The sequence below is a fragment of the Podarcis cretensis genome (assembly GCF_951804945.1).
Source record: "Podarcis cretensis genome assembly, chromosome: 6".
In the NCBI taxonomy this organism is placed as follows: domain Eukaryota; kingdom Metazoa; phylum Chordata; class Lepidosauria; order Squamata; family Lacertidae; genus Podarcis; species Podarcis cretensis.
This window is the reverse complement of record NC_137175.1, coordinates 21,701,705-22,275,856: the sequence shown is the minus strand read 5'-3', so window position 1 is coordinate 22,275,856 and position 574,152 is coordinate 21,701,705. Positions and strand designations below refer to the sequence as shown.

Below are 574,152 nucleotides of genomic sequence, written 5' to 3'. Positions count from 1 at the left end.
CACTCAGGGCTGATTTCCTTCAGAATGGGTAGGTTTGATCTTCTTGCAGTCCATGGGGCTCTCAAGAGTCTCCTCCAGCACCATAATTCAAAAGCATCAATTCTTCGGCGATCAGCCTTCTTTATGGTCCAGCTCTCACTTTCATACATCACTACTGGAAAAACCATAGCCTTAACTATACCTAACACCCCATATTACCCCTCTGCAACATAAAATTCGATTCTGTGACGCCAAGCACATCCCCACTGCCATTGCATGTTATTCGCTGCCACTAGCAGGTGTGGAAAACACGCAACTTAATGCCATGCACTGTACTGAATGCCATGCTGCAGAGGGGGAAAAGGGAGCTCAACATGAGACTGCCATTCTCAGCAGCAGCCCTGCGCTCCCAATGTGGCTCTGCCCCATTGTAGGGCTCTTCTACATGGCCAAAGCAAGCAAGATGGTAAAGCCTTGCTGCAAAACTCTTGCAGATTTTTTACCCACCAGCAGTTTTATTCTATCTACTCACAAGAGGGAGATTAGCCTGGCCTCACAAGAAGTATCATCTGTGCCACTTCTAAACAAGAAAACCCAAGGGACCATGCATATGCCAGCCCTGAGGCAACGTACAGCATACAAATGACCAAAATAACTGGTAACATTCAACTGTCAGTAAGAAGCCCTGTTGGATCAGGTTGGAGATCTATCTAGACCAGCATCCTGTTCCCATGGTAGCCAACGAGATGCTTTTGGGAAGCCTGCAATCAGGCCCTGCGTGTAACCGCATTCTCCCTAGTTGTGTTTCCCAGCAACAGGTATTCAGAGGCATTCTGCCTCCAGCAGTGCAGGCTGAACACTGCCATCATGACAGAGAGTCATGGATATAGCCTTATATCCATGAATTTCTATGATCTCTCCTTTAAGGCCATCCAAATTGGCAGTCAATACCATCTGCAGCAGTGAATTCGAGAGTTTAATTATGTGGCGCTTGTAGAGGCATTTCCTCTGGCCTGTTTCGAATCTTCCAACATGGGATAACCACATGAGGCTTCAGTATTAGGTGATGAGGAAAACCCCTCTCTGGACACTTTCTCGACACCAGGCATAATTTCATACACCTCTGTTTAGTGGCTGGGCTTCCAAAAGGGCTACAGAAGTGCTGCTGCAAAAAAGATCATGGTGCTTGACAAAAAGCCATTTTTAACTAGTAACAAAAATAAAATAAAAAATGACATAGGCATTAAGAAGGCAAGGGGAAGACTTTATAACAAGCAGCAACCCCAAGCTTGGAAACTGTCAAAATCACTGCTATCTGGGCTGGGAGCTGACACTCACACAATCCCATTGATAAATATTGTGGTCAGAGGACAGCCCTATTGTGTGGCTTCACTGAGAAAAGACATATAGGTTTCTTCTTCTATCACAATCCTACAAATAAACCCGTATCCCACAGACACTCTTTTTCTACTATCAGCCATTTTATTTTGTGTGTGTAGTTTCTAGACACAGGCACACGATGGCAGCAAACCCTCAGTAACAGCTTGCCACGGGACAAAGAAAAAACAATTTTCCTGCTTGCAGGATAGAAACAATTGAAAATTTTACTAAAATGGATTGATAATGCCCTGTTGCCAGGGGAATGGTTATTCCAACTGTCACCATACTATTGTCTCTTTCTATGCAAAGCACAAATGTAGTTTCATGCAAGTTGTTCAGCATAACTTAAGCAAAAATGGAAAAAGCAAGCCTAGTTAAGCACACCAACTGTAGCGAAGGAATACGAATAAAAAAAAAAATACAGGCTGCTTTTGCAAGCTGAAGCAGTAAGGAAAGAAAATAGGCCTTTGGGCTTGCTGGTGCGCTAAAGTGTTGTTTGGAAAAGGGGTATCTGTCAGTCCCTCACAATGACCCCCCCTCCCCCGTGACAGACAAGCAAGCAAACACTAAACTCAGCTACTGGTAATATTACAAATCTATAAAGGAAAGCCCAGCTTGCAGTCCTTAATGATCAATTCTGTCTTAGGCACTTTTATGTAGAAGTAAGTGGCGCTGTGGTCTAAACCACAGAGCCTAGGACTTGCCGATCAAAAGGTCGGCGGTTCGAATCCCCGCGACAGGGTGAGCTCCCATTGCTCAGTCCCTGCTCTTGCCAACCTAGCAGTTCGAAAGCATGTCAAAGTGCAAGTAGATAAATAGGTACCTCTCTGGCGGGAAGGTAAATGGCGTTTCCGTGCGCTGCTCTGGTTTGCCAGAAGCGGCTTAGTCATGCTGGCCACATGACCCAGAAGCTGTACACCAGTTCCCTCGGCCAATAAAGCAAGATGAGCACCGCAACCCCAGAGTCGGCCATGACTGGACCTAATGGTCAGGGGTCCCTTTACCCTTAAGCTTCACTGAGTGCCAAGGGACTTCCTCCCCAGTAAACATATCTAGAGTGAACAAGAGGTTACCGAAGAAACATGCATGTTCTTGGGACTGCCCATATCCACCCTTTAAAAAGTCCCTTAAATCAAGTTCCTAACTTCAGTCTTGCTCTTACAAGCCACTTTTCCGAAACTTGCTTTAGCAGTTTTCGTTCTTCTTGTTTTTTTAAAAAAGTGGCAGTAACTTACAAGGGCTGACTTCTTTTATTCTGAAGCAGTGAACAGCTCCCATTAAGTCCACTCATTTCAGTAGGTCTACTCTTGAGTATGACGTAAGTGGGATGCAACCCTGTGGTCCTAATGGTGGGTTCTGCTTCCTACCCACCACCAAAGCAGCTGTTTTGGGTGACGAGTTTAATGAGACCATAGATCCCACATCTCTTATCATGTCTAGTTTTACCCACAAGCTGCCTGCTTCTTGGCGTTAAATGTCAGATGAAGTGACGCAGTAGTGGCCTGCTTGTGATCAGGATCATCATGATTATTTGAGAGAAGTGTCAATACGTTTTTAGTCAGAACACAGTGTGCTTTAAATAGACTGGCATGTAGCAATGGTTTTTAAAGAGCCTGTGTCTCTTGAAACTGATCAAGTCCAAACTGTGCATAATATGTAAACTTGTCCATTTTCCTGAATGAGTGATATTCTACATTTTGAAAGGACACTGGACTTTGGTGAACAACTTTCCCCAAAGACTAGAAGTTCACTCTCAAGTGGTTGTTCTTGTCTGCCTTGGGGCCTCACAGTACAATGGTCTACAGAACGGAAGGGTTCAGTGTCTTAAGATGGGCTTTATTGTTGGCAGGACTGTGGTGGTAGCTGGTGGCATGATTCATAAATCACAGAATTGTAGAGTTGGAAGGGACCACGAGGGTCATCTAGTCCAACCCCCTGAAATGCAGGAATCTTTTGCCCAGCACGGGTCTCATACCCACAATGCTGAGATTAAGAGTCTGAGCTACTGTGATGTGAGGTGTGAAACAGGCTTGACTCTCTGGTGGCAAATAATTATTGTCATGGTGAAGGTTCACATTAGGAGACCCCAAGATGCTGGAAGTCAGTTTTGATGACTCCGACAACCCTGAAATTGTTTTTTCCTCCTCCTCTCTCTTTTGCAGCATTTGACTTGCCAGCCAAAGCTATGAGAAAGCAAGAGTGAAATACAGACAGTAGATTTTTATTTTGTTAAAAGGAAAGGAACAAGAGAACAAAGAAAAAGAGAAACCAAACTAGTAAAGGTGGTATTAGTAAGCAGCAAAAATTCTTCAGCCTCTCTGCCCCAGGGTGCTGCTCTGGCCTCATTTGTTTGAGGTTAGGTTGGCTGGGGCTCAGTCCTCCTCAGAGGCACCTCAATTTTGGAACCTGAGATAATTTGATGTACTTAGCCTTATTTAAGCATCAAACAGACAAGACTTATTAGCTGTGCGGAAAAGCAAGCAGCTGACAAATTCTAAAACAAATAAAAAGGAAAATACCTCTTACTCTTCTGTGTCTGTTCAATGTCCAGGAGGCAGATGAAAACAAGAAAACATCTGCATATTTGCTAATGTTGAATAGGAAGGCTGCAGTGCTCTCAGAACAGTTTCCATTGCTAGGCAGAACAAGTGAAGGGAATAATATAAAATTGTAAGTAAGCATGCCAAGTAGTGATGCAGTTAAGTATCAACTACCATAGAAATACAGCTGGATAGGAATGGAGTTGTTGTTTTTAAAGGACACATGTAAATGTAACCTGGCTTTCAGAAGGAAAATGGAAACCCAACATGGCCCATTTTTTTTCTAAAACAGTTTAATTAAAAAAAGAATTAAAGAAACTTAAAGAGCCCTGAAAAAACTGGGAAATCCCAAAGCATATTGTGCGTCACCTGATTTAGTAAAAGAAACACAATAATCAAAAAAGATATTTAGTTTAATACAAATTTTATACAAAGAAAATGTGAAAAAATACTTCCATATGCTAAAAGCAATTATGCTTCACAAATAAGGCCAGCTAGGCTATCTTTGACACAATGCAATTCACAAATATTCTGCTCTTGATTTTTTTTTCCTTCTAGCTTTTTTCTTCTTCTTTCCTCTAATGTGTGTACTAGCTGGAGACTGTACAAACTGCATCCTTTATAAACAATGGGAGAAATCAATATGACTAAAATGTACAACAAAATGTACTGGAATGATATAATACAATTAATTTGCTCATATACATACATCACCTTGCTTTGTTCAATGCTTTGTTTACACAACATACAAAATGGTACTACAGTTTAAGTGTAACAGACAGTGTTTTCATGGGTTACTTTCTCTCTCATACTGTACTGTTTCATGCTTACATAAAAACATAAAAATCCCATAATACATGCTCTATTCCAGCATCAATGTCCTTTGCCCTCGTTTCCTGGTAAAGAGTCTTCTCCATCTATAGCTCTTGTTCCCTTTGAAAACAATTTCAAAGTCCTTTGGACACTTAAAAAAAGAAACAGCAGCAATACAACTGAAACATAACCTAGTAGGAAGCATACGCCCCAAAATCCATTTTCATTATCTCTGGAACTATTGATCTGATATTTAGCTTCCGACTTTCCTTTTCTCTTAGCATGAATGAAATTTAACCCCCCCTTTTTGTAAACAATCTCTCTCATTTTAAATATGAAACACAAAATATGTCCTTTAATGTACGAGGAGTCTTAAGATTGGAAATGCTTGATTTAACAAATTTAAAACGGCAAGTTCCAGCTTCAGTTGCACAAACCAATGTGCAGGTGTGTGTTTTTTTCCGTCTCCAAAGGCAAGGCAAGTGGTTCAGTCTTCTCATTCTTGATTTATGTGTGCAACTGCAGTTCCCAGAAAACCATTTCTCTTGGTGGTGTTTGTGGCAAGTCTGATTTAACCTTTCCTTCACCAGCTTCCAACACTCCTTATACGTCGAAGTCAATACAAATATAAAAAGGAGATGGTACTCTAACATCATCCACAAAATGTACATAATTTACAACAGAAGCATAGATTTACCATGAATTTTACCAGTCTTCAAGCTTTTTAAAGCCAGCGCTAATGCTTTCTTTACATTAATGTAGTGTAATAAATGCTTTGTACACCTGTACAAAGCTAAAAGTCTGAACCTTCGAGGTTAATCCAATGAACCGCGGCGATTTTTTAAAAAACATTTCTATTACAGAGATGATTATATACTCCAACAGCTGCCTGGATTCCTTTGTTAGCAGTTAGACTCTCCGTACTTGGACAGGCATTGTTGTCTGAACATATTGAACTCCTGTTCTCATTGCCACGGTCCCAGCTGTAGGGCTTACTACTACAGGAATGGTCTGTGGATTAAAACCAAAACACGTATGTCAGCAACCACAAGCACAGAAATGTAGGATTGCCTGTCATGAGAAACCCTCAGCATGATTCTACCAGGGAAATAAAGGGCATAATACATAATAATACACTACTGGACATAATAAGCACTCTGAGCCGTGTGCAAGATATTCAGTACCGAGTCAAAAAAATGAGTTTTCCTATTCCTTGCTATATAGCCTCAGACCTGTGTGTAACTTTCCTCTCAATATAATTGCAAGCAATCCCTTAAACAGTAGAAATCTGATTAAAAGTGTTTACAGTTTCTGTATTACACAAATATTCTGTCTAGTTACTAGAAAACAAACTATGTATTGTTTAAACAATGTGTGTTCACTCAAATCAGATGGTAAATCCTGGTCTTCAAAGTGCTCACAAACCAACAATTTACAGGAGACAATGGGCACAACAGCTAAAAAACAAACCACGATTGTGTTGTTTTCAAAATGTAGTAACCTGGAGACTTCCATCACATGTACCAGGAACTAATCCAGTACTTTCTTTACACAAACTGTAGGATGAATATTGAACCATGCTGATGTGTTGAGCCCCTTTAAGGCATTAGGATTTATTACTAAACTCATATAGGCATTCCACAATAGCATTAGGTCAGATGTTGCTAAAAAAACATGTCTAATACTCACATAGTAAGAGAATTAGTGGATTTGGGCACTGTGCCTTGGAACAGTAGGATCGTTAGCATTATGACCACAGTAGGTCAGTAAATGTACATGGAACATTTGGTATGGCCAAACAGAACATTTGGTACTGACCATTGTTTTTTTTTCTTTCCAAATACATTTTTATTGAGGTTATGCACATAACAAACATACAAACAAATACAAAAGAAAAAATTATAACAAAAAAAAAAAGCGTCAAGATATACAAGCCAACTTTTTCCTCTCTCTAACTATACAAAGATGGATTAATCTGGCTGTTTCACAAAACAGTAAACGATTAAAACACACACACACACACACACACACACACACGCAAAAACCACCTCCTGGACTTCCTTCCATCCTTTTGGTAAGTATCGAATATCTGCTTCCATTACGTATTTGATTTTTAATCTATAGGCCTAAATTCACACGCTGGTAGTATTGTTCTGACCCCGCCAATCACATTAAGCATTTATTCCAATATAGTTCCAGTATTTACTCCAATTTTTCAGAGATTTCTGTTCATCGTGGTCTCTTAATTTACCTGTTAATTTATCAAGCTCAGCATAATTTATCATTTTAATTTGCCAATCATTTATATTGGGGATAGTTTCCACTTTCCAATATTGTGCCAATAAAATTCTCGCTGCTGTGGTGGCATAGAGGAATATCGTTCTATCTTCTTTCTTAATATCTTTACCCGTCATTCCCAGCAAAAAGGCTTCGGGTCTTTTGGGAAAAGTGTATTTAAATATTCTTTTAAGCTCATTGTAAACCGATTCCCAAAAGCCTTTCACCTTTTTGCATGTCCACCATAGATGATATAGGTCACCCTCCACCTCCCCACATTTCCAGCATTTCTTATCTTTTAGTCTATACATTTTGGCCAACTTCACAGGGGTGTGGTACCACCTATATAGCATCTTCCAAACATTTTCTCTCAGAGACATACATGCTGTAAACTTTATATTACAATTCCACACTTCCAGCCACCTTTCAAAATCGATATTATAACCAAAGTCAATTGCCCATTTAATCATTGCCTCCTTCACCTCCTCGTCCTTTGTATACCACTCTAAAAGTATGTCATAGATTCTAGATAGGGTTTTGTTTTTACCTTCTATTACTTCTACATTGAATTTTGATTTTTTGTCATCAAAACCCAACTTCTTCTTGTCCTCTTTTAGCAAATCATTCACCTGGTGGTATTGCAACCACCCGGTGAATAGATTTTTTATCTCTTCATAAGGTCTAAGTCTTGGCCCTTGGTCTGTTTTTCTTAACATTTCCTCATAGGTGGCGTTTTTTCCCTCCATGTTGGTACTGACCATTGTAAATTATAGAATTAAATGGCAAGTAGGGCAAAAAATCACCAATGCTCTCCCTCCTGCTATAAGGTAGTATTGTTAAAAATTAAAACAGGATCACCAGGACATCTGATTTTGAGGAAAACATGCCACTCCAGAGGGATCAAAAATGGTCAGCAAAGCAAGGTAAAACTCAACCAACAGAACTTTCTAAGGTAAAATCATTTTAGGCACAAGTAAATCCCAACACCACCCTCCATCTTCTAATTGTGGCAGAAAGCTTTTTTGATACAAGAAGCTCCAAGTTCACTTTGTTATGAAGAACTCTAGCTCAGGCTCTCTGTTGAGCATTTTTGGGCTTGAAGAGCACGGGATGAATAGTTAAACTTTTGCTTACCACATGGTGATTGCATAAAGGAAATTAAGAAGCCTGAGGGATTAAATGGATGTGGAACAGTGGCCTAATTCCTACATCACAGCCAACATTTCCTATCTCAGCAGCAAAAGATCGTGACGTACAATGGCAATGCGACAATTCCAGAAACACAGAATATATATGCAATATTGTTAGGGCTCAGTTTGTTTGGCATGACCTGGATAGTGCTAAAATAAAACTTGTTCATATTGCACAAAGGAAGAGCTCGCCATATCTTCAGTAATGTTTACCCCCCCCCAATGCAGCTGTAACTATGTGTGAACGTTGGCTAGTCTTTGAATCCTTGGTTGGCTCTATGATGAAATTATATGGCATGAGGGAAATGGAGATGTTGTACGGCAAAATAAGGCGTTTTACACTGCAAATATAGACTTGGGACCGGTGAATTCATGTCCTGATAACACAGGAGAAAACCCCGCCCCCCACAATAGATAATGAGCTGTTTCAATGCCAAAAAACAGTACTTACAATTGTGGGTTGAGTAGTTGGTATATAGGTGGTGGTCTGCGGGACCTGGACCAGTTTTATAGGCTGGCTGCTTGTCACACCTGTTGCTATCTGCAGAGACAGCACAGGCAACCTCAGCAAAAGGTTCAGCTTTTACATAAATGCCACCTATTTATTATTATCGTAGAAATTTGTCAGATGTTTGGCTTGCGTTAAAATTTGCATCTCAATGAATTCACAGGTTACTTTTTTTGTTAATGAAACCAAAATTCAAAATATGAATGTGAGCAATGTATACAGCTTGATGTTTCAAAAAGGTGCAACAATTATGTGAAAGCAATTTGAGATTTTCAAGCAAAATGTTCCATGGTAGAAATTGTAGGCACCCGACATTTTCTTTGCAAATAATGCCAGATCATAGCAAAACACAGCACTGCTACAAGCACAAGAGACTGCTCTTTTAAAAATACCCTAAACATGTGTGTACCTAATTAGTCAGTCAAGGTTTTTTGGTAAGGCTCATCACCAATTTCCAATGCGTTTCAAGCATCCCCCTCAATGAAAAAAGACATAAAATCTAGAGAACAACTTATAAAGTTTTATGAGTTAGGTTCACAGAAAGTGTGAGCTCATGAGTATACTGGAGTATATGTTCTCCAGTAATAGTTCAAATGAGACATGATGCAATTAAAGTATTGGTGAAGTAAATAATATATTGTTATTTTACTAAACACACAGGGTTTGGGAACGAGGGAATAAATATGCAATTCCAGCTCTTCATAAAGATATTGGTTTAATTAATTATCAGTGCGACAATGGTTATTAACATCTCTGATTAGAAATCATATCCTAATCCACACCATCTGAAGAATGTTAATTGATATATACAAGGATATACAAGGCTTATGTAGCCAATGACATCTTATGTATTCCAATGCCTACCATTTCTGTGGAGAAGTTAGGGTACAGAATTATTTGAGGATATGGTAATTTGAGCAACAGTTTCAAAGTAGAGTTTTAGGTGCATGGTAGAAGTGCCAGGGCATGCTGTGTGAGTGTATCTACAGGGCATATATAATCTGCAATTCAAAGGAGCTAGAATAGAGAAAGATCGTTGGGCATTCATGCACCCAGAGCAATAGCTTTGACTCAATGAGACTCAATGAGAGTGGCAGAATATTGCATGAAATTTCATTAGGGCATGGCGTGGTGAAGGTCAAAACTATATAGCAAAGTGCTGATGTTTCTCCTAGAATTTCACTGAGAGACGGGAACCATTAACTATTCCTACCTGCAGAGTCACTTCCAGAGAACAGCACTGGCTGGACCCATGGATTTATGTTATGGAGTCCCACAGGGCTCCATCTTATCCCTCATGCTGTTAAATATCTACAGTATCCCATCTGGAGAGACTGTGCAGACACTAAGTCAGTGTTTGGATACAGTGATAGGTTGGACTAGGGCTGATAAATGGAAATTGAATCTAGTTAAGATGGAGGGTGGGTGGTCTCTGGTCCAGGAATTAAGGGGTTGGCTTGTTCTGGATGGGGTGGCATCCCCCCCCCCTTGATGGAGCAGCTTCGAAGTCTGGGGTACTCCTACAGGCCAAAGTGTCACTGAATATACAGGTGGCTTTGGTGGGGCCTGGATCCAGATCTGGCTGGTTCATCAGCTGTGGCTGTTCCAGGACTGAGATAGTTTGGCCTCAGTAATCCATGCTCTGATAACCATAACATTAATGCAATGTGCTTTACGTGAGGTTGTCCTTAATAACAGTCTGGAGGCTGCAACTAGTATTGAGAGTAGCCAGAAGAGTGCGTATCACTCCAAGTTCTGAAAGCACTACACAGGTTGCCAGTGAGCTTCAGGGTCCAATTCAAAGCGTTGGTACTAGTATACAAAGCCCTAAAGTACTTGAAGGAGTGTCTTCTGCCATATGTCTAAGCACACAGTTTACAATGGGAGGGGGCCTTCTTGCAGTACCAACACTGTGGATACCAAGGAGGGTGAAAAAGTATGAGAGGGGTTTCCTCTGTGGTAGGGCAGCCAGAATTTAAAACACATTTTTATTTGTCCAGGCCTTTGGAAGGAGATAGTATTATTTGGGCACTGTCGTTTTAATTAATGATTTTGGAATTGGTCTTATAAAATTTCATGTTGTCAGGTGCCCTGGACCCTCTTAAAGGAAGGAAGACTGGACACAAATAAATGAAATGAAATATGAGAGAGCCTAGATACATTTTGGTCCCTTCCCTTAAGAAATAACTTTGTAAGATTAAAGACAAATCTCCAAAATGTGTTTTAATTCTTATGAACCCTCAAGAACGTTAAAAGGAAACCAGAATTCAGTGTTTTAAACAGTCTCACAAATTTTACATGAAGGGGGTTGTGGTTAAGTAAAGAAGTATGTTGTAAGCCACCTTGAGCGTGGTTTTAACTTTGGAAAGGCGGCTTACAAGTAAAATGACTGACTGATTGAAATACTTACTGTAACACTCTCCTTGCTCTTATCAACAGCTGCCTCTTTTTCTTTTGGAGTACTGGCAGTTTCTGTAGGTGCTGGCTGTGCACTGGAGGTAGGCTGGGATGATTTATTTAATGTTTCTGTGCTAATTTCAGGATCCGTTTCTTGCTGTGTTGCAGTTGCTAAAATGAAAACAAAAGGATTTCTAAATTATGTAACTGGATAATGTTCACTCACAAATTAGTTAAAACAGTTGTGAGGAACCTTTGGCACTCCAGATGTTGCTGAACTACAACTCTCACCATCCCGGGTATTGGCCAGGCTTCATGGAACTCATGGGAATTGTAGCGTGGCAACATTTAGAAGGTCAAAGGTTTCCCACACTTGGGTTAAAAAGATATTGTTTACCTGACTGTGTGCAGGACTTCATGTGTTCTGGCCAATGGGCTTGCTGGCAAGGGTAGTCGCAGTAACTGGTATTCCAACAACAGTAGAAAATTGCTTCTTTTTTGCAGTTGGCACACCACTGCTTCTTTTTGGTTTCATCCACAGCTTGCTGCTTTTCCAGTTCCAGCTGCTTCTTCACTTCGGCAATCAAACGATCTCTTTCCTGTTCCAAACTCTGACGCATTTCAGCCATTGTGAGTTCTAGTCAACAGACAGACAGCATATAGTCAACAGTGGGTCCAAATGGTAATTTAGAAATTTAAGTTTTAGCTCTAGATGCATTAGTCACTTTTAGATGAAAAACAACAGCTTCATTCTGTAACTGCAAGTGCAGCATTAGGCAACATGTCTACCAAACTAGTGATTATTGGTTCTCATGAATGAACTATAAATGAACAATTACTATCCAATTTGCAGTTTAACTTGCTTTCTGGATTTCAAAAAGAGTAAGCATATTTCCATTCTCAAAACAGTATATATTTAAATTGTGGTTCAGGAAATACTATATTGAGCTGGTTCAGATGTCTGAACTGGCCCACTCTAACTGACCATACATGTGAGGAACAGTCTAGGATGGCATGTTCCATCACATTTTCTACTCTTTCTAGGGAGGGCAATTTGTACTATCACAGAGTTGCAGCTGAAATACTGCCATGGCCTTTTAAAAAACAAGTGGCAACATCATTATTTTGAACTGCATTTTTTATACCCAGATTGTGTTTCATTTCTGAAAGTTCCTGCTGATGTAACCACTGAAGCTTTTCTATTTCAATTCTCAAACGACGAATCTGGAATATCAAAGAAATAATTAGGTCACTTGATTTAAAAAAGTCTTTATCAACCCTATGAGTTTTGGATTTAATTTGCATAAGTTTGCATATGAACAAAATGATTCTGAATGGGGAAAAGCACCCTCTCTTGGTTTTTAGATGATACATTTCTGTTTCCCAATAATCACCATATCAAAAAGGCATTCCAACCTGTGTGTAAAAAGGGAGGAATGATTCCTATGGATTTGTATCTATTTACTATTAAAAATAACTAACATTTTTTATAACCCATGGCTCAACTAATGAAGGGTATATTTAAATTGACTAAATGAGCCCCAGAAAAAATATGGACTTTAGAGTTCCATGATTCATACTTTCTATTTCCCTTCTTCTAAATAAAATTTCAAATAAAATAAAGTAAAAAAAAAACATGCACACACAACAATACATAAATAGAAGTGCTTAGTTTGCTGGATTTAACCAGTTATTGCATGATTCAAAAAGTGCACTAGGAATTTATGCCAACAGTGATGAGAAACAAGAGCTTAAAACATGGCAAATTTTGTCCTTCTGGTATTTCAAACAGTAAACAGAGAGGAAACTAGGAGACCGATCAAAAAAACAACTTTCACACTCATAATAAGAGATTTTAGCAAAATTCATCAGCAAAATGGATAGCAAATGGAGCAATTTTTCTCTAATAATACTGCTAGGGAATCTGTACACACAAAAATGAGAGTCCTTAAGAGGAACCTACATATATTAAATATGTATCCAGCAGAATTTAAAAGAAAGGTTCTACATGAAGAACTCATTTTTTTTTAATGTTTCGTACAGTCTGAGGTATATGGACCAGGATTAATATTGTTAGCACCGTAGTGAGTGACAAAAGTGCCCCAACTGATTTAATTTTCATTTTACTGCTATTAAAAGTTTTGCTTGTTTTATGTTGTAAGCTGCTCTGAAAAAGTTTTGTTATAACACAGGCTATAAAGGTAGTTAGTAAATAAACAAACATTCAGAAAAATTGACTTTAAGGAAAAATAACTGTCTTTTTTTTTAAAAAAAAGAAAGAGTCAAGGCTGTTTTTTAATGCAATGTCACGATCAGCTTGCTTCTGTAAATCATTAGTTGCCTACAGAACTCTGAGTAACATGGGCATCGCACAGGCACTCTCTCCCCTCCCTTGCTATGTGGCATGAAAAAGAGAAGGGTTAGTTAATGTGTCTGAATCACAGGAAAGAAAAAAGATAAGATACTGAAACTCATTTCCCCTCATCCTTTCCTTCCTCCATGAAAACAATATATTCACTAAACAAATTGAGGTGGTGACACTGGCTGTACTATGTTTAAACAATGGTTTAGCCCTATGTGTGCAAGCCAGAATAAGCTCCCTGTCAATTGAGTATTTCAAATTGTAAACTGGACCTAAGATATTTTGCTTGTGTAAACAAGTTAGATTTAGAAGGCCTGAAGGAAAATCCTGGAATAGCTAGTCTGCCATGCATTTAAGGAAGTACAATGGTACCTCTGGTTAAGAACTTAATTCGTTCTGGAGGTCCATTCTTAACCTGAAACTGTTCTTAACCTGAGGTACCACTTTAGCTAATGGGGCCTCCTGCTGCCGCTGCGCCGCCGCCACATGATTTCTGTTCTCATCCTGAAGCAAAGTTCTTAACCTGAGGTACTATTTCTGGGTTAGTGGAGTCTGTAACCTGAAGTGTCTGTAACCCGAGGTACCACTGTAGTACTATTATATTGTCATTGTCCCGCGTAGTAGTAGCAGCTTTTACCAAGAGCAACCTAGTTAAAATTTTATGTTATAAACTTTAATGAGCTCCTCTCTCACACAGTATGCAACCAGTAGTTTTCACAATAGTTGGTATTAGATCAGACAAGAGGCCAGAACTCAAATACATATCTGCAGAATATTTAAAAGGCAGATTTCTACTTATTTTTAAAGTGTTTCACATTTTATTTTTTAAAGAAAAAAATGTGACTTGCTGATGGCAAAAGACACTGACCTCAGCAATTGTGCTTCCAGTGGTATTTTTTGAAAGGTCATTGTATATTTCTGTCATTGTTCCTTTTATGGCATCCATCATCTGTTAAAAAAAAAGTTTATTAAGGAATTAAAAGTGATCTTGCTTTTTAAATTTCTTTATCCCGGGAACATTCCATAATTTCTTATGTAGGATATTATAAAAACTACTGACACATTTTTCTTTGAGTGGATTTTGTAAATCCCATATCAATAATATAAAAGAAACCCAGCAACCACTGCATCTTAGGTCATATTGATACCTCTTGACCTCTGAGATTCATCCACTCCACACACAATGGATAGAAGTGAACAACTGAGCTTTAGGAAGAACTTTCTGCAATAAATGCTGCTCAATAGTGGAATGAACTACCTTGAAGGGTTGCGGACTCTCCCTCACTGGAGGTTTTTAGACAGTTAGATGGCCATCTGTCAGGGATTCTTTAGCAATGATTCCTGCATTGCAAGGGGTTGGGCTAGATGGCCCTTTGGGTTGCTTCACACTATATTTCTATAATTCTATGAATTTGGGTGGGTTTCTGTGTGTGAATAAAAATATCACCTCTCCATTTAGTTCTTTTGATATCGGTTTCTAATCTCACCATGAGTAAAATCTCAGGAATCAAATAACAAGTGATTATACAGAGCCATTATAAATGATTGTATGCAACATGATTGCATACCTGCTTGGGGGGGGATGTATCTGTGTGTGCCTCAGACTACAATGTGGGGTGCCATGTGCTATGATTAAATCAGAGTATGTTTAGTTTGGTAGCCAGACAACTGGACTCTCAGACATGTGGCGAGTTCATAGTTAACTATTTACTTGTTCAATCTGAATGCCATAGGTTCTCTCTAGATGGTGTTAAATTACAATATTGCCATGTATCTGTAATGCCATCAGAGCATTCAAATCACCAATCACCATGTCAAAACACAGAATTCTATGTTGGCATTATTATAGCAGTTAGATGTCAAAATGACAATCAGAATCCAACTCTATTTGCTTGAATCCATCAGACACCAACAAAGCATTCTGGAGCCGTTTACTTTTAATTTTAGTCCTAATTTATGCATTGAGAGTCTGAAATGCAGTACTCTGGGAATCTGTTCACAGTCTACCATGCAAGTTGCTGATGCAGGATCAGATGTCAATATTCATGAGGTAGTAAAATGGATCAAGATACCTACAGGACTGAGATGGGAGAAAGAAACTGCATGAACTTTCTAAACATCATTTGTGACCTTATACATGGCATCAACTCACTGAGCAGTTTAGATAAACAGGGCAGATGCCTGTGTTTCTCTCCACTTCATGCAAATGGCTACATTGGAACATGATGTGAGGAATTCCTCATTTTTGCTTTTCACGTCTGTGTTTTTTTTAAAGTAAGGTTCAATTTAGCTCTCTGCCTAAATTTCTTAATTAAATAAAGTTACATCAATAGAAACTAGAATGGCTTCTTAAAATAAAGACAATGGAGGGGGCAAATGCACTTTGTAAACATTTAAAGCACCACCCTTGGATGGCTCATTTTTCATCATTCTAAAACTTCTCATTATGTTTAAATGAACACATTTTAGAAGAACCACTTCACATAAGAAGCAGGAGTTGTTTTTACTTCATGATTTTGGTACCTGAACAAAAATGGAATTACTTACTTGTCATTAATTGTTCTTCCAGTTGTGCTGCCCCTGTGTGGTCTCACTAGTGGTGTTAAGGTACGCCAGCTGTAACACACGGGGAAACTTTCACAGCAGTATTTTAAACTGGCCAGCTATGCACTTAAGCTTGATGTTCAATGAAGCACCTGTTTACAGCCTTGCCTGCTCAGTTCTCATTCTGGCCACTTCTCCTTTGTCTTCCTTGAAGGAGTCCAGGTAGTACACAAGGCTAGTTTACCCAGGCAAGAAAGTATGGCTGAAAGATGCTGACTTGCCCAAGGCCAACCGATGAACTTTATGACTTACAAGTGATTTGAAATCTACTATTTCTCTCTTGCATACACAGAATGTGTAGCAAGTTTTTCAGGGAGAAGGTATGCAAGACTAGGCTTTACAGCCCTGCCTAAAAATAAAAATGTCAACCCTTCATATACAGTCCTTTATCTACCATATGTGTACCAGAGCCTAAAGCCTTTGGAACTGTTGTGTCACACCTTGCACACACTAATTACAGGACAGTTCATCCTCTATCCCCACTCCACCATCAAAGCCCCCATATCTGTTTGGCAGCCATGTTTGGTAACCGTAGCTGAAAGTGCTTGTCCAAAGATGCCGGCTTTCCTGAGCAAGACCCAATTGGTCACTGTGGCATACCACTTGCCCAGATAGGCCAAGCAAAGGCATCATCTTCCTCGGCTGCCAGAAACTCATATAGCTCAGCTACTCCCATACAGCTGTATCCAATGGGCTCCTGTACCAATAGCTTCTATAGAGATAGCTTTACATATCTGTAAGACTACTCTGTCCCAAGAAGTGCTGGGCTTAAGGCTATTGCTGTGACATCATTGCTCTGTACACTGAAGTGGAAAATACTCAGCTCAGAATACCATTTCCCCCCGAACAGAATATCAAAAATTCTCTCTTGTAGCCTTTATGCTAGAACACCTACATGGTGCCATCTCAGAGACTTCCTTCAAATTCCTCCACAAAGGCCACCTTTTCTATTAAGCCTCAGGCTTAATCTTTAGATCATCATCTCCAATTGGAGCAAAGTTTAAGGACATGAAACTATATTTCCTTGTATTAATTTTTCTCTACTTTTCTCCTACTGCTTAAATATAGATTTAGGCTCTTTGAGGCAAGCACTTGCATTTGTTTTCCCATTATTATTTTAATGCACCATACAGATGGTTGTCTGTGCTAAAAGAAACATGCACGAAGTAGAAAAAAAAAACTTTGTCAAACATTACAGATAAGTCTGATAAGTACTAATAAAATTATGATGTGCATACATATATCCACACACGTTGGGTTAATAAAATTTATCCATAAATGTATATTAACCATGCATACATTTGGGCTGTTTTTGTCTCTTCCCTCCATCCCTGACCCCAAAACCCAGGCTTCTGTTTTTGGAGAACTATGGCAGGAAAAGTTGCAGTGCTTCCAGCTACACACCAGCAGCCAGTTTAAAATATTGCTGTTAAGGTTCTTCCACGTGTTCAAAGGTTAAACTTATCCACATCACAGGATGGGGAAAAATGTTCAGGCAAGTGGATAACGTGCTTTGTTGCACATCAGCAACTGCATGAACTTCAAAGTAAAACTTGTAAGAATGTAGTGCTTTTTTAAAACAAAAACAAAAAACTTACTTTACTAGTATACTTAGCAATATCTGCAGCCACATCTGCTGAAGCTGTTGCTATTGGCAAGTCTGTATTAACTGAAGATGAAAGTGTACTTGCTGATCCAGAACTGGTTACTATGGAAACAGGTTGAGTGCTTGTAACCAAGGTAATGGTTGACGTTGAAGTACTCTGAGTAATTTCTTTTTGCTGTACAGCTAAGGACACAAAACAAACCCACAAGTGAATCACTGCAGATTTCAGTGTGTTTGAAATGTCAAAAAACAGGCAAACCAATGCTAAATAAATGCTGTTCAATAGCCTTTCACATCTCAGTCTAGAACATTTGTGTTGGTGGATTGGTGTGTGATGCTCCCATAATACTTCTTGCAGTGGTGACATACCTTATTCTGTGACATTATGCTTGCATAACTGTGTAAACCAGGGCAGAAAACAAGGCAGTTAAGGATTCTTAGGGCAACTTTTAGTGAGTGTCTATGCTGGTTTCACCAGCCACTGGAAAATACTCCTTAAAATGTACCATAGTGGGATAATACCTTGATTATGGCCAAGTAAAATGTCACAAAGTAGTGAACAAGCTGTTGAGTTATTAGGAACTGTTCCAGTATTATATTAAGCAAAATGGGGCAGGGAGGAAGGGGGGTCTGCAAATTAGGTTGACACCCCAAAATCTACAGATTGCATCTGTATAAAGATATTAGGAAGATTTAGCGTATTTTTCCTTCTATAACACGCAGATTTTTTCTCCTAAAAAGGAAGGGGAAATGTCTGTGCGTGTTATTGAGCGAATGTGTGGTCCCTGGAGCCAAATAGTGCAAGGGGAGGCAAAAAAAAGCAGGCAAAAATCAAACCGCGCGTCTCCTAGAAGGGAAACTTGAAAAGAGGAAGCGGCTGCTTTCCAGCATTCTGCCTCAGGGTCTTACTGCCCACCCACCTCAGTTTCCTTGCTGTGTTTGCTCAAACGGAACAAAGAGCAGGGAAAGCCCCTCCCCTCCAGGCAAGCAGAGGGGAAAGCTGAAAACATGCAGGAGGGAAGAGAGAGAGAGAGCGCGCAAGCTGGCTGGCTTGGGTGGGTAGGTGAGGGAAAACTTTTGCCTTCCTTTCCTCCCTACCCCTCTCCTGCATTCTTAGCCAGCTGCTTCTCTGCACACCCCTCTCCTGCTCCTTGTCCCTTCTGTGTTTTTCCTTCCCTCCCCACTTAAAATGTGGTTAAAAAGCATGGATCCACATGGATCCTCAGGATCTTTGCATTGGGTCAGCCCAAATTCACCATCAGATCACATAGCATGTCCATGGCTACAGCCTGCGCCCCAAAAATCACGCACCCACTGTTGCCTGGGGCTGCAATGGTGCAAAAACGTGGTTAAAAAGAATGGATCTACATGGATCCTCAGGATCTTTGCATTGGGTCAGCCCAAATTCACCATCAGATCACATAGCATGTCCATGGCTACAGCCTGCCCCCCAAAAATCACGCACCCACTGTTGCCTGGGGCTGCAATGGTGCAAAAACGTGGTTAAAAAGAATGGATCTACATGGATCCTCAGGATCTTTGCATTGGGTCAGCCCAAATTCACCATCAGATCACATAACATGTCCATGGCTACAGCCTGCCCCCCAAAAACCACACACCCACTGTTGCCTGGGGCTGCAATGGTGCAAAAACGTGGTTAAAAAGCATGGATCTACATGGATCCTCAGGATCTTTGCATTCAGTCCCCCCAAATTCACCATCAGATCACATAGCATGTCCATGGTTACAGCCTGCCCCCCAAAAATCACGCACCCACTGTTGCCTGGGGCTGCAATGGTGCAAAAACGTGGTTACAAAACATGGATCCACATGGATCCTCAGGATCTTTGCATTGGGTCAGCCCAAATTCACCATCAGAGCACATAGCATGTCCATGGCTACAGCCTGCCCCCCCAAAATCACGCACCCACTGTTGCCTGGGGCTGCAATGGTGCAAAAACGTGGTTACAAAACATGGATCCACATGGATCCTCAGGATCTTTGCATTGGGTCAGCCTAAATTCACCATCAGAGCACATAGCATGTCCATGGCTACAGCCTGCCCCCCAAAAATCACGCACCCACTGTTGCCTGGGGCTGCAATGGTGCAAAAACGTGGTTACAAAGCATGGATCCACAGGGATTCTCAGGATTTTTGCATTGGGTCACCCCAAATTCACCATCAGATCACATGTCTGTGGCCACAGCATGAAGCACAAAAATGATACATCCACTGTTTCATTCAGAATGTTTTTTCCCTTGTTTTCCTCCTCTAAAAACGATGTGCGTGTTATGGTCAGGTGCGTGTTATAGAGCGAAAAATACGGTAATTAGATTAGTATCTGTTAGGTGCAAATTAAATTTCAGAATTAATTAGATTAAGAACTGCTTGGACAATAATAATAATGGCTGTTTCCCCATGTTTGGAAAATAAGAAATCTAGAAATTACTTGGATCTATCCTCTTAAAAGGTTGGCACTCTTCATTTTCATAACCATGTTTCACAGAAAATAAAAAACCTTCTGTCATCACATAAAAAGGGATCAACATGTTCTTTAAGGACACTTTATAACCAATCAAAATTATATGATGGAATCTAACATTGCACAATGGGACTTCATTTTCCTCACCTCTTCATTGCAGCCATGCCCTAGTACCCAGTCACACAAACAATTTGCACGGGAGGGTTTGCTAACTCTCCAGAGCAGATTTTAAGTGTGTGGGGGGTTATAGAGGAAGGGACTCAAGCACAGACAGCATTAGATACAACCTATATTGTGCATCTCCATATTGATACTGATATTGATATTGCAGTTCACATTCCAACTAAAATGCTGCAGATAAACAAATTATTCTAAGTACTGTTGTACCTTGGCTCCCAAATGCCTTGGCTCCCAAACGCCACAAACCCGGAAGTGAGTGTTCTGGTTTGCAAACGTTCTTTGGAACCCGAATGTCTGGTGCGGCTTCCACAGCTTCTGATTGGCTGCAGGAGCTTCCTGCAGCCAATCGGAAGCCGCGCCTTGGTTTCCGAACATTTTGGAAGTTGAATGGACTTCCGAGGTACCACTGTACACTTAAGGACCACACTGGTGGAGCGATTTTGCATTTTCATATCTTTACAGGACAAATTATGGAAGAATAGTTTGAAGTACTTGAGCACAATGACCACAGCAAAAATACAGCAGTGAAAACAAAATGGGAAAGGTGATACATACCTTTCACGGCCTGTCTTGTCTGATATCTTGTTCCTTGGGAGGACTGAGGTTGCTGCTGCTGACTCTGTTGCTGCTGCTGTTGCCTTTGCACCTTCTGCATATGCCATTTCTGAGAAGAAGTCTGAAATTTGTTGGAAGAATTCCATACAACCCGTTGGACTGCTGGGGCAGTTTCCTTTGGTAGAAGCGGCCTCTGCTTCTTCACTGGGCTCCCGGTGGCTGCAGCTGGAGTGCTGGCAGCAGAAGTAGTGCTTGTTGTAGCTGTGACACCAGCTGGAGGAGTCTGGGATGCGGATCGAGTAAGCACCTGAGTTTCAGCTGGAGGCTGACTACTTACTGTTGAAGAAGGTGGGGTTTTAGCTGCAGCTAAGTGGGTAGGAAAAAAACATGATGTTTTTTACTGACAATTCAGGTAATACAAAACAAAACTACTGTGAGGAACATAGTACAACAGATATCAATGCACATAATTATTTTTCAGTGGGTGAAAGTTGCATTGTTCATTGCCAGCTGACAGATATCGGTGCACATAATTATTTTTCAGTGGGTGAAAGTTGCATTGTTCATTGCCAGCTGACTTTCAAAAGCAATTTACACATCACAGACCTACAAATGCCATCTTTTTGCCTAAACTTTCATTTTGACCCTTCCATCATCTACTCTGGAACTATTTTTAGTCCCTCACATCATATAGATGATGCCTCAGAGCTACTATTTATCCTTGTTTTACACTGACATATATTAGGTTTTGAAACGTCTTCATACAGATTATGAAACCACCCTTAATTATTGCATTCTCAGCAGAAGTTTCAGGAATTTGCTAGTATAGGCAGCACACACACCAAGATTTCAAGACTCTCATGATCACACGTTCCCTGGTGATTGGATACTACTACAGTAGTACCTCGTTTTGCGACCAGGATCCGTTCCGGAGCCCCAGTCGCGGGCTGAAAAGGACGCTGGACAAAGCACCGCGTCTGTGCACGTGCGCGGAGTAGTTTGTGCTCCTGCACATGCGCGAGCAGCGAACCCAGAAGTAACCCATTCCAGTACTTCCAGGTTTGCTGTGGACGTTTGACAGAACGGGTGTGCGACGAGGCGGACGCTAGACGAGGTACTACTGTATAAAGAACACAAGTCATATACATGCTGCCGAAAGCCAGGGAAGATGAAATTTAAGTAAGAATGTATTCATTTGTTTATTTAAACTAATTGTAATATATGCAGTCCAAACCAAAAATTAAATAAAACTCAGAAACTATAGAACAAAACACAGAATTTGCTTACAAATAACACCAGCAACAGTGACACAAATTCAACTCTCCCTCTCTCACATTAAATACCGAAAGGTTTGAAATAATCTCAAAAAAAAACAAAAAACTTCTTGAAGTGTTTCTAACCTTTCTATCTACCTGAGCATTGCAGAATACAGATCATGGTCCCTCCAGATGTTGTTGAACTTAAACTCCCATCATCCAAGACCATTGACCAGACTGGTAGGGGCTTATGGGAGTCCAACATCTGAAGAGTGGCAAGATACTAATACTCTGTACATAATGACAAAAGCTAGTGCAATCTATAGTACAGCTGCATGTTTTCAAGCCACTGTAGCAAAGATACATTTTTGGAAGATACAGTTGAACCTCCATTTACATAATCCTCTGGTTATGTAAATTTTGGATGCATGTGGCAAACCCAGAAGTATTTTACCGGGTTTCGCTGCGCACGCATGCACAGAAGTGGTCCTCAGGTTGCAGAAACTTTGGGATCCGACCGGACCTCTGGAACGGATCCCGTCCGCAAGCGGAGGTACCACTGTATACTAATGCCTTGCTTTTTTCAGCAGGGTGATTCCTTCATCTCTCCTTCCTCACCCTTGCCCCCCCGCAGTTGTAGAAGCACCCTAGAGGGCCACCTGGCTCTGTACAGCACAGTGGGATGACTTCAGGTATATTCAAAGTACACACAGTGCATACAGTGGTACATGGGGGTGGGCTGCTTCCCCACTATGCACACCCATTTCCCATTTGCGGCTGCGTGAACTGCCCCTAACAGCCCTGCTTCCTGGGCTGCAGTTTAGGACTCAGTTGTGCATCCCTAGCCCTATTCATTCCAGCAGCACTCATCACATGTCTGTGCATGCAACTGAAACAGTCTACTTTGATTATTTTAAAATATTCAAAACTCTGATAATTCTAACCTTATTCTTCAAAATATTTGTTGAGAAGGAACTTTCTCATAGTAAGAGCTGTTTGACAGTGGAATGGACTCCCTTGGAAGGTGGTGGACTCTCATTCACTGGAGGTTTTTAAGCAGAGGTTGGATGGCCACCTGTCATGGATGCTTTAGCTGAGATGGCTGCATTACAGGGGATTGGACTAGATGATCCTTGGGATCCCTTTCAACTCTAGACTTCTTTTAGAGACTTTTAGAGAAAAGCACATCAGTATCTTATGTTGAAATCAGACTGATCACAGTCTTCTAAACCTAAACATGCTGTTCGCCTGTGTTAGTATGGCTAGGCTCATTTTAACATGCAGAACAATTCGCTTTGCAGGCCTCTATTTCTGGCACCTTGTGGAATGCATGAGCTATATTCATGGGTTAGAAGCTGATTTGTTAATGGTCCTGCAGTGGGGCTTTGTGGTCCTTTGATCCCTTTCTGCTTTTACTGTAAGCACAAGTACTGTATTTTTCGCCCTATAGGATGCACCGGCCCATAGGACGCACCTAGATTTTTTTTTGGGGGGGTGGGAAATAAAGGAAACATTTTTTATTTTCCCCCCCCCCAGGCACGGGGCTGGGGTGGGGGAAGCCCAAGCTTCCCCCGCCCCCAGCCCCCAGAACGGGTCGGAGAGCGATGGCGAAGGTGCACGCACCTTCGGCATCGCTCTGGGAGCTTGCGCGGCTGAGGGTAGGGGAAGCCAGAGCTTCCCCCGATCCCAGCCCCCAGAACGGGTCCCAGAGCGATGGCGAAGCTGCGCGCAGCTTTGGCATCGCTCTGGGAGCTTGCCGGGCTGGGGGGATAGCTTCCTGAAGCCTGGAGAGCAAGAGGGGTCGGTGCGCACCGATCCCTCTCGCTCTCCAGGCTTCAGCGAAAGCCTGCATTCGCCCCATAGGGCGCACACACATTTCCCCTTCATTTTTGGAGGGGGGAAAAGTGCGTCCTATAGGGCGAAAAATACGGTATTTCCTCAATGCTCAAACAGTGAGAAAATACAAAGACAGCATTTGAACCTTGTGCAATAAAGGTTTCAAAATCGATATCTATATGTGCATGTTTGACAACATTGAGCAAATATTATTTGAGAAGTAATCCTCAAAATAGCTGCACTGTTAGATTTTTAAGGAAAATAAAATTATTTCCACCCCATTCTAGAAGCACATGTTCACACACACACACACACACACACACACCACATAAGGTATCAGGATTTCTGGGACTGAACACCACAGACAGCAAAGTGCTTAATCTTAGATTGCCAATACGCATAACAGGAAAAAGTATATTTTTTTACCTTCTTGCTTAGGAGGAGATTCCTTGGGTTCTTTTTTATTTTTGCGTCCCTCACGCCCACACTGATCTTCACCTAGGTCAATAACAAGTTCACTTTCTGAGTCAGAGTCCAGACCAAGATGTACTGTTGGTGAGTCAGTCTCATCTTTACCTTTCAACTTCTCTTTTGTTGGATGTGACAAACTTTTCCCCTTTTCAGAAACTTCTTTATCAGAGTCTACATTTGCCTTTTCTTTGACAGGGGTATCTGTTTTCTCCACTTCTGAGACTGTACTTTTAATTTCTTCTTTTTCTTCAGTTGGCGTTGGTGGTTTTGGTTTTTTTTTCATGGCCAAGGATTCTTTGTCACTTCTTGCACCTTCTTTTTCTTCTTCTTCCTGATCGTTCTTGGATTTCTGTTCATCATCACTGATATATTCACTATCACTAGAATCTGACTTTTCAGAGTCCTCTGAGTCGCTATGTTCTACTGCAACATCTTCAGATATTTCATTGATCCCTAAGAATAAAAGAAGACTATTTATTTATTCATATATTTCTACCACACACGTCTTTACAATTATTGAGGCTTATAAAACTTAAGAATTAAGCCATAGATATAAAATAATGAGCACACATACATTGTAACAGACTAATTATATACCATGCTTATAATAATTCTGTGAAGTAGGTTGTTCAAGTAGTAGTTTTGCAAGCAAGGTTCATTTGCCTCCCCAAATAAAGAAGATTTGAAGCCTGGTTTGCTAAGATGCAAGCCAAACTCTCTGCACAATGGACAACACACCATATTTAAGATTTCCCCTCATTTATGTTAAAATGAACAATGTTTCAACTCTAATGCCTTCAATGCAAATTTGATATTACCATGTGCATACCTAACTGTGCTTTACAGCTCTCTATTGTCTTGTCAAGATTAAGCTGGAACCTGCTGCGAATTTGCCGCTTTGGGGAAATCAGTGGCGCAGGTGTGGATTGCTGCTGGACTGATTCACTCAACTCTTTCAGATCCATCTCAGCTTTACTACGATCTAGAATATTAAATAAAAGTGTTTTCATTACGTAACACAGCTTAAACAGAAATTGTTTATGTCAAGGAAAAAACCTAATTCAATCAGTCCACATTCAGTATTAATACTTGGTAATATTTACAACATATATTACATTTCAAAATAAATGCTGAACGACTATTTGGAAGCATGTCTGCAATCCCAGAAACAATTAGGCTGCTTAAATTTCACAGAAATTGATCAGATTTCAATTTCAGATTTAATTTTCACTGAAGTTGATGTGAAGGTTTGCAGTCAAGGAGTACAATTGAGTATAAACTCCTTCTATAATCAAAGCTGTACTGAGTGAGAATTAAGAGTCCAGCTCTGATCCTTGATTATGCTGATGTGAAAACCTTATACTCTCGCATACTTAGCATAATGCTTTGTCAAGCCCTAGTCAGTGCTCTCACAAAACCTATCCATCAAAGTTATACAAATTGCCCAAATATGCCAGGGGGCTTTTCTGAAGTGAGGCTGATTGGGAAAACCAATGGTATCCAAGGACCAGAGGATTTTGTCAGAAATATTTAGTTTTATACAAGAATAAAGAACTATGGTTTTTGGTAGCAGAGCAGGTAAGCAAATATCATTTAGTTCTCAGAATCCTGTATCTGCTTAACTATGTACTTTCCCATATATTTTTAAAGCATTTAAAATATCCTTCAATTGAATGAAATTGAAGTGTACCTGTCCACATTTATGATTCTGCACTCATAGAATCACCTTGAAACTTCTCATATAGCAAATAGCATTGATAAAATGAAAGTTGGTACTGACAATTTTAACTCACCAAGATTAAGATTCAGAATGCTTCCTGGAGTGGATGTTCTTTCCTGTTTAGCAGGCGTTGAGACTTGAGGAGAGAAAGGTTTGGGGCTGCCAGATAAGCTCCCTGCTTGGCCTGTCCTTGTTGGTGCTGGAGAAGCTAACAAAAGTAGACAATTGACATAACTGCCATTTCAAAATATGACTGAAACCCCTTATTCAAGTATGACCAAGGTCTTGGGTCCACTCTGTGGGATTTGTAGCATTTTTGCTTTGAACAGGAACCCACCCCCCACCCAGGTTGTGGTTTGCACTTACTGGATTTTGCATTGCAGATTAGGTGTGCAAAGAGCACAAAAAATCAGTATTTTACATTAAAAATACATTTTATGAGAAAATACACTGGAAATGTTTATTTTATACAAAATGTGTACTAATTAAATGCAGACTTTGCATGTTCTTTCAGAAAAGTCAGTAGGACGGGACAGGAGTGCCAGTGAAAATGAAATGAAACAGGAAAGCAGGAGGCTGCTTGATTCATCCCTAATCCTTCCACAACATAAGCATTGGAAAATATGAGGGCCCTTATTAAGTAGCTGCACTGGAATAAAAAGAGTGCAAAAAATGTGAATTTATTTAAACAATTTCAACTGAGAGTAAAATTCTCTTTTATTATGTCAAGTAAGAAGATTAATTATACCAATGATGTGTTGATTAACATAGATAACTACCGTATTTTTCCTTCTATAACACGCAGGTTTTTTCTCCTAAAAAGGAAGGGGAAATGTCTGTGCGTGTTATTGAGCGAATGTGTGGTCCCTGGAGCCAATTGGTGCGAGGGGAGGCAAAAAAAAGCAGGCAAAAATCAAATCATGAGTCTCCTAGAAGGGAAACCTGAAAAGAGGAAGCGGCTGCTTTCCGGCACTCTGCCTCAGGGTCTTACTGCCCATCCACCTCTGTTTCCTTGCTGTGTTTGCTGAAACGGAACAAAGAGCAGGGAAAGCCCCTCCCCTCCAGGCAAGCAGAGGGGAAAGCTGCAAACATGCAGGAGGGAAGAGAGAGAGAGCGCGAGCTGGCTGGCTTGGGTGGGTAGGTGAGAGAAAACTTTTGCCTTCCTTTCCTCCCTACCCCTCTCCTGCATTCTTAGCCAGCTGCTTCTCTGCACACCCCTCTCCTGCTCCTTGTCCCTTCTGTGTTTTTCCTTCCCTCCCCACTTAAAATGTGGTTAAAAAGCATGGATCCACATGGATCCTCAGGATCTTTGCATTGGGTCAGCCCAAATTCACCATCAGATCACATAGCATGTCCATGGCTACAGCCTGCCCCCCCAAAAACCACACACCCACTGTTGCCTGGGGCTGCAATGGTGCAAAAACGTGGTTAAAAAGCATGGATCCACATGGATCCTCAGGATCTTTGCATTCAGTCCCCCCAAATTCACCATCAGATCACATAGCATGTCCATGGTTACAGCCTGCCCCCCCAAAATCACGCACCCACTGTTGCCTGGGGCTGCAATGGTGCAAAAACGTGGTTAAAAAGAATGGATCTACATGGATCCTCAGGATCTTTGCATTGGGTCAGCCCAAATTCACCATCAGATCACATAACATGTCCATGGCTACAGCCTGCCCCCCAAAAACCACACACCCACTGTTGCCTGGGGCTGCAATGGTGCAAAAACGTGGTTACAAAGCATGGATCCACAGGGATTCTCAGGATTTTTGCATTGGGTCACCCCAAATTCACCATCAAATCACATGTCTGTGGCCACAGCATGAAGCACAAAAATGATACATCCACTGTTTCATTCAGAATGTTTTTTCCCTTGTTTTCCTCCTCTAAAAACGATGTGCGTGTTATGGTCAGGTGCGTGTTATAGAGCGAAAAATACGGTAATTAGTTTGGAATGCTTTCAGATACCATCAACTTACCAGCTTTCACTTTGGAAAGGAAATACCCAGTTTTAGGACTACTTCCCCATTTATCTCTGCCCACCTTAGATTCTGGTAAATTTCACCTGTATGTGGATTTCCTATACCATATTATTCTCAAGACTGTTCCAACTTGCTAAATCAAAATGAACTATTTTGAAACATGACTGAGCTTCTCTACAGGCTTTACAGCTTGCTAGCTTGCTTGCTTACTTACTTATTAAGATAGTTTAAATTGAATGTCTTGCAAACAAGTATTTATCAAATTCTAACATGCTCCTTTGCCAGCAAGTTAAGCCAAAGAACCCTAGATTAATATTTGCAAAGCAGAGAAATCTTTCATTATACTATTTAGCCTTCAAATTTAAGATGCTTCATGTCATCACTTCTTCTAATAGCAAACTCGGGTGGAGAATAGCAACAAGACTGTAGCCAAAACAGGGTCACAGAGAAGCAAGGAGATATCAGCATGCTTGGAAGAATGCCATGCTCTGAAGAAGTATTTTTTTTTAAAAAAGCAAACTAAAGTGGCAACAAAATGAATAGTCCAATGAGGACTGAGCATGCTTAGTACTTATAGAATAAAGAATCACATCTGAAAAAGAAAAATGGAACAATGGGCTGGGAGAGAAGGGAGAAATGCGTTTGGAGAGAATGGCTGGCTGGAACCCGAGCAGGAGCTTCTTTTATGTGGAAGGACAAAATTTTGCAGTGTGTTGCAGGTCCAAGTTTGTATTCTTTCAGGTCACAGTCCTGAATACACATCAATAGAAATATCTGCACCTGTTTTCTTCCCTTTATATGAAATAGTGAGGATGAGTTAGTGGGAACTGAATGTCCATGGAACTTGAAAATTGGAGGCAAACCCAAATTTCCTTCATAAGCCTCACAAACACAGAGCAAGAGACTATTTTAAAGCATTAAGACTGCAATCCAAACCTGCTGCTGCAGCTCTCTGGAAGTTCCAACGTATCTGCAACCCACCCACTTACAATGGTGGCAGAAGGTGGGGAGGGCAACAGATCAGGTGCAACCCCTGTTGGTGGCAAGAATAGCACAAGTGTCCCTCTTCAGGAGACTGGTTGAGCCAGCAGAAGCAAGTAGAGGGATGCCTCCTCATCCTAGAGTTACGGAGGTTTGGACTGCTGCCTAAAATATGTCTTTCCAGAACCCGGATTTCATTACCAGAACAAATAATGGCACATTCAGGCTCAAAATTCCATTTTGTCCAGTGCATCATAGTATACCTAATATATGAATCAATTAAAAGCCAGGCGTGCCCTTATGTTTGAAAATGCATGCCACCGATACACTGCACAATACCAAGTCCAAGATAATTTTCTCCCCAGGTAAAGATCTCAAGTTCAGAGTGTTTCTGTAATAGAGTAATGAGTGGAAAGATGAGTGATAGCAGGAATCCGAGTGAGTTACAAGTGAAGGAGTTCTGAGAAAGGACAGTTAAGAGAATATGGTGAGCAGGTAAGATCAGAGAGGAAAGGCATAGGTGAAAGGCTGGCAGTTAGGGTAGATATTGAAAAAGGGATTTAGAAGTAATACATGTTATTCATAACTAAGTAACTATTTTTTCTTGTTTATTTTATAAAGTTTACTGGTTCTTAAATGTATCTATGTGTTCTGGTCTAGGTTGATTCTAGAAATAATATATTTCCCCCTTAGGCTTACTTTAATGTGCACAATTAAGCAAATAAAGGAAGATTCCTATTGCTCTCTATAACTTGGTAGGTGGTGGCAGCAGATTAGAGATTACTGGGTACTTGGTCTACATTCCAAAAAGGAAGATGATCATAAACTTCAAAAATTATCTGATTCTCCTCCAATTCAAATTTTAAATGCAGAGCAAGATTCTTCATGTTATATGTTCAAATGAAAAGAAGTTGTGTAATATTTTAAAAATGGAAAGCAGTCACTCTTGCAAAGAATTAAGCAAATATGCAAGAGCCTAGCACAATAGTAAATGTTAAGAAAACTTCCTGATGTTATTAACATAACAAATAGAAAATTCAGCCATGCCTAATGAAGAGAGAAGACATTCATGAATGAACAAATTAGAATACCAATATTGGATCTAATACAGCTTTTTGGTAAAGTACTATACTGACACTACACATAAAAAGCCCTGGGGGGTAAATGAAGAGTCTGTAAACAACTTGCGTTATACACAATCTATTTTTGCAATTTTTTTTTATAGCTTATAGTGCTAGATATTGTTGCTTCCTTGCCTCTTAATGGTAAGCATGTAAAGCTAAATTCTAGAAGAGATTTTTAAAAGCTGGCTAAAAATAAAAGAACACCATGGCAAAATGGTCTTTGTATTCTAGTCCCTAACTTGTCACTCTGCACTACCTTTCAAAATTCAGTATTCTGTGAATTGTAGGTGCCTTCCTTGCAAACCACTGCTGATACTGGGGCAGACACCCCCTCCCAAAGTTACACAGTCCCACTGATGTGTTCCTTGCAATGACACTTCCAGTAACTTTAAACAATAGCTCCTATCCAAGGAGACACCAAGACATCATATTCCCCATTGCACCTAGAGAAGGTAGTATGAAAACCTGACCCTCTGGACCAAAAAAAGCATCCTTCTTTTCATCCCATCAACACATCGAAGTATCAGAAACACATTTCTACCTGTTCCTGCTGATCCAGATGCTCAGATCATGCCCCACCTCCCTGGTTCTTAGTTCTCCAGTGCAATGCCAGTCTGACCTGACATCCTTTGTTGAACAACTGCTCTGGATTCTTTCCTAAATGATACTCTTCCCAGGTGCCTTTGACCCACCTTGAAGTTAACACAAATCCTCTGCTATTAGCATGGGCAACAACCTTCCTGGCTTTGACCCAATCTTTTAATTATTCCCAAGGTAGCTGTGCAGATGCTTAGGAGCAGAGCTGCACCTGAGTCCAACAATACCTCCTACAAGTATTTTGATAATGAACACCAGATTATTTCCTTCCAGTTTTCTGACCTTCCTTGTTCTGCATGATGATAAAGTTTGAATATAGCCATTGAAGAAGCATCTTTTTCCCCCTGCCCTCCTTACCTGTATTCTTATCAATAAAGTCCATGGACTCTTCACTTGCGCTAAAGTGACTGGAGGTTGCCTTTTTCTCTGCATCCTGTTCAACATCAGATCCCGTATGAACAGATGAATTTGTACTCATTGGGGAACGTGGCATGTCAGTTAAGGAAATCCTTCGCCCAGTACTGGTACTCAGCATTGGTTTGCTCATTAAAATCTTGGGTGATGCTGTCATATCAAAGTTAAGTTTAATTTTCTCTTGTTTGTCAGTCTTAGCAGTTCCAGCACCAGGATTTGAAGGGTCTAACAACATTTGGTATTGGTTGTTGGGAGTATATGGTGTCCGGAAAGGTGCATAATTAAATACTCCAAACTTTCTGCGAATATTCTCCACATAAACCTCCATCTCTTGCATTGCACTGTTGAATATGCTTTTAGTCTTTTTCACGGAAAAAGGAATTTCTTTAGACATGAGGTAGCAATTATTTACTGGAACCCAGGCCCTGCATACAAGACAGTAAAATAATGAGGGGACATGACATTACATTTCATGTAGATTGTGTCTAAGTCTTACCTTCAAGTATGTTTAGAATGTGAATAACAATCCTATGAATGAATTACATAAAATTATGCGTGTTTGAGATTGAAACCTTCATTTAGGACAAACTTAAGGATACTTCCAGTCTATGCAATACATACTGCAGTTGAGACAAAACCATTCCAGGTGTATGTTTTGCTTTCAAAACAATTTGATTAAGTAAATTCAACATTTGACAGAATCAAAAAAGGGGACACTGAGCCATTCAAAACACTTTCTCACTGAACTTTCAGTCACAATTAACCAGGAAATTATTATCCAGCAGGCTGTAATTTTCCTGTAGTGTTGGCATGTCTTTTGCAACGCTGCACTAATATACTGTACTTATTAAACACCTCACCACAAGCACTTACATGACGTTGTAGGACTAGATTGTTAAGACCTGTTCATATGACAGACCATGAATACCACACTATCACACAATCAGTTCTTTGACTGGCAAACTTGGTGGCCCCATGGTAACCAAAAGGGCAGTGAGAGCAGGCATCTACAGGAAGTGTAGGAATTCCTGCATGCTTTTGTGGGGTGGAGGGTGGGGGGATTCCCCAGGTACACAGTAAAATACTAATAGTATTACTTTCTTTTTTGAAAGAATGTTGCCATACCTCCTTCTGAGAGAGTAGCACATACACAAAGCATTTCTGCAGGTATAGAGCATGATAAATAGTTGGTGGGTGAAAATGTGTCATTGGGGAAGCCAGGGTCCCCACCCAGGTTCAATGAAAGCAATGGGGAAAAGTAACTCTCCTCAATGTAACATGTATCCCTACCTGTCTTTTCAAATTTAGGGGTTCTAATATAGCCATCCTTGAAACTTTGCTCTGTAGTGCTGAAGCACTCAGTTTAGCAGCTGCTTCCACCATTCACACACCATCAATTTTATGCTCCAGTTTCAAGGGGAAATGAAGGCTGAGCCCCCACATCACACAAATTCTCATGGAGCATCAACATATTTGTCTTTCAAGTTTATATGTTACGAAGTTGCTTTTTTGTGACCCCCCCCTCTATTAACAACATTACAGTGATGCTAAAATGTTAGAGTAACTACATAATGTGTATAAGGCAGAAAAACATAGTTTGATCTAATGATGATCCGTTACCCCGCCACAAAATTTAGCATAGGCTTTATAATGTCCCAGAGAGTAAATGCTACTGGAGTAAAACATTGCCTCGATGTTGTGTATACAAAAACAACATCTTGATTAACTTTACATATTCAAAATATGTTTAGTAAGCTTACATTGCCATGGTGGCAACCAGTTGGTATGAGACATAAAAATATGATAATTAATGGGGAAATGGAATGTACTATACATGCTACTAATATGAAGCACTACAAAGCAGAATAATAACATGTGAACTATGCAATAGCAACCACTGTGTGGTAATAGATATATATTTTAAAAAGAAGAGTCATTGAACCATTCAACCACCTTTTGACTGAACTCCCACCTGTCATGCTGACCAAAGAAACGAGCATCAACTTGACCGTCTTTATCCCTCAGTGCTTTAGCAGGCCAGAATGGGAAACCTTTGAGCTTAGCCCAGACCAACGGGTGTGGATTGCTCTAGAGGAAAGTGCACAGAGACCACACAGTGAGAAACTATTTAAAGACATGTAGTACTTTCTAATTATTGGCATGCAAGACAATACTTTAAGATATGATATGGATTGCATATTTCAGATATTGCAATGTAGCTTCCTTATGCAGAAAGGGTAGTGTTTGTCCAGATAATTGAACAGTTTTAAGTTTTCCCATTCTTTGTATGTTATGAAGAGAAATGCTTGTCTTGCCTTTCCTTGAAATCTCAGTCCTGTTTGTGGTGGTAGTGAGGGGAATTCAGAAGGCTTGCCCTAGAAATTATTTTATTTCTATAGCTAGCAAAACTCACCCAACATTGAAAGTTTTGCATCACTTCTGGAAGTTGCTTGGAATGGGGTTTGCTGAATCTCCATGAAAACAAGACGAACAACACTCATGGTTTGTATGGAGAGCATTAAACCACAAGCCTGAATTCAGACAAGATGCCGAGCAAAGCGATGGCTTAGCTCCGGACAACAGCAAAATGACTGGAGAGGAGTAAAGCAGGTATGATCTCTGTTTCAGGAGCCTACTTGTTTGTGCTAAGTCAAGGTTTGGCTTGAGTTACATGAGAATGAAGGTACAGTGAACCATTATTTATTTCAGACTATGTAACGCAGAACTGAGGCCTTTACTTCAGTCTCTATTACAACAGTCATTTAAAGTAGGCTTTTCCATTATCCATGTATTGCATATTAGAGGGCAGGAGAATTAAAGAGACGGAGACCAGGGGCTTGTCAAGGTGTTAAAATGGGAAAGATAGCCGTACAGGTGATTAGGTTTCCCAATGCATTTCAAGAAAACATATTTAACAAATGAATTTCTTTCAATGCTTCTTAATAGGACTGCTTGGGGAAATTTCTTTCAGTTCACCAAAGCAGATATGTACTGAAAGAAATGCCCTATCTCAAAATTTGTTAGGAACCCAAAAACTTTTTCTTTATGGCTGTTTTTGATTCTCGGTTGCTTGCTTACCGAAGTCCCTACAAGAGACAGTGGCTGAGAATTTGAACTGTGCTTGTACTCTTGGCCACTACATTAAGTTTCTGTTACCTGCTGAAGTAGTTTGCACATTGACAATCAAACCATATATTTGACATTTAATTCACATAAATTAAAACTGAACTCAAGTGCAAAACTGAAGACTGATTTTTAAGGACTGGATGTTTTAGCAAAATTCCGTTTTTCACAAAAGGCTGGAGTGCTTGGGTCTGCCAAGGAGGAGGAGGACCATGAACAAATTCAACTTTTGGATTTACACATCAAATGTAGCTTAAAAATGCATACTTATAAACTAAAGTAGATTTCTCTAGGTCACTTACAGATTTAAAGTAAGAAGCAAAAGAATAACTCCAAACTTAAACTGGATTAAGTGTGGACTTAAAAAAAAGATTTTACTTACACAAGGCTCACAAAACCAATTCTCTCGTTTTTGGCAAGCAGCTAAATAACATTCTGGACATACTTCGATTTCATTCATCTGTAAAGAGAAACATCAGCTACTGTAGGAGTTGGGAGTGTGTTATTCAATTTTAATTATTCCAACTGTTCTATTAGAAGGAATCCAGAGTAAGAAGAGCAGTCATTCATAATTTTCTACTGCAGAGAATAATACATTCTGCCAGTCTGAGAATTCTGAAATTTAAGCATACTAAGCATACTAAGGCTGCAATCCTGATTAAAGTGAGAGCAAGTCTCATTGGAACTTACTACTGTGAAAATATGTATACAGTATGAAAGCTAACTAAGTAATACATACCTCATGCTCACAGATTTTGATTATGACTTTCGCTGTTTGTGTTAATTTGTGATTTCCTGAGGAAACAGATAAGCAGAGATGTCTAATAAAATCTCCATTGTAAAGACATGTTATTTGTACTACAATCTATAATAAATATTTCTATTGGTTGGTATTCAAAATATTTATTAAAGGGAAATTATTGGTATATTGAAAACTAACAGAACAAAGAACGGTTTGCAAAAATAAGGCTTTCATCCTTTCCTGAACCCAGGCATAACATGGCCACAACATTTTGGAAAGAATCCTCTCTTTAAATAGTAATTATTGGATAGAAGTCCCTTTTAGTGTTAGCATTCTGCATTTCAGAACCACATTTTTTAACTTAGTCTCATACAAAGCAAACCAACTTAACATATATTTTAAGTCATGCCAGTATGAAAAAATCAACTAGAAATATCTTCTTTCTTGGAGTTTAAATCCCTCAACTTATTTAGATTTCAAGTTCTTATTTATGGATGCTTCGCCTGCCATTTGTTGTGGCATTACCATAATGTGGCCTCATGATCAAATGATACAGTTTATCATCTTACACATACTTACCTCCATTGTAAATAATGCAATTGTGCAAAATCCATTTGGCATCAGCCAAAAAAGCTTCTGTGCATCCATACATCTTCTTTTTAACATTCTGCAAAAGAAAATATAAAAAATGTATTGGAATTTGAAAATCCAGAAACTAAGTTCACATTTTATTCCATACATATTAATGAAAAGCTGTACCTAGATTTTACCAAAAGTGAGATTACTATCAAAAGTGTTTTAGTTTGTTCATAGTCAAGAACTTAGTTGACATAATCAACTTTACCCTAATTTGACACAAATGTAATTTATTTGCATATCAAAATAGCATACTATGACTAAGAGTTTTAGAAGTCCCAAGATACTCAAAACAATTGCTGCTAAGGTAATTTCTGTTTCATATACAAAATCAGGTAGAAGACAGCTCAACAAAATATTGGTGGAGTAGGATCACAATTTTTAAAATGTTGGCAATAAAATTGGTATTAATAGTTAAGAAAGCCATCCTCAAAATTGTCAACATTTTGTAAACTGGACATTCTAGTGCAGTTTGCAGCCATTTTAAAAATAGAGAAAATTCATCTACAACGGGGCCGTTTATGCCTGTTTCCAGAATCTGCCATATTCTCCTAAATTCCATCAAATTAACCTTAATAGTTTGTAACTGTTGAGGCACATGACAGATATGGGAGAAACAGAAGTTGTGTCCATGTGTCACAGTAAGCCATGGTTAACATGGATAAACAAACAAACAAACAAACAAATAATGACAACAGTTCACCATGGACAAGCTGTTCACTCCTGCTTCACTCCTCCTTACAGTGGTGCCTCGCAAGACGAAATTAATCCGTTCCGTGAGGCTCTTCGTATAGCGGTTTTTTCATCTTGCGAAACAAGCCCATTGACAGCTTAGCGGATTAGCGCTATTAGCGGTTTAGCGGCTTTTAGCGGATCAGCTGATAAGCGGCTTAGGGCTTAGGAAAAGGGGGGGGAGGGGAAAAAACCCTGCAGGAACTCGCAAGACATTTTCGTTTTGCGAAGCAAGCCCATAGGGAAATTCGTTTTGCGAAGCGCCTCCAAAACGGAAAACCCTTTCATCTAGCGGGTTTTCCGTCTTGCGAGGCGTTTGTCTTGCGGGACACCACTGTACTAGAGAATGGGAGCAAGAACCACAGTGCCTGGATTGGCATTACCTACAAATTGGAGTGGAACAATTGCAACCCCCAAACAAAACCACAATCTGAAGCAAAAATTTTTTCTTGGCTTATCAATCATAGCTGTTGGGAGTGAAACAAACCACAGCCCCTGGTTCAGACATAAATACTAAGACAAAAATTGTGGTTGTTTCACTCAAATACTAGCAAGGCAGGGTGAAGGAAGACCTATCTGTGCATTCATAGCAAACCATTAATCATGGTTTGCTGTCATGCGAGAATACATCTAGAAAGAGCATGGCTCTTATAGGCTGTGGGAAATAATAGTTATATCTGGATATATTTATTTATTTAAACGGATTTATATATTGTTTATTCACTAAACCTCTAAATGGTATGCATATAATACAGGATAAAAGTTGTAACACAAAGAAGGAAACCCCAGTAAGATGGGGGCAAAATAAACTCTTTAAAAAATTATTGTGACGCAAATTTTCACCCATATAAAAAGAGGGGGAAACAGGTTTGTTGTGTTCTAAAAGAAAATAGTTACTGACAACAAAGAGATAAAATAATAGAGAAGTTAGCACAGCAGCAAGACCAACACCCACCTTATTTTTGTAATTTTAAGTTGTTTTAAGCTGTTTTTAATATTGTGTTTTAATATTAGTGTTTTAAATTGCTATAACCTGTCCTGGGACCTTGTGGTTAAGGGTGGATAAAATAATAATAATGATAATAATAATAATAATAATAATAATAATAATAATACTAGCACAAAGGATAATAAAGGCCAATATTTCCAGTATAGCTATTGGGCAAGCTTGCTCATCATCTAAAGGCAAAACTGCGTGGATTTTAGAATGAGACAATACATATAGTTATGAGCACAGTAACAACAATCTAGTAGAATTAAATAGGATTTTTCTCCTTGCTATCAACCAACCTTTTCTAATGTACAAAGGTCCATTGGATGAAATATGTATTCTGCATAATCTGGATGCTGATCAAGTGAAACTGGCTTTTGAAATGGCTCTGTCTGTTTAAATAAAGGCAAAAATAGAGAGTCAGGACTGCAACATTTATTGCATTAAAACTGGTTTCAACTAATCAATTAAAACTTTTGTCAAAGTAAAAAATTGCCCAAACAGGCTGATGACACATTATCTAATATTATTTAGCATAAGCAAAAGCAACAGTAGTACAAGTCCTCATAAAAACAGCAAGTGGCAAGGATATTTTAGAACCATCGGGTTGCATCCAATTCAATCATGCTCTGAACAGACCACTGAAATCAATAGACTAACTTAAGCCCATTGATTTCAATGGGTGTACTCTGAACATAACTCAGTTGGATACAACTAAGTGCCTCCAGTGAGAGAAATGGGGGAATAGGGGAATACCACCTTTAAAATTTTACATGCTATGACAGAGAGATAAATAATCTAAAACAAAGAAAGCTTGCCTTTCACTTCAGAACTATTGTTTTTACTCTTTTAAATGTATAGATATCAAATCATCTAAATTCTTTTATATAATTGGCTAAAGATTTGTTCAAAAGTGATTGTGCAAGTTAGACATAAACCAACATCTTGTGAACAAACATCTGCCATGAAATTATAGATGGCAGTCTGCTGGTCTTAATAGTAAATGCCTTCTCCCTCCCCCCCCCCCCCATGGTGGCAGGAAACCAATTTTTTCCACTATACATTAGATAGGGTAGGACAATTCTGGGGAGCTTTACATGTAGTCAGAAATCTAAAGGCTGAACGACAATATCCAGTGGAGTGAAATAGTAACACATATTATTCTTACCCCTGGCTGTTTCATTTTCTGTAGTGCAAACTTGAGCAAGTAGGATAGCTGTTCAATAGTGAGCATTGTCATAGCTTTACTCTGTGTTTCTATGCATTCCGCTACAGTAATTTTCTAAAAGTAAAGATTGAAAATACTGAAAAAATTGCAAAATGCGTGCAGATGAGCACCCCATCACCCCTTCATTATTGTGGATCATGAAGTTTAATGCCACATGCAGACATGGGTGTTGATAATTAATTTTCCCTTAAGTGGTGCAATGAATATTGCAACAGTCCTGTGTTCATGAAAATGTCCTATTGGTTCAGAAATGGTACCCTAAAAAGATTCACGTGTGGATGGGGGAGGATGAAGACAGGCTGGCTTTGCTGGCAGTTTCTGACTGACCCCCCCAAATGCTACTGAATTATGAATCCTGAAGTTAAATGTGGCTGGGCACTTGCCCAAATCTTCCTTATTTCCAACATTATGCCCAAGGAGTTTAGGATTTTGCACCACTTGTCTTGGACAGGAAGGAAGATTGTGAACCAGAGAATTGTGGTTAACAGGAAAGAATCATGGTGCCATAGAGGATAATGGAATCTGTGTGAGTGGCAATAATCACTCCAAATAACCTATTTAGGTCCTCTATTTTCCCCCTAACAAATAAAACTGAAAATGCTTCCAAATGTAGAGGACTATAATTACACTCTTTCTAAATGAAGTGTACCATTTTTCATTATACTGAGGCATCTACCTGTTGGTGTGCAAGGCTAGCAGTCTTGCCATACCTAGAATGATTGCTGGTATCTATCCTGTACAGTATTACTTTGCCAAGTTTTTTTTCTTCTTTGCTCTTTATACTAATAATCTCAGAGGCAATGACTAAATCCCCATTCATACTTCATGCTAGTGGTCTGGAACCTGCTTCCCTGTGAAGTTTTTTTTTATATTGCCTCAGTAAGTATCTGAATGAAGAAAACAGGTAGGGAAGGCTAATCCTTCCCAGCAGGGAAAGAATAAGGCAGAAAGGAATCATACAACTGGCCTTGCACACACCAAAGTGATGCGAGGAAGATATCATACGTAAACTGCTTTCACCACAACAAGCTAAGTGTCGCTCAGGAGGCGCAAATGGACACAAATGCCCCTGCCATCCCCATACAGTGGTACAAGACACAGTGAACAAAGAGGATGTAGGTGATAAGGGTGGAGAGAAACATTAATCAAAGAAAAACAAACAGAATGGTAAATATTGGCAAAAGCCTTATTTTGGATGCAACTTTGCATTCCTTCTCTGCCTTTCCAAAAAGTGACCAGGAAGTCACACTGGAAAGAAAAAAACATGGTTCTGAGAGGTGAAAACCAGTAGCAATGAGACACATATTCACCTCAGATAGACTAACCTCACATTCTGGGCAAAACCAATCCCCCTCTGGCTCCGCTGTCAGTTTCAGACACTTAGCATGATAAACCCGAGGGCAGAGTTCACAGCAGAGGACTTGGCCTTCCCGATGACAAACCCAGCAATAGAAATCATTCCGTCCATCCTGCGGTACAACATCAACAGGGTCTGTGGTGAGTGGCTGCTTCATATAGTAAAACGGACCATGTCTTAGTTCTGACTGAAATGTAGGCAAGAAAGACAGGTTTGGTTTCAAAACAAATTTGTATTTTAAAATAAATATGATGATCAAACATGACCAACCAGCCCCCACCAGCATTTGATACAGCCCACCTAATATTAATTCAGATGACTTCTCTCATTCAGTACATAATAAGCATTTGAAACCAGAGCAACATATATCTCCCTCAGGCAAGTACAGTTGTTTCAGCATAGATGTACTTTAATGGACTTTAATTAGGACCAAACTAGATGCAGTTAGTAACTGTATACTTGTGTGTGTTTTTTAAGCAAATACCATGGGTGGGTTGAGGGGAGAATCAACCCATTGTCCAGAAATATATCAGACACCCTACACCACATCCGATACTTGCATTGGGAAAGAAACTTGCATTAGCTGCAATGGTACATAGATAAGCATAATTAACTATATTTATGGGGCAGATGACTCTATCGGACAACCTTCACCAGAAAAATCTGAATTTAACTTATTTGTATTTATACAATCAATAGTTATATAAACATAAGCTTCCCGACATTTCATGTGCTTTAAATGTGTGAATGTTTGAACAGGAAGGTGCAGGACAGTAGTAAACCATGTGCACATTTGTGAAAAAATTAGAAGGGGAAGGGAGAGGACATACAGTGGTACCTTGGTTTACAACCATAATCCGTTCCGGAGGTCCGTTTGTAAACCAAAACAGGTTGTAACCCAAGGTGCGCTTTTGCCAATGGGGCCTCAAAAAAAAAAAAAATTGTTCGTAATCCAAAAAAGATGGGTTGTATTCCCAAAAAAGGTTGCAAACCGGGACACGCACTTCCAGGTTTGACGTGTTTCTAATCCAAAATGTATGCAAACCAAGGTACCACTGTATACCTCTCAAGTATCTGTCTGGAAAAATGTGCCATTCCATCAGGCTAGCCAAGCGAGAGATGGAGAAAAGAATATCTTCCTGCTCTGCTTCTATTCAAATTTGTTATTACTAGAACTTTGTACCTTTAAAAATATATGCTTGTGTTAGCTTATTTCCCTTTACATGGCTTTTCTTTTAGATTACAAGTCTGAGGGCAGACTTCTTTGTCATTTAGCTTCCAGAAGTTTAGGGAGTCCTTTCAGCTCAGATAAAATGCTTTAAATATATGTTGACCCTTTACCCTTCCAATGCTAGTCCTTCTTGCTCAAAATCATTAACATATTTTTAAAAGACAACTGGGTCAACTCAATAGTTGCTCAGCTATCACTTCAGAAAACATTGATTCTAAATTAATTAACAGTGGAAGTTGGCTTCAAAGCAAAGCATATTTTGGTCTTTAGCCATTTTGTATATGAGCACATTCAATAAAAGCCCAAAAGAAACAGGACATGTTTGTTCACAATAGAAATTATTTTTTTACTTTTTCTGCCTTTAATATCTTTGCAAAGAAAGTAATCGTGCAGGAATAAAAAAACACTTAAAATAGCTAAACCCATGTCAACTCCAAAGAAACACATGATTCCAACACCTCTGCAGTTCCAGCAGCATGTGTTCAAAATATGTTATTATAATAACAACAACAACAACAACAACAACAACAATAATAATAAAATTTATACCCCGCCCATCTGGCTGGGTTTCCCCAGCCACTCTGGGCGGCTAGCTGTTCTGTTCACACCAAAATGCATCAAACATACTTTCTAATCTAGTTACTACAATAAGGCATGTCAATGTGAAAAGAGGTCACTAATATGACCCAACCTATCATCATTTCCTAGTGTACAATTCTAAATGTGGTCCAGTAGGTATCATAAAATATGCTGCAACATAAACTGCAGTAGTGTGTCAAAAGGATAATGAATACACAACACTGATGGACAAAATAAGCAAAGACAGAGGGCAAATGCCAAACATTATTACTAAAACTAAAGTGGCCCCACTGCTCCAATTAGGAGCAATTCTTTAGCGCAGACAAGATTTGTCCTGAGAGTGCTCCTCATTCACATTCCTTGAGCCTCCAAGGAACACCTTCAGCAAAACAAAAAGACCACACTTGAGACCTGACATTCCCAATATTTCCAAAGTTAGAAAACCAAATAAACAGACCCAAGGAGAAACTTAAAACTCTTATATAGTTTCAGTCTTTGAACTCTCTATTACCAGCCTCTCTCAAGCTTCAGTTCTCAGATGCTGTTGGGCTACAATTCTCATCATCCCTGACCACTGATCCTGCTAGCTAGGGATGATGAGAGTTGTAGTCCAACAACATCTCAGGACCAATGGTTGAGAAAGGCTACTCTATACAATTTTAGCCTTCTTTATATATTTTTAAATGTTGCACAACTGAACACTACTGCAACCTCAAACTCATTTACAGTATTCAATCAAAAACTGAAGTTCAGTTTGCCACTGGGAAATCAGTAGTTCTTGGAAGTAACTATTGCTTCATATAGAAATCAGTGACTCTGAAGTTCAAACAATTATTTGGCTGCTGCTGGAGATGAAGTTTATAGAGTTCTATGAAGGCATGAAATATGTTGCTTGCAATCTAGGACAGTAATCATCCTGGATTTCACATCCTGTTGGACAACTTGCTGCAAAAACTTTTCAGCTCAAAAAAGGTTCCTTTCCTTATTTTCACAGCAACTTGAAAATAGCTGTAACACTAGAGATACTCTATCAATATTAATTCAATTCTAGAAACAGTAACATAACTAAATGTGTCTTTTTTCTTTTTGCTGCAATAGGTTAGTAACAGTTATGACCACTAGGTGACACCTGAGACACTTCAGTTAAAAGTTGCTTGGACCTGCTCCAACTTAGATGCTGCAGGCTTAGTATGTACTGCAGGATGCACCTCTAAATAACTGCTTACCTAACTGTTATGGATATTTTTCATTTTGTAGAACCTGAGGACATGGACAAGATTCTTTGAAGGCTAGGGCCTACCACATACAATTTATTAAGATTGCCAGATAAAAACTAGCCAAGTAGGTCAGAAGAGTGGTAAATGTCTTTCTTGCATGGTCCAATATGGTCTTAAGGAAGTGGTAGTACAGTGGTGCCTCGCAAGACGAAAATAATCCGTTCCGCGAGTCTCTTCGTCTAGCGGTTTTTTCGTCTTGCGAAGCATCCCTATTAGCGGCTTAGCGGATTAGTGCTATTAGCGGCTTAGCGGCTATTAGCGGCTTAGAAAAAGGGGGGGAAAGGGGAAAAACTCGCAAGACGCTTTCATCTTGCAAAGCAAGCCCATAGGGAAATTCGTCTTGCGAAGCGCCTCGAAAAACGGAAAACCCTTTCGTCTAGCGGGTTTTTCGTCTTGCGAGGCATTCGTCTTGCGGGGCACCACTGTAAAACTTTTCTTGGAAAAAACTCTCATTGATCATTTCTAGCCAGTCTCCAACATTCCATTCCTGGTTAAGCTGACAGAGCATGTGATGACTTATCAACTCCAGGTTTTCCTGGATGAGGTAGATTTTCTACATCCATTCAGTCGCTTCTGATAGAATCAAACACGGTATCCATTTGCATAGCCTGGCCAGGATGGGACTTGGGGACATTGTTTTAATAGTGGCTCCAGTCTTTCCTGGAGGGTCTGTTCCAGAACACAATGCTGAAAATTACTGCTTGCAATTAGGCTATGGTAACTCAGAGTGTTCCATCTTGTCATCTAAGCTTTTCAACATCTGCACAAAATCACTGGGCGAGGCTGTTTGGAGATTTAAATGTTGTACTATCAGCATGCTAATAACAAGACAGTTTTTACTCTCCTTTCCATTCTCTCTGGCATGTTATTGTCATTATTTATTCTGCTCTTTCATTATATTTTATTCCACTTCTTTAATGTATTTAGTTCTAAAATATAAGATAGTTTTACTCATGTTTTTGTACCAGTTGTTGGCAGCTGCCTTAGGCATGATCCATAGAAAAGTAAGATAGAAATATTTAATACATAAATAGTCCTAACTACATTGCTGTTTGAGAGAGACTTCCCATTACAAATCCTACTTCAACACTATAGGTAACACATTAAGATTACCATATCCAAATTGCTACTGCTGCTGTTCCCACTTACAGTATTAATTTTTACATTGAGAAGTGTGCCAACAAATAGTGTGTCATATTATCACCAACTATATGCCAATACCAAACATGTTACACTCCCCTGATTTACTCCCATAGAAATAGAGAAGGAACACATGTATCAGAAATACCAAAAGAGACATTTGGTTATGTTCTCTCTCAGCAGCTTCAGGATAGGAAGACTTAGTTTCAGTTCTTACTGTATCAAAAACTAGAATACTAAAAATGACAAATGTGGTACTGATAGTTTAGAATGACTTTGCAGTTGCTTCAAAAGAACAATAGCACTGCTGTTATTTAAGCAAGATTAGTGCTTTGTAGAATTACTGCAAAAATTCAAACATAGATCTTTCTTTTTTACTGTAAAATGTATGAAGAATTTTACAGTATTTTCCAAGAATGCTTTGTTCACTTTTTGTTGTGGTTGCTTAGCCTACCAGAAATAATCACTGCTTAGTTATACTTAATCTGAAAGTGCTTTAGTAGTTGTAGTTACATTATGAATACTACAATCACAAGAAGATGATTATTGCAATCATACAAATATAGCAACCACATACTCATTGTCTTCAATTGCCACCTCAAAAATTTGGGCAGCGCCACATGATGCCCTAATTATTTTCTATTAATAGAAGACAGACTAGGAGATGAGTATGCAGAAAATAGGAAATCTCCATTAGGAGATACCATTTTTCAACAAATGCTACAGCATCAGAGAAACTAATACCACAGCTAAACATTGAGTTTCTCCAAGGCATGGAGAAACTGTTTAACACAGTAAGCATCCAATGATTAGTCAGTTAGGATTAATCTGTAATAGATATTCTCTATGTATTCTGAGAACTTTGGTTGAAGTGTGGTATACAAATAAAATGCATAAATATTACATTTGCTTAAGTATACCTGGGCTTTGAGTCATTTACTTGAAATCATTATTACTAGGAAAAAGTTGCTTTTAGTGTGCTTACATAGTGATCAATAGAGCATGATAATGTAGAAAAATTTCCTAGTTTCCCTGGAACTATTTAGCAATCTAAATATCAGCAATCTAAAATTATCTCTTGGATATTCTCTTGCTATATTTATTTACTAAGTAGCATTAGTTGTTAGTGGTGCATTTGTTGTTTCATTTTAGCAATACAGATACAAAAGTAGCAACTGGAGTAGCAATGTAGAAGGTATTTTGCCATCACAGACAAAACACTTTCTGAGTAGGATATTTCAGCAAATGAATGATCAGCAGCACTTTAGCACTCCAGCATTGTATTTCTCTCAAAACATACAGCTCCAGAACTTCCCAGCCCTGCCCAGTTTACTTGCAAAAGAGCTAAGTAGCCTGCTGGCAAGGCACCCATGAAGGGTGCAGTATTCCAGGTGTGGTCTGGCCAACGCAGAATAGAGTGGTACTATTATTTCCCTTGATCTGCACCTATACTTTTGTTGAGTGTGGGAACTGAGAAGAGAGGAGCAGCACTGGCTACCAGAGCTTCAGGCCCAAAGTAACGGAGAAACACTGGTTGGCCATGTCTGGAAGTAAGATGCTGAACTAGATAAGCTTTTGGCTTGGTTCATTAGACCTCTTCATACGTTATGTGAATTCATTATTTTAAATAAATAAAGAATAAATGATTCCCTTTGTTTAGGTTGGTCAAACCCTGGAAGTATGGAGGGAGGGGGGTCTATTCAATATAAGGGGCAAGAAAATTTGACTGACATTAGAGTCTATTTAACCAGAATTCTGTTTACTTACAAAATGGCACTTTGGGAGGCCGTTGCCATTAGGGCTGGCAGAAGCACACTTTGGGAGACACTGCCATTTAATGTGTTATAAAGAGTGCAACAAGCAGAGTGGGGCAAATGGTAGGCAGAGCAATATAACAGCCCCTCCTCACGATAGCCTGTTCCACTGAAATTGCTAATTGCTGCTCTGCCCTAAGTCCACCTCCAGAGTTCTTGAACAACAGCCACACGAGGCTGTTTTCATCCACTTCAGTTACTTGGGTTTCTCCAAGGTAAAAGCCAGCAGAACACCTAGCAAGCAGCAAGTAAGTGGTGCTTAGCATAGGAGTCCTAGAACCATAGAATCTTAGAGTTGGAAGGGACCCAAGAGTCATCTAGTCCAACCCCCTGCATTGCAGGAATCTCAGCTAAAGCACCCACGACAGATGACCATCCAACCTCTGCTTAAAAACCTCCAAGCAAGGAGAGTCCACCACCTCTAGTGAGAGTCTGTTCCACTGCCAAACATCTCTTACTGTCAGAAAGGTTTTTCGAATGTTTAGTTGGAATCTCCTTTCTTGCAACTTGAAGCCATTGTTTTGAGTCCTACCCTCCAGAGCAGGAGAAAACAAGCTTGTTCCCTCTTCCATGTGACATCCTTTAAGGTATCACATCTATCACATCTTCTCTCAGTCTCTTTTTCACACTAAACATACCCAGCTCCTTCAAGCGCTCCTCATAAGGCTTAGTTTCCAGATCTCTGATCATTTTGGTTGCCCCTTCTCTGCACACGTGGAGCCCAGAAGTGGACACAGTATTCCAGGTGTGGTCTGACCAACACAGAATAGAGTGGTACTATTATTTCCCTTGATCTGCACCTATACTTTTATTGAGTGTGGGAACTGAGAAAAGAGGAGCAGGACTGGCTACCAGAGCTTCAGGCCCAAAGTGATGGAGAAACACTGGTTGGCCATGTCTGGAAGTAAGATTCTGAACTAGATAAGCTTTTGGCTTGATTCAGTAGACCTCTTCATACGTTATGTGAATTCATTATTTTAAATAAATAAAGAATAAACGATTCCCTTTGTTTAGGTTGGTCAAACCCTGGAAGTACGGGGGGGGGGGGTCTATTCAATATAAGGGGCAAGAAAATTTGACTGACATTAGAGTCTGTTTTACCAGAATTCTGTTTACTTACAAAAATAGCACTCATTTAGACGTCACTTCTTAGTTTCAGATAAATCTTGGCTGCTGTAGAAACTAGAAATAAAACAGTAATCTCCATCTTCAGTAGCGCCTACAGCCAATGCAGAACTATTACCATAAGTACAGATACTGGACCAAGGAAAGAGTAGAGCACCTAGTAATCTCCAATGGTTTCATATAAAACACTGCATCAAATCCACGACTTCTATTACCTGCTCTTTATTATTACTGTTCAATAAGCCAGGTTTCTTTTTCTTTTTAATAGGGCTTGATGATGCGTCCTCCGGGGAGTGGCCATTGGAAGAGTGTGGAGGACTTGGAAACTTCCTTTTTTGTGCTGTACGTTCAGCAGAGCCAGGATCTATAACAAAAATTATACCAACATTAAGCACCCCTAGCATACCACTAATGTACTAGCACTTTTTAGTATTTCAATGAACAGGACATAATAATACAGGTAATAATGCAGTAAAGAGACAGAATGCCAGGAAGGCTCTCTGTGGACTCTCAGAACTACTTTTTCTTGTACAGTATTGTGAACAATTCCACCAATTTCCCCTTGCCACAAATTTAAAAGTATTTTATTTAAGATATAGCCAGCAAGTATCAAATACTACATGCAAGTAATTTCTATATGTATAATCTAGCTCTCCACTTACTCAGCTACATGACTATCACCACCAAGCCATGAGGAATCAGCCTAGACAAGAAAGTATGAAACTGAGGCCAAGCAGGCAAATATTACACACCTTGGAAAGTTCCAGAATGATTATACCTAACATCACTCTTGGTCATTGGTCTTGTGAAATGGTTATACAGAACCTAAACAATACTGCTGGGCACAACTGTGAAAAGTCAACAGCTTAAGAACAGTAAATGCTGAGAGGATGATGTGATTTAACTCTACTGATTAAGCATAACTAGAAAGGGTTCCAGAAGGGTTCCAAAGCATGCCTTTGGAAAATAAATTTATTTTAATATTGCATACTATATAAATACCCAGAGAAAAACACACCAAGTAGAAATTCAGTTTGGAATGTAGCTACCCAAATTTTTAATCTTCACATGACAATTTCCCTACCATTGTATTACTTATTTGTGTGTCATTCCACAAATCACCTGATGCCAAATCACCTGATGCCATGTGCTCTCACAACTCAGATTTTCTTCAAAAAAAATTTTCTATGTAGATACCTATGAGATAACCTCAAATTATTTTTTTACGATTTTTGGTCCAAAATTGGGCGCAGGATAATTTTTTGAAGATTTCTATTTTCACGTGATTTAGGCCAATGAAATTTCTGCATCATTTTAGAAAAAAACCTCCTGTTTTGCTTATTTTTCAACCGATTGGGCTTATTTTGGTATCACACATTCATGAGAATAGTTAAAATTGTACCCTCTTATGTTACAATGTCATCTGATATATTTTTAAAATTAAGTTATATTGATTATTGAATAAAAATAAAACACTTCTGCAATGATATGGTGAAAGCTATTGTTTCCCATACATGTAATATTCAATGATGCTGTTTTGACCACTGTATGCGACATGACCTTTCTGAATCATCAAGAAAAAAAATGTATTTATGTATTTGCTGTACTTTTTTAAAAATTAGCATGAAAATTAACATACTTTGGGTTTAAGATATTTGACAGCACACAAAATGTACTGTCGGGTGACAGGGTTACAAAATGTACTTTCTGTGGTAGAATTTTTTTTTATGTCACTTCATATTTGTATTCAAATATGTCCTAGAAAGTTGTGTGTTATCAAATGTAATCAAAGTTCCTATAATCACCCACTAAGAGCAACCACAGCACAAATATATTGGATCAAAAGCAAAACATGATGAGCATGAAAGTTGCCTTCTACCAAATCATATCATAGGCCCAGCTCGTTTGGTATTTTGAATACCAGGATTTACTAATCAATTTCAACCAATGGACACATTTTGAATTTTGAGAAACTGCTATGGGCACTATCACAAAATGGTGGCCATGGGGGCATGGCATAACACAAAATTAAAGTACAGCTGTTGTTGTATTCCCCATTGTCCCCTGGACAAGCTCATGCTTGCCTTGGGAAGTCACCGATGTCCTGTTGGTCCTGATTGTGGAGTTCACACACTATTGATTCTCTTCCCACACACTGATGTTATTGCAATCTAAAGCAGAGAGCACTCCCCAGTACGAAGAAAAACATACACAAAGTGGCAACACCACACTCTAGTGCACGCATGAGAATAGAGTCATTGCTCCTTGCACCCAGATTATCTAGCTCAGAACCAGCCATGGCAAATCTCCTTGAAAGTACAATATAGCTCTATGTTGACTAACTATATAACTGCAAGGAAGCAGCAAAATATCTGAATCCACTATGGAAATGAGGTTATAACAACCAGATTCAAAAAACTAGTATAATGTGACTGTGCACTGCAGCAATGTTCACAGTCAGCCTTTGTCATGATGGCAGGACTAGCTACGTTATTTTTAGAGAAATATCTCACTTCCACATCCTTCCTGATGTGCAAAAAGGAACATTCTCAGTTCTCCACTCAAGCCACTTGTAAATATATTGACGTTTTTGCCTTTCCAGTTTAGGAGCCTGAAAAACTGAGGTACAGCAAAGTCAAGAACACAAGAAAAAAATAGTCTTGTTGAAGATCCCTTGGCAGAACTGCTAAAATAAAGTTCAGCTTGCCAACACAGCTTGGAGCTAATTACATTATATTAGTAACAGTCACTTTCCCATTAAAATCCTACCAAATTATGTATTCTAATTCAATTGCTTAGTAAGGGAGAACATTTTCCACACCCTCATAATTATGCCCTCTTAAATATTTCTTATTTACATTATACTCTACTCAACCAACAGACTTTAGGCAGCTTACAGTGTCAATAAAAATATTTAAAAGCCATTAAACCAACCCATATTGTGTTCACAGTCAAAAATCATAGAACACAAACACCAAATTCATCAATACAAAATCTGTCTAAAGGAGACAAGGACTATGAATACTTCCAAGTGACAATACAAACTCAATGGTCTTGTTTGCATGTAATGCATTGCTAAACCATAATTCATGATCTGTGGATGAGCCTTAAACTCCAGCAAAATGCTCAGCGTGCAAGCTCCTGTCTCCTCTTCCTCCAGCATGGCTAGGAATGTGACTTCAGCTAAGTTTAGTTTCACTTTTACAGAATCCCAGTTTACTGTTATATTTGAACCAAGGATCATGGTCTAAAACAAAAGCATATAAGAGCCTGATGGATCAGGTCAATGGCACATCCAGTCCAGCATCCTGTTCTCCCAGTGGTCAACCAGATGTTTGTGGGAAACCTGCAAGATGGATTCAAGCACAAGAGCACTCTCCCCTCCAGCAATTTGTTTTCAACAGCATTGGTTCCTTCAACTGTGGAGGTAGAGCATAGGCATCATGGCTAGAAGCCATTGATAGTCCTCTGCTCCATGAATTTGTCCAAAACTCTTTTAAAGCCATCTAGGTTGGTGGCCATCACTGCCTCCTGTGGGAGGGAGTTCCATAGTCTAACTATGTGCTGTGTGAAGAAATATTTCATTTTATCTGTTATGAATATTCCAACATTGAGTTTCATTGGGTGACCATGAGTTCTAGTGTTATGGGGGGGGGGGGTTCTCTATCCACTTTCTCCATGGCATACATAATTTTATAAATTTCTCTCTCTTACCTTTTCTCTAAACTAAACAGTCTCAAATGCTGCAATCTTTCCTCATAAGGATTCTGTAACACTGGAAAGATGATAGGGAAAGAGGGAGCATGCAAGCCCAATGCTTTGCACATGCAGACTCGTTCATGTAGCACTAAACTGTTACACCATGATTTACTGTTATGTGTGACAATAATGCTTCTGAATACCAGTTTGTCCCGAGCACACCCAACCAAAGAGAACAAATGGTTGGTAGTTAAATTCTGTAATGACAAAACCACACATTTAAAGTGGGACCACGCCTGCACCGTGTGCTTAAGTATCCTCATATTATGGAGTGTGGACAAGTAACAGTCACTTCTCCTACACAAGGAAGTTGCTGCTGCATTTGCCTCTTCCATCTGCTCCAGGTCCCAGGAAACAGTGGGGTAGTGGATTTGATCAGCCTGTCCCTTGCCTGAACAGTCTCTTCCTCCACTTCCCACGCAGTCCCCCAGGCTACTGCGTTCCTCCTCAGCAGGTCAGTCCCGGTGGCACGCATCCACCCGGTGGCTGCTCCACCCGTCTCTGATCCCTCTCGGCCTCTCCTCTGTAAAGGCGGCAGTAGCAGCAGCTCAGCGGCCACTCAGTACAAGGGAGAGGCTCCTGTTGTGCCTGTCCTACCACACGGTTCTCCTAGGCCTCCAGGTTCTATCAGGCCACCAGTTGGCTCTGTCTCCATCCCAGGATGAGAGGCACCCAGGGAGACACATTTCTCCACGAACTCTCCAGTTCCCTCACTCCCATTGGGCTCCTCTCTGCCTGCACCAACAGTTGCAGCAACGGCTTTGGAGGCGCAAGGACCAGCCAGATGCTCCCGCTGGTATTGTATTTTTCCTAGCAGATCCTGTGGCGGTTGCCATCTTGCCTTGCCAGAAGTCCAGATGCAATTGATTTTCATCCAACACTGTCAGCCCACTTGCAGATTTGTCTTCTGCTCGTGGAATGGGACTTCCCTTTCCTCTTATTTGTGCTTCAGTCACAAACCCCCTCTCCACCCATGGTGACAGCGAACAACAACACCTGGACATTTTGCCAGTCCATGCTTTTTTACCCAAAATAATTACCCAAATGACAAAAATAAAATGCAACTTTATGTAGTGTCACAACTTATTTATAAACAGCCATCATTCATGATCTTGGATTCCAGCAAAATATTCTGCATGAAGGAAAATGTAAACAATCCCATAGGTTTTCAATATTATATTTTGTTACATGAAAAATGAATAACTCAGGAGCAAAAAATATGAGAGAATTCAATGTATACTTTGCACTTGTTGGGGCCTATAATAAGAGATTTGCTGCTTTGGAACTATTTAAATTCAGAGATGGGAACTCGTTTAATTTTCCCATTATCAAAGGCATAACTGAGCTGTGTTGACATGACATGATGTACTAACCAAGAATGAGCAGCAAAGTCTGCAGTTCAAATCTTACCTCATCAATAAATTCATAAGGTAGTAGACAAGCCACTGTGTATCTTAGTTACAGCACCCACAACTGATAACAAAAACAATAATTTTGGCTTGCCTTTCAGAGCTGTTGTGAAAAACATATCCTCTCAGTATGTAAAGCACTTTGAACAACAAGGAAAAGTGCTAAATAGATGCTTATTGATGCAAGTATAATGTCCAAATTTGCCAAAAGAAGAGGCTTTAGGTGCCCCTTTCCCCAATTATTTGCAAATACAGTGTAACAACAGTAAGTGCACCACAGTGCAACTAGCAAAACTAAAATTGCATTTCTTTGCACAAAGGGTGAACAAGTCACAGAAAGAGCAAGACTAAAACGGGATTAATACTGCAGTCTATTTCCTCCATTCCAAGTCATGGAGCCATACTCTCCAATGCCAGAAAGGAGAAACTGAGAGTGTGAGTCTGGCTGGCTATGACTTGGTATAACTAAGAGGGATCCCAAATGGAAGTCTTCTCCTCAATATCCCAAGAGAGGCACAGAAGGACTGTTATATACATTAGGTGTATTAGTATACACCACCACCAGAGTATAAAGTGCTTAAGGGAATAATGTGTGCCCTAAGGAACTCATACACAACCTTAATTTAGATCATGGGAGGGGCAGGGGGACCACAACAAGGAATGAATGGGGGCAAATGCAGGTAGAAACCTATAGGTATTCTTGGAGGTAGTTATACCTAAGAGGCAGCAAGGGAGACTGGGTAGAGCTTTTACAAGAAAAAGAGACTTTAAGGCAACTCAGGATGGTAGAGCTGGAGAAGTGATGGTCATTGACAGAAATATTGGGTTATGAAAGCAAAGCTTTGTGAGGGAAGATTTAAAAAAGCAAGTAGTTTGTACTGGATGTAGAAGGGAAAGGGGATGCCAGCATAAGAATTTGAAAAAAGTTGTCACATGGCCTGAACACTGAGAAAGATGAATGATTTTGCCAGATTTGTGTTAGATAAGATGAAAAACAACTCAATGTGAGTCATAGCAGAATATGACCAGAGCATAACACAGAGCTTTAGCTGAGCAGAAGGTTTGGGAGAAAGAGCATGGTGGCAATATAATGAATATGGGAAACAACGATAAAACTACAGTATTTAAAGAGTGGATGGTGACCTTGTTAATGATATCCATTCACTGAGATACAGGACAAAATAATATTTATGAACTAATAATAAATATTAAGTGTCTGAGCAGGAACCAAAAGAATGGCACTTGTAAAATAGTTATGCCACAGTATTCATAGGAGCAGGTAAAGGTAAAGGTAAAGGTACCCCTGCCCGTACGGTCCAGTCGTGTCTGACTCTACGGTTGTGCGCCCATCTCACTTAAGAGGCCGGGGGCCAGCGCTGTCCGGAGACACTTCCGGGTCACGTGGCCAGCGTGACGAAGCTGCTCTGGCGAGCCGGCACCAGCGCAGCACACGGAAACGCCGTTTACCTTCCCGCTAGAAAGTGGTACCTATTTATCTACTTGCACTTAGGGGTGCTTTCGAACTGCTAGGTGGGCAGGAGCTGGGACCGAAAGACGGGAGCTCACTCCGCCGCGGGGATTTGAACCGCCGGCCATGCGATCGGCAAGCCCTAGGCGCTGAGGTTTTACCCACAGCGCCACCCGCGTCCCGCAGGAACCAAAAGAATGGCACTTGTAAAATAGTTATGCCACAGTATTCATAGGAGCAGGAGCATAGGTCAAATCAATGTCAAAGGTTCCAAGTCACCAGATGAAGCAACGTTAGCCAGTTTTCTCCTTATGCTTTGAGGAACAGAAACATTGTTTTAACTCACCTTTGGATCGAGTGGAGATATCCATCCCTTCCACCACCTCCTGCTCTGCCTTTATTTCTTCTTCAGCCAAGCTAAGAAAGCAAAGAGATACTTAAGATTATTATTTTCACACTGTAGTTTACATACTGCGGCCTTAAAGAGGAAGGGAAGCTGACTAGCAGCCTGATTCTCACTTCCATGTGCTACTGCAGTGCATGGGTATTGTGGCAACAGCGGAGTTAATACTCTCATCCAAATTTCAACACTAGAGTACACACCAACCTCATAAGGATCTCTGGTATGCTATCACCTACACATACCAAGGGCACTGAGCAATGGGGACAGGAAAGAGGAGGGGTCAAAATAGTTCTGAGCTTGACTAAGATCCTGAATCCACTTTTGCAAGAAATAATTTATGTTACCTATCAAGAATTGACAGTTCTGAGTAGTAGTAATGTCTGAGTAGTAGTAATGTCAACATAAGAAATGTTGAATACAAAGATGTATTAGGTACATTTCAGAAGTATTGATACAATAAATTACATTGGTGTTTGATTTTGGATGGATAGACCTGTAAGTTGGATAAAATGCCTAAGAACCTGTTCCAATATCCTTTTTTCATTATCAGAAGTAGAAGATTGCAAGTGCACATTTCATTATTCATATAATGTATTTGTTTTAGTGTTTAAATTGTAAACCATCTTGGGCACTTTGGAAGAAATATGGTATATAAATCCAATCAATCAATCAATCAATCAATAAAATGTTCAGTCTAAGAAAGATGGTAGAAAGCAGAGAAGGTAAGAGTTGTATGGGTTTCTATTGCAAATCTGTAAATGACAAATATACAGACTTCTAAGAGATAATATTCAAGGGACTATGGTGACTACACTTCTTAGAGTCTAGTCTGGAAATTTGTTTTCTAAAATACCATTGCAGCACCATATTAAATATATTTTTTAAACCTGAAACAAAATGAGAATAAATGAGTTGCCCACAGAAAACAAATTGCCGTGGTGAACCCTAACCCTGAGACACAGAATGAAGTTCAGTGAATCTTAATGCACACATTTTTCATGGAAACTATTTGTGATTTTTTTTTAAAAGTAATTTATAACATGATTAAAACCATTAGAGCTTACTGGCCATTAGTTATTAAGATCATGTGGTAACAAGAAAGCTTTCTTAAGGGGTGGTCTAACCCTCACTTCTTCCAGGCAGCCTGGGACCACTCCTTCTTTAGAGAGGGACTAATATATCTCCTTGGTCAGCTAGCAGTCCTCTCCCTGTCAGATGTTATCAACCACAAGGGTCAAGGGCCAAGAACACAAACGGTCAACCACTCCCATCCACATCCTTGAATCTTATCAACTGAAACAAATTTTCCAACAACTGACCTGATAGCACAAGGTACTACTGATCCGCTACAATATTAGAGTCTAGGTCCCCATGAATACAAGCAATTTTATTCTCAAAAGCCTTGCAAAAAGTCAATGCAGACTACTATGTGTTCTACCACTTCCTTTCAGCCAGTGTGTACAAGCTCCATACTGTACTACTCTATAAAGCTCCACTGAACATGACACCAAGGGTGCAATGGAGGCAGAGAAGCAACTCTTCCTTGATGCTTTCCACCACAAAGCAGGCTCAACAGGGAACTTCCTAAGTGCGAGCAGTTTCTGAGCTCTGGGCACAATACTGCACCTAAGATTTCAGATTAAAACTGCAGAGTGGAAGGAAAGTAGGACCTTTTTCTGTCTCCCCACTCCTAGCTAGTCTCTGAAGACTGGAGAAGAGACCCCTCTTAAGAATATTAGGAGGGTAATCAGGGAAAAGATTAGACCATGTGAAAAATGCATATTTTAGCTGTAGTTCATTCATTTTCAGCTTTGTGGTGTTCTTATAAACATGTGTGTCTAGACATTTTGTTTTTGCGCCCATAACCTAGGTTTAGGGTGCCATTTAGCTCCTAGCTTTCATATCTCAGTTTCTAACACTATACGAGCATGCACTTGAGTTCAATTATATTGCTTGGAGACTTTCTCCACTTGCATTCTAGCTGTTTTCCAACTGGTATCACTGCCTTCTGCTTTGTGGTATATCACAGTGCCACTCCAGGCTTGGCTAAATGGAAGAAAATACTCAGGAGCAATCATGTCATCTGCCTGGATCATTTCTATATCCGTCAGACTGACCAGATCTTTGATATGGTCGCAAGACCCTGTCATCTGAAGAAGACCCCAGAGCCAACAGAAAACTAATAGGATACATTAAGGCAGACCATTCTAACAGAGGGGGAAAGTTACTGTTAATCTGAACCTCAACAGGTGAGCTGATCATGCCAAGGAAATGGTATCAAAAGTGATCACCTTCAGATCACTCTCTTCCTACCCCACCAAGAAAATCAGGTCCGGTGTGTGATCACCTGTGTTGGGCTGAAGACAAGTTGGGACAACCCTGTGAAGTCTTGAGCTGCCCCAGAAACAGCAGCCTCAGCTTGGATGTTAAAATACCTCAGGACTGACAGCCTGGAGAATCTCAACACCACGTCCCAGATGCTCAGGCGGGGAGACTGTCGGGAGCAAGGAGCAAACGCAATCCCTAATCTGTCCTGTTCATCCAGTGCCAGGCACAACACCAGGAACTCAGAAACAGAAACCAGAAACAGAAGTATCAATTTATACGGACAACTTCCTCAAGCCTTAGATCTGCTCTGGTGATGAACTAAAAACCCTGGCAGACACAACTTGGAAAAACCACCCCTTCCCTGCTTTCCAGGCTTTGGTTATACAAGTCCAGTTTGTCTCCATAGCTGAGGGGAAACATGGGAGTTTATTCTTACTGCAATATGCTTCAGTCAAAAAGCAGGAAATTGTCTTATGGCTCTCCAAATGTCTGAGACTCATAGGAGCTGCCAATACCTGTGAAACCTGCCCAGTTGCCACCAACCAGAATAATATGGAATATAAATGATTGGATGGCAGAGGTTCAAATAGGACACAGCAGGAATACTTAAGGTCATGAAATAACAAGAATTCAAGGCCCTGCATTCTGTTTCTAAAAACAGTTGGCCATATGTCTCTGGGAAGCTCACAAAAGGCAATCATCCATGGCTTCATAATTCATGCCTTATTAGCCCAGTGTGTTAAATGACATTAAGCCAGAGCTCCCAGTTTCTGGCAAAATGGGTAACTCTGGCTTAATGGATTTCCACATTGAACCTAGTGCACAGTGGGGAAAAGAGGAGTGAGAGAAGTCTTTGCACCCATGGCTTTATAAACCATGTAAACCATGCCTAAAGACAAATGCCTAAAGGTGGCCACTGAAGACATGATGGCAATAGTCATTCTCTCTTTGATCACCTCTTGCACTTAGTAATCAATATATACCACATATGAACTGGAAGTTCCCATTATTAACTATCATGTCTAATGGCTATCAAATCTGTCCTGTAGAAATTGTCTAATCTTTTAATGATGGTGCCCTAGGAAGAACATTCCATAAGAGAGCAGCTACTAAAAAGGTTAATTCTTGTGTTGCCACTTTATGGGCCTCCTGTGGAGGTGGCACATGGAGAAGGGTCTCAGATGACAATTGCAGGGTCTGGGTTGGTTTATATGGAGACAGCTGGTCCTTGTGGTCCTGAGCTACACAACATTCTATAGGTCAAAACCAGCACTTTGAAATTGGCCGAGAAACTAATTGGAAGCCAGTGCAGACAGACCAAGATTAGTGTTATGTTCTCACACCATACATATTGTCCTGGTGAGCATCCAGGAAGCTGAATTCTATACTACCTGCAGTTCCCAAACGATCTTCAAAGGCAGCCCCAAGTGCAATAGATTGAAGTAATTAACATAGAGATTACCAGAGTGTAGAAAACAGAAACTAGGCTCTTTGTGTCCACATTGGAGCATAGGTGGGCCACTCCACGCCACCAAAGTCACTTAAGCCTCAAGCAATGCCCATCTGCTCCTTGTTTTTAAGCAACTAATGATCTGTAAGTTACAGATAGGTAGCCGTGTTGGTCTGCCATAGTCAAAACAAAATAAAAAAAATCCTTCCAGTAGCACCTTAAAGACCAACTAAGTTAGTTCTTGGTATGAGCTTTCGTGTGCATGCACACTTCTTCAGATACACACTTCAGATACATGGAAGGAATTTTTTTATTTTGTTTTAATGATCTGTAAGGTAAAGGTAAAGGGATCCCTGACCATTAGGTCGTCGTGGCCGACTCTGGGGTTGCGGTGCTCATCTCGCTTTATTGGCCGAGGGAGCCAACATACAGCTTCCAGGTCATGTGGCCAGCATGACTAAGCCGCTTCTGGAGAACCAGAGCAGCGCACAGAAACACCGTTTACCTTCCCGCCGGAGTGGTACCTATTTATTTGCTTGCAGGAACCGAGCAATGGGAGCTCACCACGTCACGGCGATTCGAACCGCCGACCTTCTGATCGGTAAGTCCTAGGCTCTGTGGTTTAACCCACAGCGCCACCCGCGTACAATGCCCTAATTAATTCTTTAAGAGTCAACTGTCAAAAATCTTTTTCAAAGTACTGTATTTTTCGCCCCATAGGGCGCACTGGCCCATAGGGTGCACCTAGGTTTTTTTTTTAGGGGGGGAATAAAGGAAAAAAAATATTCCCCCCCCCCGGCGCGGGGCTAGGGCGGGGGAAGCCCGAGCTTCCCCCAACCCCTGCCCCCAGAACAGGCTGCTATCCGCAAGCCTAGGGAGCCCGGCGGGAAGTTGCGCCGGTCTCCCCAGGCTTGTGGATATCTGCCCAAAGTCGCGCAGTTCTCCCATGGCTTGCCGAGAGCTGCGCGAAGCTCGAAGCCTGGGGCGCGCTGAACTCAGCGCGCCCCAGGCTTCAGGATGCAGGCAGCTCTCCGCAAGCCATGGGAGAGCTGCGCGATTTTGCGCCGGGCTCCCATGGCTTGCGGATAGCTTCCTTAAGCCTGGAGAGTGAGAGGGGTCGGTGCGCACCGACCCTTCTCACTCTCCAGGCTTCAGCGAAAGCCTGCATTTGCCCCATAGGACGCACACACATTTCCCCTTCATTTTTGGAGGGGGAAAAGTGTGTCCTATAGGGCAAAACATACAGTATTTAGAATAGTCTGAGCTAATTTCTATCTACATATTTGCAGATAAGATACTATTCTCTTTGCAGGCATGACAAACATAGATACAATAAATTACTTCTGCCTCTTCTCTGCTGCTCTTCCAAATGCCCCACAGTTCTGAAATTTCTAAATTTTCTAAAATTGTGCAAGACAACAGTTAACACATTTTAGTGGTAATTAATTACATCGAAAACAGAATACTTTTTTGTAAATAGATTAAGGATAGGACCATAGATTTGACTTCACATCTCTGTTATATACACTACTCTATCAGGATCCCAAGATCAGCGAAACATTATACAGATATACATTTACCAATTGTCACAATGGTTTTGCATTATGGGGCTAGAATATCCCTGCATTTTCTGACAGCTATAAACACACACTCGTTCCACTTATCAACTGGGGTTATAGCGGTGAAATTTTGTACATAGAGAATAACCTTCCATTTTAATTTTAATCACACTATATGTAATTTAAGGAACGTTCCAAACCCAAGGTTCGCTGGGATGGTTAAGTGAGGATCCAGAGGATCTCCAGCTCAACCAGGCCATGTTGGCATATGCCCCACATTCTGGTTTAGCCAGAGATACACTGGCATAACTCCCTCAAACTGACTATGCTGGCTGAACTGAGACTGGTATATCTTCCACGAGCATAAGCCCTTTAAAATGGGTGTTTTGGGGTGTGGTGGGCAGAATGTTAACACCGTTGCGCTTGGTCACAAGAGCTGGTGACCGCGCCAAACCTATAACATCAAAAGGGGTGGCATACTGGTGTAACTCAAATTCTATTTCTGTTTTCCCACTGCCAGTCTTAGGCCAGCTCAGCTGGCAGCAGCCCTGCTCTTGAACAGAGTTAGGAATGGGGTAATTTACACTGTTTTAACTTAAGACAGTGTAACTTAAGACTGCTCCTTCCTGCCACTCACCATCTGGCCTGGGGCGGGGCCTGAAGCCTCATAAGGACTGCTGGACTCTGCTGCCCAGGAGGACTCTCCTGTGTGAGTGTATGGGGCCCTGCTCCTTCCTGCCACTCACCATCTGGCCCAGGGCAGGGCCTGACGGGCCTCACTAGGACAGTTGCTGTTACTGCTGGAGGGGTGCAGAGTGCTTTTAAAATGTTTTAAAATTTTTATTTTGAATTTTTTGTATGTGGGGTGGGGTGGGGTGGGGTGGATGTTTATTGGGCCTGGGAATTTGTTTGATTTTATGTTTTTGTAATTTTTATAATTTTTATTGTTTTTTGTTTGTATTGTTTTATTTGTGTTGTTGTTGTTTTTTTGTTTTTTAAAGGGGTTATTTTGTTCTTAAGGGGAGGGGTCAGGGCTGCCGGGGAATGGGCCCCAGCCCACAAAATGGCTGGGATATGTTTCACAGGGGGGAATGCACTGGGACAACCGATCTCAGTTATCACGGGTAGGAGGATGAGTTACGCTAAGACCAGACCATGTCATTACCGAGGAGGCAGGTTTAGTCGTTGTTTGAAGACTATCCCTGACTCCGGGTCTGGCCCTGACCGGATGAATACTAGAATCAGCAAGGGATACCCACATGACCTGAAAGTGTTGCTGTGCAATGCCAGGTCAATGATTCATAAGACCACTGCCATCCATGACTTGATCATGGATGAAGGACTTGACCTGGCATGTGTAACAGAGACTTGGTTGGATGAAGCAGATGGGCCTGTCCTTGCCGCTGCTTGTCCACCAGGTTTCTCTTACGCACAGCAACCCAGGTCATGTGGGCGGGGAGGGGGGGTTGCAGTGATTTTTAGGAAGTCATTAGTTTGCACCAGGCGTCCTATTGGGAAGACCCAGTTTTCTGAGTGCATGTTCTGGAAGTTGGGCAATAGGGGCAGTACAGGATTCCTTTTGGTGTACCGACCTCCCCACTGCACCAAGGATTCCCTGCCCGAGCTGCTTCAGGTCGTGGCGGATGTTCTCCTGGAGACACCTAGCTTGGTCGTCCTAGGGGATTTTAACATCCATGCCGACACGACCTTACAAGGGGCCGCTCGGGACTTCGTGGAAAGCATGGCCTCCATGGGGCTGTCCCTGAATAAGTCTGGCCCAACCCATAGCTGCGGACATGCCTTGGACCTGGTGTTTACCTCTACGGATGTTGGTGATCTGACCCTAAGTAAAAGTGAAACGAAAGAAGTGCCATGGTCAGACCACTTCCTGGTGCAACTGGACTTCTCTGCGACCCATCCCCTCTGCAGGGAGGTGGGACCAATTCGGATGGTCCGCCCCGCCACTTAATGGATCCAAATGGTTTCCAGAGAGTGGTAGGGAATGCTTTATCCCATGTTGATGGCCTTTCAGCCGATTCCCTGGTGGCCCGCTGGAATGTGGAGTTAACCAGGGCTATTGACTGTTTGGCTCCGAAGCGCCCTCTCCGATTGCATGGAGCCCGGAGAGCCCCGTGGTTTTCCACGGATCTGAGGGCAATGAAACAATCGTTGAGACGGCTAGAGCGCCGGTGGCGGATAACCCATTCTGAATCTGACCGGACACAGGTTAGAGCTCAACGTCGAGCCTACCAAGTGGCGATAGCGACGGCGAAGAAGACTTTCTTCACCGCCTCTATTGCATCTGCAGAAAACAGCAGCAGGAGACTCTTTCAGGTGGTTCACAATTTAGCGGAACCACCTGTAACATCGGGGCCCAGTACGGGCCACAGGTTCTCCTGCAATGATTTTGCAAATTTTTTTGCAGATAAAATCGCTCAGATTCGGGAAGAAGTAGACTCCACCGTGGGAGCAGGGCCGGGGCGGGAGAGTGCTAGAGTCCTGTCTGGTCAAGTTGTGTGGGATCAATTCCAATCTGTTACCTCCGAGGATGTGGACAGGCTGCTTGGACGAGTGAAGCCAACCACCTGTCTCCTGGATCCTTGCCCATCCTGGCTTATAAAAGCTAGCCGGGAAGGACTGGGCGATGGGCTTCGTGGGGTGGTGAATGCTTCCCTCCGTGAGGGAGCCTTCCCAGACCCGCTGAAAGAGGCGGTTATTAAACCGCTTCTTAAAAAACCATCTCTAGATGCTGCCACGATGGCCAATTATCGCCCAGTCTCAAACCTTCCATTCTTGGGCAAGGTGATTGAGCGAGTGGTTGCTGAACAACTCCAGGCACGCCTGGAAGAAGCGGACCATTTGGATCCCTTCCAGTCGGGATTCAGGCCTCATCATGGGACTGAAACTGCCTTGGTCGCACTGGTTGATGATCTCCGGCGGGCTAGGGACAAAGGTGAGAGCTGTTTCCTAGTTCTGCTGGATCTCTCAGCGGCGTTTGATACCATCGACCATGACATCCTTCTGGACCGTCTTGAGGGGCTGGGAGCTGGGGGCACTGTCATACAGTGGTTCCGCTCCTTCCTCCTGGGCCGTGTTCAGAAAGTGGTGGTGGGGGATGAGTGTTCAGACCCCTGGGCTCTCACTTGTGGGGTGCCTCAGGGTTCTGTCCTCTCCCCCATGCTTTTCAACATCTACATGCAGCCGCTGGGAGGGATCATCAGGAGGTTTGGGCTGGGTGTTCATCAGTATGCAGATGATACCCAGCTCTACCTCTCTTTTAAATCAGAACCAGTGAAGGCGGTAAAGGTCCTGTGTGAGTGTCTGGAAGCGGTTGGAGGATGGATGGCGGCTAACAGATTGAGGTTGAATCCTGACAAGACAGAAGTACTGTTTTTGGGGGACAGGAGGCGGGCAGGTGTGGAGGATTCCCTGGTCCTGAATGGGGTAACTGTGCCCCTGAAGGACCAGGTGCGCAGCCTGGGAGTCATTTTGGACTCACAGCTGTCCATGGAGGCACAGGTCTAATCTGTATCCAGGGCAGCTGTTTACCAGCTCCATCTGGTACGTAGGCTGAGACCCTATCTGCCTGCAGACTGTCTCGCCAGAGTGGTACATGCTCTGGTTATCTCCCGCTTGGACTACTGCAATGCGCTCTACATGGGGCTACCTTTGAAGGTGACCCGGAAACTACAACTAATCCAGAATGCGGCAGCTAGACTGGTGACTGGGAGCGGCCACCGAGACCATATAACACCGGTCTTGAAAGACCTACATTGGCTCCCAGTACGTTTCCGAGCACAATTCAAAGTGTTGGTGCTGACCTTTAAAGCCCTAAATGGCCTCGGTCCAGTATATCTGAAGGAGCGTCTCCTCCCCCATCGGTCTGCCTGGACACTGAGGTCCAGCTCCGAGGGCCTTCTGGCGGTTCCCTCACTGCGAGAGGCCAAGTTGCAGGGAACCAGGCAGAGGGCCTTCTCGGTGGTGGCGCCCGCCCTGTGGAATGCCCTCCCATCGGATGTCAAGGCGATGGACAACTACCTGACATTCAGAAAACATCTGAAGGCAGCCCTGTTCAGGGAAGTTTTTAATATGTGACATTTTAGTGTATTTTTCATCTCTGTTGGAAGCCGCCCAGAGTGGCTGGGGAAACCCAGCCAGATGGGCGGGGTACAAATAATAAATTATTATTATTATTATTATTATTATTATTATTATTATTATTAATTATGCTGGCTTCTTGAAGTCAGGATTTTTGTGATACTCTTCTGAATTATAGCAGCTTTCCAAATCCTAAATACCTGGGGAGGGGCCAAAACCTCATATTGGAGAACATACTGTGCATGGAAAAGGTCCCAAATTCAATCACTTGCCTCTCCAGGTAGAGCTGGCAAAGACTTTGACACCCTGGAGAATCAGTGCCAGTCAGTGCAGACAATACTGAGCTAAATGGACCAATGAACTGGACAGACCAATGATCTGTCTCTGTACATTGCAGCTTCCTATGTTTCTATTTAAAAAAATTAAGGTTCTAGCCTTTAATTCTCCAGAAGAATTGTTTGCAGGCTGTTTAAATACAATATCTCATTCATCTCACCAGCAGTTTAAATAAAAGATTTAAAGAGGCAATCTCAAAAGAAAACATTTCCCAAACAGCTGTGATTCAGTACTTTTGCAATGCTTTTTCTTTCCCCAATACTCCTTTCTATTCTTTTGCTTTTAAAAAAATGGAGGTGCACTTTGACATCAAATGAAATGTAACCAGAAAGAAAATATTAAAGAAAATGTTAAAGAAAACCAGTAAAAAACTGAGGGGTAAATATACAACATCTTTCCTACCACATTCACCAACAATTCATTCAGCTCATTTTAGTAATCTGATATTTCTTGCCTTTTACTGTGCATTTAAGAAGATACTAGTCTAGAGCTGTGTACCACAAATAGTACTGAAGTTTCTACCACCACAAATATATATATTCTGTGAGGGAATTCTTTTCTTAGAAAAAGACACTGAAGAGAGCACTTCTGTGAGGAAATCTTTGCCAACAACATAACTGACTAAAATTTATATTAACTACAGCATTTATCAGGTTCAGTAACACACACTCAATTAAGTCTCAAATGTTAAAACAAAACAAAGTTGTTCCTCATATACTTTTTAACTTGCATGACAGAGATGATTTGCAAATGGAAGCTCTCCCCCTCCTTTATTTTTACAGGGAAGCTGGGAGATGGGAAGTAAAAAGGAGGGTTATAAATGAGCACAAATATACCCTATGGGTTTGAGGCATATCTATCTTTATCACAACTAAAAAAAGAATCATATTTCCAATTTGCCTCCATAAGGTATTATAGGTTTTTTTTATTTATACAAATAAGACACATCCTTCAGAGAGTATCATTTCATTACACCCTGAATAATAAAAATATGAATGTAGAAACATCTGCATATTCCCTTATCCTAGGTTAACTATAGACAGCAATCAAAAGTTGTAGATGAACTGCTGCACCTTGACATTTAAACCAGGAAATCTGATATGGAAATCTACCTAGAATATATTGCCCACATATATAATAGTATCAGTTATGGAAATTACTGTATTTAAGTTAATCTCAAGCACTATACATTTCTGGAAGCTATTTCATTTAAATGAAAAACAATGTTTTAACATCATAAACATTTAAATTCATTTTTAGCTTCAAAGTAATTATTGCTGCTCTCAGATTGTGAGCAGCAATCATAAAATAAAATGTCCAGAAATTGCATTTAATAAGAAATTGGACAAAGTATTTTGCATGCCATTACTGAATAAATAGCATCTGTGTATAAGCACTCACCTATAACAGTCTCTTACTCATCGGTAGCTATGCTATTTATGCAGGGATTCTTAAAATGGCGTCTGGCAGCACTGCATTGCCTCATTCCTATACTGAAAGCTAAAATGGTAGCAATTTATTCAATAACTATGTCCCTTGTTTAAACAGCAGTACTGTATTCAAAGCAATCACCTCGGTAGCAGAAAAAATAGTAAAAGATGACACAGTGATATCTGACAACCTAATGTGTAACTAAAATTCAGAAGACAGGGAGCTCTATGAAGTCACAGGTTACTAAGGAAATCCTTCCATTTTAGATGCTGGCTTCAGTTTGCATGTGCAAGCACTGAAAATGTTTCTCCAGCTACCCTGCAAAAAGCCTAATGTGTATTAAATTTAAATAATACTGACAATACGTACAAGACAAATTAAGCAGTTTATATCCAGATGCATACATACATTTTAAATGTGCTTTTTCCTTAAAAGCATGAGAAAGTGGTAATAATGTTCACATATTACAGGATCTTGCAAGCAACTGTTTAATTAATACTTATATGGCATAATAGGTTTCTTATAATACTAACAGCTCAATCCAATGGAGAAGCTGACATGCCTAAGCCAACTCTGGCTGAACACCTCCAAAATATGGAAACATAACTGAGTATATTCCTTTGTGCACAACCAACACTCGATTAGTGCTGTGAATATTACCTCAAGATAAAGGTTTCTTTTTATCATATTTTGAATCACTCAACGTCATGGGCTCTGACAATAAATTGTTATCACTGAAGGGAAAAAACATGTCTGATTGTAGCAAAATATGTTAACCTCAGCTTATATGTAACAGATTCTGTGGGGGGAATACATTGGGCCCTGGTTTCTAACAACAGGTTTTGAAAGTCCAATCTTAAGGCCTAGTGCACCTATTTTGTGGTGCTATGTAGAGAATTTGGTACAAGCACAGCTCCCAGAATACCAAGATGCCATCTGGGGCTCTTTAAGTTGATACTCTTGGCTCAACAGAATCTAGGGCATAGCTGGCACTGAGACTTATCACTCTAGAGCGGATGACTACAAAGTAGCACCTGTCTTAGGGAGGATTGAATTTCTTTTATTTCTTGCCAGGTATAAAACAAACATGGCTGCTTTTCTGAACGAGGGAGGGGGGAGAGTGGCCATTATACAGAGAAGCTCATGTACACAGATGTTAAATTTACAAATGTGTTGGAAATCCTAGGGACTCTTTTGCATATGGTTCTTCCAATGTCAGCAAAGCAGCTGCTGAAGGGGGGGCGGGGAGAAGCATTCCTTTTTGGACTCTTTACATAAGGAACCCTTTCCTTTCCCTGCAATGTCAAATGCTATCAATAAGCTTACCCACTTCCATTTAGCTCAAAACTAAAATAATACTGCTACTCAGAATGAAAGGCATGTGGTCTTTTTAAAGCTAATGTTTTTATTTTATTTTCTAAACCAGAACGCTTTGTTTTTCGGTTCTGTTCTCTGCAGAGTCAATTACAAAAGTAACCGAATGATGTCTAAATAATGGTGGTGAATTATATTCATACTGGCCAAGCTAAAAAATATGTAGCTGCTAAAAATAAATAAATTGGAATTATAATACTTCCTTATTGCCAAAACTATTGTTTTCTATCAGAAGACCAAATCACAGCTATGTTGCTTCATACAAACTACAGTGAACAACAAAACTTTCAAGATTCAGTACTGTCTGGGCAAAAAGATTTAAGTATTCATCTACCCACCCTCTGTTGTTTAAAGACAAAAACATCACCTGGCTCAAAAAGGGTGGGATGGGATGGCACACCGTGCTTCTAAGGATATGACATCCATAAAAGTGACTGTTATATTTTGCAAAAACATTTCTTTTTAATTGGAATTCCTCAGTTTGGCTGAATTTGCTTTACTTTGATGGAACAAAGATGGGAGAAATTTCCAGAAGGCCTCTCTTAGCCTTGCTACAGTATTTGCCAATCTTTAACCTATCTTGTTTCTATTGGCTCAGGCTCTCGAAAGAGCAGCATGATTGGTCTGATCTGGAAACAACACTGCTGTCTCTCCTTGCCTCAGACATCTTGCTGCAATGCAGACATTTATATTTTGTGAACTATGAAAGAATTAGCATTTGAACATTTAAAAGGGTGAACTTCAGGGGACTTGTGATGCTGTGTTTCATTATGTGCACAAGGGTAGTCCATGCAAATATGCCTCCCCCTGTCAACAATACCTCTGAAGGTGCAGATTTGAGACACATCCTTCTTCAACAAAACCTAGGGGAGCCATTTTAATTCAAGCTCATTTTCTCCAGCTTCTTCATAAGATCATATTGTGTAATGTTAAGATTCCACACCCAGCTGCTAATGTGTAATAAAGTGCTGCAAGAAAAATACATCTGAGCACAGTTTTGACAACCACTGGAACTAAACATTTAAGGTATATTGGTAATAAATTCTAAAATAGCATAAAAGCCCGATAATAAATGTCAGCTTCTTTAGAAATGGGGGGAGGGGAAGAGAATAATCTGAATTAGGTATTCTTAATGGTACATACTTTGGAGCTTTTCAACAAGCGATAGAGCTTAAGGACAAAATCATAGTAAAAGGGATACTAGATAGCAGTTTATAATCATCATGAGGCCCCTGCACAAATGGTGACAAGGCATTCTTTCAGAAGATACATTTGTATAATATTGTGAATTGCACTGTTACAAAACAATGCACAAACTGAACACACAGCAGAGTGTAATGCTGTGAGAAAATGTTAAATGAAAAGCTGCTTGTTGAGACATGCATACAAAATGTCTCAGTTCCAGATTATTTTAAAAGCACAAGATACTCAAAAGTGGTTCTAAAACCAAATTTCATGCTGGATGATATATCATAGGATAACAAAAGCATAGAGTTACTGAAGGATAGCCTTATAACAATGTAGTAAATTACTTTGCTGAGAACTAGCACATTCATCACACTTCAAAAGCCTGAGGAAAGTCTGAATTGAGCTTTAACCTGCAAATGCATTAATTAAGGGGGTCTAGGAACAAAGAGTAAGCAGAATTTTGTTTTCAGAGGAAAACAGGAAGTATACATTTCATGTGTGGCAGAACATTGTGAAAAGCACTCTGTTTGAATGAACAGAATTTTGAGAATACAATAATATTTATTTTTACTGAATCCACAAAAATTCACTAGCTGGATTAATTTTGCCCTGTTAAAAGCAAAAGATTGAGAACTGTTTAAAATTATCAAAGAATAGTATACAAGTTTACTTACCAAGTGTTCAAGCAACCATCTCATTTTTCCCAGTAAATAGGATACAAGAAGCTGGCAGATTTGGGATTTGACCAAAAGGAAATTTTTGAAATAATTACGTAGCATCATGCCAAAAACCAGAAAAGCCCGAAAAGGAGGAAAAAAATGAACATGTAATGCTCTCATGAACCACACATGATTTTATATCACTCCACCTCTGAGAACTGTGCCTGATTTTTTACAGAAGAGAAAAGCACAGTTAAAAAGTCAAATCATTTTATCTGTACTAAATAAAAGGTAGATAATAGTTAAAAATTGAATTGTCTTTAAATAAGTAAGACACAGGAAGAGATGCATAGCTATGCCTGGTGGATTCAGACCTAGACCTTAACTATTTCTAAAACCTACAATAAGAAAGTCATTTTTAAAGAGACAGCTTGTAAGCTATATATTCTCATCCAGAAAAATGCACACACTGCTTCTAAGGATCCTGTTAAAAAAGAGAGAGTTAAATATCCATTTTAAGTTAAGGCAAAACTGCACAAAAAACATGATGCAATAGCAATCCACCAGTTAGGCCCAGTATCTTCAATCTACCATTAGCACTATTTACTGCAGTCTAGGCTGCTAAAAATCCCATATTTTATCAGGGATAACTTAGCATAGCTCTTCTTTTCACTGTTTGAAAAGGTAAACTTGCCTGTTCTGCTGTCTGCCATTATCCCTGCTTGTCTCCCTGTAGGGCAGTTAAATGCATCTGCTCCCTAGCTTCCATTTTCTCTTCAGCAGGCATGTGACACAACAGACAATAGTGCAGGCAAACTGCTCAGATACAGAAAGCTGCTTTGGAAGAACAGTATCTTGACAAACTCTAAAAACCACCATCCCCTTGTGAAGAGGTATGTATGCAAACGTTTTGCGAGTCTGTAAAATAAAGCTATGGCTAATGGCTACTAAACCATGTGACCCAAGAAAGCAAATTTAAACATTTTCAACTTAATAAAGTGCTGTGGGGTGAGTTTTGCGCGACAAATCACAGAGAATCACACTGTTAAACCACAACTCATAGGTTTTAGAGGAAAAAAATGTAAAAAAGTAAAGCTTACCTCTGTGGATGCATTGTTAACACAGTGTTATGTCAATACTTATAAAACATGGAGGACAGGCTCTCAGTACTCAGACAGAAAGGGCTTGGCACTTCAGCTTGATGATCTGTCTTCCTAATAAAAGCTAATCCTGGATTGGCTACTTTGGAAAATCTGAATGTAAAGCTTCAGGGGATTGGCTGAAACACTTCCTGAGCTATTATCTTTGTGCAGCTCTGGCAAGCAGGAGCCATCCTGTGCACAGAGAAGACAGGCTAAACTAGGCCTGTTTCAGCAAAAGAAACTTAAAAAAAGAGCCACACACATACAAACTCCTTGCAGAAAGCAGATTTTCAAGAAGAATAAAGTGAACACTAAGTGCTAGTCTAAATAAAGAATTTCTCAAACCACATCTGTTGCTTCTGCTTGAGGTTTTCTAAACATGGAGGTTTCCCCAGGTCACAAAAGCTGTTTTTGCTACAGAGAAACAGCGATTCTGAATAACACTGTGAAAAGCACACTACATAAAGGAAGGAAAATGTTTTGAAGCAGAACACACAGACACAGATACAGTCAGATACACAAACATATAATAAAGGATCAAGGTTAGTGCTGTAGTTCATCTATTATATAACATCTACACAGCTCAAAAAGCAAATATGATTCTCTCTCCTACACACACACAGAACACACACACACACACACACACACACACACACGATTGCCGTGAGCTGTAAGAACCCACATTCTGGATTTTTACCCAACATATGTTGCAGTGCCTAACAAAAGTTGGATTATTAACCAGGATTCTGATTTCCTAATCACTTACAATGTCCCTTTCCTAATTAAATATAAAGGATGCAGAAAATAGCTACGTTTTTCAGTAGTATGCTGCATGCTGTTTTCACAAACTGCCCTTCCCTCATCCCTAAGGCCTTCTAAAGTTGTCAGTTAAACAAAAATCTCGCTTGCCTATTAGTCTGCTGCAGCTGCAGCTTCCTGTCCATTAACCCTATCACATTCGGCTCTTTTTAAGATGCAGGCCTTGTGAAGAGTTGAGTTTCAGTGTGTGGAAAAATACCAGAGCTGCTTTCAGAGCAGGGAGGAACAATGGGAGTGCAGTCTGAATTTAGAAACATTTCATGTACAGCCCTCATTTAAACTAGGTTTCTAAAAATGGGAAGCAATTTTAAAAGGTTGTTTTAAAAGATAATTTATTTACAGTGCAATTCCGAACGTAACTACTAATAAGTAACCACTGTTGTTTATCAATGGTACAGGTAAGTATACACAGGACACTGTAGCCAAAACTGGATAGCCTGATTTGGGGCCAGTTCTTAAGCACTTCTATGTGTGTGAAAAAGACACACACCTAGGCTTCATTCTTTTCCAAAACAGCCAGTATTTCAGTTTTGCTACGATAGGCCATAAAAGATGTTGTTATGCTGAGGGAAAGGAAATAGTTCTAGATGAAACATTTCAAAGAACAGGTTTTCACACAGGTTCTCCAGTAAATGCTTACATTTATGCTGACCTTTTTCTGTATTCACAGCTAAAACAGTTAAGAAAACAAAAAGCCCCAGCTGCACCTACAAATTACCATGCAAAGAAACGTGTATACGAAAAGTGAAAGGCATATTAGCAACCTTGTATATGAACAGACCAAAATAAGGAAGTGTGAGTTTGCTGAAAGCAATTAGTAAAGAAAATAAAGAGTTCTGAGTATAAACCTCAAATAATATATAGAAAAGCCATGGGAGCAGGGAACCGATAAGCACAGGTGGGTAGGTACACAAGCAAGCAACAGCATTCTGTGGCCGCAAAATAGAAAGGCTAGCAACCAAATTAAATCTATTTCTTAACTGCCCCGCCCCAATCTCAACACTCAGTAATGTAATCAAAGTTAAGACCGAGGGATGAACGGACACGGACACACACACACACACACACCTTTTGATTGTGGATTTCACTAAATCACATGTGCATAATCCAAGGCAAAGAAATAATCCTAGGCTCTCTTGCCTCATGCTGTGGCCATGCTTTTCTAAGATAACCATCATCTTTACACTTCACAGGAAAACTCAGTGCTTATGCCACTAAGAAGATGTATGTCCTTCACCAAGGCTGTTTTTCAGGCTATACCAGCAAATTATGTTTAATACTGATTTGATATACAAAATTCTAGTTTCTGCGAGGCAGAAGCTTTTTGCCTTTCAAAACCTAATCAATTTTTCAGGATGGTGAGCAGCAAAACTCAGAATGTACCTTCACAGTTTTTGTCCATTTTCAAAATGCAGCAGGAACTGAACAATATAATAAAGGGGAAATATATATGCCACTTAACCATCTTCAGTGGAAACTAAGATAGGCAATTTCTGAGCAATTTTGCTAACCCAAGCAAAATCCCAAAGTGTTTAAGGGCAGTAAAATGTCCCCCAATGAAGCCATGTGTATTGTGTCAGAAGGGCACATTATCTGCTTCCCTGTGTCATTCATATATGGCATTTTTAAACCACAATTGCCTGAAACAAAAAGGCCCCCAAGTGCCAAAAATCTACAGATTTCATTGAATCTTTTTGCTTGTGAAATCTTTTGTGAACATTAAAAAAAAAATTGTGGCTAAAACTTGGGGACATTGTTTACTACTCTGTACGTGACAATATATTAGAAATAGGTCTACATATGTGCAAATTCAACAATGAGAAGTAAAGTAAGCCTACAGCTTATGTGGGGGTTATGTTCCAGGGATTGTGTCTAAAGTCAAAATTCCATATAGTTAAAACACGCTAGGTTCAATGGTGGGTGGGATTGCTAAAGTCATTTTTCCTGGAACCCCACCTCCTTTTTAACCCCCTTTTTTGCCAAGCTAAATGTGCACAAGTTAAATGTGTGTAAATTGTGGGCTTGCTGTACACCAGTGGGGGTGGAATTTTTAACCCCATTTTTGCAGCAAGAGGGAGCTGGAAATAGCAAATCTACTAGGTTTTCTACTATCTGAGAGCAGAATACTCCTGGAATGCTGTGTCCTGTTCTGGGCTCCACAAATTAAGGAGGGTGTCGGTAAACTGAAACGTGTGGGCAGGAGGGCAACCGATCTAATAAAGGGTCTGGAAACCAGGTCTGATGAGGAACAGTTGACGGAGCTGGGTATTTTTAGCCTGGAAAAGAGGAGACAGGAGATATGAAAGCCATGTAGCTTAGGGGGTGTCACATGGAAGATGGAGCAAGCTTGTTTTCTCCTGCTCTTGAGGTTAGGACTCAAACCAATGGCTTCAAGTTACAAGGAAGATTTCAACTAAACATCAGGAAGAACTTTCTGACAGTAAGATCTGTTTGACAGTGGAAGGGACTCCCTTGGAAGACTGTAGACTCTCCCTCTTTGGATGTTTTTAAGCAGAGATTGGATGGCCATCTGTCTTGGATGCTTTGGTTGATATCCCTACATTGCATGGGGTTGGACTAGATGACCCTTGGATCCCTTCCAACACTGCAATTTTATGATTCTGTGCATGTTTATATCCAGGAGTCTCAAAGACAGTTTTTATAATTTTAGGATACCCAATGTGGTGCCCTTCAGAGGTTCCTGGACCCCAGCTTTCATTAATCCAAGCTAGGGAATCATGATTAGTCTAGCAACATCTGGAGGGCACCTTGTTGGCAACTCCTGATAAAAGTACAGAAACCTATGTTTCTAATCTAAATGCAAAGGAATAGGCGGTGACAACCCACACAGGATCAAATTCATTCCCTACAGGAGAAAGAAGGAATCACCAGATAGTACTGCTAATCTATGGGATATTATTCAGTATTTGAAACTACTGAATAATAAAAGACCACACACTTAATCTGAATTCTTTATTATTATTCTGGTAATTCTTTGTATCCAGTGGTTTTATAGATCAAACAATAATCCAATAGGAGTTTATATCAGATAGTTAGAAATCTGGTCGTGTTTTAGAACACTACCTTAAGAAAAACACTTTAAGATAAGAATCAGGAACGTAAGAAGAGCCTGCCAAAACCCCTTTAGCTCTACCTCACCTCCTCTTCCCAACATGGTCAACTGGTACGAGTGTTGTGACAGTGAAGATCACTAAAAAGGACAAAAAAGCACAACCAGCCTCTTCCCACAATCAACATATAACACATACAGCTGTCGCGTTTTCAAATGGCTGCTATACTGGAGAGTAAAGGACTGAAGTTTGAAGGTATGGTTATGGTCTGAAGGAATAGGAGGGCACCACCTTGCTAAAGCTAAGCAGGACTGGGTCTGATCAATGCCTGCCTGGGAGGCCTCCAGGGAACAATGTGTATGCTTCCTTGTGTTCCATGTTAGAAGAAAGGAGGAATATAAATGTAAATAATAAACAAATAAATACACTCGCTCTTAGATAGGGAGAGACTGAAAGCACAGTAATGTTCTATCCATGTAATGGGAGAGCCTGAACATAGACATTAGACAACCAACACTGTACAGTAATGGACAATTATAAAGTGTGCTTCCTGGTGGTAGATGGGGGGGCGGGGGGGAATCCAAACAGTAAAACATGCAAACCAAAGGGATCAAATCATTGCAGGTAGAGAAAGGAAAGAATATTCCTTTAGTTCTGCAGTACAAGACAATGCTGCTCATGTAGTATAACACATTTCTTGGAAATACTTAGCTACAGCTTTAGTGTGCAGTTGTTTCAATAATATATGACATTTCAAGAATGGGGGGGCACGAATCAATAGGCAAATGTCTTTGAAGTCTGATGCTAACATGGAATGCTAAGCCACATACTAGGCATGTGGGGAACCTGTGGCCTTCCAGTTGCTACTGGATTACAAGTCCCATCAGCTTCAGCCAGCAAAGCCAGTGGTCAGGGATGATTGTGTGAGGTGTATTCCAACAATGCCTGAAGGCAACAGGTTTTCCACCTCTGCCATAAACAATAGTTTTGTAAGCCACTTGGTGCATGAGCTGTGCGTTCTGAGTGCTTTGCTCCTTCCCTTTGTATGAATCATAGAATTGTAGAGTTGGAAAGAATACTTAAGGTTGCAGGAATCTCCACACACTATCCCCCATCCAATTTAAATCCATACCAGACCCTGTTTAGTTTTGCAAATGTGCTAGCAGTTTTATTGATGCACCACTAGGAAGTCAACAAACCATGACGGGGGTTTGTTTAGCATCATGTATAAACCTGTACCTAGGGTAGCTTTTGCCCTAAACACACACACACAATCACTAACAGCAAATCATGGTTTAAGGCTAGCTGGAGATCAGGGTTTGTTCTGGCGAAACAAAGTACATTTGGGTTCAGACGTCACACTAAGCCCTTGGTGGTTTGTTTACCTACTTGCACAAAGGAAGGGGTGAAACAGAAAGTGCACAAGCTACATGCACAGTGTGGCTTACTAAAACATAGCTTTGGCTTAGCATTTATATGTAATCACCACTTGTAAAACTGCAATGGTGCTTTTCTAACAATGAGAAATGAGCAACTAATATTTACTTGAATTATTACATCCTGAGGGGGAAAGAATATTATGGGAATGTGGCTATTTTTTGCACCATGAATTCATTTTATGAACTTTAAACAGATATCTAATTTGTACTGGACTGGACACACGTTCCAAGCACAATTGCCCCCAGCGGACTGCACACCCATATTAACACCAAAATGGCTGTTAGCAGCAGTGTCAGTGCTGTAGACAAAGCTTTTTTTGCCTTGCCCTGTCTAATACAGAGGAGCATTTTGCAAACTGCACATGTAGCTCTTATTTACTCTTGGTGCTTTAAAGTTTTAATCATTCAGAAGCCAAGAAAGAGAGAGAGAGTGAGTCCACTATGGAGGCTGCCCGTGTGGCTTTATTTCACTGGCAGCTCTGCTTCAGTGTTATTCATATCAAGAACAACATTCCCAAACAAATACAACTGGTATACAGTTTGATTCTCTGTGGGAAAGACATCCTGGCTCTGGGAGTGCAATGGCGCTGATGGTGGCTGGGCACATAGCCAAAGTGACACATTCAGTCCCTGGAGGGAGGATTTGGTCACATATCAGCTAGTAATTTAATAGCAGCAATAGCTAGATGGGGCCTCAAGTTCTGCTCTTCTAAAACAACAAAATGCTTTACTGAGCTAAAGCAAAGGGCTTTTAAGTGCCAGTAAAAACAAAGACTAATTGGGGAGCCCTCTCAGGTAGTTCATGTTGTTTTGAACTCAAAGGCAAACAGCAGATTTATTTCACTATGGTAAACATATCCTTTAAGTATTTTAAATTAGGAAAGTGGAAGAAATATTGGAGCTTGATCTTCCCTCATTTGATCTTGCATGCTAAGTCCCAAAAAGAATGAGAGGCAAAAGTACATTTTATTGGAACAATATATGTTGTTGAAAGCAAGGAAGCTTTTCATGCTTCAAGCTAAGGCAACTGAAAAAACCCCTGCTGCAATCAGTGAATGAAGTGTCTTATCCTGTAATAAAAGGCCATTAAAATGCATGGCCTACTGCAGGATTAGCCAATTGCTTTTCCTGGGGTGTGGCTATTTGAGAGTGTAGGCTGCAGAAAAACAACAATGAAATGGGAAGGACAGGCAGGAAGGCGGAAATAGAGGGCTAAAGTCAGAGATGTTAATCAGTAGCAGTCTGAAGAACCCAAGTGGTAAAAGATGAAGTGGGGGTTGAAAACCATGAAAACAAAGCCTAGAAAGAAACAGAAGGTTGTGGGAGAAGAGGTTTTTTTTTTTAATCAACCACAAGCCAGTAGAAAACTCTAGAAACATGGCACTTTCCCTCAATTCTTCTCTTTACAGATTGCTTCAAAGAGAGTGCATTATTACCCATAAGGCAGAAGGGAGGGAGAGTCGCTCCCAGAAAATGCCACACATGGTACTTATGGCCCACAACACTACAAATAAGAGCTCTCCCTAAAGAGCAGCCAGTGCCTGACACAGACAAAAGAAGATGCTTTTCTGATCACAAGACATGAAAACAGTAATTGCTGAGACATGTTCAGGCAGAAAGGAAAAAGCTGTGTAGAAGAAAACAGGCAACATGAGCTATATGAAAAGGAAAAATACGGTAGATGCATACAGAAGTAGGCTGCTCAACTATGCATACTACAAAGGAGTCAGAGAGCTGTTGCAGATGGTTCACTGTACCAGATAGGAGACTGAAGCAGCATACATGTTTCTGAAATGGGGGGAGAGAAGAATATGTCCACAAGATTGATAGACAGAAGACTGTATTTCAAAAGTGGTAACTGGAAAAAGATATATGACTTCACTGGTAGTATTATTGGCCTATGCACATTTCAAGGGTCTACATTAGTAAAGTAGTTCAGAATAATCTTTTTAGCATCATGCAAGTAATAAAAAAAAAATCCCCAAAGAGAAGGTGCTCAGGTACTATATGAAACAAGTATTTTGCATAACAGAAATTAGAAATAAAACATGAGATACAAAACAGTCTTACCTAGCATTGAAAGCTTACCTTTTGGTTAAAGTTTTCTAAACATATGAATTAACAAGCAAGCAAAGGGTATATGGAGGATGTTGGCAAACCATCCAGGCTAGTGAACTGGGGGGTAATAATGGGTAAATGGAATAACAATGCCAACTAGCCTTCAGCTATGCAAATCACCTTGAGGGGTAATAATAGCCTTTCTAGCCTATAGCTGCAAGGGTACTGTTAGGTGATATGACAACGATCAGGATGCATCCTGTTATCTCTCCTTCAGTGTTTCTCAAGCAATTTAGACCAGTGTTTTTCAAAGAGTGGGCCTTGGGCCAAGACTTTCAGATGGGCTTCTGTGCCAAGGCAGTGCCTCCTTATTTGTCTGCCATGCCTTCCAGTCATGCTATAGGCTTCTAGTAGGAGGAATGCCAGCAACAGCATCTTCTTGCATGCTGAGTAAAGGTTGCCTGGTAAAGAGGGGAAGGGAAGTAAGGTCTCCTTCCTCTGAGAGGAAAGGGCAAGAGGTGGTGTTGAAGCAAATTAAAAAATGAAATAATATATTATTAATAATAATAAACAGGGAAAAGAAATGAATGGGAAAAGAGAGGGAACCTGTTATAAGTGAATATAGAAAGGGTAGACGACTTCCGGGTTAGTGCCTCTGGCAATGGCGGAATTCCTTTGATCGGGAGGAATTTACTCCGTGGAAACAGGGTCTGGCCGCCACGGCGAAGGCGGAGACCCACTAAAAATCACAGGCGGGAGAAGCCTGTGAGCCTGGGATTCGGCTGGCACCTTTTGTGCCTCCCCTACTCGCGGGGAGACCCGGTTTCGGGGATCCGGAGTGACGTGGGGTGAGTGGCGCGGTGCTTCGCATTGATTGCTTCTTTCACGGAGTGAAGCCGCATTGCTGTTGCCGGAGAGCGCTGACTTTTTCCTGTGGACAATTCGATTTTAAACAACTACCCGTGAGTAGAACGGAAAATTGGATCTATAAATGTCTTGATTTGGCACCAAAATGGGAAGGTTTCAAACAGGAAGTCCGCCTTCCCCTTTTGTAAATAGATTGAAGCAAAGACGCTGCAAGCTAAGGTCTTGGAAAGTCTTCCGCAAAGGATTAAACTTCCATCGATTAAAACTATTAAACCCCCCTTGGAAGCAGGAGAAAAGGGGGAAAATTTTGGATCGCGCAAGCCTGCAGGAGAGAGTGTTGAAAATTAAATCACCACTGCTCTGAACCTGGAAAGGGGCTGCCAATAAGATTGATGTTTTGAAGTTCATTGGCTGTGAATAGAACGTATCTTGACAGTTAGCTAAATAAGAGAAATATATTGTTTCCATTGTCCTCTTCTGCATTTAAAAAGGAGGAAAAGTAACTGAAAATTGAAACTATATTTACTGTTTGAACTGTGCTTAAAAGGATTGACACAAATAGAAACTGTTTTCCTCTAGAGGGAGCCTTTGAAACTGTTATAAGAGCTGAGCTGGGGGAACCAGCTGCAAGATAAGAGACTGTGAGAATCAGGGATTGACCTTGGACTATTTGAGAATGTCGACAGTGATTGCATTATGCAAGATAAGTCACTCGTTGGAACAACTCCACAAGAAGACAGATATCATGACTACTAAAATTGATAACTTGGGACAAAAAGTGACTAACTTGGGACAAAAAGTGACTAATTTGAGACAAAAAGTGAACATCAATACAGAAATTATTCAGGATCTGATACAGGAATCTACTTTGGCAGGACAAATTGTCGAGAAGGCGAAGGAGAAAGTTGCTGTTGTTGAACCTAAAGTAATACAAGTGGGAGCCCCAGCCTTACAGAGGCAAATTGAGGACTATAAGTTGAGGCCTTTTATGATTGAATTTAGAAAAAGTCAGATTTTGAGGATCGGAGCCCTGCCTGGACTGGAGAAGGAAAGTTGGATAGATCCCTTCAAGCAGGGATTTACTGACTTTTGGGATTTGGACTTGGGTCGTGAGGAGATTGAAGCTGTGGGGGCCTTTGGATTTGGAGGAATTTTGAAACATGTCCTGAAATACCTTATGGATTTTAGATTTAACCATGGAGATTTGGTTGACCTGTCGAGAAGGAATAAAAGCATTGCTAGGTTGGAGCTTCCCCGAGATCTGCTCTTCAGTATCAAAGAAAGGAAAATAAGAACAAGATCAGTAGAAGACAAAGTAAAGTGCAAGTATAAATATGAAGAAGACCTGCAGAAGGGACTTGGAAAAGAGTTAAGAGCCTCGGACAGAAGATCACCAGGTTGATGGACTATTTGGAATTGACGAATGACTGGCAGTATCCGAGACCAGGGAGAAGAGATGGTGGAAGAAGATTGGAAAAAGTTTTAAAGTTTATTTTCAGAAATAGAAATATTGTAAAATTACTGAGTGTTAGAAAAATGTTGGAATGAAATCTTATGGCTTTAGTTGAAATGTTATAAGGAGTTAAGCATAAATAAGCATTATAGTATTAATGGAAAATAAGGGTAAAAATAAGTTAAGATATTTATATGACAGAAAATAGAGAAAGATGGAAAGGAATTGCTGAAACAATTAATAGAAGTGGAATACAAAAAGGGAGGTGAGAGGAGGTCGAAACAAGGGTATGAAAGATAGACTACTGAAATGGTATAATGTATGTTTTTAAATTGTTTTTGTTTTGTTTTGTTTAGGTTAATGTTGTGTTTTGTATTGTTTATATATTGTATTGTATTGTTTTTTCCCTTTCTTGTTATTGTTTTTCTTTTTTTTTCTTCTCTTTCCTTTCTGTAAGTTTTAAAAATAATAAATATTATTTAAAAAAAAAAACCATAAGTGAATATAAAAAGGACCAGTGAGAAAGGATAAAAGAAACAAGCAGGGGTTGGGTGGGGGACAGCAGGGGCTGGGTGGGGGGCAGGGGAGTAGGAATAAGGCACATGTTGACTGAGAAAGAAGAATGGGGGGGGGGAATTACAGAATATTGGGGGGGGCATTCAGAGCTATGTGGTGCCAGAAAGAGAAAAAATATTTATAAAAGGCTTCTGCACTTGGAACCTCTGGATTAGAATATTTTGCCTAAAATGTAGGTGCTGACTCACAATACCTCCAGAGCAAATTTTATACTTAGGTTGAGGAAAACTAAGCTATGGAACTCCTTGCCACAAGCAAAACATTTTGACAATGAATTTAGCAATTCCCAGTTATGAATTATATATTAGTAGAATATGTCAGTAATTGGCAGCTAATTATGCCAAACTCTGCCTCCATGTACCACCATTTTGCGATTGGCTCTGCCCCTTCACCATTTTGTGACTCCCAGTAATTTTCAGCAGTCTCACCCTTGTGGTAAGAAGTTGGAGAATCTCTGACCTCCCTTTCTAAAAAACCTGGGGCTTCCCAACCAAGCATCTATTCTACACCTGTATGTATGGAAATTATTGCTACTGTTCTTTTTGGGAATCTATCTATTAGTGTAGTAATCTCACACAGCTAACAAAAGTAGTGAAGTAGTATGGACAGTATGGTTGCACAGTCGTCAGCAGGGATCCATCTTGTAGTAACGAGGTGGGGCTTTTCTACTGTGGTGGCCTCTTAATGGAATCATCTCTCCTCTGAATTATGGCAGGCACTCACACTGATTATATTTATGCACCTGCTGAAATCTCATTTATTCTTCCAAGCCTTTGCTGGCAGTTAATACCAATCTCTTCTTAATCTGTTTGCTTTCGATTACTGTTTTTCCTGTTTTCCCTTTTTTAAAAGATTATTGTATAGATGCTAATATTCCAGTTTTTACCTTGTGCTGTACATCACTTTGTGGTTTTTAAATGAAAGGCAATAGAAAGATATTTTAAAATGAATAACACCGTTCCACACCCTGCCCACCATTTTTCTCACCCTCCTCTAACAGTCAATCAACATTCTGAGGGGTTTCTATGTCATTCCCAGATGCAGAAATTAAACAATTTAACGTATGGATGTATTTGGGAAGCTGTCCCTTAGTTAGGACACTTAAAAATAACAAACTAACCTTGAGTCTGCCAATACTAATTCAATCTTTCCCTTACTTTTGTAGCCAAATCTGCTCAAACCATGGACAACATACAGCTACTACTATATAGGCAAGTGAGCTCTTGCAACAAAATGTTGCAATGCTTCTATTGAAGGTCCCAAACTCCCCATTCCACAGCCCTAATTCTTCCCACTCCCCAACAGTCCGTCAGCATGGGGGGAGACTGTGGATGTGGGCACACTACATTAAATTCTTTAATTCCATATACATAAAATTATTTAATTTCCATTGATATCTATGGGCAGATGTCTCTTTTCTGACCCTAGGAACATGGAAAAACAGCTTCCTCATGTGAACTGGAAAGTGACCTAATCAGATAGTGTAAAAGCTTTTATAGAAGGAACAAGTGAATGCAAAAGGACCAATGATGATGGATGAAATAAATTTGGGGTGGGAATTAGGTACAAATTTAGTTTGAAAAGGGTATGGAAGAAATTACAGGACATGAGTAAAAATATCTGGATATATACCTCTACAGGAAACCTCTGTACTTAGCTTGAGGAAAGCTGAACTATGGAACTCCTTGACATAAGCAAAATTTGTGATGAAGAACTTAGCAATTTTCAAAGATGGAACAGATATCATTAGAAAGTAATGTCAGCAATTGCTACCTGATTATGTCAAATTTTATCTCCATTTTGTGCTCTACCTCTGTACCACCATTTTGAGACTAATGGGCCTTAATAAATTTTAGCCATCTCAAGTGGGCCCTGTGAGTAGAAAGTTTGAGAGAACTTCTGCCTTAAGCAGCCATGTTCTACTGTGCCTTATCCTTCTGAATGTAAACATTCAACCCATTGCTCTGTTAGCTCTAGTGAAATAGGATTTGCAAGTATATACTTGTTTTTAAACAAAAGCATGTTTCCCACATTTTTGTGTGGGTTCTGAATACTTCTTGTCTTCCATTAGCACAAACTCCTTCATCTCCATTTTAATAACATTCAGTTGCAGTGTCTGATGCAATTGCCTACAGACAGCTATATGGTTGTCTTGAATTATACAGCAGACTATTTAAAAGAAAGCTAGACTCCACCCATAGAATCTCATGTTTCAAATAGATAAATGGCTGGGTTAGAGGTTTTGCATTTCTGGAATTGTTCCCAGTCAAACTATTAACCCTGCCTTAAAAGACTGATATTTTGATCTAGAGCTCAGCAAACCAGCTGCCTGAAACACTTGAGTAAGATGAACCAGTTTTCTAGCATGCAGAAAAGCTGAAGGTCGTATCTGTGCATTGTTTTTTGCCTATTTGAACAAAAAAAAATTCCATTTTTGTAGCTTGGGATATTTCTTCTAGGAAAGATTGCACATTCCTCATCTTCCTACAGGCAACTTGAAAAACAGCAAGTAAACTCACATTGCTTGCAACAGGATCTTGACATGGTGTGAAAGCCTTTCTGATTAAACTTGTTAACTCTCAAGTGTTCTAACAAAGCTAATGCCATCAGTAAAGGACTGCTCTGGTTCTATCTTGGCTTGTGATCCAGTGTACTAATGGCAAGTTGTAACGTGCATGAATTGACTATATTTACTTGATAAAATTTATACACTGCTTGATTGTAAAAAAACCTCAAAGCAGTTTACAAAAGATAAAACAGTAAAATCAAGAAAGATTCACAACCATACTTTAAAACATTCAAAAGTTAAAATACTAAAACAGATTAAAATTATCCCAACTTTCTAAGCATCTGGGTAGGTCTGTCTAAACATAAATGTTTTTAGCAGGTGTCAAAAATAGTACAGTACAGTGAAGGCTGCCTGCTTGATCTCAACAGACAGGGAGTTCCAAAGTTCAGAAACTGCTACACTAAATTATCAAGTTCTTACAAATGCAAAACAGGTATTATGTGGCACCTGTAAAGGTAAAGGGAATCCTGACCATTAGGTCCAGTCGTGACCGACTCTGGGGTTGCGCGCTCATCTCGCTCTATAGGCCGAGGGAGCCGGCGTTTGTCTGCAGACAGCTTCCAGGTCATGTGGCCAGCATGACTAAGCTGCTTCTGGCGAACAGGAGCAGCACACAGAAACTGCGTTTACCTTCCCACCTGAGCTGTACCTATTTATCTACTTGCACTTTGATGTGCTTTCGAACTGCTAGGGTGGCAGGAACAGGGACCGAACAACGGGAGCTCGCCCGGTCGCGGGGATTCGAACCGCCGACCTTCTGATCGGCAAGTCCTAGGCTCTGTGGTTTAACCCACAGTGCCACCCACGTCCCCTGCGGCACCTGTAGGTAGTGCCAATTCCGCTGATGAAAGTGGTTGAGTGGACACATGTAAGGTAAGGCGATCCCATAAATAAACATGTCCCAAGTTGTTAAGGGCTTTATATACTAATAGTAACACCTTGAACTTGGCCTAGGAGCAAATTGGCAGCCGGTGCAGATCTCTGAGCACAGGTGTTATATTCTAACAAAAGTCTCACTCCTGGAGCAATCATGTTGCAATGTACTGCACAGTACTAAAAGCAGCTACTGTGGCAAGTACTGGAAAAGTCCAGGAATGACCACAGCTGTTGAACCAGTCAGTCAGTAAAAGGCACTTCTATCCACTGAGGCTACATGGTGAAGTCCTCTCACTTCTTGTACCATGTCAACTTCACTTGGGAGGTACCTTGTTTAAAAACACTCCACATCAAAATCATTATTTTCATGAGTAGGCAGACAGACAACCTTCCCCCATACTTCAGCTGCAGGATACTCCTAAAGAGTATAATGGCCTCTTTTGCACCAAGGCAGTATTAAAGCAGTTAGTCGCAAGAATTCTGAGGAATACTGGCCCAATGATGCCTGTGTATGGGGGTGTGGGGAGATTAAAAGGGCAATGCTAATACTCAAAACTGGCACAGTTCCTTTTTTCATATGCTGCATGATGTGCAGTAATATACTATTTTAGAAATTCATATTGTTCTGGAGGACAAGCATGCAGCAGAGGCTTAGTTACATTTGGAAAGAATTTCCTTACTGATCACCTTTCAGCTTTTCTGGACCATCAGCATTTTGTTTTTTGAATTATTATTTATAAAAATTATTTATATACCACTGTATCAAAAATATGTTCCAGCAGTTTATATAAAAACATAAAACTACAGAGTAAAATAATTTAAAAAATTTAAAAAGTTAAAAGCAAAAATAAATTAAAAACAACAAAAGTTCCCAGGGAATCCTCATGGTCTATCACTGTACTTCAGGCAAGATGAAGCAGCTAAGTATTCCTTATCAGCTAAATGCTGAGCCAAAACAACTACTTTCCCAGCGTCTGTTCTCCAATTAAAATATGCAGCTGGCATAGCTCAGTTGGTAGATCATGAGACTTAATCTCAGGGTCATGGGATCAAACCCTATGTTGGGAAAAATATTATTGCATTGCAAGGGTTGGACTAGATGGTCCTTGTGGTCCCTTCCAATGCTACAATTCTATGATTCTATTTGGCTTTTAAGGGCGCATGAAAGTAAAACAGATAATAAAGATATGCTACATGTCTGCATGTTGCAATTAACACTGCTGAGCTAACTGACTTTAAAACTATTCAAAACATAAACACTCTAGAATTAGAATATACTGCAGAGCTCAAATACAACAGCTTTACTCATCAACATCTTTCTAGTTTTATTAAATGTTATCCATATTACTATACTAACAAAATAGAACTTCCTGAGACAAACACAAAAACTAAACCAAACCAAGGCTGGCATGAGATGTTACAAACACAAGAAAAAATAATAAAGCAGGTTATCTGGATGCTTGTGATAAGATACAGACAGGTAAGTGGAGGGTATAATCATAAGAAATGGGAGAACAAGAGGTGCGGCACACATGACTTACAAGATATACAGAAACATAAATCTATAACTGAAACTATCAGAGGCACAAGGAGTACCAAAAATAAAAGGCTCTATATTACATTATGAAATATTTTCAACCAATTAGATGTTACTTATCCCAAATTTCTTGAGAGACTTGTGGAAAAGGCCAATGTAAATTTCCCTTTATATATATTCAATAAAATCCCACCAAAAGATGTTACCCTTGATTTTTTCTTTCGAAAAGTGAGGGTACAAGGGAGGTTTTTCATGTAATGCAATTTTTCATATATTATTCCACCTTAATGTGGTGTTAATTTCAGACAAAGAAGAAAATACTTTTAAAGGAAACAATAAGATATGATTTAGCCATGGTGAAGTCTGTTACTATTAAATGCATTCAAGGTCAGAAGGAATGTTTACTCCTAACTTAGCCAAAGACCACAGACTCTCTTATTGGGACTCAAAAGGCTACTGGCATGACTTACGGTAATTTCCAAAGACCTCGGAGCAATGAGAGGTGGGGTTAAGAGGATAAAGGCAGACTACTGCATGCAATTGTGGGATGATGTCAGCTTCATAAGCGTTTTGATATTTAGTATTTTTTAAAGGATGAGCAGGCAACACTGGAGACAACAGGTGTAATGCTACTACACTGCTCATGACCAATTATATGGGTGCCAAAGTCAAACATAACATTTATGACCCATGTCTTAGAGCACAGGTTATGGTAAGAGTAAAGTGGCAAGACAGAGAAGTGATTATAAGTCAAGTAAGGGGTGTCAAACCTTTCTGCCTCTCACTGCTTTCCCCTCACAACCGATTCCTTCCAGCCACATTACTCCTGCTTGGCATCAAGATCAGAAATAAATCCAACTACTGGGGGGGGGGGAGGCAATTTGGGTGAGAAATTGTGGTGCAGAAGAATTCACCCTAATCAGCATTCCAAGACACTGGTTTGCAGACATTCTGTGTAGTGCAATTCTAGGCACACATACTTGCACCAGGCAAGTGCTAACAAATGGGTGTTGCTACTGAAGTCTACAAGTACATGACAACTGCTGCTGGCAAGAAGCTCCTGCTGCCACTGCCATAACCCAAAATGTCAGTTAACTCTGCTGGAAGGAAGAAATTTAGAACCAATTGACCCACATAACAAACTGCTTGCTATTTTTCTCCTTTTAATAAAAAAAATGCATTTCAGCTTGATTCATGTTCCTGGTTTTGTTATTTGTGAACACATATGCTTCTTGTAGGGACGCGGGTGGCGCTGTGGGTAAAACCTCAGCGCCTAGGACTTGCCGATCGCATGGTCAGCGGTTTGAATCCCCGTGACGGGGTGCGCTCCCGTCGTTCGGTCCCAGCGCCTGCCAACCTAGCAGTTCGAAAGCACCCGGGTGCAAGTAGATAAATAGGGACCGCTTACTAGCGGGAAGGTAAACAGTGTTCCGTGTGCTGCGCTGGCTCGCCAGATGCAGCTTGTCACGCTGGCCACGTGACCCGGAAGTGTCTGCGGACAGCGCTGGCTCCCGGCCTATAGAGTGAGATGAGCGCACAACCCTAGAGTCTGGCAAGACTGGCCCATACGGGCAGGGGTACCTTTACCTATACTTCTTGTGGCTGTGGGGATGCCCTCAGTTACATAATTTGTATGTTATTAGCTGTCCTGATGTGAAATGCAAAAAGGCAATTGTTTGTTCATGAGATTAGTTCTCTAGAAACAGGTAAGGGGGTGCGATGCAGATGTGATGATGGAAAACACTGGTGGTGATTACTACCCAACAATGAAAATGTGTATGACCACAAATTTTCTTTATAGTTAAACTATGAAAATAACAAAAAAAAAAAAAAACCACTAAGCTGAGAATTGTCAGACCAAATTAGCCACTTAAGCTTCAAAGAAAGGAAAAATCCATCTTAAACTTCAAATGTGTGGCATTGGTTAACGTACGCTTCTAGTTGTCTGCTAGTCTATAAGTAATAATTTCTTCCAAGTGAAAACCTTGCTAGGCCCCCTGCTGTCACCCTGCAACACTATGTATATACAGGCTGGATGGCTTACTAGAATATTTGTGGGTTGCTATACTTCAGTATTTGTCTGTCTGAGCAAAAGAACCTCTACACAAGAAAGATGCCTAGCAACAGTAATTCATTCAGCTCAAGTGTCTTCTCTTTTATCCCAAATTCCCATTCCCTAAGTTTGTGTTGGCCCTAGTTATGGGTGCCCAATGTTGCAGATTAGGCTGCAATCCTAGCCATGTCTACTCAAAAGTAAAAAGGTAAAGGGACCCATGACCGTTTGGTCCCGTTGCGGACAACTCTGGGGTTGCGACGCTCATCTCACTTTACTGGCCAAGGGAGCTGGCATACAGCTTCCGGGTCATGTGGCCAGCATGACTAAGCTGCTTCTAGAGAACCAAAGCAGCGCATGGAAACGCCGTTTACCTTCCGGCCGGAGCGGTATCTATTTATCTACTTGCACTTTTATGTGCTTTCGAACTGCTAGGTTGGCAGGAGCAGGGACCGAGCTACAGGAGCTCACCCCATTGCAGGGACAGGTTAGGATTGCATCGTTTGGCTATTATCTATCTTGTGAAGTTTGTCAAACATCTCAGCCCTGAATACATTTATCTGGAAGTAAGTTGGCTGCACTTACTGTAGCTTCCTTTTTCTGCCCCATCCAGGTAGTGCAGGCATAGGCAAACTCGGCCCTTCAAATGTTTTGGGACTATAACTCCCATGATCCCTAGTTAACAGGACCAGTGGTCAGGGATGATGAGAACTGTAGTCCCAAAACATCTGGAGGGCCGAGTTTGCCTTATGCCTGACGTAGTGTAACCACTGTTCCTTTAACTTTGAACTTGTGAACTATGCTTCCAATGGTGTCTCTAGGAACATTCAGTGCCTTCACTATCTTTTTGTATCCTGCTCCTTATTTGTAAAGGGCAATTATCTCTTCCCTTACCTTCCTGGACCATTCTCTTGACTTAGTCATATTTCTAACATGCAGCCAAATTTGACACTCATGAAATACCTGAGCTGGCTAGGGGTTTGCTGTGTTCCACCTCAAGCACACCTGGCGCAATTAATGAAGCCCTTGATTAGTTGCATCATGTGTGCTTGAGACCACACCTGCTGTATTTGTGCTGCTGTGAAGGATTCTATTCAGGGGGTGAAATAATAGTGAGACTGGAGAAGCCAGTATGAGTTGTATTTTCAGCTGATTTAGGGGAAATCACTTTAAGTATCCATTTTGTTGAGCTATTTCAATTGCTTTTGTTTGATTTGCTCATTGCAAGCAGCTGAAAGTCTGTAAAATTTGATAATAAAGCTGATTTGCAATGGGGGTTGAATAATTTCGATTGTAACTGTAAATCAAGTATTTGCTTCCAATAAAGTATACTTAGGACAGAAATTAAAAATGCTGTTCATCCAAGTTGGGTTGAGAACCAGCAAATTCACTCTTAAATATCATGTTTTTTGTGATAGGGCCTTTTGGAGTTACTCTATGTATTGCTTAAATTTAAATTAAATTCTAGCTGTAGTGTTAAAACATTTCCAAGTACAGCCTGCTATAGCCAACTACGTCATACTCTGAGTAGATCTACTGAAATCAATGGACTTAAGATAGTCATGACTGACCTTTAAGTCCATTCCATATAGGACTTAATCAAATATCACCCAGATGCTTGTACCATAAACAACTGTTAAATGGTTGCTCTGCTTGTGTCATCTTCTACCTTAATGTACTCCATACTCCAAGTTACCTAGTGTACCACCTACTTAACTAAAAAAAATAGGAACAAGAGAGTGACTTGGAGGACAGGAGTAATGCAGGGTGTTAATAACTGCTTCTGCTTTCTCCTCTTGTGTTAATAGAAATATAGCACCCTCTTGTGTTGCCTTGTGTTGACTCTAGAGTCATGAAAAATTTTCATTAAAAAAGAGCAGGGGCTGTATTTTTAAACATCTCTGAAGTATGAGTCTGAAGCAAGAGTTGCATAGCCACACAAAATGTAAAGATACTTAAATGTGCACAGTTAAACAAATAAGTCATTTCCAACGCATGCATGCATGCACATGCACATGCACAGGTCCTCCTGCAATTGCTAAGAAGATTTCCATGGTGGAGAGTGAATCATAAGACAAGGAAATACCATATTACAAGGTGAATGGGGAAAATGAAATTATTTTAGACCTTGTTCAAGTAACCAGCTCAATGAATGCACCTACTGCAATTCAGCCTTTGTGTGACACTCCTCCAAGTTTCAATTCAGTTAAGATTATGTACCCATCCACATGTAATGGTCTGGTCCTGGCTTGGCCCCTGAGCCAAAAAAACCCAGGGATGTTACATTCCCAGGACAAGGCCTGGCCAAACCCTGGAGGTCCAAGGTAGCAGCTGGGTAACAAGGCAATTCAAATACACAAGGTCTTAAGAATGAGTCAAGGTTGAGCAGTCCACAGTGAGGCAGCCCAAAAGTGGGCATGGTCCAATAGCAGAATCATGAAGCAAAGCCAAGGTCAAACACAGTAGAGTACTGTAGTCCAAGAGCAAGGTATTAGTAGGTGACAGCCAGGGAAGCAACCAGAAACTGGGTTGCACACAGCTGAGAATCAATATTGTTCCACAACTAACAGTCTTCAAATGGAGCATGATGTACTGTATTTTTCGCTCTATAGGAAGCACTTTTCCCCCTCCAAAAATGAAGGGGAAATGTGTGTGCGTCCTATGGAGCGAATGCAGGGGGGGAGGCAGGCAGGAAAAGCTCCCAAAAGCTGCACACAAGCTCTGCGCTGCTCTTGCGGGCTTTTCTTCAGGAGGGAGAAGGGACTGACGTGGCCAGTCTCTTTAGCTGCGCGCCACCTCTCCAGCCGGGAGAGGGTCACGGGGCTAAAGAGGCCATAGCCCCGGGCTTCCCCAGCAGCCTCGAGAAGCTCACAGAGCAGCGGGAAGGCTTTGTGCCTTTCCGCTGCTCCCCGACCTGCTCTTTGGGGCTGGCAGTGGGGGAAAGCAGCGCTTCCCCCCCCCCCACCAGCCCCACAAGCTTGGGGAGCAGCGGAAGGCTGTGCGCCCTTCCGCTGCTCCCTGACCTGCTCTTTGGGACTGGTGGTAGGCTTTCCCCCACCAGCCCCAAAGAGCAGGTTGAAAGGAACCTGAAGCCTGGAGAGCAAGAGGGGTCGGTGTGCACCGACCCCTCGCGCTCTCCAGGCTTCCAAGGTAGCTGCCTGAAGGCGACTGAACGCACCCTGAACGGCACCTTGTTTTAGAGGGGGAGAACAAGGGGGGGAAATTCTCCCCCTCTCTGCGCAGTGCCTCCTGCCGCTTTGCTGAAGGGGCGCTGGGCAGAGAGGGGGAGATTTTTTTTTGTTTGTTCTCCCCCTCTAAAACAAGGTGCGTCCTATGGTCCGGTGCGTCCTATAGAGCGAAAAATACGGTAGTCTATAGTCGTCCAGACCTAGCTTCAACTTGTTAGCCCAACTTTCAAGGTTCCTTGCTTCTGAGAGCCCTTATTCTCAAGGAATCTGGTTCTTCTAGGCCTTGAGGCACACACTCTTATTATCAATACCCATTAGTATTACATTCTTGAGTACGTGAATACAACTATATAAAATAACTATTACAGACAAACAGAATGATTTTGGTTTTCTAAGCCTTATAGTTCATTTAAATAAAGAACTCAACTGAATAGGATGCAGGATATTTAGAAAATGAAATGAAACCAGTTTCTTCAGAAAGTTCAGCCAAATATAAGCTCATAGCAGTTCTTAACACCTGTATTTAATTACAAGAGATCGAAAACATCTAAGAGGTGTATTCTTTAGCAACTGATGCTTTTTTGGTGACGTGAGGTGCACTGATGATCTTACAGAGAGGCCAGAATAACCTCATGAAAAACCTGTCGCCTTTCCATCGCATGTTTGGGGGTGGGGGGAGGTCTAGTATTCCAGAATTCTAATCTTGTGGAAATATAGGAGATTAAAAGAGGAACTACATGTCTAGCTGAACAATGACAAACCTGGTTATTGTCCACAGCCAATAATTGCTGCCGGTCCAGGAGCTCACCTGCCCCCCCGCCCGGGTTATGCAAGGGTTACGTTCTGGGCCCCAGAGCACATAAGTGAAATCATATGAAGGTGGAACACCCTCTAGAAAGTCCCTGAACACCCATTTTTTCCTGTTCTCCAGCTCTCTCTCCTCACTTTCCACATAACTCCGTCTTCAAAAAGAGCTGAAGTCCTTGGGCAAGCTGGAGGCTGGGTGGCAAAGCAGCTGCTGCTACACTATTTTGCATGTCAGCTGCCAGGCAGGGAGGCTGAGCAGCATAAACAAATCTCTGCTCTGCCCCAGGTGTTTTCGGGGCTGCTTCTTCCCTCACTGATGCCCTCTTTGGGCTCCAATAAGGTTCTCCTCAGGAATTACAATGACTCTCTAGTTCTCTCCCTCCATTTCCTGGCATGGTTCTATTTATTTAATTATTTCCCAGTGTCACACATGTATGGGGTAGCACGTGAATAGAACATGCGTAAGGGGTTTGTGTGCCTGTACTTTGACTCAGTATCATCATCTCTACCTGTCATATCTTTCTCATACTGGTCAGAGAAAGTGACATAAAACAGATGCCTCCCAAATCACGCTCACTAGCCACCTCCTCTTCCACATAGAAACCTGGATGACACTGGTACGCATGCCACACAAATTAAAATATTGAGAATCCATTCCAGATCTTTCAAAGAAAAAACATTGTATTAGTACAGTGGAATACTAGCTGAATAAAGACAATATAATGTGACAGTATAGCAAAAAAAATCCAAAACCCCCCATAAATTATACCTCTATCAATGGTAAATGTGGAAAGGCCCTTAATTAGTATCCGAAGGAAGAGTCTTTTCCCCTGGGTTCAACCAGACCATATTTATCTCTGAAATGTCTGTCACAGATTAACACATTTGTGTGAAATTTCTGTCATTGATTAGCTAGTATGAAAAGTGTTAATTTAAGTACCCATCAGAGGGAAAGTTTATCAAGCACTAAACATATTATTTAGTAACTGACACTCTGACAGATCACATTCACTGTTCCCTACAGGAAAAGCAAGTTCCTACTAGACCACTCTGCAGAAAATGTCATTCACTTCTGAATACCACTCTTTTTTTTAAACCCACTAAGTAAATGACTGTCAGTAGCACAGAAATCTTAGCAGCATGAATAGTAACTGCAGCTTAATGAGAAACAGCCTAAAATATTACACTGGACGCTTGGTACCACTCACTCTGGAATATAGCTATAATGAAGAAAATAATCCATAATTTGAGATTTCAGCAAGGACTAGAACCTCCAGACAATTTTTATGTGATTTGGGATTCCTTTATGACATATACAGTGGAACTACCATTTTCAAGACAAACTTCGTCACAGGCCTGACAAATCTGGAAATGTACCGGTACTTCATGATCTGCTAAAGTTGGTAGTTTTTACTTGGACGTTATTATTTTAACTCATATGTCACATTCTCCATGTCTGTTTTATAGTTTTGTTTTTCATCTTTTGATTTTCATCCTTATAATTGTTTTATCTGTTTTATATACATTATAAAAAGGAATAAAAAACTTTACAAACAAAACAAAACAAACTCAATTCAGAAACGTCAACAAAACATTTTTCAGGAGCAGCTATTGCAACCTTTAAGGTAGTGATGGCCAAACTTGGCCCTCCAGTGTTTTGGGACTCCAACTTCCATCATCCCCTAGCTAACAGGACCAATGATCAGGAATGATGGGAATTGTAGTCCCAAAACAGCTGGAGGGCCAAGTTTGGCCATCACCGCTAAGGTATGCCAATAGGATGATTGAAATGAGGCACCACATGGCAGGTACACATGCTCCCTCCAGCAAAGATTACAGATTGTTTTAACATGCAAAGCTCTTTTACTATTATCTATCAAACCTTTTACTACATTGGTTATATCTGACCTTCTCCCAACAAGAGGACAAAATAAGTAGTTTGTTCAGATCACACAGAGGCTCTAGTCACTCACTGGTCAAAGTATATAAAAAGAATGAAGAAATTATCAACACATGGAGCAACATTGGAATCATATCCACACACTTCCTGTCTCCACTTCACATGTCAGTATCACATATGCAGTTCAATATGCGCCTATCAGAAATGCACAAACTTTAAAGCTCAATACAGGAGAGACTTGCTAAAAATGCACATAAATAGGACACGTACATAGGAACAAATACATGTATATAACTTTTAGACTGTACCAATCCCAAGGGAGGATGCAGAGGTGTGATTCTGCTTTCCTACTGCATGTTGACTTTATGTACACTGCTGAATATATGATCAGAACAAGAACTGGATATTGGGAGATACATGTTTAATCAATACATTTTTTAAAAAATCAAGTGTTAAAGCTTACACTGAACCTATGCCCATGCAAACATAATAACATTACTACAGTGGTGCCTCACAAGACGAAATTAATCCGTTCCGCGAGTCTCTTCGTCTTGCGGTTTTTTCGTCTTGCGAAGCACGGCTATTAGCGGCTTAGCGGATTAGCGCTATTAGCGGCTTAGAAAAAGGGGGGGAAAGGGAAAAAACTCGCAAGAACTCACAAGACGTTTTGTCTTGCGAAGCAAGCCCATAGGGAAATTCGTCTTGCGAAGCACCTCAAAAGACGGAAAACTCTTTCGTCTTGCGAGGCATTCGTCTTGTGGGGCACCACTGTACAGGTTTCCTAGGCCAGCAAGTTACAAGAGAAAGTTTACTAAGATGCAAATTTGGCAAGTTTTTTCTCAAGTTATACAAATTCCTAATGGCGTGCTTTGGTCCATGAGGAGTCGGACACAACTAAACAATGGTATTACAGAACCTGATTCATTTCAATAAAATTATTTGGTAAAACACCCTAGGGATTTTGGCTTGCCAGACTTCTACCTGGCCTGTTATGAGCTTTTTAGCAGCAGCGTGATCTGCAAACACTGGCTACATTGCTTATCTATATGCAGGACCAACCCACCCATGCATGTAACAAGGTAGGCAACTGCCTTAGGAGGAGGCAGGATCCACAGAGGCAGCAGATCCTGATGTACCGTAGATCTTTATTCGCTGCTCCCTTGTTCCTAATGTATATCAACCCCTCTTCCCTCGCTGGGAGGGGAGCACCAATTTTGTGGTTCACCTCAGGCACCAAAATGTACTGGGTTGACCCTGTCACCATGCTTAGAAAAGCTTCACCTTCCAGTCTGTGTCCTGAAACAGTTGGCAGCCCTTCAGTTTAGCTGCCAGACCTTGTTAATCTGTGTCACTCCAACTTCCATGTATTAGACCTGGTCATTTGAGGGTGACTACACTTACCCCATCATGACAACCAAGTTCTTGTGTGGCTTTCTTTTACAACCCTGAAAAACAAACCAGATAAATTTGATTTTAGATTTAAGATGCAGGAGAAAACAAATCAGCGTTACTTTTCCCCCTATGTTTGGTTTATGATAAAGTCTTACACACCAATATTCAATTAAACTAAGCTACTGGTAGAGAAACACAAAATACTCACATTTGCAAAACAGAAGACAACCACAGCATTTGTTCCTATATTCTTTTTTTGGTTTTGGTTCCTCGTTAATTTCATCCTTTCTTATATGGAGCTAATAAGGTCTTAAGAATCTGGTAGGCATTTTTTCTTTTACCCAGAACTTTAAGTTTATTAAACAAACAATGAAATGTCATACAGAAAATTTCTGACATATCAGTACTGCTTACCCTCCAGTACACCTGAAGACAGCAAAAGTTCGATTGAGGGAAACAAAACAAATTGTGGCACACATAGCTCTGATCTCTAACAGAATGGAATGGCCAGGTGGCTCTGGAGGATCTGCAGAAGCAGGGGAGGGGGACTACCACTGTTTCTCCCCCCCCCCCAGCTTCTTTTGCCTCACTCAGCCTAATGATGGGGCTGGCTGGAAATCTGAAGAGAGTGCTTCACACTGCAACATTTTGTTGCAGGCCCCAATTAGAAGTCAACAAAATCTTAAGTGGAAATACTCATTAACTGAAGCCTTTCTCGGCTGCGCTATTTATATGAGTTTTAGCATTCTGTGAGCTGCTGCGGAAATCCAGATTTGAAAGCAAGACTAGAAAGGCTTTGGAAAGAAGCAAACACAACAAACCAGGCCACACAGAGATAAGATGCGGGAAGGAAGGAAAGCAGCCTCCTCATAGCAGCCTCACGCTGAGCATTGTGGCGGTCTATTTCTCCGACTCTCCAGGGTTTGGGGGCCAAGATCTACCACGACCCATTCCCCGTCCGCCCGTCCGCCCCGCCCCACCCCAAAGCCCCCTCACGTTTCTGAGGGAGATGCTTGGGATGAAACCTGGGAACTTTCCCAAGGGAAACACGTGCTCTGCTACTCCTCCAGCTGCGGGGCCCTGGCTTGGGAGCCGGATTCAGGCCGACGTAAAGCCCACTAAGTTCAACAGGGCTAAGTTTCTGAGGAAAGAAAGGAACCCAAAAAAGCTTCCTCTCAGGATTGGGGTCTGCACGTCCTTCTTATTTTCAGAAAGTGGCTCGCTTCGGGCTTTTTGTGTGATAAAGCCCAGGACGCATATTTTGAGAATTTTTACCACATAAGGGAAACAAAAAACAACAACCAGCCCGCCCCGCCACCCACAACCGGTACCTGACGCTCTTTCTTCTTTCTTATAAACTCCTCGCAGGATGTTCCCTCCACTACCGAAAGCTCAGAGCAAGTGATACAGGTGGCTGGACCCGGCGCAGGCTCCACCTCCGGGGGCCAACGAGTGGCCGCACTCAGGTGTCACTCACGCGAACTCCGCCTTCCTCCTCAAACAGCCGTTTCGAGCGTCGGGCAGCCTCCCTCAACCGCCCCTCTCCCTCCCTCCCTCCCCGATTCCCGAGTCCCCGCCCCTGGCAAGCTGCAGCCGAGGCAAGCGATTAGCCGCCGAAGCCGACAATCAGGTTCACCCTGCGCGGCGATTGGACGACCCCCGGAGGGAGGAGGCGGGCCAGAGTTGTGGAAGGGGTGAAAGTCGTTGGTGTTTACTAGGCGTGAGGTGAGGGGGGGGGGAATTGTTGAGGAGTTGTTTTTTTTATTTATTTTAAAGGACTGCCGGGTGTTCTTCATCCTTCATCTCTCTCTTTCTCTCTTTCCCCTCCACTTTGGGGCCTGGAGCTTCCCCAGCCTCACAAGCCTCCTCAGCAATGGGGCTGCGGAAGAAGAATAAGAGCCCGCCAGTCCTGAGCCATGAGTTCGTTATCCAGAACCACGCGGACGCCGTGTCCTGCCTGGCCATGGGCCTCCTCTTGGGGCTTATGTTCGAGGTATCAGCGCTGTGTAGGGCCTGGGGGCGAGCGAGGCCGGGAGGGGGGCGGGGGGCGGTAGGGTGGTCAGCGTAGTAGCGGAGCGCGGGCTTCTCGGCTGAGGCACACCCCTTTCCTCCCCCCTCCCCCTCCTTCGCGCGCGGCCCCGCCCTTTCCCGAAATCTCGGCTCGGGCGCTTCCTTTTCCTTGGCGATTCTCACCAGCCCCCTCTACGTGTGCCCGTTCACGTTCTTCCTCTGTGCAAGGGAGGCGACGTGATCCCTGCCGGGGCCGGCTTCGCCTACCGCTCCTCCCTCCCTTCCCCCGCACGGAGTCTTTTGCTCAGATGACTCGTGAAAGCAAGCCAAGCCACATGTTAGAGACCCTCTGTCGGGAGAGGGAGGGGTGGGATATAAATTATCGGTGGTCGAACTGATAAGAAGAGCAACAACACCCCGCAACTAAATGATTTCTCGGCATAGCAGCGATAGATGCCTTTGGGTTAATATAGCACTAGATAAGGCAAAGTGGGAGGCAAAGCCCCCCCCCCGCCCCTTCCCTGAAAGTTTTGTCTTGCCTCTACTAATACAGTGGTACCTTGGTTTAAGAACAGCTTAGTTTATAAACAACTTGAATTAAAAACGCTGCAAACCCGGAAGTAGGTTTTTTTTTGCCTTGGAATGAGAACAGGTTTCGTTTCCTGTCAAGTATGATCCATTTGTAAATTGAGTCCCCTACTGCTATGGGAAAGCACGCCTTGGTTTAAGAATGCTTTGGTTTAAGAACGGACTTCTGGAACGGATTAAGTTCATAAAACAGTGGTACCTCGGGTTAAGAACTTAATTCGTTCTGGAGCTCCGTTCTTAACCTGAAATTGTTCTTAACCTGAGGTATCAGTTTAGCTACTGGGGCCTCCTGCTGCTGCCACCACGCAATTTCTGTTCTCATCCTGAAGCAAAGTTCTTAACTGGAGGTACTATTTCTGGGTAGCAGAGTCTGTAACCTGAAGCGTCTGTAACCCGAGTTACCACTGTATTCGAAATTGCCCCATCCTCCATTTTCAAGGCCAGAGAGAGAGAGAGTGTGTGTTTATAATCTGCTTGGCTGCTCTCTAGAGCTGGTCACACAGTGTTGCAATCCCAGCCTTGGCATCTATTTTCAGCACTGAAGCTCAGTTCTACAGTGTACGATAAGAACAGACCTCAGTCAGTATAAGGAATCTCAAGTTTCATTGGTTACTAAACTTTAATGAGAAGCTAGATTTGAAGGTTAGTATTTCTAGACTAGCCTTTTCCAATCTGGTTGTGTCTCTTCCAGTCAGCCAGTGCTGATGGGAGTTGTAGTACAAAACATCTGGAGGAGCACCAGTTTGAGGAGGACCAGAGCTCAGTACAGTATTTCATTTTCTGTGTTAAGCATTGTTTGTATGTGTACATTTTGAGGGACTGTCATATGTTTATGTGAGTTGGCAATCGTGTGGTATGCCAAATGCAGCTATTAGGTGTATATTTGGCATGACACCTATTATTGTAGCATTGATTATAACATAAGTATAACTGTTGATACCCCTATGCTACATTAGAAAGGGTGTATGGAGTGTTAGGGGAGCCGTAGTACCTTTGGTAGGGGACATACGCTCCTGTGATAGTTTGTCCGCAATGGGCTCAGCTGTCACCTGTGGCTCCTAGAAGCTGTCAACATGGATATACACCCCAGAAATGGCTTCAGCTGGCAGCTAAACCAGGTGTGGGTATCCGATTGGTCTCAAACCCTCAGTAAGTTAGGCTCCAGCACATAGAGCAGATGAGACCAATAGTGGGTTCAACAGTCAAGAAGGCGGTTTCTGCATGTGCTGTAGAGGGAAGTGAGGGGCACATGAGGCTTATTAACCCGGGAAGGTAGGCCATCTAGAAGAAGGAAAACTCTGATCCTAAAGCTCCATTGCCTTGTGGGATTTTGCTGGGAGAACAAAAGGCTAAGGAGTAAGCCCTACACAAATCCGGAGTGGAATTCCTAAGATGGTTGGATGGTGCCTTGTACACCTCCATCTGGCAACTCCTGCAGAGTTTGGTGCACTCCATTGTCTCTCAAAACAGATGGATGCCAACCAACATTAGAAAGCTAATAGGGTGCATGCTATTCAGAAGGAATGAGGTGTGTAAAAGTTATGGAAAGCTGTGTTAATGTGGTTGGTTGATTGCTTAAAGAATGCTTTTTGCCCCATTTGGTTCAAGCAGCAGGTAAACTAATTGTGATAAAAAGGTGTAAGATGTGTATGTTTGTTCTTTCCACATGGGATACTGTTAATATAAACAACTTAACATGCCTTTTAAGCAGTCAGGTCTCAAGAGTGGCCAAATTTACATAAGCATGTTCATCACTGGAATTTGGAAAAAGACTCAGAATTACTTTTGCACACCTTAGATTTGATATAAAATGACTGTGTCACAGTTGTGCCCTGTTTTCAAAAAATGCCATCAAACATGATAAGTAGACGTGTGCAGGCAAATCAATGAACAGTGAAGAGAGGGATATGTAGGGTTGAAAAGCCTCCCATGTGCTTTTCAAGAATTCCAGCTCAGTCTGAGGCAGTCTTAACAGCAAAGGAATTAGTAAACAGATCGGGGGAGTAAATCGGGAGAAAGGGGCAATGCTATGATACTGGAACAACATACAAATATGAATGTTGAAGGATACAGAGGAAGTTTACAGGGAGCAGCAGGGGAAGGTCAACCAATTGGGGGTTAGGGAAGAGTTGATCAGATCCAGCAACTTCCTCTCCACTGCAGTTTTTACTCTAGTCATAAAGACATGTGGATCTAGACATAACTTTAGCCCGGGGATAGGGAACTCTGGTTCTCTACATGGATGCTGAAGACCAGTAACATTTGGAGGGTTTACCTTCACTGCTCTGTTTGCATGTAATCTGGGTATTGCACAGCACTGTTATATGACAAAAGAATTGCAATGGCTAAGGTGATGGTCTGAAAATGAAGTGGTGCTTTTTTAAAATCTAAGGCCATTGTAAAAATGGGAAAGTTACAATAGGGAAATCAGTTTCTACCTTCACTCAGCAAGGTGTTTGAATTGGTCTTAGAGTAAAATACAACCAGAAGATTTGGCATAATTATGCTCATCAATATACAACTCAATGTAGTGCTAGTATGAGGAGAATTGTAGCAGACTGTTAATATAATCAGGCTGCAAACTGCAGTTGTACTCTTAGATCTGCAATACATTAAGTACAAGTGTATAGTAGACTTATGTTTATGATTGGAATTTCAGTTTTTCAAGTTGTGAATATCTTCCAGATGGAACTTGATGTTGGATTTACAGTAGCAATATAAGCATTCTAATTCAATTTATATACTTTTCTTTATTTCTGCTAATGGTGAAGGTGCAAAGATCCTCAGTGACATTCTAGCTGCAGATATTGCCTTATATTATACATCCATATACTTGTTCTTTTAACACATCTGATGCCTTAAAATGCATTTCCTTATGGAGTGTATGGTTTCCTCAAACAACCAAGTGCTACATAGTAATAAAATGATTTGTTTCCGTAAATATTTGGGCTACAAACAGGCAGAGAGTTAGGGAGGTTTTGACTTAATTGGTTAGCACTTAATTCCTTGGTGGACTGTGACCATAAGATGATACTCATTCCTGTAGGTAGAGAGTAGTTGTTGTTTTTTTGGAATGTGGAATTGTATTCTGCCTTTAGAGAGAAGCATTTTGTTTGTAGTCTCCCTATTTATTTGAGTGGAATGAATATGGCTTTAAAAACACTAAGAAAAATCCTACCATTGTCATTGGCTGTAAATCATTGCATGTGTCCTGGCATAGAAGATTCCATTTGCAATATTCAATCCAGGAAAGTTTTAAAAGAAGCCTGTTTTGGTTAGCTGCCTGTTGCTGAAGGTAGACCAGGAAAGGATACTTACCTTTGCTTCCGTGCTGTTTTGGTCTCTCTTGAGGAAATAATTTCCATCCCTGTTTCTTGAACTATCCTCTGAACAACTGTGCCTGCATCATAAAGGAGATTTGGGCCTGAATGTAATGTGCATGCTTCTGTGTATCAAAAATAAAATGGCAAGCATGTAAACATTGTATTAATGTGTATTTTGGGGATCCTTTGCCAATTTAACACTTTTTTTCTCTTAACCATGGTTCTGGGGTTGGACTCTCATGTTTCCTATCATTTTAGGCCCTGGTTTATCCTATGGTTACTCTTATTTATTTATTTATTTGTTATTGATGCCTGCACATGTTAAGCATGACTAATGCTAAGCTGGCTTTGTTCATAACAAGAACTTAGGAGCCAACGTCAAAACTTAGCTTTGGGTCCTCCTCATGATCAAACCCAGCTTAGTGTGTTAACCACGTTTTACATCAGTTGTAGACATAATGACTAACTGTGAGTAAAACTCACAGGAGTGAGGATTTGCACATCAGAGAGCACAATCTTGTGACTCTGATCTCTTAAGGGACTGTCAGTGTTACATCAGTGTCAGCCCTTGGTATGGCCCAATTTTAAACTTGGTGATATAATCCTAGACCAGTGAATGTTTACCATCTCTGATGCATATAAATATAATAAGACTGAAAGCCAGAAAGTTGTGTGTTAAAACAAAGGATAAAAACTTTACAGTGGCAGCTTTTAGTAAACATGTAAGTGATGTAAGCGCTTGCTAATTTGCCTTCTGTTTTAAATTTTAGGTTACAGCCAAATATGCCATTATGTTTATTACTGTTCAGTACAATGTTACATACACCACAGGTAAGAGTAAAACAAAATCATCTGCATGGCTGGCCATTGATTTAAGCAATAAAACACTGATACATCTCATGCCAATTATTTACAGTGCAATCCTGTGCATGCTTACTCAGAAGTAAGTTCTGTTGAGTGCAGTGGGTCTTACTCCTTAGTTTGTATAGGATTGCAGCCTTCATTTATAATCTTTTTGAGTCTGCAGTACAGCCTGATCCTATGCATGTATATGTCTTTGAGGCTGTAAAACATTAACAAGTTCACTGACTTAAAAATGCAAGAGAGAAGACTTTCTTTTAAATTCCTTTAATCCTAGATAGCCCATACTCCTAAGTCTTGAATTGTTATCCAGTTATTTCTTGAAGAATTCATCATAGAAATCTAAGACATTAGAAATTAGCCAGACACTGGGCGCACTTTGCAACTGGTGCCGGTCCAATTGCGACCAAGTGGAGATCTCTGGATGCCAGGTTAGCAACTGATATCTCCATCTGGCTGGCCCCTCCAGCTTTCTTAACAGGTAAGCAGAAGAGCTTATTTATTGCATTTATATCCCACCTTTTTCTCCAAGGAGTACATGGTTAATTCACCCCCCTCCTCAGTTAATCCCTGCAATGACCCTTTTAGGTAGGTTAAGAGACTGTGACTGGCCCAAGGTCACCTAATGAGTTTCCTGACTAAGTGGCGATTTGAACCCTAATCTCCCAGGTCCTAGTCCGACACTAACCACTATACCATACTGACTTCCTAGAGTACTTCTGCTAAGGGGAAGCTATATAAATTACATCCGGAAATAAAAAGGAGGAAAGTAAAATGTCACTTACAGAAGGATCTGAAATACTTTCCTTGAAGCTTGAATTTGTTTTATTCTGGATTATTTGATGTTTTAATGTGTTGTAAATCAATTTGAGATTTTTTTCTTTAAAATATAAAGTGGTATTGAACTGAAAATAATAATAAAATGAAGGATAAACAACAAACACCACCGGGAGAAATAGTGCCTAGATATTGTTGTGGTGACCACAACCTAGGCTAAAAGTGCCATTTGGAGATTTGCTTATGAGTTTCTAAAACTGATCTAAGATAAGCAACATTGATGAAAACCATTTTTGTTTTCTTTTATTGCCTAATGGTTTTCCAAGTGCACTCTATACAGCTGGATTCTGTTGTAATAATAAGATGTTATGCATTTCAGATGAGAGGCCTGAGCCGGTACATTTCTATGAGTATGGTCCAAAAGACGTGGCCACCATCTTTTTCTACATGCTTATAGCCATTATTCTTCATGCAGTGATTCAGGAATACATACTAGATGTAAGTTGACCATTATTAGCTGGGTGTACATATTTTGGGTTTGATAAGTTCTTAGCTCTTAAGATGGCTTTCTAAATAATACATCTAGTACTTGTCATGAAGTACTTGATATTCGGTGCCAGAAATCAACCAACTGTTCATTCAGTGAGTCACTGCAAGGCTTGCTAGAGCAGGGGTTGGGGATCTGTGGCTCGTCAGAATCTGACTCCTATAAGGCCTCGCCAGCATGGCCAAGGATGAGGGGAGTTGGAGTCCATCAACACCTGGAAGCCCACAGCTTCCCTGTCTCTGGGTAAGAGACTTCTCTTACTGTCCTCTCATTGCTGAGCCAGAAAATTGATTCTTTGTCAGTCAAGAAGAGATACTAGTACCAGTAACCATATTGTAGGCATGCTTGGCCACCATTCCAGTGGAACTTGCCTATTACCCTTTCTAGCTATACAGTATGTCATAAGCTGTACATATTGGGCTCTGCACCGTGTGAGGTTCAGTAGCCAGTATGGGGCACAGCATGTTACATTTTTACAAACACTTGAGTATTAGGGCTACTCTGATAGGGTAGAATTGCTGTGGATGATAGTCATATTGCTGACCTGGCTAATAAGGCTAAAAGTCCAATTTATAGCCTTATTGCATTGGAATACAAATAGAGAAGATAAGATAAGCACTGACGTTGTGCTGATATTAGATTATCCAGATAGCGTAATCAGTACAGAAAAACACCCACTTCCTAACTCATGTAAACTCTTGCTCATGTTTTTGTTTTTTAATTTCTAGAAAATTAATAGACGTCTCCACTTGTCAAAAACAAAGCATAGCAAATTCAACGAATCAGGGCAACTAGCAGTTTTCTACTTGTTTTCATTTGTCTGGGGAGCCAGTATTTTGTCTGCAGTAAGTAAGTCAAGTTATCTTTCTAGAATTTCTTCAACATACATGTTAGCACAAAATATATGATCACTTCTTTTACCTGTATATTTCTCCCCATTAGGAAGAATTCACTACCAATCCAACTTTGTTGTGGAAAGATTACCCTCATTCTCGAATGTTGTAAGTGTTGTTCTTGTGTTCCTTCATCTGATTTTAGTGGATATTGCTTTACTTGTTCAATTAACTTTCTGATGTTCTTCAGGTTGAATACATCCCTGCTGTGTCTAATCTCCAATCATAGTTTTATACATTTGTGTTATCACGTCCCCCTCAGTTGCGTTTCTCTCTCTCCAGAAGCTAATATATATGAAAAAAAATTAACCTTCCTTTTTTAAGAAATTGTAACAGTCGCTGGTCTACTTTAGTTGCATCTCTTGTGACTCTGTTATGTTCTCTTGAATTGGGGGACAGGGGATAAGACTAACCCTCTTCAACCATTCATTTTGAATGAATGAAGAGGGCAGCAGGTATATATACAAGTCCCATCTGCAATGTCCCCTTCCCTATAATACACTTAAAATTTCCCCCTACACAATCTGTGTCATGCATTCTTTTGAATATCTGAATATTCATCCTAGATTTATATAATAGTTTACAATATTTGCTGATATATTTACCAGTATTTGAAATTATGTTTGACTTTGCAAATAGAATCCATTTGCAGTCAACCAAGATCTTTCCTAATGCAAGCAGTTTAGACTCCATTATGTATGTAGGATTGTACATTAGTTTTCATTTAGGCTGAATTTAGTCTGCTGTTCCATTGTCCAGTCAACTGTGAAGCTCTTCAGAGGGGCTTGGGATTTTACTGCCCTTCCTATTTCATTGTCTGTTTCACACCCATATCTTGATAGTTTATTTAAAAAACCCCAGTACAAATGTAGATCCAAGTGGGATCTACTGCCAGTGTAGTGACAGCTATTTTTGGTTGCCAACACCCTGTCCCCAATTCCTTGTCCATAAGAGGAGGGATCTTCTTATCCAATGGTTGCTATGCTTTTCAGGAACATTTGAAAGACTATGCCAATTAAGTGCGGCCTGCATATTGAGATTGCATTTGTCAGGCTACAGTATGTGGTAGAGTGCCCTTGCTATCTTTCACTTGTATACATAATATTTAAACATTCATTAAAATAAAATATTAGGGAGTTTTTCTGTGAATGTTGAGTGTTGCAGATTAATTTAATCAAGAAAGTCAAATTGTATGAGCAAGGTCTACATTCTTGACTGACTTTGCTAACAAAGCAAAAAAATACGGTTGCAATATTTCTCTCCCCTTCTGCCTTGGGGGCAAGTGCCTTTCCCCTACAGCAAAGGAGCATTCCAGCTTCAGCTGATGCTTAGTTATAGGAATTAAAACCCCTTTGCTCAGCAATAGCTGAAGAAGCTTCCCTCTCCCCACATATTTCTCTTTGGAGAGTATATCAGCTTCAGCTGATACTGGGTGGTGGCAGGCAAAAAAACTCCCATGGAACTTTCTTTGCCCTGGAGCCTGGTAAGGGTGATGTCATGGGCTGGCTGGATGCAGAGGAATGGTGGGAGTAACCATTGATGGGACGATGAGCAGTCAGAGGGAGAATGCTAGGAAGAGAAGCTGTTGGAAGCTGAAGAGGTAACATGGTTTAGTGAGCTAGGAGAGTCTGTTGCAGAGGGAAGTCCAGAATCAGAGGCAGAAGCTGAAGCATGGGAGGAGGGAGGTGAAGAGGCAGAGATGAACTAGGCTGGTGAAGAGTCACAGGTGTCTCCCTCTCCTGCTGTGACACGCTCTGTCCCCCCCTGGTCTCCCAGAATCAGATGAAGCATGAAAGGGGCAAAGGGAGGCGGAGACTTTCAGTCTCAGCGACTGATCCCTTGGGCAAGATTTACCGGGGATGAGCTGCTGTACTCATTAGGCCTGACACTTTGCCAAGTCTGTACAGATTGTGTTATTGCTAATAAAGAGTTAACTCCAACTTGCATGGTGTGCTTTACTGCCAGCTTGCTCATGCTACGTTGTCCCAGGCAATCCCTGCCCTGCCTTCCTTCCAGCATGAGAACTGGAAGGTTACTGAAACTGTTTGGATTATCTCCATGACATGAAAGTTAGAAAGAAGGCACATTGTTCACTAGATAGCAGAGTCGAAATTGGCCTGGTGAGTGTAATGGTTGAATGAGGTAGGTTAACACTGTTTTTGAATTTTTAATTATTTTGTGTGTGTGTTTAGTTTTCAGGTTAAATTCTTCTATATCTGCCAAATTGCCTATTGGCTTCATTCACTGCCAGAACTGTACTTCCAAAAGATTCGAAAGGTATGAGTTGCAATTTCACCATATTTTTATTGTTAATATTGTACCATATAAAAACTTTAGGCCAAAAACAGCAAACTAGATCTTGGGTACAAAGAGAATGGTGGGTGTTCCAAATAAGGAGAAGTTTGAATGAAATGGGGAAAACTTAACGTTGCTGCCCTCCCTTTCCAGAACCCAAGAAAATAGCACTGGAAGACATTGTGAAGACAAAATGACACAGTTAATGCCTGCAACTCAATCTGCATTTCTTAATTTAAGTATGAAGAACAATGAAAGATCACACAGCTTGTGCAGTTGTTTCTTTTGTCTTTTTAAAGTGTAACATGTCTCCTTTTCCTCTTTCATATAATTCTAGGAAGATATTCCTAGACAGTTGTACTACATCTGTCTTTATATTGTTCACATATCCGGTGCCTACATTTTGAAGTAAGTACAGGCGTCCCCCCACTTACACGGGGGTTACGTTCCGGGGCCCCGCATGCATAATTGAAATTGGGTAAAGTGGGGAGCACCCCACCTTAATAGAAAGGGAGGGACAGAGAGAGAGAGTGGGTGAAGTGACTCCAGAGTAAGGAGGCTTGGAAGTTGGCACTCTCCCCCATGGAGAGGCAGTAGTGAGGTGGACTGGGTGAGCATCAGGGGAACAAGGCTGGGCTAGGCAAGTTGGCTTCCTCCCCTCCTCCTGCTGCCCAATCCAAAATGCAAGCAAGGTCTGGAAGAGAAAAAGCAGGTACCTCATTCCCCAGCGGGGGGTTGGGGCACTCAGTATGTGCAGGCTCCATCCCAAGACTGCCAAGCCATCCCGGCTGTGGCATCTGGCTGCAAACCAGGCAAAGGGGTGAGAAGGGCAGCTGAGAGCAACTGCCACTGGGCATGTTGTCTTCCCACCACCTGTGCTGCCTCCATGTTCCAGTGCTGCTGTGCTGCAGCCCAGACAGGGAGGCAGGTGGACAGTCCCAGGAGGCTGAGTGTTTGCGTTGGCCTGGCCAAAAGGCAGGCAAGCAAGCAGTCAGGTGAGCAAACAAGCAGGCGATCAGCTCCCTGCACGCTGGGAGGACTCTATGCAGTCTGCTCCCCTTCAGCTGCTTCAAGGGTTCAAATTTGCTGTGGCCTTTCCCTTGTTCTGGTAGTAGCCCCGAGCAAGGGAAAGCCCGCTTTATTTAGCTGTGACCCATGTAAAAACAGTTGTGCTCAAGTGGGGTGTGCTTAAGTGGGGGGGGTGCCTGTATCTATAAACTTTGTATTTTATAGCATGCAAAGTAAATGTGTCTAAACCCTACTACCTATATGTTGTATAAGGATAATGACACAATTGGGAAACAGTGGTTAGATAATTTGATCTTAGCTGAGCTGGGATTTGAAAACAGATTTTTCTGTAGCAAAACAAACCGTACTGTAACTAGACCATGCATTGGCCTAATAGTTACTGATATCTTGAACTGTGTTAATATATTGAGGAATATATTTATTTTTAATATTTCAGTCTGCATCGCTTGGGCTTAATTTTGCTGGTACCGCATTACCTTGTGGAACTTATTTTTCATGCCTCACGCCTTTTCTACTTCAGTGATGAGAATAAGCAAAAAGGGTAATTTCTATTTATTATTACTGTTACTATTATGAAATTAACTTTTAATTTTCTCCCTCTACCCCTTTCTTTTACCCCTCACCCTTTTCTGCTACCAACATAATAGCATTTGGTTTGGGACCAGGTTATTTCACTAGTTGTGTGCATCTATTTGGGCCTCCTGGGTCTTAAGAGCAGCCTTGGAGGCCCTGTTCTCTAGTTTGCCATTGCGAAAGAGCAGGTTGGTAGTTCCTAAGTGAAGGCCTTTTTCAGTGGTGGTCCCGTATCTATAGAATTTCTTCCTCCAAGATTCAAAGGAATCTCAGGGCTTATATGTTCCTCTTCTTCCCATCTTATACAATGAGCTGTCTTTTGCAGCTTTAAAATATTGCATGTGTACAGCAGGGTTACCCTGTGCCACATGATGCAAGTTTTTGAAACTTTTATTGCAGAAGTAATATGATGTGGAAAGCGCCACTCAGTGGAAAACACTGCTATACAGCAGATTCCTTGAGAATAATTCAATGTTATGTTATGTTGATTGTTCCATCAACTCAAGTTTTTCAGCTTGCCAGATGGAACAATCCCCCTCCTCCACCCCCTGTGTGCTGTTCTAGGTTTCTCTAGTCTTACCCCTAGATTCAATTTGCTGGAGTGCATGGAGGATGGATGAAAGCCCCATTGCACAAGTGGAAGTCCTTGCGGGGGCTTCCGATGATGGGATCTGTTAGATGCCCTTTCTAAGCAGCTATTTAGGATAATTATCAGTACAGTATTCAGGAAACTTAAAATCTGGTAATTTGGATTTGAGACCTGTCAGGAGTAAGCATGGGCCAATGGTATCAAATAGTATGGGAAACAGCCTTATTAGAAAAACTAACCAATAAACTGAAACTGACATGGGGACAAAAACAATTAGGAAGAAAAAAGGGGAGGGGGTGGGGTCAGGTGGTTATGCTTCTATTCTTCTACTTAGTGGGGGGGGTGACAGCGTTACTTGTATGGGTTTTCTTAATATTCACTAGTTGTATTTCTTTGGTGGTGAAAGTGGTTGGGGTGGCTTAGGGTGTGGTTGGTTGTCTTTGGTTGGCTGTAGTGAGAATTTGGCGGTGGGGATTGAGTGTGTATTTTTGAATCAGGTTAGCCAGATTGATTCGTATGCTGTCGGCGGATTCTTGTCATTGTTTTGTTGTGCTGTGTATGTGATAAAGGGGAACCATACCATGATGAATGCATCTTCTATAAACCAATTCATGAACCAAGAACTTGTACATTGACCACTGATAATGAAACACGTTTTAAATATTTTCCCACATTTATTATGCTATTTTTGTGATATACAAATGACGTGAGAACTTGGTACTGTATACTTGTTTGTATAACATTATTCTTGTTTATAAGACCCAGGTTTTTTAAAAAATCTGGTAATTTAGGGCGTTCATGAAGCAACTGATTTGGGGGGGAAATACTTACTGTGAATTTCTTTTCAGATTTACCCTCTGGGCTCTACTGTTCATATTGGCTCGCCTTCTGACTCTAACTTTGTCAGTTCTCACATTTGGATTTGGTCTGGCAAGAGCAGAAAATCCTGGCTTTTCCATAGCAGAAGGAAACTTCAACATACTAACTCTTAGGTATAGTGAATTTGACAAATGGCAAAGAACTAGCTATTTTTGCGGGGAAATGTACTGTTGGTTTTTTTATTATTGCTCCTTTAAATATTACATTTATTAAGTTGATAGGTAATTTGTGAGATATCTGAAATCTATCTTAATTGATCAAGCGGGACCTCGCACGAAAATGTTGCAATCTTGAGTTCTTCTGTTCAGGATTTCATCCACTCCATTCTTTTTCTGTTCTTAACCCCCCCCCCCCCAGTAGATAGCCAGCATTCAATGCCCACTAAGTATGCTCAGCCCCACCCCCTTTATTTTTGGTCCCCTTCCTGGGTTCAGGGTGGGAAGGATAAACACAACAGTACTCAATGCCAGCTATGGTAAATTATGGAATATGCCCTTTGATTTATAGGCAGCTGTTGCTTCTGTCCCAGAAAATTGGGAATATTCTCCTTATTTGGAGTTTGCTGGTAGCTTCTTCTTGTGCAAGCGCAGAAAGATATAAATCAGAAGTACATGGAATAGTGTTAGATAGCAAAAGTATATATGAATTGCTGTTTTGACATAAATAAGTTCCAGCCATTTCAGCATTCTGTCTCCAGCAGTGACCAGCCTGGCATCTCTGACAAGTTCATTCTCTGCTTGAACAAGAGGGATATTGCTCCATATTTGTTAGGTCTATTGTACTTGGAAACAGGAGGGATATTGCTCCATATTTGTTAGGTCTATTAATAGTTATTATCCATATCACTCAGAAACATCAAGTTGCTTCTAAAAGCACAAGAAAGTGACATCCCTCTTAACAAAGGTGCGGTTGCATGTCATGAGTAATTTTTATTTCTTCAGTACTCCATAAATGTAGATCATTTCAAACATGCTTGCCTCCAACATAACTTGAGCCAATTTAATGCATTATTTCTAAACTTTTCGTATTTATTGTTCAGTGCTTGTAGTTGTATTAATTTCCATATAACATTTTTCAACTTACTAGAATTAGCTGTCTGGCTGCAATCTGTTTGACCCAAGCTTGGATGATGTGGAAATTCATTAATTTCCAATTAAAGAAATGGAGGGAGCATATTCAGAATCAAATTCCTAAGAAAACAACAAACATAAAGGTTAAACCAACAAGGAAAGAGTCATCCAAAGGTAGGTATATTCCTTATACTGATATACTGCTATCAGTCACAAAATATAACTGCCACATTGGCATGTTGTTCTAAACCATGGTTTACTGGGATAAACATGAGCTGGAGTGAGTGTCTGGCTTATGTGCTTCCCCTCACCCTTTCCTGGTAGAACATTTGACTTCATTTACTTTTCCAGTTTGGCAGTGTTTTACATCATATCCCTTAATCTCAATTTGTTGTGGGAAAATCCACTATCAAGGTTTAACTCAAGTATGGTTGGTTTAGATAAGCTTCATAACTCTTGGTTCAAAGTTGGCTTGTTTTGAAATTAAGGTGGGGGGAGAGCTTGGGCTCATTTAGCTCATGCACATTGCAGTAAACATATGATCCAATAATTATTATTAAATTTTTATCCCACCCTGCCTCCTGAAGGAGTGACCTCTTCCCAAATTCAGTGGCTTATTTTACTCCTGAAAAGTGCACAGTGCCACTGTTCAAAGTTATGGGAGAGGCTTGGGAAACAGGAGTGTTCCTCCTCTCTTATAGCTCCTAACAAAGACACTGTACAGTGGTGCCCCGCAAGACGAACGCCTCGCAAGACGGAAAACCCGCTAGACGAAAGGGTTTTCCGTTTTGGAGGCGCTTCGCAAAACGAATTTCCCTATGGGCTTGCTTCACAAGACGAAAATGTCTTGCGAGTTCCTGCGGGTTTTTTTTTCCTCCCCCCCCCTTTTCTAAGCCGCTAAGCCGCTTATCAGCTGATCCGCTAAGCCAATAAAAGCCGCTAATAGCGCTAATCCGCTAAGCCGTCAATGGGCTTGCTTCGCAAGACGAAAAAACCGCTAGACGAAGAGAATCGCGGAACGGATTCTTTTCGTCTTGCGAGGCACCACTGTACCAGAGGAAGAAGTGGGACTTTTCAGAAGTAAGATCTTTGAAACTCTTTCATTTTCCCCATCTTTTTGCCCCAGCGCTTTAATGGAGTGGAATCTCCTTCTCTCCTCTGCTGAGTGCCTGTGTGATTATCTGGTGAACCTAAGTGTGCTACCTGTAAGGTCTGTTTAAGTGTGTTTTTGCCATGCCCACTACTGACATGAAGGCTTCAATCCTCATTGAAGCCTCAGGCTGAAAAAGGTTGGCCACACCTGCACTAAAGGTTAGCATGATTTGTATATGTAGCAATTGATGGCTGAATGTGCAATATTATAGTGGCAGCTTCCAGTGAAAAGCGTGTTACTTGCTTGGTTTCTTAGCACTGGAGTTGGTGTGTTATAGAATGTAATTTAGGGACGCGGGTGGCGCTGTGGGTAAAACCTCAGCGCCTAGGACTTGCCGATCGTCAGGTCGGCGGTTCAAATCCCTGTGGCGGGGTGCGCTCCTGTCGCTCGGTCCCAGCACCTGCCAACCTAGCAGTTTGAAAGCACCCCCGGGTGCAAGTAGATAAAATAGGGACCGCTTAGTAGTGGGAAGGTAAACGGCGTTTCCGTGTGCTGCGCTGGCTCGCCAGATGCAGCTTGTCACGCTGGCCACGTGACCCGGAAGTGTCTGCGGACAGCGCTGGCTCCCGGCCTCTAGAGTGAGATGAGCGCACAACCCTAGAGTCTGTCAAGATTGGCCCGTACGGGCAGGGGTACCTTTACCTTTACCTTTACCTTTAGAATGTAATATGCTCAGTCCATTCATCTTGCTGTAGAGACAGAGTATACCTTGTTGGCTAAGTCTAAAGCAAACTTCATCTAGGGCTGCAGCGTGGTGTATGCTTAACATGTTAAGTGGACTGAATGAAGCTTATTTCTGAGTATACTGATTTGTATTGGATTGCACTATTAGTTGTGTTTAAATCCCTGATTTAACTTGGGTTGTGTACCTTTGATTATGAAAGTATCTGATCCAGTGGAGTCCTCTTGTGAGCAGAAAAAGGATTCGCACGCTCTTTGGTGATTCTCCTCCTGCAGCCCTGGGTGCTGCCTCCCAACTATCAGAATGTTTTGGAGCAAATATTGGGGGAACAGGGAAGCTGTATGGGGAAATAGGAATATCCACCTACCTTTCTTCCAAATTTATCCTTGAGTTGGAGATGGGGAGTCTAGCAGTTTGGTAAGGTGAAGCTTGGGATATTTGCTGGAAGAATGGTTCTTCAAAGGACTATGCCATGACATGTTCAGAGGGGAGAATTTTCAATAAGTTGCAGAGGTGGGTAGCAGAAGAAAGTGACAAAGGAACTGAGATTATTTATGACATATGTAATAGAAGGTACCCAGTATAAAACTTGGATGTTTAAGTAATAATCCAAGTCTAATCCTGACAGGTTAGGAGATTACAATATTGTGTTTATACAAATTGGTGTTGCATTAATCTTCTCTTTTTATTGCAGCTAACTTTGTCAATGGAGCAGTAAAATTTGAAGAGGGTACATCACCTAGAAAAAGAAAATCAAAAATGTTATGAGGAGCATAGAACGTAAAAGCAACCTTTTAATTGAAGACTTTGGTGATTAATGAAAATGTTCCATTACCAGAGTTGTGTTCACTAAAGGACTCTGGTTGAAATAATATATTTTAAAAATTCATCAAAACAAAGTTATGGTGAGAACACTGTACTTCAACATGAGTTTTAGCTTATTTAACCTAGATGCTCAATCTCCACTATTAATTTCAGTCTTTGAAAAATTATTTGTCTTACTCTTGAATGTAAGTACAAATCCTTCAATGCTGTGGAAGGCTTATAAATCAGACATTGCTTTTATTTGAAGCTTTAAAATATAATTAATATTTCATTTAAGTATAAAGCTTTTAGAAACTTTAATTTCTGGACTTGGGCGGGAAGTTGTGTTAGGGGTTTTTCATTTTGTTTTTTAAGAAAATGTTTTGCACACTATTCTCAAACTGTCTGAAATGTCTATTCAGAAGTAATTCCAGATGGCTTTCCTATTTTAAAAGTTCATAATTTGGATAACTATGGTTAAACACAGTGTTTAAGGAAAGAGAATAAAATCAATTAATATCTTCATCTTGGAAAACTGCTAGTTCATTTGAGGCCACAGGCCACACTGTGTATTTGAAAATGACTGTGAAGGCAGTCTATTAAGGCAGATTTTGCTGAATTGGTCTCCTGAATTACCTAATACGAAACCCCACATAGCTGGCTTTATTTATATATAAAAAACATGGCTTCTTGAAGTCCTGAAAAGTAAGTTTCAAAACTAAATCTTCTTCACATGGTGCTTAAGTTTGATTTATGTTGGTTTAGATACAATTAACTGTTTCATGAATCTAAAAATGAATGCTTAATGAGCAGAGCCGCATATCATTTCAGATTTAAGTCAGATTTCTTGTATTATGTAGTATAACAAACAACCAATATTTTTTTCTTATTTCAAAACAAGCTGAACCTGGCTCTTCAATGTCATAAACAGACACTTCATCAGTGGTTAGTATAACAGATGTGCATAATCACTAAATAGCACAGCTGTGTGATAAAATATCCAATTATAATTAAGGTTTAGAAAAATGGTTAACCTTTCAAGAGAAGCATTGTAAAACCCAAAGAGCTTACTAGACTCTTGCAGCTGGCTTCCAGAAGTCCAGTGTTACTTCTTTTACTTTGACCAAGCTGAATTTTATGTCATCATGCAGGTTTTTAAACTCCTTACTGATTGAAGTATCTTTGTCATGCAGCATGGAGGGCAGTTGCAGCTTGAGTAAAAATAATTTTGAAGCCCCACTGGGTTCACTGAACTGCTTTCAGGGCACTGTTTTCAGGCTTCCATTTAGAAACTTCTTCCCTTTCTGCTTTCCCAGGCTATTTTCTAGAGAAGTAGGAAGTGAAATATTTTCTGTAAATGAGACAAATGGAAACATAGTCTGCAATCCTGAAAGCACATTCTAAGCTCTGTACTTTAGAGTGAGCAAGTAAGCAGTAAGAGCCTCTGCCCTTTATATGTGCTGTTGGTTGTGCTATATAGGAATTTTGTGAAATCTATATAATTATATTAATATTTAATTGTGGTTTTTCCTACTATTCATTTGGATTCTGTAAAAGCATTAACACAATTTGCTTAAATGTTCCAAGCTGATTAAAGTCTGTAAGACACTATAAAAATTTGATCCATATACTATTGAAAGTCTTGCTGGTTACAAACATAGTTTGTATCTAGTAGCCCCATACCAACCACCAGACATTGCCATAAGCACAATTTTCTCCTACTTGGTTCATTCCCAGAGTGCATGGAGTTGTCTTAACTCTGCACTCAGCTGGGAAGCTATCACATGCACAAAAGCTCTGTACTTATTTAAAGCAACTACACTTAAAGCCTTTGATGGGGAAAAATGCTTAAAACAGATGCCTCAAGTACCTTCATTAGAAACACAATGGCAGGGTCATCAGATAGCAGGGATGTCCCTGTTTCATACACAAACTGTATGATAAATTAAATCACAGTTAGCTATTACAGCTCACTGAGTTGTTTTTAATGTTCACACAAACACATATTTAATAAGAAAGGTTTGCTACCATGTGCTATATATCAGGAGAACCATCTACTGTGACATTGGCAAACCATTTTCTTATGATTGGTTCAGAAATCAATCTGCATCAGTCCTGTGATGAAATCAAACCTCACTTCTGACCACGCTTCTGTGACAAACAAGTGACAAATCATTCTTTATTTCTCATTAACAGTCAATTAAACCATTGTCACATGTTCTTTGATGTTGCTACATAGATAAAATCATTCAATAGGAGATTTTTTGGTATGTTGTATGCAAATGTATGCAAATGTTATTCAGGATTTGAGCCCATTTTTCTTGTTTCCCAACTTGTTTCTGTGTGCAGATTATAGGAATTTGTCTGACTTCTCACAATCCTGTATATTTCTACTGAAGATGTTTACCATTGAACTAGAATATATTTTTTTATGATTTTAATAAAACTTGTTTGTATATTGATGAATGCCTCATTTGATAAAAGTAACTTCTAAGCAGTTTTGATGAAAATATTGTTTCCTGATTTTAGTGTTCAGTGCTGCTTGCAATATTATGTTTTTTTGAACAACTTGCTTATAGTTCTGGACTATTATGTAACAGGGGAGGCCAAAGGCCAGTTACACTATTACATCCTAAGGATGATAGCTGTGGACACTGTGGGTTTACAGGTTGAAGTCTGTACTGTCTAAAATGTTTTATGTTAGCTAATTTCAAACAGCTTTCTTAAATAAATGGCAAACCTAGAACTTTAACACAATATGTATGTACTGTATCAATAATGGAAAAGGTAGTGGTTATGGCATTTGAATTTGTGGAGTCTATCCACTGTTCCATATTGGGAACTATGTTTCATATTCGTGAAAAAATATGGTTCAATAACTGCATAGTGGCCAGAAATAAATTGCAAACATGCACCTATAAATCTTCTAAGCCTCTACACTGACAGATTTCTTTGTCTCTTTTTTCCCCCCAGAAAGCCAAACTTTTTGGTTATAGTTTTAACTGAATGTTACCTTAAATGTGTGTGGATAGTTGTGTGCGTGTACACCTGATATCTGTATAATGGAAAGAAAATGTCATTCTGTTGCGGCATGAAAGGAATTGAAAATTGAGTATCATACTGCCCTGTGTCATTGCACCACACTAATTGATGTTTTATGTACTATCAAATGCATTAAATAAAAAGTGTGCCTTTGCCTTAGGATACTTTTGTTGAGTTTTGAAACTTAGTCTGTTGAAGTATTGCTGTGGGAGAACTTGATGCACAGGTGGCTTGGCACTGATTTACTGCCAGTTGAGAGATGATGGAGAAATTCGTGTTTGAGAAATCTGTGTCTGGTGTATATGTGGGCTTCTGTTTTTTAAAACATTGTTTGAGCACTCCAACTTGTATATCTGAATTACTGCAGTCTGCAAACAGCTGCATTGCTGCAAAGTGGTAAGTTGTGTTACATGAGCACACAACCCAACACTTGTGTAATGCCTATTCAGTCCTGTATGATGCACATGTATGTTATTCATTTGTGTGTGCACAAGAGCTGAATGTTTTAAGACTGGAAAGGGGGCTTGAGCAAAATTGGAGATTGGCTGCATATCTAGCAACCTGTGCTGCTCTTTCTATATACTTCCGAACAAATGTTTGTGGCAGGATATAAATGAACTAAAAATACATAACTGCAGTTTACAAGGGAGCAAGAAACCAGTCTATAACATGATTACTTCTCATACTCTATGCAAGACTGGTACAGGAAAATGTTTCTTGCCCACCAGCCAGGTACCACCTTGCTCTTGGTACAAATACAGAATAAAGGCCTAAAAGTGATGGTAGTTACAGACACCTGCAAGTGAGTGAGAACAGAAAATGAGTCCATTTTGGAAAACTGCTACACAGTGGCAACAGTAACAGTGGCAATGGTGAGGTGGTCCCAGGATTTTGGCCATTCAATAACCATGGCCCAATGGGAAAATTTATGGAAGATCAATTGGAAATTCACAAACTGTTACACGATTAGAGAGAACTTTCAAAAAATGCAACATCGATGGTATCTAACACCATGGAAACTTTCAAAAATGTATAAAAATGTGTCAAGTAATAGTTGGAGATGTGGGGACTCAGGAACATTCTACCATATGTGGTGGACATGTAGGAAAATACAGGTATTCTGGGAGAGTATACATGCAGAACTGCAAAAAATGCTAAAGATCTCTTTCAATAAAAAACCAGAGGCCTACCTCCTGGGAATAACAGATTTGGATATTCCACAAAAGAGGAAGGGTATCTTTTTATATGCGACGGCGGCAGCAAGAATTTTGATCGCAGCAAAATGGAAGAGTAATGAAATCCCCTCTATACAAGATTGGATCCAAAAGCTGACAGAATATGCCGAATTAGATGGTTTATCAGAAAAAATAAAGAATAAATCAAAACAGGAATTTGTTTCTGAATGGGAGGTTTTCAAAGAATATCTGAAAAATAAATATAGTAGTTTAAATTCTGTTGCAGCATTTGAGGAACTTCAGTAATAGTTGCTAGGTAGATAGAAGAAATTAGATTTATTGAGAATAAGTTTAATTATGAAAAAAATGTGTATTGGCAATAAGTAATATGAATTTGAAATATGGAATAGACGGGAAGTTGGGTCTTTAGTGTTAAGACCAATAGATGTTTTATTGTTTGCCAAAAATTATGTGTCTATGGTTATTTTTGTAATTTGTGTGTAATTTGGTATTTGTGTTTTTTTGTGTGTGTGTGGTTTTTTGTTGTTGTATAAATAAATATTATTTGGAAGGGGGGAAAAGCAAAAAAAGGAAAACTGCTACACTGTATGTTGACTGTTATTTATTTCATAAATTTTATACACCACTTGTTTAAAATAAACTCAAAGTATAAAACAACAAATTTATCAGTAAAAATACCATAAAAATTCTGTAAATCATTCAAAACAAAACAATATACTAAGAACTAACCCATTAATAAACTTACTCTTCAATCGAAACAAAATGTTCAAAGTGGAACAAATGTGCAAAAATTATTTACAGCTGGCAGATGTGTTACCTATTGTTAACCATAATAACCAGTTTTGGTTTTCCCCGTGCTTAGACATAGTTAACATTTGGAAGGATGATATTGTGCTTCAGTAATGGGAAATGAGCCACAATGAGTTCAAGGGGCATTATTTCCAATTAGGAGATGGTTGGACACTGTTCTCGAAGCTACCAGCATGAGTCTGACCAAACTGCAGGAGGCAGTGGAAGACAGGAGTGCCTGGCGTGCTCTGGTGCATCGGGTCACGAAGAGTCAGACACGACTAAACAACATTTTCCTGTCACCACAAGGCTTTACATGTGGATCCTGATGCTCGAGGCGGCCGCCTCACCCTGCCTGTCCTAAACTCACCAATCTATTTTGCACAGCTGCCTTGACTCGGCTTGTTCTAACCACACACACGCCAAATCACCCCACCCCACCGCGTGCTGCCCTGGACACTTCCTAGCAGCGTCCGTCGGCCTCCTTCCAACAACCAGCCCGCCCTCGCCCGGCTACCACGGCAACGTGTGCCGTGTAGCCTATGGGAGAGCGAGACGGCGTGGAGTGACCGGGGCGTAGGGCGGGCCTTGTGTCAAGAGTTGTTGCCACAAGCGCGCATGCTCCGCCCGCCCGCCCGCCTTCCTGCCCATCATTCCGGGCGTTGCTGCGGTGGCAGAGCGAGGAGAGAGGGGCGGGGCCACGCCGAACTCTCCCGTCTAAACCGAGCGGGAAATTTCCCCGCTTATCATCCTTAGGAGAAGGGGCTCTCGGGGGCGGGGGCGGGGGCGGGGAGAGGTTTGGAGGGAAACCCCTCCCTTTCCTCTCCTCGTGTCGTGATTGTCGTGATTCAGAGATAAAAGCTATTGTCACAAGTAGCCGCTGTCCTTTGGCGCTACTTCCGTCTACTGTTGAACTGCTTTCACTTGTGTCTGCTAATAATTTAGGATTTTTAAAAATATCATCATCGTCATCGTGTTGCTCCCGGATACAGTGCGCACGTAAAGAATCATATCGGAGGGAGAATTTTTTTGGTGCTGGTGTGGTTCATTTTCCAGTCTGAGCCTCACTGTAATTATTATTATTATTATTATTATTATTATTATTATTATTATTATCACCCCGCCCATCTGGCTGCGTTTCCCCAGCCACTCTGGACAGCTTCCAACAAAATATTAAAAATACAATAAAACATCAGACTTTAAAAACTTCCCTAAACAGGGCTGCCTTCAGATGTCTTCTAAAATCAGACAGTTTATTTCCTTGACATCTGATGGGAGGGTGTTCTACAGTGCAGGTGCCACAGCCGAGAAGGCCTGCCTGGTTCCCTGTAACTTTGCTTCTCGCAGAAGGCCCTTGCAGCTGGACCTCAGTGTCCAGGCTGAACGATGGGGGTGGAGACGCCCCTTCAGCTATACTGGGCTGAGACTGTTTAGGGCTTTAAAGGTCAGCACCAACACTTTGAATTGTGCTCGGAAACATACTAGAAGCCAATGTAGGTCTTTCAAGACCGGTGTTATGTGGTCTCGGCGGCTGCTCCCAGTCACCAGTCTAGCTGCCGCATTCTGGATTAGTTGGAGTTTCTGGGTCACCTTCAAAGGTAGCCCCACGTAGAGTGCATTGCAGTAGTCCAAGTGGGAGATAACTACTGTAGCCCTTCTTGCTGCTGGATTTTGGGAGCTTGGGTGGGGGTGGGGAGTGGGTATAGGCTTCCCTTGCTTTCTACATGCAAGCATTTTCAGGGAGCCCATTTTGGAGTGACCAGAGGAGAAATGATCACTGGGAGGAATGCAGAGAGAAGACACACTATAATGCACCTGTAGCAGCAAAACCAGGTGCCATCATCCCCCGCCACACCTGCAATAAAACATGTCTCTCCTGTATTGGTCTACACAGCCACAGCAGGTGCTGTAACTGCCCCCCACAAAGGCACACTATTCCATTGTGTCCTGAGACAGATGGATTGCAGCAACAATAACAAGAACAAAGCAAGGAAACAGAAAATTCAGCTTCAAATCTCTAAAATATAAGGAATGCACCCCCCAACAGAAGATGCTAGCAATATAGTTTCAGTAATTATTAGGTGAACGTGGTCAGGGGCATTTTCCGTGTGGGATATAAAAGGGTGTTAGGTACTAAATGCTGCTTGTTTTGGCATTTGTTGTGGTCCTAAACTTTCACAAATAGGATCCTAGATGGATCTTTTTCCATAAGTGCTCTCATATTCTTCTGTATCACATTATTTGTTATTGTGGAGCGAGTTTATTCTTTCCAGTGTGCTCCCAGCTGTGTCTTAGCAACAGATAGGAAGTGAGAAAAAAACTTTACGTACAGTAATGTAATTTGTTCTAGTTTTGGACGAATGTCCAAGAGTTCTATTCCAGGGTACATTGTTAGAAGCTGGCCAGTAAATATGTGTTAAAACTCGAATACTGACAAAGCCATCACATGTGGATAAGATAACTTGTCTCACTTGCCAAAGAGCAAGCATAACTTTTTGGTTGTAAGCAGCACAGGATGCTATCTGACAGTCTTAAAAACAACTTCTGAATTTTGGTGCTTATTTGTTTATTTGATCTTGAAGATGATTTAGTTTCTTCTTGCATGTGACCATCTTTCTGCCTATAACTTCTCCTTAACACACCATGATACTTAATAAGTAACTATATTTCCAATCAGTAAGTTATAAATAGTGGGACTTATGCTTGCCTTATGGTCACGTGTAGTATGCCACACTGGTGTGGCAAGAGAGGATGGCAAGTGTGACAAGAAGATTCAAGGACAATCAAAGAAACATTTAAACATTTTAGTGTACAGTGGTACCTCAGGTTACAGACGCTTCAGGTTATGCGTTTTCGGGTTGTGCACCGCGCCAAACCTGGAAGTACTGGAACAGGTTACTTCTAGGTTTCGGCGCTTGTACATGTACGGAAGTACTAAATTGTGCTTTGCGCATGCGCAGAAGTGCTGAATCGCAGCCCGTGCTTGCGCAGACACGGTGCTGCGGGTTGCAAACGCTGCGGGTTGCAAACGTGCCTCCCATATGGATCACGTCCGCAACCCGAGGTTCCACAGTATAGTATAGTATCAAAATAACTTTTTTTATTTGCAGAATATGGATAGATATATTTTCAAAATGCAGCACTGCTAGGACTTTTTTGTGTGTGTCTTCCATTGTATTTCTCATCAATAAAAAAATTGGTGTGGCATGAGCAAATTTTTATTCTGGAAGTGTAGCACGAAGAAAAAAGTTTGAAAACCACTGCCTTACAGAATGACATGTGGCAAGTAATTTGCTCAAAATCAGTAATAATATGTAACTGGATTAAAAACATGGTCCATACAGACAGAACTTAAATCCACTGGAAGCAATTAGCTGCAACTGATTTAGCCTCAAGCAGTTCAGAGGGAATACATTGACTTTTGCCTGGTATGTCTATAATACGAAAAGTCCTTCTGTTCCTCAAATGGGTAAAACAAGAAGCTATCCTCCTGTTTTAGCTCTGGGTGGTCAATAGTAGAAGCAAGGGGGAATACCTGAATAACTTGCTTCTTAGGCACCATCTGCATTACAGAGTTTCTGGGTCAAGCGCAAGGGAAGCCCCACATAGACTACATTGCAGTAATCCAATATTGAAGTATCCAATGCATGCATGCAGCACACCATCAACTTCTAGGTTCAAGGCAAAGTTGACCCCCCATTTATATTTCCCCTCTGCTCCTCTAAGTACTTCAGCTGTTTCTTTAAAGTTCCAGAACTTGGATCCTGTAGCAATGTTATCTGCTTTTCTTCCTAAGTAATTTGTTCTTTGATCCTCCTCTCTGCTTTCATTAATTCTTCTTTGATCATATAATTAGCAAAAGCTATTATTATATCCCTTGGTGGGGCACTTTCTTTTGGCTTTGGTCTCAAGCTGCAGTGGGCCCTTTTCATATCTGTACATATAACTTGTATTTCAGTAAATACTTCCTTCCACCAATCAGTCCGGAAACTAGTTGAAGCCTTAATTGTAAATCATTTTGGGATGTTGAAACATTCAACATTTTGTCACAGTGGTGTAAACTCAAATCCAGTGACACAGTGACTGCTTCTCTACTCCCCCCACCTTCCCTGCCAAATCAATTATTTTATTCTCCAGAAATTTAAAGCCCTGCCAATTTCTTTTTAAAAAGTCGGTGTGCAGGTTGTTAATATTTGAGTGCACACAGCTTCTAGCGGGAGGTTTGCTGGGCCTGGATGTATTTTATCTTTGCCCCACTACATTTGGATCTCCACTTTATTCACATTGGGCAGAAATCCAGGATCACAACGGCTCTGTTCTGATTCACGCTGTGGTTAAAAGTAACGCTCGCTCCTTTCAAGGCAGAAGCGAAGCGCTTCGGTTGAAGGGAGCGGCGGAAGGAACGCGAAGATGCCTTCACGGACGAGACTACAAATCCCAGAGGGCTTTGCGGAACGAGGCGCCGCGCGGCCACGTACAGCCGCGGAGTAACACACGACCCCGACGTCCTTAGGGGGCGGATGCTGAACTACAAATCCCAGCTGCCCACGCGCTTGCCGGGCTGGCTCCGGCTGTATCTGGCGGCTGCTTCTGAGGAGGTTGGTTCCTATTTTAAATCCAGTCAAAAGATCAAAATGGCGGACGCGAGCTGAGCGTGAGGCGGGGAGGAGAGAGCGAGAGGTGGGCGCTGGGCAGAAGGCAACGCTCGGCTCTCCTCCTTCTCCTTTTTCTCTCCGCCCCCCTCCCCTCACAAATCCTCCGGTGAGTTGCGTTCAGACGTGGGGCGGGAGGCGAAACAACTGCCGCATATGCCGGCGAGGGTGAAACGGGTGAGGAGGGACGCCTGCTTTTCTCCCCCTTTTCCATTCCCCGCCTCGGGAGACCGGCCAGCCGAGGGGGCAGCCCTCTCTCGGGCGCCTCTTCCACAGGGGGGCGTCGGGGGGCGGTTGAGAGAGCGAGCGAGCGAGCGGAGAGGAGGAAAGTGCAAGAAGAGCTTCTTATTATCCTTGCCTCGGGGCGCCGCGTTTCTGCGGGTCTCTTCTTCGCGCGTCTGCTCATCTTCACAGGACTTTTAAGGTGCCCGGAGGGAAGAGAAGAGGGGACTTTGAGAAGGCGGCTTTGCCTGGTTTGTTGGTGGGGGTGGGATTTGATTCCCCCTCGGCGTGCGTCGCGAGGGAGGGAGGGAACTTGTTTCCCTTTTCACGTGTATTTCGCCTTGCACGCCTTTCCACGGGCACTCGGGAGCAGACGCGTTTTGGAGGGACCCAAACCCAACCCGTGCGGTGGTTTGTGCTCCTCCTCCCTTGCTCAAGATCTGTTGCTGTTGAGTCTGGGTGGGAAAGGAAGGCGAGGGGCGGGGGCAGCGAGTTAACTTCAGGTAAATTTGGGGCCCGGTGGGTGGGGGAAGCTCGCCGCCAGCATCGCCACCCTCCCTCCCTCTTTCCGCTGCCGGCTTGGTAAGTTTCAAGCGGGGAAGTCTCCTGCTTCGTTAACACGAGGGCGAGCGGGAGACGCTCTTGTGCTTTGGTCGGGACCCGGGTGAGAGGATGGATGCCTGGTGTCTGCCTCTGTTGGCCGTTTGTGGTGCGTCTCTCAGCCATGGCGAGGTGGCTCTTTTCTTTCCTTTCTTTCTTTTTTTGGAAGCGAGAAGCAGCAGCAGCAGCAGCTTCCGTCTTCCTGCTTGTTACCAACTGGCTGGGTGGGAAGGGCAGAGCGCTTGGGATAACTGCCCGACGCTGAAGCAACCCAGCGATTTATTTATTTGTTTTAAAGTTTTGCCTCGCTGTCCTGTGCAAGGTGCTGCTGCTGCTGCCTTGGCTGCGGTTCCAGTGTTGTGTCTCTTTGCTTTGCCAAGTTGCTTGGGGAAAAAGAAGACATTTGCTTCCCAGCCCCCTTTTCTTGTAGCGCAGCTTAATCGTGTTGTTTTAAAGGATAGGGTTGCTCTTCGAGATACTTTGCCTCTGACTTCAAATGATTAAAGCATGTAGAACATGTAAATATAACAGGTACTGACTGTATGACAAGCTCCGATAAATATTGGCACTCCCGATAATAACATTGAAGAAAAATTGGACGAGTCTAGTCTTTCATATATGGGAGAGTGTATTGTGCCCACTGTCCAGCATACAGACGTAGCGTGTGCCCGGTTTGAGCACTTTAAATGGCAAAACCACCCTTAATGGTTGTTGGAGATGGGGAGGCATATCTTCCCAAAGTATTTTGGCTATAGGATTTGGGATTCTGAATGTTTAATGTTTAAATATGGTCCTTTATTTTAAAAGATGTCTTTTTGCGTTGTCTCTTTTTGAAATGTTGTTATGTCACGTTACGTTTTATGGTCAAAATAAAGAAGTTGCATGTAAATAATAACTATAATGAGGTAATACATTGGTGAGTGTGGTGATGTAGAGGGAGTCATGGTTTTGAACACACAAATGCTCAGTCTGCATTAGAACAAGCTGTTAAATTGCTGTTTCAAGCTAGGTTTGGTCTTTAAGTTTTTAAAATATTTAATATCTGTTTAAGTCTTATAAATTAATTAAAGCTATTTTGTATGCCTTTAACTGGGAAGTTGTCATTGTAATGTAATTTGTGTTCTGTGTGCAGTTGCTTATCAGATATGCACCAAATAGCTGAGCCAAAATGCAGACGAGAAGGGGAAAGCCCCTGATCACAATAGAATAAAAAGGAACAGTATTCTTAGGTTGTACAGAGCTTAATAACACAGATGGTGTATAAAATGGGAACAAAAAAGCCGGACTTTTTGTAGATGTTGGAGGGGAAACCCAAAATACACTTACTGAGACACTTGAGGAAAGGAAGGCATTGAACTCGATGTCTAAAATGATATTGGACACTAGTCTGACATTGGAGGTTGCTTCAGGTCTTGCATATAAATGAGCAATATGAGCAGTAATTGAATATCTTATTTTTGCATTGTGTTCACATAGCACTTGACATGCTGATATGATTATTCTGAATATAAAAAGAGAAAATACTATCTTTAGCATGCCAAATACTATTTCATTCTAGTGTTTGTATGTAATTTTAAGAATGAGTGAACATTTTTTTTGGCATTGAGACAGTTGCTTACAAGTGACAGCTACCTATGAGCCTCTCAGATTGTATTATTATGCATTGTGAGATGTTCAGTTAGAATTTTTAACAGCAAAAAATGGGTGTGTGCACAAAATGGCTTTTAAATTTTTTATCAAGTAGGAGAAATAACTAATAACTATATGTTCTTAGTATGAAATGTAAGAGCTTTCCCAATAATTGAGAAATATGGCACAAGTAAAATAGTAGTAATCTGTACAGTCAAACAAAAAAAAATTTGAATGCATTAATCTAAATCAGAATTTAAAGATTTATTCAGGGATGAAATGTTAGAAAATGAATTGCCAATAGTATGTTAAAGTGTGTAATCTTTAATAATACATTAAAAACCTCTAATGTGTGTATTCAAGGCTACATTATCTATACTTAAAAGGTAAAGGGACCCCTGACCATTAGGTCTAGTCATGGCTGACTCAGGTTGCAGTGCTCATCTCACTTTATTGGCTGAGGGAGCCGGCGTACACCTTCTGGGTCATGTGGCCAGCATGACTAAGCCGCTACTGGTGAACCAGAGCAGCACACGGAAACGCCATTTACCTTCCCGCTGGAGCGGTACCTATTTATCTACTTGCACTTTGAGGTGCTTTCAAACTGCTAGGTTGGCAGGAGCAGGGACTGAACAACGGGAGCTCACCCCGACAACGGGAGCTCACCCCGTCGCAAGTCCTAGGCTCTGTGGTTTAACCCACAGCGCCACCCACGTGGGAGTAATTTCCACTAAACTTATTGGGACATCTAAGTAAACAAGTATAGGATTGGGCTGTATGGCTATTGGTGTAAGCAAGAGGAGTGAGTGATGGAGGTCCCTTTTTAGGAAGTCCAGGTGCTCAGAAGCTGACTAAAGCCCTCTCTTTAGGAAACACTACATTTGCTGGTAAGATTCAGGTAGGTAGCCGTGTTGGTCTGATGCAGTTGAAATATATTAAAAAATTGTCCAGTAGCACACAAAAGCTTATACCAAGAACAAACTTAGTTGGACTCTAAGGTGCTACTGGACAATTTTTTAATATATATTTGCTGGTAAGTCAGCAATCCAACGCAGGTGGCGCTGTGGGTTAAAGCCTCAGCGCCTAGGGCTTGCCGATCGAAAGGTCGGCGGTTCGAATCCCTGCGGCGGGGTGCGCTCCCGCTGCTCGGTCCCAGCGCCTGCCAACCTAGCAGTTTGAAAGCACCTCCGGGTGCAAGTAGATAAATAGGGACCGCTTACCAGCGGGAAGGTAAACGGCGTTTCCGTGTGCGGCTCTGGCTCTGGCTCTGGCCAGAGCAGCGATGTCACGCTGGCCACGTGACCCGGAAGTGTCTCCGGACAGCGCTGGCCCCTGGCCTCTTAAGTGAGATGGGCGCACAACCCCAGAGTCTGTCAAGACTGGCCCGTACGGGCAGGGGTACATTTACCTTTACCTTTTACAGCAATCCAAAGAAGACTCTATGATAGTCTTAATATTCTTCCTTTTAACTGATGCTCAGCTAGACAATTTAGTGTGGTTGAAGTGCATTTCAAAAGATTTTGAAGGATGTTCCTCTTCTCAGAAGCTTGAGGATCAATCTCTCAAGGCTGGAGCGGGCAACTGGATGCCTGCAAGCTATAGAAAATTCCAGTGTGTAGAACAGATGGTCAAATGACTTACTGCCCCAACATTTGGCACAACCATTTCATCAGTGCCAATCACTCCCATCCCAGTTCTAAATCTTGGTTATCGTCATCACCATCAATTAAATTGGTATACCACCCTTCATACAATTCACAAGAGTTCACAAGATGAAAACACAACATATATACGTATTATTATTTTTTAATCCCCTCCCCCACCTCCTACAAACACTGCTGTTTTAATGAGGAGACATAGTCAGTCAAAGCTTTCTTAAATCATCTTGGAATTAATCTGACAGCTATATAATGAAGGATTCACTTGCAGAAACTGCATTGTCCCAAACTGAATTGCACTTCACCTTAAAATATATACTGTGTGTAGTGTAATCCTGTGTATATTTATTTGGAATTAAGTTCCACTGTGTTCAATGGAATTTACTTCCATGTAAGTTGGTATAGGGCTACAAATTGAGTTGTGCTTGCATTCTGAACCCCCCCCCCCCGAAAAGAAAACAACCAAGCACACCCAGAGAAGTACACATTGTCCTAGGACAAATTATGATTGGACACATGTCAAAGCCATTTCGATCCAGTTGCTCCTATATTGCAACTTGTTTATTTTGTAAACCTATAATTGGTCAGCTTGTTTTGCTGCAATGTGTAAGTTGTAGTCTGTTTTCAACCTTTCACTGTTGAAGAACTACACTGAAAAGCTTCATAAAACTTATTTCTTAAAGCAGATGGCATGAAGGGGGTGATGCCATTAATCTTCAACTATCTGATAACATTAATAACTTCCAAATTTAACTTGGTAGGAGGTAAATAATATTTCAGGCAAGCATGTGTATAATGGATGCGACCAGGAATGCTATTTTAAATTGTGTAATCATGCAACTTGCTTCTGTTCTTCTCTCCAGCTCTTCCTTGTTTTCTCAGTCTTTTGATTACACTCGAATCACTGAAAACTTTTTGATAGAACTAGAAGTTTTGGAAAAGCTGGGTCATTCTTAGGTTTTAAGAAAGCAACAAGAATAGTAAGTAACTCATGGAGAACCTATTGCCAAAAGCTGTAGTAAAGAACATCTTGAAATATGACTAATCAGGGGCACTTAATATGCATGCTTGAGTGTCTACACCATTAGAAATGGAAACAAAAATACATTTCTGATGCTAAGTTTAATGTCTTCTGCCATATGGTCTTCTTATATGAGATACCTTAAGACTTTTACTTAACTTTAAGATAAAATTCCTTCTAAAAATACAGTAACCTTGTAATATAGAAAGAATTGTGCTTAATACTAATGTTGGTATGGTCTCATCAATCCAAAGATTGAGGCAACAGGCATTTGAAAACTTTTTAAGTGTTCAGAAATTTGTTGCAGGACACATAGTGATGCAGAGATCTTTTTAACCAGCTTAAGTTTTTATGTCACCCATGAATGATCTTGGATGGGCATAGTATAGTTGCAATGACCAATGCACTGGTAGTGTCTTGTTTAGACTACTGTAATGTGTTGTCTGCCCTTGACAACAGTCTGGAAACTACTTTAAAATGTGGCTGTTAGGATTTTAACCAGTCTTGTTGGGAGCATATATTTCTAGTTTTGAAAGAGATTTGTTGGCTAACAGTTAATTCCTGAGCCCATCCAAGGCCTTGATTTTGAATTTTAAAGCTGGACATAGCTTAGGACTTCAATGCTCCTGTTCAGACTGCACAACAAAAGCAATTTGGTTCTTGAATTTCATTCTGATTGGGCAGATAAAATGTAACAGATAGAATTTGACAGGAAGTGGTATTAGTGTGTGAAAACAGTCAAGATCCAATGATCCCCAGGCATGTACTTCCAGATGGTGGAGATGTCAGGCACCATCCTAGTGCCCAGGCATGTTCACTTGTTTGCAAGTAGCTGATAGCCAGGTGCAAAATGCTCCTGGTTGGTTTCAATCACTGGTTGAAGGCATGCTGCCTTGCCTTTCCCTGTAGCTCCAAGTTTGTGCTCATCTTGCTTGCCAGAGCCTGGTGCCCCTCTCACTGTCGTGAAGGGTGGTTAGCAAGGTTATTGAAGCCTTATGTTAAGGAACACCTTCTCCCATGTTGATGTTGATGTGGGTGTTCTGCTGTTGGACAAAAAGCAAGCAGTGAGCAGGAAGAGAGGGCCTTTCCATTTGTGCCACCCTAGATATTAAACTTCATCCCCAAAGTATCGCATTTGGCACCTACTCTGTTATGTTATTTTCTTTTAAAAACCAAACCTGGCAAAGCCACTTCTGTTCTCCCAAGCTTTTTAACTATTTTTCAGTTTTACTTACTTATTTTTACTCTGTTGCTTTAAGTACTTATGCTGTTTTGTGTGAGCTTTCTTTTTTATTGTTTATGAAATTCTGTTGTGACCTTTCCTGAAATATATATTGTGAAATTTATGAGTGTGCTTAGAATAGTTTTAGCAAGATCTAATTCTTTCCAAAATTACAATTCAGAGTTTTCTTTGTAGCAAAGCATTACCAGTTAACTGATTTAAATTAAGTGCTATCAAAGTGTCTAGTGGATGCCCAGCATAAAAGGTAGACTCATTACCCAATTTTTGCTTGGATAGTTCAGAGTCTGTTAAACAGTGCTGGTTAGGTTTCCCATTTTATGGATGAATAAAATTTATAGCATGAACCTTGAATGACATGTTTCAGGGATGGGAAACCTTTTTGGCTCCACGAATCAGATACTTATCAGGATCTGCCTTATGGGCCAAATTGGACAAGTGTACAGGGCCTCCCACCTGTCAGAATCCCTTCCGTGACTTTGCAAAACTCAACCAGATAGGCGGGGCATAAATAATAAACTATTATTATTATTATTATTATTATTTATTAACAACAACCCTGTTTTCTGCTTGGAAACATGGCAGCACAGCCAATGTAAGATTAAACCCTGGCCTCCCCACCATCAGCTGATGTGTTGGCAGGCATACCGTAGTTTGGGGAAAACAGCCTGGGCAGAGGTTGCTCAGTACCGTACTGTATTAGATTAACAGCTATCCATTATGATATCTATATGGAACCTCTGTTGTGAGAGTTGTTGAGCTCTGCAATGGGCTTCCAAGCCCTGTTTGTGGACTTTCTAGAGTCATCTGATTGGCCACTGGCCTAGTTGGTCCTTTTATCTGAATTAGAAGGGTTTCTCTTTACACCGCATACCAGGTCTGGGGAAGCTATGGTCCTCCAGATGTTGGTGAATTACAGTTCCTATCATTCCTAAGCATTGACCATGCTTGCTGGGGCTGATGGGAGTTGTAATTATGGAGCATTTGGAGTGCCAAATGTCCCCTGTACCTGCCATCTGTAGTTTTCTTAAGAAATAAATCTGATTATGCTCAGTGAGCCCTAATTCTAAGTAAATTTGGATAGGATTGTAGCCTAGTTGTTCTTTATTTGGCTTCCTTATACATCCATGCTTAAGAAAAAACCCCCAACTGTTTAATAATAGCACAATAAAACATTTAGTTCTTGGCCTTTTCCATTCTCCCAGTAGTAGTCTTTAAAAAGCTATTCTGATTAGCAGCTTAAAATAGGTTTACTATATTAGGCAATGTTGCGGCTATGTACAAGAGTATGCAAGTAACACATTGGGTGTTATATCAGGGAAATGTAACCTAATGCAGGGTTAATACAAAATATTTTAAACATTTTCTGGTAAATGCTAGACTTCCATTTCTGAAATGCATGCTCACTTTATCAGAATCTGAGACACTATATATCTAAAACTTATAAGGCATTGCAGTGTGCCTCCTTTGCTTCTGGAATTTGCTCATTGTGCCTTCAGGTTATCTGGCAACAGTGCATTGCAGTTAAATACAGTGTAGGATTTTTAAAAAACTAAATTTAAAACAAATTACAGTCTACATTTCTAACTTTATATTTTCCATTTTTAATGTATATTGGAAAGCAACAAAATGAAGGGAAACGGATGGAGAAGAGGAATAAGGGATGTTTTGCAAACAGATTAGATTCTGCAGGGCAGGTGACTAAATCAGAGTTTGAGTATTTAAGGTAAAAGATGGAGATGTGACTTGAGCGTCATTGCTCAGGTGACTCAGAATTCATACCATAACAGTTTAAAAAGAGCACACACCTATCTTTCCTTTGGCTTGCTGAAATTGATGACTGATTTCAATAACAGCATGGTCAGTTTTGCAGAAATAATTGTGGAAATCCAGTGGTGTGATACAAATGCTTATTACTCATGGATAAAATGGCCAGATGAAAAACAGGCCAAGGTGAGGCCAAGGCTCTCACGTTATCACACTGCATGTGTTAATTGGCTCACTAATACCAGAATTCCTGTAGTTTTGACAACTGTTTTGTGAGTGACCACAATTAATTATAAATTATCACTGTATTTTTCTGCATTTCTTTTTCCTCTAGGAACACTCCTCAACCTCACCACTCAAAAAACCTCATGCAATTCAGGATAATACTACAGTGTTATCTGATGAGGTGTAGTCCATGAAAACCTTTGCCATAATAAATTTATTAGGATCACATCCAGTGATATCTATTTGCAAGTGGAGTGAATGTCTGCTTAGACAACAGAGGTCTTTCCCTTTCTCTCCTTGCCCTTGCAACCCCAATACACTTCCCTAACTCTGAAGGGTTAGGCCAGGGAACTTTCCACAGCACATTTGAGGAGGGCCTGGTTGCGGGGAAGTAGAATAATGATAACTTAGAATAAGTCCCTTTGCTCAAATGAATGTTTGCTCACATGACCTTGGATGTTGCCTTGTGTCTTAAAGATTCCATGAAACTCTTCACTGTTTTTAACTTGTGTAGAAGAGGAAATGCCAACAGGTGTAACTCATCTTTCAAGCTATATCTGATGAAAATCCCTCTTGTACAGAAAGTTACGGGAGCCTCCTCTTCTTTTTCAATTGGGATCCTGCAGTAGGCTGAAGCAAGGTCTGGTAGGTTCTTGTGAGACTTGAGTTAATTTTCATCATGTGAAAATTGAATGATTGTGTTTGTAGGTGGCATTTAAATTTCCATATTTGAGAGGTGGTCAGATTAGTTTTTCATTTGGATGGAAACACCTTTAGCTCAGATGTATCTGACAGAGACATTGATTCACTTAGGGATTAACAGTAGGGCTAATTTGCTTATATCCAGATTATTTAATATTAAACTAGTTATTCTTTAGCAACCTTTATTTTCACAATTTTTCAAATAAATATGATCTGATTGTTTTTCTTTTTGTTTAAAAAATTGTAAGCTTTTATGCACCCTCCCAAAGACATGTGGGCTTGAATGACAAAAGAGTTTGAATTGTATTTCTATGATGTATAGGATTACACCCAACACTGCTGTTCATTCAGCTCAGGCAGTAGACTTCTTCTTGCAGAATGGAATTTGCCCTGCTCTTCCTTGCAGTTCCTTGTGCACCCTCAAAATCTGCTTTAGGGACCTGGGGGATCCCTGGAAAACATTTGGGTGAGCAGGGGGAGAGGACGGGAAAGGAAAGGGAAATCCTGTTGTGCAAGTTCAGCTCTGCTAACACAGACAGCGTTGGATACAACCCATAGACTCTACTTAGTTAGAAAGCTATATGTTTTAATTAGAGAAGCAACTGGATTAAATTTTAATTGAAACATCAATTTTTTAGCTGAGAGTTTTAATCAAATAAATCTGCATGTGCTTAAAACTAAGTTCCAGAGAAAATTATGCTTTTTTCTACATATAGAGTACAGTGGTGCCTCGCAAGACGAAATTAATCCGTTCCGTGAGGCTCTTCGTATAGCGGTTTTTTTGTCTTGCGAAGCAAGCCCATTGACAGTTTAGCGGATTAGCGCTATTAGCGGTTTAGCGGCTTTTAGCGATCAGCTGTTAAGTGGCTTATCAGCAGATCAGCTGATAAGCGGCTTAGCGCCTTAGGAAAAGGGGGGGGGGGAGGGGGAAAAACCCGCAGGAACTCGCAAGGCATTTTCGTCTTGCGAAGCAAACCCATAGGGAAATTCGTTTTGCGAAGCACCTCCAAAACGGAAAACCCTTTCGTCTAGCGGGTTTTCCGTCTTGCGAGGCGTTCGTCTTGTGGGGCACCACTGTATACATATAGTATCAAGTTGTTACATATGGTAATACAGTCTTCATATACTGTGAAATGATTGTCAAGGCAGATTTAAGGAATAATGGACATAATTCTGTTTCTTTCTTACCTCAAATATTCATAATGTATACTATTTCTGTATATATTGTTTACATTATTTATGATTAAAAGTGCCTTTTTGGATCATAGCAAAGGTGCATATAGTGCAACACTCTATCCTCTTCCACCTTTGATGGGGAAGGAAGGGTCACATGAAAGAAGGGCATAGAAGATGCTGATACACCGGTTTCACTCCCAGCGTTCACATGCACACTCACATTACAACATTCCATTTATAACATTGGCAAGCTAGGTGCTTCCCACCCCCACCCCAAAAGATAGAGACCACAAGAATAGCCGTGTTTCATCAACATACAAGTTGGATTGCATTATCAAAACTGATGGGCATGTAGAATTTTAGGTGTTGAATTGGTGTCCGAGTCTAAGGATCCTTGCATGCAGCTGCAGACTCATAGATTTGTATATAACAGGGGAATCTCTGGCCCAAGGGCCAAATGCAGACCTCCACACCTATCTTGCCCTTAGCACTCTTCCCAAGCCATACCCCCTACTGGCTCTGCTTTTTCCTTCTTGAGTATTTTTGTTTGGCTGGAATACGTCCTTGAACACTGATAGTGTCTTTGTGTTTTTGGATATAGGCTAGAGGGGCATGTTCCAATGTGTTTAGAAACTTTCCTGCAGTACAAGGCAAAATTTACATTCATTGCTTTGCCTGCCACTGGTATGCAGCCCCTGGCGGGTTGCCCAGAAGGGAGTGTGACCCTCAGGCTGAAAAAGGTTCCCAACCTCGGATATGTAAGAATTCTGCTTTTTCATCAGTTGAGCAGACTTTTGGTATTGGCATGAGACAGAGTAAGCTCAGAAAGGAACAGGGCCAAAGTTAAAAAGATGGAGGAACACTAGACTGAAATATGAAGATCAGCAATGGTAGGTGAACATGGCGCTTACTGGTTTTTAGAAATGTTTAGAAATGAGCCTAAATAATCATGAATTGGAATAAATCTATCATTGCAAAAAGCAAATTGAGACAGGCTGAGTAGCAGCTTGCAAGCTGACCTCTGAAACTATAGTAACAATATTCACTGGAGCTGGATCCAGTACAATTAAACTGAACTCTCTTGACTTCAAGTTTTTAGACAGAGTCCCCACCCAATCTACCAAAAATCTGTGCAACCCCTGTTTTGGCAAAACACTGGAAGTCCCAAGAAGTTTGGCAGGTAATGTGAGTCAAGTGTGGTTTCTGATGCTGATTTGGCATGAAACGTCTGGTTACAAAATGGCTTGTGAGCTAACATGTTGGAAGGGGATATGGTTATTCAGGCAGACTCAAAGGCATTTGTCTTTCATTCAGCCAAACTTTGAGTCAGATGAATAGTCTGCAGAGATTTATAGCTTCAGTAATTTTAGTGCTCTGGACTTTTACAGAATGTGGAAATGGTAAAATGTCTGCATTTTAACTAATCATATTAGCCATAGGTGTAAAGCTCCCTTGGGGAAAAACTAAGCATGTCTTCAACTACTTATAAGATTGAGGATTTCATGTTAAATTGATTTATATCTAACTGTAGATACAATATGTGAAAATAAGTTCCATTGAAATTTGTTGGAATTAACAAAGTATTTTAGGATTGAGGCACTGAGAGTTCTTTAGGTCTCCATGCTTCAATCTTATAAATACTTTCCTGGGTGTAATTCAGTAATTCAGTAGATTCTGCTACTAAGATTTCATTCTAGTAGCTTTGTTGTTGATTGCTCATTTAAGTATTCTATACCTATGCAACTGCCTATACTACCACAGCACATATATAACTATAATGCTGCCCAAAGACACCATTTACAGTAAAGGCCACAACCCAGAGACATGCATGCATACCAGAAGCCTTCCCATGTGTGTTTCCAGCAATATCCCTATCAGCCTCCCCAAACTGTCCTCCAAGCATACTACACTTGAAAGCCTCTGCTACGTATTCAGATACGTAAGTTTGTATTCAATTAACTTTTACTTGGACCCATTGAATTAATAGCAATGATTAACTAAAGTCCATTAGTTTCAATGTGTCTAGCTGAATACAACCGTTACTGATTTTGCATACAGGGGACTGGAAGCCACCAAGAAAAAGCAAAAGGAGGCAAAGCCTGAAATTGATGCTAAAAGCACTTAAAATGTATTAGAAAATACAGTACATTATATGCATTTTGGCAAGCTGCTGCAATGCTTATGCAGATGGTATATTCACCATAATACAGTGTTGAATTCCATCCAGAAAATTGTACCATTTTTCACATTGAGAACCTTTAACTTGAAGTTCTAATAGTGTGTTCAGAAGATCCGTGTGTGTGTGTATGCGTATGTATTTACTGCTTTGGTTACTTCAAGAAAGGATAACTTCATTCCACTCTTACGTGAGGCTTTCTTCACACTTGGTCCAGAATCTGCAGTTAATGCAGAATGCTGCAGCACAATTGCTGACAGGAGTGAGGCCTTGTCGCGTATAACACCTCTGCTCAGAGATCAGCACTGGTTACCAGTTTTCTACTGGCCAAGTTCAAGGTCTTATGATTAGTACAGTGGTACCTCAGGTTACATACGCTTCAGGTTGCATACGCTTCAGATTACAGACTCCGGTAACCCAGAAATAGTGCTTCAGGTTAAGAACTTTGCTTCAAGATGAGAACAGAAATCATGCTCTGGCGGCATGGCAGCAGCAGGAGGCCCCATTAGCTAAAGTGGTGCTTCAGGTTAAGAACAGTTTCAGGTTAAGAACAGAGCTCCGGAACGAATTAAGTACTTAACCCGAGGTACCACTGTATTTAAAGCCCTTAGCAACTTGGGACCAATTTACCTATGAGATTGCCTTACCCCACAAATGCCCACTCAACTGCAGTGCCTACACTTGGGAACTCCCTCCCTGTTGAGATCAAGCAGGCACCTTCTCTGTACTCTTGTTGCCCGCTAAAAACATTCTTGTTTAGACAAGCCTACTCATTATATTTCCCCCATAGAAAACAGTGTGATGATGCTGAGCATGCTCAGTGGACTCAGAGTGCTGAGTGACTATTGTGGAAGAGAGAATGGAAAACCGGAGATGGTGTGTCTGGAACCTTGAGCAGGGACACTCCACACATTTTGTTGTAGGGATATGCTCAAATAGCACCATCCATACACAAGAGGCTTCTTTGGCTTGCAGAAGTATGGAAAATATTTAGGAAACTAAACCTGAAGGGCAACCCACCCAAATAGTCCAATGAAGACTGAATGTGTTTAGTGGGCATTGAATGCTATTGGAGGGGGGAGAAATGGAAAAACTGGATGGGGGGCGGCAATGGTATTCTGCAACACTCAACAAGAGTACTCCCCATAGCAACACTTTATTGGTGCCAATTGTTTTTGTTAATTAGGGGTAGCTATTGTTTGTACCCTCTAGATCAGGCATGGCCAAACTTGGGCCTCTATATGTTTTGGGACTGCAACTCCCATCATCTCTAGCTAACAGGACCATTGGTCAGGGATGATGGGAATTGTAGTCCCAAAACATCTGGAGGGCCAATTTTGGCCATGCCTGCTCTAGATGTTGCTGGGCTACAACTTCCATCTCTGGCTGTTGGCTATGCTAGTTGGGGCCGATGGGCACTGTAGTCCAATAAATATTTGGAGGGCACTATGTTGGCTATGAGTATTCTACATTAAGCTACTCCCTATATAGTAGTATAGGTCTGCCAACTGTGTGCTTAAGTATTAGACTTTGTAGTAGAATTTTGTAAATATGGCCAGAACATTTACTTACCTGCTTCACAAAATATACCCATGTTAGTTATTTGTTGCACATTGATTTCATGGCAGAAAAAAACATATTGGGTATCTTCTGTATTAAAACCATCTGCCCTTTCTGGCTGCCTGAAGGAAATCTCACTTGCCACAGGTGAGCAGGCAAAGTGTCTAATTACAAGCTGCTGTCATATGATTAGTGAAACAGGTCTATTTGAAATGAAATTTAACCATGGTTAATTGCTCTGAAAAGCTGCACACTTCTTTGAAAATTGTTCCAAGACCATGAAAGATAGATGTGGATATTGTCCTGCACATTTAATTGTGTTGACACAGTATTTCCTTTTGAGAGCATTTCAGCATTTCTCACTCATGGAAAAGTCTATGAGAATTCATGTACTTTTCATTGTAAGCTTAGATACAAAATGTTATAAAATATTACAGAATAGCAAGTGCTAACAGTGGAAATAACCTCAACATTTTTTTTATAACACTTAAAAGCTTGCCTTCTGCTTCAAAACCTCACAAAGTACCGTAGTTTTACCTAATGGCCTGATACAACAAATTATTATCTTCACATAGCCTTTTCATCTAGTTAGAATCATTTTATTATTAAAAGATCAAGTTAGCCTTTCTTCAAAAGTTTGTTGCACAAAAGCCAGTTTCTAAACTGTATTATAAGTGAAATATAAACCTTTTAAAAGGAAGAGCAACTTCCAGGATTTACATAGTAAAATCCAAGGTCATAGTCTAATGAATGCTTTGCAGGAAGAAAGGTAAAAATAAGCTGCATACTTTTTGGATATGGGCCTGTGAAATTTTCCACTATATTCATTAGTAACGTGGAGGCATGCTTGTGCTGCTGGTATTTTGAGCAATAGACTTGACTCTGAATGGAATTTTTAGTTATTCAATCTGCAATAAACAGACAACTAGCCAGCATTTTAGAGCAGAAAAACAGTTGCTACAGAAAGTATTTAGTAATTCAGTTAATGAGTGTAAGTAAGTGAAACGAGTCCATGTTAGCTTGCTGTTTAGAATATAACTTAACATATTTTGGGTAAGTATCTGTACCTTTTTTTCAGCTCATCTGCCCAGCTCTCTGTCTCATCTGAATCAGGTGGTGCTAGACTATAGCTTCAAGGCAGTGTGGGCCAATAAATTGAGACTGAAACCTGAACAGACAAATGTATTATGTATTCTGAGTTCTTGAGTCTGGGAGATGGGAAGCTGGTCTGCTGTGGATGGGATTGCATTCTCCTGGAAGGAGCAGATCCATAGCATTGTCAATAGAGGTTCAGGAAACCTCAATTCTGATTTACAAGGAAGAGTACCTGAAACCAGCCCATGAGGGTCTCAGGAATCATTGATACTAGCATTCTAGATCAAATGCAAATCAAGTAATGGAGTTAGGATGGAATTATTGTTCAAAAGTTGTTATTTTCTAATAGTAATTGTAAAATTGGTTGCAAATGGACCATGCCAAGTTGCAAAACATGCCTGGCACCTGGGGTGTTTTGGATGCTGATCCAGGTGTAACTCATTCAGGCCATTAGGTGAAGAACAGGATATAAATCTTGTGGTGCTTTGCAAACCCATTTTTGGCCCGGCCTTGACTTTTATCTGCCCCAAACCTGGCATATATCTATTTTTCAAAATGAGTTTGCTTGTATTTCAATTCTTTTTGACAGAAGAGAGTACAGTGGTACCTCGGGTTAAGAACTTAATTCGTTCTGGAGGTCCGTTCTTAACATGAAACTGTTCTTAACCTGAGGTACCACTTTAGCTAATGGGGCCTGCTGCTGCTGCTGCTGCACCACCGCCGCACAATTTCTGTTCCCATCCTGAAGCAAAGTTCTTAACCCGAGGTACTATTTCTGGGTTAGCGGAGTCTGTAACCTGAAGCTTCTGTAACCCGAGGTACCACTGTATCACTTTCAAGGGTGCTTATCCTCTGTAGCTTTTATAATGACTTGTATTAATAGTTAAATTGTATTTTAATGTGTGTGTGTGTCCAGTTAATTGGGGCACCTTTTCTATAAAATATTTTTATTATTTAATCAAAGTTATTAAATTGATAAATGTTGCAGACCAGCTTAATAGGATTCTATTTGCTTAAGATCTGGTGAGTTCTTCACCACAGGTTGTTATGCTAAAGATGCTTCTGGATTATTTTACTGGGATTATGAACCAAAATTTAACTATTGACCACCTCTAGCCCTAAAGGAATAAAAAGCTTTATATGTTTGTATTTAAATGTTATGTGCTTGTGTTGCCGTGGGAGCCATCTTAGAAGAAACTTCTTCTAACATGCTGCCCATCACCCATGGTTATTGCAAATACTTGTGTTAAAATAATAATTTTCTGGTAAATAATAATTTTCTGATTATTGGATTCAGTTCTCCTAAAAGTATAAACTTGTCAGTACTATGTTATCCAAATATCTTTTCTGGAAGTAATGTCTATTAATTGCATTTTAGAAGAGATAATTTTATGAGCAATATACTATTTAAAAAAAAAAAAAATCTACCCACGTTTGCAATGTATATTACAGCTTCAGCAGAGCTACAGAATAGCAATGGTATTATATCTAGCAACATGATGCACCAGGTTGGTGTGTGTTGCAAAGGATGAGCCACTTTTGTGATAGTGTTGCTATGGCAACTAGCTTCTGAGAGCTGCCTCAAGGTCACTCATCAGCCATAGCCTAGAGTGCTTGGATTTTACGCAAAATAAGAAGCACCTAGCAGTTCCTGTTGTTCTTTTTTCAGTCTTCTACTATTGCATTAAATATTATGAGGAATACTAATGGATTCACAATATTTACATGTTAATTAATTTTAAGTGACATTTTTATACAAAGGGTAACGGACACAAGGACAGGCTCTAACAATTATATATAAGTGTATGTATATGGTTTAAAAAATCTTCAACTTACATAAAAGAAAGTTGGTAGTAACTAGTAGCAAGCATGTGTACTTAAACTACAATTTAAAGAATTCTTTTAAATGTCTTTTCAAACAATGATGATGATTTTTCTTCTAAATCTGAAAAGACTTCCAGTAGTAGAAGCAAGACTGACACTCAGCAATTACAAGGAGCTGTAGGAAATACATTTATGGGGCTTGCAACTCTGTTCACTCCCATATCATGTGGCAAACAACCAAAATTTTGCTTTTAATATTTTGTTTTATTTTTTGTTCTTCAACTGTTTGCTGTTTGTGGCCCATTCTGGTTATTTAGAAATTGTCTACCTGAATTACTTAAACTCTTCAAAAAAAAAAAAAATCATGAGAAGTGTTATTTAATGCTGGGTAAGAGCCAAATTTCATGTATGATATAAATATGTATTTAAGTCCAGATCACTGGCTCTTTGCAGGTGGGTGAAACAAAATTTAAAGTGCTCTCTCTCTCTCTCTCTCTCTCTCTGTGTGTGTGTGTGTGTGTGGAAAAATTACCTTTGAACATGTGCAAAGTGCAGTTTCCTCCTAAATGTTTCACTGGAACACTTTGTGGAATATGTTTTCTGATCAAACTAAGTACCTCCTGTACAAGATTTTGAACCTCAAAACAGCTAGATCTTTCCCAACAGACATCATTCAGCTTGTTTTCTCCTCTCCATTTGAATTTCCCTTTTCCATTTAAATTTATTTATTTATTTTAATAGATACTGCTTTGATAGCAAATTGAACCTCTAAGCACTTTACAAAAAAATAAAGAAAATGTTAAACTTATAATTTTTCACAGAGTTAAAAAGAAGAATTAAAATTTAAAAATATCTACAACAAGCTAACAACAGATTAAAATACATGAAGACTTCTACATGCCTGGGTAGACTTGCCTGAACTGAAATATTTTTAGCAGATGCCAAAAAGAGTACAGTGCACCCCTGCCTAGTGTAAATAGGGAGGGAGGGAGTTCCAAAGTATAAGTGCTGCCACACCTACAAAAGATTGGTTTCCTGAAAGTGTGCGATGAGTATTATGAACGAGTGTTATGTAACAATTCCACAAATGTTTGTGTGCAAAAACACTTATATTTCATTAGTTCTTTAACTTCTCTATTGATATCTGTGAGCTGTTCTCTCTTCTGTCATGTGGTACATTGAACTGTAGCACCTTGTGCTAACTAGGAAGTGATCCTGGCCCTCCTGTTCAAGGCACTCCATTCTAATCCCTCTCCCTCTCAGTTGTCAATATTTTTCATCTTCTCAAGCTCTCTTCAGGTGTCCAGTTTGAATGTGCAAATGGGCAAGTGGAGTATGCCCCAGTTCCTTAAAGATGCATGTCTGTATAGGGTTGCCTAAACAAGAAATGTTTTAAGCAGACACTGAAAAGGGTTGGAGAAGATAGGTTACTCAGATATCTGTCTGAACACTGGTCTGATAAAATTAACTTGCCTACTTGCTGAGGTCATCAAAACAGGCCTTGTTTTGTCTCTCTTGGATTATCTGAAATATAGTAGGTGTCCTTGGAAGTTGAGGCCTTTCTGATAGTGGCACCTCTGTTCTGTAATTCCTTCCTTTGTGGTGCTGTTTGGTTCCCTCTGTGCTATGTTTTAGACGCTGCAATTTCTGAGGATGCTTAGGACCAGTGATTTATATCAGTTTTAATTGTACTTTTTTATATATATAAAATAAGTTTTTCTTGGGTAACAAAAGTACATACAGATTTCAGTTCATGGAGTCCTTTCTCAAGATCAGTTACCGTTTTTTCGCCCTATGGGACGCACCTTTCCCCCTCCAAAAATGAAGGGGAAATCTGTTTGTGTCCTATGGGGCGAATGCAGGTTTCAGGAAGCTATCAGCAAGCCTGGGGAGCCCGTGGATAGCAGCCTCCTGCACGGAGCGTGGGGCGCCCTGAAGCAGAGCACCCCGCGCTTCGGGCAGACATCGGGCAGCCCCACAAGCTCGGGGGACAGCGGGGAGGCGGAGCGCCGCCATCCCACTGTTCCCTGACCTGGTTTGGATTCCCCAACCTGGTTTTGGGGGGGGGGAAATAAAGGGAATTTTTTTTTCTTTATTTCTCCCCCAAAAAAACTAGGTGCGTCCTATGGGACGAAAAATACGGTACATTTGACGTGAGACACTAATGTTATAGACTATGAGGTGGGGAGAGAGAGAAGGGGGGATAGTAAACCTCCATTCTTTTACAAAGTGTATGTGAGAGTTTTTTTGTGGATAGGATCTTTTTTCCATTCATTTACTAGTTTTCATTGGCAGTGAGAAAGATTGGGGGACCTAGGGCATGGTTAGTTTCCTTCAGTTGACAACAGTGAGTTTAGTTTGTGTGTGTGAAGGAGAGGGGGTTGTTGGGTCAAATTAGCCATATTGATTCGTATGCTGTTGGGTTTTGTTGTTGTTGTTGTTGTCTTGTTGGGATGTGTACCGGTATTTAATAAAGGGGAACCACACCAGGGTGAATGCATCCACTTCTGTTTGTCCCTGGGTTCGTTTGAGTTTGTTGATTAGCTTTTCTAGAAGGGCTGTTTCCCATACTGTTTGGTACCAGTGGTCATACTTGATGTAGACTTGTGATTATTGGGCATGACTACTATAGGTCCATCAATTTCACTTGGTTTACTTTGAGTAAAACTTAGTAGGATACAGCTCAGTATTTATTGAATGTGTGTTTTACTGGTCATCAATTTTTTGTTTTTCCTTTTTCTGCTATTGTATTGTTGGCTTGCTTATTTATTTATTGTTTTATGAGAGTATTTTTTCCTTAGGGATTTTTATTGAACAGAAGGGCAGACTATAAATATCTAATTCAGGGTGCAATTTTTTATATTTATCCTGTTTGAGTAATAGTTCAGGGGATGGTTGTTTTCTTCCTCCGTATCCTCCAGCTGATAAGATTCTCTGGCAGTATCGAGGTTTGTGAATGTTTGCTGAACTTCTAAGTTTAAACTGTGATTCAAGTTTAATTGATGATATCCAATATCCTAAGCAGTGTGACTGACCATTTTCACATTTAAAACTGTACAAATGTTGAACCAGTGCTTGGAGGTATGAGACAAAAGTGTTGGGGTAGTCATACTCTACGACATGATTACAAACTGTTTCCCCCCCCCCAAAAGGGAGTACTTTGTTCATTATTATTATTATTATTTATTATTCCTAGTTCACTGTTCTGATTGCAGTAAGTGGTGGTCAATAAGCATTTATTCATTAGACCTGCTTTGGCTTTTGGTAGACCTTAACTGAAACATGGGGGGGGGGGGAATGCAGGGGTTTTGTTAAGGGGAAAAATTGCTGTCTGAACACATGTGCTTTACTTGTAAAATCCTTACTGCAAGATGGTACCAACTTCTGTACAGAGCAGGAGCCTTTTTGATGAGGTCAGTTTGTTTAGCAAATTATTCTTTAGGCACTGAATCAGGATCAGAAGCATAAAATGCCTCCTGAGATTATAAAAGAAGCTCTGTCCCTGGGCAGGTCAAGTCTGTGATAGCTGTGATTGTTGCATTGCAGTGGATTGGACTAGATGATCCTTAGAGCTTTACAATTCTATGATTCTAAGTGTCAGGCACAATTCTGGAGTGAAGTTCCTAAGATGGTTGGATGGCGTCCTGTACGCCTCCAGGTGTCTCCTGCAGCCAGGCTGGTGCCAAAGATATTGCTCTGTTTTCCTTTGGACCACATCAGTGAGGCTGAAAGGGGGTCTTGACATCTGGGCAGCCCAAGGACCTCCATACACACTGCCCAGGCTTTTGCACCCTGGGGAGGTCATGTTGGTGCTGCTAATGGAGCAGTTTTAATTCACCCCTGAAGGCGTATTCCATTGTCTCTCGAGATAGATGGATTCCAACAAGTGTCAGGCAGTTTCCTCCACCCAATGCATCAACAGTGTTACTCTGAAGGGGGTTGCCTTACTCCTCTGTAAGGTTTCTAATACAAGGATGGGAACCAGTCATGCAAAATTGGTGGCAATCTTTTTGGAGGTGGTAAAGTCATCAGTGAGGAACATTCAAGTGAATCCAGTTGGGGCCACTTGTGGTCTCTGGGCCCACATGTTTCTGTAGAGAAATACCAATAAACTGAAAGGTACATACATATATGATAGAGATCTGTCAAAATAATATTGCAAATGGAAATAAAATAATAAGCACTAGAAAGTTCAGTATGTTTGACCAGCTTTATTCAGGCTATTGTCACCAGGAATTTTTCTGACTCTTGGATATCAAGAGTAAAATCAAATTCATCACAACTTGTTCCCAGTACTCTTCCATTTTCAGCCTTGTCCCTAGTCCCACCTACTGAAAATGGCTTCTTCTCCCCTCTTGAAATCATGTTCCACTGTCTTCTTGTTGCATTTTGAGATACAGAACTTTTGATTCTATTATTTAATTCTTCTACATGGAGCTCTCCAGAAAAATTATCTGAACCCTCCCATATGCTCCACCATTTTACTTCCTACATCTATCATTTACTAGTAAATGTGTTTGTAAGACCTACAATTCTAACATAACATGTTCACAGATCACATTTCTTGCTTGTATTTCAGAGAGAGAGAGAGAGAGAAGTAAAGAAACATCTACACACACTGATCCTATTTAAAGGCTTCAGTTTATGCAAGAATTTCTCAGTAAAGTGTTAACCTCTGCTGGTGGTTTAGGGACTGATTACTTAATACTCTGGTAAGGGCCTGAAAGGGTCTGAAGGGAAGAAGTGCACAAGTCCAATGACTTTTTGAAAGCTATTCTGTTCTTGTAGTGCCAACGCACAGTTTGACAAGGCTGTAGGTGCAGTGTTCAGCTTAGGAAACACTCTCCACTGAAAAGCCCACTTGTGCCTGCACTTTTTTCATTTCAGAGATAACGCACCACTTTTTAATTTTTGGTTGCTTTCAATAGCCAGTACATTTTGGTACTTGATGTAAGCTGTGTTGATGCAAACTGATTTGAGAACTTCTCTTGGCCAGGATAGTGTGACATAAAAATTTGAGAAAAGACAAAAGTAATTATATACTATACTCTAGTCTCCCTGTGATGTTAAATACTTGATGCATTTGATTAATTTTGTATTCTGTTTCTTGACACTAGAATGGTGGACTAGAAACTCCCAAAATAAAAATGTTTTATATTGTAGCATTTAACAACTTCACTAACTCTATTAAAGCACTGCCATTGATACGGAAATAAAATTATTTCAGTAAAAGACAAATTCCATTTACCCTGAGCCAGCATTTAACAGAAAAAGTGTAGGAGTAATTAGTATGTGTACATTTGTGTTTAAACCTCATTTAGGAAACTTTGAAGGCTCAGGTTGTACAAACTAGCATATACTCGTTTTTGCTTCTGTTATGTACTCATTTGAAATAAAAAGCACTGGTCTAACTCTGGTATTTCCTGCACCAATTATAATATGCAGTACTTCCCTAAATTACATAACCTCTAGACAGGAGGCGAGCTGAATCTTAAATGTTACAGGTTCTGATATGGATAGGCTTAAAAAAATTATTTTAAGTTTTTCATATCTGGATTTAGCTTCATGCACACTGTGTATTCTAGATACTGTTCATGCACCCATTTTACTTGATACAACTTGACCCTGATAGAATTAACTTTTTGAAACACTAGACTCCCAGATTTTATATTTATTTACAAGTTTGGAATACTTACAGCCTGCTTTTATAGCCCCAAGAGGGGCTTATAAAAATGTGCACATTGCAATCAAATTCAACTGTAGTATCAGGAACGGAAATAATATTGTGTCTATATGGTGCCACTATTGTTCAGATTTCAGTCTCAGGTCTTCAGTGTTAGTATGGGAGTATATTGTTCTCAACTGCCCTTAGAATGGGAAAGAAGTCTGCCAGCTCTGTTTCTGGTAAATGGAAAGGCTTTGGATTTGGCCCCTGGAACACCCCTTTTGTGGCTACGATCTGCTCTATGCTGTGGCCCCAAAGACCCCCTTTCATTTGGGAAATATTGAGTATTTCATACAAAATGGTAGTATCGTTGGTTATATACTTTGTACTTGTATTACCAAAAGATACACATACACACACACACACACACACACACACACACACACACACCTTGATTTGTGCATATTGAAATGCAACATTTGTTTAGTATGGAAAACACTTGATTTGTAGTAACTCCCTGGAACATTCAGTTATATAGGAATTCATTTTTTACCTTGTAATGTGTGAAGCAACTCACAGTATAACTTTTTCCTATCTTTTTAATCTTTGTTTTGTGCTTCTGTTTCCTAGGGTAACCCCCTTGTGTAGGCTGCAAACTGGAACCCTTCTAAGTTGCAGTGTGTTGCTATTTATGTCAATGTGTACATATTTTACATTGCAGTTGAGGAACAATACAAATGTTGAGCTTCTGGGGCTTTCCACTTGATTGTATCATCTGTTTGTTTTAGATAGAAGACACTTCCATTAAAACCACTCTAATAAGAAAACTCCACACAAACTTTTCTAATGTGAGAAGATTCCCAATTTAATCTAATGTGTAAGATGGCTGGTTTGCTGTGGAACATGGTTAGGAAGAAACAACTGTATAGGCTAGCAGTCAACTGCAAAGGGGACTCGGAAATCTAATTTGCACATTTTACTTGAGAATTACTTTTTATTCTGTGTAACAAGAAATTTTGGTGCATTTGATCATGGTTTTACTGCATATGTAGCGACTGTTGGGTTCCCCCTCCCCTTTTCCTTTATTTGGATGATGCCATGGCCTTTGGCTAGCGCAATAATTTTTTACATTTAAAAAAAAAAATCCTTTTGTGGTGGTACAGTCATATGAGAGGATTGTACAACTTCAGCAACTTAATGTTTGAATTGGCTCTCTGTGCCTGGGTAAATGGAGGTCTGTAGACAGCAGAATTGCAGTTCAGTTCATTAGATTCCCCCATTCTCATTTAAGGGTTAGGTTGTTTCCGTAACTTCCATAGACATGTATTCACACACACTTCTTTGCTTTCAGATTAGATAAATAGTTTTATTTCTCTGGCTAACTAGTATCTTGCCATTTTTCAACCTCTAGGTAGAGATGCTGTGTGAGTGCTGAGAGGAATACATTTCCAAGTAAGTGTTTAACAGTGAACTTAGAATACAGTTAATTATCTGGTCCCATTGAAGTTGGTGGAATAAAGCCAGTTTAAGCACAGGAACTCTTACATAGTTTTTTTTAAGCTATTGGGGGGGGGGGGAATCTGTTGAACTGTACTTCATTTTCCATGTGGTTTTTTAAATCTTTACAGTCTAATATCTATCTTTGGATATGCACCTCTTCAGCTTCTCTCCATAGCTTTCTGTTGTTTGCTTCCTCCATCCACATAAGCCCTGCTGTTAGTGGTCATTCCCTTGGTCTTTTAAAACTGTGGGGTCTCCACACTAGCATTGCTTTATTCCATCAACCTGAATCATCTCTTGCCACATGCCCTGTATATGTCCATTTTAACTTTGTGGCCTTTTCCACTACCTCTGTAACTTTTGATCTTTGTGGTATTCAGTTGTTAGCTTTGCTTGTTCCATGGCATATTGTGGTGTTCTTAAGCTGTTTGTTTCTTTGTGTCATGGTCCAGTTCCTCGCTCTTATAACACATCACAGGCAGTACACAAATACTGAATTCTTTAGCTTTCAAATCTAAGGAAATATTTTTATTTTTCATCTTACGTGTGATTATTAAACATGGGTCACATAGGCATGTGATGCTTTTCAGCAAACTTTCTGCTTTAATTGGGCTGCAATCCTTTGCTCATTTCCTTGAGAGTAATCCACATTAAGTACAGTTGGTCTTAATTTGGAATTACCATGTTTTCATTAGAATTTGTTACATGATTGCCTATACCTTCCTTGTGGTTCTTGAATTCCTGGGATGCTGCAAACCAGGAGGTCAAATATGAAAATTATTGTTGCTTATTTCTGGAAGTGTTTAAAGGGGAAGCACCATTTGATCTTGGTATGACAAAGTTTGGCATTAATCAGGAGCAACATAATGTGTGATGTTGAAAGCATATTAAGGGGTTAATGCCAAAATTGCATGACTGCCAAAACATGCTTATTGAGTCAGTAAAAAGATTTAAGGCTGGTTTCTTGGAGTATTGTATTTGAAACATTTTTAATGCAAAGTGAAACCAATTGATTTATAGGAATTGCATTATAAAATCTGTATTAAAGTGGAGTGTAATTCAACAGCTTTGAGGGAAAATGGAATTCAGATAGGTAACATTATGTATTGTTTACTTACAGTGCTATTCTCGGTGTGTCTATTTAGAATGCAGTCTCAGTGGGGCTTGCTCAAAAAAACAAATACAGCAGAGCTGAGGAGCCCTTTTTTTTTGCTGAGGACCACATTCCTTTGGAGGGATGTGTGGGAGGCCACAGGCTGCTGGTGGGTTGGTGTGGAGCCAGAACATGGGCAAACTATCATCTTTTCACTCTCTGCAATCCATTCCCTCCTTTTTCCGTCTCCTTGCCATATGCGAATCACATGATAATTAGGATAAGGGCTGTAGGGTCCCCACTTCTGGGACACTGGAAAACAACCCAAATGCCTCTGTCTTAAGAATGTAATTGCCACAGTTTCTGTGTGTGCAGGGGAATGGCAACATCCTGAAGTTTCCTTTTTTTAAAAAAAATTGTGTAGTTGTGTACATTCATGAATACATTTAGAATATTTGTTCCCTTCCCTTTCCCCTTGATATCAGGCAAGGTTTATGTTAGCTATTATCATGGTATTAGCAACTGCCAACGCCCACTCCCTTCCCCCAGCTTCAGAGTGCAGAGAAACCTAGTTTGCTTGCAGCTGCAGTGCTAGACATCTTTCAGGAAGTGACCTTGGCTTGTATTAATCAGAAAAGCTGCTTGCTAACATGCTGACTTGATATAAAATGTTAGAGCAGACATTTTCTTTTAAAATGAGGCCATGAGGGAAATAAGGGGAGTTCTTAAATAATATCTCCATTTAGACGACTTTTCAGTATGTAGAAAGGACAGAGAAGTTGCCTACAGTGAGGGTTATTAAAATATAAAGCCTGTGTTAAAATAATTTAGTGGTTGTCTTTTCTAAGCAGTATCTGTGAATTAAGAATGTATTAGGGAACAATTGGCATTTAAAGTTAAGTACAGCATAACATTTAACTAATAACCAATCTGTATAATTTCCTCTTTAAAAGTTGATCAGCATTGTTGATAAATATTGCATGCTAAGGACTGATGCATCTGAACAAGTAGCCAGGTGAATGCCTTCCATAATAATTTTTCTGTGCAGGAAGGCCCCATGTTCATCTAGCAAGGATTTTTATACAATGCTGCCACAAATGGTCTTGCTCTTCTTCATCTATCTCAATAGAGTGTCATTGTTGGAACATGCACTGAGGCAGCACAGACATGAAAGATCCTACTATTTTGTGGAGGCATCTTGCCTGCAGTAATAGAATAATAGTCATTTGTGATATTGCCATTATGTACTGTCTTACATAGAAATTGTTGCTGTCTGCTGTCTTATGTAGAAATCCACTTGTTGAAACCTTTAGGACCAGACCATTAAATCTTCAAAATCAAACAGAACATCAGATAAGGTTTAACTCTAATTATTCATTTAACAAATTATATGTACAGTGGTACCTCGGGTTACATACACTTCAGGTTACATCCGCTTCAGGTTACAGATTCCGCTAACCCAGAAATATTACCTCGGGTTAAGAACTTTGCTTCAGGATGAGAACAGAAATCATGCTCCAGCGGCATGGCAGCAGCAGGAGGCCCCATTAGCTAAAGTGGTGCTTCAGATTAAGCACAGTTTCAGGTTAAGAACATACCTCCAGAATGAATTAAGTTCTTAACTCAAGGCACCACTGTATATCCATGAGATATTATCCTTGGGTTACAGGGAAAAGTCTGTTGCACAAGTAAAACAACATCATTGAATGCAACCCACACTACAGTCAATAATAACTCAATTTTGGTTGTATGTAACACTAAACTGTGGTTTATCTGAAGTGGTGGCTTCTAATCTCCTTGTGGCTGGGGCAAAGGGGGAACAGGGCCATAGACATAGCACTGAGCTATAAAGCAGGAACAAGCCATGCATTTAAAATATTTTCACTGCCCTTCATTTGAAGATTCTAGAGAAGTGTGAAATAATTCACCCAACAAGAAGTACAATATCTAAAGAACATACCACCATCACCACAGTCAATCAATCAATCAATCAATAGAAAGCAAGCTAAAAAGAAAAAAAACTAAGGAAATCAAGCAGCTTAGACTAAAATATTGTTCATGAATATTGTAAGGTTAATGCTAGATAGGCCTCCGTAGACAGAGCATTTGAAACTAAGGCTACCACTGCAGAAAATGAGGCCTGAAATCAGAACCTTAATGATGGAGATTCAACAAGGTTAAGAATGGTAAGATGAGAAATCCCTCTGAAAGAAGACAACAAAGCAACCATTTGAGCATATTTATGGCAAGGAGGGACATGGGAAGCTTTTAATCTGTTGCCTATAACCAGGAAATATAAGCAAAGCATTGCAATCTTTAAATTTCACTGAAGACAGCTTGCATTGTTGTGGCATCACAAATGGAATAGGTATACAAAAGCTGTTGAAGTTTCAACAGTTTTGCAGAATTTCCTTAGAATCCATCCATGTCTTAAGAACTTCTGTAGAGACTCTTCTCAGAGTACTTTCTTTAACAGAGGTACATTATGTAGTTATAAAGGAGAGGGTATATTCTCTCTCTCCCTCTCTCCCCTTTGAGTGGATTTTGTTTGGCTTTAGTACTCACACTGTAATTAGTGCCATATTTGGAGTCTTGGGGGATCCTGCAGGTCAGTTTTTGATGTTGCAAATCAAATAGACAAAAAAGCTTTCCCCTTCAACATTGTTGACATTGTCAAGCTACCTCCTATTTAATAGCTTGTTAAATCTCTCTTCTTACAGATCCAGGGTAACATGACATCCTACCAGTTTTTCTTGTCTTTCTGCCAGAACATCACCCTTGTGGTGAATGACTGGAAGCAAACCCTTGACTATTTGGAAAGTTTGGCTATCTGTAATAGACTGGCTGCATCAATTCTAGCATAGGGGGTGTAATTATTTTAAAGTTCTTTGGGTTTTGTGTGTATGTGGTAGTTTTTGTTTAAAGCTTTTAGATTTTGCCCTTTTTTGTCTGTCTTTATATAGGGTTGCAATATGTCCAGAATTTCCTGGACATATCCAGAATACTGCAGTCAGAAGCAGTGTTTGGGCTGAAATCACTAAAAATGCGGGGTAAATCTGGACATATGGCAACCTATGTCGGCTTTTTGGTGATTTCCCTTAAAAACAGATCAAAATCTTCATTTTTTAAAGGCAAATTTGCCAAAGAAGGTTTGGGCAAAGCTAAAAACCTTCAGATTTTCACTGTTTGAAATATGGCAACCCTACTTTATATGCATACCACACCATTCTGCTTTTAAGAGCATGACGGTAAAACAGATACAGACAGCAGAGAACTCTTAGGCATATCATGGTTGTCACCCAGGATGGAGATTGTGTCCACTGCAGTTCTGTTTTCCTGCATGGGTATCAACTTACAGAAAGCAGTGTTGGAACACTGCCCATCTGCTCCATTGCATGTACATGGTATTGTGTAGCGATGTATGTTGTCCCCAGTATTCTAATGACAAAGATGGATCAAGAAGCACTGCCATACTACACACCTGCTCCTTCATTGAGAGTGTGACGCCACAGGTTGAATACCAACTTCCTAGACACAAGAATAGTGCCTCCCATTTATCAGGAATCAGCTTCAGGTTATTGACTGTCATCCAGCACGTTACCACTTCCAGGAACCAATTCAGGTTCTTATGGACTAGAGATACAGAGTTGGGTGTCATCAGCATACATGACACCATAGCCCAAACCCCCTGATCACTGTACTCAGCAACTTCATATAAATGTGAAATAGCATTGGGGACAAGAGGGAATCATTTGTTTTTTTGGGGGGGAGAGCAGAAGTAACCTAGTTCTACTCCCTGGTGATGGTTCTGCATATAGGAGTGGAAGCATTGTATCACTGTGACCCTTAATAGTGGACAGTGTGATGACATGCTACTGTTTAGCTGACCCCTGGTCCGTTGTGTTGCTGCTGCTTACCAGAAGGTTGATTGCTTCAAATATGTTTCCTGCCAACTTTATTTTAAATGTCTTCCCTGAATGGCTTTCTGTCGTAGCAGTACAGCTCTGGATGGAGTAGTATGTGTGTGTGGAGGCAAATCACACCTGTCCACGGACACTGGACATTTGCAGGTGTGTATTGTTGTTGTTTAGTCATGTCCAACTCTTCGTGACCCCATGGACCAGAGCATGCCAGGCACTCCTGTCTTCCACTGCCTCTCGCAGTTTGTATAGTAATGTCTGAAACTCTGTACATCTGTAGGTTGTGTCTTCAACTGGCAGAATCTACATAGTCAACAGTCCCTGCTCAAAATGGATAGACCTTCCAGTTTTTGTATGGATGCAGAGTGCAGAGATGAACAACTGTGATTTTTCTCCCTGCCCCTCAACACATTCAGAGTTGCATCTGAACAGTGTTGGTGTTCCAAATGATTAGAGGTACATTCAGGAAAAGGGAGGTGTTCAAGGTTTTATCAGTTATTACGTATCCCTAGTTGCAGAGATCTCTTACCCACTTAATACAAATGGGTACGTCGGAGGCGTAGCTGGAGGAGGAGAGCTTACCGAGTGCCACACTGCACTTACCGTGGGACCTGGCCTGCAGTGCGCCCATGCCATGCGTCTCTCCTGACGTAGTGGCTCGGGCACCTGCAGGTTCCGTGCTGCCCAAAACAGCAGTGTGGGGCTTGCGTCTGCCCGCTGCCTCTCCCTTAGCCGCCCTACAGCTGAGAGGGAGCTGGTGGCGGACTCCGTGGAGGCTCCATGCAATGCACCCTGCCCCAACTTGCCCCGCCCCGTGGGTAGCTTGCCTTGCCCTCATGGGCACTTTGCCCCATGTCCAGGCATGTACCGTCCCAGGTGGCTAGATACGCTGCTGAGAAATTTTACCAATTGCATACAAAACCCTGATAATGTACATGTCAGGAGGCACCTACATTGTAACCTGCTCTTGAAACCTTTGGTCAGGGGAAAAAAATATCAAAATATCAAATCCCCGCTATGGGGTGAGTTCCCATTGTTTGGTCCCAGCTCCTGCCCACCTAGTATTTCAAAAGCACGTCAAAGTGCAAGTAGATAAGTAGGTACCGCTCCAGCGGAAAGGTAAACGGCGTTTCCATGCGCTGCTCCGGTTTGCCAGAAGTGGCTTAGTCATGCTGGCCACATGACCTGGAAGATGTCTGCAGACAAACATCGGCTCCCTCAGCCTATAGAGTGAGATGAGCGCGCAACCCCAGAGTCATCCGCGACTGGACCTAACGGTCAGGGGTACCTTTACCTTTATGTGACCTTTAAGTTTCTCATATGGAAGACGTTACATTAATGTACTCACTGTAGGCAGCGTGGTTTCTTTAAGCAAGAGAGCATTTCAGCAATGCAATCATATACCAGTAGTACCATCGTGCACAGATATTGTTGAGATAAAACTTTTAGTTGCTGCAAATGGACCTCCTTCATCACAACCTGCTCCACCTGGTGAACATTTTTTTTAAAAAAAACAAACCCAGTTGGCCCAAAATGGCTTGCTGTTCTGTTTCAGTCTAAAGTCTCCTGTCACTTTAAGTATAGTGATGGTATTTGGTCTTCTCGTGTGAAAAAATGGTTTGGTGCGCAAACAGTATAGAGCAGGCATAGGCAACCTAAGACCCTTGGGCTAGATACAGCTCAATTGCCTTCCCAATTCGGCCCATGGATGGTCCGGGAATCAGCGTGTTTTTACATGAGTAGAATGTGTCCTTTTATTTAAAATGCATCTCTGGGTTATTTGTGGGGTATAAGAATTCGTTCATTATTTTTTTTCCCAAAATATAATCCGGCCCACCACATGGTATGAGGGATGGTGGACCGGTGGACTGGAGGCCACTGAGCAGGCCGAGATGGGGGAGCAGTTGTTAAATAAATTTCTATACTGCCCTTCATCTGAAGATCACAAGGTGGTTTACAATATAAAAACACAAAAATGCGTAACACAGTAATAAACAAAACCAAACAAATAATAATAACAATAATAATAAACTTTTATTTGTATCCTGCCCTCCCTGGCCAAAACCGGGCTCAGGGCAGCTAACATCAAATATATAACATTGGTATAAAATCAAACAATAATTAAATTACCTCCTAAAAACAAGTCAGGGTCAAATTAAAATTTAATTAAACCTAGTTTAAAAGGCCATGCGTTATTTAATTAACCCAAAGTACTGGGAGGATAAAAATATTTTTGCTTGGCACCTAAAGATATGTAGTGAAAGTGCCAGGCAAGCCTGGGGAGTGCATTCCACAAGTGGGGAGCCACCCCAGAAAAGACTTGATCTTGTGTTGCTGCCTTCCAGGCCTCTAGTGGAGGAGGCACACAAAGAAGCGCTCAGAATATGATTGTGGGGTCCAAGGCAGTTTATATGGGGAGAGGCTGGCGAGAGGCAGTCCTTGAGGTATTGCAGAGATTTAAAGATGCAGTTACGTCTAGGTTCCCAAATGTGTTAGACCATGGGTAGGCAAACTAAGGCCCGGGGGTGGATCTGGCCCAATCGTGTGTGAATGATTTTGTAGTATTTAAGAATATATCATGAAACTTGTTTGGGTGAAGTACAGAAAGCTTCAATTGTCTCTGTGGTATTCTGATATGAAGAGGGATGGACTTAAAAGACCTAACGTGTGTAGAAAAATAGTGGGTGGCAGAGTAGACCTATTTATATTAATGGACCTAACTTGGTCATGTTCATTTATTTCAGTAGGTCTACTCGGAGTAAATTTAGTTGAGAGAGAAAAAATCTGGATAATTGAGATTTTACAAAGGAACCACATAAATTTCATAGTTATTCCAGTGGAATTAAGAAAAAAATGCAGGCAACTGTATTGGTTCTTTAGAAGACTTCTAAACTCTTGTAACAGCAACATACAACTTTCAGGTTTCCCAGAGTTTTTTCAGGTTAGGTGAAAGAGGAGTTAGAAAAAACCTGACATGCCCTTTATCACCATTGTCTGGACACTTTTATAGAGCAAGGCAGAAATAGTTTTGAAGGTCACCCTTCATCTTCAGAGCAGTTTCAAAACTACAAGGGGAATAAACCCAGTTACAAAATATGCAGACTTACTTTTCTGTAAAGTAAATGAAGGAGTATTTAATCACAGAACTGTTCATCAAGCTGGATGTTTATATGCAAAAGCTAACACACTATGTCACCTTCAATTGGTATTAATAATATACTATTGCTACAGTTAAATCTTGCTACTCCTCATAACTTGCTTGTTGGAAATCGTGCAAATGTTGTGAAGCTATAAATATCTCTAAACAAACACTTGGTAAGAAAACTTTATGGAATCTATTTTTCACTGTCGGATTCCTAGAAAAACAGTAGCTGTAACTGGAGCTTCAAAAAAGTTAGCCTTCCTATGGAATCTGGTACTCAATGAGTTAACTTTTCATTTGCAGCTGAAAGTTCTGTCTTCAGTGGCTGTTTTCTGATTGGTTGCTAAAAGGTGAAATTGAAATCACGGTGAACTTTTGACCCCATAGCAGTTCTTGTGGAACGCCTACCACTTGCAGAGAAAGAGGGTGGGGTTTTTTGCCTCCTTTCCTGTATTTATTCTGTGTGATCGTGCAGCTCCGCATGCAATCTTTTGAGGTGGGGGTGGAGGGAGATAAAGAACAAGTACAAGCAAGTAGCTTCCATGTTCCAGTAACAGCAGAGTTGGCATTTTCCCTCTACTTAGCAACACCCACAATTAAAACAACCTGGCAAATAAGTAGACTCTCTCCCCTTAATTTGTTGGATTCTCTTTCTGTGCAAATGCTATGGATACTGACAGTGTAAAAGGCAGACAATTTGAGATTATTTGTCTAACGAATATTTGCATCCCAAAATATTAGGTTCTTTTGGTTTGGAAATAAGTGGTGGTAAACACTGGAAATTCTTGGAGGCTTTTAATGTCAGCACAAAAAATCAGCAGACATGCAGCTAATAAAGTTTTTTTGATTTGCTTTAGTAGTCAGACAGCGATTTTGTTTGCATTCCATTTAACCTGGGGAAGGGTCATAGCTCAGTGGTAGACCATGTACAATCCCTGTCATCTCCAGATAGGGCTGTGAGAGGCCTTTTCTCTGAAATCCTGGAGAGCTGCTGCCTGTACAACACTGTCAATGTGGATGATACGGAACTAGGTGGACCAATGGTCCGACTTGGCATAAGGGGTGTGTGTGTGAAAATCTCAATGCTTTGTGTAGTGAATGATGGAACACAGTTGTCCTCTCATGCAACTCTACAGTGGACCCTCAGGTTACGTTACCTTCCGGGTTTTGCCACGTGCACATGCGCAGAAGCGCTTAATCACGCCGCGTGCGCACACAGAAGGGCGCCTCTGGTTATGAAGTTTCTGGCATGCAGCCAGGCCTCCGGAACAGATCCCGTTCACAACTGGAGGTACCACTGTATTTGGTTTCATTGGTGTATGCAGCAAAACTAAATGGTGGTTTGTGCCCAAGACCTTTGTATTTGAAAAATCCCAGTTAAATCATCTTGTAGCATCCCAAACCTAAGCATTTTTTTAAATAAAAAATATAGTGGCACTGTTTTCAACCAAATTTGCTGTTAATTATTTGGGTTTAGTATTGCATTCTTGATGCTATCAAGGTTTTATGCTTCAGGTTTTGTTTATTAAATGGTTTCTCATACAGGCAACTCCCCATTTGCACATGTTCAACACACACACAACCACCAAAGTGTGTGCTGTTTTTGGCCCTGGAAGGGGATGGAACAGGGTGCGGTGGGCTTTTCCCTTTCCCTCCGACACATGTGCCTTGGAATGCAACCCCTGTGCAAATGGGTAATTGCTTGCATTAGTTCAATGTTTACATGTCTTTATTCTTAAATTTTCCTAAGTTTATTTTAATAATAAAGATTTTTAAAAACAGTCAAATTGCAACCATTGCCATGGAGGAAAATAGTTTGGATTTTCAAATTAGGTAAAGGAAAAGGTACCCCTGCCCGTACGGGCCAGTCTTGACAGACTCTGGGGTTGTGCGCCCATCTCACTCAAGAGGCCGGGGGCCAGCGCTGTCCGGAGACACTTCCGGGTCACGTGGCCAGCGTGACAAAGCTGCATCTGGCAAACCAGCGCAGCACACGGAAACGCCGTTTACCTTCCCGCTAGTAAGCGGTCCCTATTTATCTACTTGCACCCGGGGGTGCTTTCGAACTGCTAGGTTGGCAGGTGCTGGGACCGAGCAGCGGGAGCGCACCCCACTGCGGGGATTCGAACCGCCAACCTTTCGATCGGCAAGCCCTAGGCGCTGAGGCTTTTACCCACAGTGCCACCCGCGTCCCCTCTATTTTCAAATTAGAAAACCTTTAATGTTGTTTCACAAATTAGATGTGAACAACAGCACAGTTCTGTAATATTAAAAAAGGAGTTGAAATTAGCCAGCCTTAACTGTATTTAAGCATTTAGGCATATAATTGTTTATTTTTAAAATTTACTTGCTACTGTGACAATAGATTCATAATCTGACTGACTCTACTAACAAAAGGAGGTGCTTAGCTTAGTATTCTAAGAACGTAATTGACATGATAAACATTTTAGCCATTTTCAATTTTCTGAAATTGGTAATTTTTTCTTTCCTCTGGACTCAGAGAAAGTACTGAGGCGATAGTTGAAATCTTGTGTTTTAACTTGAGGCATATTATCTAGACAGGGCTTGCGTGCAATAATTCCAGTGGACTATTACTATGTCAAAGTGATTATTTAAAAACATTTTGCTTAATCATCTTGTAACAGCTCATGTTTGAAAGAAGCGTAGCACATGTAAGGCTTATGATTGCAAACTGCTAATTTTTGATGGTTATTGTTTGTGTTATACAGTTTGATCTGGGGTACAGTAGAGGTAGAATCCTTGTATATAGCCTTGCCTGTAGCATCAAAGGAACAATGAATTTAATATGATTAATAGCAAATTCTCTTTACCCCCGCCCCCCTTGGGTGCAGTTCACCTCGAAACAGTAATAGCAAAATGCATTCATAATGATACTCTGTGGCCTCTGTTCTAATCAGTGTTCCCAAGTAACAGATATTGTAGTTTGACTCTCCTCGCCTCCCGCAGTCTTTTGTCTAGCGTCGTTTTACACTGTATACACTGCCTATTTTTATTTCTCATGCAAGATATCTTTGGATTTACTGTGCATGTATTTTGATACAGGAAATCATATTACAAACCAGCCTTTTTTTGGTGAGATGAGTTGGCGTTTTATTATATCCTGACCAAATATTTAATTAGGAATAATTAAGTAATGGTTGGCACAAATAAGTTACTTAAGAATGTCTCTGTGAAGCAATTGTCTTTTATCAAATTCATAGCCTTTTCCAAAATCATTTGAATTTCCCTCTAGTATTAATGGTCCAATAGAGTCTTAAAGGATTAATATTTTAAAATCACATGGCATTCGGTTATGAAATTTGAAAACTGTCCTCCATATATCTGCTAGCATTTGCTTTACCTGTGATCACATAATACCTCATCTATTGTGCAACCTATTCAGTTGGGTGCTCCACAGAAAGTAGTTCTAGACTATATTCTCTATTGATATAAAGAACCTCTCGGCAACCATTCAGAAGTATTTCTGTTTGTCAGAATTTTTTCTACTGTAGCCCTGCCCCATACAAACTTTTGAAATGCCACTAAGAGAGAGAGAGTGTGTGTGTGTCAAACTCTGTGTGTGGCAGGCCACAAGAAGCTGAATAGCTCAGTTGGTTAGAGTGTGGTACTGTTAACGCCAAGGCTGCAGGTACCCTTAAGGTTCAGCTGCATATTCCTGCATTTCAGCGGGATGGACTAGATGATCCTCAGGGTCATTTCCAACTCTGTGATTCTAAGGTCCCTCCCCCAATGTTTTAGTAAGATGTCTTGTTATTGTATGGTTTGCAGTATTAACTACCAAAAGTATTGAATCTTATAATACTAGTAACCACTTGTTTCTGAGCTGCGTTTACCAGTTTTGTGGCTGTTTACTATTGTACACCGTATTTGTCATACATACATAGTGGTGTCTTTGGCTGCAGTAATAGAAAACTACTAAATATCCTATCTTACGGTACAAAAATGTACTAAAATTAAGTTTTAGTTAAAAAAATTATTTTACTTTTGACTCAAAATTGTAATTGACTTAGTATGGATCCCTTAAAATGCTTGAGAAAGTCTGTCATTCTACTCCAGTTAAAGTAGCAATTTAGTACTGTGGAATTCCAGGGGCCATAGCCTTTCAGTACCCAAAGACATGATCTCATTCATAGTTTATGTCACTTAACATTTTCACTGCTGAAAATTGAGAGCTAACTGTTGTTTATTCCTATTGCAAATCTAAGCTATGCAATGAGCATTCTGTTTGTCTTTAAATGAAGCATGCCAGACAGTTAAATAAACTTGAATATATGTCATTTTTTTTGCTGGTCTGCAGTTTGTCCTGAATGCAAAATCCACTTTGGCTCCTGGTTTCTTCCCACCCCTTACAAATCACAATTTTTTTACTCTGAGCAAATACATCTACTTTTTAGGTGTTCTTTGGTTTCTTCTCCCAATATTTCATTTTGAGACCTGTACCTTTGTTCAGTTGTCACACCAACTCAATTCCCAACTCAAAACTTGGTTTGCTAAAACTTTCCCAGAAATATAATTTCTCCATTTCTATACATTCTACAATCCAGAACTTCCCTTGCTATACATTCATCATAAAAATGCTGCTGACTTTTATTATTGTTATTCTCAGCCATGAGACATCACTTCAGGGACATAATCGCTTCTGTAGTTCAGGCTTGTATTGTAAATGCTTGATTATACTAAGCATATTTGTGTTCCATGCTGTAGCACTATTTCCTAGAGGGAAATACTGTATAGTGGAATAAATAGTTTGTATGGCTTAAATCACACAGAGAACCTTTGTTATTGGGCAGAAATAGTCTTATGTGTTTCTAATATCTTCCTGTCTTCCACTTAATATTGGTTCATCCAGACCAACATTGTTTTAGATGGGCTAGTGGCCCTCCATGTTTTCAATACAAAGGCCTTGCCTAGACTTGAGATATCTGTTAACTATCCAGGTATGAAGCTTAGGACCACCTACATGCAAGGCATGTGCTCTACTACTAAAGTAAGGCCTTTTGGAACGATGTGGTAGCTCTGCTCGTCCTAGGTACCAGGGACTGACTTTATTTTTGTTGGCTGTTTAGATTTATATGGCTGGTTATCAATAAAATTCTCTGGCTAGCTTAAAAATGACAGTAGCACAACCCAATATACAGTAATTAAAATCAACAGTAACAAATAAAAAACAACAGAAAATATTCCTTGTAAAAGATAGCATAAATTGTTTACAGCTCAGATTAAGGCCACAATAGGCCTCAACAGCCCAATATTAATTTAAGCACAATATAAAAAAATCCTGGATGAACAAAGAGTATCTTCACCTGGCATTGAAAAGGCCATAGAAACGGTGCCAGGCAAGCCTCTCTAGGGAGACCGTTTCAATGCCACCATTGAAAAAGGTTTCTTGGTTAGGAATATTTGGGAGGAGAGAGAACTTTTTACACAACCTGGTTTCAAGCTGTTTACAGCTTTAAGAGTTAAAGACAGCACTTTTAATTGGTCCCAGAAACAGATTGGGAGCAGTCTTTCTTTTCGACCAACTCATGTTGCCTGCTTTTCTGTTATGGAAAAATAATGTTCTGGCATCCACCACAACAGTTCTTTGGAGGTTGTAGCTTTGATTTTGCCATTTTTTCTTGGAGCTCTTAGCTGTGGAAAGATCAGGAACATTAAATCTCTGTACATGCCCTGCTTGATTTTTGCCTGGTAAAGCTCCCAATAGTTATAAGTGGTGATATGCAAATAATACTTTTATTTCACTGAGGAATATTGTTTGCAAAAAGTAGTGCTGGGGCTTAGTATGAAAACACTAACTTGAATCTTGAAAGTAAGAAAGGTAGGTTAATTTCACTTTGTATTGTAATAGTGGCTTCTTTTCATGTAGCTTGCTCCCTACAGGTCATGTTGTTTAGTTTAAAACTAGAAACAAAAATAGATTGCCATGAAAGTAAACATGAAGAATAAATAAGTTCAGTAGGTGTCATTTATTGTTATACAGTAAGACTGCAATTTAGGTGCAATCCCACCTGCCACAGAACCTAATTTTGACTAAACCCCGTGTAAGTTGTGGACTTACTGTATTATCATTTTTGAAGGATATGTCCTTTCATAGGCTAGCACATATTTTGGTACAAAGAATCTAAATAAAAGAAAGGTCAAGCTGAATGAATTATTTCAGTCTTTGCTCACTTTATTGACATTAGTGATTTTACTTCTACTAGTAAAGGGATAGCAGTGGCTTATTCTTAAAAGGTAGCTTTTCCCATATTGAAGTGAAACCTTTGAACTCTTGACCTTGACTTGGTATTGCCATGTAGAATGCATTACATACAGCTATTGAAGTCAAAATTTCCTTTTCAAGTCCTGTGGTTTATGAAAATTTGTACATATTGGCCTGAATTGCAGGACAGCTGATATTTATCAAGGGTAACAGGAGCTTTACTCATTTTCACATTTTTAACAAAATTTTGAAACCTTTTTGTATGCACACATGTTCAGCATATGTGTCTGAGCTTTGAACATTTTGTTTTGAAGTGCATTGGCTCTCATTAGCTCAAGAGTGCAAAGTATAAAACTTTAATAAGCCTCATACATCAAACTTCTGCATAGCAATATTATTATGTAATACGACACATAAAATTGAGAAGTATGTGGTATGTTCATACTTTAAATATATCTGGCCTTGGAAAAGTTATTTTTATCAACTGATAGTTCAAAATGCTCATATGAAAAACTTTGAGAGAGATCCTCTCAGTGGCCCTAAGGCTGAAATAAGGGCTCTCAGGGACACACATTCTAGCAGAGATTTAAACTGATAGAATAACTTTCACATTCTAATTCTCCAATTTATGCAACTTGGTGTTAATTGTGATTAAGGTTTTTACCTGGGTTGTGGATTGAACTGCTCCTCTTCATTTCTATTTTTACACATTGCTGTTTTTGAGTTAGTTTCTTCCTGTTACTGTGGTAACTCAATATATTGATATGCAGATCACACTGACTTGCAGCAAGGTAACAGAAGGCTCTAGGTGACTGGTGTAGATAAATGCAATTGTTATCCTAGACTAGTGTGTTAAAATGTGTCTTAGGAATCAGTCAACAATATGTGGTGGTATCCCTCCTTCTAAGAGAAAGCTGCAAGTGTTAAGCAAATGCCAAGAGACTGCTCCAAAATATTTTTTGTTTAATAACGTCCTTTATAATTTACCGTATGTCAGATGAATGAACAAGAATGTGGCAGCATGTTTCAAACCAGTCTGTTTCAAGGATAATAGGGGAAATGTTTTTTGTTTAACGTTTAAGCATAAAAACATTACAATGTGGATTCCCTTAACAGTGCATTGAGTTGCATCCAGTTGTGCCCCTTCACTGACAGTAGGGCTGTTTCATATAGCAAAGGCTTCCATGAGCCAAAATGGGTGGAGGTGATTTCCTCAAACGTCCCCTTTTCCTTGCAGTCTGCTGTGCCAGCTCCCACACCATTCTAAAGCAGGGGTCAGCAAACTTTTCCAGCAGGGGGCCGGTCCACTGTCCCTCAGACTTTGTGGAGAGCTGGACTATATTTTTTTGGGGGGAGAGAACAAATTCCTACACCCCACAAATAACCCAGAGATGCATTTTAAATAAAAGCACACATTCTACTCATGTAAAAACATGCTGATTCCTTGACCCTCAGCAGGCCAGATTTAGAAGGTGATTGGGCTGGATCCGGCCCCCGGGCCTTAGTTTGCCTACCCATGTTCTAAAGGGTCTGACAATCCTCTTGAGCAGATTTTGGGTGTGCTGCAGAGGAAAGTGACTACATGGCTTGAAGCAATTTGTGCAAAATAATGCAAGTGCTTGAACATTGTTGACAAACTACGCAGCTAAGGAACAAATCATATTTGCAATACTATTTCTAAAGATTTTTATGTAAGGGTAGCGGTAGGATGAGGCAAGAAGCTCTTAGAATGGTTGATGTGATATCATTTGATAATCATAAATTATCTTTAGATTTAGCATTAAGAGGATCGCTCACAAATTTACAAACTCTAAAGATGTTCAGCAAAGTTAATACACCTCTTTTAAGATTAAGAATACCACCACCCTTTTAGTAGAAAAAAAGCACCGGAAACACACACACACGAGAGTCGGGGGCTTCCGCTTGGCTGCTGCCAAGGAGAAGCAAGGATGGTTCTGGGGGTGGGGGATGGCACAGGAGGCAGATGTGGCATGCAAGGTCTCTGCAGAGCAGAGGCAGTAGTGGCAGGAGGGCCAAGGCCAATTAGGGTTTTAAAGGTCAGCTCCAACATTTTGAATTGTACTCAAAAAGCGTACTGGGATCCAATGTAATTCTTTTAGGACTAGTGTTATATTGTTCCAGCGATCATTCCTAGTCACCAGTCTAGCAGCCACATTCTGGATTAGTTGTAGTTTCTGAGTCACCTTCAAAGGTAACACATTGTAGTAGTCTTTGCAGGAGATAACCAGAGCATGTGCCACTCTGGCAAGACAGTGCACAGCCAGGTCGGGTCTCAGCCGACGTACCTGATCGAGCTGGTAAACAACTGCCCAGGACACAGAATAAACCTGCACTTCCATGTACAGCTGTGAGTCCAAAATGACCCCAAGGCTGCACACACCTGGTCCTTTAGGAGCACAATTACCCTATTTAGGACCAGGGAGTGGGCCAAACCTGCCTGCCCCCTTTCCCACAGAAACAGTATTTTTGTCTTGTTGGGATTCAGCCTCAAATCTGTTGTCCGCCATTCATCATAATAAATGTGATGCACACATGGAATGTGCCCCAGTCCTCAAAAATATTTGAAGAGGTCCTCTGTCTTGGTTGAGGAATGCAGGGGTATACCATGAATGAATTGAACCAAGTCAAGGCACGTCAGACCAGTCTGCCAAGTGGTGGATTTCCAGTGTCTTTGATATAGAAGATTAAATTTTATGTGTTGAAACCATGCACACAGGAGCAATGATAGTGCTTCTTGGTTTGACTGTTGCCCCCACAAATAAAACTGGTGTCACATTTGTTTTGCTGAGTATAAATCATCTTGCAAGCATTGTGCAATGTCCCATGGAATTGTGTTGGCATTAGCTCCATGTCTGGCTTAAAAGCACCTGGGATGTCAGCTACAGACCTCTGGGTATAGGGCTGCATATAAATTAAGTTAATAATAATAATAATAATAATAATAATAATAATAATAATAATACAATAACTGCTATACCAGGCACATTGGTTTCTGTTTGCTTTGCTCGCTCGCATGTAATAATTGCTTCCATAAGTGAGGCATTCCTTTCTGGTGAGGTAAGAACATGTAAGTTGTGTCTTGCACCGTTTAGTGAAGTAGTTGCCCTCTGCACACTCATTACAGGTTTCACCAGAATCTTTGCACTGCCTGGGCTTGTGGACACACCTATATCTTCAGCAGGAAATTGTCTTTTGCAGCTACCAGGCTGTCTGCTACAGAGGCCTGCCTCAGGGACTTTCTTCTTCCTCAAGAAGTTCTGGGCTCTTGTGCTGAATGGCAAAAATAATTATTTCTGCAGTCATTGCTGTTCTCTGAGCCCTGATAAGGACCTTTGCTTTGCAGATGTTAATTATTTGTGCTAGAGACAAGTTAGGGTTTTCCAAGAGCTTTTTTTTGAGCTTCCTGTTGAAAATACTGAAAACAATGCTGCAGCTGAGCATTAGAACTGTAGATACCCCAAATTCACAATGTTGGGACCTAACCCTTAAATGTTGTGACAAGACTCTACGCCTGCTGCCTCATCGCAAGGAAGTTCCCAGAACGGGAACAACTCCAAACAGGGTTTCTCCTGGGATCACATTTTTTGCTGGACTACAGCTCTCATCATACTTGACAATTGGATGTGGTAGTTGGAGTTGATGGGAGTTGTAGTCCATCAAAATTTGAAGGGCACCATGCACTATTCCTGCACTAAGGGCTTCTATTATTTCCTGTTCGTTGGCTCCGCATAGATATTAGGAACATTGTATATTTCTAAACCATTTTCTCCTGTGCAGTGCAGCACCATAGCAATTTTGTAGCCCTCTATTCTTACTCATCTTTTGTAACTGCTAGGTATACAGTGGTACCTCGGGTTGCATACGCTTCAGGTTACAGACTCCGCTAACCCAGAAATAGTACCTCTGGTTAAGAACTTTGCTTCAGGATAAGAACAGAAATCGTGCTCCGGCGGCACGGTGGCAGCAGGAGGCCCCATTAACTAAAGTGGTGCTTCAGGTTAAGAACAATTTCAGGTTAAGAACGGACCTCTGGAATGAATTAAGTGGTATTTAACCCGAGGTACCACTGTAATTGTATTATGTATTCCCATTTTCCCCTATGTTTCCACCTTCCCTGTTAATAGGCCGGAAACCCTTCTCCAGGTGGTTTTGTGAGGAGGGCAGATCTAACTTATAAAATGCCAGTTGATGATAGCTTGATGGGTCTTCCTGGATTAATTTATTTATTAATGGCCGGAATCAAAAGAATCTCATAACTGGGTCTGGATGCCCAAGGGGTATTTGGGCTTTTGCTTTTCAAACACTGTTCCCCATGCCACACCTTGTTTTTCAAGTGCTCTTCCCAAACAGAAATAGCCTTTGAGCAGGACAGCCCAAACCACCCTCTCCATTTGCACCTCTTTCATTGTGATTGGCTAGGTGTGAGTTAGGATTCAGGATTCAGCCTTTTGTTGCTTTGTTGTGCGTTTGCAAAGGACACCCTCAGTCAGTCAGTTCATTGTACACTCAGGTCAGAGCCAGTCCAGCAGGGTCTTAACAAGCAATTTCAATGTGTAAATGTCATGTGGTTATGAGAGGACACAGAGGATAGCTAGATCCAAGTAGCACCATAAATTAATTCAGTATGTAGTCCAGATCCTCCCATATATTCTAAACATATTTTTGTTGTAATTTCTAAGAGGAAATATTGCCAGTATGCAAGGGTGATTTAGCAAGTTATATTCCCACCCTTTTGCTCCTGCTGTTGGAAGAGGAAATTGTTTTCTAAGCTCCAAGCCTTTAGGGAAGTTTCTGCCACCCCAAGGGATTTTCCCTGTCTCCTCTTTCTCCCCCCCCCCCATGCCCCCTGAAATTTGTTCTGTGTGGGTCAAGAGAGCAGCAGAAGAGCGCACAGGGACATGAGTGGAGGAATCCTTCTATTTGGCAAGCTGCAGTGCTTGTGCAGACAGCATGTTCATGATAGCACAAAACTGAATTCCACTGTTAATGTGTACTTTTTCTCAAACTTATAATATATGTGGTGGCTTCACTCTTTACTCCTTGATACTGCCAGATAAAATTTATGTTGCTAAGTTAGTATGCATAAATAGATGAATTGTGCTATTAAAACATTGGATCAGACTTAAATGAGGTTCTTTTCTTTGCCGCTGTTTCTCCTCCTGTCTTCCACATTGCTCACACCAGAGCAACATTTGAGTTATAGGATTTATTCCAAGACTGTCTGCTGAATCTGAAGGCAGAAGTCGTCTGGCATTTATTTTCAGCTGAAATATGTTTGTCTTGAACCAAAGGCTAAGGCTTTGGAATGCTTTGCAAGACTGCTTTGAGGCTTCAGACTTTTTCTCAAACTGAGCTCTTGTCTCTCTAATTTAAAATGTATTTCACTAGCAAATGGATATTGTATTTTGTCGCTGTGACCCTTGGCTGTTAACTTTTTAATTACATTGCAGAAATATGTTTAAGAAATAAAAAATTGCAATTGGTGCTCTTCAGGCATTTGAACTTTCTGAAAGCATCTTAAATAGTTGAATGCCTCTTGTACCTTATTGAACAATAGTTGTTACAACTTGGGAGAGAAACCAGTAAAGAGTCTAAACCATCAGTGAATTATGACCATGACAAATCCCTCTCATGTCACAATGATTATAATTAGGTCTACTAAACCTGTTGAAACATTTCATATGTAAGTTGATACTGGCGGTATACAACAATAACAGAATTAATTTTGAATATTTCTTAAGAATGTTAGATGAGCTCAGCTAGATCTGACCATAGGCCCATCATGTACAGTGTCATGTTCTCAAAGTGACCAGCCAGTTGCCTATAGGAAACTCACAAGCAGGGCATGAGTGCAACAGAACTCCGCACATGTGTGATAATCAGCCCATGTTCTTATGCCAATATTCAGAGTTCTGATCAACTTGGGACCAGGGTACAATAAAGCAGTGTTTCCCAACCTTGTGCCTCAGCTGTTTTTGAACTACAACTCCCATCATCCCTGACTAGCAAGACCAGTGGCAAGGGATGATGGGAATTGTAGTTCAAAAACAGCTGGAGGCACAAGTTGGGAAACACTGCAATAAAGATGACCTGAGCTCTTATAACCCAACTTGATCACTGAGATCAACTGGAGGAGCCCCCCATGTTACAGAGGCCTGACTGGCTTCTATAAGTTGGGCATCTAGCGTCGCCAGTCGCCTGCTGCACAATATTATTACAGCAGAGAATCAGCAAGTTTCCTTCTTTTGACTTTCAGGTTCCTCTTTTATACCAGGGGGTCTTTGCCGCTTTTAAAATTGATTAGGCATTTACTTTAATGATTATATTGTTTGTAATAATGTTTAATTGTTGTTTACTGTCCTGATATTTTTATGATAGGTGGTGTAGAAATACTTTTATAAATAAACAAATGGGATGGGGTGTGTGGGGACTGCAGCAAGTATCGGACATTGTTGGAATTTGGGGGTGGGGGCTGTCCTGCATATACATGAGACCTTTTGCAATTCTGCAACTATAATTTTAGTTGGGACAGAGTAACTCAGAATAAGATATACACAATCTGTGTTCAATGCTGTATCAAAATTGTAAAGTTCTTACACGCTGTGTTCACTGCTTTCTTTCAGAAAGTGTTTTAAACATATGTTTATGTCCTGGAGGGCAAGATTTCCTGTGGTAAGTACCCTACCTAACTTTTGACTTAATTTAAATGTTTCCAAGTTGTATGATACATAACAGACACATTAGAAATGGCTAACCTCAGTTGATTTGTTAAATTTGCAAACATTAGGACCATGCTATGGCATATCCAAATATTCCGGGCTCAAGCACAATTAATTTGTTCAGAGAAACTATAGTTAAAGGTAACAACAGTTTGTCTGGTTTGGCTATAACAAACTGTGGTTAGTTGAAAATGGAAGCAAGTTCTTTGGATCGCCTCATGACTGCACTGGAGAAGGGTGGGATGTAGGCTTGTGGACATCTTTAGTGTTAATGTCTTAATGTGGCCACTGTATTTCATACTATTTTGGCATCTTATGTTTCTCTAGAGGGTCTCTGTAAAGCCCCATGTTATAGCTTAGCTCAAACTGCTTCCTCAGTTTCAAAAATGGTTTGCCATTTTAGAAGCATAAACTCAGAGCCCTCTTGGGTGCATAGCAATAGTTTTGTGGTTTTTGGATTCCAGCCAAGTCTGAGTAAAAATGAAAGTAATTTTTAATTGCAGTGGTTCATCTTGTTTTAATATAAATGAGCATAACACTTTATTTTTCAATTAAAACTACTTGAAATATCTTTAATTCGCAACTTATTTTAAAGACCTGCTTATTGCATATTTTGTTACCATTGAATATTTTAAATATATAAATACTAGTTCTAGCTGCACAACTAAAAGCAATAGTTACGCATTTAAAATAACATTGTAATACCCTGCGAGTAAACTTGAATCTTTGAAATACAAATGTTAGGTATGGTAGCCAGTTTCAAATAGCTTAATGCACAAAGCTTCAAACCGACTAAAGCAAAGCAAAGGCAGATATCCATAAAAACAGGAAATCCTTTTGTGTATCCTTCCTTAGCAGCCCTGAACTATGTATTAAACTCACACCCTTTTATAAATGACTGTTAAGCTTTTCTGTTGAATATTCATTTTCTATGATAAAGTGCCTTCAGTTCTTTTTTTATAAGAATTGCTCACTCATCTAATTCTCTTCTTTAGTTGCAAATAATTTGCTTTAAAAGTTCCTCATAACTGGAAATGGGTTTCTACTATTAGAGGATTTAAGTTTGATGTTAGAGAACAAAATACTATATAAGGCAAACCATTCTAAAAGGTGGGCTTATATAATATATTGAATAGGAGCTCAGAAGAGGTTATCCATTCCATTCAGAAGTACAGAAGGGCAAGGACAATAGGGACATGAGAGGGAATACAAGCAGCATCTTTTTAAGCTGCAAGTGTTCTCTCCTACATCACTGTTGAAATGAAGCAGTTGTGGAACCAGTGCAGAAATGAAGAAGTCACCCAGACCTTTTTCTTGGATTGCCAAAGCACAGGAAGCAGATTCTTGAATTGGGCATGGGTTTTTTTGAGACCTGTTTAGCAAGCCTAGCCTTATTAAGTTTCAAATTCATAAGATTATTGTTCTAGCCAAAAGTCATGACAGACTTGTAGCAATAGCATTAATAAAATAATACAGAACATCCATCCATAAATAAACCAACACCCACAATGAAAAAGAGAGAGGTTACCAGAGAACTAATAAGCTTAAATCCAGCTTGATTTCAGATTAAATCACCAAAACAACTTAGAGGCTTTATCTAACTCCTGTTGTTATTATTATTATTATTATTATTATTATTATTATTATTATTATATTTATATTTATTTGCAGCTAGTGCATAGGGGGCCACTCTGTGTGTTATGAAGCTATCATTGTCTAAAAAGAAACCAGACCAATTTATTAAATGTCCAGCCATATTGCCACAGAGCAGCACAGTTGCTCCATCTAGGGGTTCTTTTTTCAGCTTTGACAAAGCAAGTCCACTCAGGCATTTGCTTCCAGAAAAGCCCTGTCTTGTCTGTGTTGAAGACTTGCTCTGGAAGGTATGCCTTGTCATCCAGTAACTGCTTTTGTTGCACAAGGTATGTTTTTGCAGCCTCTTAGTCTGCAGATGCAACCTCCCCTGTCGTTCAGATATTCTTCAGGTTGAAGCAGATCTTAAAACTGTTAAGCCAACTTGGGTTGGCTTTAAATTCCTTGGGAGGCCAGTCCCCATTTGTGGTGGAAAGTTTGAAGTGGTCATATAGGCTCAGAAATTTTTGATGCAAGATGCTGCCATCCATAGGAGCACGTTTCCAGTTTAGGCCTTCTAGCCACAAGTCCAGTGCTTTCTCCCATATTCACCAAAGCCTTGTCCTGCACCTGGCTGGTCACCTTTGCAGTCAGTGGTGTGCTTGCTGCCACAGCCTCACAGATCTCCTTCTCATGCACATTGATGGCATGGATGATGGACTAATTACAGCCGCATCTGAGTGCCACAGTACACACAGACATGCCATCTCTGAAGCAGTCCAGTAGAGCTGACTTCTCTTCCAGTGTGGGATCCACCCACCGCTTCTTGGGTTTCCCATCAGCTGGTGATGGTAATGCCTTGTGTTTTGGGGCCATTCTGTGGTTTGAATCTCTCCAAACACCTCCACAAATCTCTGTGGCCTCTTCCAGTCACCCTCTTCCTCTTCATCTGCTTCTTCCACAGCCAAACACTTTCATGAAGACTTTTGGGATTGCTGGCAATTTTTTATGCTCTCGTACCCTCTCCGCTCCCCACCCCACCCCGTGTGCCACTTTTGCACCATTTTCTTAATTTCTCATGTGTGCAATTTTTCATCATTTTTTAAAAAAATTCTGCAACATGTAAAGCTGTGAGCACATATTTTAAATAAGTGTAAGTTACCTGTATTTGTATTCTATTTGTGTTCTACAATGAGCACCAGTTGTTTGGCCTCTTCTGTTATATTTTAATAGCTAAGCTTTGTCCTAAGGTATAGTATTTACTACATCTTGGAAACAGTATCAGGCATTTATATATCATGGGTATCTATTCTTGGATTATTTTGTTGCCAACTGGCTATTAATTTTACTGAACCAGAACCTGATGGGATGTTGACTACAGGTTTACTGTTAACTGTCTGTCTGGCACTGCAGAATGAATTACAGTGGTACCTCTGGTTGAGAACGGGATCCGTTCCAGAAGCCAGTTTGCGATCTGAAAAGAGCGCAACCTGAAGCACCGTATCTGCGCAGATGCGCGGCACGATTTGGCGCTTATGCGCAAAGCGCAATTTCATGCGTGAGCGGCGAAACCCGGAAGTAACCCTTTCCAGTACTTCCGGGTCACCGCAGGACATAACTTGAAAGAACGTAACATGGAGCAAACATAATATGAGGTATGACTTGTATGCATTTACATATGATGATTCTTGACTGAATAACATGAACTGCTGACTAATAATAAACCAGTAGGCAAATTAAAATGTCAGACTGTATCATTATTTCCAACTCATGATTTGAAGACAGTCTGGAAACTGAAGGCTCTCCTACTTATTGGCAAATGGGTAACTGTTGTGGGGAAGAGGGAAGAAAAAGTGTATAATGGCTATTGTGGGTGGAGGAATTCTAAGCATTAGAGTTAGTAAAAGTCAGGTGTCTTATAATGGTTTGCTGTCCAGGCTATTATAAGGGACCTCAATCCACTCCTGAGTCTCACACATTTTAATACTTAAAATACTATTGAATACAATAAAAGCTTATTCTTCCTTTAATTTTATCAGTCAAGACAAGATTTTATCAGTCAAGGTAGCTGAAATTTAGGCTATTTAAAGTCATATATGTAAAATAAAATAAATTACAGTTATACAATAAGCAGTTCTGATAGGTTATTGTAAAAACGGAATTAGTACATTTTGACCTATTGATATGGATACAAAATGTACATTTTGTTATAGCAACCATGAGCGCTTTGCTGGATGTGATGCTCATAATACTCAAATCCCCAACTGAACAGCATCCTGAAAGCTACTTTTGGGGCTCTCTTGTTTCCAGTAAGCCTGGGAAGGTATGAAAAACCAAACAAACAGAATACCTCCTATCTGCAACTTGCTACAAAGCAAGAAGGAGAAAGCCCTCTCATGAGTGTGTGTCTTGTATTTTACCTCTTTTACAAAGGGAAGAAAGGCAAATGCAAGGGAAGAGATGAAGTGGTAATAAGATATGTGGGATATAACAATACAAGCCACATGCTGTGCCCTGTGTGAAGGTCTCACCCTGCCCCTCACATTTTAAGAAACACACGTAGAGAATCTTGCTTGGAAGCCCCCAAAACTTGAAGCTGGTACAGTGCAAAAATTAAGGTAACTTCAGAAAATATTTTGGCTATTAAAAGCCAAACTTCATCGTAAAGGAAAGGAAAACTACACCCACTTGATATTGCTACTTGAAATAGAAGATTTTATTTTAGGGGATTTTCTAATTTATGCAAATACAGAAACTTGTAGGTCTTTGCAATAGTTTCCAGCTGCTAACGCTATATACAGCCGTACCTTGGTTCTCGAGCGGAATCCGTTCCGGAAGTCCGTTCAGCTTCCAAAAATGTTCAAAACCCAATCGCAGCTTCTCAGCCAATCAGAAGCCCTGTCGGACATTTGGGTTCCAAAGAACGTTTGCAAACCGGAACACTCACTTCCAGGTTGGTGGTGTTCGGGAGCCAAAACGTTCGAGTTGCAAGGCATTTGCAAACCAAGGTACGACTGTATATCTATTTGCAGGTATTCAGCTCCTAAGCATTATAGGATTAAACTGGTGGACCAAATGCATGAAAAGATTAATGACACATATGTTTACAGGATGTAATGAGCTTTTATCAGTTCGCAAAATTATATTTATTTTAAAAATACCTACCAGTAATTATAATCAAAAATAGGAGAAGATTTTGACGGAAGTACCTTTTTTAAATTATAAGACTTAAAAATGCTTGCTTAATGCTGTTATTCAGGGCTGCTAATCATAAGTGCCCAAGCTGCACATTTTTGCAAAGTTCAAAGATATTATCACAGATCATGGTTTAAGCTTCCTGCTTTCAGTAACACTAGATGGAAGGTTTATCACTAGAACATGTTCATGTATTTCTTGGAATAGTTTTTCAAAAGCTAACTTTTTCAAAACTTGTTGATGACTAAATAAAAATGATGTGGGGAAGGGAGAGCTGCTGACTTGTTTAGTTCTGCAGTGATATTTCAGCTGCTGTCTTGGCAGCCAGAGAGACTTTTGCTGTTGTGGGTGAAGCAATTGGCTGGGACAGAGACTTTGACCAAACTGCAAGGGGCCCTGTTGCATGGGTGTAGCTACACTACCACAGTCACTGTCTTTGGACACATTCGCGCCATACATTTAAAGCACATGCTCCCCCAAAGAATTCCAAGAACTACAGTTTGTTATGAGTGCTGCGAATTGTAGCTGTGTGAGGGGTAGACTTTCAGGGTTCTTTGGGAGAAACATGTAATTTAGCTCTATGGGGTGGATGTCCTCCTGTTCCTTGCTCTCCACCCGCCCATACAACTTCACATCTGTATTCATATTGTTGTCACATCATTTTTGTCCTGCATAGTATTGAAGTAAAAGCATGTGGGTTTTGTAGCAGTAAGTAATCTACTCTTAAAGGAACTAAGCTACCAGCACTGAACCGAAGTCAGCAGTAGCTGGTGGAAGTCAGGTATTACTTTTAACTGAAGTGAGCTGGTTGGTTGAATCTTTAGTTGAAACTGAATTGCCACCAACTCTGGAGGTGGAAATGGCTTCAGCAACCACAGGAGCCTCTTTATGAACTTGCTGAACATGTGTTGGAAATGTCCATTTCCCTAGGGAGCCTGGATGGTTGATTGAGCTGGGCAGCATTATGAAATTATCAGGCCCTAAGTATGATGGCTGCTACCAACCTAGCAGTTCGAAAGCACGTCAAAGTGCAAGTAGATAAATAGGTACTGCTCTGGCAGGAAGGTAAACAGTGTTTCCGTGTGCTGCTCTGGTTCGCCAGAAGCGGCTTAGTCATGCTGACCACATGACCTGGAAGCTGTACGCCGGCTCCCTCGGCCAATGAAGCGAGATGAGTGCCGCAACCCCAGAGTCGGTCATGACTGGACCTAATGGTCAGGGGTCCCTTTAAGTATGAGGGCTCTGCAAAGATAAAGCTTTTTCTGAGAAAGCTGAGATGAACCAGTGTATTATGAGGTGTTCACTTTTTTATAAAGCTTAATGGGGAAAAGGTGAGCTTCCTGGACTGTGCAGCTAGGGAAACAAGAATTAACCTTCCCTCTGCAGTTGCAATCTCCAGGAAGATCACTGCCCCACCCTTCAACAAGAGAAAACTCTTTCCAAGTCTAATTGCAGCAGCAGAGGGGAAATTTTGGGAGTGCTGTCTAGCTGGGAAGGGAGTGGTAACCCTTACCTTCCAAGCTGCAACTGCCTGCTATCACCCACCTCCATTGTAATAAGGCTTTCTATTGTCGCCAGCAAAAGGCTTATCTGAAGCCTAATCGTTGTGCTGGCTCTCTGCAGCTGTGAAACTTCACGCACCAAAAAATGTCCCTTTGCACTGCAAGTTAACTTGGGAAAAGGCATTCTGTGGTCCACAGCAGAAGTCTTCTTTCAAACCTAATTTTAGTGGGGGCCATGGGGGGGACCCAGAAGGTATCAAGAAAAACCTTTGCGGGTGCAGCATAGCAATCAGTAATTTATGCCATTATGTCATTTGGGGGTTCTCCCCCACCCCCAATCTTTCTGGAATCCTTTAGCTTTCTGACAACAATAGTAGTGTTGCCATTGTGAAGTTTGGGGAAAAATTGTTGTCAGCTTTAAAAAGCTTAATTGCTTGAAACAGATTTATGTTTAATTTTTTTAAATAATCCAAACTAAAATGGGGGGGGGGCTCTGAATGAGATCAGTTGAAGAATCTGTGGCTATACTAGTACAACAGGCTATACTAGTACAACATTGTTTTGAGATTAATGAGTCAGAATGTGCTCTTTTAAAACCTGATTCACTTATTAAAAATGTAAGAGGACAAAAGAGGAAGTTCATGCAAATTGCAGTGCCTTAGTAATACTAAAAACGTCATACTTAGAAGATCTGCAAATTTTTCTGGGGCACTTTTAAATATTTCCTTTGGGATGTGAATGGAACTACCAAACTAAGCTGATACTCTGACAGGAAAAACCTGTTTTGTTTTGTTTTTATGATGCAAGTTGTGTGTTTTTAGTTAATTTTATGTCCTGTTTTCATCAAGACCTTGAGTGATACCAGTTCTGAAAGTGTTAGAGTGATGTGGTCTGTCTTAAGGATGAAAGGGATAGTTATTGCAGCAAGGAACTGACATACTGCTGCTCTGAAACTGAATACCAGAGGTGTGTGTTTGGAACATCTCCCTTTTAAGGGGAAATATTTTCATGGCTGGTCAGTTAATAGATAAATGCTCTTATATCTGCATCAGCTAGTTTGTGAAAAAAAACTGTCAGGAATAATGCTTTGCAAGAACTAATGTCATTTGGAAAGGCAGTGTAGCTGTGAAAATAATCAAATTTTCATAAGGCAGCTTTTATTATATTACTTAGCATATTACATTATCGGTGTTTGCAGTGTGCAGCTTTTGTCATAGTGCATGTGTTAAATGTACAAAGCAATTGTATGCCAAATTTGTTAAAATTGTAGATAAGTCATTGTGTGCCTTGTTTTATTAGTTGTAAAAGCTGTTATTGGAATATTTCTCAGATTCATGTGGCCCCATTAAATTAAACCTTAGTTTTTAATAGTTTTAACATTCAAAGGCAAGGGAAATATGAAAAATGGCAGTATCAAAATAAATTATCCCACATGCTTAGGATTTGTTTTCACTTCTTTTAGTCCCTCCTCATTACCCCTCCCCCTCACGACTAACCACTTCGTTGGACAAAATCCTGTCCTCCCATCACACCATTCACCCTTAATTCCAATATTACAATAGTTCAGTGTGGGAATATTACAGCAAAAATACCCTCTCAAAAGTCACCTTTCTTCTTGAAAGCTTTGAGTAAGGTATGCTCCCACTTACCCATCAGTTGATTGGTGTGAACCTTCAAAATGCTCCCCATTTCTTCAATCTATACAGTGGTTTGAAGGAGTTGAAGATGTGTAGCTCAATCAAAGAAAAATCTGGGAGCTTTAAGCTCCTGATTGTTCCTTTGAAGTCCCACCCTTACTTGCCCTACACTGGACAACATCTAATATTTTATCTCAAGTATATCTTAAATTTAAGTTAACACTTCTCTTAACATGTATAGTGTGACCTGCTCATTTTTAACTACAAGTGACAGGGTTATAAAGACAATAATCAGTTTTTACACTTTCCTAGATACAGTTACCTTAATTTCATTGGGTAAATTGATAAAAAAATTGGTTTTAAAAACTCCTTTAAAAAGCTCGTTAAAACATGATTATAAAATTGTGTTGTCTGTGAGCCTCTGGGGCCATCTGCCTCACCTGTCGCTATGTTTCGTCTACTCTCTAGCCGATTCCTTTGTGTAAATTGTTAAACTAAAATGTCAAAAACCATATTGTATATTAGATGTATTGTACACCGTAACTTTTACGTAGTTAATAAATCATGTCCAATTTCCCTAATCTGCCACCATTGTATAGTATATTCCTAAGAGTATACTCCCACATTGAACTTGAAAGACAGTGAAGAGGATCCAGCAGATTTTCAAATTTGACATAGAAATTTGGTTTTCTTTGTGCAAAATTGGGGTTTGGAACATTTTATATCATGCCTTATGCTCTAGAAGACTGACTAAACTTCCTAAAATCCATAAAACATTCAAAAGGAAAGAAACAAAATTTAGGAAAACACCAAAGAGGAGGTTGGACACGGAGGCTTTTAACCCTCACTTTTTTCAGGTGCAGCTTCAGCCCTACAGTGTTATTCACCAAAATGAATAGGACCATGATTAATTGTAAATAAAAGTTAAAATCCTACTCTTGAAAATTGTTCATGAGAATTTGCAGTGAAGCAAATAGGTATCATTTTCCTGAAATACAAGGCATTATATGAACTGGGCTTGGAGGCATGTAAAAGGTCACAGTAAGATAAAACTATGTGAAATATGCAGTTTTGGCACTTCATTGTGCATATCTTATAGACAATAGTTTCCCCCCTGCACGTATTTTATAAGCCTTTTTAGACGTTCCATGCTGAAGACAAAATAAATATCTTAGTTGAGATAAGTAAAATTATTGTTTTAAAGCATTTTTATCAGTTGAGAAGTCTCTAAATAAAAACAAGACAGTCTCTGCCCACAAGTTAACATTCCAAAAGACAGACACGACCTTCACAGGGACGTTTGGTAGGGACATGAGGACACACATTTACAGAGGGCCACCTCGGTGGCTGCTCCCAAAGTGTGGCACTCACTTCCACAGGCAGCTAGACTGGCCTATTCTCTGCTTTCCTTTCACTGGCAGGCAAATACTTTTTTTTCATCTAGATATCTGACCATTAACTGGGTGTTGTGGTAGAGTCTTCCAAGCATGAGTGCTGTGCATTTTCTCTCTGTTCCGACATTGTAACTTTGAAATGGCTTTCAGTGTTGTTTTTAAAAGGGTTGCACTATACTGTATATTAGCCGGACGTGGGTGGCACTGTGGGTTAAACCACAAAGCTTAGGACTTGCCGATCAGAAGGTCGAATCCCCGTGACGGGGTGAGCTCCCGTTGCTCAGTCCCTGCTCCTGCCAACCTAGCAGTTCAAAAGCACATCAAAGTGCAAGTAGATAAATAGGTACCGCTCCGGCGGGAAGGTAAACGGCGTTTCTGTGTGCTGCTCTGGTTCGCCAGAAGCGGCTTAGTCATGCTGGCCACATGACCTGGAAGCTGTGCGCCGGCTCCCTCGGCCAATAAAGCGAGATGAGTGTGCAACCCCAGAGTCGGTCACGACTGGACCTAATGATCAGGGGTACCTTTACCTTTACCTTATACTGTATGTGTAGGCACCCCTCCACTTATGTGTGTTCTACTCTTGTGCAACCATGTATACATGCTGTGCTGGGGAATGAAATGAAAAATGAAAGAATGAGTAAGCAGGCAAATAAATAAAATAAAATCTTACCAGGGAATGGCGGGAGGGAGCTGGAGACTCCTTGTGGCTCATGAGCCCAAAGAGGACGCCAGTGAGAGCGGAGGAAGCCCCAAAGAGATCTGAGGCACAGTGGTGCTTTGTTTAGACTGCTCAGAATCCCTGTCTTAACAGCTGATGTGTGGGGTAGGGCAACAGCATCAGCTGCTTCCTCGCTCATCCTCCAGTCTCTAGCTGACCCCAGAGCTTCAGCTCTGCTTGAAGAGATAGTTGGAGAGCATGGAAAACATGATTTCACTTATGTGCATGGGGGACCTGCAGAAATGGGGAGATGGATGTATGTATCAAGGGGGAAAGCCTTGATCTAGTCCATTGTCTAAATCCACACCCTTACCACCTGACTAACAGAATGGGAGAAAATAGAATGACTGACAAGAAGTTTGGGGCTGGGAGCAATAGGTTATTGCTGGTAAAAATAGCAGTACTTGGTTATCACAGTTTTGTTCATCTTGGATGAGCACTCAATGAGTGATGAGCTTGAGAAAGACACATCAGCTTTCCAAGAGCTTGCAGCTTTCTCAAATTTATTTAATTCAGTACAAAATGCTGCTTAGTCACTTCCTGGTAGAGTTCCCCAGAAGTGTGTACTGGATTGATAAAGGCCTAAGAGATGCTTACTTGCAGCTCATAGCATCTGAGGGCACCCAGAAGGAAGTAACCAAGAGCTGCAAACTAATTTACTTTGTGGGTACCAGAAAGCCGACTTCGACCAGAGATACGGAACGCGCTCGTAACATAGTATTTATCTTATGAATGAAACTGTTTACAGTTCTTATGTGATTTCTTGCTACAGCCCAGGAGGCAAGTTTGTAGTTCATTCTGCATTGTCACCACACATTCTTTGATGTCTATTTCTATTCAGCTCAGATTCCTGATAATTTTACCAACAGCAACATCATAGAGTTCCTTGATGGACTTCACTGTTTGTTTACTTTAAGCACTGTTCATTTATTGTTCAGTTATGCTTCTTGTTTTAACCATTGTCAAACTTTTTGATAGATGAAGTTTATAATATGATCACATATGCCTATATTTAGAGGTAGATGAGGTACGGCTTTCCCCTTAAAACCCTCCAGTGATGGTTCTTCCTCAGTAGTGGATTTTGTTTGTTTGTTTGTTTGTTTTAGTTAGTTTTTACTTTTAAAGATTTCAGCCTTCAAATTACCCAGTTCAGCTACTTGGCAAATGTGAATTCCTGGAAACCTTTTTAGAATATTGATGTTATATCAGTGTATTCCAATTCTGTAGTAAAGAGGCTGGTTTTAGCAATAAGCCACATATTTTAGTCCACAGATAATTTTCACATTTGAATATTTTTACGAACACTTAGATAGATGCCAATTTTGGTAACTTGTTTCTTTTTAATATTCATTGCTTCTAAAGCTCATTTTTGTCACCTAATTATGAAGATATACTTCCAATATCTGCTGCAGTGAAGACCGGTGGAAATATTCCATCTCCCTGCTTACTCCTTTGTTATAGTTTTTCTGGTTGGGTTCATGTTTCCAATATTCTCTTTATTCAAGACCCCCAGTTTTAAAAAGAAACCTGTTTTTTGGTGGGGGTTTTTTAAACATTTTCTTTGACTCTGCCAGTCACCCATGATTTCATCCTTTTGGACTTGCTTGTGTGTCCCTGTCCTTCCTTAGGTGTTTTATATGCAATATTTAAAACCCATTACAGTGGTTTCAAATAATGACCACATTTTCTGAAGTAGAGCCATCTACAAAATTCACTCTGTAGAATCTGTTCTACGTTCCAGGAATTCCAGCTTGCAGGCTTACGTAGCTGCACTGGTAAGTTGAATCAAACCACCACTTAAATTGCCCACAATTCTCTGGAGCAACATCAGGTTGAGCATTCCAGGGCACTGTAGGGAATGTAATCAGTTGCTTTGTACAGGGGACCTATCAGCACTGTTGGGCTCCTGACAGCTGCTTGAGGATGCTGATGCCTGCCCTGTCCTGAAAGGAAATATGCCTGGCCTGGATTTCCTTCAGTTTTCCACTAGCCATATAAGTCTGATTTGAAAGTCTGATGCATTGTTTTGAGAGGTTGAAATTGAGATTACAGTTGCGGATATGTTGATGATAGATCCTGTATTCTACTATATGTGACCAGTGGTGCAAAGTATGAGATCTTGATTTTTATTTTTTAAGAACTTTCAAAAAAAATTGTTGATTCTCAATCTCCCCTTACTCTATTCCACTCAGATTCTATTAAGGGGGATAGATTTGGAGCCCTTTGGGTGCAGGGCCTGGAATGCTCTCACCAGTATAATGCTACCTACCCACTAAGCAGAGATGGTTGGGGGTGGACATTTTATTTTTATTTACTGCACTCAGGTTGATACTCTGCAATTTGCAGCAATGTATGTTCTCTTGGGGTGGGAGAACATACCTTCCATCATCCGAAGACCTGAGCAAGGAATTCTGCTAGCACAACAGGGCTTTCCCCCCTATCCTTCCCTGTGCCTTCTGAAATTGGCTTGGGGCCAGCAGGAGAACCCCCAGAATAGCATGCTGGGAGAGAAGAGAGGGGATCATTCCATCTGGCAAGCTGCAATGCTAATGCAGATGGAATGTTGGTAATAGTGTGACATTGAATTCCACCCTTAGTTTCTCTGACAGTGATTGCCAGGTTCTTTGAAGTACAAGGCTGCTGTGCCTTTAATAGTCACATAACTGGGAATTAAATTTTTCCCACCTCTATAGCATATGAGGAGAAAAGTGCTGCCATATAGGATTAATTGGGAAATGATTTGTTTGTTCACATGGTTAGAATAAATTATGATTCTGCCATAAGAATTTCCACAATAGTACTTCAGATTTTGAAAATATATTTTCATTCTTTCCACCCTGACTAGTGGGGGTTTCTTACAGAGAAAGCTTTACAAAGGTGTGTAATTAGGAGGCAGTTGAGTCTTAATGCTTATCTTTACGTGACCATATTGCCAATCACTCCTCTAATTGGTAATGTGAGTTCATCTGAATACAGCTACTGTCAATGTTGTCAACTGAGTGGTTAAACTTGCATGCAAATGCATATGCAACTGGTTGATATGAAAAGGCCCTAGTTAAATTTCTTAAGAAATTATCTGCCTGTACAAAGCTCTTCACCTGACTACTAGTAATTATCTATAAGTAGTCTGAGTAGAAGTATCAATTTTGAAATTCTGAATTCTGGATAGTACTATAATGTGTGCTTCTACATATGAATGCCTCATAAATATTTCCCAAGAGCAATTTATTTTTCTAATTAGCTGGAAGAGGCTCACTTTTTTTTTTTTACACATTGCTTCAAGCAGTTTTGAATAAATCAATTCAAACACACAGCTGTTGTTCAAAACTTCACTTAAGTTGCTGTAATTCTGAATAGCTTATTAGGAATGCTTCCTAACTAGTCGATTTAATAATACCATTTACAACCTGGTCATAAAATAAATTAAACCAGTCTCTAAACTTAATGGATAAAATAGAGAAAGGGAAATTGTCAGGGTCTCTGCTTGTTTTGATAATAGACACTGCAATATCCATGGCTTATTCAGAATATAACTTATACTAAGAAATTACTCTTGTCAATTTTCTGAAACATACCATTTAGGAGGATAAAATAATATAAATGTTAAAAAGAGGAGCAGATTTTTTAAATAGCTTCAACAATGTTATTGGGCAGGGTGTGAAGGCCCATGTTTTAGCAACCTTGCTGATGCTAAGCAGATCTGGTCAATGCCTGGATAGGAGACCACTTGGTAACCTTAGGTATACCATCATGAGCAGTAGAAAATATGCCCAGCCAGAATTATTTACCTTCACGTCATAGGTTTGTGTGGATGTCTTTAATAAAATGTGTGTTTTAAAGGGCCCAGATATAGATGTGTATTTTCAAAATGCTCAGAGTGCTGAGACTATGACAGACACAATTGCAGAACCTGGACTTCTTTCTGTGCTGGTGAACAGGATCAACAAGCTGCTTCTGCTAGGTAGAATATGAGCTGCAGAAAGTTGCCTGTAATCTCAAGCAAAGTCCTCCACTTTTGTAAATCAAGGGGGGTTGTCCTTGGCCAAAGTAATAGAAGTGGTCAGATAACTGGTCTGAGAACCTTATGCTGGCGGGGGGCAGGGTGGGAGATGAGCTGAATTATGTGCAGGGTTGCTAGGCCTTCAGCAGCTGCAGAAGATTCTCAGATTCTCAGCCTATACAGGTTGAAGCTAGTTGGAAAATTTATTGTACTGCTCCACTGTTGTCATCTCCTTCTTTATTTTAAAGTAACAGAGGTAACCAGAATAACCATTCCTGCCTATTTTCTCCATGCATGAGCAGCCTGGATGTGAGGGTGGTAGCTGAGTAGCCTTTTATTTGAAGCAGGGTTTGCCTTGACCTCTTGATGTGGTTCGAAAATTTGTCATCAACCCCAACCCAAATTCTTAAGAATGTAAATAAAATAGTCAACAAATATCAATATATAATCAACATTTATTTATCATAAATCATTACTAGGAATAATAAAATATAAAAGACAAGGAAGTAAAACAAGTGAAAATAAAAGTAGTCATTGACTAAATTATTGGAATATCTCATATTGTTGTTGTTTAGTCGTGTCCGACTCTTCGTGACCCCATGGACCAGAGCACGCTAGGCACTCCTGTCTTCCACTGCCTCCCGCAGTTTGGTCAAATTCATGCTGGTAGCTTCGAGAACACTATCCAACCATCTTGTCCTCTGTCGTCCCCTTCTCCTTGTGTCCTCCATGTTTCCCAACATCAGGTTCTTTTCCAGAGAGTCTTCTCTTCTCATGAGGTGGCCAAAGTATTGGAGCCTAAGCTTTAGGGTCTGTCCTTCGAGTGAGCACTCAGGGCTGATTTACTTAATATCTCATATTAAGCTTTACTGAAAATGAAGTTGGGGAACACAATGATACTTACATGAAGTTTTAAAATTTTCTTTGACAGAACGTGACACACAATGCCTACTGATCCTGATGCCTGCCATTGAAAAATCATCTGTGCATGTTTGAGTTTTAAGGACATGTAAGTGAAAATATTTTAAAAGTAAATTTTAGAGATTGTTACTTATTTTCCTTAAGTTTCCATTATAAACATAGATTCTGGGCGCACTCTAGCCAAAGTCCCATCGATAGGAGATGCACCAATATGCTTGAAAGTTTCTCACTGAAATCAATAAGATTTAACTTACATGGACTGTGTCCTATGTTAGTAAAATGTTAATCTTTTGATTACATTTCAGCAGCAGTTTTGCTAAACGAGGACAGAAATAAAAAAGTTTTTAACAGCTCTTGGGTGGGGCTTGATTTTTTCTTTTTCTTAAAGTTGTGCACTGTTGTATAGTTCTAATAAGTCTTTAACAAATAAAATTATATTGTAAACCACCATATGATCTTCAGATGAAGGGCAGTATAGACATTAATTAATTAATTAATTAATTAATTAATTAAATGTATGATGAGAGGAAAAGTGTTGCAAACCAAAAACTCGCTCCTAATTTTAACATATTTGTTGAGACCACAAGGAGCATCCTGTTATTGCAATTGTAATATGTGATATATTCCTTAAAGACTATAGGCACAGCTAATTAAAGTTAATAAATAATAGTGGCAATAATATAAACAAGCCCTGAAAAAAGTTCTAGGGCCAATCATAAATGTAAATAAAGATTAGAATAATATTTGGACATTCCTAAAATACATTGTTTTCTACTATTTGACTGTTTGCTGGGAAAAACGCTTCTCAGCTATTGAACCTTAGCTTTGAGAACCCAGGGTTTTTTCTTAGTTGCAGGGTTTGGCCAGCTGCTTCTTAATCTCTTCAGGTGGCAAAAGCCCCTCTCAATTCCATGTCTTTCCTCTGAGAAGCCCATGATGTCATTCCATGCTTGTGTCCCTCAAACAAACCTAGAAATTAGAAGCTGAGAATCTTTTTTATGTGGGTTATAGATGCAACATGTTGCCCTTCAGTTGGAGTATTAATTAATATTAGTGTTAAAGGACAAGTCCCAAAACAGTATCTCCTATGCAGAGATTGTATTTGACCTTAAAGAATCCAGGAACATTTAAAGAGCTCTTGCAAGCATAGCAAACCACTTGAGCAAGACAATGACACAGTACAAATAGGCCTGTGTATCTGATTGTATCAGATGCAGCAAGAAGAGCTAGAAATATTGCACCTGTATTGTGCCTCTTCTGGAAGTCACTCCTGATACAACTGCTGAGTGCAACTACTTAAGCGCTGTGATATGGTCTGACATTGGGTTGTTTTGTGTTCAGAATATCACCAGTGAAGACTGTTGTTTAAATAGCAAGCTTTTAAAGTAACTCATATTAACAAGGTATCAGGAAAAGAAGTGTGGCACTTTGTTTTACTAGTTAGTGGCCTTTCTCTGACATCAGATAATAAGTGTTTTAATTCCCCATATATGATCAAAAATAAGAAATTTAACTATGTATGTATTACTTTTTAACTGCAGTGAATGGGTGGTATGTTGTCTGGTTTCATGTGCACAATCTGTGCAGTCCTTGTAATTATTTTTCTAGCTTTGCAGTTTCAAAATCTGTGCTTCAGCTTAGCTGCTTTGGCTGAGAGTTGGCTCTAAATAGTAAGTTCCTTTACAGATTGCAAGAAAACCTGTCTTTATCTGGGTTGACCTCTTGATAATCATCAGCCCGATTAGTAATACCATTGGCACAAACTACATAAGAGGAGGCTTTCTGGCTCTGATCAAATGTCCATTTAGTTCAGCATTCTGTTTCGCTCAGTTGGGGACATGAAGGCAATAGCCCTTTCCCATTGCTGTTCCACAGCATATTTCCTCAGATCCTGGACATGTTGTCATGGATATAGTATTCTACAATAAGGGTTCATATATAGTAATAGTCAAGTACCAAATGTGAACAAATATTCTGTTGTATGCAAGAACCATATATATTAAATGGAATAAACAATGTGACTCATAAGACCATTAGATTCATAAGACCATGAATAGTATATGCATAATGGTACACTGGTTATTACAAGTGAGTGTTTTCCCAACATGCCCCAGTGATCTTGAGTCCTTGGGGGAAAATAGTTTCAACAAACTTCTTAGGGGAAAGTGTTCCAATTCTTCATATGCATCAATGGCCAAAAAAATTAAAATATATAGTGTTTTCACATTTTGGGTCTTTCTCATGCTTGGGCATGATATAGTGCCTTTAACAGCAAACTCAACTAGTAAGTGGTGACACAATTGTAGTCAAAACCGAGAGAGGGTGTGTGATTGGCATACACAGGAGTGCTTATGCTCCTAAGAGCTGTCTGGGTGGAGAACGCCTGCAGCTTCCCCGCCATGGCACTCTCTACCACCTTCCACCCAAAGGTAACTGGCTGGCAGCTGTTCTGCTCCAAAGCTTCCCAGTAGGTGGGTTGCTTACTGGGAAGGGCATTTTGGCAGGCTGCTCGCTCAGGAGCCTGGGAGATGCTTCACTCCAGTATTGCCTATAAGGTTTTTTTATGGTTTCAGTTTGGTTCACTTTGCAGTAAAAGGAAAAAGGCCTGCCTAAGGAATATTGGTCACCTCAATGGAAGCGATGTCACAAGTCATAGCTTTGGGAAATGTAATCCAGTCAATGCAATCCAAGTATAATTACTGTCTCCTCCCTCAGGAAATGTGACCATTGTTCAAGACTAAAATCTAATCAGACTAGTGAAAGAGTGAAGAATGCCGCTTTATATCTGCAAAAGAAAAAGACCCACCCCATCTTGCCATGTGCTTCAGAGCTATATTAAGCAAGGCTGGTCAGGAATGGCACCTCCCTGATCCAATCAATTTTTGAATTTGCTTTGAAGCTTTTGTCCAAAAAGGTACAAAAGCTGAGGTCCTGATCCCACTACTTCTTCTGATTGCTCAGTTCCACTCTCCTTGAAATCGCTTGCTGAAAATCCCTTAAACGGAGGTCTAACTCCATTATCCTCCTCCGCTTTTCCCTCACTAACACTGGTTCCTGCACCTCTGGATGGTCACTTGCTGCTTCAAGTGCAGCTGCTTCAGAAGTCCTTTTCAGGAATTTACTTCAGTTCCTTCTTCTCTGGATCCCTGCTTGCTGAATCAGAGATCTTGGTTCCAACTGCTCAGAGGTCCTTTTCAGGCCTCCTGCCTACCTCCCTGTCTCACCTTTTCCTGCCTTACCTGGAAGATTCAACACACACACTAGTCCTCTTTCTTCAGGATTGTCAACAGTGTTGGAAAGGTAAAATTTGTTTGCTTTTCTGTCTTCTGGAGGTCCTTCCCCTATAAATTGTAGCCTCCACATCTGCTTCCCCTTCCTATGTTTTTAGATCTATTTTTAACATCCTACCTTGGAGTGTCTGCATGCCTGGGTCCTCACCAATTCAGCTGTGCATTGCTGAGACCTAGTCTTCAAGGTACGCCTAGAGAGGAAGAGCAGGCTAGTGTGGCTTTCTAAGCAGCTCTGAACACCTCTTCTCCCCTTCTCTTATACCTTCTGTGTTTGTTTGCTTTGTGTGTTTGTGTGCGCTAGTTTAGTCATGGTTAGAATTAACTAATTCTCACATACCTAAGAAAATGCACTTAGCGATCCCCACTGTCAGAGTAGATATGCATTGTTGCTGAGCCCCACTGAAATGGAAATGTGTAGATTTTCTTTCTTTTTCTGTCCAATAAGGATCCCCATAACCTGTGTAAATTACTGGGTAAATCTGCCAAGATGCACTATTGCCACTGACTAAATGCCTGGAACGTGTGTATGTGAAACACATGTCTTCCAAGGAGGCTTGCTAACAAGGTCAACATGATACAAATGTAGTGCTGGATCCAACATGGTGCTCCTGTAGGTGTTTGTTAATTATGCCAACTGCTTCCCCACCTCACCCTCCTACCTCTTAGTAAGCAACAGCTCTCCACCAGACTCCGCACCACCCAATGAACTTTTTTATGGAGCTCTGTGGAAAAAGCACTTCTTTTTCTGGGAGAGCAAGGAGTCTTCAATGGGGGCTTCTTTACTCAACCCCACAGCATCTTTCTGGAAGGCATGCTGGCTTGGGAGATGGAGAGTAGAATGACACTGTCCCCCTGGCTGGGCTCACCAAATAGCAAATAAATCTTAGCTGGACATGCTCAACTTTAGCTTGCCTTGTTTTCTATTTCAGTGAGCAGCTAAGCTAGAACCTGCTGACTTCAGAACCCAGCCCTGTAACTTGCCTAGTAATAGAGGAGAGTTATTCCTTGCTCATGTGCAGAGTGTTGTTCTGTCTTATCTCTCTAATGAGTAGCTACAGATCAGGCTCCCAGAGGGTAATGGGTGGTTGCACACGTGGATCTGTCACCTCCCAATAGTCCAGAGCCTGCTGTTTGAGGTGGTTGCCTCTCATGCATCATCAGTGGGCTGGGTCAGGCCTGGAGGGGCACCATATTGGCAATGGCTAAACTAGCCATTGTTTGTTGCCCTCCACAAACAGGCAACAGAAATTCATGTTATTTATTTATTTATTTATTTTTGTATCTGTAAGCCCCCTCCCCAGCTGTTCAGTGGTTAATCCCTGGATCAGTACCATCTAAAGTCTACACAGTAAGTTAAACCTACGGTATTCCTTTTTGAGACAGGTACTTAGGCCAGCATTTTTCAACCCTGGGTCCCCCAGATGTTGCCAAACTATAACTCCCATCATTCCTGACTGATACTCCTGCTGGCTAGGGATGGTGGGAGTTGTAGCCCAACAACATCCTAGCACTGTTTTGGCTGGAACTTTTGTTAACAGCTTTGACAGCTATCACACTGCTTAATAAATACGAGAGCATTGTGCTCTGGAATGATTCTAAAGAAGTTTTTTGTTTAGTGAAGTTCTTTGAAAATTGGTAACAAATGGAAATAACAATTTCATATTATTGGGAAATACTGGAACACTTAGAGAGGACAACAGCAAACTTTTCTTAATCTGTATGCAGAGTACTTGATATACTATTACTCTGTAGAGACGCATTCAAGAGTGCTGTTGTTGGCATACATCAGTCTCTGGAGACATTGGAGGAGTGCACCTTTTGGGGGTAGAGTCAAACTGGGAACTATGGGAAGGTTATCCAGCTTTGGGAGAGAGACATGCTTTGTTGCAACTGGGGAAAATGAACGAGTCCAGTTGTGCTGCTGTATATGCACCATGGTGTCTCTTCTCTGTGCTCTTCCCAGTGGCCATTCCTCCTCTGGTCACTGCTATGGATGCACAACCTCATTGTCTTTTGCAGCTGGCGCATTGAAAATCCTGTTGACTGTTGATCTCTGAGCTCTAAAACCGCATTGTGACTTGGCTTGTCAGTGAGTGACTGTACTTTCAGTAAAAACAATTTCAAGCAATTGCAGAAAAACATAGGAACTATAGTTACTATGCTCTCACATCAGATTGATCAGCATTGCTGCTATATTTTAATAGGTGGTATTTGCATTAATAATTGGCTCAATTGTGAAGGTCTCTTGTTGCGTAAAAATCGCTATCACTAAGCATATTCACTGTAGGACCCTAAGCAGCAAGAGCGCAGCCCCTCTGGGCTTCCTTGCAAATTGGCTGCGGTATTGCATTGCTTTCTATATTGCAGAAGCAATAATATTATGGAGAAATGATGGAGGTCTGCGTAGGGTATATTAGAACACTGTTGCTAGGGAAATAGACTTACCAGCTAGTCTCATTTTAAGGCAGTGTCCCTTGTTTCAGAGCTACTCCATTTCCTTACAAGATGCTATTTACTTCAGAATACAACTACAGTGGTAATAAAAGAAGTGCTAAAATATAGCTGTTAATGATAATCTTTTAACTGAAGTTCTAATTGCTATTTTAAACAATATTAAAGAATTGTATGTATCCAGCCCTGAACAGACCTTGTGGTGAAGGCTTTGCTATAAATTCAAATAATAAGTAAATAAGATAGCCCCTTAAAAAAAACCAAGCAAACCCTGTTTTGACAACTTTGTGGATACTGTTATGTATTGAGGTATAGCCGCAAGAAATAATGGATATCTGTAAGTTGAGTGAACAATACAAGTTTTTAAAATACAGTATTCAGTATAATTTTTCCCTAGTGCAACAAGATACTTTTGGGTATAATTTATCAAAGCTGAAAGAGGTTTTTTTTTTAATCAAACCTTATTTATACACAGACACGCAACTCTCCTTTTAATATTACTTCATCTCCAAATTAGTTACAAAACAGCTTGACTTTTGAAGGCATTGTACAGTTTGTTTTAAGTACAGCAACTTTTTTTCTGGGTTTCTGTCTTGTCTGCTGTACCCCTACCCTTCCTGAGCTTCTCTCCAACTCTTTATCTTGTTTTATTTACTTCCTGTCTCTTTCTGTGGCAGTTTCTAGTGCCACAAAACTGTGTGTCTGTTTAGGAATGCAGTTGCTATGAGAGCAGAGGCAACCAAATACTGTAATCTGCATGCAGTATCTACACAATACTACTTCGGGGTTTGGAACTCCCCCCCCCAAAAAAAAAAAAAAAAATCATACAAACCACATAACTGTTGAAAGCAGCTGTCTGAATGAGTCTGCACTGTGCCTTTTGCATGACAGAGCAGAGCTTGGTCTTGCTTTCTCTGTTAAAAAGCTTCCCTTTTGTGTGTGTGATGATTTTGTTGTCCTTTAAATGCCAGGTCCAAGTGTTTGATACTACCCTGCCATCTTGTGGCAAGCATGCAACTCACAATTTGTTTTTCTCTGGGTTTTCCTATTGTCATGCAAATTTATTCTTTTTTAAAAAACTTTATTTTTCTTGGGGCATGCATTGTACACGAAAAATGATGACTCTCCCAATACAATAGGTGGAAACTGTCTTCCACAATGACATGGGTGTCTGCAATTTCTAAATTTAAAAAAAGAAGTTGAAGAAATAGTTGTTCTTTATGATAGCTGCCTTCTAGTTATGACATGAAAAACAGCCATTTAGTAGAAATTTAGTTTAGCTAACTCTTAATCTAACAAAATAAGAGAATTCCTTCCAGTAGCACCTTAAAGACCAACTAAGTTAGTTCTAGGTATGAGCTTTCGTGTGCATGCACACTTCTTCAGATACACAGTGTGTATCTGAAGAAGTGTGCATGCACACTGTCAGAGCTGCCTCTAGGTCCCAGCTCACAGAGGACCAACGCTAGGCTGTAGTAATGTACAAAAGTCTTTATTGAAGTTCAGTTTCCATTTCAAAGCCACAGCATGCAGCCCTACGTCTTAAACCCTAGATCGGCGAAGTCCCGTCTGAGTCCCCTCCCCTATGACACCAGTTTAAGATCCTAGCCCTGCTCCACCTTTTACGCTGCTCTCTCCTCCTCTGGGTCCTCCTGCCCGCTGGGGCATTGCCCTTTCTGGACTCTTCCGACGCTGAGTCGCTTAGCTCCTCCCCCTCCCTCCGGCGGGCTTTAGGACCCGGTTCCCAATCCTCATTCTCTGCTGTCCCGCGCTCCTGTACATTTGAACTTGCCTCTCGCGCCAGCCCAGTGACCTTTCTCCTAACCGTTACACTACTTCGGTCACTGCTTCCCTCTTCCGGGACACTGGCCGGATCTGACCTCTCCTCCGTTGTCCGACTTTCTGATGGAGGCGTGGTCAGCCCTGCCTTATTTTCTCTCCCTGGTGGGGAATGCACTGGCCCCGATCCTTGGGATTCTTCCCCCCCACTCTGCTCTGGTGGGGAAGCTGGTCCTGATTTCCAGCTACTGCTCTGGGAGTCCCTGCTGCCCCCTTGCTCCTGGGGCGTTCCCCTTGGGAACCCCCTACCCCTGGCCACTGGCGCCCCCTTCTGTGAATCTTCCGATTCGCTGGATAGGCTCATGGAATCCCTCGGTCCACTGTCCTCTTCTCCTACGCTCCCCTCGGATTCTTCCCCTTCGCTCTCCATCTCCTCTCTTCCCTGTGCCTCTGCTCCTGAGCCCCTGACACACACGAAAGCTCATACCTAGAACTAACTTAGTTGGTCTTTAAGGTGCTACTGGAAGGAATTTTCTTATTTTGTCTTGACTATGGCAGACCAACACGGCTACCTATCTGTATCTTAATCTAACATTAACTGGTGTCCTGTAGTTTGTGATGTGCAACTGCTTCCATAGAATCATAAAATCATAGAACTGTAAAGTTGGAAGATAGCCTGAGGATCATCTAGTCCAACTTCCTGCAATGCAGGAATCGCAACCAAAGCATCCATGACAGATGATAATCCAATCTCTGCTTTAAAACCCCCAAGGAAGGAGAGTCCACCATTTTCCAAGGGAGTTGGTTCCACTGTCAAACAGCTCCTACTGCCACAAAGTTTTTCCTGATGTTTAGTCAGAATCTCTTTTCTTGTAACTTGAAGCCATTGGTTTAAGTCCTGCCCTCTGGAGCAGGAGGAAACAAGCCAGCTCCATCTTCTATTTGACAGCCTTTTCAATATTTGAAGATGGCTGTTGTCTCCTTTCAGTCTCCTCTTTTCCTGGCTAAACATACCCATCTCTCTCAAGAGTTCCTCACAAGCCTTGTTTGGCAGACTCTTGATCATCTTGTCTGCCCTTGTCTGCACACGTTCCAGCATGTCCATATCATTTTAAAATTGTGGCACCCAGAACTGCACATAATACTCCAGGTGTGTTCTGACCACGACAGAATAGAGCAGTACTATTACTTCCCTTGACTGGGATACTATACCTCTTTTAAGCAAGATATTTAAGTTCTGCCATGTATCTAGAAAAAAACAACCCTCCAAATAATTAATGCAGGCTTTACAACAATGTTTTGACTGGCAACCTTGATAATCTTTGGAAATATTGGGGCCCCAAAAGTGGCAAGATAACCCCTTTTCTTTAGAAAAACTAAGGTCTGCCAAAATTATTGCTTTTAGGAAAAAGAGTATTATAAATGAATGTAGCTAAACTTTCATGGATAAAGTTCTCCTGTGGCCAATATGCTAAAATTTCAGCACAATTCTATCTGATTTGTCTCATGATCTGTCACTTTAATATTCCACTCCCAGTTAATAATGTTTTATTAGAAAGGACTCCTTTTAAATATTTAAATCAACCTGTATCTTAAACCATAATAATCTCTGAGGCATCAGGTTGAATACAGACACAACAGAATTCATAGCTATTATTGGTGATGGAGTGCCCCCACTGCAAACTCATATACTCTTTTCTCTTGAGCCATCTGAATTATTTTATACATTTTTTATATTTTAAGTATGCTAAGTCTGTGCATGCTTTCTACATGGTGTATCTTCCTTCTTAATTTGGATGTTACAACATCTGGATGATATGGTTTCATATGGGAAGGAGGCCATGCCTGTTGCGGATTTGGAGGAGGCTAAAACAAATGGGAGTGAAAAACGTATTTCATGCTGTAGACTGTAGTGGTCATTACACTGCTGCAGTTGCAATGCAATTTTTGCCTTAAAGGTTAGAAATGTAGTTTTTACATAAACAAGTAAGCACGCAGATATCTAGTATTATTTCATCAGCTTTTAAAAAAGATAGTTGGCAGCCTACTTTAAGATTGAATTGTACAAGTGATTTTCAAACTTTTTTTCCTTCAGGGAACATATTTGGTATAAACATGTCTGCAATGCCAAGTATCTTAACACAGAGCCCTGTATGTTGCTGAGGATTTGGGGTGTGTGCACAGTTCACAAAGGCCTGGTCTGTTTGGGCTCACTGTTGCCTATCATGATCTAAGAGTAGACAGTATAACAGCAGTGGCCAAATGGAACGTCCCAGCTCTTCCCTGTGTATTTCCACGAACTCCTCCTGCCCTTTGCTTTAGTAAGTAAGCTTGGAGGAAAGCCTTCAATTGACCCTGCCTTTGGTAACTAATTTTGGAGTGTCCATCCCAACTTGCTGATGCCCCACAACCTCTGTAATTTGACGGGGGCACTACAGTGGCCTTTGAATATAGCTTCTGCTTTGAACCTACCAAGCACTACATCCAAAATGACAGAACATCCAGGTGGCTCTTAGGCACCTTCTCATTACTCAGTGGCAAGGTGGTGGGGAGGGCATCCTAAAAGCAGCACCTGCCGGGCAAATGGCAGTGCTATTCTTGGACAGTCTGTTCAGCCAACCAGTTGGTATGTGACACAATCCTTCTGTGAACATGAGATCTAAAACAGAAATAATAGGAAGTTGGTGGTTATGCTATTTTATAGGATACTGCTCATGTTCACTGATGGACATATTTGAAATCCATTTTCATTGAAGATGCCTAATACGCCCTGGAATGAAGTTTGAAAACCATTGAACTAGATGATCTTCGGGTCACTTGCAACCCCAACATTACAAAAGTTTAAGTTCCTAACTTTATTGTTTTTGAACACCTTTGTTTTTTAGTTCATGAGAAAATTTCAACTTGGTTACTCCTTGACTGTTTCAGTTGCTGATGTGTGATCAGAATGAGTGGATTAGGGGAGAACTCCTTGGACAGCATGACCAGTGATTCAAGAAAACGCAAGCCATTGCCCTGTGATACCCCGGGACCAGGGTAGAGAGTATTAATTTTTTTATTTTATTATGGGTTGTTTACAAATAGTGAATGGGGTTTTTTCAGTATTTAAAACTGATGTGTTGGCATTTAGTGCCAGATTGTAGTTGGTGACATGCCTAACATTCTGATATTGGTGTATGTGAAACAGTCAAATAATATTATTGCAGGAAAAATTAGTTGTATAAACAATTTTAGAGGCAGGATTTGTTAATTAATTTTTAATTTGGAGGGGAATACATACTTTTTAAAAAAGGGCCCTAGAAAAGCATAAATATGTAATTTGGTGTATATTGCTTAAATCAAAAAGTAATAGTGGTACAATAACATGTTTTTCTTCTCCCTTCAGTATTCACCTTCTGTTCTTGTGTGCCTGTACCACTCAACATTTTCCAAATGCAAGATGTCCCTTGCAATGCTGGGCGTTTTTGAGTAGTTATCCTATTCTGATGTCTTCCTGATAGAAGTTTTTTCACATAAATTTCATTGCATATATTTACCCCACTATATCTTACTGCCCTTCTTCTATTGATTTCCTATTGATGTGAAATTTCAACAACATTGGTGTATATCCCTACTCAGCCACTAATTTTCCTAGTGGATTACTTTGAAAAGTGAGTGAGGGGTAATGGACTAGTAACTCAGCCTCTCCCCACACACATAGTGGCTGTTGGAAGATACTTGCCCAAGATTGACAAATGGAAAGAGGGAGGGAAGTTGGCATTTCTAAGGTTGGTGGATTTTACTTAGTGAGCTCCAGTTGCTGACCATATAAATATGTATAGTGGGTAGCCAACATGGTGCCCTCCATATGTTGTTAGAGCACATCTCCCATCATCATTGATCATGAGCCATGCTGATAGTCTGGAGGGCACCATGTTGGCTATCTATGATGTATTACATTTGTAACTCACCTTTCTGTGCACAGGTTGGCTGCATTTGCACATCGTGGTAAGCCATGGTTAATGGTTTAACATGAATTCAAAGAGTGCTCCCACTTCACTTCCAGCTAGTTAGTGAGAGCAAAAAAACCCACAATATTTTTCTTACCATTACATCCAGACTGGATGTTTGCTCGAAACAAACCGCAATAGGAAGCCAAGAACAAACCTTAGCTTCATATTGTGCATCATAGTTTGTTGTCCCTGCTCACTAGCAAGGTGGAGAGAAGCTGGAGCGAATTTGCACATTGATGGCAAACCATTAAATATGGCTTACTGTGACACAAAAGTCACAGTCAGAGTGATTTAAACTTAGAATGAGAAGTGCATACCTGAACATTTAGCAATTTGAGAATAAATAAATGGTTTGAAAGAAGATCCTATAATAATTAGGCTTAACTACTTTAAAATGTTGTCTCTTTTTTGTAGTCTGATCTGCAGTGGAGAGAAACGTCGACGTGAACAGGAAAGTAAATATATTGAAGAACTGGCTGAGCTGATTTCTGCTAATCTGAGTGACATTGACAATTTCAATGTCAAGCCGGATAAATGTGCAATTTTAAAGGAAACTGTTAGACAGATACGGCAGATAAAGGAGCAAGGCAAGTCCTGACTTCTTATATTACAAGGGAGAAATTATATTCTATTTTCAGGTTATCACATATGGATGTTTAAATCTAGCTTTTAAATAAGGCTTTAAAATTTTGTTACATTTTCTTCTGTATTAACTGCTTGAATGTTGACTGAGTTTACCTTAATGAAGTTTTCTGCAAATAGAATATAATTGAACTACTTTAAAAGGGGGGAAATGAAGTAATGATTGACAATTTTTCCTAAACTGAATTCTAGTTTTACATTCATGGTGTTGGGCAAGTCACTGTAGAATAAAAGATCAGAATGGTACTGAGGATCCAAAAGTGTATTCACAATGAATTCAGAAGGGAGGTTTCAGGCTAATAGATCCGTTTCTTCAATTATTGAACTGGTTAGAAAGCACAGGAACCAAAGTTCTATCCTGCAAGGTTAGGCACTTCCCATGTTCAAATAAATGTCTATCCCTGCTCAGTCACATTGCATTTGTTAGATGAGCAAGTAAAGAATACAGAAGGGGTGGTGGAGCGAGCATGTGAATCCAAGGATTGATACAATCCTGGATGCTAGATTAATAGCTCCATATACCCCTCCTTCCACCAACTCCTGCAGCCAAGCTGGTGCTTTCCTTTGGGACCACATCAGCGAGTCTGGGGGGAGGGGTTGTCATCTGGGCAGCCCAGAACCTCCATACACACTGTCCATGCTTGTGCCCCTGGGAGGTCACTTTGATGCTGCTAACGCAATGATTTGACTTCACCCCTGGACACGCATTTCATTGTCTCAAGACAGATGCCAATAACAACAAAAGGATTTGAGTGTTGCACTGGGTGTGTTTTTCCCATAGCAAGGAGAAATAGAAACATTCTGAGATGTAAATATTGTGAAAATAACAGCCATTAATTCTACAATCGCATTAGATTTTCATTGCAAATCTTAGAGAATGCTTGCTATATATGACAGACGTTTACAAAAATACTTACATACAGTACAAGTTTCAAAATTTGCTCTATTTTTTTTTAGGAAAAACAGCTTCCACTGATGACGATGTACAGAAGGCTGACGTATCTTCAACAGGTCAAGGGGTTATTGATAAGGATTCATTGGGACCTCTTCTGTTACAGGCAAGTCTATAGGCTATTACAAGTACTGAAAAGTATATATTACAGCAACATTTCCCTCCTCACTTGATAAATACTAATAGCCTTATGTAGGCTTCACAGGAAACAAAACAAACCTTTGCAATCAAATACTTCAGAGTTTCTTGCAAAGGTAATTGATACACATGTTTTAAACAACTTTAAACATTAAAGCAGTGATGGGAAACCTGTGGTACTCCAGAAGCTGCAGGGCTACAACTTATATAATCTTTGATCTTTGGTCATTTTGGCTGGGGCTAACGGGAGTTAGAGTCCAACAACACCACAGGTTCCCCATCCTTTGGCTACAGCATTCCGTCCAGTCAAGGCAGAGCATAGGGTCCGTGGACAGAGCAGGAATATGGGAGGCACACACAGGCTTCCCATTTCCCATTTATTATTTATTAAATTTATTTGTTAAATCTCTATACTGCCTTCCATCTGAAGATCACAGAATGGTTTACAGTATAATAACACAATAACAAACAGACGCAATAACCACCTCACCCTCCACACGGTTTAAAAGGCCATGGATTTATTTTTTATTATAATGGCCTGGTATGCTTGCTGCATGAGCAGAAGCCTAGAGGGATTGGTAGACAAGTAAGCAATGCAGCCTTTCTTTCTTTTTTGGAAAGTGATGCACTGTCTTCAACCGAAACAGCAACATTCATAGAATCATAGAGTTGGAAGGGACCCCAAGAGTCATCTAGTCCAACACCCTGCAATGCAAGAATCTCAACTAAAGCATCCATGACAGATGGCCATCCAACCTTTACTTAGTAACTTCCAATGAAGGAGAGTCTACAACATCCTGAAGGAGTCCATTGAACAACTCTTACTGTCAAAAGTTCTTCCTGATGTTTAGTTGGAATCTCCTTTCTTGTAACCAAAACTGGATTCTCAGTCTAACAAATTGGGTAATCTCCAGGTTGGATTACTGTCATATCGTCTGCATGGGATTGCCTTTGAAGATGGTACAGAAACTTCAGTTGGTGCATAAACAGTGCTAGAATTTTGGGTGCAGATTGCAGGGACAACGTAAGATTGATCCTTAAATATTTATGTTTGCTGTATGTTTCCAGGCACAATTTTAAATTCTAATCCTTAGACTTTTTGTTGTTTCATTCATGTTCTTCTGAAGAAGAGTTTTCTTCCAGGTTACTCAGCAGAGATGTGTTTATACTTAGGTATGCATACTACATGTATGTGTGTCCATTGTTACATGTATCTATGCATTATTCCCCATTCCAGCTGCAACGCTGTACACACATACCTGGCAGTATGCCCCATTGAACTAAGTATGATTTGTTTCTGAAAAGACATGTAGGACCGCCCCCCCAAAAAAGATTGCTGTCTGAGATTGGTGTGCCTTTATTTTCTGTATCTTTCACATATATAAAAGTCTGTATACTTGGATAATTTGCTATGATTTTGTTTTTAGGCATTAGATGGCTTCTTATTCGTCGTAAATCGAGATGGGAACATTGTATTTGTATCCGAAAATGTCACTCAGTATTTGCAATATAAACAAGAGGACCTGGTTAATACAAGTGTTTACAGTATCTTGCATGAAGAGGACCGGAAGGATTTTCTTAAAAATTTACCAAAATCTACAGGTAATAAGCTTGTTAAAACTTGGGTTTGTTACTGTGTAGACATCCATTTTAAATAGGAATATAGCTTTAAAGTCCTTACGTGGTGAGGGGAGAGACTTCATCAGGCAAGGCCTTCTTCCACCTGCCTTGCCCCACCCTCCAACCCTGGGAGTCCTTATAAGAAAGCCGTGCCTGGAGGAAGAACTGGGAGGGGAGAGACTTCATCAGGCAAGGCCTTCTTCCACCTGCCTTGCCCCACCCTCCAGTCTCTGCTTCTCAGTTTGTATTGTATTATTTTATGCACTTGCTGTTGTTTTATTGATTGCTGTTGTTTTATTGATTGCAGTTTAGAAATTATTTATTGTAATTGTTAAGAGTGGATTTAATATTATTCTATACTAGTCTAATGATCGTTGAATGTTACTTTATTTGATGTAGGTTGCTTATTTTAAAGTTATGTTTTATTATTGCATTTTTGTATTGCATTAGATTGTTATAAGGTGTACATTCTTTGTTTCTTCAGCTTGTAAACCGCCTTAGGTATTGTAAGATAGAAAGACGGTATACAAATTAAAAGTGATGATGATGATTAAGTATTAAGCAAAGTATTCCTTTTTATATTTGAATTAGTTTCCACTCTTTTAAAAAACATTTTAATTTATTTATTGCATTTATATGCTGCTTTTCTGTCAAATTATTTTAAGTTTTCAAGAAAATACTAGCGTTATGTCTCACTGTTACATTTGCCCTCTCATATATAACTGCCAATTTTCTTTAAAGGCATACAAAAATATCTTTCAAAACAGTTTAATTTAATATAAGCTACTATTCCATTTACTGTTTTAATTAACAGAAATCTACTATTAAATTCTCATACCTTAAATGTAGCTGCTATATAGCTAGCACCATTGCTTTCTTTCTAGTGTTTGCTTCTTTGTTATTGATATGTGAGAAAGTAGAATGTGTTCCCTCTTCAGTAGCACTTAAAAAAAACATTTCTGACATAGGAGAGGCATCCATTGAGTTTAGTGAAACTTCTTCCAAGCATGCTTAGGAATGCAGTCTTACCTAATAACTTGTGTAAAGTCTTATTCTGCTCAAACATAATATATTTCTTAAATTTGTGTGTACGCTAGTGAATGGAGTTTCTTGGACCAATGAAGCACCTAGACAGAAGAGTCATACATTTAATTGTCGCATGATGGTTAACACTGTACATGATCTTCTGGAAGATGTAGGGAACAACCAAGATACACATCAAAGATTTGAAACCATGCAATGTTTTGCTTTATCACAACCAAGAGCCATGCTGGAAGAAGGTGAAGGTAATGGCATGCAGCTGATGTGGCTGCTGATTTTTTTATCTCTTAAGTACAACTTTAATTATAATGTGATGAGCTGTGTTCAGTCAGTGCCTTTTGTAAAATAACTTAGCAGTACATAGATGTCAATATTTGTATTTCTTAATAAAACAAAAAGCTTTTGTTTTCTTTAAATCTCAAGCTATCTATAAATGTAACATAAAATGTTTTGAATTGCAGATTTGCAGTCCTGTATGATATGTGTGGCACGCCGTATCTCAGCAGTAGAAAGGGTATTTTCACCAAATACAGAGAGCTTTGTTACTAGACATGACCTTTCAGGTAAGTAAGCTATATAAATAACTAATGAACTCTATTCAATGTAAATGATCACAAGCATGTTTTGTGCAGTTATTTTACAATTGCTTGCCTAGAGTTTTCAAAAAAATATATATTTAGAATTAGAGTCTCCAAGGCAGCTAATATTTCAGTAGGTTTTACTTGTATTTTTCTTAATCACTCCCGACCCTAGTTTGTTTATTTTAGCTATACTTGTTCTCTACAAAATAAAGGCCTGGTTTGGATGATACTCAGCCCCCACATTGTCCCTTCATGCGTAAGTAGATGGAGATTGCAGCGTCCCAGGACAGGGGCATGTGAGGCTGGGCATGTGCAGTTGTACACCCTGAATATCCATGCATGGATGTAATATTTGAATACATGACAGAGACATGTAGTTGAAAACCAAGTTATAAATAGGATTGTGTTGTAAAATCCAATATACAAAGAGTCAATTCCCTTTCTCCCAAATCTTGGGATTCAGCACATGGTTTGGGATTTTACACAGGTAACACCCAGTTCAAATATAACACCCACACATGGGTATTCACAGGAAAAGTGTGCCTGGTGGTAATTGTAGGTATGAACAATCTTATTCTCACCAGCCTAGGAAGAAGGTAAGGGAGAAAATAATCTGAACTGGGCTAAATCTGGAGCGTAGAGCTAAAACTGCCAATTGAATTTTCCATCTTAACCAGCAAAAGATATTGAGTTGGCAACATAAAGCTACTCTGGCTGAATTTAGTCTGCTATGATTTTTCCTAGTTGGTGATTATCATTATCAGCATTTTTCATTTGCTTTATACAAAACAAAGAGTCTCAAAGCAACATAACAAGATCAAATAAAATAAGTAAAACAATGTAAAACCAGACAATTCTAAAGCAATGAAAAGTACAAAATACATAAAATGTTTACCTAGTAATATAGCTATGTGTTGTTTGTGGGAACAGTTTTGGGTTTATCTATTCTTTTTGTTTATTCATTGAATTTATATACAACCCTATACCCGGAGGTCTTAGGGTGGTTTATGTTGGATATATCTCATTGGTATTTAGTTCCAGGAGTTATGTTGACTATTAATGAGGATCCAGATTATCTGGGGAAGACTGTTTTCGAGTCTCCAGGTGCTCCTTTAAATAGTTCATCCTTCTTACCTTGCGTAAAGAACTAACCACTCACATGTACATGGTCTTTCAAGCTGAGACCTTGACATATTCGGTTCTGTATGCAAGGCAAAAGGGTTGAATCGTGAGTAGGATTCAAAGAATGGATTTGTGTGCATATCTGAAATTACTGTGTTTGCAGCCTAGTCTTTCTTTTTTCTTACTCTGTCTTTCACATTAATGCCAAAGAACATTGCTAACCATGCTAAGCTCATTTTATTGTTGTTAGCTTTTATGTTTTACATATTTTATATCAAGTAAGCATTTTTCTGATTGACAGGTAAACTTGTTAACATAGATACAAATTCTCTAAGGTCCATGAGACCTGGCTTTGAAGATACAATTCGTCGTTGTATTCAGAGATTTTTATGTCAAAATGAAGGACAGCTCTGGTCAAACAAACGCCACTATCATGAAGGTAACACCACACATTTCTAAATGCTAATTTATTTAATTTGTACAAAGTTGTTTCATGCTTGCTTCTACATGTAGGACCATATTAAAATCAACACAATGAATATATCTCTTAGGAAATGCTTTTACAGTAAAAAATTAAATTGTATACACCATTTGGTTATATTAGGCTCATTAATAATTATAACTAATTTGTTATACTATTTAGTGTTAGTAAAACACTAAATTTGGGCTGTTCAGATTCATTCACCTATTTATCTCACACTTATCTTAGTAAAACAAGTGAGAAAAAGTAGGTGAAGGCTTTGTATTGCAGAGCCTAGGGTTTCATTAAAGAGTATGGGAATTCCATTTTCATACAATATTTTGGGCTGTTGTTTTACTGAGAAAAAGTGTGAGAGAGAAATAGATGAATGTATCTGAACAGCCCAAAATATTACATGAAAATGTAATTCCCCTACTCTTTAATGAAACCCTAGGCTCTGCAATACAAAATATTGCCACTCGCAGCTAGTTTGGTGTTTATAACACATGAACATGGGGTTAATCAGGTTCATGGTTAGCTGTGGTTTCTTTTGCGGTGAGGAGAGTGAATTGGGTCACTTTCCTAGCATACAGCCTTACATTTAGCCCAATCAGCCCTGGAAATTGTGTTGGTTTGATTTTTGTGACATGTAAAAGTACCTGGGAGAAAGTTTTCACGTTTTCATTGCTTTGAGACAGGTGATTATCTAAAAACTCATACACTCTTGAATTACTAAAGTCTCTGGAACTATTATATTAAGACAGGACACATTTGAATATAAATTTTACTCAAACACAAGTTTGATAATAGAATTTCACAAAGCTTTGGGTTTTCCAAAGTGTATGTTTTATTTTTTAAGTGACCATTTTGTTAAAGTAGTTAATGAAGCAGTGTGAGTTTTATTTCTGTTTCTAGAATGGGAAATGTAAGCAGATTGCTTCAGTACTAATAGTTTCTACTCTTCCTAACAGCTTATATGCAAGGTCTTGCTGAAACGCCACTCTATCGGTTCTCCTTAGCTGATGGAACAATAGTGACAGCACAAACAAAAAGTAAATTGTTCCGGAACCCTGTTACCAATGACCGGCATGGGTTTATCTCCACTCACTTTCTTCAAAGGTGAAATCAATAATCTGTTTTAGCAGCTCCAAAATCATATGTGTCTAATGTGAACCAACATAATGAAAACATTTAGAGGGCAGTATAAGAGACAATAGATGCAGAATTTTAACCCATGAGCATTGTTAAATTTTATTTGGTCAGATATAACAGGAAGATAAAATTGCTGAATGTTAAGTTTCAATTCATACAAATTTCATGCAAATGCCCACTACCCTTTTTTGTCTCTTCGGACAAGGACAAAATGGCACATCATCTCATGGTACATTGTGTTTATATTGAAACTTATGAATACACCTTTTATTGAGTTAGACCCCAATTCCAATATTACCTACTTCACTGAGAAGTTGGGAAGGATCAAAGAAGCCGATTTCTCTCACAATAATGATTTTAAACATTACTAGGGTAAATCCTACTACTACTAATATAATAATTTTGTACCCTGCCCCAGCCACTTTGGGCAGCTTTCACACGTTGAACTTTTGAAAAAGAGGTTTTGAGCTTATTCATTTTTATGTCTTTTTGAGATAAAACAGTAAGCCTCATTATGTAACAGCAACTGACCTCTACCCACTGTATCACAATTTCTATAAAGTTCTCATTAAGGGTGGAATATTTTCTATTCTTATCAAGAAAATTAGTAGAATATACAACTTGGAAATACAGTTTGTGCTCTTCCTGTGCCTTGCTGATGTTGATAAAAAGATTAATACAATGGGCTAAGGAAGAATTTTAAATTTCATCATAAATTTCTCTGAGCTCGATGAGTGTATATGGCAGTGCTCCTGTGTTCTGCTGTTGCAACCCAGTATTGTACATTGATTCCTAGGAGAACATATAAGATCTTTTAAAACATGGATATTACTAATCCACTGTGCCAAGCTTGATTGCCAATGCTGTGTGTTTCAGAGAACAAAATGGATATCGACCAAATCCCAGTGCAATGGGACAGAACATCAGAACATCTACAACTGCAAGTACAAATTCAGTCAGTGGAGTCATGAACATGTCATCTGGGCAAAATATACCTTTGCAGAACAGGAACTATGGTATGGGAGATCCTAACTTAATGGGGCAGATGAGTGGTGCTAGATATGGAGGTCCTGGAAACATGGGACCTGTGAACTCTGGACAAGGAATACAGTCTTCTCCTTATCAGAGTAACTATGGATTAAATATGAGCAGCCCACCACATGGGAGCCCAGGCATGACTTCCAGTCAACAGAATTTAATGATATCCCCTAGGAATCGTGGGAGTCCAAAAGTGAATTCACATCAATTTTCTCCTGTAGCAGGTAATTATTTCTAGTATCTTTTTAAAGTGTGTTTTGTTTTTTTGTTTCAGCATCTGAAATCAGATACTATTTATTCAGTTGGCCAGAAATGGCGATGATTATCATTGTTTATAATCCACTCTTCAGCTATCATTCCCAGAGCAGCTTAGAGCATAAACATAAAAAACAATATAATGCAATCAGACTTACTGTGAATACTATGGAAAATATTGTTATGCAGAAATTATGGGAGGCAGTTTTAAAACTTTCTCTGTATATATTTTCTGCTGTAATGTTTCAAAGTATTTTTAATTAAGTGATTCGTTAATATGTAATACCTCACTTAGTGTTCCTCCTCTTTTTATATAGGTGTGAACTCTCCAATGGGAACTGCCAGCAACAGTAGCAACAACAATTTTTCAAGCAGCTCACTTAGTGCTCTTCAAGCGATTAGTGAGGGAGTTGGAACTTCCCTTCTGTCTACTCTTTCTTCGCCAGGTCCAAAACTAGACAATTCTCCAAATATGAATGTTTCTCAGCAAAGTAAAATGGGTAACCAGGATTCAAAGAGCCCCCCTGGCTTGTTTTGTGAGCAAAATCAAGTGGAGAGTTCCATGTGTCAATCAAACAGCAGGGACTCCCTTAGTAACAAAGAGATCAAAGAAGAGGGCCTTGAAGGCTCTGATCAGAGGGGACTACCGGAAAGCAAAGGGCATAAAAAACTTCTCCAGTTGCTAACTTGTTCCTCAGAAGACAGGGGACACCCTACACTGTCAAACTCACCTTTGGACTCCAGTTGCAAAGAACCTACTGCCAATGCCACAAGCCCTTCATCTGGAGTCTCGTCTTCTACATCTGGAGGGGTCTCTTCTTCATCAAACATGCAAGAGAAGCATAGGATTTTGCATAAATTGCTGCGGAATGGTAATTCTCCAGCAGAAGTGGCCAAAATCACAGCTGAAGCTACTGGTAAAGACACATACCATGACAGTAGTGCTGTTTCCTGTGGCGAAGGAACAGTCAAGCAAGAACAAATGAGTCCTAAAAAGAAGGAAAACCATGCCCTCCTTAGATACTTGCTTGACAAGGATGATGTAAAAGATCCTCTTTCGAAAGACATTAAACCTAAAATAGAAAATTTGGACAGCAAGATGGGACAGTGCTGTAGTTCTGCCATAACTACTTCAAGTCAAGAAAAAGAGATGAAAATAAAAACAGAACCCACTGAAGAGGTAGAGTATTCTAATGTTTAGCAGAATCCCTGTTAAAAGACTCTGTATACTTTTGTTTTCTAAATAAGCCCCTGGAATGGAACCCTGCACTTTCTTTCTGTAAATCTGAAAACCACAGCTAATCTGAACTCCCAACTATGATGTATCAAAGCAATCTTTAAAACGTTCCTTTTAAAAATTATTTCACATTGTGCCAGTTTAATTTTCCACTGATTATAGATGATGCAGGTATTCCACTCAATACGTGAGAGAACATGGAATGCCTCTTTTAAGAAGGAACCTGCCCCCCATGTATTTTAAGCATTTACCACCTTAAATAATTAATATAGCTGACTGAGGCTGCAGTCCTAATCCTGTGTACCTGGAAGTGAGCCTCATTGAATTAAATAGGATTTACTTCTGAGTAGATGTGGTTACAACTGCAGCCCAAGCCATTCTCAGGATCAGCCTGTTGAAACTTATAGGCATATGAGAATCATGACTGAAATACATTATTTGATTTCAGTACATGTACTGCTACTAAGCATGACTTAATCGGTGACCACTTTTAATAATTAACATTAAAAAAAAAGAAAGAGCTGCCATTATGTTAACTGAAGACATCTTTTTCAGGAGATTAAAATAAATAAATAAATTGGTTAATTAAACATTGCAGGCCTAGCCTTAAGTGATACCTTGGAAAATTCATCCACAATATTTTCTGAATATTCCATTACAGAATATGCAAATGAAGTTTTTATCTTTTTCTTTCTCTCCAAATCAGTAAAGCTATCTCTGATCAAATATTTTCATGACTTCTAGCTGGCTCTCTTAAGAATTTGTAGTAAGTTTCAAAGACATCATAGTTTTGAGCTCATACCAGCTTCTGATTTTTTCAGTAGAAACCTAAACAATTAAGTTTGTTTTTAAATGTTTTTTTCTTTTCAGATGAGTGGAGATTTGGTGGATAATTTAGATGCCATTTTGGGTGATCTAACTAGCTCAGATTTTTGCAGTAATCCAATGTCTGCAAATGGAAATAACATGGGGAATAAACAACCATTGTGCCAAGGAAATGCACCGCTGGGTAAAGTTTATTTGACATAATATTCCACTTTATTTAACAGTCATTGTGTTGATTAAAGGCATTAAGCCGTTCTTTCTGTTTGTTCTTAATTTCCCAGTTTAGCCTTTTAAAAAATGGTTTTTATTGTTGTCTACTAGTAGACTAGAATTTCCTTGTAGATACCCTCTGTAATGTCTGATAGTGAGCTTTATAAACATTGAGACCTAACACAAGAAAACGTTGAGTTTAAAGTTGCAAGCATAGATTTGATAGAAACCAACTGTCGATCACTGGGGAGCCTGCAGATCAACAGGCCTGTATACTACCACTTTCTGCTGTTCCTGGAGGCTGTTCATGCTTATTAAATCAAATAACAGTGCATTCCAGAGTGCACAATAAGATGAATCAATAGGTCAGAAAGTTCAGCTTTGATTAGCTAAATAATTTGAGAAAGGTAAACCAAATCAGAAGTGGTATTGGGAGCATACAGCTAGGTACTACTTTATGATGAGAAAGGGAATCATGGTTTTCGTGTGTGTGTGTGTGTGTGTGTGTGTGTGTGAGAGAGAGAGAGAGAGAGAGAGAGAGAGAGAGAGAGAGAGAGATCTAGTTGTATTTTCTGAACTTTCTATGAAAAAATTGTTTTTTTTAAAAAAAATCAGTATGCAATTCAAAAGCATTGAGAACATCAATATTTAAAATGTGGTTTATTCAGATTTTTGTGTTATTCCATTGTGTTATTGTGTTATTGAGTTAGAATAAATACCATAAACAGAAAAAATACTTGATAAAAGGGAAGATACTTCAACTGTTGTCTAACTTGTTTTCCATTTTGTTTAAAACTTTTGACCTGTTGCAAAGTGCATTACTTTTTTGTATTCATAAATATATATAATCAAATCTGTCTTGAAATTCCCAATTCTTTTTTTTAATATAATGTGTTACTACATTTTAAGCAGGGACACGGGTGGTGCTGTGGGTTAAACCACAGAGCCTAGGACTTGCCAATCAGAAGGTTGGCAGTTCGAATCCCCGTGACGGGGTGAGCTCCCGTTGCTCGGTCCCTGCTCCTGCCAACCTAGCAGTTCAAAAGCACGTCAAAGTGCAAGTAGATAAATAGGTACCGCTCCGGCGGGAAGGTAAACGGCGTTTTCGTGCGCTGCTCTGGTTCGCCAGAAGTGGCTTAGTCATGCTGGCCACATGACCTGGAAGCTGTACGCTGGCTCCCTCGGCCACGAAAGCGATATTAGCGCTGCAACCCCAGAGTCGGTCACAACTGGACCTAATGGTCAGGGGTCCCTTTACATTTACATTTTAAGGATAGCAGTTAACTTAATATGTATTTAACTACTCATACCATATTAGAGCTAATTTATTAGGCTTCTGATTCTGCCCCTGCCCCTGCCTTTCTAGTTAGGGTTTTGATTATTTTCTAACATTTTATAGAATTCTGTATATAGCTATAAGAGATTTGAAATTAACAGAGACTGTACAGATCCAAAGAGATACACCATATTCTTTTAATAATTATAGTAGTTATAGTAATTATGGGAAGTAGTTATAGGAAGTTAACATCTCAGTCTGAAACATTATAGATCAAACAATCCAGATGAATAATTTCTGTATTAGTCTCCATCAGTGACTCGTATAGGACATACAATTTCTGTGGTTTTATTAAAATTACATTAAATAACCTTATAGTGGATGCTAAACATCTGTCATGGTAGATCAATACCAGGTTTAAAGATGGTACAGTTACAATTATATTTTAATTACTCAACAGGTATGAGAAGTCCCCAATCTATGCAAGCCACCCGTCCTCCTTTCAACAGAGCCATGTCTTTAGACAGCCCCATATCAGTGGGATCAAGTCCGTCTGTGAGGAGTGTTAATACATTCTCCATGCTACAGAAGCAAAACATGATGGGTGGGAGTCCAAGAATGATGGAAAATCAGGAAAACTTTGGAACCAATATGGGTTTGTTGATTTCCTCATACTTTTAAAAAAATCATGAACAATATACCAAAGGTTTGCTGGAGTAAATTATTAACTACGATAAAAATTGTTACAATTGTATTATACTAGCTTATTCTAGCTAAGCTTTTTAAACCTTTTGGCTCAATTCACATATCTCACCAAAAACATTTGTAGGGTTGGGTTTAGTTGTGATGTCTGAATTAACAAATCATGGTTTGTGAGGAGCTAGCAAATTTGCTTGCACCAAGTGTGGTGAGCGTGGTGTCTGAATTGACAAATCATTGTTGTGGCTGTTCCTTTACCTCCATTGCCACCACACCTAGGGTCTGGAGTGCTGAGCAGATAGAAAATAGAAGCAGACAAGCATCCCTAAAGCATGGGTTTCCTGTACATTCAGAAGTTCACGTCTCTGTGTTGACGTGGTTAGAGCACCAGACTAAGGTCTCTGAGACCCAGGTTAAAATCTCTGCTCAGTCATGAAGCTGTCCAGGGGACCTTGGGGCAGTCAAGAGCTTCATGTTTTGGCTTTTAAACTTTGGTGAGTGCAAACTTCAGCAAACATTCTGTTTGAATTGAACCATTGTCACAAAAAATACACAATGATAACAACAACCCATCTTCGTTGTTGTGCAATGTTTTATATCTCAGTTGAACATTTGAGATGTTACCATGAATGGTGGCTGAAAGGCCCTGATATATGCAGCCCTTTGGCTCCTGGCTAAAACTTATTTGGAGTGGGTGGATATAAAAATGCCAACTGTAGCAAATTGTATTGTATGCTATGTTTTTCTGTAGGGAAAGCAATATGTATTTAAATTCGTTAATTTTCTAGGGGGACCTAACAGAAATATGCCTATGAATCAGCATTCAGCAAGTGACTGGAGCCTACAAAACTCAAAAGTGAGCAGGATGGAACCTATTAGTTCTGGTTCAGTGCCAAGACCAGGGCCAGACTGCAACCCAACCCTTGCCAGATCTTCAGTTGGTGGTCCCATGCCTGGTTTACCCATGAGGTCAAATAGTATGCCTGGCACCAGATCCATGCTCCAACAGCAGATGATCCATATGAGTGAGTTCTTACTATGCTTTTTTAATTGGACACCACAATAATTTGTGTTTTACGCACTGCACATAGGTAAGATAACACTGGGCAACAATTTTTTACTTTTTGAATGTTGTCTAGATTTCTACAACTGATTTAGGGTATTTTTGCACTGCTGAATCAGGAAATGGCATCCGTTTCTCTCCATCAGGTCAGGTTTTCTGTAAACTGAATGGTGGGCATTGATAAAGGTAAGTACACGTAAATTGCACGTTGCTTCACCATTTTTCAAACTTCAGGGCTTGAACTTCTGTTTCTTGGAACTCCTGGAATGCTCAGCAGCACGGAGGTCTCTCTTCAGAGTCCAACAGTAGTCAGCCATCATGACTGCGTCCCAGCGACCCTCATACCTGGTCTCCATCTCTTTCATGTCCTGATGGAATCTCTCCCCCTGCTCGTCACTCATTGAACCCAGGTTCTCAGGAAACTGGTCCATATGTGAAAATAGGTAGTGCATCTTGACGCTCATGTTGCAGCCCAGGTTTCTGAAAGCAGTCAGCATGTTGTTGACAAGTTCTGCGTAGTTTCTGGCCTTATTGTTGCCAAGAAAGTTCTTCACTACCAGAACAAATGTCTTCCACGCTTCCAGTTCCACTTCGTTCATTGAGTTTCCGAACTCTGGATCTCTGATGAGCTGACGGATCTGAGGACCGTCAAAGATGTCAGCTTTCAACTTCTCCATGGTCAATCCTGGAAAAGCCTGGCACAAGTAAATGAAGCAGTCACCATCCTTGTCCAGAGCCTTGGTGAACTGCTTGATTAAGCCGAGCTTGATGTGCAGCGGTGGGAAGAGTATTCTGTCTCTGTCCACCAGAGGGTCGTTGATGACGTTCCTTTCTTTACAAGGCACCAATTCCTCCCGCACAGGCCAGTCCTTCTATCCCACATGCACAGAAAACATGGGTACTTGGTGAAGCCAGACTGTTGTCCCAACAAAAAGTTCACCATCTTCAGGTCAACACAAATAAACCACTTATGCTGATCATAACCAATTTTCTCCAGCACATACTTCACCGCTTCATAGTTCTCCTTCAGTGTACTCAAGTGAGCCAGGGGTATAGAGGCAAACTGGTTGCCGTTGTGTAGCAGAACACATTTCAGTGATCGCTTGCTGCTGTCAATGAACAGTCTCCAATCTTTGGGTTCGTACTGTGGCACTCCAAGCTTCAGCAGAAGCTGTGCAACATCTGCACAGTACACCAAGTCCTTCTCTTCCGAGAAAAAATGGAGGTACTCTTGATGCCTGTTGCGGAGGAAGCTGATGCGAGCACTGTCAGAGAAATTCAACTCCTTTTGGGAAAATGGATGAGGAGCATCATCTTCAAGAACCACTTCTTCTTCTTCATGTCCTTCAACATTGGAGGCATCTTCGTCACTAATGTCAGGAAGTTCTCCGAAGATAGGCACTGGAATTTCATCACAATGAGCTACAGGACGACGTGCTGATTGAAGATCAGGATACTTCGTGGGGCGGCTGCCCCATTAACTTAGTTTTGATCCCCCAACTTTATGCTTTGCTGGACCAATTTATGGAAGATTTCGAGGTTTTATGACTTCAAACTGATCCCTTTTCGACATAATCACCCAGAACTATCGGACCTGAATACTTCTTGTCATTCAGATAATCATTTCCAATCAAAACAATTATTTGACAAGGCATTTTACCCCCACCAACGTCTTCTAAAATGTTCCACACAAGCGTACATGTGAACAAAAACGTAAAAAAAGACATGTGGCCATAGCTCAAAAACTTGACCTGATTGAGCAAAACCAATGTAATTTTTGGATTCAGCGCATCAGATTCATCCTAAATCAACTGAAAAAACGCAGACAACAAATTTGTTGTTGACCAGTGTAATAGAATCATAGAACCGTAGATTTGGAAGGGACTACAAGAGTCGTCTAGTTCAACCTCCTGCAATGCAGGAAGCTTTCACCCAACATGGGGCTCAAACCCAAAACCCTGAGATTAAGAGTCTCATGCTCTGCTAACTGGCAATAAAGTTTGAAGCATTTAGGCTTTGGGCTGTTTGCACAGTGATCTGTACCGTGTTCTGAGCAACTAGTGCTCCAGTGTGGGTTTCTGGATACTTGTAGACTTAAAGGAAGCAAAGCATTTAAATTCAGTGAGAGTGATAAACAATTTAGACCACTACCTCTCAGCTTAGGGTTGCCATATTTCAAGAATTCACCCGGAAAACACAAATAGTGATCCTAAAACAGACACACTTCCTGGTTCTGCTGACAAAACCCCTGGCCATTTTGCCGATCTTTCAAAATTCTTCTGGGACGCTGCTTTCGCCATTTGATTCCTGGACATGTTTGGGGAAATCTGGACGTATGGCAACCCTATCTCAGCTGCCTTGTTACTGCTATTTGAGTTTACGGGGGGGGGGGGATCCTGGTGCTGTCATGTCTACAACAGTTAAAAGATGTGGAAGGAACTACTATTAGTTGAACACACATAAACACCCTGTTAAGAAGCTTTTTCCCCTTTTACATCCCATTTGAATAGAAACTTTACATGCTGAAAGTAATGCCATACATTTTTACTTAGGCTTCAAGTGAGAGTAATACCGATGATTTCGATATTAAAAATAGTTGTATGGTGGTTTTTTGAGATAGTTTATCATTGTGTTTTATAATAGTGATACATTGTTTTTGTACACTGCCCTGTGTCGTTGGATAGCTGCTCTAAAAATTCACCTCTTTTCTAAAAGTAAATTTAGTTTTGTTTCATTTTGTAGGGCCAAATGAAATTAATATTGGTATGGGAGGGAATCCTTATGCACATCAAGGACCGTCTAACCATCCAAATGCATGGCCTGACAACATGTTGTCCATGGAGCAAGGACCTCGAGGTTCACAAAACAGGTACAATAAGGTTCAGAATGTTATATGTTATTTAACTGACAGCCTATTCTTCATCTACAAATGGTATCAGAACATTCTGATCATTCAGGAAAAACACTCATCTAAATACAAAATTAGTTAAGTCCATTGATTTCAGTGGCTCTACTGTGAATACGACTTCCCCTATCTGAACTAGAATGCTGGACTAGACAGATTATTTGTTTGTTTGTGATTCATCAAAGAAAATGCTTACATCATATTTGTAATTTGTTTACCATTTTAGTCTTTGGCATTCTATTGGGGATTTGTTGGATAGTAATGATCTATCAAAGGTGATAAAAGTTTTGTCATGGAGGGTCCTCCTTTCAGTTTCCAGAATCCTGCTCATTTGTGAAATGACACTGGGCATATCTCATTTTTGCACTTACGTATACTGGGAAGATATGATTCTTATCTGGAGACTTCAATTTATGTGTGATATGAGAATTTATCTACTCTTTGACCCGTATTCTTAATTGTTGCTACATCTTGGTTTTCCTAGGCAACTAGTTAGGAATTCTTTAGATGATCTTCTGTATGCTGCTCCAAATGTTGATGGCCAAAGTGATGAAAGGACTCTTCTAGATCAATTGCATACATTGCTGAGTAACACAGATGTCACAAGCCTTGAAGAAATTGATAGGGCCTTAGGAATTCCTGATCTTGTAAATCAAGTAAGTTGCCAGTGCTCTTGAAGTGCAGATTTTTCAGTTTGCTGTATGCTCTTAAAATGTATTTTTGCGGGGGGGGGGGGGGGAGAATAAAAACCCTAGTACATTTTTTCCTCGGTACTTTGTACATTCTTCTTTTGGGTGAGAAGAACTTATTTTATATATTATAGGCTCCAGAACTTGCTACTCACCTCAAGCTGAACATAGCCCACCTTCTCTGTATTGTGGCCTGCCAAGTATTCTTGCAGTCCTAAAAAGGCTGTAAAAACAGAAGATTTATCCAACTGCTGGTGACCTGCATTACATTTGCTGGATTACAAATTATGCAGACCTGATATGATTATAAACATGATATTGCAGTGCCCCTTTAAAAAAATCATAGTGAGAAAATGTTTGCCTATAACATAACAAGAGCAGCCTTCTGATCTAAAAATTGTTTATTTTCCTTTTAATTTGTGACAATGCTACATTGTAATTAATGTGTGCAGGCATCTTCTTTAGAAAGGTAGTTGTAGAATAGTTGCTGAATATTATAGTGATGAAGTCTTAATATACCTGAGTCAGAGCTTGCTCATAGGAGATGGATTTTGTCAATGTAATTTTGAATTGGGCAATTTTCATTGGATTATTGGATAATCCTGTGTGTATCCCTAAACTCTTAAATGGTGAAATAGGGTCCCATAACTGTTGTACCATGTGCTTACTGGTGTGTCTCCTGAACATTTACTATGTTTTTTTACACTGCTGGCTACACACACACACACACACACACACACACACACACACACAGCTCATATTTTCAAATATAAAATTCCCCTGTATAAAATATTCTTAATATACTATTGCAGAGTGTGAAATATTGGCATGTTCTATATTCTTTTTAAGGGGCAAGCTTTGGAACCCAAGCAAGAATCATTTCATGGCCAAGAATCTACTGTAATGATTGACCAGAAGCCTCCAGTATATGGTCAGCCATACCAGGGCCAGGGAGCTCCCCTGCCAGGGGGATTTAGTAGCGTGCAAGGCCAACAGGCAGCCTTTAACTCTGTGATGAATCAGATGAATCAGCAGGGCAGTTTTCCAATGCAAAGTATGCATCCCCGAGCAAATGTCATGAGGCCCAGAACCAACACACCAAAGCAACTTCGGATGCAGCTCCAACAGAGACTTCAAGGGCAGCAGGTAAACAATTATAATTTTTCAGTTCCCTTCTGAAGAGGGAAATTTTTTGGCTTTGCTAAGGGCAGGAAAATGAAATATATCACTTACCCATTAACACATACATTCATTTGTTTTATCCTGTCCTGATGTTTGGTACACACAGAGACTTAGTTTACATGTCAAGATGTTGCCCAAACTATGACTTAACTGGTATTATGCAACCATGAGGGCTCCTAAAATGGAGCTACAGCTTTGGCTACAGCTCATGGTTAGAGCACAAACCTTGGCTAATGATAATGCAGGAATAAAAAAGACAAGAGAGGAGGAAAGGTGCTGTGAGCTCCCCAGGAATCCACATGTTTGCATGGTTCTGATAGTCCATAATTTGGCTTGCCATGACATGTGAAGCAGACCTGCAATTCCTCATCATTGTAGTCTTTATTTTCAGTTTGGTAATGTCATTTCTGAGATTATTTGTTTGATGAAAACTGATGTTTGATGAAAACAGTGGCACGGTTGTTTTCTGAATTGCACTATTAAGTATCAGTATGAAAGTTAATGATTAGGTTTGTATATTTAAGGCCCTTGTTGGCATCCTTCTGCCTTGGAGACAATGGAGGAGTGCGCCTTTGGGCGTGAAGTCAAACGTTGTGTTTCAGCGCACTTAATAAGCCACACTGAGTGAAGTAGCTTCTTTTTAATTATTACTTTTGCCTAGGTTTGTAGTGTAGCATGGGTTTTATAGAAACCTGTTTGATGTATTTTGACATCGTTCTGTTATACACTGTTGCTTTCTGTTTCTTAAGTTTTTGAATCAGACTCGTCAAACACTTGATATAAAAATGGAGAACCCCAACCCTGGTAGTGCATCAGTGATGAGACCTGTTATGCCCCCACAAATGGGATCACAAGTAAGTATTACTAATCAGGTTATACAGTAGCCTCCCACTTCCTGCTGTTATTTTACCTCTCCCCAGTTCTGCTTTCTATTACTTCTCTCTTCCTTCATACATCTTTTAAAGCACTAAAACAGACACACATATTTTTATCTAATGGATCAAAGTCCAATAGAACATAACCATAAACCAAAATACGATTCTACATGAATCATGTCATCATTAGATATACATCATTTGGGGCATATGACTGGTGAAGAAACATCTATATAATAATGTCATCCTAAAAAATGTCAATATTTTTTATTAGGAATGACAATGCTCTGTTTTACCATTGTTGCAATTCTTGTTCAGATGGGTGAGGCATTGGATCTCAACTGCAATTGTAGAAAAGTACAGTGGTACCTCGGGTTACAGACGCTTCAGGTTACAGACTCCGCTAACCCAGAAATAGTACCTCGGGTTAAGAACTTTGCTTCAGGATGAGAACAGAAATCGTGCGACGGCAGCAGCAGCGGGAGGCCCCATTAGCTAAAGTGGTACCTCAGGTTAAGAACAGACCTCCGGAACGAATTAAGTTGTTAACCTGAGGTACCACTGTATTCCAGAACCATTCTGGGGATTGAAACTGTTGAGCAATGCTAGTCTGGCAAGTATGGATTCAGTTACTTGTATCTAATTTAGCTTTAAGTAACTGTCCTGTCAGTACAAATATTTATTATGCCTGTGCAATGGGACTTTCCTCTTGTGCACCCACTTAATATTTTCTGCTGGTTTCCCCAACCATTTGGAGCAGATTTGGGAAGGACACATTCAGGGTGAGGTGGGGGGGAGAGAAGGTCTCATTGTTCAATCATAAATTTTTGCACTGACAGAAAAGTTGCTTAGTGCCACATTGGATATAAGCCACAGTGCCTGCTGAATGTTCCAGCTACACAAAGTGAGACCTGCAACAAAATGTAGAGTGCTGCTGTTTGGGGTTTTAGCCACCCAGCTAGTATCTGTTCCAGGATGCTCCATTCCCTTCCATGCCACCTCCGTCTTCCTGTTTTCCATTCCACCACCTTCACCACTCCAATAGTCATCAAGCCAGCATTCTGTTTGCTAGGTCATTTTTGGTTCCCTCCTTTTACCTTTTCTTTATAACTTAGACAAACTTTGGGGATTCCCCAAGCTGCTGATAACTTGTGCATGGATATCTGCGTAAGGGTAGACCCAAAGAGAATAAGCTTGCTATTGGTATATAGACTGTAGACCAAATGTGGGAAAACTTTGATCCTGCAAATGTTGCTGCAAGCAAGGCCAGTGGGGCAACATCTGGAGGGCCGAAGGTGGTTCCCCACAGTTACTGCACACTGTGCTACTTATTACTGCAGAATAAATGTGCATTTTCTTACTGTTCCATTCTGCTATTTCATTAATGGGAGAAAAATAGACTGTATTGTGCTTTTTTAATATAAAAAAGCTCATGGACATAAAACTCTTAAGATATGTTTTTTTTTTCTTGTCAACTTAATAATTCTTCCTCTGTATTCTTTAATGTGCTTTTTGTCAATCCTCTTTGGGTGCTAGCAGCAAGGCTTCCTTAATGCTCAGATGGTGGCGCAGCGAAACAGGGAGATAATAAGTCATCACATCCGACAACAAAGGATGGCCATGATGATACAGCAGCAACAGCAGCAGTCTCAAGCCTTCAGTCCTCCTCCAAATGTGACCACCTCAGGAAGCATGGATGGTGCTGTTACAGGCCCTCCGATGGCTCCAGTCCCATCCCAGCAATTTTCATACCCAGCCAATTATGGTACTTACTTCATTTGTATCTTACTTGCTTCTATTTCCTGTGGCTGCTGTTGGGCTTAGTAAATTACAAAAAAACTTATTAAAGCTAGAATATTTTTATAGAAGAGTATAAGCGCAATATTTTGGAATGAGGGAGAAAGTGGGGTTTTGAGGGATTTGACATATTCTGTAGCCGAATGATCTAAAATAGAACAGCCACAGTGCAGAAATGTTGCAAAATTCATGATCTTTATACAGTAATTTCACAGCTCATTGATTCTCTCAATTTTGATTTGAATTATGTCTTAGTCATTACTTAATTCTGCAAGAAAACTTTTTTGTACAGGAAGGGTCTGGCAACAAAAAGCAAGCATTTGGTCTTTTTTTATTCTGCTTTGCTATATCTGAAATTACAACAACAAACAATGAAACATTAGTAAGTTATAGTACCTTGTAACCATGTTTAGGGACCAAGTGAAACTGAGAAAAGCAAACTTGCATGATGGGGGAACATAAGATGCTACTTTATATACCGAGTCGCACCATTGGTCCAAGTAGCTCATTAATGTTCACACCGGCTAACAGTGGCTCTCCATGAGGTCAAGTGGAGTTCTCTCACAACTCTACCTGGAGATGCTGGTGATTGAACCTAGGACCTTCTTCATGCAAAGCAGATGCTCTACTACAGAGCTATGGCCCCTTCAAGGAGAGGGAGTCTTGAGTGAATGCAAGCTGGTAACACCAAGGGTGGAAATTTACCATTAACTTGGGAATCAAAGTGCAGTTCTCCTGAGCACCATTGCCTCTCCGTGAGAATTATTCCCTTCTGGCCTTTCATTTGTACCATGCTCCAAAGGTACCTTTCTTCAGGGCTTTTTTGATTGAATCAGGTAAGAGAAATTGTGCAACCACAAGAGTGAAATTCTGTAAATATTAGAGGACACATGTGCCTTCAGCAAAAAATAGCTAAGTGTCATAACCACCAAACTGTTATCTTATTTATTTTGTAAGGAATGACCCAGCAACCAGACCCTGCCTTTAGCAGGGTATCAAGCCCACCCAATTCCATGATGGCTCAAAGAATTGGACCCACACAAAATCCCATGATGCAGCATCCTCAGGCTGCACCAATGTATCCAACTCCTGAAATGAAGGGCTGGCCATCAGGAAATATGGCCAGGAGCAGGTGAGAGTCAGATATCTCAACTAGTGTTTTGAAAGGGGAGCCTGTGGCTGTGGAGAACTGAAGAACATAGCTTTTAGCAGACTGAATTGTGTGATTTTTAAAAAACATGCAATCTAGACAGTCTTCACTCTTGCACCCAGATTCTTTAAAAAAAAACAACCCTAAAATAATTTGTTTCATAGAAGATTTCAAAATATTTGTTCAAATTTTTAAATTTTGCATATTTCACAAAGATATGGGGCTTATTTTTGTTTCACAAAGTTAAACAAGCTGATCAAGACATGATGTGTTGTTAAAAAAAAATTAAAGGAACATGAAAGTGTCCAAATCTATATATGTTGAACTATTTGTTCCAGATTGGTTACGTGCAGGGCTAAAAACTCAGTGAGGTAGGCTTAAGTTAACAAAACAGTTTCCGACAATGGATGAAGAGATCCTAGGATGGGAGTGATTTACACTGATCCATCATTTTTGCATTTCCTTTCTTTTTTATTTAAAGCAAAGGATTTATTCATTTGTTGATCATAGGCTCATTTGTTTATAGCACTAGTCAATCTCTAGAGCCGCAGGTTGGTGTGAGCGCCTTACAAATAACCACATCTGATCTTGAAGACATTGTGGTGAGACAACTGTCTCTGCAACTGATTATGGAAGGGATTATGAGGTTTTATAGTTGTAATGCCAATGACGTAACATGCCAGTGGTTGAATGAATCTGAGAGCATTTTTTTTTTCTTGTGTCCTCTAGTTCTTTTCCACAGCAACAGTTCAGCCATTCAGGGAACCCTGCAACTTACAACATGATGCACATGAACAGCAATGGTGGTCACATGGGACAAATGAATATTAATACTATGCCTATGTCAGGAATGCCCATGGGTCCAGACCAGGTAAGATGGCTGTAACTGTTGGTTCTCCACATGCAGCTCTTTAGATCTCCATATGCACATCAGCCCCTAAAATTGCCAGCGCCAGTGCCTAGCAAACATTAACAGAAACTTCTCAACATTTTCCTGGCTCAGAAAATAAGGTTTGACTTGCGTGGTTGTCATTTTTGCTCACTCTGCACCCTTTCTTATTTCTCCCAAACTCCCAAACCCCTATTTCTCCAGTGGGTTCTCTCTCAGTGGTTTTACATAAAATGGTAAGGCTAGCTGTGGAACAGCTATTGCCTGTGAGCATCCCAGGTTCATTGCTGAAATAGATTTACTCAAGGAATCCACAAGGCTCTGCAGTCCTAGCCTTAGAGTAACTTAAGCTCAACACCAGGCCATTTCCTCCCAATCCCCCTTCCCCTAAAACAAATCTATATTTTTAAAAGCATTTTCAGTACCAGTGCAGTATTTATTTATACTTCTTTCCTTAACCTTCAGAAATGACAGCAAAAAATTTGCTTGATTACAAAGTTTGTCTCTCTTACACTGTTGTTTGTTCACTGGTGTGTTGTGTTTTTTTCTGCAGAAATACTGCTGACATCTCCAGCTATGATCTCCTAACAGGCTGATGCCATCGATGATGGTGAACTAAGTATTACAAAAAAAAAAAAAAGTGCACGTGAACTTCATGGCAACATGTAGCCTTATGGAAATACCACTTCTTTTTACCGTGAAGATGTCCTAAGTGACTTCATGAGTTATGGACCTTTGGGTGGTGAGGGATAGGAGGAGGAGTAGAAGCAAAGTATCACTGTATAATGTACAAAAAGAAAAGAGAAAGGGTGATTTTTTTTGGCACTTTGCCTTTAGCAATGTGCGTTTGGCAATGCCATTTGAGTAAATGTGTTGGATAGACACGGTCTGTACCAGTTCTATTTACTGTAGCTATCCAAAGCCCTTCAACTACAGGCAGACCAAAGTGCCTGGAAAATACTTGGTAATAGTCTTGAGTTCTCTAGTAAGAGCCTCTGATAGAATGTAGTTTCTGGCCTTGATTTAAAAACAAAACAATGCTCTGAACATTCATGCTGCTGTTCAATCTCACTCCCAGGTGTCGGAACTCTGATGTGCAAGTGGCAATGCAAATGCGCTGTTGCAGCCTCTGAATCACGCTCTTTGGCGCCAAAGGTGTATGCAGAGATTAAATATGTATAATCATGATAAAAGATTTCCATATTGATGTGCAGTTTTGTGCACTTTATAAAATGCTGTATGTAGTGGGTTACTGCAATACCTATAATAATGAATCAATGGATATTAAAGTAGGCAAGTTCTTGCCCCCTTTCAAGCCCAGTCTGAATTACTGTTACATAATATCTCCAATATGGGCATTTGAGCAATAATCATACATCTTTTTTGCCATTAAATGTCATAAAATGTAAGGCAAGGCATTGCAGTTTGAAGAGAGATTCTCTTTGTGAATACATTTTGTAAATATGATCTTAAGATGTTGTACTATATATATGACTTTTGTAGGCCACTAACTCATTTTTGCAGAGTTTGTGAAGCTAAATATTTAACAAATATAATTTCTGTAAACTCGAGTTTAGTCCAAGTTGTCCAGATAGGATTTTTTTTTTTTTAATTTAAATGGTTTTGGAGTTGGGTAACTATGGCCTTTATCTTATTTTCATTGGTCTTTGACAGTTTATTTAGAACTTCATTTATTGGTTTTTTAAAAGAACATTTGTTCATATTTTAGCAGTCTTTTAATATTTTCTCTACACCTTATGTGTGCACTTTGTTACTTTTTTCTTATAGATGGCAATTTGATGACAAAAAGGCTCTTTTTAGCTGTCAAATCAATTTGTGGAATTTTTAATATAACCTGTCTTTTAAATGAAAGAGCCTCTGCTCTAGGACATTTGGTTAACTTTTAAGAAAGCCTCAGTGGTGTTCTGAACATGTTTTTTGTGTTAAGTGTCTAGCAGAAAGCACACCTGATGATACATCTGATTAATTGGCACAAATGATTTTGGTTATCACATTTTATTGCTCTACTGGTAACAAATATATTTATTTTCTAAGCAATTTTTAATAGCTGGAGGTCAGAAACACCATAATCATCTCGGTGTCAAATAATGCAGATACATACTGATTCCTCCCAGATTTAAACAAGTTGTAGTGATTCAGAACAGGATCTTTCTAAGAAAGGTAGACTAAAATGTCTGAAGTGGTGTGTGAGTTTTTTTCTATTCCCATTGCACATTCAATATAGTTCTCTTGAATATGTGAACTGGTGGTTTTGATTAGTAATGAAATTTGAGCTCCACTTTGCAGAAGCATGTAATTCTGTGAGATTTTGTTCTAAGGCAAGCAGTCTGTGATTACCCCCAAAACTGCTAGTATGCTGAGTACAGGTATAAATATTGCCAGTTCTGTGTAGTCCACCAGCTATTTATTTAACTTCACTAAAGCTTATTTGTACTTAAAACACATTTGGGCTCTGGTCTGGAATTGTGTTCTGATTTGCACATAGTGTGCCTCACATGTTACAAGTGCTTCCTCGTCCTTTAGGGTTGTTTTTTTAAAGCATTTTTTCCATTTACATATTGTTTTAAAATAGCTTTGAGGAGTTGTTGTTTGAAGCCTCTTTCTGATACTACCAATAACAACCTCATAGTAAAAGACCCACAAGCCTATAAAATGGGAGTAGACTATCTTTTAACTTTTATAGGCGAATATGATAATCATGATAGCTCTGATTACTTTGGCGAAGTGTGACCTCTCTTTTTATAAACTACTTACTGCCCTTCTTCTTTTCATTTTGATTGATTCTGTTTGTGTTTTTGAAATGTGGTGGTACCTGCTGTTCATTGGTTAATCTGTTATTTAGAATGTTACTCCTTTTCCCAGTTTTTTTTTTTTTTTTTTGCTGAATCCAAAGATATTAGTTCAAACTTGATAAAAGTATTCACACCTTTATCTATATATATATATATATGCATTTTGAATTTGCATTGTCGGGAACGTTCTCAGCAGTGCTGATTCAAATGATACCTGGAATCAGAAGTGCATGATTAAAAACTCATTCTGTTGCAATGCAATCTCTAGTACCAAGAGTGATTATATGGGGTGGGGACTTGTATGATAAGTACAGTAAACATGGCTGAATGGGGCAATAAGCTTAGTTTGGTATTGGTGCCTTCTGACCTAATTGTCTTTGTAGTGAATCCATTCTTCCCACCTTTGTATGGATTATCCAACCAGTTTGTGTGTTGAGATAAATACATAATTTCAGTCTTCATGACTTTTCCTGTAATTCAGCCTTCCCCAACCTGGTGCAATCTAGATGTTTTAGACCAGTGTTTCCCAACCTTGGGCCTCCAGCTGTTTTTTAACTACAATTCCCATCATCCCTGACCACTGGTCTTGCTAGCTAGGGATGATGGGAGTTGTAGTCCAAAAACAGCTGGAGGCCAAAGGTTGGGAAACACTGTTTTAGACTAACAACTCCCATCAGCTCCAAGATGGGGAAGGCTGCCTTAATAAATGAGGAGCCTTTTTCAACAGAAACAATCTATTTGAATGTTGCACAGGTCAGCACATCGAATTTAGTAGCAGACTGTCATGTGACAGCAATGCAGCAATTATGGAACCATTCAACTGAGAGCAATATTTCTTAATATCTCAGGAGAAAGGCATGCAGTATTGAGAATTGACTCCAAAGTTAGTTTACATTAAATATTGCTTGTAATAATTGATCTTTACATAACAAAAAAAAGCCTCCTGTGGGCTGGCATTAAAAAAAAAGGGTAGGTCATATGGTCTTGTTTTTCTGTGTTTTTGTTTTGTTTGGAAGTTGTTAATAATGTAAATAAAGGTTTCTATTTGAAACGGGAGTTTTTGTGGCTTAATAAGCTTCTTGGTAATCAAAGAGATAAAAGTTTCCATTATGCCTTAACTCAGGCTACATTCCAGTTACCAAAACTCATGTACAAGTTGTCTGTGCTGGTAAGATGTTTAAGATGTCCTCTTTTCCAAGACACAACTAAATGGGAGAAGTAGAACTGTAGGCTTACTTCACTTCCAAAGGGGTGGAAAAAATTTTATTCTTAACTAACACAAATTTTTACCCCCTCCACACAACAGTTGCTATTGCCACCCTCAGACCTCTTTTAAAATTAGAGCACCATGAAAAAGATAAAAACCAACTGAATGCAGCCACTGCATGCAAGAGATGGGGAATTTCACCTGCTTTGTTTCCAGACCCTTGATCATCTTTTCTTCCTTCCTCTGCACATGTTCCAGCTTGTCAACATCCTCCTTAAATTGTGGCACCCAGAACTGGACACAGTATTCTGAGTGTGGTCTTGATCAAGGCAGAATAGAGTGGGACTATTACTTCCCTTGATCCGGACACTAGACTTCTGTTGATGCAGCCTAGAAGAGCATTAGCTTTTTTTGCTGCTGCATCCCACTGTTGACTCATGTTAAGCTTGTGGTCCACTAACCCCTGTTTCCTTTTCACATGTACTACTGGCAAACCAGGTGTCCCCCATCTTTTATTTGGCCAGCTGGTGTTTCCTGCCTAAGTGTAGTTACACTACCTAAAGACTCATTACATTGCAAATACTATATCATACTTACATTAGATATCTCAAACTCCAATTTCTCTCTGTGATTGAAATGTTGCAGTACATTGGAAGAAAAACAAGTAAGTTGAAAATTGAGGTCAACTTCTGAATTTGGACAGGTGATGTATGCTGTAGGAAAACTTGTAAGTTTGAGTTTGGATAGTCTGTTCCTAAAACTGCTTCCAAATAGTATGTTCTTTTCTTTTTTCTAAGGAGGCACAAAACCCAGCACTGTGTTGGGTAAAGTGTGCCTACTTGTCCGCTGAACTGTGCCCATAAGTTTTTGGGTTTTTTTGAAACCTGCGTTTTTATTGGTCACAAAATAATAGCCATTGCTTAAAACAAACAAATATAAAAGTAAACAAGTGCTTTCTTTTATAGTAGTAATTTTGGTTTTTGAACATACAATATAACCACAAAGACTTAATACAAATCCAACTTTGTTAAAATTTAAGACATACACAAACTGCTTTTAATTTTGCAGTGCTTTTAAAAATGGCTAAATTCTGAATTTTTATTATGCAATGGAGTGACTTTTCAGAAATGGAATTGGGGCATGCCAACACTTTAGTAACAATTCTTCTGAACTTGGATTTCTTTTGAAACAGGACACTGAATATTTACAGTACCATGCTGGAAAGCTGGTTTCACTGAGTGAAGATTTCAGTTTCCTCATGAGCCAAGGTAGATGTGTGAACTGTGAACTAAACTGGCTTCTGTGGTAGACAAACACCTGAAGACTGTTAGTGCCGAGTCTGTGCATCTGTTCAGTAATATCCAGGATATCCTGCGTGCCTCAGTAGCAATTGTCTACCACTGTGTCTAATTTTGACTTGCCTAATCTGTAGGTGGGGGAAGAGATGCTTTTCCATTTGTCTGTCCTTTCAAATGCCATTTAAAGCTGTAGATGAAGTAGCAGAGGGGCTATTTGGCTTCCACTGAAATAGTCTGTGGTTTTGCCCCTTAGGATTCCAAGTCTCTCAATGGGTCACCCTTGTTTTCTCTGCTTCCATTTCTTGAAACAGTATCTGCAGTGATTGGTGGAAGTAAAATAGCTTGTGAAGCAAGTGAGGTATAACCCAAAGCAAAAGCAGGTAAACCAGTGGGCTTCAAGAAGGGATACGTATGTTGGATGAAAGTACTCCCCAGAAGGTCACTGTGTCTATTTAGATTGCATAACAGTGCAAACATCCTATCTACCTTAGCATCAAAGTTTATCCAGTCCTCCAGGCTAATGTTATAATTCAGTCTGAAATCATACACACTTTCATTAAGTCTGTACAAAGATTCAAGTTCTGGCCAGTTTATATCCTCATTGAGGTCCAGCAGTTGCAGGAAATTAGCCTTCCCAGCCTTCCCAAAGTTGTCCTCTGAAAAAGAACACACATTTAATTAATTCACTCTCTGAAGAGCAAAGCAATCTGTTCTCACAGCAGAGCCATGCAAAGGGCATACTTTTCCACTGTGCATCACCCACAACACAGAAGCAAAGGATACATTCATTCATTCATTCATTCATTCACTAACTACCTTTCTTAACAGCAGTTGGACTTTTAGATGAATCTTCAGTGTTGAGAACTATGTCTACATTATTTTCATTGCACGGTATGTGGGTCATTTAAATGACCTCACATTTCTTGCAAGCATTGTACAAAATTCTGAAATCACTGCTCAGTGATTTTGACCTCCTAATTGTGCAATGGACTGCTTGTCTTTCCTACCAAAGATTTTTCTCAAAGTAACAGTGTCGGAGTCACTGTATTTCAACATGCGCTACAGCTTTTGTTTAGCACAACAAAGAAAGGTTGATTCTACAAGTGCAGCTGATAGAGGAACAAATACTGTCTTATAATAATGAGGGCCTACCTCTGTAGTAGTATACCTACACTTCTATCCAATAGCAACCTTAAAAGTAGACTGCGCCAGCCAAATGTTTTGGACTACAGTTCCAATAACTCCTGGAGGGAAGGGGAGTCCACCAGATCTGGAGAGGACGGGCTTCTCTAGCCCTTTAGAAACCTGGAGTTGGATTCCCCTACAACGAATCAGGACTCCGAACCAGAAGGGCATGCAAGATGAGCTCCTAGTGCTTCTAAGCCATTGTCTGTGCTGTTCTAGGCCTCTGAGAACTGCATTGAACAGAGCGCCCCTGGTCTCACTTCTGCAGTTGCAGTCTGAGGCTACTGGAGTAAGCACCTTGCACTGCAGATAGGACTATCAACTGGGGTGCAGTTGTTGCCATTTTTCAGGGCTCAGTCTCTGTTTGTTGCTGAAGCGACTACTAAGAGTTCTGCCTTCTTATAGCACCACCTGAGCCTTGCCTCCAGCTTGAACCCTACCTTGCTACAGAGCAGGAGAACACAAACTCATTTAAACATTAATTGGCTGCAGTTAAAGAGGTTAGAGTCATATCTCTCCCAGATGCTTCATTAGGAAGAGTAGGGTTTAAGAGCAAGAGTAGATGAAACTGCAAATATGGACTGCATGCAAAAGAGAGACAGCAATGTTAAGGCTTTGTGTGGATGGACTCCCAACTCACAGTGACTTGGAAGATGGTTTCTTCATGTCTGGCCACTTTCGACGTTGAAATTGCCTTATGTGTGAGCCGCAAAAAGAGAAAAAAGTTAACCATGTCAAGAAAACCACCAGCACTACAGCACAGAAGGGGGGAGGGTTTTAGTATGTTTCATATGCTACACAAGTATTGTTACAGGAGGGAAGAGTTAAGGTAGGTACAGTGGGGCTGCATGCTTAGGCCTGTAGCAGAGTCTTTTGTCTCCCTCACCCAACTTGACAACACATATTATACCCAAGTTGCCTCTTCCTTCTTATAATGTAGAATTATGCTATAAAGTGAAACCTATCTACCAATGAAATAGCTAGAGGGACCCAAACTTCTGGAGCCACCCAGAGAGAGTATCCTAATTCTAACCCCACAGCCTAAGTCTTCTTGCCCATATCTTCCCATAACCTATTGCTCACTGGGGAGAAAATAATTATATTTTTAGTAGTACCTGTATTGCTCATAGCTTCCATCTTTAAGACCTAAAGGGGGAAAAATATTATTGGTTATGCAGCAATGATCACAGGAGTGGGGGAAAGCACATTGCAAGGCACAATTTAAAAAGGGGAAAGGCATCTTATTAAAAGAAAACACATTGCTGTCTGTGAAAGTTTCCAAGCAGAGAGATTTAAACATCTGCACTCTGAGTGAAGATTTTGGTTCCAGCCCCTTGGAGGAGAGGTTAAAAGTCAAGCTCCTTGTTTTAAATCTACATTGTCTCCCTGCTGTTGCAGCATCTGGTAAGACAAGTTGTTTGGAACAGAAACAAATTAATGGAACAATTAACCTTACATGTGTGGTCACTGGGTTAAGCCCCCAACACTTTTCCCTATTGCTGCTGTTCTCCATTGCAAATTCACTTAGAAAGTTAACAAACAAAGCATATGTACCCCCTAAACTGGTCTCTGGTTTTCAAAATCTTACTATGACTGCTTGATTCCCAGTGACTGTATCAATGCAGGACAATAAATTTAGCAGAAGGTGGATCCTTTGGGAAGTTCTCACCCCCAGAATACTTCAGTTGAGGCTAGTAAGGAGACCTTTCCATGTGATCCGTGCACCTCATTATTTTGTTATTCACACATTTATCAGAAAATATTTCTATAAGGTAATGTTCAACTTCTGATTACAGTATACCCTCATCTAGTTTTCCTGTTTAATATAGTTAATGGTTCATCTACAAGTCTTTTGCAAAAGTACCACCTCAGTTACTTTAAACACTCTAAAAAAGGCGAAAATAAGAGACCCCTCACCGAGTTCCATGTTCCGAGTCCTTGGGTTACATTGCTTATACCCTTTGCAGCTTCTTAGTTCCATAAGCTGCACATGGAGTTGATTGAGAACATCTCTGTCTAGTGTGTTCACTGCATTAATTAGCTGCAGATTAAAAAGTTTTGTGTTTGTTAAAGTCATACTATTTATTCAGTGGACATTGTGGTAACATCTTTTACATGCTCACCAAGAGGTACATTATTAGCCACCAAATACCATATATTACAACATGTAGAGGCTCCAATCACTATCTCCAAGGCTAAATTGGCATTCCCAAACAAATGACTATGTTATGTGTTGAATTGGTAAATTTGATGTATTGGCACAAAACTCTACAGCCACAGATTAACTGTAAAAAGGGAGATTATAATAGAGGGAGAACGATGGTAAAAACTTCTGCAGCTGCCTCCCCCTTCTGCCCAGTTGGTTTTTGGGGGAAGGAAGGGAAGGCAAAGATGGTAGTGGATACATGCACCGGAGTGCAGACTACTTGGCCCACACTTCCTCACAAGGAAACCACCTTATTTGAGTCTTCACAGTATCTCTACAGACAGACCTTCACAAGCAGAAACCTATTGGCCATCAGTGAACCTCTTTACATACACAATAAATGCAGCCGTAAGTTTGCAGGCATGCATTTTGGCCAACAACAAATGAAAATGTTTCGTGGGCCTTTCATGGAAAAGAATCTGCTTCACCAGATATATCAGTTGCACTTGATAATATAGACAGTTGCTTAACAGAGGAAGGGTAATAGAACCATTAGCAGAGCACATCTCTCTCTTTTTTACATGCTAAAGGGGCTGGAAAGACTGGTTCGAAACCCTAGAGTGCCATTACCAGTCTGTGTAGATCAGGGATGGGGAGCCTATGGCCCTCCAAATATTGCTGGACTACAACTCCCTTTATCTTCTACTATGTTGCCTTGGGTCATTGAGAATTGGTGTCCAACAACCATCTGGAAAGCCGCAGGTTCACTTTCCCTGATGTTGACAATACAGAGCTGTATGGCTCAATGGCAGGCTTCCTCAACCTCTGCCCTCCAGATGTTTTGAGACTACAATTCCCATCATCCCTGACCACTGGTCCTGCTAGCTAGGGATCATGGGAGTTGTAGGCCAAAAAGCATCTGGAGGGCCGAGACTGAGGAAGCCTGCTCAATAGCCTGACTCTGTCTGGGGATGTGACCTATATTCCCAATAAAATTCATCCTTTTGTTCTATTTGTTTATGTTTAAGAGCATCTTGGGTGGACTTGAGTGGAGGAGGGATGTATCTCCAAATAGAAAGTGGATATATTTTCCAATGCATGGCCTCAAGCGTTTACCTAGCCTACTGCATAACAAACATGGCTGTTACTTTTAAGGCAATTGTCAAGAAAACTAAGTTAAATATGAGTTTCAGCTTCTATTCTGAGCTCTGCACAAGCCTGAATTTGCAGAAATGTTTTCCCCGCCTGCAAATCCTGCCACTTTTGTTACTAGCTTTACAAAAATATAAAAGGATACCTGGTACGGATCTGTGTTGAGATCAAAATATTCAAGGAAGCCGGTAGCAAATTCACAGAACAGGAAGTTGTGAGTCTCGTTGATTGTCCTCATACACCAGTATGTGTTGTTGTTTGCACTGGTACAGGCACAGAATGGACCCACTGCAAATACAACAGTAACAATAGTTAAAGCTGAAAGTTTATAGTAAAGTATTGTATGTTGTGAGATAACCCATAAATCAAGGTAGTTCCTACAAATGCATGACCACACTGGGCTCTCCTGCCCATTTCAAGCAAGGCAGCAAGGAAATATGATTTACTGATACATTCCAGCTAAGTCAGAGAACTCAAGGTGGGCATGAACCACAGTTGGCAGTCCCATTCAGATTCCTAATCTGTGGTTTCCCACTCTTGTTCTGTTGAAAGGAATGCAAGACACTGTGCATAGCACTCTGGATCCCATGCTTAGCAGTCTCATATTATCTCTGAAACATCAGCGCTGCAAATGGCATTGTAATGTCAGGGAGCTTCCCTGTGGATGCCTCTCCCTCACAACTGAGTCTCTGCAACCAGTTCCCCACCACCACCTCTGAAATAAAAGGGGCAGGGCTCCCAGCTCCAAAAAGGGTGGGGTTCAGAAAGTTATTAGCACGAATGGAAATCAGCCACAGGTTTGTTTTGTTCTCTCCAATCTGCACTAAAGACACAGGGTGATGATGGGTCTTTCAGGGATATAGGAGACAACACTTCTCAGAGGCAATTCAGATCTATTTGGGGGACGCAATTGCATGCTTGCTTGTTTTGGTAGAAGAGTGCATAAAGAGTGCATAAGCTAATTACCTCTTGTGCCTTGACAGGCAACTCAACAGTCATGGTGAAGTGCATGCAGCCTTATGAGTTAGTATCAGGGGATATCTTACGTGTCCACAAGGGGGCAGTCTGCCAGTGCTGGTTGTCATGGGTGAAGCAAGTCAGGCCCGGCATACTGCACGTGTCATTGTTTTTAATCCTCTTGAGCAGCTTCCTCAGCTTCTTCTTCCGCCTCTGCTCTCTGAGGAGCCACAGCTTGTCCTTCTCTTGCAGGGCTTTCCTACAGCACAGAGACAAGGGTGCAGGGTGAACTAATAGCTCGTTGCATAACTTATACCAGCAGATTCATGGAAAATGAGGCTTATCAGTCGCTACTGATCAGAATGGCTATGCTCTTCATTCATTTCCTGTGTCTGGTATAGTCAAGAGGAAGGCAGATGAGGGCACCTTCAAAGAGAGCGCACTTTTCTCTATACTCTGAAATGGCACAGTCCAGAAATCCAGGTAGTGGATTGTTTTTGCTGGAACAGCACAACCAATACCTGCAATCCCAAATGTTTCCACATTGCATGTGAAGCACACCCACTTCCCACAATCCTTGCCCTCCAACCCTTACCAATTGTTAACTATGACCAAGATGTGCATGTGAGTCCTACAAGCAGAGGTTGAATCCCTATCATTTTCTTATGCTTCTGGTTAGATTTTTTGTTTGGAACTACTGCAGCAGAACTGAATTTCAGAGCATTTCACATTTGCTACTTGTCTAGTGATGCCTGCTTGCACTTACTTGAAAGGGTGGACACCAGAACCTTTGTGCCTCAGTTTGCCTTTGTGCTTAGTATGGAAGCTGCAAGACAAAAAACCCAGATGTACAATTATCTAAGAGACGATTGTTAAGTTGTGGGTGAACATATCAGATGACACAGCGATTCTTCAAACAGCTCTTGTTTATTCACAGGCCAGAACAGAACAGAACTGAAGGGTTCAGCCAGCCTGCTTATATAGAGCTCCACTAGAACGCAACAGTAACCATTTTCTGTAACTATCTAATCACTGAATGTCACTTTCATTCCCTTATTTGTATATGTGGACCTGAACTATCTAAAGTATCCCCCTGCTGGCCCAGGGTGAGAACTTCAGTACATAACAACGATCTCTCCTCCGTTTATGTTTTTTATACTTTCACTTCCCCGTAAGCTATAGGCAGCTTATGAAACGTGACCAAAACAATATTAAAATATAGAACAAAGGCATTAAGGTTCACTAAAAGGAAAGCAGAATTGAAGTAGCGGCAAGAGACAGAGGAGGAGGAGAGAGAACTTACCCCCCCACAATACAGAATAATGGAGTTGAAAGGGACCCCATGGATCATCTAGTAGCCCAACCCCCTGCAGTGCAGGAATATGGACCCATACAGGGTTCAAACCTGTGACCTTGGCGTCATCAGCACCACGCTAAACCAACTAAGCTAACCAGCAAGGCACACTATTCCCACCAAAAGCCAATATGGAAAGGGAGGGCTTTGTACTTTCTACATACGTTTGTTGTTGGTTAAGAACAAGATGGGTATAATGGGAAGTACTAAAAACTTTCTGGCCCCTTTCAACATGTTTTTTTTTTGCTCTCTTGAATTTCTCACTTTTTGTTTCCACGCAGTAACAAAAATGAAATATAACATAGGCACTAGAGCAGCAGAGGTCCCCCCCAACCCATGTAGCTACTTCAGGTCTAGTTTTCGGAAACAGCAGACGAGGAAGGAAACCTGCTTCTTGGTTTTACTACTTCGGACTGCAGGGTCAGCATTGCTAGCAATTCCCGTGAACAAAAAGCGAGAATGTAACAGAGAAGGGCTCTATCCTAGCTGTGCCAATGACACGCCCATTTTCTAAATGTAGGGATTTTTTTATTTATGGTTTTTGTTGCTGTTAGTTATGGAACAGGAATATTCTACCCAGCTGTAGGCTGAAGTGGTGCAGTCCAGGCACAAGTCCACTGTTCCATCAGCTGGTTGTGACAACGAGGCCCACATCTTTAAAATATTCCAAAGCAGGGCAATAATGAAACATGTAATAATTCCCTTAGAGGCAGGTGATTTGATAAGCCTGGTGCTCAAGATACGGGTGGGGAAAACATTGCTGTGGGAATCCCAAAGAACGTGGTAGGCAAGAGGAAGCATCTCTTTGCACTGCTAAGAATTTCCAACAGCCTCGTAGTTTGTATGGCCAACTTGCCCAAGCTAATAATAATAACCCCACCCCCACCCCACCCCAGAAACTACTTCTTAAGGTTTGCGAATCCAGGATAGGTGGAGGAGTACCTTATCTTGTTACAGTCACATTCCTCTGGTCGCTTCTTCTTCAAATGACCTCTCACCTCCCTTAGGTTTTTAATTTTATTTTGTAGAGTTTCAATCTAGCAACAGCAGAAAGTAAGGACACAAGGGAAAGCTGTAAGATGCATTGGTTAGGTTTCTTCTATCCAGTTGGTGTCAATAACACACACACACCCTTTTAACATCTTCATAAACACAACCCCAATAAGGCTCCATCAGAGCTACACATTTAAAGCAGTATTGTACCACTCTAAACAAACATGGCTTTCCCCAATGAATCCTGGAAACTTTGGTTTGTTATGGGTGTTTGAGACCTGTTAGAAGACCCCTATTCTCACACAGCTATAGTTTTTGGAGGGTTTTAACACTCAACCCCTCTTCCCAGAAAACTCTGGGGATCGTAGCTCTGTGAGCAGAGCAGGGGAGTCCTAACAGCTCTCCACATCTTTAATAAACTACAGTTCCCAGGATCCTTTGGGGGATGGCATGACAAGCCAGGGGTGTCCAAACGTTTTCCAAAGAGGGCCAGATTTGATACAGTGAACATGCATGAGGGCCAACCAAAGTTGTTGACCTTTTTTTAACTGGCACATGGGCCGGATTAGGCCCCTGAAACGGACTTTGGACCTGCCTGGTTTAAAGCGGTACAATACTGCTTTAATTGTATAGTGCAGATGGGTTCTCAGTCTCTTGTTGCACTTTCACCCCTCTTTGAAAAACCAAGAGATTTAAGCTGGTGTACCAAATTTTCCTCTCTAGCCAGAAGCCAAGCTTGACAGCTGCATTCTTCAGTCTGTTAAGTGACGGACATTTGGAACTGCCGAAGAAATAAGAGCAATTTCTAGCTAGCTATTAGCTTGAATTGGCAAGTGCTTTCCCTCAGGAAGATCATCGTACTTGCATCATTGCACTGCGGAGGGGAGAGCTGCATTTCTATTATTTGCAAGAAACCTTCCTAATCCTCAAAAGATGCAATATGTCAGGCACTAAGTAGACAAACTAACACCAGCTCTTACAGTAATTTGTTGAAAATGTTGGAATAGATTGGGAGTCTCTTTAAAGACAAGGGCTGATGGTCATGTTTTTTCTTTGCCTTGTTTTAAAAAGATAAAAACACAGGCACGAGGCTATGCCCATGTCTGACGTTGTAATCTCTCTCATTACAGAGTGATGGGGCTACACAAGTTCTTGTTAGTTATTTATTACATTTATTTCTCACCTTTCCTCCAAGGAGCTCAAGGTGGCATACATAGTTCTGCCTTCCCCTCCATTTTATTCTCCCAACAACCCTGTAAGGCAGATGTTAGGCTGAGAGACCGTGATTGGCCCAAGGTCATCAAGTGTGCTTCATGGTTTAGTGAGGACCACAACCCTGGTCTCCCAGGCCCTAGTCTGACACTCTAACCACTACACCACACTGGATCTAGACATGGCAGAGCACACATTTTGGGGTGTAAGGTCCCTCTTTGAACTGTGGGATCTCCAATTAAATCACATCAAACTGCAGGGATAGGAAATATTGTAGAAAGCTACTGCTAGGCAGAATACACAGCACTGGTTTAGAATAAATCTTTAGTCTGAATGCAAAGGCTGCAGGAGGGGAGAGATCAGAAAGAAGAGGATGTCTTCATACATTTTTCTGCACCCTCCTGGGGTGGCATTTATGCTGATTACATTATAGGGATGTCACTCTCTAAACATTTTTTAATAGAAACACAAGGTGGGTTTCCTCATTTTTGCATGATAATATGGCATGTGTGTCTGCTATTTCTAAGCACGATACAACCTTCCTTTTCATTTTCCATGGTTGATTACTTCTATTTTCAAAATGGTTGTCATTGATTTTCTAACACTGGGCATATCGGTTAATACTGTTCAGAAATCACTACGACAATGATTGAGATCAAAAGCCCTTCCATGGACCAAGGGAAACCCTTAGGTGCATCCCTTTTACAAAAATTCACTCAACAAAGTAGTAAACCACCATGCACAAAACAGTGAGAAAATATTTCAAAGGAGTTTCTGTATAGCAGCAACAATTGTTCTTGGCAAGAAGGAGCTACTGACTGTCTACCAATCTCTGCCTTCAAAGGCGAAACTGTCTGCAGACTCTGACCTGGAGATGATGGGAAAGTGTGTGTGTGGGGGGGGGGGGAATATACTGTCAATACTATCCATCTTCATTTGCTGCATTTGCTTAAAAAGAAAACAGACCAATTAACACAGTGAAGAGGCTTAGCAGCTGGTCCCATTCTACCAAACATTTCAAGAGACCAGCAGCATCCATTGCCTCCAAACATTTTACAGCTGACCAAGCGGCACTCACTCAAAAGCTGACAGCTGCCCAGTTACTGCTTCCCCTTGATACCTTTGATCACGCTGCCACCCTTTGTTAAAAAGAATGTAGACAGCACACAATTTAGAAGAGGTAGATTCTCTGGGGCTGGAACCTACAACCTGGTCAGGCGAGTCTGCCTGAGATATTATGCAAAGTCTGGCTAAGGGTCTGCAGCCTCCCAGTTTTGGTAAGGCATCAAGAGTTGCTAGTGTCTAGGAATGCAAATTCAAGTGGTGTTTGCCGTGTGTGCCACTCACCTCATGGTCTATATGAAGCTTATGGTCCTTCCAAGCTTGCAGTGATTTGTACAGATCTGTGTCACACTGAACGGTGTCATTCTCTAAGATGTAACATCTGGGAAGGGGGGGGGAAAGGTCACTGGACTGGCCAGCAGAGCAAGGACTGTAAAAGGCAACATACCATAGCTGTCAACTTTCAGATTTGAAAATAAGGGATCAGCAGCCTCGAAAATAAGGGGTCAGCAGCCTCACCTGTCCTGGAGACAGTCTACGGGATATCTAACAATCCGGGATAGCAGCAGGAAGCGGCGATGGAATAAGGGAATTTCCCACAAAAAAAGGGAAGGTTGACAGCTATGCAACATACTTACACTAGAAGAAAGCATCAGGTTCACGAGCAGGGGTGCAAAATGGCTCCCAAAGGTGACATACAGCATTTGACCACTGTCAAATGTGTTAAGAAGCATCGCAATCTATTTTATAATCCCTTCCCCTACTTTGGAAACAGGAGCTGCGATCAAGCCATTCTTTTAGCCCTTGGAATTCACAATGTTGTCCTTAATGTGCATACATTGTAGTATTTCAGTGCTCGTGATAGAGCTTCCACTACATAGTAGCTTATATTTCCCAATCATCTTGAAAACTGATTTGAGAGTTAAATTGGACAGATGTGGTCCTCAACATGCCCATAAACTCTCTTGGATTAGAGCAGCGGGTAGAATTTAACACCCTGTTCTTTCATTTGTTCCATCAGCACAAACACTGCAGCTTGCCAGATGGAACCACCCCCCCCTCTCTTCCTCCTGCATTCTGTTCTGGGGACTCTCCCATAGCTATTTTTTGGGGGGTGGGGGAAGCCCCATTGTGGAAGCAGAAGACCTTGTTCAGGGCCTGGTTAGACAAATTCTGCCCACTGTCTTGTATTTTGCATTTCACTTTTTAAAATAAAATAAAATGTATAAACAACTTGATCAAAATGTTCTCCAAGCAGCGTACTAATAAAAAGAAAACAGGTGAAATCCCCAAAATAATTAAAAACAAATCTCAGCACTCTTAGCAAACTACACTTCACAGGATGCTTTAGGAGAAGCCATGACAGTTTAAACAGGTTTAAGAGTGCTTTAAATGCACAGTGCAGATGGGGCCTTGCCACTCTGCAAAGTGGCACATATACTGCTGTAATGGTAATTTCAACTATGCTTCAGTAGGACTTACCTATGTGTCACTTTTATTAAGTTAGGGGCTGCATTCTCTGAAATGCTGCCTGTTCCACTGTATTCCTCCACATCCTTATCACCGTCTTCTCCTTCAGCATCTTTATCATATTTGTTCTTAGCCGTGATATTTCTGGGTAAGACGGGCTGGTAGCCATCCTCCAAATCCAAGTTGTACACCTCTCCATCAAGCTCAACAGCCACAGAACGAATTGAGCGACTCCGAATATAGCTTGCCTTGTATTCTGTGGAAAGGAGGACAAAACAGAGCTTGCCTTTCTCTGTCTTAATACAGCATATGTGGGTTTGACATGCAGGAAAGTGCCATTCAGTATGCTCAGGACATCACATGAAAATCAACATGGAAATATGGAAACATCTCTCTTATCCTACAACTCCAGCAAACAACGTTGTCTTCCTTACAAGTAAAACTCTTCTATCTCCTTCCACAATAACATTTGACAGGGTTGATAGAAGCCAGACAATTGCTTTAGTGGGCGAGAGCAGGGTTTCTCAAACTTGGGTCTCCAGCTGTTTTTGGACTACAACTCCCATCATCCCTAGCTAGCAGGACCAGTGATCGGGGATGATGGGAATTTTAGTCCAAAAACAGCTGGAGACCCAAATTTAGGAAACCCTGGGCTAGATGCCCACAAGATGCCTGTTGGACCTCCCAGGCTGAGATTATCTTTCTGCTGGTGTGGGATTAGTCAAACCTCTAGGTTGCATTTTTATACACAACCAGTATCAGTCCATTAGTTAAAGTATTGGAATCAGTTAAGTCCCACCTTTGCTATGGAATCATCTTGAGGAACTGAGCAAACCTCTTGCCTGCTAAATTTCCCACCTGCAATTTGAGAATAATAAACCCTAAGTACCGTAGGTTCCCATGAGAAAGCAAAAATAAAGATGGGCAAGAGCTTTGTAAAATTGTGTTATATACATGAGTATCAGCAGCAGGAAGAACAGCAGCAGCATAAGCAGTAGTACATTGGGTGTGTGTGGATTTTTAAAAGCAGAATGTTTCTATGCATCTTCTTCTTTGGCAATCCATCATGGCCGAGTAAGATTGTCTTGCATGAACACGGTCTTAACGGTGCCCGTAAGTGACTGTGGAGGCCAATTCTGAATCCACAAGTCCTTCCACAGTGGGGACATAGGTTTCCATGTTGATCGTGGTGAGGATTTGCCAAACATGCCTTCATTTCTCTGCATGCAATAATGCTGTAAAGAATTTCTGTCTAATAATTTACTTACAGCCACAAGGTGGCAGTAGACACCCAGAATACCGAAAGGAAGATATGAGAATTATGTCCGTTGCCAACTTCCCAAGAATGCCAAATAACAACTCTTTAAGAACCCTTTTTGGAGTTGCTGGTAGCCTTTCCTTAAAATTTCCTCAGATACAAAATCCTTAACTTTCCCCATGGAGACAAATCAGAGACACACCTGAGTTAAAGAACATGGTTTTCTCATTTATCCTCTCTACCTGGTCTCTCTCGATTTCAACTCCATTCTAAAAATCAAGCAGGTTTTAAACTTCCTATCTTTAAGCTCCAGGTCCAGGGCCATGATTCAATATTCCTCTGCTGCTTGTATTTCCTCTCCCATTCAGACAAGCAAACTTCCTAAGTGAAGCTCTGCATAGTCTGGGCTGCAAAAGCTCTTTCCTCTGGGCACAGAAAGCCCAATCAACTCAGCAGGCTTGAATACTGCTGGGATACCCTTGCAAGCTCACTGTCGGCTGTGTCTGCTTTCACCTCTCTTAACAAAAGAGTTGTGCGGTTCAATAGCAGAGCCATCTGCTTTGCGTGCAGAAGATACCAGGTTCAATCCCTGGCACTTCCAGGCAGGGCTAGGAGAAACCAGTCTGAAATTCTGGAGACCTGCTGCCAATCAGTATAAAGATGAACCAGTGGGTTGTGTCAGTATGATGAAGTTTACTGTGGTCACACTCCTGATCAATAGCTATTGCTGGCATTGTTTTAGGGCAGGGGTCAGCAACCTTTTTCGGCAGGGGGTCGGTCCACCGTCCCTCAGACCATGTGCTGGGCTGGGCTATATTTTTTTTGGGGGGGGGGGATGAACAAATTCCTATGGCCCACAAATAACCCAGAGGTGCATTTTAAGTAAAAGGGCACATTCTACTCATGTAAAAACACGCTGATTCCTGGACGGTCCGCGGACCAGATTGAGAAGGCGATTGGGCTGCATCCAGCCCCCGGGCCTTAGGTTGCCTACCCCTGTTTTAGGGGGAAAGGCATAGCAAAATGGCATCAGAGTGGCTGGAGTAACCCAGTATATTGGACATTACGAAGGTGGAGGGAAAAGTTTGACATACCTTTTCATTGTTGGCCCCTCTAATTTTTAGTAACATTTAATTTGACTCTTGCCAGATGGCTTTACACAAGCTACTCTTTCCCAGTCTCCGTCACCATCCCTTTATCAGCAGCACTGAGATACTACTACTACTACAGTGGTACCTCAGGTTACATACACTTCAGGTTACATATGCTTCAGGTTACAGACTCCGCTAACCCAGAAATAGTGCTTCAGGTTAAGAACTTTGCTTCAGGATGAGAACAGAAATTGGGCTCCGGCGGTGCGGCAGCAGCAGGAGGCCCCATTAGCTAAAGTGGTGCTTCAGGTTAAGAACAGTTTCAGGTTAAGTACGGACCTCCGGAACGAATTAAGTACTTAACCTGAGGTACTACTGTACTAATAATAATAATACTGACCTACCTTTAAGGATTATGCCAAGGCGTACTGAAGGGAGGAATGCTACATATGAGAAATGCTACATAAATACAAATTTATATCTGAAGTACTTATTATCGCAATTATTTCAACCCCTGTCCTAATTACTCCTCACACTGAATCATCATTTCGCACTGTTTTCAGCACACTGAGCTGATGAGTTCACTTGAGCTTTTTCACCACCTGGGACTCAGGCTTTCCACCTGAGGTTCAGCCAGGTGAATCATAGCTCAAGGGGGAGAAATAGATTCTAATTTATGGAACATTTGACTAAAATGTGGGAACTCCCTTCCTTTTCAATACATAGAGGAAGTCCCAAGGAGCTACACCCAAATAGTTATAAGAAACAAAGGGAGGCTTTCTTAGCAAGAACCAACTTCCTTTTGTTGTTGACCTTCTTCTCTGTATGCATGAGCTGCCAATTTTTCTTTTCTTCCAAATATGTCAATGCTGAACAAAATGTTATTTTAAAAAAACATCCAACAACCAATGGGAGATACATGTGTAAATATTTGTACAAGTTGAATGGAGGAGAGGGTATTTTAATATATATATATATATTTAAACGATGGCTTCATTTTCAGCTTCAAACTACTATGAATGCCTATATATAAGCTAGAAGAAGAAGAGTTTGATTTTGATATCCCGCTTTATCACTACTCTAAGGGACACGGGTGGAGCTGTGGTCTAAACCACAGAGCCTAGGGCTTGCCGATCAGAAGGTCGGTGGTTCGAATCCCCGCAACGGGGTGAGCTCCCACTGCTTGGTCCCTGCTCCTGCCCACCTAGCAGTTCGAAAGCATGTTGAGTGCAAGTAGATAAACAGGTACTGCTCCGGTGGGAAGGTAAATGGTGTTTCCGTGCGCTGCTCTGGTTTGCCAGAAGCGGCTTAGTCATGCTGGCCACATGACCTGGAAGCCGTACGCCAGCTCCCTCAGTCAATAAAGCGAGATGAGCGCCGCAACCCCAGAGTCAGCCACGACTGGACCTAATGGTCAGGGGTACCTTTACCTTTATGGAGTCTCAAAGCGGCTAACATTCTCCTTTCCCTTCCTCCCCCACAACAAACACTCTGTGAGGCGAGTGGGGCTGAGAGACTTCAAAGAAGTGTGACTAGCCCAAGGTCACCCAGCAGCTGTCTGTGGAGGAGCAGAGTCACGAACCCGGTTCCCCAGATTACGAGACTACTGCTCTTAACCACTACACCACACTGGTTAGTTGGTAAATCCAACTGGCTTTTGGGTCCCTTTTTAGATCCAGGAGCCAATGGCCAATGTATTTCTTTCTCTCTCTCTCTCTCTCTCTCTCTCTCTCTCTCACACACACACACACACACACACACTGTCATCTGGTCATCTGTGGGGAACCTCTGGTTTTCCAGATGTTGCTGAACTCCATCAGCTCTAGAAAGCATGGCAAGTGGCATGGGATGATGGGCATTGATGTTCCAGGAACACCTGGAGGGCCAAAGGTTCCCCACACCTGTATTAGGTTGACTCCCTCACAAGCCAATAGTGTAGTAGCAAAACAGGGAGATGAACTGTTGTTTCTGTGTTGTGTGATGAGATTCCAGCAACAACACCTGGAATAATTACAATAATTGCAGTGGAAAAGGAGGCAATGCTTTATAAGGAAAAGATAAACTTTGCATCTGGCACAAGCATGATCAGCATTCAGGTTGCTATTAACTGTTCTTTAAGTACTCATCTTTCACACCTGATTACTAGAATGCACCTGCCAAGCCAATTGCTTGTATCTCAGAACATGGGTAAATGATGGTTCTCTCAGGAAAAAGCAGAGGGACTGAAATGAATCCCACAGTTTCCTTATCCTAGGATTTCCCCCACAACATTCTTTCTGCATAAAGCAGAAAGGTTTGAATTTCTGATGAACAATGGAAGAGCTGTTCCATTTCTTACCACTGAATGACTAGGTTGGATCAGGCAGTGGACATTTCATAACTATTATAATTTTTTTAAACTAAATTTAAAAACAGCTTTTCCACACGCCGCAAAAATTAACATATTAGCACAAGTCAGCCATACCTCATGCCTTCAACATAACTTATTCTCAGTAAATATTGAAACATCATAGTTCCCACCAAAGAGGAAAAATGACTTCCATATGTTATTATTCCAAATCACATTAATTTGACTAAGCACTAGTCAATAATTAATTAACCACCCAATCAAATAGTCAGCAGTGCTGACTGTTCTCCGGAAGCTAGTTTAAGCTTTCTCCCGGTGCTGATGAAAACCCCAACATTCCTGGAACTAGAAAAAGTTTGTGGCCTGCAAAACCTCTGCCCCCCCAAAAAACATAACAACAACAACAACAACAACAATTTGCTGTTGGCAGTAGTTTGATTTTTTTAAAATAAATAAATAAATAAATAAAATCTGGCCACTATTATTCTTGTTATTAAATTTCTATCCTGCCCTCCTTAAGCAGCCACAACCAGGTAGCAGAAACAATCCACTTAAAAATAAGATAAAAACATGTCCCATGGTGCTCTGCTGTCCTGCTGCTGTGTTTCTGCAGGTATGACTATGTGGTGTGCATATCTGACAAATGTGTGTGGGCTAAAGGAGCAGTAACGGGCCGTTAACATGTCGCCCTCCAAGAGTTGGCCAATCTCGAATGAGACTTTTGGGGCTGAAAATATTAACCCTCCTTTTTGTAAGACAAACCAATGAACTACTGTGCATTTACTGCATGAACGAAATATTGTTTGGAATGGCACTTGGGTTTCTGACACCTGTAAACTGAGATAAGCACATGGTTAACTGGGGTGTTGTGAGGATTTGGAAAGGTTCCAATAAATTATTTCCCTATGCTTGATCTGCGTAAAGTACCATAAGTGATGATATTCTGCCCCACTTAAGTATAACTTTTCGGTATAGTCTGCCCCCCACTTTAAGCGTAACTTTGTCAAATTAAGTGCCTCCTGATTCTCCAGAAGTCACTAGTGAGTCCATGCAACTGTGCTCACTGTTCCTTCAAGAACAAGTTAATTGAACTACAGCTCAAGCATTATTTAAAGATTATCTGTAGTGCCACAAATTCCAAGCAGCAAGAGTAGCTGGCGATTTCACCTGAGAACCAATGATTTTATTCACCTAAAAATTAGCTTAGCAGTTACTAATCAGCTTGCAAGGCAAATATAAAGGAAGAAAATCAATTTAAACTCCCTGTTTGAAGCTTGTGCCAGGTCATTACCGAGAAAGCCTAATCTGCTGAATAATTAAGGCTCTGCATTTGTGGAGCGAGGCGAAGGAAACTTTACAGACGAATAATAATTCTGAGCTGCTGTTTTGGCTCTTTTCATCTATAATTAGACTATGCACTTCAAATATAGATATTAACCTGACTCAAGTTTAAAAGGAGAGCCTGTGGAATAGGCTATGTCAAAAAGGCACCTGGGCTTTGACAAGGAAAGTCAATCTGTTTGGGAGGCAACTCTGGTTCAATGTCAACAGCGGCACCTGTCGTTCAACCCGAGAAGAGAATATTACAAGCAAGCAGCTTTGAGAACAAGCAAGTCCACCCAACGTAATTATTGATGCTGTAACACCCAAGTTCTGCTTGCTTGTTCTCCCATCAGCACACAGAGGGGAAAGTGGGGCCAAGCTTCCTGGCATCGTGTCTTTTGCCAGCCCTGCCTTCTGCACATTAGTTGAAGAGATCTGAAAGAGGGAATTGCTCTAAGGCTCTTGATCATGCACGATTCTAAATAGCGCAGTGAGCCCATTCACAGACAACAGGCTCCGTGCTACAGACCTTCCTGAATGAGAGTTGGGCCATGTCAGGCACAGCTAGGATGATCTCCATGTTGGTGGAAGCAGGACCAGAGGAATAAACCATTTCTACACATGTAGCTTTGGGTTACCTCTTTGATACGCAGCTGCACTTGGAAGGCTATTATTCTGTTGCTCAAAAGCAACTTGACCTCACAGGACTAGAATGACCTGTGCAGCCTGCAAAGTAGATCCCCAAGTCAGCTTTTGTGCAGCCTGCCAGCTGCTGTACTGCTACTTCTGAAGCAGGCACAACAAGCATTTGGGTGTGACCTCAGTTGTGCTCGTCATAGCCCAGAAGTAATGTTAATTAACTCCGGGGTTTTCTTTAATTTTATTTAAAGCTCGGCAAATGCTTGGAAATTATCCCACGCTCGTTCATACTTATCTGATCATACTTTTCTTTCCTATTGGATTTTAACTTTAGTTTGTTCTGAATGTCATACTGTGTTTTGGTTACTGTAAGGTGTCTTGAATTTGATGGGAAGTTTGAATAATGCCTTTCAAATAAACACACAGTATATACACAACAGACATGTAAATTTGAAATATGGTTTTAAAAGTTGAGCAAGGTTCACACAGGTATTTGAAGTGCATGAACAATTCTGGGCCAGGATACCTAAAGGACTTTCTCCTTCCATGCAAGCCTGCCTACCAAATACCGTATTTTTCGATCTATAGGATGTACACGACCATTGGATGCACCTTCTTTTAGAGGGAGAGAACAAGAAAAAAAATTCTCCCCCTCCCTGGAACGGAGCCCCTTCCATTTCTTCTTCCGCTTGGCTGGAGGGGCGCTGCACAGCTCTCCCTCTCTGCTGAAGCCAGGACAATGTTGCTCTCCTGGCTTCAGCCTCTGGAGCGCAGCGGGACCTCCCACTGTGTTCCGGAGGATTCGGAGCGCAGCGCGAGTTCCCACTGCGCTCTGGAGGCTTCAGGTTCCTTTCGTGGAAGCAAGGAGTGTCTTGCTCTCCTGGCTTCAGCAAAAGGAACCCGAAGCCTCCGGAGCGCAGCGGGACCTCCAGCTGTGTTCCGGAGGCTTCAGGCGGCTATCCCTGAAGCCTGGAAAGCGAGGGGGGGTCGGTGTGCACCGACCCCTCTCGCTCTCCAAGCTTCAGCGAAAGCAACGCGAAGCCTCCGGAGCGTGGAGGGAGTGCTCTCTCTGTGCTTCGGAGGCTTTGCGTTGCTATCGCTGAAGCCAAGGAGCCTGCATTCGCTCCATAGGACGCACACACATTTCCCCTTACTTTTTGGAGGGGAAAAAGTACGTCCTATAGAGCAAAAAATACGGTAGGTTCTCCTTGGCAGCACAGGTGCAGCTGGTAAAGATATTGGAGCCTTCTCAGTCACTGCACTTCATTGTGCAACTCCCTGTTCAACGAGGCTCATCTTGCCACCCCTTCCAGTTTTGATGGCCTTTGGCAATTTTGCAAAGACCTTCCCTTTCTGGGCAGGGTCTTGGCCAATCAAGTTTAAGTTCCATTGCACTTGTATTCTTCCATTTTAACATGTAATATTTCTTATTGCTGAGATGTCATTTCTGATTTTTCAATATGTCATAAGCTACCTTAAGCACTTTATTTAAAAATATGGTATTTGAATGCATACACCCACCCACCCACACCCAGTCGTACCTTGGAAGTTGAACGTAATCCATTCCGCAAGTCCATTCGACTTCCAAAACATTCAGAAACCAAAGCGTGGCTTGTGATTGGCTGCAGGAAGCCACAGAACTTGCAGAAACCCCATCGGACGTTTGGCTTCCAAAAATAGTTCGCAAACCAGAACAGTCACTTCTGGGTTTGTGGCGTTTGGGAGCCAAAACGTTTGGGTTTGGGAGCCAAAACGTTTGAGAACTAAGCTGTTTGAAAACCAAGGTACAACTGTGTGTGTGTGTGTGTGTAGTTTAATTATTCAGGTCAGGTTTTTCTCCATCATGCAAAGAGACAAGAAGCTTGACCGTTTACTTACTCTTCTTGGAGAAGAGCTTCTTTCGTCGCCCGATGGGACTCAGCTTGTATTCATTCTCCTCGCAGTTGCAGTCCTCACTGTTCCTGCTGTAGTACTTGGGCATGAGGTTGGAGACACCTTTGCTGCTTCCTGGAGCTGTAAGGCTGGCCATCCCTTTGCATTTGTGCAGCTTGAGCCTCCCGCTGGCATCTTCCATGCACTGCCATTTCTGAAACGGGAGAGAAATGTTCCCAAAATGGCATGATAGAGGCAAATGTTCTTCTACGTACTTTGGACATTCAAAGTTGGTTGGTGGTATTCTCAGAAGATCAAATCACAATTATCTGTCCCACAGCAGATGTTGTTAATTTAACATAAACATGATAGTGGTGCAGAAGAGCTGGGGGGGGGGTCACATTTGGCAACCAATGCACCCCATTTGCTTTCAGATAGTACATGGATAGATGAGTCTAAAAAGCCAGGAACACAAATTTTCACGGCCCTCCAGTGGCTATGGTGGCTCATTTACCAGAGGCTTAGTTGGGTCAGAATCAAGTATACCAGGCATAGGCAACCTTCAGCCCTCCAGATGCTTTGGCCTACAACTCCCATGATCCCTAGCTAACAGGACCAGTGGTCAGGGATGATGGCAATTGTAGTCCAAAACATCTGGAGGGCCGAAGGTTGTCTATGCCTGAAGTATACATTTCCAGACTTAACGCTAAATACATTACTTCTGGTAAATGAGCTACAGTGGTACCTCGGGTTACAGACACTTCAGGTTACAGATGCTTCAGGTTACAGACTCCGCTAACCCAGAAATAGTACCTCAGGTTAAGAACTTTGCTTCAGGATGAGAACAGAAATCGCGTGGCGGCAGCAGGAGGCCCCATTAGCTAAAGTGGTACCTCAGGTTAAGAACAGTTTCAGGTTAAAAACGGACCTCCAGAACGAATTAAGTTCTTAACCCGAGGTACCACAAGCAGAGGGGTGCATTGGTTGCCAGATGTGAAATATATTGGCATTACTTTTAGCTCTCCTACCTCACTGTTACGAAACTTTGAGATAGCAATACATAAATAAAAGGAGATTTTATCAATTTTCCAAAAACTGAAAATAATGTGGCATGTCCAAATTTAACCAACTCATCAAAATGCAACACTGAAGATTGTCTTGTGCAATATTATGCATGTTTACTCAAAAGCAACATCCACTGTATTTAAGGGCCTGACTTCCTAGTAAGTGTGTTCAGGTTTGATGCCTTAGCGTGAAACTCTGTATCTGCTTTTCTGAGAGTAAAGTCTATAGAACTTGGTAGGAAATACTTTTCGGTAGACATTATTATTTTGTTAAAGTCCCCCTTCCTCAATCAAGACAGTTGTTGATAGCTCATATTCCTATGCCTTCTTGATATGAAGGAGAAGTGAAAATCTCCCCATTTCAGCTGCTATGAAAACTTGGGATATGCTTAAAAGATACTTAAATCCATCAATATCTTCAATGGGTTTTTTATTTAAAATGAAATGTTAAACATAGCAAAGTAATCTGAAATTGTAGGTATGAAGTGGTTAAGACTTCTAGGTGCTTTAAAACATTGACACTGTATGAGATTTAATGAATTTAAGAGGGACTTCAATGGTCAGAATTTGCAACATTCAACATTTTCAACTGAGAAGTTACATGAACATTGCAGTCACAAACTTTAATGAGCATCTCTGCCTGAAATTGATTATTATCAGTACAAGTTCAAAAGGATTGTTAACAACTATTCCAGCTAATTGTGACAGAGGCAATACAGAGTGGAAATAAATTTAAAGTATGATGTGAAATGAAGCCAGGTTCAACAAGTATGGAAACGGAATGAATTGTGGTGGTAGTGTTGTTTTTAAGTAGAGCAACAAATTCTATTTGTAATATTAAAAGCTCTTAAGATAATGCTGCTACTGAACATTAAACAAGGCGAACAAGATAAACAAGGCCAATATTGTTTTCATTTGTAAGACAAGGAGATGGAACTTGTTTCTAAAGTACCTAGCCTCCATATAATCTAGGTTTTAATAGACAAGACCAGCCCCTTAGTTTGTGGCCAAGAAGCTACAGTGAACCACTATGAACTCGCACTCTAAACCCCTAAATAATTGGTGCCTGATGGTCTATCTCTTTAAAATAAGCTAGTGTCTTCATTCTGCATCAACAGCAGTCTGTGAACTGTCTTCAAGGGCAAAGAAGTAAAAGAAGTAAAGTCTTACACTCCCAAAGACAACATGGACCTAGCACTGAAGGCACAGATACGCAAACAGAATTCACATAAGTATCAGTGGACGCAGAATGCTGATTGGTGCTTGTGTATGTGTTGGGGGGGGGAGAAAATTGGGTGGGTGGGGTGAATTGAATATCATGGTGGATGAAGGAGGGCAAAACCAACTGACTGAAACACAGGCGCTCTCTTAACTGCAACTTTTTGTTGCAGATCCATCTTCCTTCCTGAAGAAAAGATTGTTTGTAGGTGATACACATCAAATGTACAACTATTGAGTGGAATCAGGGGGAAATCTTGATGGGAAGGACAATAATGACCCTGTCTGTGCTTTCTTCTTTCATCCAAGTCTGTTGCTATTTAACCTCTGAAGATGATTTGTTGGGCGGGGGGGAAGCAAAAAGATCTTGTGATTGGATTCAATAAACTAAATATGCAATAAAACAGAGATATTTCAGTTTTAAATATTAAAGGCTGTCTCTGTTGGTGTTCCAAGTTATGCTGTAGTCTAAAAATATTACCCTCTGGATCCCAATTATTCTGTTACAAATTTCTGGATTTATGACTCTGTACCATTGGGAAGGATTTTCCAAACTTCTTGTTCTTGTTTTCCGAAGACAGGGACACAGCTCTTACTTGAAGCAACTGTTTACAGCTGGTCATGGCTTTGAGCTAAAGTGAGACTGCATACAATTTCTTTAATTAAAGCGAAACATTTTATTTTATTTTTTGGCAACAGCTTTTCCCTGCTACCTTTTAGTTGCGAAGAATAAATATATTTTTTCTGCTGCCAGCTCTTGCTGAAACTGGTTACCTCCAGTCACTACTGGCTGCAAAATGGTTGTGTTACTGGCACAAACACCTGCTTGGGTAGTTCTTGTTATACCACTGAGGGCATAGCCTTCCTAATGCTCTACACTTACACTAATGTAAGCATTTTAAAACTGAGTTGTTTAAAACTAACTTGTTCTGCTTTTCTTTTCTCTGTTTTTCAAAAAAGATCTTCTGGAGTGCTTTTCTGCAGCACTGTCTGAGTGTTCGTGCAACTAATGCAATTTTTAGGCAGCATTAACTGAACCACAGTTTCCAGTTCACAAGAAGAGAAGTTTCACTTTGTTCTGCACTAGTTCAGCCACATATGGAACACTGTGTCCTTGGGTCTGGGCAAACCATACTTGAAGGAGACAAGTGAAGCCATTGTCATTTGGAATGGATTCAAAGGAGAACAGGAAAAGGGTATGGAGAATAGGCCCTTTTAGAAGAGCCAGCCCTACCATTAGGCAGAGTGAGGCAAACGCCTCAGGCAGCAGACGCAGTTGTATGGTAGCATTACCTCCCTGGCCATTCCCCTCCACTGAAAGGCAGAGCTGTGCCTCCTACATGGCCTGTCCTGCACTCCCTACACTAGCCATCGGCCTCAGCTGCAGTGAGGATGTTGTCTCATCACTAGTGCTGAGGCAAAATTAAGCAGCCTGTCTGGTCAGCTTCTGTACACAAAACGGGGGACATCATCTTTGCCGTTGCCTCATACAGCAAAATGTTTTGGGCTGCCACTCCCTATTACAGGGGTCGGCAAACTTTTTCAGCAGGGGGCGGTCCACTGTCCCTCAGACCTTGGGGGGGGGGGCTGGACTATATTTTGAAAGAAAAAAGAATGAATTCCTATGCCCCATAAATAACCCAGAGATGCATTTTAAATAAAAGCACACATTCTACACATGTAAAAACACCAAGCAGGCCCCACAAATAACCCAGAGATGCATTTTAAATAAAAGGACACATTCTACTCATGTAAAAACATGTTGATTCCTGGACCGCCCGGGGGCTGGATTTAGAAGGCGATTGAGCCGGATCCAGCCCCCAGGCCTTAGTTTGCCTACCCATGCCCTATTATAATCTATATGCCACCAATTCAAATTGCTGGTTTTGAACTATAAAGCCTTTAAAACAGCTTATGAACCCCCATATGAACCAACCCAGGCTGTGTAATCATCATCTGAGGCCCTTCTTTGTGCACCTCCTCCACGAGCGGCCTGGAGGATGGCAACACTAGAATGGGCCTTTTCTGCTGTGGCTCCCCGTTTGTAGAATACTTTCCCCAGGACGACTCACCTGGCACCTTCATTATATACCTATAGGCACCAAGTGAAAACATTCCTCTTCTCCTAGGCCTTTGACTAATTAAATAACCTATGGCCTTTTAAACTGGGGGGAGGGGTGTTGTTGTTGTTTGTGTGTGTTTTTATACTGTGATCCTCAGATGAAGAGTGATATAGAAATTCATAAACAAGATACAATGGCTTCTAAGTATGAAATCCTTTATAAAATAAGACCATAAGAAGTTCCCTGCTTGATCAGGCCACAGGTCCATCTAATTCAGCATCCTGTTCCCACAGTGGCCAACCAGATGCCTAAGTGAAGTCCACAAACATGTCCTGAGTTGCACCAGCATGCTCATCTTCTGTGGTTTCCAGCAACTAATATTCAGAGGCACACTGCCTCTTCACATAATTAAAATAAACAATGAAACAATGCTGAAATGTTGAAGGAAAAGACTGAGGTGCAGGCAGATGACATGAAAACACTTCAGGCACCTGAATGGTTGTCCTTTTGACAAGAACAATGGTTTTTCCTTTGCCACACTGGAAAAGATTATGTTCTAGTGGGGTAGATTTTGGCTGAATATTGGAAGAAGCTTCTTGACAGTAAGAGAAGATCAACAATGGAACAAATTACCTAGAGAGTTTGTGGGCTCTTTCTTCCTGGAAATCTATAAACAAAAGCTAGAGGGCAATAGGCTCTAACTCGTCATTTCCTGCATTAGTTTGATTAAATGATCTACAAGCCCCTCATCCCCGTCACAGCTTGATGAGTCAAATGAAGTAAACACAAGAAAAACTACCCTCCACGCCCCTACAACAATGTTTTGTCTCTGCCTTAGTTTGAATCTGTAGACACTCAACTTTAGTGAGAAAGTAGTTAGCACTCATAAGCTGCAAATATCTTTGAAAAATCAATCAGGATCAGAATCAAGGAAGAAAGTCTAAATCGTTTCTGCAATCATAGAGATTTTTCAAACAGCCCCTAGTGTGATGGGATGAATTTCTGAATAGGAACAGTGCAGTACTGATCTTGTGCCACATGCCTCTCCCCAAAGTGCCAATTAATATATGCAAAATAGCTATGGCCCTTCTTGAAGCATTTTACACACTGTGCCAGTTTTGTCACCTGTGTGAGAGCCCCAGTAAATTCCTATTCTATTACCCTATAAAGTATGCAAGTCAAAGGTCTCAGTCATTTTTGCTGTGTCATGCATGAAGAATTCCTATATAGTAGAGGAAAATCACAAAACTAGTATATTACTTTGGTCATCTGGTGACATCAAACAGGCCCTATATTCACACTCTGACACCTTCGGCAGCCATGAGGGCATAACTTAAGAAGGAAGCAGTCAATCAGGTCTTGGCAAGGGTAAAGGGATAGGCCTGGAGGCTGCAGATAATACACTGAAATATGTCAGTCAGTTTCTTCCACTGATTAAACCAATTCCTTTCCTCAGCTCTGCTAAATTCTTAATGCAAGTAAGGTTTATTTAAATGGAATTAAAAGGGAATCTGGCCCTTTGTAGTAATGCCTCACTGTTATTAGCTGTAAGCAACTATGTTCCCCTGTAAGTGCATGTAAGCTTCTAACTCCTCCAACTTCATTCCAATAACACATTCATTAAAGCAACTCAACAGATGCAGCATGATAATATTAATAGCTGAAGAGAGTCCAGCAAACTGCAGGAAATTGCACCCCCCCAATAAAACTATTTCTAAGAATGTGTTATTAATGTCATCCCTCACATCACTGACTTATACAGATGAGTATATGGAAGTCATGTGGTCTAAAATCCCAAATAGCACTCAGTCTTTATTCTAGTAATGGCAGCCAGAATTTGCCCCAAAATGGGAGGAAGCAACAGCTGGCTACTAGGCAAACATATTTAGCCAGAGTTTTAATGGTATTTTAACTATTCTTTTAAAAACCAATACTGTTTCAGACTTCAACGGCATATGCTATTAATTTGTTTTCTTCCTGGAAAGAATATGGCACTCGGCACAATATTATGACAAAAGGTCAAGAGAACTTCAAGAGGACCCGAATTCGATTTTGACAGTATGAACAGTTAGGCTTGACTTAAGCGATCCTGGTTTACATGTCTGAAGAATATTATGTGTATTTTGCTAAAACATTTCTAGAAATATCTGAAAACTGTCTTGCATAGGAAGATACTAGTTTTGTGATTTAATATTGCAATTCATACCTTCCATTTAAGTGTGGATGTCCATGTTTAGTTAAAGTTTGCATAAACTACCAATTTCAGAGTATCGTAGGAAGAAATCCTCCTTTTCCCATAAGCTCGCATGCCATTACGTCACCTAATTTCCTTAGCGGGTCCTGCTCCTTTAATATTTGCATAGCCCCCATTGCCAGACGCACACCAGATTTTGTACTTCTGTTGAGAAGCCTTGACCTCCTTCCAAATCCCCTGCCTCCACACCAAGTGGCTTTGCATCGCTGCCCTTCACAGCTTTCCTGCAACTGCAGCAATTACAGATGTTAACTCAAACTCATTACTCGGGGCTCCAATCAGGGATAAATAGCTGTGACCTTCCTGGAAGGATTTTTTCTATTACTGGATGCAGTTTGCTTGTTTCGGTAACTAGACACAGTCTTAATCTTAGAACACTGTTACATCAATAAAAAGGCACAGAAACAAAGAATACAATCCTAAACACATTTATTCAGAAGTAACGCCGTTTACCTTCCCGCCAGAGTGGTACCTTATCTACTTGCACTTTAACGTCCTTTCGAATTGCTAGTTTGGCAGGAGCAGGGACCGAGCAATGGGAGTTCACCCCATCTCAAGGATTCGAACCACTGACCTTCTGATTGGCAAGCCCTAGGCTCTGTGGTTTAACCCACAGTGCCACCCGTGTTCCGTTAATCAGTATAGCCAGCCTTAATTTAAACACGTGGAACACCACATGGACTGGGTCCAAAGGAGCACTTCACTCTGGTTCCCTCCTCAGAAATAAGAAGTGCAGCTTGCCCGTTTACTGGCACCATGGTTATTTTCTGTTTCTCCCACTCCCCCCCCCCACCTTGGGTTCAGCTTGTGCCTACCCGTTCTGGGGGTAGTCGCTTGGTATGGATGACCTCGGCCACCATATTCAGGATCCTGGGAGAATGTTTCCATCAGCCTAATTGGCCTCATCTGAAGGTTTTGCCTTCCTCATAGCAATTATCACAACTTTGGTGGATTAGGCATTGGGTAAAGCCTTTAGTCATGGTAGGAGCAGAGGTTGCATGTTTTTGCCTGCCCCTCTGGGGAAATGGGGTATCCTATTAAAGGGATTGAGGAAGAAGTGCTTCTGTCCAGATGCCCAGGCAGGGGCTAAAGCCATAGCACTCAATGCAGGCAAGAAGGCACCTAACTTGATGTACGTTATAGGGCTTCCCCAACTCTGGATTGACCCCTAGAAAACATCTAACAAGCGGGCTGGTTGATATCGGATATGCCCAATGCCTAAGCCTCATCCCCTTACATCTGTAATCAATAAAGCTGGGGTCAAATTCAGTGCAAAAGAATGTTGTCATGTGTGGTCCTTTGATCTCAGGTGGAGGGGCAGTTTCATGCCACTTTGGCACACAACAGGCCGCTGGTCCAGATGGGCCTTTGGTATGATCCAGTACCCCTTCTTATGTTCTTAACATTGCAAAGGCATGGAGTTGTATGCTACTCAGCATAAAAATGTCACATATTTAACCTCTTGCACCTCAGATTTACAATTCTCCTCTGTGCTTGAATGCACTTATGAGTACGAACGTGTCCTTTATCACGTATGTAAGCCTTGCAGCTGAAGACAGCACTTAATACGTTTCACAAAATGGACTCTAGTACCGATAAGCTTCTGCCACAATGAACTTGTTGGCTTTAAGTTGCCACAAGTCTTTTTTTTCTTTTCCTTTTCAAAAGTGTTTTGAAAAACTAACCCAAAAGACAAACCTCCAAAGTGCAGTGAATAATTTATTTGAGGAACAGGGGCAGTGGGGAATCACTTAAGAAATAACCAGAGTGTTTCGTGTAAGCCACTCATCCTCAAGGGCAATTTTGATCCTACTCTCTCCTCCGGGGAGGGGTGGGGAGAGAGACGCTGCTCTCTTTATACTACTCGGAATATGCTTAGCACCTTGTAAAAAAACACTTTGTGGTGGAGGAAGTGAGTTGCTGCCTGAATCTATCCACAGCTGCAAGCAAGTTTCAGGGAAGCATAAGGTGAGCTTGAGGGATTCTTCAACGGTATATCAAGGGGCAGCTTCAAATATTAGCTTCAATCAGTCACAGGAACAATCAAGAACAGTTAAGAAGTATACTCTGGAAATGTGATCCCCAGTCTCATACCAGACTTTAAAATTAGATCGTTAATGAGTTGTTTAAAATGAAGAGTCTTACAGGTGGAGTTCACAAGTTTTCAAGGATGGAACTCTGTTGGTTATCTGCCACTTATCACCAGCAGGTACTTATCTCATTGGAAGGTGTTCTCTAGTGCTTGACAGACAATGGAAGATGTAGAAGTTTCTGTCGTACAAAGAAGCATTTGTAGACCAGCAGTGAGGTAGAGGTGTTCAAAAACAGTTATGGAAGCTTTCACAAAGTTTGCAGAATGCCAAAGACAGAGAGGTGTCAAAGACTGGAGTATGGACCTAAAACAACTGTTCATCTGACACAGTGAAACTGTTCTTGAGATCTTATACAGGAGTTACACATCTTCAAGTCATCTCATCCTTCCTATGCAGTGCCTGCCTGATTTATTAAAATGACAATAAGTATAAAGCTGAGTTCAAAGTGCTGGTTTTGACCCAGAAAGTCCCATGACCCCAATATGAGCTTACTCAGACCCTTTGGTCTTCACCAGAGGCCCTGCCCCCAGGTGCCCCCTCTGAGGGAAAAAGTTGGAGGGTGGAAATGAGGGAGAGGGTGTTCTCAGACTGTGAGGTCTGCCTGGTGCCATCATTAACATCCTTTTGGCACCACGTAGAAACCTATCTTATCTCCCAGGCATTTGATAGATTATGATTACTTTGCTGTTTATTGGTTATATGCTTTTGCTGCTCTTTTATAAGTTTTATGGGCTTATTGCATGGTAATGTGTTTTTAAAAATCTATTCTATGCTTTATGCTCTTAAAATTGTGTAGGTTGCTTAGAGACCCCTTAAGCGTCAAGTGGCCAGTAAACTGACCATCATCCAAATTCAATACAAGAATGAATTCACCCTGAAAGCCTTCCAGTCAAGTGGATGAAACCACAGGAACAAAATCTGTATAAACTTTGCAAAATTATTGGAACAGAGTTTTCACTCAACTGTTATGATGATGCTACACTACAGCTTCTGGGAATGCTGTACAGATGAGAGATGTTACCGTAACTGGCTCTTAAAAGAGCTTACTAAGCAGACAGAAGTGTCTGTTTCAGGATGCAGGGCTGAGAAAGATCTTGTTCCTAAGGCTTTAGAGCGCTGTTGCCAGTCAGGATAAAGCTAGACAAGACAATTGCATGTACATTACACCTCAAGGTTTGCTAGTCTAGGGTTGTTGTTATTTTGAATCAAAAGCAGTCACAGGAGACTGCAATTCTGAGCAAAACACCTGCATGGTGAAGTGAGAGAGAACTGCTCTTTTTTTCCTCTGCTAATTTTTCTGCTCAGCACCAGCTGTTTTTCAGGTAACTCTGTTTCTTCCCTCCTCCAACCTACCCCTTAACATGGGAAAGCTGTGGGGTCGTGGTGGTTATGATTAGAATAACTGCTGGAGGAGAAAAGGATTTAAGAGCCTTTCCACCTAAGCACTGGCCTGCCCCTCTAGATTATAGCCTCCTGCAGCTGCATTTGGATTTAAGTAGTGGTGGGAATCCCTGGAGGAAATGCATAGGCAACAGCTTCCCAGATGTACAGTATCCATGGGTATAGAATGCAGGTGGATCTGGCATGGCAAGTTCTACCTCCAGATGATATGCATTCATCCAGATGTCTATAAAGAGTCCTTGCATGGATGGCTCTATGCGCGTGTTTGGGAACTGTCTGTTGGTGTTGCATGTACAACTGGGAACCACACAATCAAGAAACAGCTTTATGCATAGGTGCCCTTTACAGATGTCTGATGCCCATGAATTGGGAGCGCTGCTACACCTGATCTATATGGGCTTACTGAACTGGCAGATAGGGTTAAAAAAGGTAAAGGTACCCCTGCCCGTACGGGCCAGTCTTGACAGACTCTGGGGTTGTGCGCCCATCTCACTTAAGAGGCCAGGGGCCAGTGCTGTCCGGAGACACTTCCGGGTCACGTGGCCAGCGTGACATCGCTGCTCTGGCCAGAGCCAGAGCCAGAGCCGCACACGGAAACGCCGTTTACCTTCCCGCTGGTAAGCGGTCCCTATTTATCTACTTGCACCCGGAGGTGCTTTCGAACTGCTAGGTTGGCAGGCGCTGGGACCGAGCAGCGGGAGCGCACCCCGCCGCAGGGATTCGAACCGCCGACCTTTCGATCGGCAAGCCCTAGGCGCTGAGGCTTTAACCCACAGCGCCACCTGCGTCCCTACGGCAGATAGGGTTAGTCAAGACCAAATATCTTATTCCGTATAAAGGAAGCTCCCTACATTCTGATGCATAGCTACACAAATCATATAGATATGCATATCTTTGTGAAACTAAGCAATGTAAAAATAATAATAATGATTTTTTGGGTGCGCTACAGTATATAAAAAAACCCACCATAAAAGGTTAGCTATACAGAGAGGTAAGAGCAGTTTTATCTTTCAGACACATTCTCCACACCCCACAAAGAGACTTGTTTTTTTGCCTAGATAGAGCTACGGGTGTAGAAGAGGGGCTTGATATATGATGGGGAGGGGTGACTATTTGAAAATCAGCCCTGACTCTAATCAACTTGATTGCTGCAGGTTCTGTTGATGTCTATGTTGCTCAATTCCATCCCAGGCTGAACTGCCCAAATCAATTCACACTGAAAGGCTCTAAAACAATCCTTCCATTCCTTGACAACTAATACATAGATGACAGCGTTTTTTATCATTTCCCTCTTTGCCAGCAGTAAGGCTATTTTTACTCACTATCCACAGACACCACATAAACATTTTATTATCCTTAAAAGAAAAAGAAAGGGAACAGGCAAGGTGACATGTGCAATGCTTGGATGGAAGGCTGTTTACCATAAGTAATCCTGAATAGCCTGAATAGTAAACTTGAAGAGTTTGTACCAAAACCATACAGCAGTAACTTCATTTACTGACCCTTTTCTGTACATCTGGACTTTTAAAAAAGGAAATGAATATTAATATGAAAAAGGAAGAGAACATGAAGGTCCACTAAGCTGAATTTGAGAAGGAACTGAAATAGAGACGTAATTCAGCTCTGAAATATTTCTCCTTGTTTGACTAAGATTCCAGGGGAAATCTTGGCCTCTTGCCCTGCAGATATATTTTCTTCTACTGCTGGAAGAGCAACAGAAAGGAAAGCTAGCTCTAAAATATTCAGTCCATCTGTTGTAAGATGGATAACAAAGTAAAGGAACCTCCTAAATCCTTGCTATGCTTTAGACTTGTGGTGCAGATACTCACCTGCCCAAGCTGTTCACAAGCACTTTGATACTCAGCTCGCTGGCAGAGGTCTTTCACCCGTTGGTACTTGGGCAGGAAATTTTCTTCTTGAGCATCCATTTTCTCATTCTCTCTCTTGTGTAACAGTTTCCTGAAAAGGGAAGAACATGCACAGCTCTGTAAAGGCTGCATCCTCTTCCAAGAAGTTCACGTAATCTTTGCTCATGAAGAGTGAGACCATCTCTACCATTTTCCATTGAATAACGAGTGAGGAGCGATTGAGCACTAGCCGCATGGCAATTCAGTGAGGAGGGCCAAGGGCATGGCAGAAAGGCCAGGGCCCAGAGACCCCAGGCAGCGCAGGATGGGGAGCCCGGAGTCGGGCCCGCCATGGAAGCTGGTGCCTGTTTGGGGGTGCCTAGTTCACACACCCTCAAAATTGTGTTCCTGGGACCATGGCCCCCCGTTCCCTCCACAGTATGCCTGTGCACAGGACAGTATAGGATACGATCCAAAGAAGCTTACTGGGTGACCAGTCACACTCTCTGAAGCTTTACCAATCACATAGGGTATTTGCAAGATTAAAATGGATAGTTTGGACATCATGTTCTCTGCTTTAAGCTCCTTGGAAAAAAGGCAGGATATATAGGCAAGAAATAATTTAAAAATGCATTTTCATTAAGTAGGAAAGTAGACTGCCTATTTCATGTGTCTCTCATAGATTTTACAGCAGTTCCAATGAAAATGAAAAATGCCAACAACAAAACATTGAAACTACTAATACGACTTTGCCTTTTTGATGAATTAAGTAATTTCACAAATGCCAAATGGAAAAGACTAATTAATGATCTTGCCAAGGAAAGTTGTACAGGTACAACTCTTCTTTTGCTGCAATGATTCCTTTAAGACAGGCTTCCTCAACCTCGGCCCTCCAGATGTTTTTGGCCTACAACTCCCATGATCCCTAGCTAGCAGGACCAGTGGTCAGGGATGATGGGAAGTGTAGTCTCAAAACATCTGGGGGGCTGAAGTTGAGGAAACCTGCTTTAGGAGGTCAGAACTCTCCAGAACAAAACACAATCACCACCTATCACTTACCCTCTTTCCACCAAGAAGGAGTCCCTCCAGACCTTCATCTTCTTTTTCAAATGGAACCTGGGGGGAAAAAAAAACTTAATTTGAAAGTCGAACTAGATCTGGGGACAGGATTTGGCTTCTCCCTTGAAGATGTGTGATTAGAAAGCAAATGGCAAACATGCATTTTCAGCCTCAGCTATGAGATGATATGGCAACTTTTTTTGTTCACTATGGCAAGGCCTGTGTAAGTCCCACAGAATGGGATAGAAAAGTACCACTGACTCACAGACCTGCTGCAGACATATTGTTTAATCACAACTGCTTAAAGTACTTGGCGATCTGCAGGAAATGTTGGGCTCTGTTTAATGCATTTCCCATCCTTACCTATTGACCGGTCTTTCAGAATCCAGCAGCTTTAGAATGGATTTCCCATCCATGTCAGGTGGAATGTCCAGGCCAGCAATGTCTAGAATTGTAGGAGCAAGATCGATGTTCAATACAATGTGAGGATTCCTGAAAAGAAACATATTCAGAAAACCTTTATCAAACATCTGCAACGGTAACTCCAACATAAGACCACAGAAGACACAGAATACTTGAAAGGCACCCAGGGGTTAAACTCAAATAGCTGGAAATCAAGCAGAATTACACGTTGAAGCCGAATATGAGAAGCCATTTACAAGCTAAAGAAAGGTCGGGGAGACTACCTCGGAAAGTGGTGGACTCTCCTTCACTAGAGATTTTTCAAGCAGAGCTTGGATGGCCATCGGTCAAGGATTCCTTAGCTGTGATCCCTGCACTGCAGGGGGCTAGATTGGAGGTCCCTTCCAACTCTACAATTCTCCACCATTTTGAGAATCAATCCTTGTCTTGTAGTTCAGGTTTTACCAAAGAGGGAATCTTGCTCTGGCAGTTTTAGGAAACAGTGGGTTGTTCTAAGTTAATGGACATTAATAACTTGGCTTTATTAATTTCTACGGGTCTCCTTTGAGTCGGACTAGCACTGGATAACCCAGTATAAAAGCTAATATGGGCACTCACTGAAGTGGGATTGTGCAAGCAACAGCAGATACTGCAGATACTAGACTATTGGTCCTTCTGCGCTAGTGCAATATTGTCTGTTCCCACTGCTTGTGGCTCTCCAGGGTCTCAGGCAGAGAGAGAGGCCATTCCCATTATCTGCCACCTGATCCTTTCAACCGGAGATGCCAAAGATTGAACCCAAGAGTTATGCATGCAAACAAAACATGTATCTCACCACTGAGCTATGGTACCATCACTTGGAACAGGGAATCTTTGGCTGTCCAGATGTGGCTGGGAGGCCAGCTCCCCTCAGCTACAACCAGCATGGCCAATGGTGAGGGATTGTGGGAGTTGCAGTCCAACAACATCTGGAGGGTCAAAGGTTCAAATGGCCCATCTCACTACCCACTGGGGATAGATTTAGAAGACAGTTGAAGGGTAGATGGCAGCAGGGGGATGGTAACAGACACCAGGCAAGCAAAGGTAAAAAATACAAAAACAGAACTAATAGTAAAGGAAGCTCATTTTGCAATAATGCTTAATACTCAGTATCCAGGAAATCAGATTTGCATAAATTTTAAAAGGAAATCTCCCTAGGGTGCAAATGAATAGAAGAGTCACCCCCTGGAAAATTTCCCTTCTAGCACCAAACATCTGCAAGGTGGGATTGGTGGTTGTGCTTATTCAGTTCTTAACAAATCACTAAGTTTGAGCATTCCTCAACACTCAGATAAGACCATAGCTTCCTCACCAGTTTCTCCAAACCTGTGAGATCCACACTTTATCTCCTTGTCATTAAGGGTGGGGATTTAAGTGGATATTCCAGAGGCATGCTTACTTAGTCATGGCATTCTGCACATGCACTTATAAACTCTCCTTAACATTACCTTCTAAGCAATGGTAAAAGGTAAGGGTACAGTTACAGACAACTCTGGGGTTGCATGCTCATCTCGCTCTATAGGCCGAGGGAGCCGGCGTTTGTCCGCAGACAGCTTCCGGGTCATGTGGCCAGCATGACTAAGCCGCTTCTGGAGAACCAGAGCAGCGCACGGAAACGCTGTTTACCTTCCCGCCGGAGCAGTACCTATTTATCTACCGTATTTTTCGCCCTATAGGACGCACTTTTACCCCTCCAAAAATGAAGGGGAAATGTGTGTGTGTCCTATGGGGCGAATGCAGGCTTTCGCTGAAGCCTAGAGAGCGAGAGGGGTCGGTGTGCACCGACCCCTCTCGCTCTCCAGGCTTCAGGAGAGCCACAGCGCCAGCCCCACAAGGTCAGGGGACAGCGGGGAGGCGGAACGCCGCCATCCCGCTGTCTCCCGATGTGGTTTGGAGGCTGACGGCGGGGAGACGCGTGTTTCTCCCTGCCGCCAGCCCCTGCAAGCTCCGGGGACAGCGGGGAGGCGCAGCGCGTCTTCCCGCTGTCCCCGGACCTGGTCTGCAGGCGGGTGGCAGGGAGAAGAGCGCTTCTCCCCACTGCCAGCCCCGCAAGCTCCGGGGACAGCGGGGAGGCGCAGCGCGTCTTCCCGCTGTCCCCGGACCTGGTCTGAAGGCGGGCGGCGGGGAGAAGAGCACTTCTCTCCCCTGCCGGCCCCACAAGCGCCTGGGGGGGGAAATAATTTTTTCCCCTTTATTTCCCCCCCAAAAAACTTGGTGCGTCCTATGGGCCGGTGCGTCCTATGGGGATAAAAATACGGTACTTGTACTTGACTTGCTTTCAAATTGCTAGGTGGGCAGGAGCTGGGATTGAACAAAGGGAGCTCACCCCGCCACGGGGATTCAAACTGCTGACCAATTAGTGAATCTAATACTCACAAAGAGGGTGGCTTTCCTCAGGATCCATGCCTTTACCACTTTGGGAAATTATTTAGGAATGCTATTTACTTCTATATTTTTTATTATTAGATTTATGTACCGCCTTTCTTCCAAGGAGCTCAAGGCAGTATAAATAGTCCTCTTCCGGCCCTTGTTTGTTTTGGGGGTTGTTTGTTTGTTTGCAGACTTATTTGTCAAAAACCACTGGTTGGCCATCACAAACATAATACATTTTGCATTTATTTTTTTCATCTGAGAGTGCTACACTTTACATACATTATCCTATATTTCTCAAATCCATCCTGTAGGGTAGCTCATTGTTATATCCATACTGCAAATTGGGGGAGGCAGAGGACTTGGGGTTGAAAGAACATGGGTGGCTTGTTTCAGGCCACCTAGCTGAGTTCATGGCAGAATCAAAGTTCAAAACCAGGGCCTGATTCATAGCCCTGTCCTTAAATCAGTAACTGATACTAGCTCCAATTAAGGTACTTACAAAAACAATACAAGCAGAAGAACAAATAAAGAAACTAAGCATTAAAAACAAACAAACAAAATTAAATGGCTCTTTGAGGACAAGAACACACTTGCCATAATTTACAAGGAGAAATTACAGTTCAAAGACGGAGCCATATGGATAGTTTTCTGCTTCTGCGCAGATTTCCAGCTCAGAAACACAGCACAGCAAGGCGGCAGCATTCTAATTTGCAGCAATGAATGAGACCGCTTGTGAATTACTGGATTTGAAAGCAAACAAACAATGACAAGAACTGAAGATAATACATTTGTTCATCTGCTTGACAAGTGCAGCTTAATTTTAATTACTAGTTAATGCAGTGTAGCGCATCAGGGTAAAAGTAATGAACCTATGGTAATGAGACCTCACTACAGCAACTGCTATTAAATCAGGGTTGATAAGCGGGGACAGCCAATGATTAGTTTATATGAAAAATAGAAGGTGCAGCTCACATTAGCAAAGCTGATACTGAAGTGGGCGTTTCCCTCCATATGGAAACAGAAATGCCATGCTTGTACCAATTTTACAGTTCATACATCACCTTTTGGAGTGTGCGTGAACCAGTTTCTCTATGGGGATAAGCTCTGACTTACTGAGTCTTTAGAAATCGGTTTTGACACTCAGAAGGCCCTGAATGAGGAGGCTTCCACACAACATAATTGGCTGGCGATTTAAAATGATGGGGTGTTTCAGGATCTAAAAAGAAGCTATGAAGAACAGCATGCTTTCAGGGCTAGGGGCAGTGTGTGTTTTTTCTGTGGGGATGCAGGGGTACGCATACCCCTAAACATTTTGTGAATCTAAGTTTGGCCTCATTGAGGGGCAGTATTTCAATATGGGTAGGAAAATGAGAGTACCCCTAAACATTTTTTTTAGAAAAAAAGCACTGGCTACGGGCATGCCAAGATAGCAACTCCCTGCGTTTTTGCCTGGTGCTTGTGCACTAAACAGAAATGGAAGAGTTACAAGAAACTGAGCGACTACAAAAAGTGGGTGCAACTCTAGCCAGGAGGGGCTGTAGCTCAGTGGAAGAGTACAAAAGGACCCAGTTATCCGTCCCCAATGTCTCTAGGTAGGGCTGGGAAAGACTTTTGCCCAAAACCCTAGACAGCCACTGCCACTTGGTGTCAACCATACAGAGACAGGTGAACCAATGATCTGACTTGATATAAAGCAGTTTCCTATGTTCCTATGCATAGCTCATTGTAGACAGGGAAGGGTGTGAAACCACAGGGAAGGATGAGTTGTGGGAGACAAGAGCTGCTTGGATATATATGCACATCCTTCAAATCTACTGTGTGCTTTGCAAAAGATGACAAAATTGTCCTGGGAAGCCTACAGGCAGTGGCTGATTTATGGCAGTGCAACTGGTTCTGCCACACTGGGTGCCAAGCCCAGGGGGCGCTGCATGGTGTCGCAACTATGGCTTAGTGAACTGAGCAAAATGAAAGGCGAGAGGTGCAGGGTGCTGAATTTTGGCCTTGCAGAGGGTGTTGTTGAAATTTGAAGGAGCAAAGTCTGTCCCTGATATAGGTAGGAAAATCTCAGCTCTCATTGCAATAATCATATAATCGTTGAAATATGTCATTGCAGACCACTTCTGATAATCTCCTTATAGCACAGAGTTTATAACATCACCTGATTCTTCAGGCTGCCCATGTTTGTTTTGTAGGGTTTTCTTTTAGTTGTCCTGCTGCACTGGAAATACCAGTGGTGTTTTTTTCAGAATGAAAGCATTCTTCCCTTTTTCTGCTTCAATGGTTGAAATTCATTTAAATTCAAAACCCAGTGAATATTCTTTTTTATTATTTTAAAATGGGATTGTTGCTGCTTTGCTATGTTCGCAATATTGTTGTTGGCTTGCATTACTTTTTCTATATTAAAAGGAGGAAAGTATTATGGGTGGAAAAGTACAAGACTAATTATGCTAATATATACATAGTGGTATACATTAAAGCATGCATATTGTGGCATTGTGTCCAAAATAATTGCTTTGGTGCAAATATTTGCTATTAAAATAATTACTTAGACGGTATATTTACATAATTTCTTAGCTGATCAAAGTTACAATTTTAATTAACAGTCACACTCTTTACTCTTGTCTGTCACTGACAAAGGGTAAACCAAGGAGATGAGTCATCTTTTCTTTTCTTTTCTTTTCTTTTCTTTGCAAGGGAAGAGGAACATATAGAAAATATTGCATTCATTTTCTTAACAGTGATTCCATTGTATTATTTAATTAATCTCTAATGACAGCTATGCACTTAGGCTGTGAACATTACACAATGTTATTATTTGGAAGCCTCATGGACTGCACCGTCAAACTTAAATAAAAGGAAATGACTTCGCATTTCTTCAGAAGATCATACAGAATTTCACACGAGTCTAAATTCCCCCTTTCTCAGTGCAAGAGGTAACATGTATGTGAGCTGTCTAGTGCTAGGAAGACAGTGGGAATGGATCTGGGATAGGGGGTGTTTTGGCTGCACCTCTAGCCTTGATACAGATAATTCCACTGAAATGCAAATACTTTGGGTGATACGCATCCATGAGCAGAACAGACTTCCACTTCTACAAGAGGACTTCCCCTTGCTTTCCTCTCTCCTGTCCCCTCCACCCAAAAGGTGCTCTGAATTTGGAGCAGGGGGGCTGCAGAGGAAGGGAAGGCCTCACTGCATGATTGAAGACTGCTTGGGCAATGTTAGATATTACACCTTAACAGCACATCATTGTATGCAGGAATAAAAATTGACACTGAAAATTTGCTCTTCATCCTGCACTAAAATAAAGAGTTTGATGGAGAGAGGAACACAACTGGTTATGAGAAATCAAGTCCTTTTCCCCAAAGAGATGAGCAAAACCTTAGAGAAACATACTTTGCTCCATAAATGTTTTGGAGAAAGATGATCCCTGTCTCTTCGCTCTTTTTTTTTTTTTTTTTGCTTTTTTCCTTATCATTAAAGAAAAAGACATTTAAGAGTTTGCATTTAAAATTATCTGTAAATAAATGTGCAGAGAGTGGCGAGGAGAAAAAAGATTGATGAGATTTACTGCTGAAACTAAGCCAACTCCAGAGCATCTTACAAAAGGCCATACAGAACCAACCAGAGCAGGATTCTCTTAATTACTCCAATGCCACAAAGCCCCATGAACTTACAAGGATCCAGCCTCCACATTTGGACCGCGGATATAGAAGGGGACTCTGATGTCAAATTCATACGGCATGGATTTTCCTTTCACCAGCCCAAATTGCCCTATATGATAGCCGTGGTCTGCCGTATATATTACATATGTGTTATCCAGTTCACCTGTTTCAACCAATGCATTGTAAATCTGAAATGAAACAGAAGCATAACATTTTGGATTGAACAAAACAGTATGGTATTACACAATAATCTTGTATATAGACACAAGGGCAGTGAAAAGCTTGGTGAATGTATATATTGGCTCTTTGTGCAAGCTGCTCCCTTTCAGCTGAAGAGAAGGGGGCGGAATAAAAATAAATAAAAACAAACATGATAGTATTGCAAGGGAATACTGAGATAGCGACTGCATTTGTTTATTGAAAAGGCAACATGAATGATCTGAAATCAAATTTAGGAACTGCAATGAGTCAGAAATCATGACATATAGTTTGGCCATATTTGCAAGTTACATTGTCATAAACCATTGTTTACTGGGCATGAGCAGCTGCTTGGTTCCTCCCCACTCCTCCTGGCTTGCATTGGGAGAAAACAAATCACAATACCTGGGCTTAGCTTTACATCAAAACTAGGCACCATGATTTGTTTTGCTCTCAGCAAACCACGAGCAGTTAAGGCAATAACCACAGTAGAAGTACTGCAGGGGAAGTAAAGGGTTAAAGCCACCCCATCTAGGGTCCCGAATTTTATGGAGTTTTGTGCACCCTGTGTTAACACATCTTCCTCCAAAGTTGCTTTCCTTTGAGCACTGTCTGTCTATGGGAAACAGAGAGGGGAAACCGAGACGTATTATGATGACCCAGATACCTCCTTGTTTGTTTTAGAAAAGCAGGTCAAGCCACAACTATTTTTGGAATGCACTTGTGACAAAGCATAAGGTTAGGCTTGACTAGCTGAATGCATTTTAAAATTCATTGAGCCTCTTTATAATTACAATTTCAATCCCAGCTTGCTGACTTGAAAAGCAAGCCATCAATTTGAGCAAGCTGCAACACTGATGGCAAGCCTCTCCAAGCGTATGTAGTAGCACTTGAGAGAGATTATATCTTCCCAGAGCAAACCACCAATCAGCAGTAATAGTAATCACCATAATCACAAACAGGCTGATGCAGGGCCTACCTATAATCTTAACCTTGTCTTCTCAGGGTGCCTGCATTATACTTAAATCACAAACAAAATGCAGGAATGCTGGGAGATAAGCAGCAATAAATTGTTTTGCCTCCATGTTAGACTGGCAGCTTTGCAAGCTTGGAAACAAGCCCATCAATTTTCACAGAAGGTGCCAGTCAGGATGAATATTGCCAGAGAACAGAAGCACAACTAGCCGGCCCACCCTTGAGGCAAAGTGAGACGATCACCTCAGGCGGCAGGATCCACAGGGGGCAGCAGATCCCAATGTTGGTTTTTATTCCCTCCTTTGTTCCTGATGTAGATCTTCCCTCACTCCTTATTCCCTGGTGTGGAGAAGGGTGCCATTTTGGGGTCTGCCTGAGGGGCCAAAATGTCTTGACCTGGCCCTGATGGAATGGTTCGTTTTACTTTGTTCTAATATCACAGGCTTAAGGTCAAACAAGATGCCAATAAGAGGTGTGTTATAGAAGATAACTGGACCTATGAAGCAACCTGATGGTGGATCATAGCAGGCTTTGTTATGACAAGCCAGACCACTGGTCAACCGAGCTCAGTACTGTCTACAGTACTATCTCCTGTAAATAGTGCTGTCTACAGGAACCCTCAAGTGTTTCCAAAAAGGGGTCTTTCCTAGCCCCCTGTGGCAATGACAGAGAATCAATCTGGGACCTTTCTCACACAAAGCTTCAGATCCTCCTCCAAATCTGCAGCAGGCAGAGTCCTCCCTAGACATCCAACCCATGCTCTTTTTAACTGCACATACCAGTGACTGAACCTGAGACCACATGTGGTCTATCACAGAGCTATTTACAAAAGTTTGCCCCATAAAAAGTGTGCCAAGTTTGCCATATATTCTTGCAGACTATGGATATTGCTGGGCTCAGTTGTCATCGTTGGACCATCACCCACAAAAAGGGGGATTTGAGTCCATTTATTTTACATTCATTTCCTACTCAAGAAACATATGGCTGACATGGGCATCTGGCCTAAGCATTGTCTGCACATTTCTGGCACATCACACTGACCAGGAAAACGGTGGTATGTTAAGTACATATTACTTAACAGAGAACTATTGAAGACAGAAAGCAAGGCTTTTGGTACAATTTCCCCTTTCTGCACTGTTTGCCACTATAGCAGGCAACTTAGGATGTTTCGCTATTTGGAATATTTTATAGCACTATCATTATTATAAAATGGATTTCTTACCTGCCCTGAACCACAAGACCACCTCTTTCCCTGCAGACCCTCTTGGGTGTCACAATCAGCAGTGGGGGGGCTCTTGGTAGTTCTGCTACCCTCAGTGGCTTGGTGGGGGGCACGACCCAGGAGACGGCATTCTCGGAGGAAGCTCCCAAATTATGGAATTCCTTCCACACAAAGGTGCACCCGGCACCTTCACTGCGCAGCTGAAGATGCACCATTGAAATTTGAGATACATTGGGACCCACTCTACTTGTGATTCTAATTTGTTCTAAACCGGTGCCAAAAAAGCAGCATAGGTAAAGGTAAAGGTACCCCTGCCCGTACGGGCCAGTCTTGACAGACTCTGGGGTTGTGCGCCCATCTCACTCAAGAGGCCAGGGGCCAGCGCTGTCCGGAGACACTTCCGGGTCACGTGGCCAGCGTGACATCGCTGCTCTGGCGAGCCAGAGTCGCACACGGAAACGCCGTTTACCTTCCCGCTGGTAAGCGGTCCCTATTTATCTACTTGCACCCGGAGGTGCTTTCGAACTGCTATATAAGCAGCATATAAACACATTAAAAAAACACCTAGATAAATAATGTTAAAATAACTTGGTACAATTTACAGTCAGAAGAATAGGGTGAGTCCTAAGGTGTAAAAAGAGGCTAAAGAGATGCATCTTCAGCACATGATGAAAGCTATACAATGAAAATGCCAGACACACCTCTGTGGGGAGGGAATTCCACAGCTAAGGCAATGTCAGAGTATGCCCTCTCCTGAGTTTCCACTCCTAAGCTTTCAAGGGAGACAAAACTACCTACCAAATGGGCTCCCTCTTAACACCCAAGAAGAGAAGTTGGGAAGGAGACTTGGTGCCACCATTCTGCCCAGAGCAATTCAAACCTTATAAACCAAATGGGGAAGTTGAGGCCCTGTGATGAAGTGCATCTGTGCTTATATTGGCAACACTTAAACTCGTGTTTTGGATAGGATAGAAAAGTAGGGCACGTATGCAGGACTTGGGGAACTTGGAGGGCCGAGGTTGAGGAAGCCTGCAATAAATCTTACCGCCTCCATAGAGTCATCCACAGACATGAGAGTCTGAAGGCGCTTCTGCTGCAGCATATTGGTGAATTCCATGTGAATAGGTTTCATGGGGCCAGTATACCTCATTATCCAGTGCTTGTCTGGGTTTGGAGCATAATTATAACTGGGTGTGCTAGAGAGAGAGAGAGAGAGAGAGAGAGAGAGAGAGAGAGAGAGAAACAATTAACTGTCAGTAAAATAAACATGGCATGCCACCCATTCTATAATGTGTATTCTGGGTTTCTACACAAGTTCCACACAAACATAGGGCAGGATTCATCTAACCAGTCCCACTAGCAGAAGACCCATACAAGGACTTCCATTTGTGCAATAGGATTCCCCCTGTCTCCCCCCCTTGCACCCCCAAAAATTGGCTCTGGGGGTTGGGAGTACCCCCAGAATGGCGAATGAGGGAGAGGAGAAGGGTATTGCGCCATCTGGTAAACTGGAATGCTTGCACAGATGGGACTGGAAGAACATGATGTTGAATTCTATCCATTGCATTGAGCATTCTGTCCTGACAATTTCAGCATCCTGAGAACAACAGCTTCCACTTTCAAAAGAAGGTTTGGGGGCTTCTGTTTACTTAGCCTTTTAGAAGCCAGGAGGCAAATCTTAAAAGATGCTCCCTCTCCATCCACAGCTTTTTACACTGTATGCCATACTGTTCCTAATGATGGCCCAACCTTTGGGGAGCCCAAGTGACTGCAGTGTGAAGGCAATAAGACCTCATTTTGTGAATGGAATTCTGAATGGAAGACGTTAGGGTCCAAGCTAAGGAGCCCAGCTGCTATCTTGCTACACCCAAGTTAATGCAAATACAGTTAATTCCCTGAAAATGGATCTGGCTTCTACTATCTTTAAGCATGTTTGAGGCACTTTTCCCTGTTGGGAATAACCCTCCATGGTAGGATTACATTCTCCATGGTAGACAGCGAAACATTATAAATCTCTTTTATGATTTATCTAAAAGCCGGGAACGGGAAAATTGCTCTGCTCAAACTGAAGCCTATTGAAATAGCAAGTATCATTCAGAGTAAATGAGAATATATTTCAACTGTAGCAGCTTAGCATTAGGCAGCTAACATTCTAACTGGGGAGCATGAGAATGACATAGCTATTCCAATTTCATTCTGCACGGAGGGCAGCTAACATTCTAACTGGGGAGCATGAGAATGACATAGCTATTCCAATTTCATTCTGCACGGATGATTGTGGCTCACGCAGGTTCCTTAACAATAACTATCCAGATTGCTGGAGAGTCTCTACTATGTTATTTAGCATCTGTGGTGAATTTAATCTTGACTACCTGAGCATTTAGCAGGAAACTATGGGCATTAAAATGCTTATTATAACTTCAGTCCAATAGCCAGCTTTTAAAATGATGTTCTACTCTATACTAGTCTTTAAAAAGAAAAAAAAAAGCTGGATGGTGCTATTACAATTTCCTTTGCTTGAACAAGTAGCCTTGAGGTAGGGATCTTCCCACCCCGGGAGCTGTAAAAGGGAATTCCCATCCCACTTGACAACAGCAAAAAGCTAGGGCATCTGAAACAGCAAACTAGCTCCAGAGTCTGGTTCTGCAGAATCTTGGAGATTGGTCTGGTCAGATAGGCAAGGGCTTTGGGCTTCAAACTGGGGGTCCCTTGACCAGGGAATGGGTCCTACATCCTAGTGAGCTACACAACTCCTACTATAACTCAGACCTCAAAGCCTTCTTTAGGTGCAAAGGGGGAATAGGGATGTGCATCACTGGCACCAGTCACTGGCAACCAGACTTCAGCCTCTGGATTGGCAGGGTCTAGTGTAAATACCTGGCCTTCTGCCCTTGCCTAGTCAACAGAGCAAGGGCTACAGTTTCCCCGGGGTTTTTTTTTTTAATTAATCAGCAGAGTTTTACAGTGGTGCTGTATTTATGGCCTTGGGAAGTTATACTGAGCAGTATCATCCATAATTACGCACGCATATTTAGCGTGTACTTGTGGGTCTGTGCAGAATGAAGATGGCAGGTGAGGCTGTTGTGAACATGCTGCGAGAGGGGAGCACAACTCCTATTGTAGCAATGCGCTCTTACCGTAACATTACTCATATTCAGGGTTGCCCCATGTGCTGAGTGTGTGTGTGTGTGCGAAAGACATGCTAAAGTGAATTGCATTGTGTTTTAACAAGTGGGATGCTTTGATATCAAGGCTGCAGTCCAAAAAGTGCTTTGTGATGGGGAAGAGAGTATTTTTCTTTCAGGGAGGAGAGGTTGCTTATTATTCTCTCCACATTGTTAATGTTCTCTCTGATTTCAGAATGTTATTGTGGCAGGATAATGACATTGCCGCTTTGAAAATGCTGATGGTTATGGAAACTGTTGCTATGTAATGCCCTGAACGAATCTAAAATGCTTGGCAAATTCCTTTTCCAGTATGCTTTGTGATTTCCTGGCTCATCTGAAACCTCCTGCTGCTTAATCCACTCGACGTCCACGATCTTCTTTGATTACTACAAACGTAACCCTCTTATACTTAACAGATTTGTCCGTCTTATGGCCAAATACACAAAGCACAACAATTCTGGAAACTGAACAAAAATAACCACTTCAAATTCATTCAGAAGTTGGAGGTGGGGGCTGCACTACAAATCCTGATTGTATTTGACCTTGGAAAAGAGAGAGAGAGAGAGAGAGAGAGAGAGAGAGAATAAAATGCTTACAGAGACAACAGTCGTGGTTGTCTCTGGAAAAAACCCCCACTATCCAACAATCATGGATAAATGCCTATTAAGCAGCCGAAGCAAAATGATACATGTTGGCGATATGAACCTGGAGGTAGAAAATAAAATGCGAGCCTATTTTTTATATCCAAAAGTGATTGTTTTGCATATGCTGGAGCAGACTCAGGATTACTTACTGAAATCTATTTCCTCTCTCCTACCAAAGTCAAATTTTTCATTGACTGCTATTGGGTCTATATTGCCATTTCTATTCTGCATTTACAGAGCATTTATTACCTGCCTTTTTATTTAAAATCCTCAACACACACAGAGAGAGAGACAACCCAGGGAGGTGATTCCACAGTTTGGGTGCCACTGCAAAGAAGGCTCTGTCCCACATTCCTGCTCCCTTGATTTCTTCACAAAGCAGAGGCACACAGAGTAGTGCATTAAAAGAAGCTCTTAACATATAAGCTAAGTTTGTGTTGCATATCATCAACATACAACTAAGTTTAAAGACCTTGTGGAGGGCAAGATTAGATAACAAGAGGGACATGTGGCTGCCACTGCAAGGGACAACTCCATGTCTACTCTTCCTCTTCTACCTGGTACAACATGTAGAGAAATGAAATGTTCAGAGGAGATCATAACTTGACCACACCCTCTTACACACCTTCAGTAAGGGGCATTCAATGAAGTCGAAAGGAAAGGAAAGGAAAGGGGTGATATGATTTCACACCACTCATTTTGGTTTTCCTTTGTTAGCAGGGTGCAGAGGAGAAGAGATGTGGGATTGCATCAAGAAACCTAGATTAAAAGGGTGCAATATTGTGCAACCACATGTCCCTAGTTTTCAAGGTTCTGGAGAAAAGCTTAAACATGTGAAGGTACAGCACCTGATGGACAAATCTTATGTGTGTCTGCTCAAAAATAAGTCCCACTGAGTTCACATGAACCCAGGTAATTGTGCATAGGATCTGAGTATGTGCCTCATTCCTATCCTACCACCTGATCTCAAACTCAGACCTCATCATATTTATTTACCCAAGTCCCAGTCTCTCTTTTCCCCTTACTCTCTTTACAAAGCCTTTCCCAAAAAGGAATAAATTTGCATAAATTTGCAAATGGAAAATGACGGGATTGTTCATTTTATTGTGTAGATTTCTACAAGTTATAAATTGAAAAGCGCCAAGCTGTTCCATTTCTGCTACCTGCGATAAACTTATGCCAAAGCACAAATGATCCAGAAATGATTTCCCAGGAATGCTATGCCTTTGCTTGGAAATGCAGATAATTGGTTTGGTGCTTTGTTGCCTTTTCCTTACATGTGCTGAGAAGCATTGGGAAAGAGATGAGAATACTGAGGGGCTGAGTCTTCAGGACCATGAGGAGCTGCATGGCTGAGAACCATCAAAACTGGCCTGTGAGGATACATCTTCTTTGAGATTCGGAAGAAGCTAATACTGTCATTGGTGATCAAGTCAGTCAAATAATCCTGAAAAGAGTGAGGAAGAGAAGAAAAATCAGCAAAATGACATCAAAAGTAATGGACGAGCCTAGAGGGGACACTGCAATCATTTTAGAAGTGGGAGGAGAAATTCTGATTTATTCACTTTTGTAATAACTGCAAATGTAAAGGGCTGGTATGTTTTTAAATATGCTTTTTTATTTGTTTTTTACAATCCCCTATAATGTTACCAAGCTCACATCCACACCTCCATTTAAAGCATTTCAATTCCACTATAAGAGTCAAGTAAAGGTAAAGTAAAGGGACCCCTGACCATTAGGTCCAGTCATGGACAACTCTGGGGTTGCGGCGGTCATCTCGCTATACTGGCCGAGGGAGCTGGCATACAGCTTCCAGGTCATGTGGCCAGCATGACTAAGCTGCTTCTGGCGAAACCAGAGCAGTGCACGGAAATGCCATTTACCTTCCCGCTGGAGTGGTACCTATTTATCTACTTGCACTTTGACGTGCTTTTGAACTGCTAGGTTGGCAGGAGCAGGGACCGAACAACAGGGGCTCACCCCGTTGTGGGGATTCGAACCACCGACCTTCTGATCGGCAAGCCCTAGGCTCTGTGGTTTAACCCACAGTGCCACCCGCATCCCATAAGAATCAAGACTTCCCCCGAAAAAAGAATCAGACAGCTCTGTCCTTCCAGAACTTTGCTGCTCCCCAACTTCCAGCACCAGTGCTGGATTTACGTATAAGCTAAACAAGCTATAGCTTAGGGCCCCACTCTCTTGGCCCCCCCCCAAAAAAAAATTATGAGTCTTTGTAAATTGTGTTTCTAAAGGAACTTTTGTTATTGCCAAATGCCAATGTGTTTGCATTATTAAGTTTGTTATGAATAAAAAATCATTTTAAGTTAGAGCTTAATAATTATTTCACTATTAATATACTTCTTCTTAATTGTATTTCAGTTCAACAATTACTTTGATAAAATACATATTTTGTTATGTGCAAATGACTTTAGATACCCATTAGGTCTATAAATTATGATATAGCATATATTCAACACAAAAAACAGCAACAATTTGTTGTTGACAAATGACAGCTGGACATATAAAGGGCCCTATTACCTTTAGTAGCTTAGGGCCTCATCAAACTAAATTTGGCCTTGCCCAGCACCCAGCTGAGGTGGCCACCTCACTCTGCCTAATGGGAGGGCCAGTATTACTGTTATTTGTTGAGCCCTGAATTGAATCAAACTAATCTGAGACGTGTGTGTGTGTGTGTGTGTGTATTATATGGAACAAGTATTCTTAAATGTAGTGGTAACAAAATGCTGGAGAGACTTGCTTGACAGAGACGGTCAGTGAACACGAATGTTGCGTTATATTTTGATTACATGTCACTTGGCACTCAGACACCTGAGATTACAAAAAGGGCAACCAATGTGCTGCTAATTCTACTGCCAGCGGGGAAGATATTTTTGGAAACAGAAATATACTTGCTGCTACCAAAATGAAGGTTCATTAAACTAATCTCTCAGAAGTCATGTTATTGCACTGGTAGTAGGAAATACACTTAATGAAAAGACGAATTTGGAGAAGATAGCAAGGGGTTCCACTTTTGGACACTTAGTCACATCAAGCATGGTGCTGATACAGATACTTCTTGTTATTATGCACAGCAATTTAACCACGCAGCTGCTGAAAGTCCAATTAGATGCACAAAACATCTTGGTCTGAGTATATGCCTCATTCCTATCCTACCACCTAATCTCAAACTCAGACATCATATTTATTTTACCTGCTGTAAAAACAATTTTTGGAAGGAATTCCATTTTACAGATGGACAACACAAGGCTCAGAGATAGTCGTGAGTAATTCATTTAAAACATATATTGTGCCTTTGTGAGAAGGAATGTGGGAACAAGAAATGCTAGATCCCAAATTCTGTCTCTATGTCACACTCTGCTGCAATGTGACTGAAAAATCTTTGAAATGAATTATGCATTAAAAGGCAGTTGCCTTGCCCTTAATCAGATATTTTAGATTCAGAAGCATACCTTTTAACAACCCTGATTTAAATTCAAGTTTATTAACTGCTTTAGTTCTGACTAGTTGGATAAAAAGCGGGTGTCAAATATCTTTATTCCGCTATATCCTTTTCTGTAAATAATGGAAGGTAACCCTATAGGAATACGTTAAAAAATCAGGTGTTTTTAAAGTTACTCTTTCACTTCCCCCAACCCACCCACCCAACAGATTTCTAATTAGAATAACAGAACCTGAACCTCTGATCTCTGTTTCATAACACTGCAGACAAACACTAACTGAGTTTGTGGACTACTGACAGATTTAGGACTCCCTCAAAATCTGCATACCACCACCATGGAAACAGCAATTTTGCAATAAAGTGAATTAATCACATGCATGCCGCAGATCAAGAGTATGTCTCTTTGTGTTAATTAAAGCAGGGAACACCAGTCAATAGAACATGAGTCAAACTACGATCAAATCCATTTCCCAGCTGGTAGGACATACTGAAGTGCTTACCGGCTTAAGAACTGCTTGCTGTCACTAAATAAATTTTAAATTATACATCCCTCCAGAAGTAAAACGATAATGTGCAGTCTAAGGGAGCAGGTTTATGGATTGCAGTTTATATTACCAGCAGTAGCTTTCAAATATGAAACAAATACTTTAATTAGACTGAAATCATAAAGCATCCGTATTGTTCCCACAGTTGTGGCCAGGGGAGGGAAATGAAAATAAATCAGTAAGGCCTACCCTAGAGTAGTCAAATCCGTGCTTTTCCTTCACTCCATTTCTACAGAGCGTGTAGTTGTAAAAACGAGAATTCTTGAGCAATCCAACCCATTCCTTCCAGCCAGGAGGCACATAGGAACCATTATATTCATTCAGGTATTTCCCAAAGAAAGCTGGAAGCAAAAGAGAGAGAAGAGACATTGTGAGGAGAAAGCAATACATATAAATGTATAGAAGATAATCATGCTACAGTATAGATCGCTTTAGTTTTCAGCTCTTGCAGACAAAGTGATAATATTTTCCCTATCCAATCATATTTTATTTTAATATTTTATTTTAAAGCAGATGCTTTAACACTTACTTAGCGCTAACAGTGCATTAAGCATGAAACAGAATAGGGAAGGGACTCAGAGCTTGCTCAGAAAATTTACAGCAAGGGCTGCAAATGGCCATTGGCTTGCTCACCTATAACAAGTGATTAAGGATCCCTTCCTAACAACTGGGAAGGAATACTTTACCAAAAGGGAAGTTACATTTTTTGCCTTTCAGGTGATGATGGGCATGTAAATTGCATTCATTCTGTACAATCCTGTCTGCCACACAGCAAATTACTCGTGACACCTTTTCAATGACCAGATCCTCTTAGGAGGCATATTCTGTCTAGTCTGCCTGTCCTTCCTGGGACTTGGTGTTCACAGAGTAATTCAACACTCACTGACTCCAGACTTGAGTCAGTGGGGGAGCTGGATTAGGTGGAGGGGTCTCTGAGCCCAGATAAGGCAGCCTCCTGTTGGTGTGGCACTCTCCCATCCAACTACAGGATGTAGACCCTGAAGAAGGGTGCTCCAGAAGTGGGGAGGGAGAGGGGCTGAGTCAGCCCAGGCCCAGACATTTCAGCAACTGCATCTGGCCTGATCATCCTGCCTCCCAACCTACTGATACTGCCAGAGAAGGTGGGTTAGGGCTGCTCCCTTAAATGTGAATGGACTCCTGGCAGTTATCTCATTCATGACTTGCCCAACTCTGTTTGGCCGGATGCAGATCTGGCCTGGTTGCTACAATTGTACAAAAGAGGTGGGATCAGAAAACCACTCTTGGTCCTCTTTGTGTATTCTTAGAGAGAAATGGGCTGCTCCAGAAAATTATGGGCAAGAGGTCATGAAATCAACACCATCCTGGGTTCAGAAATTGTTGAAGAGACTTTTGAAACCTGTTTCTTTATGAGCTGCTTAATAAACCTATCTGAGCAAGGAATGCACTGGCCTTTGTTCCACTACGTTTTGTGTTACTATTTTATTGCTATAGTCTCTATAAAGATGCATACAGGTGTAGCTAAAAACAAGGGCCTGCTAGACAGATAGCTTGCCAAGCCTAGCTTCCCTTCATCTTCATGCCACATGTTCTTGCCTCCAGATATCCAAGCACCATTTTTTTTCCAGGGAGAAGGGTGTGTGTGCTTTGTGAAGTCACAAGTGCATCACCAAACAGTACTCTGCACCATTCTTGGTGCTTCAAAGCAGCAAAACTGGTTTCCTTCCACCTCAGTCCTCAAGAGATAGTAGATATACAAAACAATGTGCTGTTTACGCACATTGTTTTTAATGTGTGATTAAATCTCCCTAATAAAATACTTTGGTTTTGTAACTGTATGTGTTCAGTGTCCCAGAGTGACTGCAGCAGCTATCAGCTCTGATAGCTGCTACTGCAGAGAGCTTTCTTCCAACCCCCTCAGTGCTGGTCATAGGTGCCAACTCCCTGGGGCCTTGGGTGCCCAAACACCCATCAAATTTTGATGCCGGGGCCATGCATGCTTCATGGCACCCATGGCCCCAGGCACCCACGGTTGTGGGGTCAAGTTGGTACTCCTGGTGCTGCTGCAGAGCTCCTCATCCACTCCATGACAATGCTCAAGTTCTTTTCCCAGCAGCAAAGAGGAAGAAGGTAGCCAGCCAGCCAGCAAAGAGCTAATATACATTAAAATACCATGCAAGAATTCCAGTCACCTTGCACAGGCAGGCATAGGAATTTTGCACAGGTACCTAACAGCTAGTTTGTATCCAAGTTCATGCAAAGCCAGAAGAGTGCTAACAAATTCCAGTTCAGCCCTCTGACTGTTAAAGTCACACTGCCTTTGCCTTTAATTAGGTCATCTGCATCAACCAAACTAAAACAACAGCAACATGCAAAGTAAATGCCAAGGTGTTATGATGTCAAGCAGCGTTCACCTACCTGGTGCCCTACAGATGTTTAAGATGACAACACTCATCAGTCTCAGCCAGGGCTGATGGAAATTGCAGCCTAAAACATCTGGAGGGCATCAGGTGGGTGAATACTGGAGTAAAGGAATAAATGGACAGCCATGCTCTCCCAAGAAAGGACTGTGGAATCAAACACTTTCTCGGGTTACTCTGCTTCCTGAGGCACTTCCAATATTTAGAGAGTTAAGTGCAATCCACAATAATGTGTGGGTAATTGAATAGTGGAGTAGATTTCTTCTCCTTGCCTTAGTATCTAGGGATGATGGATTGGGATATTGATCCTTGTCCACAGTGAAAGGCTGGAACACAGCCATATGAAGGTTTTCGTGCCTCGCCATTATATCGCAACTAAACACAGCTGCATTTGGCACTATTTCTGCTCCTCTCCTTGCCATTCATTTATTTATTTAACAAATGTATAAACCACTTCACAGCCTGAAGCCATCAAAGCAGCACTCAACAAAATAAAAAATCAACGAGATAAAATACAAAACTAAAGTAACCATTCTAAAACTAATTAAAACCTTTCCTACCAAAACCCAAAACCCAATAAAACCATTTTTTACAGATGGAGAATTAATATTCCATAAATGACTGAGCCACAACTCTAAGCTTCTGGCTGGAGCAGCTGCTGGGCACATGAGAACAGAACATTTCCAAATGGCAAAACAAAGCAATTCTTTTCAGCAGCATTTTAGCCCGTTAGCATGATGTCCCATATACTGCCACTGCTTGTACACGGTGGGTTTTTGTTTTTTAAGTTTCAAAATACTAAGCAGATTTAGCACCTGATGCCATGATACCATCCAAAATATCCTTACACTTTTCACCTTTTGATAGGCTAGTCATGTAAAATTACATTTGTCTCTGTACAGAGGTCCACTAACATACTTTTCAGCTGACTTCTGGCAGATGCCTTTTTAAATCTGGCAAAACACGCTCCCTATCTCTAGAGCCTGCAGAAGGGAAGAGGCTCTCAGCACAATGCAATATAAATGACTCACTGGTTTCCAAATGGCTCCAGGGCTCAGCAGGACAGGGACAAGCCTGCTAACCCCAGCTTAGTGCTCAGGATGGAGGTTGTAGGCTCACATTGCCCACAAGGCTCAGCAAGATGGCACAGACCTGAACACTTCCCCCAGCAGCAGAGAAGGAATGTTGGCAAGTACAAATTGTCATTGGCTACTAAGGCCAGTTCAAGCTTTGTGGATCCCCAGTGGTGTGAATTATTTCTGCAGAGAGCTGTGCCTTGGGCTGCATGTTCCCTTCCTTTATTTCTGCATGTTTCCTTCATTTAATATGTTTGATACTGCCATTCTAAATTTGTTAGCTCTGTCCAATGTAACATGGGGTAAAAATCCACAATTTATAATTTATCTGAGTCCTGGAAATGTAATCCATCTACGCAGACTCTTACCTACAGTGAGCAGAGAAACCTTTACATTATGTTCTGTGTCTGCTGACAAGATTTTTCACAAACTTACAGTGCCACATTCAGACCTCAGGGCTATTTTTTAAAATAAAATAATAATAATGTATGTATGTATAATTTTGCCCACAATATTTATTTATTTTACAAGATTGCTTAACTCTGGAAAGGTCCCAGCTTATGTTATGTAAAAAGTACCTTTATAAACAGAATTGGTTTTGTTCCATTTAGCAATAAACTTGGAAGATGCACTAGGAAAAACATGGGTTTATAAATAAATAAATAAATAAATAGACAAAGGAGACAGTATAGTCTTAATGAACTCAATTAAGAGAAACCTCCCACCCATTAAGAGTCTGACTGGTTTTTCTGACCACAAACATTCCACCCTCCCAGAAGTCGCTTTCAGACACAAGGAACTGTAAGATACCGTGACATTTTAAAGTAGCTTCTTTCTGGAGAAAATTTGGCAAGAAGCACAGACGTCTATGTTTTTATAAATGTTGGTTGATGTTTCTCTGTGAGTTAAGGTATGAAAACCTAACACTGCTCCAAGTTTTCCTTTCCTTTCCATAAATGTATGCTAAAGGGTATTTACTGATTACGGGATTCACGAGGAACAGGATTTAGTTGAAATTTCATTCCCGTTTCAAACCCTGGAGCTTAGAGTAGCATCTGAAGCAAGGGCAACAGGGATGAAACAAAATCTGAGGACTAAATCAGAGCAAAATGTAACTAGGGAGTGCCTGGGGGTGTATTACTCAAGGAAAGTTGTTCCTGCTAAGAAATTAAGAGGTTTGGAGAAGCCAAACAGGATATGTAGAGCCAGTTCCATGTTAGTTCCCAGAACGCTCTTGTCTCCAGATTGGAAACAGCAGTAGGCATGGTTCATTGAGAAGGGTGAGTATTCTTAACCAGGGTTTTGTTCTTCAAGTTCTTGCATTTATTTTTATTTTTTGAAAAAAAACATTTATTCAATACAGCTTTGTCCACAGCCATAGTATCACAGGATGATCACTCCAGTCCTCAATTCCACACCACTGTCATGGTTGGCTTACCAAATATCCTCAAGAGGAATCCAACTACCAATCTGGTTGGCTAAACATTTTCAATCAATATATCCCCTCCACAGACACCTCTGTGATGATGATGATGATGATGATGGCATTAAAATACCCTGCTCTTCTTCAATAAAACAGATTAAGCTGCTATATAGCTACACTTTCTATAAGGAAGCCTTGCAACTTGCCAGCTTTGCCTCCAAACCTGACACAACCAAGGTCATGCTAACACAGCACCACGCTTATTAATACATCATCAGCAAACAATAAATTTTCAAATACAACTAATGAATCACAATCAGCCAAGGGCACAACCAATAAGCCAAGGACACAACCAAATAGGCCCTTCTCCTTGTTGTCCCACTAGGTCTCGCTGAGTTCACTGAGTTACTCCTGGCTCAGTTCATACATAAACCTTGGCTTAGTGTGGATGCATTAGTGTGGAGGGTTCCTGGGAAGGAGATCACAGCAGCAGCTGCACTCCTTCCTTGGTCGCCCAGGGGCTAAGCTGCCTGCAGCTAAGCCATGGTTTGGCTTGTCTGAACCTGGGGCTCCTGGTTTGTCTGATCCAGACAAACTGTGAGCAGTAAATTCAAGAGTAATCCTTGGTTACAGCTCCTGATTTGTCTTGAGCAAGACAAACCAGGAGCTCAGGTTCAAATGACATGCTACACCAAACCATGGCTTAGTCCTGGGTAGCATAACAAGAAGATGGGGGAAGGAGCACAGCAGCCATGATCTCCATTCCAGGAGCTCACAGGCTCATGCTAAGCCATGGTTTAGCTTAGCATTACACGCAAAGTGGGTCATTGTGAGTACAGAACAATGATGTGTCCAAAGTAGTTCCCATGATTCTTAATTTTGTGTTACAAAATTCAAATTTGGGACTGCAACAGTAATTTGAAGGGGAAGATGAATACTAGAGGAGATGGGTTTCCTATTTTTCCAATGGCTTTTCCCCACTCAAAATAGCTCTCAAACTGTGGGGTGGAGAAAAGGAACCATGAGGAACTGCAGCTTTTCCCTGACTAGAGGTAAAATCAGAAGGATGGCAGTGATTATTTTGTGTGGGAAATGACAGCTCTCATCCTATGACAGCTTCCTTCTTCAAACTGTATCTTCAACAGCTGCATTTCGCAACAGCCGCAAGAACAAACTCCGGCAAAAACACACCATAGAATGACATGGAACGTGTAGCTCCACCTTCCAAATTTTCAACAGCAGTTCTGCATGTTAATGGCAGAACAAGATCAAAGCTGGGAATGTGGCATATACACCAGGGCCAGAGTATATTCTTAGGCTTCTATAAATTGCTCGTATTCTCAAGGGAATTAGATCATCTTTCCGAAAAAGTCATGGGTTCAATAATGCAACAAAGCCTTTTCTGTTTCTTTATTTTAGTAATGCAGTCACCATAAGATCTAAATCTAACAGGGATTGCAGAAAGCCTTTGACAAACGGGCAAATACCCTGCTTAGGTTTTTACTGTTCTGACGGCTTCAAGATAAGAATCTCATTTCTTTGCAAATACCAAACTAAATATTACTTCTTGGCTGAAATGATAAATCAATATGAGAAAGCATTATTCTTTAAAGGCAGGTGCTGGCATCCCTTCAGAACAATACATTAGCAATGGAGGAAAAATGAAAGGCGAAGCCTCTTAAGACAATTTAAAAATACACTGAGCAAAGATATATTCAGGTGAAAATAAAGGGAGAAGCGGGGAAGAGAAAGAAAATAGACTTATAATGGTTTGCAGTGTGGCAAGGGAGCATTAAATGTTTGTATTGATTCTTTAGCTTCATTTTTATAGATATGGATACATTCAGGCTGTCTCCCTTTTTTTCAGGATACATCATCAAATATATTGAGGCACGTGAGGGACCAACCATGCTAATTCCTCACAAGAATCTGATTGTTAATGGGATACCTGAAGGTGTGGAGGGCTAGCAGCTTCTTTCTTACAGTGAAGAATGGTTGACATCTTTACGGTTATGAAAGACAGAAACCAAACTAGATCTAAAAAGGCTTTTAGATTAAGTTTTCATGCAGTTCTATGATGTTAACCAAAGTGTTTCAATACACATCAATGGTAAAAATCAAGTTTAGCAATAAATCAATCAGCTGTATAGCTTTTAGTGGATCTCTCCCCAAGGATTCTGAGTCAGTGGAGGACACTTAAATCTATTGTTGCTACTTTTCAGTAGGAAGATATAGGCTATTAGTTGAGAATTCCCATTCTGATCAATTGTTTTCTACAAAATGTCAAACCATTTATCTTAACACTCACTGGGTAAGGGTCAGGCTTTAATGAAGCAATTTACTGCTGTTGGGTAAGGAATGATAACATATTTCGCATATCCCCCTTCTCTTGAATGGGTTTCCCATCGGATATTGTTATTGATTTCTTTTCCATGGATTTTGGAGACCTGCTTTCTGAACAATTTATTTGATGGGACTCCCCGCCCCCCATGCAGAGAGGGTATCTCTAGCATGTTTTGTTAGTTACTAGAAAATGCTGGAAAAACAGAAATTAACATGGGGTGTGGGGGAAGAGAATGTAAAGGAAGAAACACATGCATGGAAAATATGTCAATATTAGTTATGAGGCAATGAACAAGAATGACAAGATTTTTGGTCTGGATGCATAGCAAGTCTGGATTAATGGCTAGCATTCTACTATGGCTTCCGACCAGTGCAAGGATTTCTGCAACAGACTTTCCCATTCCCCTCCCCCATGTGCACCTCGCATCCTCCCAAAATCTCCAGAGGGTTGTAGGATCCCCTAGATCAGATTTAGGGGGCATGAAGGACAGGTGGAGAAATCTTATTCTGCAAATACAAATCCTTCTGCTGACGGAACATTTCCCTTAGCACTATGTTGAATTCCACCCTGTAGGTTCCACTTTTTGCAAGTATACACATGAAATGAACTGTACAGGTTATATTCTTGCCATTAGGACCCCCTCAGCACAATTCTGATGTTGCATGCTTCAGAAGCTACTTTCCAGGTATCATTTATAATCATTCTAGGATTATTTGCTGCAGAATAAAACACCCCTTTCTTGGTTCAATGTTGAATTCAGGCCTTCTTTTTTTACCTCGGCTGTAATGCATACAGCATAAACAGAGACGTCCCAGTGGGATTAGATCTGGTTTCAGTGGTTAGGAGTCAGCACAGAGAACTGTGACTCAGAAACCAGAGTCCCTATTCCTGGCTCTGACTTATTCTGCAACCTTCGGTAATATACTTCCGTTATTTGCCCTTTTGTCTCTTTGACTCTGAGCAATTTTCTTCCCTTCACAATCAACCACTTATTTGCAAAAGGTTACAATTCAGTTATTATTCTAGCAATATTATCTGCTGTTAGGTACATTACTAGTGGCTGGTGAACTTAAAAAACCCAGTGGTCCTATAGAAAGTATTTCACAGGAACAACACATTGTGTTTAATTGATTGCATTTTGTGCTGAATTGATTTTATAGTAAACTTACGCATGCTTGCATCCGTGACATATAGCAGTAAGGAAAATAAAACCTACAGCTAGTATGTGGGGCAAAAACTATTTGCATCCCTCTTCCTAAAATGCCCCCCATTGTGCTGAAGCCAGGATGGGGTGGGGGGTTCAGTCATGCCCTGACAAAAATGAATACAGATAACAACTTTTTCTAAAAAGGTTAAAAATATGCGCTCCATCTCGCTGTTCTAGTTTCGGGCTTTGCTGCACAAAGCCTCCAGAGGGCAGCGGGATGAAGGCACCCCACTACCCTCCGGAGGCTTCACGGGCTGTCCCAGAAGCCAGAACAGCGAGATGGAGCGCTGCACAGCACTCCGTCTCGCTGTAATAGCTTCAGGATTAGCGGCGCAAAGCCTCTGCAGGGCAGCAGGGTGCCTTCATCCCGCTGCCCTCCGGAGGCTTCGCAGGCTGTCCCAGAAGCCTCCGCAGGGCACGGGGATGAAGACCCTGAGGAGGCTTCGCGCAAAGCTAGACCAGCTTGAGGGAACGCTGTGCAGCTGTTTTTGTTTCCCCATGCATTTGGAGAACACCGATAATTTATGTTGTTGAATTCTAAGTGTGTTAACATGCCTATGCAATTTTTATTACTGAATCTTTTTGTTGGCTGTTAAGGCTTTTTGCTGTGGGGATGGATATATGATGCACCTAAACCACTTTGTGGTTCTTTACAATCAAAAGGTGTACAAATTTTATGAATAAAATAAAGTAATAAAATAAAATAAGCCAGTTGGAAATTCTGAAGAAGCTGAGTTAACCTGTCCCATGAACATCTTGCCAGCCCCCTAATGACCTACCAACCCCTGACCTCTTTCCCTTCATGCCAAGATCCTGCTTCCTTATCAGCTATGCCCTTGCTCCCACTTGAACGCCATGTTACTCTTGACTCCAGGAACAAGGAACAGACCTATCTTCCCAAGTCACATTCTTTCTTTTAAATGCTATCTCCTGGAAGGAGATACAGCCAACAAGAAAGAAAGAAAAACCCAAGCAGATCATTCCTTTTGTAAATGTTTACATAAGGAGACTTTAGCAGAAACAGTTTTTTGACACCAATAAATCCTCACTGCAATGAGTCCTTTGTTTCCTCCTTCAATCTTCTTTTGCCACACCCTGTTCAAGAGTGGCCACGCTTTAATGCACCGATGACTCAGCCTGCAAGTGGTAGATCTTCCATAGACTAAACCTTCAACTTTTAACTTGAAATGTTTACTTAAGTTGCTTTCCTGCCCAACTTCCAGAAGCACACAAGAAAATACAGGGACCTCTCTATATGGGTAGGGTCCTTTGGCACACAAGAACAACTCCTCACTGTCTGTATATATCAAATATGGAGATATGGCCTTACAGCCTTAATATTTGGCTGCCTCTTACCACACAGGCATTTTTCTAAAAGACAGGAGTCAATATTCATGCAGAAAGGGTCCTGGCAAAGTATTCTCTAGTCTTCAACAAAACCTGTTTTTCCCAATCATGTCCAGCACGTTGCCAGTTGCATTTTTTTTTTTTTAATGAATGCAACAAGTGGGTACATATTTGTATACTGATTTGGTGTAGTGGTTGGACCAGGGCCAGTGGCCAACATTTTACTCAGCCTCACAGGGTGACCTTGGGACAGTCATTGTCTCTCAGCCTAACCTATCTCACAGGGCTGTGAGAATAACATGGGGAGGTGGGGAACCACATGCACCATTTTGAGCTCCGTGGAGGAAAGGTGGGATATAAATGTAATCACACACACAGCTTTGCTCTCTCAAACACCCATCCACCCACAGGTCTAGAAAATGAAATGCTGTCCACATGCTATGCTTGCTTACTCCCATTCTCCAAAGTATGGGCGAATCCCAATTTCTGCTGATTCACCTGGCCGCACAAAGTAACATTTCTCCACTGCTGGTAGCAGTAGCAATATTAAACCTGGCTACATCTGCATCTGCCTGGATTTTATTCCTCTTTCGAAACCTCTGCTGCTATTGCTATGGGGAAAAGAAATGCCACAGTGCAAATAAAGGAACAGATAAAAAGATGATCACTGTGGACAAAATTCATCTGCAGTCATCCACTCGGGTGGAGCCAGGGATAGCAAATGGAAAGCAGAATTGGAAAACCTGCAAGACAACTTATGATGGAAGAAGCACTTCCTTGTTAGTATCTGGCTGCGATGCTGACCACAGAAAAGTAAAAATAAATACAATGTTAAAAGCTAGGAGAAGTGGCTAAAGACAATAGTCCATGCAGGAGTTCATTCAACGATTTTTTAAGCATTATGAATCTAAGCTGAGGGTTGAACTGAATTTTTGAAAAACAATTCAGCACAGAAGGACTATGACAAGGCAGTGTGGGACAGGGAACAGAATATCAGATTCCAGGATCTCTGACCAGGGCTGTACCAGTTAAAGATAGGTAGCCATGTTGGTCTGCCATAGTCAAAACAAAATAAAAAAATTCCTTCCAGTAGCACCTTAAAGACCAACTAAGTTAGTTCTTGGTATGAGCTTTCGTGTACATGCACACTTCTTCAGATACACTGAAACAGAAGTCACCAGACCTTTCTATATAGTGAGAAGGTGGGGAGGGGTATTATTCAGAAGGGTGGTGGGATTGGGTGATTGGCAGATAGCTGTGATGATCCTGTTGACGACTCTTAACGACTGCAATAGGTCTTACAGGAAAAAGCAAGGGGTGAGAAGGTGAAAAATGGCTTTGTCATGTATAATGAGATAAGAATCCAATGTCTTTGTTCAGACCAGGTCTCTCCATGGTTTTAAGTTTGGTACCAAGGAGAGATACACAACAGTTTGTTTACTAGAAACTCAAGGCCCACCAACTGGAACCAAATGCAAAATGGTGGCTGTGGGATGAAAGAGCCAGATGCAAAAGGTGTTGTGTGCCCCTCAGCTTCGACAGGATCTGGCATGGTTTAGTCAGGATCTGGCATGGTTTAGCATTCCTGAGTGGAGGTTGATGAAGGAGATGAAGCAGAGGGGGTGGTTGAAGGTTAGCACTCAGGGATGGAGGACAGAGCTCTCCCCCTTTTGATCCCTGAGTGTGAGAGAGGTGGAAGCTAGTCTGGCAGCTCTTTCCACTGCCCTTCCTGCAGATCTTCCGTGGAGGGAGAAGGACCTCAACCAGCTGGTGGTAGTGGTGGAGCAGGAAGCAACGGCAATGGAGTCGCAGTCAGGGGGCAAGAAACAGTCATGATATCTTTCCCCACAACTCTCCCCATTTCCAAGTGACTACAAAACCTGCTGCAATGGAAAGCCAAGTGAGATGAGCAGTGTTAGAAACTGAGATATAAAAGCTAGGAGCTAAATGGCACCTTAAACCTTGGTCAGGCTTCCTCAACCTCGGTTCTCCAGATGTTTTTGGCCTACAACTCCCATGATCCCTAGCTAGCAGGACCTGTGGTCAGGGATGATTGGAATTGTAGTCTCAAAACATCTGGAGGGCAGAGGTTGAGGAAGCCTGACCTAGGCTATGGGTGCAACAACAGAATGTCTAGGTGCACTTTTTTAATAAGAAGAATTCAAAGCTGAAAATGAATGAACTGCAGCTAGAATCTTATGTTCATTTTTCACATGGCCTAGTCCTCATCTGGAGACCGCAAAAAACAAAGCCATGCTTCCCCTGCCTGCCCCCCCCAATATTCTTAAGAGGGTCTCTTCTCCAGTCTTCAGAGAGTGGCTGGAAGTGAGGAGGCAGAAAAAGGTCCTCCTTTCCTTCCACTCTGCAGTTTTAATCTGAAATGTTAGGCGCAGCAATGCACCCAACCTAGAGCTCAGAAACTGCTCGCGCTAATGATATTCCTTGTCACAAAACGTGCCTAGAACAATGGGAGTTTCAAACGCTGGAGATGAGTAAAAGAAGTGTTGAAGGCCCGCTCTGAAAGAATGCAAAACATGCATCCAGAGAGTGCTTTCTGATCCTCTGGCTAAGTGCAACACAGCAGTCCAATGACATCATCCATTGATTTTTGGTGGCTGTGCAGATGTTCTTTAAGCTGGTGGTGACAGAATGATTGCCCATTGCTGAGAATGATTCTGCCTGCATGAGAATTCCCTGATGAAATCCTAAATGCACTCTGTGCTCTACAGGGACCACAGAGAAAAAGAAATCAGAAAAGCTTACAGTGAACTTTATTTACTCTACAGTGATCGAAGGAGAAAGAAGAAATGAAACAGATAGCTCATAACCTTTTAAACAACAATAACAAAATATCCTCTATTTGGAGCATATCGACATGGTACAATCATGCTATTGTTCTGCTTTAACTGATAAGATATAAGGTTTCTTTGCATTGTTGTACTATTTGATGCTCAGTTTGTGTATTATGCTATCGATTATGATAGATATTGTGTTTTTAATCAGGTGTTTGGTATGTCTCAATTTTGTTTTTTATTAGTTTGGAATTAGCCTGAGGTTTGTGATAGATTTTGTTTATATGTTCCAAAATCTAGGTGTGGAACCACCAGTTTGCAGACCTAACTTGGCCCACCATGCCAAGTTTGATATAGTGTGCATCATCATAATCAACAACCCACTCTTTACCCAGGACGAGTTACAACAAGTGAAACACAACATTAATATTAAAATATTACACAATATTAAAAACAGCTTAAAACAACTTAAAATAAATAATAATAATAATACATGGCACCAGGTATGGGGTGGATAGCAATGACAAACCTAGACAGCATCTTAAAAAGCAGAGACATCACCTTGCCAACAAAGGTCCGTATAGTTAAAGCTATGGTTTTCCCAGTAGTGATGTATGGAAGTGAGAGCTGGACCATCAAGAAGGCTGATCGCCGAAGAATTGATGCTTTTGAATTATGGTGCTGGAGGAGACTCTTGAGAGTCCCATGGACTGCAAGAAGATCAAACCTATCCATTCTGAAGGAAATCAGCCCTGAGTGCTCACTAGAAGGACAGATCCTGAAGCTGAGGTTCCAGTACTTTGACCACCTCATGAGAAGAGAAGACTCCCTGGAAAAGACCCTGATGTTGGGAAAGATTGAGGGCACAAGGAGAAGGGGACGACAGAGGACAAGTTGGTTGGACAGTGTTCTCGAAGCTACCAGCATGAATTTGACCAAACTGTGGGAGGCAGTGGAAGACAGGAGTGCCTGGCATGCTCTGGTCCATGGGGTCACGAAGAGTTGGACATGACTAAATGACTAAACAACAACATGGGGTGGATAAGGGTAGGGCTTTAAAGGTACAACCAGGAGCTGAGGGTGGTCTCCCAATTGTTTCTTTGCCGGAGCAAGGTGTGTAGCAAGGTGTGTTTCAAACGCCCCATCATCTGATGGATGGTAGGAACACACCTTGCTCATGGAGCAGAAAGCAGTTTTCATTCAATGGAAACCGCTTCCCCCACCCAGTCAGTGCTGTTCCTCTCAATCTCAACCTCCAAAAGGAGCAAAGGAAGGTTTGCAAAAAGCCACTTTGCACACCTCATTTGCACCTCTGACATAAACAAAGGGATAAAAGCATATTCAAATTAAAACAATGGTTTGCAAGGTGCACTCACTAGGTGCAGCTCAATATCCAGCGAGTTTTCACTGCATATTCAACATAACTTGTATCTGAACTTATTCAACTAGAATCAATCCTAGGAATTCAGAGCTGCGAGTGAGCATGACACAGTTTTTCACAATTTGGCCCCAGAACGCTCAGACAGCTGGGATTGGCATGATCAAACAACAACAAATCCAGTACACAGAGAAAGGACAAAAGCAGGTGTTAACTTTTGTCTGTGGCACATTTTGTAGGCCCCAAAACATTAATGCACTTATTAATAAAACAAAAGGAAACAGCTACAGAGTAATAGGGTGCAGTGGCGTAGCGTGGGGGGTGCAGGGGGGCCCGGCCGCACTGGGCGCAACATCTGGGGGTTAGGGTCAGGGGGCGCAAATCTACGGGTTAGGGGGCGCAAATCCACGGGTTAGGGGGCGCAAATTACTTGCCTTGCCCCAGGTGCTGACAACCCACGCTACGCCACTGATAGGGTGTCTACACTTCCCATTGCAGACTAATTCAGGGTCTTTATCTGAGCAGAACAAAGCAAGGAAATTATCTAATTTGTTCAAAGACATGTTCCTAGTCTGGCTGCTGAGTAGAAGCAACATGAGAAGCTAGAAAGTAATGTTACTATGTTTACTAGTCAACTTTTAAATTGCAGTAACACCTCAAGGCTTCCGTCTAGACAGGCAACTCTATTGTTCCACAGAGCATAAGTATTAATTATTGCTCTTCACCTCCCAAAATAGCATTCAGACACAAGAATGATATGAAAACACACCCGCTTGACTTGCCATAAGATGGCAATGATTACACTACATTAATCACAAGGTCTCCTGCCAGCCTGCAAGACAGAAATGTGGATCCAGAGTTTGCGCCAAAGTAGTGGTGGGCATTAGCTCAAGCCTTGAATGTTGTAATTCTCAATGCTGCAGAAGTGCAACAATGGCTCCGAGACCACTAGACTGGAGGCTCAGCTACATTAGTTAAAAAACAGTGTTCTGAATGTGCTGTAAACATGCAACACCAGATGGCACTAGAGAGCAAAAAAAAATTCTATGTGATTTTCCATAGTGTTTTTCTTTTCTTTTGCTATACTGATTTAATTTCTGACTTATTTATAGTGTTTTCTTCTTGTGTGTAGACCAACCCTGGATTCAGAGTACTGCTGGTGACAAGCTACGTCAATGGAATAGTTCAAAATGCAGGTGGCAGTTGCAGCTTCCTCTGCCATAAAGGAAATAAAACAAGAGAGCTCTAGAGGGAGATGATGGATGTTGGCAGCTATTTTGGTAGACCAAATTCAAGACAATTTTGGAGAGAAAGCAACAGTATGGAGGAAAGGGGCTTAGATGATAGGGATTTTGGATTTGCAAGGGTAGTGTTTAGGCCCAGGGGAGGGGAAACAGGTGATTAGAGATGTGCTGTTTGGGCAGGCAAGATGAGGAAGAAAGGCAGCATGGAACTGGTTTATTACTAACCATTCATTTTATTTATTTATTTATATTTATAAAGCTAACCCATGTGTTCCTCCACTATCAAAATGAGTGAATAAAGAATGGATGAGAGACAGGTGCTGGGCAAACAATACGAGTCTCTAGCCCATCTGAGTTAGCACCTCTGTTTTAAAGTAATCACAACTGGCCCAAGATAGTTTGAATCCCAAGACCGAAGTCCAAATGCTGTCCTTTCCCACACACGTGTTTGATCTTGTGCAATTCTCACTTCTTTCAAACAAGGCTTGAGCAGAAGCACTTCCTGGTAGTAACGATGGATGAATCTGTCCATTTTGGTTTCTTTCAGTTCCTCTCACCCCCCCCCCATTTTATTTTCAGCTAATTACATTTCCACATCGGTTTGCAAATTTCGATAGCATTTACGTAAGTACTCATTTCTCTAAATAGACACATTTTTTACAAGCAATTTCCCCTTTCGTATGTTACTTTCACTAATTTTTGCACATGCTTTTTGCATTTTGTACACACCTGGGGAATGCACAAGAAAATTCAGAGAAGTGCAAATTTCAAAGGAAAGCTACGTTTTGGTTCACACATAGTTTCAGGAAGTGTCTGTTAGGTAGGTTGGCATTAAAATGCTAACCAGACCAGATTTCTCTGCCATCCATCTGGCTGGTGGACTGTTGCCATGGATCACACCTGTCACTCAGCTCCCTTGATCATGTGCCCAGTACCTATTTCACCTTATTTCATAGTAAGACACATAAAAAATCTTCTGTCATATTCTTCATCCCAACGCTAGTGATATCCAATGAGTTTAATGGAGATCTATCTCTGCATAAATGAATTCTGGGTTTCTCGGGCAGATGACAAGAGACTAGGAGAAGTTATGCATTGTATTCCTTCAAGTGCCAAAGTTGGTAGCCTCAGGGGTGAGCCATAGGGCTGAAGAACCTACCAGGGAAGTAGCTCACCCATTTTGGTCTTACCTGTTCTATAGCCTGTGTTATTGAGGTACACTGCAAACGTGCGAATTTCATGCTGGGCCTGCCAAGATGGAGAGGAGCAGTTTTCATTGTTGGTGTAGGTGTTGTGATTGTGGACGTACTTCCCTGTGAGAATTGAGGAGCGGGACGGGCAGCACATAGGTGTTGTCACGAAGGCATTGATGAAGTGAGCACCTCCCTGTTCCATGATCCTCCTTGTCTTATTCATCACTTGCATTGAACCTGAGGAAAGAAAAAGCACCACCGTGTCATAAAAAAGAGATTGAGAGCTGAAAGCTCATTGCTCTCCTTTGTCAGAAAGTTTCATTGCACGTAAGACAAAAGAAGCCACTTTATGATAAAACGAGCATAGTTGTTTTAACCAGCAAGGGTGGAGAAGGCTGTGCCAAATATCTCCTGCTGGTTACATCTTCACAGTAGTGTAAGTAGCTTTGGAATTAAATCCCTCAACTTTTTAAAAAAGATCTTTTTAACCTTTCAGTTTTAGGACTTAATTGCCTCATACTGTGTATATATATAGAATCCTAGGTCTGCTCAGGGAATCTGCTACTGCTCAGTATGGCTCTCATGCTACCTCTGCGGCAGATTGTTAGCTACATTTTGTGTGTGTGTTTGTTTGTTTTTAAGCCGAACAATTTTCAGTGGTTTTTTTAAAAACAACAACGATGAAAACAAATTCTGTATCACAGTGAACCAGCAAAGAAAACAATTTGGGGCAAAGGAACTTCAAAACTATCACTTTGTTCTGATAATCATTGCTCTGTGAGTGGATTAAGGAAAGACTCAAGAGATGTTCTGTTCTAATCCTCTTCTAATGCAATCAGGGAAAGGGCCAAAACTCAGCTGTAATGCTTTGCATACTGAAGGCACCACTTTCAATCCACTTTTACTTGGGCGATGGGGAAAATCTGTGCCCAAGACTCTGGAGAGCTCAGCCAGTCAGAAAACACAAACTGGGTTAGAGGGACCAACAGCCTGACCGGATATACGGCAGCTTCCTAGGTTTTTAAATCTCTGATACAGCAATAAGCTGCACACAACTTTATTGACTTTTAGCACATAAGAGAAAATGCGTGAGGTGGGTCCACAAGCAAAGGCAACCACAATGAATAGTGAGCATACAAGTCTTGTTCAAGCAACCTGAAAGGAGAGGGAGGGTGAGTCTTATGCTTTCATTCACCCCATCCCCAGGGAGGAAGGAATACAGGAATCACTGCAATACAGTGGTACCTCGGGTTACATATGCTTCAGGTTACATACGCTTCAGGTTACAGACTCCACTAACCCAGAAATAGTACCTTGGGTTAAGAATTTTGCTTCAGGATGAGAACAGAAATTGTGCTCCGGTGGCGCAGCAGCAGCGGGAGACCCCATTAGCTAAAGTGGTGCTTCAAGTTAAGAACAGTTTCAGGTTAAGAATGGACCTCTGGAACAAATTAACTACTTAACCCGAGGTACCACTGTAGAGTGTTTATCCGTACCCTAACTGAGATACTGCCTCCTCTTGGAGTATAAGTCCTTGAGTCCTCTCCCTACTTAGCCCAGCCATTCCATTCACTTTATTTAATTATTCATCATCTCAGCCATTTTCATTGTTATTGAACTAGTTTCATTTATTAGCACCTGTTTTGCTTCCAATGGGAGCCATGGCGACTCTTCTGTTGCTTGTCACTTCTGTGTTTCCCATCCAACTGGTATGAAATTGCCATGGATTCTATGTATTGTCTATCTATCCAACTGATTAAGACCTGCTAAACTTTAGACGGGGCCGGAGGGAGAGTCCTCATTTTGTAGGCTTGCTTTAAAAATACTCACAGGCTGATCCACAGATCACTCCAAATACAGGGGTGCCCCGCAAGACGAATGCCTCGCTAAACGAAAAACCCGCAAGACGAAAGGGTTTTCCGATTTTTTAGCGGCTTCGCAAAACGAATTTCCCTATGGGCTTGCTTTCCCATAGGGAAATCTCCGGGGACAGCGGGGAAGCGCAGCACCTGTCCTGAAGGCTTGCGGTGGGAGGTCCGGGAACAGAGGAGAAGGCGCGCAGCGATTCTCCTCTGTTCCCGGGGCTTGCGGTGGGAGGAGGGTTCTTCCTCCCCACCGCCAACCTTCAGAACAGCCTTCTGAATGTTGGCGGTGGGGAGGAAAGCCCTCCTCCCACCGCAAGCCTTCAGGACAGGTCCGGAAACAGAGAAGGCGCACAGCGATTCTCCTCTGTTCCCGGGGCTTGCGGTGGGAGGAAAAGCCCTTCTCCCGCCTCCAGCCTTCAGAAGAGTTCCCTGCAGGGCTCCCCAAGCTGTGAATGTCTGCCCCGCGCGAGAGGCGCTCTGCTTAAGAGCGTCCCTCGCACTGGGCAGCAGGCTGCTATCCGCAGCCTAGGCAGCCCTGCAGGAACTCTTCTGAAGGCTGGCGGCGGGAGAAGGGCTTTTCTTCCCACCGCCAGCCTTCAGAACAGCCTTCTGAATGTTGGCGGTGGGGAGAAAAGTCCTTCTCCCCCCGCCAGCCTTCAGAAGAGGTCCGGGGACAGACTGTCCCCGGATCTGGTCTGAAGGCGGTCTCCCTAGGAACGCATTAATTGATTTTGAATGCATTCCTATGGGAAACCGTGCTTCGCAAGATGAAAAACTCGCAAGAAGAAAAAACTTGCGGAACGAATTAATTTCGTCTTGCAAGGCACCACTGTACTAGTATCTCTCTCTCTCTAATGATGAACTAAAAATAAGTTAAGGACAAGGAAATGCGGAAGGTGGGGAGACAGTGTGGACTGGATTAAAAATGCGTTTCCGGGCCCAATTCAAGTTTCTCAAGTTAGTGTTTAAAACGACTTAGCCCCCAAATATCTGAAAGAAGGCTGACTTCCCACCTAACTCTCCCAAGTGTTAAGAGGGCCCCTACTCCTGATCTTGGGACGCGGGTGGCACTGTGGGTTAAACCACAGAGCCTAGGACTTGCCGATTAGAAGGTTGGCGGTTCGAATCCCCATGACGGGGTGAGCTCCCGTTGCTTGGTCCCTGCTCCTGCCCACCTAGCAGTTCGAAAGCACATCAAAGTGCAAGTAGATAAATAGGTACCGCTCTGGCGGGAAGGTAAACGGTGTTTCCGTGCTCTGCTCTGGTTCACCAGAAGCGGCTTAGTCATGCTGGCCACATGACCCGGAAGCTGTACACTGGCTCCCTCGGCCAGTAAAGCGAGATGAGTGCCGCAACCCCAGAGTCGGTCACGACTGGACCTAATGGTCAGGGTCCCTTTACCTTTAATGCTAACCATGAAATTCAGTTTGATACAATGATCCAACAGTCATCCATCTAAATCACATTGTAAGATCAAGGCACAACAAAACTTGGGTGCACCATATCCTATAGTGGTTGTTGTACTACTTGCAGAAGATTCCAGGTTCACTCTCCAGCGTCTCAAACTAAAAGGATGTTAGCATCAGGGTTCGGAAAGATTTCTGCTTGGAATGCCACCATTAGTTACAGTGGCAGAAGCTGTGCAACCCCAGAGTCAGCCGCGACTGGACCTAATGGTCAGGGGTCCCTTTACCTTTACTCCTGATCTTAATAGTTCCACCTCACTCACAAGCAGGACTTTTTTTTCTAGAAAAAGAGGTGCCAGAACTTGCCGTGCTGACCACAGCCTTTGGGGCACAGAGAGGTGCCGGAACTCAGTTCTGGTAAATTCTAGCTGAAAAGAAAGCTCTGCTCACAAGTTCACAAGAGAGAGAATTCTTTGTGGCAGCCCCCATGTTGCAGAATTCCTTCTCCACAGAGGTTCATCTGGCTTCTTCACCATGAAGCCTTCTGTGAATGATGAAGATGCATCTCTTTACCCTTGCCTGAGGTGTCCTTTTTTCAGGGCCCACCCTATTTCTGTGATTGTAACCCGTTTCAACCATTTAAAATTTTAAATTGTTGCAACATGCCCTGGGACCTGCTGGTGAAAGGTGAGTAGCACAATTTATGATAGTCGTGAACAGAACAAATGGGCTCCATATGTTTCAATACTTCATTATGAAAGGAATGTGTACTCTTAGTAGGAAGTGATCAAACATTAACAGGAACACCCTATAAGAATTCCGACCGGTTGCCATTGTCACTCTTTCCACTTGTGAATGCCGCCCCCTCGGGAATTTATCCCACAAGCAGTTGTAGTTCAGATTTCAATTTGTCCTTCAAAGGCTTTTCACAAATCTATGCACCCCATAATGATTTCTATCGTTAGAATAGCATGCAGAATTTCTTAAAGAATGGGCAGACTGGGGGGAGGGAGGGAGGGAGGGAGAGACTTCAGCTTTTACAGGATATGGGAAGATTCTAAAGGGGTGGAGATGTTTGCATTTGAGTGGGGCTCTCCTAAGCCATTTTGGAACAGACAAAAATGGCTCTGTATCATATTTGCAGCAATTATAAGATTTGTTATGCAAGACTGAAGCAGAACAGGCCTCTCTTGATGCAGGGTTCTCTCTAGTAGCCACAAGGTCAAGTTGCCATCAACCTTCTCCTGCCATTGAAGAGATGCCTTCATGTTTGGGGGGATTCCAGTGCCACACCTGTGTGTCCTTAAGCCCCTGAACCGGTACAAAGGTGTCCAGTGAGAGCAGCCGCAGGCTATAGCATGCTGGGTTTTAACTTGACTAAAGCCTGCACCAATGTATTTTCAAGACAAGAGGCTCACGTTAGAGAATATTTAGCTGGCTCACGGCACTGGGATTTCCTTTTATCTCTCCATCAGCCATTCAAAGTTAGCAAAGGTCAGGTGTGCTCAATTACCTAAGTGGCTCTAGGCCAGTCTGTGGTAAAATGGCACCAGAACCTAGTCCCTAAGAGAGAGATGACAGCCAAAAGATGCTTTAAAGTCTATACTCTGTAGGCCAACCCCCCCCCCCCAAGTAGATGAAACTAAAAGGATAATACAAAATGGATCGAGAGAGCTAGCTTTTCCCACTACGTAGGGATATTTGGCTAACCACCCCATGGCAGAAAGAAGAGAGATATTATACATGTGATGAACAAATAAATAAGCGGATAGGAAGACACACATGGCATGGAAAAATGTGATAGAGGAAAGTATTTCTCCATCTCTCATAATGCTAGAATTCATGGGCATCCAATGGGAATGAATGTTAGAAGATTCAGGACAGATAAAAAAAGTATTTCTTCATTTAGCACATAGTTACCGTATTTTTCGCTCCATAAGACACACTTTTTTCTTCTTAAAATCTAAGGGGAAATGTCTGTGCGTCTTATGGAGCGAATGTGTGGTCCCTGGGGCTGGGGGGGAGGGGGGGAGGACCCAGGCTTCCTCTGCCAGCCCCGAAAACAAGCTCTGGGAGCCGACCTGCTCTTTGGGGCTGGTGGGGGAAAGCCGGGCTTGCCTTCACTGAAGCCTGCACACCAATCCCTCTTGTTCTCCAGGCTTCCAAGGTAACTGCCTGAAACCTCCAGAGTGCAGCAGGAATTCCCGCTACGCTCCGGAGGCTTTGGGTTGACTTCACTGAAGGCGAAGGCAACGTGGGAGAGGGAGAGCTGCGCAGCACCCCTTTAGCAAAGCGGGAGGAGAAATGGAAGGGGCTCCGTTCCTCCTCCCGCTTTGCTGAAGGGGCGCTGTGCAGAGTGGGGGAGAATATTTTTTTTTCTTGTTCTCCCCCTCTAAAACAAGGTGCGTCCTATGGTCGGGTGCATCCTATAGAGCGAAAAATATGGTAACTATGGACATCACTTGCACAGGAGTCAGTGATGGCCACCAAACTGGAAGGCTTTAAAAGATGACCGAATTATCAATGGCAACGAGCCATGATGGCTGCGCTCTGCCTGCATGGACGAAAGCAGTAATGCTTCTCAACACCAGCTGCCTTGAAACCACCAGGCATGGGGAAGAGTGCTCTTGTGCTCGGATCCTGCCTGAGAGTTTATCCACAGGCACCTAATTGGCCACTTTGATAACAGGATGCTGGATGAGATGGACCATGGGCCTAATCCAGTAGGGTCTTCTTATGTTCACCCCTGCACTAGATCAGGCTGTTTTGATGAAGACGGAATGAAAAAGGGGTGTTTTCTTTTGCCCACTCTCTATAACTCCATCTCCATCCTCCCTGATAACTATAAATGCTCAGATTTGGGCATCCAGCCCTCTAATGCTATATCTCACAACATGGGAAGTCATTATAGAAGATGACACTGCGCACCCCCCCCAAAAAAAAAATGAGGCCAGAAGAGCATGACAAAGCTCTCTGGAGCCCCAAGCAGGTGCACTCCTTTTAGGGTGTGGGGATGCACTGCAACATTTTGTTGCACATCCTACTTCTTTCCTCTAATGTTAACGCTCTTCACCACCTTTTTTTTTTTTTTTTAATGCATGGCCATTTGTGGACCAAATGTAACTCGGAACAGAGTTTGGAAGACACAGATACCAGCTTTTTTCTCTCCATCTTGTGAAGCGAACCCTCTCTCCCTCCCCTCAAAACCCAGGTCGAATCACTGTTTTGTCATTCTGCTATTAAAACGCAATTTTAAACAACCCCTTTAAATGGCAGAGGCATCTGTGCAGAAATAACACTACATGTTAACTCCCCCCTTGGGGACACTAACCTCCTTTAATAAAACCACTGTAATGACAAGGCCCTATATATCAACAGTCTTTAATACAGAAACATATGATCTAATCTACTTCCACAGCTTGAGAGCTGATGTGAAGTGACAGATGAGTGGAAGGTAAAAATCCAGGGTACCCCTTCCGTGCAATCTTAAATAGGCCAGCTTTAAATATTTTACAACAGCGCCAAGCCATCCAACAAAAATTCACTTCGTACTGCCTCCCAACACAAACTTTGGAGAGGCGGAAGAAATCGGATTCCTTCCTTTTGTAGGACATTGGTTGGGTGTTAATCGGTTGTTGTAATCTAAGCAAAACAGCTGCCTCTGGAGTAGGAAAAGCTTCCAGGCTGTCACCAATTCGGTTCTGATGTTACTTAGTAATGCTGCTGCTTTGAAAATGTGAGCATCCTCTTCAGAAGGTGGTCTCCATTGCAAATAACTAAGCCCTGTTTATGTTTGCAAACTCATGTTGAAAGGGCATGGCGTAAGATCAGACATTTTTAGTTGACCCAGAGATAAAGTCTTTCTAAGAATTCCGAACTCTTGGAATTTTTTTGTTTGACATATACAGAGGAGACCAGTGTATCTTGGCTCCTTATGGGTGAATCAACACTGGATATTTGCTTCCTTTCAGTTCTTCTGAAAAGAGAAAGCACAATACGTTCCTGCCCACAAAGAGGTTAATTTTGTAGTTTTCTGCACCAACAATACATCCATGTTTATGTATGTTTGGTGCTTACTTGAAAAACATGCTGCGCTGTATCCTGCAACTGGAATTCTACATGATGCACATTACACAGATTTGTATAGCTTATTCTGCAATTGCAAGTCCCAGAAAAAGGCAAGAGTTAAGGCACTGAAGCCTCCAGCCAGTATCCACAGCAAAATTCTGCTGAGCACCACTCCTGCGGGCAAGAAACTTGGTTTGGTTTTGCTGTAAAAAGAAAGTTAAGAATCCCAAGATGATAAACACTACAATAAGCCAACACCTATTTCAATGGTATGGTGCGGCCACAGAAAATGTTCAGCACATTCGGTTGAGATTCCTTCATAGCATGGGGTTGGATTAGACGAACCTTGCAGTCCCTTCCAACTCTACAATTCTATGGTTATATGATTCAGCTGCTATGTTTCCACACAATGATGCCACATGCTGTCAGTATCAAAGACATGCTTTGCAACAGCACCAACCAATCAGTATGATAATTCAACACAGGAGCTCTTTATTCTCCTGGACTAACATACAAGGAGCTTGTCAGTTTTCTCATCAAGTATGGTCCAATAGACAGTACTGCCTGGATTTGGGCCTGGGAGACTAAAGTTCAATTTGAGTTCAGCAAGAGACTCCTAGGACAGCCTTGGGCAAATCAAGTTCTCTCAGTCTCTCCCTCTCCAAAAATGTAACATGAGAACATTAATGGCCTGCTTCATCAGACTGGACTTATGATGACACTAAAGCATTTCGCACATTACAAGGGATCTGCAGAAATGACTGGGGGAAACACGCACATCAAATAAAGGAAAACTGCTCCGTAACATTGCAAAATATATTGCCATGCAGTGTTCCTGCACAATCACTTACTAAAATAATGTTTTAATATTTCATAGAATCATAGTTAAATCATAGAATTGTAGAGTTGGAAGGGATTCTGAGGGTCTTCTCGTCCAACCCCCCGAAATGCAGGAATCTCAACTGAATGCGTTGAATCTTTTTGCCCAATGTGGGGCTCGAACCCTTGACCCTGAGATGAAGAGTCTCATGCTCTACCAACTGAGCTAAAGTGGGGGGGGGGGAGAGAGAGAAGCAAAATGTGAAGTTGTCCAGCACTATAATAAGAAAAAAAATGGTTGTGTGTTACAGCTCTCAACAGAGATGGGCTGCTTTACAAAAAGTTGCAATGCTAATTTAGCAACCCTTTGCAGAAGCAATATTGAAATTTTCACCAGCTAGTATCACATTGTCAGAAATCACACCATTAATGCCAAGTCTGACAACTTCAATTACCGAAGAGCTAGAATTAAATCCAAATGCTCCAAGTGAGTAAAATTTGGGAAGTGGTAACTGCGGGTGGCAAAGTCAGCTCAGCCTCTGAAACTGTAATTAAATATCTTGTCATAAATACTTTCTAAATGAAACTTTTCTGTAAATATATTGTCATCCAGGTTTTTTTTAAAAAAAATGCTTCTAAAACAGGTACTGCCATTTCTTGCTCCACATTAAGACCAAACATTAATCTTTCATACCACATATTGAGCTGCTGAATAAGATTATAGACAACTTGCTCCAGTGTTAACTTGTCCTTTTTTAACATCAACTGGTAACTCCTAAGACTGAAGGGAAATCAACCTATGGAGGTTATGGTGGCTCTGGCTTTGTAACCGTGGTGGGTGGCTGTGCAGGTCTGGCTCATCTTTCATTGAAAATATCCCACCAGCAGGACAAGTTGCTGATCAGGGATCTACAGGATAAAGAACACTCTAGCCACCAGTAGCCAAAGCTATTAAGTGAAGTAATCATGCAAGCTAACAAGCTAACACCAGTCCAGCTTTCATTGGTACAGTAAATATGTGACTGGGCTGTACAGCTTCAGACTGCAGGATCAACCATAGAAAATATTCCCTTTAGTTCAAAAATTAGCATGTCACCATAGTATTCTCACTGACATACTACTGCTTTGTGTGGAATGAATGTTTTGTAGGAAGGAGCATGCAATTAAACTCATGTGAACTTAATTCTCAAGTAGATTAAGTAGTACAACCATTTGTACCACTTCATTAATTTACTTCATACTAAAGTAACAACAACCCTGTATCTGATCCATACCAAGGCCTAGTTTGCATGTCATGGTAAGCCAACTATGGCTTACCAGGACCACACGAACCTGCTTGGCCTCCCTGTTCATAGAATAATAGAACTGTAGAGTTCCCAAGGGTCATCTAGTCCAACCATCTGCAATGCAAGAATCTCAACAAAACCTCTGCTTAAAAACCTCCAAGGAAGGAGTGTCCACCACCTTCCAAGAGAGTTCGTTCTACTGTTAAACAGCTCTTACCACCAGAAAGTTCTCCCTGGTGCTTAGTTGGATTCTATCGTCTTGTAAGTTGAATCCATTGGTTTGAGTCCTACCCTCCAGAGCAGGACTAAACAAGCTTGATCCCTTTTAGCCTCTCTTTTCCAGGTTAAACATACCCAACTCCCTCATAAGGCTTGGTTTCCAGACCCTTGATCATCTTGGCCGCACCCCTCTGGACACATTCCAGCTTGTCAATATCCTCCTTAAATTGTGGCACCTGGAACTGGACACATCTAGACTACTCCAGGTGTGGTCTGACAGAGCAGTACTATCACTTCCCATGATCTGGACACTATACTTTTGTAGATGCAGCACAGAAGAGCATTAGCTCTTTTTTCTGTGGCATCACACTATTGACTCATGTTAAGCTTGTGGTTTACTAAGAGCCCTGGATCTTTTCCACATGTACTACTGGCAAGCCAGGTGTCCCCCATCTTATATTTGTGCAGCTGGTTATTTCTGTCTAAGTGCAGAACCTTATATTTGTCCCTGTGGATATTCATGTTGTTAGTTTGGGCCCAATTCTCCAATCTGTGAAGGTCATCCTGAAGCCCACTTCTGTCTTCTACAACATTAGCTACCCACCCACCAGCAGATTTGATGAGCATCCCCTCAATTCCTTCATCCATGTCATTTATATAAAGACATTACACAACAACAGGCCCAGGACAGAACCCCGTGACACCCCACTTGTCACTTTTTTTCCAGGATGATGAGGTACCATGAATGAGCACTCTTGGGGTTCAGTCCGTCAACAAGCTACACCCCCTTCCCCCGGCCACAACAGTTCCTTTTAGCTAAGCTTGCTGTAGCAGCTAAATATGTCATCCAAATGTGTGGTGGTGCTTGAACTCTTTCCTCTTTAACCACGATCTGTAGCCAGGAGGAGAGCACTTAACCATGAAATCTGGGTTTTTGACACACGCTAAGCCAAGTCTTAATTGCCACGTGAAGCTAAAAGGAACAGGAAAGTACAAAGCACTTACCATATCCACCAGTGCCCTTGTGGTAAGCCACAGTTTGGCTGAGCATTATATCCAAACACAGCCAAATTGTGATGCTAGAAATTCAACCATGCAGGTGGCTATCATCACATATATCCATAAATTTTCATGCGTACCAGACCTCTTTTTTCCACTATCAAAGGATCAATGTATTATATAGCAACTGCCTGGCTGTTACTAGCATACACACATACTGAGAAGCAGCCTCTGAGATTGCAATCGAGAAGAGAAAAGCATCAGCTAGGGGCAGTTTAACCCTCTTGCCTGCCTGCCTGCCTGCCCAAGCAGCTTGAGAAAGACGATTTTGAAAGGACAAAATGAGGATGGGGAGGGGTTAAGGTCTGGTTAAGCAGGCAGCCTCCAGTGGCAGCTTTCTATTAAACAAAAATCAAGAGATCATTCAAGTGTCTCCAATTTAATGTCTACTTTGGCCCATAGGAAGTAATAATAGCATGGGAACTGGCCACTGCTGGAGAAATTGGTCTCTTTAGTAGCCTTAATTTAACAAGGGTATAGCAAATTGGAGGCCAACCAAGCTTTAAAGCATGCAATATGAGGAAAGATTAAAAGGAATTTGATATCAATCTCCAACTATTTAAAAGGCTCCCCCCCCCAAAAAAAGGAGACAGGTGCCTATTGTTCTTTACTGATATGGACATGTAGACAAAAAGCCAGCAAGTTGCATTCAGGGAAAGCAGACTTAGATTAAACCTGCATGGCCAATAATGCTTATTTGGAAGAAAGTCCCACCTAAATGAATGGGTCTTATTTTCAAGTAACTATTTCTCACTCCTGTGCATTCTATTTTATTTTATTTGTTGGTTTTAAGAATTGTTTCAATATGATAATAGCATTTTATTATCGTTGTAAGCAACCCCGTTCTTGGTTTTGGGGGAATGTTGGTCTTTAAATAGTTCAAATAAATAAAAATATCATTAGGAAAGAACTGTGTGTGTCCTCATCTCCAGAACAACTGGGGAATGAAACCAATAACTGAAGACAGTTTGAAAGCACAACAAAATAAAAAAATAATAATTGGTGTGAATTATATTGCTTGATAGCCTTTCTAATTCTGATATTTCTGCACATTTTTTCAGCTTTTCCTTTGTATTTTGTCATGCAAAGCTCGTAGACATCAATATCAGTACAATTATAAGCATGCTTACTTATAATTACGTCCCACCTAGTTCAGTGGGGCTTGTTTCCTAGTAAATGTGTTTAGGATTTCAGTACATAAGAAGAGTTCTGCTAGATCAGGCTAATGTCCCATTTAGTCCAGTATCCTCCTCTCACAGTGACCAACCAAATGCCTATGGGAAGCCCACAAGCAGGACGATGATTGTAGCAGCACTCTGCCCACCTACATTTCCCAACAACTGCTGTCCAGAGATAAACTGCCTCTGACAGTGGAGGTAGAACATAGCCATCATGGCTAGTAGCCACTGAAGTTTGCACTGAAAGTGTACAAGTTCCCTTATATTCACACATAACAATGCAAATTTCTCTCAAGTGTCTGGATTTCTGCATTTCAGGAGAAGAAGAAGAGGACTTTGGATTTGATATCCCGCTTTATCACTACCCTAAGGAGTCTCAAAGCGGCTCACATTCTCCTTTCCCTTCCTCCCCCACAACAAACACTCTGTGAGGTGAGTGGGGCTGAGAGACTTCAAGAAGTGTGACTAGCCCAAGGTCACCCAGCAGCTGCATGTGGAGGAGTGGGGAAGCGAACCCGGTTCACCAGATTACGTCCCCTACTCTTAACATTTTAAGAGCACTGAAGTCCTCAATATTTTCCAATATTGCACATACTCACTTGTTAAATTTGTGCCCCACCTGCATACCACATGGCCCTCCGAATGTGCTCCATTAATGTCTCATAATTCCTATCACTGCAGCAAAGCATGAACAAGCTCTTCCAAAAACCAAGTTCACTTCCACTTGATAAGAGATACAAACTGCAACGGGCACATTGCATCTATCACAACACTTTAACTCAGTGCGTCCATTCTGACTGATCTAGTTGGACACATTTGCCTAAAGCTTTAGGCAAGATTTAAGGAAAAATCTTATTTCAAGCTAATATGTGGTCTCATGGATCGTCTAATGAGGCCTGAGGAAGACCACCCCCTGGCTCCACGAAATGCATTCTCTCTGGCCAGATCTTAATGTGTGTGGACACATGGGCCATTGTGCTTGAAATTGGCGAGAGACAACAGATCATCTGGAGAAAGGAAGTACACTGCCCAGAGGACTTTGACAATTGCATCAGAGACAAGCAGGCTGGCATAAAACAGATCGTGATAAATTTTTAAGGACCACCCTCTGGATTTTAGTCACAGGAGACTGAGATAATGTGCACAGCTTTTTGGAATATGCATTATTGAAACGGGTCTGTCTAGCTCTAAAACACACCACATTCTCACCAAAACGGTGAGATAAAAACCTTTCCTAACCTTGCTCAATTTAAACCATGATGCAATTCTTCCACGCCCAACTGCAGTAGAGATGCTCTAGTCAATTTACAAATTTAAAAATACATCTAGATGTCATTTGTGATTTTTAAAAAAATGAAAAAAATGAGGAGCATTATAAAAATGATGTTTCCTTTGTTAATGCCTATAGCTGCAGGAGCTGAGTGTTGCTTCTTTGGATTTCTCTTCCACGAAAATATGTTGCGCAACATGGAAATTCTATTTTAATGCCCTTAAAAAAAACAACAGAAGAACATGCTCACCAGCAGGATATGTATTTCTTATCCATTAGAGGCTGCAACAGCATAAAATGAACAGCAATGAAATCTCCCAACACTTGCAGGCTGTGCTGCAGTCCTATACTGTACAAGTACAGTGGCCGCTTGGGCTGCAAATGTGATCCATGCGGGATGCACGTTCGCAAGCCACAGCATCCGCAACCCACAGCAGCGCATCTGCGCATGCGCGGGTTGCAATTCGGCGTTTCTGCACATGCGTGACCACCAAAATCCGGAAGTAACCCATTCTGGTACTTCTGGGTTTTGGCGGTACGCAACCTGAAGCGTCTATAACCCGAGATATGACTGTATACCTAGTCCTAGACATCCAATGGGCATGTGGAAAACTGCACTGTCAGCTACAAAATATATGTTCAAGCTAGCAGCCACTTTTTAAATCATGTGTACCAATTCCAACATTTCATAGTTCAAAATAAGGGCATAGTTGTAACCTTTCAAGCCATGGGTCACTGCCCAAGGCATCCCCTTGCCATCACTGTGTGCTGAATGCATCAGCTGAATGCATGGGACACCAGAGCAATCAACTGTCCGCATATTGCTGTTTGCTCCCTCCATGTAGTCATCATTTGTGAAATAGTCTATGATGAACTTAACTGGAACAAAGTAGCTCTCTATCTAATATGGAATGACCTGATATTAAACCATTTCCCCCCTCTAATCTCAGTTACTTACACCATTTCCCAAATATCAGTTTAGGAAAGAAAATCCCAATCACTTTAACCACCGCTCCAAATTGTTATTGCAAGATCAAAAGCCTTGTTTGTTATCAACAGTTACACCTTCCACTTGTGAAATGGGCCATCAGCATCAGAAATTAAGGTGAAGTCTTGAATTCAGTATTTCATGAGCAATAACAAATCTGGTGTGCAAAAGACAAGAAGTGGCTTTTTTGTTTTTGTTTTAAATCAATCTTGTATTGCTGAAATGGTTGATATTTGCAGGTGTTCATGTACTTTTAAATTATATTTCTATTGTATATGGATTATCAGCCAGACAACAAAAGTGGGTTTTGCAAGTCCTTATGGTTGCTAAGAGACTTATACTACCATCCATTATGCAATGGTCTGAGAACCAGACCGCCCTGGCTACATTTGAAATATATATTTCATATAGTTATCAGGTTTTGTGTGGTTACCTATCTAGACATCTGGAAAGCTTAACTTGCATGTTTAATTTCAGGTATATGTACTGGTGACTGTGTGTGTTTGTGTGTGTGTTATTAATAGTATTCCTTACAGATTACTGATTTTACTTTATTATTTTATTGTCTTCAGTTCTTTTTAATTCTCCTCCCTTTGTAAAATTAGGAAACAAAAATTAAATGATTTTTAGAATGATAAAATGAACACAGCAAAATTAAGGCAGAAGAGCCTTGAGGTCACCTTTTAATTAATATAATTTTTTAAAAATATTTTCTCTTCATTCTACTACTTCCGATTTATCCCTTTATTTGTGTGCGGGGCTGGGGTTTGTGTGTTTGTTGTGTGATATGATTCCATGTTATTATCTGTAAGAGAGACATAATTAACTCAGTTTTGACCATCAAAAGGACAACTGCAGCTTATCCTTCCTTCTCCATGGTTCCATACAGTGCATCAGCTGACTCAGCAAAGACACACTGCACACAGCCCTACTCTGATTGTAGACAATGGAATTGCATCAGTAGTAGACTCCACCCTTATCTTTACGAAACTTATATCCCATGATGGCAAACACTGGATAGTGAGAGCATGGTGTAGTAGTTAAGAGTGTTGGATACAGGTAACTCACATCTTATGCTTATTTAACATATGCTTACAGGACTTTGGGGAGGAGGTGGGAGGGCTCTAGGACCCTGCCAGAGGCTTTGAACTGCGTTCCCAAAGCCAGGTAAGCAGTGGGCCCAGCTCCAGATGTTCCTGGCTTTGTGCATTTTTGCATATGTATGTGGACCCCTGGGACATAACCCTGCATATTTGTGAATTACCCGTATCTGAAATTGAACAAAGCATGCACAAAGTGAATATACACATCACGTGCAATGTCAGGTGTACCTGACTTTCAGCTTAAACAACTCCAGAACACCTGGTTACTAATGAATAATAAAGCAAAGGACTTTTATTTAATTGTCGATATTGGCAGTTTTCTTACAAAAAAAAAAAGGATTAGGAACTGTTTGATGATCCTTTGTACTCGGACCCTTTTCACAATAGTTTATTCATAGGTTGGAAGTTTGGCTGTTATAGCTCAGGTATGGATCTACTGTAGATGAAATTCTGCACCGATGTAGGCAAAAGTGAAACCCATTGCATGTGCATCAATTACTGTTAATCAAACCTCTCTGGCTCTTACCAAGTTCTACATCCTGATCATCAGTGAGGACAAGGATGATGTTTGGACGGATATTCCTGCGGTCCCTTTGAAACCTTCCCTTCAGACGCTGATTTAGCAAGAAAGCTGAACTGTCACCCAGCAAGGATAAGAGAGTCATTGCTAATAATCCCACGGCGATGCTACACTGTGCCATATTGCACCAATTTTGAAGAACATGCAAATAAAGGTGAGGGGGTGTTGTCTATTTCTTCTTCAAAGGCAGATCTAAGAGCAGGACAAAAAGAGAGAGAAAGCAGGTGAGTATGGATGTGGTGAAAGTCTCAACAGAATATATAAATCATTGTTTCTAATGCAAAAAAAACCCAACAACACATTAAGAGTTAGTTCCTCTTTTAAGGATGAAAACTTTAAAAGGCCTATAAATAACCCCACACCATCTGCACCCTAACCACACCACTTGTATCTGCTAGAACGCAGGGCCAATTAACATTGATCAAGTGGTAGGAAAAGAGCTTTCTGTAAAAAGGCAGTGGACACCCATGAAAAAGTAATTGTCTACAGTAATTTCCCAGCACGTGCCCTCTAGAATGTCCTCTATTTTGAAGGCATGCATCTCCCCTTCATGCTTTAGCTGATCATTGTAATGGAACAACTGTGCAGTACACAGCAAACACAACACAGAGTTCACCAGTTAAAACAAAAAAAATGCCTTCAGTATTTTTTTTTCTACACATCCATGTACACACACACAACACAATTTTTTTTAAATATAAGAACAGATCCACACATTTAGTCATGTCTAAGAAGCAGAAAAATAACCTGAAATGTTGAATGGGGTTTATAACAGTGTTAGTCCAGAGCAAGAATTAAGACCCTCGTGGTTTACACAACAGCCAAGTCTCTTATTTCCCACATCAGTATGTTATAAAATTGTCTATACTTTAATACTTTTAAGTTAATCCCGTGACTTTACAGGGAACACCAGCCTCATGCTCAACTTCACCATGGTGGAATGAAAGCGTGCCTACTTATTCCACAACTAGATTTGTTTCCATGTGTCCCGGAAAATACAAATTATTTAGGAAAGCATTGCAAACACAATTCTGAACAATTCTGTGGGCGGATGTTTCATGCTATGTCACCCAAGATCTGGGTTGTTTTCACAGGGCAATTGGTCCATTTTGAAAGGAGGAGACAAAACGCAGAGGTTTCATGCTCAAAACAAACCAAACACACACACACACTAACTGCCAAAGACAGTTATTTACTGTGCAAAGAAGCATGCTTGTTATACTTTTTCTCAGAGATTCTTAATTCCATTCCACTCCATAATGTGTACGTACTCTCTTTCTACACACTCTCAGTTCCCCCAGGCCTCTCTGCCGCCACATTTCCTAGTTATCCACCTTTTCTCTATGCACCCCATGGCAGCTGCTTCTTTCCCCCCATTCTTTTCACCCTTTACTATACTTGTCTGCAGCTCAGTCTCACCTTTATGCCCTTTGTTCTTTCCTGGCCCAACAAGTATCCTATTATCTTTCTCTCCCCACTACCCTCTCTTTTATGTAGAAGGTCCCATGTCCCTAGCATATCCAGGGTGGGCTTGGAAACACCCCAAAAGAACTGCTGCTGCCAGTCAATGCAGAATAGACAGTACTGAGCTTGATGGACCTGTTATCTGATTCAGTGTAAGGTTGTGCCCTACATTCTGTTTCTCTCCCCTTCAGTCTTTTTGCATTGCATTTTAACCCAGAGCTTCAAAGGATGCTTTATTTCTGAACTCTTTATTATTATTATTTGTTCCTAATATGGAAACCAATCCAAGGAAATAAAATAGTTGCTTAAACTCATGCTAAGGTTTGTTTAATCAAGTGGCACTCCTAAAAATTACAGAAGCAGCCGGAAGGCTGATGATGGGTGGGGAATTCACCTGCTCAGCTTGGTTGGGTTTTTATACCCCTGCCCTATAAGGTCAATCAAGGAGAATCTACGGGCTTATAATCATATGCAAATAGAAAGCATTTCAGGATGCAGGAGTAAAAACCACAGCAGCCTTAATGGAACAGGAAACGCTCCATTCTACCTCTTCCAAATGCATTATAGTAGAAACTGGAAACCATTGTTTTGCCTCCAAGCCACAATACTAATTTTGGGCTACAATTAAGAACTCTGATACATATTGTCCCCCATCAATATACGAATGTGTATATACATGGTGGTTGCTTTTTACTATCAAGCACCAGCTTGGCTGAGACATATGTATGAGAGAAGTTGCTGCAAAGAATGGAAAGGCAGGGTTTCACTTCCTGCACGAAATCCTGATGGATCCGTCCTTTCCCATTTCCTTTAGTAACCCAGTTCCTGGATGAGACATGAGAAACAGAGATGAGTTTAGGGCCAGATAAAAAGCAGGGCAGTCCAAATTAAAGGAAGGTGTCATAGAACAATTGCAAGGGTCCAGACTGGGTGTGTGCATGTGCTGATTTGACCCTATCCTATCACTATCCCACAGCCTTTTAAGTAAGCCCACAAAGGTTGCTAGGATATCAAAAAATACTAGCTGGCAGGGATGTGGGGGCAGAAGATGGGATAGGGAACTGCATCCTTATTGCAGCAGTCCACTGCATTTCTGTGCTGGTGCAGAGGAGAGGGCTTATTTGCTTGGTTGCCATGGTGAGCAGAGAGGAGGGATGGAGCCTTCATCCCTCTTTCCTCCATCTGCTCCTATGCATGCATGGGATTAAGAACATAAGAAGAGACTGTTGGATCAGGTCAATGGTCCACCTAGTCCAGCATCCTGTTCTCACAGTGGCCAACCAGATGCCTCTTCTGGGAAGCCCACAAGCCAGACCTGAGAACAGCAACAGTCTTCCCACTTGTGATTCCCAGCAACCGGCATTCAGAGGCAAACTGCCTCCAATGGATGTAGATCATAGCCTTTTCCTGCATGGGTTTGTCTAACCCTCTTTGAAAGCCATTCCTTTTTGCCTATGGCTACCAGGCTAGTGTTCAGATACAAAGTCCTGTTTTGGCTGTGGTGGTGAAGCATTACCAACCAGAAAGGGCAAGCTAACTGCTCTCTCATGGCTTATAGCCAACATAATCTAATAATAGACAGGATCCTTCTATAATAGACTGAGGAATTAAACGTTTTAAGAACTCCTGTGTATTATAGTTTTGCACACATATTCCTGGAGCAGAGGGTGCACTGAATCACAGCAGAAAGGATCAAGTTGCTTTAGGGTGAGCACACAGATGATGGTGCAAGCCCTAGCAATCATGCATAAAAACTGGAAGACTTACTGAATCACTAGCGTAGATAGCTTTAAATGGGGACCACACAGCTTCATGGACGATAAATCTACCAATAGCCTTGATAGCCAAATTCTGGCAACAGGTTATAGAGACAAGCAATAATATCTGCACCTTGCTTTCAAGCTTTGGGAGAAATTGTAGCTCAGTGGAAGAGCATAAACTTTGTGTGCAGAAGGCCGCAGGCTCAATCCCAAGTAACTCCAGATACTTGAAAGCCAAAAGCTGAACTAGATGGATCTCACGCATGCCACTGCCCTCTAGGGCTAAATTGGTGGCAGTGTGCAAGGGGGCTTTTTCTGTGGCAGCGCCCCATAGGTAGAACTCTATTCCTCAAGAAGTTAGGTTGACTTTGTTTCTATTTGCTGTTCTGCCAGCCTTTGAAGACATTTCTTCTTAAACAACCTTTTGATCCTGCTGTTGCTTAATCTTATCTATTGTTAGCTCTGGCTTTCTGTGCTCTTGATGCCTTTTGGGCGTTTTGATGCTGCTTTTAGTCTTGCTTTGTTTTGCTGATGGTTCTAATGATGAGTTGCTCCTGTTTTTATTTTTGTGGTTGTATATAACCAGCAACTCCTTTCTGGAGCAGAAATGGGGAATACAAGCTGTTCTATAAATAAAAAACAGCTTGGATATGATCCAAAGCAAATTCATTCTTATGGAGGTTCACTTATTACTTTTAGAAGTTCTCATGCTTTAAGACTTAGGCGAATGCGATAATTATAATTCGTAGTCATCTGACCTAGAGGATTTTTCTTATTATAATGGAAGGTAAAATTATAAAGAAGCTGCACTGGGCATATCAAGTTCCAATTATTTCATCAGTTCAAGGAATCAATGAGTCAATTTTTGACAAAATTCCTTGTACACTGCCTTTATAAAGGCTGACAACAAGATCTAATACAATGGGAATCAATTAAAAGTGACACAACGGGAATCTGTTTTTTTCTGAAGACCAGAAGTGGCCGAGCAGAAGGGGGGAAAACCCTAGCACAGCAATCTTTGCTTTGTGAAATTAAGTTAGCATTATGTTCATAAAGCAATAACAACAAGCTCTCACCTTTTCTTGGTAGGTCATTTCTAAGTAAATATATCTGCACATCTTTGCTACAGATTCCTTTTGCACTGATAAGCCTTGATTAAAAGGGTTCTGAAGCTGTGACAAAGCTATTGGTCTGAGAAATTATGACCAAGTTTTCTTACACCTGCAGCAGCAATAGCAAAACTGAATTGCAACAGTGAACTAGGAGCTGCATAACTCATAACTACCGTGAACAAGGAGAGGCTTACTTCTGAGTAAACAGGCATACGATTCTGCTGCCATGTCTTTCTGGCATGAGCACATAGGAAGGACCTGTGATGTGACAGGGCAGTAAGAGAAACATCACTTACCTTGAGCAGGTTCCCTTGGGGGGGTTGATAATTCAATGACCCCAGTGTCTGTACAACCTTAGATTTAATTTAAGGGGTGATAGTAGAACAGTAGTTCAACGTTAATGAAAAATAAAATTGCTAGAGCGTGGCTAAATTCAGAAGGGGGTGGGGGAGAGCTTCTGGTCTCATACAGCCATACCAGCTGTTTTCACAAGAACATTACAAGAACAGCTAGTACAACTGCATCTCATCCCAGACAGCGCACTTGACTGCTGCTTCTGATTTATTTATTTTTACTGTTTAACGACACTACTAGCTTTCCTGTAACTGAAAGACATTATAAGGAAGGAATGTTGCTGATTTCAGGCTGCTGTCTTAAATAATAAGGCCCCATCTGCACCAACATAGTGTTATGAGTTGTGGGTGCTAGGGTTTGTGGGTGCCAGACTGCCCTAAATTCCTGGGTCTGATATGTCTTAGACTTTAATGCATGCTTGGAATTTTAAAATGGGCTACCAGACAGGAGTAAAGGTAATGGGCCATCAGCTAAGTCAGAGAGAGGGGACGCAGTGCCAGATGGAAAATGGGAAGGGTCCCTCAATTAGTTTGAAAGACAAAGGAGAGTTCTGAGATAGAATTTTAGAGCTGAGTTTAAGATGAGGTTTAGGCAGTGAGGTTTCAGGCTGTAAAAGGCTGAATCAGAAGGTCAGAGAGCCATGGCTGATTTCTGTTTTGATCCAAGGCTGCAGCTATGAGAGAAATAATACCCTTTTTGGGTATTAATGCTGTGAGGCTCTCCATTGTAGGCTCGGATTGTCTATGTGTGTAAATAAAACTTATATCATCAAGGCACCACAGTCTCCACTGTGCCTCATTTCCAAAAGCGAACCCAGATGCCTGGAAATGCCTGGAATCTTAAAGAATGCTCAGAGATTGGGATGGCAGGTACCACTGGTGTTAAAAGTAGGATTTGTGTTTCCTGGAGGAAACCCCTGTGAACAAGGTGTGCCTGGATTCATGACAGAGGGAGGAAAGGCATTCATGGAGCATTTCAAGTTGATGCTCCAGCAGCATCTCCATCAACAGATGGGACGGCAAAGCCAGATGTTTGGCAAAATAACCCTGCATTGAGGCCAACTGTTTGAGCAGTGGATGGAGCAGCATAACTAGTTGTGCAATGAAACGAAGCAGCTGTAAGCAGAGTGCATGAGAAGTCTGCATGGAGAGAAAAGTGTGACTCCATGTGATGTGAGAGCCTTGCCTGATCAGATGCCACAAGGGGTTAAAAGTGACCCAGGAGCTGAGCTGAATAGTACCTAAAACAGGCGTCGGCAAAAAAATTTAGCCGCGGGCCGGTCCACTGTCCCTCAGACCTTGTGGCGGGCTGGAGAAGCGGCACCAGGAGGGGGGAGCTGGAAGAAGAGAGGGGGGCAAGTAGTCCTCCTCCCCAGCCCCAGCCTCTGCACTTACCTTCTCAGGGGCTTCCACCGCTGCCGCCACTGCTTCTTGTGGGTAGGCAGAGGGAGCTCGTCCGCTCCACTCTCTGCCTCACAGGAGCAGCAGGGTGGCAGCAGCAGAGGGAAGATGAGCAATGTGAAAGGGCTGGCTCCAGAGATGGGCTGCTTAAAATGGCACTCAGCCAGCCCAGCCCAGCCCAGCCCCTGCCTCCTCTAGGCAGGGCAAGGAGAAGCCAGGAGGGAGGGAGGGAGGAGGGGCCGCCATGGTATGTTCACGGAGGGAGGGACGGGGGGGAATGGAATGGCGCAGGAAAAGAAATGGCACCGCCCGAACGAACAGAATCCCCACACCAATCCATGGACAGTCCACAGGCCAGATCCTGAAGGCAATTGGGCCTGATCTGGCCCCCGGGCCTTAGTTTGCCGACCCCTGACCTAAAAGGAAAGAGAGAGATCCAGAGTGTGGATGGGCAACTGAGCGGCTTGGACTGTGAAGTGATGCAATCTGTAGCTGAAGGCGGGGGGGGGGGAGGGGTGCTCTGGATGGAGCAGAGGAGCTGCTGCTAATTGACTTCTCTACTCCCTGTGAGCCTGCTGTGGAAAAGGAGGAATTGGAGGTGCCTGTGAGCGTTGATTGATTTGTCTGCTCCCTGGGAGCCTGCTGTGGAAAAGGAGGAGCAGAAGGAAGTGGAGGAGAAGCCAGCACCTGTGGGAAAGATGGTGTTTTCCTGTGTGGAGAACACACAGAAGCAGCTTGAGGCTTGTGTGCATCCACAAGAGAAACCTGAAGGGAAACTGGCTCCTGCTAAATTGAGCAAAATAATCCCCCCACACACATACAATGATTTTGCCCCTTGGGTGCCCCAAGATGATCTTGTGGCATGGCAATCAGTCCCTATAATGGGTGTAGTCCTTAAAAGCAGGTTCCAGCAGCTAGGGTCAGCCAGGGTCCTGTGAGTTTGGGATGCAAGAGACATTGGGAGAGCTACAAGCTATGAAGCACTCCAGAGATGTTGGATGTACCGGTAACTGGAGAGGGGAATTCCTGGCCTCCAGCCTAGACTGCAGAATATTCCAGTGGCTGCCAAGACATCATACCCAGGTATTAAGCATACCTGGGCAACAGCAAGGATTGAACCAGCAGCTATAACCCTACTGAATGGTGCAAGCTCAGACAGACAGGGTTTGTGGTCATCTGCACTTCAAAAGAAGGCCAACAGCTGGGAGATATGAGGTTTGGGCAAACACCTATGTTTCCCGATCTTCACAGTGACTTGATTGTAAGTTACTAGCCAGCTGATTTGCACTGTATACTGGAAAGGGAGCAAAAGTTACCACCTCTGTAACACGCCAGATAAGGACTCCATGGTAAGTCTACGGCTATGTGTTCCCCCTCCCTCACATTCCCCAAAAACCAGAATAAGAGGTTGGTATTCTCTCCTGTTTAATGAATGTAGCCTTATTATTCTGTTTCACTTTTCTCCCAGTAGGTACTCAACACCTCAGACTTTATATATGTGGATACAGCCTTTGACACAGTCTTTAAGGGCAATTCCAGGTAGCAGTTTTCCATTTCCATTTGACAATTCAGAATGTATATTAGCACTCCAAGGAAACACAACACGTTGGCCTCAAAATGTTTTCATCTGGCACCTGGCGAGGTGCTGGAAAACACAATTAGATGAGGCCAGTTTTCACAAAACATACCAGCAGTTTCCTGTGCTGCTCAAACCAGAGATTAGGGCTAAACTAAGCAGGAAAAGCTTTTGTGGGTGGCAGGAAGTATTCATTAATTTATTTAAGTCACTTATACTCTGCCTTTAGCCCCCCCCCCCCCCCGGGCTCTCAGAAGAGCTTACCAGAAGTATCACATGACCTGTTTTGTCCTTATTGCTCTGTTGGCCTTCTCTTAATAATTCTTCTTTCTTTTTTTAAATCCTAGCCTTGATTCCTTCATGTCCCATGTTCAGAACTTGCTCCAGGCTTGAGTCTCAGGAGCCTGTCACATATGGCCCAGCAGGAGACTGACAATTTTTTCAAATATGCACTGTGACCAGTGTACTGAAAACAGCAGAGAATTTCCTCTTTGAAAATGCTTTCTGGACTTTCCCAATGAGTCATGGCTGCTTCAGAAGTATTGCCTGCATGCATATCACTTCTGTTATGGAATTTGATTGGACACCATCCAATAAGACTTTACAGACAACACATATCTATGCTATGGCAAGCAGAAAGTTACCATGTCAGGTTCACGGAGTTCGCTGGCACTATTTCTTATTGAGAAGTGATACCCACCTAGGGAATTTAGGGTATAAATCAACCTTTTTCTTTATAGAATTTGCAACTGAGTGCATCTGTATGATTAATATACCCTTGGTGAGTACAAAGAGGAATTACTTTCTCTTTTAGCTCTCAAGTAGCTGGCTGCTTCTTTGAATGACATTTCTTACCAACCACTGAGTTAAAGTTTCAGCCTCTTCATCATTGTTGTTTTTGACCACACTTCTTTCCCCCTCAAACATTTCCTGGGAAGCAGGTTTGTCCTGATTATTCTTCCAAACAAAATATTGAGTCCCCATTATGTTATGCAACTCCAGTTGCCAGATCATTTTTCTTCCTTCAACCCATCATCACTATCGTACTTTGCTGTACACTTTTGCTGCATTTAAAATTAAATTGTGAGCTTGTTGAGACAGCTCTCATGGTTTTGATAAAATGCCTGTCTGTAGAATTTCTTGTTCGAGACCAAGAGAAGCAAACATAGGTATTACTCAAATGGTTTTAACTTACAGTTTCTTATGTGTATTTACAGCTGTTAAATTACAGTTATTTGCGAAAGCATAAAGCAGCATGCTTGCTTTCAAACATCTTTTACCAAAATAATTACTTTTCTGCTTACCTTCCCTACACAGATGTTTAAACTATTTTCACACATTACATCACCGTCATTATCAAAATAAGTACTCTCTAAGTATCCTTTACAACCAACTAAAAGCCTGCAATCAAAATGTGTTTTGCAAAATGTGTTTTGGTTGTAATAACTAGGCAAGAAAACTTAGGGTGGTTTTTTTAATGAAATAACCTATTTGCTCCTGAAATATGTGTTTGAATTTGACAGAGGCAGCCAACTGTCAACTCCATGTTGGTTGTAAAATCTAATTAACAGTTTCAAACCTCTCATAAACATGACACTGGAAGATGTTTCCACATTCAGAGTGGTCAAGATGTCATTCTAGAGCTGCAGTACTATTCAGCACATAATTATATAGTACAGATTCCCCCCCGCCCCATGTATTATTGAATTGACAAAAACAGCAGCATGTCAAGTCAGAAGACCATGGGCTAATTCACACTACTAAACTGGTATGCTGAGAATGTGAGCCGTCCTAAGATCTACAGATGAAGGGTGGTATATATTTTTAAATAATAATAGTAATAGTAATAATAATAATAATAATAATAATAATAATAATGTGAACTGAACAGATCTATACAGCCCTTGGCAAGTGGCAACATGGTTGCATAATTGCTCCATTATATGTTCAACTTGCCTACTCAATTCACATTTATTGCGTCAAAGTCTGACCTGTTTCTGGTACACCAATTGACAATGACCATCACCAGCCTCGTAGGAGTTGCCCTGTGATGTGTGCAGAGGTGGAAATGCACAAAAATCAACTACAGACAATGAAACTTTGGCAAGACAGTTAAAAAGCCCAATTCATAATAGACTATGACTAGTTCTTATGCATGCCATGTAGTCTAAAGTCAGCAGAAACAGCAGCATTGGTGCACTTGTATGGCATGGTTAATTGTGGTTTATGCCGCAATCTGGACATCATTATGCAGGAACTGTGTGACAATGCCAAATGAAGTATTTACCCACTTGAACCACATTCTCAATTTGATTCCATAAACTAGGGAAGGGGAACATGTGAACTTCCAAGAGTTGCTGGACTCCAGCTCCCATTATCCCTCATCATTAGCCATGCTGGTGAGAGTTGGAGTCCGACAACATTGGGTGTGTGTGTCACAGGCTCCCCATGTCTGCTGTGAACATTGGTTGTTTCTCTGAATTTTCATTGTATTTCTCTATTGGCCATTACATAGAAAGAAGCCAAGGAAATACCCAAACAGAATGAATAGCAACTTCTCTTCACATTTAATATAGTGCAATAAGTGAACAGGATGCTCAGCATCCTGTGGCCTGAAGGTTTCCACAGACCAGGCTTATATTGTCCAAGGGGAAACAATAATCTGCTCCATTTTATGAGAATAAAGCAAGACCCACAGCCTTTTGCAAATTAAGGATACAAGCTTGATTATCTCCACTTAACATACAAGTCCCATTGGGAGACAGAATGGACTGAGCCCAGTCTGAAAGTTGCTGTAATGTAGTAAAGATGGGTGGTTTGGGAACCTATGGCCTCTTTCTGGAAAGAGTTTTATGCAGAGTGAAACAGCACCCTAGGCTTGAACTAGATGCAATTGTTTGTCCAGCTCACAGAAGAAAAGGAAAACAGAAAACAGCTAGAACACATCTGTGTTCAGATGACAAATCCTAGGCCAAAAGGCTCAAGAAACTGGATACATGAAGAGTGTGTATGTAGCGTGGGGTAAGATAAGGCGAACTGCAGGGAGGTAGACCCAAATTGAACACCAGAAAGAAATCATTGGTTTAGATTGTTGTATTATTATATTTTGTCAGCCACTGCATGCTCACTTTGCAGCAGAAGGACAGGATAGAAGATCAACAAACAAATCAACCAATGTAGAAACAGCGCTTATATGTTTTTAGGAGGAGTTTGGAAAACTATGTCAATAACTCTTTAGGAATAGACAACTGGACTGGATCCATTTAAATTCCCTACTTTTACATAATCCTTTCTTCTTGCTGAGGAATCTGAGTGATACTGAGTGTGGGGCGTCCACTATCCCCATTGCCCTGTGCTAATACAGAGAATGGACCTAAAACATCTCCAATACCCCACTATCATCATTGCATTGCAATGAGAGGCCAGTAATTGCTGAAAGCTTTTGTTTTCCATGAACTTTGCCATCCACAGTGGATCTTCTCATCAAAAAGCCCAATAAGCTTCCAAGGAACACAAGTGTTCTTAGGAACAGTCCAAAGACCACTGGACTGGTGGTTTACTGAGTCCCCGTCAATTATATTATTCTGTACTGTGCATAGCAAAGAACCTTCATTTCTAAAGGTCGCCCTGAAACTACAGTAAGCCTGCAATTTATGTGGGAGTTACCTTCTGGGGAAAAACGCCTAAAGCCAAAAACATGTATAGTCAAAACACATTGGGTGCCAAAGCTCCTCCCAGACACCTGCCCCCTTTTAATTATTATTTATTATTATTGTTATTTTGTCAAGCATGTAAAACTGAATGTGCACAAGTTAAAAGTGTGTAAGTTGTAAGCTTACTGTACTCTCTTTTGGGGTGAGGGGGTGACTGTTGCCATTTGCGTGTCAAAGTGTTCCCTACTTAGGCAATAAAATAAAAACAAGTGCCTGCAAAAAACACACTTGCCTTTTCATTTAGATTGCTATTTTCTTGCACACTCCTATTTCTCACATTCAACTTCAGTTGCCTGCAGTGAAACCATCACATACCCAATCAGGGATCATGTAGTAAATGGGGTGACATCACAACATGACATAGCCAGTCAGACTTGCCTGAGCCACCTATGTAAGCAATCCAGGAAACAGCAGCAAGGAGTGGGGAGGGGAATGGCAGTAATACATGTAGGAAAGAATACTGCCAAAGGATTGAAGAAAACGCAAATAGACGCACAATCAAAGCAATATTTGAAATATATTCTACCCTGACCTTCAGTTTATAGCCAAATATCAAGATTGGGTATATCTGGCTCTGCTATAATTATGTATCATGCAATCTTATTTATAATGCAAGTGTTTGTTCCACAAAACCAAACTGTTTTCAGAATGTCTCCACCCCCAGTGCCCCAAACAGCTGTTGCAGCCTCTTCCATCATTTTAGCTTCTCAACTATGTACTAGCAACTTTGCTGGAAGAAGTCTGGCCCTGTTTCCATGTTGCCCAAGAGACAAAACAACTGCAGTTACTGGAATATGAGCAATCTGTTATGAGATGTTTCAGATTGCCTAATGGAGGGTTAGTAGCAGAAATAAAGCCTAGGCAAAAGGATGAAGAGTTAAATACTGTATATGAACGTGCAAGTGCTGTGATAGCTCAGTTGGTAGCGCATGAGACTCTTAATCTCAGGGGTGGTGGATTTGATCCCCACATTAGGTGGAAGATTCCTGCATCGCAGGGGGTTGGACTAGATGACCCTCATGGTCCCTTTCAGGTCTACAATTCTGCGATTCTAAAAAAAGGGCAATCAAAATTAGCAGGAACTGAAACAACTCAGTGAGGAAAGGTTACAACATCCGGGGCTATTTAGTTCCAAATAAAAATAAGATATGGGGCAATGTAACAGAGGTGTATAAAATTATGAAGAACATGAAACTAGAACCCAGGGTTATCCAGGGAAGCTGGCAAATTAATGCAGGATAAATCTACGTATCAATGGCCACAAGCTACGGTGGTTAAATAGTACCTCCATGATAAGGCAGGGGCTAATGCCATCATGCCCTTCTTATGGGCTTCCCATAGGCATCTGGGTTGCCCCTGGGGGGGGGGGAATGATGCTGAACTAGAAGACTTTTGGTCTGATCCAGAAGCACTCTTACATTAATGGGAGGAAAAATACCTGGGCAGGTAGATAAGGAATAAGGCATGACAAATAATGTGATAGAAGATCAAGCTGGGAGGACCAGGTCAAATATATTGGTTAGGTGGATCAGAACTGCATAAAAGCAGCAGCATGTTAGCAGAAAATAATCACATATCCAACTGAATCTGAGTTACTATTGTGCCTCCCCAAATTCAAGTTTCGGGAAGCACGTTTTTTCTCACTCTCACACACTTCTTCACTGTTAGCACTCGAGGTGAATTTTGTGATGCTTTACAGCATCATACGCACAAAGTACCACGTGAAACAAATATTGAGATTGTTTTGACTCAGTAATAAAGCTGATCTAGAAAAAGTCTAAGAGCAAAGATCAATCTTGAATTCCCTTTTAAGACCCATTTCACACACATACTGCATAAAAACAAAGAATTTCCCTGTTTTTAAATACTAAGTATCTTTACTGGGAGGCAAGTCTCATTTAACTCTTTGGTAAAAAAAAATTAGGATTGGGGTGCATGGAAACATCTCCTCAAATTAGTAGCCTAAATATAGAAAGAATACAAGAGAGCAGGACATTTCCAAATATAGGCCAATAGGCAACAGCTTGCCCCCGCTGGGTTTGGCATAGCTGTTGATTATGCCAGATGTGTTAACTGATCAAAAAAATGGAGAATTTGTCATGTTTTTTAAAATCATGAAAATAAATCCATACATCAAATTCATTCCTTAGCAACCATCCCAATGAAGCAGGTATGCTGACCATTGCATTGCCAGTTCTGCAATTTCTGCTGGAGCTTGTGCATTTGCCTCCCTCCCCAGCCCCTCAGTACCTCTACTCTAATACAGATGTTTTCAGAGTCAGGCTCTTTGGTTTCACACATGGCCCCAGAAAAACAAAAGGTAGCTTTGCGAATCTCAATGGAAGCTGGGTTGCCCCCCCCCCAATATTACACTACATATTACAACTGAAAAGTTCACTTCACCATTTCATTTAATAGTTCATTGTGTGCATACAAACAGACGTTAAGATTAGTATTTCTGAACCTCTTATTTAGACTGTAACACTAGTATAGTGGATTTCCCCCCACCTCCCATTTGGTGAGTCAAATTCTAAAGTATGACAACAGACCGAAATCTCAAGTCACTGCTAATGATGACAGCTGAAGTTCTTTCAAGCAGTCCAATTTTACGTAGCTGAGCTATTGGGGGGCGAGTATACCTTTTGTGCAAATGTCTAACTTTTCATAAGAAATACCTTCCCCACTGAATACTCCAAGCAGTGAACATTGCAACCAGAAATGACTGCAATCAGAATCTATACTATCCAACCTTGTAAAGAAACACATTCTTTCCGAATAGACTCTCTATATACCCTTTTTGTTTTGCTAACAAGAATGTATTTTAATAATGCTGACAGAAATCTTAAGTGTTACCTGGAAGCACCTTCACAGAAATAAACGAGCATTCATAACTGTTTCTTAGACCCAAGTTGCATGACTTTGGCTGTTACACACCAAATGGATCAACCCATAGCTGGCATTTCAGCAGAGCAGTGAAAGCTAGCCATTCTCATGTTAACACTTCGTCATTTTTCCAGTATGCATTCCAAAGATCTCAGAACCCACAGGTAAAACCTTCCTTTTACAGAGTCTTAAGTTTAACCCCTTTTTTTAAAAAGCACAGCTTCGCTACAAATAACTGACTGCTCAGAAAGTTTATACACAACCAGCACTGATAAGGTCTCCATCCTAAGAAGTCTCTACAGTGCCTAGCAGTTGTGAATATGGGATCATGCTCCTTATGGGGCAGTGATGTCCAAAATTAAGAGAGTCCCTGAAAATGAGGCAGCAGCCTGACAACCAAGCACTTTAAATTGTTTCGTGTGATTTATAAAAACTTGGGGAGGGGCCCGCACCATAGCCAATGTGATGCACAAACTGACATTTCAGAAGTCTGACAAATGATGCATTTGCCAAGGCAAAGAAGTCTGCAGTCGTTCACTTGGAGTGTTGCTTCCTTTACCTCTCTAGCCTTAAGGCTCACTGCCTTTTAAAAAGTACTCCGGCGGGGCTAAGAAGGCATATCCCCGTTTTTTCGCAGTGACTTGCCCGTGGCTTCCGAGGAACGCCGCGCATGTCTGAATGAGCCATCCGGGCGAGTCACCGGCGGCAAGCAGAACTCGTCTGCTCCGAAGCCGACTCAGGCGCACTGCACTTCAGCGGAGAAAGTTAGCACAGCCGGAGCCAGGCGTCTCCAAGCGACAAGTCCACAAGTGATAAGCAGGCGCGCGGCGAGCAGCCCCAAAGCGCCGCCAGAAGCAGGCAAATCCGGAAGGCTAACGAAACAAGCAGCAGCAATGCCTCCGCTCCCGCCGCTCCTCGGGCAGATGCTTCCCCTCGCCACCCCCTCGGCTAACGCGAAGCGCCGAAACATCAGCGGTTGTTTTGCAAGCGGCTCTCTGCCGCCTTGAGCGCGCAAGTCCCCCTCGCTCCGAAAATAAGTTGGGAGATCCCTCCCGAACCTCTCCGGCTTCCCTCCCCGGCGCCTCCCGCCGCCCACCCCTGCTCAGCTGCGTCTGGGACTCCGGCCCGCTGTACCGGGCAGAGATCGGGGAACCCCCCTTCCTTCGCAGCCTGCACCGCCTCCAAGAAAAGAGGGGCAGCCGGACGCACAACGCCAGGCAGCCCCGGGGGTGGGGTGGGGTGGGGGGCAGCCGGGGAGTGCGTCCTCCGGCGCCGCGGGGCTCTCCAGGGGCGGCGCCCCGCCGTCCTCCTGCAGCGGCTGCGCTCGGCTCCCCCGTTGGGTGGCTCCGGGGCCCCGCGCTGCGCGCCCGCCTGCTCCCCAACCAACCCCGCTTGGCCGCTCAGCCTGCCCGCCAGCTCACCTGGCCGGGGCCGGAGGTGCATCGGCAGCATGTCCCGGCTTCTCCCCGCGTCCGGAGCAGCTCGCCTTTCCAGAAGCAGCAGCAAGTGCGGCTGCAGGCGCCGCGGAGCTCGGCCGGACGCCCCGGCATCGCCTCGTCTCCCGCCCAGGCGGAGGCTCCCCGCGCGCCGCGTCCCTGCCGGAGACGGAGTGGGCGCCTTCCGTGGCCCTTCTGGGGTCGCTCGGCTCTCCTGCCCTCGCCGGGAGGCGGAGCACGAAGCGGCAGCGGCGGCTCGCAGGCTCGCTCTGCTTTGCCGGAGCAGAGGAGCTCTCTGGCTGCCCGCGACTATTGCGCCGGCTGCGCCAGGCGGCAGCAGCAGAGGCAGCAGCAGCAGAGGCAGCAGCTGGGCTTAGCTGTGCAACGCGGGGCCAAGTCCCTGGCGCGCGCAAGAGCTGGGCGCTCTTCTTCCTTCTTGCTTCTCTCTCTCCTGCTGCCGGTGCGAATCCGAGCCGGGCAGGAGGCGACTAAGCCCCGGCGAAAGGCTGCGGCTGGATCCCATTTCAAATCAGAGCGCGGAGGGAGGGGCCAGCGGGGAGGGAAGGGAGAGACGTGTGGGGCGGCCTTTATGGTTTTGTATGTGTGTGTGTGTGTTTTTTGTAAGTTAATTTCTTTCCTGGAGGATCCTCCTCCCCAGCCTTGACGCAATCCCCGAGCGGTTTGGAGAGGTGGGGGGGGGGGGGGCTTGGAAACCTGTTCCACCGGCCCCCACCATTTGTTCAAAGTCCAAGTAAAGCCGCGGCGGCGGCAAGTCTTCGCCACGCAGCGCTTCACCTTACCCCAAATAAATGCTTGGGTATATACATCCCATCGCAACCCATTCATATGCACATTGACACACTGACCCGCAGACTGCTTTGCAAAGCTGTGTGTGTGTTTGTGAGCGCGCGGGCATACACACGCGCGCGCGCACACACACCAAAGAACAATGTCAGAGACACAGAGATTCAACAAAAGAAGCTTCTTTCTGCCACCGGAAGCGAAGTTGGGTCTTTCTGGCTAACTAGACAGCCCGCTATACACCTGCGCACCTACCTAACCCTCTCACTTAAAGGGTGGGGAAGATAGCTGGAAGAGAGAAAGCGCCCTGAACAGAGCTTGGCTGCTGGCAGCTCATAATCTTACCTTGACGACAGGAAGGGAGGGAGTTTCCCTCCTGTTGTTGGGCGAAAATAGCTATTAAGATATGCAAAGCACTAGTGCGGCTTGCTTCTTGCCAGTTTCCGCGGATTCGCTTTGGAACTGCACCCGAAGTAGCAAATGAAGGCGAAGCTCAAGGAGGCAAACTGCAAATTGTTTAATTGACAGCAAGCTGGCTCCTCTCTTGTTAAAGGGCCAGGGTGGTAGCAGCAGGTTGTTAAAGAAGGGAATCTGAACTTTCTCCAAGAATGGAATGGATTGGAAAAATTAGGCTCTCTTTACGATGTTGCCAGATGTGGTACCTAATTATACAGCATGAGCAGAAGGCTCCTCTGGGTAGAGAGATGCAATAATACAAGACTGGGCCTGATCCTGACTGAAGCCTCTGGGCTCTGGCAACAGGAATAAACATAAAACAGTAGAGCAGGTTTGGTCCTGAAGATAAAAAATAATAATGGGACATGGCACTGGAAGATCCAAAATGGTTCATGGCATTGTTTCTCGGATCCAGTTTTGACTACTACTGCTGAACTCCTACCTGGCAAACTTTTTGGAGTAAAGAAAGCTTTGTGGTTTCTCCTCCCCAAAATAAGCTGCTTCTGTTTTAATGTAGTGCATGGCACTTTGCTTCCCCCATCTCCCAGTTCACGCTGAATAGTTTGTGGATAAACTGGGTAATTCAAAGATCAAGCTCATAAACAACACAAAGGGCATTTTTCACTTATGAGTGGCTGAAGAAGTGGAAATGCTTGCAGAGGAATAGGTGTGCTTGTACAATAAGGATGCTCCTGAAGTAGGGCAAAATGGAAGTGAGCCATTTAAAAATTGGATCTACATTCTAGCCAATATGGGGTTTTACAATCCAATTACAGGCACAGGAAATGCAAAAATGGAGTCAGTGTCATGTGAAAGGAGCCCACAAGGGGCTAGTGAAATATTATTTTTCCATTTTTAGAGCCAAGCACCATGTCACCCCAAAACTTGACTAAAACCGCAGGAAAATCTTCCCCAAAGGAAACAGAATTAATGTGTCTGCCTAACTCGGTCTTAACCACTGTGTGTACTTTCCTCAAAACCAAATGACTGAATTGTGAGATGGATAAAGGATAGTTGAGATGGATGGCAAATGGTCCTGTCTTTGGACAGAGGGGCTCAGCTAAACTATTTCTTTCCCTCTTCCAATCATACTCTGAAAAGTGTGCTTCTTATCAGAAGAAAGGGAAGGTGTATTTAAATGCTGGATTTCTGCTTAATTTAAATAAATAAATAAATAAATAAATAAGCATCAAACAGTAAACAAAACAGTCTAAAATCTTATATAGCAATGGCATAATCACCAATGCCATCAAAAAATAAGTCACAACAGAGCTTCCATTTTAACAAAAGGTACAGATTTTCTCAGCAAGTACACGTAATTCCAATCAATGTTAATGGAAGTTACACAGATGCATTAAAGAATAATGTACCCCCTGGTTGGTAACAAGCTTGCAAAATAAATAGGGCTTCCCATTGAAGGGAAAGGATCTTCTAATTCATATGTCAAAAGGAGCTGGCTTGCTGGCAAGAAAACAAAAAGCCATGGAAAGCTGTGCATTTGGCAGGTTTTCAGAATTACTTCACTCGGGCAGTATTTTGTCAGACTGCTTCAGCAGTTTATACATCTCTCTCTCTCTCTACACACACACTCTTAAGTAAATACTTAGAAGTCAGCACCATTGAGTTCATTGAGATTTACTCCCAGGTAAGTCTGAAAAGGACTGCAGCCTTGGGGATCTAAACTGCATCGGAAACAAACTTTGAGAAAATAAAGTTCTATGAAATTTACAGGCAGACACAATCACTCTATATATGCAAGTTTATGCCGAACACATACTAATTCATATGCAAAATGTGTACCTCCAGTGACTTAGGAAACATGCTAACACCAAGTTGAATAACCAACAGACTTTAGGAAAGTTGCTTTCCATCACTTTCCTTGCCTTTTCCATTCCCTAACTGTAAAACAGAAGTGATGGCTGTTGCTTTCCTTATTATGCACTCGAAAAGGATATATACTTGGTAAGTGAAATAGCTTCTTTCAACCTACTAGTTAGTGCGATTATGTTTTCAGATTGCACCTGACAATTTCTCTCAACTTGCTTTGTATATTGCTTACTAAACTGGACCTGACATGTTACCCCCTCCCACACTAAGTCCGACAGCACACCACTCATTTCATTCCAGTGCAAGACAACTGGTATTCCAGATTCAAATTTTAATGATAGGATAGAATAAGCTATTATCTAACAGCTTTTGCTCCCAAACTGTAAAACCGGGGGGGGGGGGGAGATACCCACAATTCCATTTTAATAATGTAAATAGTTCTATAATACTTCTGACATCAATGGGGAGTTACTGCTTTTCTAGACAGCCGAAATCTGCACATACCAGTAACTGTGTTATACTAAGAACTGTAACTTGAAAAACTTGTGTTTGAGCTCGCTTTTCTCTCCTCCCTCTTAGTCCCTTTCCCTCACCCGCTGTGTCTTTTTCGATTGCGAACCTGAGTCTTAGTGCGGATTTTTAGTATGGAAGCCACTTTTTGGGTAAAGAACGAAGTATAAACGCCATAAATATTCAGCTGTGAGGAAAATACAGTGGAACCTCAGGTTAAGAACTTAATTCGTTCTGGAGGTCTGTTCTTAACCTGAAACTGTTCTTAACCTGAGGTACCACTTTAGCTAATGGGGCCTCCTACTGCCACTGCGCCGCGGCGGTGGTGCAATTTCTGTTCTCATCCTGAAGCAAAGTTCTTAACCCGAGGTACTATTTCTGGGTTATTGGAGTCTGTAACCTGAAGTGTCTGTAACTCGAGGTACCACTGTAGAAGGAAAACAATTACGGTAAACCAGATTGGTATAATGGACATGCAAATTGATTTGGATGAGTTTTGTTTACAGTGAAGTAGTACAATGCTTCACTACCATGTTCTTATAGGCAGACTGAGGTTGTGCACACATTAGTGGCTTGAAACCCACCAAGGTTGTTTCTCCCCGCCTTCCACCGGCTGTGTTTCAAGCCACATTCTTACATTGCTGTACAGACCAGAGAGGGGGCAGGGATGTCTCCACCCAACGCCTATTACCTTATTTGTTTCCCTGCACTGAGCTCCAATTCCTGTTCGGTCATCTGTGCATGTACGAACGGCTGCCTGAAATGTACACACCTCAGCTTAACCTTGGCTCCTCTTTTTAAATAATTTTTTTAGGGAAACAGCATCAAAACAGGAGTACTTCTCAAGAAGCTGCAGGGATACCTGTGGATTGTGGCCCATGTCGTGTGTACTCAGCTTCAAGCATCAGCAGGGGGAGCATACTGGAGCCAGAGGTAATGTGTATACAAGCCTGAGCTGTAAAGCAAATGACACACTGGTGTGTCAACTTGCCAAATCCCAGTGTTCTAAGGTCAGTCTCTTTCCTACCAAACAATAAACTTTGTGAAGCAGCGCTGAGAAAAAGCAGAATATTTTTTCCTTTCATCCCATCTTCTCACAAACACTGTATACAGTGGTACTTTGGGTTAAGTACTTAATTCATTCTGGAGGTCCGTTCTTAACCTGAAACTGTTCTTAACCTGAAGCACCACTTTAGCTAATGGGGCCTCCTGCTGCTGCCACGCCGCTGGAGCACGATTTCTGTTCTCAACCTGAAGCAAAGTTCTTAACCCGAGGTACTATTTCTGGATTAGCGGAGTCTGTAACCTGAAGCATATGTAACCTGAAGCGTACATAACCAGAGGTACCACTGTATTTACATTGTGTATACTTGTTCCAGAGGCAGTCTTAGGGCAGCTTCCCAGCTATGGGAAGGAGGCATGAAGACTCTTACAGAGTCCTAAAATTCTATTTTCCAAAGCCTAGTTAGCACTTGCCCAGCTTTGGGAAGTAGCTGGGAGAACTCTAGGACCCTGCCAGAGCCGTCACGCCTCCTTCCACGAAGCCCCCCCCCACAACATGGGGGCATGTATGTCAAATTTGGGTCTAGTCTGAGTGCCACAGTACCAAAGTCCACCCCTGCTTGCTATATATTCAGTGCAAACATTGTTCTGGTGGCTAATAGTCCCATATACAGTGCAGATGGTGAGGTACCAGCACAGATTGAAGTCTCATCTATGGGCATTGGAGCTTAGATATTTGAACTTCGGTTATCTTCCTAGACATCTCTCTAGGCATACACCACTTGCAGGGAGAAAAATAAATATGTTAAGTAATGATTGTTTTGTGTAGTGGTACATGGTCGCAAAGAAGCAAAGGCAGTGCAACCAGTGGCACAGTGTAAAAATACTTATTTTGCTTTTCTTAATTACTGCTTCTTCAGTACCGCCTTCTTCAGCTGCAAAAGAGAACCAACTATTAGAGCTTTTCTTCACTTTTGAATTCCCTGCGTACAAAACTGCTTGCATGTTTGCAAGTATTATTTGAAGTCCAGCCAATTTTGTCCTTTGTGCTTTTGCATCACAACACAAAAGAAAGAAAAGGAAGTTATAAGCTGTGGAATAAAATGAGAACTGAAAGTGTGAACATGTATAATAAATCAAAGGTCTGGCAAATGAGAAGAGGGGGAAATGAGCTGAAATCCAAGTTATAAAGCTGCCTTGCACAGCTTCTGCCACTGTAACTAATGGTGGCATTCCAAGCAGAAATCTTTCCGAACCCTGATGCTAACATCCTTTTAGTTTGAGACGCTGGAGAGTGAACCTGGAATCTTCTGCAAGTAGTACAACAACCACTATAGGATATGGTGCACCCAAGTTTTGTTGTGCCTTGATCTTACAATGTGATTTAGATGGATGACTGTTGGATCATTGTATCAAACTGAATTTCATGGTTAGCATTAAAGGTAAAGGGACCCTGACCATTAGGTCCAGTCGTGACCGACTCTGGGGGTGCGGCACTCATCTCAGTTTACTGGCCGAGGGAGCCGGTGTACAGCTTCCGGGTCATGTGGCCAGCATGACTGAGCTGCTTCTGGCAAACCAGAGCAGTGCACGGAAATGCCGTTTACCTTCCCACCGGAGCGGTACCTATTTATCTACTTGCACTTTGACATGCTTTTGAACTGCTAGGTTGGCAAGAGCAGGGACCGAGCAATGGGAGCTCACCCCGTCGTGGGGATTCGAACCGCCGACCTTCTGATTGGCAAGTCCTAGGCTCTGTGGTTTAACCCACAGTGCCACCTGCGTCCCTTATGGTTAGCATTACAGTGCCCAATATTTAGAATCTAGTCAAATTGCCTGCAGAAATATAGTTATGTTTGCCATTAAGAATTATAGAAAATGCAGCACACAATCTCTTCTTAATTAAGAATACTTTAGCCATTCTACATCATACTTGTTGGCATCAGTCTGTGTCGAGAGACAATGGAGTGCGCCTCCAGGGGTGAAGTCAAGCCGCTCCACTAGCAGCGCCAAAGTGACCTCTCCAGGGCACAGCCTGGGTGTGTGTATGGAGGTCCCAGACTGCCCAGATGACAAGCCCCCGCTTTCAGCCTTGCTGATGTGGTCCAAAGGAAAGCAGAGTAATATATTTGGCACCAGCTTGGCTGCAGGAGTTGCCAGGAGGCATGCAAAGCGCCATCCAACTGCCTTAGGGACTTCACTCCGGATTTGTGCCTCACACTTTGAACAAAATAACCACAGTATAATATTTATCAAATTGCAAATTAGTTGTATGATGGAATTTAAAAGTGATACCAAGGCTTCAATCCAATGCATTCTTACTTGGCTATTTGTTGTTGTTTAGTCGTTTAGTCGTGTCCGACTCTTCGTGACCCCATGGACCAGAGCATGCCAGGCACTCCTGTTTTCCACTGCCTCCCGCAGTTTGGTCAAACTCATGCTGGTAGCTTTGAGAACACTATCCAACCATCTCGTCCTCTGTCGTCCCCTTCTCCTTGTGCCCTCCATCTTCCCCAGCATCAGGGTCTTTTCCAGGGAGTCTTCTCTTCTCATGAGGTGGCCAAAGTATTGGAGCCTCAGCTTCACGATCTGTCCTTCCAGTGAGCACTCAGGGCTGATTTCCTTCAGAATGGAGAGGTTTGATCTTCTTGCAGTCCATGGGACTCTCAAGAGTCTCCTCCAGCACCATAATTCAAAAGCATCAATTCTTCGGCGATCAGCCTTCTTGATGGTCCAGCTCTCACTTCCATACATCACTAATGGGAAAACCATAGCTTTAACTATACGGATCTTTGTTGGCAAGGTGATGTCTCTGCTTTTCTCCCAAGGAGCAGGCGTCTTTTAATTTCGTGGCTGCTGTCACTATCTGCAGTGATCATGGAGCCCAAGAAAGTAAAATCTCTCACTGCCTCCATTTCTTCCCCTTCTATTTGCCAGGAGGTGATAGGCCCAGTGGCCATGATATTCGTTTTTTTGATGTTGAGCTTCAGACCATATTTTGTGCTCTCCTCTTTCACCCTCATTAAAAGGTTCTTTAATTCCTCCTCACTTTCTGCCATCAAAGTTGTGTCATCTGCATATCTGAGGTTGTTGATATTTCTTCCGGCGATCTTAAATCCGGCTAGGGATTCATCCAGCCCAGCCTTTCGCATGATGAATTCTGCATATAAGTTAAATAAGCAGGGAGACAATATACAGCCTTGCTGTACTCCTTTCCCAATTTTGAACCAATCAGTTGTTCCATATCGAGTTCTAACTGTAGCTTCTTGTCCCACATAAAGATTTCTCAGGAGACAGATGAGGTGATCAGGCACTCTCATTTCTTTAAGAACTTGCCATAGTTTGCTGTGATCGACACAGTCAAAGGCTTTTGCATAGTCAATGAAGCAGAAGTAGATGTCTTTCTGGAACTCTCTAGCTTTTTCCATAATCCAGCGCATGTTTGCAATTTGGTCTCTGGTTCCTCTGCCCCTTCGAAATCCAGCTTGCACTTCTGGGAGTTCTCGGTCCACATACTGCTTAAGCCTGCCTTGTAGAATTTTAAGCATAACCTTGCTAGCTTGTGAAATGAGTGCATTTGTGCAGTAGTTGGAGCATTCTTTGGCACTGCCCTTCTTTGGGATTGGGATGTAGACTGATCTTCTCCAATCCTCTGGCCACTGCTGAGTTTTCCAAATTTGCTGGCATATTGAGTGTAGCACCTTGACAGCATCATCGTTTAAAATTTTAAATAGTTCAGCTGGAATATCATCAATTCCACTGGCCTTGTTATTAGCAGTGCTTTCTAAGGCCCATTTGACTTCACTCTCCAGGATGTCTGGCTCAAGGTCAGCAACCACACTACCTGGAGTGTACGAGACATCCATTTCCTTCTGGTATAATTCCTCTGTGTATTCTTGCCACCTCTTCTTGATGTCTTCTGCTTCTGTTAGGTCCTTTCCGCTTTTGTAAGTCCTGCTCCTTCCTGCCACTTACCACCTGGCCCAGGGCGGGGCCTAACAGGCCTCACTAGGACAGTTGTTACTGCAAGAGGGGCACAGAGTGGTTTTAAAATGTTTTTTTTTAATTTTCTTTTGGATTTTTTGTATGTGGGGGGTGGGGGTGGGATGGATGTTTGGTTGGGTTTGGGGAATTATTTTTTTATTTTGATGTTTTGTAATTTTTACATTTTTGTTGTTGTTGTATTGTTTTATTGGTTTTGTTTGTTTAAGGTGTTATTTTGTTCTTAGGGGGAGGGGTCAGGGCTGCCGGGGAGTGGGCCCCAGCCCACAAAATGGCTGGGGCATGTTCCACAGGGGGGGATGCACTGGGACAACGGATCTCAGTGATCACGGGTAGGAGGAGGAGTTACGCTAAGACTAGACCATGTCATTACAGAGGGGGCAGGTTTAGTCGTTATCTGAGGACTATTCCTGCCTCCGGGTCTGGTCCTGACCGGATGGATACTAGAATCAGCAAGGGATACCCACATGACCTGAAGGTGCTGCTGTGCAATGCCAGGTCAATGATTCATAAGACCACTGCCATCCATGACTTGATCATGGATGGAGGACTTGACCTGGCATGTGTAACAGAGACTTAGTTGGATGAAGCAGATGGGCCTGTCCTTGCCGCTGCTTGTCCACCAGGTTTCTCTTACGCACAGCAACCCAGGTCATGTGGGCGGGGAGGGGGGGTTGCAGTGATTTTTAGAAAGTCATTAGTTTGCACCAGGCGTCCTATTGGGAAGACCCAGTTTTCCGAGTGCATGTTCTGGAAGTTGGGCAATAGGGGCAGTACAGGATTCCTTTTGGTGTACCGACCTCCCCGCTGCACCAAGGATTCCCTGCCCGAGCTGCTTCAGGTCGTGGCGGATGTTCTCCTGGAGACACCCAGCTTGGTTGTCCTAGGGGATTTTAACATCCATGCCGACACGACCTTACAAGGGGCCGCTCGGGACTTCGTGGAAAGCATGGCCTCCATGGGGCTGTCCCTGAATAAGTCTGGCCCAAACCATAGCCGCGGACATGCCTTGGACCTGGTGTTTACCTCTATGGATGTTGGTGATCTGACACTAACTAAAAGCGAAACGAAAGAAGTGCCATGGTCAGATCACTTCCTGGTGCAACTGGACTTCTCTGCGACCCATCCCCTCTGCAGGGAGGTGGGACCAATTCGGATGGTCCGCCCCCGCCACTTAATGGATCCAAATGGTTTCCAGAGAGTGGTAGGGGATGCTTTATCCCATGTTGATGGCCTTTCAGCTGATTCCCTGGTGGCCCGCTGGAATGTGGAGTTAACCAGGGCTATTGACTGTTTGGCTCCGAAGCGCCCTCTCCGATTGCATGGAGCCCGGACAGCCCCGTGGTTTTCCATGGATCTGAGGGCAATGAAACAATCGTTGAGACGGCTAGAGCGCCGGTGGCGGATAACTCATTCCGAATCTGACCGGACACAGGTTAGAGCTCAACGTCGAGCCTACCAAGTGGCGATAGCGACAGCGAAGAAGAATTTCTTCACCGCCTCTATTGCATCTGCAGAAAACAGCAGCAGGAGACTTTTTCAGGTGGTTCACAATTTAGTGGAACCACCTGCAACATCGGGGCCCAGTACGGGCCACATGTTCTCCTGCAATGATTTTGCAAAGTTTTTTGCAGATAAAATCGCTCAGATTCGGGAAGAAGTAGACTCCACCATGGGAGCAGGACCGGGGCGGGAGAGTGCTAGAGTTCTGTCTGGTCAAGTTGAGTGGGATCAATTCCAATCTGTTACCTCCGAGGATGTGGACAGGCTGCTTGGACGAGTGAAACCAACCACCTGTCTCCTGGATCCTTGCCCATCCTGGCTTATAAAAGCTAGCCGGGAAGGACTGGGCGATGGGCTTCGTGGGGTGGTGAATGCTTCCCTCTGTGAGGGAGCCTTCCCAGACCCGCTGAAAGAGGCGGTTATTAAACCGCTTCTTAAAAAACCATCTTTAGATGCGGCCACGATGGCCAACTATCGCCCAGTCTCAAATCTTCCATTCTTGGGCAAGGTGATTGAGCGAGCGGTTGCCGAACAACTCCAGGCACGCCTGGAAGAAGCGGACCATTTGGATCCCTTCCAGTCGGGATTCAGGCCTCATCATGGGACTGAAACTGCCTTGGTCGCACTGGTTGATGATCTCCGGCGGGCTAGGGACAAAGGTGAGAGCTGTTTCCTAGTTCTGCTGGATCTCTCAGCGGCGTTTGATACCATCGACCATAACATCCTTCTGGACCGTCTTGAGGGGCTGGGAGCTGGGTGCACTGTCATACAGTGGTTCCGCTCCTTCCTCCTGGGCCGTGTTCAGAAAGTGGTGGTGGGGGATGAGTGTTCAGACCCCTGGGCTCTCACTTGTGGGGTGCCTCAGGGTTCTGTCCTCTCCCCCATGCTTTTCAACATTTACATGCAGCCGCTGGGAGAGATCATCAGGAGGTTTGGGCTGGGTGTTCATCAGTATGCGGATGATACCCAGCTCTACCTCTCTTTTAAATCAGAACCAGTGAGGGCGGTGAAGGTCCTGTGTGAGTGTCTGGAGGCGGTTGGAGGATGGATGGCGGCTAACAGATTGAGGTTGAATCCTGACAAGACAGAAGTACTGTTTTTGGGGGACAGGAGGCAGGCAGGTGTGGAGGATTCCCTAGTCCAGAATGGGGTAACTGTGCCCCTGAAGGACCAGGTGCACAGCCTGGGAGTCATTTTGGACTCACAGCTGTCCATGGAAGCACAGGTCAAATCTGTGTCCAGAGCAGCTGTTTACCAGCTCCATCTGGTACGTAGGCTGAGACCCTATCTGCCTGCGGACTGTCTCGCCAGAGTGGTGCATGCTCTGGTTATCTCCCGCTTGGATTACTGCAATGCACTCTACGTGGGTGACTCGGAAACTACAACTAATCCAGAATGCGGCAGCTAGACTGGTGACTGGGAGCGGCCGCCGAGACCATATAACACCGGTCTTGAAAGACCTACATTGGCTCCCAGTATGTTTCCGAGCACAATTCAAAGTGTTGGTGCTGACCTTTAAAGCCCTAAACGGCCTCGGTCCAGTATACCTGAAGGAGCGTCTCCACCCCCATCATTCTGCCCGGACACTGAGGTCCAGCGCCGAGGGCCTTCTGGCGGTTCCCTCATTGCGAGAAGCAAAGCTACAGGGAACCAGGCAGAGGGCCTTCTCGGTAGTGGCGCCCGCCCTGTGGAACGCCCTTCCAGCAGATGTCAAAGCGATAAACAACTACCTGACATTCAGAAGACATCTTAAGGCAGCCCTGTTCAGGGAAGTTTTTAACGTGTGATTTTACTGTATTTTTGGTTTTTATGGAAGCCGCCCAGAGTGGCTGGGGATGCCCAACCAGACGGGCGGGGTATAAATAATAAATTATTATTATTATTATTATTATTATTATTATTATTATTATTATTGTCTTTTATTATGGTAATCTTTGTACGAAATGTTCCTTTCATATCTCCAATTTTCTTGAACAGATCTCTGGTTTTTCCCATTCTATTGTTTTCCTCTATTTCTTTGCATTGCTCGTTTAAGAAGGCCTTCTTGTCTCTCCTTGCTATTTTTTTGGAAATCTGCATTCAATTTCCTGCATCTTTTGCTATCTCCCTCGCATTTTGCTTGCCTTCTCTCCCCCGCTATTTGTAAGGCCTCATTGGACAGCCACTTTGCTTTCTTGCATTTCCTTTTCATTGGGATGGTTTTAGTTGCTGCCTCCTGTATAATGTTACAAGCCTCCATCCATAGTTCTTCAGGCACTCTGTCCACCAAATCTAAATCCTTAAACCTGTTCCTCACTTCCACTGTGTATTCATAAGGGATTTGACTTAGATTGTATCTTACCGGCCCAGTGGTTTTTCCTACTTTCTTCAGTTTAAGCTTGAATTTTGCTATAAGAAGCTGGTGATCTGAGCCACAGTCAGCTCCAGGTCTTGTTTTTGCTGACTGTATAGAGCTTCTCCATCTTTGGCTGCAGAGAATATAATCAATCTGATTTCGATTCTGCCCATCTGGTGATGTCCATGTGTAGAGTCGTCTCTTGTGTTGATGGAAAAGAGTGTTTGTGATGACCAGCTTGTTCTCTTGGCAGAACTCTATTAGCCTTTGCCCTGCTTCATTTTGAACTCCAAGGCCAAACTTGCCAGTTGTTCCTTTTATCTCTTGACTCCCTACTTTAGCATTCCAATCCCCTATAATGAGAAGAACATCCTTCTTTGGTGTCATTTCTATAAGGTGTTGTAAGTCTTCATAGAATTGGTCAATTTCAGTTTCTTCAGCACCAGTGGTTGGTGCATAAACTTGGATTACTGTGATGTTAAAAGGTCTGCCTTGGATTCGTATCGAGATCATTCTATCATTTTTGAGATTGCATCCCAGTACAGCTTTCGCCACTCTTTTGTTGACTATGAGGGCCACTCCATTTCTTTTATGGGATTCTTGCCCACAGTAGTAGATATGATGGTCATCTGAACTGAATTCACCCATTCCCGTCCATTTCAGTTCACTGATGCCCAGGATGTCAATATTTATTCTTCCCATCTCATTTTTGACCACATCCAACTTACCAAGGTTCATGGTTCTTACATTCCAGGTTCCTATGCAATATTTTTCTTTACAGCATTGGACTTTCCTTTCGCTTCCAGGCATATCCGCAACTGAGCGTCCTTTCGGCTTTGGCCCAGCCGCTTCATCAGCTCTGGATCTACTTGTACTTGTCCTCCACTCTTCCTCAGTAGCATGTTGGACGCCTTCCGACCTGAGGGGCTCATCTTCCAGCGTCATAACTTTTATATGACTGTTGGCTTTGTCCATGGAGTTTTCTTGGCAGGGATACTGGAGTGGCTTGCTGGTTCCTGCTCCAGGTGGATCACGTTTGGTCAAAACTCTCCACTATGACCTGTCCATCTTGGGTGGCCCTGCACGGCATAGCTCATAGTTTCTCTGAGTTATTCAAGCCCCTTCGCCACAGCAAGGCAGTGATCCATGAAGGGGTACTTGGCTATAGAACCTACTGAACTCAATAGTTGTGAGCATAGTTGCATAGGATTGTGCTGCAAATAGCACATTATTAACAGGAGCTTGGTTTTGCAAGTTAAAATGCCTCAATATAAATGCTGATGATAACTCACAAAGATACATTTCCATTGTTTAGCAGCACACTGTTGGCTAGTAATAATTAGACTGGGAAGATGCAGAGCAAAAGTGGTATTAAATTACTGAGATAATATTGATTAATATGACAACACTTCTGGCTGCTTAGCAAAATAGTAATCTGTCTTTCTCTAGTGTCCGGTCACAACCCCTCCCCCCCAATATGATTAACATACAAGATCTTATTACTACAATGAAATGAAAAGACATAGGCTAGATTAATAAATGTATAATTGAGGTATTAAAATGATTAATATGGCTGACAGGAGCAAGTGCAAATCCATACAGAAGATGCAGATTAAATGACCGTTTGAATTAATAAAGGAGACTGTATACAACAAAGAAGTAATATCTGAGGTAGTACCAATCTCACATTCTTTTATTCGTCTTCTGCAAGTAGCCTCTTTACGATCCGCATGCAGTTTAGAAGGAGGAACTGCAAAGATTTGAGAATGATCAGGAAAGACTACAGCCAGTTCCTATGTATGTTTATTCAGAAGTTTCAGGGATTTAATTCCAAGTGATATGCATAGGACTGCAACATTCTACATTTATTTTCTAACTCTACATGCAGAGCTTCACAATAAGTTCACTAATTGCTACCCCCTCTCATTCTCTCTTGATAATACTTTGTGCATCTGATCAAGGGGACCATTAAAGCTTTTGCTGTACGCCATTTGAGAGTCTTCAAGGTGCCACAAGACTCCTTGTTGTTTTTGCTGCACCAGATTGGCACAGCTATCCCTCTGGAGCATGGGTAGGCAAACTAAGGCCCGCGGGCCAGATCAGGCCCAATTGCCTTCTGAATCTGGCCCACGGATAGTCCAGGAATCAGCGTGTTTTTACATGAGTAGAATGTGTCCTTTTATTTAAAATGCATCTCTGGGTTATTTGTGGGGCATAGGAATTTGTTCATTTCCCCCCCTTCAAAATATAGTCCGGCCCCCCACAAGGGCTGAGGGACAGTGGACTGGCCCCCTGCTGAAAAAGTTTGCTGACCCCCTGCTCTGGACAAAGTTAATAGTAAATAGTCCTTCTGTCTCTATTCTTTCTAACACAGAGTCACCTTTGTGATGGTGCAGGCACTTTTCTGCTGATGCTTGCTCAAGCAAGCACTTCAAGGGGTTCTCTTTGCTTGTCATAACTTCTCAACGAGAACAGAACAAGATTGTCCATCATCTATTAGAGTGTGTGCCAATGCCACCTTGGGATCTTAAAGGCTGCAGAGCAATGCTTACCAAAAGGAGAGTGTGTGCACAGTGGATGCAGAGAGAAAAAACATGATAATATTTGCTTTTTCTCCATACCATAGGTCTCTCAAGTATTTACCCCCTCCCCTGGTATCTCAGCCCCCGCACAATTGGGCACAGAGAAATTTACAGTATAGATTTGTATAATGGCATTATAAAACTGGCAGTTTTATTTTCAATTCCTTTCCTAATGATCCCTAACATGAAATGTGACTTATTCACAGCTGCCAACACTGGATTGACATCTTCATTGAGCTATTTACTATGACCCCAAGGTTCCTCCAGTTCAGACCCCATGAGCATATATGTGAAATTAACATTTATTTTATTTTATTATTTTGGCCGGTGCGCCTTTCAAAATAATGTAAAATAGTGGCCCTTATCTGAAATTTGGGGAGCCTGATGTCTTTGGAAGCTAGTACAGTCCTTGCAAGTTTCATGCCGTTTGGATAGAAAACCTGGAAGTTACAGACAGCAGATGAATGGTTGGGCCTCCTGATGCACTCTGCGGGGTGGGGGGGGGAATCTAGTAAATTAATTAATGCAATTTCAAGAAAAGGAAAAGGAAACAAATTAAATAAAAATGAACCAAAAAGCTATGTGGGGGGAAATCACTTGCAGCTCTTAGTTACAGCCTCTTTCAAATACACACACACACACAGCTCCACAGCAGCAGATTAAAGGCATGTTTGCAGTGTCTGTATTTCCAAAGACTTGGCTCAGGAACAGCATCTGGAGACTGCACCAGTAGCACCATTGAATAGTATGTAGGGTGGCCATCATTTGAGCTTTTACAGCTTGTGTAGTTGTGCTTTTAACAATGGTTGGATTGACACCAGTTAGCAGGTAATGTTTATCTCCATGCTGTGAAAAGCTTCTGTTGCTAATTTTTGCTGATAAAGTTGTTGTTGAAAGCACAAGTCTTTTTGTCTGTTCTGTTGACAACCGCTCTCAGTAGCCTCTCTTATTTCCATTGGGAGCAGGCATAACTCATTAAAGAAGTCTTTGCTTCCTCCTCAGTATATTCTTGTTATGTTTGCCTTAAGTCTGTGGTGAGGGCATTGCTCTCTGCCTGTTAGTCACTTGAGATGGCAGTATGCTTTTGTTGAAATAAGGGTAGTGAAAACGCAGCTAAGAAGCAAAAAAATCAAATATATATGACTGACACCCTTCTTTGGAAATTAAACCAATGCCCAGACTTTACTTGCAGAAACTTACAGATGAATTAAAACAAAATATTTACAGTCACATGCTTCTCCAAGCATGGGCTTACAGTCCCTTCTTCTAACTTCCAAGCAACTGTATTTTCCTCTTTCCAGAGCTCAGCACTCAGCCTTCTGTATCTCAGTTAGGTCATGCCTTGCATGCCTTGCAGCTCCTATGAGAGATTTCCATTTTTATATTCTCCTGTATCTTTGCTCCCTTTCTTTCAAGCAGAGAAGTAGCACCCCAACACTCTATTCAACTTAGCAGTGTTCACAGTGGATTCTAACACACAGTCATCTTGCTTCACACAAAACGGAATGTCTCCTTCATTAGATAGCTCCCATGTGACCAACATTAGCCAATCACATCAGAACTACTGGAGAACTCTCTAGAATTCAGTTACCAATCAATCAAATTTAAACACGTAGTAATGCAAACAAACATTTACCATTTCTGTGAATTAAATTACTATATTTAGCATGCTTTCTTGAGAGTAACCTCCTCATTCTAGGCACCACAGCTTGCCATTTAAGAAGCTACATGAGGAACTAGGTTCTTGTCAATTTCACTCATAAGCAAGAATATTTGGTTCCTCTAGTTCTCCCCCCCCCCCCCGAGAAGTGAAACTGATTGGGCCAAATGTTTGCTAAGAAGGATCCAGGGAGCAGCCTGGAGCCCTCCTGGCCAGTAGATCTGCTAATGAGGAAAAAAACAACAACAACCTCACTTTGTTGTCTGATTTCAAAGTCTGGGGCTCCTACAAGTAGTTCCTATGCTACTGCAAACTGCAGCAAAGGAATGTGCTGGGACAAAGAGAGGCTAAAGGGATGAGGGGTGAGGAGAGGAATGCTGCAGCCGTCAGTTTAAGAACTTAAAATAACAAACAATGGCAAATTAAATGTGCAGATCTTTGCTTTGGCACTTGGTGGCACAACACTATATTTTGTATTAAGGGCTAAGGCGTGGGGCAAACCGTGGAAGTTAGCATGAGTCTGGTAGAGAAATCCTTGAATATTCCTAAACATGTGCATTTGTTAGAAACTAAAACTAAATTAAGAATCTCAGCTTTGTGAATAGCATGGTGCACAATGCATTGCTTAAAAAAACAAACCCAGCTAGGTACACTGCTGAATGTAATATTTCAGCTCTTCTGTTTTCACAACGACTGACAGGAGTGAGACCTTGTCAGAGTATAAACATCTGTGCTCAGAGATCTGCACTGGTTGCCAATCTGCTCCCAGGCTAAGTTCAAGATGTCACTATAGCCCTTAACAGCTTGGGACCAGTTTACCTACAAGATCGTCATACCCCACATGTGCCCACTTGACCCCTTCAATCAGCAGAATTGGCACAACTACAGGTGCCACATAATACCAATTCCACGTTTGTAAGAACTTGGATCGTTTAGTCTGGCAGTATAGAAAAAAGTGGGGAGAGAAAAGCTTTTCTCCATCTATCATAACACTAGAATTCATGGGCATCCCAAGATGCTGAACATCAGAATATGCAGGACATACAATAGAAAGAACTTCTTCACACAGTGCTAAGTCAAGCTATGGACTTATGCTTCCACAAGAGGCAGTGATGTCCATCAACATGGGGGGGGGGTTGGCTTTGAAAGAGGAATTAATAAGCCTATCCATGGCTATTAACTCTGATGTCTATGGTTTGCATCCGCTCTTGGTGGCAATAAGGTTCTGAATACCGGCTGCTGAAAACCGCAGGAGGGGGTAATATTGGTGTTGTGTTCAAGTCCTGCTGGTTGGCTACTGTGAGAACAGGCTGCTGGGCTAGCCTAATCCTTCGGGCTCTTCATATATTCTTATGTTAAAACATATTAAGCAGATGTCCTGTAAAATGCACTCATTGCTTCCTTACAACCTATATATCTCAGATGTTCCACAATATTCTATTTTGCCCCTTTCTCTCATATTAGTTACTGAAATGTGCTTCTTAAATCACTAAGTTAAAAAAAGTGGATATCACAAGATTTCTGTTCATTTTCATGGTGCCCCAAGGATCTTTGTGGATTTGTTTACAACAAACTAACACAGCTACCTCTTTGGAGCTTTGAGTTTGAATATAAAACTGTAGCCCTCCGTGTTCTTCTAATCCAGATTAACAGTCTGCTCCACCCCCCTTTCCCATGCAAAGGAGTCTTTGGGGATGGAACTGCATGCAAAACCATGAGCATGTATAGACAAATGCAAATGAAAATAATCTTTTGCATGTATCATTACCCTAACTGTACTCACAATCATGATAATTACACAATTAATTCTAACTTGATCGCTTGCCTCAGCAGTTCTGTAAATCCAACCCACACAATGTTTTCTGTATACTTGTTCCTAGCAACCAACAGCCCCTGTCAGGCTTTTGGTGGCAACAGTGTGGATAATTAAGGATGGCCTCCCGCCTTCGTTTTCTTGTCCTGTGTCACTAGCTACACAGGGCTGCGCCACAGGGCATGAACCTGCTTCCTGAAGCATTGCCCTCTCTCAAACGTTATGCATTCCCCACTCAACTCCTTACACTGGTGAGAGGGATGTTTTGCATTTTGCTGCCGCCATCAGCTGACCTATGTGTGTATGCACATATGCAGTGCATTTGCACACACAATGATAGATGAACATGTGTGCACACCAGTGCTTTCAGAAATAATTTGATGCAGGAACATTGGTATGGTGAAACTTAATCACTGCTGTATTTTAAGTAACAACAGCAAGATTATATTATGTTATCTTTATCTCAAGCCCAAGTGGAGATTTGAAGCTTGGTCCCACAGGTCTTTGCCAAGGTCACCGAACAACACATGTTGGTAGCACAGCCAGTATGCGTAGTGGGTTGCAAAGTATGAGGGCAGTTTCCTTTCCCAAGGATCTACAATCTAGAATTTGACACGGGGAGTGGGAAGGAAATGAAATACAAGATACACAGGAGAAGAATAAGCATTAATTTCAGCTAAGCATAGATGGGCTTGTTGAATTTATTTATACAGCTGATCCCAAACTTACATCTGATGAAGTGGGCTTTTGCCAATGAAAGCTTATTCTGCAATGAACTTGTCAGTCCCATACGCCATAGGTTTCTATGTTGTTGTTGTTTCTTCTGAATGTGGTTTCTTACCTTTTTGAATACTTTGCCTATTTGGAAATTCTGTACTCACCAGCTGCATTAAATCAGACAGTTTTCCATCACTGCACAGTTTACTGTCTTACTACTTATTGCTTTCTCTGGATGGGGAAAAAAAAATCTGCACAACAGCCACACTACTGTCACAGCCACTCTACACAACATTTCTTATAGGAGGCTTGTTTGAATGCTTGCCTTCTTGAGACTGCCATCTATCTGATCAGTCAGGACACAGAGAAAGTTACCCAGTTTTCAGGTCACCATATCCTTGAAGCAATTAATTCCTCTTTGATGGGTTTAAATTATTACATGGATTCACCACTGCAACTGTTTTGAAAGATCACATTGTACCTAACTTAGGAGCAGGACAGACAGTCTTTTGCATCTGCTATGACTGAAATGAATGAAATTACTAAGTACTTACATTAGCAATACTGAAATGTATTTCTGTGCTAGTAACGTTGAGGGACTGTCCCTTTAATAGCCTGTGATTATGCTATTAGGAACATTTCTAGATTTTTAAACAGCTGACCAGAAGATTAGAAGGCTCATAGTATGTGAAGGACTACCTGCATTGTCAAAATACTGTTCCAAAATACATCTTCAGAAACTCTTACATGAGAGTAATGAAGAGATATATATTCAGGATAATAATGGAGCAGGCTCAGCAGCAAGCACAGGGTTCAGAAGTCATGATTCCAAGGCACATAAGCAAAGCAAGGGATGTCGAACTGAAGAGAATCAACAAAGATGTCCCAACAGTTGTCATGCCTATCCCACCAAGCTTCTAAAGATGAAGTGGTGTGAACTCACTTATGAGGTGGTAAGAGCTCACTTATGAGGATCTCTTATCTTATGAGACTGCTGTGCATGCAAACACATGCTCTGTCTGGGCTGGTGTGCCTGATCAACACCCATGGGAGCAGTGCCTGGTTCTCAGAGACAACTCTGTGTCTTGTCCCTCTGACTCTGCAGGAGGGAAAGTAGGGACTGCCAGTAGATCTGATGCCTCCTTGCCAACACCTAGAGTCACAACGGGAGAACCTCCACCTCTAGCTGCTAGTCTCCAAGCCCCCCACTACTACTTGTTCCTCTTCTTCCTTTCTGGGGCTGCCAAACTATGTATGCCAGATTCTGACAGAACCATGGGGCCCATGACATGGACTATAAGCACACACACATAACCCGTTTCTTCTTTTTTCAGATTCCTTCTTCATGATCTTATTGTTGGAAACCAGCAGTGCAGGGAGTGATAATCTAGGCCAGGGTGTGTGAATCAGACAATACAAGCAACCCCCCCCCCAATGCTGCTCCAAGAGGCTTCATCAAGGGCAAGTGTAGTCCTCAGGTCAGAATAGGTCAGTCACTCCTGACCTAGACACTGGGTATGAACATTGGCTATTGTCTCTGTGTGGTTTGTTTAAAATAAATGCTGCAGGAACAGAAACACACACATATTCCTATAACTCTGTTTTTATTACTTTATTTCAAAACTTTTACATCACTCTTCCTCTAACTAATCCATAAGCAGTGAATGACAAGACAAACATAATCATCATAAGACATTCAATAGAACCAACTATAAAAATAGAAGCAATAAACCTATACCACTGGAAAAAAACATTCAAATGAAGCACTTAGGAGTTTCCCAAAACAATAACTCACCTGGATTCCCAAATGCCTAGCAGAAACTAATATTATTGTGCTTTTTGAGTGTTCCTAGTACCTTGCATATGTAATCTTACTACTCCTTACATTGTCCCCTATAACGTTGGTCGGTATTATTATCCCCATAGTGCAGAAGAAGGATTTGAACTCAGGGATTTCCCAGGTCATAGCTCATACTTTTAGTGGCTACTTGCCTTCAAACTAGACCTGAGCCAAACTGAGAGCTTCAGTAACACTTTAGCACCCCTCTGGTTTTTTTTGCTATATCGTCATTCTTTTCTGCACTGCATTTTGGTAATGAAACCACCACACGGCAGTACTGCAGACCAGAGAGACAGCAGCATGGATGCACATTTAGATGTGCATCAGGATGATATTGCCTACCTGCACTTTATTACACTCGTTGGAGATGAATGCTCAAATGCACCTTCTGATGAATGACAGCAGCACTGTTTTGTCTGCCTGCACTGAGCTCACCATGAAGCCAAATGGTTGTGTGGCACCATTGCATCCACTATGTGATTCCCTAGTTGGATGGGATTACACAGTGAAGAGAAACACACCCTTTTAAAAAAAAAATGGTGCCAACATAGCAGCAAAATGGATGCAAATAGAGACCAGCAAGAGGAAGGCAAATGGGATGTTTTGCACTCATCGAAAGCTTACTGCCTCATGAAAAAATTTTGAGGATGAAATGTAGTGCAGGCAGCAGAGGTACATAAGGGACACACAGTGCATTTCAGGAGAGAAAGCTTTGTCCTACATATTAATTTTTCTCAGGAGGAATAACATTTTTCTGCCCCTCTAAAGGAAGTCATATTGATTTTCATGGAGTAATGAAGCAGTTATGCTTAGGATAGCAGTCTTAATTTAATTTCCAGTTCAGTGGTCATTGGAATGTAAAAAGTGCCTCTCCATCAATTTACAACACAGGTGAAGCAATGAAAGGGGCAAGTGGTGGGGGGCAAGCTACTTGTCAGGGGGCATGACGTGTCCCCCACCAGAGGTCCTATCCTTCTTCTAACACCCGATATTGCTTTAAATATATGTTATGAATGTGGCCGTGTTGTGAGGCAGCATATCATGAGAGCCAGTGTGGTGTAGTGGTTAAGAGCGATAGACTCGTAATCTGGGGAACCGGGTTCGATTCCCCACTCCTCCACATGCAGCTGCTGGGTGACCTTGGGCCAGTCACACTTCTTTGAAGTCTCTCAGCCCCACTCACCTCACAGAGTGTTTGTTGTGGGGGAGGAAGGGAAAGGAGAATGTTAGCCGCTTTGAGACTCCTTAGGGTAGTGATAAAGCGGGATATCAAATCCCAACTCTTCTTCTTTTTCTCTAGTTCCACCTATGGGTGCACCTTGCTTTGAAATATCAATACAATTTTACTCATGTCTACTCAGGGGAAAGTTCCATTAAGTTCAGTGGGGCCTAATCCCAGTAGGCAGGTACAGAATTGCAGCGTATGACTGCAATATGTACACTTATATATTAGGCACCATTGAACACAGTGTAAACATGTACCAGATTGTGCTGCATGTCCCTAAATCTGTAATGTAAAATATTTCTGTGCAGGGAATTGCAGCACAGGGTAGCTGCTCTCTGCATTCATTGATGTAATGTCACATGAGTGTGGACCTCAGAGCATCCCCATCTCCTTCTCCTCCACATATCAGGGAAGCCCTTTGGGTGATATCCAACTCCCTTGTCCTGTGAGCACAAAGAATTCCACTTGCGCAATGGGACCTTCCCTTCCCTTCCCTTCCCTTCCCTTCCCTTCCCTTCCCTTCCCTTCCCTTCCCTTCCCTTCCCTTCCCTTCCCTTCCCTTCCCCTGTGTGGGTCTCATATTTCCCCCCCGTAACATATATAGTGGTACCTCGGGTTAAGTACTTAATTTGTTCCGGAGGTCCGTTCTTAACCTGAAGCACCACTTTAGCTAATGGGGCCTCCTGCTGCTGCCGCACCACCGGAGCACGATTTCTGTTCTCATCCTGAAGCAAAGTTCTTAACCTGAAGCACTATTTCTGGGTTAGTGGAGTCTGTAACCTGAAGCGTATGTAACCTGAAGCGCATGTAACCCGAGGTACCACTGTATTGGGTCTGCATAGGAGGAGCAGGGGATTTCTGGTGTTGTACAAGAATAAATCCTTATGCCGATGGGACAGCTGCTTAGTGCTACATTGGATGTAAGTTTTGGTTCCCAGCAGAGGGAGATTTAGGGCAGCACAACTGGATCCCCCCAGCACTGGGCGTCGAACTGAGGCGGGCACCGTAGGGTGCCGCGAGTATGACGTAGCACACATGCAGAATGGAAGGCGAGAGGCAGTGGGGGTACCAAATTTTGGTCTTGCAAAGGGGCCTGCTGAAATTTGAAAGACCAAAGTCTGTCCCTGGTCCCAGTGTTATACAAAACGAAGAATACAATTTGAACAAATCCAAAACTCTGAACTACATTTCAACAGCTACCTTTCCTTTGTGGTCCTGGGTTTTTTTATTTTTATTTATTTATTTTAAACTTGCTTCATGTTTGACAGAAGTTGGAGATAATTACTTCACTATCCTGACTTCAGTGGCATTTGGGGCCTTCAAAATAATTAATTATCTTCGTTTCAACCAGTTATAAACATCACATAATTACCCATTTGGGTGATTTATATCTCACTTGCTTTTATTAATGCGAACTGCTCTGCAGATTCCAACTGGTCCTCTTTGTTATTCAACATTGTCTCTGAGTTATTAGGAGCTTTAATTTCTCTCCTCACTTGAAGAGGTGTCAAGCTCTCACCATTTTCTCTACATGCATAAGCTTCCCCTACTTGATTTGTCCTTTTAGGAAAAAAGTAATCATCATTAGAGACAGAAACTATATTAAGCAAAAAGCAGATTGAGACCAATTGGACTTTTTAAAATGATGATTTTGCTGATTTCTGGGTTTTTAATGGCACGCCCATGCTGTTGTTCCTGCTTTTAAGACGGGATTTGAAAATTTCCAGCTCTGTTTCAATGCATAAAGGCCACACAGAATGTGATTATAAAAATCAATGACAATTTCACCACTGAGTTCGATAATAGCAGGGGCAGAGGATGGAGCAGAGAAAATAAACAGTGAGAGAGAGAGAGAGAGAGAGAGAGAGAGAGAGAGAGAGAGAGAGAGAAGGTGAATCTGAGAATAGAATCTCCTTGGGAATGCAGGTTGTAGATGGTTTCTTTAAAAAGAGAGGGGGCATGTAATCTAGAACGCTCCCTGCTGCAGCAGACTTTCCAGGACACCATTTCCCCTTCAAAATCCTCTGAAGCAACTGGGCGAGCATCAGGAGCCGGTGATCAGCACATAGTAGGATACATCATTCCCTTTAAAAATCATTGTTGCCCAGATTGCAAGCCTACAAGTAGTTCCAGGCATCCTCAGGGAACTGTCAGGGGAACAGGGTCCACCAGTGCTGATGCCTGTTTCTGGTCCTGTCTCCCTGGGCCTAGTGCTATTGAGCAGCTGCAGTTTGGCAGAAACGAGGAAGCTGCCCCAGCCAGAAAACTCACAGCAGAGGGCACATGGTTAAAAATATACCACCAACAACTGAGAGTCCCAATCTGGGCTGAACTTGCATTTAAGGACAAACACGATAAACATCACATGAAATTAGGCCCTAAGCCTAATTATATGCAACCAAAAAAAATAAAATAAAAAATCTTGTCCTCTTATTCTGTGGTCTCCCCCATAGCAAATGCTACATTGCAAACTCCTTTTTTTCTTTTTCTTTTTGCAGGAACCGTCCTCAAATAGTTTGTAAAGTGCCACAGACATTTATGGTCCTATATAAATAGTATACCATATTCACCTTTACTGCATTGCTGGGAGAATTAACGACCCTAGGAGCCTATTAATGATTTCATTAATACTAGCAGCTTCATGTGAAACTGATTCCTTCCAAAATAAGGGACTATATATTCTGCACACACTGATGAGGTAGCCTAGGCATTCTGCCAAGTTTTATTTGGGAGTTGCTCTCTTGTTGCTGAAAAGCCTTGATGACTTAGTAATCATGGTTGGAGTAAGTCATCTTCAAACCTGACCTAATTTTTCATCCTATCTGTAGACCCAGATAATGGCAGAGACAATCACAGACGCATGTTTAGAATGCGAAGCGAAAATTCCTGCCCATTTGGTTTTCAGAGAAAACAGCAATGCTTAAGCTTGAAAACTTCACCCACTGTGCAATTCATCATACCAGAAAGCCACATACTCTGAAATGATGTATTATTGTATCATTATATGTACATTGATGAAATATTGTTTTATATTTATGTTTTAGTAAGCATAGGGCAGCAAAGAATGGCTTGGTTTCTTCTTGGCAAAGGAACATAATGAGGACACAGAAAAGACTGGAGCATTTACTGCAGAGCATACAAGACTCTTCTCTGACATGTAGCATCTCACCTGTAGCCACATGTACATGAAGAAAACACTGTGTGGTTTGGGGCTGCAACTTGCACTGTACCTCCTTTGATCCTCATCCAAAAGGGGTACAAATACAAAAGATTTCCCAATAGTGTAGTGCCTGAATTGGCTCACTTATTTGAAACATTCAGGGCTACATGCTCTTAAAGCACATAACTGTGGTAAACTTTGTTCATGTTCTCTGCACATTGTAGCACATAGTGTGGAGGCACAAACCATGGTATGGTCTGAAGTCACATGAGCCCACCTGCTTGCTGAAGCTAAACAGTCTAGGTCTGGTCAGTGCCTAGATGGGTGACCACCTGGAAATCAAATGAACGCTGCCTTGGGTTCCATCATGAAAGAGAGGCAGGATATAAATGTAAGAAAACAAATGCTTAAAATCATATAGATTAATCTGTGGCAGTGGATGCCTTGTTCTCACATAGCACTAAGTCATTTATTATTAAACCATGGAGCCATGGTTTTTGTGAGCTTACAAACCTTTGCTTATTTCAACTATAGTGAAATGTTACATATGAATCCAGCCCACTTCCTTAACTATAGCTTCTTTAGCCACTCATGACCCTCACCAAGCTATAAAGGCACATGGCAAGAACATCTTGAAAACAACCAAAGTTTGGAGAGACAGGAGATGGTTTGCTTGATTGTCTGTGATACAACTTGTGGTTATCTTGTGGTTTGTTCAAACAAACCATGGCTTAAACCAGGGAGCTGCAAGGTTTACTTTGCCTGAGCTGGTTCACTCCCGTGGAGATTGCTCTGTGGGCCGGATTGCGTCTGCGCAGACACGATTTCCAGTGCCGTGGAAATGAGTCCCTGCTCCCCCGTTGGCTGCTTGTGGCTCATGGGCCGCAGGTTGCCAACCCCTGGTTTAAACAAACCATGGCTTAGCGTTATGTGAACCCCAGGCCAATGATGACCCTAAAGCAGAGATTCCAGGTTCCTTCCTGATGTATAATAATAATTTCCAGATATATAAAGTTTTGTGATATAATTGTTTGTGTTTGCATGACAGTTACACCCTGTGATTACATAATAAAGCAACCCTGAAGTTGTCTAAGATGCAGTTCCAAGTTAAACACTGGAATATTGCTCTTATACAATATTGCTAAATGTGCAGATTAGGCCAAGACAGAATCTTTCTAAGAGCTGACACAGCTGTGATGAGTACTTACTTGCCTGCCAATGCAATTATGAACTACATGCATAAAGCTTGTACCACATTTAATGTAGTGCTGTCAACCAACCAACAGATCACCAAGATAATGTTAGCATGGCATTACTACTGTTTTGCACCAAACCACTAGCTTAAAATGATGGAATGGGCAGGCTTTGAGATTGCAACACATTTTCTAACAGCTGGTATTGTATAGCAAACTGTATAGTAATTTCTGATCTGCAGAATATGGAACCAGGGCACCTTCCTAGGGATTCTGGGATTCGTGTGTCAGCAGCAGACATATCTTAGTGGGCATGAAAACACCAAATTAACATGATGTCACAGCAGCTTCTGAACATAATAGAGTGAAGTAAGAAGATTATTATTATTATTATTATTTGCTATCCTCTGGCCACTTTAAAATAAGAAAAAAATAAATGGGAGAGATCAATTTGGCAAGTTTAAGGCATTTTCAAAAATAGCCTTTCCCATATCATAATCTGTAACATAAAATTCTATTCAGAATTTTACCTGTCATTTCCACCCCCATGTTTTTAGTATTCCCTTCTGCCAGACACCAAAAGGAAAACTAATAAACATTTTCCTGTTAATACTATGTGCACAAATTGCATTAAAACCCAGAACTTTGCTACGAAGTTAGAAAATGTGGTAAAATGAAAAGTAGAAATGTGCACTTCACTAAATTACAATGATTCCTGACTTTTCCTAAATGGCAATGTAATCAAGAATGGATTCTAGCTGTATTATTAAACCACCTCCCTTCAGAAAAAAAAGGTCAAAGCAATTCCTCCTTCAACAATACAAAACTTCAAGAAAGTTTTCTCATGACTAGCATAGTTCATAAGTAAATTGTTCTAGATGAAGGTGATGACAAACTTGTAGCAATAGTATTAATAAAACAATACAGAACATCAATCCATAAAATAAGCCAACATCCATGATGTAAGAGACAGAAGACACACCAACAATCTTAAATCCAGCTGGATTTCAGATTAAACCTCCAATCACCAAAGCACCTTCTTATTGTGCACCTTTATATTTATTTAGTTGTACTCTAGTTCTTAGTTCTTAACTGCTGTGTTGTTCTAATTCTATTTTGGATGCATTCAGTCATTTACTTATTTACCCGAGGATCACAGGGTGCTTTCGTACACACAAATCATACCCCACTATTCAACCACAAAAGCAAAATAAAAATGGCAGCGAAGAGGAAGGTGACACTGTTCCACCCTCCGCTGCTGGTGAAGGGAAAGGTTGCATGCCACCTGGGCCAAGTTCTCCAGTGCAAGAGCTCTTGTTCTCTCTCCCACCTCTCCTGCTAAACTTAGATGGAGGGGGAGGGGAGCAGAAGGTCATTCTTCCAGGCAGGGTCATATGCTTTGAATTAATTCACCAAGTTGGTTTTTAAATCCTGTGGTTGTGGATTGGCTAATTAAGCCCTGTTGTGCCTCCCAGTATGAGTTTATGATCTACAGAACTCCCAAGAGGAAGTTCATTAGAACTGCTCTAAGGATTCCAATTGAGCTGGAAGAAGGTGAATTAAGAGCCTGAGCTTCCTGGGGTTTCTCAGACTATTAAATAGTGTGTGGTAGTAGGGAACCACCTAAAATGTTTGGGCAAAGCTGTTACGGCATGGATCTAGCCTTGCTAAACAGCACTTGCATTTTGACCACAAAGGTTGCATATTTGTGCATGTTTATCTGCTGGACATCTATCCACATTTTCCATTCCCAAGTCTCATAAATGTCTACGTCACTGGAGAAGTCCATTTATCTGACATTTTACAGCCACCCACCCACACGCACACTGTCTTTCCCCCCCTCAGGTTGTGAAATCAAACAGAATGCATTTACACTGGTCTGCGGTAGTGCTTGTGAAATGCTGGGTTATGTTTAATGGTGTAATAAACGTTAAGATAAGAATAACCAGGCTCAGTAGCTTTTACAACTTGAAATGTATTGCTTTTTAAAAATGGTCTCATGGGTCACTCTGCTACATCTGTGTTTGTATGAAGGTGGCTACTTCTGTAATTTAATCTCTGAAGTATTTCACACTCACACTCACACATTATCATAAAGCCTAAGGATTATGGCTTGAACAGCTATTCCTAGAGGCATAATTCTGGCTACATAAGAGATTGATGGTGGGCAGCTACAACTAAGTATAATGTCTCTTTCTCTGCGATAGCAGGGATATTAGCAATCATCTTGCAGGCCCTTTGCTTTAAAAATAAATAATTGATGGCTTGAATAGCTACAGAAAACTTTGGAGATGGAGATATGGCTCACAAGATAAAACTTGGGAGCGTTGGGAGATTCTCTGTGCAAACCCAACTGAAAATGAACTACAGCAGCGCAAGAGCACAGTCGGGGGGCAGCTCCCATTAATTTCAATGAGATTTGTGCAGCATAACTTCCTGGCAGAGAATGGCTATTGCAGATCCTTCAAACCCAGTTAGGACTACAATCCTTCAAACAGTTTCCTGGTAGTAAGCAGTAAGCAACTCACCATTTGGGATGGGGTCACTACACAAACTTTCTGGCATGAAGGGGAGGGACAGGGGGAAGGTGGCCAGGGAGGTTGGTGTGGAGCAAATGCAGCAGCAGGACCACCTGATTGGTTCTGCTGGTATGTTTGCACCACACTGATCTCCACATGTCACCTTTCCTCTCGGTAAGCAACAGCAACCCACCTGCTGGGAAGCTAGCATAATAGCTCCGCCTCACCCAGTGAGCCGCTTCTGGGAGTAAGTCCCATCAAAGTCATGGTATACAAGTGCACTGAAAATTTCCTTGCTCATTTCTTATGCCACTACAAACCCCACAGAAATTCTTATTGTTATTTTTAACAGCACTTTTCTGCTTACAAGTGCACTGGAACACTACACTGTTATAAAGAATAACATATTAAAATAAAGTTTTCCACCATGAGTGTGAATAGCCATTATTTCTCTTACTCCCCCGCACATCCACAAGACTATGATTTTCACAGACTGACAACACCGCGGTGCATATACACCACAAAGTGCTGACTTTTAAACAGTGTAGTAAATCTGTTGTGATGAATCTTCAAAAGCTTCCCCAACACCTTTGATATCTGCAGCTTCATTAATATTTCTCTTTATCTCCCTTAGCTTAATTGTACACATGGGAATGTTCTTACCAGGAGATTAAAGGTCAAGTGTGTTATTAAGTTAACTTCTGTTCAGGGAAAGCTGGATGAAGCAAGAACAGAATGGCTTGCTCCAAGGACTGAAACACGTCTGAAACATTTCCAAGCATTTGCTTATCAATGAAATTACATCAGTTTCCTAGGAATTTTTTATAGAGTAGCATGCAGCACCTGACTCTCACATGGTAAAAGATATTGATAGCTTCAAGTAAGCTCACAATAAAAGAGAAACAGTGGGACTGAAAGAAAGCTAAATACTTAAAAGAGAAGTCTGTGACACAAATTTGCATAAAATTAGGACATGGTAATTATGTGCATGTATGCTTATTTAGCTCTCTGAGCAAATTAAGCTGGAGGGTGACTGGGATCTCAGTGGCATGGCACTTTGCTGCATTCCCAGCTGTTTGGTTAGCAAAGGATATTTTTTTAAGAGCGGAAGGAGTTCCAGGTCCCACTGAAAAAGACCTGTGGCTTAGGCCACCTGGACTAAGCCATCCTGCCCTTCCCCATACCACGACACACACCATTTCAGATGTGGTCCTGCTCCACTACTGCTGCTACTTGCTGGTGACTATAGCAGAGAAAACAACCCACCAATGATAAGCATAGAAAAGTGCAGGTCCAAGTGCTGACTTGCGCCTCTGCTTTCACTGGGTGGAAAAGAAGATGAGAGAAGCCTGCAGTGGTTCTTTCAGGACTGCTAAGAGGAGATAAGGTCAGAAGAACATTGGTTAAAGTGTCCAGCCATCTGGGAAAGACCTTTGGACATTATGCAATCTAATCCTCATGCTACCTTAGTGGCTCAGCCATCAAACCCTACGTGAGGGCATCAAAACTACTGCAACACTTGCTCCTGGACCTGGACTGACCAGCCCTACCATTAGGCAGAGGGAGGCAGTTGATTTTGGATTTCACAAAAGGGCAGAACATACATAGGTATTAGTATATTTTTACTGCTCAGGAGGAGGAGTGGGGATTTTCTATCTCAGGTGCCTAAGTAACCTGAGTACAATGCACCTTTTTAGCTATGACTCCTGTTATGATTCCCACCTATTGATACCTCAAAGTCACATGGTCCTGGCTAGAATGAAGAGCTGTAGTTCTGGCCACCATATGTGTACTGAGAATGATAACAATTCTCCAGCTGGAGGCTCCCTGCTGGACAAACTTGAACTTGATTTCTCCTCCTGTGTCCACAACAAGTTTTTTGTGTGTTTTTGTTATCAGTTAGAACATTTTGTCCCTTCCATAGAGAACTGGAGAATTCACATTCACTGTGAATGATTCTATTTGGTAACTGTGTTTCCTCCTAAAACAAAACAAAACAAATCCAGAATTGCAGCATACCTGGAAGGTTAACAAGTTTAGGATAGTCCTGATTACTGGTGTTATCATTCGGACTTAAACTGCCCCCACCCTTTTGCTTCCTGCAAAGCAAAGGTCTGGATCCACTGATCATTCGCAAACTTCACAAAAGATCCTGAAGATAAATGGCAAATAAATGAAGCCCAGTTATGGTTCCAAAAGCAAGCAAAAGGAAGGGAGGGAGGAAGGAAAGAAAGAAAGAAAAGTGCAAACTATTGGAAACAAATACAATCCTTTTCCCTCAAAAGAAAAAGATTACCCCATATTTTTGACAATAACACCTATCCTGTTACACCACTTCTAGAGACCACTTTTGTTTATATTTAAGGGTGCTTTATGTTTTCTCAAACATGACTCTGCTTAAACACAGCTTTAGCCCCCTGACTGCTTCTCAGCCCCTTTCAACATCATATCTCATTCCTGAGAATGTGGTTGTTTGTTCTTTTCCTTAAGTCTTGAGATCCTTCTTGACGCTTCTCTTTTATTATGTTCAGGCTCTTAGCAAGTCTTGTCGCTTCCAACTGATAAGCATACTGTACTAGAATTTGTTCTTCCCTTAAAACTACCAAAAATTTACACCATTACCTTATTATTTCAAGCACTACTTAAAGTTTGTCTTCCTGCTTCAACACTTCAGCAAAACGCTGAAAATTTTTCAGACAACTGAAACAAGCTATGAAATATGTGTATAAGCAACGCCCATTGCTGCTGGTTTCAGCTGTGTGAAATATTTTCTTTCTGCATTTTGTGAAGCCCTTTGTCATGGATAACAATCAGAAAATGCAAAAGAGGACCAAAGCCCCACATGCTGATTGTGCAGAAGAGAAGATTTCAGTAGGTGCAGCTCGCTGGGAGACACATGGTGCACAAGTCCTGTTCTCCTTTGGTTAGGCCACCCTAAAGATGGAGGCAAAAAGTGCCATCCTGCTTCATAGACAAAACGTATGTGCGTAATGCCAGGAATTAGAGCATAGGAAGAGTCTGGTGGATCAGGATAGTGGCCCATCGAGTTCAGTATCCTGTTCTCACAGTAGCCAAACAGATAGCTGTGGGAAACCAGCAATCAGGACCTGAGCACTCTCTTCTCCTGTGGTCTCTAACAACCGCTGTTCAGAACATGGGTGTAGCCAGGATTTTTGTTGGGGGGGAACCTCAATTTGTTATGTATTATTTGTTATGTTTTATTGATGGGGGGGGGGGTAGCTGCCCCTCCCTGCCTGCCCCCCTTGGCTCATGAAGCATGCAACTGCTGAGGCAGAACATTTACACCATGTCTAGCTGCCATTGATAGCTCTCTCCTCCATGAGACAGGTTTACATTCTCAGTTAACAGAAGAGGTTTAGAGAACTAACACTCTTGAATAGAATAGGGTCCAGTGCCTTTTAAACCTTTGGTATACACTGGGCAAGAGGGACACTGGTGGCGCTGTTGGTTAAACCACAGAGCCTAGGACTTGCCGATCAGAAGGTCGGCGGTTCGAATCCCCGCAACAGCGTGAGCTCCCGTTGCTCGGTCCCTGCTCCTGCCCACCTAGAAGTTCGAAAGCATGTCAAGTGCAAGTAGATAAATAGGTACCACTCCGGTGGGAAGGTAAACAGCGTTTCCATGCGCTGCTCTGGTTCGCCAGAAGCGGCTTAGTCATGCTGGCCACATGACCCGGAAGCTGTACGCCGGCTCCCTCGGCCAGTAAAGCGAGATGAGTGCTGCAACCCCAGAGTTGTCCGCAATTGGACCTAACTGTCAGAGGTCCCTAATACCTATACACTATGCTTAAGGTATCATGAACAATTTTTTATTGGTCTTTATAACTCGTGTTTTCCTGCACCACCAGAATAATTGTTTTAAGGCATTTGGTACATAGACTAGGACACATCTTCAGTGATGCTCCATTTACCTGGAATGAACTTGCTGGCATGCTGCCAGAACTGCATGCTGGCATCTACAAGGTAGAAACCAAGATCCGCTGACTGTAGCAATCACAGAGGACGAAGATACAGTCAGCGGATCCAGTTTCTTGTTAATGATTAAACCCTTGGGTCCTGCAATTTTAGCTTCTTAATAAATACACTGATGCTCAAATATTGAACTGAAGGTCATTAAGCCGTGTCTGAATGAGCATACCATAGATTGTCTGCACATTTCTTTTTTTCTTCTTCCTAAGCTCAATTATCAAAGACAGACTGGGATAATATCAACTATAATCACTCTTAAGTGAATATTTTGATTAGTGCTGTGCCAAAAGTTTCCCATTTTAAAAAAAGCATCCTCCATTAATTAATGAGAAAAAAATGCATCATCAGCCATGCTCTCTGTCTCTTTGTTACAGCCTGTCACAGTCAGCCTACACAGTACTCTTCAGCCCCCTTCCTCTTCTTTGTCCCCCCTAGCCCTGTGAAACTCTTCCCTTCCTTCCTACATGCTTTTGTCTCTGCACAATAACAAACAACCAGAAAGAGGGGTCCCCACCCCTCCTTGTCTTGTGCAGTCTCCACCCTCCTGATAGCTTTCCATAGGTCATTACCAGTCTTTGTCCCCCTAATGACCCACATTCAGCAAACTATCACCAGGCTGGCTTGGCATGTTAACAGAAGTTTGAGGGGGGAGAGTGTTTCCAGTGTTTGGCACAGTTTAACTCCTCCAAACTTTGATCAATTCTAACTTTTATTGGAGCCATGAATTTATGGCTCCAATAACAACCCTAACAACCCTACTTGTTTTTTATTTAAATGGAAAAGGTTTGAAAGGGTCTTAGGTGGCCACACAAAAATTTTTTTAGCATCATGGCATCACAGCAGGAGACGAGTGTTTATGTACATGTGTGCATGTCTGAGAACCAGCTAGAAACCCAGGCAGCTGGTGTGGGGACTTCCAGTCCTGGGGCATCTATCATCTATCTATCTATCTATCTATCTATCTATCTATCTATCTATCTATCTATCATCTATCTATCTATCTATCTATCTATCTATCTATCTATCTATCATCTATCTATCAACTATCTCTCTCTCTATCTACTAAAAGGTTTCTTTTCACTTTCACACTCACCTACCCCTAAGCTTACCGTAGTCCCGAGTTGGAGGGATGTCATCTCTGCTAAACTCTAAACTCATTCAAATGCAACAAGCAATCCTGCCCTCCCCAGTTAGAAACCAATAAATCCCACCAGCCAATCATTCTGCACTTTTCGCCCAAGCAGTGGAGACTTTTCTATTAGGACAAATGGTACACTGCCCTAGCAACCCTAGTCTGCTCTCAGCCAGCCCCTAGCTGCCTGCCTCCTTGCTTATCAGCAGCCAAGGGGCTGACACTGGCTGTCAGCTTCCTCTTCCTTAGTTCCCGTTTTGCCCTTGTGGATCTCAGCCTGGAGAAGAATGGCGGCAAAAAGAGAATTGACCCCACGGGCATAGCCAGGGGGTGGACGCCTTTTCTTAGGAGGGGCAGAACCTCAGTTAGCTATGTATTTTTATTGCCTCCCCTTAGCTAAGCCCATTATTGATTCTGTCTGCTATTGGCTCTGGTTCCACCTACTGTTGGCCTCTCTGCCTTCTGCCCTACCAGTCCTAATGGGCACCATCCACCGCTGAGTCCAAGACAGGGATTGAGAACCTGTGGCCCATTTTGGACGACAACTCCTGTTGTTCTTTACCATTGCCCAAGCTGTCTGGGGCTGATGGGAGGACAGCAACCAATGGTTCCCCATCTGTGACCTAAGAAAGGAATAGTCTGCAAGCAGCTATAACAGTATGATACCCATAAGAAAAGCAATATTTAAAGCAAAAGTTGTGCTTCTCTAAACTTTTAACTTTTATTTCTCATTCCACAAGCAGTGCAGTCACACATATTTCAAATTACTAGTTGCTAACTATTTGAGACTCTAGTCCATTTGCTACTGTAACCACCCCTTCCCGTTATAAAACACCTCTTTATGATTATAAAAGTACAAAACACTTCTTTGTCAGCTAATTGCATTAGTAATTACTCAAACACAAACCCACCCCTTTTCTTAATAGCTTTAGTTTCCTGAAATCTCTCTTTACTATTCTCGAAAGGAGGCAACGGTAATGATAAAAAGCACATATATATTAAAATGCGGCTCCCATTTATTTTCAAGCTAAGTAGCACCTGTGGAGGAAAGAATGCGAGACAGAATATTTTTAGTACAAAACAGATTGCATGCACTAAGGCTATAATTAGTATTTTATTCTAAGCACTGTGTAGAAGAATGACGAGTGACTACAGCTACAAATCTGTTCATCTAAACATCTGCTGCTTCAAGGATACGTCACCCAATAATCCACCCAATGTAAAGAAAGAGGCAAAAAGGCCAGGCTTTCTTAAATATTATTATTGTCATTATTCAGTATTTATGTTGTAGCTCTTCATATACACAGCGCTCGGCAATTTTTATTTAATCCATTATCAGAACAGTAAACTTTATTTTACTGAAAGGGAACTACTGTTGCAATACATTTGTGAGCTGAAAGCAAAGTTTTGCAAAATGGCAGGAAGTACAGTGCAACTGCTTTTCCAGCCTAAATGTGTTCAGGTGAGGTCCAAGTCAAATATTTCGTCTACTGGACCACAAAAGCAACAATATTGTTACAGAAGCCCGACGTCTGTCCCTCTCTCTGCTAAGCTGTGGCAACAGTGCATGGGATCTCAGGCACCCACACAGGGTCTGTGTTCCTTTGGAGAAAAGAAAGCATGGCGGAGACTGTCGTGCTTTAAGAAATAGGGTTTATTTACCTATTTACCCCTTTCATCTGCATGGAACAGATCCAGATCTTATAGCATGGCCCATTGCAGGCAGTCTTTCCTTCTTCCTCACCAAGATGGATCATCCCCTTCCTCCTCCTCCTTTTTCCCAGAAGCCCCTTGCCCTCCCCCAGAGTAGTTACCTTGACAACCTTCCAAATCTCCAGTCTGTGGTCACACCTGGGGCAAGGAGTTGTTGAGGACCCTGAAGGCTCTCTATCCTAACAGCCCTGCTCTTCCCTCAGCCAGCCAGACTGGTTTGAAAAAGAGCTTGTCAGAAGCAGGAAAATGACTGGTTTGTCCTCTGCTGCTTCTGGTAACACTGATTGGGGTGGCTAGAGCAGGGGTCAGCAAACTTTTTCAGCAGGGGGCTGGTCCACTGTCCCTCAGATCTTGTGGGGGGGGGGGCTGGACTATATTGGGGGGGGGAATGAACAAATTCCTATGCCCCACAAATAACCCAGAGATGCATTTTAAATAAAAGGACACATTCTACTCATGTAAAAACACGCTGGTTCCCGGACTGTCCGCGGGCCGGATTTAGAAGGTGATTGGGCCTGATCAGGCCCTCGGGCCTTAGTTTGCCTACCCATGGGCTAGACTAGAGGATGCATTGCAGCTATCTCAGCAGAGGGGCACATGGTGATGTATGGGACCAAAAGGGCTCCATCTGTATCTTTAAGAAGGAGCAGAGCACAATATACTGCTGCTGGAATCTCTAATTAGTTCTTGTTTTCTAATTTCAGAGGAACAGCTAACCACTGCAGACATAACACCCTTTTGAAAATAATATTAAAAACATCAGATAAACAAAGCATAGCCCATGGAAGCTTATGCCATAATGTTTTCATCCAAATCTTTTAGGAGCCACAAATGTTTTTGGTGTTCTTTTTTCTTTCCTCCTGTGGCAGACTTAACAGCGTATCTTTCCTGGAATAGTGAATGCTAGCTCTGCCGTTTATTAGCTTTGTAGTTTCAGCTTTTTATCTTTGCTGCTTTTATTTGTCATAACCTAGAGTGCAAGCTGTTTAATCGGGGTGGGGGTGAGGGTTGAAAGCTGATTTTATGCAAATTGTAGTTTGAGTAATTCAAGTATTGCACCACACCCTGAAATCTACCATGTTGTATGTTAGGCTATAAATATGCCAAATAAACAAATAATTTTGAAGCAATATAGCACATTTCTGGGACTGATCTAAAAAACGAGGCTTAGGAGAATAAATCTAGAAACTTTATTTTCCCATTTGCAAGTAGCAGAAAAGTTAGGATATTATAAAAAGTGAGTCATAGCTTGATTTGTGAACTTCTGCATAAGCAAATGTCAGTCTACCCTGCACTGTCAGAGAGAAATACAGTATTTGAAGTCCATTCTGAGTTCTCCAAAGAAATATGTCCTGGCAAGCTCAATAAGCAAGTGTTTGTGTGTGTGTGTGTGTGTGTGTGTGTGAGAGAGAGAGAGAGAGAGAGAGAGAGGTGTTTATCCTGAAAAAGAAGTAAGCAACAAGAATTTGAAAAGTAAAGCGTTGGAATACAATTCTGGTTTAAAAGTTGACAAATAAAATAAAATAGGCTGGGGGATGGGTCTAAAAAGAGCAACACTTTTGGATCAGGATGGTTTGACATTGTAATGTATACAAATAAGAAAATGAATGATATAATGTCACCACCTCAGTGTGCCACTTTGTGGAACTTATTGTTGTTTGTTTCTTGCTGGAGTAACATTAAGAATCATAGTGACATTTGCTATCTTCCTACTGGACTTTGTAGAGAGCAATTCTTGTGTGATTTTTGCTCAGCCTATTATCGACTCAGGAGCAGGGTTTCATTCAAGTTATGCTCAGAATATTGGTTACATTTTAAATTACGTTCTTCTATGAGCGAAATTGATTAAAAATTTGTATTTCCACCTTCAAATGAATGAGCATTAGCCACAGAGAATATAAAGCCACTAAGCAAGGCCGCAGATTTCTAAACAAAGGCACAATGTAGGCAAGTATAAAAGGCAAGGATCACAGAAGAATTTGGAAGAACTTGCTTAGGAAAAACAGCTGCTAAAGGTGTTTTTTTTTTAAAAAACCAAAACTATCCTTTATTCATAAAGCCCACTTAAGAAAAAGAAGATTTTAACTGCAAACAGCACCAGATGAGTTCCAGAATTTTTCATTAAGAAATGTGCCTCATTTTTATCCTGGGATCTGTAAAGCAAGGACCTGGCAGTCATTTTATAGAGACTATAATTGTTGGTTTATAGTCATAGTGGTGCTGGAAATCAGGCAGAGTATCATGTCTGCACTGGAATTTATTTTTAAGCAACATCTGAGAAACCTAATAGGGTGATCAATTCTCCAGATACAAGTAAAACAAGAACTGTGTGTCATGTACCTTAGATATCCAGATTTCAGTTAGCTTCCCCTCTGGCATATATAAACAACAAATTCTTTCCTAAGTATGGCAAGGCTAGTCAAGGAGATTTTGGTTGAAGATGTAGGGGTTGTATATTGATGTGATCACTTTAAAATGAGAATAATTTCCACTTTAGCTGTGGTCTTGTTCACACCCTTTTCATTTCACAATGAACAACAACTAATTTATTATTATATAGACTACACTTTTTCCTAAGCGCACAAAATGCTGCATGCGCATTATCTTAGCCACCCTTATACCAACCCTTATAGATGGACAAATATTTCCTCCATATTAATGATGGAGGTGGATGTTTAGACTGGGACACCTACTGAGTTCATCCCTGACCTGTCAGGATTTGAGCCCACAGCAGTTCCCTAAACTGTAGACATTACCTGGTAAATAGCCAGACTAGCTTTTAGACAGCAAAGGAAAGAATAGGGATGGCACATTTCTGTTAAAGTTTGCAGGTCAACTTGCTCTGTAGTTTTTAGCAAAACTCAACTCAGCCTTTCTGTTGCATCCTGGCTTGGCAGGAATCAGAACGGCCATTTAGGATTGAGCTCAATCATATGAACCAGCTGTAAAGGCTGCATAGTCTGCAGTGATATGCATAAGTGGTCTTTTGGGCTATGACCAGATAGAATTCACATGTAATGAAGTATCTGCAATGAATTTAAGGGTTCAAGAATGAAAACTCAGGTGCTACCTGGAGAGCCCATCTGCAAAAAGAGAGAGCTAGTAATAGCTTGGGCTGTGCAAAGGACCCCCCCCCCACTGGACATTTTCCACCCAATGACAGTTGGGAGAGGGCTTCAGGAACATTAATGCAGTGTGGGGAAAATCATTTGACCCAGCCTGCATACACACCTTACATTCAAAGCACACTGCTTCTCCCAAATAATTCTGGGAACTGTGGTTTGTTAAGGGTGCAAGGAATTGTGGCTCTGCGACAGATAAGCTGCAGTTTTCAGGAACCCTTGAGAGAATTATGAAATGTGCTGGATGGAGTAGTATTGCTGGTGCGATCTTTACCTTTACAAATGTTTAAGGAAGAAGAAAACTGAAGAGGTCATCCCAGGTCACCTTGTAACTATTAGCAAACTACTCCCCGCCCAAGCCTCACCCCCTCACCACTCTGATCTTTGTGAGCATTCCTTCCTCAAAGCACCCCCAAATCTCCTTCATTTAAAAAGCATTTTTTTAAAGGTAAAAGCTGTTCCTTATTGCCATGTTAGGCTGAAGCTGAACAGGACCAGTTTTGCCGTTCATAATTCATTTTATACTGCATCCCAGATGTTTAGACTGAAGCTGAACAGGCCCACTTTCAATGTTCAGTGTTCTTCCAGCAATACAGTTCTGCTGTACAAATAATCACCAGTGTTTGGAGAATGGGATTTTTTTTAATATAAAAAACCCACCTCACTCTCAAGAGCTCTTCAGAATGATGTACCTGTCCTGTGAGCAGGGGGGGAGTCCATGTCAAATAGCCTTTGAAATAAACTGATAGTTCAGTTTGGCAAATTCCACAACATGACAGGGCTGCATTTTTACACAAAGCTGTCAAGACCAACACAGCTTGCTGCTACCCTAATTGAATCAACTCGTGGCCTGCCCATCAAAACATGTGCTTTGCTGTGAAGTATCAGTCATCTTTAATGATTTATTTATTTCAAGTCATCTGTTAGTGTAACAGGACAGTCAACTGACATGCCTTTAAAAATGACATTTCCTTAATTATTTAAGCCCTCAGAAACATTATTTTAATGCAGCTTAACACAAATTAAAATATTAATTGAAAATGCTCAGTGGATCATAACACAGGTAAACAAAATAGCAACAATAATTTGCTCTTTCAAGGGTAATAAAACCTGCCAAACTAACATCACAACCAACTTACAAATAAACCAGCAACCCAGATGCCAAGCTTTTTTTTTCTGTAAAAAGGAACACTTCGCTGAATATGTGTATTTCAAAGGAAGTTTGATATGGAGCCTCCTTCCCCCCAGTTCACTGGGCAGGTATATCATGTGTATCATATGAGGAACTGTTGAGATGTTCTTTTTTCTTTTAAAAGACACATTTTCTCTACTGTTTGATGGGAAAAGCCAAATGCCTTTCATTAGGAAAGGGGTTCAAAATAAAGCTGCCAATATCATCAGGCCATTATACCCAATTTATGGTGTGGCTGCACTTGGAAGGCTGTGTCACATCACCTCAAAAAGAACATTTGTACTAGAGCAGAAAAGGGTTCAGAAAATGAAAATGATTAAGGGGATGGAACAGCTGCCCTTTGAGCAAAGATTACGACATTTGTGACTTTTTAGTTTAGGAAAAAGGAAAGTAAGAGGAGACACGATAGTGGGATACAGTAAACCTGCAATTTACACGGGGGCTACATTTCGGGGATCACGCCAAAAAGCCAAAATCATGCAGCCAGAGACTAAACCTGTGTGCAAGCTTCCTTTGTTCTTCCCTCTTCAGTCCCCTCCTGGTTCTGGGAAACAGTGGTGCTGGGGTGGGGGTGGGGGTGGGGGTGGGGGGGAAGCACTTGTCCCTTCACTTGCCTGACTAGCCTCTTCCTCCTCTTCTTCTGACCCATTCTGTGCCCCATCCTCCAGCTCTGAAATTTCCCCTGCCTCTGACTTGCTGGTACAGAACCCATCAAATCACTGCCCCCCACTCCAGCCCCTCTTCCTCTGGTGTAGACTCGTCAGCATCCTGTCAGTCCCCAACACTTAAAAATAGTGATTGATTAAGGATCCTTAGCAATGGCAGCTTCTCTGTATCTGTCTTAGAACATTGCCTCCATGTTTTGCTTTCTAACCCTTTTTTATAGAAGTCTGATAGATATTTTTTTTAAGCTAAGGGTCTGGGCCCCCTGCTGGCTCAGGGTTCAGTACATGCAGTGCTTTCCCCCCTAAAAACAATGCTTAGGGGTACTCTCATTTTCCTACTCATATTGAAATACTGCCCCTCAATGAGGCCAAACTTAGATTCACTAAATGTTTAGGGGTATGCGTACCCCTGTGTCCACCCAGAAAAAAGCACTGAGTACACGTGTACCCCCTATAACCCCGCCAGCAGTCCTGCCTATGGAAGGCTATATGCAAGGCCTGAAATAATGGCCACCCGCTGCTGTTCATTCTCCGCATTAAGTATTCAGAGATATAATGTCCATATCCATGGAAGTTCCACTTAGCAGTTATAGATTATAGCCACTATTAAACCACTCCCTACAAATTTGCATTATATTTCAAGACGATACATCATCCAGTAGCCATTACGATGCCGGGTGCTAAGTATTTATTATGTATTACATTTATATTCTGCCTTCTTATAGGCTTCTCAGGGTGGCAGGGTACTTGGTTTTTTGGTGGGTCTCCCATCCTGACACTGACTAGACCAGGGGTAGTCAACCTTTTTATACCTACTGCCCACTAATGCATCTTTCTTGATGGTAAAATTGCCTTACAGCCCACCAGTACTCAATGGAAGGAGGATTCAGCTTGTGCCGTAGAAGAAGAAGAAGAAGAAGAAGAAGAAGAAGAAGAAGAAGAGGAGGAGGAGCAGCAGCAGCAGCAGCAGCAGCTTGGATTTGATATCCCGCTTTATCACTATCCGAAGGAGTCTCAAAGCAGCTAACATTCTCCTTTCCCTTCCTCCCCCACAACAAACACTCTGTGAGGTGAGTGAGGCTGAGAGACTTCAAAGAAGTGTGACTAGCCCAAGGTCACCCAACAGCTGCATGTGGAGGAGCGGAGACACGAACCTAGTTCCCCAGATTACAAGTCTATCGCTCTTAACCACTACACCACACTGGCTACCCCCTACCCCCTACCACCCACCTAGAACCCTGAAATGCCCATTTGTGGGTGGTAGGGACCAGGTTGACAAGCCCTGGACTAGACTCAGATCTAGATTCAGCATGGCTGAAATCATACCGTTGTCCTGTCTCCTTCCTGAGAAGATTCTCCCATCCACCCTGCCTCTTAATTGAAGACCTCAAAACATCACAGGAGAAGAAAATGTGCTTTTCATTTCCCAGGGTAGCCTGGAAGATGAGACGGTTCCTCACATGCCTGTGTGGACTTCTGTGTAGACTCTGCATGCCAGCAAGGGTGTCCACTGCTTCTCTAACAACAGAGCAGTCATGTGGGATCTTCACTGTGCATCCACATTAAATGAGGGTCCATTCACTGAAATAAAGCTTCTTTCTAAACTTACAGATGTATAGAAGTTCCCCTCAACCTGTATAAGTCTCAAGAAAAAGGGGAAATTTTCTCAAGAGGCTAAATTTGGCATCTCTCTCCTAATGTGCTGGTTGTGGCAACATCAGATTTCCACTTATACCTCTTAGGAAGAAAGAAAGACCACAAGCTGTAGCTGAAAACTACTAGAAGCTGGGGTTATGTGTAGTAGTAGCTCAGCAACATTGGTTCAGTATGTATAGGATGATAAGAAAGTAAGAGAGCACTAGAACTGCTCTCAGGATGATTGCACATCCTAGTTTCCACAAAAACAGAAGTATAAACTTCTTTGCAGATAAAGGAAAATCCTGAAGCTTTTAAAAATGGAATTGGTTATGCAGCATTATTCCCTGACCAACCAGCTTTCTCTAGCTTAAGTGTTCATGCTTCTCAGTGGGCAATTTCAAATATGCATAATTCAAGTAAATATATGCAAATAATTAATGGGCTTTTCCTAGCCCCTGGAAGAACCAACAACTCTTACGCTCTTAGCTTGAATTCATAAAATGAACAAGGGAGTTTGAGATAGTTTTCGTTGTTACAAAGGCAAAAAATGTGTTTGAAGATATAAAGGAAAATGTTTTTTGACTGCAGAATTTAGTCATGAAAAATGCATGTGAAATCCTCCATTTTTAGCCCCAAGGAGGGGAAACACCCCCCATTAAATATACACTGTCCAAAAAAGAACGAAAGAAAGGGAAGGAGGGAGACTGCATTTAAAACCAGAAGGAAATGTTAGAAAGAGAATGAAAAGCAGCAAGTAACAGCAGATGCTGTGTAGCCTAAATCAAGGCAGGAGAATCTGGCTAAAGAGATCTGAACTTCCCATGGCACAGTCTGTCTGATGGCATCAATATTTCCCTTTAGTCCAGGGTCACAGTCAGAGGAGTGTTAATGAGGAAACTAATTTACTCACACTCTTTTGCAGCACCATCACCCATCAATGAAGGATTCTAGCCATGACCTGACTGTAGTGCAGATTCCTTTCAAAACACTACAATGCTCTGATCTGGATGTCCTCTTTTCCAGCAACAAGACAGAATGCGTGGATCAGGCAGAAGCATTTCAGGATCAAGCGACAGGAACAAACCTGACTATAATGGAGATGCAAGATCAATACCATCATCCCAAGGCAAATTAATTGTTTGTACAATAAATGGTTGGCTGGTTAGGAAGGAACAGCCCATAGGGCATTGATGTGCTAGTTCTTTGACCCCAAATTGCAATAAAGTCAGAAAGGCATAAAAGCATAAAAGAATCATTCAGATAAATCTGCTTGCCAGTGGCGTAGCGTGGGTTATCAACACCCGGGGCAAGGCAAGTAATTTGCGCCCCCTAACCCATGGATTTGCATCCCCTAACCCGTGGATTTGCGCCCCTAACCCGTGGATTTCCCTAACCCCCAGATGTTGCGCCCGGTGCGGCCGGCCCCCCTGCACCCCCCACGCTACGCCACTGCTGCTTGCTACCTTTTGGGAAGCAGGAAAATGTAAGTTACTCTGTCAAGTTTGCTCTATGATATCTTCTCACCTTCCTGTCTAACCTGGAAACTCACCTAACAAATCCTCCACAAAAGGTGGTGAGTGATAAGATCCTTGCAAGCCAATTAAAATACACTCCCACTCTTGCCCATCCCTCCTCAGCCTATATACACTGCAAGCATTCATGGTTTGGATGGAGGTGGGCACCACAACCCACTTAGGGGCGCAGGGCACAGCTCTTTGGAAGATGTGGGGCAGCAGCTGGGTCACCGTGGTGGAACTAGTGCTCTACTAAAGCTCTGCAAGGTCTGGGACTTGCAAATGCACTTTTTAAAGACATTAGACATTAGGCACACCCTTTAATCACACCTATGGTTTCGGGACGCAGGTGGCGCTGTGGGTAAAAGCCTCAGCGCCTAGGGCTTGCCGATCAAAAGGTCGGCGGTTCGAATCCCTGCGGCGGGGTGCGCTCCCGCTGCTCGGTCCCAGCGCCTGCCAACCTAGCAGTTCGAAAGCACCTCCGGGTGCAAGTAGATAAATAGGGACCGCTTACCAGCGGGAAGGTAAACGGCGTTTCCGTGTGCGGCTCTGGCTCTGGCTCTGGCCAGAGCAGCGATGTCACGCTGGCCACGTGACCCGGAAGTGTCTCCGGACAGCGCTGGCCCCTGGCCTCTTAAGTGAGATGGGCGCACAACCCCAGAGTCTGTCAAGACTGGCCCGTACGGGCAGGGGTACCTTTACCTTTACCTTTATGGTTTCGGGATTTGTGGGGAAACCTTTGCAATCTTCCCTTTTAACAACCATTCCAGTTACTCACTGTTAGACGGAAGGCATTAAATACCCTAAAACTATTTACATCTGGTTTTTTGTTGGAGGATTCCCATCACCGTACAAGCGTTTCTTGTTACTCAAGGTCAGAAGAGACAAAGAGCCTGAGCTGTAGGTTTACTATTGTCTTATCACGCTTCCCAGTCTCATTTACTTCTGGCACACTGTCCTCTTTAAGGCAAAGAACTAACTTTCTGGCCTCTGACTTTCATCCTCTGTCTTGAACAGTCAGCCCAAGAATTAAGTGTGCAGCAGCAAAGTCCAGCACTGCTATCATTAAATTGCTCCTTCTGTCTCCCAGATGCTATTCTGGCTTTTAATGATTATCTTTCCTTTACATATCCTTAAGACCCCACAAAACACATATCTTAAAACACGAACAATCTGTGACTTGACCTTTCCTATCTGCTGGAATACTCCATGTGTTCCCTGTATTACTCATCAGACTATACTCCTTTGCTGCAAGCTGCACTTCTATTGTTGCAAAATAACTTTTACAATTTTATCACCGGATACACTATATTCTATACCTGGAAGAATGCAAACCCCCATATGCTCTGTAACATCATTGGAAGTAATAACACAACTTCCCATTATCTAATGTCTGTGCCATTTATAAAAACTTAATTTTTATTATTTTTTATTCCTTCAGTGAGTGTGCATTCCCTTGCTGTGCAAACTCCATGTTGGAACACTCTTTTTTTTATTTAAGTAGCAAGGCTACATTATGGGGGACTGGAAGATACAATGGATTATAGGATTATAGATTTACTTTTTTGCAACAAATTATTTTCTGAAGAAATTAGAAGTCTGGGCCCACATAATGTAAAAGTCTTCCCTAACCTCCTTGAGCCCCCATATCTCCCCTTAACAAAAAGCTTTCCTGGGTGTAGAGGTAACATCATGTGTGGGACTTCTGACAAAAAGGGTTGGTACTGCATCTCTACTATGCTGAAGAACATTACTATAGTAATGTTCCAGCTACTCTGCCCAAGGACAGACTATATTTCCCAGAGGTGAAATGGACACTACTAAACAATGAGCTCTTATAAATACAGATTATCATATTAATTGCACAGTGAAAATATGTGGTTGGTAGTCTTGTACTCCTACTATTGCCTAGTAGAAGCCTAAACAAAGGGTATTGTGACACCTTAAAAATTAAAACATTTATTATGGCATAAACTTTCACTTACTATAGTCCACTGAACTTGGGATGACACTGAATGAAGTGAATAGCTTCTGTAATATTTGTTAGTTCTTTAAGTTGTGATGAGCTGCTGTTTTCGCGGAAACAGTCTAAGCCATCTCTTTGGAAATGAGGAGAATCATTTCTCAAGTGCACAAACTCATAAACATGCTTTAATTGAAATGAAATAAATTTAAGAGTAAATATGAAACTGCTGTGTGAGGCTAAGTTTAAACACACTGGCTTCTCACTCAAGGTTGTGAGTTGTCTTAGCGTGCTGTAAATTAAGTCCTTTTTCTAGATCAGGCTTAAAGGTATTAGGTCTTCAAACACTCATGCATTTGAAACAGACATTTTCAAACTTTTCAAACATTATCCCAGTGGCCATCCCTAAGCCAAGGAGATAACTCCTCAAATGGTTCACAATGCAATATGATTATTTTTTTTAAATGCACACCTCTTCTATCTTGCATGATACCAGTTGTCTCAGTCCCCCATTTCAATTAAAGTTACTGTAGGATGATTTTAAGAGGTTTCAATGCAGAGATATTATATATCAGCTAATTTGATTGGCGCAACATTTTAATAGACATTTTCCAATATCAAGATTTTTGCTCTGTAAGAATTAAATGGCAAACATACTCAGGACAGTTTTGAATTTAGCCAGGCTGTTTTTGTGGTAGGTGTGACTACTTTAGCTCACCAGTATCCACCATATCAACACTCTTTTTTCAACACCAAGTTAACAAACACTCTTCCCATTTACGTTTTAATTGGATACTGTGGCAATACTAAATGGGCAGTGACAACTATCAAGGATGAGGTGGTAAGATTTCTTTTACCGCTTTTTAAAGTTACTGCAGTGGATGCCTTTTTTAGTCCTTGGAAGATTGATGATTCCATTATTTGTAGTACTCAGCAATAAATCTAAGAGTTTAGGCTAAAGTGAGCACTTTCCCCTACTTTGCGTCTTCCATTACACCGTTATTCATCATGTTTAATCATTCATTTACCTCTGACTGCTACTGCACTCAGGGAGGACTGGCACATTATTGATTTTTGACTTTTACCCTTTAGAAGCTGGGGAAAAGGCTTTATGAATGCTTAATCAAAAGTGACATACTATGGGTAAATGAGGGGAGAGGAAAGGGGTGTTGCAAACCCTGAAAAATAGATGATGTACTAAGTTATGATGGAATAGAATTAAGGGTCTTCAAGAGAAAATTATCATATACTGCTAATTAAAGCACACATCCTCTATGTGGATAGTGTCATAACATAGTTTAGCCATTAGGTGGCACTAGATTTAGTTGTACATGGGTGGAGCTAGGAGCCAGGAGTTTCCTGTTACTGTTCTGCCTTCTTTAACAGAGACAATAAAGTTCTTGCCTGGTTTCCTGACAGAGAATGAAGCAGCACATTTGACCAGTTGAAAAATGTTCCAGGGAATGAGGAGATTGTTAGCTGAACTTCTGAAGTTCAGTTAGACGAAAAATACACAGCAGACCAGACTTGGAAGCATGTGGCTAGTTACACGTTCCATAATCTCCCACATGCTCACTTTATAGACCAACACACATCCTAAAATCAAGCAGCCACCAAAGCACTTTTTATGCTTACAATATTCCAGGTATTGTGAATATAAAGCAATATTCCAGGTGTTGTTAAGCTTGAATAGCTCAGTTGGTTAGAGCATGGTCTGATAATACCAAGATTGCAGGTTTCAGTCCTTGTATGGGAAAGCTGCATATTCCTGCATTGCATGGAATTGGACTAGATGATCCTCAGGGTCCCTTCCAACTCTACAGTTCTATGATTCTATGAAAAGTTTGTTCAATAATTCTGTGTTGTTTTACCATTCTACAATTAGAAATGGGGATGCTATTTTGCTTATGGAAGTCATTTTTGTCTGTGATACCATTTTTTGTGGGGGGTGGGGTGGGGGCAAAATGGCATGGCATATCCTGGCTGAAATACTAACCAGGAAAGACTAATCACACTGCAGCATTTTGTTGCAGGTTCTCCTTGCAATGTCTAATTTGACCCTCAGTGAACAAAGGTAACAACACTGGAAATCTCTTGCAGTGTAACTGATGAATGTGATATAATGTCCAATATAATTAGGATTCTGCTAGCATACCTTGGGTCTTTGCAAAGAAAAGCCAGAAATAAAAGCTTGCTGCAAATTTCTGATAAAAATTAATAATGACTAGCAATTATGGCCATAATCAGCATTCAAAAAGAACAAATCAAACATCATGGAATTGTTTTCTTTGAGAGTGACATGTTCAGCAAAAGTAACCATATTTGCAAGGTGCAATCAGCTGTACGTTCATAAGCTAAAAGTAGATGTTCCATTCAGAAATTAACACAATTTGCTTAATATGGTGGATTTTGCCATTCAGTGTCTTTGAATTCTTATCACAAATCTCAGATCTCGGTTCACAGTTTAATGCTCAGCAGTGACAATGTTTGACCACAAGAGTGACGTTAACTGGAACGGGCATGACAGCTTTCAGAAAGCACATTTGTGGTATACGTCGGGGAGAGCAACAAGCTCCTTACAATCATGACTGCAAATAATGAAATCTAAAACCATAACATTTTGAATGTCATAGTCCCAAGTCTGAAAACAATTACTGTGACCCAGAGGAAATTATACATGATAAGATCCATTGAACAGGAATTAGGCATTGTTCCTAAAACCACGAGGGCTAGGAACTTCAGTTAGCTTTTATGTACACTGCTTTTTCTTTTTTCTAATTCATGGTTTTAAAATTCTGAAATATTACATTACAGTAAAAGAAGCTGTGTTCCAAAATCAGATGGTGCACCTTTAATTCTGCTCATACCACTTGATGTGAAAGCAACAGAAGAACAAGCACCTTTTCCCCAAGGTGCAAATAGCTTTGTGAAATTGATCGGTGGGGTTTGCCAGAGCATTACACTTATTTTATCTCTATAGCTGTTAAAGTCTCTTTCCTTCAAATCACTCATCAAAACAAACACTTTTATTAATTAATTAAAAGTATACCCAACCTTTCTTCCCTGATGTGAGTCCAGAACGGCAACAGGCCCGGACTACGGATGAGGCTGGGTGAGGTGCCCACCCCAAGCTGGGGTAGCCCTAGACGTGGTGCCCTGTCACAGGTCAACACCAGCCAGGCAGTCCCAAGTGACAACACCACCAAGACTTCACCTGCCAATCATAGGGTCTGATATGGTTGATATGGGGGAAGTTTAGGTACTTGGAGTCCCAAGCCACTTAGGGCCTTGTATGCTAGTATCTTGAATTGGCTCTGGTAGTTCATTGGCAGCCAGTGCAGCGCTTTCAGGGCTGGTGACACATGGTCCAATTGGACTGCCACACTTACCAGCCACATTCTACAATAGCGGCAGCCTCTGGACTGTTCAAGGGCATGTTGAAGATTCATTTCCCATGTCTGCAGTCATGGGATTGTTGTCTATCACATGGCGGTGTATGTTTTGACTCCACAGAGTGGGAAGTGACGGAGACAGGATGTTTCGTATTGTTGTGTTCCGTGAAGTGGGAGTATTGTCCTTTGTCCTTTCTCTTTGCTGTCTGATGCTAGAGAGAGAGGGAGCCATGTTGCAGTGCTCCGTGTGTGTTTATATGTAAATAAAGTAGATTAGCCAAAATGCTGAGTTCTGTTACGCAAACTGCAAACACTCTGTGGATCCCTGAGTGTGCTGATGTCTGTTGGCATCATTCACTGTGATGTTTGGGCAGAAGAAAGCTTTTGAAGCTCCCGAACGATTGACCAGGAGGGAGAGAACATGCCAGTTGGGCATATGTCTCTGCCAGGGTCCTACTCGAGAGTAGGATGGATCCTGGCAGGGCAGTCCCTCACACAGCACACTATAGTGTCCAGAATGGAGTTAACTAGAGCGTGAAGTGATCTGTCCAGAAATGGCCACAGCTGGCGAATCAGCCTAAACTGGGCATTAACAATTTTATGAAGCCTTTGGCTCCATCACTTAGCCTTCATTCCCTACTCAAACTTAAGTGTGTGTAAATGCATTTATACAAATTCTCCCAGTTACACTTTCCTCTGTCATCCTCCCTTTCCCCTGTTGTCTCCTCCTGAATAAATTTTACATTTTAATCTCAGTGGGGCAGGGATCCACTACCTCTCCTTTTATGCTACCCTGAAAAATGCAATGTAAATTGATGCTGCTGTGATTATAAGTCTTAATAACTGTGTTTCACCTATCAACATATGTGATATAGCAGTTCATTTTTTTCTCATGGACTGCCATTAATATTACAATCAAAAAACACATCAGATCCCCTGAGGATCTTTAATTCCCAGACTGCCAAAATCGAAACAAAAAATGACGAGAAAAATTCCACTAGGTATTGCAAAGTGAAGCCAGACTCGTGTGACTAACCAGCTTTCACTGACGCTGTTAACAATCAGGTGTTCTCAGCCTAAAGTTATCACCTGTCAAATGGCTGTTTATGATAGAACTAGAATGCAGGAGGAAATTCATGTCATTTGCCCTGGCTTACCCTGATGTCTCCATCTGGAGATTAAAGCTAGACGTTTTGGCAGAGTCCAACAGCAAATTATTTAGCATGACAAAATGTTTTTTTGACTCGGTTCCCATATTCAAGTTGGAGGCAAGTAACTAAAGGTGGGTTAGCCTCTGTGAAAATTTGGCTCAGAAATGAAAAGAAGATAAAAAGAACAAATGAAACAGTGCAGGTCGGAAGGTTTTTGATGTTACTAAGCAATAAGATAATAGTTTTTCAACATGTCCCTTCATGTTAATGCTGTACCACTGAAAGTAACAACTGTAAGCATTCCTGTTAATGCAGAGTTGACAAATAGCAACCTGGTGATAATCTGGTGTTAGATATGATACAGGCAAGGCCTACACATGCAGCAGGAAGGGGGTGGCAGAATCCTAAGGTGGTGGAATCAGGTATATCACTTCAGGATGAAGGTGGGAGATGACATTTTTAAATGCTTCCCTGTGTAAAAAGCTTCATGCAAACTTTATTTATTTATTTATTTATTTATTTATTTATTTATTTATTTATTTTAAACCAACACTTCAATAAAACATAGTTTGAGACCCAATGGCTTAAAGGAGGGGCCATAACCAGCCTGCTGCCTATGGAGTCCACAATGATGTTCAATCTCAGGATTCATTTTTTTTCTTTTTAAGTAGGCATCTGAACCTCCTAGACAGAAAATTATGAAGTAAAATGTGCAGGCAATTTTCTAATCAATTTACATGAAAGGAACCAGCCTGGTTGCTGAGGTGTTAAGCAGTTCCGCCTTCTCTGTCACCCAACAGCATTTCTCTGTCTTCTCCACACAGAGGACCTACTATTTGCTTGTTCTTCCAGTTGTTCCAATTTTAAACCATATACTCTTTATCTGTCTTTCATGCTCTTGTGTTGGATGGGTGGATATTTTAGTTTTTAAATGATGTTTTGGACAAACACTTTTGGTATACTTGTATTGTTTTGGGGTGCATTTCTATATATTGGATTTTGGTATTTTTATTTTTTTAAATAAAGATCCATATAGTTAAAGCTATGGTTTTCCCAGTAGTGATGTATGGAAGTGAGAGCTGGACCGTAAAGAAGGCTGATCACCAAAGAATTGATGCTTCTGAATTATGGTGCTAAAGGAAACTCTTGAGAGCTCCATGGACTGCAAGAAGATCAAACCTATCCATTCTTAAGGAAATCAGCCCTCAGTGCTCACTGGAAGGACAGATCCTGAAGCTGAGACTCCAATACTTTGGCCACCTCATGAGAAGAGAAGACTCCCTGGAAAAGACCCTGATGTTGGGAAAGATTGAGGGCACAAGGAGAAGGGGACGACAGAGGACGAGATGGTTGGACAGTGTTCTCGTAGCTACCAAGTTTGACCAAACTGCGGGAGGCAGTGGAGGACAGAAGTGCCTGGCGTTCTCTGGTCCATGGGGTCACAAAGAGTCGGACATGACTAAATGACTAAACAACATTTTTTTTAAAGTCACTTCAAGACTTCCTTCGGCTGTAGGAAACAACGAATACAGTTAACATCCTAAACTAATTAAAAACAAATGATTTTAATTACAGCTTGCACAGAAAACCCTGGGATAAAAGAAGGACCTTACTGTAAAAGAGAAGACAGTCACACAGCCTTTCTCATATTGAAAGTACAAAACCTCCCACGTATTGAATGAATGTGTAACCGGGTCACAGGATCCAGGATTCCCCCTTATGTGGAACAGCCCTATTCTCATACACCAGAACACAAACGAACAGTGAACAATGCCACAGCCCCATTACAGGTGCTTGCAAATGTTGAGTGTTTTTTTATGAATGGTAGCACATTGAGTTGCAAATTAACTCACATTTCCTTTAATAACATATACTTCGATGGGCACTTAAAAATTTGAATTGGATAAAAGGCAGATTATGAATAATTAAATTTGATTAGATATACTAAGATGGCATAACCAGTGAGAAAACATATTTCCCTCCTTCCATTCCCATCAAATGAGAGAAGAGTATAATAAAATAATGTATTTGTGGCAGACAAAATAAACCAGTTCTTTAAAACAAACATGATGGACCGTACCTCACTAAGTTCTATTCAGGGTAAACCCATTGAACTTAGTGGCCCTAAGTTAGCCTTACCGATTAATTTCACTGGGTCTACCTTGAGTACAACTAACATGGGGACTAACAACCCTATATGGGCAGGATTCACCTAAGGAGCCCTGTTGACTTCTGCTTGCACAATGGGGCTTTCTCCACTTTCCTTTCCCCACTAATGAAATGGGTTCAGGGTGATGGTTTCAGGAGACCCCCCGCCCCGAACAGGGCAGGGGATGAGAGCAGGGTACTGTTCTGCCCAGCAAGCTGAAATCCTTGTGCAGATGAAACATCTGCAATAGCTCAACACTGAATTCCACCCTATGGAATTCAAGGCCGCAAAATCTGGTTATGGCTAATAGCATAGACAGCCTAAAAGGGGAATTAAATTCATGGAACAACCTCCCACTTCTGATGTGAATACTATTGAATGCTAGTTCCTGGGGACAACAGCAAGGGAGGTTTATTATCTTCAAACTCTGCTTGTAGGTTTCCTAGGAACACAGTTGACCATGTTGGAAAATGAATGCTAGACTAGATGGACTAATACTTCTGGTCCATTAGGGCACTTCTAAAGTTTTTTAGAAGAGGGACGCAGGTGGCGCTGTGGGTTAAAGCCTCAGCGCCTAGGACTTGCCGATCAAAAGGTCGGCGGTTCGAATCCCTGCGACGGGGTGCGCTCCCGCTGCTCGGTCCCAGCGCCTGCCAACCTAGCAGTTCGAAAGCACCTCCGGGTGCAAGTAGATAAATAGGGACTGCTTACCAGCGGGAAGGTAAACGGCGTTTCCGTGTGCGGCTCTGGCTCGCCAGAGCAGCGATGTCACGCTGGCCACATGACCCGGAAGTGTCTCCGGACAGCGCTGGCCCCTGGCCTCTTAAGTGAGATGGGCGCACAACCCCAGAGTCTGTCAAGACTGGCCCGTACGGGCAGGGGTACCTTTACCTTTACCTTAAAGTTTTTAAACCTGCCGTAGTTTTAAATGGTTGAGTTGCAGCTTTTTGCATTATTTGGCTGTGCTGTTACAAGTCCTACATTTCATGACCCCATTTCATTATGACCTAAATAAAATGAATTCTTCTCAGTAGCAGAAAGGGCAACATTAGAAAATCTAATTGGCTGAGTGCTACTATTCCGATCCCTCCTAGCACTTTTCTGTGCATTCATTGTAGTTGTGGGTCACTACAAGTAACATGATTTTTCAAAGCAGAACACTATTACCTTGATATTTCTTTAATTAAGTTGGATAGGTGGGGAAATGTGCAGTAACAGACCTCAGTGAAGACCTCTGCATCCAGTTCACTCTGAAGAAAGGGGGGCAGAACTTTTATTCCACCCTTTAAGATTGTGATATTAAACCCAATTACACATATGGAATTACAAGTAATGTCAATGGAAGTTTGTGAAGTCTTGGTTTCCCTTTGCAACCCAAAGAATGAGCAGAAGGAATCACAGTGAACTACGGATATGATATGAACATACGGGTCTTAACCTACATAAAGTCTATCCAACCATTTTTTTCCTTTGTTAAAATACTGTTAGTTTTGCAAGGTTTTTATTTATTTATTAATGGCAGCTCACTTGTGAAAATACTTGAGAAACTGTTGCCCATTAATATTGCAGATGTTTATCATGGCATGCTGCCAATCTCCAAAGTCAAAAACATTTGACACATCACTATCTAACCTATGAATCCTTATTCACTTGTCACATCCTCGTTTCTGCACACCATTTTTTGATAAAATGCTTCCCCTCCAACCCAGAAATCTTTAAAACATACAGAAACATCCACGGGGAGCAAGTTTTTTTGGGTGTCTGTGGAAACCTGGTCATTGGTTTGAAGCAGTCAATAAAACTGTCTCCATTGACTCCAAAACATACATCCGGGTTTCCAAACAGTCTTGTGGTTGTAGGACTACAGTTAGCAAAATACAGAAGCAACCTGCAAGTGCCACCTTCTTCTTTTTTCTTCGTAAAATGTATTCATCAATCTAAAATATTCCCATTGCAGGGCACTGGTTTGTCCAGAGCTGAATAGCTAAGCTATTAGCTTTCAATGGGTATTCACTGACCACCAGATTTGTTACTCACCCCAATTTGGCACTTTTAAAAACAACTCAGTTCAGTCCAAATTACTTCACAGGCTGCCCGATTTGATTCAGTTGTGACTATAAATCCTGATTCAGAAAAATGAAGCTTCATGCCTCCCTCATTTGCTATTGTGGGATTTTTCTAACAAAAAATGTAACATTTTTTACATCATTGGATGGGATTTTCTGGTATAGCACCCCTTCTAAGTGGCTAAAACCTTCCAAATTACATAAAATGGGATGAGGTATTTTTGTGTGTGTGTTGGGCACCTTTATAAAGTTCATTTTATCTCAGAATAATTCCAAATCGATTTGGAGGTCCCCACTTCAATCTTGGGGTACTGTGAAAAGTTCCTGCTACAACTGGGACAAGCCCGATATCTGTCCAGAGCATTCTGCTTCAGTTTGAGACTTATCAAAATCCTATGCACACTTCTAAATTTCTACCTTCAGGGGACTTCTCTGCATTGGCCTGTGTACTGTGGAACTTGCTGCAGGAGGCAAAATATTCTGTTTTAATTTATAGGTCTGTTCATGTGGATTTGCCATCTGACATGGATGCTCTAGTTGTGATTCCTGCATTGAGGGAGGTTGGACTAGATGACCCTTGCGATCCCAACTCTACAATTCTATGATTCTTGTGTGGAGTGCTGGCCATCCTGCTGTGCTTCATAGTCACCATACATGAACCAAGTATGCCCTCCAGGACATGGCTGGCATTGTAGCGGGATCTTTCTTTCAGGGAAGCCTGCAGTCAGTTTCAGACCTTCACACTGAGGCAGTCCTAATAAGCTTCTGAGGAACCCCAGGGTTCTCTGGGCTACAGCTTGGAAACCACACAGTTAGGCAAACACTCATTAGCAAACCACAAATCAGAGTATTATGCAAAACAGAGCACTTCCATTTGACTTTAGGTAGAAGGGATTGGTTCTAATAGTTCATCTCTATGAATGTTCCTTTCACAGCTTCTGTGCACATCTGCCCACTCTAAGGGCAACTGCACGCTGATTCAGAATCTGGCCTGTAATTTATTTTTTTCTAAAGGCAGAGGGACTCAGAGGAATCCTATTTGGCAGGAAGAGGCCTCTGCAGAAGAACAGCAACTGAACTTTGACACCACTCAGCTTCTCTAAAGCAACAGAGAATATTCATTTTGGCAAGTGTACAGCAAAGCTAATCACAAGCAATCTTGAAAAATCTGGAGAAGGCGGGAGAAGAGATACTGGAAATCTGAGTTCCTGGAAACAGTAATGGCTAAATGTTTTGTAAGCAATGGGAGGCAACAAGAATCATTTAGGAATTCTTATTCTTTGGGTTTAAAGCTGCAACTTTACATTTTGTGTCAAAATTTTCATCAGACACAGGTAACTGCTTACTGGTAATAGCTTTTGTGTTCTGAGAATCTGTTAATTAAAGGAGGAATCTTGTTGACATTTTTTTCGTGTATTGATGGCACCACTTCTGGTGAGGTGGAAACAGAGTGTTCCTTGAACTGTGCAGGCAACCACAGATTCATTGGCAGGGGCCACCTTATTTGTCCCTTTTCTTCTACTGGTGATGTAATAATGGAATGGGATTAATACATGGGCTGACATATAGAAGACTCCTGAAAGCTCTAAAGTGAATGAATCTGGCTTGCAGCACATGCTACCCGGCCCCCTGCCATTTCACCTTTATATGTCAGTGCCTGCAAGTACCCCTGACTGCTTTTGAAAACCTAGACCAGCATCATTTCTTATACTCATGCTTTCTCCAAGCGCAGCATGAGGGACACTGCCTTGATAAGTCCTAATACTGCATACAGACAGTATTAAAAAGTATTTAAAGTATTAAAAGAGTTGAAGGTGAGCTGAAAGAGGCCTGCTACTTCCTTAGTATCACTGGTCTACTTCAGACATAACAATATTAGCCGTGCACTCCTTTCCCTTAACATAGCTTAGTACATTACAATACTTCTGGAGTTGGTTAAACCAACATTTCTCAATACTGTATGTCTCAACCAGGAAACTCTGGGTAAAGCTATCTACAAACCAGGACTGCAAAGCATATTTTCATCCTAGTTTGCAATCCTAGTTTCTAGTCAGTGCTAAAACCAGAGCTTCCCACTCAGGCATAACAGGAAATTAAGACACATGAGAGGAGAGAGGAAAGAATGGATGTTGGTGCCCTTTGGGACTGGTAGGGTGTTAAGGCTAGAGTAAATGCCTGGTGGAGCCAGAATCAACTGTAGTCAGGCCCAACTATTTATGGTTAGGGCACCAAACTCCTTCTTGCTGAGTTCTTCACTAAGGGTGGAGGCTGACAGCCGGTGCCACACAGTAGATTGTTTGTAAGTAAGGTGGAGGCTAGCTGAGGGCAGACTGATTGGGGCAGCGTCCCACTTGCCCTAATGGATCAGCCTCCACAGGGAAAGAACACATGGCCACAATGCTTGTTCTGAATCCAATAAATGAACCATGGTTTAGTGGACTGAGATTGTTGCATCAGAATCATTTTAACAGGTTGCGTAGGTTGTGTTTTTTTTTTAATGCAACCTCCTACAGAATCTGGTTACTAGAAGCAAAAGTGTACACATCATAAGCAGCAAGTCCTCTTTCAAACTTTTTTTTTTGGGGGGGGGGGACTATTGCTTTTCTTCAGTGTGCAAGCCTGTATCAAGATCTATACAAGAATATAAGCTAAGCAGTTAGAGTCCTGGGTAGATAGCTCCTTTTACCTTCCTTGATAGCATTATACTTGCAATCATTTGATTGCCCTGAATAAAGATTTTCTAAAGTGCTCGTTTTCAACACAGCAAAGACTTTATTTACTTAATTCTGTGCACTGAGACCAGGGATGGAAATTGCACCATAGGCAGCACTAGAAATATATCACAAGCTGGAAGACTGCAGCAAATCCGCATATTTTTTATGCATATAATCTAGTTTGTGTATCATGTTCTAAAATCTCACTCCTGCTAAGCTGCAATTGATAGATATACTACACTTCTTTGTGTTTGTCTAAAATGCCTAGCCTACCCTGAAATACAAGAAAACTTGAGCCTGTAGATCTATCCTGATAAAATGGAAACCATGAAAGGTGTCTAATGTCCTTGTTTCCAATTATTTCCATCTTTTGCTATTATCATTTCAAGTATGTTTTTGTATTCACTTCTTTAAAATGAGATTGTTAGATACTAACCACTTCCAGCAACTATGGGACAACAGTGGAAACTTTGAGCTTTGGTTCGAACTGAAATACTGGACTTTGGTTAAAAATTCATCCTGAAAGGCTGTCAATACAATAATACAGGCACAAACTGTTCTTAAAAGCACAGCTCCAGCTTGAAACAAGTGAACTTGTTCTTCAAAAACAGAGAAAATAAAAGCAGTTCATAGGAAAATTTGGGAGGTGAGTATGTGTAATTGAACAGAACTATTAGCTGTTCCTGCATCACAACTGGAAATGGAAGAAACGGAAGATAATTATCTATGGATTGGGGAATTACTGGAATATGCATTGATGGAAGGATTACTAAGTAATTTTCTATGGAAAATTAAATTGACTTCGAAAGAAAGAATAGTAAACAGAGAACTCATAGCATGGAATAGAATTTAAGACTGAGAGATTTCTTGGGGAATGGGAGGGCATGGCAACAGTCCAGCTGCTGCCTGGGAAGGAATGAGTGTGAGTCTGCCTGGCTTTAGTTAGGGAACCTTTGGCTGAAAATATTGTTGGGTTTCTAGGAAATCAGACACTTAATGACATCCAGGATACAAAACAGGGTTAATGAGCTGGTGGAGTCCTATTTACAGAATGGCGAGAAAAGTTTAGAAGACTGCACTAGGAAATTCCAGGCTTAGGGAAATGGAGAAAGAATAATGAGAATCAAGGAGAACCCTGTAATTCCTGATCATCCAAGAAAGGGAACTGAAAGAGGAACATGACAAGGTAGAGAAGAAACCCCCAACAGGTGGGATGGAGGAGTAGGAACCTGGGAAAGCTTCTCAGAGTGGAAGGAGACTCAGCTGGGTGACAGCCACCCCTCTTACCATTTTGAATGTGCAGAAGATCTCTGCCTATGCTCCCTCGTGAAAAAAAGATTGGATGTGCAAATAAAACTGAAGCCTGCTCATACTTGCTGTTTCATGATTTTCAAAAGCAAGATAAAAGCTCTGAGGCTAAGATCACACACACATCATACCTTTAAACCACATTTAAAGTGTGGGACTTCTCAAAAACAAGATCCCTGACAATTTTGCTGTTGCACATAAGTGCCTCAGACTCCACAGGTCTTCATGTAAATGCACCCCCTGCCAAATGTCCGGAATGCTCTGTATACAACGCTTCTCCCACACCAGTATAATCTCCATGCAGGAAAAAGTGTGTGCACCATCACAGAAAAATTGCAACATGAAAGTTTATTTTGGCACAAGCAGACAGACTGGGCAGCTGGTGCACTGAGATTATCTCCATGTAGGAAAAATGACAGAGATGCAGCAGGCTGTAGGTAATCATAACACTCTGCAATGTTTTGCCCTCTGTAGGGATAGTAAAGACAAACATTCATTTCCTCCTTGCATTAACTAGAATGCAGGGCTAGCTATTTTTGCAAGTATCTATTCTACCCTTAAACGAACGCTTACAGCTCTCAGAATGACATAAATTCTGCCATGGTCATTTGAAAAGTATTGTTCTTTCAAAATTATGTTTAAAAAAACCCTTCTGATTTAGCATATTGTTACTAAGTTGGAACAAGTTTGACTCCACCTGCAGAGTCATAAGGATCTGTATAATTGCCAGCGTCCGCAGTGGCTTGAGGCTCTGAAGACCATCCTGGGTTACTGAGAACACTATGTCACTTCTGGTGCTTGAGTATTGACGCTGTATCTTTTTAAGGCTCTTTGTAGCTCTTTAATGACTATACCAATTAATAATACATCTCTCTCTCTCCCCACCCTCTAGCTCATTTTAATTGCTCTAATTTATGTCCCTTGAAAATACTCAGACTGCACATGTAATCTATACCACTGTGACAAGCCAGGAGAATAGGAGACCACACACACAAGGTCCCTAGCAAGTAAACAAACCAATTTCTAAGTTCACGGACACCATCTGCAATTGACATCAATTACTGTTATATGCAAACAAGTCATGGCATTACAGGTAACACAGCTACACCCTGGAAGCAGAGCAAGAACCATTCATTAGAGATTTGACAGTTAATTGCAAGAATGTCAGAGCTACAGAGACAGCGCTTGCCTGATAAAAGGTCTACATCTAATAATAATCCAATAACTTAATGGGGGGAAAGAAAGCAACATTTGGACTTGTGTCCAATTTAGTGCTAAGTATTTTTCCCATCAGTGCAAGGATTTGCATTACTTCCTACATCTCCTACTCCCCTCTGTGCATCCCTGAACCACCGTGAGCCCGGTCTAGGCTGGGGAGGATGGGGTAGAAATAAAAATTTATTATTATTATTTATTTTTTATTATTTTTATTATCATTATTATCCCAGATCTGCTCCAGAGAGTGGGGACGGACGGACTCAGAACAGACTGGGGGGGGGGGAGAGAGAGAAAGGAGAAAGTCCCATTGGGCAAAAGTCCCACACACACTGCTCTGAGTGTCGAGGGAAGACCACTCCCTGCTGCCCATTTCCACCTGGCCTAGGGGGCCCACAACTCTGAGCATGTCAAAAATGTTTTTAACACTTGTTAATCTATGATGCTTTAAATGTTTTAATTTTTTTTTGCGCTGTTGTGGGTGGGATGGACGTTTGATGGGGCTGAGGATTAGTTTAGTTTTAGTATAAGTATTTATTGTCTTGTTGGCTTGCTTTGCTGTATAGTTTTATTTTGTTTTAAAGGGGAGAGGGTATGAGTCATGGGGGTGAAGAGAGTGTGTGAATGAACTTAGTGCTTGGCTTATATTTTTAGTTGCTATTTTGTTAATGTTTCTAATATCGTTTTATAGATTCTAAATGCCGCATTGATTTGTTAATCACATGACTTGCCATAATTGCGAGGTTTAGCCTATAGTTGCTGTTTTGTCAAGTTTTATTATTATTATTATTGCTACTGTTTTATTGTTATTTTGTTAATTATTTTATATGATGTATGCTGCATTTGCAATGTGCTATTATGTTTTATTATGTTATGGTTATTTATTGGTTGTAAGCCGCTTTGAGATTCATTTGAATGAAAAGAGGCATAGAAATATAATAAATCAAAATCAATCAATCAAAACCCTTATGCTGGTAGGCCAGTTATTTAGTGCTACATTGGATACAAGCCAGAATAAGCAACTAAACATATTTATTGTCCAGGATTATCTTCAAAAGTTGATTCCACTAGTAGACAGTATTGTAACCTATATATATATAGTGGCCTGTGAGTTCCATAGGATATCAAGGTTCCCTCCACTAGATTTTCCTCCACTAATGCCTCACCCCTTGAGCAAGTCTTCTTTCTCTCCAAGCATTTATTTGCTTTCCTCTCCCATGCAATCTTTGCAGGCATCCTGATTTAGCTTCCATCGTCTCCCACATTCAAAACAAGAGGAGGTGACATTGAGTCCTGGTGTAGTGGAGAAGCAGCACAAGAAGCTCTGAAGCTCTCTTCACAGGAGGAGCAATGATGTCATCTGCTGGGGTGGCATCTGCAAGCCTTGTGATTGCAGGAACAGGCCTGGCCTGGATTTGAACCCAGGTGCCTGCAGTTAAAACAACCCCAGCAAAATGGGTATCATGCTATGCACTGCTACTTATAGATGGATAGATCACCACAGCTCCCTACATTTTGGCCAGGGGAGCAGATGACAAACGAGCTCCTGCACTTCAAAATTTACTACTACAACCCTGAATGCAAACAATAACTTTATGGAGTCACAGGAAGGCAAGCAGTGCTGGCCATAGAATTATTTTATTAATTCACTTTCCTCTCATGTAGCTTTTCCCTCCACCTCCTCCTCCCTTAAAAGTAGAAAATGGGAGAAGAGGGAAGTTGTCTGGGACAGAAGGTGGCTAAGCAGAACAGCAAACCACTCAGTATTACTTTCCTCCTTCGTTGTGCCCATTAGATTGCTCAAGTTATCTTCTTATCGATCAAGAGGGGACTGAGAGGTGAGAAGAAGACAGCTGTACTGTTTTGGCTTGGTTGGATTTTATTCATTTTTATTGGCATTATGGAAATTGGAACATGCCTGAACTATCTATTAAGGTTTAGCTATATTTGTGGTAAAACCTGCCTAAGCTAAAATCAAGCTCCACAGACTCTGCTGTCTTTTGTTCCTGAATATATATTACTGTGCTTTTCCTTTCAATTGAACCCAATTTACCTCTCCCTGTTAACTCTCTGAATAAGCTTTGGCAAAACTGACTACTTTCGAAAATAAAATTCTCAAACCATCCTCCTCTAGATTAATGGCTGCAAATCTATATTCACTTACTCAGAAGTAAGTCTCTCTGATCTCATTGAGGCTTAATTTTGAGTAAGCATATATAGAATTGTCCTGCACAGTGGCACAATGGTAAACACATACTTACTCAGGAGGAAGCCCCATTGAACATAGCAAGACTTATTTCTGAATAAATGCACACAGGATTTTGCTGCATGTTGTACATTAATAAGACTTTTGTTGTTGTTGTTTAGTCGTTTAGTCGTGTCCGACTCTTCGTGACCCCATGGACCAGAGAACGCCAGGCACTCCTGTCCTCCACTGCCCCCCGCAGCTTGGTCAGACTCATGCTGGTAACCTCGAAAACACTATCCAACCATCTCGTCCTCTGTCGCCCCCTTCTCCTTGTGCCCTCCATCTTTCCCAACATCAGGGTCTTCTCCAGGGAGTCTTCTCTTCTCATGAGGTGGCCAAAGTACTGGAGCCTCAGCTTCACAATCTGTCCTTCCAGTGAGCACTCAGGGCTGATTTCCTTCAGAATGGAGAGGTTTGATCTTCTTGCAGTCCATGGGACTCTCAAGAGTCTCCTCCAGCACCAGAATTCAAAAGCATCAATTCTTCGGCGATCAGCCTTCTTTATGGTCCAGCTCTCACTTCCATACATCACTACTGGGAAAACCATAGCTTTAACTATACGGACCTTCGTTGGCAAGGTGATGTCTCTACTTCTCAAGATGCTGTCTAGGCCTGTCATTGCCCTTCTCCCAAGAAGCAGGCGTCTTTTAATTTCGTGGCTGCTGTCACCATCTGCAGTGATCATGGAGCCCAAGAAAGTAAAATCTCTCACTGCCTCCATTTCTTCCCCTTCTATTTGCCAGGAGGTGATGGGACCAGTAGCCATGATCTTCGTTTTTTTGATGTTGAGCTTCAGACCATATTTTGCACTCTCCTCTTTCACCCTCAATAAAAGGTTCTTTAATTCCTCCTCACTTTCTGCCATCAAGGTTGTGTCATCTGCATATCTGAGGTTGTTGATATTTCTTCCGGCAATCTTAATTCCGGCTAGGGATTCATCCAGCCCAGCCTTTCGCATGATGAATTCTGCATATAAGTTAAATAAGCAGGGAGACAAAATGCAGCCTTGTCGTACTCCTTTCCCAATTTTGAACCAGTCAGTTGTTCCATATCCAGTTCTAACTGTAGCTTCTTGTCCCACATAGAGATTTCTCAGGAGATAGATGAGGTGATCAGGCACTCCCATTTCTTTAAGAACGTGCCATAGTTTGCCATGGTCGACACAGTCAAAGGCTTTTGCATAGTCAATGAAGCAGAAGTAAATGTCTTTCTGGAACTCTCTAGCTTTCTCCATAATCCAGCGCATGTTTGCAATTTGGTCTCTGGTTCCTCTGCCTCTTCTAAATCCAGCTTGCACTTCTGGGAGTTCTCGGTCCACATACTGCTTGAGCCTTCCTTGTAGAATTTTAAGCATAACCTTGCTATCGTGAGAAATTAGTGCAATTGTGTGATAGTTGGAGCATTCTTTGGCACTGCCCTTCTTTGGGATTGGGATGTAGATTGATCTTCTCCAATCTTCTGGCCACTGCTGAGTTTTCCAAACTTGCTGGCATATTGAGTGTAGCACCTTAACAGCATCATCTTTTAAAATTTTAAATAGTTCAGCTGGAATACCATCACTTCCACTGGCCTTGTTATTTGCAGTGCTTTCTAAGGCCCATTTGACTTCACTCGCCAGGATGTCTGGCTCAAGGTCAGCAACCACACTACCTGGGGTATATGAGACATCCGTTTCTTTCTGGTATAATTCCTCTGTGTATTCTTGCCACCTCTTCTTGATGTCTTCTGCTTCTGTTAGGTCCTTTCCACTTTTGTCCTTTATTATGGAAATCTTTGTACGAAATGTTCCTTTCATATCTCCAATTTTCTTGAACAGATCTCTGGTTCTTCCCATTCTATTGCTTTCCTCTATTTCTTTGCATTGCTTGTTTAAGAAGGTCTTCTTGTCTCTCCTTGCTATTCTTTGGAAATCTGCATTCAATTTCCTGTATGTTTCACGATCTCCCTTGCATTTTGCTTGCCTTCTCTCCCCCGCTATTTGTAAGGCCTCATTGGACAGCCACTTTGCTTTCTTGCATTTCCTTTTTATTGGGATGGTTTTCGTTGCTGCCTCCTGTATAATGTTACGAGCCTCCATCCATAGTTCTTCAGGCACTCTGTCCACCAAATCTAAATCCTTAAACCTGTTCCTCACTTCCACTGTGTATTCATAAGGGATTTGACTTAGATTGTATCTTACCGGCCCAGTGGTTTTTCCTACTTGCTTCAGTTTAAGCTTGAATTTTGCTATAAGAAGCTGATGATCTGAGCCACAGTCAGCTCCAGGTCTTGTTTTTGCTGACTGTATAGAGCTTCTCCATCTTTGGCTGCAGAGAATATAATCAATCTGATTTCGATGCTGCCCATCTGGTGATGTCCATGTGTAGAGTCGTCTCTTGTGTTGTTGGAAAAGCGTGTTTGTGATGACCAGCTTGTTCTCTTGACAGAACTCTATTAGCCTTTGCCCTGCTTCGTTTTGATCTCCAAGGCCAAACTTGCCAGTTGTTCCTTTTATCTCTTGACTCCCTACTTTAGCATTCCAATCCCCTATAATGAGAAGAACATCCTTCTTTGGTGTCACTTCTATAAGGTGTTGTAAGTCTTCATAGAATTGGTCAATTTTAGTTTCTTCAGCACCAGTAGTTGGTGCATAAACTTGGATTACTGTGATGTTAAAAGGTCTGCCTTGGATTCGTATCGAGATCATTCTATCATTTTTGAGATTGCATCCCAGTAATAAGACTGGGTTTCCCTTTATCACATACACAGCCCAACAGGACAATGACAATAATCCACCAACAGCATACAAATCAATATGGCTAACTTGATCCAAAACACCCACCCACCTCACTCACACACGAAAACAAAGATCACCACAGCCAATCACAAACAAACAATCACATCCTAGGCCAACCCCAACCTCTCTCACCACCAAAGGAACACAAGTGAACAACACAAGCACGCTGACACCAAACTACATACATTAAGCATAATAGAAACACCGCTACCCCACCCCACCCCCATCCATCTCCCCTCCTTCCACCCTCCTTTCTTCTTTTTTTTTCTTTTCTTTTTTCTTCTCCCCCTAATGCCTGAACAAATGAAATGGATTTGTAAAAATGTTACACGGGAAAAAAAAACACACGAGGCATTACACTTACACTGTAAAACAAGAAAACCCTTAATAAAATATATTTTTAAAAAAATAAGACTGGGTTTCCAAAGCACTTTTTAAAACCCATATAGGATTGTGAAGTCTTTATTTCCTGTCCATTAGATGTGATTTTTTTCCCCTCCTGAAGCTAAGGTTGTCATCTTCCTACAGGCTAATTTCAGAGACATCTAGAGCTCTCCCATTTTTTTGCTACCACTAATTCAGCTGCTGTTGGAAAATGGAGGATAAAGTCTTAATTGGTTGCATTCCAGAAGGGAATAATTATTGGACAGAGCCACCACGTATGGTTTCCTGCTTTCCTGACTTTTTTTGCTCTTTTTACTACATTTATCTTTGGTTTAATCATTTTGCTTGTCCAATAGCTCAGTCGGTAGAGCAGGAGACTCTTAATCTCAGGGTCATAGGTTTGAGTTCCACGTTGGGCAAAAGATTCCTGCATTGCGGGGGGTTGGACTAGATGACCCTTGTGGTCCCTTCCATCTTCTACAATTCTATGATTATATCTAGCTGAACTAGTATAATGCATGTAAGAGCAATGCAGCAGGTTCAGTAAAATAAGACAGATATATCCACAACATGTTGCAACTGTGTAGATCCACTACCAATTGGGCATAAAGAAAGAAGTGAGATGGTGACAGTCGGTTAGCCTAGTTTTGCTCATGCATGGTATAAAGGTCACTTCAGTGCAACTCTGAAGACAAACATGGACTATCACCCAAGACTGTATCCAGACCAGAGCAGCCAGCATACTGCCCTCCATATATTGTTGCATTACAGCTGATATCATCCCTGACCATTGGCCATTCTGGGCAGGGCTGATAGGAACTAGAGTCTAATGACATATGGAGGGCTACCTCTGCTCTAAACCACGGCACTGGGGCAAGGAACTATACTGAAGATCTATACACACATTATATTAACATTTTCCAATTACTGGATCACTATTGCTTGCCTTTGAGTTACATTTCATCCCACAAGCAACCTTATGAAGTTGATCAATTTGAGCAATAGTGGCTTGGGTAGAGCCAGACCAAAGGCAAGAAGGTACTGTATGTAAAGCTGTGTTTCCTAGATTCAAGCCCAGCACGCTAGTCGCTGCATCAGAATGGCTCACCTTCCTGACATATTTGCTGCTGAGCAGAATAATAATATGCAGGCCCAAGAAGGGAAACTGCTTCCTTTTTTTTTTTTTTTTTTTTTGGAGCTTAAGTGCTTCCCAAAATGGCAGACTAGCATTACCTAGCAGACTGATCCAAGAATGACATCTACGAATCTGTTGGCTTTCCGTAAAAGTTTTGACTGCCCTGCTTTATCCTGGTTATAAGATGAATGCTCCCCAAATGTTATTTAAGTGCAGCCGGGCTCTACACTGTTAAGTTGGATGCAACATGGTACAGAAATACAAATATGTGACTGAAAATATGTGGAGCTGGGGAGACAACTCAGAAAATAAAGATTAAGAGCACCAAACTATATGAAAATAGCATGCAATGTGGCCCAATAACCCTTTTTTATTTCTTGAAGCAGTGGATGGAAAGGACATGTAACCCTTCACATATTACATGTATTTGGTTGCAGAATATCTAGGTCAACTGTTTTGGGTAGGTAGGCAATGCATACAATAGGTTAGGGAGAAGACATGATCTGAATAAAGAAATGTTTAGGAAGTCTTACCTTTGGAGCATACAGAATAATATTTTTGAATGTATTGTCCTTTATAACAAAAAATCTGAACCACATTAATAGCTCTTAAAAACAGGAAGCTTGCATTACCATGAATGTGACATGTCGCACAATGCTCATCTTAGTCCCATGGATATTACAGTTTGCAAAGTGTTTATTATAATGCATGCGCACATGCATGAAATTACATTATTGGGGTGATTAAGGACCTAAGAAACCAATGCCTCACTCCTGCTGGAAGAGTTCAAACAGTTTCAATAAGTGTAATGTTATAGCTCTGCATCATTTTATGTATGGAACACTGCAGATTTGTTCTGAAGTTAGCAGAACAAAATACAGGCTGAAGGAGATATGGCATGCAGCTATGTACATTTTTCCACAGTTTTTTTTAAAAAACAAAACAAAACAAAAACAAAGGCAGCCTTGGGAGCCTATAGTTTTGAGCATTGGAATAGTAAGGGAGAAGATCATTTAAAAGCATATAATGACTGAAATATAGGGTTGAGTAATATGCTAAAAAGGGAAACAATGTGAAAGAAGCATGACTAACAGTCTGTGGCTCAGATCAGACCACCATTTAAATACAGCCCCTGATATCCTTAGGCATCTGCTGGAGCCCCAGCACTATAGGAGGACAACATCAAAATAGTTGTTAATAATAAAATATGTAATTCACTTTAACAGTTATAAAAATATAACATTTAAGTAGGCATGAACAATAAATAAAAATACCTCAGTAAGTATACAATAAAATAAAACTAAAGGTAAAGGTAAAGGTACCCCTGCCCGTACGGGCCAGTCTTGACAGACTCTGGGGTTGTGCGCCCATCTCACTTAAGAGGCCAGGGGCCAGCGCTGTCCGGAGACACTTCCGGGTCACGTGGCCAGCGTGACATCGCTGCTCTGGCGAGCCAGAGCCGCACACGGAAACGCCGTTTACCTTCCCGCTGGTAAGCGGTCCCTATTTATCTACTTGCACCCGGAGGTGCTTTCGAACTGCTAGGTTGGCAGGCGCTGGGACCGAGCAGCGGGAGCGCACCCCGCCGCAGGGATTCGAACCGCCGACCTTTCGATCGGCAAGTCCTAGGCACTGAGGCTTTAACCCACAGCGCCACCTGCGTCCCCTACCAGCACATAATTAAATAAAACTACCAGCACATAATTCATAAATAAAACTACCAGCACACAATTCATAATAAGGTCTAGCAATAAAGTTACAAAAACATAATTATCAATAACAGCAAAAATAAAACATACCCAGAATTAAAACTTGGATTCAATCCTGGAAGGAGGTCCATCTAAGTAGATTGCACTGAGAGAATGGGACCCACACTTCTGCTCCAATGTGTTGGGGTGGAAAGTATTGGGTGGGATGGATCCCACAGGACAGCCCTTCTGTCTCCCTGCAATCTCCCCCCACCTTTTCTCTCTCTGCTACTCTCATTAAATTTGGTTGAGGGCTGGATAAAATTAGGCCACATGGCAGAAGTTTCCCACTTCTGGTTTCGATGGTTAATGATTCACCAATGAGTAGCAATGACCCTAAGGATAGCGTCTTCTCCTCTCCATGCAAGGAGGAAGAGTGAAAGCTTCTGTTTCACTTTCCTGTTTTCCTGTTACGATCTTGGGAAACTCTGGTTCATTGAAACTCTAATTAGTTAGAACAAACCCTGATCAAACCATGATTTGATATCTTGGTTTGTAAATAACTAGGAGAGGAGCACAGATGGGGAATCATTAATGGAATAGCAATATGCAAACTGACCCAAACACAGATTTATTTTCTCTTATTTTTAATTGTATTTATTAAGTTTTATAAACAAACAAACAAACGCAACAGAGAAATAAAATATTATAGGTAAGTTAAAATACAATTAATGCAATGTCATTGACACAAAGTTAGCATAAGGAAAACAACAAAGGAGAAAAAACTAAAGAAAGAAAACAATTGGATTAAAAGAAGAAATGAAGATAATAGCCAAGATTGGTTATACATAAATTACCATGAGTCTGAGGTGGAAGAAAGTTGTTTTCTTTGTTATAGATTTATTCTAGAATTCCTCTTAAATAGTGTTTTGTTACATTAGAGTAGCATGTACCAGGGCTATTTTCTTGTAAACAAAACAAAAACATTTGTTTACATCTGGGGAGGTTTTCAAAGGAATGAAAATTAAATGGGACTTGGTAGATTTCTAAGCAATACAAAATAATATTAATAATAATATATACACACAGGAACAATTATTCAGCCTTAACATTTAAACCAAAACCATCTGCTTTGCACAGTGCTTGATTCCCCACCCCACCCCACGTCCCAGTAAATAACAAAACATCAAATTCATAAATAGATTAATTAAAGGTGTACTCTAGACACTCCTGTAACCAAGACTGCAAGCTGAAGAAATAAACTCAAATGTACCTGTGAATTACACCAGGGCTTCAGGAACATGATCTTGGCACATTGTGAAAACTTGGGAGGGGAAGGAGTCTTTAATTTCATGCTGGAGATGAGTGACAGACTCCAACCTTTCCATAAGTCCACTGGCATATATGGAAGACTCGGAGAAAAAGGAGGGTTCAGACAGGCTCAGAATAAGAAGCATTAATTGCTGCTTTGAAGTGGCTCCGAAACATGGCACAAAGTGAGCGAATGATCCCATCCTTTCTCCCAACATCCAGAGGACTTGGGGAAAATTACAAGGTCATTCTGTCAATTTGGCTTCAGCTGTGAAGACAACTAAAAGCAGATGCTCTTAATTGCCCCCCAAACCCCAGCACAACTTGAGAGGATGAAGCAGTTCTTAGGGGAAAGGGCAAGATCGTAACTCACCTTGCATTGTGCTTTGGGTCTTAAGGGGTGTGGGGATCCCCTCAATGATAATGAGGTAGTTTCCCCTGCTGTGACCTATTGCTTATTTTTCTTAACCCTCTGTGAGTGTTGCCACCATGTATCTCAGAACCGTTTTATCTCCTTCCACATTTTATCCACAGAAGCTATGGCTAGAAATAGGGCAAGCAGCACATAGGTTCAAATATAAAGTAAAAATGAAGTGCAATATATTTAATATAAAAAGATAGGTATGTATGGTTACTTAATAAAACAGGTGGTTAGCTTTACTTTGTTATAGTTACTTTAAATGAGAATGCACACTATTAGATTACTGCCATTTTAAAAGGCGTATCAAACACAAAATATGGTCCCTGACACTTTAAGAGGGTAGTTATGGTTTGGATAGAGAGAGGAACTGAAGCTCACATAACGATGATGGTAATTTTATTTATATGCCACCCATCTGACTGAGTTGCCTCAGCCATGCTGGGCAGCTCCCAACAAAATATTAAAAGCACCAAAAACCTCAAACATATATTGTTCCTATAGTACAGGGGTGGCCAACTCCCAAGAGAATGGGATCTACTCACAGATAAAAACTGGCAGTGATCAACTCCCTTCAGGTCAAAGTTGTTGGGTTTTTTCTAGGGAGGAGGAAAGCCCCATTTTTGTGGGGCAGAAAGTGTTGAGCTTTTTGGGGGGGAACCCAAAGTTGTTGAGCTCCTTTGGGGGCAGCCAGTGATCTACCACAGATGTTCAGTGATCTACCAGTAGATCATGATCTACCTGTTGGATGTGCCTGCTATAGTACTCCCAGTTAATACCTCTCAACTAGGAACTGATTTCAATCAGCTTCACAGCCACTCCCCTCCAGAGTCCCTCTCCGCAGTGGCGTAGCGTGGGGGGTGCAGGGGGGGGCTGGCCGCACCGGGCGCAACATCTGGGGGTTAGGGTTAGGGGGCGCAAATCCACGGGTTAGGGGGCGCAAATCCACAGGTTAGGGGGTGCAAATTACTTGCCTTGCCCCGGGTGCTGACAACCCACGCTACGCCACTGCCTCTCCGGACTTCTACTGCAGTCTTTTCCCCGGTCCACTAGTCCCCACTGTTGCCTCAGGTTCTCAGCAACCCTTCTGACACTTGGGTGGAGAACTCACCTGAAGGCTGCATCTAGAATTGTAATCTCTTCCCCACAAACATCTTCAGTTCTAGCCCAAGGAGCCTAGTTCTTGGCTCCTCAAGCCTCTTTGAGCCACTTCTTAATTCACATTGTTCTGATTGTTCTATCAGTGCAAGCATTTCTGCTTATCAGAAGGAGCAATCTCCTCATCCCTGTGCTATTCTGGGGTTTTTCAGGGGGTTGTGTTGGGGTGTATGTGTGCGCACAGGTGGAGAGGGAGCAAAGCTCAGCAATAACAGTAACAAGATCCTCTTTGTGGTGCAACAATAAAGCACATTTGCAAGGCTTGTTTTAAATTGGATGAGAATCCTGCATTGCAGAGGGTTGAACTAGATTATCCTTGGGAGGTCCCTTCCAACTCTACAATTCTATTATTCTATGATTCCCATTAGATGTCAAAGAGATAAACAACTACCTGACATTCAGAAGACATTCAGGGAAGTTTTTAATGTGTGACATTTTAGTGTATTTTTGGTCTTTGTTGGAAGCTGCCCAGAGTGGCTGGGGAAACCCAGCCAGGTGGGCGGGGTACAAATAAATTATTATTATTATTATTATTATTATTATTATTATTATTATTAAGCTGGGTCTTGCTAACACAACTGTTTGGCTAAATCTGGCACTTGGTGTCTTAACTTTAGAACTCCAATTTCCAGCTCTTCAGCTAACTAACAGCTGCACATCAATTTTATACATGCCTGACAACTCCTTTTATACACTCCTGACAACTCTCCCTGTTCCATGGGCCAATAATTTCAATTTTGGTACTATTCTACCCCCTCATTGCCATATAACTAAGTTCAAGTAGGATAAGGCAGACTCCCCACCAGCTGATCGGTTAGAATTTACCAGCTTCTGATGCTTTGAATCCTTTATATAAAGACAAGAAGTCTCCCTCACAAAATGATCTTTGTTTGAAACAATGAAAACAATGGCAGTTTAACTGTCACTCAGGCAAACTACTGGCCTCCAGCTGAAACACAGCTCCTAGCAGGAATGCTAGGCAAAGTTTACATAACTGTTTGCCCTTACATCCCACTCAGTATAAAAATCTTTATATGTTTTAAAATGAAAAAACTTCACCCTCAGAAAAAATTTCTTCAGAAAGGGCAAGGAACATTATCACAGCTTCCGAATGCCTCCCAGTTCTAGTGCAAAGAAAGAACCCTTCTCCTCTCCTCAGTCCTTCAAGTGTGTTAAATGATTTGGAGGACAGAAAGGGCAACCACAAATAATGGTTGGCTACCAAGCTAAGTCAAAGGCTGTGGACCCCAAAATTCCCCTGGCAGACCCTAGAATGAGGGAACCATGCCCCTGGAAAAAATACAAAATATAATTTTGTTTTAAGTCACCTGCATCACACAGCACACAATATGTCTTTGAATATATATAAAATTTAAGCACACATTTGCTTTCTCGCAATAAAGCCCAAGGATCAACACTTTTGCTTTTATTGAATTTGCTCTAAAACCTAGAGTAATGTGGCCTTTGCATTGCTGCCAACGGCTTGCAAGTAGAACATCTAAATCCTACCCATCCCACATTCCTGTCACTAAGCTATAAAGGAATCCACAGCATCTCAGACAAGCAGCAGCTGGCATTGTAAATAATTTCATATTAATCACCAAGCTTTGCAACTTGCCAAGTGATTGATTATGAATGAGCTCAGTGGATGGTTAGCTGCTCTTCTTTGACCTGCTTCAGTGACAACTGTGATGGAACAACTGTGGGGGAGAATTATGTTTGCCAGAGAGAAAGGAAAAAGAAAATGGTGTTTGTTACATCTTGCCTAGTTTCTATCCAAAAATACTGCAAAGTATCTTATTTACTGGGAAGCTTTGAAGAGCTAAAGACCTTGAGAGGACGTCACTTTTGGGGATCATCCAGCACCAGGGGACATTTAAGAAATAAAACAGATGACAGATTTATACAGTAGAAAACAAACAAACAAAATATTGTTCATACTCCTGCTAAAAATTTCAGACTTGTGTAGAATTCCCTTAAAATTCAGTTCACAACTATTTTAATGATGTTCACAAGGCCTTTGCCAGTTAATCAATGCAAGAAGATCCGAGTGAGTGCTGTAGGCTTATAACTGACTATAGGTATTTTTGGCATCTAAGTGACAAACAAACAAACAAAATAGTTATCCCCAAGTATATTTGAAGTGCAGAGAACTTTTTGAGTTCTGCTGCATAACTGAATTCAGAATTTAATTTTAGAACATAAAGAGAAGCAATAATAATGGTATTTTCTGGTCCTGGGTGCTTCACATTTCCCCACGTGATGAAAAGGCTGCTATAACTCCTTTCAGTTCACAACTAGCAAACACCATTCATGCCTCAATAATCTTCATTCTGGAGTACTCTATCCCTCCTCAGTCTAGACACAAGTGTGTAGAAAGCCAGAAAGTGTGCAGTGACTCCATATCCAATGTCACCAGGCACAGTTCTTCCACTCCCAACTTTTTCATCAAGAGTAGGGAACCTCTGGCCTTCAGGCCAATCAGATTGCCAGTGCCTGCAAAGCCCCACTGTGTAGCATTTCCAAGCACCTGGCAATCAATTGACCCATTGCACAAAGTGTTTTGCCAATCCTATGCTTGGTGCCTGGGAAGCATTGAGCAGAGCTACCAAAGCACTGTCTACAGGTTGAAAAGAGGCATTTTATTGGGTTTATGCAGCAGGTAAGCAGTGGTGGTGATGGCCGTAGGACAAGGACTTGGATGCCATTCCAGTCAGCCCTTGCTGTTGGAATGTTATTTCCACTTGGATGGGAAGCACCTATTCAACATAGCCATGAGACATGACCAGTGGTGCAGACCAGGTATTAGCGATCTTCCCAGGTGAACTTCTCCTCCTGACTGCCCAGAGCCATTGCGCCACCAGACAAATGGTGATCTGTACACAGGGGCACGCACAGCAGTGGCTTGCAGTGCAATGTAATACTTATTTAGCTGATCATCTAAAAGGAACTATTTTTCTTTAAATTGGTAGTAAGATGAACAGCTGTTTTAACAGCTGTTTACAATTCCCTACAGGCCCAACAAACCAGAGAAGCTATGGCGACATTCCTCCCACACCTATCTACTTAAAAGTATAAGACAAATACTAGGTAACCACACCGCTCTTATGGGGTAAATTTGTTGCAATTAGGCTCTTTGGTTTTAGGGAATTACTTCATATGTTTATTGTCTGTAAGCCACCGGGGGCCAACAGGAAAGAAGGGGAAAGCAGTGTATAAGTTGACTGAATACATAATGCCAACACAAATATTGTGATTGTAGTTGCATGGAACACAGACTTCATAACAGGTGTGCAAACAACCCAGGAATGTGAGCCCATGCATATGGTAATGCTAATACATTTTTGCACTAATTTAAAATAGTTTAATAGTAAGATGGGATTTGTAGAAAGATCTGGATCACAGAAATCTCCCATTGGTCTATCTAGCTCAGTATTGCATACCCTTACTGGCAACTGCTCTCCAGGCTTCAAACAAGAGCCTCTCTCATCTCGTCTCCTACCTGGAGATGCTGAGGGTTCAACATGAGACCTTCTGTAGGAAAAGCTTGTGGCATTCTTTCTTTTCCCCCTTTCATTTTAAAAAAAGAAATCTAGGATATAACACTGACCACAAATGCTCTACTCAAATATGCCATCTGTGTACCAGGTTCCCACTGCATGTGTAAGTCGGAGCATTTTGGGGGTTTCCTGTTTCAAATGTCTACACTTCAAATGTGCCTCCTTCTTTGGGCTGCAGTTTTCAATTACATCAATGTTTACGCAATTGTTTTAAATATGTTTAAGTGTTTTACTACCCTTTTGAATGGGGTGAGCTAAAGATTCCAGTGTATACATTGAGAGAGTAAGAGAGAGATTTTATCCGCAACCAAGAAGGCTTCCAGAGCAGAAGCTTCTTCTTTTTAAAAAACCAGAATGCTTAATACATATGGCAGGATCCAAATAACCACCCAGCTAGTTCTGTACAACTAAAGGAGCTTTGGAACTGAGTTTTCTGAAAAGGAGTTGCTTGTGCTACATGACAAATCACTTTTAAAAGAGAGAAGAATCTCCTAACAACCACCACCAAAGTCAAAAATCCCACTGGGGAATACATAGGCCCTTTGGCATACTTAAAGTCAGCCTGAGGATATGCACCATGGAAATATATAGGAAGGGGAATAAATAAAAAAGATGCATACTATGTGGAGAGTTTATTACACGTTGTTGCTTTTGTGCAATAGTTTTACACAATGAAAGAAGTACAGACCAAGGAAGACAACTAGAAAATAGTGTTTTATAATTTAAGGTTCTACAGGAAATAAGCACATGTCTAATCTTGGATTTCCAAAGTTAGATTTATTAAGATAGTAAAGAAGAAAGACCTGTTTTTTGGATGCATAGTTTTAAGCTGCTGTCTCAATCACTACAGGGCAAACTACAATGCTTCCACATGGGAGTTTATTGTGGAATTGGTGCGGCTGATGAGCACAAGTTTTTTTGCAGCATCTAAACATCTTCATCAAAATGCCAGCCTGTACTTTGTTTTACACGTAGCCCAGATTTCCCCTTATGATGGAAAATTCAATAAGTAAAAATAACCTGTTACGCATCTGCCATCACTGCTGGTGTGAAAGCACTCTTCAACACGTTTTTTTGAGTGGGTGGTTTGTCATGTGTATGGTGTTGTTTCAGCAGGTGGTGTCTGTTGCCACAGCACTGCTTTTGTTTGCTCCTCATCTGAGCACAATCTAGTAATTTTCTTTCTACTGACCTCTTGAAACCAAAAGCCTACACCTATCGCCACATGCTGTAGGCACCCCTGAATTTCAACAACCCAGTTCAGAGGAGTTATTCTCTCCAGTTCTTCACACAGTAAATGTGAGGAATACCTCACATTGCAAGACATAAAGGTAAAGGTAAAGGGACCCCTGACCATTAGGTCCAGTCATGACCGACTCTGGGGTTGCGGCGCTCATCTTGCTTTATTGGCCGAGGGAGCCGGTGTACAGCTTCCGGGTCATGCGGCCAGCATGACTAAGCTGCTTCTGGTGAACCAGAGCAGCACACGGAAATGCTGTTTACCTTCCCGCCAGAGTGGTACCTATTTATCTACTTTCACTTTGACATGCTTTCGAACTGCTAGGTTGGCAGGAGCAGGGACCGAGCAACGGGAGCTCACCCCGTCGCGGGAATTTGAACCGCCGACCTTCTGATTGGCAAGCCCTAGGCTCTGTGGTTTAACCCACAGCGCCACCCGCATCCCTATTGAAAGACATACATTAAAAAATAAGCAAATTAATATGGAGCACAAACCTCCATTCTGCCCACTGCAAAAGGCCTGGTGACATTTGCAGTTGTGTACTTTTAGTGATTTTTTAAAATGGTGCACGTACACAGGTACGTGAAAAGGTAGTGGTGGGCAGGCCAGGAATGACTGAAGGAAGGAACAAAACAAACAAACAAAAGTCTGGATATATTCCATCAAGCTCTGCTCACTGTGCTTGGCAAGTGGCAGAATAACAGTGCTCATCCATGACTGTATAAAGCAGAACAGCATATGCATAAGCTTTGTTCACAAAAAGAATAACAGCTGAATGACTGTTTGCAATATAAAGCCCCTGGCAGAAAGCAACTCTAGAATTCCAAAGGAATTAAAAAATGGCAATTTCACACATTGCTGCATCAGAATCTAGCCCATATAGTTACAGTTCAAAAATGAATCGGTAATTGCTAATATATATTATTATTACATACAACAGAATTTTAAATTCTTTTAGCAAAACAGTTTGGCTTCCGCCTTCATCAGTTGCTCTGAGAAAAAAATGATGCTGTTTCCAAGGTGGCAGATCTAAATTGTTAACATAATGTGTGTAAACTAAAATTTGAATTTGCTTTCCTAGATCAGTGACCACCGTTGGGGTGGCAGGGGATGGGGGAAGGAAAAGGAGACATATAGCATCAATGTACAAGGAAGTATTTTGGAATATGCAAAAATAAATACACATAATTTTATGTTGTTTTAAGAATCAAAACATTTTTTGAAAAACCTTCTGAACAAAACTGGTCAAAACCTATTATTTATTTCAAGTTAATTTGTCAATAAAAACACTCATGAAGGAGTGAAGAATTGGCTCTATTTAGCAATCTGTCTTAAAACATTTAAAATCCATTAGGACAGCATTAAGAAATCTTATAAATCAAAAACCCATCCATGTTCCCTTTTCCTCCACAGATGTGTGGCTTGCTTCTGGCCACTCCAGCTAATTGATTCTGGCACATTTTGGAAGGATATTATATTAGTGTAGTAGAATAACATTCTGTTTATATAAAAAAGATGAAAAACCAAGGTAAAGAGAGAAAAAGGGGACAGTATTAAATGATTCATTGGCTGAAACCACCTTGTCAGTAACTGTCCTTGACATGAAGCTTAAGATTTCAAGCAAGATACCAGATCTAATTTATAAATATTTTCCATTTTGGTTGTGCTTTCAGTCATGAACCAAGCTGCTGTGTGAGCTGAAATTTAATTCTCGCCTGACGGATTTCACAGTACACAAAATACAGCAAAAGGAACAGATTACAGCTTCTCTTATGTCTGTAGATTTTGGGGTCTTTCACAAGGTAATTCTATGCAGGTCAGAGGTATGACCAACTGTGTGCATAGGATTGCAGCCTGACACACTGACACTAACCTTCCTGCTTACAAAGGAATTGGGCTGATTGAAGTGAATTACAACTAAATCCCCTATACCAGCATAAATCCATGGTGTGATAGTATAGTGAATTCACTGTGCTGTCTTATCTCAATGTAATGCCATGGTGCCTTAACTATTACTATAATGTGCATCCCAATCTCTGAGTGACGAGAGATTTCAGAGGTTCCAGCACATACCTCAGTGTCAAGTTCCCTTCAGGAATGAAGGTCACTGGAAGCCATGGTGTCTATATCTTTTTACATACACATATATACAGCCTGAATACAATATGGAAGGGCTCACAGAATTATAATAATAATAATAATAATAATAATAATAATAATTTATTATTTATACCCCGCCCATCTGGCTGAGTTTCCCCAGCCACTCTGATCTTATTCCCCTCCTTTATGTTTTTAAGGGGCTTGCCAAAGCCTTAGATTTGGACCCAGAAGAAAGAGATTATCAAGCTACTGTGTCTTCCCAGTTCCATGTGACACTAGGCCAGAGCAGCCCCCTGGTCTATTGCTCTCCTACCCATTGGATGACAATGGCCCCCAGTCTAGGGAAAGCCTTCCCCCTCCTTCTGGAAGCGTCATTAGCTAGTTGTTTCTATGGCAACTCATGTGTGCTTGTTCAACTCTTTAGACATGTAAAAAGGATGTTTAACAGGCATGGCTAGGTCCATTAACTTAACAAACTGACTGGTATGACCACTTCAGCAGTTCCTTTTGCTATCAGATTCCCATCCTACAGATATAAAACCACAGGTTTGGAAGGGCCACAATGTATCATCCAAACCAAACCCCCAAGCCCCAAAAAACAAAACAAACACCTATTATAGTGTCCATGGGAGGGGAAAGTCTCATAACTGGGTTGTGGTAACAAAGAATTTGAAGTGTAACACAAACAGTCTGATCAGTTTAGATATCTTACCCAGCTAGAAGACAAATATACACCTATTACAGAACAGGCAGCTGCTAAAGTGCACATAGGATCTTGAACATGCCTCATTTAAACATGAATGTGAGTGCAAGACTAAAAGGATAATAAGAGGTGCCCAGAACAAAATATTGCACTGTGAAATAACACATTGTGAAATATTGCACAAAATGTTGCATTCCGGTCTAGTGTTCCAGGCAGTCAGCCATGCTCTTTTCCACGATAGTTGATTCCATTTCTTCTCCCACCAGTTTTTCACTAATAAACCCCCAACTCACTCAGGCTGCCATGACCATTGACTCCATCCAAATCCTCGCTGGACTGTGTTTTGGAGGTTCTTCCCTTAGTTATTTTTTTCTAACCGAAAGTTATTTTGCATCTCTGCAATCTGTTTGCGATCCCCACAAACCTGCCTCCCTAATGTGTATATCAGTGTCCTTTTGGCTACATATGGATCAGCACTTGCCTCAAAACTTCAGAAATAGATGGAATGTCAAAAGCCTATTTTGTATTATTCATGATGGAGCTAGATGTTGTGACAGTCAGAGAGGCAAGATTAGCATTCCCTTGTCTAGTTCTATTTACCCAAATAAAAACAGTTCTTGCAGTTTTAAACAAATCAAATTGAAATGTGTGTTTTTTAAGCAAATCGAATCACTAGTAAAGAAATATATCTGGAGATCTCATAGGTAGTGTTTTGATGTGTATAAGTGCTCTTAGAGACTACCCAGCATTGCACAAGACTGACAAGGTCAGTGACTTGCCATTTATAAATTAATGCCATGGAGTGTAATCACTATGAGGCCTAATGTCAGTTCTTATAAAACAAAGCTAAAAATAATCAGCAGCAAAAGATTAAATATAAAATGCTGACATGTCTGCAAATTATTTTAGTTCTGCTTACATGCAGAATTTTATTTAGGAGGATTTCAATGTACTTTTCACCTTTACACAGATTCCATACAATGGCAATTATGCTTTGAAACAAGTTAGATGTGGAAGACAACTACAAAGTCAAATGTCATTTCTGACTTTATTTTTAAAGTTGTTATCCTGGAAAGAACTTTTCTGTGCTTTTCATATGAAAAAATAGTATCATGGCCGCTAAATTACTCTGCACTTTTATTACATCCATTTTTACATGCTAGGCAGAAAAGAGTAACATTTTTCCACCTGAAGAAAGACAGATAAATCAATGTAGGGTTCCTAATTTATTATGCAGTTTTCTCCCTCATTCAAACACTTTAACCTCCAGTTTCCCCCTACGCAGCAGCCAGACTCATGACTGGGAGCGGCCACTGAGACCACATAAGACCGGTCTTGAAAGACCTACATTGGCTCCCAGTACGTTTCCGAGCACAATTCAAAGTGTTGGTGCTGACCTTTAAAGCCGTAAATGGCCTCGGCCCAGTGTACCTGAAGGAGCATCTCCATCCCCATCACGAGAAGTGAAGTTACAGGGAAAAAGGCAGAGGGCCTTCTCAGTAGTGGCGCCTGCCCTGTGGAATGCCCTTCCATCAGATGTCAAGAAATAAACAACGATCTGACGTTTAGAAGACATCTGAAGGCAGCCCTGTTTAGGGAAGTTTTTAATGACTGATGTTTTAATGTATTTTTAATCTTTTGTTGGAAGCCACCCAGAGTGGCTGGGGAAACCCAGCCAGATGGACAGGGTATGTATGTATGTATGTATGTATGTATGTATAAATAAATAAAACACAGATACAAATCCACTAGCTGAAATTAATCAATGGGTTGTTATCCTAGGATCACTGGAAATAGTCAATGCCTCTCATACTTTTAAAAGGAAACAAAACTTTTGTGGAGAAAAATCCTGATTGTCTAAATGGAAATTAGGGCATATAATTGCTGCCAGTCTCCAGAGCTTTAAAACATTTGCACAAAGTTACACACACAGTAATAGGTTGCAAAGACAACTAAATTAGGCAGTCTACCATTATTGCCTGGACATTAAGAGTTCTTGGCTTTGCACAATTATTCAGCAGCAAAGTACAGAGGAAAACTTGACAGACCTTTATCCTACTGAAATGTATAGTGTTTCGAGTCTAGTTTAGAGTCCTTGGAGAATTAAGCAAGAATTATAACAATTTTACACCAGTGATTTTCCTCAAGTAATTCTGAATGCTATAATTTGATGATGATGGGATAAGAAATCTTTATAAGAGAGACCAAATCTGCTAAGAGAAATATACTTCAGAGATAGCAGGAAACAATCAAGCACAACCGACAAGTTGTGGATTGTAGTTTGTCACATCTTATGTCCAATATAATAAATTCAATTTTACTTAGCTGATCTTTTGTGCTTGAAATGCCAATAGTTTGTAAATGTTTTGGATCCAAGAACTGAAGAACAATTTACCTACCTGTGAGCCAGTGCATATTGGGACCTGAATCTGCTTATTGACCTCTTCCCTCCTCTTCCCTTCATCATTTTGTGTTGTGTCTTTTAGACTGCAAATCTACAGATAGGAACTGCCTTGTTTGTCAACTGATCTATGTAAGCCATTCCGAGAGCCTATTAGACTGAAGAGTGGGATAGATTTTTTTTTAAAAAAATGCTTCTAATCCAGTTGGAAGAAAAGGGTTTGTATTTTCCCTGGCTGAAAGTCCAATTTATGAGCCATCAAATTGTGTCCAGTGCCACTTCTGTTCAGGAGGAGGACAGAAGGTGGAAGGCTTAATCCAGCCTGCTGTTCTCTATTTTTCACTCCCAAGCAGAGGATTTGGCGGTACCAACTAAATCTTTATAGCTTTTGAATCAGATTTTCATCCTGGGAAATGCACATACAACACCCCTTTCACGAATGTGTATCATCCTATTGGATCAGCTGTAACATTTAATGTAGAATCTGGAGATGAGCTGTGCCTTAAAGTACGGTAAGTAAAAAGCGACGCTTTTTGCAAATAGTACGCAATCTACTGTAGACACTAGTTCAAAAGCCCGCAGTAGATTTCTTAATCTTGGATGAGAAAGAAAATAACTGCAACGCCACAATTTCTAGAATTAAACCCAGTCAATTAAACTGCCATTCGTTTTTACATTGATAAAGGAAATTTATAAGCAAGCATATGATACACCTGCAAATTTGTTTTTTTTTAATTTTACACATATTTGCTTGGAGGATTTAAGTTTCTAAGACTTTCCACAGGGAACATTTGCAGGTATTTTTAGATATACTTTATGGTTTTATCAAAAATTATGACCATTTCCCCCATAGCTTTTCAGCAGAGAATAAATCTCCTAATATCTCACACAAAGATCTTGGAACCCAGCCATGCTAACCTCTTCACACTTCAGGCAGTTCATGGATCCTATTTCACGGCTCATTCAAAAGGAAGATTAGGAGGACTTTTTCCATTTCGTGTTTTAAATGGTTTAATTCACAAGGGACTAAAGTCAACGTAAGTATCCAAAAAACTATATATATAAAAAAGGATGCTTCCTGTGTAAGTCACATTTCGTCATCCTGATTAAATCATGATGTTTCTGTATAGAGCCATAAATTTATGTTGCCTCTTAAAACGATTCAGCAAGATGTGCAGTAGATACCTACTCGATTTTAATGCTTGGAAAGGGGGGGGGGGAATCAATTTTTAACTTAAGAAAGAATTCCAGTGTGCCATAAAAAGTAACTAGGTGGATTTCACCACAGTAGTGGTAAAACTAACTATGCATTTAGTTTGTGATCCATCAGACACTGCAAAAGTACTATACAGCAAAAGTAATATATTTTCTTCCTTTCCTCACAATGTTATCCCCATAGCATCCTAGAATCCTGTTTTCATAAACACTGGGGAAACAGCAATCAGTTTTGCAGAGACAAAGGTACAACATGGAATCCAACTGACATAAAAGTTCTGTGTGAGAAGAACCAAGCAGGCAAGTTTGGAGACCAGTTTAGCTGTTCAAGGCCAAACAAGAGTTTGTGTTAAAGCTGCAATAATTGGGAGAATGAAATTCTCTAGAAAATTCTGCTGGATTGAAATTATTTTTTTGGAGGGGGGGTGGCGCTGTGGGTAAAACCTCAGCGCCTAGGACTTGCCAATCGCATGGTCGGCGGTTCGAATCCCCGCGGCGGGGTGAGCTCCCGTCGTTCGGTCCCAGCTCCTGCCCACCTAGCAGTTCGAAAGCACCCTTAAAGTGCAAGTAGATAAATAGGTACCGCTTTATAGTGGGAAGGTAAACGGCGTTTCCGTGTGCTGCTCTGGTGCCGGTTCGCCAGAGCAGCTTCGTCACGCTGGCCACGTGACCCGGAAGTGTCTGCGGACAGCGCTGGCTCCCAGCCTCTAGAGTGAGATGAGCGCACAACCCTAGAGGCCGGGAGCCAGCGCTGTCCGCAGACACTTCCGGGTCACGTGGCCAGCGTGGTCATCTAGAGTGAGATGAGCGCACAACCCTAGAGTCTGTCAAGACTGGCCCGTATGGGCAGGGGTACCTTTACCTAATAAAAATTAACAGTATGTACTTCTTATTTAATTTTTCTTTAAAAAAGAAATATTCCCTAATAAGGATCAGTTAAAACACACACAAACACTCAGCCAGACCAAGGTATAAAGCACAAAGTTTGGCAACTTGATTTAATTTTGGTCCTAAAATTCCTGTGCAGGATTTAAAGAGACAAAACAACTAAAAGGCTTATGGCACTGAGGTTTGTTCGTATCTTTTACAACAGACTAACATGGCTATGCCCAGGATATTTCAATAAAATATCATATGAAGTTGAATTTCACAAACTTTATTATTATTATTATTATTATTATTATTATTATTATTATTAAACTTCTATACCCCCCTTCAGTCCAAAGATCACAGTTTACAATATTAAAGCACAAAGATGCCTAACATTGTAATGAACAACAACAACAACCCCCCCCCCCACACACAAACATGATTAAATTGCCATGGATTGTTTAATTAGGCAAAGGTGTGGGAGAAAAGAAATGTTTTTGCCTGGCACCTAAAAAATATGTGATGAAGGGGTTAGGAGAGTCTCCTTAGGGAGAGCATTCCACAAGCGGGGAGCCACCAGTGGTGTAGCGTGGGGGTGCAGGGGGGGCCGGCCGCACCGGGTGCAACATCTGGGGGTTAGGGTTAGGGGTAGGGTTAGGAGGCGCAAATCCAGGGTTAGGGGGCACAAATTACTTGCCTTGCCCCGGGTGCTGACAACCCACGCTACGCCACTGGGAGCCACTGCAGAAAAGGTCTCGTTTCCTTTCTAGTTTCTGCCGTCACAGGTAAAGCACCATACCGAATAAGGCAAGTGTCTCAGAGTCATAATCCTCTGTACTATTTGCATTTACATCTATAGATATGGAGACAGATGAGTTTCCAGCAGCTTACATGCAAACCATGCTCAACAACAGCAAGGAAAGCATTTTATTAGTCACTTCATACAGCTAAATCTCACCAGCTCTAACAGCTGATGACAACTATTTAAGTTAATCAGCAGAGTATTTCACTTATAGTGACTTTAAGATATGAGTTCTCTATTTCATCTATTTCCCCCCGCAATCTAGCATGCTGACAACTCCTTAGTGCTCTCTCATGGGCACAGTAAGAGAGATACAGCTGGACAGCCTGAGGCCACACTAGACATAACATATAGTCCTGTGTACTTTTCTCCTAATATTTTTTGTTTATTTTTAAACCTAAAGTAGCCTCTGCAAACTGAGAATTTGATCAAGTGGCCAGCAAGATTGGGAGAGGGTGTTTAATACTTCCCCAATTATCTGCATTTTTGCTCAAAATCCCTCTACTGCTTTGTGGGTGGGGGGTGTTATCAGAGAGGAGGAGAAGATATAGATCTATCTTTTCTCCTATATATTTTTCTGGGCAGAAGAATGAAGCAGGAAGAAATGCACTCAGATTTTTAGTCTCATGAAAGTTCATTTTCTTTTTAACTGCCAAGGTGTCCTGTCCTGAAGACAAGTGAAGTTCATGAGATGTGACATAAACTTCAGGCATCAGGGCACAATCCAAACTCCCTTTGTACCAGGTTGGCTTGGGGTTTAGACTGGGTGCAGATGTCCTCCTAACCAGTCCTTCCAGCCTCTGCCTACAGAATGGCACTAGTGGAACTCCACCAGTATGTAGCTCTCTATTCCACCTGCTGAAACTGAATGTGGAAAAACTGCCAGTGGGCTCTCCCCAAGGGCAAGGAGGAGTAGAGATAGCCCAGTATCCATTGGACCCTGAGCCAGCCCCATTACCATCATGCATTGGGCTTGATCACTATGTCAGTTCCAAACTGGCATAGTGATTTTCCTGCTTGCTTCCCCTTCTGCCCTGGTTGGTGTGCTCAACAGGGCTGCAGACGTAGAGAAGGCAGGTATTACATAGCTCCAAGCATACACTTTGCTTAAACTTATCTTCCTTGAGCCTGACTCCTCTTCCAATGCTTTGCTCCCTTCCTGAGAGGACAGGGCAAAATTAGATATGTGCTTAAATTTGCAGGAGGCAGATTTGTTGGCTATTTGCAGTTTAGTAGCGCAGCAGAGAGCTTGCTGGGGAGACCATGCATAACAAGGAACTCAAAATAACTTTAAAAAGGTTTTAATAACAAAAACAAAAACTCCTTTTACACTAAAGATAACAACAAAAAACATGACCCAACCACCAACCCATCCCCCAGGGTGATGAGAGCGCTAGGTGCTGCTCTTTATATACTCTACCCAATTGCTGACACAGCTTAATTAACACAACCTAGCAGCACCTGCTATGTTTCACAGCTGTAAGACTGGGTCTCGTTATTTGCCCTGGCCCTTAAAGACATACACAACTTGTGAAACAATAATGAACCTTCACATTTTAAAGTGACCATTCAACAAGATTATGTATTTAGAAATGTGACTGCATGCCCATCTTTTTTTTTTTTTTTTTAGAGATAAATGATCAACTCTTTAATAAGGGAACAGAATTGCAAAGTACAGAGTCTGACAGGGTGTTCTTCAAGCGAAGTTAAGTTACGAGGCAATTTGAACTGTCTCTGTAATTGTATTTTTTTTTTAAGATATTTATTAGAGTTTTTCATAATAAAACAAATATCACAATCAGAAAACAAAAAAGAAAAAACAGAGAAAAAGACAATCAAAAATACCATAGCAAAAAACAACAAAAAACAAAGAAAAAATTATTCCTTACTTACTATCTTTATAACCCTCTTTCCTGACTTCCTCACATCTCCCTTTTCTGTGTTCCCCTTTACACAATCAAATTCAGCAATTTCCTACCCTCTTTCCAATCTTATACCCTATTTATGCATTTCAACCTATTATGCCTTTGGTTTCTTTTCCTTTCCAATTAAGCCATTTATCACATATTCTTTATAACTTAGTCCCTTATATCATTTGTTTAGTCCCGACATAATAATACTCTGGTCTTACCCTTTTTTTCCAAATCATTTTTACATATTTCTTTTTACCAAGTCACTAATGCCATGTTATCTTTATATCCAACATCGTTTTAACATTCAAACATTTTACAGTATTTTTGGAGGTATTCTTTAAATTTCTTCCAATCCTCTTCCACCGACTCTTCTCCCCGATCTCGGATTCTGCCAGTCATTTCTGCCGATTCCATATAATCGATCACTTGCATCTGCCATTCTTCCAAGGTGGGCAAATCTTGTGTCTTCCAATACTTTGCAATAAGTATTCTTGCTGCAGTTGTTGCGTACATAAAGAATGTTCTATCTTTCTTTGGCACCAATTGGCCGACAATGCCCAAAAGGAAGGCCTCTGGTTTCTTAGGAAAGGTATATTTAAATACCTTTTTTAGTTCATTATAGATCATTTCCCAGAAAGCCTTAACCTTTGGGCTGCATGCCCATCTTATAAAGGTCCATGTCCTCACGTTTCCTTCCCAAAACAGACAGGTGCATTCCCCAGCATTAATTTTTTAGGCAGCTTAAGGTAAGACTGTGCATCTGTGTTTGTCAAAGGAAACTTGGGAAGAACCTCTGATATAACATACTGTGGTATCGTGTCATAGAAAGTTAAAACTGCTCTAGAGATTACAAGAGTGAATAAAACCACTTAAGATGTTAATGGCCTACTGCTTTCCTGAGCTTGTACTTTTCTTCTTCTACTCCAACTTTCGCCATCTACATCTATAATCATGCCTTCCTTGTTTTGGTTTTGAAGAATCTATACTTTAGAACTCAGCAAGCAATACTCTCAACTGAAAGATAACCTTTAATAAGTTGATTTGCATATACATATATTAGCAAATTCTTTCCTTTATATATTTTATAGCCTATGCTGCATTTGTACACTTAAAGCAACAAACCAAAAATATTTAAATAACTCAATAACATTAGCTAAACAGACTGAGCACTTCCAGACTATCACTCCTTTCAGGTGTGTTTCAATCACATACCTGCACATTCAGGTTGCGCAATTATAGTTGATTCAGATGTCTTAGGCAACAAACCCACTTTCCCAAAAGAAATGACTTTTTGCCATAAGGAAAGTGATGAAAATGCATGGGAAAGTATGGGATAACAGTTGCTTTGCTGCAACATCATCTAATATCCCCATAAACAAATCAGAATGAATTCTCATTAAACAGCCAATGTTGTCTAATCTCCCTCCAAACAAATCAGGATGAATGCTCAATAAACAGGTCATTTGGAAGCACCCTTAAACTTGCAAGCTCCGTTAATCAAATCATGATTTGCTAATTGAGTTACACTACCACCCTAGCATGCCAGGAATTGAAATAGGATAATCTTTTCTGTACAAGAGCAGGATAGGGCAGATGGATAATTAATGCATCAATTTCCTCAAAGCGTTTTTATCCCCTTGGCTCTCATGGACACTTTGAATGTTTAAGCAAAGTTCTTTTCCTACACACCCACCTGCAAAAGGAGAGAAAGACTCTCAAAAGGGGTACCTTAAAAAAAAACACCACCCCACCTTACTGGCCTCACAAAAGAAACCCACAACAAAATGCATTGCATGCAAAGGCCAGGGGAATATTGGAAGGGGCAGCAGTAAAGGTAATTTACTTGTGCATTTAATTTTTTTACAAAATCTGTAGATAAAGGAGGAGAGGACTGAAAAGAAAAGGGGGGGAGTGGGGGGAGCACAGGACTGTATAAGAATGAGACTGGCAATTCTGCTTTGTTCCTGATGGGGATTATAAAAAGCACCTTGAACATACTGTGGCAAGGAACAGCAGCATCAGATGAAGCAGCACTGGGATGTGACCTGAATAAATTACAAGCCTGCAGACTAGGACTGAGATCTAGTTGACTTTGTGCCAGCAGTTCAGAAGCAATGGAGCCAATCCACATGAGAGTTTGCTTTGCACTAGGTGAGGCTTGCCCCACCCCCAAATAGGCTCTGGGCAGCTGGGGAAATATGCTTTAAGTGTATGGTGTGTACACAGTCTGTGTAAAAGCAGATGGTGTTCTGGGTTTCAGTAATTTCAAAAATTTCTTATATGCTATTCTGGGATGAGAGAAGAGATCATAGTTCTCTGCTAATGCAAAAGATGTTGGCACGCTTAAAGGATGCAGGTTACATCTAGGGTGCAATTCAACGTAGTGCTCTTCCAATAGTTTCATCTGTGCAAGCAATGATGCTACCCTCCTTCCCTCTGCACACTGTTCTGAGGGTTCTTGACCCCCTCAGAGCCTATTTTTTTGGGGGGGGGCATGGAGAGGGAGAAGAGTTATCCCCTTAAAATGCAAATTCATTGCAGTAAGGACTTGTCATTTTTTGCTCAGGAAATTCATTAAAGCACCCTGCATACTGATTATAAACCAGTTAAAGGGCATTATGTTGGAGAGCTAGGAAAAAACTTTGACCCTGGACAGTATTAAGCCAGAGGAACAGTTGACCTGATTTGAACCAACCAGAATAGGTTGCTTGCTTGCTTCCTAAAGTACAAACTGCAGCTGTTGTATTGCCTGGGACTCGAGGGGTATCATTTCTATTACTCTCAACAGCTAAGTAACATTCAAATCAACTTCTCAGAGCATAAGCCTATTAAGAGCTCTTGAAAGTTGCACAATTAGCATTTTAAAAGGAGAACAATTATCTGGTATATCACAAAGTGTGCTTTGCTCTATGGAGCGAGCTGATGGTCCTTACTAGTGTTATGACTAGACTTTTAGTATTCACAGATTCTCCAGTTCTCAGAACAAGACGGTTTATAGCCTCCATTATACTTTTCTTGCGGAGAAGAATTAGCCTGGGATCACAAAGTAACCTTTTAAAGGTTAATAGTCACCAGAAATAAATGTTAAGCATATTTTCCCTATTCCTGATAGATATTATTCAATTAATCTGAAACAAAAAAGTCATGCTTTAGTTCAGATACATGCTTAGAGTACCGAATAGCTTCCTTCTAGTTGGATTAAAATATTTCCCGAAATAAAGAAACCTGGGTATTTTGTCTGGAACATATCTGGCAGAAAATCTGGAAAAGCTAGAGGGGCATGAGAATTTGTTTCCTTACTATTCTATTCCATATTGAACTTTGACTTCACATCAGAGCCTAAAACCACCAGCTTACTAATTAGTATCAAGGAGAAATGAAGTTTGGTTCATATTTTAATGTGAACTTTGCTGATCCCAGACTTATATCAATAGGATTTTGTACCTCTCTGAAGTTCTGCAGTTTCAGTGTTAAAAACCCCCAGCATGCTTGATGGGGAAAATGAGTGTACAAAATTGTACACTGAAAAATTCAAATAAATCAATAAAATTATGTTGTAGCCAATGTAGTGCTTGTAAGAAAAACACTGGGACCAAATTTGAATAGTAAAGTACTTTGTATATGGTGGGCAGGGCTTGTGTGTTATGTTTCGGAATCAGCCCCTCCCTTCAATGTGTGTTCCGTTAAGAATGCCAGTTAAGAGGGACGAACTGCCTCTTCTTGCTTCTTGCCTCAGACTTGCCTCATGTTGTTTTATTTAGTTTCTTTCATCATGTTATTTTGTTACAGTTTTCTCTGTTTATTACTGAAGCTTGTTCACATTTACGTGAGCCACTTATTTTTCTCAAAGAAAAAGAAAGTCTGCTGAAGAATGGTGGAATATCCTAAACTTGGGTGTGTGGGAGGATATTCCCAGTTTGCCAGGAGGAGTGATTTTGTTAATCACCCCCTACCTCCACAGCAATGCTCACTTAAAATCATTAGCAATATGCTTCTTCTGCTGCAAAATGTTGTTGTACACGAGAATGCATAAGCTGTTTGCTGGTTAGGTTATTGCACAATAGATTGCACAATCTGTTGTGTAATGAGTTTCCGCTAGCACAACTGTTGTGTTGGTTTCCTCTGTTGCATTCAGCTATCACCTGTGGCTCCTAGAAGCTGTCAGCATGCAACAGCAGCCACCCTCAGGAATAGCTTTGACTGGACAGCTAAAGCAGGTGAGGGTAGACAGTGGGTATCAAACCCTCAGTGAGTTAGGGACTTCCCCTGCATGCAAAGACAGGCTACAATGGATTGAATGGACAAGACTAATAGTGGGTCCAATGGTCAAGAAGATGGTTTCTGCACATTCTGTAGAAGGAAGTGAGGGGCAGATGGGGCTAGTCAATCTGGGAAGGTAGTCCACCTGGGACAGGCTTCCTCAACCTCACCCCTCCAGATGTTTTTGGCCTACAACTCCCATGATCCCTAGCTACCAGGACCAGTGGTCAGGGATGCTGGGAATTGTAGTCTCAAAACATCTGGAGGGTCGAAGTTGAGGAAGCCTGACCTAGGAGATACAAAACTCTGATCCTAAACCTCCACTGCCTTGTGGGTATACTCATTTGTGAGAAATGCTCACCCCAAGGAAAAATCCATTATCTGCTACCATGCGGGCTATCTTTGGGAGAAGAGAAGGCTAAGGAGCAAACCCTACACAAATCCAAAGTAGAGTCCCTACAGTTTGTTGGAGACTTATACTCCTCCTTGCAGCAACTCTTGTAGCCAAATTATTGCCAAATGTATTGCTCTGCTTTCCTTTGGACCACATCAGCAAGGCTGAGAGGGGAGGCGGTCTTGTTGTCTGGGCAGCCAAGGAGCCTCCATACACACTGCCCAGGCTTGCACCCCAGAGAGGTCACTTCAGTGCTGCTAGTGCAGCAAAAGCAATGAGGGAGGCAGTAGTTACTGGTCTCTGCAGCTACAGCAGGCACTGTGATTCTTCTGTGGTCTGACTTCACCCCAGGAGGTATACTTGATTGCCTCTTGAGACAGGCAGATGCAAACAAAAGACCTCATATTTTTATGAGTACACAATAGATTTTCAGTAAGTCAGGAAGGTCAAGGTTCCAGCAATTTCCTTTACCTTTTCATGGACTCCAAATTGGCAAAAGGAAAAACACAATGTATGCTATGGTATGGGTGTGTGCTATATGGTCACAACCAGGAGAACTTTGCTCTTCAAGGGGACATATCTGAACTGCTGCATCTTAGCCATTCCTTAATGGATTTTTGCTTGGATTTTGCCAGTTTATATTAGTCACAACACAGGTACTCCATGTCAAATTTCACCAAGATGGGTCCAATTATTTTTATTTCATAATAATAGAACACTTTTTGACCAGGCTTCTGCTTTAATATCCAGCACTCCCCATCCCGTTTAATCAGACCTACGGTATATCAAAGAAAGGAAGACCTGCAAGTACTACATATTTTTCAACCAGATTTGAACATTGCAGAAGAAGCAACGTTGTCCATAAGCAGGAGCTGATGCCACAGGTATAGGACACAGCAACTCTGAAAACCTGGAAGAAGGCAGCAGTAGCTTGTAATGTATGGTTTCCCCAATGTTTTCGATGAAGCAACCAGAAAAAAAAGAAAGTCTGCAGCAAAACCTTTTAAATATAAATAATTTGCCATAGTCTTCTCAGGAAGTGCAGTACATTCTTACGTCCATGGAGTTAAAGCAACAGACAAGCAAAATTGTGGGATGATGCATGAGGTTTACAATTTTTTGGTACACTGCCATCTTATCTACAAGAACTGCAGCTGGTGCAGGACAAGGAAAAAAGGGACCATCTCCCTAGAAGATTAATAGTTTGTTGCATGGAAGAACAAAGTGTAGATAAACATAAATAAACATGCATTGAACACCGTCTGCTGCGTATGAGCTAAATCATTCTGCCAAAGGGAAATAAAGAAAAGCTACTTTAACATTTAGAGCAGTGCAAGACAGCATGGATAAGCTCAGGTAAGCAGAGTTTACTGGCAAAAAAAATCACCAGCATTAACACCTGAATACATTTTCTGACATGGTGTACTTTATTAAAGATGCTTTCCAGCCACTGAAATCCAATAGTTTAATTGCACTAGGAAGCTGATGAAGATAAAAATGTTAATTCTTAGGAGCATGCTTTATCAAAGGATGTAAAATGCAATCTGAAAGACACTGATGTATTAACATTCAAACAGCATCATTAATGTAATTAATTCTCGTTCTAAATCTCCTCTTTTGTTACTAAAGTCCTGTGAGATAAGCAGGGTTTATTTAAGCCTGTACACGTACACACACACACACACACACACACACACTTCTAAAGATAACAGAAAACAGATTTATACAGATGGGAAACCTTCAATTTCTAACCATTGTTCTTTGTTAACAAGTGTGGCATTGACTTCTGATTAAGCCAGAGTTTCTCCAAATAACTTGACTTGTTTCACTAATTTGAAATTCATTCTTTTTATAACATATACCATTAAATATAAGGGATGTGGGTGGCGCTGTGGATTAAACCACAGAGCCTAGGACTTGCCTATCAGAAGGTCAGCGGTTCGAATCCCCGAGACGGGGTGAGCTCCCGTTGCTCGGTCCCTGCTCCTGCCAACCTAGCAGTTTGAAAGCATGTCAAAGTGCAAGTAGATAAATAGGTACCGCTCTGGCGGAAAGGTAAACAGCATTTCTGTGCGCTGCTCTGGTTCGCCATAAGCGGCTTAGTCATGCTGGCCACCTGACCCGGAAGCTGTCTGTGGACAAACGCTGGCTCCCTCGGCCTATAGAGCGAAATGAGTGCCGCAACCCCAGAGTCGGTCACGACTGGACCTAATTGTCAGGGGTCCCTTTACCTTTACCATTAAATATAAAAATTCTTAAACACTTTACAATAAGAATTCAATTAAAAAAACTATGAACAACATCCAATTACCTCAAAAACTGGATAGAAATGCTACTGTACATCACAAATAAAACTGAGCAGTGTACAAAATTGGGAACGTGTTTCAGAGGTTGGGTGCTAACACCAAGAAGGCTTGTTATTGCTTTGTCACAAGTGGTATTATGGAACAATCAGCAAGATTTCCTCAAAGATCATATGACTGGCCTGGCCTGTACTAGAGAAGGTATCCTGGTCTCAAGTTTTTTAGGACTAAGTATCAATAAAATAATGTCAAACTTGGCTTGGTAGCTAATAGGTGCCCAGCGCAGAACTTTTCACGCTGGTGTGATTATGTGCAAATCTGTTTGCCTCAGTAGCTGCATTTATGCTGTTTGCAACTACCGAATCAGGCACAGGAGTGGAGCCAATGGCAGTGCATTAAAGTAATCTAATTGGGAGGTTACCAATGCATGAATCACCATGACAAGACTATGCTGTCTACGAATGATCCTAGTTGGCACACCAACACAAATTAATTATGGGCACCCCAAGACACTGACATCACCAGGGATTCTAATGACAGTCAATCTAGGATCACCCCCAAAGTATGCTACTTCAAATGCAATGTGACCCCATCTAGAGCTGGTACACAATCTAATTCCCAGACTTGGGAATTAGCCATCCACAGGGCCTCCATCTTGTCAAGATTCAATCACAGTTTATCATCTTTCATCCAACCCATGGCAGTATCCAGGCACCAGTTTAGGAAAGGCAAAGCCTCTCCTGATTCAAATGTTACAAAGCAACAAAGATATTAGCTGGATATTAGCTCACAAAACTGGATGTTTCCCCACCCCTGATTTAAAGGTTTGAAGGTCATCACCAGCATATATATATTCCTCTGTTTCTCATCCCTTGGTCACTCGTAACTGACTCCATCATTATGTTTGAGAGCACAGGAAATAATATGAAAGTTCTGTACACAGTATGGATCTGTACGGATCATTGACTCATGCAAATTACAAAGGAATACAATCATTAAGATGACAATGCACCTATGAACCAGCTTCAAAAGTACCCTGTTGAATTATGCACATTTCAGTAAATACAAATAAGAAATAAGATGCAACAGAATTGGAGTAAAAGTTAACAACATACTGGTGTCTATTTGCTTAGTTTGCAGTGGATGCTTGATAGATGCACTTAAGATTTACCGAATGACTACTAGACTTTATAATTCTCTGGTGGAGGTAGGGGAATGCCTTTTAATCAGTCTGTAGTTAATTGGTTTTCATTGACTTCTTTTATCCAAGTTGCCTGGAATGATATATGCATGCAAAACTTTTAAAGCTCCAAAATTTTCTCTTCAGTTTTCCTGATATTCACAAGAATGCAAAAAATGTGCCCTATTCAAATATTATTGCAATGCACAATGAAATCTGGTTAACTATATAGATTTATTCTTTCTGAATTTCAGCATAATTCTATCAGTATTAATACATAAGCATTTAAATATATATGCATGGTTATATGTATTTTTAATGTGTCAGTTACTTTAGGAAACCTGGAGTCTGTAGGCTTACATTATACATATAGTAATGTGTATAATAATACACATTACATGCAATAATTCTTCATATTTTTAGAAGTAGTAGTAGAAAAACCCAAACCCCTCACTTCCAAACTTCTAATTCCAAGATGGGAATTAGAAAAAAAAAATCAGTTTGGATGCACTCAACATTGAAATTATCAGAAAATTCTAATAATAATAATTTAATAATAATAATTTATTATTTATACCCCGCCCATCTGGCTGGGCCTCCCCAGCCACTCTGGGCGGCTTCCAAAAGAATATTAAAATACTATGATACATCAAACATTAAAAGCATCCCTGAACAGGGCTGCCTTCAGATGTCTTCTAAAAGTCTGGTAGTTGTTGTTCTCTTTGACATCTGGTGGGAGGGCATTCCACAAGGAGGGCGCCACTACCGAAAAGGCCCTCTGCCTGGTTCCCTGTAACTTGGCTTCTAGCAGTGAGGGAACCGCCAGAAGGCCCTTGGTGCTGGACCTCAGTGTCCGGGTAGAACAATGGGGGTGGAGACGCTCCTTCAGGTATACTGGACCGAGGCCGTTTAGGGCTTTAAAGGTCAGCACCAACACTTTGAATTGTGCTCGGAAACGTACTGGGAGCCAATGTAGGTCTTTCAAGACCGGTGTTATATGGTCTCGGTGGCCGCTCCCTGTCACCAGTCTGGCTGCTGCGTTCTGGATTAGTTGTAGTTTCCGGGTCACCTTCAAAGGTAGCCCCACGTAGAGTGCATTGCAGTAATCCAAGCGGGAGATAACCAGAGCATGCACCACTCTGGTGAGGCAGTCCACAGGCAGATAGGGTCTCAGCCTGCGTACCAGATGGAGCTGGTACACAGCTGCCCTGGACACGGATTTAACCTGTGCCTCCATGGACAGCTGTGAGTCCAAAATGACTCCCAGGCTGCGCACCTGGTCCTTCAGGGGCACAGTTACCCCATTCAGGACCAGGGAGTCCTCCACACCTGCCCGCCTCCTGTCCCCCAGAAACAGTACTTCTGTCTTGTCAGGATTCAATCTCAATCTGTTAGCCGCCATCCATCCTCCAACCGCCTCCAGACACTCACACAGGACCTTCACCGCCTTCACTGGTTCTGATTTGAAAGAGAGGTAGAGCTGGGTATCATCCGCATACTGCTATCCATACTGCTTATTCAATCATGATTGGTTTGCACTCACAACCATTTTTAGAAGCTTGGTGTAACTCCTGATCATTAAAGGCCATTAATTTATGTCCCTATTGCCAACCATTGAGTGTCATGCTGTGCAAAGGCCCAGGGCATTTCCAATAACCTACATTATGCAAATGTAGGTTATCATACTGTATTATTGAAACTTATAAGTGAACACCTCAATAAATGCAATCGATCAAAATAATATAAAACAGCAAAATCATGAAATACCCATAAATCAGACTTGATAGTACAAGGCAGAGGAGAAGATGGGTAGCATTGTAGGTATTGCAAAAGATCTCAGGGGTTAGGGCAGGATGGAGTGCACAAGAAAGAAGGGAATGTGCTCATGGATGCATTTTTGTAGGCTTGTCTGTATGGGCAAGGGCATGTTGAAAATGATAATAATGGATGGATGACCAACCTTTGCATAGGCACTGCAATGAACACATGTAACTAGGTTTGTGAATCTGCTGGAAAGAGGCAAGATGGGAATGCAGGCTTGGTCAGGGCAATGAGTTAGGTCAGCACACCTGCTTGGGTTTCATGCTGTGCTACTGCTTGCTCTCCAGCTCAGTGTTCTACACTAGAGGCAAAAGTGCTCCAAAGCTCTTGGAGCTCCATAATACACACAAACAAGATTGGCAGCACCTCATTTCAAAGCCCTGGCTTCTATTACACTAGGGGGGGAAAGTTGACCTACAATAGTTTTATAGGTCTGAGGCATATGAAGCACCAAAATAGGACTTTGTACACGGCCTCCATTTCTTTTAATCCAGCTTTCTTTAATCATAGCTTCAAGGGCATACGGAGGTCTAAATAGACTTGATTTTGAAGCACAGATGAGCACCCTATTCCTTTTTGCCCTTGGAGTTAGAGAAGCACAAATTATGCAAGTACAAGTAGGATTGCAACTGACACAACAACCCAAAAACACAATATCTATGATTATAAAAATAAAAAATGATGTAGATCATCCAAAGAGGATGTGTGTGAAGCTTTCATTTTTTTCTAAAACATTGTACTAAACTTGACCTCTGTAAAAAAAAGAATAAGAGGTTGCACATCTTGTGCAAAAACCAAAAGGGGATCTGGCAGGCCATTTTATTTATTTATCCTTGCAGCATATTGGGAGCATCATTTTAGAACTCCAACACATGACAGGAAGCATCTGCCTGGCTGCCCAGATACAATACTCCTTAGGCAGTGGAAACAGGGATAGGATGCTGCCCTATACAAAGTGTTTGTCCATTTAGCTTGGCATTGCCTAGCTGACTGTAGCTCTCCAGGGTCTCAGGAGATGGCATCTTTCGCATCATCCTACTACTCTTTAAGGGAATACATGAGGGACAGAAAATGGGATCTTCTGCATCTGAAGCTTGTAATCTACCAGAGCTATAGTTCCTAATTAAGTTAAGTAGGCCAACAAGGTTCCATGTGGGTCTGCCTTTGAAGTTGGTTCAGAAACAGCAACATGTACACAGTGTGGCTGAACATAAGAAGAACCTGGTTCAGGCCAATGGCCCATCTACAATATAGTCCAGCATCCTGTTCCCACAGTGAACAATCAGATGCTTTCTCAAGCGTCTAATATTAGGCTCAGCCAAAGAGTATGACTCATTTTTGGAGATGCTTTTGTTACTGGAAAAAATGTACACTCTAGGCTAAATCCTGTTTAAGAGAAAACCTGTACTTGGAACTGAGGCAAACATGAGAGATCTTCACTTGGTGCAGTGCCACATAAATGTTCATCTAATAAAGTGGAAAGAACACAATATGAAAACTATGTTTTAGAAAACTACATCCTCAATCCAGAAGGACTTTAGTGAGAGTAAGTCTAATTGGCACACTTATTAGTTTATGTCCGGGATCTAAGTGTTAGCTGATTCACACCACAATGAGTCATGGAATTACCATAGAATTTTCTCTATTCGTGATCAAGGTCTGAGGTAAACTGAAGATGCCACAGACAGAACTAGCATTTCCAATTGAACGTTCTTGTTATATGTCTTCCATACAGAAAACAGCCTCAGCCCAAGCTCTTTTCTTGCTATAAGTCTTCTAGGATTATTTGCCTTCACCCTCTGAAATAACATTAACTGGCAGTCTTTTAATTGCTTTTACTAGGGTCAGCTGAAGATACATTAACACTGAAGATACATTAAAGTGAGAGGTCAGAGGGAACATACATGAAAGGTGACTACTGAAGCCAAGAAGCTAGGATGATACCGAGCAACAGAGCAAACTAGGTCATTTGACTCGTGACTTGTGTATTTGGATGCTAACTGTATTTGCTTAACAGTTCATTTCTTCAGAGAATGCAAAATCTGGCTCTTTAAGGCCATGAAACATGGTAACATAATTTGTATGTAAGTTAGATTCAAAAAGAAATACTGCAAATGCAGTATTAAATACCAATTTACACATTTAACAAGCACCATTGGAAGCATTTGCATGCAGTAATAGATCACCTTCTTAATAATAATAATATTTCTTATACCTTGCCCATCTGACTGGGTTGCCCCAGCCATTCTGGGTGGCTTCCAACAAGAATACAAACAAAACAAACAAATCAAATATTAACAGCTTCCTGAAACAGGGCTGCCTTTAGATGTCTACAAAAAATTATATAGTTGACTCTGTGACATCTCTTTGACATTGCAAAATGTGAGATTAGATCACATCTATTTTTTACTTGTTGACACACTCTTCAATTTTCATTCTTTAACTGATTCCATTTGTGTGTGTGTGCATGCAAGTAACATGAGGTACAGCAGGTGAAAAGCATTGCAAAAGCATCTTTATACAGATTTTGCCTTTTGTTTCCTATCACTCACAGTTCATGTAATCCTGCATTAAACATGAGCAACTCATTTAAAGACTTACCTTCAATTCATTCCTAAGGAAGTGTCTGTAATGGACATACAAGCAGGGAAAGGCAACAGATTTTTTCCAAGGTGCCTGAATAGGTATGGATGAAAAGTGCAGAACCTGAATAAAGCAAGGAAGAGAGATTACATTTACACGTGCCTGAAAAGTTAGAGAGAAGTAATATCACTGGCATTTTCCCAACCTCTCTCTCCCTGCCTCTTCCATATTGCAGATTCACATCCCTTCTCAATGCATTAAATTTTTTGCTTAAAATGCATATAGGGTGTGCATTTTAGAGAATGAAGACAGTGAGTTGCATATATATATATATATATATATATATATATGAATGAATATAAATACATTCTAACACTCTTTCTCGAAAGTGGCCAACTAGATGCTTCTAGAATATCTCATGGAATGTTCAGAGGCAATAAACCTGGCAATAATGTGATGGAGCAAAAAACAGAGGTTGTCTTCTATTTTACCTATTTATCTGTTTACTGAAGGCATCCAATATACATAATCTATCTATTAATTATGTAGTAGGTTCCTTTGTTTGTCCCAAACCTACCACCATATTGTACCGCTAGGCGCTTTTGCATTTGAAACAAAATAGAATAACATCAATGGCGGACCTTGATGTCTCATACTTCAGTGGGGCCTGTGCGATGTCAAAATGTGGCACCCTCCCCCTACCTTTTGCCTTCCATTGGATGTCATAGCTGCAGTGCTCCAGAAGCTCTGCACCTGGTGCGACGACACCAGTTGCGCTCCCCTAGATCCAACTTCGATAACATCTCCATTATTCACTCTCTACTTGCCATTGATAAGCCACTATCATCATGTTCCTCTTTAGGCTTAATGTTTTCTAATTTAAGAAACTCCAGCCTCTCGAACCTTCCTCCATATGGATAATGCTCCACCTCATTAGTCAATCTCTTTCATTTGAGTTGCAGAAGTAGGAAAGCCAAATGGATGTATTTTAGTTATCTGTACAAGCTTTCTGATTGTTTTCCATCTGTCTCCCTATGCCCCCTTTCAGATTATGATGAAATATACTTCATACTTAGGGTATCCTAATATTTCTGCTGAGCTATGTAGTTGCCAGAGCATAATTTCAATACGGCTTTTGAAAAACCAAAATGAAAAAGCAGGTATCATTAAAATGTCAAACTTGGCAGCAGGAAAGTCAGCACTTCTGTCTTGCAGATGAGCCCCATATTAATCCAGATAATCAGAGCAACACTGTGAGTCCTTCTAAGGGTAAAAACTGGCACTTGTCCACCTTGTCTCCATGGAAATGTAGTCTTGTTTAATATCTCTTTACAAAATGTAAAGAAGCTCTGAAATTTACAAAGGTAATCTTTTTTTATTTCATGCATATCACTGAGCATGCCCAGAGCTATGCTAGTCAGCTACAGCCACTCAGGAATCTTAAATATATTGCTGAGATTGCTTTCTTCTTTTCTGGTACCATTTTCCCAAAGAGTAAAAGAAGTGCAGTAGCCATTTATCTTTGCATATAAATCTCAAAAGATTTATTATATGAAGAGTCATTGCAAATTGCCTGTCGAAATTGCGTTCGTGATGAACAAGAATGACACTAAATTTTGCAGCTTGATTAAATCTCTCAGATAACATAGTAATGAATGCAAAACTCTGCCACTAAAATAAATGTGGGTGTTCTTCTCTCAAAAGTAATATGGATTTATTTCATTTGTTTATTTGAACCAGGGGTGGAGCGAATCAGTGATTATGTGCTTCAGTTCCTTTATTTCACTGGGTACTAGACAGCTTCATACTGACACCATCTTGTAATGAAGATGCACTGTAATTGCCCAGCATTTGATGGATGTGCATAGGTATACTTGCTCTGCTTTGTGTGTGTGTGTGCCCAGGGGTGAAATATGGCCACACCACACCCCCTTAGTATCACCACTTACAGGGCCTGCTTCATACCCCCAAATGTTTTTGCTTCACTGGAATGTGTTCTTGAATTCCTATGCCTCTTGTTTCTCTGCACAGAAACTAGCTTAGTGAACAAAGGTAAAATGTACCTTCGTAGCTCTGCCCATTTACCTGAATTTGAACCTGACCTAGAGGATACCAACTTGGAAGTGACCCCATCCCAGGAGGCACTTTGCTGAGGGCCCCCTCAAACAGGCCTCACATACCCTCACAAGCAAATGGAATTCCAGGTCAAAGATAAATAATATGATGCCAGAGGGGGCTGCTCAGTGATTATTGACTATGTATATTAGAAAGTACTATGCTCCGGTTAAAAAAAAAAAAGGCAGCACCCATCCACCAGGAGAGACAATAACACATTTACAAACTGGAGGAAGGGAATGCAGGGCTAATGCAAATTTGCTAACAAATATACAGAAATTTCAGTGATAATACACAGAAATGTGGACCCCGCAACCAATTTCACTCAATTGAATTAAATATCAGACTATTACAAATGTCCTGCACTGCAGCTTGCCACATAGAATTACAGTGGTACCTTGGGTTAAGAACTTAATTCATTCTGGAGGTCCGTTCTTAACCTGAAACTGTTCTTAACCTGAGGTACCACTTTAGCTAATGGGGCCTCCCACTGCCGCCGCACCAACGCCACACGATTTCTGTTCTCATCCTGAAGCAAAGTTCTTAACCCGAGGTACTATTTCTGGGTTAGCAGAGTCTGTAACCTGAAGCATCTGTAACCTGAGATACCATTGTATCTTCCTCCCCCTGCACAATGTTCTGGGGTATTTCCCAACCCCCTCCCTAAACCAATTTCGGGGGTACATATGGGAAAGAAGAGGAGAAACCCCATTTCTCAAGCAGAAGCCCTTTTTAGGTGAATCTTGCCCACTAATCTTTATTGATGAGATTCCAAGTATGTTTATATTGTTTTATGCATGTTTTAAAACATTCCTACAGATGCCTTCCTCAAGCAAGGGCCCTCCATGCAACTCATACTAGGGGTGGAGAAGCAGGAGAAGAAAATTCATTGTGCTTTCCCATCCCAACCTACATATTTAGTCTGTATGTAAATAAGGCTGAACTTGACAGATTTTTGCCATCCATGGTTAAGGTATCGTTCAGATTTATTATCTGTGAATCACCTTTCTGAGATTAAAAACCCAGTAGCAATTAATTTGTCATCTTCTGAAATATTTGGCAAGAAGCTACTCCTGTCTAACAAGCAGCCATGAAATTCATATTCAGAACCTCTCTCTGGGAAATTAATCCTCAGCAATAAATTGCCTTTACTATGGAGAACAATTATTACATTCATGCTCCATTTATGACATGTGGCCAAACTGATAACTCATCTATGATAATATTCTCTCTCTTTCACACTAACGCACACCCCTGCCTTCATGGCCAAGAATGCTAGCCTCTTTACATTCTTGGGAGCTACTTATGATAGTGTTCTGGGGGCCAGAAGTACATTTATGGTTGCCTTAGAAGTTTCCAGACTCCATAATAAAGCTGTTTTTGTGTAGCGGCAAGAATTTCACAGTACTGTAGTGCACATCCTCAGGTATAGCATTAGCATTCAAATACAAACATTTATATGTTATCTACACATTACATATAAAATGCAAGAGAGAGATGGGGCATTAAAGTGTGAAAATATATTCCTACAACCTAAATGCATCTTTCATTTCAAGCTGTGGGTAAACATACTGGATTCAAATTTGACAGTCACCAGGGACCAGATAAAATCACTCTAGTGGCTAGATTTGGCATTTCAGTAGGTAATCCCCGAGCTAGTTTATTTCCTATTGTTGTTAAGTGTTGATAATTCTTATACCTTTGCAAAATTTATAATTTTGCAATTATACATAATAGTTTTGCATAATTATACAAATAATTTTGCTCAGTACAATTTCAGGAATGGCTTTCAACTTTTTTTTTCTTCCAAACAAGTATTTTGGGTAAATACAGCAATATCAAAAGCTATATCTATATCTATAGTATAGTACCTTAGACCAAATGACAGAAAATCTCACCACAAATGGGTAAGTAAATAACCCCCATTGTAAAGGATAGCAGTGCTGCTTTCCTCATGGAATGTCTTGCGTTGGAGAACAGCTGTTTTGTTTCAATTATTTATGATCACAACTCGGCATGCTGTACATCACTAGAAATGTTATTGTTTGGTTTTGCAAAGGCACACATGCCCTAGCAACAAGACATCCCTCTAACCCATCTGTTGCTAAATCTTTGATGGAAATGGAATGAAAACTTTTCATTTGCTGTCTGTTTGTCTACTTGGGCAAGAATTAGTTAAATTTTAAATGAAGAAGGAAAAGGAAGGTAACACTAAAAGAAACATTGCATTAAACTGGATTTTAAAACATTTTCCCCTTGCATGCATGACTCACTCACTCCATATGCAACATCAGAGGATAAACATGCTAAGTAAAACAAACACACTATAGTTAAAATACAGCAACAATTAACTTGTTGAAAAGCACATTCAAATGGGATGAAAAAAGGCGGCTACATAGTTTCCATATCTTTCCTTTGATTTGTTTTGCAATTTCTTTAGATACATGTTTGTGACCTTGTGTCCTGACAATACTGTGATTTTCCAGATCTAAGAGGCAGTCAATGTGCTCCTCCGTTCTCTTGCACTACTGTGGCAGGCATATTAGACTTCATGTCATTGGAATAAATATTCTGTAGGCTACAAGCTTTAACAGATTTATTGGTGTAATTAAAATTGACTAAAGCTTTAATTGCCAATTTAAAAGGCATATCAGTTATTCAGGAAGTAGCCCTGTGGAATGGACTCTTTTTGTTCTCTAAAAGCACCTTTGCCTGAGCAATCTCAGATAAGGTAGCTTCTGTGTAATGCACAGTGACCAGTGAAAGGATACTTAGAGCAACTTGGTGAAGCCCTAACCACTGCCTCTCGCAAGATCTAACACAGCTGGGCGTAAACACATAAAAAGCTTAAGGCGGGATGCACGGAGAGAGGCAAGCAGTGGTATCAACAAATGCAGCACCAGCAGATAACTGAGGTTTAGCGGCAACCTTACCACAACCTCAGAGGCAGCAAAGAAAGCAGAGAAAAGGCAGACAAGTTGGAGACAGCTAAACAGAGAAATGTGAGTGGAGAAACTTCACGGTCCTGGGCCCTGGAGCTACCCTAGGACGAGAAAGTGTCTATACAACTTTGGATGCTATTAGGATTCAATATGACCTAAACAGATTTGAGAACTGGGCCAGAACCAACAGCTTTAATTTCAGTAAGGATAAATGTAAGGTAGGAATAATCTTGGGCAGGAGTAATTAAATGAACAAATATAGGATGGGAGACACCTGCCTTGCCAGTAGTACATGTGGGAAGGACCACAAAGTTGAGTCAACATGAGCCCAGATGGATCAGACCAAAGACCTATCTAGCCCAGCTTACTGTCTCCCACAGAGGACCCACTATATGCCTAAGGGAAGCCCACAAGCAAGAGATGAGTGCAATAGAACTCTCCTGGTATCAGTAACAGGGTACATCTGATCCTAGAACTTGTGTTCAGTTGCAGCCATTGGTAACCTTATCCTCCATGAATTTGTCTAATCTCCTTTTAAAGCTTAAATTGGTGGCCATCACCACAACTTGTTTAAGCGAATTCCATAATCCAACAATGTGCCTTAGCGGGTCTGCTGTGCAGACTACATCATCATCACAGGTGCACAACAGGGCCTAAAGAAAAGGAAGTGTCCTATTTTCCTATATATGTAGGGGTTTGATGTAACAGCAGCAGATGCACAGCTCTTACCCAACTATCACAGGACTCTAATGAAACCAAATTTGTAGCAACATGGTTAAAGTCTTTATTTACATTATAATGAAAAGTTAGGAGGATGATAATAGCTTACCAACTATTAAGGGACAAACACGCAAGCTTTTCAAAGTGATCCCTTCAATGCCAAGTATAACGCCACTGGGTAGAATTCTCAAAGAAAATAATAAGTTGTCATAATCTCTACTGCTTAGAACAATATTAGCAATTTAGTAAATCCAGGCAATGGAAGCTTGGGGCAATGACGGCTCCACACATCTCTCAATGCTGTAGAAGCCTGTCAGATGAATTATTCGGAAGGAACCACTTGCTTCCGACTCCACCTATTTAATAGGTAAGGTAGCAATTTTCGTGCCGTTTTTAACTTCTGTAGTTGTGCATAATAACTGAGCATTAGCTGACAGCTAGGTGATCAGGGAACGCAATTAACCCATGACTTCTCATGCTGCAGCTTGAATTATTTGCACTGCAAACCGAAATGGTAGCCTTAGTTTTTTTAAAAAAGCTTACACAGGTGGAGTTATTCTTGGGTCCCCACAAATCCTGGAAAAGCCTTTATTCATTTATTTCATAAAAGTTATACACTGCTTGATTGTAAAAATGAACACAAAAAACCCTCAAAGTGGCTTACAAAAAGATAAAATAAGAAAAGACAATGTTAGGCTAACTGATTTTAGATATTGTGAACTGTAAATATGTTACTTCAGATTGTTTTATTGTTCACTTTGCCCACTTTCTCTTCGTACTGACCTGTTTTGCTTGTTGGGAAAGGAAGTTTTGCAGTAGACACTGAAAAGACAACAAAGATGAAGCGTGTCTGATATTTAACGGGAGGGAATTCCAAAGTGTAGGTGCCACAACTCTAAGGACCCAATTTCTATTATGGCAAGCAGACTTGACCTCAAGACAAGATAGAATCTGCACCCATCCCTAGCAATGGAGTATTAATGGGATATATCTAAAATGAAATGTAAGCTTAAAAAAAAGAAGAATATGGGGTGTGGGTGGGGCAAACCATGCAGAAATATCAGTAAAGGAGTCAGTGTATGTTTGAAGGAGAGCACAGTAGAGACTGTGTTATATCCTTGTGGACATGTTTGACAGCAGCTCTGCTGCATTCAGCAAAGCTATGCTACCGTTGTTCTGCCAGGGATTTAGCGCAATTCCCTTCTTTGGTGCTGGACTTACCTGGAACAGGATATGGATTCCCTTTTACAGACAAAATTGAAGTTGCAAAAATTGTATTGCTTTCTTCAACACCTAAGGCAGTGGCTTTATGAAAGTGATTGCTACCAACTCAGGTGAATTTTGTAAACAAATGTAAAGGAGTTCTCACTGTGTTTTGAAACTTGGTGCTTTTACAGCAACTGAGAAGGAAGCTGAGTGCATGAATAGAAAAGGAGTAAGGTTTAGCAGACTCTGTGACCTGGATAGAGCATGAGTTCAGACTTTTGTTATCACTCAGCTTACAATCTCCAAATGCATGTGAATTCAGTGATGTGATTGGACTCTCAGGTTGCAGCAATGGGTAGAAAGGAAATAAGATTAATGATAATGCACTTAGCAAAGGCTTTATTTATTTATTTACTCATTCATTCATTCATTCATTCATTCATTCATTCATTCATAGGTTTAGCCCACCATTCCTAAAAATAGTCCAAGGCAGCTAACAATATATATTATTATTATTTTATTATTATTTTTATTGAATTTATATACCGCCCTATACCCAGAGATCTCAGGGCAGTTCATAGAATAAAACCAAGCTATAAAACCACAAAATACATAATAAAAATAACCCAATAGCCCCCCCCCCAAAAAAACACATTTTAAAAGGGCATAGGAGATGTAAATCAGATCAACCCAAGGCCTGGTTAAAAAGGAATGTTTTTGCCTGGCACCTAAAGGTGTATAATTAAAACAAGGGAGTTCAATTGATAGCATAAAAGCAATGACATAAAAAAAAATCCTTAAAAGTAGCAGCAAAACTATTTCTAGCATAATTAACCATAGCATAAAAGAGGGCTTACATGTGTCTTATTAAATGCTCTTTCTAAAAGGAAGGTCTTCACCTTCAACGAAAGGTGATTAAGAGCAGGATGACCCTCCCTTTGGGAGGGAGTTCTGAAGGTGAGGCACAATCACCAAGAAGGTCCTGTCTGAAGACATGAGAAGACAGAGGAACTGCATTAATGAAATACCTAAGAGGACCTCAGTTGATGACCACAGCAGTCAGGAGAAGACAGATCTGGACACTATACTTTTGTTGATGCAGTCAAGAAGAGCATTAGCTTTTTTCTTTTTTTGCTGCTGCTGCTGCATCACATTGTTGATTGATGTTAAGCTTGTGGTCTACGAAGACCCCTAGATCCTTCCCACATGTACTACTGGCAAGCCAGGTGTCCCCCCCATCTTATATATGTGCAGCTGGTTCTTACAGCCTAAGTGCAGAACCTTACATTTGTCCCTACTGAAATCCATTTAATTAGTTTGGGCGCAGTTCTCCAATCTGTTTAGGTAATTTTGAATCCTGGTTCTGTCTTCAGCAGCACTGGTTACTCCTCCCAGTTTGGTGTCATCTGCAGATCTGATGAGCATCAAATGTAAACACTTAATCTGGGTGTTTGCTTTGTAGAAGCTTAGCAAAAGGCACAATAATTTAGGAACTAAATTTGTAATACAAAACACCATTGTGTATAATATAAACACCTGGGTTGTGTTAAACTACAAGTAGGCCAGTAGAGCAGATGAACAACTTCTCATAAAAGCATTCCATTAAAAGGATGCATAGGTTTTACAACTCAGAGCCACCCTGCCATTCTGCAGTGCATCAAAAGAATGCAATGATATTATAAAGTGTACCATGTTTCTATAATTTTCCATTGGCCCACAAAAAAAGTTAACACACCTTCTATTAATCATGCCTAATCATGCACATTAATAGCAGTAGCACATAAAACTAACCTGTAATTTGGCAACATGTTTTGCTGTCTTTAAAATTAGTACAGAAGGGAAAACATTATATATAGCAATTAGTTGACAAAGTATGTCTGCAGCGCTTAAGTGCCAGGTGTGTTAAATCAAGTGGCCTGGGGGCAAAAATACTGTTTTTAACAAAGATAATGCTTAAATGAATCAAGCTACCATTATTCCATTATGTGACAAAAACCATCAATTAGCCCATCCATTAAATCCTTAAGTTAGCTCATGCAAGATTGATCAAGGAACTAGGGTTTTACAGTGTTTAATTTACAATAGATGGATATAGTTAGTCAGTCTGTTGGGAGATCCATCTCTGGGCATTCTTCCCACACTTAAGAACAGAACAGAAGAAGACCCCTAATGGAACAGGTCAGTGTCCCAAATTCTTCAGCATCCTGTTCTCACAGTGGCTCATGGGAAGCATGCAAGCAGGACCTGAGCTCAAGAGCACCCCCCCCCCTCTGTTGTTTCCAGCAACAGGTATTCAGAAGCATGCTACCTCCTCTGTTACCTGGTTATGCACAAAGATTAGCTGCTGGTTGACAGGGCTGGATAAGAATTCCATGTTCAAATATATAAAAGGATGTCACATAGAGGAGGGAGAAAGGTTGTTTTCTGCTGCTCCAGAGAAGCGGACACGGAGCAATGGTTCCAAACTACAAGAAAGAAGATTCCACCTAAACATTAGGAAGAACTTCCTGACAGTAAGAGCTGTTCGACAGTGGAATTTGCTGCCAAGGAGTGTGGTGGAGTCTCCTTCTTTGGAGGTCTTTAAGCAGAGGCTTGACAACCATATGTCAGGAGTGCTCTGATGGTGTTTCCTGCTTGGCAGGGGGTTGGACTCGATGGCCCTTGTGGTCTCTTCCAACTCTATGATTCTATGACTGGCCTCTGTGATGTGGAGCTTTTGCAGTATCTGTGGCTTGTAATTTGTGCTTGCATTTTGTTATATTTCGCTGGCAGGTTCTCATAGCAGATGCTGAAGGTACTAGACAAGATCCATAGCAGGCATATGTGGGTGGGCAGGCTCCTCTGTTCCCATGGATAATCCACTTAATGGCCATTGGGGTGCCACTACAAGCTCTCAGCCTAGTGCACAGGCTGATATGTGCCCCCCACCCCCAAATACACCTTCTGCTGACAGGATTCATTTGGTGAATACTGCCCTCCATGTTGGTTTTGACTGTAGTTTGGGAAAATAATTTAAGGTGCAGAGAGAGAATTCCTCAGCTATTACACATGGAAGCATATTGTATCACAGAACACTCTGTGTTGCAAATAAGGTTACTCTTCAATAAGGCACAAAATATCAAATTATAAGGGGTGGCAGAAAAAGAACATAACTTTTAACATATGTGGTGGGAATGTAAGAAAGTGAAAGGCTTCTGGGATATGATATATAATGAGATTAAGAAAATGTTGAAGTATACATATGTTAAAAAACCAGAAGCATTTTTACTGGGAATTGTAGGTACAGAAATTAACAGACAAGATATTAAGCTTTTCCTATACGCAACAACGGCCGCAAGAATTTTATTAGCACAGAAGTGGAAACAAGAGGAATTACCGACAAAAACCACTGCAGATAAGAATAAGAATGTATGATGTTTTAATGTTTTTGATTTTAAAGCAATGGTTAAATAGTGAAAATGAGAAATTTGAAATAAAAGATAGAAAATCGTAAGGAAGGTTTGAAGGAAGTCAGGGCCCTAAAAAGCCAAAATGTATAATATAAGAGGAGATATTGCAATGGAAAGTATTATTGTAAAACTAATAAAAATGATATGAAAAAAATAAGGGGTGGCAATCATACAAGGTTATTGTATGTCCGCAACAACTTGAGCTTTAGAACTTGACAGCATGCCATTAGGTTTCTGAGTCCTAACATTGTTATGAATGAGTCTTTCTAACCTCACCCATTTTACTTTTGAAAGCAGATTAACAGAGAGCTGCATCAGCATATATTGAAAGACAGACAGAAAGGCAGACCACAGAAGCCAAATCTTGTCTACATGGTCTCTTGGATTCTTGGCAGAGTCAACAATGCCGTCATCAAGAACATCAGGTATGCATTTGTGTATTCATTTAAAACAATGCGGATATTAGTCTGTTGAGACCTTCCTTGTCACCATAATAGCTTGTTATAAGAAGATACGGTACATGATGACTGCATACAGAATTAGGAAATGAAACACCTTCAAGCCTTTTAAATGCCTAAGAAAAGTTTACATCCAAAACAGGAGCATTCATTCCTAAGGCACAGTCATGGTGACTGATGGTGTCTTCTATCCTCCCCACAGGCAAAAGAAAGCATCTTTGTAAGCTTTCAATCACTTTGATGGAGAGCAATTGTATATACTACGCCTTTTAATTAGCATATGACTGCAAGGAATGTAATATTAGGCAATATATCTTTGTTACAAGCCAAAAAAATACCCATTAATTAGGGCCTCCAGGGCTTCTTTGTGGAACTCTTACATTTCTTTAAGAAAACAACAACAGTGACAGAACTTTATCCACCATATGAAGATCATTTACTAAAACAGGTTGTGTAGAATAAACAGATACAATGTACAATAAAAGCTAAGCACTAGAAGGGCAGCAACAGATGTGGAATAAATAAACAACCAGAATTGTAAAGTTATGAGGTCTGTATGCAAATTATGATGCAATAATATGAAGGATCAGTAAAAGGGTTTTGTCTAGTTTTCACCTGTATAAGTAGGCTGATTATTATTTTAAAATGTGTGTGTATACGCTTCTCACCTACAGTATGAAATAGAGCGCAGCAACAGATTAAGCGCTCTTGCGATTTTGCTTGTTTCTAAGGGTGCTTCTGACCAACCTGTTCATTGAGCATTCATTCCTTTTTGTTTGCAGAGTGGTTAGATCATGTTGCATCAGAGTAAGTATTATCCCACACTGTTCTGCACATTTTCCCATCACTTTCATTATCACAAAGAAGTCTGATCTTTTGGAGAAGTGCGTTTGTTGTGCAAGACCTCCCACTCAACCATAATTGCACAATCTAAATTTACTGGCATGTGAATGAATCTCATCCCCAAATAACAACTATCTGGAAGTGCCGTAAGAAGCAACTATATATATATATATATATATATATATATATATATATATATATATATATATATATATAAAATATACATATATATACACACACACACACACACACATATATACATATACATATACATATATATATATATATATATATATGGATGCCAAAGCATTTTGATGCATCAGCATTCCATATGATAAACTAAATATGATAAACCCTTAAAGTTTATTTTAAAAACAAGGTGCTTTTGAATGTGGCTTCCCATTAGTAACACTACATTTGAAATGATGACAGGTTTCCCCTGTGAGGTGTGGAAAGATTGCTTACAGAAATACACACACAGACTGAGATCTTCTTCCTTGACAGCTACCTTAAAATTCCTTCAGCAAATATGTATAGTTACCGGATGTTACGTACGGGCTTCTTGCATCTGGTTTTTGACTATAGCTCCAGCTAAAAGTTAAAACACGTTTGTACAAGCAGGTTGCAAGCTATAACCCAAGGGGAAAACACACGGAGATAAACATACATGGAGGCACTGTCAACAACTACCTGTTGGCCATTTTGGAAGGGCCGCCCCCTAGGACAGTGGGCATTTGGGAATTCTTTGGGGAGGAAGAAATACCTTTTTCATTTTCTCTGCCCCTCCACCTTTTTTGGGGTGGATGGGAAACTGCGTTGTGAATAGGGATTCCATATGCATAGGCTTCAACAGGACTAGCATATATGAGCAGGGAGCCCACTGCTAACCCACAAAACCTGGGGCCCTTGCTGGGGCCTCTTTCTTCTTGCTGTCATTGTCCTGAGTAAAGGAGGAGTGACAACAGCAAAAAAGGGAGGAGTGCCTTCCACTTGTTTCACCCCTTCCCTCCCAGTGGTGATGGTGTGGGTTGGGTCCACAGGAAGAAGGCAAGCAACTGGGCGGTAGCAACACCATGAGAAAGGAGTTGGGTCCACTGAAGACACCTTGCTCAATGGACCACTAAAGCCTGGAGCCAGTACTGGACATGGGAGGGAAAGGGTTGCAGTCCATATCTGGGAAAAGGCTCCACACCCAAGGAGGAAGGCCATATGGATGCACACTGCCTCTATGTGGGAAAATAGCCAAAAAGTTAGAAATTCTGAGAGTGTGGGGAAGCTACCACAACAAAACCTTACCTTTGATACAGCCAGTTCTTACATAATGCTGTCCATGACCCAGAAGGTCAAACAAGAAAGGGGGGGGGACCGAGAGGGGGGGGAGAGAGATGGTTTGGGTTTTTTTTTTTTTTGTAATCAGAGTCTTAAAATATCTGTATGGATCTTCCAGGAAAGACTCTGTAGGCAAGATATTTTTCATGCGTATGAAGACAACGTATTTAGAAATATTAAAAGTGTGAAGGTTCCCATCACTTCATTACATTAATTGTTAATTATACACATAGGCAGGCAAGATGTACAGCATAGAGAACCACAGTGGAAATATCAGCCAGAGGGAATATTTCAGTCAATTCTAATTAACAACCTGCCCATCAGCCTATTAAGTGCCAAGCTAAAAGCCTTGCATTCAATATGAGGATGTGGGGTGAGATGATACTAAAGCATGGAATTTGGTGTCATCAATATCAGCAGATGATTCACCATTTCTTTATCCTCCCCCTTTCCACTGGAACTAGGATATGGAATCTTATTTATTAAAATTTATATACCATTTGATTGAAAACAACAACAACCTCAAAGCATTTCACTAAAAGAACAACAAAATTATTGGTAGAAACAGTTAAAAACAACCATTTAAGAATAATCAAAATCAATGATAAGGTAATGCATTTAAGCTCTGGGTAGCAAAGCCAGACAGATTTACAAATTTGTGTGTGTGTGTGTCAAATTCCAGAGGGGCCATCCTGTTAGGCTGCAATGAATTGTAATGGATTGCTTTGAAGTCACTTCAATGCCAGGTGGAAAAAAAATCACCCCACTATCCCCCTCCTCAGTCTTGTCTTGTATTTTGCCAGAACAAAGGTGGCAACCCTAACTAGCAAAAGTCCTTGCTCTGCCTGCCACTAGCAGAACAGGGTAGGTGAATCCAGCCCATGATCTTTCAAATCAAACCCTCTGTACACCAAGCCTTAAAATTTTTATTCAGTTTTTACCATGCTATTCTGCTGAACAACATCTCCAAAATGACTCACAAAACCCAAATAAAAGCACCTACACAGAACAAAACAATAATGGAGCAATATGCATGAGCATAAACATTAGTAAGGGGAACAGCAAACACAGATGCTTCTAAAGCACTTTATGAAATGAATGGCATACAGTATGCAAAAGTCCTAAGAGAAAATATGTCAGTTCACAGCTGATTATTATTTTTAGGGTCAGATTAGTTTTTGGATGCTCAGCAGGCATCGTCTTAATTAATCAGTCCCTGATCACTTATGAACTAGACAAAGAAGAGGTCACCATAAACTACCTGCAGTAAAGCCACTGATATCTAATGCCATCAATAAAACTATTGAGCAAATCTAGGCTGCTATTCTAAAGTCAGCCAAAGGCTAGCTGAAAGCTCTTAGGACAGGCATAGGCAAACTCGGCCCTCCAGATGTTTCAGGACTACAACTCCCATCATCCCTAGCTAACAGGACCAGTGGTCAAGGATGATGTGAGTTGTAGTCCCAAAACATCTGGAGGGCTGAGTTTGCTTATGCTTGTCTTAGGATGTGGCTGCTCCACCAGCTCCACATACACCCACAGAGGATCTTCAAGTGCGCCTGCTGAAAGCTCTACAGCTCTAGGTGTATACTACTGGTGGTGTGCATTGTTGGTGAATGGCAGAAGGCTCCTTGCACCCCCAATATGCCCCGCCAAAGGGCAAAACACTGCAGCTGGCGTTGTGATTTTTCCTTCTGCTGATGTCAATGGAAGGAGAAATGGGAAATACCTTCCGCCATGACAGGAGCAAATTAGTAGGACCTAGGAAATGACAAGGTCTCTTCTCAAGGTCTCCCCCCCCCCCCAGCCTTTCACCTTAGGACTCCTCAGTCACAATATAGATATAGCCAAGTGTTCCTTTCCAATCTAATTTTGCAAATTCTAAGCACTGTCTGACTCTCAGAATCCACTTTCATGAAAGTGTGAGATGTGCTCATTTAATAGTAACTTTATTTTATAAAACCCAAACAACATAGCATTAGTGTTCCTGGCCATTTCTCTATCTTGCCTCTCCCAGAGGCCAAGTTACCCCTGCCCCCTGACAATGAATTTAGTCAACTGAAAAAGTAATTATATCAGGAGGCTTCCCTTTCTTTTCTCATCTCTTGCAATCCCTGCAAATGAGCATCTTACGCTGCGAAGCATGAGATTTGTCATAAATTAGCCACAGTGTTATCAATGGTCATAAAATAACCTAATTTTTAAAAAGTCAGTACCATTATGTGCCTTGCTAACTTCTCCTACAATCATGAATTTCTAGACAACGGGAAGTCTACAATAAAATGAAAGAGGTATTTGCATTTCTCATTCTACTGGCATTAATCTTAATATTACATGCCTTCAATGCATTTTGTTGGGTAATGGATGAACTCTAATATTTTACACACACACACACACACACACACACACACACACACACACACTGTTCTGGATAACTCCCCCATGAAAGGATGGCTTGGTCTGGATGATCCTCAAAACCACATTGGTAACAACCCTTGTGTCTGCCCCCTCCATCTCTCCTCATGTATTATCTGTTTCTTTCTCATTAAACTGGATTGGGCTTCAAACTAGAACTGAAAACTCATTTCAGACTGTGGAGAGTGGGGAGGGTTTGGAGAATTGTCTGAAACAATCTTTTCCATTTTGGATGCTGTATTATCTTTGTAGTCAAATTATTTATAAATCAGCTCAGAGGAGAAGTTCAAATATCATTTCAAAGTGGAAGGTGACCTCAAGTCCGGAGCTCCCAGGAAAAAATGCTGATGTGGTACAGGCATATATGAGTGCATGGGAAGTCAAATATGTGCATTATTGATAAATGGACTGCGTATATGATTACGTGTAGGATTGTGTGAAGGGGAATTGTCTGTATGTATCTGGTTTTGTGACAGAGCCACTGGATGTTATTGTGGACATGTTATGCAAGATACTGATTTTTTGCACTAGGGACCATTTCTGCCTTCTCAGCTTGATTACTCAACACTTGAGAACTTGTGGTAGAGTGCCTAGACTGACTAAAATGGGAAACAATGAGGTGATATAAGGCTTGTCTGTGATGTGAGATGGCACCACTTGATGTTTAAGTAATGAAGTGAGGATGAGATTAAATCTGGATTACTTGACTATCCCAGTTTTCAGATGTTTTGAACTACAACTCCCATCAGCCATAGTCAGCATGGATGGAAGTTGTAGCCCAAAACATCTGGAGGGTACCAGGTTTCATAAGTCTGGATTTTATTATGGCATTGCACTGATTGTGTTCTGTTGCTTTACTGTAAGTTTTGTTTAATTCTGTAAACTGCCTAGATTACTTTGAGTATAGGGCAGCCAATAAACATATAAACAAAACCATACACCATTTACTGATTGCAGATACATGAGCTCTAACTAAATACGTATAAGGTATAACAACTCCTAATTGGGCAGAAAGATGTACAGCCATGTATTGTGTCATGTCTTAAGTGCACAAACATATTGCACCTCTCTGTGTCACGTTCTCTAGACTCACTTAGCCACCCTCTCAGTCTTCCTTCCATTGTCTCACCTCAGAACAGGAATATGTGGCTGAGGCTCACCATCTCTTCTTTGAAGCTGGAGACACAATATGTCAAGCCCTGTAAATGGACTAATTACCCTTTCCTGTGACTAACAAACGGCTCCCTTTGCCTCGAGCTGATAAATCTTTGCCTCACATAGTGTCTGTAAAACTTTGGCAACTCAATGAGCCACCAGCCGAATAAATCATTCAGAAGGAATGAGTTACTTAAGCCATAAGTGACCTGAAACAGCTGGTACATTCTCAAAATGCTCACACCCTGCTCTAGGCAGCAAAACATTTTGCTTGTGGAACCATTGGTCCTCCATCCATAACAGGACTGAAGAGGGAAAGGTTAGGGAGAGGACACGAGGATAGCGAACTAGCAGGAATCATTTATTTCCTCAAAAGGCTACAGCACTGTCACTAACTTCCTTGCAGCAAAAGTGAACATAGGAACAGTCTTAATTAAAATTGTTGTGTAAAAGGCTAAATGCACTTGCTTTATTATGGTGCTTTGATATATATATATTTTAACAGCAGTGCAAATCATTACATGTATAAAACCCAAACCAGCTTGTTTCCCCCCCAAATATACACCCAGAAAGTTTTCTTTTTTAAAAAATCAATGTTCGCCCATCCTCTCTGGCCAACATGTTATATTGGTACCATAAGTTCAAATTCAGTTATAGATAAAAACCATAGAATCATAGAGTTGGAAGAGACCACAAGGGCCATCGAGTCCAACCCCCTGCCAAGCAGGAAACAAAATGTGTGTTATCCGCAGAAGAAATATGTAAGGGCTGATCTGAAAGTGTTCTCATAATAATGTTTGGTGCAAATGTGGTGTTTTGCGGGGGATGGGGGGCAAAATAGATTTTCCTTTCACCTCACCCTCACCCTCTCTGGGTTTTCCATGGAATCAGTAGCTCCCCTCGACAGCTTCCAGTTTCATTTCCCAGAAAACCCTTTGAGTAATGTTATGTCCTGGTGTAATAACATCCTGAGGGGGGTTCTGGAGAACAAGCAATTTCATGGCCACCCCAAGCTCAGCTATATTTCATGGTCTCCTGCTAATATCGCCCCAACCTCAAAAAGAATATCCACAATAGGCCCATTTAACCACCTGCAAAATGAGCAGTGAAAAGGGAGGGCCATTTCAGGAGTACCCTATTTAAGTTTAGATAAACTTGCACTATTGATTTGTTACCTGTTTTATTTGGATTACTTTTCTGCTTCCTTTAAGAAGAAGAAGAAGAGTTTGGATTTGATATCCCGGATTTGATATTGGATTTGATATCACTACCCTAAGGAGTCTCAAAGCGGCTAACCATCTCCTTTTTTTTCTTCTTTTTTTTTTAATAAAGATTTTTATTAATTTCCAATTTTTTAACAGAAACAAAAAACAACAAAAAACAGACAAACAAAAAACTCATATTTTCATAACCTTATTTTCATAACCCTCTTTTCCCGGACTTCCCCATACCTTTCCCTTTTTGCATCCTTAGTTTAGTACCATTATTCAGCAACCTATCTTGCCCAATTAAATATAAATTCGTCCTCTTTCTCTATTCCACCCTAAATTTTAAACCCAATTATCGCTGCAATTCTACGTCTTCTTTTCCCTCAGCATTTTAACACTCCTCAGTTTTATAATAATTCTTAAGATACATCTTAAATTTCTTCCAATCTTCTTCCACAGTCTCTTTCTCTTGGTCGCGGATTCTGCCGGTCATTTCTGCCAGTCCCATAAAGTCAATCACTTTCACCTGCCATTCCTCCAGCGTGGGTAGCTCTTGTGTCTTCCAATACTTTGCTAGAAGAATCCTTGCTGCCGTAGTAGCGTACAAAAAGAAATTCTTATCCTTCTTCGGCACCAACTGGCCGACCATACCCAAGAGAAATGCCTCTGGTTTCTTGTTAAAGGTGCACTTAAGCACTTTCTTAATTTCATTATAAATCATTTCCCAGAAGGCCTTAATCTTTGGGCAGGTCCACCAAAGGTGGAAAAAGGTACCCTCAGTCTCTTTACATTTCCAGCATTTGTTATTGGGCAAATGATAAATCTTCGCAAGCTTGACTGGGGTCATGTACCACCTATAAATCATTTTCATAATGTTTTCTCGTAAGGCATTGCATGCCGTAAATTTAATACCTGTGGTCCATAACTGCTCCCAGTCAGCAAACATAATGTCATGACCTATGTCCTGTGCCCATTTAACCATAGCAGACTTCACTGTCTCATCTATTGTATTCCACTTCAACAGCAAGTTGTACATTCTTGATAAATTCTTAGTATTGGGTTCTAACAATTCTGTTTCCAATTTCGATTTCTCCACCTGGAAACCAATTTTCCTGTCTTGTTTGAAAGCCTCCATTATTTGAAAATAATGGAGCCAATCTCGTACCTTGGACTTTATTTTCTCATAACTTTGTAATTTAAATTCACCACCTTCTTGTTCTAAAATCTCAGAATATTTCGGCCAATTGGTTGTCATATTAAGTTTCTTTACTTCCTTAGCCTCCATAGGTGAAAGCCACCTGGGAGTTCTGTTTTCCAATAAATCTTTATACCGTATCCATACATTATATAGTGCTTTCCTGACAATATGATTTTTGAAACCCTTATACACTTTAACCTTGTCATACCAGATATATGCATGCCAACCAAAATTATTATCAAATCCTTCCAAATCTAGAATGTCTGCATTTTCAAGAAGTAGCCAATCTTTTAACCAGCAGAAAGCTGCCGATTCATAGTAAAGTCTTAAGTCCGGCAGGGCAAACCCCCCTCTTTCTTTAGAGTCGGTAAGTATCTTAAACTTAATTCTGGGCTTTTTGCCCTGCCAGACAAATTTAGATATGTCTTTCTGCCACTTCTTGAAACAGTCCAGTTTATCAACAATTTGTAATGTCTGAAACAAAAATAACATTCTAGGCAATACATTCATTTTGATCACAGCAATTCGACCTAACAAGGAAAGCTTCAGGTTTGACCATATTTCTAAATCTTTCTTTATCTCAGTCCAGCACTTGTCATAGTTGTCCTTAAATAAGTTCACATTCTTAGATGTCATGTTAATCCCCAGGTATTTTACACTCTTTGCCACCACTAACCCAGTTTCCTCTTGGAATCTTTCCCTTTCAACATTTGTTAAGTTCTTTTCCAGTACCTTGGTTTTTTGTTTATTCAACTTAAATCCTGCGACCTGGCCAAATACTTGAATTAATTCCAAAGCTCTTTTGGTACTAGTGTCTGGCTCTTGCAAGGTCAGTACTAAATCATCTGCAAAAGCCTTTAATTTGTAATGTCTAGCTCCGACCTGAATCCCTTTTACCAGCTGATCTCCCCTAATCATATTTAACAGGACCTCCAGGACCGATATAAAAAGTAATGGGGATATTGGGCACCCCTGACGTGTCCCTTTTTCTATAGGTAATTCATCCATAACCACATTATTAACAATTAACTTCGCCTTTTGCTCAGAATAAATTGCACTTATACCATTTTCAAACCTTTGGCCTACCCCCATCCCATGGAGATTCTTTTTCATAAATTTCCAAGATATATTGTCAAAGGCTTTCTCCGCGTCCACAAAAATTAAAACTGCCTTCGTATTAATGTTCACTGTCAGCATTTCTATAATGTCAATTATATTCCTTACATTAGTAGATATATGCCTACCCGGGAGAAAGCCTGCCTGGTCTTTATGAATCTCCTCCACCAGCACCTTCTTTAATCTTTTTGCCAAAATGTCTGCAAAAATTTTGTAATCCACATTAAGTAGTGATATAGGGCGGTAGTTTTTGATCTGTTTTTTATCAACCTCAGTCTTTGGTATAAGTGTGATGAAGGCTTCTTTCCACGTCTCAGGTGCCCTTTTCCCCTCTAATATCTCGTTACAAACCTCCTTAAGTGGCTGGATTATCCAATCTTTCAAGGCTTTGTAATATCTGGAGGTTAGTCCATCTGGCCCTGGAGATTTCCCCAGTTGCATGTTTTGAATGGCACCCTCAATTTCTTGTTCAGTTATTTTCTCATTTAAAAACGCCATACTTTGTTGCGAAATTTTTTGTAATCCATATTTCTTAAGAAATTCTTCAATGTCTCTTTCGTTTTCCGGCCCTTGTGCATACAATCTTCTGAAATAGCTCTGAAAGCAGTTGCTGATCTCATTTGGTTTCGAAATATTCTTTCCATCTACCTCCAAGCTTGTAACTGTGTTCAATTTCAGTCTCTTCTTCAATTGCCATGACAGGAGTTTCCCACATTTATCTGCCGATTCAAATGTCTTTTGTTTCATTCGTTTAATTTTCCATTCAATCTCCTGGTTCATCAATTCCATATATTGCTTCTGGTACAATTTGGTTTGTCTCAAGATCTCATATGACTTTGGGTTAGATCTCAATTTCTTTTCACTGTCTTTTATCTTTTCCAAAATTTTATCTTTCTTCTCCTGTTGTTTCCTCCTTTTCAAGGAATTCTGCTGTATCAAGAAACCCCTCATCACGGCCTTGCTTGCGTCCCAGATCTAACCATCTCCTTTCCCTTCCTCCCCCACAACAAACACTCTGTGAGGTGAGTGGGGCTGAGAGACTTCAGAGAAGTGTGACTAGCCCAAGGTCACCCAGCAGCTGCATGTGGAGAAGCGGAGACACGAACCCGGTTCCCCAGATTACGAGTTTACTGCTCTTAACCACTACACCACACTGGCTTTGTTTTCAGTTTATTTCAATGTATCTTTTAAATAGTATTTTAATTATTACATTGTAATATTTAATAATATTACATTGTAAGCCACCTTGATTAGTATGCAACTAAATAGCTGGAATAATGCTATGGGATCCCTCCCCTCATACCTCTAAGAATGCCTGGTCCCAAATTTGCTCCAGAGAGTTGGGGGACCCCAGAACAGGTCTGGGGGGTGCAGAGGGAGGAGAGGTATAGAATGTACCATTGCACAAGCAGAAACCCTGATGATAACATTGACATTCAGTTTAACCCTATGTTGCATACCACCCTTTGTGATGAATAGGACCAGATGCTACTTGCCAAAGGAAATCAACAGAAGCACTTGCAAATTCTGTGATCTCGTTCCCAGCTTCCATTCTCAGATGCCTGCACTTCCACAGGGGAGAGGAAGACATCATCAGCACAACAGATCGCTTTTCTGTATCGCACCCATTATGCCCTTGTGTAAATCTGCTTATGCACGCAATGAACAGATTGCTGTCAGTGTAAATATAGTTCTCATGCTTTATTTAGAAGTAAATTCATATAGCAATAAATGACTAAACATTTCTTATGGACTTTATATTATCATTCCCAATAAATTGTAAAATGGCTATGCTCTGGGTGGTCTGGAGTTTTAGAGAAGGAGAAAGCACAAGGAAGTTCCTGTATACCAGGGGAAACCCCCCACATATACAGGGAAAGTATGTTTACATTAAACCTGACTCAAAATTACTTCAAGACCAAGAACTGTGTGTACCTATTGTATATCCTTCAACCTGTCACAGAACCCTGGCAGTAGATGGTAGTGCACTGGCTTAGCTAGGCATGAGCAAATATGTCAACTGTGGTTTCTCTCCATCTTTGGAACTTACTTTGAGTAAACATGCATAGGATCAGGTTTTAATTTTCTAACTTTTCAAAATAAATGGGAGGAATATTCCAAGCTCTATTCCAGCCTACAGCAATATACAGTGGTACCTCAGGTTACATATGCTTCAGGTTACATACGCTTCAGGTTACAGACTCCACTAACCCAGAAATAGTGCTTCAAGTTAAGAACTTTGCTTCAGGATGAGAACAGAAATCATGCTCCGGCAGCAGCAGGAGGCCCCATTAGCTAAAGTGGTGCTTCAGGTTAAGAACAGTTTCAGGTTAAGTATGGACCTTCGGAACAAATTAAGTACTTAACCCGAGGTACAACTGTACAATGGACTGATATCTTCTTTTAGGCTGGCCTCTCTCTTCTGCTTCAGCAATTACTCATGGCTGAGTAAGATTGTCTTCCATGAATACAGTCTTAACAGTGTGTCTGTAAGAGTGTGTGGACCCACATCCTTCCACAGTGGGGACATAGGTTTCTGGGTGGGAGTTGATCATGGTGAGGATTTGCCAAACGTGCCTTCCTGTTTCTCTTTGAGTTTGTGCTTCTTCAAAGTCCATGACACCTTTGGTAAAGGCTGTTCTCCAATTGGGACATTCGCAGGCCAGTGTTTCCCAATTGTCCGTGCTTATACTGCATTTTAATTTTTCTTTTTTAGATTATAGATTTTCCTTGAGAGCATCTTAGAGGCTAGCCTCTAGGTTATCAACCAGTATTTAGATGTGTGTGTTTTTCTTGATTAAAAAATGTTGTTGTTTCTTTAAAAAATGTTTTTTAAAAAATGTTTAGAATTATATATATGTATAGGCTTTATTCATAACAAACAATATAATAATAAATAAATAATAATTTTTTATTTATACCCCGCCCTTCCTGGTTCAGAAAACCGGGCTCAGGGCGGATAACAACAAATTTAAAACACTTTATTGTGATACAACAAAAACAGCATAAAATACAGTATAAAAGCGTGAATAACAATAAATTCTAAAATCAATTTAGGGGAAAATCCATCCAATAAACATTAGGTGATCACCAGGGCTAGCTGGCTAAATTAGTCCTATTTGGGCCAGCAAGGAGGCCAGGGGAGAATTAGCTGTGGGATCCCAGTGTGGGTAATCTTCATAAAAAGGGGAGGGGGAGGAAAGGAAGGGGAATAAAAGATCAGGCTAAATTCAAATTTAAAGCCAGGCGGCCCTGTGGAAGGAGGTTAAATCCTGAAGGGCCCTAGTCTCATGGGACAGAGCATTCCACTAGGTCGGAGCCATCACTGAGAAGGCCCTGGCCCTGGTGGAGGATAATCTGACTTCCTTAGGACCTGGGACCTCTAAACTATGATTATTCATGGACCTTAAAGTCCTTTGCAGGGCATACCAGGAGAGGTGGTCCCATAAATACGAGTGCCCTAAGCCACAAATATAAAATAAACATCAATACAATATCATAATGTGGGATTTCTCCAATCCCTTGACTTCCCTCTACCCCCTCCATGGTTCCATTATATTTCTTATTCATGCATGCATGTCCATATCTTGTTTTCCATCTATACATATCTGATTCTGTCTGTTATCACAATACTGCAAATGTTTTTTAGAATCCTGCTGATGTATCAACTTGTATACAATGATTTGATATATATGCAATAAAAAAAATTCCCATTCATTTTTAAATTTGTTATTGTCCTGATTTCTGAGTCTTCCTGTTAATTTAGCCATTTCTGCATATTCCATTAACTTAAATTGCCAATCTTTTTTCGTGGGTATTTTTTCCTCTTTCCAGCATTAGGCTGTCAATATTTGTGCGGCGGGTCACATACATAAATAGATGTTTGTTTGTTTTTGTTTGTTTTGTATTTCCCTTCCTATAATTCCTAATAAAAAGACTTTGGGCTTTTTGAGAAAGGTTATTTTATACATATTCTTCAATTCATTACATATTATTTCCAATTTTTTAAAATAACTTTACATTGCCACCACATATGATAAAATTTACCATCGACTTCTTTACATTTCCAACATGTCTTTTCTTCTGATTTGTACATCTGCGATAATTTTACTGGTGTTAAATACCACCTATACATCATTTTCATATAATTTTCTTTTAACAATACGCAAGCCGTAAATTTCAAATAGTTTTTCCACAGTTTTTCCCAATCTGACATTTGGATACTATGCCCCACATATTGGGCCCACTTTATCATTACGCTTTTGACCTTTTCATCATTTCCCAGTCCAACAACAAGCTGTACATTCACTCTAGTGTCTCATTCTATTATTTCTCTCTGGAATTCAGAGATTTCATGAGCAAATCCTTTCTTTTTGTCATTTTTCAATAGTTCATTTATCTGGAAATGTTGTAACTAATCATTTACTTCTCCTCTTACTTCATTATATTCTTTCAATTTTAAATGGTTATCTACTTCAATTAATAATTCTCTATATGTTACCCATTTTGTTCCCATATTTGTTTTTTTTTACTGATATTTCTTCGATTGGTGAGATCCACCAAGGTGTTTTTTGTTCTAATAAATCCTTATATTTTCCCCATACTTTCTTATTATACGGTTGTAAAAACTCTTATGCATTTTAGCCTTTTCATACCCTGAATACGCATGCCATCCGAATCGATTGTCATGACCTTCCAGACCCAATAGATCTGTATTTTTTAAACTTATCCACTCCCGGATCCAACAGATACAAGACGCTTCATGATACAATTTTAAGTCTGGAGGGGAGAAGCCTCCTCTTTCTTTAATCTGTTAACAATTTGTATTTTATTCTTGGCTTCTTCACTCTCCAGATGAATCTTGAATTATCTCTTTGCCATTCTTTGAAACATTTCATATTGTTGATCGGAATATTTCATATTGTTGATTGGAACAAAAATAACATTTTTGGTAATACATTCATTTTGATCACAGATATTCTTCGTATCAATGACATATTCATTTTTCCTACAGTTGAGAGATGTTTTTGTTGGGCTTTCTGGGAGCTCAATAGGATTGTTTTTGAAACCTTCCAGAGGGTGTGGGAAACTCATGCTCTCATAAATGTGTCAATATCAGAGGAAGGGGACAATGGTAGATTTATTTTTCTCAAAGCCATGTTTTATGTAGCCTCCAACATTTCACACAGCTTGTTTTTCATTTTCATTAAGTGAATAAGGTTTAGTGAGCAAGCCACTTTCTTTTGATGATATGCAGTGATGTAGTGGAGGGGGAATGCAGATCTGAAATGGTTTTCACAGCAGGAGCAAAGATGTCAACTGCCAAGATAAATAATGGACCTTCCTTGCTCTTGGCAAGTGAATGACTGCTGCACATTTCCCATAGTGAAAACTATGGCAGTGGCTCAAGTCATTGCACAAATTCCTCATTCCAGAATTAATTTTTGATACATGGTACATATGCAGAGTTACGCCAGCTACATTCCAGAACCAGAATTTCTAATCAGAATTAAACCAGAGTGACACCCACGGTGTCAAAATCCCTGCTCTCTTTAGCTCATAACTACCACACACCATGGACGCAGGTGGCGCTGTGGGTTAAACCACAGAGCATAGGACTTGCCGATAAGAAGGTCGGCAGTTCGAATCCCCGCGACGGGGTGAGCTCCCGTTGCTCGGTCCCTGCTCCTGCCAACCTAGCAGTTCGAAAGCATGTCAAAGTGCAAGTAGATAAATAGGAACCGCTCCGGCGGGAAGGTAAACGGCGTTTCCGTGTGCTGCTCTGGTTCACCAGAAGTGGCTTAGTCATGCTGGCCACATGACCCAGAAGCTGTACGCCGGCTCCCTTGGCCAATAAAGCGGGATGAGCGCCGCAACCCCAGAGTCGGTCACAACTGGACCTAATAGTCAGGGGTCCCTTTACCTTTACTTTACCACACACTGGAGGGTTTGATTTTGGAACCTTATGAAGGAAGAAATGGCATTTAAAGGCTTGGAAGGAACTGTCCTAGAATCCTTAGGGTACACCCCTCTAAAAACCTAGTGAGGTGGACCTAATAAAATAAATTTGGGATGAGAAAAGGATTTTGGAGTCATCAACCTGGGAAGCATATCAAGAAAGAAAGAGATGGCAGAGATGGCAAAACTGATGGCTCTGACAAGAGACACAAATTTAGAATCATTCAAGGACTGAAAACTTTTTGTAGTCTATTTAAAAAATATTTTTTGATAGGCAAAGTCAACAGCTGAGTTTTAAGTTTAAGAAAAAAACAGCAGAAGAAACATGTTAAAGAGGATGAAACAGGATGTGATGAAATTTTAAGACACAATTGTATGCAATCATTATTATAAACATCAAGGTTTGGTGAGCAGGAAGCCATTAATATTATAGAATTATAACTGTTGAGAGATAAAGTGTAACTTTGAATTTTGAAATAAAAGAAAAAGAAATCTGAAAAAAGAAAGATGTTGGTTCACAAGTTTTATCTCTGAAGCAAATATTTTTATCTCTACTTTGGTAAAGTAGGGCAAAACTGCTATCAAAGTCATATTCCACCAAAACACACTCAAGTAGGTTTTAACAGGATTTTCATGAACATTTGAGTGCACAACATGACAGCAGCTGCTGCTAACAGGTGGCCAGCTAGATATGAAGCTGCCTGTGTACATTTGCAGTTTCCTGCTGAATACTGATGCTCTGTCAACACTGAAGTAGCACACAAGATTTTAAAAATCTGGCTATTTTAAGACGAGCATGTTTTAAAAGAGAGATTAAATAGAGATGCATGCAAACATCATTCTAATTATGCCATTGGTTGGTTTATAATTCTATACAGTTTATCATCATCATCATTATCATCATCATCACAGCACACAAAGCAAGATAAAACCTTCAACCCACACAATCAAAACCAATACAAGCCATGAGGACAAGAACAAAATAGCAAAAAAAGAGCAACACATTCCAAATGTTCTTTAGACAATAAAGGACTTGACCTGCTCTAAGTAAGATAGCAAGGAAGGACCAGGTGAATCTACTGGTACAGGGCACTCAAAGAAGCGAAGCTGCAGCAGTAGAATGCTCTACTTCTTCTGGAAGTCAGTCTGCCCCTTGTGTGAGACTTTGGAACTCCCTCCCTAGAAAAGCTAGACTGGCTCCCTCCTTGTTATCTTTCTGCCAGCAGATGAAGACTTTCTTGTCCCAACAGGCATTTTGGAGTTGACTGCTTTTAATTAAAGCAGCACCATGCTTTAATTAAACAGCACCATGCTGTTTTTATTGTAATTATTGGTATGCCAGGGGAAAAGGTGGGGTATAAATAAATACACAACAACAACAACAACAGTATGGACCAACACCAACAGCAGCAGTATGGACTTATGTACAGTGATACCTTGGGTTACAGACGCTTCAGGTTGCGTGTTTTCGGGTTGTGCACCGTGCCGAACCCAGAAGTACAGGAATGGGTTACTTCTGGGTTTCATCACTTGCACATGCGCAGAAGAGCTAAATCGTGCTTTGTGCATATGCAGAAGTGCCAAATCACAACCCGCGCAGGCACAGATGCGGCGCTGAGGGTTGCGAATGTGCCTCCCGCACGGATCATGTTCGCAACCTGAGAGTCCACTGTATGGCCAATGGCACTTACTTCCAAGTGTGTGTAAGGTATCAGATCTGTATTCCTCATCATGTCTGAATGTTAACACAACGCAACTCTGTACACGTCTTCTCAGACTGTATGTCAACATATTTATCATATATAATTCAAGAAGTAGATAGAGATGTGCATATTAGGAGATAAGCTAAGATGACAAAGTATTTCACAGGCAGTTCATATTCTGTGACCCTATTCCTACAATATGTTTTAAAACAATTTTAAATACTGAATTTTAAATCATTGCAACTTGCCCTGGAATATGCTGCTGAAGAGTGGGTAATAGATTAAAGAATAATAATAATAAGTATTTTCCCTTACTTTTACTTGCAGAACTCTTCAAAACAAAACAGGAACATCAAATGATACATCTAGATATATCCATACAATATCCTGTGCTGTCCAGCACAGGCTCAGCATCTTATAAAATATGAAATAATCCAAAGAGACCTATAAGACAATGTCTCTCTCCTTCAGGATCCATTTTGCCTGGAGCTGTTTTCCTGGAGAGCTTCATTTATATCCTCACTCCAAAGAGTTTGAGAGAGAATGAAGAACCAGCTACCACCCTTCCAAGATGGCGAATTTGCAACGTCATACCTTTGTCACCTGATCTAAGGTTACAACACTCACATGTTAGCTAGCAGAAAACAATTAGTTAATTCTTAGCTCAGCAAGAGCTCAGAGAGATCTCTTCTTGCTTTTTTATAGCTTCAATGTAATCTCCCCATGTTAAACCTTTTCACAAATACACAGACATTCCCATTTCAATGTCAATTAAATCAATTATACTTAACACCCCTACTTCACAGCAAGGCTACCTTTTCTGGGCTCACCATGTAGATGACATGTCTTAATCTCTCCCCCACCCCTTACACATGGACTCATTTCCCAAAATGTTGGTCCAGAGACTGCAGTATCCAGAAGGCAGCATGTAAATAACTCTATAGGACTAACAGGAATAATTGAAACCTATTAGGCAAAGACCCCTTTTTCTTATTCAAAATGCATTTTGATGATCAAATATGGTTCCACTAGGCATTGTATTGGCTAGTCAGCTGAACACTCTCTTCACAGCTGGAATGTTCCTGTACTGGACATTTGTGTTTCATATACTCCTAGTTCTGGTATTGCTCATATTGTTTCCAAACTTCTTTCTTTCTTTCTTACATTTATATTCAACATTTTGCCCAAGAGCTTAAGGTAGTGTACAAGGACCCCCCCTTCTGCATTTTATCCACACAACAACCCTGTGAAGTAGGGTAGGCTGAGAGGCAGTGACTGTTGGAACACGCCTGGGGGACACACACAGCCCCCAGAATGAGACAGATTTCTCCAGGCGTCTTCCTGATGAAGTGCAGCCGGGATGTTCACAAATCAGTCCCAGTGCGCACCAGCGACACATATCAAAAGATGCTCAATTAGCAGAGTATAGCAGAAACGACCGTGGAGCATGAGTGGAGCATTCTAAGTGATTTATTAAGCAATATATACAGGACAAAGCAACCATGGTGTCCTCTCACATCTCCTCTGAGAGTAAAGAAGTATAAAAGTACAATACAAGCGTAAGAGATAAGACTGGCTTCCGTTCTCACACTTTCCAAGCTTGGAAAGTAAACACAGACATGTGATGTAGCAATCACACATCCAGCAACGGAGGAGTGAAATGCTGACATCCTCCCCCTTTTCAGGTAACCATTGTTGCATTTGCTAACGCAGCCATACACAATCAAACATACAGTTGTCATACCCATAACAGACTCCTGTAGTGTTTTTCCCAACTATGGGACTACATGCACTTGGTCTGGCCTTGTGGCTGACTATCTTGCCCTTCTGATCAGTCTTGGCTTTATAGACCCAACGACTATCAAGAAGCTTCATACCTGGCTTTATTGGGACAAGTTCCCAAGGCTTGTTCCTTTCTAAGGAATCAAGTTCAGCCTTCCTGGCCTTTAGCCATGGCTCAGCATCCTTTGAGGACGAGCTCTGTACAGTACAAGCGGAAGAGATAAGACTGGCTTCCATTCTCACACTTTCCAAGCCTGGAAAGTAAACACAGACATGTGATACAGCAACCACACATCCAGTAATGGAAGAGTGAAATGCTGACTGTGACTGGCCCAAGGTCACCCAGTGAGCTTCATGGCTGAGTGGGGATTTGGACCCTGCTCTCCCAGGGCTTGGTCCAACACTCTAACCATGAACATCCCAAGGTTTGCAACAACTTAAAGAGCTTTGCTTTTTAAAAAAAATCTTTATTAGCCTTTGCCTCTGAGAAAATCTGAAAGGTAAAAATGTTTGTTGGCAGAATACAAAAGCAAAATGAGGTTCACCACAGGTAGGCTCATAAAGAAAACATGGGACTTGCATAACACATTTTTTAAATCATCACCTTAAATGCACAATGCCTTTTCTGATGTCAAGAGAATACAGTTTGATTATCTTTTATTGATTTTTCATTACATAAAGTGCTCTGCCCAGCAGTAAACACTGCAATTAATGCTGCACATCTGTTACACATCCTGTCCCAGGATAGTATTGGTATCAAAGTTCCCAGTGCAGTGAGCATTTTAACACCACAACCGCAAATCACTACTTTATAAGCAAATAAACCCAATACGACCAAGCATATTGCCTGCAATTGCAAAGACATGTTGCACACAGAAATTTCAACAGACTACTAATTAAAAATACTCATTAGGAAAAAATCGCTTTGCAGTCTCCTCAAGCTAACACCAAATTATTCAAATAGGAAAAATAAAACTGATGTCAGAAAACATGAACACACAAATGGGAAAATAAAAGGAGGTGCCTTATACAAAGTCTGACTGATACTCCATATAACTAGAACTATGGATTTGCAAAACTTATCAGTGAAATTTTGTTAGTCTTAGTCCTTCCTGGCTCTCGCATCACCAGTATGCAGCCCCAATAAAACAAAAGGATATCTACCTCTGACTTAATGTTATATACTTTTCTGAAGGATTTTGAGCACACAAGTAAGAACTTACTGATTGCAATTCCTTTCTGGTTAATTATCAGTATTGTGAATGTTGTCGTCATCACTTTGTTCACTTAGAAGAGCAGGTCTATGAGTGAAAATCCATGAAAACTCATGCTTCTTCCTCTGCTTAGTGGTAAAGCAATACACACTACAATGTGCTATTTTCCATGACATCCTTCCCTGTTTAACAACTGCTAATAGAGCCTGTCATTAAAGTTTATCAACCATGCATCACACCAAAGTGAAGATTTTACAACTGCATCCAATAAACGCTCTGAGCATTTGCAAATGAAGTTTCTTTGGTTATAGTTCTCTGCAGTAAGCCCTGAAGTAATAATCAATCACCAATTTGAGGAGCAAATGTTCCATGTATGGATGTTCTGGGCACCAGAACAGCTGAAAGGACACAGGAAGGAGCATGAAGTACTCAGAAAACAACTTTTCTTTTTTTAAAAAATGCAGATCCTTCCCCCAAATGACAGCCAAGAGCCAAACACATGTACTGGCAAACACTGGCAGCAGAGAGCAGTGAGTATTTCCCTCTTAGACTTGGAAGTTATGGTTGCGTTGGCCACAATCTTGACTGGCTTTAAGCAGGGGTCAGCAAACTTTTTCAGCAGGGGGCCAGTCCACTGTCCCTCAGAGCTTGCGGGGGGCTGGACTATATTGGGGTGAGGAAATGATGCACGAACCCTGGTGGCTGCTTACCTGTGTCTTGTGAGCAGCAGGGGCTGGTGACAGCAGAAGGACAATAAGCAGCGCATGAAAGGGCTCTGGAGAGGGGCTGCTTAAAATGGCGGCCGCTCAAGCGCTGCTGTTGCTGGCACCAACAAAGCCCAGTCCCCTTCCTCCTCAAGCCAGGAGGAGGGAGGGAGGAGGCGCTGGTGCCGTGTGAGGGAGAGAGAGGGAGAGGGAAAGAACGCAAATGCTGGCGATCCACACGGCGATTCCCGGACCGTCCGCATGCCAGATTCAGAAGGCAATTGGGCCTGATCCGGCCCACAGGCCTTAGTTTGTTGACCCATGACTTTAAGAGTATTGGACAGATTCATAGAGGCCTTAGTTTGCCTACCCATGTTCTAGAGGAAGCACAGCATTTAGAATGGTTTCTCTGAATCCAATCTGAGCCCCTAAAATATCTTTTCATTTGTGAGAAAAACTGTCTTATACATCAAAGCACCATGAATAGGAAATGCTCCTTCACAGGTTGAAAGTATCTGGTGCGACTCTGCTTGCACTGTAGGCTGACATACCTGCGTATGAAGAGTAGAGCGCAATCTCCAGGCTTCCTAGACTGTCCTTCTTGTGCTCACCTCTTGATCTCCCTTCAGCAATAGACTGATATTCTTAGGGTTGCTGACCTGACCTCGCTTCATTTTCCTCCTTTTCCATGCCTCCCTCATTAAAGGAGACACACTTGAATCTCTCTCCATCTGAGGTGCAAAAGGAAGAATGGCTTACGGCATCTCCACTTAGATAAAACTAGGGATCTTTTCTATCAACTGTGTATTTCCAGAAAGAAACAAAGCTTTCTTAATTTACAAAGTCATGAGTCTCAGTATGATTGTATCCAGGGTAAAATGTGCTCCTCCAGCAGAAATTCTGCCTCAAGTTCACTTCTGTTGAGCATTTAAACTTCAAATGCCATGAAAAAGATCACGGGTCAAGTCAGGGCTGATGATTTCATGAGGCAAATTGAGGCAATTGACATAGGTGGTGGATTAGTGCCTCTTGGGAACCCTGATCACTTGTTACATTAGCCACTACAGATGTTGGCATCCAACCAGCAAGGCTCCTTGTAAAGAACTCTCCAAAGTATGTCTCTTTAAACTCTGAGCTAAATCTAAAATAATTTTATTTTTATCCAGCCATTCAAGTTGATTCTATAATTCAAGAAACCACTGGTATAATATGCATCCAGTGACTGAGTGGAAGGTTAACACCATCCACCCTGGCTCCAGATTCTGAATGGTTTTCATGGTGCTCAAACTGTCTTCAAGGGAAACAAGCAAATTAACTGCAGCCAAGCATTCAACCCCAGTTATGCTATGCATTAAAGATTGTACTGTATGTCACAAATACTGACTCTGTTCTTCAACTACCCATCTACAGGTATAAAAGTAAAAGAGAATATCAAATCCACAGCACTTAACCATTAAAGAATTTAAAGCTTTTTTTCATTTGGAAAAAAGGCAACAAGGGCAGCCAAGGAAAAAAAAGGCTGTTTAGGGCTCAAGGAAGCAGTTATTAAAATGAGATTTATGTGCTGTAAACTGCTCATAGTTCCATCTCTCAAGTGTGAAATTAGCGATGGAGAAAAGGTTTCACAGAAACTTAATCTGAGCACTGTCCTGTTGCAAAAGGATTTGCGTTTTTTCCATCTCTGTGCCAAATGTTTCCTATCTTTGAGCTGCTGGAGTTATTCATGCAAGGCAACAGATAATCAGAAGTGTCTAAAGGGTTTTTTATATATATATAATCTGACTGAGCATAGTCCTCTTTTCTGTTCACCACACTAATACTTTAGCTAGTGCCAGATCGTATCTGAAATAAGCTCTTATTGCAATTTAGTAAAATCTTTAGGCGTCACTGACATTTAAAAAAGAGGAGCCCTCATGTTAAAAAAAAAGGAGGATACTTGCTGCATTGTACAAAGTTATTTGGCAGCTGCACCTCCTGGAACAAGGAATTGTGCTGGAGTTGGGAAAGGCTTATACCAGGCTCTGAGCACCTCTGGTACACCTCACCTCTTCTTCTTCTTCTTCTTTTTTAAATAATTTTTATTAACTGGCCAATCACATCAAATTAAATCACATCATATAAATTCCGAATTACAAAGCCAAATTTTTAAATTTTGTTGGGGGAACCCATACTTCAAGATCCAAAGGGGAATTCAGATCATCTTCTTATTACTGCGTTAATGTCCAAATCAGTCCCAATCAGTCCAAACAAAGTTCATAATTCTATCCAGTCTTATCTTGGTGTTGCCACATCATATCTTGTTCGTATAATTTCTCTTTTTCCTTTACAATCTCTTCTGTTAGTCTCCTTAAGCTGATAGCAAGTGTAATAATCCTGTGTGGATTTCCCGTTCCTCCACTAAGTCCAGATGGTTTCCATATATCTCCTTCGTAGATAACATCACTTTATCCATCGTAAATTTTGGCATTTGTCGCTCTTAAGTCCCACCGAGGAGTTGATTCACGATATGTAAACAACTCTATTTCTCTCTTTCTCCTCCCAGACCCAAGAGCTCCCACAATGCCTCACAAAATGGCGAACGGCATTTTTTCCTGACTGCGTCACTCCAAAACTCTTAGCTTTCCAGCTTCATCTTGAAACATTGCTTTGGATCGAAAGTTTATCTCCACACAGCCTTAAATCCACAGCTTAAGTCCTTAATTTCTGACTCATTAGGGGAGGGGGATTCTTGTTAAATCACATAAAAAGGTAGAGGCAGGTTTTTCCCCCCTCCCCCCTTAGTCATTACCGTATCTTGACATTCTTCTCGTATTTTATTGTTGTCTTGTTATCAGAGATCTCTTCTGTCAGCAGTATTTACTCCCCTTTTTCCTTGATGTATGTGCAAATAATCATGTCCAAATTATTTCTTTTAAAGATCATTGCAACCAGCGGCGCGAATTGGGGACGGCGTCGAGGAGTGCCGAAAATCCCACAGGAGGGCTTTGTGCCTAGTGCCCCCACCCCCACAAATTCGGGGGTGGTATAGGGCACAGCAGGCAAGGGCCGTCCCCCCCATAATCCTGGGGGGGTTAAGGAGGCTAATTACCCCCATCATAGCCTCCAAATTACCTCGTTTGGGTCGGAGAGATGTTATTGTCAGCCATCTTCCGATGCGCCACCTAGTGGCCCCCCCACCTAGTGGCCCCCCTCACCTCACCTCTTCAACTGATGCCCAACACTTCCCTTAGACCACAGCTCATACCTTGAACCACACCTCTCTCCAATCCTCAACTGATCAGGCTATGTGTGTCTGACTTTCCTTACCATCATGATACGATTAGTCGGAAGCCAAAACGTTCATGCCTCCCATGCTATGATCAGGAATAAAGCTGCCCCCTTTCACCATTCAGAATGATTTTCATTACCATCATAGCACTCAGGGCAGGGAAGTTAAAAACTTCCCACTTCATGTACCATGGTCATGAAGAAAAATGCCCCTTAATTTTAATCCCTACTTTTACAGAGAATATCAGAAAGCGCCATTGAAGCCTTTCTATTTTGTGTCAAAAGGTCCATGATAATAATAATAAAAAAATGTATATGAATAGGCCAGCATCCTCTGGTGGCTGGGAAATTGCCAACCTCAAATTTTATTTTCAAGTGAACCAATTAATACAGATCATTCTTTTTTCCTAAGAAAGATATATCACGGTCCTAGTTTGAACTAGAAGGTGCTTAATCTTAATACCACCCCACCATGTATTTAAGATACCCCTGGGACGCAGGTGGCGCTGTGGGTAAAACCTCAGCACCTAGGGCTTGCCGATCGCATGGTCGGCGGTTCAAATCCCCGCGGCGGGGTGAGCTCCCGTCTTTCGGTCCCAGCTCCTGCCCACCTAGCAGTTCGAAAGTATTCTTAAGTGCAAGTAGATAAATAGGTACCGCTTTATAGCGGGAAGGTAAACAGTGTTTCCATGTGCTCCGTCACGCTGGCCACATGACCCGGAAGTGTCTCCAGACAGCGCTGGCCCCCGACCTCTTAAGTGAGATGGGCACACAACCCTAGAGTCGGACACGACTGGCCCGCACGGGCAGGGGTACCTTCACCTTTACCTTTACCTATTTAAGATACATATCTTAAAACTTTTGATTGGGCTGTTAATCTATATCAGGCACAGGCAAACTCGGCCCTCCAGATGTTTTGGGACTACAACTCCTATCATCCCTAGCTAACAGGACCAGAGGTCAGGGATGATGGGAGTTGTAGTCTCCAAACATCTGTAGGGCCAAGTTTGCCTATGCCTGAACTATATTTTAAAACAACACTCAGAATCTGGAAGATCCAAAAGAAAGCTTTCGCTACTGTGCAGTTCGCTCTTACTCCCATCCTGTTTCATCCCCCAGATTTATAATAAAAAAAGAATGGAATATTTCAAGGGCAGGGAGGAAAGAGGGATGCAAAGGCTTCATGATTTACATGGAAATGGAGAGGCAAAGTGAGAAAGGGCACTTGTTCCAGGATACATTCATTTCTGTGGAATACAACAGGATTGACAAAATATAGCATTTCAGAGGCCACCAGAAATTTGACTGAATTTGAAACTGTGGCACTGTCTGAAAGAAATGATACAAATTGCTTGATCACTCCCATTTATTGTCAAACTGATTGCAACTGATGTGGGTTTCCTTCAAAGACTGAAATAATGCTGGGAACAAGATTTTAGTTACCCAGTCGAAGAAGAGGCTACATCTAGTTTAACCTATCTGTTTGATTTTGGCATCAGCTAACAAGCCTTAAAATAAATAAATAGATGGTACCTGACTCCTATTAGATTGTTGCATATAACACATACATCCTCCGCTAGTTGTTGAAGATGGAGGGCCTCAGAAGCTACTTACTTCCACATGTACTTCTCCCACTGTGGAAGGATTCTGATTCCAGGTTTCTGAGGATATGCATAAGATTACTCACCAAAATGTTCTTACTATTCTGTCTCTAGCACTTTTAATTTTGTGTGTGTGTGCAAATCAGTTCTCTTTTATTATCAGCTATATTAACTATTACAAAATTCTGGAAATATTTGGAAAATGCCACTTTTAAATATTGGTATAATACTATCAGACGTGGGTGGCGCTGTGGTGTAAACCACTGAGCCTTGGGATTGCCAATTGGAAGGTCGGCGGTTTGAATCCCTGCGATGGGGTGAGCTCCTGTTGCTCGGTCCCTGCTCCTGCCAACCTAGCAGTTCAAAAGCATGTCAACGTGCAAATAAATAAATAGGTACCGCTCCAGCGGGAAGGTAAATGGCATTTCTGTGTGCTGCTCTGGTTTTGCCACATGACCTGGACAAACATCAGCTCCCTCGGCCCGTAAAGCAAGATGAGCGCTGCAACCCCAGAGTCATTCAGGACTGGACTTACAGTAACTGTCAGGGGTCCTTTACCTTTACCTTTACAATACTATCAGGTTTTTAACTCCATCTGAAAAGTTAAGCCAAAAGATGCACAACACACAAACATTTTTATTTATTTATTTGACATGGTGTGATTTTCTTAGCTTTGTTAATGAAGGAATCAAGGCTCCTTCATTTGGTCTGAAGGGATATGGACTCCAACAATTACGGTAATACAATTTTCCCTCTCTTCCTTTCTTTAGTGCTACCATTTTTTGTTGAATTGAACTAAGTATAATACTGAACAACTGGATCTGTTCTTAACATCTGGCATGCACACCACTTAGAGAATGGTTACAACAGACGCCATAATGATTATCTGTATTTCAAAACCTAGACACACACTTAGCTAGGAATAAGTCCCTTTGAACTCAATAAGTAGCCATGCATAGAATTTTAGTAGGGGAGTGGTTGGTTTTTGGTTCTTGTTTTTGCTTTTGCTTTTGCTTTCATTATGAATTTTGGGTTCTTATTTTGTATTTGTATGTTGTGAACTGTCCTGCGAACTTTGTATGAAGGGTGATATACAAATTTAATAAATAATAATAATAATACAGAAGTATACTGGTATCTCGGTTTTCGAACGCCTCCATTGACGAACGTTTTGTAAATGCTTCCGTTTTCGAATGCACCTCGGAAGTCAAACGGCTTCCACTTAGTGTATATGCCCCCCCCTCAGTTTTCTCTATTAAATTTGCAGGCTGCCCTCTGCACCTTGGTCTCTGAACATTTCAGAACTCAAACGGTCCTCTGGAATGGATTATGTTCGAAAACCGAGGTACCACTGTATATAAATTGTTGAAATGAATAAATACATTATTCAAGCACTGCAAAGAAAGAATGAAAGCTGGCAACTTCTCAATCACTGCTCTGGTCAGTATGAATGGAAGTGCCCTAGAGTCATGTACAAAGGAATTACACTTTGCCATTGCAATCTTCTCACTCACAGTCCTCCCCCAGTGCACCCCAGCAGAAGGAACGTTCTGAGGTGAAAAGAGGAGTGAAGGCCCGGGAGGACCACCACCAAGTATGAAATCCTGTTAAACCCCTTAACAATACCAAAACTAACAGACCCTGACAGAATAAGCTCATAAACTGTAGGTGGGGGAATGAAGGGGGGCAGGGAGGTAGGAAATTAATGCAAGATACTGGAGCTGTTTTTCCATATGCAGAATTCCCTGATCTCCGATGGCTGACAAAAGAAGTTCCCATTTGAAAATCTGCTGCAGCTGATAAAAGTGGAAGCGCTTAGGACTGAGAATTTAAAATTCCTTCGGCATTCAAAACATATTATTTAATCTTTTTGATGCGGGTATTTAGTTAAAATTCAGAAACAAATTCAGCTTCATTAAATAGCTTTATCTCTCAGATTAAGAATGATGTAATCAAGGCAGGTGTCCTATCACACTTGGAAGTAAGTCACATTGAACACATTAGGTCTCACTTCTCAATAAAGATGCACAGGATTATGCTGTGCTATTAATTTTAAGTCAAGTAAAGGTAAAGGTAAAGGTACCCCTGCCCGTACGGGCCAGTCTTGACAGACTCTGGGGTTGTGCGCCCATCTCACTTAAGAGGCCAGGGGCCAGTGCTGTCCGGAGACACTTCCGGGTCACGTGGCCAGCGTGACATCGCTGCTCTGGCCAGAGCCAGAGCCAGAGCCGCACACGGAAACGCCGTTTACCTTCCCGCTAGTAAGCGGTCCCTATTTATCTACTTGCACCCAGGGGTGCTTTCGAACTGCTAGGTTGGCAGGCGCTGGGACCGAACGACGGGAGCGCACCCCGCCGCAGGGATTCGAACCGCCGACCTTTCGATCGGCAAGCCCTAGGCGCTGAGGCTTTTACCCACAGCGCCGAGTCTTGTTTAAATCATTCTTTGCCAGGTTTTGAATATAGTGTAGTTAAGAGTGCTGGCCTAGAACCTGGGAGACCGGAGTTCAAATCCAGATTCAGCCACAATGCCCACTGGGTGATCTTGTGCCAGTCATCGTTTCCCTCACAGGGTTGTTTTGACAAAATAAAAAAATTCCTTCCAGTAGCACCTTAAAGACCAACTAAGTTAGTTCTTGGTATGAGCTTTCATGTGCATGCACACTTCTTCAGATACACTGAAACAGAAGTCACCAGACCCTTCTATATAGTGAGAAGGTGGGGAGGGGTATTACTCAGAAGGGTGGTGGGATTGGGTGATTGGCAGATAGCTGTGATGAGCCTGTTGACGACTCTTAACGACTGCAATAGGTCTTACAGGAAAAAGCAAGGGGTGAGAAGGTGAAAAATGGCTTTGTCATGTATAATGAGATAAGAATCCAATGTCTTTCTCAGACCAGGTCTCTCCATGGTTTTAAGTTTGGTGATAAGTTGCAATTCAGCAGCTTCTCTTTCCAGTCTATTTCTGAAATTCCTTTGTAATAGAACAGCTACTTTGAGATCTTGTATAGAATGTCCTGGGAGATTGAAGTGTTCTCCTACTGGTTTCACCCAATCCCACCACCCTTCTGAGTAATACCCCTCCCCACCTTCTCACTATATAGAAGGGTCTGGTGACCTCTGTTTCAGTGTATCTGAAGAAGTGTGCATGCACACGAAAGCTCATACCAAGAACTAACTTAGTTGGTCTTTAAGGTGCTACTGGAAGGAATTTTTTTATTTTGTTTTGACTATGGCAGACCAACACGGCTACCTATCTGTAACAGGGTTGTTTTGAGGGATTGGAAAGAACTGAGTATACCACCTTGAGCTCCTTGGAAGAAAGGAGGGATAAAAATGTAATAATAAATAAAAGGGGGAAGAAATCTCTACACACTTCTTCTGCAAGCACCAAAAACTATAAAAACCAAGTGCAGGGGTCCTTGGTAACCAGTCAAAATTTGTGGTCTCCTTTCCTACTTAAAAGGAAGCGTGAGGGTGTTGTTTCCAATGTCAATGTTGGGCTTTGGTGATGCTCAGTGCACCTCTGAAGTCTAGTAAGTTTAAGAATGCTCCCCACCCCTTCTCCCCAGCTGTGAGTTCAGGTGTAGGACAAGGCTGCTGTCCTTTGCCAGAAGAGAGGGGGAGATCTACACAGCACACTAGCTTCTGGAGTCCTTGCCAAATACCATTTGCTCCCATCAAATACTCAAAAACTACTCAGCTGACTCGGATAGAACATTCTCCAGGAGAATGGTTTTACTTTGTTGCTACAGAACAAGATGGATAAAGAATAGGAGAGAATGGTTACTGGTGTGGGAAAAAGGCACGTTCATAACTCTTGCTTAATAAACTGAGATATGGTCACCCAAATGTGGCCTGAGTGTTAACATTGCTATAAGAAGCTTAATTTATATTCCTTACATTTAGGGAAAGTGGCAAAACAACATCATTTGTCTAAAACTGACTAACGAGGCATACTGTTTGCAAAACACACGAACATTTATTTATTTATTTATATTTTATTTTTATCCAGCCATTTATCAATCAAGACCCCAGGGAAGTTCACAACACCCCTCCCCCCTGTTGGCTATTTGCAGTATGGTAGCGCTGCAGAGAGCTTGCTGGGGAGATCATGCATTAAAAAGAAAGGGACTCAAAAATAACTTAAGCAAGGTTTTAATTACAAAAAACAAAAACTCCTTATACACTAAATACATTAACAACAAACCAGACCCAACCACCAACCCAACCCCCAGGGTAATGGGAGAGCTAGGTGCTGCTCCTTATATACTCCATGCAAATGCTGACACACCTTAATCAATGCAACTCGGCAGCACCTGCTATGTTTCACAGCTGTAAAGCTGGGTCTCGTTATCTTGCTCTGGCCCTTGCTCTGGCCCCTTAAAGACATACACATTAGGTGGAACAATGATGAACCTTTACATTTAAAGTAACCATTCAACACCCCCAAATGCTACACTTCACAAAATACAACAATAAGATCTAACCATTACTAAAAACATTACATTCGGCATGCAATGCTCCATTGACTGTACTAAATATACATATGTGAACCACACCTGCAGCTGATGCACAGCTACCCACCCGCAAAAGCCTGAATGGGAAAAACAAAACAAATTAAGCCAAATAGTGAATACTGTACAACATATTTGCATGCTGGCATGTACCAAACCTTTTCACTGTGTGCGCACCAGACAACATGGCAGCAAAACAGGGTGGCATGTATCATCATGACAGGCTTGATGCCTGGTATCCAAGATACGTTAACATGCTGATAAGTTACTTGTTTCCCAGCTGTGAGAACTGGTTGCTGCATTTGATTCCTTGGTTGAAGGCAAGCTAAATTCAAACTGCAGTGACCTATATTGTGCTTCAGCTAATGACCCAGTTAACCTCTGGTTAATTTTTTGTCTCCTGGTGTCCTGGGAACAGGGAGATGTTTACTTCAGTTGTGACAAACCTTTAGAAACGAGCCACTGGCATTTCTTTATTCTGGAGCTGTGTGTTTTAATAGAAATTAGCTAATGAACCATGGGGGTCTGAAGAAGTTGCTGAATCCCAATGAGGGGCTTTCTCTCTGTTCTCCTCCACCCTAATTTACATGACTTAAGCTTTTTGCCTTTTAATTTCCCCCCCTTTCCCCCTTTTTGTTTCTTGATTATTGATCTGTCTCCTGGGGAGGAAACAAACCGTTTTGCTTAGTGGGTAGGGCATTACTGTTGGCAGCTTGCCAGCTAGTTTCTTCACAAGTTTTATAATACAAATTATACCAAAGGCACACATACACATATGTTGGCAAGGAAAGCTGCAGCCACAATGCACTTTTTATCCCTGACATAGCTGGTATGAAAACAAATGGGAGCATAATTGCAAAATAACAATGTTGTCCTTGGTAGAAGGAAGGTCCGTCTAACCAGAAGTAATGTAACTCTCCAGTGGGAATAGGAAATTGGTCCAAGTGAGGTAACACATGTAGCTTGACTCTCCTTAAGGAAATGATAGTGCATCTGATAACTGGCACAGGGGAAGAAAGACAGGAGCCTTTGTAGGCTCAATATGCAAGTTTACTCCTGATAATCCATACTACATAATAAGGACTGGGGCTTTCGCCCACGCAGTTGGAACTTGGTTAACTACTGTATTTTTCGCCCTATAGGACGCACTTTTCCCCCTCCAAAAATGAAGGGGAAATGTGTGTGCGTCCTATGGGGTGAATACAGGCTTTCGCTGAAGCCTGGAGAGTGAGAGGGGTCGGTGCACACCGACCCCTCTCGCTCTCCAGGCTTCAGGAAGCTCTGCGCAACCCTCGGGAGCCTGGCGCGAAGCCGTGCCGGGCTCCCGAGGGTTGCGCAGAGCTGCCTGCATTCCCGGGCTTAGCGCAGCTCTGCGCAACCATAGGGAACCCGGTGCGACTTCGCACCGGGCTCCCAAAGGTTGCACAGAGCTGCCTGCATTTCCGAAGCCTCAGGCGCGCTGAAGAGCGCGCCCGGGCTTCGCACAGCTCTCCGCAAGCCTGGGGAGACCGGCGCGGCTCCCTAGGCTTGTGGATAGCAGGCTGTTCTGGGGGCTGGGGTCGGTTTCCAGTATGTGCCTCTATAATTTATTGGAAGATTTAAATGCCAAATAAATTTTAAGTGATTAAAAAAAAAATACATGTTTATAGATTTATGCATAGAACTCCCATTAGAAAAGTTGGAATAATATTTCCTAATTTGATATGCTTTCTTCAAATATTTAAGAAAACAGACTATATGAAATATTACCTACTTGAGCAATATAGATTTTTCTGCGTGTTTCTGGCAGACTGAAATGTTTTTGATTAGATAATGTCTTGAAACAGCTTGCAAAATAACACACATAAAAAATAGCAAGGGAACCAGTAGTCATTCCATTTGGCTTACCAAAGGGACCACAAAGGTTGAAAAGTAACATTTTTATTAGCATTTGTAAAAATCATGGAAGCAAAACACTGTAAACAACACAGTTCCAACAAAGAGGCTCCAATTCGTATTAATTTGGGAATAAAATTTATTAGTCTCTGTATAATGTACTTCTGTGTAAACTTGTTTAGGATTCTATTGCATTGCATAGAAGTGGCTAAATGAAGTCTGATGTAGGGCAGAAATGGGGGGTGGGAATCTGCTTCTAAAATTAATATGACACAATTACAACCACAATTGATTGAAACCAAGTTTTAAACTGATAATAGCAGGACTAGTGATTTATAAGTAGGTAAATTATATTGTATTTTCTGAAATTGTGATATGTTAAGATTTGAAGAATTAACATAGCCAAGTTAATTATTCTGGGTATCATTCAGCTAAGTTTTACTGAAATTAATAAAGCTCATTGATTTTAATGGGTCTACTCTGAGTCAACTGAGAGCACAAACACATCTGTCTACTTATGTGATCATTGCTGGGCAAGCCCTGGATCCCCTGTTTGAAAGGTGAGGATGTCTGAACTAAGGAGCAGAGCCTTATGTGAGGCCAGGTTTTTGTTCTTGGTTTTTTATTAAGAAAGCATCTGGCTAGCTGATAGAGCTCAAGTGCTTTATGGAACCACATCCCTGAGATATGACAGGTACACACAATATCTCCTTGCCAGAAACAATTGGAGGCATTTTGTTTCAACAAGTTTACAGATGGTTTTATTTATATTGTTTTTAGTTGTTTGTACTGTAATATTGTAAATTGCCCTAAGATTTACATGAAAGGTGATTCATAAAGTAAAATAATAACATTTAAAGAGGCTGATTTTATTTTCACTGTTGCTTTGATTTATTCTTTTTAGGTACTGTATTGCTAGTTACATAGATTTGTGAATAGTTTTAGTTAGTATGGGGGAGGGGGGTGTATTCTAGCCAAGATAAGGATTTTAAGCAAAGCCATTATCATTCTTACATTGATTACTCTTTCCGAAACAGCCGTTTATGCTTTCAAAAGTGAGGTTCAAATCAGCTTTGTAGTAATTCCTGATTGACCATGGCATACATTTAAAGGGTGGAATTCAATGTCATGCTATTACAATCATTCCCTATCCACAAGCACCACAGCTTGCTAAACAGAAAAATCTACCCCCCTCCCTCCACAGGCTGTTCTGGTGTTTCTCCTGACTCTCCCTCACAAGCCAATTTCAGGGGACACACGGGGAGGAGAAGGGGGAAAGCTCCATTGAGAAAGTAGAAGTCCTTGCACAGGCCTCCCACTGGTGGGGTTTGTTAGGTGAATCCTGCTTTGAATGCAGAATCATCATCTTCAGGTAGAATAGGAATGTCTCCTGCCTGAAACCTTGGAGACCAATTGCCAATCAGTGCACACAATACTGAACTAGATCATGCCTTCTATGCCTCCACCATTGCTTTGCAATGTCATCCAGAAAGGGTGCTGAGCTACGTTTCCCAAGCACTGGATAATGGTAGCCTTTAGCAAACCACATCTCATGAGTCATTGCCAGAATAATCTACACACTGGATTTGGTAGAGGTTGTTTTCCTGAGGTACGATGAGCTCCGCTTTCTTATGTCTTGCTTCTCAGTCAATGCAAAAAAAGTTTGCTTGAACACCAAAGTCCTCTGTCTCTTTCTTGCATGGGCCGGCTGACCAGTCAGCCTGCCCTGTGCACAGTCAGTCTTACCTAGAAATTAGCAGAACTCATTTCTTCTTATCTCAGCCCTACAGAGAAATCAGGCATATTTGTATGTACCCATAATCTATGAACTAAGGATATTTTCTTTAATATCAAAGAAGAAAAACTGACTAGACTGGCGTTTTGTCCCTGAAAACCACCAGTGGCTCCTGGTAAATACCAACTGTGAATCTCAATTCAACACTATTTTTAAAAATTACCTTCATAACACAGTTTTGCATTAAATTCCCAAACAAGGGACCATCCAGTTCTAAACTGAGGCCCAACAACTGTACTGCATAAGATGGTTCCCGACCAATTCACAGGGCTCTGTTCAACACAGTGAATACATCAGTGTGTGATAGCACTTAAGAGTTCTAGACTAGGAGACCAATGCTGAAATTCCCATGGGTTTCCCATGAAACTCACTTGGGAGACCTTGCAGCAGGAGACCTTGTTGTGAGGAGGTGAAGTCTTTGGAGGAAAGATGGGATACATATACATATATAAACAAATAAATAAATATTCTCAAGCTCCAAGGGCCAATAGGAAAACCAGTTATCAATATATGAGGAAAGCTGTTACCATAGCAAAGGGTTGACACCACAGCTCAACAGCATTGGGTCAGTATCTAGCACATGCATACCATATTAGATTTTGCCAATATAAATGTCCAGTCTAAATTTCAGGGATAGGAATGCTCTTCAAGAGAACAAAATTAATGAAAATTACAATGCTAAATCCTTTTTTATTGTCGCTAATTATAGTTTTATAGACACATTGATTAATCAGGGGCCCAGCTGAGAAACGTTACATGGGGAACATTGTTTGATTTTTTACAATAAAGAATTCATTTGCCAAAAATATTGAAGAGTACAATGGAAAGGGATAAGCGGGTATCCGCAGCAAAATATTTTCCCCCAAAGAGCCGCATATTAGGAGGCTAGGCCCCCAAATACACGAATGCTTTTAAGACTAATTGTTTCAGTGTGCATGTACTAGCTGGCAATAAAGCTTCAACTATACACACTCTGTACTTAACATCCCCTATTCTTTCCCTTAACGTTACTGAATGGGCAGATATTAAAGAGGGGAAGAGCTTAAAATGCACCCCGTCTCCGATAAGGCAGCTCAAATCTTAGGTGGGTAAAGACCTAAACCCCCATTTAAGTTTAGCCCAATTCAAATCGGGAGTCATACCACACTCCCACAATGCGCTGGGCCAGCTATCACCCTTCTTCCCAAAGCCATACATCTAAAGTTGGGTTTCCACCTTTCCAAGTGTTCAACAAGCACAATCAAAATGCTCAATTTAGCTGCTGCTTGCTACTCCCCAATTTCCCTGTTACATCTCCCTAAACCATCACCTGCTTTTCCAAGGTAAGGTTGACAGCGAAAGGCTACTATGCTAACTGGGGGTATCCTGTGGAGGTTCTCCTCAGCTGAAAATAACCGAGAGAGTGTTTTTTGCTGCAAGGAATCATGGGGCTTTACTACAAGTCCAACAATCCCTGGCTGCAAATGATCTTGAACGGGTCTTCTACTGCACGTTACTTTCCTCACCTTCCGAAATGTAAGGATTTACTCATTAATTTTTACTTGTGCAGTGGGAAGGCTAAATTGACCACAGAGGTTTTTAATCTTGAACACGAACAAGCAAATTTTAGGATCTCTAGATTACTGGTTTGTTTGCTGGCCTTCCTACATCTTCAGTAAACCATTGATTTCTCTTAAGAATTCTCCCCACACAAACATTATTTGTCTTGCATATGACTTTATTTATGTTCTCACTATAATTTATTTGTGTTCAGATTATTTTGCCTTTTAAATTTAAACTCCAGCTTTTACATTCTGAATTAACTAGACCCCTTGTACTTTATCTTTTTGTTCGTTTCTTCACTCTTATTAGGCATTAGATTTTTCATTTGTCAAACATCTGCACCCATGAACTCTAGTTATTCAGGGTATCTGGAAGTCTGTCCCCACCACTCTTCTTTTTTTACTCCCTCCTTAAAGTAAAAGCAACAATTTCCCCTTATTTTATTATTCTTAATTGTTTCTTATTTTATTTATACACTGAGAGAAAAAGAAAAAAAAGTGCCATTTTTGGGTAACATGATTTATGGCTTTCCCCATACTCTCTAAATGAAGCATACAACTGAAATATATTCATAACCTTTTCCCTCTTTTGTTTCTTCCTTGTCTTACGATTGGGAACCAGAGAACAGGGCAAAATACAATATTCAGTTTTCTTTGAAGGAGAGACTTAGTCTTAGGGCACCTCGTGGGATCGCACATATTTGTGTGCTGCATTTTGTTAATCTGATGTACAACTGCTCTTAAGTTTGTGGCTGAATATTTGAACATTTGCATGAATGACTGAATCGAAAATTCAATTACAGGAGCATAGCATTTTCTACACTGACTGGAAATAGCTCTCTGGGATCTTTCCTCTCCCCAACATGGAGATGGCAGGGATGGAACTCAAGAGTTTTGCATGCAAAAGGCCTTATCACCACTAAGCTATATATCCACACCAAATTACTTGTACTGGGCTTGGTTTTAAGTGCTTTATTATATTTATTTTCATGTAAATAATTTACTACTACAATCATGATTTTCACATTACAGCACTTCAGTGTGTTTTGAACTACATGTCAATGTAAATCAGTGTTATTGTACCTACAGGTTATATTAATCACAGCTAGGGCTGGAGGAGAAATTCAATTCAGGACACATTTAAAGCCGAATCTATCAAATTCACACTCCCCCCCCTCTCTCTCTCTCTCTGTGTGTGTGTGTGTGTGTTTGTGTTCTGAAGCACAACAATCCCTTGAAAAAAACCGCACTTATCTGAATTTTGTAATGTAGTTATCCAACCAATGTTCACACAAAAATCATTGGGGGGGGAATTGTGACGAAACCTGATAAGATCTTAATTGCACTGGCCAGCTAATTGCTTTATGGCCCCAATTAGCCCCAGTGGTCCGGCACGCTTCCCAGCCACGCTGCTCTCAGACCTTCTTCTCCGGTTTCGCCTTGCAGAGTAAAAACACAGCGGATCAAAACTGTCGCAGTCTGCTTCAGATCCAAACACACCAAGCACTGTGTATGTCCAAATTCATCAGTTCTTTATTGCAGCAAATATTTACAGCTCAGCATTTCCCAAATTCTCCTGGACTGCTAGCATTCATGGCGTCCTCTCTCAGAGACACAGAGAGAACAACAAGTAGAGCTCCTCCCTCCTTTCAAACGTCAGAATGGGAGGCACACTCAGAACAAACATTAACCCAGTAAGTTCTGAACCCCAACACCCCCTCTTGTCGAGCATTCTGACAAGACCTGTGGATGTACCTTTGCAGACCTCTGTGAGATCAATCCCTTCCCCAATGCCTTGCGCCCTCTTCTGGCATTCCTGTCAGGCATCTGTGGAACATCCTCACAACTCTCAGATTCGCACTGTGCGAAACTTACCCACGCACCTGTGGCCTGATACCTCTCAGGTGGAATTCCCTTCGTTGTGCGACTGGACCTCCTGGGCACAAACTCAGGCACTTCCTCTGACTCACTGTGGTCAGCAGGTGTGTCCTCTGCATCCTGGGATTCCCCCTCTGACTTAACGCGTCTTCGAACCCTTGGAATTACCCTCACAGGAGAACTAGGCTCACTCTTGGGCTCCCTTTTTACAACTTGTGGAGATGCCCCATCCTGCTCCTGACTTTGGTCAGTGAGCTGATCGTCATCAGCAGACTCAGCCCCTGGCTCTCCTTCCTCCTCATCAGAACCTTCCTGCTCTGAATCAGAAAGACATTCTGAAAGAATATCGCGTCTGGCAGGGGTCTTTGACCTTTCCTCCTGCTTACAGAACTCAGCGTGTTTACTGATCAGCAGCTTACTCTGATCACCTGACGGGTACGCAAACCTCCATGCACGAGCCGTTGGCTCATACCCACAGAAGATCATTTTCTGGAACTTGGGTTCACCTGGCCCTCGCAAAGCTTCAGGCACCGGCAGCGAGGCCGTTGATCCGAACGCACGGAGGAAGTGAACCTGTGGTTTCCTCCCGTGAAGCATGAAAAACGGTGTGTCTCCTACCACTGAATTGTAGGACCGATTCCAGGTGAAGCTCACATATTTAACTGCCTCCATCCAAAACTTTGGAGATAACCCAGAATCTGACAGCATCACCTGTGCAGCTTTAACCAGAGCCTCACTTCTGAGCTCTGCCACCCCCCTCTGTTGAGGAGAAGTCACTGTGTGACTTATCCCTTTCTTGTGAAAGAACTTCTGCAAAGCAGACCCAGTAAACTGTGAACCTCTGTCACTAGCAATTTCCCTGACTCTGGTGGAGAACCTTAGTTCCACCTCCTCAATCCAACGACTAATCAGCTGTGCTGCATCTTCCTTGGACTTGAGACCATGTGTCCAGGTGTTCTGCGAAAAATCATCCTGCAGCGTCAGCAGAAACCTGGCCCCTCCCAAACTTGGTTCCTTCATGGGACCCAACAGATCTATGTGCACAAGATCAAAAGGTTTTGTGGTTACCCTCTCCACCCTGGGGTAACTGCACCCTCTTACCTTTGCCTGTCTGCAAGCCTGACAATCTAGGACTCTTGCACATTCTTCAATTCTACAGCCTTTGGAAACCTCAGGTAGCACCTGTAGTTCTTCAAGACAAGCATGCGCTGTCTTCTTATGCCACACACAAGAACATGAAACATGAGTGGGAACTGTAGCACGCAGGGCTTGTGCTTTCTCAACCTTCCCCTCACCCTCCAGAGACGTTTTAAGAATGAAGAGATCATTCTGCCCCTTTGCAACTCTGACCAGTTGCTTCCCTCCTTTGGAGATTGTACAAACATCGTGTTCAAAGCAAACCTTAAACCCCTTTTTCAACAAATAAGGCACAGATAAAATACAGTGTTGCACTCCTGGCACAATGCAAACTTCCATCTGCTCCTGCAAAACAGAAAACAATACATTTGCAATGTTATTCACATTTTTCTTTTCCCCACTTGCAAACTGAACAGTTTTCCCAGCCGGAATTGCCTTGCAATTCCACATCTCGACTGCAGGCGTCTCTGGGATCAGGTTGCAGTTAGCTGCTGAGTCGATTACAAAGCGAAAATCAGTGTGTCCCTCAGAGCTGTCCTCAAACAAAGCCATACTGGCAACAAACGTCCCGCTGCCCCCTCTCTTTGGGCTTTTGCAGTAGTTCTGTCTGGTTGTCTTGGCAACCAACTCCCCCTTGCTCAGGACCTTGGCAGCTTCCGTAGAAGTAGCCTCCTCCGTTGCCTTGGAGACCGGCCTGGCCTCTGCGTTCCCACACGACTCTTTAGGCCTTATCTTCACTTTGTCCAGGTGGCTGACCTTGCAGCGTCTAGCTCTCCGCCGCCTTCCAGACTTTGCCCGAGGACGACAACGATCACCAGTGGAAAAATACTGCCCAGGGCTCCTTTCAGCTGGCCTGGCCCCCCTTCTTCCGGAAGAGCACTCTGTGCCAGCCCTGCCCTCGCTGAAACTACGTTTCACTTCAGCACTCACAGTGGAAAACTTTTGAAACTTGCCTTTGGAATTCTCAGCCCCCCCGACTTGCACCTCAGGGACTAGGGCTTCAGCCATTTCCAGGCTCTGCATGACTCCTCCAGGGCCCTGGCATCCTGCTGAAGTTTCACACAAACTTCTCAGCACCTCCCAGGCAGCCCTTGCTGACTTTACGCCCTCCAAACTGGGCAAAAGTGATGCATGTACGCATGCTTTTAGCATAGCAAGCTCTCTTTGCATTCTCTGCTGGCTTTCTTCAGGCAACGCAGCCTCAAAGCCTGTAACGTCTGTCCCTTCAGGACCTGGATTCAGGGGACGTGGTTCTTTCTGGCTTACATCCCAAAGCCCAGCAACCAGAAACCAACCCCTTACTCTTCTGGACCAGGTTGCCCAACTTCTTAAAGTGAGCTTTTCAAGCGGAACGTCCTCAAAGACCTGGCTGTCTGCCATTCTCTCCTCTTTCCCGGGGCCCCAGCTGCTGTACTCACGTTTCACCAGTCAGCTCTCCGGCACCCGATTCCTGCTTTTCCAGCTCCCAGCTCTCTTGCCTCTCTGCATCAGGCAAAACACAGAACGCAGACCTCTGCCGCTTCAGTAGCGTCTTCCAGCTATTGCCAAGCTGACTTCAAGACTTCAAAGCTCACCGGCAGACTTTTCAGCAACAGTTTTATTAGCGGTAATTAGGTCCTCCATAACCTGTGACGAAACCTGATAAGATCTTAATTGCACTGGCCAGCTAATTGCTTTATGGCCCCAATTAGCCCCAGTGGTCCGGCACGCTTCCGCTGCGCTGCTCTCAGACCTTCTTCTCCGGTTTCGCCTTGCAGAGTAAAAACACAGCGGATCAAAACTGTCGCAGTCTGCTTCAGATCCAAACACACCAAGCACTGTGTATGTCCAAATTCATCAGTTCTTTATTGCAGCAAATATTTACAGCTCAGCATTTCCCAAATTCTCCTGGACTGCTAGCATTCATGGCGTCCTCTCTCAGAGACACAGAGAGAACAACAAGTAGAGCTCCTCCCTCCTTTCAAACGTCAGAATGGGAGGCACACTCAGAACAAACATTAACCCAGTAAGTTCTGAACCCCAACAGGAATGTGCATAAGAATGAAGATATATAACATGCAAAAATGCATTGTATTAGTGGGTGGGGAACATATGCCCTGCACCAGTTGTTATTGGACTCCCAACTCTCACCAGCCCCAGCAGTCATGGGCAACGGGCAGAAAAGACAGTAGTTAGAACCAAGCAACATCTGGTGGACCACCTCACCCTGACCCAATTCACACCATGCCTTTTGACCAAATGATCTCCAAAGTAGTCTTCAATACATCAAAGCAATGCAAAGAACTGATCAAAGGTCTTGTTCATCTGGTTGCTAGCAGTTGCCAGGTCATTGCTCCTTTTGCTTTTATACTCCTAGGACAATGGCCAATTTGGGCAAAGTTCTTTCTGGAAGGCAAGACACATTCCCAGCAGCTACTCCTTCTCTATCTCAATGATCTTCCCCTTGCTGTAGTGTTCTTCCCAGAGGCTAAACCTCCTATTGTCCGTTGTCCCTTGGACAGGCAGTAAGGGCCAGAGTGTGCCTCTTCTCATTTCTGCTGTCCCAGGACAACTCATTTTATCATGCCAGGATAAAATGTGATTGCGACACCCTGAGTATGTGGAAAGGATATGAAGAAAGTTCAGTTCATCCATTGATATTCATCATGTGGTTACTGGAATGTCAGGTGCTGCAGATCAAATTTCATAGTCCAACATTTCATATCAACCCAGACGCGATGCTTTCAAGTGTAGGCTATTCACCTGGGAGGCATCAAAATGTTAGAGATCAGCTGAAGAGCATAAATGAGTGAAATCAGGCCTGAGAGGGTTTCAGTTGGAAAGGGCAACTGCTCACCTGGAAGAGTAATATGGCTTGCATCCAATGGAGTGCTAAGCAACCAGCCCATCAGCAAAAGGATTTCTGCAACAAGACTCTTCTCCCCTTGTGCATCCCCAAAATCTGTTCTTGGATTCCAGACCAGATTTGGAGAGGGCATTATGAAGGAGTGACCGTGGGCCCTCAGGTGTTGTTTGATTACAATCCCATCAGCCTCAGCCAGCATGACCAGTGGCCAGGGATAATGGGCATTGTAGTCCAAAAACACAGGAAGCCCCTCACTTTCCCCATATCCCAATAGTGATGACCATTACTGATAATGTTGTGACTGGTCATACAGAAACACTCCAGATAAGATCCTTCCAGAGTTTTATTTTTTATCTTATTAACATCCTTCCTATTGGCTGTGCGAGTGCAGTAAGCATTGTGATACATGTGTAAGGACTGCAGCCTATTTTGTGCCTTCCAGAACAGCTACCCCTGAGCGATACTATATGCCAAGTAAAAAAAAAACTTGGATCATTAATCTGAAGATAAAATACTTGCTATGTCGGCAGCAATTCTAGAAAATATTTTTTACCTAACAGCAGTGAAGTCATGCTGCTAGCTTTATTTCATCATGCTAAATATTATTATTATTAATTTGTTTGGATCTTAGGAAATAATTATTTATATGCACATGAACTAGTAGTTTTATTTCTGCTTATATCAGGGAAAGAGAGAAGAGGAAAAGACCATGCTTTTTAAAAGCTGACTTTAGTTTTGCATTTAGTGGCAGCACTTGAATTACTCAGAAAAGAGATTAATAATGTAACACACATACAGAGAGAGAGAGAGATGAATGCATGATTCATGAAGGATACAAATGGCAGCTTCTATTTAAAACTTTCCTGTGATCACAAAGGGACCACCAAGGCAGTTTTGCCCATCTTCAAAAGGGAGGGGATGGGGAGAAGACCCAGGTTAACTACCAACTGGTGAGCTTTATGTCAAAGCTAGGAAAGGTCATAGAACACATAATGAAATACAGTTGACAACCATTTTGTGTGGGGGTTCCATTTCTAGACCCCATGCACATATAAGGTTGCCCCACCCATCCTGCCCTGTTCCACCACCCCCGCCCCCATTCCACCCTTTTTGTGATGTGTTGAGTGACTTTTCAGGTCACTTCTGAGTTTAGTGCCATGTGTGCGTGCTCAATCCCATGTCTTTCAGACATGCATTAATCAGTTGTTGCCTGTAGTCAGTCTGTGAGCACTTAGAAAAGGATGCTGTGAATACTTAGACCCAGCATGGGTTTCTCGAAACCAAGTCATGTCAGATGAATCTCATTTCACTAATTCTCACTAATGGTTCCTCATCAGCTTGCAGAGGAGGGAAACCAAGCCATATGAGGAACAGCTGAGGGAGTTGAGACATTTCCAAAGTGAAATTATACCGTATTTTTCGCACCATAGGGCGCACCGGACCATAGGGCGCACCCAGTTTTTAGGGGGGGGAAATCAAGGAAAATAATATTTTCCCCCCCCAGCCCCAAAGAGCAGCCTACAGGCTGCACACAACCTCTCGCTGCCAGAGGGGTTGCGTGCAGCTATGGAAGAAGGCAAGGCAGCAAGCGGGATGGATCCCGCTCGCTGCTTTGGCTTCCCCTTTAGCCCCGTGCAGCCTCTCCCGGGAGGGAGAGGCTGCACGGGCCTACAGAATCCATAGCCCTGTGCAGCCTCTCCTTGCCGGAGAGGTTGCGTGCAGCTATGGAAGAAGGCAGGGCAGCGAGCGGGATGGATCCCGCTCGCTGTTTTGGCTTCCCCTTTAGCCCCGTGCAGCGTCTCCTTGCCGGGAGACGCTGCGCAGGGCTAAAGAAGCCATAGCCCGTGCAGCCTCTCCCTGCCGGAGGGGTTGCACGCGGCTATGGCAGAAGCCTGCATTCGCTCCATAGGACGCACACACATTTCCCCTCAATTTTTGGAGGGGAAAAACTGCATCTAATAGAGCGAAAAATACGGTATATTTTGATACCAGTGAAATTCCATGCCACCCTTTTTGGAGTCTTGAATTAAATTTACACTTCCTCATAATGTGAAGATCCAAACCTTTTGGAATATGAGTACCCAAAGCATCTTTTGATTATTTCCAGGTGAATTGGCTGCAATATGAACATGCATGCACTACATCAGTTTCTTAGCTCAGGAAACAAGTTTGTAATAGATACATCATGTGCAATACAAGCTGATTTAGCTAATCTCATTTTGGACTGCTAAAAATCTGTATTTATCCTTCATCACTTTCTGCCACACTTTCACCCACTGAAGAAAAAAATAAACTATGAATGTCCCTTGCTTTGAAGTTCAGTCATTGGTTTCTGAGTATCACAAGTTGAATCCAGATATACAGTTGTATCCAACTAAATCACACTCAGATTAGATCACTTGAAATCTGTGGCTATACGCTTGAGTGTGACTTAGTTGAATACACCCTAAACTATGATTTAGTCCCAATGATTTCAATAAAAGAAAAGTGTGACTAAGCAAAGCTGCATTCCTAACACCTATTACATGGGAGTAAGCACCAATGGATTCAATAGGGCTTGCTTCTGAATAGAAAGGGGTCATATCAAATGCTGGTTTGTACTGTCTTCCAGTTGCACTGAACTTTGTTACTCCAAGCACAAGTAGCCAATTTGAGTGGCCCTGAAGAAAGGCAGGACTGCTTAAAAACTATTTACAAATGTACAAAGGATCTCTCATTGTAAGTACGTACTGGCTTCAAAATGTGTTTTGAACTGCACCATTGGCAAGTGAGATGGGGAGCAAAAGGGCAACACTGATTCCCACCAAAGTAACATGTAACAGGCTGGAGGAACACAAGGGCATTAGTTTCAAAGTAAGCTAGTTGAACTTTGTTTCCAGTGAAATCAATGGAACTTCAGTTAACTAACAGGTTACTCTGGATCCAACCCATTGTTAATGCAATTTTTTTTTTTTTTTTTTTTTTGCGTGGGGTGTGTGTGTCAGGAGCTGTTTCCCAGTGAAGAAACAAAACAGTCACAAGGTCTGGTCACATTTTAAGTCATTACAAACAATTTCCTAGTGATGTTCCCGAAAGCAATCAGTATGAGAAGCACCATCTGCACTTTGCATATTGCAGATGCACAATGCTGCTCTATGTCTGATGCCAATTAAGCCAATATATGCAACATTAATTATGCTAATGATATGGCCCTAACAAACAATCCCTTCCTTATTGATTTATTTCTACAGCGATGCAGAAAAGGCTAGCGTGGTGTGCACAAAATTGGTGGAACACTGAGTGCTACCAATCTTCTCTGAACTTCCCGAGGCAACCTTGGAGATAAAGCTAGGCAATCTCCCAGGCACCTGCGCAATACTTATGTGTTACAATGTGGCTTGGATATGGAATTTCACAAGCTATCTAACACAGAAGACATTTCTTCTCGCTAAGGTTAAGTGTCTAACAGCTAGGCTTCTTTTAAAAAGGGAGAACCCATTCTGGAAGCTTAGTGCCTAGCTACTGTTCTAGCTCCCTCCCACCAGGCCCCTCTTCCATTCTGTGGCAAAATAAAAAGATAATCAGCTACAAGCAGACAAAAACTGTTATAAAAGATCAAAGCAGAGTGAAGTGGTTTAGACACTAGTCAAAGCCCAAATGCTAATGTTTCAAATGAACTTGCAGTGAACCATATTGTGTATGAAGTCATTTTGGTCCAGCTCCAACGCTGTATCATCTGCACGTCTGTATTAATGATATCACCCCATTGAGGGAACAGATGTAAATATCAGAACACATCTGAAGCCAGCTTTGTTTTTCCAGAGGAAGCAGAATCTGATAGGACAGCCTCTCTATTTGCAACCTCCCTATCTAATGAACAAGATACAAAAGAGGTTGTATGTACATGGTGGTAGGGGCAGGTGTGGGGAGAGAGGCAGAAAGCCCAAGCTTTCGTTTCCAATTTCGCTGCAGCAATTTGAACCACAACTAGACAACCTGCTGTGCAGTTTAAAAAGCTGCCTGCCTCTTCAACAGTGGAAACTGTAGCTGGAAAAACCAAGGATCAAAGGTCTCGCTGTGTGCAAAGTTCTCTACCACATGCTTATATCTCTTGTTTGAATACCAGTCCTATGAAGTACAGAGAAGAGAATGTGTCAATTTCAGTTTCTCCGTTTCACATTTTTCCAATCTCAAATTCTCTGCATTTCCATGTCAGTTTGTAACTTTGTTTTCTAAGAGTTCCCTTTGTCTTATTTTGAAAGCAAACCCCTATCAAGTTTCATGAACCAGGAAGGAGGAAAACAGGGTTCAATTTTTCCAAAGCATTTTTAGTGCCAGTGCTGATGAAAATACTTATGAACATTCAATTTTAAGAAGTGCTGCAAAAAAATCCATGTTGGCACTACCTTCCAAATGACAACTATTCCTTGCAAAACCTTTAGCACGAAACAAAGGCTTTGAATTTATCACTGTTTTCATTCCAGTGGAATGGGGAAAACAACACACCCTCATTATCCAAGTTGCTTAAAATGTCCCGGACACTGTAGAGCATATCCTCTTTCATTGCCCATTGTACAGTACGCTCCGTCAACGCGTGCTGTCCCCCCTTTCGGGTGGTCTGGAACCCCAGCAAGCTGAATGTGTGGGACTCTACCTATCCGACGCTGACCAAAGGGTAACGGCGGGGGTAGCCGAGTTTTTGGCAGCAGTCCTCCAAGGAGCAGGTTAACAAGGAAAACCACTGATTCTATATGTATATATTTATATTTGTATGTAGCCAACTCCTGCCTTTTTATATATATCTCAAGGCTTTTATATGTTATTTTCCTTTTATGGTTTTACCTGCATAATGCCTAATAAAGGTTTGATAAGTAAGTAAGTAAAATGTTATTTGCAACACTCCAGGAAAATTAATTCCAGGAACACGCACCAGGGCATTTCATATATCTGGTTGTTTTAATAATCTTCAGAGAGATATAAATAGATAGCATGCTCAGATGAAGACTCTGGAACTTAAAGCAAAGTCATCTTACCACAAAAAGGAGAAAGTTAAAACCAGAGCATGTGTAAAATTGTGAAATAGTGGAATTATTATTGATTGGGACCATTTGTCAGAAGAAGGGATTGTCTTCAAGAGAAGTCACGAATCTGACACAACCCCATTTAAGGCAACAGACTCTGGACTAAACCTTTTCCCTCTTCACAGAACCAAAACAACTTCTGCACAGAGGAGACTAGCTTTCAAAGACTCCACCTAGCCAGAGAATGCTTGACCTTTAAACATTTCGATATTGTCAGCAACCAATTTGGAACAAGTCTCCTGAAACAGAGAGGCGCATGTTCTACACAGAGCAATTGTTGATCTAGTCTTTTGGTTGGAATAAGATATATGACCAGATACTCATACTATCATGGGCTTTAAGAGGTAAATATTCACTCTCATGACAGAAAGTGCCAGGCTTTGGGGAGAGGTGTGTCACCTGATTCAAGGAACTACTAACTGGGAGACCGGTGCTGAAATCCCCACTCAAACATGAAACTCACTTGTGCCAGGCTCAGTCTCTCAGCCTCACAGGGTTGTTGTAAGGATAAAATGGGGAGGGGCAGAAGCATGTTTTTGGAGGAAAGATGGGATACATATGCATACATAAACAAACAAACAAACAAACAAACAAATATTCTCAAGCTCCAAGACCCAATAGGAAAACCAGCTATCATTATATGAGGAAAACTGTTACAGTAGTGAAAGGTTGACACCACAACTCAGCAGCACTGGGGAATTGTGTAAGCATGTCTTTATAGAACTCACTTGTCTAAGATGAAAATCTCAAGGCTGGTTGCTGTTCAGACTCACTGACTCTTGAGGTTGATCTCTTTGCAAAGCTATGTGGTAAAATCACATGGCACTGCAGTTCCCTCCTCTCTTACCTGCACTCTTAAGATTACGCACACCTCAGATTTCTTTCCTGGGATTTCTGCTAATATTAAATAAAGCCCAATTCCTGTTCTTACCTGCTCTACCTTGCCTGCTTAACTGCTGCTTATTTGACTTGAAAGCTATTGTGATTTAACCGTTACAGTGCCAGACTAGAACTGGAGAGATATTGGTGTGAATGCTCTCCGGATGATCTATTCACACTATTTCAGCTTGATCAACCTCACAGGGTTTTTGTTGCAATAATAATAATAATAATAATAATAATAATAATAATAATAATTTATTCATACCCCACCTAGCTGGGATATAAATGCCCAGCCACCATATAACGAGAGGACGCTGCCTCTAAAACATATTGCAAACTACCCTGAGTTCCTAGGAGAAAGGCTGGGATTACAGTGTAAATAATATTTTATTTAAGGCACATGACTCAGTGTGAATACAATTTACCAACTGGTAAAATTCTTACAAGGGTGTGCATTAAGCCACAGTAAAACAGTCATCTGAGTCCATATAAATACAGTGGAACCTCGGGTTACGTACTGTCCTCTTTACAAATGCTTCAGGTAATGAGCTCCGCTAACCCGGAAGTAGATGTCCCTAGTTGCGAACTTTGCCCCGGGATGCGAGCGGAAGTCGTGCACCAGTGGTGTGGCGGCATTGGGAGGCCCCATTAGCAAAAGCGCACCTCATGTTAAGAACGGTTTCAGGTTAAGAACAGACCTCTGGAATGAATTAAGTTCGTAACAGGAGGTACCACTGTAGCCAAATTACCCCTGGTGTGTGCTCTCTAACACTACAAAATTTTAGTCAATGGTATCATCATGTCAGTTTTACTGTTTCCCCAGATTTCTAATCATGCACAAGAGTGTAATGAAATTCTCTTTACTACTTGGCAGAATACTACACTGAGTAGACACAATTACCACGTTATCATACATCTTCTATTAATATGTGGTAATGTCCTCCTTACTACATCTGGCTAGATGAGGCCATTAGTCAAGAAGTCGTCTGGTCACCCACGCAGGTTCAGAGACAATGTCAAACAGCCAGTCACCTCATGGGAAGTTAAAGGTAAAGGTAAAGGTACCCCTGCCCGTACGGGCCAGTCTTGCCAGACTCTAGGGTTGTGCGCTCATCTCATTCTATAGTCCGGGAGCCAGCGCTGTCCGCAGACACTTCTGGGTCACGTGGCCAGCGTGACAAGCTGCATCTGGCAAGCCAGCGCAGCACATGGAACGCCATTTACCTTCCCGCTGGTAAGCGGTCCCTATTTATCTACTTGCACCCGGAGGTGCTTTCGAACTGCTAGGTTGGCAGGCGCTGGGACCGAACGACGGGAGCGCACCCCGTCGCGGGGATTCGAACCGCCGACCATGCGATTGGCAAGTCCTAGGCACTGAGGTTTTACCCAAAGCGCCACCCGCGAAGTTACCACTTGGTAAAATAGTCACCTGTATTCATACAGGCAAGCACTCTTATTCTTGGTATTTTGCCAGACAGCATCACTCTCTTCCCTGAACAAATGATTGCTGTGATTGCAAACAATCTGTCTGGAGCTGTTCCAATGCAGTCTTCTGGATCAGACTTCCCAGCCCAGGGAACACACATAAAGCACCCATTTTGCATGTACATATTCTCCTGTTGGATTAGGGGTGATGATTTGTTTGTGCTAAGTCTCAACTGAAAATCTGTCTTGGCAAATTCATCTGAACTCTAAGAGGGGCTATGTGCACTTATAAACCTTTCTCTATTAGTCAGCATTAGCTGCTTCCTGCTCATTTCTGTGTCATTTATTGTGCACTAAATGGAACAATTCTTGCTTATTAAATAAAAACGAAAATCCAACAACTGGTGGTAAAGAGAGAGAGAGAGAAGAGCTTAATTTTACTAAGCCAAATATCCTAAAATTATTTGTTCAAACTGATGGGAAGTCTCTTTAGGATAACAACCACTCAGCACAACATCTTCATCTTGAGTTCTCTCTCAAACTGATTGCAAAGATCAAATACCCTTAAAAAAATCACCAGAAAGAAACCAACTACAGATATCTATGTACAACTAAAATATGGAGAATTCTTAACTGTACACAAGCCATCATTTCAATGGAACAAGGAAGGAGACTTTCCCCTTACTGGTATTACAGCACTAGCTCTGAGCTGACAAAAGTAGATTTATTACTATACTAACAAAGATGATGGAGTTGCAGTAGGAAATGCATCTCTCTTGAATCCACTTACTTTATATACCTTACTACTGTAGTCCATGCACTAGTAACCTCAATACTGGATTACTGCAATGCACTCCACTTGGTTACCACCAACACATGATACCATCGAAAGAACTGAAGTGACTTCCCATCTGCTACTGGACTAGGCTGAAGGTACTTGCCTAACCTGGTATACCCCAGCTCAGTCATTGAGATTATTTGGGGAAACACTATTAGTTGTCCCCCACAGACCAGAAACACAACTTATGCTACTGAGTCATGCCATCAATGTAGTGCACCCAACACTGCAGAATTCCCTCCCATTAGAAAGCACGCAGGCACTGTCCCTACTAAGTTTCAGATGCCAGGTGAAAAGAAAATTAATTCAGGAAGCCTTTTCACCATGGATGCTGTTCTGATGTTTTATTCTTGTTCTAAATTTTGTATGTCTTTATTCGAGAACCAGATGAGATGAAAAGTGGTGTGTGTGTGTGTGTGGTCCCACATGGATACTGGAGTTCTGAAACATCTGGTTTAATCTATTTTATTCTTAGAGGAGACATTTTAGAACACAGAAAGCACAGTTTTCTTGAGTGTGCTGGAGATAGGGAGCATAAAATGTTCACATGCCATACTAAGCTTGATTAAACCACAATGTGTACCAGCACACACAGCCAGAGAACCCTCTTTACACAAGGCAAGGGGTTGGCTTAATATTCTTTCTGAATCACGGATGATTGTTTCTTTTCCCCCAACTAACCATGGATTGCTGCCCAGCCTTGAACCATGGTTTGTTGGTGGCTTTGTAATAATGGTATCTTAAGGTGAAGCAAGGGACGCAGGTGGCGCTGTGGGTTAAAGCCTCAGCGCCTAGGACTTGCCGATCGAAAGGTCGGCAGTTCGAATCCCTGCGGCGGGGTGCGCTCCCGCTGCTCGGTCCCAGCGCCTGCCAACCTAGCAGTTCGAAAGCACCTCCGGGTGCAAGTAGATAAATAGGGACCGCTTACCAGCGGGAAGGTAAACGGCGTTTCCGTGTGCGGCTCTGGCTCGCCAGAGCAGCGATGTCACGCTGGCCACGTGACCCGGAAGTGTCTCCGGACAGCGCTGGCCCCTGGCCTCTTGAGTGAGATGGGCGCACAACCGCAGAGTCTGTCAAGACTGGCCCGTATGGGCAGGGGTACCTTTACCTTTACCTTTAAGGTGAAGCAAACCATCAAACCCGGACCATAGCTCAATGCTAGTGCATCTGCTTTGCATGCAGAAGGTCCTAGGTCCAATCCCTGGCATCTCCAGGTAAGGCCGGGAGATACACAGGACCATTAGACTATTGTTCCATCTAGCTCATTATTGTCTACAGCACTGACTGGCAGAAGCTTTCAAGCTAGGAAACTTTCCTAGTCCTTCCCGGAGATACCAGGGACTGAATCTTGGACCTTTTGCTTGATGCTGTATTGTTTTTAATATTCAGTTGGAAGCCGCCCAGGGTGGCTGGGGAAACCCAGCCAGATGGGCGGGGCAGGGTATAAATTATTATTATTATTTGCATACAAAGCATGTGCTCTGTAACTGAACCAGGGCCCTTCCCTAAAACAGCTAAATACATACTGTGCCTAACTGAAAGAAACTGGTCGAAATACGATCTTTTTATTATTATATGATGTTGTCCTAACTCAGTTTAGCATATTTGCAAGAGAATGCATTTACACCAAAGTGCCACACTTATTATTCAGTTCTCAGAGCTCACCGTTTTACTTCAAATGGGTCACAAAGAAATCATCTGCAATTTAATTTTCATGTAAAAATTCATTTTCTGAATGAGTCAAACCAACACCATCCACATACAAGAAGGAGGCATCATCAGGATTGTGGGAAATTCAAGATTTGCTGAAGTATGTTTTTTTAAGGGGAGGGGAACTCTGATTGGCGGCGGGGGGTGGGTGGAAATCCCCTAGAATAGGTCAGTAAGGACAGAACATGCTCAGTGGTCATAGAACACTGAGTGCCTGTTTGGGGTGGATGGAAACCTACCAGGCAGTGGCGTAGCGTGGGGGGTGCCAGGGGTGCCGGCCGCACTGGGCGCAACATCTGGGGGGGCGCGAGTCCAGAGGGAAGGGACAAGTTCCTTCCTCCGCCGGGCTCCCCGCCGCCACCGCCAGCCTTGCACCCTAGCGCGCGCACGCCCCCCGCCGCCGCCGCTGCGGCTGCGCTCCACTCACTGCTCGCAGGAGGAGCAGCCACTGCAGCAGCGCCGACGCCGCCACCAACGCCTGGCCGGGCACGGGCAGCCTCCGCACCCCGCCGACATCCCCTCGGCCCAGCCACAGGCGGCGGCTGCTTCTGCCGACTGGGAGGGAGGAGAGCTCCGAGGGGCCTCGCCGCGCCCTGCTCTCCCCAAAACCCTCCGAGAGGAAGCCGGCGGGTGGGTGAGGGTCTCCCGGCGGAAGGGGGCGCCGCTGGCTCCGGCTCTCAGCGCAAGTCTCAGCCGCGGGGGGGGGGGGGGGGTCGGGCGAGGACGGAGCGCGGCTGGAAGCCCCCGGACCAGGCCGGGGGGAGGAGAGGCGCTCACCAAGCCCGGATCTGGAGCGCCTCGGAGCGCGGGCTCCACCTACAGCCCAAGGAGAGGAGGGGGCAGGGAGGCGCCCGAGGGGAGGGGGCTTCGGCTGCCTCGGCCCGCGGGGGCTCCGCAAATAATAAATTTAATAAATTCCTGCTGAGCCTTAAGGGGGGGTCCTTGGCTCCTTCGCTCGCCCCCAGCCCCAGTGGCGTAGCGTGGGGGGTGCAGGGGGGGCGGCCGCAACATCTGGGGGGGGCGCGCTCGCACTCGAGTGCTAAAATCCAGGGGTTAGGGGGCGCAAATTACTTGCCTTGCCCCAGGTGCTGACAACCCACGCTACGCCACTGCTACCAGGAGAAGAAGGAAATTCCTTGGAAAGGGTATGATGGGCAGAAACCTGGAAATAACCACTGTGCACTACAGGTTTCACTTTTGTTTCTAAATGTGGAACAATGGAACAAAGAGGCTGGAAGGGGTTTAGGGAAAGTCAACTGCCTTAACAGATCAAAAAGAGTATCACAAGCAGAAGGCAGGAGCAATCTAAATAAACCTTGCTAGAATTGCCACCAGCACAAGGAATTTGCTTAGAAAACACATCCATATCCAATGTTACTTCTGGTTATGAATGCTTCAGGTCACAAGCTCCCCTAACCCGGAAGTAGCTGCTCCTGGTTGTGAACTTGCCCCAGGATGTGAATGAAAATCGTGCGCCAGAGGCACACGCACAGTGGGAGGCCCCATTAGCGAAAGTGCGCCTCAGGATAAGAATGGTTTCAGCTTAAGGACGGACCTTCAGAATGAATTAAGTTTGTAACCAGAGGTACCACTGTATAAACAAGTAGCACACTTATTGCTAGAATACTTTATTTAAAAAGTAGGCCTTGCACAAATAAATTTGCAGTGGAGTTGAGCCAATGCAAGTATTTTTCTTAATTTAAAATGTAGTCAAGACAATGCATCATTCTATTACAGAACAAATAGTCTTCAGGATCTGCTTTTTAAAAGATCATGTAGGAGACACTAATGTTTTGCCCAGGCTACAGAATTCTGGCAGCAAATATCCAACAAGTTTAGAAAGCAACTGAGTGTTTCATTATCTCCTTAATCACACCATAAAAGTATAGCCTACTTCCAACATTTCTGCTTTGTGGTGAAAAAATATATTGGCTATATTTTTGCACATACCTACAGGAGGGTAAAAGGTAAAAGGTAAAGGTACCCCTGCCCGTACGGGCCAGTCTTGACAGACTCTGGGGTTGTGCGCCCATCTCACTTAAGAGGCCAGGGGCCAGCGCTGTCCGGAGACACTTCCGGGTCACGTGGCCAGCGTGACATCGCTGCTCTGGCGAGCCAGAGCCGCACACGGAAATGCCGTTTACCTTCCCGCTGGTAAGCGGTCCCTATTTATCTACTTGCACCCAGAGGTGCTTTCGAACTGCTAGGTTGGCAGGCGCTGGGACCGAGCAGCGGGAGCGCACCCCGCCGCAGGGATTCGAACCGCCGACCTTTCGATCGGCAAGCCCTAGGCGCTGAGGCTTTAACCCACAGCGCCACCTAGGGTGTGTTCAAAACAATATATCACTTACTTGGGAGGAAAACATGCAATATCCACCTCATCATGCCATTTCTATTCTCAGAGCAGCTACCTGGTAGATACTGACCTAAAAATAAAAATAAAGAAAGCTGTCAGAGTACAGTATGTCTGATGGGTTCTCTCGTCTACGCACATTTGATATACTGCCTTCTATCATTGCTTGTGCTAATGTTCCACAATTTGAGATTGGCTGCTCCTGCTTTGCTGGAAGCTATTAAGGACTATTTGTCTTTTCAAGCTAAATATTCAGACGTATTACATAAACAATCATTCCTAAACTACAGCCCAACTTGAGAAGTGCTGAGTCTGCAAAAAAACTCACCTCCTGCTGAGCATGCTTAGGATTAGCAGCCTCACACCCTTTTCACATATTCCATTGTTTGCTGTCAAATGCACACTCAGAAGAAGTTGCAGCCAATTCCAATAAATACCCTGGATGCGGGGGTAGGGGTGGCAAGTGGCCTGGGTGGCAGGTTAGCAGGGCAGTAAACAGCATGCTTCCTGCCAACCTAGCAGTTTGAAAGCACGTCAAAGTGCAAATAGATAAATAGGTACAGCTCTGGCGGGAAGGTAAACGGCATTTCTGTGTGCTGTTCTGGTTCGTCAGAAGCGGCTTAGTCATGCTGGCCACATGACCCGGAAGCTGTACACTGGCTCCCTCGGCCAATAAAGTGAGATGAGCGCCGCAACCCCAGAGTCGGCCATGACTGGACCTAATTGTCAGGGGTCCCTTTACCTTTTAAACAGCATGCTGCCCTGCCTCTGATGATGACACAGATGCAGGAGAGAGAGGAAGAAGTCTGGTGTGCTGCAGCACATGCTCAGTGACTGCTCTCTCTGCCTTACTTCCCCTCCATCTGTGCCTTGTGCAGAAGCCAGAGTGAAGCTAACAGAAGAAAAGGGTTTTCATAAGGATTTTAAAAAGAAATTGCAAATCACTGCAGAAATATGGAAAACTGAATTTAATATGGGGTGGGGTGGGGGGACGGACAAGAAACGGACAGAACCAAAACTGATGGCTCCTTCCATCCCTACTTCCAGGATTGCTTTTCCCACTTGGACCAAGAGAGGAAGGAGCAGCGACCAGGCAGTGTGCACTAGCTAAACCACAAGAAAGGAGAAAATCTGGTTTATCCTTATAAGTGAACATGGCCAATGAATTAGTCAGGTGGCCAATTGTCTTCGAGTGTTGGGAAGAAAATCTGGGAAGAAAAATAAGAGTGTCATATTTAGGGTGGCATGCCATGCTGCTCAACCCATACTAGGCAGACTGCAAAATTGTATTTTGTGCTTATGAAGAAAAATTCAGGTAACCATAAAATTCAGTTAAGCCACAAGGACAGCACAGCAGTAGTTGTACAAAGTAGCCCTCAGTGGCCTGCTTTAGCCATCCATCACTATTATTTGCCTGAGGCATGGGAAGAGATTATTCAATTGGGCAACAGCAGGAGTAAGCAGAGACCAACGCTTAGCACCAATTTCTGAATCTCTTGAGAAGAAAAGAACCAGGCAATGATGAGATTAGCAACTGTGTGGGAGTATCAGCGAATGAACTATGTTCCAGAGCCAACTAAGGAATCACTCAAATATGGGGTGTGGGACTGCAAAGATTAATTCTTTAAGGAAAAATCAGCCCCCTCTACAGTTCTCCTCTAACTGCCTGCCCTTTTCTCAGCGGTCACAATAAACTGAAACACTGGTAAACCACTTCTCATGAAATCATTGTTTTAAAAATATTAGTTATCTTGTAAAGTTTGATGAAGTCCCCAACATAACCATGTATGCTTAGGGAATGTGAGGAGCAATTTCCTATGGACCAAAGTGATTTTGAAAGAAGAGATGTACGAAAAACAAAAAAGGGTACCATTACCACTTTTTTAAAAATACAAGGTTTCAGCTGCATTAAGATACAAGCTGTGGTGTGCAAACTCTAAATCCTCTCATTAGTTTGAGCAGATTTGTGCTAAGAACATAAAAACTGCTTTGCTGGATCAAACCAAGGGTCCATCTAGTTCAGCATTCTCCTTCCATCAGTGGCCAATTGATGACATTTGCACCATACCTTTCCCCTTAAGATGCTTCACTTAGAGGCATTGAATCAGCAAATTCTTATTGAAATAGTAAAGCAGAGTCACAGTATTTCCAGAGCCAAAGTCTGTACTTGTACTTGAGGAAAAGTAAACTCTACGCTACAAGGAAATCCCTGTGTGAAATGCTTAGAAATTGCTAAAGGGGGGATTAGTTATCACTATAAAATGATGTCACTAGGTTGCAGTCAATTACGCCAAACTATGATGCTATTTTGTGACTAGTGAGCCTCAGTAATTTACAGTCATCCAAGGTGGGGGCTGAGGACAGAATGTTTGAGAACCCCTATAGATGACTGACTTAGTGCAGTCGAGTTTTAAACTTTTGTATAGTCCTGTCTGAAAATGCTCCTGGAGGAAAAAATGGGACTGAAAGATGTATATCATCTCTTTGTCCCTCTAAGACACAAGTGTCCTGGCATGTGCTGCCATGAAATAGAATGCTACCCAGAAGCAAAGTCTAGGCAGGTACAGACAAAAGCAACAGAAGATCTATAACTCACAGGAGCTTGGAGAGGACAAAAGAAAAAAGTAATGTAAAGAACTAAACCAACATGATACTTAATTATCGGACTGCTGAAGTGAAGGAATGGGTTTCCCAAACCCAAAACTGACTGTGCAGGCATTTTAAAACTGCACCAAAATCCCCATTTCTCCTTAGCTAAAATGCATAAACTTTAGTCGTTGAGCAAATGCAAAACAAGAACACAGCTCTCTCCCTTATCAGTTTGACGGCAAGACTGGCCTTGACATTACCAGTAAAACAGACACAGACATATCTTATGTTCTGACCACAAATGACGGGGAGACCCAAGTCTGGGACTAACGCAAGAGCATGTTCTTGGGAGTAGTGACCTTTTGCTCCAAGATAGGAGTAGGAACAGGAATATCCTTTTATGGTCAGGAGTGCAGGAAGGAAATCCCTTTTATGGTTGAGAGTACCAGAGCAGGAACATATGTGATGTCAACCTGCATACATAGGCTGACGTGGTTGGAAGGAGGGAGAGGGTGCCTGGAGGATATAAATACTGCATGAAACTTGTCATTTCTTTGGACTTGCTGTGGACTAATCACGCAAGTGCCTTCTGCTATCCGGAGAGCAGAATAAACTCTTTCTTTGAACCAACTCGGTGTCATTTTGACTTCCTTCCTCCTGTCCCGGAGCAACGCAGACCCAATCAGTGAACTCCAATAAGACTACAGAAGCTCATTAGATGATGCAAGAAATCAATTTGCTTATTTCTGCATGCTGAAAATGATATGCTCCTTGTTTGGAAAAGGCCCCAAGTCCAATCCCTGACATCTCCTAGTAGAGCTAAAAAAAGTTCCCATCTGGTCTGACACCCTGCAGAGCTTCTGCCACTCAGTGTTGGCAGTACTGAGCTACATGGATTACTGGTCTGACTTAGACAGCTTCCTGAGTTACTATCAGTGGTAGCTGGTGCCCAGTGGGACAAGTTGGGCAGAGATCAACAGCAGGTAGCGCCAGAGCCAATGACAGGCAGAGTCAGCTAATTCTGGTTTTGTCCCTATCTTTCCCTGGGCTGTGTTCTGCAAGGAGCAACACTGAGACTAAGGAAAAGGAAGCCCTGGAACAGGATACAAGGAAGAAGACAGGCAGGTGGGAGCTGGCTGAAGGCAGGCTAAGATTGGTGGGGACCCATTTGCCCTAATGGACCAACCTCTGCTTGTTACTATGCTTATACCTGTGCCACAACTACTCATTTTTTTGTCTAGGGCAAGCTGCTTTATGTATATCACTTTGGGACCCAGCATCACACAAACACACACACACACACACACACACACACAGAGAGAGAGAGAGAGAGAGAGAGAGAACAGATAAGATGCCTAAATAGGTATCACCGCTGGACTGCCCTCTGTTGAAAAGCAATTGGTCAAACTTGGGGAGGGTTTAAAGATGGGAGAAGGCAGCATAAGGCTTTTTCACACAGCATCAAACCGAATTTTGGTTCTAAGTGTGAAAAAGCTCATTGACAAAATGAAGTAGCTTATGGGAAGGGATGGAGGTCAAAATGGAAACTTAATATATTATGGTTTCATTTGTGCAGCCCACAAAGTGCAGTACTGAATCAAAATCAGGTATCTGTAATAAAGCACATGGTTCTAAATCTGCCAGAGTCCTGTTCAGAACTGACCAAATGAAGGGACCAAGTAAATGAAACAGAGAAAGTGTCAAAATGACAAAAGTACACAGGATTCTCGAATGCTGAGTGCATTTTGTATTCTGTCTTAATGGAAACAAATAATGAGAGTTCACTATAGGAATATAATAACTTGGGAACCACAATATGAAACGCCTTCCCATTAATTAGTGTCTGGTGGAAGAAGCTCAAAAATAAACCCGAGAGTGGTATGCGCACAGGATGGACACCCAACCATCAGGCAGACATCGAGACAGTAATCACAGTTAAGTATTTTCATACGGTAAAAGTCTGTTCAGATCAAGCCAGAACAGGACTATTCTTGGCTGATTTGGTGCCGTGCAATTCTGCTAGCCACATGCAATATTGAGGTGTCAAAGCACTGCCTGCACCCATCAATCACCCGCCCAAACACTTCGGCTCAGTGATGAGCATACTCCTCTCAACTTGATTTGGAATTAAGTTAGCATTTTCAAGTGCATCTTTGGAGAACACTTGGGGAGGGGAATCCTCCCCCACACAAGTGCTCTACCACTGATTCATAATGCTTTTGCAAAGTAATCATCTACAGTCCCCTCACTATTGCAAAGCCATTTTAACAAGCATCTTGGAGCAGATACAGTCTATGGCAAATGAGGTTTCCGAAAAGTAATGAAATTTGTTCACATTTGAGGTTACATCAAAACATTGTTTTGCATTTGTTTGTTTCATTTCTTTTTAAGCAAACAATGACAGCCCTGTTCCCTGTCAGTATCACACCATGAATGGATTAACCATTTCCCCCTGCACAATAGTCCCAATATATTCCACACACTCCTGTCCCAAACTGTTACTTGCTCCAGGAGGAAAGTTCTATCTCTGCTTTAGTAACTAAGTTTGGTCCAGGTAATACATGCATTATTATCCCTTTCTATTCTGTAGTGACCACAAAGCCATTTCGTTTCTTCCAAATAATTTCATACTGGCTTATTATTGCCTTTAAATCTTTTTATAAACACCTGAATTTCTGCAACAATGTGATTATTGTCAGCTCCCTAAAAGTGGCTCAGTAATACTAAAAGGCAAAGGACCTGACAGTTAAGTCCAGTTGTGAACGATTCTGGTGTTGCGGTGCTCATCTCACTTTACTGGCCAAGGGAGCTGGTGTTTGTCTGCTAACAGTTTTTCAGGCCAGCATGACAAAGTCAGCTTCTGGTGAAACCAGAGCAGCACACAGAAACGCCATTTACCTTCCCACCAGAGCGGTACCTATTTATCTACTTGCACTTTGACGTGCTTTCAAACTGCTAGGTTGGCAGGAGCTGGGACCGAGCAACAGGAGCTCACCCCATCCTGGGGATTTGAACCACTGACCTTCCGATCAGCAAGCCCAAGGCTCACAGGTTATCCAAGCTAATGTTATTCCACCTTTGTGCATACTGCTTTCTCCAGGAAACGTTCCTTAAATGTTAGCTTTCCCACATGTAAGACATGTGTACATGTTCATATGTTTTCTGACACTCTGCCAGATCTGGCATCACTGTCCACACCATAAAAGACAGAGTTTTCATACCACCAGTCCTTTGAAGTTGTCTGGGTTGTTCTCACAATGTATGGACAAATCTGGTTCTTGATAAAACACAGTGATTTCACTGACCTTAAGCAGTTATTCCACAGAGAGAAAGCCAGTAAATGAAAATGTAGTCTTGCTGAATGTTGTGATCTGTTGCAGATCCTTTATCTCCAGTGAGAACTGGATGGAAGCTTTTCCCATTGGAGCTAAGATTTAATTGGATTGCCCAATGACCCCAGTTTTCCTCAGGTAGGCTTGCTGTTACACATAAATTATTTAATAGCAACCATGATGTGAGCTTGCAGTTTAATCCACTGTGCAATTATTTAACCAAACATTTGGCAAATGACCCACGGCTGTTAATATGAAAAACATGAAGAGATGGGTCCAGAATTGTTCAAGAGATTATAGCATGGGAGTTAATTGGAGTTATGGCACTTCTTTCTGCAGCGCAGTGCTGGAGCGCTTGTTCAACAAAACCAAGACAAATCCCAATTCAACAGGAGTGCTCAGGAAAAAAAAGGTAAAAGGGACAAATCAAGTATGTAAAATAGTCTTGGGCATTCTTCACTGATGTGAAAAGAATATAACGAATGCTTCATTGCTCAAAGGGAGAATATTTCATTCTTGCCAGGGGACAGGTTTACAAAGGATGATATTTACATTTTCCTGCAACCTCTAATTTTCCCATTCATCATTTGCCAGAGCCTGAAGAACTTACGCAGTGCGTGGAATGTTTGCATATGCTTAATGATCCTTTTACCAAACAAATGCCTCAGATGCAAATGAGGAAATTAGTTAATATTGCTGATGCTGCTACTTTAGATCCATTAATATCACACCACGTCTCTGATTTACACAGGCCTGGATAATGGCGTGAAGGCACAAGATGTTACAACTGCCTAAGCCAAGCAGATCTGGCCATGTTAGCTGCCTGGATAGGAGACCACCTGAGAACTATGTGCACACCATTCTCAGCAATTTTGAGGAAGGATTTAAGTGAAACAAACAAATCCTGCCACAAGTTATGGAGAAGAAACCTCCCATTTGTGATACTTGTTCCAAGTTAGAGGATCAGGGTCACACAATGAAGCACAGTACACAAGCTAATATAGAAAAGACGTAAAAGGATGGGGAAAGACCACAGCTCAGTAGCAGAGCACAAACTCTGCATAGAAAAGGTCCCTCAATCAACACCTGACATCTCCAGATAGGACTGGGAAGGACTCCTGCCTCAAACCCTGGAGACTCTACTGCAAGTTAGTGTTGACAATAATGACTAGATGGACCAATAATCTGACTTGGTACAAAGCACCTTCCAATGCAGGCCCAGCCCACCCATGAGGCAGAATAAGGCAGCTGCCTCAGGCAGCAGAATCCCATGGGCCTGCTGTGCTGCCAGAGAAGCAAGGAGATGCAGTGGTAGCAGCTTCTGGTAAGATCATCTGCTCTGCTGTCCCCATAGGGACTGAGATGTAGGTGAAGAGATGTATGATGCTGAGACATTGGGATGACCTTTACTATTTGGTCCTATCACTATATGAATTCTGCCATGCAGGAATGCATGGAGCATTGGAAAGGTACAGCTAGAAATTACTAGTGTTACTGAGATGGGGAAGGTTTCTTGACTGGTATTTGTATTTTGTGCCTGCTGTTTGCTTCAATGTATTTTATTCTTCTTCTATTAGTTTAACGGGGTGAGCTCCCATTGCTAGGTCCCAGCTCCTGCCCACCTAGCAGTTCGAAAGCACGTCAAAGTGCAAGTAGATAAATCCGGCGGGAAGGTAAACGGCGTTTCCGTGTGCTGCTCTGGTTTCACCAGAAGTGGCTTAGTCATAGAATCATAGAATCATAGAGTTGGAAGAGACCACAAGGGCCATCGAGTCCAACCCCCTGCCAAGCAGGAAACACCATCAGAGCACTCCTGACATATGGTTGTCAAGCCTCTGCTTAAAGACCTCCAAAGAAGGAGACTCCACCACACTCCTTGGCAGCAAATTCCACTGTCGAACAGCTCTTACTGTCAGGAAGTTCTTCCTAATGTTTAGGTGGAACCTTCTTTCTTGTAGTTTGGAACCATTGCTCCGTGTCCGCTTCTCTGGAGCAGCAGAAAACAACCTTTCTCCCTCCTCTATGTGACATCCTTTTATATATTTGAACATGGCTATCATATCACCCCTTAACCTCCTCTTCTCCAGGCTAAACATGCCCAGCTCCCTTAGCCGTTCTTCATAAGGCATCGTTTCCAGGCCTTTGACCATTTTGGTTGCCCTCCTCTGGACACGTTCCAGTTTGTCAGTGTCCTTCTTGAACTGTGGTGCCCAGAACTGGACACAGTACTCCAGGTGAGGTCTGACCAGAGCAGAATACAGTGGCACTATTACTTCCCTTGATCTAGATGCTATACTCCTATTGATGCAGCCCAGAATTGCATTGGCTTTTTTAGCTGCCGCGTCACACTGTTGGCTCATGTCAAGTTTGTGGTCAACCAAGACTCCTAGATCCTTTTCACATGTACTGCTCTCAAGCCAGGTGTCACCCATCTTGTATTTGTGCCTCTCGTTTTTTTTGCCCAAGTGCAATACTTTACATTTCTCCCTGTTAAAATTCATCTTGTTTGTTTTGGCCCAGTTCTCTAATCTGTCAAGGTCGTTTTGAAGTGTGATCCTGTCCTCTGGGGTGTTAGCCACCCCTCCCAGTTTGGTGTCATCTGCAAATTTGATCAGGATGCCCTTGAGTCCATCATCCAAGACGTTGATAACACTGTTATCACACTGTTGGCTCATGTCAAGTTTGTGGTCAACCAAGACTCCTAGATCCTGGCCACATGACCCGGAAAAACTGTCTGCAGACAAACGTTGGCTCCCTCAGCCAGTAAAGCGAGATGAGCGCCGCAACCCCAGAGTAGTTCATGACTGGACTTAACTGTCAGGGGTGCTTTACCTTTTACCTATTGGTTTAAAAGAATGTGTTAACCACTTTGAGTTCTGAAGAGAAAGAAAAGTGAGTCATAAAAATAAAATACTCATTTTGTACAAGCTGCAAACTATTATACAGCTCTCAAATCAAGAAATACATGTGCCACAGGAAGCCTAAAGGATGTACAATGTCTTTTCTGAACCATCTCACCTGGTGCTAGAAGTTAGGACCTCAATGAATCTCCAGTTGTTGCTCTATTGAGTGATAGTGCTTCAAGCCAATCCAGCCTTGCTAGCGACTGCACCTCTGCTCGTGTTCCTCATCACGCTCCCCCCCATCTCTTTACCAACCCCACCCATTCCACCAACTCCCCTTAGACCTCAGCAACTTCCCACTCTCCTTGGAGCATGAGCAGTGAACCATCTTGGCTCCACGGAAACATCTTTATCTGGACTGACCTTGTGGGACACATTTGATCTGTCAGTCTCATGGTGACACAAGAATATTGTGTGTAAGGTTCTTAAGCTGGGACTTACAAGGAACTCCAAAAAAAAAGGAGGGGTTTCCCCTTCATTTTAGAAGGGGCTTCCATGGAATCCCCTGCAAAAAAAGATGGAGGAATCTCTCTTTCAGTAGAAAATTATGATGCATACCCCTTTCTCAATGAAGGAGGGGTATACATCAAAATCCCCACTCACACTCAGAATTGAATTTTCCCATCATGTGAATAGGGGTTTCCATACAGCTCTGAATGGAATACCCTGCTAAAATGATTAGAGGGGATCCATTTTAGCAGAAGAACCAGTTACCCATCCCTTCTTGTTTTAGGAATGTTTGCATGTTAAAATGTTAAACCTTTTAAATGGAGGTGTCATTTTAGTAGCAGTTTCCATTCAGGTTTGCATGGAAAACTCTGCTAAATTGATGAAGGTGGGAGATGACATTTAGCAGGTGATTGTGATGCAAATGGTTGTGAGTCCAGACACGCTAACATGTTCAGGCATGGCAGGCAGAGATGGATGTGGGTTGGAGAACAAGAGGAAGACATGGGGGTGGAGGTGAGACCAGGAAACATAGGCTGGAGGAGGTGTGTGCCTCTCTCTCTCAAGATACATCTGCTCTGGATGGGGAAGCAGGATTCTTGCCAGCCCTCCTCCCTCTTGTGGAGAGGAGCACATTAATGGAATCCAGGGAGGACATCTGTAGGGCCAAAGGTTCCCCACACCTGATTCAGAGGTTATTTCATGCAGGTGTTCAACACATAAAAGCCCACCTTGGAGTTGCAGGTCAGACAGTGTAATTAATTATTACATCATCACTGTGCTTTTCTCTGTTTCATTTTCCCCTGACCTCACTGCTAACTGTTCTCCTCCTTGCAAAACCATGTGTACCTGTAACTCAGGATAACTTTTCATGAATCTGATGAAGCAGATTGTAGTCTACAAAAGTCACAATCAATTTGTTATTCTTTTAGATGCTGTAAGACTCTTTGCTGTTGTTTTCCAAAAGATGTGGTTCTTGTGCATCACCACTTCACTTTAGGAGCAAAACAGCACAAGTAACTAGGGATTTCTCTGAAGAAAATATGCTGGCGACAAACCAACCTCCAAAAGCACAACGTATCTGGTCATATGATACAAACTTAATTCATGCAATATATTTTTTCCTTCAACAAGAAGGATAAGAATACATACCTGACACTGAAGAGTGCTCTGCAAAGTGTTTGTGTTACCATTTAGTGTGTGTTTTTTCTCAACTTGGAGCAAATCTGTACATTTCCTGTAGTGCACACATTTTCAAACTTGATTCAGTGAGGCTTTTTTACATTAAAGAGAGGTGGGGGGCTCCTTCAGTTCCTTTAGGCTTAGTAAATCTATATTGTGCTTGTGTTCGTGGCAGCAAAACACCCTTACCTAAAGCAGAAATACCAGTTAATGTACATACATTAACTGGTATTAATGTGCATACACCTTTACTAGCAGCAGACACTGCCACCTAATCATGTAAGGTACACACCATTACAGGGGCTGGTATCAGTGCAGAGGCAGCAAGCTGGAACAGAAAAGTGTTCCAAGGTTACAGCTGGCATATTCCACCAGAAGGCAGAGGATGCTCCAGTGGCAAGTAGAGGAAGCAAAGTGTGAAGGTCAGATGCCCACTGTGCCAAAGACAGGCAGATTTCAAACTGAAATGTTAATAGAATGGGGAAAGAAAGAAGGAGAAGCTCAGTGTAGCAGCAGCTTGACTGAGGGTGCCACACACTTGCTGAGGATGTTCAGACCGAGGTATCCTAGCAGTGGAAAGTTCACTCTGAGAAACTACAGCTGCTCCACCAGTGTTTCCCCACCTTCTGTCTTGGGTTGCAACTGACAATTTGACAGTGGGAGAAGATTAATGCATTTAGATTTCTATTTGCATATTTTGTGTCCATGTATTATATTTCCAAGTATATTCTTCGCCTGTAAAAATTCATGCAGATTACAGTTTCAGTGGAGTCATTATTTTGTCACGTAGGTTACACTTTGCAATTTTCCAGTACAGATTTACAGACCAGCTTACAAGGAACCATGTGGCAAGAAAAGTTCATTTGAACAGCTGTTTTCAAACAACCAACACTAAAGTTCTAGCCAAAGGAAGTTAGCACGCCAGTGGGTAACCATTCTTGTTTTATATAAGTTTTTTATTATCTCCCCTCCCCGCAATTTAGCCTGTATGCAAAATAATGTCTCACTTTTCTTCACCTTAACAAGTCTCCAGAAACAAAAAGCATCTTCTGAACAACAGAACCTCAAGCTGCACATAGTGTGCACCTGGCACAGTGAGATATGGAGATCTGAAAGTAATAAGAGGATTCTTAGTCACAGTCTAATGAAAGCACAACAACAATCTGCCTATTACATAGTGCAATGCAAAACCTCATCTGCATTTTGAGAGGCCTCTTAATATTCCACAAGCAAAGAATTGCTCAGTCCCTGAATTTTACAGAGGAACAAGACAGCAGCAAAGCAAGAATTATAAGAAAAGCAATCCAGGAGTCTACTACAAAGTGCAATATTCCACTGATTCCACTGAATCATATTCCACTGATTCCACTCTGCACAAAAATGTATCATAATCCTAAAAGTGATTAAAACACTTCTGTTGCTACGTAGGATTAAAAGCTTGCCTACCACTGACAGATCAGAAACAGGATAAGCGGCAGAGACTACATTAAATACACTTAACATACAATGGGACCTTGCATGTCTCTGATCTACAAGCTATTCTGTCTCTAAGCCGTACATTTTTACAAGGCTTTCTATGTCACTGTTTATTTTCTGGAATACCCCAGAAGTTGAGATGAATACAGCTTTGAGCTCTGCATATATTACAGATGATATTGTGGTGGGGAACCTATGGCTGGGTTACAATCCCCACCACCCCTGGCCACTCCCCATATGATCACATTCAGTTGCAATGTGAAGTTGTTAACCATAATTTAAATGGCTCGAGTAGCTTTCACACATGCAACTCACCTTGGCTTCAGATGGTGGCTTGTCTGGAGAGAAACACACTACAAGTCCAGATGTAATACTAAGCCAGATGCTCTGTGGCTCACTCCCCCCCTCAAAAAAGCAAAGCATGAGAGTTTGGGCGGCATGCACAAAAGACTCTCCTCCCTGGAAGAGAGGGGAGTGGTTGTGGGCGGGAGCCTGAGCTCCGCCCCTAGCAGGGGGCAGTAGCCCCCTGCCTCCCCCACTCACCTGGCTGGCGCCCACGCCCATCGGCAGGCACCCAACCAGGTGCCTCCGAGGGGGCGTGTTCAGCAGCCTATGTGCTGCGGCGCCAGCCCCTCCTCGGCCTCATTCTCCTCTCCGTCGTCTCGTCGTGAGTCACACACATTTTCTTCGAGTCAGGAGTCATCGTAGGGAAGAGCTCAGCCACGAGGTTTGGAGTCGGGGGTGTTTGTGTGTGTGGAGGCTGTCAGGTTCCTGGCTTGCCTTTTTAAATTTAGGAGGCTTGCGTGCGCTCATTGCTTCACTGCTTTTAAAAACCTAGGCATCCAAGTTTGCCTTGCTGTCTTGCTGTGTCCTCTTTTCTGTGTAAAAACCTACATTTAACCTTTTATTTTCCCCCACTCCTGGTGCTGGATTTGTTTGGGCGTTTTAAGTGCGAATTACCTTTCTTAAGTGGCAGCTTGTTCCTTTGCCCAGCACATGGTCTCTCCAGCACCAGCGAGGTCTGAGTGTGAATGCTGTCTTTCTATCTCCCTTGTCTCCTCACTTTCCTTCCCCGGCCTCTGCCTTGGTGGCTGTGCATTTTATTTTAATTTTGGCCAGTGTGCCTGTATGTTTTTCCCCCTCTATTGCCCTTTGTGGGGGGCCGGACTATATTTTTTGGGGGGTGAATTAATTCCTATGCCCCACAAATAACCCAGAGATGCATTTTAAATAAAAGGACACATTATTATTATTATTATTCTACTCAGGTAAAAACATGCTGATTCCTGGACCATCCACAGGCTGGATTTAGAAGGCGATTGGGCCGGATCTGGCCCCCGGGCCTTAGTTTGCCTACCCATGATCTAGTCCAATCCCCTGCAATGCAGGAATCTCAGCTAAAGCATTCAAGGCAGAGGACCACCCAGCCTCTGATGAAATACCTCCAAGGGGAGTCCACAACCTCCCAAGGGAGACTGCTCCACTGTTGAACAGCTCTCACTGTCAGAAAGTTTTTCCATTATGTTTAGGGAGAATCTCCTTTCTTGTAAATTGAAGCCACAGGTTTGAATCCTACCCTTCAGAGTAGGAAAAAACAAGCATGTGTTAATTTTGGAACGTGGTATATTAATATCAACACTGAACAGCCTAAGACAAAACAAGTCTGGTCCCTGATTCAAGTTGACTGCAGTATAAATTTAAACACAACACAACACAACAGGTGGTAAATGCAATGAATTAAATTCAGTTGGGTGTGTGAACTAAGAGATTAAACCCAGTGGGTTTTAGTGCACTGCTTTCTATGAGATAAGGTATGCCTAACACATATCAGGCTAGTAAGGGGGTTAAGCCACAGAAGACATGGTTTTTGAAGAGGGATTTGAAAGACACAAGAAAAGCAGCATCATTTTGATGTTCTGGAAAGGAATCGTAAGCATAAAAGAGACAAAGCACTTTTAAGGAAGAGATCTTTGGAGTAGATGAGGGCAAAAAATCTGGAGTAACATAGGCCACAGGCAAGGGTTGTACTGGATGGACAGCATGCTAGGACATGCAGCTCAAAAGCACCCATGGCACACCTTCGCCGTTCTTGCTGCACCACTGATGTAACACACCATAGTTCTCTGAAGTTTGTGGCTTCTTATCTCCAAATAAACTGTAAGTATGAAGCAAACCTTGGTTACCATTCATGGTTTGTTTGGGAGAAACCAATGACAAGCCTGGGTTCAGAAGCCATGAAAAGCCTTGTTGCATTAATGCCTTGTTTTGTCCATGGCTTGGGAGCAGCAGCAAGAGTGGAGGAGGAGAACAGATGGTGGAGAACCTCAGGCACAAGGGGCTAAATGTGACCCTCCAGGGTTCTCTCTTTGGCCCTTGGAACTCAGGACACCCTCCTCTCCCACCCTGCTTTGCTCATCTAGTAATTCTGCATAGCTGAAATGTGTTCGATAATGTATAGAGGATAGAGAGGGGTGTTTGAGTGTGTGTAGAAAATTGTCTATGGCACAAAGACTAGTTTCTGACTCTGGCTCCAACTACCTGTTGCCCACAAAAGGCTGTCCTGAGGGGGGATGTTCCCCACCCATTTTTAATCTGTGGTTGGCATACAGACCACAGCACTGTGTCTGTAAAAGCCTGCCACCATGTATCAAGTTCCTCCTCCCATTCTCTATTAGACCAATTTCTTCAACCAAATAATCACTGAACCACCTTGGACTCACTTTTATTGCTTTAATGAAGTTTCTCTCCACACCCCTGCTATTCACTGGCAATTTCCAACCTCTTTCCCCATTCCTCCCTTCCCCAGTTCCCTCCTTCCCCACCCTTGGTGGAAACTAGATAGCAAGTTCTCTGGGCCAGAGATGCATCACTTTGATGCTCTGTGCTGTATACAACCCAGTACTGTTACCAAATGTTAAATATGAGGAGACCTCACAATTTCTTTGCGACACAATGAAAGTATCTATGACATTCTGAACCACAGAGAACATTAAAAGGGATGGAAGCTTCCCCCAGATAATTCAACCCACTTCAGGACATCCTACAGCTCTGATGGCTGGCTTCAAACATATGGAAGCTTCTAAAAAGTGCTTCCACGTGGCAGCAATCCAAGAAGAGGGAGGTAACATTTAGAAGTCCTTACACCATGTGCTTTTCAAATCTGGGAAGCATTTCCAAATTGGTGCCACTTGTTTCTAGTGGCAGCTGGCAGGCACTGGTGTGGAAGCTTTCTGTATTAGTGAAATAACACTGGTCCCAACCCAGAGGCTTGTGGCAACATAGATAAAAGAAAGAAAAATATCTCCATATCCCCAGTCCAGATAAAGTCCAGTCTGAGAGGAATAGTGGTACCTCAGTGCTTCTGAGGTAGGCACTGTCTTCCAGTGTGTGTGCTTTAAAAACTTCTTAAATGGCCCAGTGCTAAAAGGAAGCCAAGCCAGGTGGCTGCAGCTACCACTTTATTTTCCAACCATGCTTCTGGGCTCTGCCACCAAACATGCTACATCAGGATCCAGAAGCATTGCAGGGCAACTCAAGATGGTAGCAACTGCAGGAATTCAGCTCTACACTTCTCCTATCAATGCTGGGTCATGGATTATTATTATTTTTAATTATATTATTTTTATTATTTTTATTATAATGAAGTACTGACACCTACTGCTTATCAGTAACCTTGCCAGGGGGATGCCTTAGCCACTACAGTGGTGATGGAGGGTCACCAGAGAATCTTGCCCAGACTCCACTCAAACCTGGCATCACATAACCTCCTTTTAATTTTTTCAGGCTTAAAATTCCCCATGTATATTTTCCCGCTACAATTGGTGTTTTGTTTTCTGTTTTTTTACAGTTTTTATTGTGCTTTTTAGCAACTGCAAATCATCACAAAAATTCTGGACTGAAGGGCAGAACTGAAATGTTTTAAGTGACACATTAAAATAGAGAGCCAGTGTGGTGTAGTGGTTAAGAGCGGTAGTCTCGTAATCTGGGGAACCGGGTTCGCGTCTCCGCTCCTCCACCTGCAGCTGCTGGGTGACCTTGGGCCAGTCACACTTCTTTGAAGTCTCTCAGCCCCACTCACCTCACAGAGTGTTTGTTGTGGGGGAGGAAGGGAAAGGAGAATGTTAGCCGCTTTGAGACTCCTTAAAGGGAGTGAAAGGTGGGATATCAAATCCAAACTCTTCTTATTATTATTAAAATAGTACTTCATATTCAGCCATGTGCAACGGCCTGATGTAATTCACAGGCTTGTTTACACATTGCCTGAAAAGTGATGACATCCTGGAGAAGTATCATTTCTAGTTACACAATGAGATACCCAAGTTTGTAACCCTGAAACCATCAACCCACTACACTGGCAAGGAATCACAGGCTGACTCAGCCAAATATGTATGCTCATTATCTTAGGTCATATTCCTAGATCACTTGTGACTTCCAGCTTGGACTACTTTTAAATGTAGCCTCCTGGCCCAGGAAGTGACTAAAATATTAAATATTGCACTTTATAAGTTGTTTGCTTTGTCTTTAAATGTGTCAGTGGAACAATGTACACAGCAAGGGTGAAAAACAATGTTTCAATTCCACTTTCTCTCTCTCTCTTTTTAAGGGACTTATTCTTGTACAGTACTAGCAACTGGACTCTGTAGCGGTGGATTTCTCTATCTAGTGTTAATTCCCTGGAACAGGTGGAAAGCGCAAGTTGTTAGAGGGGGGTGAGCCAACAGAGCTGTCAATCACAGTTCTCCACCCATGGCTTCACACCAAACAAAGCATGCAAGAATTTTTTTCAGTGTATTTCTATATGCAGAACAATCCCTTGGCAAGTCCCTCACCCTCCGCTTTCCTCTAGGGTATAACAGTGCAATCCAATGTATGCGTACTGAGAGTTAAGTCCTGCTGAATTTTATGGGATGTGTACAGGATAAGAGACCAGTGATATAGATAGGATGTACATTGGGAAACACAGGAAAGCTCTGCCACTGTAGATGCACTGGAATATCCCAATCAGCACAAGAGTACAAGAGATCCTTCAGTTATATTCTAATAAAGTAATTCTATATTGTTCCTATAGGTCATATACAACAAATCAACAGAAATGCTGAACATAAAAAGCCCTACTAAATACGTTCTGCAAACACATGTGGCAAAGTGTACTTTTATCCCTCCCTCATTGCTTGTTCTTCACACAAAAGTCTCAGAATACTTGGACGTTCACGTCAGTATGCTGTGTCCAAGAAATTGAGGTTTACCTGAGAAATAAGCCCTATTGTACTGTTTGGGATTTACTTTTGAGTAGACCTGCATAGCTTTGCATTGTCAGGCTGTGAACCAAGGATGCTTAACTCATATTTTGTTTTGTTTTTTACTTTCTTTAGTATTTTGGTTTTATGCCTGTTTTTAGACAAACTGCACAGGAAGATGGTGGACAAACCTTCATCAGTGTTTTTAAAACAGGGGCTGGATACAGCAGTGAATTATCTGCCTAACAAAGGATTGGACAAGAAGACCCTTCTAACTCTACAATTCTATGCGATTCTTACCATAAGTGTACATTGCTTTATGCACCCGGAGTAGAAAATTGTATGTATGTATGTATGTGTATATATATATATATATATATATATATATATATATAATTGCATATATATACTGAAACAAAACAAAATTAATAGAAATAACAAACATTTCGTAGGTGTGCCACACATTCATCTGTTCCACTTTGTAATTCCACAACTGGTAATTCTCAACTGAACTGTGTGAACCAACTGCAGTGAAACAGTTTATAAAGAAGTGATATGAAAGTTTTGTCTTTGATGTTTTGATCTGGGTGGCTCCTTCCCACTTTTGCATCACTTCTTGATGTTGCAGTCATCAGGTGATGTACATGCATGTCCAAACAGGCCTTTAATCACACCCAGATCTGTGGGAACCCATAGGTTTCTTGACTTGGTGGAACAGTGTCATATTGACATGCTCAAGGTCTTGACTCCATACAACACACTAGGATGCAACTCAGGTTAGCTGGACAAACCTGATGCTCACAATCTACCCTTAATCACCACTGGCTAAAATTACCTTATCACATAGGCAAATCCATTCAGCAACCTTGGAGGAGATATGAAACTAGCGTGTGTGCTGGGTCAATGCTTTTCAATCCCTGCTGGCTGAAAGCCATTTCTCTATCTCGAGCACACAGGGTTCCCAATGCTTAGTGACAGTTCACAGGGAACAATCGCAATGAATTTACCTGCACCTGTTGACGCAGTCTGCAGCATATATACAAGTCTCAATAGATTGTGACAGAACATTTCAAATGGTATGACATACGGGCTGCAACCAGGATTCAAACCTGCCAAATACTGACACGACAGGAGGCAGGCAAAAACCATTCTGCATGGGCTTCTGCACCTCTTTTTTAATATTAATTCAAATGTCCCTCACATTAATAAGGCAATGAGGAGGGTGAAGACCTGCCTACAATGTCCTGATACAACAGTTGGGGAGCGGTGTCAACCAAGGCTGAAATCCTATACTCTCCTGACAGGAGAGGAAGCCGGAAAGCAATGGGTCTGACTTCTGAGGAAGCATTGATGGATTTCTGCTGCTTAAGACCTCGAAGGCTGTATATTGTCTCCCTGCTTATATGCAGAATTCATCATGCGAAAGGCTGGGCTGGATGAATCCCAAGCGGGAATTAAGATTGCCAGAAGAAATATCAACAACCTCAGATATGCAGATGACACAACCTTGATGGCAGAAAGTGAGGAAGAATTAAAGAACCTTTCAATGAAAGAGGAGAGCACAAAATATGGTCTGAAGCTCAGCATCAAAAAAACTAAGATCATGGCCACTGGGCCCATCACCTCCTGGCAAATAGAAGGGGAAGAAATGGAGGCTGTGAGAGTTTTTACTTTCTTGGGTTCCATGATCACTACAGATGGTGACAGCAGTCACAAAATTAAAAGATGCCTGCTTCTTGGGAGAAAAGCGATGATAAACCTAGACAGCATCTTAAAAAGCAGAGACATCACCTTGCCAACAAAGGCCCGTATAGTTAAAGTTATGGTTTCCCCAGTGGTGATGTATGGAAGTGAGAGCTGGACCGTAAAGAAGGCTGATCGCCGAAGAATTGATGCTTTTGAATTATGGTGCTGGAGGAGACTCTTGAGAGTCCCATGGACTGCAAGAAGATCAAACCTCTCCATTCTGAAGGAAATCAGCCCTGAGTGCTCACTGGAAGGACAGATCCTGAAGCTGAGGCTCCAATACTTTGGCCACCTCATGAGAAGAGAAGACTCCCTGGAGAAGACCCTGATGTTGGGAAAGATGGAGGGCACAAGGAGAAGGGGGCGACAGAGGACGAGATGGTTGGACAGTGTTCTTGAAGCTACAAACATGAGTTTGACCAAACTGCGGGAGGCAGTGGAAGACAGGAGTGCCTGGCGTGCTCTGGTCCATGGGGTCACGAAGAGTCGGATACGACTAAACGACTAAACAACAACAACAAGACCTCGAAGGGGAACCTGCCTGGAGGAGAACTGGCCAGGAAAAGCCAGGTCTTTCTCAGCATTTCTCCTGAACCTCGTCTAAAAAGGCACCACAGCGTGCCGAGAGGCGGGAAGCGAAGATTTGGCCTTCTCTCACCCCACTGTGAGAGAAGGCAGCAGCAGCAGCAGCAGCAGCAGCAGCAGCAGCGCGCCTATCCCGGCCTCGGTGCCTCAAGCGCAGAAACAAGGTCATATTTCCGAAGCGAGGGCGCGGGGCTTCCTCCCATCCAGCCGAGCCAATGAACTTACCTCAGGCGGCCCCCTCCCCGCCGGCGAGCGGGCGAGTTCTTCTCGCAGCCGAGCCAAGGCGGCGCTTGTTTGACTCGCCGACTTAAGTGGACGCGAGCGGAGACGGAGGCGGGGCCGGCGGCGCTTGGCCCGGCAACAGAGCCCGCGCGAGCGGCATGGGCGCCCCCTCAGCCCGAAGCGAAGGTCCGCGCGAGCCGAGGCGCGGGCAAGGCGAGGCGAAGCGGCGCTCGCGCCCTGCAGGACCACACAGCTGCTTCTTGGACTCGCTCCCGCCCTCCCTGGCGGCCTGCGCTGCGCGGGGGGCTCCCGGCCAGTCAGCCAGAGAGCGCGCGCGGGACGCGCCGGAGGAGAGAATACCTTGAACCATCTGTTGCAAAGCGCCTCCTTTCCTCCGGGGCCGCAGAGGGGCCTCCGCGTCCGACTCCCTCTCCGCCCCCCCCCACGCCGTCGCCCCGCAGACCCATCCAATCAACGGGGGTGGGGAGGGAGGGACGCCGGGAGAAGCGGGATTATCTGCAGATGCCGGACTCGCTGAGCACAGTCACGTTTCGCGCCCTCCTCCCCCTTCTTCCCAACTTTTGTATCCACCTGCTAAGTCCAGCCTGCTCTCCCAGCCCCCCAACCCCTTCCCCAAACGGCGTGGGTTTGGGGCTTCGGGGTCGGGGTTTGCCAAACGGGAAAAGGAGAGGGAACTGTTGTGCCTCTTCTTCCCGCCACGGTCCAGATCCTAATATATATAGCTTTTTCCTCACGCGCTCAGCAGTAGTTTAAAATTAGCAAAAAAAACCCCACACCTAACGAGAAGGCAAGCCAGGCACGGATATCCAGCGCCTGTTTTATCAGCCCTTTTCGTTGTCCAGCTGCATGTGCGTTTCTTGCACGTCTGACCTCAAAGCACATTCTTCCCCTCCAAGAATTCCGGACGTTGTGGGTTGCAGGGGATTGCTTGGAAGTGAACTGGGTTGTTGTGGGTGACTGGGAATTGTCACCCACAACAAGTGCAGCACCCGGATTTTTATTTATTTTATTTTATTTTTGTAAATTTATTTATTTGGTTTTTCAATTTAAAGTTTTACAATCACATAGCCAACACACTCATAAAAACAAGATTCCACAGAATCTCCTGGACTTCTCCTGCATCTTTTATAAAAATCCAAATCTTTTACATCTCAATTATATCCAAAATTCACCATTAAACTACAAGTGTTACTCCAATCCAACTAACGATTTTAACTGTTTACAGTGATGTTTAAGATAAATTATAATCCCCCCCCCTTTCCTTATTAAAATTTTGGTCTTCCTGATTTCCGATTCTTCCGGTCATTTTTGCCATTTTGGCATAATCCAATTTAATCTGCCGTTCTCCTCTGGTCGGGACTTTATCTTCTTTCCATCTCTGGGCCAATAACATCCACACAGCCATGGTCGCATACATAAATAATCTTTTCTGCTCCATTGGGATTTCGGCACCTAGAATTCCTAAAAGAAAGGCTTTGGGGCGCCTGAAATTCTTTGAGGGAAGGAACATGCTTCGAATGTGCTTTAAATGAAGTTTAAAGGAATAGCTGGGTCTTCTGAAGTGTGTGTGCTAACTTCCTGAGCTTTAATGACGTTTACAAGAAGGGAGGGTAATTGTGGCTTTTGATTTGGAGAGCAAGGGTGAGAGCCTACTGGCCCAGGAAAGTACCAAGGCAATGGAGGTTGGTCTAGTAGGGCAGATGGGCCCTGCCCCACCGATTTCAGTTTGCCCTCAGCCAGTGGCTACATTTTATTTATTTATTTCTCAAAATGTAACACTTTGCCTCTCAGCCAAGCAAACTTTATATATATATATATATATATATATATATATAAATATATATATATATATATATATATAAATACTTTTCTCATACAAAATGTCATCAAATGAATTTTTAAAAATATGGATGGTGAGCCTATGGATGTTAGTAGGTGACAACTCCTGTCATCCCTGACCATTGGCCATGCTGGTTGGGATCGATGGGAGCCAGGAGTAGCTTTTAACTAGCAGAGATTGAAAAGCTTTGACCTGGTGGGCTAATTTCATGCCACTCTCCAAGGTTACAGAATGGATTTGTCCACATGATAAGGTCATTTTAGCCAGTGGTGATGAAGAATTATTTCATGCACTGGGCCTTCTGGTGTGCCCAGCTAACCCGAGTTTTATCCTAGTGCAATTGTGACGAAGGAAGAGGTTGAACACGTCAACATGATATCCCATCATGTTAAGTAACTGAAGGTTCCTGCTGGCCTCCTTGGTGTGCTGGTCAACTATTGTATTACCTCCAGATGATAAAGGGCCTGTTTACCCCATTTATCTTGCTGCCTCCTATGCCTGGAACTTAATACCTGTGTGGTGTCATCTTTCTCCTCCTTGTACTGAGACTGACCATTGGTCTACCTAGCTAGCTCAATATTGTCTGCACCAGAGTTTGCTGACATTTTGGGGCCCATGGGCCCATTCGCAAACTAGAGGAACAGGCACAGTGCAGCCTATTTGGTGGCAACCACTGGCCTACAATGACTGACAACAGTTCTCCAGGCTTTCAGACAGGTGACATGCCCATCCCTAACAGGAGATGCCAGGGATTGGACTTGGGACCTTCTGAACACAAAACAGTTGCCCTTCTGCTGAGCTATGGTTGGATCAGACCCAAGAGTCCATCTGGTCCAACACTGTTGCCAAATGAAAAGCAAACAAGATAATTTTCTTGTGAAGCCTGGATAGCTTAGTTGGCTAGAGCATGGTACTGATAACACCAAGGTTGCATGTTCTATTCCTTTGGATAAACTGCATATTTCTGCATTGCAGGGAGATGGACTAGATGGTCCTCAGGGTCTCTTCCAACTCTACAGCCCTGTGATTCTAAGACCTGAAGGCATCACTCTTGTCACACACACACCCATTGCTTTTCTCCAGAATTTGCTATTCGGAGGCATTCTAACTTGTAACATAGAGGTTCTATATAGCTATCCTGGCCAATATCTGTTAATAATTGTCCAATGAATTGTCTGATCCCTTTTTAAAGCCACCAAACAGTGAAATTCAATTAAGAAGGAAGTCCCACTGAGTTCAATGGTACTTATTCCCAGGCAGGTGTGTACAGGATTGCAGCCTAAGTGAGTGACCTTCATCACAGCTTGGGGCGGTGAAAACCACAAATTAATATGAACAATGCCTCCTCAAAGCCCCATTCTTCTATGAAGTTGGTATCCCATTTAATAAATTTAATTTGTTTCTTATAACTGGCTTGTACTTCAGCTTCCCAACACAATATTGCTATCAACTCTGAAGCTTTTGGATGAACTAGGCTACAAATTCAATAAAAGAAACATGAAAAATGTGTCACCTATAATATTCTGCTGATCCAAGCGCAATGTACTATTTTACCAAGTAACCATATTATTTAGGGTATTTCATTTCCCCCCTTTTTCTACCTTGACTCAGACTCCTTAAATCTTTACTTAGCTCCCGGACTAAAATGTGAGAAGCAATATTTTAAGAAAAAGTTGAAACTAATGGAAATAATTACTTTTAATTTGTTTAGAGGGAAATAACATGTGCTCATATACTATTCTCTGGCATTAATTCCAGCAAATGATTGCAGCTACTATATTATCTCACCATTCATTCTTGGCAGTAAATTCTTTACACTCGATTTATTAATGACAGTGTCAGTGCAAAAAGCTACAATATTTTATTTCATTGGGACTTACTCCCAGGTATGTGTGAACAGGATTCATGTCAAAGACATCATAGAAGCACTGTGCTTTTCTTTTTAAAGAAAAAAAACCTAGTATAAGCATCTTTAAACAGCAAGAATGAAGAGAAATGTTGCTTGTGATCTGTTTCAGAGAGAAAAATTAATTGCAGAATTGTACTTGTTAACCAAGTAATACATTTGCACTCTGTTAAAGCAACACACAATTAAAACACTGCCATACACAACTTTTACTTTGTGGCTAAGAAAAATTTGGACAAAAAAGTTCAGTACCCCCAATTATATTAACATTAAATAGAGAAGAGAGCCAACATTCTCTAAGGAAAACTTATTCAAGTAACTAATATTTCAATTATATTTCTATGCTTGGCAGTACAACCTTCTTAAGTACAATACAGGTGGAAAAACCACTTTTGTGTTGCTATAATATGCAACCACAATTTGAGTTTTAATGGAACAAAATCAACAGTTCTGTGGGTTTTGCAGAAATCATTATACTGCATTAATTCACCACCAGTGGCTCATAAATAATGTTTAAAATACGTTGGTCATGACTTTTTGCAGATTTCCAAAGAGTTAATTATATCCATCAGGCATGATAATCCAGGGCTTTGCAAAGGTCATTATGTCACAGAAGGTTCCATTTTCCTTAAATCAATTGATCACATTGTATTGTGGTTGCCAATTTCCTTTCCCCAGACACCTACAACATTATTAAATGAAATTAGAAACTTCTTCACTTGCCAGCTTTGAGGCACCCTGAATTCCAACCTTAAATAGAACTTTATGTTTTGCTCCTAGCTCTTATAGAAACTGGAAGGCACAGCACTGAATCTCAAAGATATATGACGGTCAAAATATTTGGACCTCCTTGATGGATGTGGGAAAACAGTTATATGTGATGCAATTAGCAGACTTGCCTGCAAAAGAATAGAAAACCATGTTAAAATGGTTTGTAGCTCTCTGAAAACTAACTGATGAATTTTAAGCTACCTGATTCTGTCTTCCTGTTTGGAATTGTTGCATTTGTTATGGAAATTGATTTAAAACTTCCCCAAAGTCCTGAAGCTTTTCTCCTAGAACATCCTAGGGAGGGAGGTCTTGAAAAAAGATGGTTAAACTATTTATGCATGCAACAGCAGCAGCCAGAATCCTGTACCCACAGAAATGGAAAGGAGAAGTACCAACTAATGAGGAATGGCTTCAAAAGGTAATGGGCTATGCGGAAATGGCGAAATTGACAGCAAAAATAAGAGATAAAAGATGAACTGTTCATGTAAGGGTGAAGACCCTTTTTGGAGTACTTAAAGAACTGTTATAGTAAAATGAAAACATGGACAGGGTTCAAATTATGAGCAGCGGAATGAAAACCATGATAAGTGAAATAGGGGATAGTTGTAATAGATTAAAGTATGTCATATAAAGCAGTAGGGATAAGATAGGAATGAAAATGGTCTTGGGCAATGGTACCTGCTCACCTCTAAATCTTGGTTTATTACCCCTCTTAAGGCTCCCAAACTATTTGAATTCTTTAACTTCCTCAGCTCATAGATATGCCTTTGTAAAGGCAAGATTCAACACCTTCCCATCGAACGTGCTGAGAAATAGATTCTCCAATGGACAGATATCGCTCTTATGTGATTGTAACTGTGGGGCACCGGAATCGTTGCATCACATAATTTTTGACTGTCCTTTTCACTTACCGGCCAGGAGCAAGTTTCTTGCTCAATATCTTAAGGGAATTGCCGATGATACGATTGAAGCCAAACTGAGATATCTACTAATTGATGATGACCCCCAAAGATCACTCATGGTTGCCAGATTCTTGATCAGCGTCCTATCCCTAAAGAAGAGAAACGGACTCCTGTGTGGCTCCGATAATCCCTTTAAACCATGATCTATGTTTTAGGTGATATCACCATTGTTTTAAACCATGATCTATGTTTTAGGTGATATCACCATTGATATCCCTGATTAATTTATGAGCAGAGGGCGATGTATAGGTTACAAATTTATTGTAATGTATGATGGTGGTCTTTGTTTTTATTTTGCTTTGGTTCCTGTTTGTTTTTTGTAAGTTTTGGCGATTTTAAATTTGGAGATTTAAGTATATTATGCTGGTATGGGAAACTGTCGTGTAACGGGCCAATGGCCGTAATAAAGATCAATCCAATCCATAGGAATGAAATTGTGGAAGTAAGGGTGGGAAGTCATTTTTTTTAAAAAAAAAACCCCAATAACCATTGAAATAGAGGTAGATTTGTAAAACCTGCAAAAAGCAATAAAAATTCATGTCGAAAGAAAGAAAGAAAGAAAGAAAGAAAGAAAGAAAGATTGAAAACAACAACAACCTAAAAGGGAGCCCTGTTTAGGGAAGTTTTTAATGTTTGATGTTTCATTCTGTTTTTAATATTCTTTTGGGAGCCGCTCAGAGTGGCTGGGGAAACCCAGCCAGATGGGCGGGGTATAAATGATGAATTATTATAAAATTATTATTACTAAAAGTATGGAGCTGCTAACAGATCACAGTTCATGGGCTGAGGAGACTTGATGGTCCAGAGATAGGCACAGTTGCTACATTCAGGAAGGGGCTAAGAATGCGCTATGTTTGCATGGCCATTTGCAGTAGCAAATTTGCTGCCAACATATTCACACTAGCTAAGGTAGAAAGAGCAGGAACACTTATCTTTGTTTCTGCCGTGTGTGTGTGTGTGTGTGCGCGCATGCATGCACGCGCACGTGATGACAGACAGACTGGAGTTCAACCTGGAGTGCAATTTATATAACTCTCTATTATTTAATATGGGAGGTTCTCACTTCCATCCAGGCATTTGAAAGTAGCTTCTGTGAAGCAGGAAATGACCTATCCAGAATAGATGGTTCTCTCTGCTCCCTTTTTATCTCTGTGTGTCCCTTCCTCTCTTTCCTACGATTCCATTCCATTCTCCCTCCCATTCATTTATCAGTGGTTTTTTTCTTCCTGTTTCTAAGCATACTTTGCCTTTGATTCCTTATGGAATTTATGAATAAAGGGATCTGTTCCACCAATTTATGCTCCATACTTTTAAATAAAATTGTTCCTTCATAATTTAAAGGTTCTTCTGCATAAAAAGGTCAGAGATTCACAAGAAGATCAAAACTACTGAGGAACAACTTCTGCAAAGGAGGATCAGAGTTTCAGCCTAGGAATCTGGCAATTAAGCAGAAATAGAAACTTACCCAGGATTCTACTGTCCTTCTGATAGGCTAAAAGGTTCGATGGAGGAGTGAAAATATTATATATAAGTCAAATGGGAAAACAGAGAAGTTAGACAGGTGAAATTTAGAAATGGAATAGGCATGTGAGATCCTGCAACAAAACGTTGAAGTACATCACTATCATGTGTTACCTGAACAGGGCGGGAGTTGAAAAGCAAAACCAAACGTAAGCATCAAAGGATGGTATCTGTGCTATAACTGGGTTATTACTTAATGTGCACAATTTATTTAATTTAGGTTTGAACATTAAATAATGCAACCAGACTGTATGCAGGTCAATGGACCATAAAGCATCCTCACTCAAGTGGGGGAGAAGGCATGAGGGGCCAATTTTAATAATGATGGTGGTGATGATGATGATGTTTATATGCCTCCCATCTGACTGGGTTGCCCCAGCCACTCTGGACATCTCCCAACAAAATATTAAAAGCACAATGAAACATCAGCCTTACCTCTATCCTGCAGTGTTAACAATGGCTACATTGCAGTGTTGAGAACTTATTTTTTCTCAGCAGAGCCCTCCAACTTTCAATGGGGTACAGCACTGAACTACATGAGTCTTGGATTTCTCCATTGATTTCCATGAGCAGATCTCACTTCAGTCGCTGCAGACATTTAAAAACAGCTTCTCGATATGATCCAGGAAGTCACCACTCCAGACAATGGGATGACCACCAGCTTGGGTGACTTTGAGGAAGGGGATGATCACATTCACAGAGAATAAAGCCAACAATAGCTACTACCCGTGATAGTTGTGTACTACCTTCAGCACTGGAGGCAGTATGTTTCTGAATACCAGTTGCTGGGGAGTAGAAGTTACCTTTCTGTTCTGCCTGTGGGCTTCCCCTGGACTTTAGTCTGATCTGGCAGGGCTCTTCTTAGCATTCGGCTGTTCTCTGTTTGCATTGTCAGAAGCTGTTTGTGTTCCCAGGGTTTGTGGCAGACCTCAGTGTGCTCCCAGCAAGGTACTGTTGATGGACACCTGGCCAGTGGGGTGGACACTACTGCTTCCAGTTATTCCCTTTCCCATCTCTCTTCAGGCCCAGATGTGTCTTGTGGTAGGCAGCAGCAGCAGCAGCACATTGGAAAGGGAACCAAGCTGATGATCTGCTCTGATGATATAATAATATAATAATAAATTATTACTTATACCCCGTGCATCTGGCTGGGTCTCCCCAGCCACTCTGGGCAGCTTCCAACATTAAAACATCAGTCGTTTAAAAACTTCCCTAAACAGGGCTGCCTTCAGATGTCTTCTAAACATCAGGCAGTTGTTTATTCCTTTGACATCTGATGGGAGGGCATTCCACAGGGCGGGCACCACTGCCTGGTTCCCTGTAACTTTGCTTCTTGCAGTGAGGGAACTGCCAGAAGGCCCTTGACACTGGACCTCAGTGTCCGGGCTGAACGATGGAGGTGGAGACGCTCCTTCAGGTATACTGGGCCAAGGACGTTTAGGGCTTTAAAGGTCAGCAGCAACACTTTGAATTGTGCTCGAAAACATACTGGTAGCCAATGTAGGTCTTTCAAGACTGGTGTTATGTGGTCTCAGCGGCCGCTCCCAGTTACCAGTCTAGCTGCCTCATTCTGGATTAATTGTAGTTTCAAGGTCACCTTCAAATGTAGCCCCACATAGAGTGCATTGCAGTAGTCCAAGCAGGAGATAACTACAGCATGCACCACTCTGGCGAGACAGTCTACGGGGAGGTAGGGTCTCAGCCTGTGTACCAGATGGAGCTGGTAGATGAGAGGTGACTGCATACAGTGGCAGACTTAGGGCTTTAAAATTTCAGCAGCACCCGGTGCAATGCCAAAATTCAGTGCCCCTCGCCTCTGACCTTTGTTTGTTCAGCAATGTTGCAGCGCCCACTGCGGCACCATCTCAGATCAGCACCCAGTGTGTGCGAACCAGTTGCACTCCCCTAAATAAATCCACCTCTGCTGCCTACCATCTCACATTGCCAAAATGTAATGCTTGACATCAAACACTGCATATTGTGAAATCTAATATGGCATCTGGCAACTGTGTATTAGAGCCAAGTGCCAGCCAGGGATACACTATTGCTATTTGGATTTTCTGCTCAGTCACCACCAAAAGGTCTCAAGGTGACATACAACGTACAATATTAAAATCAGTTAAAACAATTTAGAAACAGAAGAAGAGGGCAGAAACCCCTGCCATATCTTGGGTGTCGAACCCTGGTAAAGAGGTGCATCTTCAGCATACCAAAAAAAAAAAAGCAAAAAAAAAAGCTGTACAATGAAGGTGCCAGATTCAAATCTGTGGAGGGAATCCCACAGTTTAGGAGCAGCTGCAGAGACTTCCTTCTCCTGGGTTTCCACCTGATGAGCTTCCAAGGGTGGTGGTGGGGCAGCCATGACTGACAAGTGCCCTGTTGTGGGAAGCAGCCAGGATTGTGTTGGGCCCTTCTGAGCCCCAAGTACGTTGTCCATGTGTGCTTTTATGCTGCCCTCCTGGAACTTCCATGTTACTAACAAGGGCTTCATTCCCTTCCATCCAGACCTTTTGAAATGTGTTGCTTTTTAATCTTTCTTGGTGCTCAGCCTTATTCTGCAGCATGGGATTTGTGTTATTTGCTGTGAAATCATTGGCTGGCTGGCTGCCTAGCAGCGATGGTGGGGACTCTCTGGCTGGCATTTCAGCCCAGGAAAAGAGAAAACAAAGTTAATACCCTCAGTGTTATTGTGCTACTGTGCCCAGGCACTTCCCTTCCCAATGTCAAGACAAAATTGCAGCACAAACAACCCTAATAAGATCCAAGGAAAGCCTGCCAGCACTTCTCCATTTCTGTCTTTTCAACTGATGCCCCTACAATTTTGCCAGAGCCATGAAGGAGAAGGAGAAGCCACATATAATTTCTTTGTGCAAGTATGGGTGGGCAGGAGTTTCCTGAATATAGCACAACAGCATTCCTTAACTGATGTTATTGTGTAAGTCACCGGGGGGGAAACCAGAAGACTCCTGAGATATGTGTGATTATTTAATTGTGAGTCGAGAAAAATAAGATGATGTAGCAGAGCGATTTCATGGTCCAGGGCAAAGGGTTAAACCACGTTCCCTCAATACCACTGCTGCTGCATTTGTGCATGTATGCATGTGTGTGTGTGTGTACACTCACACACATACACATGAGCACCACAACTGTCTGTATTTTTGTGTGTGTATAGTTGAAGGTACAACTATGAGGGTTGTCATGATTATCTCCTGCAAATGACAATTTACCATTGCAACGCTGGTCGTTGCTCTACTTGCACTTACAACTGCAAATCTCATGCACCATGTTTATTTCAACCCCTGCATGAACCCAAATCTATTGAACATTTCCCAGGATACACAGGTAAATGAAATATTAATGTACAAGAGGTGTTCCAAGTGCACATTGTGCTTAAAACTTTGCGTACTTAGCTATCATGACAAATGGACGTCACACATTTTTTCCGAAGAAAAAAAGCCAACTCAGTTAGTGACCATCACCACATATTGTGGCACTGACTCCCATAAATGAATTACACATTAAGTGAAGGAGTTCACTTTTTTTTTCTGATGGACTGGATATAAGACTGAAAGGACTGACATAACCCGAAACCAGGAAGAAGGGACGTTGGATAAAAATTTGAGGAGAATACCTTTTTATTTTAGGAATTAGTTTGATATTAATGAAAAAACAGGGAATTTGTTGGAAAGGAAATAATTGGCATTAGTAGAAAGGTTTGAAGAAGTTAGGTATAAATATGGTTTAAATTTTGAAACTTTATGGGAAGAAATTTAAGGACTATTTGCAGAAACAGTGTAACTAACAATAAGGTTAAAAAGGAATATGCAAAAAATGGTTTGATAATTAGATGAAAAATAGAATGATATAATATGTTTAAGATAAAGAACTAAGATAAAATAAAGAGGGAAAAATTTGCTGAATTAATTATTTGAATTGGAATATAAAGGAGGGAGGTGTGAGGAAGTCACGGAAATAAGTAAATGAATCATAAGATAGAGAAAGAGGGATTTGTTTTTAACTTGTTTTTACTTTTCATTTTTTTCCTGTATTTTGTACTTTTTTCTTTTTCTTGGATTATGTAATTTCTTTTTTCTTTTTCTTCTTTTTTCTCTTTTTTGGGAAATTTCAATAAATATTATTTTTTTTAAAAAGGGGGTTCACTTTTTTCATCCATATGTCTTGAGCCGTTATATGGCACCATTATTTATCTTAATTTATGCATTTCTTTCCAAAATATATGGCGAGTATTGGCTTTAAATCAGTTAGTGTCTTTGATACAGCTCAGATTGCCAAGTATTAAATGAATAGCTGGCATGCGTGAGCTGTAGCAGTATGGCCCCCTTTTGCAAGCGCTGCCTTTACAATGCAGAGACAGGTATCCACACCAAGCTCTGGTTGCTGCTTGACATGTTGATGGAGAACATTTGAGACCATCAAATATTTTAACAGCTTTCTCCTCTCATGGTAGCAAAATACAGTTCTGCTGCGATTGCAGTGACATCACATGCTCTCCTTCCCTGAGTGTGATGATTTCTAAGTAGTATTTGTGTAGCTTTGCTGGAGGAGCAGGGATATGGAAAACAGTCAGCGCCTTATACAAAAGCTTCCATTATTTAGATGTTGTGGGGAAACAGTCTTTTATTATTAACCAGCAAACTGCCCGTCATTCAGACAGGCAGGAGAGAGGGCCGATACATTGTTGGTAGTGCCACAGAGTGCATACCCTCCAACATTTCTCCAATGAAAATAGGGATGTCCCATTCCATAATGGTAATTTTACTATTTATACCCCATGCATCTTAGTGGGTTGCCCCAGCCACTCTGGGCAGCTTCCAACATATATAAAAACATAATAAAACATTAAACATTTTTAAAAAAACCTCTATACAGGATTGCCTTCAACCAGCTTGGGGGTCGGATAACTCCATATCTTCCGACATTGCTCCAATGAAAATAGGGACACCCGACCATACCGTCCAACATTTCTGCAATGAAAACAGGGACATCCTAAGGGAAAGCGGGACATTCTGGGATCAAATCCGAAACTGGAGCAGCTTCTCTAAATCAAGCATGTCCCTGGAAAATAGGGACACTTGGAGGGTCTGAAAGTGCTCAGAGCAAGGGTCATAGCTTAGTGGTGCAGCACATGCAAAGTGACCCAGGTTCAATCCCCAGCACCCCCAGGTATGTCTGGAAAAGACTCCTGTCTGATACCCTGGAGAACTGTTGCTAGTCACTGCAGACAATACGAGCTAGGTAGACTAATGGTTGGATCCATACTTTCTGTTCCTTGCAGATTCTCCTCACTGTGGAAGTTATAGGCATAGGTTCTCCAGGTGCAAAAGAGGACAGGGTTCCTCCACCTTAAATAGTTGTACAGAAGGTCACAAGCTAAAATCCATGCTTGTGCACATTGTGTTCATTGAACTTTACTCCCAGGAAAGTGTGCATGGGATTGTAACGTAAGATTTGGAACACAAATTATGGGGAGTGGATTTGTGGACTGAGAGAGCTCTAGTCTTGAAACTGACTGATTTTTGTTGCTGTATATATTTCAACAATCCCAAAGTTTGCGAATCAGTAGCACCAATGTTATAAAGGTGGAGTGTCATAGTAGCTTAAAAACTATAATGCGTAGGAATTTTTTATTCACACCAGTGACTGACCTGTGGGATAATTCAGTACAGCAATTTTAATCAAAATCTGAGATGTAGTAGTTTGGTTTTTTAAAAAGTGATCTGTCATGGAAAAACCAAGTTGAAGAAGATAACAGTGCTTACGAAGGCCTTGTTGCTGGTTGAGAAGGGTCCCCAACAGTTCAAGCGGATGAGTAATCAGGGCTGCCTTACTGCTGCTTCTCCCTCTAGGAAAAAAACAATGGGTGCACCATGTGCACACAGTCTATGAGAGCATGACCAAGGGCACAATTCTGCTGGTGTACCTGCTGCAACACTGCACCAGTTCAGAGGTCATTTATTGTCCCTCCGGTTTTAAGGTTTCTTCCATCAGCTGCTGCTTGGCCATGGAAGTTGGAAATAACCATAAGCCAAGAAAAGTAACTGCTTTTGGGCTTCCTGTTTCCTGTGCGCCAGGAATGGAGTCTCTTCCAACACCTAGGGAGAGAGACAAACAGAAACAATCAGATTATGATGGGGGAAATTCATTATCTGCATTCTTCTTCGGTTGGAAGAGGAACCAGGCTCCCATCTGCAGTTCGCCTGGTGGTCTGGCACTCGCTTCCCCATGGAATGAGAGGGCAGGCAAAGGCACTGGGTGCACAGAGCATTCCAGCTGCCATGACACCCCCCCCATTCCTGGAAGCACAGGTTATCCTGTTAATTGGACTTTAATCGGAGTAAACTAAAGGTGCGTGCCAGAGACAACGAGATAAGAAACTGCAAAAAACAACCCAGCTACAAGGATGTAAAAGGTTTGGATTGAGAACAGATTTCATTTGGTGAAAGAGACAATGGGGAGAGAGGAGCCCACAATTTGCTTACTTAAAGTTTTCTTCTACATTTATGATATGGCAGAATGCAAGTTTTATTTAAAAATTATATGCACTAGTGAAGATGGTGGAAATTGTAATATAAAATGAATTTAACAAAATTGGAACTATTTGTGAGAGAGAAAGGAACTGAGAGGGAAGGGGGGAAGAAATGCTATTCTTTGAAAATATAGAGCAAAATCCTTCCTAACCTCCTTTATCTACAGAGGAATGTGTTTGAGATAAGGATAAATGGCCATAAATGATGGGCAGGGAGGGAAAGAGTCTATCAGCTTTGAGAATAGAAGTTTTTGGATGAACTATCTGCAGTCTGGTTTCAGAGCGTTCTTCCTAGGCTGGAGAATTGGTGAACACGGCTTGTTTACTGGAAGCCAAATCACAGGACAAAGCAATGCTGTGACTTTTGGAACCTGCAAGATTCTCCTGAGACATGACGGGAACCATCAACTGTTGCAGGAATAAAGGATACAACACTATATATGGATGGGAAAGCATCATGGGGGGAAATGTCACTCACAGGAAAGAATAAGGATTACAGCTAAAGTTTCTCACTTGAAACTTTATAAATTACCAATTATACCAACACGAATTGAAATCACAAGATTGTAGCTGTTATATAAGGGATTATTATATCTGCATGGAATGTAATGGAAATTATTAAAATTCTGGCATGCAGAAAAAATTTAGAAGATTGAACTCATCAACTACAGCATGTGAGCGGGCCAGTTTAATTAAATTGTATAATTTGACATTTGAATAATTGGCATTAATAATTGTATTAACTGGATAAAATTGGTATTCTTATAATAAGGCTGTTATGGGAACAATATTGGAAAATCAATAAAAATATATTTAAAGAAAAGTAACTGCTTTTGAGGGACACGGGTGGCGCTGTGGGTTAAACCACAGAGCCTAGGGCTTGCCGATCAGAAGGTTGGTGCTTCGAATCCCCACGACGGGGTGAGCTCCCGTTGCTCGGTCCCTGCTCCTGCCAACCTAGCAGTTTGAAAGCATGTCAAAGTGCAAGTAGATAAATAGGTACCGCTCTGGCGGAAAGGTAAACGGCATTTCCATGCACTGCTCTGGTTTGCCAAAAGCGGCTTAGTCATGCTGGCCACATGACCCGGAAGCTGTACGCCGGCTCCCTCGGCCAGTAAAGCGAGATGAACGCTGCAACCCCAGAGTCGGTCACGACTGGACCTAATGGTCAGGGGTCCCTTTACATTTACCTAGCTGCTTTTGATCTTTTCACTCCATCAAACTGAACAACATCCTTTGGTGGATAAAAAGCCAAGTGATCACAGGAAGTGATTAATTCCAGTTAATTGATAAATCTCTGTGTTAAAGTACACATTGGTGAGAGACAAAATTCATCTATGCATCATCTTCTATCTAGTCATTGAGTATGAGAAAGTAGATGAAGTTTCAAATAGGGACACTATTCTTTAGCAGGACAATATTTGTTATAAAAGGAGTTTCTTTCCATTCAAGTTGATAGGCTTTTCATTTTAGTTTAATAAAGGAAAATCACTGGAAGAGAGTCACGCCTTCATTAAACAATCCGAGTCTGTTGGATATAAGATATTAAGATGTATTGTTTTATTGCTTTCCCTAGGGTATTTTGGAATGAGTTATTTTTAACTTTTATTCATGCAAAAGCATCACATGATGTTCTTGTTATTCCTAATGAGTGCTTGGAAAGTTTTAATGATTTTTTTTTTAAAAAAACTAAAAACAAATTCACAGTTTTTAGGAGTAATTTGATGACAAACCAAAAAACCCCTTCTTGTCAGGGTTAAAGTAGACACTGTGTCTGTGAGACCTGGTAGATAAAGAGCAGCTTGACAGCTCTATCTAGGTTTTCCCCACTTGTCTTTTAAAGAAGATAAATGCAGACTCTGGTCACTGGAGACCTCATTCAGTCTTGAGAATCCTTCTGGAACATTTTGGTACATAAAAAAACCATGAGCTGTGCATATCTACGCCTATTTTATGATGGGAAATCTCAAAGGATAAATAAACCACACAGCACACAAGGATCTCAATCTCTCTTTCTTTGTGTGCGCTTATCCAAATGTATTTGGCATCTGTGTCCCACTGGGAAGAACTTCTGATCATTTTCATTTCAGAAACCTGCCTAACCAGGCAGGTTCCTTCTAACTCTTTCATTCTGTGAAGCAAGCCCAGTATCTAATCCCATATATACATAATCAGTGGCTTTGCTTACAGGTGTACCCTCTTCACAGTTCTCCAGAGAAGAATTCTATGGCCCTAAAAACACACGCATTGCTTTTCACTTACATTATAGCAACATTATTCTTTTCCTATATAACAAAGTGCTACTAGTCTTATTCTAAGCAACCACAGTTTTAACATGTCAGAGGCTCCTTGGGTCAATCCAAGCCTTGACCCAGCTGCTTCTATTCAGTTTATTTCTTGAAATAACATCAATTTCTTTACATGAGAAAATCAGGCGAAAAGAGAATTCCCACAAGGGGCAAGAGCATTTGATCTTTCAAGTCCGAAGAACTGAAAATTCAATTCCCCCCCCTCTTCTTGGTGCTGCAGCAAATCCCAGTCAATCATCAAGAGTTCTTTGTCTCCTGATCCTGCCCCTGCCCCGCTGCCTTAATTTGCTGTATCATATTGGGGCCCATACATTTTTGCTGCAGGCCAAACATAAAACTACATACTGAATAATCATAGCCAAAGCAATTATTGTAATTTACAGCTGGTGTCAATATATTAGCTACTTTTCATTCCGAAGTGCCCATTATTTTCTCCTCTTCCCTTCAATTCTTTTATATAGAAAATTTTGCACCGGGGTGAGGAGACTTTTCATCCTGAGGGCCACATTCCCTGAAAGGCAACCTTCCAGAGTGTGTTGGGCACCAGGCAAAAAGTGGATGGAGTAATTGATGTGGCTTTTACACTTCCATTCCACATCTCTCCATCCTTCATTCAGGCAAACAATATGCATTGTCACAGTTCCACGACACCTTCAAGCATTCAAGGAAGACACAGAGTAGGAGAACCACTGTGAGGTGTGGCCACCTGGGTAGAGTCAGAGAGGCCTTCAGAGCTGCATTTGCCCCTGAAGCTGCGTTTTTCCAACCCTGCTTTACCAGGCGTCCTCAACCTCAGCTCCCCAGATGTTTTTGGTCTACAACTCCCACGTTCCCTAGCTAGCAGGACCAGTGGTCAGGGATTATGGGAATTGGAGTCTCAAAATATCTGGAGGGCCGAGGTTGAGGAAGCCTGGCACGCCAGGCACTTCTGTCTTCCACTGCCTCCCACAGTTTGGTCAGACTCATGTTTGTAGCTTCGAGAACACCGTCCAGCCATCTCGTCCTCTGTCGTCCCCTTCTCCTTGTGCCCTCCATCTTTCCCAACATCAGAGTCTTTTCCAGGGAGTCTTCTCTTCTCATGAGGTGACCAAAGTATTGGAGCCTCAGCTTCACGATCTGTCCTTCCAGTGAGCACTCAGGGCTGATTTCCTTAAGAATGGATACGTTTGATCTTCTTGCAGTCCATGGGACTCTCAAGAGTCTCCTCCAGCACCGTAATTCAAAAGCATCAAGTCTTCGGCGATCAGCCTTCTTTATGGTCCAGCTCTCACTTCCATACATCACTACTGGGAAAACCATAGCTTTTACTATACAGATCTTTGTTGGCAGGGTGATGTCTCTACTTTTTAAGATGCTGCCTAGGTTTGTCATTGCTTTTCTCCCAAGAAGCAGGCGTCTTTTAATTTCGTGACTGCTGTCACCATCTGCAGTGATCATGGAGCCCAAGAAAGTAAAATCTCTCACTGCCTCCATTTCTTCCCCTTCTATTTGCCAGGAGGTGATGGGACCAGTGGCCATGATCTTCGTTTTTTTTGATGTTGAGCTTCAGACCATATTTTGCACTCTCCTCTTTCACCCTCAATAAAAGGTTCTTTAATTCCTCCTCACTTTCTGCCATCAAGGTTGTGTCATCTGCATATCTGAGGTTGTTGATATTTCTGATGCCATAGTTTGATGTGGTCGACACAGTCAATGGCTTTTGCATAGTCAATGAAGCAGAAGTAGATGTCTTTCTGGAACTCTCTAGCTTTCTCCATAATCCAGCGCATGTTTGCAATCTAGTCTCTGGTTCCTCTGCCTCTTCTAAATCCAGCTTGCACTTCTCGGAGTTCTCGGTCCACATACTGCTTGAGCCTTCCTTGTAGAATTTTAAGCATAACCTTGCTAGTGTGTGAAATGAGTGCAATTGTGCGGTAGTTGGAGCATTCTTTGGCACTGCCCTTCTTTGGGATTGGGATGTAGACTGATCTTCTTCAATCCTCTGGCCACTGCTGAGTTTTCCAAACTTGCTGACATATTGAGTGTAGCACCTTAACAGCATCATCTTTTAAAATTTTAAATAGTTCAGCTGGAATACCATCACTTCCACTGGCCTTGTTATTTGCAGTGCTTTCTAAGGCCCATTTGACTTCACTCTCCAGGATGTCTGGCTCAAGGTCAGCAACCACACTACCTGGAGTATACGAAACATCCATATCTTTCTGGTATAATTCCTCTGTGTATTCTTGCTACCTCTTCTTGATGTCTTCTGCTTCTGTTAGGTCCTTATCACTTTTGTCCTTTATTATGGTAATGTTTGTACGAAATGTTCCTTTCGTATTTCCAATTTTCTTGAACAGATCTCTGGTTCTTCCCATTCTGTTGTTTTCCTCTATTTCTTTGCATTGCTCATTTAAGAAGGCCTTCTTGTCTCTCCTTGCTATTCTTTGGAAATCTGCATTCAATTTCCTGTATCTTTCACTATCTCCCTCACATTTTGCTTGCCTTCTCCACCCCGCTATTTGTAAGGCCTCGTTGGACAGCCACTTTGCTTTCTTGCATTTCTTTTTCATTGGGATGGTTTTAGTTGCTGCCTCCTGTATAATGTTGCGAGCCTCCACCCATAGTTCTTCAGGCACTCTGTCCAGCAAATCTAAATCCTTAAACCTGTTCCTCACTTCATCCCCTTCATGGATCATTGCCTTGCCGTGGCAAAGGGGCTTGAATAACTCAGAGAAGCTATGAACTATACCGAGCAGGGCACCCAAGATGAACAGGTCATAGTGGAGAGTTTTGACCAAACGTGATCCACCTGGAGGAGGAACCGGCAAGCCACTCCAGTATCCCTGCCAAGAAAACTCCATGGACAAAGACAACAGGCACAAAGAGTAGGACACGACTAAACGACTAAACAAACAAGACCACTGGTCCATCTAGCACAGTACTGTCTACATGGGCTGGAAGTGGTTCTCATACTTTCCTAGCCCTAACAGGGTTTGAATCTAGGACCTTCTTGCACGCAAGGCAGATGCTCTACCACTGAGCTATGGTCCCTCCTCTATCAAAGTTAAAGGAATGCTGCCTTGTGGATATAAACCAGTCCTTCCTGCCTTTCTCCTGTAGAAGCTTCTACGTAGTAGAAGCACCAGCACAAGGTTAACAGGGTGGGGAGCAAACACAGAACCATCATCACCCCTCCTGTAGTTCTCATGCATGGCAAGTGAAGTAGCAGGAAGGTTTTGTTCTTGCTAATTAGCTGAATAATCAATCAGCTAATAAACAGAATAGTTAATTGACTAATCAGTAAACAGCTCTATTTCTTACTCTGTTTCAATGAACTGCTTTAATTAAAGATGAGAGAACAAAAAGAAGTGAAGGACTAAACTGAGAAGCAATGCAAGGACCAAAATGCCTTATAACAGCACGAAGTTGTAGCAAGTGAGGGAGGGTTTTGTGAATAAATGTATGGGTAAGCAAGTTCCTAGATTTGCTTCAGTTTATATCCCACACTTTTAAGTTAATATCCAATATGGCTTACATAAAATGGGTTGGGGTGATTCTAAAAATGTAACTCAAATAAAAATGTCCATAATTCAATATTTGGGACCATTAAAATGATGATTCTTGCCTGGAATTAAATGCCATTCAACCCAGTAAGGCTTAATTTTGGGTATACACATCCAGAATTCAGCTACTAGCTCAAGTCCTAAGCATTAAAGAATATATCCCAGGAAAACAGTTAATGTATGTTACTTCTGAATGATCATATTTAAGATTGCCTGTCCTAAGGTTCTGAGTATGACTTGGGATATACACTACTATCCAGGAATTATGTCAGTTTAACCTCAGGACGGGACGTGGACGTAATATGGGACGCGGGTGGCGCTGTGGGTAAAACCTCAGCACCTAGGACTTGCATGGTCGCATGGTCAGCGGTTCGAATCCCCATGGCGGGGTGCGCTCCCATCGTTCGGTCCCAGCGCCTGCCAATCTAGCAGTTCGAAAGCACCCCCGGGTGCAAGTAGATAAATAGGGACCGCTTACCAGCGGGAAGGTAAACGGCGTTCCGTGTGCTGCGCTGGCTCGCCAGATGCAGCTTGTCACGCTGGCCACGTGACCCGGAAGTGTCTGCGGACAGCGCTGGCTCCCGGCCTATAGAGTGAGATGAGCGCACAACCCTAGAGTCTGTCAAGACTGGCCCGTACGGGCAGGGGTACTTTACCTTTACCCTTAACCTCAGGATAGCTGCTGTCTGTCTGCATGTTACACCAGTAATAGGATGCAGTTACTGCTAAAAATGTCTTTTTCTCCTAGTTCAGGGATAGGGAACTTGTGGCTCTCAAGAAGCTGCTGGACTCCCAACTCTCTTCAGCCGCAGTCTAATGGAGAAGGATGATAGTTGCCGGAGTCCAACAACCACAAGTTCCCCACCATTGTTCTAGCTATCTCTAGCCACTGTTGCTTAAGAGATAACATTGAGGTTCCCTAGAAGTAAATGAAGCACTTAAAACTGATTAGTGTTGCCAACAAGGGTGGACAACAACACTAATCTTGAAGGAATGGGTTTCCCAAACCCAAAACTGACTGTGCAGGCAGTTTGAAACTGCACCGAAATCCCTATTTTTCCTTAGCTAAAATCCATTAACTTGAGCTCTGAGTCAATGTATAAACAAAAACCTGGCCGTGCTCAGAGCCCTCTCCTTTATCAGTTTGTGACGGCAGGGATGACCCGGACTGCACCAGCAGAACAGAGAAGACACGTCCATGCCTTATCTTATGTGCTGACCACAAAAGTTGCACAGACCGAAGTCCGGGAACAACGCCAGAAGCGTGTTCCCGGAGGTGATGACCTCTTCCTCCAAGATAAGAGTAGGAAGAGGAAGATCCTTTTATGGTCAGAAGTACAGGAAGGAATTCCCTTTTATGGTTAAGAATACCAGAGCAAGAACATATGTGATGTCAACCTGCGTACATAGGCTGACGTGGCTGGATTTATATGGAAAGGAGGGAGAGGGTGGCTGGAGGATGTATATACTGCATGAAACTTGTCATTTCTTTGGACTTGCTGTGGACTTGATCACGCAAGTGCCTTCTGCTATCCGGAGAGCAGAATAAACTCTTTCTTTGAACCAACCTTGGTGTCATTTGACTTCCTTCCTCCTGTCCCGGAGCAACGCAGACCCAATCGGTGAACTCAAATAAGGCTACAATCTGTTAATTTCTATCAGTTTCTGATTTCCTGAACTTACCAGTTCTTTGGGTAGAATTCAATGTTGTGCTAAGGAGATGCTTCCACCAGTGCAAGTATTTCTGTTTGCCAGATGGAAGGGTCTTCCTTCTCTCCCCCCCCATCCACATTCTTCTGGGGGTTCACCTGATCCTCTTGAGCAGATGTTGAGAGGCACTGGGGAACATCGGGGAAAGTCCTGTTGCACTAGTGGGACCTATTGCACTGGCTTAGTTGATTCTAGCCCGTCATATTTCCACTTCAGTTTGAAATTTATCTTTAAAAGGTTCTCATGAAAATCCAGCATTTTAATGCAAATTTCTCCTAATATACATTTTTTTGTATACAATTTTGGCCAATATGCACATTTTTGCAAAGCGGCTTTCCCTAATGTAATGCATTTTGTTGTTGTTGTTAAACTAATGCTATGCATTTTAATGTACACTTTATTATATGCATTATAAGGCTGGAGAACTGCATTGCAGAATTTGGAGACATGTGAATTTTGACGGATGACTGATTTGGTTTGCGTATCATTTTTGAAATTGAAGTGATGTATGGAAGCGAGAGCTGGACCGTAAAGAAGGCTGATCGCTGAAGAATTGATGCTTTTGAATTATGGTGCTGGAGGAGACTCTTGAGAGTCCCATGGACTGCAAGAAGATCAAACCTCTCCATTCTGAAGGAAATCAGCCCTGAGTGCTCACTAGAAGGACAGATCGTGAAGCTGAGGCTCCAGTACTTTGGCCACCTCATGAGAAGAGAAGACTCCCTGGAAAAGACCCTGATGTTGGGAAAGATGGAGGGCACAAGGAGAAGGGGACGACAGAGGACGAGATGGTTGGACAGTGTTGTCAAAGCTACCAACATGAGTCTTACCAAACTGCGGGAGGCAGTGGAAGACAGAAGTGCCTGGGGTGCTCTGGTCCATGGTCACGAAGAGTCGGACACGACTAAACGACTAAACAACAACAACAGCTTTGCCCTTAAGCATGGACTAAATTGAATTTCTCCCAAATTCCTAGTTGCCAACTAGTCAGGATAAAAGTCTTCCTGATCTTGTGCCTCTATGAAGAAACAAAGACAAACATTATTGGCTTTTAACTCTTGGATATAAGGGTGGATATTGGGCCAGGTCAAAAGTTAGCAACTCAGATCATTGTACAAAAAACAAGCCCCACATCTTAACACTCCAACTACCTTACTTCATGGCAAGCAAAAGGGACATTTGTTCTTTTCCGAGTCTTCTTTGAAAAACAAGTCTCAATAAAACATTGGAACATGGGATTAACAACCCTGAACAGTCTGGTTCCTGTCTTATTAGCAGTCAGAGTGTGTCAGAATTCTACCTAAAAGTACATATGGGAGTGATGTACTTGTGTCTTTTATCATGAGATTGCAAAACATTAAATAATAATTAATTAATTAAGCGCTGACTGTAAGGTGTATGTATATGTACTTCATTATCTTGAACTGTCGTTGCATGGAGCCAAATATGTAAGAAATGTCTTAGTACATTATTCACAGGTGCTTAGACAATCACCTTTTAATAAAGCAATCAAGAGCTGCTGGAATCATAAAATGAAACGTTAGCACATCTCACCCATATGATGCTTTCCCCTTTTCGAAGGCCGCATGACCTACTTTTCAGTATCTCTCTCTTCCCTCCTTCTCTGATCTGTCTTCCGAGTTAAAGAAATATTTGCAGGTATGAGGCACTTGCTAATGGGTCCCAATCCATTAAATAATTTATCATTCTCATTTAAACCAAATAACCATCTTTTTGATTAAACTACTTCAAAGTGCTGTCTAGCAGTCCTAGACTTTATGGTGCATTTTGTCTTTGTCAGGTTTTTTTATATATATACAGTGTATTATTCTTCACAATTACCCAGCTGGAAGCATTTTATATTGCTTTTGCAGAGCTGTTTATTGGGAGATGAAAAAAAGGGGGAAACATTAAAATTCTAAATTAATACCGACCCTGTATTTCCACACATCATGTGTGTATATATTTTAAAAATTGTTCTTGTAATGGGGTCAAGGTAGGGTGAGGTAACATTTTGAAGAATGAGGGTTGCACTGCAAATAGAGCACCAATTTCAGGCCTGCTTGTGTATGACAGCACCACTTAATTTGCATATCAGTTTAATTAGCATAGGACATGTCAAAGTACAGTTTGCACTTAAGAACAACTGGAGATGTTGGGTGAATTGGGAAGGAGGCTGATAAAACTGAGAAACGTGACTGCCATCTAATGCATCTACTGAAAGCAGATATACACCATACATGTGAAGCACATCCAAAACACAATGAAAGCATGTGTGACTTCCCTGAAAGAATCATGGGAACTACAGTTTTTGTAAAACGTTTTTTGGAAGTTCAACATGATCATTCCAATAAGTGTACGCTGGATGTACTTTTAAATATATGGCTCTGCATCAGACAATGGGTCCATCTATGTAAAAGCTAAAGGTAAAGGACCTCTGGATGGTTATATCCAGTCAAAGGAGACTATGGGGTTGTGGCACTCATGTCGCTTTCAGGCCGAGGGAGCCAGCGTTTGTCCACAGGCAGCTTTCTGGGTCATGTTTAGAGACGTTTTTAATATTTAATGCTGTATTGTTTTTAAAACTCAATTGGGAGCTGCCCAGAGTGGCAGGGTATAAATAAATTATTATTATTATTATTATTATTATTATTATTATTATTATTATTATTTGGCCAGCATGGCTAAACTGCTTCTGGCGCAATGGAATACCATGACGGAAACTAGAGTGCACGGAAATACCATTTACCTTCCCACCACAGCGGTACCTTCCTCCATGTGTGCTTTCGAACTGCTAGGTTGGCAAGAGCTGGGACAGAGCAACAGGAGCTCACCCCGTTGTGGGGATTCGAACCACCAACCTTCTGATCGGCAAGCCCAAGAGGCTCAGTGGTTTAGACCATAGTGCCACCATCTAACTCTATCAGCAACTTTCCAGCAGTTCAGGCAGGGGACATTCCCAGTTTTACCTGGAGATGCTAGGGAAAGAACCTGGGATTTTCTGCAAGCAAACCAGCTTCTCCACCCCTGAGCTTTGGCAAGCTTCATACTGCTCCACAACTCTACCCTGCCATAGGTGCTGTTGCTGATCTGCCCTCTTCCTCCTCTGGCACCTGCTACAGTAAGACATCAATAAGGAGTGTGGGAGAACAGTATGGTGGAGGAACAAGAATGGGAGATTTTTCCATAGATCACTCCTCCATTTCAGGGCACTGGGCAGGTGGGATTTCTGGACTTCTACCTTATAAATCTTATAGGCAGGTGGCATATAAGGCATGTGAATACTTAAGGGACAGACAGGGACTGTCCAGGCTCCATCCCAACTCTTATGTGAGAGCAAGAAAGAAGCTTTATTCAAGGCTTGCAGCAGTACCAATCAGGCTACAAGTACAGATAATCCAGGGCACAGCTGGAGAGATCAGCATTAGATCTCCTGAGACCCGGTGAAAGCTGCAAAGTTGTCTCTGCAAATGGTCAAACCCATCCCATCAGCTTTTAGAGGCAAGATGTGGCATGCTCACTCACAAGACTCTTTTTCCCCTGCAAGACCAAGAGGTGTGGTCTATTGCCAATGGTAGAGGTGACACTGAGTTCTCAGCAATGGGTAGGGGGTCATCTCCTATAACTCCTTCTACTCTGGCTGTCCAGCCCTGTTCCCCTGGCTGGTCAACACCCTCCTCTGTTACTAGGGAACCTTTCTACTTTGTAGGTCAAGGAGCCAGCAGGACTGTCTCTCTTCCCCTGGCGTCTAAAGACAAAATAATCCTCCCTCCTGGGCTACTCCTTGCCAACAGCACTGCCTGTTCACTTCTTCCCTTCTTCCCCATCTGACAGCATACTGCATCACGGTGTGGTACGCTGGTTTGGTATCTTCTGATAGGAAGTGCCTACAGAGGGTGGTGAATACAGCACAAGATACTATGGGCTGTCCCGTGAATCCACTGGATGAAATAGCAGAAGAACGTTGCCTCAGGAGAGTGAGGAAAATTCTCAGGAATGATTCACACTCTGGCCGGCACTTTCTTGATCTCCTGCCCTCAGGCAGAAGATATAGAAGAAGCATGATTAGTGTAATCTCACTGTACAAGGTAAAGGTGGCCAGCATGACTAAGCCGCTTCTGGCGAACCAGAGCAGTGCACCTTCCTGCCAGAGCAGTACCTATTTATGTACTTGCACTTTGACGTGCTTTAGGACTGCTAGGTTGGCAGGAGCAGGGACTAAGCGACGGGAGCTCACCCCGTTGTGGGGATTTGAACTGCCGACCTTCTGATTGGCAAGTCCTAGGCTCTGTGGTTTAACCCACAGCGCCACCCACGTCCCTTATCTCACTGTATACAAGTGACAATAAAGTATTTCAATTCAATTTCAAAAAAACCAAACAAGCTGCTACCCTAGCCCTGAGTCACTCAGGACTGCAGGGATTGCCACAGGGCCCTATGGCACTTCAGATATTGCTGGACCCACAACTCACGCCACTCCTGACCATTGGCCCTACTGGTTGAGGCTGATGGGGAGTCCAGCAACATCTGGAGGGCTATATGTTCCCATCCCTGATTTAAGGAACATGACCTTCTTTAAGCAATGATTTCAAGACCAAAAAATACTGGCAACCTAATAGCTGCTTCTTTTCTAGTGACTCAGCAGCTGAACCCCCAATCGATCTTGGGCCTGAAATTAACTGCAAAATGCAAAACAGACAGCTCATACCAGTGAGAAGGTAAGCAGTAAGCATATTTTGCAACATAAAAGGCATGTTTGGATGTAAATCATATTGGGTAGACAGTTAACTGTCTGGAGAAGAAATTTCTCGGCACGGTGCTATGCAGCTTCAAATTCTCTTAGAATTTATATCAAAGGATCCAATTCCTATTACATTATACTAGGGACCCTTTTGATACTTACTGGTATTGAGTTTGAAATATGAAATGGTGCTTAAGCAGTTTGCGACACTGGAGAAAAATAATGCGACAAAAGTGGTGCTTGGTGCAGAGACAAAGAAGCAGTTTGTTTGAAGGGGTTTGGGTTATCATCACCGCAGTGCCTCATTTTAAGAAACAGGAAGCACTATTCGTCTTCAACCGCTGGAAGAGGATTCGCAAGTGGACTGCACCCTGACCTTAGGTGGATAACAGTTCTGGCCCTGCTTCTGCTTTTTTAATATTTCCTTTTAAGAGAAGATTGCAAGGCAGTGAGGGGACAAGAAAATGAGACCGTGGATTAAAAGCGCAGTAAAAAAGTGGGTTGTATTCTGCATGTTAGCACTGAGGTGGGTACTGGGTCAGTTTCAGAATGCTTAACACCTTTGTAGATAACTCTAGAGTGCTTAAACATCTACAAGTTCTTCTGGAGCAGGGTTTGCCAACTTGGTGCTCTCCAGAAGTTTTTGGACAGCAACACAACCATGCTGGGTGGAGCTGATGGGAGTTGTAGTCCAAAGCATCTGGAGGGCACCAGGTTGGCAAAGGCTGCTCTAGAAGAACACAGAGACATGCAAACAAGTCTAGAGTTACAGACAATGACATTAAGCACTCTGAAGCTGAAATCCCCCTGCAGAAATGTGGATGCCTGAAATTCTGCTTCTTCGGAGAAGAGCCTGTACTTCAAGGAGCTGTGCTCCACTCAGAAGGTTTCTTCTCTGCCACAGCCTGCTGCTTTCTTAGGTGGGTACACCAAAATGCACCACCTCATGAGAAGAGAAGACTCCCTGGAAAAGACCCTGATGCTGGGAAAGATGGAGGGCTCAAGGAGAAGGGGACGACAGAGGACGAGATGGTTGGATGGTGTTCTTGAAGCTACCCGAATGAGTTTGACCAAACTGCGGGAGGCAGTGGAGGACAGAAGTGCCTGGCGTGCTCTGGTCCATGGGGTCACAAAGAGTCGGACACAACTAAACAACTAAACAACAACAACACCAAAATGCAGTGTGATCCAATTCATTTTGTGTAGATACAAACATCTACACAAATGCCATTGTGTTATGTGGAGTTGACTCCCTGGTAAATTTGTTACGGATAGCAGACATAGGAAACTGTTAGTATTTGTACTGGGGTTTTTTGTTAGAAAATGTGTTTTACAAAGAATAAATTGCACCAGGGAAAAGAAAATCTAAGCATATGTAATGTAACAGCTGCAAAATTTAGTGATTCCAATCAAGGTCACAGAAACGTTGAATCATTACCTTGATAATTTGTTGTCTCCCTTTGAAAGTGTGTGTATGTGTCTTAGATAAGAGGGGTGGTTGTCTTGTAGTTGCTTCAGTGACCAAGAATGTGGGAATGTGGAAACTTCAAGCAAATGCTATGTTCAGAGGAGTTTGTGAGGACAGAGAAGCTGATCTAAATGGGCCATTGGTCTTATCCAGCAGGGCTCTTTTTTATGTTCTCATGAGACACCACGGATTGAACCTGGAACCTTTTGTATGCAAAGCATGTCTCTCCACTGAGCTACGGTTCTTTCCCAATGGTAGTCTTAATTTTAAGCCTTTTACCCTTGCCAAAACTCTGGTTGAATGTGAAGTGACCAGAACACAAAACCTAGCAGCCTTTTGTTTGATGAGGAAAGGCTGGCTATAAGCTGGATTAATTAACGAAGAATAAATTTATATATATATATATATATATATATATATATATATATATATATTAAACAACCACCCAGTATTTTGCATAGGTGGTGCGGGGGGGGTGTGGGGGGAGAGAGACTTGAATTTCTTAGCAGCTTCTGGACATGGTTGATACTGAGAGCTAAAATTCCCAGAGGCCAAAATTATATTGCATCTGTGCATGTGTGCGGTTTATGCATCAAGGTTTACAAACCGGGAGAGAAAGCAGACGCGAACCGAATGTCAAATTGAGACAATGAGAATTGCCCATCATTAATGATAGTTTGCCTGTGTTAAACTGGATAGCTATTCAAAGCAATATTGGAAAGCTGCCTCTCTGCTTTCCCCTCCCCACGGTCCCTTTCCTTTGTTTGTCAGATTTATACTGAAATTGCATAGTTTGAACAGTAAGGTACTTCAAGAGATTCCTTTGGAAAAGGGTTTATTGTATGGAAGAAGGTTTTCTTCCAGGGTGATATCTGCCTTTGGGCCTGGTAAGTACAAAGTTGAGATCTCATCATCTATAGACTTTGTAGGACACGTTATTCCCCCGACCTTAAATAACTTTAATTACAGACACTTTCCTTCCTCGTCCAATTATCTATGTTGTGGTTGACAGAATTTTGCATGTATGTCTCGGAGGGAAATGCTAATACTAAGGCACCTTCTGATTAAATGCTACCACCAGTTTATAGTTCTTAGTATTTAAATCTTTATCTTGCACCTCTAAATTTTTCATTAGGTAAATATTACAGCTATTTGCTCTCCTTGTTATGCAGTGTTCTCAAGTATCAAGCTAATTCTGCTTTGATTGCCAAAAATACAAATGCAATGCATTATTAAAAATTTAGATGAGCTTTTGTACATTTGTAAATGCCTTTTCACTTACAGATGGAGCACAAGAAGATTTACTAATGAGCTTGAAGTTGCTAACAGATTTTGATAGCAGACATGACAATTAGTGGCTTATCTTTACAAACAGAATGAGGCCTCCCGCTTATCTACCACGAAAAGAACAAATAGCTCAGCTAATCATATGTATTCTGATTTGCATTGCATTATAGGAAAAACAGGGTAGGAATTTCCTGTTAAGGTAGCAGAACTGCTTTCATAATTTAGGATGCCCAGCACCAAAGAGAGATTTGCAAATAATAAAACTCTACAGTAAATATTGCTGGGAACGAGGTGCTTCCATACTAATGAGAGCTAGGTACAATGAATCAGAATCTTTTATTAAAAGTATAGAAGACCTGTGCAGGAAAAAGCAAGTGTGAGTGGAGAAGGCTGATCATCAGGTAGCTTTGGCACGGGATGAAGCTATTGAAGTCAGCCCAGCCCATTCTGGAAGCTTGGGAGGACCTAAGCAGGACCCACCAGATATTTTTTGGACTCCCACACCCATCATCCATGACCATTGGCCATGCTGGCTGAGGCTGATGGAAACTGGAGTCCAACACCTCCATTTGGAGGGCTGTAAGTTCCCCATCCCTGGCTAGAACCCATAAACATCAGAAAAATGCCAGACACTACTCATGAGCCTCTTTACAGTATTCCCCATAAATGGACTAGGCAATTTCTTTTTAGCAACTTAAAACACAGCTGCTCTGAGTGCCCTCCCCTCTTAAGGCTGTCTCTCACAGCCTGCTGTGAATAATGGACCAATTCAACCAACTCAGCATGCTAGCAGACACCAGAAAGAAGTCTCCTGCTAGTGCATGGGTAGGTGTGATGACCTGGGATTCGGACTCAGGGGCTGAACCTGAGGAATCCCAGCCTGCACAGGAGTCCCCACCTCCAGAACCAGTTGAGCCGGGGCTGGGGCTTGAGCCTGAAGGGTCCTCACCTGTGCTGGATCCTCAGGTGCAGGCACCAGCTGAGTCTGCTCTGGCCCCTGAGGTGATGGAGGACCCATTGCCTGCAGGTGCTCCACTCTCAGCCCCGTCAGGGGAAGGTGAGGTTGCCTCTGGGTCCGGTAACCCTCCAGCCTTTCCTGAGCTGCAGAGGCTCAGGGCAGAGAGGTAGAGGGAACTAAGTTCCTGCAGGAGGAGTGCTCGCCTCCAGGCCAGGAGAGGCGAGTCTCCTGTGAACCGGGGCCGCCCTATGCCTCGGGGCAGATAAAAGCCAGTCAGCCCCAGTCCCAGGTTGCGGGAGCAACATTGTTGCTAGCCTGTTCCTGCCTGCACCCTGTCCTGCTCTTCTGCCAGAGTTCCTGACACCACCCAACTCCCTGCCTTGGACCCAGCTACAGCTTTGACGGACAGACTCCACACAGCACTATCAACCTCGGACTGGACTTGGACCCCGCCTTTCGGTTAGCCCCCTGGACCAGCACAGTAGGCAAACTAAAGCCCAGGGGCCGGATCGGGCCCAATCGCCTTCTAAATCCGGCCCGCGGACGGTCCGGGAATTAGTGTGTTTTTACATGAGTAGAATGTGTGCTTTTATTTAAAATGCATCTCTGGGTTATTTGTGGGTCATAAGAATTCGTTCATTCCCCCCCCCCCCAAAAAAATATAGTCTGGCCCCCCACAAGGTCTGAGGGACAGTGGACTGGCCCCCTGCTGAAAAAGTTTGCTGACACCTGTGCTACTGCAATGGGGCTTACACAGCATCCCTACAACACCACACCTCCCTCAGATCTGCTCAGGAGGGTCAGGAGAAACTCCAGAAGAGGGTGCAGAGGGGAAGGACAGGGGAGATCAGTCTATCGGACCTAAGTGGAAATTCTTGCCTTAAGCAGAATGGCATGAGCATGTACACAGGGAAGTTAATGGGGACAGGATATTCTGGGGAAGGGGATCAAGAGGAAAGAATCAGACAGAGACTCCAGGAGCCAACAAGGCTACAGGGCCACACAAGCAAGGTCAGAGTCTCACTGTGAACCAGATATATTTAAAACCAACCCAGGCCAGGCCAGGCAAATCAAAGTGAAGCTTGGCGTGGTGAGACAGCAGAGGCACCTGCTGTCACCTCCATTCCATGCTCTTGAGGGGCACCATTGGTCAGGTGAGGACCTTCCTCATTTGGCTTGTGGTTTGCCCTGACAATGTGAAAGAAAAGTGTACAGATTGTTGTGTTTCCACCTGCATCGCAAGATGGACACTCCATTGCTATTGGTTATTTGAGTTGGAAAATATCTGCAGAGGCTTATTGTTGCAGATGTGAATGAGAGGGTATGACCACATGGTTCAGGGTGAGCCCTATACACTTTCTTCCCACAATTTGATCTCTGTCAAGTGTGGGTGGTAAAAGAAAGATTTCATCACTGGTCTACAAATGCTGCCAAAGTAAGCTTCGCCTGTGACTAGCACTGTTTGTTTTTATTTGAAAGAGTGGCTGGAAAGTCCCTTGGCTCCTTTTCAATGACCATTGACTTGCTTCATTGGAAGAAAACCTGACGCATACAACTCATAGTTTGTGTTGTAAATGACGGAGGGAATGCAGTCACCTTCCCCCTACCCCCCAAATAAAGCAATATATTTTAATCCTGGCACCCTATAGCTTTGTGCATGTGGGGAGAAACTCTTTCAAGGCTCCACATGCTGGAGAGGGATGTTCTGCCTAGATCATCTGTTTTATATTTGAAAATGTATCTTATTGAGCTTTTTAACTACATACTTTGTGTGCTGCTTTCCAAATTCTCACATCTCACTTGGCTATTGCTCTGTCTTCGGGGACTTGTCCTTTTCATCACAGGGTTATTTTTCTTCTTTCGATTTTGAGTCCTTTCTGCTTTCTCATTTTAAGCTTTCTCACACCATCCTCCCATTTGGTGATCCCAATTTCAAGTTAGATCTTTGGGGAAGGGGGCAAGGGGAGGTGTATTTTTTCCATTTCAAAAGAATATAAAACAGGAGGTACAGCCCAGAAAAGAATGCTTGATAAAGATCACTTTAACACTGCCTTTGTTCTTCCTTTAGGTTAAGCTGCAAATCACCTCCAGCCTGAGTTAGAGCTGGTATTTCTGATTGTAACTTATAGGTTGAATGGGAGCCTGAGGCATCTTTTCTGTTCCTTGAATCATTATGCTGAATGCTGGCTTATGAGCATATTCCCAAATCAATGCTTGGAGACAAAGAGCACTTTTATTGTAGTTTTGTGTTACTCATACACAGCAGAATTTGGATTTTGTAGCTCATCTGAGTAAGGCCAAACTAGGCATTACGTGGTATTTATTTTAGTTATTGTATCTTTTAGTGGCTTCATCTATTAAATATTTCAAAAAGTTGTCTGTCAGTCTGTTCTCTATGCATTTAGACACCTCTTGAGATATCATTGCCTAATTTGGTGTGACAGTTCCAGAGATGGAGGAGCCAGCTTTCATCTGTTTTTCAATAGTCAGATGCCCTTTTGACTCAAGAGGACTGGCCTGTTGCAAACTGCACTGATTTGGTTGCCTCTTAAGATATTGTGAGCCAAATTGGCATGCCCAAAGCCAGAATCCAGAACTGAGCTGATTTGGGCAATGCTGGGCGTTGACTGACTTGACCCCACCTGGGGTGATCCAGTCTGTCAAAGAGTGGTGGGGAAGGAGAGGCAGGCAACTTCTGCAAAGAGCAGCACTGGACTCTTTGCAAGAGGACTTTAAAATAGCCCTGCACTGCACTTTGGCTGTATGTGCCTGTTTTCAAGAGGGGAAACATGCAAAGCCAAACTACGCAGGACGGAACCCTCTGCCCAATTCTGCACAGGCTTCAATCCTGCTGGTTGCAGGGGTCTGACTTACACCTAATCACTAACATGACACTAACTCTGATCCAGTACTAGTTGGTTAGTAGCTACACAGACCTAATGGCAGAGTGGGGAATGTAACTGAGGAAAGGGGATGACAGTTTACACAGTTTTCCTGTTTGCTTCTCCCTGTCAGTGGAAAGGTACAATTGATTAGACCAGCTTGCAAAGAGTTTTTTTGGTCTACTCAATTTCACTCCAAATATTATTGTTATTGTTAAAAAAATGTTATTGAATACGAGTACATATTTCTAGAGAAAAATAAATATTGAAAAGGGAAAAGGAAAGGAAAAAGAACATCCAGTACAATGGAGGGAAAGTTTTTAAATGTTCCAGGTGAATGGAGGGCCGGATAGAGAGAGATCACCAGTATTATCACAGGCACACAGTGTGTTTAATTCACCCGTGAGGAGCTATGGTCCCATCACCAAACACCTGGAATTAGAACATGTTGCTTCCTCATAATTATATGGCCCAGCAACTCTCTTTCTAGAAATTAGCTGCCAAGTGTAAGCTCCTATGCATAATATGAATATGTAATTGAAATGGGAAGCACTACAATATTTTCTCACTGCATGCTCACTGTATTTACTATCCCTTTGATAGTTTAACATTTTAGGTATCATATGCAAAAATACGACTCTTCAAATTGCAGCAGATGCAAGTAAACATTATCTGTTATTGAAAGGTTTCGATGAAGTGTGATAAATAGCCTTTCATCTCATAGGCAATATGTTTGTTCCATTTTTCTCTTTTAGAGTAAAACTCTCGAGATAATGTCAACACTACCTAATCGCTAGTTCAAGCTTAACATGTGTTTTGACTCATGCTTATTTTTCTCTCAAAAGACCCATAAAGCTATTCTCTGTCCATAAATTTGTGGTGATATTCTTAGTTCCCCAAAAAATCCAAAGGAAATTATCATACACAGGCAGCTCACTTGCCTTTGTACTCTCTCCACAGCCTACCATAAAACTGGCTTGCCTAAATGCAACATCATTCAGTTATTTTAACTGATGTATTTTGTACACCTAGACAATTCCCAGTGCAAGCTGAACTTTTTTGCAAGCTCTTCAGTAGATTCAATTTTATCTATTCTTAATAGCACTTTATGGAATCCAAAAGAATTCAGCACAGAGTTCTTAGAGAATTTAACCTTGTCTAAACATTTTTTGGAATTTTGGAACAAAATGGGTTTGAATATTTTTATGTGGCACATCCAAGCTTTTCAAATTGCAAAATTTGGGTGCAGTTGTTTTCTTTCCTCCACCATCAAAAGGCTTTCATACTGAGAGTGCTTAAGAAAGTCTGTTCTTGGTAGCCTTCCTTAATAACTGCTTCTGCTTCCTGTGCAGGAGACAGTATCCATGTTCTTTTTGTGTGTAGGCCCATGACTCTGAGTGAATGAGGCAGATCGCTAAATCTGGCATGACCAAAGCATGCATTTTATTAATTTATTGATGGAAAAGGTAGTAGTGGAAGCACAGTGGAGAAAGACAGTCTTCTTCTTTGGTGATCACTCAAAGCCAAGTAAGATTGTCTTCCATGAACATGGTCTTAACAGTGAGTCCGTAAGTGACTGCAGAGGCCAAGTCTGGATCCACATGTCCTTCCACAGTGAGGACATAGGTTTCTGGATGGGAGTTGATCACAGTGAGGGTTTGCCAAACGTGCCTTCCTCTTAGTACGTTTCTCCCTTTTGTCCTTAGTTTAAACATCTTCAAAGTCCATGATACCTTTGGTAAAGGTTGTTCTCCAATTGGAGCGCTTGCAGGCCATTGTTTCTCAATTGTCGGTGTTTATACTACTGTTTGTTAGATTTGCCTTGAGATAGTCTTTAAACTTCTTTTGTTGACCACCAGCATTACACTTTCCATTTTAAAGTTCGGAATAGAGTAGTTGCTTTGGAAGATGATAATCAGGCATCCGAACACCATGACGAAGTTGATGTTGAAGAATCATTGCTTTGACACTCATGATCTTTGCTTCTTCCAGTACAGTAGCAACAGATGGAGGCTGTAGATCTTTTAAGCTGATGGAAGTACTGTTGCTGTCGAAGGTCTTGTCAGGATCTTTAGGCCAAACCACATAAGATGTGGAAAATCAATAACTGGATCTCCTATTCTTTTCATTTTAACTGAAAATCAGCTGTGGGGTTCAGGCAGTCATGATAATTTTGTTTGCTTTGCATTTTTAAAATTCAAACTACACCTCCCAGACTAATACGTTGGTTAGAATGAAATTAGACTTCACATTTCATGTGTCTTTGAATTTTCCGATACAGTTTTTGACTAAAAAATAAAGCGCCAAGATGCATTAATAATACACATTCTAGGATAAATATGTACATTGAGATAAAATATGAGTAGTAGTCAGCTAGATTTTACTCAGAGTGGACCCATTGAAACCAATTCCTTTCAATAGGTCCATTTATTTCAAAAGGTCCACTCTAAGTAAAGCTTAGGTGCATACCACCTTATTTAAATACAAATTTTCATATGGATTTTAAAATCAAAATGCCCACATTATGTTGGAATTCTGCCTCGGTCAGAGGGATGTGCCAGTCTCCAGGCACCGGCTGAATTCCTTTTGACCTCCCTCCCGCGACTCCCGGCAGGAAAACAGATGAGGTCCGTATCGGCGATTTTTCCCAGACTGTGAGAAAAACACACCACTGCTTCTCCTCCTCCCTGCATATCCCCAGGGAGGGGAATCAGACAGACAGAAGCGTATTTACATGCCTTTATTTCTGTCTCTAGCAGCCATACAGATAAAGATGTCTGCACTCATCGAACAACAGAGAGAAACTCTAACTGACTCCACCCATGTACATCCTGTACAGGTCATATGACACACACACTGAGCTCACATCCTGTGCTCAATACGGAGAATGGACTGCCCCTTTATTGCCATGGTAACAGTCACAAACATCCTGTCTGGCTTTCCAGCCAGCAGCAGCTGGCTTAGCTGCTTCTTCTTTCTTCTGCTTTGCTTCTTTATGGTAACACATTAATGGTAATGTGGAAATGTAACAGAATGGATTTCTGAATGAATTTATGCTAAATTAACACCATAAGAGCACTGCTGGATCAGACCAGTGGTCGATTTAATCCAGCATCTTGTTTCACAGGACCTGTGCAATAGCCCCCTCCCCATTTGTGAGTCCTAGCAACTGGTATTTAGATGCATATTTCTTCTGACAGTGGAAGTAGAACATAGCCTTTAAAACTAGTAGCCATTGATACTCCATGAATTTGTCACAACCTCCTTGAAGACAGCCATCAATACTTCTAACTGGAGTGAATTTAATGAACTAGCAATAAACTGATCTGCCCAGACTTTGTTTTGGGTCCAATCCTAACCACATTTTCTTGAGAATAAGCCCCTTTCAGTTATCTACATTGCAAACCTGCAAATGCGTAATTGATTTCAATGAACTTGGAATAATTGTTGCACTCTGAATAATGTAAGTTGCTGCTCATTTCTCATATGGATTCTGTAAATAGCCTCTGTTGCATGAGAAATTCAGTGTCGCTGATTCCAGTTAGTCTACTACCCATATAAAATGCTTTACACTTTAGTCTGCTATTCCACTAATTCTGCTATTCACATTTGTATTAAAGTGAAGTGAAATGAACTGAACTGTACAGTATATTGGACAATCAGTTCAAAATTCCAAGTGTTATTTTTCTTGACTTGTGTAGCTCATTCGGTAGAGCAGGAGAGTGATTCTCCATATAGTAATGGTGATAAAGATAATAGATTTCCTGTTGGTCATTTGACACTTGTGAGTAATTCATAATACACTATTTTGACAACAAAAATATATTTTGCCTTCAACACCTGTGTATTAAAATCTTATCTGGAGCATACAGTTTTGGTTTCTCGCATTTGTATTCTGTACTTTCTGTGTCCACTGTTCAAAAGAATTACAAGAATAACTTTGCTTATGAATTACAATGCCAAACATGTTCCTATAAAAGTCGGGTTCCTGCAAAGCCAGGTTTCTCTATAAGTAAAATTTAGAAGTAAATAAGATACGAAACAAGGTAATAATTTGCTGATATGTTTATTGTAAAGAACGCAGGGTGAGGGAGATGTGGGGAAGTCCAGTTAGTAACCTAAAAATGTATTTTGAAAGTTGGATTGTTTTTCTTTCTTTCTTTTTTCTGGTTTGTCCTTCTTTTTCTTTTCTGTAAACTGAAAATGTAAAGGAGCCGATTGGAGTAAGTCTTAATTCCATTTTCATAGCGTTATGGTCGGAGCAAGTTTTTGGGCAGATTTCCACTTTTCTAATCATAGGTGCCAGCCTTCTAGTTGTCCATATTTGGTCTATTCTTGTCCATGACAGATGAGCCTCAGAAAAGAAAGTTCCTTCTCTACCTAAGGGATTCTTAGTCCTCCAAATATCGATTAAGTCCATATTGTCACTTAGTTCAAAAAAAGTTTTGGGTAGTCTGCCATCTTTTGTTAGACTTAGGTCTTGTGACTTATCCATATTTGTAGAGACCACTCCGTTCATATCTCCCATCATGATGATGTTGGTGTAGTCCAAATAGTCCAGGATTGTCTCATGCAGTTTCCTATAAAATTCTGATTTCCCCTCGTTCGGTGCATAAATTCCTAATAGCAAAATTTTTTCTCCTTGGGCCTGTATTTCAATAGCCAAAACTCTTCCTTGCTCATCTTTGAATAAAAATTTTGGTGACAGGCTCTCCTTTGCATAAATCACCACTCCTCTTTTCTTTACTTTATCCGATGAGATGAATTCTTGGCCTAATCTTTTATTAATCAAAACTTTTCTATGGAGCTTGGTCACATGTGTTTCCTGCAAGCAGATGATGTCCAATTGTTCTTGTACCATACCACTTTAAACAGCCATAGCTTCCTGCCAAGAATCTTGTGAATGGTAGTTTGTTAATGGTGCTAAGACTTGTTAGGAGGCTCCTATCCCCCAAAGAGTTGCATTTCCCAGAATCCCCTGAGAAGCGAGATTGACCATTAAACTGCTCCACCAATAGGGGTCTCATAGCAGCTCTCAGCACTCTTAACAATCTGCAGTTCCCAAGATTCTCTGGGGGAAGCCATGACTGTTCAAAGTAGTATAATAGTGCTTTAAATTCATAGTGCAGATGGGGTCTTGATGTGAGAAGGGAAGTATGAGCACAGAATTCCACGCATTTTAATAATAAACTACAGTTCCCAGGGTTCCTTTGGGAAAGCCACAACTGTTAAAATGGCATGCTTTAAATGCCTGGTGTGGATATGCCTATGGTAGTATTCATGTAATTACAGTACCTCACGGGAAGTATTAAGTAGCACAATAACCTTTAGCTGTGCAATAGAACTTACTTTAGGGGACGTGGTTGGCGCTGTGGGTAAAACCTCAGCACCTAGGACTTGCCGATCATATGGTCGGCGGTTCGAATCCCCGCGGCGGGGTGCGCTCCCGTCGTTCGGTCCCAGCGCCTGCCAACCTAGCAGTTCGAAAGCACCCCCGGGTGCAAGTAGATAAATAGGGACTGCTTACCAGCGGGAAGGTAAACGGCGTTCCGTGTGCTGTGCTGGCTCGCCAGATGCAGCTTGTCACACTGGCCACGTGACCCGGAAGTGTCTGCGGACAGCGCTGGCTCCCGGCCTCTAGAGTGAGATGAGCGCACAACCCTAGAGTCTGTCAAGACTGGCCCGTATGGGCAGGGGTACCTTTACCTTTACCTTTAGAACTTACTTGCTCTAGAGGGGTGAGGAAACCCTAAGAATAGATTTAGGGGTTGTGCAGTGAGGAGCACACAGGGAAAGGAAGAGGAAGGAGAGGTTCCATTGCATAGCTAAAAGTCCTTGCAATGGCAGAACAGTTATTTGGAGACCACCATAAATAAATAAATATTCAATTGCCAAATATTCATTTTTATCTCAAGAGCCCTGCTGGATCAGACCAAAGGTCCATTTAGGACACTGGTACCCATCACGATGGGACACAGGTGGCGCCTAGGGCTTGTCGATCAGAAGGTCGGCGGTTCAAATCCCCGCGATGGAGTGAGCTCCCATTGCTCGGTCCCTGCTCCTGCCAACCTAGCAGTTTGAAAGCACGAAGTGCAAGTAAATAAATAGGTACCGCTCCAGCAGGAAGGTAAACAGCGTTTCCGTGCGCTGCTCTGGTTCGCCAGAAGCAGCTTAGTCATACTGGCCACATGACCCAGAAGCTGTACGCCGGCTCCCTCGGCCAGTAACGTGAGATGAGTGCCCCAACCCCAGAGTCGTCCGCGACTGGACCTAATAGTCAGGGGTCCCTTTACCTTTTTACCCATCACGATGTCCTCCAGATGTTGTGCACTCCAACCCTCATTTGTCCCAGCATGGTCAATGATTGGGGATGATGGGAGTCACAGTCCCAAATATCTGGAGAGCAACCATATTGGATACCTGATCTTGACCCCAACAGCTGCCAGACAGATACTGCAAGGAAGCTACAAGCAGGGCATTTAGGCAATATTTCTCCCCTGCATCTTCTCCCCAGCAATTGGCATTTAGAAGTCTAGTGCCTCTGGATCTGGAGGTTACATTTAGTTGTCATGAGTAAGAGCTGAGTGTTGATAGACATGGGATTTATTACTGTGCTACTTAATGCAGGTGCACAGCAGCAACTGCTATTTAGATGCTGTTTAGTGCAGCGCATGCACGCGTGTGCACACATACACAGTGCAGTTGCATATAATTTTGATCTGATGCAAAATATGCCTACAGCAGAAATCCATATTTTAGTTTCTCTCTCTCTTTTTCACAGCACCAGTCTTAGGGCAATACCTTATCTTCCATCTAGCATGCCACCAGGGGAACCAAATTGGATTAGCAAAAGTTTTATGCAAAACTTCCAAAAATTACTCCTGAGATGAGCTGTGTTCCATAATTGCTATCCTAGGGGACAAACAGACTGTTCAAAATATGCCAGCTGCACATGTTAAAGCATTTAGCAGCTCACCAAATTGCATTAAAGAGCTATCACAATGCTCTTCATTAACTATTTATTACACCAAATGTATTCTCTCTTTCTCCCCCATCTCCTACACATGTGTGTGATGTGTGCGTGATATATAATATAATTTAATATGAATTAATGCAATGTAAAGGGACGTGGGTTAAACCACAAAGCCTAGGACTTGCTGATCAGAAGGTCTGTGGTTCGAATCCCGACGGGGTGAGCTCCAATTGCTCGGCCCCTGCTCCTGCCAACCTAGCAGTTCAAAAGCACGTCAAAGTGTAAGTAGATAAATAGGTACCGCTCTGGCGGGAAGGTAAATGGTGTTTCCGTGCACTGCTCTGGTTTACCAGAAGTGGCTTAGTCATGCTGGCCACATGACCCGGAAGCTGTACGCCAGCTCCCTCGGCCAATAAAGCGAGATGAGTGCCGCAACCCCAGAGTCGGCCATGACTGGACCTAGTGGTCAGGGGTCCCTTTACCTTTACCAAATGCAATGTAATAAATTGTATTTAGTGACGTTCTGGAGGCCTAGATATCATATGAGGTCTACAGCTGTACAACAGGATCAGATGTGAGTTATCAGTTTGGGCAGAATAGTAACTTTTTACCTGTGCCTGGTCTGCTTGCTGCCTGTTCCCAAAATCTGTGTACATGGTCAAGGAGTAATAAATGTCCTTTGGACTCCTCTCCACAGACACAGCCCAAAATGACCATGAATCATTTGTTCTAGATAGATAGCAGAGAATGGACAGCAGGACTGGCGTCCATCATGCTAATTTCAACAAAAGACCTATTTTTTAAAACATTTGTGATAGTTTGCAGTGATGCTGTAAAAAGAAGAGAAAACAATGTTACAAAATGAGTATGGCTTTCTTCAAGAACCTGTCACTGGGGTTGCTTCCAGAGAGACTTTGATCGTGACTTTGCCAATCAGATCCCACTTAACCCTGAAGACCTTTGAACTGGTTAATTTATAAACAACTGACTGAGCTTAAAACTGCTTGCAATAATAAGGACTAAATGGGATGAGCTAGGCAATTTCTGTTGCTGGTGCATTAAGAATTAAGAGGGCTGTATAATCAATACTGAGACCACTATCAGCAACAAACATCTATTCCCACGTGAATGGTTTGCCTGATTGGCCACACAGACAAAAGGTTTCATTTAAGCATGATTTAAGACTAGCTGATTAGTGCGAATACAGATGTGCATTAAGACACTGCTGACGCCTGTTACAGATTATCTGGAATGGGCTGGCCTTTGGCTTAACTAGCATTTTGCCAGCTTTAATGACCTTAATGAATTGCATATTCTGTCTTTATCAGCTTTGTGGGCGATTGGCCATTTGGATGAAAGTATTGTTTATAGCAAGTAACAAACACCATAGTCTTATTGTTGGCAAGTGCTGTAGGATTTCTTGCCAAACCTGAAAATGGGATTTGGGGAAGCTCTGATAAGGGAGGGTGGGGTGAGGGAGAGAGAGAAGAATGAAAGGAAGTTGGTGGTTGGCCCAGACTTTTGAAGGTCCTTGGGAACTCTGGAGTTAGTTTATTAGACCACAGAAAGAAAAAGTGATGAGTTTGCAACTAATTAGGGTTGATGCAGCATGTTTAATGTGGAAAGTGGTTCATGTTTCAAACAGGAAATGGTACATTACAGTGGTACCTCAGGTTACATACGCTTCAGGTTACAGACTCAGCTAACCCGGAAATATTACTTTGGGTTAAGAACTTTGCTTCAGGATGAGAACAGAAATTGTGCTCCCGTGGCGCAGCGGCAGCAGGAGGCCCCATTAGCTAAAGTGGTGCTTCAGGTTAAGAACAGTTTCGGGTTAAGAACGGACCTCCAGAACAAATTAAGTACTTAAACCGAGGTACCACTGTATTTCCTGTTGTATGCATGGAGAACTGAGAATGAGAAATCATTATTCTGGAGCTATGAAGGTATCAAAATGCAAGTCATACAGATTCACATCCAGGATTCTTCTCAATGTACTCTCCCACTGGATTCCTATTAAACCTTCCCATTGAAACCAAGGGATGCATATGATTGCTCAACTTTGGCTGGCTCATTCTACTAGGGTAGAACTACATGTTGCAGGAGTCATGGGGCTGCTACCAAAAGTGTCAACCTTATGTCAAATGGCTTCTTATGGGAGTTTCTATCTTGAGCTAATAACGGCTTCAGGGGGCAGCTTTTGACTGGACTGTGGCAGAGGGGTGTTTAAGCTCCCTGTGAGGCCATGTCCCAAGCCCATTTGGGAACCCCATGATAGCTATTTAAAGTTTATAACGGTGCTAATTACCTCTTTGTACACACAAAAAATGATTTTCTGTTGCTTTATTTGGAACATTTACGGTATGTCCTCACTTTCTTCTGTCATTGAACTTGGCAAGGTTCTCAGGTGGTCTTCCATCCAGGCATGGACCAGAATCAAGCCTGCTCAGCTTCAGCAATGTGGTTGCACCTTGTGCCTCACTGCAAATAGGCTAATACAGAGCTAGAAAATGATCAGAAAAGGGCAACCGAAAGGATCAAGCGGATGAAGCAACTCCATTTAGGGCTTTTTAGTTTAGAGAAAAGGCAAGTAAAAGGAGATATGATAGAGGTGTGCAACTTTATGCATAGGGATAGAGAAACGTTCCATCCCCCCTTTCTCATAACACTATAACTCATGGACTCTCTAGGGTGCCAATGAAGAGAGGAAACGAACTACCAAAAAAGAGGGCATAAGATGAGCCACGTACCAATTTATGTGTATAGATGCAGATTTAAAAACAATTACTATAATCAAACAGAAATACAGTGGTACCTCGGGTTAAGTACTTAATTCGTTCCGGAGGTCCATTCTTAACCTGAAAAAGTTCTTAACCAGAAGCACCACTTTAGCTAATGGGGCGTCCTGCTGCTGTTGCGCCGCCGGAGCACAATTTCTGTTCTTATCCTGAAGCAAAGTTCTTAGCCCGAGGTACTATTTCTGGGTTAGCGGAGTCTGTAACCTGAAGCGTATGTAACCTGAAGTGTATGTACCCCCGAGGTACCACTGTACAGTACATTCCACCATAGTGACCTGGTGAAATGTGCATGTCTGCTCAGTGTACTCTCCTGGCACAAACTGTTGATTGGCAGCTTTGAGGCCCCTCCTGCTCTCCCTTCCTAGGGTTCTTTACCTTTAAAGTGGACTTTGATCCAAGTTCCACAAAGGACTTCAAATATAGAGGACCCTCCTCTATAAAAGTAGCACATGTAGCTGCCCTACCTGCTCGAATAGTTTGCATGTGACCCACTTCATATGATTTAGGTGCCTGTCTTTCTTTTCCTCCTTCTTCTAGTTTGGGACAAGGCTGGTGGTGTTTTTTCGTTTTGCTTTTTTACAAAACAAAAAACCTTCCAAATAATTATTGATGTAGTTTGAAAATCTTTGCATGTGGTAAAAAACAAAAACTTCTACCACTATCATTCTTCCTAAAGTAAAAGAGACGCAGCAGACTGAAATATATTGGCTGGAAAGAAGAACACTCACGCATTACTGATTTACTTATGCTCCAGGCACATAAATTCCTGTATCGTCCTTGGCAAGTGTCAAGTATGGATATGAGGATAAAAGAATAAATCTATACCTAAGCAAAGATTTTTCCTCAGCTTTTGGAAGGTTTTTATGAAATGCTCCAAAGGGAGTACGCTGTAACGGCTTGTTTTTTTTAAAAAAAAACCCCATAGCTTTGTGCTTGTGTGTGTGAGCCCTTGTTCCTGTTTATCAAAAAACCCAATGCTGATGTTATAGAGTCCTCTGTTATCACTTAACAAGAGCCCTGCTCATGTGTTCAAAAGTGTGTGATGGGATAAAATGTGTAAGGGGCATGAGGCACATGTGCTGGCCCTGCCCGCAATATTGGTGTCCCGGCCTTCCCTGCTCGTTCCCTCCCTACATTCAGCAGGAAGGTCAGAGGAAAGCTTGTAAGTACATTCTGCTGGGTGTGCTTAGAAGGCTCCTATGGAGTTGGAGTCCTGATAGGGCAAAGATCTCATTTGTGAGGAAGCTTCCAAGTCTACTCAGTCCCACGCAAATACTAGCCTTCAGGGCCCTTCAGGAATGTCTGGGACGGAGTGGGCAGGGGCAGGGATGCTAGAGGTGGAGCCAGCACATGTGACCCAGCTATGTATGCTATCACATGTACTTGAGTGTCAGGGACTGGCCAGATGAAGGGGAGTCATGGGAGGCAGCAGCCAGGGAAACCCCAAGGGAAACCCCAGAGGAGGAAGACTCAGAGCCAGGGGATTGACACTGACGAGAGGTCAGAGAGAGAAGATTGGGAGGAGGTGCCGGTTATCGAAGGGGCAGCAGGGTTTAGTGAGCAGGATGAGCCTGTGACAGGGAGCAGTTCAGACTCTGAGGCTGAAGCAGAGGTGGGGTCAAGAGACTACCGAATAATCCAGGGAGTCTCCTTGCTTCCACTGCCTATTCCCTTGTTCTGAGTGAGCCAGCAGCAACTTGTTCCTTGTTTCCACTGCCTATTCCCTTGTTCTGAGTGAGCCAGCAGCAACTTGTTCCTTGCTTCCACTGCCTATTCCCTTGTTCTGAGTGAGCCAGCTGCAACAGGAGCAAGGGGAGGCAGCAGCCTGCACCTGCACCTGCCTTTGCCTTTGCCTCTGCATACTGGCACTTACTGGGTTCAGTGAAGGAAGCCAGTGGTTACAAGAGTAAGGTGGGAAGGCCCTACTGAAAACCTCTTGCCCAAGGGTCTACCATAAGGTGGAGCTGGCACAAACACCACTCTCCCTCAGTCTAATGACTGAGGTTTGGAGGAAAATATACATCTCAGCACACCCATTTCTCATCTCCAATGGCCGTAGTATATAAATTGATACACTACAGTATGCACATTAGGTATGGATAATCCCACTGCTGTCCTGCTTCTGTAAATTAGGAAATCCACTCCAGATCTTTGTTTGTGCATGCATCTGTGAACTGTGGTCTGGGTTCATGTGTTAGTTTGCTTAGTGAATATGATTGCCTAATAAATTCTAATGCAGGAACCACTGCCCTTTGTCAGACGTCTTCAGGAGACACAATTGCCAAGGACTACAACCTGTATAAATCTGCTGGAAAGTTTCTACCAGCTCCTATTATTGTGTTACTGATGTCCTTCTGTGTCAATAGTGGGATTAAAAGCTTAATGACATCCATTGTGGAACACAAAGCTTATATTTTATGTCTTTCACCTCCAGATGCTTGCCTTATTATTTTCATGCAAAAGCCACAAGCATTGCCTGCTTGACCTTCCTTTACAAGTAGCAAAGGAATCGTATTTCATTAATTTATATATACTGAATGAGAGCATGCAAAATCTATTCAGTGCTATTTTTGCATTATGAAATTGGAGGATTTGGAAGGGATTTTCCTGGGCCAACTTGTCCAACAATCTGCAGTGAAAAGTATTATTTGGACATTAGTCCTGACTGCCAGTTTCCTTTCCAGTGTTGGGAAGGAGATTGGGAAGAAAAGTTCCTCAGGGTGCAATGTTTCTATTGCCCAGTTGCAATTACAAGTGGGCATTTGCTCCTGGTATACTGTTTTGCGAGTGGTTGGCATCCTCGTAAAGAACAACTCATCAGCAATCCATGTGCTCAGGATGTTGATTGCTCTTCATCTAGATGAAGAAGCAAGTTCAAGACTGTCAGCACAGCTGCAGTCATGCCAATAGAGAGGAGCTGTTTCAACTCTAATCCCTCCAATAGTATGTATTTCATTTATTTATCTTATACTTTTTATACTATTTATATATACCAGAAGTTGTCTGTGCGATTTATAGGATTAAAAACAAAAACAAATAAAAATAAAGGACTGTATCTAGTGCTACTCCTACTCAGAGTAAACCTATTAAATTAATGGACAGGACATATATATCCAGGAGCCTAGGGTGCCAAACAACAATACAAAAAACACAAAAAACTTTAAAAGATTCTAATACTGATGCAGACTGGGAAAGATCTCAACTTAAAAAAACTTGACATGAACCAACAGTGTGACACGGCAGCTGAAAAAGCCAATGCAATTCTGGGCTGCATCAATAGGAGTATAGCATCTACACCAAGGGAAGTAATAGTGCCACTGTATTCTGCTCTGGTCAGACCTCACCTGGAGTACTGTGTCCAGTTTTTTTTAAGAAACATTATTTTAAACATCCTTTTCAATTCATTATATATCATTTCCTAGTACTAATTTGTTGTTTCAGGGTTGTTGTTTTTTAATATATTAAGCGGTGAAGAAATCAAACAATCAAATCTTTCAGATACCCTGGTCCCAAGCTGCATAGGTTACACCAAAACCATCACCTTAAACTTAGCCTGGTTGTTAAATGACAACCAATGGACTTTATGGGAAGCCATATGCCCCCTTCATAGCTGGAGGCAATAGTGCTTCTGAATACCAGTTGCTGGAAGCTACATGAAGGGAGAATGTTCTTGGGCTCAGGTGTTGCTTGAAGGCTTCCAACAGGCATCTGGGTGGCAATGTGAGAACAGGATACTGGACTAGATGGGCCATTTGCCCGACCCGCCAGGGTTTTCTTGTGTTCCTATGACAGCCATGACCCCCCAGCCTGACTCTGTCCCACATTTGTTGTTGTTGTTTAGTCGTTTAGTCGTGTCCGACTCTTCGTGACCCCATGGACCAGAGAACGCCAGGCACTCCTGTCCTCCACTGCCCCCCGCAGCTTGTTCAGACTCATGCTGGTAACCTCGAAAACACTATCCAACCATCTCGTCCTCTGTCGCCCCCTTCTCCTTGTGCCCTCCATCTTTCCCAACATCAGGGTCTTCTCCAGGGAGTCTTCTCTTCTCATGAGGTGGCCAAAGTACTGGAGCCTCAGCTTCAGGATCTGTCCTTCCAGTGAGCACTCAGGGCTGATTTCCTTCAGAATGGAGAGGTTTGATCTTCTTGCAGTCCATGGGACTCTCAAGAGTCTCCTCCAGCACCATAATTCAAAAGCATCAATTCTTCGGCGATCAGCCTTCTTTATGGTCCAGCTCTCACTTCCATACATCACTACTGGGAAAACCATAGCTTTAACTATACGGACCTTTGTTGGCAAGGTGATGTCTCTACTTCTCAAGATGCTGTCTAGGCCTGTCATTGCCCTTCTCCCAAGAAGCAGGCGTCTTTTAATTTCGTGGCTGCTGTCACCATCTGCAGTGATCATGGAGCCCAAGAAAGTAAAATCTCTCACTGCCTCCATTTCTTCCCCTTCTATTTGCCAGGAGGTGATGGGACCAGTAGCCATGATCTTCGTTTTTTTGATGTTGAGCTTCAGACCATATTTTGCACTCTCCTCTTTCACCCTCAATAAAAGGTTCTTTAATTCCTCCTCACTTTCTGCCATCAAGGTTGTGTCATCTGCATATCTGAGGTTGTTGATATTTCTTCCGGCAATCTTAATTCCGGCTAGGGATTCATCCAGCCCAGCCTTTCGCATGATGAATTCTGAATATAAGTTAAATAAGCAGGGAGACAAAATGCAGCCTTGTCGTACTCCTTTCCCAATTTTGAACCAGTCAGTTGTTCCATATCCAGTTCTAACTGTAGCTTCTTGTCCCACATAGAGATTTCTCAGGAGACAGATGAGGTGATCAGGCACTCCCATCTCTTTAAGAACTTGCCATAGTTTGCCATGGTCGACACAGTCAAAGGCTTTTGCATAGTCAATGAAGCAGAAGTAAATGTCTTTCTGGAACTCTCTAGCTTTCTCCATAATCCAGCGCATGTTTGCAATTTGGTCTCTGGTTCCTCTGCCTCTTCTAAATCCAGCTTGCACTTCTGGGAGTTCTCGGTCCACATACTGCTTGAGCCTTCCTTGTAGAATTTTAAGCATAACCTTGCTAGCGTGAGAAATTAGTGCAATTGTGCGATAGTTGGAGCATTCTTTGGCACTGCCCTTCTTTGGGATTGGGATGTAGACTGATCTTCTCCAATCTTCTGGCCACTGCTGAGTTTTCCAAACTTGCTGGCATATTGAGTGTAGCACCTTAACAGCATCATCTTTTAAAATTTTAAATAGTTCAGCTGGAATACCATCACTTCCACTGGCCTTGTTATTTGCAGTGCTTTCTAAGGCCCATTTGACTTCACTCTCCAGGATGTCTGGCTCAAGGTCAGCAACCACACTACCTGGGGTATATGAGACATCTGTTTCTTTCTGGTATAATTCCTCTGTGTATTCTTGCCACCTCTTCTTGATGTCTTCTGCTTCTGTTAGGTCCTTTCCACTTTTGTCCTTTATTATGGAAATCTTTGTACGAAATGTTCCTTTCATATCTCCAATTTTCTTGAACAGATCTCTGGTTCTTCCCATTCTATTGCTTTCCTCTATTTCTTTGCATTGCTTGTTTAAGAAGGTCTTCTTGTCTCTCCTTGCTATTCTTTGGAAATCTGCATTCAATTTCCTGTATGTTTCACGATCTCCCTTGCATTTTGCTTGCCTTCTCTCCCCCGCTATTTGTAAGGCCTCATTGGACAGCCACTTTCCTTTCTTGCATTTCCTTTTCATTGGGATGGTTTTCGTTGCTGCCTCCTGTATAATGTTACGAGCCTCCACCCATAGTTCTTCAGGCACTCTGTCCACCAAATCTAAATCCTTAAACCTGTTCCTCACTTCCACTGTGTATTCATAAGGGATTTGACTTAGATTGTATCTTACCGGCCCAGTGGTTTTTCCTACTTTCTTCAGTTTAAGCTTGAATTTTGCTATAAGAAGCTGATGATCTGAGCCACAGTCAGCTCCAGGTCTTGTTTTTGCTGACTGTATAGAGCTTCTCCATCTTTGGCTGCAGAGAATATAATCAATCTGATTTCGATGCTGCCCATCTGATGATGTCCATGTGTAGAGTCGTCTCTTGTGTTGTTGGAAAAGCGTGTTTGTGATGACCAGCTTGTTCTCTTGACAGAACTCTATTAGCCTTTGCCCTGCTTCGTTTTGATCTCCAAGGCCAAACTTGCCAGTTGTTCCTTTTATCTCTTGACTCCCTACTTTAGCATTCCAATCCCCTATAATGAGAAGAACATCCGACTTCCGGGTTAGCGCGATCCGAGTAATGGCGGATTCCCTCCGAGCTCCGGAGGGAATCGGCTCCATTGCAAACGGGTCTCACCGCGACGGCGACGCGGGGACCCTTAGAAACCGCAGGCGCGGAAGCCTGCGGACCTGGTGACTCGGCGGGCACCTAAAGCGCCCCCCCGACCCACGAAGAGCCTTTTTAAAGGCTGCGGAGAGGGTACGGGGAGTGGCGTGGTGCTGTGAGTAGACCGCTACTGCAGTGGAGCGAAGCCGCGAGCCATGGCCGGAGACCGCTGACTTTCTTCCCTGAAATTCGGACTCTAATTAATCCGTGAGTAGATTGGAATTTGGACTTTAAAAAGCTTATCCTTGAATTCGGCACGATCGGGGGATGTGCTAAAGGGAAGTCCGCACCCCCCTGCCTACAGAAAATTTAAAGCAAAGATCGGAGAACTAAGGTGGAGAGTTCTTTTCTTGGTGTTCTGTAAAAGATAAGATTTGCATGAATTTGACAGAAGAAGATGTGTGCTGGAGAGTAAGAGTGATTTTTTAGAAGTTTGTCTTTTTTGAACCCCCCCGGACCCGGGGGTGTCCTTTTATGTGAGTTGGAGAACAAGGAACGAGGAGTTTGACAGCTGTCAAAGGAGCTGTCAAACGGGCAGCGAAAGTGAAAAACTCTATTATTTAACACTTTTTGGACTTAATTTGTTACATTCGAACTAAAGTGGTTGGAAACAAAGTAGGGAAATAACAAAGCAAAGGACTATTGGAAAAGATTACTAAGTAACTAGAATCCCCCTAGGGGAAACATTGAAACATTGCAATGGCTGCAGATGGAAAACTACAGGCAGAGCTAGAAAGAATGTTTTTTCTTGTGGGAAAACTGGAGGAGCAGACTACGGTCATGAGTAAACAACTCATAACCTTGAACTCTAAAATAAATGACTCTGCTGAAGGTACAATGGATTTGACTGTGGAAAAGTCTGCAGCTGAATCAGAAGAGATAACTTTGGAACAGGGGGAGAGCGAGCAAGGGCTAGTACAGATGGAGATTACCAACCACAAGCCTATATTGTTAGAATACAAAGAAGAAGACCCTTGGACTACAAATCTGCGAAAGATGCGAAAGAGGAGGGAGGAAGCCCCTGGAACATCTGGAATACCTGATTTTAAAAGAAATAAGAAATACGACTGGGGCTTCCTATTTGAGTATGGACTGGTTGATCTTCTGCAGCAGCTGGTGTCAAGTACTTTGGATGGAAGAAATTCTGATGAGACTGAGCTGAAATTTCCCCGAAACCTGAGGACCAATGAGGAGGGTTACCAACAAGATCGGCAAAGAGAGACTGACAAGGACTTAAAGGCCTCAGATGTGAGGAACCCAGGCTAAAAACTGTTGTTATGGATGGGGGGACATTTGGAAGGGACAGAAACCGGGGCTGGGGGGGGGGAAAGGAGAATTTGTTTTTAAATCTTTATGATTTTTGTGTTTGATTATTATGACCTATTTTTAAGATTAAAGGGAAATTCGTGGAAGGAACTCGAGACGACCTTAGGAAAGGCTTTAATGTTTTATAAGAAAATTGGATAAGTAAAATCTGGCTAAGTAAATGGTTTTTTAAAAAAAAAACAAAAAAAAAACATATATATATAGATATAGTAATAATACGCGATGGATGAGAGATTTGAATTTGCTGAGTTAATGTAACTGAACTAGGATGTATGAAGGGGGGATGGGGGGAGGTCAAGAACTGGGGTTAGGAATGTAAGGTTATGAAATTTTTATACGTGTTGTCTTTGTCTTTGTGTGTGTATGTTTGTCTTTATAAAATGTGAAAATTTAATAAAAATATTTAAAAAAAAAATATAATGAGAAGAACATCCTTCTTTGGTGTCACTTCTATAAGGTGTTGTAAGTCTTCATAGAATTGGTCAATTTCAGTTTCTTCAGCACCAGTAGTTGGTGCATAAACTTGGATTACTGTGATGTTAAAAGGTCTACCTTGGATTCGTATCGAGATCATTCTATCATTTTTGAGATTGCATCCCAGTACAGCTTTTGCTACTCTTTTGTTGACTATGAGGGCCACTCCATTTCTTTTACGGGTTTCTTGCCCACAGTAGTAGGTATGATGGTCATCCGAACTGAATTCACCCATTCCCGTCCATTTTAGTTCACTGATGCCCAGGATGTCAATATTTATTCTTGCCATCTCATTTTTGACCACCTCCAACTTACCCATGTTCATGGTTCTTACATTCCAGGTTCCTATGCAATATTTTTCTTTACAGCATTGGACTTTCCTTTCGCTTCCAGGCATATCCGCAACTGAGCGTCCTTTCGGCTTTGGCCCAGCCGCTTCATCAGCTCTGGATCTACTTGTACTTGCCCTCCGCTCTTCCCCAGTAGCATGTTGGACGCCTTCCGACCTGAGGGGCTCATCTTCCAGCATCATAACTTTTATATGCCTGTTGTCTTTGTCCATGGAGTTTTCTTGGCAGGGATACTGGAGTGGCTTGCCGGTTCCTCCTCCAGGTGGATCACGTTTGGTCAAAACTCTCCACTATGACCTGTTCATCTTGGGTGCCCTGCTCGGCATAGTTCATAGCTTCTCTGAGTTCTTCAAGCCCCTTCGCCACGGCAAGGCAGTGATCCATGAAGGGGATCCCACATTTACAAAGATAATAAAACCCACAAGTCGCATCTGACAACCTGTCAATGAGGATGAGAATGAGGAGAACCAGAAGCCTTTCTTCTTGGAATAATGGGTCTGGAATTGCCCAAGAAAGATGTTAGATTGTTTTTGTATGCCACAACTGCTGCTAGGATTTTGTTGGCCAAGAACTGGAAAACACAAGAAGTCCCAACAGTGGAGGAATGGCAGATGAAGATGATGGACTTTTGGGAGCTAGCTGACCAGACCGGAGGAGTCCGCGACCAGAAGGAGGAGGAGCACCAGGAGGAATGGATGAAATTTTAAGATTTAGTTAAATGTGTTAAGATCATTTAAATAGAAATACTTGCAAGTACCAGATTGGCTTAGGATTTAAATATGTGATGTTATAGAAAAATATGTTTAAAGTTGATATGAAAAGAAAGAAAGATATTAATTGACTAAGTAAATTTTATAAGAAATTAGTTTTGGAAAACTGATATACATTGAAAATCAGCCAGGAGGATTCGAGGAAGACACTTAACAATGTTAACATAAGTGGAACTATTATTGTTAGGATTTATGTTTGTTTGTTTGTTTGTTTGTTTATGTTTGTTATAAATTTGGGAAATTAATTTTAAAAATGGGGAAAAAAGAGAGAATGAGGAGAATGGTGGTGATTGTAAACAAGATGTCCCTCTTTGGGTATGGCTTTAATGCATATATTTCTATTTTGTTTCTCTTGGCTTCATTTGATATTTTATATGGTTTTAACATGCACATTATATCCTGAAGTGAAAGATGGAGCAGGGCAGAAATTTTATTCCTCTTCTTAAGATAAAATATAATGATAAGTTATCTTGAACTTCTCTCACTGCGGGATATAACACCTCCCCCCTCCCATCTCAGGTAATTACATAGCCTTTGGTAGCACTTCTGTACATTATTAATGTTGCTTATTGCTTCACACAACATTTAGTTCTTGAATCCACCCACATCAATGCTAGTTGCTGCTTGGTCGATTTTGATGACAAAAATAACAAATTGGAGGTATAGTGTTTGTTTACACAGAGCACATTAGGCTGGTAGTTATCAAATAAGAACTGTATTACCACCTTAAATTACGCTGAAAATAAAATCAATAGCTTATTTAAACACTAAGCAAACCCTCACAACAACCACAAATATTGCTCCAGGAAACACAGCAGCAACTTTTAATATGGAAGGATGCGGACAAGCTCACAAAAAGAAATTTCAAAGGGAAAGAATGCAGGGGGGAAAGGCTAGCTTTAGGGAAGCATGATTATTTATTCAATCTACATGCAGCATAGTTTGTTTGTTTTTCATCCTTTAAAGTGCTTTATAATACATAATAAATATGTGTGTACATGTCTTCGTTTCATTGTGATGCAATGGCAGCCCCTGAATTCCAAATGCCCCGGAATTGTTTTGACAAAGCACTTTAGGTTATAACAGCTCTACCTGGCAAACTGACAGTTCATCAATAGCGCAAGCTGCGAAAAAATAGTTTGCATGTAACTCAGAGCACCATTTTGGGTCTCCAGTGAACGTCAGCCTGCTTGTTCCAAAGTGTTTTGTCTTCCGAGTCAAAAGGTTTTGTGAAAGTTCCCACATGTGGCTGTTGGCAGAGCTTTATGGTTCCCAACCAGAAAATTATTGAATTATTAGCAGTGTCAGTGGGTTGTGGTACTACTGATAATGGACTTTGGCTGATAATCAGTGGGCACCCAAGAGTCTTGCATATGTTTCCTGTACTGATTCTTCATTTATCATTGAGGCAAGGGATCTATCCAACAGGGCAAGGTTGCTGACACAGCAGGGGAATTCACCAAGTGGGTAAATAGACCAGAAACCTCACATCAAGGACCTAATCCAATGAACTTTTGCAACAGCCAGGAAACAAGTTAAAGGTTTCACAGCTCATTTGTCTGCCCACCCTTTCCTGGAGCATTTGTGATCCAGGATATACTTTGTTTCATCATTCTTCTCCCAATTCAGGCTCAAGAGACAGCAGGCCTTCTGCTACGAAAGATATACTGCACAGTAGACTGGTCTGCGCTTTGACTCAGACTGACCACTGTCCATGCTCCTGGATTCCTGTGGATTATTGAGGTGAGCCTACAGCTAGGCTGTGTGACTAGTTGCATATGTTAGGTCCCCCCATTCTGCAGACTCCTTAAGTGTGTGTGTGTGTGTGTGTGTGGCAGTTTGGGGGTGTTTATCAGGGGCCATTGACTCATCTTGGTCCTGATATTGGCTGGGGCTGGGCTCTGCCTCCTTTGAGGAAGCCTCAACTAGTTCCAGATGGGTCTTGAAAGGAAGGTCATGGGACATGACAGTACAGTGCCAATGGTTGCTCAACCTCAGATGCACGATGGGCATCCACTTATTATCAGAACACTAAGCACTTATTGGACACAAATAAGTAAATATAGTTCAGGAGGGGACAGGATCTTTTCACCAGGCATGGGGAATGTCAATAGCTCAATAGTATGGTATATGCTTTGCATTCAAAAGCTTCCAGGTCCAATCCTGATTCCCCAGCATCTCCAGGTAGGACTGGGGATGTCCCCTGCCTGGAATTCAGAAGAGCCACTGTCATTCAGGGTAGACAATACTGAGCTCCATGCGGTATAAGGCAGCTTTCTGTGTTCTTATGATCAAAACTGGCTTCCTCATCACTCCTCCAGGAGGGGCTGATAGAAGCAAAAGGGACATACTGCTGGGAAAGGCAATGATGGTAAGTAAATTTCCAAAGCACCCACCTTCCCGTAGTTTCAGTTGCTCATGCTGATTTTAGTCATATTAACTTTTATATTTGTTTATGCATGCCAAGGTTATCTGACTTAGTTGAGGGATAAAGAATCCCACCAAACACCTTCAAATTGCTCACTTAAAAATCAATCAATCAATCAATCAATCAATCAATCAATCCAATTGGCCCTTCAAGGCAGCTCTCCTTTGTTGGTGTACAGTGACTCTGGTACCTGGATAGGGAAACCACAATGCATCCACCATGTTGTTGTTGTTTAGTCGTTTAGACGTGTCTGACTCTTCATGACCCCATGGACCAGAGCACGCCAGGCACTTCTGTTCTCCACTGCCTCCTGCAGTTTGGTCAAACTCATTCGGGTAGCTTCAAGAACACCATCCAACCATCTCGTCCTCTGTCGTTCCCTTCTCCTTGTGCCCTCCATCTTTCCTAACATCAGGGTCTTTTCCAGGGAGTCTTCTCTTCTCATGAGGTGGCCAAAGTACTGGAGCCTCAGCTTCAGGATCTGTCCTTCCAGTGAGCACTCAGGGCTGATTTCCTTAAGAATGGAGAGGTTTGATCCACCATAGCTCATCTGTTTTGTTTGTGGATAATGTATATGCATCAGTGAGACCAAACGGAATGCTCAGATGAAAAGCCACAAGGCAGATTCCATGTGTTGCTCTGCACTCCTGTAGACTTGGCAAAATGGGCACAGGAAATGCTGGTGAAGGACTCGGTCTCCAGTGTTTGTTCTAATCTAAGCTTAATATATGCCAAGGCTTTTGGGGGAACTGAGCAACGGGCTTCCTGCTGTTCTGTTGCACTGAACAGTATCTGATGATGCTGATGCTTTATTTCGCCCAAGGATAGAAATATAGCAAACTGACACAGTGGGTTAAGGGCTGATGATGTTAGACTGGAGACTGAGAATAACTATTAGCATTGCTCAAGCTAATCACCCCTTAAAGGGTGAAATCATATCTTGCCTTTTATCTGCCAAGGCTCTGCTGTCAACAGAGATTTAAAGACATCACAGTATTATACAACGGCAGCCTGCATAAGTGGCCTGATATGGTGTACACAGTAAAAGAACACCCAAGGCTATGATAGCAACAGACATTTGAAGTTAAAGCAGAGTTCAAAAATACCTGATGAGAGTATTGCAGGAGATGCCTCCTCATCCATGGTTGAACAATTAGGCCTCTATAAATAATTCATGCAGATTTAAACCTTGTGCTGTTTCAGGGAGACTTTCCACCTTATTTTGGTAGGTAGCCGTGTTGGTCTGGTGCAGTCTAAACATATAAAAAAATAATAAAACCATCCAGTAGCACCTTAGAGACCAACTAAGTTTGTTGTTGGTATAAGCTTTCGTGTGCATGCACACTTCTTCAGATACACTGAAACAGAAGTCACCAGACCCTTATATATAGTGGGAGGGTGGGGTGGGTTTTTTCTCAGGAGGGTAGTAGGAGATGGGTGATTGACTCAATGGGTATGGTAAACCTTTTGTAGACTGTTAATGACCACAATTAGTCCTACAGGAAAAAGCAAAGGATAGTATGGAGATGATTAGCATATGTAATGAGACAGGAATCCAAATGAGTCAATCACCATCTCCTACTACCCTCCTGAGAAAAAACCCACTCCACTCTCCCAAGAAGTGTGCATGCACATGAAAGCTTATACCAAGAACAAACTTAGTTGGTCTCTAAGGTGCTATTGGACAATATATATCTATCTATCATCTATCTATTTATCTATCTATCATCTATCATCATCTATCATCTATCATCTATCTATCATCTATCTATCATCTCTACCTTATGTATATAAAATGGTAATCCTACACAGGCTTCTGTAAGGCGAAGCCACCGTAAATTCAGGGGAACTTATTTCTGAGTAGACAGGCTTAGAATGGCACTGTAAAGATGTTTGGTCCTCACTCATGGACTTGCCTAAGAACCCACTCCACTCTCCCAAGAAGTGTGCATGCACATGAAAGCTTATACCAAGAACAAACTTAGTTGGTCTCTAAGGTGCTATTGGACAATATATATCTATCTATCATCTATCTATTTATCTATCTATCATCTATCATCATCTATCATCTATCATCTATCATCTATCTATCTATCATCTATCTATCATCTCTACCTTATGTATATAAAATGGTAATCCTACACAGGCTTCTGTAAGGCGAAGCCACCGTAAATTCAGGGGAACTTATTTCTGAGTAGACAGGCTTAGAATGGCACTGTAAAGATGTTTGGTCCTCACTCATGGACTTGCCTAAGAACCTAAGAAGAGCCTTGCTGGGTCAGGCCAAAACCCACCTTGTCCAAAATCGGTTCTCATCACACCTGACCAAATGCATATGGGAAGCCCACCTGCAGGACCTGAGGGCCACAGTGCCCCCCCCACTTACAATTTGCAGCAACTGGTATTCAGAGGCATGCTGCTTTTGTCCATGGAGGTAGAACACAGCTAGTAGCGACTGATATCCTTGTCCACCATTAATTTATCCATTCCTCCAATGACTTAATCCCACAATGACATGTGGGACTACTGCCATTTCTGGGTACTGTGCTATGAGACAGAGATATGATATTTGCTACACATACAGTCCACGATGCCCCAATTACTTGAGCAATCTAAAAATGGTATATTTGTACATCTCGTCATTTGATACACATAGTCAAAGACACCTTGGCTATTAGATATGTCTCCCCATCAAATAGGAAACTTTGTAACGTCCTGGACCAGGGGTCAGCAATCTACTGGCCCATGGACCCCTGTCACCCGCTTGGGGACCCCCAACACCTGCTCGGTTGGCTCCTATGCGCCATGCTAAACTGGCATGGAGCAGAGCGGGGACCGGCTTCTGCGACACTGGCTGGCTTCCCATTGGCTGCAGGAAGCTCCTGAAGCCAATGGGAAGCTGCACATGCCTCCTCTGCACCGGAAATAGCGTTTGCGCATGCATGTGTGTGTGCACACGCACTCCGGCCTACTGTGGCGTCTGCGGGACTGTGAACTGGCCCAGTCCACAAAAACTTTGCCTACCCCTGTCCTGGACTCTACATGTACCAGTGTGTATGATGAATCACATTAGCTGCAGGACAAAACCACAAATCTGATTTTGTTAAACAGGATAATCTTTCCATTGTTCTTCTCTTCAAGAAATGCCGTATCGGTGTTGTTAATGTGTTTATGCATGCTTGGATCAAGGGGTGCTTTCTAAACACAAACATCAGGCAGCTCTTCTTGTAAGCATTAATGGTTTTTGGACCACTGTAAACTGGCCAATTAACATAATTAAAGGCCGATATGCTTAGTTAAGCCAAACTCAACCGTTTTAACAGATATAAGTCTTACTTGGGAATATGTTTCACTGAACTCTGTGGGAGTTATTTTCAACTAACTGTCCAGCAAACTGTGTTAGAGTAATGAAGGTAATCCCAGTGTAATACACTGGTGACATATCATATTTGTAAAATATGACATATACTAGTTAATAAGTGATGGGGGGAGTGGCGAATACAGATTGATATACAGTGGTACCTCGGGTTACATACGCTTCAAGTTACATACGCTTCAGGTTACAGACTCCACTAACCCAGAAATATTACCTCGGGTTAAGAACTTTGCTTCAGGATTAGAACAGAAATCATGCTCTGGCGGTGCGGCAGCAATAGGAGGCCCCATTAGCTAAAGTGGGGCTTCAGGTTAAGAACAGTTTCAGGTTAAGAACGGGCCTCTGGAACGAATTAAGTACTTATAATAATAATAACAACAATAATAATAATTTATTATTTGTACTCCGCCCATCTGGTTGGGTTTCCCCAGCCACTCTGGGCGGCTTCCAACAAAGATGAAAAATACACTTAACCCGAGGTACCACTATACTAAAGTATACACCTATCCTCTGAATGAAAGCAGGAAAGGGAGACTAACCAGCTGCTTTCTGCAACATTTTGGCTTCATTTTTTAGGTCCTGAAACTTTGTTATTGCTACTTACCGTACCTCCTGCCTTGGACTCATTGCGCCACAGCCTTCTGCTCTGCTTCTTTCTAGACTCCGACCTATGCCAGATTTTGCTTGGCTGACGTCTTTGTCCTGACATTGCAAATACAAAACCACCTCCCTCTGGCACACCATTATTAGCTTTATCCCTGACACAGCTTCCGCAGATCATATTTTATTTCATATACTGGGAGCAGGGAATTCTCATTAGGGGCATCCACTGAGCAAAGAAGCAACTAAGCCTGCCAAAGTCTGAATCATTTTCCTGACTGATTGTTTAGCCATGTTTATCTATGCGCTGCTTCTGTGATGGGTCTTCTAATTGTAACCAGTTGTGCTGGTGCAACATCAAAGCTCGTTGCATTTATGGTGATGCTGTTGTAGTTAGACAGCATCCCATGCGCTAACAAAGTAAGTCCTAGGATTATGCTTCAGTTCAGTGCAGTTGCAAAAGCATTTAAAATAGAGTTCTTGCACACACCCTTTAGCGTATACAGTCATACCTCGGGTTGAAGAAGCTTCAGGTTGAGTGTTTTCAGGATGCGCTCTGCAGCGACCCAGAAGTAACGGAACGGGTTACTTCCAGGTTTCGCCACTCGCACATGCACAGATGGAGGAGTTTGGATTTGATATCCCACTTTATCACTACCCGAAGGAGTCTCAAAGCGGCTAACATTCTCCTTTCCCTTCTTCCCCCACAACAAACACTCTGTGAGGTGGGTGAGGCTGAGAGACTTCAGAGAAGTGTGACTGGCCCAAGGTCACCCAGCAGCTGCATGTGGAGGAGCGGAGATGCGAACCCGGTTCACCAGATTATGAGTCTACCACTCTTAACCACTACACCACACTGGCTCTCTACACCACACAGATCTACACCACACAGATCTACACCACATCTACACCACACAGATGCCCAAAATGATGCCACGCGCATGCACAGAAGTGGCGAATCGTGACCCGCGCACGCACAGACACACAGACGCAGGTTGCGTTCTGCTCTGGATGCGAATGGGGCTCCGGAATGGATCCCATTCACATCCAGAAGTACCACTGTATAGCTTTACCCAATATGGATTGATGGTGAGATTACAACTCAAGGCTTTAGAAAAGGTGAGCTATTGATATCTGTGGGGAACAAGGAATCATCTTTCAAGAAGCCTGTAAGAACGACTCCTATTTCTTATCAGTATTTTTATTTTAGCATTAAACATAATTGCTTTGTTCTACCAGATTGTGCAGTTCTAATTACCCACAACATTTCTGGGTTGCCTAATATACAACAAAACTTTGCTGAAAAAGACAGAGGAGTTTGCAAGTCACCTTTGGTCTTTTCTTCTCACTTCCTACCAGTGGCGTAGCGTGGGGGGTGCAGGGGGGGCCGGCCGCACCGGGCGCAACATCTGGGGGTTAGGGTTAGGGGGCGCAAATCCACGGGTTAGGGGGTGCAAATTACTTGCCTTGCCCCGGGTGCTGACAACCCACACTACGCCACTGCTTCCTACTGTCTCCCTTTGGTGTGCAAAAAGAATAATGAGGATTGTTCCTTTGCTATGATGTTTAGACACGTAGAACGCAACTGCTTTTTTGTGTATGATCTGTCCTACAGTGAGGGAAAGCAAACCTGCAAAGAGAGGGGGGAAACTTTGGATATCGATCTGTGAAGTAACACTTAATGTGTTACTTGACATTGCACATCTCTAGTGTAGCATTGCTGTGATGTTAAAAGTGACACAGTGTTAAATATCACAGAACACAATGTTGGGATGCCTGTTGCTTTTGCTTTCTGAGAAAGAACTTACTGTTCCAAGGCACTTTCTATAAGAGTGCAGCTGGGCACGGTTCCTTATGGATGTCTGAATATATGCTTCTCTAACAAAATATTCTTATGGTGCAGCTACCATACTGAAAGTGCTGCCACTGATACTTTCTCCCTAACAACCCAGTGACACCAGAGATAGTGTATTGGATAACATTTTCCACCATTTGCACTCAAAATTCACTGCTTGAGAAGCCTTCAGTCCTTGGGTTATACCCAACAAAGTCATCCTGTTAGTGCAGAGATTTCAGGCTGCACAACTGGATTTCCTTTGCCTCGGTCCAGTATATCTGAAGGAGCGTCTCCTCCCCCATCATTCTGCCCGGACACTGAGGTCCAGCTCCGAGGGCCTTCTGGCGGTTCCCTCACTGCGAGAGGCCAAGTTACAGGGAACCAGGCAGAGGGCCTTCTCGGTAGTGGCGCCCACCCTGTGGAATGCCCTCCCATCAGATGTCAAAGCGATAAACAACTACCTGACATTCAGAAGACATCTGAAGGCAGCCCTGTTCAGGGAAGTTTTTAATATGTGACATTTTAGTGTATTTTTCATCTTTGTTGGAAGCCGCCCAGAGTGGCTGGGGAAACCCAGCCAGATGGGCGGGGTACAAATAATAAATTATTATTATTATTATTATTATTATTATTATTATTATTATTATTATTATTTTCTCATGTACTTTCACACACTCGATATCCATTCTGGGTTTCCCACCCACCCACCCCCCAGAGCAGGATGGGGGAAACGTAGGGGCCTGTAAGGAGGGGATTGGAAGTCCCATTGCACAGGCAAATGTCACTGCGATAATAGGATAACTTCATTGGATACAAACTTCTCTTATGACCGGGCCAACCTTAGACACCCTGACAGACTGGACTAATTGTGGCAGCTGTAAATAATACAGTTAGCAATTGTGATGAAATTGCTCCTGAAACTAGAAGTGAACTTTCATCTAGAGTTGGGGAAGAGTCTAGTTTGAGTCCAAGTCACTTTCACATACATGTGTTCATTCATAAATCTATCCCATCCTGTTTTCATGCAAAGCTGCATTTAAAAAAAAAATCCACATGGAAATCCACATTTAAATAGATGTATAGAATTTATAATGTTTATTTGTGGGTTTTTGAATTCAAATACCACAGGTACGTAATAGTGCTGATACAAAAATTTTAGGTACAGTGGTACCTCGGGATACATACGCTTCAGGTTACAGACGCCGCTAACCCAGAAATATTACCTCAGGTTAAGAACTTTGCTTCAGGGTGAGAACAGAAATCACGCAGCAGTGTCACAGCGGCAGTGGGAGGCCCCATTAGCGAAAGTGGTGCTTCGGGTTAAGAACAGTTTCAGGTTAAGAACGGACCTCTGGAATGAATTAAGTTCTTTTTTTTTTAAGAATATTTATTAAGATTTTACAAAATCATAAGTACAAAAATGCATAGTAAAACAAGAAAAACAAGAAAAAAGGAGAAAACTCTCAAACAAAAATACAAGGTACAAAAAACAAGAAAAATAGAAAAATAGAAAAGAGAAAGTTAAAAAACAAATCCATTTTTTTATAACTTTAAACTCATTAGCTTATTTCTTTGACTTCCTCACACCTCCCCTTTTTGTATTCCCATTAAAATATTCAAATCAGCAAATCCTTACCCTCTTCCGTTTATCTTAACTCTAAATCTTAACATATTGTAACTCTATAATTTCACCAAATTTTTAATTCATTTTTGCATGCTCTTTTTAACTTTGTTGCTAATGCCACTTATTTTCAGTCCAACATCATTTTAACATTCATTAATTTTACAGTGTTTCTGCAAGTAATCTTTAAATTTCTTCCAATCTTCTTCCACCAACTCTTCTCCCAGGTCTTGGATTCTGCCAGTCATTTCCACTAATTCCATATAGTCCATCACCTTCATCTGCCACTCTTCCAGGGTGGGTAGATCTTGTGTCTTCCAATACTTTGCAATAAGTATTCTTGCTGCCGTTGTTGCATACATAAAAAAGGTTCTATACTTTTTTGGTACCAATTGGCCGACCATGCCCAGAAGAAAGGCCTCTGGTTTCTTCAAGAAGGTATACTTAAATACCTTTTTCATTTCATTATAAATCATCTCCCAGAAAGCCTTAATCTTTGGGCACGTCCACCAAAGGTGAAAGAATGTACCTTCATTCTCTTTACATTTCCAACATTTGTTCTCGGGCAAATGATATATTTTTGCAAGCTTGACTGGTGTCATGTACCACCTGTAGATCATTTTCATAATATTCTCTCTTAAGGCATTGCATGCCGTGAATTTCATACCGGTGGTCCACAACTGTTCCCAGTCAGCAAACATAATATTATGACCAAGATCTTGTGCCCATTTAATCACGGCTGATTTAACCGTTTCATCCTGAGTATTCCATTTTAACAGCAAGTTATACATTCTTGAATGGAATGAATTAAGTTCTTAACCCAAGGTACCATTGTACATCCAATAGTCGTAACATGTCAGGAACCAAAAATAGTAAGCTTGAAACTGGCAAAACCATCCCCCTCCCCTCCCCTAGACCAATTGGTGTGCATCGTCTGAGAAAAGAAAACATGCATGCCATGCTTAGGACTTCACAGAAAAATGTGAAAATGTTTGTGATGGTCTTTTCAATAGAAAATTGGGGTTTACTTCAAAACTAGAGAAAAGCTTGTGATGGATTTCTTCACAAAATACTCATTTCTGAACATATTTTCTCTCAAAAGATGCCTTTAGGTGTATGTTTTGAGTCAAAAACTGCACTGGAAAATCCAGAGAGAAGAACAAACATCTGAAGAATAGCTGTCTATGGGCTTGATCCCTATATGGGTGCAATTTCCTACATTGCTTGTGGTTGGACTAGATGATCATTGAGGTCCCTTCCAACTCTATGATTCTGAGATTCTGCACACTAGTCTGGGAGGTGCATTTCAGGTCAGTTTGTATCAGAATGCACGAATATCGTAGTTTTCAAGTTTCCTTGCTTTCAACAGCTGATATGTGCATCCATCCCATGACCCAGCCACACTTTCACAAAAGGAAGATTGAACCCCTTTAAAGTCTGCTTTGTGTCCTGCTTACAAAAGATAAGCATTTAAAGAGTATGTTCTGTGAAGATATCTCATTTTCATAATGTTGTTATCACACTCATTCAACAAGAGATCATTGTGTTTCCTGCTTTGTTTGTTTATGAAGTGTCAATACTGTCAGAAATTGTGCGAGGAATATAAAGCTTCCTTTTGAAAAAGGATTTTTTTTTTTTTTTTTTTTTTTGCTTTTTGCTATTTGAAAGAGCATATGCTAGGATAAACAATGTTTCCATCTCGGCATCATAGCTAGAAACTATAGCTTGTGTTGATAAGGGGATGGGTTTAAAACGGCTTGTAAGCGAAAGCCTTTGCAGAAAAAAATTGCACCTTTATTTCTTTGTGTGAAAGGGAAATTAACACTATTCAAACCTTGACCAGGAATGTTTACTATTCCTATTTAGCAACTCAGTTTCATTGTAAGCAGATATCGACAACTGCTGATTTGGAGTGTTGGATAAATATTCTGAATAGCTAATATATTCTATAAATATTAGGGCTATCAATGTATCTCAGTGAAAGATACATTTTCCATCTTTTGGCTCATGCTTTCGTTCTTCATCTACTCTGGAACAGAGATGGTGGGAAGTGGGTGGCTGTCTGCTGAGCATTCAGAAAACAAAATACGGTATTAGCACTTTGCATATGGGATGGCCAATGTTTTAAGCACAGTTTGGGCTAGCTGCCTTAGCGCAGGTGTGGGGAATCCTTCTCAAGCCAAGAACAGTCACCAGCAGTAAATGCATCCAGGGTGAACAGCCATGTCTGTAGACAGTGCAGGCCATGCTGATAAACCACCAACCCTGCTCCATGCAGCCCTCTGTGTTTTGCTTTGCAGCAGTTGCCTTCCCTCAGCTGAAGGAGCCCCAGTCAATCTGCAGGGGGAACAAATTCAACACACTAGGAACCCACAGTAAGCTAGGGGATGCCCAGGGTGTGCAAGGGAGGACTACTTTAATGTCCAGGGGACTGCAGTTATTCCTTTCAACAACCCAGGACTCAGAGAAGAGGAATTGTAGATGGATTGCTGGAGAGCATGCTGGAATTGCTGCACACTGAGGACTTGGCTATACAGCTGCAAATAAAGCATTTTAAGTGTGTTTTAAGTTCAATATACTTAATATGTGACACTAGATGGTGATGGTGAGGCTTTTGGAAAATTCAATAATTTTTTTAAAAAAAATATTTAAACAAACATTTTCAGAATGGTTTTTATATGTGTTTAGATTCCACCTGAATCCTTATTTTTATTTTTTATTATTATTATTATTATTATTATTATTATTATTATTATTATTATTATTATCCAAGATTCCACCTGAATCCTTGATCTGGACTTTGTATAGAGTAGAAATTTGCTCCCCTCCCCAAAAAAAATGGGTTTCAAATCTTTACTGGAAAGAATCTTAAAATAGTTACAAATAAACATTACAAAATACTAAATGCACATTGCGGAAGACAGGAGTGCCTGGCGTGCTCTGGTCCATGGGGTCACAAAGAGTCGGACACGACTAAACGACTAAATAACAACAAAAATGCACATTGCTCTTAAACAGCAAGCCATGTGTTCCAGTCCTCTTTTTAGTTCTTAATACAGTTTAATAACTTTTGCCCCTCTGGTCCCAGAGAGAGATCTCATACAAGCAACTTGCTTGTATCATCATCATCATCATCATCATCATCATCATGGAGCTTTCACAACTGATTTAGACACTGAGTTATCAGGTTTCATCTCATGCAGAGAGAGATCTCTGCTGGGGTTTCCAGGATGAGTCATCAGTTAACAGAAACATCCAACCTTTTCTGCTGCATTTGCTATAAGTTAAACTTCCTGCCTAAGGCAAACCTTTCTGCATAGCATTTTATATACAATGCGTTCAAACAATACCATTTTACGCATATTAACCTTATATCTTTAAGAGGGCAGAGGAAATGATTCCTCATGAAGGAGCTAAATACTGTTGCTCAGACGCCTGGGCTCCTGGAGGACAGACAAAATCACACTGGAGGCTAGATGTGACCTGCAAGCCGCCACTTGGCCATTCCAGTTCAATATTCTGAACTCAATCACTAACAACTTGATTTGCTGTGGCATCATCAAAGTCTTCACTTTCCACATTTACTACGTAAGTACTTCTAACCATTGCCTATTACCTGAAGTGAAAGCAAATTTAAATGTCCTGCTTGTGACAGGTCAAGAACTTGCACAAAACATCCCTTGTCTGTAATAAATCTGTTAAGACAAAGCTTGCAATAGAAATGAAGGTTTGCTAAGGTGTCTTCTGCTATCACGGCACTTCCCTCATCGTGCTCTCTGGAACCCAGTGTCTACAGACAGAGCTGTGATGGTGCAAAGGCCAACATATGACAGTCTAACTGCGTTGGCATCCAGTGGGAGGCAAACACGAACATCTCCCACTGCTTTCACATCAGTTCCTCTACACAGCTTGCTACTGGATATTAAGTATATCAGTTTGCATGGATGTTGCTGAGACTTGTGGTTGCTGAGATAACTTTTTTCATGGTGCACAGGGTTAGGGTTAGGGTTAGGGTTAGGGTTAGGGTTAGGGTTAGGGTTAGGGTTAGGGTTAGGGTTAGGCTCCTACCAGCCCTACCTCCTGACATTCCTACCTCTTTCCATTTCAGAGGAATGGTATACTCTCCAATATTTCTCCGATGAAAATAGGAACATCCCATTCCACAATAATAATCATAAATCATAATTTTATTATTTATTCCCCACCCATCTGACTGGGTTGTTCCAGCCACTCTGGGTGGCTTCCAACACATATAACAACATAATAAAAATTAAGAATTAAAAAATACTTCCCTAAACAGGGCTGCCTTCAGATGTCTCCTAAAGGTTGTATACTTACTTATCTCCTCGGCTTGGGGGTCACGTAACTCCATACTCTCAAACATTTCTCAGATGAAAATAGGGATTTCCTAAGGAAAAGTGGGACATTCCAGGATCAAATCAGAAACCATGATGACTTCTGTAAATCTGGGACTGTCCCTGGAAAATAGGGACACTAGAAATGTCTGGAATGGCAGTGTCAGGGACTGGACTGAGGAGGAATGGTGGGAACCACCCCCTGCTTTTTCTGAACCTTCTCAAGGGCAGGAGGACAGTATTCATTTAGAACAGTGGTTTCCAGAAGGGCATAGTCCTGAGGGGAAAAGCTGGGAAATACTGGGTGAGGAACAGCTAGAAGAGGAAAACCAGGAGAGAGACAGCTGGCAGATTCAGTGTCCTTGGACAGCATTACACACACACACACACACACACACACACACACACACACACACACACCTTCACCTAAAACTAGATGGGCTTGGAAAGTGATAGAACAGAAAGCACAATGGCAACAAACTCAGATTACCCGATGTAGGAGTGACATAGATTGATGGGGATGGAGAGGCCGAACATTTACTGGGAGCAATGCCATTTTTTAGAGAGATATGCATTCCTTTGTCTCTCGCTGTGATTATTAAAGACCTTGTCTGGTAAGAACGCTTCTTTCATTTGATCTGCTTATTTACTGCCACCAGGGGAGGGATACGATTCTCCGGTCTGACAGGCAGCCATTAACCTCTTGATAGTATCTGTTCCTCTGTAAAAACAGCAGTCTATCTTTTCACACCCATCTTAGGCTTCTTTTTTTTTGAATAATATTTATTAAAGTTTCAAAAAAGTTACAAGAATAAAAGAAGGGAAAAAACAAAAAAGAAGCAAAAAAGTACAAAGTACAAAAGAGTAAAAACAATTAAAAACAAATCAACCTTTCTATGTCTTGACTTTCATTTACTTGTTTCCCTGACCTCCTCGCACCTCCCTTTTTTGTATTCTAGTTCAATGTGTTGTTTCAGCAAATCCTTTCCATTTTTGTTTTTATCTTAATAATTTATCTTAATATATTATAACTTTACATTCTCGCCTGTTAACAATCCATCTTTAGATACTCCTTTATAACATTACTGCTTCATTCCAACATCCTCCTAACATTCCTTAATTTTACAATATTTTTGTAAATAGTCTTTAAATTTCTTCGAATCTTCTTCTACTGACTCTTCTCCCAGGTCTCGGATTCTGCCAGTCATTTCCGCCAGGTCCATGAACTCCATCACCTTCATCTGCCATTCTTCCCGGGTGGGTAGATCTTGTGTCTTCCAATACTTTGCGATGAGTATTCTTGCTCCATCTTAGGCTTCTTCACACTTTCCACAGTCTCATAAACTTGATTCCACTTTGAGTAGGCACTGAATTAGATGGGCCAAAGGCCTGACTTGGTACATGGCAATTCCGTGTGCGCAGATGAAATTCTGTTTATTGTCACTCTGTTTCAAACAGTCTGTGTTCATGCAGCCAGAAGCTTTCTCTCTGCCTCTTCAAAAATAAATAAACTTTATTTTACAGTCCGTATGATCCAATCTGAGGGTTGCCATCCTAAACCCGCTTTTGGAATTGTGTTCTATTGCGGTTCCAGGCGTTTTCAGAGCTAAAGCTTACAAAAGCTTACAAAGATGGCAGCCCAGCTCCCACAGCAACGTACAAAGATGGAGACTGGAGGGAGGAAAATGGGACCCTCTCTGGAATCTGCCATAGAAGCCAACTGGAATCTACAGATTACGTGTTCTGTAGGGCTAAAGGTGAACATTCCATTAGCACAGGAATCTAAGCTTGCATCATGGATTGTTCTTGCCTTCTCCTCCTCCTCCCACACACCCCTAAAACTGTGGTGAAGGTTCCTTCTACCCTCCTGAGCAGATTTGGGGTGTGCATAGGGGGCGGGGGAGGGGAAAATCCCATTGCACAAGCTCTAATCCTTCTGCTAGTGCAAATATTTAATTGCTTACCACTCTTCCACCGCAATGAACAAAGTTTAATTCCAAGTGCGCATAGGACCATTGCATAAGTTCCTTGTTTTAGGAGCCCATATGTGTTAGGGTAGTTACTGACGCATCACACAGTTCTGTGCCATCAGGCTATTCAGTGTGATTATTTTAAAGTCTGGCAGCCTACGGTGCCTCACACATGCCTAAGTATGCATATAAATGAATCCTAAATAGAAACTTGGAAAATTACCCCCCTGCATTTTATAATGTCTCTGTTTACCTTTACTAGGCACTTAGTTCACTTGTTTTGGCAACAGCAAAGCTGTCGCAATTAGCATATTTTTAAAAAACAAGCTGTTAAGAGTTAAGGTCTGGTGGTTGTACTAGCAGACACTTTGATCTGTGCTTAGTTTGTGATGGAAAAAAGTACTGACTAATAAAGTATACAAGCTCCATTAAGAGAAAATAAAAGTCAGAATGCATTGGACTTTGTATTGTTGTTATGAACTTTTTATTCTTTTTTTAAAAAAATATTTTATTTATGATTTTCAATTTTATGCATTTCAATAATGTTACAATCATTTTAACATTTTGAAACCGACTTCCTTCTCCCTCTTTCTGCGGTTCCTTAAATTTATTTTATATATTTTCTGTATATGCCAAATTAAATTGATTAACTCATTTATTCATCTAATTTATTCATTTCTGTTCTTCTATAAAAGTTTGTTGTCTTGATTTCTTATTTTTTCGGCAAGTTTCGCCATTTCTGCATATTCCATAAGTTTCTGTATCCATTCTTGCTTTGCTGGACTTCTACATCTTTCCATTTTGGGGGCAAGCAACATTCTTGCCGCTGTAGTTGCATGCATGAATAAATTTCTATAGAGTTTGGGTACCCAACTTTTTATTCTTTTTATCCTTAGGATAAAAATGTTTTTTAAACTATCTGTGTCTATATCTGGTAATCTGGTAATAAGTCCCTGGAGATTGGAGGTACATATTTTATTTGGTTTAAGGTTGCAAAGTCACACCTACTGTATCCAGCTGTCCTGGATATCTGAGCAGTTTATGGGGACCAGGAAAACAAGAGGTCAGGGAGCTCCTGCACCTTTGAGAGTTGTCTAGAAGAGGGAATTTTAGCAACTTTAGTGGGAACCAGGACATTCCGGGATCCAGTCAGGAGCAGGGATGGCTCCTTTAATTCTGGGATGCCCTGGTCAAATTGGGATGGTTGATGGATATGTTATGGCCATGCCCCGTGGTATTTGCCTTGACAATGGGGAGAAGGCATCTACATCAGCCACCGGGAGAAGCTCTGGTGGGTGTTCAGTCTTGGCATACAATTAATGTGCGCATGTTTAAGGGGAAATGTCCAGTATATGAGAGGCTGAACCAGTGCAAACAGGAACTGAACGTTGTGGGTTTTTCAAGGGGATATTTACGGAGACCTTTTGTGGCCAACACAAGAAGTACTTGTAGGCACAATGGCATCTATGAGCACCACATTTTGGACCCCTGCATTAGCATCTTCACATGCAGTGCTTGCAGGCCTGCACAGTTTCCCCCCCCAAGCCATACGTCTCTGCAATGTGAATGCTGTAAACATAGGGCCTGAATACAAATCAAAAATCCTTTAAACAGAACTCTAGTACAAGAGCTTTTTAATTACCCTGCAACCAGTATATAATATACAGTGGCGTTCACTTACTGGCAAAGTTTGCTAATGTTCCCAGACAGGTTGGGTGATTGCACTGAATTGCCTTACAAATTTCACCTGCAGGAAACTAAGGAGGAAAGGTATAAAGACTGAAAATAGAATATAAAGAATGCAATTAAAGCAAGTGAAACGTAGGTCTTAGTCGCTAATTGTTCATAAAAAATATCATTAGTTTACAATGTGTGTTTATGCAAGAAAGGCTTCTGCAGTGCTTTTTAGTGAGTCTTTGAAGCAGTCTCCTTGGCAAACAACCAGGAAAAATAAACCTCTCCAAAACTGTAGTTTGTTCATCCAGGAGAGAAGAGAGTGGGAGGGGAGGAAAGGCCGTATTGCAAAATTAATTTGAGTGAATACCAACTGAGTTGACTAACTCAAAATTCAATAAGCATCTGCAAATCTCACTTACTGTCAGCTGAGTCACCGTATGGACAGGGAAAGAGCAATTGAATCACCACCTGCTACTTTAGGTAGCAGGCTCACTGTGAATGCCTTTCCTGGCACACAAGTTTCCAAATGGGCCTGCACTTGCAGAAAGGATTTGGCAAAGGGGTAACTCATTGATGAGAGGCACCACCTACCTGGCTTCCTGCCCTTTCCTCATTAAACCAGGAGAATTCAGAACTGCTAGAAATTCCAGTTCATGTCAGTGAAGGCTTATTCTGTGTCTGACAATTCAGTTTGTCTGCCTTTGCCTTGGGTGTGAATAAAAAGACTTTAAGAAGATAGGCCCTATCTTAGCTGTCCGTGGAGAAATGACTGCTTTAATAATGAGGTGCCTTCCTACCTGGGATGATAGCTGATAAGAGCATCAGAAGCTCCCATTGGTCTGTCTAGCTCCATATAATCTACACTGGCTGGCAGCAGCTCTCCAATGTTCCAGAGGAATGTCCTTTTCCTCCATTTCCACAGCTTAGAGTGGGCTAACAATGGCAGCATCTTAAAAAGTAGAGACATCACCTTGCTAACAAAGGTCCGTATAGTAAAAGCTATGGTTTTCCCAGTAGTGATGTATGGAAGTGAGGGCTGGACCATAAAGAAGGCTGATGGCCAAAGAATTGATGCTTTTGAATTATGGTGCTGGAGGAGACTCCTGAGAGTCTCATGGACTGCAAGAAGATCAAACCTCTCCATTCTGAAGGATAAGATAAGACTCCCTGGAAAAGACCCTGATGTTGGGAAAGATGGAGGGCACAAGGAGAAGGGGACGACAGAGGACGAGATGGTTGGATAGTGTTCTCGAAGCTACCAGCATGAGTTTGACCAAACTGCGGGAGGCAGTGGAAGACAGGAGTGCCTGGCGTGCTCTGGTCCATGGGGTCACAAAGAGTCGGACACGAGTAAATGACTAAACAACAACAACAACAACTACTGAGCTTACAGTGTTCCAACTGTTGGCCTCCAGTAAGTGGGGCTTTGCCTTATACTTGCCACCCCCAAAACCTTCGACCATGCATTTAGCAGCCATTCCATTTTTCAACGGAACACATATTTTTTTCCTGATCTCTGATATTTTTGTGCCCTCAGAGGATTGGAAGCCTAGTGCACAGCTTCTTTCCACTGCTGCCCTCTGCCCCATGACTAGGGATGAAATATAACACACGACTTTCTAAAAAGT

The 574,152-nt window shown here is 41.7% G+C and overlaps 4 protein-coding genes and 1 long non-coding RNA gene across 32 annotated transcripts; 3 read left to right on the top strand and 2 right to left on the bottom strand.

The window, feature by feature from the left end:
* Nucleotides 1-4,294: 4,294 nt before the first annotated feature.
* ZMYND8 (zinc finger MYND-type containing 8) lies at nucleotides 4,295-95,880 on the bottom strand. Of its 14 annotated transcripts, none has more exons than XM_079978930.1 (23): nucleotides 95,774-95,880; nucleotides 94,452-94,495; nucleotides 54,216-54,286; nucleotides 47,449-47,597; nucleotides 40,021-40,254; nucleotides 38,651-38,764; nucleotides 37,782-37,874; nucleotides 35,703-35,790; nucleotides 35,121-35,176; nucleotides 34,764-34,841; nucleotides 33,231-33,346; nucleotides 31,202-31,683; nucleotides 26,231-26,365; nucleotides 25,267-25,419; nucleotides 24,393-24,890; nucleotides 20,875-21,240; nucleotides 17,649-17,839; nucleotides 14,315-14,395; nucleotides 12,230-12,308; nucleotides 11,482-11,721; nucleotides 11,098-11,255; nucleotides 8,631-8,720; nucleotides 4,295-5,723 (listed from the first exon to the last, which is right to left on the bottom strand). In XM_079978930.1, exons 2-23 carry the CDS (start codon nucleotides 94,457-94,459, stop codon nucleotides 5,622-5,624), a joined length of 3,582 nt encoding a protein of 1,193 aa, XP_079835056.1. In that variant the 5' UTR covers nucleotides 94,460-94,495; nucleotides 95,774-95,880; the 3' UTR covers nucleotides 4,295-5,621. The 14 variants fall into 14 exon arrangements, 13 of the variants coding, with proteins under 13 accessions (XP_079835056.1, XP_079835057.1, XP_079835062.1 ...); XM_079978931.1 differs by having other exon boundaries at nucleotides 40,036-40,254; nucleotides 95,774-95,879; XM_079978936.1 differs by lacking the exons at nucleotides 94,452-94,495; nucleotides 95,774-95,880 and adding an exon at nucleotides 77,255-77,338.
* A 155-nt stretch (nucleotides 95,881-96,035) lies between these two features.
* Nucleotides 96,036-115,719, top strand: LOC307217823 (translocating chain-associated membrane protein 1-like 1). 2 transcript variants are annotated; one of them, XM_079979766.1, is made up of 12 exons: nucleotides 96,036-96,167; nucleotides 96,287-96,435; nucleotides 101,134-101,194; nucleotides 102,381-102,499; nucleotides 103,277-103,393; nucleotides 103,491-103,549; nucleotides 105,634-105,718; nucleotides 106,074-106,144; nucleotides 107,202-107,306; nucleotides 108,776-108,919; nucleotides 109,893-110,050; nucleotides 112,406-115,719. In XM_079979766.1, exons 2-12 carry the CDS (start codon nucleotides 96,316-96,318, stop codon nucleotides 112,477-112,479), a joined length of 1,113 nt encoding a protein of 370 aa, XP_079835892.1. In that variant the 5' UTR covers nucleotides 96,036-96,167; nucleotides 96,287-96,315; the 3' UTR covers nucleotides 112,480-115,719. The 2 variants fall into 2 exon arrangements, with proteins under 2 accessions (XP_079835892.1, XP_079835891.1); XM_079979765.1 differs by lacking the exon at nucleotides 96,036-96,167 and having other exon boundaries at nucleotides 96,174-96,435.
* Nucleotides 115,720-122,108: 6,389 nt separating this feature from the next.
* On the top strand, nucleotides 122,109-221,158 carry NCOA3 (nuclear receptor coactivator 3). 11 transcript variants are annotated; one of them, XM_079978883.1, is made up of 25 exons: nucleotides 122,109-122,303; nucleotides 146,166-146,206; nucleotides 167,277-167,325; nucleotides 182,322-182,399; nucleotides 192,760-193,299; nucleotides 194,238-194,410; nucleotides 195,423-195,523; nucleotides 196,983-197,157; nucleotides 198,273-198,461; nucleotides 198,678-198,779; nucleotides 200,221-200,358; nucleotides 201,351-201,498; nucleotides 202,408-202,793; nucleotides 203,142-204,004; nucleotides 204,932-205,070; nucleotides 206,833-207,027; nucleotides 207,860-208,096; nucleotides 210,877-211,003; nucleotides 211,524-211,695; nucleotides 212,578-212,874; nucleotides 213,660-213,764; nucleotides 215,322-215,550; nucleotides 216,540-216,714; nucleotides 217,462-217,603; nucleotides 218,175-221,158. In XM_079978883.1, exons 5-25 carry the CDS (start codon nucleotides 193,196-193,198, stop codon nucleotides 218,184-218,186), a joined length of 4,209 nt encoding a protein of 1,402 aa, XP_079835009.1. In that variant the 5' UTR covers nucleotides 122,109-122,303; nucleotides 146,166-146,206; nucleotides 167,277-167,325; nucleotides 182,322-182,399; nucleotides 192,760-193,195; the 3' UTR covers nucleotides 218,187-221,158. The 11 variants fall into 11 exon arrangements, with proteins under 11 accessions (XP_079835009.1, XP_079835006.1, XP_079835014.1 ...); XM_079978888.1 differs by lacking the exon at nucleotides 146,166-146,206 and adding an exon at nucleotides 185,700-185,786 and having other exon boundaries at nucleotides 122,110-122,303; nucleotides 192,760-192,867; XM_079978880.1 differs by lacking the exon at nucleotides 146,166-146,206.
* A 1,419-nt stretch (nucleotides 221,159-222,577) lies between these two features.
* On the bottom strand, nucleotides 222,578-503,262 carry SULF2 (sulfatase 2). 3 transcript variants are annotated; one of them, XM_079979106.1, is made up of 23 exons: nucleotides 503,123-503,262; nucleotides 483,399-483,473; nucleotides 419,181-419,285; nucleotides 304,880-305,125; nucleotides 289,090-289,329; nucleotides 272,879-273,030; nucleotides 269,962-270,131; nucleotides 265,919-266,069; nucleotides 262,491-262,666; nucleotides 256,363-256,491; nucleotides 256,000-256,056; nucleotides 254,923-255,052; nucleotides 243,007-243,214; nucleotides 234,483-234,726; nucleotides 233,286-233,382; nucleotides 230,676-230,770; nucleotides 229,146-229,205; nucleotides 228,469-228,638; nucleotides 227,568-227,710; nucleotides 226,042-226,165; nucleotides 225,240-225,270; nucleotides 224,765-224,818; nucleotides 222,578-223,595 (listed from the first exon to the last, which is right to left on the bottom strand). In XM_079979106.1, the coding sequence occupies exons 4-23, from the start codon at nucleotides 305,052-305,054 to the stop codon at nucleotides 223,565-223,567; spliced, it is 2,637 nt and encodes an 878-aa protein (XP_079835232.1). In that variant the 5' UTR covers nucleotides 305,055-305,125; nucleotides 419,181-419,285; nucleotides 483,399-483,473; nucleotides 503,123-503,262; the 3' UTR covers nucleotides 222,578-223,564. The 3 variants fall into 3 exon arrangements, with proteins under 3 accessions (XP_079835232.1, XP_079835231.1, XP_079835233.1); XM_079979105.1 differs by lacking the exons at nucleotides 419,181-419,285; nucleotides 483,399-483,473; nucleotides 503,123-503,262 and adding an exon at nucleotides 320,617-321,124; XM_079979107.1 differs by lacking the exons at nucleotides 419,181-419,285; nucleotides 483,399-483,473; nucleotides 503,123-503,262 and adding an exon at nucleotides 319,755-319,908.
* Nucleotides 410,297-442,523, top strand: LOC307218103. 2 transcript variants are annotated; one of them, XR_013839771.1, is made up of 3 exons: nucleotides 410,297-412,631; nucleotides 429,892-430,019; nucleotides 440,796-442,523. It is a non-coding gene; the product is annotated as an uncharacterized lncRNA (long non-coding RNA). The 2 variants fall into 2 exon arrangements; XR_013839772.1 differs by lacking the exons at nucleotides 429,892-430,019; nucleotides 440,796-442,523 and adding exons at nucleotides 414,712-414,785; nucleotides 418,422-419,174.
* Nucleotides 503,263-574,152: the final 70,890 nt, after the last annotated feature.

What these genes read in the sequence shown, in the direction of transcription:
- SULF2 (XM_079979106.1), bottom strand. Translation starts at nt 305,054, where the DNA reads ATGGCACAGTGTAGCATCGCCGTGGGATTATTAGCAATGACTCTCTTA. An exon ending in TGATCAGGATGTAGAACTTG is followed by an intron (nt 289,330 to 304,879) that starts GTAAGAGCCAGA and finishes TTCTTTCCTCAG; the next exon opens with GTTCAATGCAAGTGATGAAT. An exon ending in TAACACAGGCTATAGAACAG is followed by an intron (nt 273,031 to 289,089) that starts GTAAGACCAAAA and finishes TTTTGCTTCCAG; the next exon opens with CTTTCTTTGGGAAATACCTG.
- ZMYND8 (XM_079978933.1), bottom strand. An exon ending in GTGAGGTTAGTCTATCTGAG is followed by an intron (nt 38,765 to 40,020) that starts GTGAATATGTGT and finishes CTTTACTTTTAG; the next exon opens with AAAATTACTGTAGCGGAATG. An exon ending in GACAAGACAGGCCGTGAAAG is followed by an intron (nt 17,840 to 20,874) that starts GTATGTATCACC and finishes TTGTGTCCTTAG; the next exon opens with CTGTACAGCAAAAAGAAATT.
- NCOA3 (XM_079978880.1), top strand. Translation starts at nt 193,196, where the DNA reads ATGTTTTTCTTCTCCCTTCAGTATTCACCTTCTGTTCTTGTGTGCCTG. An exon ending in GCAATGCTGGGCGTTTTTGA is followed by an intron (nt 193,300 to 194,237) that starts GTAGTTATCCTA and finishes TCTTTTTTGTAG; the next exon opens with TCTGATCTGCAGTGGAGAGA. An exon ending in CATGCTGGAAGAAGGTGAAG is followed by an intron (nt 198,462 to 198,677) that starts GTAATGGCATGC and finishes TTTGAATTGCAG; the next exon opens with ATTTGCAGTCCTGTATGATA.
- LOC307217823 (XM_079979766.1), top strand. Translation starts at nt 96,316, where the DNA reads ATGGGGCTGCGGAAGAAGAATAAGAGCCCGCCAGTCCTGAGCCATGAG. An exon ending in GAGCCAGTATTTTGTCTGCA is followed by an intron (nt 103,394 to 103,490) that starts GTAAGTAAGTCA and finishes TCTCCCCATTAG; the next exon opens with GAAGAATTCACTACCAATCC. An exon ending in TACCCTCATTCTCGAATGTT is followed by an intron (nt 103,550 to 105,633) that starts GTAAGTGTTGTT and finishes GTGTGTGTTTAG; the next exon opens with TTTTCAGGTTAAATTCTTCT.